General features: G+C 30.2%; 9 protein-coding genes, 2 long non-coding RNA genes and 1 pseudogene across 25 annotated transcripts; 6 read left to right on the top strand and 6 right to left on the bottom strand.

Moving 5' to 3' along the window:
- Positions 1 to 2,785: 2,785 nt before the first annotated feature.
- Positions 2,786 to 5,286, bottom strand: LOC121124227 (uncharacterized). Its single transcript, XM_040719379.2, has 3 exons — positions 4,520 to 5,286; positions 3,873 to 4,170; positions 2,786 to 3,803 (listed from the first exon to the last, which is right to left on the bottom strand). Exons 1-3 carry the CDS (start codon positions 4,803 to 4,805, stop codon positions 3,641 to 3,643), a joined length of 747 nt encoding a protein of 248 aa, XP_040575313.1. The 5' UTR covers positions 4,806 to 5,286; the 3' UTR covers positions 2,786 to 3,640.
- Positions 5,287 to 5,418: 132 nt separating this feature from the next.
- LOC139906307 (uncharacterized) lies at positions 5,419 to 7,569 on the top strand. The gene is made up of 2 exons (XR_011781744.1): positions 5,419 to 5,666; positions 7,067 to 7,569. It is a non-coding gene; the product is annotated as an uncharacterized lncRNA (long non-coding RNA).
- A 47,901-nt stretch (positions 7,570 to 55,470) lies between these two features.
- Positions 55,471 to 55,993, top strand: LOC139906299 (uncharacterized). Its single transcript, XR_011781714.1, has 3 exons — positions 55,471 to 55,650; positions 55,705 to 55,800; positions 55,920 to 55,993. It is a non-coding gene; the product is annotated as an uncharacterized lncRNA (long non-coding RNA).
- Positions 55,994 to 68,391: 12,398 nt separating this feature from the next.
- LOC121124802 (uncharacterized) lies at positions 68,392 to 70,798 on the bottom strand. 2 transcript variants are annotated; one of them, XR_011781915.1, is made up of 6 exons: positions 70,551 to 70,798; positions 70,353 to 70,487; positions 70,158 to 70,295; positions 69,985 to 70,083; positions 69,179 to 69,923; positions 68,392 to 68,909 (listed from the first exon to the last, which is right to left on the bottom strand). XR_011781915.1 is itself a non-coding variant. In XM_071891241.1 (5 exons), exons 1-5 carry the CDS (start codon positions 70,717 to 70,719, stop codon positions 69,631 to 69,633), a joined length of 834 nt encoding a protein of 277 aa, XP_071747342.1. In that variant the 5' UTR covers positions 70,720 to 70,798; the 3' UTR covers positions 68,392 to 69,630. The 2 variants fall into 2 exon arrangements, 1 of the variants encoding a protein (XP_071747342.1); XM_071891241.1 differs by having other exon boundaries at positions 68,392 to 69,923.
- Positions 70,799 to 87,998: 17,200 nt separating this feature from the next.
- LOC121124393 (uncharacterized) lies at positions 87,999 to 95,676 on the bottom strand. Its single transcript, XM_040719548.2, has 11 exons — positions 95,458 to 95,676; positions 94,673 to 95,265; positions 94,410 to 94,616; positions 94,256 to 94,351; positions 94,046 to 94,125; positions 91,708 to 91,965; positions 91,436 to 91,651; positions 91,181 to 91,315; positions 90,320 to 90,400; positions 89,521 to 90,254; positions 87,999 to 89,339 (listed from the first exon to the last, which is right to left on the bottom strand). Exons 2-10 carry the CDS (start codon positions 94,681 to 94,683, stop codon positions 89,962 to 89,964), a joined length of 1,377 nt encoding a protein of 458 aa, XP_040575482.1. The 5' UTR covers positions 94,684 to 95,265; positions 95,458 to 95,676; the 3' UTR covers positions 87,999 to 89,339; positions 89,521 to 89,961.
- A 14,505-nt stretch (positions 95,677 to 110,181) lies between these two features.
- Positions 110,182 to 495,431, bottom strand: LOC121124185 (uncharacterized). 11 transcript variants are annotated; one of them, XM_071891046.1, is made up of 13 exons: positions 495,039 to 495,431; positions 494,641 to 494,838; positions 235,027 to 235,251; positions 171,902 to 172,053; positions 168,690 to 169,373; positions 160,306 to 164,634; positions 117,216 to 117,400; positions 115,769 to 115,944; positions 114,906 to 115,008; positions 114,671 to 114,832; positions 111,891 to 112,090; positions 111,608 to 111,810; positions 110,182 to 111,316 (listed from the first exon to the last, which is right to left on the bottom strand). In XM_071891046.1, exons 1-13 carry the CDS (start codon positions 495,251 to 495,253, stop codon positions 111,174 to 111,176), a joined length of 6,975 nt encoding a protein of 2,324 aa, XP_071747147.1. In that variant the 5' UTR covers positions 495,254 to 495,431; the 3' UTR covers positions 110,182 to 111,173. The 11 variants fall into 11 exon arrangements, with proteins under 11 accessions (XP_071747147.1, XP_071747148.1, XP_071747150.1 ...); XM_071891047.1 differs by lacking the exons at positions 494,641 to 494,838; positions 495,039 to 495,431 and adding exons at positions 396,991 to 397,394; positions 439,210 to 439,461; XM_071891049.1 differs by lacking the exons at positions 494,641 to 494,838; positions 495,039 to 495,431 and adding an exon at positions 439,210 to 439,455.
- Positions 117,994 to 121,471, bottom strand: LOC121124188 (uncharacterized). Its single transcript, XM_071891058.1, has 13 exons — positions 121,083 to 121,471; positions 120,437 to 120,876; positions 119,978 to 120,046; positions 119,768 to 119,911; positions 119,583 to 119,699; positions 119,204 to 119,275; positions 119,022 to 119,129; positions 118,881 to 118,955; positions 118,749 to 118,826; positions 118,571 to 118,666; positions 118,397 to 118,486; positions 118,189 to 118,314; positions 117,994 to 118,110 (listed from the first exon to the last, which is right to left on the bottom strand). The coding sequence occupies exons 1-13, from the start codon at positions 121,319 to 121,321 to the stop codon at positions 118,025 to 118,027; spliced, it is 1,740 nt and encodes a 579-aa protein (XP_071747159.1). The 5' UTR covers positions 121,322 to 121,471; the 3' UTR covers positions 117,994 to 118,024.
- LOC139906331 (uncharacterized) lies at positions 173,514 to 175,966 on the top strand. The gene is made up of 2 exons (XM_071891059.1): positions 173,514 to 173,943; positions 175,372 to 175,966. Exons 1-2 carry the CDS (start codon positions 173,602 to 173,604, stop codon positions 175,828 to 175,830), a joined length of 801 nt encoding a protein of 266 aa, XP_071747160.1. The 5' UTR covers positions 173,514 to 173,601; the 3' UTR covers positions 175,831 to 175,966.
- Positions 462,256 to 500,165, top strand: LOC121124324 (ionotropic receptor 21a-like). Of its 4 annotated transcripts, none has more exons than XM_071891056.1 (7): positions 462,256 to 462,369; positions 497,726 to 497,960; positions 498,066 to 498,387; positions 498,503 to 499,151; positions 499,235 to 499,582; positions 499,639 to 499,870; positions 499,923 to 500,165. In XM_071891056.1, exons 2-7 carry the CDS (start codon positions 497,751 to 497,753, stop codon positions 499,998 to 500,000), a joined length of 1,839 nt encoding a protein of 612 aa, XP_071747157.1. In that variant the 5' UTR covers positions 462,256 to 462,369; positions 497,726 to 497,750; the 3' UTR covers positions 500,001 to 500,165. The 4 variants fall into 4 exon arrangements, with proteins under 4 accessions (XP_071747157.1, XP_071747156.1, XP_040575409.1 ...); XM_071891055.1 differs by lacking the exon at positions 462,256 to 462,369 and adding an exon at positions 469,682 to 469,792; XM_040719475.2 differs by lacking the exon at positions 462,256 to 462,369 and adding an exon at positions 491,781 to 491,877.
- Positions 500,166 to 504,531: 4,366 nt separating this feature from the next.
- Positions 504,532 to 506,983, top strand: LOC121124396 (probable glutamate receptor). The gene is made up of 6 exons (XM_040719551.2): positions 504,532 to 504,751; positions 504,869 to 505,190; positions 505,306 to 505,954; positions 506,038 to 506,385; positions 506,454 to 506,685; positions 506,738 to 506,983. The coding sequence occupies exons 1-6, from the start codon at positions 504,542 to 504,544 to the stop codon at positions 506,822 to 506,824; spliced, it is 1,848 nt and encodes a 615-aa protein (XP_040575485.2). The 5' UTR covers positions 504,532 to 504,541; the 3' UTR covers positions 506,825 to 506,983.
- A 13,568-nt stretch (positions 506,984 to 520,551) lies between these two features.
- On the bottom strand, positions 520,552 to 536,178 carry LOC121123934 (chitin deacetylase 1). The gene is made up of 6 exons (XM_040719000.2): positions 535,465 to 536,178; positions 529,243 to 529,695; positions 528,516 to 528,814; positions 527,378 to 527,578; positions 521,457 to 521,604; positions 520,552 to 521,261 (listed from the first exon to the last, which is right to left on the bottom strand). The coding sequence occupies exons 1-6, from the start codon at positions 535,762 to 535,764 to the stop codon at positions 521,031 to 521,033; spliced, it is 1,632 nt and encodes a 543-aa protein (XP_040574934.1). The 5' UTR covers positions 535,765 to 536,178; the 3' UTR covers positions 520,552 to 521,030.
- A 19,216-nt stretch (positions 536,179 to 555,394) lies between these two features.
- LOC121124080 (eukaryotic translation initiation factor 3 subunit J-A-like) lies at positions 555,395 to 556,013 on the top strand (annotated as a pseudogene).
- Positions 556,014 to 576,716: the final 20,703 nt, after the last annotated feature.

Raw genomic sequence — 576,716 nt, 5'->3', positions numbered from 1 at the left:
TAAGTTGCAATCAAAAAATGATGCATGGAAACCATGACAAATTTACAATACAATGAAAAGGATAATACAAAACAAAATATAATGAATATTTCAGATATGGTTGTGATAATAGTGTAATTTTATATTCAGTGGCACTTTAGATAGTTCATCTGAACACAATTCCATCACTATAATATATAGTATATAAATAAGTGTTTTTTAAAGATTGACTAAGAGTCGGTAATGATTAGTTTTATAAAAAAAGTGCGGTTTGGATGTAAAATATATAAAACTCGGTCTGAAATGACAAAATCGATTAATAGTTTGTAATTAAAATAATTTAAACACTCTGTTATCATGTTTGGTATCAAATCTAAGAGTTTGATTTTAAACATCATGACCAGGCTTTAAAAAAATGAAAAAGTACAAGATTTATATTTTAAGGCCCCGAATACATACATATATATGATTGTTTGGTGGCCATTTATTTTTTGCATACATGTTTATATTTTATATATTTGAACATACACATACTTAGAATTGCATAAAATGACCTGCCGGTATGTAAAAATATAAAAATGCTCAAAAAATGAACCGGACAATACAGCGGTTTGATTTTTTTTTTCCAATTTCGATTACAGGTTGGTCGAAAAAGTGATGCATGGTATAAAATTTATGGTTTAGGATGTTACACTCGGAGCAGTTTCGCCCTGGGGCATTTCGCCCTCATACATATATTATAGTATATGTATCTTCTACATATACTATAAGATTTTAAATTAGTCAATTTGAATATTTTTTTAAATTGAACATATCAAATGGTTCGAATTCATTATAATAAGAAACAAACATTATTTCATATTAATTACTCAAATGTCATAATTTCATAATTAATTACGAAGGACTTCTAATTGAAGCAAAGGAAGACCTTCCCAGGGCAGAACTTCTTATGGCGAACCTGCACAAGGTGTAACTTTCGGTCACGGAAATTGATCTATGCAAAATTATCTTACCCTACGTAGTCATTTTAAGGTCGCACGTCTCGATCATATTATAAGAATAGTTTATATTATAATATTATAAGAATTATAGTTATTTTGCATAAAATAATTATGATACACATTGATTTTATCTATAAAAAGTGATAAAAAAGTATTTTTGAATCTTGTCTTATGGAGCAAATAAAAAGAAAAAAAGTTAGAAAATTTGATGATCTGCGTATAGCGTGCATCATTTTTTTACATTTTCAGTAAATAAAGATACAAATTTTCGTTGCTTATTCTTTCTTTTTAGTCTATAGGTAGCTTTAGAAATATACTTTTTATATTTTTTTTATAAGTTAAAATAATATCTATAATTAATAATAAATGTAAAATAAGGAATAATTATGAATGTCAATCTTTATTGACAATGTAAATAACTTTTGTCTCCTTTCAAGCTTGAAGCTACCTAAAAATGATATCGTAGGGCTATGAAATTTTGCATAGGATATTTCTTTACCAAATCCCAACTATTCTGGAATAGATTTAACGGAAATTTAAAAAAATTAGGAAACAAACCGACCTAATGGACACAATAACGATTTTTCGAAATTTTTAAGGAGAGCAGCTTAGCTGTCATAACGTTAGTAGTAATCACAAACCCCAGTCCATATTTAGCTATAATATAGGGATAATGACTCCCACGTTGATCCTCAATTCTACTGTAAATCCTCAAATTAAGGAATTTGTCAAAAATTACCGTTGTCTAAAAAAAAAACTTTAAGGAATAAACAATTGGAAATTTCTTAAGGAATTCTTGTCTTTCAGAAGGGGTCTAAATTATTTAACAGGAAATTTTGTATCCCATTTTACAACCCCCTATCCTTCCAAATATAATTCTACAGATGAAACAGAGCTCCGTTTTAAGTTATCCACGAACTTTTATTTAGTCTTTGGTAGGACTTTCTCATTCAGAAGTTCAATTTATGCATCCGCATTGAGTTGCTCCTTCCTCTTAACCTAAATGGGAGGGTAGACTCCGCCAACATTGTCTGGATGTTTGGATGTGATGTAGCAACTGTTTTGCTTATTCATTGGAATAAACAGTGAATTTTTTGTTGCCCTTCAGAGCTTCTTTGCTCCTTCCAACCATCTCAGCTTGCACTGTTCAGAGATAAGAAGTCTTGTTGTCCTCCTTTGTGATTTTGCAACATTATCATTCCGGATAGAAAATAATAAAATATGTGCCACTAGATAAGATAAGACCCTCTACATATATATTGGTTATATATAGTTATTATTTAAGTAGGGCAGAGGCAATAATCAATGTAAGTATATCCAACAAGTATATGATATAAAGATTGAAAAAATCATGTAGGTTCACAAAGTGAAATGAGTTTCACTTCGTATTAGAGAAGGAAGGAAAAGAATACAAATCGGCTAAGTGAAAAACACAAAGGGGAAAGAGATTGAGGGTTATTCACCTCAAAATTATTATTATTATTATTACTACTTTAATAGCCATAGTAGTTTGTAGTTGTAAATTCCTTTAGTATGTTTTAATTAATTATTAACGAAATAAAGAATAAATCGTTATTAATTGCGTCATGAAGAACAAATGTTTTTTTTTATAAATAACATATACTTGTAATATTCTGTAAATGAACGATCTTGTCATCTTGTAGTATTTAAACATCCTTTGGACTTTGAAAAAACAAAAACATATGCTACCAAGGATGATTGCATCATGCAATTCATATAAATATGTATATATAATAATCAGCATACCAGAACCCATAACACACTATGAAGACAATCCATCAAACTTTGTGTATAAATATTTATTTGATATTTTTAATCATTTTTGCTATAGATATAAAAAATATATAATATACAAGGGTATACATATATATATTTCAGTATATATATATATAAGTAAAAGTACCGTCAATTAACAAATTAAACATGAGAGAGTGAGAAAAAAGTGTGAAAGTTTCCACAAATGAGTTGTGTTTGGACGGAGGGAAAAAAATAGTTCTTTAAAAAAAAATATTTCCCTTGGAGTTGTTGTCTTATTTATAAAATTATTATTATTTAAAAAATCTACTTAGTTAAAAAAAAAAAAAGAAGAAGAAATCACAGTGGTAGCCAAAAAAAAAAAAAAAAAACACAAGAAATAACCTAGGAGCTGTCAAAAAAAAAAAAAAAAAATAAAAATAATCAAAGAAGTTATTAAAAAAGATACACCTAAGTTTTTCTGGGTTTTTTTTAAATAGCTTTTTTCGTTTATGAATGGCAGTAAATATAGCCAAAGAATATGACCTAGATGAAATAGTGTGTATGTATATAAGTGCATATATAAATATATATACATGGGAAGGTTTAAATTTATCTAAAAGGGAGGGGCTTTTATTAAAGAAAAGTCAATTAACTAAATGTACTTTCGTACAGGAGGAAAAACTTTAGTTTTCTTTACTCATGATAAGATGTGGCTAATATTTTTTTTTTTTGGCACGGGGAGATATATGGTCTATATATGTATATATAAATAGTATATTTAAAAAAAATTGTTTGTCTAAATTTTGGTAAAGAAGGAAGATTCAAACTGGAGTGGAGAGGATATTGAATAAATAAAGGGATATGGAAAAGTTTTCCATTTTACTTCGTATCCACCCATCCTCCTAAGGTGATAGATGAAAGTCATAATACTTTGACAACCTTTGCCAGAGTCTCAGAATTCCAAGATTGATTCTTTGAGGCTCATGACAGTTAGAAAAACCAGTTGGAATAGGAGCACAAGTATGGCTCTTGTTTAACAATATTTGTTTATAGGGTTCATCTTTCCTATAAGAGGGATGGAGATTATTGTTAAAATTTGTTAAAAATGAGATAGCAAAATAAGGATGGACTTACTCCTGTGGTGAGGTGAGAAGAAGATATAGAATATCACTAAGAGGACGATATTTGATTGGTCTTGAGATTATGGAGCAAATGAACTCTAGTTTGCAGGGGTGGGAAAGAGGCCCGAGTCCAATGTAAGAGAGGATGTCATCTATGGAAGACGTCTGAGGAAGAGGATGTGAAGAGATTGAAAATAAAGGGGGGGTTGATGACGGTTTTGGAGATCCTTGTTTAAAGTCCCTCCCAAGGAGGAAAGGATTGTCCTTCAGAGAGGAGAGAATAACTTTCAACGGAATAGAAACTAGTAGCTCTGGAAAAGGATATGAGAAAAGAAAAAAAATAGTAGAAAATGAATATTATATATATCTATGTGGAGATTGCATAAATTTTTTTGTTTTTGGTTTTTGTACATTCCTTTTATTATTATTTTGCATGTGATAAATTTCTTAATGATGACGTTATTAAGGAAGCAGCAATACATAAGTATATATTATAATGTATACTTATATAAGTATACATTATTCTTGACCTAGTTATTTTTTAAAGGAGAAGAAGTTATCCTTCAGTTAAATTGTCATGAATGCAGATTTGGAAGCAAAAAAAAAGAACAAAACCCAGAAAGTTAAATAATGGACTGAGAGCAATCCATCCCAACTTACCACCAGAGATCAAATCTTTCCTTCCCATGCTCTTCGATTCACTCGACTTTTTCTGTGCATCGAACTCAAAGGATCCAGTCTCATGGGTGCTCTCATCATATACGGAATGAAGGATTGAGGAGAAGGAGGGTAGGAGGTCTGGGTGGTTTGGCTTTGGATAGAATGGAAGAGTTGTCTCCTCGGTGGCCTGGACATTCTCTCCTCCAACAAAATTGTATGAGATTGCATGGTGAAATATGAGCATCAAATAGATCAAAACCTCGTTGATTAGGTACTTTTTGCACATGTCTTTAGTAGAGTCCAGTTGGGTCCAATGGGCAATATGAAGAGCAGCGATGATGCATGTTGAATGGATGGATTGTGGTTACTTCTTTCAGATAAATTAGCAAACAAAATGGCTTTTTTTTTTTAAATGCAAGTGGAGTTGTTTTAGTAGAGACCAGTGGGATCCAATTTATTCATCATTTTGACAGTTTATTTAATAATTTGTAAATTGTTATGGGGGGAAAATTTGGCCGGAAGAATTATCCTCTCTCTTTTTTTTTTTTTTAAATTTTGAAAGAAATGAATTCAAAGAGTCGTATCCAATTGAAGAAATTTCGATACCCGTGACCAATAAATCTTTCTTTATAAGATGAAAAAAGAGAAGAGGATATTGCCTGAGTTTACGGACGAATGGATTTCGAAAAACTGACTATTCTCCGTACAAAACTTCGGAGTATTTTATAATAATCTGAGCCCTCCTTCTCTCATTCTACGGCCGGCAAAATGGAAGGGGAAAAGTCATTTTTCCTATTACGAGTAGTACTACAACTACAACTACTACTACTACTACTTAGAGTAAGAGAGCAAAGAAAAAAAATTGTGCTCTCTCTCGCTCCCTCGCTCGCTCCTTCACATAGTAATAGTCGGATGTATGTAGTAGTCAAAGTCGTATTCATAGTGTATGTTGCAGTATGAGAAGCTGGCTCAATACACTCCTGTTTTTGCTGTTGTATTGTATGATTGTAAGTGAGGGAGAAGGGATTGACGGCGTTCAAGTCACTTAATACAGCCCGGAATTTGTCATTATAAAAAAATGGTTTAAGGGAGAGGATTATGTAATTAAAAAGACGTTTTTGAGTGATGATGATAAGTTACAATAAAGGTAATAATTGACTTTCAAAAGGGCTTCTTCTTCTTCTTCTCTTCTCTCTTGCCCTCCCTCAAGACCTTTCTTTTTCAGCTCTCCTCCACTTTTTGTCAATTCCTTCCCTTCTGTCATCTTCAGATTCCCTTTTCATAACTTTTTGTTATTATTCATAAGCACCTGTCTACCCAAGTAAAAGCAACTATAATTTTCATAATATATATTAAATGAGGGGTTCAATGAACCCTTCTTCTTTAACAACAGCTGAAAATAAAGAAGTGTAGTAGTTGTGTGGATATTTTTGACTGTTGTGAGTGTGTATGAGGCGTGCCCTGAGTTATTTAGTTAGTTTTTTATGCATGAATAATATATATATACAAATCTTATATTTTTGTACTCTTATGTATGAAGGAGATTTCTCCTCTTTTGTTGTTGTCTTACCTTCCGCATAGCAACATGCCCTGTTTATATATATATATATGTATACCTAAACATAAATTTCCTCTCCCCATTGTGACAATCTCAGCAAAAAGAAAAAAAGAAATTAAAGTATCTATGTACAGAATGTTCAATAATAAAAAGCAAAAAAAAAATTTCACTTTTTTTGCAAAAGTATATATATTATATTTTAATGGTTTTCACATCAAGGAAATAGCAACTGATGTGATTTGGTTTTTTATAACTATGACTCATTTTATAACCATAGATAATAGATAGTATGATCAAACCTCCTTTCTGGGCCTCAAATCTATTTATACCATATTAATTAGTGTTGAAACCTCGGGATTTCCTTCTAGGTATAACAACTTAGACTGATATTTATATGCCTATCGCGAGTTTCAGATTATGGAAAGAAATTCTGCCGTTTTCAAACTAGACAAACGATATTTGATCTTTATCAGACTGTTTAGCTAACATCGAAATCAAATAATTTTCCTTTTGACATCATAATAGCTCATTAAAAACTCTGTCAACTGAGGCACAAATTTTATACTATTTGATGTATCAAGACTAATTTTTTATGGCACAGATTTTGTTCTTATTTTCTGACTGGATTACAACACTAAAAGGATGTACCGTAACTATGCCGGAACGACGTTTCGGTCCCCAACTGATATTAATGTACATTTTATTCTACTACAACTTCAGAAATACGACTATATTTTAAATTCATAGACTAGATTACTAAGGGGTCTAATTAGATTATATACGTTGGAGAAAAACAATTTCGTATTTCCCGGCACTTTTTTTCAACTAAGTATATCTTGTTCATTATTGGACCATACGATACCGTGTTGTAAAGGTGTGAGTGTTTACTACAAATATTTTTTAACAGTATGGCGGGTTCAGTCGTGAATTATCATGCGTAGAGTGTGGAGGTCTGCAAGGAAAAAAATCCCCTAATTTTACATTTTTAGTACCTGACAGAGGAAAATAATGCGTCGAAAGCGACCAAGAAATTTTACAATGTACGCAGGGATAACAGTCTTTTGGTTTGTGTTGGTTTCCGCTCAATTGTGCCCTTTACTCTGAACAACTCGAACTTTTGAAGCTGCCAATGGAACAAAAGCGGCCAGTATTGATAAATAGGTGATAACAAGGCATCATCAAGACAACTCCTGGCCGTACAAATCTTTGATGGCGCACCACAAGCTTCGGAAACTTGGATGATGGGAAGTTCTTATAAATCTACCCTACAGTCTGGACCTGGCAATAAGTGAGAACCACCTGTTCAACGTGATTGGGGGTACAAGTTTGACTCAATAGAGGCCTGTGAAAATTGGTTGTCGGAGTTTTTTTGCTCTTCGAAAAGACATTATCAAGTTGAATTCTCGTTGGCAACAAATTATTGAACGTGCATAGCACTCGGATGATTGTAACACTTATTATAAAGTATTGAAATAAATCTATAAATACGAAATTACTTTTTTCCCAACCTATTATTTAATATCATGATCGTTTATTTTTCGTAAAGAATTTCAAATTTAGTTCTTGTACAAAATTTAAAAAAAGTGCTAAACGATGTCAAGAATAGCTGAATAAAAATATCAAGCCACTAAACATCGAACCTAGTCACGGCTCTGTCTTATTCTGGGATTTAGAGTTTGCCTTCTCAGATCCTGGAATGTAAACCAAATTATCGTAACTCAAATATTTACTTTATATAATAATATGGGTATGAATAAAGGTGTTTTCAAAGATTTTTACAATAAAATGAATTTCATAAAGTCATTTCAAAAGTCTGTATTTGTCTATTTTTATGTATGAAAATTAAAAATATAACTTCTAGAATGAAATACCACTAATATTTTTACCTCCACAGCCATATTGAATCTTATAGTTTTGCCTCTGTTAGTTTTTTGGTCACCAGGATTACGACAAAAGTTAAAAATCGATTTTGATGTAACTTGATACAAAGACTATATATGGTCAAAATAGGATTAAATTAAATTTTGAGAGGTAAAAATAAAACAAAAATGGTAATTAAAAATCCATTACCGATCACAACATATTGGGGATATCAAATTGGTGTGATTATGTAGGTTTAAATAAGATACTTCATAGTGCAAAAAAAAAAAAAAAAAATGACGACAAATGACCATTTTGTGCCCTTCGAATTGTCCATTAAAGTTATTTTTTTGAGTTATGAACATTGTGCCCAACAACTATTGAGATATACATAGATTGGTTAATTTAGAACTGCTCTTACAAATGTATGTGTAAACAAGACGACCGCAGAGTGTCGGTTGGAGGGGCTGTAGCCACCCTCCCCACAAATAAAAGAATTTTTACGAGAAAATTTACGATTTTTTGTGTAAAATTTTATTTATAAATTTTAATTAATATTTTCCAAAAAAAATAATTTTCTCCGCATAACTATAGATTTTTCAAATATTTCTCCAAAAAATTATATAAATCATCTTATTTTCAAAAAAATTTCGGGTAGAATTTTGAATTTTTTTTTTTTTTTTAAATTGAAAACTAAATTAAATTTTAAATATTATTTTTTTGAAAAAAAAAATCAAATCTTAAATTTTCAAATAAATAGGAAAAAAACAAATCAAAGAAATTAAATTTTTTGTTAATAATTGTGGATTTTCAATTTGTTTTTGAAAAAATGTTAGTGTTGAAGTTTAATTTTTTAATATTTTTTTTCAAAAAATTTTAATTTTTCTTAAAAAAAAATCCCCCCCCCAAAAACAAAAACATATATATAAATTCCTGCGGACGCCCCCTGGTAAATTCCAAAAATAACCATTGCTCTTTTATGAGCAAAATTGAGGAAGAAATCTTCAACATGACACCAGCAGTCTTTTCAAGGTTACTTCTACAAGTCAATTAATGTGTTGTTTTATTTATCATTACTTATTTTTTAACGTCGTGGATTGAACAAACAAGTAGTTTTAGTTCTTATTTCTAAAAAAAAAAAAAAAAAAAATAATCAGTCCTTGGGTGAATGACCCACACCACCACCTCATATAAGGAGAATCCCACTCACTGCATTTCTGTTGGTACGCAAATGGTACAAAAAGTAATAGTAATGAGGCGCCTCTACGTCTAATGTATGTAAGCATTAGTAAATTTACCAGGGGATTTTAGCAAATTAAGCTGGATCAATCAATGTCCCTTAGTGTAAAATTATTTGACGGGAGGATTGCTATGTTTTTCTTTCGTTTTTTTTTTCATTGTTATTTATTTGATTAGTCATCATAAAGTACTTTGAAAATAAACAAAAATACATTTACTTTAATAATAAATATGTATCACAAATACTTATTATTATTACAAGAAGGAAAAAAAAGAAGGTTCATTGAACTTGACTCTCGAGAAAGTGCCATTTAAATTTGGATAAAAAATTTTCCCTCTCTTTTTTTTTTTTTTATTATTATTATTATTTTTTCTTCTTGTCTTTTTATTTTTCCAGAAAAGAAAAACACACACACGAGAGAAAGCTTTTTTTCATTCCTTCTTCCCTCAGTCATGAATAACATAATAGAGCGTCATAAATATATTAAGTATGCTTAAAAATTAAAATTTTTAAGCATACTTCATATATTTATATATATAAATATTTGCGTGAAACTTTGAAGAAGAAATCAAACAAGAATGTCCAATACCAGCGATCCCATTGTTTCAGATGAACTTTTATTAAGGAGAAGGAATTTGAGATGCATGTAAAGTTATGTTTCTTTGGAAAATAAATGGATATTTTAAAATGTCATTTTTTTTTTCTTCACATCGTCAAATAATTGCAAGTATACTCAATAAAAATGGTATGTCCATCAAACAACACAGCTTCTTCCCTGTCCCAGTGGGATTTTTGTCTAATACGACTACAAAGACAAAATGTGTTCCTCAATAAGACGTATCAAAACAACTTTTTTGAATGTTTTATCTGACTATAACAACTTTTTTATTTTCTAGACGAAATTCATGGGGGAAAAATGTTATTAGAACAATGATTAGTCAGGAACAATTTTCTGTTCTCACTGAAAATTTACAAACATAACGTATGACGTCATTAGGATCCCCAAACACAGAAATGATATTTAAAAAAATATTTGAAAACTCTAAATATAAGGTTCCTAAAGAATGATTCAATGGAAAAAACAGATTTCGACAAATATATTTTTACTTTTTATGTATTACATTTACACGAACAAATGCCCCCATTGATCTAACTAGAAACAGAAAGAGTTACTTTATCAATCTGCTGTGTTTTCCCTACGATTTTCTTGTTCCCTACCTTGTTCTAATAACATAGGACAGCACAAAATGTGACGAAAGAAGACGAAATTAACTCGGCCATCAACTTCTCATGACGTCATATATGTATGATCCTGCACGGAGGATTGCTTGCAGCAAAATTATTCTCCAAATAATTTATTAAGCAGAAAATTGCCTGTAGGAACATTACTATTCCTAAAAAATTACCTGTCCGAAAAAATTGCCCGCAATAACTCTTCATTTGTAGAGATTCATTTACTGATCTGTCCCATCTATGGATGAGTCTAACCCATATAGGGATTCGTATATATATTTCCCATCCGTATAGGGGGACGATCAAATAACCCTCTTTGTTTTCCAGCTTCGACGACCTCTATCTATGTTCTACGTTTTTATGGGTTTTTTTAGCGGGTGGAAAAACTATCTAAAGAATCTTATATGGGTTAGTCCCATCATTAAAAGAGACAGATTGGTAGATGAATCCTTGGAGTAGGAATATATAATTGAGGGCAATTTTCTGCAGATATTAAACTTACCTGTCTGCAATTTCGCATTCATGACAATTTTTTGCAGGGCAATTTTCCTATGATGATATTCCGTGATTGTCACATAGGTATATCATGGATAACTAATATGTTATATACGATCTTCTTCCTTATCCAACATCCGAGAGACTATGCATTACATTTGTATTCTGATACGAATCACCCTCAATTTCTTTGAACAAATTATTTTCATTATCCCCTTAAAGGCGTCGTAAATTCCACTTCAGGTGGGCAAAATTAATCCTCACAATAAAATAATGAGAAATGGACATATTTTATGATTGAAAGGGGTCATGTCAGGGACAATATTGGTCAATTAAATATAATAAAGTTTTTAAATTAAAGCCAAAATTATGAACTCATCCTACAAATTTGAGTAATGGGTCTGTAATTCTCTTTGAAATGTGGGGTAAAAAAATTAATTGGGATTTTCTCGTTTTCTTGATTTTTGTTAGTGATTGTTGTAATGTTGACGATCCACATATATATAATTTTTTTTGCATGACATGCTTCAAAAATTGAATTTGATAGGTTGATAAAAAAAAAAGTCCAGACATCGACCTCCCCACCACACCACTTCTTATGCATTTATCTTTTTTTATTATTATTTTATTTGAAAGAATAAAACAACGTCTACATACTTATATACTGTTGCGAAGGGCCTCACAAAAAATTTCTCTCTCTTTGTTTCTTTTAATCGTTTCTATTTCTTGCCATTTTCTAACCATTGATTATAATATATATATATATTTTCTTTTGCATATTCAATGACTGATCAAATTCATTTGCAATCACATTTACATAGAAAATCTTTAAAGAAATAATGTCCATCAATGCATTAATAAGAAAAAAAATGACTTATTTACATGTGGGGTTCGGCATGTACAATGTACATGCTGTGGGTCAAATTGTGTTACTAGTCACTTCTTTTTTTTTTTTTTTTTTTTTTTTTTTTTTTTTGTAAAAAGAAAATTAAAAAGTATTTAGCTCTCATGAGTATATAGTATTCAAATTTTGGAATATATAGAGAGGACATGTGTTCTAGCACGTTTTGTCCCTGGAATTGTTGCCCCATGTATATTATGGCAAAAATATATGTTCTCACATCAAATTTATACAATTTATTTAAGGAATACAGCAGAGATGACGCTGATATCATGACGGAATAGGGAACTTGTGAAGAAAAAACATTGTTTCAGATCCCCTCAGAGAACAAACGAACCTACCCAACTAAGTTTTGTTTAAATTTCTTCAAAAGTGAGCTGGCGTAATATTTAGATAGTAAGTGATCAAAAAGCTCATTTTTGGTGCATTATATATTTTAATTAAATGTGAGATTTCTCAATGTCTAAAACCTTGAAAATTCCTGAGAGAGAACCCCTTTTTTAAATTATTTAAATGGCCTAAGATGTGTTGAATGATTTGGAGTGTCTTCTGTTTTATCAAACATACCATATCAAAGTTGAAACTTAGTTGAAGTGATAGTTTTTGAACAAAAACGAGGGAAAACTACACAGGTTTTTGTTTAATAGAACAGGGAAACCGCTTATCATCAATTAATTTATCAAAAACAAGGTTTACAATATTTTTAACTGATAAAAGTAGGCTGCGGTTAAAAATAAAACTTAAAATTAAGAAAAAATCATTTTTGTTTTTGATGCTGTTTCACTTCATGTAATTTTTTACAGGCAATTTTTGTAGGTATACATTTCCATGTATAAATTTGTATGAATATTACATTTTGGTCACACAAAATAAAGCAGTAAAAAACCACAGTATTTATTACCTAACAAATAAAAAAAAATGATTAATATAATTTAAAGAACGAAACTTCATCACTGATCGATTTTCCTTAAAACAATCCTAACCTGCTTCTATATTGTCATATCCTAGTTATAAATGAAAATTTTGAGGTAGCTCCACTCCAAAAAAACTCAAGGGAGGTTCGTTTGACGTGCTATGAAAATAAAAGTTGAAAAAATGGGATATCAATTAAAAAAAGTTTTTAACCCCAGGAAAAAGGCCTTTACTCAATGTTCCCTGGAGAGCCTAATTATAACCATGCTTATAAAGAGAGAAAAGAAATGGTTGGATCTTATTTCAAGTCTTTAAGTAGGTAGATTGGCAATTGAACACGAGTCAAAATTTACAATCAATGAATGAAGAAGAAGCCTCATCATGAAAACTATCATCCATGAAATAATTTTTAGGAGTATACTTGATCATGATTTGAGATATTTTGTTTATTTGTAGTTTTTAGCACGTCATGCACTTTCTATATAAATATATATATATATATCTTGACATACTTTTCCAAATCATTTCTTAAGGAACTGTTATAAAATATGTATTATTATTACCTCAATGGTTTGTTAGTTTTTGCAAGCTTTTAAGGAAATGATCATAATTTTTTATTGAAGTCAAATTACTAGGTCATGGATAATGACTTTGAAATGATGAATTCTAAGAAATAAATGTAATATGTAAATATATATGTATATGTATGTTTATATTCCAAGAATTCATTTATAAGATGCGTTAGTATAACCGAGTTATTTCTGTGTCATTAAGACTCTTTGTAATGCTTGTACCTTTAAGTATATATATATAAATCCAGTTTGTATTCATTTTCCTTCTTCCCTCCCTCTTTCTCTCTCTCTCTCTCCTCTTTCAATGCAAAAAAAGGCATTCAAAATACAGTCCATGCTGAATGCAAAAACCTACATAATGATGTCTGCAAAATGAATTTTTGCATAGACGTTTTTTCCTTCTTTTTGGATGCATATTGTGAAGGAGTCCATTGAAAAAGTGTTTCTTTTCTAAAGTTATAGTACATATTATAGATACATGCCTGTAGTGTTGTCACGATATCATTATTTTCGGGTCAGTTGGGATACCAAAATTAAGAGTGGGATTTAGACACAAACTTTTTTGACGGAAAATATCTATAAGGGCCAGAGGGGGTGTAAGCTTTCATCTTTTGGAAGGTTTCGCCTCAAAAGTAATCAACACACTATAAGTTTACTTACATAAATAGGTTTATTTTATTAATATATGTAGAGTGCTGGTCTTACATGGCTGAATATATGGGAATAGAAAAGAGACAGAGAGAGTTATGTAGAAAGAAACAGAGAGACAGAGAGAAGGAAAAGAGGATTTATTTGAGTCAAAATAGCTTATTGATGAACTCGGAGGCCCCATAAACTAATCTAAGAACATTTTTGTTTATTTTATACGTATAGTGTCCAAATTTAAGACAGATGTATATGACCATTTTGGATTCCATGTATGATAATACCAAAAATAGACACATAAATATATACACAGGGTGAAGGAAAAGTATAAAGCCTTATTGGACTTCTTCATGGTATAGGTGATCTATGGGAACACATTTTCCTTCAATACCTGCGGGAACACGTAAACAACGGGAAACCAAACTGAAGGCATTTAATTTTCAGTAGATGCCAAGACAACTATTTTCTTTGTTGTAGAAGGGTTGGAACAGGGGGGACCTCACAATTCTACCAAGAGACTTTCCTCCAGCCTTTCGGATGGCCTTGCTCACAGTAAACCGATGCACCTTCTCTTCTTGGCGTCTTCTGACATCTTCATCAATGGGCTGAGCTTAAGGGGCTCTATGATGTGTTCAGGCTTCACTTTTGTGGGTCTTCCACTCTTGTGTTTGTCATTAAAGTTGCCCCCATTAGCCAAACGGTTTCTGACCCAACAGACTTTGGCCTTGCTGATGTTTTAAGCCTTTATGTCTGAGGTGTTCATCCCGGGCGCGGATTAAATTGCCTTTGATGGCTCTTCTTGCCTCCACCACGACATAAACAGAAATTTTGTTTAAAACATTTATATCAATCAATGGCATTGAACCTAAGCTATTCGAAAATAATCGGAACTTTAAGATTTAACCAACAGAATCTAATCAAAACTGTATTTTTTAGAAGGTCTCACTACTTTTTCTACAGCCGGTAAGATATGATACATATTTTGAGGGGATGAACCCCCCCCAAAAAAAAAATAAAGGACTGGAGATACAACTTGTAAAAAGAATTTACAAGTCTGTACTTATAATAAAGTATCTCAGAGTGTGACTTTCTTACTGTAAAGAAATGCTTTGTTGTGAGGGGGAGGGGTTAGCTCAGAAATGATGTCATCTGGGAGTCATTATTTCTATGACCTATTGTCGCAGCAAGTATTAGTACAATAATAACTGAGTATTGTACAGTTTTAAATTCTCAGTTCCCCAATGAACAATAGTACAACGATATATATAGTTCATTTGAGTTAGTATTACACACATTTAAATTAAAAAAAAACTTCAAAACATATATATACATATCCCTATGATGAATAATTATAATCAAAGTCTGTCCGATTGAAATATGAGACACCGTCTGCACGTGTTCATAGTTAATGATTATCATATCATTTGTCCACACTCGCAACATTTTGCTCAAGCTACCTATTCAGTTAAAGAATCATTTAATAATTAATTATATAATTGTACATCCGTTACACCTATAGAGCATTATAACTGACGTCATAAATTACATCGTAATATAAGGTTAGCATTTGTGATGCTTAAAGTTAAAATTTTTATTAATTTTTGAAGAAATTCAGATGAAAAGATGGGAAGGGAACAAATATCTAGGAAATATGGCAGGGGAAAAAAGTGAAAAGTGACTATGTATAAAAAAAATTGCAAGATTCTTTTAAACTGATATAATACCTATCACCAATATTATATATATTAAGATAAAAAAACGACAGCAGTTCGACTGGAAGAAGTGTCAATCACTTAATTCTCCGCTATCAATTATAATATCATAAGACATGATGGATCATACATATTGGACAAGACTTTTGGATTAACGAACAAGTATAAAAATAAATTTAGGCAAAACAAGTGATTTCCACATCGTTATGATCCAGGATATATCCGAAGAAAAGGTGGTTGGCTATGGTGAAACAAAACAGGAGAGGCAGTCAAAATTCGGGTCGTTGGAGAGCACGAGGAATATTGCAAAGCTCAGTCCAGTTAGAACAATCTGAAATTGCAATAGAACGATGATTGTCTTCTCTTCAAAAACCTTCTTTCTTGTCCAAAGAGAAAGAAACAGGCTTGTTACTCAAAGGACTCGAATCCTCGAAGTTGTATGTCTAGGACTCTGAATTGATTTTTCCAATGAATATCAAGCCAAGTTATGAGGACCATAACAAATAACTTATAGGCTTTTTGAACGAATTTTTATGTGTATTTTTTTACTATGTTACAATGACGTTGTAATATCTAACTACATTTGTAATAATAGCATTCAGTAATATTTCTGAAATAATATGAATATTAAAACACTAATTATCCATTCATTTCAATTTAGAATGAGGATCCGCCTCCAATTTCATTAACACATAAAAAAAATATTAATGTAAATTTCTTGATCAATCTTTAAAGTTCATCAATTAATTAATTTTTTGAATAATTGTAAATAAATATTTAATTACGATAGAAAAGGCACATAAAAATTTATTCGACACTCATATAATTATTTAATTTGGTTAGTTGCAGTATGCATAGTTGGGGCGGCCACCTCTATAGGAATGTTTCAGGGCCTAAAAAAATTCAAGTTTCTCAATATATTATGCTTATTTGTCAATCCATGAGTCTTGTTCAATATGTTAATCTACCATGTCTAGTGATATTATAATTGATTAGGAATAATTAAGTGATTAGAACGTCCTCTATTCGAACTGCTATCGTGTTTGTTTATTTTTCTTCCATCTTCATATATACTACATTGGTGATAGATATTGTATGAGTTTAAAAAAAACGACATTTTTTACATTGCCATTTTTCCATGACACCATTTTGATTACATACAATGGACCAATAACCAATAAATCTGGATGAAACTTCAAAGTAATATGACGGAAAATTCCTTAAAAATAGCTGGATTTGTACATTTTTTCCAACAAGAAAAGTAGGAAAATTAGATAGAAATATCTTATTCCATCCATTGTAATTGTTCATTTTTATCTACTTACAATTTGGAATTAAGATTAAATAACGATGTACTACCATATTTTTAATACATATTAATGAATACAGGGGTTTCTTTGTAATAAAACTAGATTGTTTAGGCCCAAAAAATGGCCCAAATCAGCAAAGCTGACGTCATTTGAAAACCTTCTATATATAATTGCATACTATTATATAAGAATATCTCATTTTTGGGGTGATTTATCTGGTGTTTTAGAAAAAAAAGAATATTTGCGAAGGTCTTTAAATATCATTTTTCAGAGCTCTTTAATCTATTTAAAATGTGTTAAATGATGTTTTTTGGCATTATTAACGGATTTTAAAGGGCTTGAGAGGTGTGAATTTAGTAGATATGAACTCCTATTTTTTCATGATACTTAATTAGGATTTTAACTTCTAAATGAAATGAAATAATAGAATTTAACAAATAACAAATTTATTTTGATTTGAGACAAATATGTATAGCTCAAAATTGTATATACTAGATAATTTATATGTATACTTCTAGATATATTACTAATCTTTTATTTGTGGACTAATTATTAAATTCAGTAAAATGATATAAAATTCAATTTTCAGTGTATTCCCTAGCTCTAAAACAAAACTTAGAGGTTCAATCATTAACAATTACCGTACAATAGTTTGACGACTAATTGTCAAGATCCTTGACCGTCTTTATGGTTATTTATGGTTATGATTGAAGATTATTTATTAGATTAATTTAGTAATGGTTAGCAAATATTATTTAAGTATTAAAAAAAAGTTAAATACATCTTCTTAGAATAATAATTTTGATTTTTTTAACAAATTATATTTATATAAATATATATGGATGTCAGGGCTGGTTTGACTGTGAGCAGGACCTCTGGAGAATAAATAAAATTAAAAATGGATCATTTTTGTCCTGGCTCTTGGACAGAACTTAAAATTGAATAGCGTTCTAATGAACGTGCGATCAATGAACGGAATTGATTTTTTTAATCGCTAAAAATGGTATTTTAGCTTCCCGTTCCAATAGTACAATAGTTTTAATTATTATTTACTTTTTTAAATATGATTTAAAGGTCTGATACTTGGGGGAGTACTTTTTGAAGACTCTTATGTGACTCGAATGTGGCCCTCAGCTGCCACCGCGGCCTCGAGTCTTTACCTGAAGGCTGCTCACACCTTGACAACTTGTATAACGGGCATAACCGCACACTGTCTTTCAGTGGAGGTCTTTAGCATGTAAGTACTGTGATGGGTTACGATACAGGCCCTACTTTCGACAGAGTCCACAATACTATAGTCGAGAGAATTCATGTCAGTTGAGGAGGAAGGGCATAAATCGTAGAAGTCCAAAAAAAATCTCCTGGAGCGATTGCTGTTTGGTCTTGGTTTTGAGCCCCAGGGCGGAGTTTTGGTGGAACACATAATTCCTCTCTGGGTAGTTGGACCTATCCCAGGGAATAACTTCTTCTTTGAGGACGTTCTGGTACTGCTTTGCCTCGATTTTCAGGCCTTTCAACAACCAGTACGAGGGCAACCTTTTCCTGTCTGATGCCATGATTGCCGGAATCATTGCAGAGGGCCAAAAGTCAGTTTGGTTGATCGGAGGAACCTCACCGACCAAAGGCGAGGTAACGGTTGTTCTTGGAGTTTTTCGACTATTCCACAGTGTAGTTAGTCTTGTCTTGTTGTTCTGCTGTGTGAAAATCAAATAAGCTATACTTCAACTTTTGGACTCAATCTCAACAATGAGAGAAACCTATTTTAGTCAATTGTAGCTTATTTTAACACTAATATTAACCTAATTATTGTGTTAAGAAATCTTCAAACATATAGTTCTCAAATGAGGCCTCCCTGATAGTATCTAAGAGGAAGGCGCAATTTGCTGTTTTACAGTGTATACCTTACGATTGGAACGCAAAACGGAACGCGAAACGGAAGGAAAACAGTGGTGGAACGCTGAACAAAAAAAAATTAACGGAACACTAACATGCCTGTTTTTGTATATTCTTAATTACCACTCTTTTATGTCCCCAAAAAATTAATAAATTAATTTCACTTTTTGACATTTCTTACTTGTTTTTCCAAATTTTTATAACCATATTTTATCAGATTTGTTCCTAAATATTAAGCGTTTTGATAAGTTTATTTAATTTAAAGCAAATATATTCAACGCTAAACGACACCAAATATTTTTTGAAATATGAAATTATTAAAAAATTCGACATCATATCTTCTAAATCTAAACCTTTCAAGCCCTTTGAATTCAGGGAATTTGTCCATAAAACATCATTTTTCTGATTTTTAATAACTTAAGAAAATATGAAAAGGATACGTTTGAAGAATGGAATTTTGCAAAACAATATCATTTTTTCATTAATATGGTCCATTAAATCCTTTAATACAATAAATATTAGTTTGGGGAAAAAGTAATTGTTTAATTCTTCACTTTATCTTAATTGATTTATAAGAAGTGCTAGAATCATCCAATTTAACCCAAGCATACCTAATTCTGTTTGGTAACTTGTCGCAAACGATAATCCAACTTCATAATCATAGAAGCCCTTTTCCCTATTGGCAAATAACTACAACTACCATTTCTTATAGGCTTCTATTTAGGCCAAATTTGGACATCAATCATATTGGCCATAGACAAAAACAAGTAATAGTCACTTGGTGCCCGGTCCGGACTGTAGATTGGATGCATACAGAACTTCCCATCCGAGATCCCGGAGCTTCTTCTGCATTATCCAAGATGTGTTGACTAGATGAAACTCGATTCTTCTCCTATAAGTCAATTCTTTTTGTATTCAGCCTTCTTCAAATGGTTCAAAACTGTTTAATGATTGATGTTCAGTTCCTAAGCGATGCTTCGACTGCCAACATGTCGGTCTATCTCTATAAATTCTATTATTTTATCAACATTTTCAACGACAGGCCTGCCAGTACGTGGCGTATTATTCACCTCCACCACACCAGAACATAATCACTCGAACCACTGTTGTGTCACACAAACCAAAAGAGTATCGGCAACTTTTGCATCACAAATTCTCCTCGTCGCTTTCGACGCATTTTTCAAGGACTAACACTTAAAACTATCTAGCTATTTGCTACTCTTTGTCTTTAATTATCGACAGCACAAGTTACTACTTAATTTTTTTTCAAAAATTAAATCTTTTATAATAGCTATGGATTTTTGAACTTTTTTTTCCGAAAAATGTAATTTTTTTTCAATACACGTGAATTTCAGAAATTTTTTATAACAAATTTAATGTTTCGTTAGCAGTTTTGTACTTATTACGGAAAAATTTAATTTTTGAATTTTTTTTTCAAAAAAATTTAATTTTTGTGAAGAGCTGTGTGTTTTTGAATTTTTTTCTAAAATTTATAGTTTTTGAACTTTTTTCCAAAAAACATCAAAAACCAAGCCTCATCCCCAAAATATACTCCTCAGGACGCTCCTAGACTCAGTTCGATACCTTTTTTTTTATTCTGCCTTAAATGATTTCTTCTAGTTCTTTATGGACCCAAATGTAAAAATTTTGCTCCATATTGAGAACGGATTTTGTCAATTATTTTTTTGGTATGAAAAATGATATCTTTTTTCAGACCGATTTTTGGGTCTGTCTCAGACAGTGACACAACATTTAATTATTTTCAAAACGTAGACCAATTTTCTCAGTTGTACCAATTGTTCGTTTATGAAACACTTTAAACTTCATATACAGGTCATTATAGCGATATTCACAATTTTGAAAACCCACATAACGGACCATAAACAATTCCTATTCTAAAGCAATCAAAATCGAATTTGAAATGAAACCGATCCTAATCGAACTTTATTATAAGACCGGATTCTTTCGGTCGAACGAAATATATGGGTTTCAGACTAACAATAATTTGCAGACCAATTTTGACTTCATATTACTTTCTTACATATTGTGCGACAGGGATTCTCAACATGCCACACACAGTGATATGGAACTTGTAAAATATTTATATAATACAATACAAAGGATTTTTAGCTTCAGTGACAGTCCACAGGGTAATATTTTTTATTGTGGGGTTGAATTTTTTTAGAAAATAAATAAAAAAATTAAATTATTCAGACAAAATTCGAAAGATTTAATTTTTTCGAAAAAATTTCAAACAATAAAATATTTTCGAAATTTTTTTTCATTAAGTAATATGTATTCTCAAAAATTAAGTTTTTTGGAAAAAAAATAAAAGTCCACAGCTATTCACGGAAAGTTAAATTAAATTTCAATAGTTAATTTTTTTTTGGGGTTTTTTTTTCAAACATCCAGAGCTGTTCAGAAAAAATTTCCAAAATTCAATTTCAAATATTAAATATGAGTATATAAATTTCAAAAATCCAAAGCTATCGAAAGAAAATTATATTTTTTAGAAAAAAATTGCAAAAATGAAATTTCAAATATTATTTTTTTTGGAAAAAAGTTCAAAAATGCGCAGTTATTCATAAAATAATAAGTTTTTCGGAAAAAAAATTCCAGAATATAAAATATTTAATTTTTTGAAAAAAAGTTCACAACTGAAATATTAAATTTTTCTGGGAAAAAATTTCAAAAATCCATCACTATTCACAGAATTTTTTTTTTTTTATCTGCTGTATAATTTTGGCCTTGTTTTAATCCTGACCAAAAAAAAATCTATTAAGAAGCAAAAATTCCTAAATTTGGGGGGATGGGCTACTGCCCTCCCATCTCACCCCCTGCGGACGCCCCTGACAAGTTACAACTTGTACATGAATTATGAATATGTATATATATTATGGATGTACTCGTATAGTTCAACGCCCTCTTCTTGCGTGATAGGCAGGATTTATATCAAAAGTCCATTATCGTTGTATTTTTTGATTTTTTCCCCTAAGAAGAATTCCTAATTTTTGATCATCCTAAGTAAGTATTTACCATATATATTGATGATGATAAAATTGATAAATTTACAAGTATATAACTAAATAAATACTGAGTCTATGTTTATGCCTAACAAATAGGCAGACTAGGTATACATCAATATATAGCAAGTGTGAGTAAATATCAAAAAAAGATTTATAGCCCAATGCGAGTATATCTACTATCTATTTGGCAAATATATTATATATAGATATATATCAAGTTAATTCATAAAACAATAAGTAATAACTAAATAGTAATATGAAATATTTCTATTTTACTAAAGTGTCTATTAGAGATTTTTTTAATCAATTTATTGAACACTTTTGGAAATGTGACATTTCTGGTTATGTTTTTTTTTGCATTAGACTTGACAACGCAGAACAAGATTTTCATTTTCTATATATCTATATATATTATTAGTGCTGAGACTCAGTACAAGACATATAAAAAAAAATCGGTTCGGTCTTAATAATTTTTTTCTAGACTGATCTGAACTGTATTTCAGTCCAGACAGCAAAGACTGAAATTTAATCGTTTTCAAGTTGTGTACAATTTTTTTCAATTTCAATATATAGACCGATTTTTTCCCCCATTTCCATCTAAACAACTGATTTTCACCCCCTATCAGAGAAGCGTCTTCAGGGAATGGCTAGTGGGGATGTAGCTCTCCATAAAATAAGGATTGTTTTTCTTTTTTTATATTTAAATTACATTTTTGAATTGTTTTTCTAAGAAAATGAATAATTAAATTTAGTTTTTGAAATACTTGTTCAATAACTGTAGATTTTGAAATTTTTTTCAAAAAAAATGATTATGTAAAATTTATTCAAATAAAATTTAATATATGAAATTTAATTCTTGATTTTTTTTGCAAAAAATATTTGAGACTTTTTAAAAAAAATTTAACTTCTTGTGGTGAATTCCAGATTTTTGAAAAAAAAATCCGAAAAAATTACTATTTTAATTTTGATACTTTTTTTCAAAAGTTAGATTTTTTTTAAATTTCAAAATTGAATTTTTAGAATTCTTTTTTTTGAAAAAATTTATTGTTTGAAATTATTTTTTACAAAAATTTAGTATATATATATATACAATCCTGCGGACGCCCCTGTATCCTGATGTATGAGTTGTTCATATGATTTATGGAACACATTTAACTTCTCCAAGGATTTTTTTTCTTTCTCTTTCCCCTTCCCTCCCTCCAAATCAGTGATTTAAACGTTGATAGGTTGAATTATAATTTACTCTTCTTAAGCTGCTGCAAACTATTCCTAAGAATTAATTATTGAATAATACCTATCCTATAGTTGGGAATAATTGACTAAGCACAAACTGATTTGGCCTTTTAAATGTTGTTTTTTTCCTGAAGAAAGTTTGAATTATACAATAAAGGCAATGACGTATTATATTACGTTATTTTCGGTGTATGTTCACGATAGTGAAACCCAACTGACGTCATCAAACATACAGGTTTACGATTACATTACAAACTCAAAATCAACTAGTGATATGTGTAAAAACTATGTTTAGCTTTATATTTTATAATTCAATATGTCCTCCTACACCTAATAACAGCCACGAGGCGCCAACGAACTCTTGACGACGAAGGCCATGTCTATGACGTACCACTTTGCCATGATGGCTTCTTGGAGGGAATATAAACTTGGATGATAGGTACAGCCAGAATTCTTCTCCAAAACACACCTAATTTCAAAGTCTAACGGGGATGGGGACAGGGTTTGAGTAATGCCACATGAAGGCAGGTTAGAAGTAAGCCTTATTGTCGTTGTAGAAGTTTTGGTCGTATGGGTGTGTATTTGACTTTTTGATACAGTACTCAGCCTTGATGGAGAGGCCAACGGTCTTTGCAGCCTTCTACACACTGATACCAGCACGGTAGAGATCGCAGAAGCGTTTATTCCCCGACATTTTTACACTGAAAAACATTGGATAAACATAAAACTTGTTTATTTTTGTTTAAGCTATCGTTTAGTTGCATAATATAGACATAGACTTCAAATATAACGACCATAAAATTTATAATTAAAGCTACTAAAAGTTTTATGTCCCCACTCTTTATAAAATCGGTCTAGACCGATTTTTTCGTAAAACAGATCCAGATGGAAATCTTTACAGGAACAAATGATTTCTGTCCACTATTAATCATAACGGTTTCGGACCGAAAACTATGATTTTGAGACCGAAACCCAACACTAACATATATGTTGTATTTCTATATTTTATCATCGATTTGAAATATATAATGATTAATGGACGACAAGGATTTGTCATCATTCATAATTTTCTATTGAGCCTCTCCCACAAATGTACATATTTAAAGAAAAGGGTCAAAGAATACACATAAAACTTTTGCCTCCCCCCCCCCTCATAATTAAGGCTATTAAGTGATTAAGTGCTTGCAATTAAGCCTTGTGTAACAATTCGTATATTACTTATTATTACAAACAGAGTGTGTATTAGGAGAGCAACGGTTGCTACGCAACAAAGAGAGGTGTACAATGTACATACTCTGGAAGATAGATATTTATATATTATGTACATATTCCAATAATAATAATAATAATAAAAACAAAAAATAAGCATCAAGTGCAATGAACTCCATTCGAAGAAGAAAATGATAATAATATAACAACTTTTTTTTCCTTATTGTGGAGTAAGTTTGGAAAAGTTAGACAAAGTTAGAGTAAAGTTTTTGGGGGTGGATGGAATGGAAAACATGTCTACAACCTACTTATTTGAATACATAAAATTTATAACCACTTGCACAATTTTGGAAGAATGATACTTTCATAAATACCACATTTCCCAAATAAAATTTATATAATGTAACCAATCATAGAATTAAAAAGAAATTTATTTTTGTTATTATTTTTAAGAATTACAAATTTAGCAAAAAAAAAAAAATTTTTAATTTGACAGTTTCATTTTTTGTGTTAGACTTCTTTTTCTTTTTTTTTTTTTTTTTAAATGCCAGATTTTCATAAAAATCTGGCAAATTCCAGAATGGACGAGCTACTTTTGTTTCATGCCCATTTTTTTAAGAATGGCAAATTTAGTAAAGAAAAATCTATTAAAATTGGATCATTAAATTTTTATGGAACAGACAAAATTTTCCTGAATATTTTTTTCTATTAAGTTTCCCGTTATAATTTTGAATACAGAAAATTTCAAAATGGTGTCAACAACAAAAGAAAAAAATTGACAAAAAACGTTTTCTTTTCGACAAAATGGGCAGTTACTTACAAATCCATTGGAATTTCAATTTTATTTTTTTGCATCCTTGCTAACACTCCATGGGAAAAAATGGTTTTGTGACATAGATATTTCAGCAAAGGGAAAGACATGAATTCTCATTATCCAATTTCCTATTAACTACTTCTTTTAGATGAATAATGACCAATTTAATGGAAAATTAGAAAAAATAATTTAAATCTTAACTTGAAAAAAGAACAATTAATTCTTCGTAAATGTTATTTTTAAATGATTAAAAACATAATTTGGTCATTCAAAAATGTATTTTCTATATATATATATAAAGGTAATTATTTCATTTCTACTTTTAAGAAAAAGGTTATTTAAGTTTTTGAAATATATATTTTTTTTTTCTAAAAATAAATTATACATCCCGAAATAAAAGTCCCTGGTAATAACTGTTCTCCTCTTATATATCTTCCCCTTCTTAACATTCACCAAGACAACTATTTTCCAAAGTATTCTCGTATTGTTTAAGAATGAAACATACATATAAATATGTATATAATTTTTTTTGCTCATCAAAATCCTAATGTGTCCTACAGGACCCTTACTCTTACTCTCAGACCAACAAACATTGTTTCAATGATATAAATAAGTCTAGGCTTGTTTTTTGGAAGTTTTTTTCCAAAAAAAAATCAAAAATCCTTTTCACAAAAAAATCAAAAATCCATTCCACAAAAAAATCTAAAGTTATTCACAGAAATTTAATTTTTTTGGAAAAAAAAGTTACAAAATTGAAATTCAAATATTAATTTATTGGAAAAAAAATAAAAATCCATAGGTATGCACAGAAAATGAAATTTTTTGAAAAAAATTAGAAAAATGAAATTTTTTTGTTAAAGAATTTGAAAAATTATATTTTAAATATCCATTTTTTTATCATTTTTATAAAAATCTCCAGCTATTCATATAAATAAAATTTTAGGAAAAAAAATTGGAAGAACTAAATTACATTTCAACTTAATACACTTTTTGGAGAAAAAAAATTCAAATGCTAAATTTTGTAGGTAAAAAGGCAAAATTTCTTAATTAAGGGGGGCTACAGCCACTTCAGCTCACTTCTTGCTGACGCTTCTTATGGCACTTCAATTTCTAGAAGAAGTGAGGACTCTGACTATGTTTTATCTTTGTTCTTGAAATTTTGATATGAACTTTTTTATATAAAAGCTCAAAATTTAATACAATTATTAATCTTTTAGAAATAAAATTTACATAAAAATTTATGTCATAATGCATAGATTAGTATAGATTGGTTGAGGTTGCTAGTGTCTTGTAAGATCACAGCAACTTTTTTAGGCTCCCACTGTTTAATATAATTTTTTTTAAATAAAGAAAGATAAAATTATTATAGCATAAATAACCTGACAACAGCTGTCGTCATGTTTAGTCGCTAACAACCTTCTGAATAAAAGTTTGTACCTCTATATTCTCTTAATGTTATTATGACATAGTCACGCAATAGTCAAAGATCTGAAAGGCACATTAAATAAAAAAATATTGTTAAGCAACTGAACTTGATATCTGGTGACAATTCTGTAGTTTCACTAAAATAAAATTGTCTTTATGTTTAGGGGTATTTATAATTCAGCACAAACAGGGTTTTGGACAGGCACAGCATTTAGAAAAAGAAAAGGTATTACGTTGAGAATTGACTAGATACAAGGATAAATATGAGGGGCTCTTAATTTATCTTTTCTTTTAATTTACTTTTGAACCTATTTTTATTTAAAGAAAAATTTGAAAACTTCGTTTTAACCAAATGTTTAAATGCTCTTTCTGTGGTTATTTTTTAAAATGACCTTTTTGACGAAAAAATTTATAAATAATCTACTTTTTGTTTGGCTTAGATTTTTTTTATAATTGCATGCGAGGCAGGTCAAATGACTCCAATGACTTCCCCTTCCTAATGTAAACTGTCCCTGTTGACGACACGATGGTGTTTTGACTAAGCGGAGTCACACATCATTTGTCAAAATCCATACACAACATTGTTTGCTTTTTGAACATTCGCTCTGTTAAAGCTGAATTTTGCTTTGCAATCTTCATTTTGCTTCTTTTTATGATGTAAAAAGTTTATAGAAAAATCAATTTTATAGTATGTACAATATACATGCTTTTATTTTTTCAAAAAGAACATATCTGTATTAGGGTGGCCGTAAAAATCAAATTTTTACTGTTGACTTGTCCCACCCTTTCTTTTTGCTCCCTTCATAAAAAGATTTGCTGTTTAATATACTCTTGACTTTAATCAATATTTAATGTTGCCCTTGCATCGTAATGTTTTGTCCTATATTCAAAAATTAGCTTGAAAAAAAAAATAGATATCTCTTATTTGTTCTAATAATAAAAAGATATGTACAATACCAATTTTATCTGTAAGTATAAATACCAATTTTTTTACTGTTTAATAGTTTTATAATCTCAAAATTCAAACCGTATTAAAGGATCAATTAGATTATTTAATATTTATATTGTATTACAAAGGGCTTGATCTACAAAAAACGAACAATTATTTGCTGCACTAATTGCTAGTGGATAAAATTACATTGCAAAAGTTTCAAAATTTACAACTACAGTTAAAAGTTTCAAAGCGAAGGGCAGCCACCTCTGAATGACACTCAAATGTTACAATTTTTTGTGCAATAATATTAGAAACATAGGGACAAAAACTTGGAGTGATGAACTGGAAAAAAAGTTGACAGCATCGTAGTTGAGCAAAAGATTCAAATGGTAATAGTTATAAATAGATGGGCGTCAATAAAATAAAGGGACTTTAAATATTTGAATGTTCTATCCTCACTGTATTTAACTTTTAATTATATTTTTGCTGATGAATCTCTTCCATTCTTATTTAAGTGAAGGACTGTTGAACGTTTGGTACGACTTGTCTGCAGATGTAGGGTGCTAGTATCGCGGCGAAACTCAATAAGATTTTGAATGATAATCATGATTGAAAATATTATGAAATTTGAAAAATTTAAGCTCAAGGCAAAGTTTTTATCACAAGAAAATGATGCTACAGAGTAGTTGGATTTTTCGACAAAAGCTTGATTTCCTCTTAGTCTTTTAAATTTGAGACACTGTAAGATTTTAGATCCACAGAGTGTGGCCTACTGGCTATTCTTGTACATCAAACAGTTATTATAAAATAATTCCTTACAAGATTTGGTATATATAGCGATTTTTTCTTTTTTTTTTATCAATAAATTTTCGGCTTCATAAAATTCCCTTTGCTTTTGCTCAGCCTAAGTGAACTATGTATTATATTTAGTGTTTCAGTCTAAAACAAATAAAAAGATTCCACTTATATCAGTCCGGCCCTTATAAAAATTTGTCATTCCTAGGACTGATCCTTATTGGGCGTACCTACAGTTAGTATTGTAGTTACAAACTACGTCCATCAGCTATTCAGCAACACTTCTTCACCTGAAATTTAAAGTATGAGGTGTATGGCTTCAAGGTATAGTAATACTTATTTTCTTCGTTTTTATATCATTCAATCCTAGCTACGAGTGAAAAAAAGTTCAGTCCATTATTATAACCCGTCTATCAGTCCTTGGATTGGTCCTTCAGATTGTCAATACTAGAACAGATTAAAAAAGAAGAAATAGAGCTCAGTGCCTCATCAACTGATATACAGGAACAGATTGAGAAATGAACTGGACGGGACTAGAGTCTTCAGTCCTAAATAAACAAACGACAAAATACTGGCTAAGACTGAAAGACGGACTAATTGGTCCGTAGGACCGTTGAATGGAAACAAAATTATAGGATTGATAAAAAAAAAGACTGAAAAAAGAGGGTGAAACATACTGATTAGAAAATTAATTTATTACCGAACCAACAATAATCGTATCCCTAATAATAGAACTGATGAAAAGGACGGAAGAATGATATAATTGATGACATGGATTTTTTTTTTGAAGTGCAGAATCCGAGCCACCCTAATGTATGTAAATAGGAATAAAAAATCAGAGAGAGAGAGAGACGTCTACATAGTACATATATACACTGTTATTGTTGGATAGGTACTAAAGTATCCTTAGGGGCAAAAAAGCGTTCCTCGTCCTGTCATCATATGAACAGTTAAAATCAAGAAGGAGCATACTACATAGGAATATCCCATACAGTATGCTATAATATGTTGTTGTAGTATAACGGGGAAGTGGCTATTTTAAGGATGAGAAGTCATTGCACCCAATATCTATCTTTGTATCAACAACTATCTCCCTTCTCAGCTTCTGCGTCGGAGAGTGTGGAGTCCTTAAAAGAATGAGGAAATGTTATTTTCTTCTTCTTAAGAAACTTCAAAAAAGACCCTCGAGGGATCCTTGTCTGCGTAACGAATAATAATGCATACAAGGAGAAGAGCAGAAGAAGAAGAAACGGAAGTTAACGGATCTCGTTTCATAAATAATAGATAGATGAATAAAAAGAGATTTCACGTGTCCTTTATACCTAATTCGGTACAGTCCAGTCTTACGACCGGTCTTTAAGACTGTCAGTAATAGAACTGATTTCAAAAAAGAAAAGAATTAAAGTTCATTGACGTTTTCGAAGACTGCACTTTATAAGTTTTAGAACTAATATGCAGGACTGAACTGGACCGGACCGAGACTGAACTGATCAGAACTGTAGTCTTCAGTCCTAAATAATGAATCTATTTAGATACTTAAATAAGTCTTTATAATTATTTGTATTTTATATATATGACATATCAACATAAAATACTAACAAACTTAGTTCCATTGCAAAAAATGAAGGCCAATAAAGAAAACTTGGTTTGAAGTAACTATAGTTGTAAAAAATATCAATTTAGACAAGTCCAAGACAAGTTGCAATCCAAACATGTGTTGTTGTTTTTTTTAAAGGCAATTATAATTTTTCTTTTATTCTTAAAGATCTAAGTACAAATTAGGATTGTAGAAGAAGTTTCCAAAAGTGTAGTTCATTAAAATCTGAACATTTTGGATTTTAAACTTCAACAAGAATTAATTTATTAGTTTAACATAGAATTATATCATAATTAATAGATGTATGTCTCAACTCTTTTAAGCATTAATGTAGCTGCCCTTAGCGGCAATGATGGGTTCCAGACGGTGGTGGAAGGTCTGGCACCCACTACAGATGTATTCCTCTGTCATGGCGTCCCATTCCTGGTTGACAGTGGCATTGAGAGCCTTTGTGTCTGGATGACGGTCATTGAAGACCTTCCCCCCAACATGAAGGAGTTGCCATTAGGGCACTAGTAAGGTCAAAAGTGTCAAAAAAAGAGTTTAAAAGAACTCCAAAGACTCATTCAAAAGAGTTTTGCAACGGAGAAGATGGGTTTCTCTCAGTGCTGGTGCCAAAAGTGGGCTTTTGGCACTCACACGGCTCTTTCTACACACTTTTTTTAGCTTTCTGAACAATCTAGTGTGAAACCCTGAGATCTCTAGCAAGGGCCTAGTTTGGCATTTTAACAAAGCCCTTCTTTCTCTCCAGTGTTGTTGATATGCTGACGGTGTAGACGGTAATCCTGGAAACTCTCAACTCCCTGGAGTGTACGAATGGATATTCGTCGATCATGTTTAAGTGTCATTTTAACGACTTGTACCCAAGCCAGAGAGGTCATGTTTGTATTATTTTGTACCTAATTGTTTATGCTTTAATATGTCGAAGTATGAATTAATTTTGAATCGCTCAACCTTAATGAATTAGTAAGTGTTCAGATTTCAATGTACCACCCATTATTTGATATTCATATATACATAAGGAATACTTAGAAACAGGACTGGATGGATGACACAACATCTATACAAACAAAATACGCTTTGGAGGGCCAGGTTTGGAGCAGATACTTTTTAAAATAGAAGAAAATCTTTCAAAATTATAATTGGCTTTAATACATGTCATATTCCTTTAAGAAAGCATCTAAAGAATATAGGAAAGGTGGAAGATATATCACAGACTGTTTGGAGATACAACAGAAAATCCAAGTCATTCATAGGTCGAGTGTGATGCCCTAGACAGTATTCGGAGGGAAATATGGAAAACTCGAAGAAAGCTTACTCTTCTTCGATGTCGTTAAGAATACTGTATAAATTGTAATATTTGCAAAAAGATTGTACAAGTTGCTATTCTCACGTTCCCTTATGTTTTATTAAATTAGAAGAGTCATGCAAGGAGCTGGTTTTTTCAGCAGTTAATCAATCATTTGTAATCTGATTAGCAGAAATTCAATTATACCAAAAGTTAAAACTTTGTCACAGAAGGTCTTGGTATAAAGCCTTAGTACTTTATTTCAGATTTTCAGCTTTGGAACCTGTAATCCTTCCTTGGTTTAAATAATGCTATTTTCAAGCATCATAAGATCGTTTATGGAGTAAGAAGAAGCTTCATTCATACTGATTTAAAATATAAATTTTGGTACAAATTGATATGGCCCTCTTCAAGCAACGATCGGAACCCATCGATTATTTTGCTTAGGAGTATCTTGAGTAAAAGGTAAAGGTTCCTTCTAAACATAATTTGTAATGGATCCGTCAACCCATTGAAGAAGTATTGGAAGATAGCGGTTATATTCAATATGTCACTAATAAAAAATGAAAGCACAAACTAGTTCCAAAATTAATTTTAATGCTTCTTTAATTGGTTAGATGGAGTTGCACCGACTAAGAATAAGCTAACATTATAGTATTACATTTACTCCATCTAACCTAGGAATCTTGTATGAAGTACATACAGGTACATTAATTATATATATTTTATTTCTCCAGGAATAACGGGGCGCGAACCTACGCCAATTCAAGAGAATAATTTCTCCCAAGTCCGTTGTCCATGAGCTATGTCAATTCCTGTCAAAATCCTGGTGAATATACATTTAAAAAAAGTTTAAGTTAGTAATCTCCAATATATATTATTAGTACTTTTATGAATCATTCCTTCATATTTCGAACATTCAAGAATCACTATAGTTTGTATAGTGAACTCTGTCAGCTAGTGTTAGATCGGTCCTAGGACTACATTCTTTATTTCCTCCTCTAAGTCTTTTTTCTAATCAAAAGGGTCTTTTCAACATTCGTCAGTCCTAAAGATTGATTAGTCGATCCTTTAGTTCTAGATATATTTTTATTTTCTTACTCTTTGATAGGGTGAAAGAATATAAAAACAAAGGGAAGAATGAATACCAATCGCCCAATACTTTAAACTTCAGATATCTTGTCTATTTGAAGGTGGTTATGATATTAGTTCAACTCCTGAAAAGAACTAGTTAGTTATGTCATTTCAGTTGCTGTTGTTACCATAAAAGACGGATAAGAACCGGTTCTAGGAAGTTGACATAATTAATCAGGACTGAAAGGACTACAGTCTTTTTAGACCGATAAAAATAGTGTTTTCTCAGTCCTTAGTTATTCAGTCCAGTTCTTTCTTAGGAAAGTCCTATCGTCTATGGGACTGGTTCTTAAACTGTCGGTCCTTCGAACTACCAGTACAACAACTGATTAGAAAAAGAAGAAATAAATTTGAGTGACGCCATCAAGGACATCACTTTACAAGTTTTAGGACTGATGTGCAGGACTGGACGGAACTATATGGGAGTGCAGTCTCTAGTCCTGAGTAAAGATCGACACAACATCTCTGTCAGGAGACGTTGTGTCGGCATTCAAAACTTTCCAATATTCACTTTTAATTCACACTCATGAGGATTTATATAATTATGAAATCCCCAATTGTCACAAGACATACTGTGAATTCTTCAAATAACATGCTTTAAAATTTGACTGCACTACATGTACAATCCCCAATTAGTACAACTCAAAATTTGTTAATGAACTATCCGCGAGTATAAGGTGTACAATTATGCTATAAGTATAAAGGAAAAAGGATTGATGATTACAGGTTAAATGTACCCATGTACTAAGAGAACGGTAGACAGTGAATAGACGAATCACAGTTATTGGAGTAAGAGGGAAACCCTGTTTGTTCATATTGAAGGATAATGTGTTGCGTAGTATGTGGTTATGTAAGGCAGTGCTTTACACTTAGAAGTTAGAACCCTGCTATCTGACTCTCTTGTTCCCTTTTACGATACTTGCATACTGCACAGTATATTATGTATTTAAATTGAAAAGTCCCCTTGGCATCTTTTGTTAAAATCAGTAGATTCTTAGGATAATGTTTCAAAGAGTTACACTTTTGTGGAAATATCATCAATTAGTAAAGTTGTAATTTGAAGCACATTCCGTATGTAAAAATAAAATAAACCTTTAATCAACGTTGTAACACATACCATTTAAAAAATGTTTAAACTGTGATAATGATTCATTAGATTGGCTGCAAGCAGCTATTAGAGGACACAGATGAAAATATACACAAAGAACAGCCTGGAATTTTTTTTCTATATAAATGATTTTTTATCAAATTCCTTGATTGGGGAGGGGGGAAGGCTACAGCCCCTCCAGTCCCCCTACAGACGCCCCTGGCTGAGTTGTTTTCGCAAAAAAAATCAAATTGTATGTATTACCATGTTCATTTACAGATTCTTTCTTTTTTACCATCCCCAAAATGCTTATTATTTACAACTCAACTCAAAGGCGTCTGCAAGGGGTAGCCTTTCCAAATTTAAAATTTTTGTGTTTTATAAGGAATTTTTGGGTGCAGAATAAAAAAAAACTACGCAAAATAAGAATTTATTTTTATTTTTTGTAAAGATTTATTTTCTTAAAAAAAAGTCATTTGAGCAAATTATGTAGCAAAGTAAAAGATTTACTTTGCTGTGAATAAGAATGAACTGATGAAATTTTTTTCCAAAAAATTTAATATTTAAAATTTTATTCCAAAAAATTTAACTTTTTTTTGAACAACAGTGGAGTTTTGAAATTTTTTACAAAAAATTTCAAATTCTATTTTCAATTTTTTTTCCAAAAAATTTAATTTATTGTGAACATCTGTATATTCTTTAAATTTTTTGATTTTTTTACAAAAAAATCCAAAAACCCAGCCCTTCTATCCCCCTCCAAAGAAAAAAAGAAGAGAAGAAGACAATATTATCCTGCTGACGCCCCTGTAACTTATAACAGCTTTTAAAAAAAGAAGCACTCTTCAGTACAAGAAAAAAAAACTCGCACTCTAGAAAAGCCTTAGAAATTACTTCTTAATCTATTAGCGTTGCATTACTCCATTCTCAAAGGTCCGTATCTAATACATGTACTTAGCTACGACTATCACACAATTCAACAAGGTTTTTTTTAAGGATTTTTTTTTCAGCGAGGATACTTTTCGGCTTGCATGTATAGGGTGTTTTGTTTTATATGATTGTTTTGGACTTTACTGTTGTATTTCTAATTTGTAGTCAAGTCATTGGAAATAATTATTCGATCCCTTCTTCATTGATTGTGGGTGAGTTATAACTTATCAGATTAGATTGAGACAAAGAGTATGGCTATTGGTAAAGTATTCTTTGAGGTAAAAGGTTTCTTCAAAACAGAGGTTGGCTAACTTTTTTTAACAATACCCCAAAAGAACTTGTAGTAAAATTAATTTAAACTAATGCAGGGGCGTCCCTGAAGGGGTTGTTTTTTTTTCTTCTGTAGATCCTGAATAGCTTTTAAATTTCTCATAAGTGTGTATTAAACAGCGCAAGAATTTTAAGTTTTTTTCTAATAATGATTTGTTGTAGTGTGCTATGTCCCTACCATATTTCTACAAAGACTAATATGCTCTTGGAATCTTAACGGAGAGGGCAGAATATCCAGCTGCGGCTGCGATCAACATAGCTCTGATTTCTTCGACTCAGATATGCTCCACTAAACCCAACTTATCTGCAACCATTTTTAAGGAAAGACCAAATAAAGAAAATGGCGTTATAAATTTTTCTGTAATTCTAGCTATATTCAGCTTGATAAAATCTCTCAAAATCTGGAGTGCCGAACAATTTGCAAATGCAGAAATAACTGTGTCCCAAAAAACCATCATAATATTGTAAGCAATATTTCACGTATTGTTTATATATTTTTTTTGTATTGTCTGATTATGAAATAATTTTTAAAGATAATAGCTATTTGCGCTCAATTTTACCTTTTTATTGGATATAATGTGGAAAAAAATTAACTAGTCTCAAAAACTTAATATTTTTAAGAACAAGTTGTAAATATACTTTAATAAAATATAATAATTATTATTCTTAACAATTTTTATTCTAATGGTTCTAGGACTTTTACCCCCCCCCCAGACAATTACACACGGTCAACTACTCTCTCACATTCTACCACCACCTATGATATCTAGCCCCCTCCCCCACCTCCTGCATTTTACCTTTACCATGACTTATCGATCCTTATTTATTCAGTCTAGTCTAGTTCATCCTTTGTACTGGTTCCATAAATCCTTGGTGGCGGTCCTTCGAACTATCAGTAGAAGCAAACTGATTTAAAAAAAAGAAGTAATAAAGTTGAGTGAAGTCATCAAGGACTGAGTATTATAATTGTTGATGACTAAAAGAGGTACTGAAATGGACTGGACCAAGACTGAACTAGACTACTGTATACATTCCTAAATGAGAACTGACACAACACTTATCAGGATAATTTACCACTTCCTTTTTGATTTGTTCTTTGAAATAACGAGTGTCGTTTGAAAAGTCAGAGCAAAGTCTGAGATATGGCAATACTGACGTGCATAGAGGTAATGTTTATTTAGTAGTATATCTTGAAAGAACACACACCATCCTTCCTCCAAATCGGTCTATTTTTATTTTTAGCATTTGTTTGAATCGAGGAATCGGCTACTAACTTAACATTAACTTGATACGTGCCAGTACTGCCCTCTCTCGGAATTTGCACATACTTTTCAAACGACCCTTGTAAATTAAAGTACATAGGTATTTAAATATTAATTGTAAAAAAAGATAACTAATTTTTAATCTGGAAGATAATGAGATGGTTAATGAATTAAAGCATTCACACGGCGTACATAGATTAGTGAATAAAATGGTGAAATACTTCGATTCTGAAAAATTTCAGACTCATTAATAAAAATTTGTATTATGACACACAATGTGCTACTTTCTTTATAACTCTTTTAGACTAAATTATGAATATTCCACAAAAAGTAGTTGGTTAACTCGCATCTCGTAGTAAGATCTTGATGTTTACGTATACATTTTTAATATTCACAAGCTTGTAAAAAGTGCTAAAATTTGACTAATGATTCATATATATTTGTATGGTTTCAAAATTTGATTTTGGTTAAATTCCAGTCACTCATTCTACTCAATTCTTATGAAAATCTAGCTATTGCACTAGAACATACATATATTAAAATAATGGAATGTATGCCATTTTCATAATATAAGACAAACACCTTCGTAAAATCATTAGTAGTTTTCGAAAATAAGAAATTAAAGAAATATCCAATCATATTTTTTAGATGATAGAAGGTCAGTAAGCGTCCTGTTACCTTTTAAAATAGATTTAATCTTATGAACACATTCAAAGAAAAGAAGAGAATAAACGAATTGAATTACAGTCTTCTAGAACATCATTCAGTTAAAGACTTTATTCAGTTTCCAGTCTGTGTATTTACTATTTACTTAAATGTTATTTCAGGAGTAAACTCCTTCCGAAATAAATAAAAATTAATATGAAATGCTTAAGCGGTATTCAAGGGAGGAAAAAGAAGTTTCTCTCTTTTCTGTTTCATTACGACCAAATTACATAATCTGCATACCCACAGTGACACATTTGGACTTGCTTCTGGAAAATAATGAGATCAAGTCGTGGAGGGGGGATAGGTGAGAGGTTGACAAGAAGAGTAGCATTCAAAGTTTCTTTCAATAAGTTCCTTGGCTTTGATTTTCTGAGAGTCACAATAGAAAAACCTGATTTATATAGATAGGTTTTGTTAAAAGGCAACATAAATTTGATTGCCTGTTTTGACAGGAAGCCAGTATCCAGATGAAGCAAAGTCTATTTGCGTGAGCTGAAGCTTCAAGCTTCTTTGGTTTGATTGTTCCATCAGTTCATTTTCTAACATAGTCTTAAGTCAAATTTTGGATTATAACACTAGATATATTGACATGAAGGGTGGATTCTAAAGTTTCACTACTTCCGCGGCACACTGATTGAAAACCCTTCTATTAAATTATAAAGAAGGGCGAAATGCACAGAGACGTTCAACATTAATTTTTTAACTTGTTGGTGTTAAAAACCAGATCAGTAATTAATGTATAATGACTCAATCGAACTAAATTTATAATATGTAATTTGATTGAGTATCATATATATTATCGTTCAAATATAAATATAATGCAAAAAAAAGAGTTGTTTGAAAATTCCGTACTAAGTCCGAGAGATGGCACTACTAACGTGCATTGAGCTTATGTTTAGTTAGTAGCATCCCCTGGAAGAACACACACCAATTTTCAGGTAGGTCTATTCCTTTCTGTTTGGCATTCGTTGGAATCGAGGAAGTGGAGTGATTTTCAAAAAATACACAAAAAAAGAATTTTATGTTTAATAATCATTACTTTATTAAATGGATAATGCCTCAGGAGACTAAAAACAAGCTTGATAACCATTACGTGGACTCTGCACTTTCGATTAGAACAGTTTATAAAAAATTTTGGGAATGGCCATATGGGTACAATTGACGCTGAACATTCAGGACGCCCTGTTGAGGTTACTACTCCAGAAATCATTGATAAAATGCAAGATATGGTAACGGATGACAGAAGAGTGAAGGTGCGTGAGAGTGCTATTGCTGTGGGCATCTCGAGTTAATTTTGCGACCACAAGTGCTGAGGTATGACCTGGTGCATCATCGTGGTGGAAAATGCATTTTATGTAGGCCAATCAACGGCATTTTTCTTGCAGCTCAGTTTTCAAACGAACAGATAATCGTATGCACCTGTAATATTCTTACGCATTTCCACATGGTCGATGAGGATTATTCCTTGCGAATCCAAAAAAAAACAGTCGCCGTAATCTTTCCGCCGATTCCTCGATTCAAACGAATGCCAAACAGAATGAATGTGATGATGAAGAATACAAGTTTTAATTACTTCTTCTTGGTAATGGAATTCATAAAAGATTTGAATCCTTGTCACAATGACTTCTTTAATTCAAAGGCCCAGAAATTATTAGAACTTAACAATATATTTTTTTGAATTCCATTCTACATGCCGAGAAGTATCTATGATCTTGTTAATGATTAGGGCTTATAATTTGATAGACATAATAATTAACAACGAATTCAGGATGTCTTGTCTTGGATTGAATGGTTGAAATTATGTGGACAAGTTTCGAGAGCTACTACAAAATAAGTATTCCAATTCTGATTTCAAAATTTGATTTGATTCATGTGACTTATATGAGACATATAAAATTCTCCCTCGTTCCTTACCACGCCGATATGTACACTATGAGGAATGGAGGTCCCCCCATCAGTGACTCTGATTCATATGTTTCACTACGACGTCAAAGAACATCAAGGGGTTTGAATGCCTTTTGTATGATGAAGACTAATTAAACGGAATGCAGAGTAAGAGACCAAGAGGAGAACTCAGGATTTCAATACCTTGAAATAGATAATAATTAACAACATTAACAAGTTTTTGGAGTTATTAGATGAGGTATGAGGACTTACTCCAGGAGACGAATGTTCTTCACTTTGTTAACGGCAATATTAATAAAAAAACGGATTTATTGACGATAATGGATAAAATCATTCCCTAAATTAAAAATACGAGTATATAGATGTAAAAATATAATTGGTACGTTCCTTATGAAATGATGTTATCAATTATCATAAGGTAAGTTCGAAGTATTTATTTCTGTGTTTTATTAATTTTCTCCTGAAACTAAAATATTAGCCCAAATTCTTAAATTATTTTATTTAATAAAAATGTAACAATTTTTGGTTAATTTAATATTTAAATAAAGTTAATCGGTTAAATATTTAGCGAGGTTTTTGTGTTTCAAGTCAAAAAACAGCTCAAGGGCAATGAGACTTGTTACAACAAGGACAAGGAGACTCATACAACTAAGAAGAACCAAAACTTTTGCAACAACAATAATATTGAATTCTGGCATGTCTCCATGTGGCCTTCCTCCAGCCCAGACATCAACACCCTAGACTTTGTAGTTTGAGTCGTATAGGATCATATGTCTGCAGCGCCTCTTATCTTAACTTGGATTCGCTTCGAGTAAACATCATGCATACGTGGTGTGGCTTGGACATGACCTGCATTGTCAAGAGCTGCTAATCTTTTTACTGGCGTGTTGAGTGTGTTATTGCTTGTGGAGGAGAACATATTAAATAAAATATACAACTAAATATTGTATTAGATTTTGAGTTGTATTTTCTTGATTCCATAGGAACCAGGTGTTCATAGTTTAGTTATGCTACTGCAAGTTTTGTGTCGTCACTCTCTTGAAATTACTCCTAAAGTACCTTAACTACATATAATATGAAATTGACGTCAAAAGTCGCATATTCCTTTGAAATTTATAATCATTAATTTATGACGTCCAGTTGGCGAGGGGTACCGATTTAAAGATTCATTTTAGGATGGGAGGAGGGAGGGGGTATTGAATATTTTGGAGTCCATTTCTTTGAGAGTTGATCACTGTTTCACTGATAAACAAAACCTTCTTATTATGAAGTATAGTCTTCAAGATAACCAATATATTTGATATACAAATGCATACTAATTAAATCAATATAACACACCTTTCCAAGTATGAATCCCTGGTGTATGAAATCTATCAAAAATGAAGGATTCATAGGTTATTTTTTTACGTCTTCAGCAATTTTACTTTTACTCCTACGTACCAGATTCCATTTCGAAAAAGTATCAAAATGAAAAAAGAAACACAATAAAAAAATTGATCAAAGAGTATTATCGAGCTTATCCTCATTTAAAGAAGCAAGAAGGTCACAAAAAAAACTCATGAGGAGTGAAACCTAATGAAAGGGTATCTCGATGAGAGTAATAGAGCATTATGCAATAATTCTAGGCCAAGGCTGCAATAAGAAAATCCATTCAATTATATTGGAGGGTTATTAATTCTGAAAATACTTGAACCAATTTCAGTGAAGGTAATATCAAACATTGATAGGATAGAGAGGAAACTAAAAATTTAGGGGGTATCATGTTTTGACAAACGAAGAGAAGGGGACAATGGCGGAAGGGAAACATCTGGAGAAAAAGTGTAAAAAGGAAAATTTGTTGGTTTTAAGATCTTATCGGTAAATAAACTTTATAGAAACAATATATTCATTTAGACTTTAATTACAATTTCATAACTTAATTTTGCAAAATTAAGTTATGAAATATGTGGGTTAACAACATAAAAGCAAGATGGAATCAATTTTCTCAAAATGGAAGGAGGATTATATTAGTATTCTTTGACAAATTATAGTCCATTTCTATTACAAAATTATCCTTAGCTACCCTTTGGGTGTGTCTCACATTGCATTTAAAATAGCCAATATAGTTTACTCTAATATACCTATGAAATATTGGACTGTATGTATGCAGGGTTCTGTTCATAAATCGGGAATTTTTCAAATTGCTATATCTTGGCTCCTCCTTTGAATTTCACACTAAGAAATTGTTTTTATTTTTACTTGCTAAATTATCTCTTTCATATAAGAATTAGTATACAAAGAAAACCAGGGACGTAAGAGTTGATAACTGACTAAAGCTTTTCAACTATTTGAACTACAAGGGGGCTTGACAAGTCATTGTGCACCTCAATGCGAAAATTTTAATGGGGGAAGCAGAAATTATACCACCACATTTCATCGAGGCTGGACTTAAGATCAACACAACTGAGTACCTGAAGATCCTGAAGGAGGTCTTGCAACACTGCAGGGAGAAGAAGTTTAGTTTAAACAATGTTGTACTCCTACAGGACTTTTACCCGGGGATCCTTCATGGAAAGGTAAACAAAGGTTTTAACAGCAGGATTAGATCCTTAAAGGCTAGCATGACCAAGAACTCCCAGATCAAGCAATGATGTAATTTAGGCAGTAGCACGAATCAGGCCAAGGTCGCAAAGGTTTTTGAAGCTGGAAGAGGTCACATCAAATGAATCAAAACACAAGATCCCAGGTAATTTTCATTAAATTTGATCAATAAATCACCATGCTATCAATATTATAATTGTGTTGATTCCCAATTCATCTGTAATGCCCTGTATATGAAGTTAAAAAATTTATTGGGATTCTCTTCTTTCTTTTTTTTTGTTCCCTTTTGTTTGAAGTTGTTTTTATGTTGAATCATGACATATTTACTTACAGTATTTGTCAAAAATGGGGAATGATTATGTATGTAGATTAATAACAGCTAAAAGTCTCATCTTTTACGAACGTTATAAATCGATATATTATTTTCTTTTGGCCCTCGATATATGTTTATGTAATAACATAAAGTTTTTTTTTATTATTACTTTGTAAGTCTGTACTTTCCAAATGAGGCATTATGACCTCTCGTTAATTGCATTGTATATACTTTATACACTTCAATTAAAGAGATGACGAAAAAGGAGTGTTTTCCAAATTCAAGTCACGTTTTCATGCATCTATATTAACTTATATATATATATATATTGCATGTCTAATTACATAAATTTATTCAAAAGAACCTTATAGTTGATTCTGATTACAATTTATGTCTTATAGACTAAAGTGACGTCTTTAAAACTTACACGTTGTTTTGTTTTCACCTGTCAATTGTTTTCACTTGTTTTCTTCTTGTCCATGTTCTGATGTTGGACTTGAATTATCACTTGTTAAGCTGTAAGTAATTAGGCATTAGGAAACTATAAAAAATAGATTATCTGCAAGTTGGTGTGACAGGTTGTAGCTTGGAAACATAACATACAGCCTCTATATGAATAGTATACACCCAAAGAATATATATTAAGAACTAAATGAGCAACACGTCAGCTGAATGGAAGGAGCAAGGAATAGAAAAGAAGAAGAAATTATATATCTGAAATAGATATTTTTTTAAATATTTAGACGTTGACCTTATTTTCATCTATTTTAACGGTCTTAAAAAGAAAACTGCCAATTCATCTGAACTGCTTGCATTACTCCTCTAGTTATATATATGGTATTTGCATACACTTAGCTATATTTATGCTAGCAGTAGTGGTACCCGGCATTTGCCTGGAGTAATTAGGAGGTCGGTTAAAAGAGAAAAAAATGTTCCTAATGATAGAGAAGATTACTCCCAAAGAAATCATAACGCGTTACTCTCCATTTTTCATAAGGACACTCACACGTAACTACTAAGTACTTATATAAATTCATATGAAGTGTTCCCTCCTCAAGAATGAGAGAAGAAGAATAGAAGTTTGAAGAAAAAAAAAAGAAATAATATGTCGAATGACCTATGAGTACTTTAGTCTTTAGAGCGCTTACTAATCAAAACGAACAAAATTCATTTTAACATAACTGCGTTATAATTAATTCAAATTTTAAGGTATACTAAAAATACAGATGAATTATTATAAAAATAAGAGACAAATAACAAAAACAGTGCGGTTTTTATAAATGCTCAGGACCACAATATTTCATTAATACGGCGACATTTTTAATTTCTATACCAAAATATTGGTATGATACACATCGGTGAGAACTATATAGGGAGGTGTCGGTAAATTGGGACATTTTTTAGTAGCCTATAACTCCTGAAACTAACATTTTCCAGAAAATGTAGTGAAATGACAGTGCACCCTGTATAAACTCTATTTAACATTTCATACTAATACATTGTTATTTCATAGATCAATTTAAGTTCAAAATAACCAGAGATGGGAAAATTGTCTAAATCCTCATTAATGTAAAAAAAAAAGAAAAAATATATGTTGGCAACCTTGATGGTCAATAGATTTTATTGATTTTTTTTGGTGCATTTTCGAATGCACAAACTATACATTTAAAAAAACGAATCATTATACCAACGGAAAAAAGGAAAACATGAATATATTAAATACTAGGAATTAAAAAAGGGAATTAGAAAGAGGATTAGCAAGTTTGTCTAGGTATGAATCTTCATTATGGTTAAAAAAGGAGCCAATTTCCTTATAATATCGACAAGTTTCACTAAATTCTTGAGTTATTTAAACCATTAATTTAATCATTCGAAATAAAATATTTAATACTGGTACGTCCAAGTCTATTATATTATAATAATATTCTTGAACACTGTATGAAGCTTACACACTTTCATACGTGGGATTATATTTACCAGATACACCATTCACTCATGGACAACTATAAGGAGCTCTTTCAAGAAGTAAAATTGGATCCGCAGAAATATTATTTTTGGCACAACAAAAAGATTTTTCTAGAGATAATTCAATCGATTTAAATTTTATTTTTATTATAAAGTTTGTTATATCATTTTAATATACGTTCTAATAAATAAAACTATATTATTTTTTTATTCTTCGTTTTTTACTATATTACAGTACTTATAATTATTAACCGCATATTCATAATTACAAAAAAATGACGGGTACGCCTTAAGACATTTAAATATAATTTGGGGCCTCCGCAGAATCATATTTTTTTAGGGAGAAGAGCTTGGTTTTTAAAACTTTTGTAAAATAAATCTAAGAATTAAATTTTTGGAAATAAATTTCAAAATGAAATTTCAAATATTAAATATTAATTTTTTACAAATTTATTTATTTGGAGGAGGGACTACAGCCACTACAGTCCACCCCTGTGGATGCCCTTATAATTATAATATTTCCCCCTTTGCTTAAGCTCTTCAAAAATCACATTTTAGCCATCAGAATAATGATTATTTAATAATAAAAAAATTTGATATTGCGTAACAGATTAGTTTTTTCTTTCGTTTTTAGATGAAATTTCTTTATTATTTTTTTCAAATAAGTATATGAACAACTAATTCATAAGTCAGTCATCATTTGGGTTAGCTATTGGTTTATTATGCCATTTAATGAAAATATAAATTAAAAATTAGAATTACGTACAATATAAACCTTGAAGAGGCAAAAAAAATGTGCTGATTGAAATTTAATTATATTGTATAATATTTAATGATGCAATCATTGATTTTTCTGGTGAACATCACAATTTTTTAATTAATTTATTACACATGAAAAAAATCAAGATTCTACGATTGCTCGAAAATAGTTGTATAATTAATCAGATGTATGAATAATTTGCGCTGGAAGGATTCACAAAATATAGAATTGGGAGTTAAAATTGCTGATGATTTAAATGAATAAGATATAAAAAGCTGGGATTACAAAATCCCGATATCTGTAGATTCGAAGAAAGTAATTCACAATGTTTTACGACTTTTTTATGTGACTGAAGAGAACTTAAGTCACTTTAACATTTTCATTTGACATAATTTGTAAGTACAACACGAAACATTACTTTCTGAACACTTGGAGTTGAGAAATCCATGCACAAATATTAAAGGTTTGGACCAATTCCCACTTTTTCCCTTCATCCAATATTTTCTCAAAAATTTCCGTTCAGTCGCTCATTGATTCCTTTTTTTAATAAAACGGAGACCACGTCATCCATTTTCCTAATTTAGTTGGGCATGAATAAAATTTCCCACAGATATGTTCCTTTTGAGGTATCACAACTGATGTCACTTCATCATTTTTCCATGTGATGTTTCTTCCCTAGAAGGAATATGGTTTTAACATTTTTCCAGAGTCCAAATATATATTTCAAGAACAATAAACTAGGAATGAAAACATGTCCCGCCATTCTAATAATTTTCTCTTCGTGGGCTCAAAATGAAAGCTTAACATGAACAATTAACTCTACTTAATATATCAGCCTGAAATATTTTAACTCAAGTATCCATCACTGCAACGTAAAACAATTATTATTATGCGTACACAATATGAGTTTGCAATTTAAAATATTAGCTTTTATTTCGTTCTGAATTAGACCAACTGCAGAAATATCCTAGAGTGGATGGGTAAAGAGTTAAATAATTAAGATCAATTTTGAGTGAATGCAGGTAAATGCCTCAAGATTCATGCATTCTCTGGGAATTAAATGTATTAGGTTCCAAGGCCTAAAAAAAAAAATATATATATATTTAATATGTATACATATTTTTTAAATCCCTTTATTCACATTTTCATATTTAAATTGATATTAAAAATAAATAATAAACTAAAAACAAATACTAAAAGATCTTGAAATATTAGAAGGGTCTAACAAAAATATTTTTCAATAAGATTAGATTTATAAACAACTATTTCACGAGTGTGGATTCGAGTTTTGAACTTGAGAACTGGAGAATTAACAGGGAGAACAATTTTATGATTAAGGAATGGACGAATCAAAAATTTAATATGAATGTTAAACTTCCAAATATTTGCAATTTTTTGGAAGAGTATAAAAATACCAATAATTAATATTATATAGTAACTATAATTGTTATTGTATACTTACATAAATTTTTAAATAAGTTATCATGATGAGGGCTCAAAATAACTTAGCAAAACAATGCAAATAATATTTTACATACTACATACATTAAATTCATTATTTCTAAAGAATAAAAAAACAAATAAGATGGGTTGATTTTTATTCATATTGTATAAGGTTTATTTGCTGTAATTATATACGTGAATCTATTAATTTTAGGCTTGCATGGAAATAGAATTAAAAGATCTAATATAGGACTTTCCAAATAGGTTGAGAAGGTATCCTATCTTTAATTTGTATACATACAGGTTTGATCTTATTTAGTGATGATATACATTCTATTATTTCCAATTTTTCAAGAGTAAAATTTAAACGAGAGGTTTTTTGAGGACACATGCCTTATAAAATAGTGCTTAACACAACTTTTATTCAATATGTGAGTGCTCACCTCTAATAATTGACTCAATATAAGACCTAAATACCTTACTCGAGACATATTTTTTTAAACGGCCTTTGCACTAAATTTATGGAAGAAACGACTGAACAAACAGCTTTATTTTAAAGTCCTTGTAGCTATTTATCATTAGAACATAAATATTGGTTTTTGTAATGTACTTTGAAGATTCCATAGATCTACAAAATTGGGAATTCAAAAAAATTGTCGGACAAAAACTGTTATTTTTGGGGAAAATCGGTCACAAATTCAAATTTCTTTGATAAACAACACAAAATGTGGGATTGAAACTTAAAAAATCATAATCTAAAAACATTTTTACTCTAGAAAAGACTTATTTAACAATTCATAATGTTTATTTTCTACCTTAAATATTTTTTCCACACTTTTTTTTCACAAAAACAGGGGTCAAATCTTCAACTATGTTGTATCGGTCATATAGTAAATACTTAATATAAATAAAGAAAAGATTAAAAATCTATTAGATCAAATATTCAGAGCTGTATTTCAGTCCAACTTTTCAATGTTCATGCAAAGTTCGATCCCTCATGCTCCAGGTATATAGGAAAATAAATAATCTCTCTTGTCTAAGGGAGGAAAAATATCAAACTTAAATGTGTACTAAAGAATGAGGCAGTTACTATTTTCGTCGAGGTTATCATCAATAAAAACTACCATCAGTAATAGAAACTAAATATTAAGATATAATAATATGATCATATCTACCAAAATTCATATTTCACATTTGTTATTTTGCATTTCATGACAAATCCTTTTCATACCCCATAAATCACTATACTCACTATAAATAATAAATACTAAATATAATTAAAGAAAATTTGTAGATTAATTTGTTTTTTTAGTCCCTGAATCTATAGAACGACTATTCAAATGCCAAAAACTTTGTCAGCAAGTGTTTCAATTTTAGTTAAGAGTTGAGATACAGGGGCGTCCGCAGAGGGTGGGATAGACGGGTTCCCAAATTCAGGATTTTTTTCTTTTTACTAGAATTTTTTTAGGGTTAGAATGAAAAAAATTTATTTGGAAAATCGGAATAAAATTTTTTTGAAAGACTTATTTTCTTAAAAAAGGTCTTTAGGGCAAATTTTGCAGCAAAGGAAAAAGTGTAATGTTTGAAACATTTTCCTAAAAACAATTAGTTTTATGTAAATACCTACGGGTTTTTTAATTTTTTTTCAAAAAAATTTAATTTTTGAAATTCTGTTTGGAAAAAATTTAATTTTTTGTGACCAGTTGAAGATTTTTGAAATTTTTTGTTAATAGCTATAGATTTTTGAATTTTTTTTTCTAAAAGTTTAATATTTGAAATTTTTTTTCCAAAATAAATTATTTTTTATAAATAGCTATAGATTTTTGATTTTTTTTTTTTAAAAGTTTGATTGCATATTTGAAACGTGTTAGATAGAAAAAAAACATCAATTTTTATTATTTTCTCGAAAAATTTATTGGATTTTTTGGAATAAGTAAAAGTTCAATTTAAAAATATATATGTTATTTTATGCCTCTCGTACCAATGCTTAATAGGCCTAAAACTGTCTAATTTCGATCCAATGATCGCAATTATAACAAAATATAATAGTATCTCCTTAAAGATCTTAAGCTATGTCAAGAGTAGTGTTATTTTTGTACTTATTTAGGACTGAAGACCGCAATTCTGTCCAGTTCAATCTCATTCCAGTCCAGCTCAATGATGCATATCAGGCCTAAAAACGTTTAAAGTTCGCTCCTTGATGGCGTCACTGAACTTTATTTCTTATTTTTGTATAAGTTCTAGTATTGACAGTCAAAAAAACCAGTCTCAAGGACTAATAGCACCGGTCCTAAGACTGAACTGGACCGAATAAATCAGGCCTGATCTACACTTTTTGTGAATATTTTTTTATATTTTAAGACCTATCAGAAAAGGTTTTTTGGAAACGGAGCAAAAATTTCCATAAGTTCTTAATCCGTCTTTTTATCAAAATAATAAGTCATGAAATAGCCATGATCTATCAAGTCAGAGGAGGGAATTGACAGCTCACAACAAAATACATTGCCAATTTTTGTGTAGGCGAAGTAACGCGTTGGGTGCAGTTTGAGGGAAATCCGCATCATGGAATTTATTTCTGATATTTCCTTTTTACTCCTTGATTTAAAAAATATCATTTTTTGAAAATGAATTGTGATTGTCGTTAATGTGCTGTTTGTGAGTGTATGAGTGTGGCCATACCTCCCGCTATACCTAGAGCCACCCGAGCATCCGCTTGTGGCCTACGACTCCATCTCAAAAATGAGTGTCATGAAGCCTTGGAGCTCAAAATTCTTAGGGAAGAAGAGGCGCTAACCGTTAACGAGCTTTATGATTAGTTGTTACTTGAAACATTACCGTCGGGATTTGCACTAATTAAATCATCCGAATTTGGCCTTGTTAGGCCTTTCTATTAAGACTAGCCTCGAAATTCAAGAAGACCTTACCTTTTGAATTTTTCATGGACATCACACGCTAAGCAGTAGTTCTACCACAAAGGCTAATGTCATCAAATCAGTAACTGAAGTAATCCACATTAATGCGTATTTAGGATCAAAAGAGTTCTTGAATAATGAAAAGACTTAATAAACCATATTGGGCTTATTGAACAAACTACTTGCATCCCCAGACTTGGACCCAATTCATTCTTCAAAATTGTTTTTCATCATGGAACAGATGACATTATTCTTCAAAAAAAAAAAACAGAAGGAGATTTTCACCGTGTCTTCTCTCTGTTTATCCTCTGTAGGAAAATGTTAGTACGGCTCTCTATGATCAAATCTTCAAATTGAATTTCCTTACAGTTCCATGTCCCAAGTATCTTAGAACTATGTCTACTGCAGTTACCGTAGATACTGGACTACCGTCATCTATAGTTAAATGTCTTGGAACAAGGATCAAACACCTTAACAGCAGAGAGCGTAATGTCAATCTAATAATCGCTGAGGTCTACTCCACAGAAAGTGTCGAGTTTGTTAAAGGTAAGGTCTTGGGCTGCAAGAACAACGAAACAACTAGAACGACCGTTCCATGTATGATCAAATCCGTTGGAGGAAACTACATGGATATGGTAACACTTATACGAGTTGCAAAATTAAATGCTGAATTTCTCTAGAGCGAAGTATACTTTAATTATGAAAATCCTCTATCAAATTGGATTTATCGTCGTGGCCGTATTAGTTGATAACCACACAGTCAACAGGAAGTTATTCACTCATTTTCTTTGTGGTGGTGAGCTCCAGACTTCAATTACTCACCCACACAACATCAATAGAATAGTTCATCTCATCTTCGACCGTCTACACAATTTAAAAAATATTCATAACTACTTCTGAAGGAAAGAATACTTCAGCATTCCCCTGAACATTCTGCAAGTTAAATCATCATTACACCCTAACTTTACTCATTTGAATGAAATCCATCATAAAGAGTCAAGAAAGAGATCAGAAACTATAATCGAAGCAATAGGCTATACTATGTATATGTGATCAAGGTCACACATAAGCAAGCATTCTTGCAAGATTTCACAAATCTTCTTTCACGTGATGTGAAAAAATTTGTTTTCTCAACTCAATGACAACATCCGACAGAAAGGCAGAAAAAGATCATTTAAAAACAAGCTCAAATCTAGAAAGGTTGCCAAACCACAATCTGACAATTTTTAAGTTATGAACATTATTTTTTCTGGTGAGTGCATCCATTTTTGAAATAATTAATGTGAATTATATTGGTGATATATTGCAGCTTATTTAGTCCTAATGAGTGTTCTTAAATTTGATTATTTGAGTTAAAATTAATTATTTTCCCAGTAAACAATTATTGAATAATAAAAGTTGTAAATAATTATGATTTACGTAAATAGGGCTATGTTTCATTCTATCAGACCAGATTCCTGAACTCGAGAGGGCAAGTTTGCTTTTTGAGTAATAAGTTGATTGTTTTTGTATAAAACAAGACCGATTCCCGTGCCCCATAGATTTTTTTAAAGGTATGGGTTGACGATTCGAAAATATCCAAAAAAATTGAAAATCCAAAAATATAATTATAGTACTAGCAGAAAGAGAGAAAATGTATCTTTAATACGAATTAAAAAAGGAAAAAGATAATTAGTGAGTTAGTCTTAGTATGTATCTACATTATGGTGAAGAAGGTACATCTTATATAATAATTGTATTTATTCCAAGAATCATCCTTCCTTCTGGTGGCGATGAATTTACGATTTTACATATATCAAAACAGTTCCCAATTAAGTTAGAAATGGCAATGCCATTGACAATAACTAAATTATAAGGTCAAACATTTAAAAAAAAAATCTTTATATTTACCCAAATTAGTATTTTTATATGGTCAATTTCTAAAGTGTCAAAAGAGGTCGGAGATTTGATTATATTTACATCAACGGGACAGAAAACAACAAAAAATGTTGTAAACAATAGAAATTTACCTATGAAATATTTATAGTACATCGTTTTAGTTAAGAACTTTTACATAAACAAGCTCAATATAAATAAAAAAATTTCATGAATTATCTTTCAGAAAGAGTTTTATCTCCACAAATCTTGTTTTAAATGTAGAATGTTCTCTTCTTTATAGAAGTAATTAATTTTTACCCAATTCATAGGTAGTTAGTCTTCTGTATTTTTCTTGTTGCCAACTGTTAATAATTATTTAGAGAAGGGTTATTAATTATTTCATACATTGAATTTAAAATTTTATGAAAATAAGTATCAATAACAGAGTTTTAAATTATTCAAATTCTAAACGGGATAAAAATCAAAATCTTATGTATTACAGTTATAAGGGCCCGTATTCGTAGAGTCGTCTGTTTTAAATCATAAAAAAAAGTTAGTAAAATTATTGTTATCAAATGAAAAAAAAATACACGTCTTTGTGTATTAAAAAAAGGGAACCCTTGATATAAACCAGCGATATTAAGTATTATGTATGCATAATTTAAAAACGGAAGTTTCATATATCACTTAGCCCTCAACCTCTTTCTTTTAAAATAATGTAGCATTTTTTTTTATGTGCAATTGCTTTCCAACTATTTGCGCTAAATTTAGTTATATTGAACCCCATAGCAGGGGCATCCACAGGATTATATTTTTTCTTGAAAAAAAAATTCACGTATAAATTTTAACAATTACATTTTAATATAAAATCTTTTGGAAAAAATTTCAGAAATCCACTGTTATTGAAAAAAAAAAAAAAAAAAAAATTTCAAATATAATATTTTTTGAAATTCATAGTTACGCACAAAAAATTCAAATATTAAATTTTTTGCTCTCCTGAATAATTTTGCGAAATGACAATAAAATTACCAGAAAAGGACAAAAAAATCGTTAGTTTGGGTGGCTACAGGTCATCTAGCCCCACCCCTGTACGGACACCCCTGCAATTTAAGGGGGGGGGAAGTTGAAATTTTGTTGACTGGTGTTTTCATGAGATTTATTATTTCTACAATAACCTAACTTAGAAACGAAATGGAGGCTCAAAAAATGTTCCAATGAAGAGGCTGAGCGCAAATTCAAAGAATATAACGACGTATGGAGAGACAGTGATTACGCTGTAGAAATTATTACTGACCCTGCCACCATACCACAGTTACAAAGATACTTCATAAAGTTGAAATTTAAATTAATTAAATTGCATTATCAAAATTGTTTTGGTCTTGGACGCACAAAACATGGCTGAAACAATGCCAAGTTAAATGTTCAAGAGTACACTAATGTGATAAAACAAGATATTGCAAGAAGCAGACAAATTAATCCCTATTAAGTTCACCACCTATTCCGGAAAAAGAAATTCCCCAAGGAGAGATTATATCTGAGACAACAATTGGTTTAGAATATAGTTATAACTCATCATGACTCGAAAATCTAGTACAAATGGCTATTGAAATCCACTGTCCAATGAGTATCAAATGTCTGGACAACGAAATTATAGCATTATTCAGAAGCATTCCCTTCAAATTCTAAATGATGTACTTTAAAATTAATATTGCAATTTATTTTCTTGTAATTTTAGTAATCAATCATATTTATAAATAATATATATTCACAGGCGGTTGAAAGAGCCATCAAAGTGGTCGAATCTGTCAAGCTACCTCCCATCACCATCACCTCCTCCAAGACCAACAAAGGCATTAACTAGCACCAAAAGAATGTATTTGTTGAATGAAAGACAAGACTCCCTACTGAAAATTTCCTAATTATAAAACTTTTCTCGAAGACCTTCAACAACACCAAGGAATAGTATTTTTTTTAAATTAACAGTTAATTTTTCACTAGTCACAAATGTTTTCAATCTTTTTATATTATTATTACCCGTTCTGTGTTCCTCTTTTTTCTTTTTGATAGTTGATCTGTTTGCTTGATCGAGGGAGAAGGGAAAAAAGGAAAACTAAGAGAGAGAAAAAAAAGTAATGGAACTAATACTTTAATAACTTAGATTTTCTTAATTTTTTATTCACGTTTAGAAGCTTCCAAGTGAAAATATGAATGAATTAATAAAAATATCTTTAGTATAATTTAATTTTTTGGTAGGTGCTTATGTGTACTTTATTATTTATATGGACCTATTTACCTATGTATTGATAATTAATAATGATAATTATGTTTGGCTGTTTTGGTTGAGAATAATAATAATAATAAAGTGTGTCCTCAGGGGCCGCAGGGGTTGTAGCCCCCTGCGGCCAATTATGGTATTTTTGCTTTTTACTTCATATTAAAATTTAATTCTTGAATTTCTTTTTTAAATCTGTGGATTTTTGAATTTTATTTTTAAAATTTCATATTAGAATTTTATTTTATTTTTCAAAAAATTGATTATTTGAAACTTTTTCCAAAAAGAGGATAATTTTTTGTAAAGAGCGTTTGATCTTTGAAATTCTTTCTCAAAAAATTTAATTTTTTTTGTAAATAGCTGTGAATTGTTGTAATGTTTCTCGAAACAAGTAAATATTTCACATTTTTACAAAAATAATTTAATTTTGGCATATTTTTTAGATGAATTGTAAAAACTAGCCACCCCCCCGAAAAAAAAAAATAATAAAAAAAAAAAATAGAATCTTGCCCCTAAGATGCTTCATATTTCTCAATATATATTATGCTTATGTCTGTTCGTCAATCCATGAGTCTCGTCCAATATGATTAATCTGTCATAAGGATATCATAATTGAGTACGGAGAATTAAGTGATTAGAACTTCTTTCATTCGACACGCCGTCGTGTTTATTTATTTTTCAATACAGATGGAATGGAATTATTATTAAAATTTTGTTCAATATTTATTTCAAATGTTCGGAAAAGAAAACATAAATGTTATTCATTATGTATTTGTGAATTATAACCATACATTCCATTTTTACACTTACAAATTCATAAGTTAGTGATGTATATCCTTGACCAAGCCCAATGACTTACTAACTGCCACAATATAAAATTAACATCAGTTTAATAAATTTTTGTGGGTCATCATTGATGAAGTTTCTGCAAAAAAAAAAAAAAAATACGAAAACGAAAATAACTTCTAAATTAACCAGCCTATTAAGTGCTACTGTGTTACACGAGGGGCTATAACTATGGCTAAAACACTATGGAAGCTCTAATACCCAAGTTTATAAAATGAGAGAAATTGTGATTATTTTATAAGTAAAAATGCTCAGTTATTTAAAAAAAATTACATTTTTGGGGGAAAAAAAGTTCAAAATCCAGATCTATTCATAAACAATTAATTTTTTTGGATTTTTTTTAAAATCATATCTATTCACGAATAATTAAATTTCTGGAAAAAATTTCAAAAATCTACATCTTTTCATAAGCCATTAAATTTTGTTGAAAAAATGTTCCAAGTCCATAGCTATTCACATAGAATGATAAATGGGTACTTAGTAGAAAAAAGGTTGGGAAACCCTGTTCTAGATAAATGTTTGATATCAAATGGGGAAAAAAAAACAATATGTATATATTAAAAAATTACTATTATTTTGTGGGAGACCTTACTGAATCTGACCAGTGCATGAGAATTAAGGCAAGTGCGTTAATACAGCAACAATTGGACATACGTACTCATGTGTATTGTAGTCAAATATAAAGATTTTTTTTTTAAATCGTGCTTTTTCTAGATTAAGGAAAGGAAAAAGCATTTAACAAATTGTTTTCCTGGAAAATTATGACTTATCCACAGTCAACACCCAGCTTAAACGTCCTCGATTACCTATTACTCTAATGAATAATTTATAGTTATAACATGAGTAGTTCATAAGTTTTAATTATAAAAAGGGTTCGGCAAAATGTATTCATGATTTGATTATGAGGCTGTTGAGATTAACATTATCCATTTGTTTTACATTGCAATACTTATTTGCAGAACTTGTACTTGGAGAAAATGGTAAGATTAGATCACTGAGTTTGTATATTACAAACTTTTAATACTCCTTGACATATTGTAATAGATTGTATAAAACAAAACATCATTGTCTACAATAAATATCCCTATGTGCATAAGTATTTAAAAGATACCATTGATTGTCAAGAGTATTGCTTTAAGGATTTGCATTGTTATCTCTTTGACTATGGAATAGACACCAAATTTTGCAGATTATTTAATGTTAAAGTGGACAAACTATCATTCAGAGATAGGCCCAATTCTGTGACAGGGCCAAAGATATGTGGTATGTTTTAAATTATGTACTTAATAGAATTCTGTATTATTTTTCTATATAAAAAATAGATGATACAATAAGTGTGTCGATACATTCAAAAGGAAAGGAAATTTTAATCTCAGAGAATTATCATAGAGAGGAGCTAAGTATATCAAAATGTAGATATAAGTGCCTTAACGATATATCCTGTAAAGCTTGGACACACTTTGACGATCAATGTTATTTATATTCATACCCCCTCTACATTGATGATCTTTGGGAGCAGGGACCAAATACTCCAATATTTTATGGAGTGAATACAAAATGTAAGTCAAAATGAGTCGATTATTTAAAAAGAATTGAAGTATATAGGTATGTACTACTTTTTGTTCAATAAATGAGATATTGGCGTGTTTCATGACTATGGTGAGAAACAATCCCTCCAAAATGATGTCTGTATTCTGGATTTACACTCTGAAAAATCATCAAGGGTCGGAGTATGTAATGAAGATGGATGGATTCAAATACTTCAAAACAAGCGACTAAGTCAAACTAATACCATTGATATGGCGTCTAAAAAAGGGGAAATTACATGTGGTAACAATTACATTATAATTGTTAATGCAACTGGAAAAGTGGAGCAAAAATTCGAATTTGACATGTTGCGATATCTATCCTTTAAGTTAGGACATTTCTCCACGCTACATTTGAATTGTCTTAAATTTTCTCCCTTTGTAGATGCAATGGACATACAACATGCAAAATACCAGCAAGTCAAAATTTTCAAGTTGAACTGAATTATACTTGCGAGCCATTACAGATTAAAAGGTTCATATCTGACCCTCAATCCTTCAAAAATATCTTAGACTTTGGCTTAAGACAACTCAATATAACAGCTACTGATACAAACCAAAATATATTGTCTGCTTCGTATTCAACCGTGGGGTAATTAATATTTTATAAAATTAATAACTAGGTATTGTATATTTTTCGATGAAGGAATGATAAAGGAAAATTGGTGTTCTCTGGATTTAGTGGCTCAAAAACTCTTGATATATTTGATAAACTTAAGTCAATATCTGAGAATGATTCCAGGTAAAGCCCAATTAATTATACGTAGTATTTGAATACTAAACCAAATTTATAAATTGAGTCAGTAATTTTCAGTTCAACAATCAGAAAATATGATGTCTAACTTTTTTTAATATTTTTAGAGTATATGATGAAATTAAAAAAGGATTTGAATTTATCATGCACAATTTCGAAGAATTCAACCTTTCCCTTTCCCCTCGTTGTAAGTATGAAAATACATTAGGATATTCTATATCCTACTTGGATAGTAAGCATTTTAAATAAAGAGGATAGCTTGTGATAATCTATTGAAACAACAACTTATTTGTAGATTCATTTAATTAAAATGTACAAGACTAAATTTTTGCTCTTGTTAAGCAGTAATATTAATTTGCTTGTAATTTTCTAAGGTGAAGATCTGAAAATATAATTTTACAATTTGGAAATTGTCTAAATTGATTTTTCAAGAACTTTGAAAAATCCATACATTTTCTCGAATCCTTAGAGGTCATACTGAGGTCCTCGAAGGGTTAGACCTAATCAAAATTGCAATCCTTACTAATTTCACAATTGTAACCTTCATTAAGGAATATTGACAACCCTCAATAATTCAATAATACCAAAGGACATGTTAAAAAGATATTATGATTTTACAATGATATAATGATTTTGTTTAATTTTACATTAAATATATTAATATAACTTATAAAGTAAATATCTCTGATCTTTTATGGAAACTTTTAAGCAAATTTCAAAATTTTGGGGGAAGAGTTATAAGAATTTCCATTACTCATGACAACTAATCGTATGAAAAATTTGAATATAAAATTTAAGAGGTAAAACAAAGTTCTTTGTTTATTTAATTTTTTTATGGAGTAAAAATATTTAGTAAACATTCATTATTCTTGCATAAAATGATTCTTTATATTTAAAATGATCCACACATGAAAATTATTTAATCCCCAAAACTTGACGATAAAAACTTGATTTTTTTTATTTCTACATTTGTAGTTTATCGTTTGAGAGAAGCAAACACACTAGAAATGTTCAATATTTATTGTAGTTATCTTTTAAACCATTGATCCTAAGATTTTAAAATATTTTAAATATTTCTTCTATTGAAATGATCATTTCTTTAAATATGTTATATGTCTTTAAATTTGTAACCATATTTCCCTACTATTTTTAAAGTAGTTGGTAACATAAAAACATAATATAATAGATTAAAAAAAAAAAAACAAGACAAAAACTGTAGTTAGATTCTATTCAATTCATATTCTTTAAATTAAAAAATAATCTATAAATCTCAAATTTTGAAAAATTGTTCCCTAATTACTCGAATAAAAAATTTAATAAGATTAAAAAAACATTTGTTTAAAAAATCATTGGAAAAAAGTAAAAGTTAAGATACATTTATTATTATTTGTTAAATTATTAAAATGTGATGTTTCAGTTAAATTAAGTTAATGTAGTAAGATTAAAAACTATAATCAAATTCATGTTCCTTTAAGATCCGAGCTTCCGGTTTGATCACTTAGATATTGAGGATATCCATTGCAGAGATTTATTGAATATATCACTTTGTAAATTTCGATATCCCCGAGAAAAGGGAATACAAGGGCTAAAGTCATCATTTGGGGAGTGTAATGAGCCATTTGCAACAAGATCAACAATGGAAAAATTTGAAGACTCACAATGTGCATATCAATTGCCCCAGTTAAAGTGGAGAACACTCATGACAGGACATTCCAATTCAACCCTCCTTCAAGGTATAACATTACGACTTGATTTGATGTACACATTTTCTGAACTTATTTTTACATAGTTAAAAGTTCTTTAGAAAAGGAACTTTGGAGATACCTTGATCCCAATGGAAATTATGTATTCAAAATAGAAATAGGGATTTCATATATCAACAAAGATCTTCAAAAAACTAAGTTTAATCTTAGCCTGGTATGGAAACAGGGTAATGACATCTATGGACAACGAAATGGTACAAAAATATTCTGGAATGAGCTTTTTTTCTTCAAAGGAAGTAAATGTAGGAACCTAACGTTTATTTTATCATTTAATAAAGATTGAGACTTAAAAATATATATAAAGACTGCGAGCAAATAGTTTTAATATATGAAAAAACACACTGTTATATCTATTAATTTAGATTGGAAAGCATTTACTGGTCTATCATCAGAGAAGGAACAAATTTCATTTGGAGAAATATTTTATCTTAATGACATAAGTCAATACTCAGATGAAGAAATTGTTTTTACGTTGTATGGAAACTATTATCCAAACAGTAAGGAAATATTGTTATTTTGTTTGTTTGTGCTTTCTCGTTATTTAAAAGTAATCACAAATTTAGGATTTGAGAAATGAAATATTTATTACTTTATCTTTATTGCAATTTATAAAAATTGTATACAACAACCACAAAAAATCGATTAAAGCCTTACTTTGAAGCGATTTTTTTTTCTTAAAATTGTTTATGTACGAGCTAAAGTTTTAGAATATATCTTACATTTTAATTTCAAACAACATTACAAAATACAGAACAAAATACCAGTATTGTCACTACACTCTTGACATCAATGCCTTCATCAAACACTTCAATAACTCAAACAGAAGGTAAGTTTTTTTTTTTAATAGACATTAATTCGATGTACTTCACTTTTTCCAAACTTTGAATTAAGCAACAACACTCAATATCTCATCATCTGTGAGACCAACAATAATGTCTACTGAGAAAAAGGAAACAACGACAATTACTTCAACTGCTGTGTCAACAACAAGCTCATCAGGAGATCCAGTATCAACCGTGACTACTACAGAAAGGACCTGCACTCAATACGAACCATGGAGTGAATGCTCTGTTTCATGTGGAATTAGTGGAATTAAGAGTAGGATTCTCCAATGTGGCTCTGATTTGAAGATTGAGTCAGAGGAGTGTTCTGCAGAGGTTTGTACTGAAGGTAAGTTCGGGTGACGATAAAGTAATATGATGTTTTATGATGCAAGTATAATATTAAACTAACAATTGTAAAAGTCAAACTGTGTGAAAAACTTAACTGAAAAAACCATGCTCCCATTCATAAAAACGTAAGTATAACAAAGTTTTTGCCTTAGATTGGTGAAATCTCACGGTAAGATGAAATTTACTTTACTTTAACTCTTCATTATTCATTATTTTAATATGATTTTTTAGGTATTCATTTGATGTTATCAATTTTTCTATGGCAAACTTGTTCCATTGCTCGCTGGATTGGGATTACTTCATTTAATAAATAACCCATGTTAACAAAAAATAAAAATAAAATGTTGTTAACATGTATAGAGCATTTTATGATAGAAACTTGTAATTGCCTAGCCACGAAGGGTATCTACAAATGGGTAAAAGAATGCCAAAGTTACTCGAACGACATAACAAAAGTTTAAAAGGTCATTTGCCAACTATTTGTCATATTTTTATGGGAAAGAAAGTATTTATTATATTTAAATAGTCAAACATATGCTTAAAATTCAAAGATCAAGCCTATTTCACGCCCTTTTTTTCAGGGATAGGTAATCATTCAACTATTTGAATCTAATGTATACTTTTTTTCCCCTAAAAATATTACAAATGGTCAATTTTGAACTTCTATTATATAATTGTACATAGTAATTTCTCAGTTCTTCTACCCCCTTTAGAGCGTGTGTGCTTGAGCCTTCGCTTACAGGTTTCCCTGTTCAACCGAAAATTAACGTGGTAACCCTGACAATTTGAATAATGTTTGGTAGGAGAGAAGCTTAGATATTAGATTAGGCGTAAGCAGCTCTGAGAAGATTGGAATGGAAGTAAACACAGATCCCACTCAGCAGATAGGAAGAATATAAGCAGGAATTACTTTGACATATATCCTTAATTCAAAGCTGAGTCCAACGAGGACTTACAAATTGGAAGTGTAACTCCGTTTCTTTCATAACCACATGCAAATGTTCAATCCGACTCCATGCCTTTCAATAATCTATAGGTAGGAATGGTTTCACTATGGTATTAAGTATTAACCCATTATCTTACTTTGTCTTTATCAAGGATGAAAAGGTTGTTAAATGTTCAAATAAGATGAAAACGACACCGGGTGGATCATTAGTGTTTTGTCTATAATGGTAATGCTCTGAACAAAGGCATGGGAAGAGTTGATTCTATCCATCAACAAGCTGCTGTTTATCTATCATATTCTAAGTCATCGACACGTTTTTATTAAATAATTTTCGTTCCTATCATTTATAATACAAGGGTTAATTGGTATATCTTAAAATATAAACAAAATGCTTGTCTCCTGCATTTCGAGAATCATCCTAATTTTGTTAAGTTCATTGAATTTTACAAGAGAATAGTGATTCACTCTAACTTCTCCATTACCAAGATAATGGAGTCTTAAGTAAAGAAATGTTATCCAAAACCAATTAAGCATTTGAAAATAAAGATGTATTTTTCATTGCAATAGAGGAAACTACAGACTCCACGTGAAGTCTCTCTAGAAGATCAAGGAAGAATTCGACTTCAATATATTCAATTTTTTTTTTAACAATTTTAAAGAATCATTATTGTAAAAAATATCAGTTTTAAGAAAATTAATAAGGGTTTGCAATTTATTAATGTTCATGCCTTTGAATCATCTCCTGAATCAAACTATATATTCACACTAATTAAATCTATTTTAAAATTATTTGAAGGCATAAAATTATATCTTTTTGGAAAACGTTAAAGTGAGAAAATTCAAGGGAACAAAGTTTGGAGCATACTCACGAACCTCATTCTATTTAAAAATCAATAATTATTTATTCTTAAATTGAATTATAGTTAGAATGATCTCCCAAAATAATCATTAAAATTTTGTAAAACTAAATAAAATTATATGTAAATGTAAAAATTGGAATAAATATTATAATTTTTTTATGTTTAAAAATACTTTGTTGACCTATTAATATCTTTAAATTCCTATAATTAGGATAATAAATTATTATTATTACAATAAAAATTGAAAGAAATAAAAATATTTTAAGCGCCTTTCATGTTATAAGCAACTGTTTCTTCTTTTTTGACGGCGTTAACTACTTTTTTAAATCATCACTCTATGTATTTTATGTCTGTGGTTTTTAAATATACCTTAGTTTATGAGGTTACATTTTATATAAGAGTAGTTTAGGGAATATGTCTAAAAAATTTAAGACTTATAAATCAATTTTTAATTGAAAAAATTTATTTATTCATTTTGACCGGCAACAATATTCAAAGCCTACATAGGTCAATTTATATTTTGTGCTTAGAAAAATGATCATTATTAGGGATGCAGGTGCATTTAAAATAAGAATATAATTTTCTTTTTTAAATAACCTAATAGTATAAAGAAAAAGTTAACATAATAAAATAAGCCCCAAATATAAATACTATACATATATTTATCACACAAAAAAGAATTAACTAAAAATTGATTGAGATCAGCGCCTCACTTCTCTGGGGAAAGAATAAAGGTATACATACATTTCCAAAGACTAGCCCATCTATAATAAAAAAAAACTATGCAAAAAAATGTCTATATTTAGTTTTGGAGGTAGATGGTATTGTGGCCAGAAGGTCTCGTTTTGTGGAAGTGCTAGCCTTTATTTAGTATTCAAGGCGAGGGAGAGAGGTGTAACTTTTTTTTTTTAATTCGGTGGAGTGTAATAACATATTTAATAGCACGTCTATGATACAAAGTGATGAATCCAAGTCTTTTGATTTTGCATTGAAAGTTGTCGCTATCTCCTAATGAAGAAAAAAACGACACAAACCCAGCTTGAACCTTTCATAAGGACTTAAACAGGTAGTTTCTGGAAGGATTCCAGATCTCAGATCCGTACATGAAAATCGGGAGGGCATAAAGTTTTACCATGAACGAAGGGGTAAGAGTTTTGAAACTTTTTTTAATAATTTCAATAGCATGAGTTGTTATCAAATTTAACCGTACTTGTAGAACATTTTGTTCATTTTTTTTTTTCAGCCGTATAAGAATAGTCAGGAATATCGGTACAAATTTTGAGATATATAAATCAATTTTTTAATTAGTTACATATCATTTAAATAAAAGTAGGTGTTGAAATGTGTAAGGAATTTTGAGTCTAAATGGGTTGCTATCGAATTTCAAAACTTGCAGAAAAAACAGCACACAACGAAAGCAAATTTATCATACATTACAATTAATCGTTTAAAGGACCCAATTCTCAAAAAGTGTTTCCTTCCTTTTTTTACTTAGTATCAACCTTATTGTTAAAGCTAAGCTTCTGGAAGGTTTCATTGATAAGAAATTCAAAGTCATTAAAATTTGACAGATTAAAGATAAGCCAAAAAATTTTAATTAATTTGAGTCAGTGCAATTTCCCATCAAACAACTCAAAGGGTTTCGTCGAAACATATTATAATTTGATGAAATTTAGCATACATATTATTATAATTGTGAATTAGGTTATACGTTCCTGAGATATGGATACTTTTATACTCAAGGATGGTATATGAGTTATCTGCCTCTGTTTGCAAGCAGCCTTGAAAAGACTCTGATGTAAGTCTTTGAGAAAACCAAAAAAGGGTAAGTCAATACCTAAGGACCATGTCAAGGGATTCAAAGGACTGGGTATCAACAGCGAGCTCATAACTGTACTGTCTACATTTCAGGGAAATTGACTTCATCATTGCATCAGTACTTAAAATCTATGATATAGGGAAAGTGCTCCAGCCTATAAAGTAGTTCGAATCCTTCACCGTTGTAGTATTTTATATACATTCAATAATAGGTTACTTTAACTCCCAATGGACCTAGTCATTTTCCAATTATTAGTATCTCCATTTTTAAGAACAGTGGACGACCCCTAATGTATATCAGTATTGCTTGAATTGTAAGACCAAAGAGACGTTAAACCCCACTTTTTTAGACAAAGGGTCAAAAATAAAAAATGACACATTATTAAGCGAATGATTGAAAGTAGACTAAATGGAGTCTTACAACATTATATAACACCTTTATCCCTTGTCGAACTGCCAATAAAAATATGTTTGACTCCTCTATCTACGTTATCTCACTAACATAAATATTTAAAGTATATTTTGTTGTCGTTTGTGAACATTTCTGCTTATCTTCCCCATATCAGTATTCTGAACGCTGATTGATTCAGTCGAAGTAGCTCTAGTTAATTAGAATAAAACAACAATCTCTGACAATTATTATCAAATAATAAATCCATAGTTAAGGAGAATTGGCTAATAACTATGTGATTTGAGGGGTCCCCCCCCCCTTCCTTTTTGAAAGAAACGTTGCATGATACAATAAAAGTAACGACGTGTTCTGTGGTTTTCTTTCTCTATAATTATGTATCTTAGGTAATTTACCAGAATTATTTAAATGAATGTCAATAGAATGAATTTTGTGTGGTCGGCGACTACATCTACAAAACATATAACTAAATAATGGGCAACACGACAAGTTTTTCTGTCTATTCGAAGCCTAGATCAAAAAATTTGTTAGCTATATTCAGCATTGGTACCCTCAGGTAGAATGTGCAAGGGACAACGTATTAATACTATTTGGGTTTATAAATACGTTAAATCAGGTGCTTTAAATAAGATTGATTCAATTAACTTGATGTGTGTACCTTCGTGCCCCGTGATTCCTAGAGAAAGAAATATACTTGATGTATATGTATTTACCAAAAGATTCCTAGGTCAGATGGAGGAATTATGATAGTATAATGTTACCTTATACTTAATCAGTGCAACTCCATCGAACCAATTAAAGGAACATAGAAGAAAAAAAATAATGAAAGACGTATGAAGTATTTTTATTTATTGCAAGGAACGGACTGTGCGAAAATTAATTACCTTTTTTGTACTTTGCAACCTTCCTCCAAAAGGAAACAGAAAAAAACGGCCCAAAATCAGTTGGTAGTTAGCACATTCCTCTTATTTATTAGTGAAAGTACCTGCCATTGCCCAGAGTAATTATGCGTCCGTTAAATAAATAAAAAATCCTTTAATAAAATAGAAGATAACTACCCGTAAAATACATCACACGTAGCTACTCAATACTTATATGCTATCTCATCAAGAATGAAAGAATAATAATAAGAGTTTAAAAAAAGAAATGATATGTTGACAAGGGTGTACTTTAGTCTCTAGAGTGCTACCTGGCTGTACTTTACCTACACCTTTGTAAAAACTAATTATATTTTACATTCAGTATTTTTATTTTATATATATATAATTCACTCTTCGTTTCATTTCTTTAAATTGACCTCTTTGTCAAATTGACTTCTTTTCTGATAATCAAACAAGCACGTAAATGTTCAGAAAACTAAATATTGCTTTATTAATATGCTAGCATTGCCCAAAGTTGTTAGGGTTCGACGAATATAAAAACTTTGTTTTATTGATATTGAAGATAACTCCCCCAAAAAATCTTAGGCAATATTATTTTTCATGAGCACACTCTTATGTAACTACTCGCTCAATATTTAGACGTTCTCTTCTCAAAATAATAACAATTTAAAAAAATGATTTGATAAGCCTGGAAGTACATGGTCTGACCTCTATTTAACAACTAACACGATTTAAAAATAATGGATTTATCCTAAACTAATTATCCCATTTTAATAGTAATTAATGCCAAATGAACCCTGAATATAAAAAGGTTATTATCAATCAATATTATCGCCTTTGGCGTCACTAATAGCCTCGCTTCGATCTCGAATACAAGATCAAGTATTGATGACAGTCTCTTTTGGCAAATTACAGAATTCCATAGGGTTGAAGTCTGGTAAGCTTGGAGGTCAGAAGTTGAGCTCCTTGCATATTGTATGGTTTGTATAGCAAAAAATCTGCCACATCCTTCCTGATCAACCTTATAGAACAGTTTAGATTCTTGGTAATAACCCTATTTGATTTAGATAGATCATCATCAATGAGATCTTTGGCAGCCTGACGTCATCTTGTGATCAGCACGCTTTGCTGTTGATTCCTAATCACCTTCAGACTCTTCATCTTCCTTCCTGACTCTCCGTACAAAAGACCTGTACAGGCTTAAGAACTGTTCTATCTAAACATTGTCTCATCTGTCGCAAATTTTAACAAGTAAACTCTGCCTTTTCTACAATTACAGAATAAATACTTCCTTAATCGATGCCATTTTTTAACTGACGCAAAATACTTCTGGCAAGCCGCCAAAACAACAAACAACGTTCTACCTAGGCACATGTTGAAACTTCTTTAACAAATAAATGTTCCACACTTTACTTTAGCTCAATGCTAAACCCCATCTAAAGTCACATTCATTTTGTTAAATTTTATATAATGTTCTTCCATTGTTTTCTTTTTTTATATGAGTTGAACTAAACGGCTGCGAGATTTCATCATTTTTATACAGTGCTACGAGTACTTTATCCTCCCTTTTTTATACTGTATTAGTAAATGATTAAAGAGGGGAGATGTGTAAAGAAAATACTAAGCTTACCGATTAGAAAAAAAAAACAACAGTTGATGCGTGTGCTCTTTCTAATTTTTTGTTTATCATTTAATAATTGTGTGTGTGTGTTAACATCTCCATGTAACAGAAAAATTCTTGCCTATTTTTGTGTTAATTCATTTAAGTTGCATAATAAAATAAATATATATGAATTTAAAGATAATTCAAAATTATCCCTGTATTAATGTTATTCTAACTGTTTCTCCTCTTTAAAGCAATAATTAATTTTTTCACTCCAAAATCATAAAGAGTGGCCCACGAAACTTTTTTTTTTTTTGATATTGCTGTAAAAAAAAGACAGATGGATATATTTCAATATTTTTTTTATATTTGAAAGCCTCAACATTCCGGTTAATAATAAAATACTACTTTATTCATATGGCCGCCGTCGCTGGCCTTACAGTAGCCTATTCTGTCGACCCAATTTTTGAATACATTTTCGATTGTATGATCATCAATAGTTGCAATGGCGACTCCAATTTCGTGTTTCAAATCGTCAATCGTCTCTGGATGGTTAGCGTAACATTAATCCTTGGTGGTTCCCCAAAAAAAATAGTCCAACGGAGTCAAATCGCAGCTACGAGGTGGCCATTTGACGTTGCCATTTCGGCTTATGATGCAATTGTCGAAGACAGTGCACAAAAGATACACTGTAACGTTGACTGTGTGTAACGTAGTACCATCCTGCTGTAACCAAATGTCATCGATGTCTTTTTTTTCCATTTGGGGAAACAAAAAATCTTCCAACATGGCCCGATAGCAATCACCATTGAACGTAACGGCAGCTCCTTACTCGTTTTCTCATTTTTTCGCTTTCGGCAACATCAGCAATGTTTTCGATTGAGCGCACTGGACGAACACGGGTACGCGTTGTTTTATCCATTGACGAACCAGTTTCGTGTACATGCTTCACAAATTTATCAACAAACTGCCTGGAAGGCGCTTTATTTCGACCGACGTAATTTTCTTGCAGTTTCGTTTCAAGACTCTCCATTTTGGAAGTAAGTCTTCAGCATTTCACAATTTTCTTTGAGCGTAAATTTAACCATTTCGTAAACCGGAGACCTTTCACAAAATATTAGACACAATGAGAATGTTACTACATCTGTCAGACGTCAAAAAAGTGGAAGTTCAAAATGCAACCGCTAGATGGGCCACCCGATATAAAGGCATTTTTTCTTCTTTTTGCAAGTAAAACCTTGAAAGTTCAATTAAAAGCAAGATTGAAGGATTTTGCCTAGTTAGTTAAATAATAACTCATTGTATCTTTAGCAACTCCTAGCAGACAAAAAAGAATTCTTGTCATATTTTTGATCGACATTGCTTTGAGTCTTCCAATGATTTTTTTTTTCTTTGAGTAAATTTTTAAACTATCAATCTAAACATTTCCAGAATCTTAGAATCAATAAATGGATTTTTTTCTTATTTTATGGAGGATATTCAAATATACTTTTCACATAACTACTAATAAAATTACATTATATTTATGAAACTAAAGTTTATTTATAATGGCACAACAAAAAGAGAAGAGGTGCAAACTTATTTACAACCCTTATTGAACTGACTTTTTAGACTTTCATCAGAGATATCTCTTGTGGGTAGCTTCTATCCTGAAAATTTTCATCAAGATATGAATTGTGGAGGTTGTTAGTTTATAGCTTTATTATATAGGCACCTATTTCTACATTTCTTCGTTTCTATAAATGTATGGACCTGAAACCATCATTCTCGATAGCCAATTTTTAAATACAAAAAAGTTTTTATCGTTAAGTATGACTTTGAGAGAGTTTTCAGTATTATTTTGGGAATAAACAAAGAAGTCCTGTTTGACGTAAATTCATATCAAGAATATTATGATATTGAAATGGATCATTGAACTATTAAACACTGGAGATAATGAAGATAATGAAAGGATCTAATAAATCACAAAAGTGGTATTACTATTATTGATTTAATTTTTTAACACTTTTAACTACTTTAATTTGCCTATTGGAAACGTTGTCTATAATTATGGATCATAAATCTTGACAACTGTAACATATATCTAATATTTAAATAAAAGTTAAAATTTTTACCTGGCTTAGATTCAAATTTTGTTTAAAAAATAGTATTTCTGACTAAACTAGATCCTTTTTCCAAACAAATTTTTCTTTTTAGATTGCAACATTGTTTTCATCCTTAACTCTTGGACTGAATTGAAGAAGTACTTAGTGTAATAGTCAATTGTTTTAAATCACTTTAATGGAATACCCTGCTCCATTGGCAATGAAAACTTTAACTCTTTTGTCACTGAAATTGGAGACTAGAACGTTGCTTATACTTATTACAGTAACACTTGTAATCTTTGTGTACTTTCCAGACTAATGGGATAAAGACTACCCAAAAAATAACCATCTAAAGGACCAAAATCGACGGAGGACATGAATCACCGTCGAGTCTGTAGTTTCCTCTATCGCAATGAAAAATATATCTTTATTTTCAAACGCTTAATTGGTTTTGGATAACATTTCTTGTCTAGAGTCAATCACTATTCTCTTGTAAAATTCAATGAACTTAACAAAATTAAGATGATTCTCGAAAAGCAGGAGACAAGCATTTTGGTTTATTATGTATATAGTAGAATTGGAATTAATTATGCAACTTGTATACAGTTCCAAATTCATTTTGTTTTTAATGGGTTGTTCTACTTTAACTTATTCACAGCTTTGATGCTTGACTACAAAAAAAGCATGTCAAAAATCTAGAAAAATCTTCTGAATTCAATATATTTTACTTAAATTATCAGTCATTCAATAATATATAGTCAATTTACTTACCCATTACAAAATATTATATATATATTAAATATTAATTAATTTTGAAATAAATTATACTAATTCTTAATATTAATTTTTTCTTTTAAACGAGCTATACTTTCTTCAACAGAAAAATAAAAAATAGGTAGAATAAAAATAATCCTTGAATAAATTTCAATTCCAGATTATTTTGAATATATATGAAATAAGCGTAGTATAAGGAAACCGTTCTTATATTTTAACTTGCATAAAAGAAGTTTATAAACTATCAAATGAACATAAGATCTATTTTTTACTACAAGAGTACAACATTTCAACTATGTTATTATCAAACTCTGGTAAATATATGACATCAATAGAAATTAAAATAATGTTTTTAGAATTTTGTTAGTCTCAATAAGGTCAATGAAGTTTTTTTTTGCATTTTCCATGTATTTAGAATCAATTTTGAATCACATTCTTAGCAATACCAATTTTCCAATTAAGAAGAAATAATTTATAATATTTTATGATATATCAATTAACCCTTGTATTATAAATTATAGCAACAAAAATTATTTAATAAAAACGTGTCGATGACTTAGAATATGATAGATAAACAGCGGTTTGTTGATGGAATTCCTGCTTATATTCTTCCTATCTGCTGAGTGGGATCTGTGTTTACTTCCATTCCAATCTTCTCAGAGCTGCTTACGCCTAATCTAATATCTAAGCTTCTCTCCTACCAAACATTATTCAAATTGTCAGGGTTACCACGTTAATTTTCGGTTGAACAGGGAAACCTGTAAGCGAAGGCTCAAGCACACACGCTCTAAAGGGGGTAGAAGAACTGAGAAATTACTATGTACAATTATATAATAGAAGTTCAAAATTGACCATTTGTAATATTTTTAGGGGAAAAAAAGTATACATTAGATTCAAATAGTTGAATGATTACCTATCCCTGAAAAAAAGGGCATGAGATAGGCTTGATCTTTGAATTTCACCGGTTGTTATATATATATAGGCATATGTTTGACTATTTAAATATAATAAATACTTTCTTTCCCATAAAAATATGACAAATAGTTGGCAAATGACCTTTTAAACTTTTGTTATGTCGTTCAAGTAACTTTGGCATTCTTTTACCCATTTGTAGATACCCTTCGTGGCTAGGCAATTACAAGTTTCTATCATAAATTGCTCTATACATGTTAACAACATTTGATTTTGATTTTTTGTTAACATGAGTTATTTATTAAATGAAGTAATCCCAATCCAGCGAGCATTGGAACAAGTTTGCCTTAGAAAAATTGATAACATCAAATTAATACCTAAAAAATAATAATAAAATAATGAATAATGAAGAGTTAAAGTAAAGTAAATTTCATCTTACCGTGAGATTTCACCAATCTAAGGCAAAAACTTTGTTATACTTACGTTTTTATGAATGGGAGCATGGTTTTTTCAGTTAAGTTTTTCACACAGTTTGACTTTTACAATTGTTAGTTTAATATTATACTTGCATCATAAAACATCATATTACTTTATCGTCACCCGAACTTACCTTCAGTACAAACCTCTGCAGAACACTCCTCTGACTCAATCTTCAAATCAGAGCCACATTGGAGAATCCTTCTCTTAATTCCACCAATTCCACATGAAACAGAGCATTCACTCCATGGTTCGTATTGAGTGCAGGTCCTTTCTGTAGGAGTCACGGTTGATACTGGATCTCCTGATGAGCTTGTTGTTGACACAGCCATTGAAGTAATTGTCGTTGTTTCTTCTTTCTCCGTAGACATCATTGTCGGTGTAACGGATGATGAGATATTGAGTGTTGTTGCTTAATTCAAAGTTTGGAAAAAGTGAAGTATATCGAATAAATGTCTATTTAAAAAACTTACTTTCTGTTTTTGTCATTGTAGTGTTTGATGAAGGTATTGATGTTAAGATGGATGTAAAGATACTGGCCGAAGTTTTTAATGTTGTTTGAATTGTGCTCTCTAAATTTAGATTTGTTTATATAATCTAAACATTGTAAACAAAGATATAGATTTTTTTGATCATAGGAACTTACCTATAGCGCATTCTGAAGAACTGAAGGCAAGCCCAATACAATCCTCTGCTGTCAGCACGGGCTTATCACAAATTCTTTTTCTTGTTTTCATCGATTCATTGCATGGACTCCATGACTCCCAGGATCCCCACACCCCACCTAAAATAAATATACACTATTGTTTCTTCGTATCTAATTAAACCCTTAGATAATTACATGCTCGTTTTTCAGGCTCGGGAAATGTACATGCTCGACCATTGAATGCTTGGCTCGGATTATTGCATTTCATGATCCTGTATTGATATTGACTTGTACAATCACTCCATCCGTGAATTGAATAGTTGCCATCAACTAAACAAGATAATTTTAAATAACGAGAAAGCACAAACAAACAAAATAACAATATTTCCTTACTGTTTGGATAATAGTTTCCATACAACGTAAAAACAATTTCTTCATCTGAGTATTGACCTATATCATCAAGATAAAATATTTCTCCAAATGATTTTTTTTCATTCTCTAATGATAAACCAGTAAATGCTTTCCAATCTAAATTAATAGATATAACAGTGTGTTTTTTCATATATTAAAACTATTTGCTCGCAGTCTTTATATATATTTTTAAGTCTCAATCTTTATTAAATGATAAAATAAACGTTAGGTTCCTACATTTACTTCCTTTGAAGAAAAAAAGCTCATTCCAGAATATTTTTGTACCATTTCGTTGTCCATAGATGTCATTACCCTGTTTCCATACCAGGCTAAGATTAAACTTAGTTTTTTGAAGATCTTTGTTGATATATGAAATCCCTATTTCTATTTTGAATACATAATTTCCATTGGAATCAAGGTATCTCCACAGTTCCTTTTTTAAAGAACTTTTAACTATGTAAAAATAAGCCTAGAAAATGTCTACATCAAATCAAGTCGTAATGTCATACTTGAAGGAGGGTTGAATTGGAATGTCCTGTCATGAGTGTTCTCCACTCCAGCCGGGGCAATTGATATGTACATTGTGAGTCTTCAAATTTTTTCATTGTTGATCTTGTTGCAAATGGCTCATGACACTCCCCAAATGATGACTTTATGCCTTGTACTCCCTTTTCTCGGGGATATCGAAATTTACAAAGTGATATGTTCAATAAATCTCTGCAATGGATATCCTCAATATCTAAGTGATCAAAACGGAAGCTCGGATCTTAAAGGAACATAAATTTGATTATAGTTTTAACTTAAATAAGCATTAACTTAATTTAACTGAAACATCATATTTAATAATTTAAAAATAATAATACATATATACACGCTTTTACTTTTTTCAAGGATAATTATAATTCAATAGTTGACGATTTAGAAATTGACGCAATATTTTATGATTTTTGATTATTATTTGTTTGGATCAGACTGCAATTAATCATAATACTGTTTGCATCAAGTCTAGTTGTAATGCCATATTATCATACAATGTGATTCAACAATTTGAATAACATTTTTTTTTACCATTTTTGTATCTTGAAAACAATTTTATTCATGTAAAGATACACAAGAATATATTTGAACTAATCTTAAGAATTTAATTACCATAAGTTCCAAAGTGGTTATACTTTTGAGTCATTTGAATCTAGAGACTATAAATATAGATCCAATTTATAGCTGTAGGTTGTTATTAATTATGTGTAGTAAATAATTATGCCAGGTATACAGAAAATATTTGCAATATAAGATATTTAACAAGATGAACAAATGAAATGGGTCAAAATCTGTATATTTGTAATAAATTAATAACTTTCTAAGCATAATGTATGTACTTGTAATCGAGGAACAACAATACAAACAACCTTTCAGTGCAATGTTACTCTTTACTTTGATGACATTAACTATTCACAAAACTAAGTAATGAATTAGCATGTCTAGTGGCTATGCTCTACCCAACATAATAATTTACGTTTTTACGTCTAGTTCAAAGTTAGAAAGGAGAAAAAAGTTTAAATAACTCTATAAAATTTACGTTTAATCATTATTTTGCATTCATTAGTTATGATGGAGATTATTCTAACCTATAAAAACATTAATGGAGTTTTTTTTTTTCTAAAGCTACTCTTTGGAGCAAAAAGAGATAACAGCATATGATAATGTTAGTTTTTCTGTTAGTAAAATGTAAAAAAAAAAAAAAAAGACTGCGCATTATACATGGGTCAATAAATCTTCCTTACTTTTTTCCTTTTTTCTGTTCCATTTTGTTACAGAGGACAATTCTAGAAAAACAACCACTAAGTTTACATTATTTATAAGTAAAAAATGTCTATCAAAATATTTTTTTGCGAAATTACTAAAAATGTCTTCTTACTATGAGAAATGTGTTTTGTGCAGAGAAAGAATGTAAAGACAAGAAACTATTGGTGAGTGTTACATCTATCGGACGTTGAAAGTAAATTTTTTTTTAATGGATTGCAACGAAAAATTAAAATTGTAAGCCAATTAGCAAACCTCGGTTTCCCAAGATTTGATGGAACGTGGAATTTTTATTCCTAAAAACAAGAAAGCATTAAACTATTCTTCTTTTTATCTCAAAGGCAAAATGGTTGAGGTTTGAAGACTATTATATCCAGAGTTTAAATATTTAATTTTTGACGTTGAAGCAAGTACAAACACTGTATACGTCTGATAAATGTGGAAACTTCCCTTTTGCGGAGGAAGTTATAAATAAAACTTCAGGTAAATTGTCCTTATTTATAAGTCACTCATTCTTTCAAAAAAGGTATCAGTTAAATTTTTGCTATACCCTTGCATATGCTCGTAATATTTTTCATCTAGTATTACAGTGTATTTTTAAACAAAAATCTATTGAAGAGGATGACATTAAAAAAAATAAAAATAATAATATAATCTTCCAACCTTCATTTCTGTGTTTTAAAATTGTGCTTTCTTGTAAAGGGGAACATAACACAAAAATATTTTTTTAAACTCGTTAGTAACTCACATGATTCTAAAGTTTTATATACTGTGGCAATATTATTTATTTTTTAAATAAAAATCTCTCAAAGGTTATTGAGATATATAAATTTAATAGTTTACCTTTTAACATACTTTTTTATTTATAAATTTTTTATTTTTTAAGATAATTTCCAAATTGAAAAAATATATTTTCAGATCTTCACATTAGAAAATTACAAGCAAATTAATATTACTGCTTAACAAGGGCAACCAATTGGCCTTGCATATTTTAATTAAATGAATCTACAAATAAGCTGTTGTTTCAATAGATTATCACAAGCTATCCTCTTTACTTAAAATGCTTACTATCCAAGTAGGATATAGAATATCCTAATGTATTTTCATACTTACAACGAGGGGAAAGGGAAAGGTTGAATTCTTCGAAATTGTGCATGATAAATTCAAATCCTTTTTTAATTTCATCATATACTCTAAAAATATTAAAAAAAGTTAGACATCATATTTTCTGATTGTTGAACTGAAAATTACTGACTCAATTTATAAATTTGGTTTAGTATTCAAATACTACGTATAATTAATTGGGCTTTACCTGGAATCATTCTCAGATATTGACTTAAGTTTATCAAATATATCAAGAGTTTTTGAGCCACTAAATCCAGAGAACACCAATTTTCCTTTATCATTCCTTCATCGAAAAATATACAATACCTAGTTATTAATTTTATAAAATATTAATTACCCCACGGTTGAATACGAAGCAGACAATATATTTTGGTTTGTATCAGTAGCTGTTATATTGAGTTGTCTTAAGCCAAAGTCTAAGATATTTTTGAAGGATTGAGGGTCAGATATGAACCTTTTAATCTGTAATGGCTCGCAAGTATAATTCAGTTCAACTTGAAAATTTTGACTTGCTGGTATTTTGCATGTTGTATGTCCATTGCATCTACAAAGGGAGAAAATTTAAGACAATTCAAATGTAGCGTGGAGAAATGTCCTAACTTAAAGGATAGATATCGCAACATGTCAAATTCGAATTTTTGCTCCACTTTTCCAGTTGCATTAACAATTATAATGTAATTGTTACCACATGTAATTTCCCCTTTTTTAGACGCCATATCAATGGTATTAGTTTGACTTAGTCGCTTGTTTTGAAGTATTTGAATCCATCCATCTTCATTACATACTCCGACCCTTGATGATTTTTCAGAGTGTAAATCCAGAATACAGACATCATTTTGGAGGGATTGTTTCTCACCATAGTCATGAAACACGCCAATATCTCATTTATTGAACAAAAAGTAGTACATACCTATATACTTCAATTCTTTTTAAATAATCGACTCATTTTGACTTACATTTTGTATTCACTCCATAAAATATTGGAGTATTTGGTCCCTGCTCCCAAAGATCATCAATGTAGAGGGGGTATGAATATAAATAACATTGATCGTCAAAGTGTGTCCAAGCTTTACAGGATATATCGTTAAGGCACTTATATCTACATTTTGATATACTTAGCTCCTCTCTATGATAATTCTCTGAGATTAAAATTTCCTTTCCTTTTGAATGTATCGACACACTTATTGTATCATCTATTTTTTATATTGAAAAATAATACAGAATTCTATTAAGTACATAAATCAAAACATACCACATATCTTTGGCCCTGTCACAGAATTGGGCCTATCTCTGAATGATATTTTGTCCACTCTAACATTAAATAATCTGCAAAAATTGTTGTCTATTCCATAGTCAAAGAGATAACAATGCAAATCCTTAAAGCAATACTCTTGACAATCAATGGTATCTTTTAAATACGTATGCACATAGGGATATTTATTGTAGACAACGAGGTTTTGTTTTATACAATCTATTACAATATGTCAAGGAGTATTAAAAGTTTGTAATATACAAACTCAGTGATGTAATCTTACCATTTTCTCCAAGTGCAATTACGACTGAATTTAATAGCATTATGAGATACATGTATAGAATATACATAGCTCTTTCCTATCTGATATTCAAATAAGGAATGATTTTTTATAAAAACTTATATTTTCAACAATATCCCTTTGACATGCAATGATTTTTTATTTTTATTTTAAGTGATTACTTTGTATTACATTTAGTCTAGCGTGGAATAATTTACCTTCAAATGTCATGTAAATTAGTAAAGAAAGCTAAATTCGCAATGCATAATGATTTTAATACTTATTAATTATGCATTTATAAATTTAGAATGATTCATAAATAGGGATTTTTTTTGCTTTGGTTAACTCAGAAAATTTATGTATGACCCCAATAAAGTAACTCATAGTTATTGTTGTGTTCTGTGCTTATTTAGGACGGAAGACTGTAGTCCCTTCAACTTCACTGTTTGTCGGTACATATTAAATCTTAAAAACTTATAAAGTTGAGTTTTGATGACGTGACTCAACTTCGTTTCTCCTCCTTCGTTTAATCAGTTCTAGTTCTGAAGGGTCAGTCCTTAGATTGTACTGAACTCGACCGAACAATTAAATACTGACATAACATTATTAATAGTTATTTGTTACGTACCATAATTATTGAATGGGATCTGTCTGCGTAATTATTAGTGTAGGGATTCGGTCTACCAAAGCCAAAGCTACCACCAAGTTTGCCTACAAGCTGGAGGAGATTCTCAAGAAGGAGCCAGCATTTAATGATATGAATAATATTGGTTTTGTGCTCTCTGGTGAGAATGTGTTTGGCGTCATAACCAGCTTCGACTACACCCCCACTGCGAACAAGGCTTTTTCAAGGACCTTTTCACTAATAAAAGGAACAGGATAACGGAGGACCACCTGAGGGAACAAGTGATTATTCAGTGGAATTAAGGCTCCCTTGAATAAAAATATAAAATTTGATATACATATTTAAAACAAAAGTAAGCACTTTTTCTGATTTTTTATTTGAATTTTCGGTTTTTTATTTTTGCATTATTATTTGCATATATAGCTCCATTTATTGCATTATTTGGAATTTATTGATAATTTATCACTTTAAATAAAATGGTAAATAACTACCTCCGCCAACAAAGTTGAACCATTTGCCCATTCGATCAAACCTGCACTCCCTTTTGACACTCTTGAAAATGCAACATATAATTGAGCATGTCAAAATACTTATTTTGATAAATATACAGCAATTTTTCAATTGTTTGACCCGGTGACTTATTTATTGTACAGGACATGTTCCTTCTTCAACCATAAATCAGGCAAAGTTTTCTAGGACCATTGTTTCTATACCGATTTTGACTGATATTTCTATAGATCGTAGACTAAAATTTCAAAATCATTGATCAAATTTATCCCCTACACAAATACACGAGTTTTACACATGATTGCAGATCTTAACTCCTACCTGGTTAAACGTTTTATTAGGACTTTATTTGTTGCTGAGTTATGAGCATTGTTTTGTTTTTTTTTCCAATTTTGGCTTACAGCTGAAATTTGAAGATACATACTAAGATTAACTCGCTCATTCTCTTCCTAACTCCCTTTTTTAATTGGTATTTAATATATGTTCTATCTTTTTCTGTTACTATGTGAGACATACATTTCACACACATATAAATATATATAAGTTATTTTAATTACATAGGATAAGAGGCCAATAACGAAAAAAAAATAGAAACATGCACACGGCTGCAATATTTCAATAATACGACTACCTTAATATTCTTTTTATCAAAATATGTATATCATTTACATCAGGGAGTACTATACACAGTGCACTCTGTATACACGTTTGATGCTATTTGCATATTCCGGTCATATTTCATTAATACATTGTTGTTTCTTAAATCAAAAATCGGTGTATGATATACCTCATGGAGCACTATGTCCTTTGGACCGATCCTTATTTTTTTTTTATAAGAAATTATTATGCCAAATAAGATCAATGTATTCAGATAATTCATGTTTTCCTTATAATAACGGTGTGCACGTCTAAAACTGAACACTCCTTTAAATTTTACGGCTTGAGGGCTTGACGAGAGGTTCTCTTGTAGACTATAAGACCAAGATCTTTCTTAACTAGCCAGTCCATAGTCCTTCTGCTGACGTTGACCTCCCTGGAGAGGCCGCTGACGGTGACCTTGCCTCTCTTATCCTCGACGTACTTTTTCACGGCAGCAACCATTTCGTCCGACCTTCGAGGCCTTGACTTAGATCTTGTGGTCACCTCAGGAGTACCTTTGGCTACCACGCTGTAAACGGCTGTTCAAACAATTTGGTGGGAGTTTTGCGGAAAGTTCTAAAATTGCGACTCGACGTCTCTCCATATTATCGGCTGTTGTTTCACTGTTGCTATTTATATTTTGCTTGAGTTATGTTTATAACTAGTCAAGACCTTTGCCTTGAAGTATAAACTGGTTTCAACTCAATAAAATCACGAATATGTGCATTGCGTAAAATTTAAAGGAGTGTTCAGTTTTAATGCGAAAAAATATTATTATTATTTAGTTATATTATTTATTTTATTATATAACAGAATAATTTAATATAAGGAAAAAAATACCTCAATGACATCACGAGAGATCTATTTTACCTTCTTTAAGTGAAACTGGACTGAACTGTGGTCCTCCATTTAGATAAGGAACCACGCAACACAACTTATTAAACACAGTTAGTCATCTTTTATTCAAAGATTTGTAATATTTTGTCAATTCTACTGAATTAGTCATTCAGAAGAATATGCTAAAAAATTACAGACTCTCTTGATAAAAAGTTCTACATTTTGAAGTTAATCAAAAAAAAAAGAAAAAAGAAGAGGGTGTATCTTTTATGCTATTTTTCAAAAATAAAAAAGATATTTTTTTCGAACCAATGCAGTTTTTTCTCCTCTGCTCCAATACAAAGAGTTTTTCAAGAGGGGGTTATATTGAAAGTTCGATCGTTCTAGTGAAAGTGGACCCCTAAGAATAATTTGAAAATTCAGGGATACTCCGTTAAGGATAGAATCAAGGTTTGGAATTGATTCGGAAAGATATGTGGAGAGTGGTTCAAATATAAACTGTTCAGAAAGGTTTATAAACCTCAGGATAGCCGAATGGAGGAGCTTGAACTTGCAGACGCGTGTCAGCATGTACAAGGTAAAGTTGATTCCTTTAGTATGGGTAAGTTGGAGGGGCTGTAGTCACATTAGGCCAAATTAAGTAATTTTTGATTTTTACTATTAAATTGAATATTTGAAATTTAATTAATTTTTGAAAAAAAATTCCCAAAAAATAATTTTCTGTATATAACTACGGATTTAAGAAACTTTTTCGCCGAAAAATTTAATATTTGACATTTAATTCTTTTTTTTTAATTAAACAAATAAATAAATTTTTTATGAACAGCTATGGATTTTTAATTTTTTTTTTCGAAAAAATTTAATTTCTTGAGAATAGCTATGGATTTTTGAATTTTTTCCCCAAAAAAATTAATATTTGAAATTTTTGTGTTAACAGCTGTGGATTTTGAAATATTTTATATAAATACTGCGGATGCACCTGATAGGTACGCAGATTAATTTGAAGAGACTTTAGTTTCCTGTGAATCTGGGTTTTGATATGAGCTTACGTATTGCCCAAGTTGTTGGCCTGGATTTATGGTCAGTTATATGCTGGTTGCTCAAGAGCTGGTCGTGAGTATCTTGGTATATGTTAAGGCAAGACGGAAGAATTTAAAATATTGTAAATAAGTCCTTACGATCTGTGTTTGCAAAATATTTAGTACAATTTTATAAAATCTTATGTGAATTATTTATGGATTTTTTGTGTATAATAATTATAATTTTTGAATACATGATTAAATTTAAACTTGGGAAGAATTATTCATCGATATATAAAAATGTAAAAATTTTTTCATTGAATAAACGATGATTGTGCTAAAGAAGGCGTTGAAGAATTTTGTGTTATAACCTAAAAAGTTATTAGATGTAATAGATAGTATAACTCAGTATTCATATCATGACTGCCTTTCATTTCTATTAGAACTAAAATTCAAATATTTCCACAACAAAAGCTGGTATCCTCTTCAAGGCATTCCATGACCACATCAATGAATTCCGTTCTTGTTCCATTTAGACTATTTAAAAAATACTATGTTACCTACATTCATAGGTACATATCATGAGTATTGTGGCTATTACTTCCAGCTATTGTTTGATACTAATTAATTATTAAGTATACCTTCGTCAAAAAAAATATAATTTAAATATCATGTTATGAGTCCCTGGTCACAGCATGATTTATATTTAATATTAATAGATTGTATGTCATAGGTAGGTTACACATAGAGACATAATTAACATGACTTTAAATTTGCATATACAAAAATTACCAAGCAACCAGGGTCGTGAAAGCAGAGTTTTGAATGGTAGGTTTAGTTTAATGAACTTATAATATGGAAAGTTCGTATGTTTCTTAAATTTTATGTTTGTTTGTTTGTTTATGGAGGACTTATTTTTAACAACAAACGTGTGTCACTAAAGCTCGTCCAGTCATACAAAAAAAAGGGGATGTATCATACATACGATAATTAATGATACTTCAGATGAAGTTTAGTAACGAGAGTGTGCAGCTAAACATTATGACATCATATTAAAAAGAAAAGAAAAAAGAAGTACACATCTATACATATAAGTCAAAGTTGTCTGTCTGTTGTGGGCACTTAATAACTATGAGCAATCCCAGCAACTCCTGCTAGTGATATTGACCATTCTGGATGTAATAAAAATACACTTACAGAGAGAGAATTCCTGGAGGAGTTTCTGCAGCAAAGCGGAAGGTCCAAAATATATTGTTCAACTTATAAAATTGCAAAAAACGATAGACAACTCCATTGGTCTTCTTAAAACTGATCAGGGTTACGCGCAATCACCTGTTGAATCACTAAAAATACTCATGGAAACTCATTTCTCACAATGTACACTCAGTACGTCGTCTGGAACATCCATGCAAGTAAATTATTTTAACATAGGCTTCTTGGATAGCAACAAGGTCAGGAAATCCTTTGCTTGTACAAAAGCTCGGGACCTGATGAACTGAAACCAGTTGTACTGCAACAACTTGGGGATAGCATCATCACCTAAATCTCATAACTTTATAAAGTCATCCTCATCACTGGTTATACACCAAGATGCTAGAAAGAAATGAAAGTGAGTTTTCTGCCAAAACCAGGTAAAAAAGATTAAGGTCTGGCCAAATCCTTCAGACCAATAACTCTTTCCAACTTTATAGTTTTTAAAGGACTTGTGTGGATTTTACGTTGGGAAGTTGAGAAAGTCATTCCAACACTCCACTCACAATGTGCTTATAGAAGGGGGTTATCAACTGAGACGGCTCTTTCACAAGTGACCGATACCATAGAAAAATCCATCTATCAACAACAATGATCCACACTTGTTGTCAGTTTTGATTGCACAGGTACATTTGATTATATACAATTTTATTCAGCTGATGCAGCAATGGAAAAACTCGGTATTCCAGAGCGTATCAGATCCTGGTATAAATTTTACTAAGTACCCCTACGGTCACAGCCAAGCTTAAAGGAGAAGAAGTTTGAGTCAATCTATCCCGTGGGAGCCCACAAGGGGGCGTTCAATCACCGGTCGTTTGGAATATGATTATGGATAGCTTACTTAATAAATTTAAACAAGAAGCAAGGTCGTTGGCTATGTTACGATATCCTCCTTTTAATTATTGGAAAACATCCCCACATCCTTGTCAATGTAATGCAAAGGTCAATCAATACTGTTATTGAATGGGGAAAAGAAAACGGTCTTACCTTTAACCCATCAAAATCAAGCGCTATAGTATTTTCGAAACCTTATAAATTTAGATCAAAATACTTTCATTTTTCACAATACATCTAGAATGGTATAAAAGACATTCTGATATTACAGGAAATGAATTTGCAGACCATCTAGCAAGGAAGGGTACTGAGAGCCAAAACCAGCTTACTATTTGGAGGCCTCCAAACTACATAAAGAAAGTAATTTATGACTTCTTCTTTCAATATTGGTGTGACCGATATAAAAAAGATGGAGGTATGAAACATTCACATACTATGCTTAATAACCCGAAGTCGAAGTGTATCAAGCTCGGAAGAGAAAAATTGAGACTCATTGTAGAAGCCTACACTGGACATGGCCCTATTCTAGCCCACCTAAGCAAGTGGAAGGACACAAGGTCAACGTGTAATGTATGTATGGACGAATAACAAAGTGCAGACCATCTCATCAATAGATGCCCCACTTTATCTTACGAGAGACATCAAGCAATGAATAAAGAAAACAAAGACATTCGTATTTTAAAATTTATGAAATGTAAGAAAATAAAAAATGTTATTGAACAAAATTTTAATGTAAACTGGGTTTTAGCAAAAATCCCCCATTGCGTGGTCCTGCTCATTCCCTTATATTTGTACAATTTCATTTCATATATGCATGGCATGCAGTAATAAATATTTAATTAACACTAACACTTGTAGTCAACGTTCTCTCAGATACTAATTTTTTACAAGGTGCATAAAACACTCATCTAGAGTCAACTTTTCTTTTTTCATTTTTTGTAATCAACCTCATAAGAATTTACATCAATGAAAAATTCTCATAAGGATTCATTTCCTTTTTATTGGTACAAATCGTAAGCCTGCGCCAATATTTTTGTTCAGTATGTTTCTTTTCAAATTCATTGCACATTCACTTTCAATCAATACGGATACACATCATGAATCTCTCCGAAAAACACTTTTGCTGAAAAATTTGGAATAAATCCTGTAGGTTCTGTCAAATATAGGATCTATTCAAACACGAGTTTCCTCAAAATGACTGATTTATATAAGCATCCGAAAATGGTGGTTATTTATATACTTCGAATATAAGAGAAATTCGGATATAGTCAACTTTTTACCTGAAAAATAGCAATGTCCTTTATCCGGATTTGACTATATATATATTTTGAAGACTTGAGACTTACTTGTGTTGTCGTCACGGTATACATGTTTTCGTACTATTCTCAATTTAGGTTTCTGAAATCCGGTACTTTCCAATATTTTTTTTACTACAAAAATTAAAACTAATTCGTTAAGGGGGTGACATACACCTATTAGGCTACAAGGTATCTTAGAATTTTGTGTACTTTTTTAATTTTTTATAAAAAAAGGTTTCTTCCTGCTTTTATACAATTTTCTAGCTTTAAAATCTGAGGGGTTGCGTCATCAGCAGACTAATATTTTCATGACGCAATGGCTATTCAAATACCAGTTCTATTATCGGTTTATTATAGTACTGTTTAAGATGCATTAATACCCTGGCACGACTATAGTGCCAAGGTACTGAACAACATTAATCCATACCAATATTTAGATATACATATATTATTCCTTAGCATTTCCCTATTCTACCGGGCCGTGCAAAATTATTTACCGATGATGTAAATATAATTTTTAAGAGGTTTTGTGGCAACCAATCTGATTGTTTCGTATTTTTACTGTTAAAATAAATAAAAATCCTTTCTGTGAGAGCGTAACAACTTCCACACGTTAGACCATGTCCAATCAGGAAACAAAGAGGATCGAAATTGCAGCCCTCCTCCGAGCGAGAGTGCCTCATAACAACATTAAGGAACAGGTTGGGGCCACGTTGAAGACAATTTACAACGATTCCAAGCGCTTGGAGGCTGGGGGTGATCTCAAGCATTCCCCTGGGGCTGGCAGGAAGACCAATGACTTAACAAGGCAAGTAAAGGCAGTGTTCAAGAGGACTCCTAACAGGTCCATTACCGACATGGCCAGAAAGATGGGAACGTCGAGATCAACTGTTTCAAGGGCATTGAAAAGGGCTGGAGGAAAGTCCCTGAGGCGTACTGAACGCCCTCTGCTAACTGAACGTCAGCGAGAAGTCAAACTTGAGCGTGCCAAGAAAATCTTGAATGATATCAAGAGCTCATCTGGACGCATCATCATTTTTTCAGATGAGAAAACTTTTACGGTCGATCCTGTTTTCAACAGGCAAAATGACCGTGCAAGATAAGCACTGCTATGTGGCAACAACAAAGCACCCTGCTTCGGTGATGATGTCAGGTCTCGTGGCCTCCAACAGGAAGGCCATGAAGCCGGTATGGTTCCCCACTGGCTACAGATTAACAGCAGAGGATTATGTGAAGATTCTGGCGTCCAAGGTCCTTCTGTGGATCAAATCCATAGTCGGTAACTCTCCTTGGGCTTTTCAACAAGATGGAACACCCGCCCACGCTTCCAAGAAAGCTCGGGAGTGGCTCAAGGACAACATGAACTTTTGGCCCAAGGACTACTGGCCCCCTCAGAGCCCAGATCTGAACTCACTAGACATCTCTATCTAGGCGCACGTGGAGACCAAGGGCTGCAAAAAACGACACAAGAACATAAATGCCTTAAAGGCTGTTGTCAACAAGGCCTGGGCCTCCATGGACGCCAATTACATCCAGCAAGTCTGTGGCAGCTTCAGTTGTCGCCTGACCAATGTCATTGAGTCAAATGGTGGCTTCATTGATGAAATTTGATCACAAACTATTTTACTATTCTAAAAATGTATGAATAAATTGTTTCTCAAGTCATTCGAAATGTCATTGTTGTCTGCGATATGTTCTGAACAAAAGTCGGTAAATAATTCTGTACGGCCCAGTGTTAAAGTATTTTTTGGTTCTTTTGATTCTTCTAAACTTTTAAATAAAAAGGATTATTTATAGATAACCCACCATTAATTATACTTAGATAGTAGGAAGGTATGTTACAAAGTCTGAAAAAAGTCAAAATAGGAAATTGAAAAGGGGTTGTTTATGGAGTGTTTCTTTCCATAAATATCCCAATTATTAAAATTCATTTGCTATTCAATGAGAAATCTGTAAATTCTCCTTAAATTGTACGTACTAAGAACTAGTTTCTTAAGATTGGTGTATCAAATATAACGCACGGAGTTTGTTATTATTATCTCACTCAAATTATGTCCTTCTACATTTAGAACTGTCGTAGTTTTGAATCACGAAACCTAAATTTTCCTACATGTTAATTGTACAAGGTTCAGTAACCAGAAAAGAATGTGCATAACACACACATAACACTCCCTTACTAATTTATAAGTACCTTCAAATTTCTAATTATGATAAAATCTAATGCTCTCATTAATTTTTTTATTTTTTTCATTTATGAATAGAAAAATGTTCAAGATTCATTATGTTTAAAAAAAATCTATTAATTAGAAGGGGCATTATTGGCCCACAACGTCGAAGCTAATTCGGAGGCCATTTTAAGTTAGTAAATGAAGCTGTCTATTGCGACTTTTTCATGAATTTTGCAATACCAATATAGTTTAAACCCTTTAGAACATTATTTGGGTAAATTTTTGGTACTGTCTTTAAGAAAAAGTCATCAAATTTATTATTTAAAAGATGTACATATTTATGGCGTTTTATGCGTCACGAAACTTCTTATCGATCAGCTGCTTGTGCAACTTAATATGTGAGGGAGGAAAAAAATTAGAGGACCCCCTCTTTTGTAATATACCTATGTTAGTATGTATGGTGACTGCAAGATTCGCTCCAGGAACATTTTATGATGTACATATATCCTTCATTCAATTCAAATGAATATTGTTTCTTTTTATGATCGATTCAAACTGGTGTTTTTACCGGTGTACCTTAGCTGAGAGAAAAGATGAAGAAGGAATACAAAATTTGAATAAACACAGCAGTCAGGGCTTCTATTTCAACTTGTAGAAGTTATGTTACTCCGAGTCTGAGTAAAAACTCCATAAACCTGTCAGGGAGACAGGGAGTCATTCTTGAAGGAGTTGAAACACAACTCAGTTGTGTTGGTTCGTTTTTTCTCTGGGGTGATTGCCAAAAATGTTCTCATGCTACAGCACAAGTTCCCCTCTTACGTGATGGCCTCGGTGCCATTAAACTAAATGTAGTCATTTTATGCTAATGAATTCAAAAATGTATTACAAATTATTTCAAGTGGAGGAAAACACATTTTAAACCTTCAATTATACGTGAGAAGATATATCTTTGCCATATATATATATGAGGGCATAATTTCCAAGAACCTGTGTATGCATTGTACAATGGATATAACTAAAATATAATTAATTATATTGCCCTACAAAATTTCACCTTTGCTATGCTCTTAAATGAGATGATGACCCCTGATTGATTTTACGTCAAAAAAATATGAAAATGACCTTTATAACTTCATAATTTATTTTTATGTTTTGTTGGGTAAAAATAAAAAAAATAAAAGGCGAAAAATATAGTTTGTAAAAAAATATTCTGATTGTTTCAGTATTTTTATTTCGAATACAAGAAAATAACAAATAATAGACCTTTTCATTATAAGTTTAAATTGATCTTTACTGATCACAATAATATATGTGCCATAGTTTTTTGTAGAGTGAAGACATCTTTATTTTTAAAAAGCCACCTTAACAAATTAATATTCGAAAAATTATTTACGATTTGTTGCTTGAAAATATTTTTTATAGATATAAAACTTTCGAGATTTAAATATCTAAAATATTGCACTCTGTAGGTTATAAAAGTAGAGAAATCGAGTTAAAATGGTTATTTTCCTGTTTCTCTTGGTAGAAGCAATCAGGAGCCCACCATCTTAATCCAAGTGAAATACATTTGTTGACTAATGTTATCATTTATATAAAGAATTCGGCGGGGTATAAATCAGATTCTCGGATAGATCACTTCTATTCTAATGAGAATGTGACAGGGTGCATCGTCTAGCTGTCCGATTCAAAGTAGGTCTTCCATGATGCTATGGATCCATGGGAAGACTTTGGTCTTAATCAAAGGCTTGTTTGGAGGGACTCTTTTCTCCTTGTTTGACAGGGTTAGAAGGTGTCCCTTGAGACGTGTAAAGCTGTGGTATCGTAGGTCTTCATTGATGACACAATGGACATTTCAAGGGGACGCTACGTTGATGACATCATGCATCTGCAGAATCATCATGAGTGGGTCACCACAAGTATTTAGACTCGGTCCAGCACCGATTTTATTTTTTCGGTTTGGTCTTAAGGGTTTTTTTCTTGACAGATTTGGATTGTAGTCTCAGACCGTGGTCCGATTTTTTTTGGTCTCCCTATGTGGACAGCTTTCTTTCTGTTATTCTTTTTGGACCTATTTTATTTCGGTCCCACTTTATGAACTTATTTTCTTCGCTTTCACTTTATGAACCGATTTTTCGATCTCATATATTCCGAGAGACCAAATTTTATTCTTTTCTAGATCAACCGTTATAGATTTTTTCAAAAAAAATCTCAATAATACACGATATTTCCTAGAACAAATACTTAAGACATAGAATATAAATGTATTAATTCGATTATACGAGCAAATCAGTTGAATAATACGTAATAAGTTGTATAAGTAATAGGAATCAGTTTTCTCCCACATTCGTTTGTTTTATTATTTTATTTTTAATTAGATAGAGGGAATCGAAGAATCATTCTTCTAACTTGATAGTTAAAATAATTTATCTATAAAATCGTTCTAGACCGATTTTTTGGAACCAAATTAGACCTAATTTTTTCTTTGGACCGATTTAGACCAAAATTTTCATTGAGGGCGGTCCAGACCAAGACTTTTGTTGGACCTAATTAGAACGGTCCAACACAAAAAATATTACGGTCTCAGACCGGTCTAAGATTTCCAGACCAAAATCTAACACTAGTCAAACTATCCTACTCAACACGTTTTCTAAATTTTTGGACGAATCGAATTTTGCACCCGACTGTTTAGCCCAAAACACGTCTATTTTACCATTTAAATTGCACAAAAGTGACCTTTTTTTTCAGATTAAAAGAAAACTGGGTTATATTATCGTCAATAAGTATAATGATCAGCTGACTTGGTAGAGTGGCATTATTATTAGGCTTTCCCTTCTACATTATTTTGTTATTTTATTATGACCAGTTAGTAGGATGAGATGGGGCCAGAGAAAATTGGGAAGGTTTAAAATAAATTCCCTTTATGTCTCTCCGAATTAGTTTTTAAGTTATTATATTATATATCTAAGGGGATTTGGTCATTTTTTGTGTTCATTCGGGAAGATTTCTCCTGGTTGTTTTTTTAACTTTGAGTGTTTCAAAGAGTCTCCCTTCTTTATCGTAGTATATTTTACGTGGGAAAAATTTTTACAGTTTAAAAACAATCAAAAAATCTTATAGCGAAGGTTCAATGCTATCAAATCACTATTTTTATATATTCTATAGTTTAACTCTAATGTTCGATTTAATAAATGATATATAAATATATAGTTAGACATAAACAACTACAAAAAAAATGACTTCAGTATTTAGCTATCAGTTGTAGCCAGCAGTGCCGGAGATATTATTTGTTGAGAAACAAATAAACCGTCCTTAATTAATATAGTAAATAAATCCTAAGAAATCTTCAGTATTATTCAACGTTTTTCATGAGCACACTCACACATAATTGCTCAATACTTAGATATTATCTCTTAAAAAATAAAATACAAATCATAAGAGATTCAAAAAATATTGAAACGATTGGTCTGGTTGGCAATATCAAAAAACTAAGAAACTAAAAAGTGCTAGGATTTACAGACTTAAATATATCCCTTTTCTTTATTAATTTAAGGGGCTGGGGGTACACAAGCTCTTTGCTAAACCTCCTTGAAAGTCACATTGTTATTTCTTAGTTCAAGTATCGAGGTAGTTTTAAGATAAACTAAAAAATGACTTTACGGAGTATATACAAACATACATCCAGACAAACTGTAATTTATACTTTTGCTAAAAATATTTATAAATACATAGTACATAATTTTTTTTAAAGCCTGAAAGTAAAAAAATTATTGGATAAAAGAATTTAAACCAAATGTAAATTACCAATGGTCTTTATTCACATAATTTTTAAAAAAACTCAAGACTCTGCGTTTAACATATTATATAAATCAACGTTGAGTATAAAAAACCCCGGACAGAATTGAAATGAATAGTTAAACATATGCTAAGAAAATAACCTATGTAAAATATCAATATGGGTGGTGTTTGATTTATTTGTAGATAGACTGGACGTTGCAAGTCTATGGTGTAACCATTTTCCTTTCGAGTTACTATTACTATCGTCCATTATTTTCCAGTCCTCTTTCACAATCACTTCGTCATTTATGTACATTTAAGCGTTCCCAGCGTTTCCTCACCAAAAACTTCGACTAAGATATTTGATGACATTCTATTATATTCCTTTTTAATGTGCATTTGGACGCCTAACTCACTTTTTTGGACGATTCTTATGCATCATCTTTAATTTTGGCTCTTGGATGAATTATCAGGGTTGAGTAAATGAGCTTATCTGATTTAGGAATTTTAATCCTGAGAATTGAATGAAGTCTTCACAACTGGCAATACAGTTGTTGAAGTTGAGGGGTCATCATTGCCGAGAAGAGGTAATACCTTGATCAATGCCGTACTCTAATAATGCATCTCCAAAAAAATTTCATATGATTGATAATTGATAGAAGTTCGATGGGGTCCATTGCAATTCTTTTAACGAACTGGTGTGCTGTTTTATATAGAATCTTCATTTTGTCTCATTCTTTCTATCCATGATAGGTCTAGTGCTCTCCAGAATGCCTCTGTAGTAATTAGCCTTAACATCATCTAACTCAAGGGGTGTATGAAGAAGGACCTCAGAAATAATGGATATCATATGATTCTAGTGGAATTGACGTCATATATCGTCAATTTTACTTTTCAGCTCTGGTGAGTAGGGGAAGTTTAGCAGAAGATGAGCTACTTTAGATAATTCATATTATTGTTCCATACTGACATTTTAATTTGTCATAAATATGTGTTACTCTCATTCGAGTTGATAAAGCAGACTTTTCGTTTTCAAATTGACTCTCACCTTCCTGAATGAATATGTGAATACACAATAATTCGGGAAAAACTTCCTTTTTGGAACCGAGTAATCGTGGACATTATTACTGACTTCTCAGCGTTGATTGTTAAACCTCTAAAATTACTCCTTTTAATTTGTTTTAATTGAATTTATAATGTTAATATTATTTCTCAAAACAATTACAGCCAAGTCATTGGCATAAAAAAGACTTTTGCAAAATAAGTATTCAGCTAATGTTCGACTTTTGATGTAATTTTTGTAGTGAGTATTGTTGAAAATTGAGAATAATGTCGGTGAAAACGAACTTTTGCCGAGGATAACTGTAAAAGATATGAATAACATCTTAATCGTCGAAAATACAAGGGCCCCCTCCCTCCTTCTTTCTCCACAAATTTAAAATGAGAAATAAGCTTGAAAAAATGGAATGTAGTTTTAAAAATTATGTTGAATTACAATAAACTTTAACTTATTGTGAAAGAAGGAATGAATCAAAGTTCTTACGTTTTTACACATGGGAACGTGATTTTTTCAGTTAAGTTGCTTACCCAGTTCTAACTTTTACAATTGTTAAGATTCCAGTAGCATCATGAAAGAAGTTACCCGCAACTTACTTGATTTGCAGGTTTCAAGTATGATATGCTCTAAACATGTCCCAATCCAGCGAGCATTGAAACATGTTTTTCATCGAAAAATTGATTAATTTATTTGTCTACACATCAAGTTAAAACCTACAAAATTCGATGAATGAAGTGTTTCACAAAAGTAAAGTAAATTTCAACTTACCGCAAGATTTCTCACATCTAAGACCAAAAAAATTGTAATACTTACGTTTTTATGAATGGGAGCATGGTTTTTTCAGTTAAGTTTTTCACACAGTTTTGACTTTTCAATTTGTTAGTTTAATATTATACTTGCATCATAAAACATCATATTATTTTATCGTCACCCCAACTTACCTTCAGTACATGCCTCGGTAGAACACTCCTCTGACTCAATCTTCAAATCAGAGCCACATTGGAGAATCCTTCTCTTAATTCCACCAATTCCACATGAAACAGAGCATTCACTCCATGGTTCGTATTGAGTGCAGGTCTTTTCTGTAGGAGTCACGGTTGATATTGGATCTCCTGATGAGCTTGTTGTTGACACAGCAGTTGAAGTAATTGTCGTTGTTTCCTTTTTCTCAGTAGACATTATTGTTGGTCTCACAGATGATGAGATATTGAGTGTTGTTGCTTAATTCAAAGTTTGGAAAAAGTGAAGTATATCGAATAAATGTCTATTAAAAAAAAAAACTTACCTTCTGTTTGAGTTATTGAAGTGTTTGATAAAGGCATTGATGTCAAGATGGTAGTGACAATACTGGTCCAAGTATTTTGTTCTGTATTTTGTAATGTTGTTTGAAATTAAAATGTAAGATATATTCTAAAACTTCAGCTCGTACATAAACAATTTGAAGAAAAAAAAATAGCTTCAAAGTAAGGTTTTAATCGATTTTTTGTGGTTGCTGTATACAATTTTTATAAATTGCAATAAAGATAAAGTAATAAATATTTCATTTCTCAAATCCTAAATTTGCGATTTACTTCAATTTTCTTCTATATAGGTATTTCATGCCAAAATATGGCACTGAATCGTATCTATACCCTTAAAACTTGATTTTTTTAATAGGAATTAAAGGCCAAACATTTAGAGGTTGAAAGTTGTTGCATGGTGTAATCTAAACTCGTGAACAAACATATAGATTTTTTTGACCATAGAAACTTACCTATAGCGCATTCTGAATAATTGAAGGCAAGCCCAATACAATCCTCTGCTGTCAGCAAGGGCTTATCGCAAATTCTTGTTCTTGTTTTGATCGATTCATTGCATGGACTCCATGACTCCCAGGATCCCCACACCCCACCTAAAGTAAATATACACTATTATTTCTTCGTATCTAATTAAACCCTTAGATAATTACATGCTCGTTTTTTAGGCTCCGGAAATGTACATGCTCGACCATTGAAGGCTTGGCTCGGATTATCGCATTTCATGATCCTGTATTGATATTGACTTGTACAATCACTCCATCCGTGAATTGAATAGTTGCCATCAACTAAACAAGATAATTTTAAATAACGGGAAAGCACAAACAAAAAAAAGAACAATATTTCCTTACTGTTTGGATAATAGTTTCCATACAACGTAAATACAATTTCTTCATCTGAGTATTGACTTATGTCATCAAGATAAAATATTTCTCCAAACGAAATTTGTTCCTTCTCTGATGATAGACCAGTAAATGTTTTCCAATCTAAATTAATAAATATAACTGTGTGTTTTTTCATATCTTAACAATATTTGCTTGCAGTCTATATATATATATTTAAGTCTCAATCTTAATTAAATAATAAAATAAACGTTAGGTTCCTACATTTACTTCCTTTGAAGAAAAAAAGCTCATTCCAGAATATTTTTGTATCATTTCGTTGTCCATAGATGTCATTACCCTGTTTCCATACCAGGCTAAGATTAAACTTAGTTTTTTGAAGATCTTTGTTGATATATGAAATCCCTATTTCTATTTTGAATACATAATTTCCATTGGGATCAAGGTATCTCCAAAGTTCCTTTTCTAAAGAACTTTTAACTATGTAAAAATAAGTTCAGAAAATGTGTACATCAAATCAAGTCGTAATGTTATACCTTGAAGGAGGGTTGAATTGGAATGTCCTGTCATGAGTGTTCTCCACTCCAGCTGGGGCAATTGATATGTACATTGTGAGTCTTCAAATTTTTCCATTGTTGATCTTGTTGCAAATGGCTCATTACACTCCCCAAATGATGACTTTAGCCCTTGTATTCCCTTTTCTCGGGGATATCGAAATTTACAAAGTGATATGTTCAATAAATCTTTGCAATAGATACCCCCAATATCTAAGTGATCAAAACGGAAGCTCGGATCTTAAAGGGAAAATAACATGAATTTTATGATAGTTATATTTCATTAGTGCAGTTTGATTTAAAATCTATGGCATCACATTGACTACTATTTCCGACATACGCTTCAGAATTTTAACTAGTTTAATAATTAAATTTATCCTTCTTTTTTTTTTAATTTTTGAAATTTGTTTCTACAAAATTTAATATTTTTATTATAATTGTGTGGAAAAAATTTCCTAAAAATATAATTTTTGATAATAACTGTGGATGTTTGAAATTTTTTTACGGAATTTAGTTTTTCAAATTTTTTGATGTTTAATCCTGCGGACACCCCTGACTGTTGATGAAAAACCTTTTTGAATTGGTATGTAGCTCAATAGTTGACGTATTCATATCTTCATCATGGTAAGAGCAAATCTTACAAAAAAAAATATACATATTTTTATTTTGTTCATTATATGTATATACAAATTAATTATGTTGGATCCTGTACTTTTGACACAAATGAGGAAAAAAAACGAAAATGATGTGTTTATGATTGTAATACCTACGTCTTATCACTTCACTTCTCGTGTATAGTCCATAATTAAATTATTCAACCCGTGCTTACTGCGGTTTTTGGGAGCCTGAAAAATCTGTGTTATATTAAATCTGTGTTGAAGGGGTACTTTTTTAGTACTAACACTCGTATAATCGGACAAATTATTTTTGAAAGTGCACCTTTTACTATTTTTCTTATGGTTTTTTAGTATAGTTAAGAAAATAAAAACATGTTATTCATCATAAATTATTTAAAAATTTAAATGTATACCAGATAAGATACTACTAAAATATTTGTCACATTTTCGGATATTTACTTGTTTTTTAATCTGGCCATTTCAATACTGTAAAATTAAAATAATAGGAACCTACCCAATATTCATTCAGCAACATATTTATTTCCAAGTTTGTATAATATGTAATAAGCAAAAGTTTTAAAGGTATCGAATCAAATATACTAATGGGACACTCCTCCCTCCCCTCTATGCATATTAAAATTTTGAAAGAAAAATTAAAAATTCACAGCTGTTCACAAATTTGTTTTCTGAAAAAATTTCAAAAATTGAATTTCAAGTATTAAATCTTTTGGAAAAAATTTCAAAAATTCACAACTGCTCCCAAAAATTTCAAAAATTCACAACTGCTCCCAAAAATTTCAAAAATCCATAATTATTGACAGAAAGTTCAATTTTTTGTAGAAAATTTTTCAAAAATTTAATAAAATTTAAATTTTTTCGAAAATTTAATCATTCAAATATTACATTTTCTGAGGAGGAGGCTAGAGCCCCGCTAGCCAACTCCCTGAGCTGTAGTAACCGTTATTTCCCCAAATTCGATACAACGTGGCATTTTTACCCATAAAAATAAGAAACGTGTTAAACCCTTTTCCTTTTTATTAATTAGGTCATGTGCAAAAGTGAGATATTTTACTTAACTTCTGGATATGGTTATAATTTGTTTGATTCAGTAGCAACATTGTCTAGAAGTTGATAATATTTTTTTTAATGTAAATTTAATATAATATTCAAGGGATAACTTCTGTGATTTAAAACTTTTCTTGCTTCTAGAGGAGAAAATTTGTCAGCTCGTTTGTAACTCTCGTGTTTCTAAAACTTTATTTATCATGGCAATATAGATTTGATTCAGAATGTTTTTTAGAAATAAATATCGGTCAAGGTTGCTGAAAATTAAAAATTCAATTCTTTACCTTTTAATATTAACTTTTTTGTATTAAAAATTTCATTCTTGAAGACCATTTTCAAATTCTTAAATTATATTTTAATATCTATGCCTTTCAAAAAATGCAAACGAATTCATATTACTACTTAACAAGAGCAAACAAAGAGCCTTTTATATTTTGATTAAAAAAAGGATCAAAATCTACAAAAAAGCTGTTGTTTCAAAAGGATTGTTATCATCTTTTCATTTGGAGACTTTATATTCTACTTTGATTCATATTGACTCAAAAATTGATCAATTAAAAATGATAATTAAGTATTAAAGTAACATATGGAAATAACAAAAAGTAAGGAATATTTTTATAAACAATAGTCATACTTACAACGAGGGGAAAGGGAAAGGTTGAATTCTATGTAATTGTGCATAAGAAATTCAAATCCTTTTTCAATTTCATCATTTATTCTGAAAATGACAAATAAGAATATTAAATAAAGTTATTCCGTATATTTTCTGGTTGTTGAATTGAAAATCATTGACTCAATTTATAACCTTAATTGGTATTAAAATAGTATAAATATACACATTTTTTTACCTGAAATCATTCTCAGATATTGACTTAAGGTTATCAAATATATCTAGAGTTGTCGAGCCACTAAATCCAGAGAACACCAATGTTCCATTATCATTCCTTCATTGAAAAAATATACGCTACAAATGTTTTTATATAAAGTGTAAACGAGACTTACCCTGCGGTTGAATATGAAGCAGATAATATATTTTGATTCTTATCAGTAGCTGATATATTAAGTTGTCTTAAACCAAAGTCTAAGATATCCTTGAAGGATTGAGGGTCAGATATGAACTGTTTAATTTGTAATGGCTCGCAAGTATAATTCAGTTCAACTTCAAAATTTTGACTTTCAGGTATTTTGCATGTTGTATGTCCATTGCATCTACAAGGGGATAAAATTTAAATTGAATTAATAGGTATTCAGGAAAAACAGCTTACTTAAACGACATGAATCTTGACAAGTCAAAGTAGTAATATTTCTCCACTTTTGCAATTGCATCAACAGCTATGATGTAGTTTTTAGAACATGTAATTTGACCTTCTAGAGATCGATTATTATGAATCTGAATTTGACTTAGTTTCTTGTTTTGAAGTATTTGAATCCATCCATCCTCATTACATACTCCGACCCTTGATGATTTTTCAGGGTGTAAATCCAGAATACAGGCATCATTTTGGAGGGATTGTTTCTCACCATAGTCATGAAACACGCCAATATCTCATTTATTGAACAAAAAGTAGTACATACCTATATACTTCAATTCTTTTTAAATAATCGACTCATTTTGACTTACATTTTGTATTCACTCCATAAAATATTGGAGTATTTGGTCCCTGCTCCCAAAGATCATAAATGTAGAGGGGGTATGAATATAAATAACATTGATCGTCAAAGTGTGTCCAAGCTTTACAGGATATATCGTTGAGGCACTTATATCTACATTTCGTTATAGTTAAATCCTTTCTATAATAATTCTCTGAGATTAAAATTTCCTTTCCTTTTGAATGTATATTCGTATGCACAGTATCACCTAATAATGATCAAAAACTCAAAAATTACTTATTTAATCTTTAATATTTCAAATACATCAAAAGTTAATATTTCTACGAAGAAAATTTTTTGTGGAAATTTTTCTTAGTTTAAAAATAAAGATTGTATTATTTGGAAAATAACATTTAAAGTATGGAGATATCTTAATTAGTCCAGCTACTATTAAACTCACTACATGTTTTTGGTCCTGTTACATGATCAAGGTTTTCAATGAAGGTAAGTTCATCCCGCTTTTCATTGAATATTCTACAACGTTTCGAGTAAAATCCATAGTCAAAATGGTTGCAATTATTATCATTGTAGCAATGTTCATGACAATCAGGGAGTGTTTCGTAAATATTCACTCTATGCACGACTTCTTTATCAACAAGCATATTCTTTCTTATGCACTCTGTTAAATAAAAGTAATACAATTCAAAATTTAGCATCAATCATTGAATCTTACCATTATGCTGCTCTCCATGTACAAGTACTAGGAAAATGAACTGACATACTAGACCAAGGACTAGCATATTGTCGTGACTCCTTTCCGTCTAATAATTGAAAATCCAATGGTTTTGATATCCTTTCTGTGAGCGGTAAAATAAGTTAAATATTAATAGTAATAATACGCTTTTTTTGTGCACAAATACTTTTCATAGCTAGTGATGAAAATTGGGCGTATTTCTATAGCTCGCCCGTTCTTATTATTTAATTCCTGAGGAGTGAACTACTTTTTCTATGACAGGGTGGTCTATTAAAATCTGAACACTTACAAATCTAATAATTAATAAAGGTAGAGTGCTTGAAATTAATTAATATTTCGATATATTCAAGCATAAACAATTAGTCGTAAAAAAAAAAACCCGAGGTCTCTAACTTAGGTACAAGTAGAGAAAATGACACTTGAAGGTGATCAACGAATTTCTATTCATTCACTCCAAGCAGGAGTCTCCAGGACCACCGTCTACCCGGTCAGCAAGTCAGAAATGTTGGAGAGGAAGACGTTCAAAAGTGAAGCATGGGACACTTGTTTTCAGTCCGCCTAAACTGACCCTGATCACAACTACTCATTTTGTTGATACATTAGGGATTGTGGAATTTTTTTTGTTTTGCTGGCGAATAGCAAGACAATCGACATAATTTGTAGGAAATTAATTGTGATGTGTACCGATGGTGATCCCACTGATACGACTCCAGGGAAAGGTTTGACATAAATATTATTTTTTCCTCCTCTCTGATTGACTTTAAATTGTTCTCAATTTTGAGGATATTTAATATACAAAATTTAATTCCTTTCAGCCGTGCCAGTGCTGACCTTCTGAAGAATTACATTGCTTCTCTCAAGTCTTTTAGCCTTGAACTTACTTGACAGGTGCTGTTGCATCTTCAAGTTATAGGGATACATCCCAAGGTCATATCGAATAAGGTCCCTCGTTGTTGTTGCACCTGTGTTTAAATCCTTGGCCATCCTGGTGAGGTTCCTCCTGGGATTTCTTGTAATCCTTGCCTTGACGACTCCGGGCATCCTTTTTGACCTTGGTCAGCATGATTTGGGTCTGTATTTGATGGATTGTGCCTCCTTGTACCTCTCAATGGTAATCTTGATGAGCATGGGGTTGAACTCCAGGCTCTTCAGGTTCCTCAAGATGCCTGGTGTAGATTTGCCCTTCATGTACCTCTTGATTATAGCTTCTCTCTTGGCTTCCATTGTGGTTAACAAAATTGTAATTTTATTCAAAACTGTTTAGTACTAAATGGCATTTTGAAAAAGTTTAGATATGGTCAGGTTTATTTTTAATTCGTAATAGATGTAAAATCATACATAGAGTTAGTTGTTTTAAACCATACACGCATCGTTACTTTTATTTTTTACCTCTTAAACGAAACAGAAAAAAGACCCAAAATCAGTTGATTTTAGCCCATTCTTTGCAACTATGGAATTCTTATTCCATATCGGTTGAGAAGTGATCACAGTTTAATAAGAGCTAATTTGAATTCAAATCAATCAAAATTCAAACACTCACCTAGATGTGCTACCTAAAGATGACATTTTAAAGCAATGAAGTTGCATAAGTTGTTTCCTTAACAACTTTTGAGGACTCATTTTTAATCAGAAACGTGTGTAGTTCAAGCTCAAGGAAGTACTTTAGTCTTTAGACTAAATATTATTTGACTTATCACACGTAATATATCAAAAAAAATCAAGTTGTTATTATTATCTTTTCATTCTTGAGGAGATAATATGTAAGTATAGAGTTACTACGGGTGGGTTTTTCTTTTTCTCCCTGAAAGATGGAGAGTTTCACCGATAATTTCTTTTGGAGTTACCTTCAAACCTTTGCTTTATGTCGAAGCCTAATAACTCTGGGCAATGACCTACACAACCGCTAGTATATGATAATTTAACACGGGTTATGTTAATTATTCAGGAAGTATGTTAGGCATGGTTTATGTGTTAGAATTAAAAATGATTAATACAGTATTTTTTCGAGAAATTCCTTATTATGGAGCAAAGAGAGAGAATAACATAATGAATTTTTGATCTTTCATATCATAAATTTTTTTTTTTTAAGCCTGTAGACTTAAGCAGAGAATCACTCTCAGTTGTCGAATTAAAAACTGTTCAAGTCCCCAGACACTGAGTTACAAATAGAGGAGACCCATAATGACATACCCTCATTACACGAATACATTACATCATGAAGCACTTAATATAAAATAAGATAAGATTTAGAAATTAGAAAGTCAGTTTATCCAACTCTTATGAGAGAAAAATGAAATTTTTCACAGGACTACCGATGTCAGGTATCAAAGTTATTTAGCTTAATTTGTGTTTCTAATCTAAGTTTTGCATAATAATAAAAGTCATATTGACCAATGTATTGCCACTCATTGCTGCAGAACAAAAGGGGGGAGTGCTCTAAAAAGGTTGCATGTACATGAAAAATAAATAAATTATGCAAAAATACCCACAAATTAAAACATGGATTATAAATATTTTATGATATAATAAGTAAGAGTAGGTAAAATCTCTTATTTATTTTGGTTTAAAAAAATTATATACATATAACACCATTAAAAAAGAAACAAGTTCTAACACACTGTCACACTTTTTCCGATTGAAACTATTAGAAATATTTATCAAATGTAGGACATTTTCATAACCTCTGTTATCACTCTCACTTTAATTCAGCGATTGTCTAGCACCGTTTGGTGAACTTTTGTGATGTTTACGTCGGAAATTGCAGTTTTTTTGGACATCCCGAACGTTCATCGTCCCCTAAGCTCATACGGCCACATTTGAATTCAGCGCCCCGAAATTTCACTCTGATAAATGATGATGCAAAGTCCCAATACAGAGAATCTAACTTATCCTTGTTTTGCGTTGACCTTTCAAAAACAAATATTGAATGACAGCTCCATACTCGATTTTGTACATTTTCACAAAAAAACTCACATCAACTCATTCAAACGAATTTTATATAACCATTGCGCGTCCAAAAGGGCTGAAACTTTCGTGAGTAACTGTCAACCGATAGACGATAGATGTGACAAAAGGACTTTAGGGAAAGAGTGGACAATTACTAGAAAAAGCGCATGTTTGTTTCTTTCTCTTTGTTGATTGGCTTAAAATTGTCTGCTCCCATCAAGTACATATATTTAAAAGGTCTTGAAGGCAATTTATGTAGTACTTTGTTAACTTAATTTAATTATTTATGATAATAGGGTAATATTGATAAATTTGCAATATATTTTTCATAATAGTAACGTGTAGTGCAGTGTATAATAGTTCAACCTCGACTATAAAGTTTCCTGGCTGATTTACCCACAAAATGTTTAATTTTCCAAAAGGCATCATTTGGACAAAGTTATTGATCTATGCCATCAAGCTTACGAATTGGACTCCCAACAAAGACTCAAGAGTTTGCCAAGCCAATCCTTATGCAAGTGTATCAAGGAAGTCTTCAAAAATATACTTATTACAGCCGAGGAGCAATTTTGCAAAAAAAAAAAAAAACTAAGAAATTTAATTATTTAAAAAATATAACCAAAATCCTCCAAGATCTAACTAAAAAAGAAACAACAATTTGACCTTGGTTTCACTGCCAAAAGTGTGAAATAAATATTTAGGGTAGAAAATAAACAGTGAAAATTGTTTAATATGTCTTTTCTAGAGTAAAAATGTCTTTAGATGATGATTTTCTAAGTTTCAATCCCGCATTTTGTGTTCTTTAGCCAAGAAATTTGAATTTGTGAACAATTTTCCGTAAAAATAACACTTTTTGCGTGACAAAAATTTTGAAATCCCATTTTTTTAGACATATATAATTTACAATGTACATTAAAAGAACTATTATTTATGTTCAAATAATAGATAGTGTTTAGGACTTTAAAATAAAGCTGTTTATTCAGTTGATTCTTCCATAACTTTTATGCAATGGCCAGATGTAATACTTCCAATTTTTTTATTTTTTTACGATTTACACATTTAAAATTTTATGCAAAATTTGGCATTACAAGAGGGTTCAATCAAAATAAAGAATGAACAATAATTGCAAAACTTCAACAATTATGCCCAACATATCAAACTTTATGAAAATGATATCCAATTTGATTCAACCTACTTAATACTTCTGGAATTATTTTTTTTACGAAGCAACAGAAACTCAATTTTTGAGCAAAATATCCATATTTCAGAACATGTGATATTGCGTAATTATATGACCAGCAGCTACTTGATATTGACTAAATCAGGGTACAATTTGTCACAGAACAACTACAGATTCTCAAAAGTACAGGTATTTGATTAATGGATTCATTTCTAGAACTTAAAAATGCAAAAGAGATATTTCTGATATTCTCTATATATCAATATTAACCCATTGATGCCGATAATTGTTGTGCGGACTTTTTTTATATTTAATGACTTAATTAAGATATTTAAGGTTGATACAACACATAAAAAACTTAAAATTGAACATTCATCCGGAAGAACAAAAAAAATAGTCTAGTCACTAAAGTTACCAGTCGTCATTAGTGTAAATAAATAGTTTTATGGTCTTCTGAGTTACTGACTATTACTATTTAAAATCAAATTATAATCTAAACATGCATGTATCTAATTATAGTTTTTTGTATGGAATACCTCCATACACTCTAGGTGAAGAGGTAAGTTGCACACTTGCAAATGTATGCTGAACGATGTTCACAATTCCGACATCTTCCGTTCTTTGAATCCCCTTTCGCTGGCCAATGAGATTTGATTGAAACTGACTTTATTCATTAAAGATTTTGAAACAACTCCTGTAGGACCAGGATGCTTCCGTTTAGTGCCATAGGACGTCAAAGTGGGAATCAAGAGGTCCCTTGTGAAGTCTAGTACATGAGTTTTTTTCATTTTTATTTTATTTTTATTTCTCATTCATGCATACACAACTTGTGCATTTTGGCTCTATAAAAATAACGACCAAGGCCAATTCTTGAGGGCTTTCCTGTCCCATCGTTTGGACTTTTGTATTGAATGAGCTCGGAGTTTCTTAGAACCAACGTTGACAACTCCGTTGTCTTTCCACTTCACGATTGAGACTGCTTCACAAAATGCTCCTCGAGATTTCTTATCCATAATCTTCCTGTATTGCAAAGTTGTTTTTCCAAGACGATCATTACACAACGAAGATGTGCACGTTATTTGATTGCTTGCTAGGCTTCTTCCATCGTCCTTTGACGTGTTTTTGTGTGATAAGGACTTGATATAATAGTCTCTACTCCCTATTCATTGAGAAACGTCTTCCAATCATTTGACTTGAATTGAGGTCAATACACCGTTTGATGAGCTCTTTGTTTGGTTCGGCATTTGAATTCCTTAGGTAGCCTTGTATCCTCTCTTAGGCATTGTATTCACTTTTTAAGTTCTTTATCTTTTTATGTATCCTCCCGAATCCTTTACAATTGTAAATTTGTCTCATTTTTGAATCGAAGAATTCCATTCACTAAATTTCGCATGATCCTTATTCCTTCGGTTACTATTTTTTTCCCATTCATCAAGTCTTCTTCTGTTGTTTCTTCTACTGGCAATCATGATAGGGCATCTGGAGCGATGTAAGAGGATCCTTTCTTCCAAATGGTATGGTGTAGTTTTCTTCTTCAGTCTTAAAATATGTGGGCTCTCAACCATCTCAAGAGTTTGATTGTTAAGAGTACTAGCAAATGGTTGATAGTCTACTTGAAGATCAAATTCCTTTCATAGTAAGTAATCCTTCAATTTCTTCATTGCCATCCAACACTCAAAAGTTCTAACTCAACCATAGCATAACGATGTCCTGTTTCGTTAATGAGCCTTGAACCAGCTTGTATGAGTCTCCAAGTTTCTTAATGCTTTTGTTGTAAAATGAATCCTAGTCCATACTTCCTTGATGCATCTGAGAGAAGAAAAGTTTCTATTTTATAGTCGAAAATGGCTAAAACAGGGGTGGGTTGAAGCATCTTTTTGACTAGGTTAAATGACTCATTATGATCGTGAGTCTAAATGAATTCACCATGTTTTTCAAAAGTGTTTTTAAAGGGACTGCCTTTGCTCCAAAATCTTTAACAAATCCAACCTAAATCCTAAAAATCTTCTCAATTCTGTAATGTTTGTGGGTGCAGGGAAATCCTGTATTTGCTGTATTTTCTTCTCCTCCGTCCGTGCTCCATTTTGGGATACGACAAATCCAACATAGTTTTATTTTTCTTGAGCAAATTTAAACTTTGTCTTGCTCAAAGTAATTTCGGAGCTACAACATATCCTCATCATACTCTTAACGTCTTCGATATGTTCATTAAAATTGAAACTAGAGATTATTATGTCATTTCTCAGTTTTTCTACATTACTCAATCCTTCGATAGCTTCATCTCCCGAATGAGCACATACACCTTATCCGCTATTCAAACCCATTGGACTTCTTTTAAATAGATAGAGCCCCCATGGTGTAATGAAACAAGTAAATGGACGACGTTTTTCTTCTAGCTCCTATTGAAAATATCATTTTGCAGTGTCCGCTATCGTAAAAAATTTGGCATCTGGGGGTATTCCATCAATAGCTTGTCTTCATAGAATAATATGGTAGTTGAACAAACTCATTTAATTTTCTTAGGTCGAAACATAACTGTAAACCTCCATTTTTCTTTTCGATGACAATTATGGGATGAACCCAATCAGTTGCTTTTATTATCTTTTCAATTACTTCATTTTTTTTCTAGTGAATCGAACTCCTTCTTCGTCTATTCTCTCAATGCATAAGCTATTGGTCTAGCTCGAATCATGCAAAAGGGCTTGGCATTTTCCAGTAGAATTATTTTGACAGGGTCACATTTCCATGGGCTCCAACATTTTACCATAATCGAAAACATCTCCAAACTTCTTAAACAAATAATCAACGTTAATCTCAGATGTCTTTTTTCGATTGGATGAAATTTTGGGATCAGGGATTGGATAACTTTTTGACAATAGTACAAATTTCATCGCCACATACTAGGGCATAAGTATTCCCTGAGCACCTGGACAGACAAACATATCCTCCTCAATGAACTTTTCGTTGAACCTGGATTTTGTTTTGACCTTCCCAATGCACTTAATTTGAGGTTCATTTGTTCCGGTGGTTGGGCTTGATGATACGTAGATCTTCCACCTCAAGGCATCGAACGATTTCTTCTCCGCAAATGAATGCTTCACATCCTGTATCTGGAATAACCTTAAAATCAAATCTATTTGTAGAGTTTTTCGTCGATACTCCGATATTCAACATGATAGTGGGTGCTTTTTGTCTTGAATTCTCTACTGAATTCGACCTTATGTGACAATTATTCACTTTCTTTGCATTTTTCATCCCTCTTGTGCTTGCTATTCGAGTGAATTGTTCAAGCTTTTCACAAATGGAACGTTTTTGGTTAAAAGCCCTACATTCTTCTCCTCTATCATGAGCATTCGAACCACATCTTTCACAATTCACCTCTCATGAACTTGATTGGATCCTGAACTTCTTTGGATCTTCTTTTTCTCCATTGAAAAAGATCTTCTGGATTTCAGAACTTCTTCATTGAAAATACCTAACTTTCTTCCTCTACAAACTTGAGTAATTTCCTCAAAGGAGGTCATCTTCATCTCGAAAATATGATGTCTCGTGTTTTCATTCCTAAACTTGCATCAATTCTCGAGACTAATCGATCATTGACATAACTTTTGCAAAGCTCCGCTCTCTCAGACAATTCCTCAAAGACGTGACTCTTTCTCGTGTTGATTTCTATTTTCGAATTAAACCCAATCAGCGATGATAGAATGTTTGTGGCTGAGCTTTTTACTTATAGCATTGAGAATGTCTTCCACTGATTTGCTTCCGGCTTTTGGTATTTGTAAATTATATCAAATGTTTCGAGCCATACTGTTCGATAACAAGCTCCACAAAACAGTAACTTGCTGCTTCATAGTTTGAAGACTCGCTTTCATTGACAGCATGCATTCCTCGAATCTCAAGAGCCACTTCTCAAAGTCCTCCTAAATCGACGTCCAGGTTCTACTTCTTTGGTCTTGAAAGCTTAATGAGATTTTCTTCCTGTTGCATTCATCTGACCACATTTTTTCTCGTTCATTTTCTTCAGCGTTGTCTTCATCTGCTCGAAAGCACAACACAACTTTTAGACTCTCAGCTCTTGCTGAACCAAATAATTTACTTCTGACTCATACGACTTACTATCCTCATCCAGAGAACAAATAATCTCGCCACTAAGTTTAACTTCGCTCCCCAATGTTTTCTGTGCGGATCGAAGGGCAAATTCCATCGGATGGATACTCCCATCTTCCCCCAACAACTCACGAATAAGTTTCTCCTTTTTTTAGATGACCACCTCGCTTCTTCTTGAGCTTCCGAAGCTGGATCATTCCGGATGAGTGTTCTTTTAATTCTGATTCTAACATCCAATGACTGCACCATGTAGATTCCCTTTATATCTACATTAACCCAACTAATATATGTATATTAGAGTGTTTGCTATTTTTTAAAGTTGACCAAATTCAAAATTATCATAGATCATGAGATGTCTTTAGGTGTTGGTAATGACCTCCTTTTACGGAACCTCGAGATATAAGCGTTTAAAAATTGGTCCGCGTATTTATGCAACTACCGGTATATATGGGGTTTTAATTATTCTTCTGGAATAAATTAAGTAACTTATAAATAACCACTAGCATTTTGTGTCCAAATGCGTCATCCTCCCATGCGTCCGTGGAACGGACAGGCTCATACTAGTATATACATACATAAATATACTACAATATTTTTATATCCAGTCGGAATAGACATACCTTTATAAAAATGAGTATATCTAAAAAAAAAAATAATGTATCTTTTGTATTTCTGACTTCAAATTTGAAGTCTACATAAAATTTTGGTTTAGAAAACATGTATTACTTGTAAGAATGAAACCGGGTCTAATCACAAAAACCCTCTAAACTTTTACGACAAGTTGTGAATAATCAATTTAATGATAAAATGATCACTCAAAAAACAAAATGAACATCAAATGGTATCTTTTTGTCAGCTCTTTCGAATGGCTCCAAGTACAAAATTGTCAGACTTTTATAACTGAGGCTAGATTCCTCGAGGAGGATTCTAATTTTTGAGCCCTCAATTTAAATTTTTTTGGCTAGTTTCACAAGGGTCCCTTTAGAGGTTTATTTAAAAAAAGTGATTTTGTTGATTCAATTCGTTTGTCATGTTTGATTTAACCCTTTAGAGTCCAACGTAAAAAAAACCTATTTAACTCTAATGTAATCCCCTTGAACACATCCCTCGTAATTTTCTTCCTTTCGGAAACCGAGTCGTCCTATGGTTTTGTCGACAGGTTTATATTTTCATTACTGAAATATCTAAGAGACATCAATATGTCTCAAGCCAAAAGAGCTTCATTTACATCAAATTCAATTAGACTAAGTATCAAAAAGAAAAGGAATAGTTGAGTGATGTTTATAAAAAGTTCCGTAGGTTTTATGTTACAAGTTGTTACTTGTTAAACAAAAATCCAACTGCGACAACAATAATAGCCCTAGTCGTTACTTAATCAAAAGATACTTTTAAAAAGGCTATTCCAAAAACGGAGTGATATATAAAAATTCACAAATTATTTAATAACTTGCAATACGTATACTAGAAATTTTTAATACAATTGATGCAATTTGAAAGGAAGTTAACAATAAATATGTATTTGCTTTTATCACATCAATATTATTTATATATCAAAACCTTTTCGGCTAAAAATATATATAAAAATGTTGTTAGGATCAATTTACTTGCACTAATAGAGTTGTCGGCAATATTTTTGTTTTTAGTGATGGGGAACTATCCTAACACTAGGGAAGGATTACGCAATTTACGGGTAAATATTGGAATGCCCAATGGAGCTGCATGTACTAATTACAACGATAATTTAGTATAGTGCTAGCGGGTATACCGAACAACACTAGAAATTACATATGTAATGTAAAGGACTGATATGCCATTTTAAGGGAACAGAGGGGAAAACATTTACTTTTTAGGGGATTGGCATAAATTCAAGCATTGATTTATTTAAGTAAACTTCAAGTTCAAGTAAAATCATCATTGATATCCTTTAACAAAGAATCTACGAGGGGGAGGATTCATAAATTAGAAAAAAATAAAAATAAAGCCGTGTTCACTTCCACGTTTTTTTATTTTGTGTCATTTCTTTGACAACATTGAAGCAAAAGTTGGTGATTCAACAATTTTATACACTTTTTATTCATTTTGTCTCCCTCCATTCTGAATGATGGCTTCAATACGGGGACGAACAGAAGTACAGTTGGCCTTGATGAAGTCCAAGGACAAGTTGTTCCAATCCTCCGTGATCACAGTCTTTAGGGCATCGATATTTGGATGATAATTCTTGTTCATCTTGCCCTCCAAGGCGCACTAAACACCGAAGTCTAGATAGTTCACGTCGGGTGTGGACAAAAGCCAGAAGTCTGCTGGTCAGAACGCAGCCATGTTCTCCCTGTAGAAATGCTGCTCCTTCTTGAGCGTGTGTACCGGGCGCCATCCTTGATAAACACATGGGGAATGTACTCTTCATCCAAGGCAAGACATGGTACCTGAGGACCTTGTAGTAGACATCCGGGTTGTCTTTCTCGTTTGCTTTGATGAAGTAGGGAGGTACCTAGCTGGAAAAGTACTATTTGTTTTACTATAAATGACTATGTAGTGTAGAAAGACCAGACTTGATGATCGAAGTTTTTTCTGATAGGCAATCAATTGTGATATGGCGATATTATATTGTTGATTGCATTATTGCAATCGGTTCTGATCTTTATGATGCAATATTGCAACAGAAATAGCAAAAAAATTGCAATGCGATTAATTTGTACAAAATTACATATAAGGTAAGAGTACTGTGGATCTCGAACCCGGTCTTTGTCATGAGACAATTTTTTTGGGGTTTTGGTCTTGTTTCGATCTCGTCACATCAAAGTCTTGATCTTAATCTCTAATTAAAAATACTGGTCTCAGTCTTGATTTTCTTCTCAAAATTTATCACCTTGATCTTAACTTGGTATCAATCCTTCTATATGCCGTGGGAACTGATTTCGGCGATATTTATAAATTATAATTTTTGGCACCGCAAATACTGAAGAGAGGGAGAATGGTTTATGGTAATAGATTCACTAAAAATTACAATTTTTAAAAGAATAGAAGAACAATGTGTAAGTAAGGTGATGCCTCTGAAGGTCTGGAAATAATCTTGGCCTACCGGAGGATCAAAAAGGTATTTGAAATATACAATTTCGTGCTTCCCAGTAGTGTCAGCAGTGATTGTTTGTTGTCCAAGGGCAAACAGATCCTGTGGAGGACTAAACAGTGGCTGAGAGACGACAACATTGAGAAGCTCTCCAGTTAATGTCAAATAAAGAGCTAGAAGAAAAATGATTTATGTAGATATTTTATCATTCCCTGGCAGACTATATTTAATTTTTTTTCAACATATATTTTATTTTTTTATTATAGTAAAATATTGTAAATAAGTACATTTGAAAAATGTGTATAAATGTTTAAAAAGAGTTAAGTTATAGGTTTAAAAAAATTGTATATTTGAATAGGATTGCAATTAAATTGATGGGATCGCTGATCAAAAATGGCCCTGCTCGTTATATCGTAGTGAATTTCTGATCTCTCACACGCCTGAGAAATACTAAATAATATTTTGAATATGGTTACAATAGTGTATAAGATACCTTATAAAATGAAAATAGTAGTATTCGAACTCGTTGTCATTTAGGAAACACTGTGTTAGGAAGAAAAAATGCATATAATGCAGACGATGTACATTATATGAGTGACTTTATTAGTAACAAATGTGAACAAGCACAACACTGTAATTGTAAACTGAACCTTTTAACTTCTAAAGCTGTTGTTATTCTTTAATTTTTGAGGAGGAAACATCAAAGTATAAATTACGTAAGCACATGGATAATAGAGCGTAACAAAAATGATTCAAGGGTGTCTATAGGAGTACGCTGGAGAGGCTGTAGCACACCTCAAATAATTTTTTTATGATCAACACTATATAAAATTATTACTTTGCACAAAAAGTTTTAAATGTAAAAACCCTTGAAATTTTTTTTCTCAACTTAAAAAAAGGTCATTTGGTCAATTTATCTTTTAAAATTATGTTTGGAAATTTTATTTGTCTCTTCTAAAAAAAGAAAAAAACCAAAATAAAAATCGACGGACGCCCCTGGGATTGGTTTGGGGAGTTCTAAGTCTAAGTACTTGTTGGACTTGGTGTAGAATTGAGGATCGACATCGTTATAATTCCAACCTATATGTCCTTGCTATTTATGGAGAATGATTCTGTGTATTTCCTATCTCTCATACAGCTATTCAAACGATACGTCATGACAGCTAAGCTGTTCTCCTCCCAAACATTTTTCAAATTGTCAGGTACGGTGTTAATACAAAAATTTACACTGTATTTTGTTATCGGTTGTCGATTTTTCAGTTTATTTTCGCTTAGTCCATGTTCTGATGGTTGAAATAGTTAGCCTCTTGTTAAGCTGTGTAATCTTCTCAATGATTATTGAACACAAATTCCACAGTTGTGGAAAAATTGAGTACCAACTAATTTTGGCACTTTTTTTCGGTTTGTTTTCGTATGAAAGGTTGTGAGATAGAATAAAGGTGTTGATGGGGTACAGACTGACTACTTTAATACTTGGTTTATTTATTGTAACATATCTGCGTGTTTTTCACAAATCTATTTATGGTATTTCAAGACACACTGAACATAAAATTAAGTACAAATTAAAATATCAGGACAAAGTAAACAAACGTTAAAATAAATGTAAAACTGTGATATATATCCGTCTAGATCTACTCTACCATATCAATACTTGATCTCTATCCAATTATAATAAATAGTTACTTGTACTATTTTAGGCTTTTACCCCAGAAACAAGTGGTTTTTATTAAAAGATTGTGTATCAAATTTTTGGAATGGTGAATATGAAAATTGTTCTTGATTATTGGTCAATCAGTTATGAATTAGCAGAGTGAATAAACCATGTATAAACTACTTAAGAAGCAATTTACAACGTACCATTAATTCCAGGGCTCAAAATTATTTCCGTTTTATTTTGGAAAACAGGAATTTCATAACACCAATTACCATTTTCCCAGTCATAGATGTATGACTCGAGTCAAGGACATTTGAATTGCTCAAAAACATCACAATTCTTCCCTTTTCTCCAAAAAACAAGGATCTTTTTGTCATACAAACTCCTAAAGTATCAGGAAAGTAAAATTATATAAACGTAAAAAAAAATATATATAAAAAAAAAGGGATTTGCGTTTCTAAAAAAAGCAAAAACAATAACTATTGTCTAAGTGAAAACCATTTAGGATAATGTTTTTTTTAGAGGAGAAAACTCATTATTAGCAAATGATAATAAAAACAGAAAATGTATCTAGAGTTCCACAATTCCAGAAAGACATATACATAAAAAGTATAGTTTTGTCTGTTACAACCAGGGCTCTGGAGTCGGTACATAAAATCTCCGACTCCAGATAACAATTTTATACTAATATATTCTAAAGGCTATATAAGTACAAATGAGTCATTTGAGTGTAGAGAGTATAAATATAGATTTAATTTATAACTATAAGTAGTTAGTAGTTATATGTAGTGAATAATTGAGCCAGATATAAAGAAAATATTTTGAAATATAAGATATTTCACATGTTGAACAACAAATGAATTGGATCAAAAGTTATTAGATTTATAGTTATAGCTAGTTAATTCCAAAGTTTCTGAACATAATTTATGCACTCATCACCAAGGAATGAATATACACACAACCTCTCACTTTGCACGGATGACATTGACTATTTACAAGACTAAGTAATGAACCAGCATGGCTAGAGGCTATTTTGTATAGCAAATTTGTGTAGTAAACGTATAAATTCGTTTCAAGTTTCATAAATGAATAGTACTTCACACCTATAATTTATAACCATTTAGATAAAAACTTGACAAACACTCAATGTACGCCTTAGATTATAAATAGGATAGATTTACATAAATTATAATAATTTTTATATCCGGAGTCAGACATGATATGTCGGATGTTATAAAATATAAGACTACAGCAGCCATGAATCAGGAATCCAGTGAAAAAATACATGTACAATGTACATGTTAAAATTTGGTTTCAAAATCATTTTTACTTCATATTGAATGAACACCATCATGAAGAATTATCCATATGTTGCTTAAAATCTGACAATAAAAAACGAGATTAAGAGTAAAATTGAATGTACTTGAGCGTTAAGCTTCCACCATCTAAATCTAAATAAATAATTGTTCGTTGCTCTCAGTAATGAAAAAATATTTATTCGTTAGATTTAATAAACTATTCTTGTTTTCACATTACAAAGTAAACTGTATGAATATTTTGTGAAAAAATGAGTCTTCTTACAATTGAAATACATGGATAGATAGAATGTATAGTTTAGTAGTAGTATACAAACTCCTCATCATTTTAGGTTAATGATATTACAAATAAAAGTTTTTCAATTTAAGAAAGAAATATAACACATACAAGGGAAATTGTTACATACATATAAAACTCATCGGGTAATAGAAATTACACATGAATGGTTCAGAATGAAATTACTCTTCATTTTCTATTTCTTCTTCTGAGATCAGGAACAAGGAAGACCTGCACTCGAGATGGACAATGGCATTAGTCAGACTATATCTTAAATGCAAATTATTATTAATGTATTACATATATATATATATATATATATACATATATTCTGAAACAAAATTTGTTTGCTTTTTTTGTTAATAACAAACATTTAGTTTTAAAAAAAAAAAGAGTAATGATACTGTACAAAACATCGGGTTAGTTAATTTGAAATATAAGGGTAGCGTATAAGTAATATAGGTATATATATATATACGAAAATAAATTGTTGTATAGAGGAAAAAAAAAGGTGAATCAAAAGATAACATAACCATCCCGAATTGTTTTTGTAAAAAGTGGTTTTGTATATTTATAAAAAAAATATCCTTATACTTGTTAAAAAAATAATAATCATTTTGAATATGACACATATAGCTATTGTTTTTTTTAGTCAAAGCAAAATTCGGAATGAAATCCTTGAGATGATGCTCTTACAAAGCAAAAGAACAACTCAAAATAAACTAACATATATATGAAGATAGATATATAGAGAGCAAGAGAGGGGGTTGGGTGGGAAATGGAGATACAAAATTAATATAATTATAAAAAGAAGGACTAGAGACTCCAAAAGTTGTGAAATGGATGTTACTTGGAAGCTGTTCTTTCTGAAATATTTAGACATTTGTCATACGCTCTGCCGTTCGGAGATGAACAGAGCCTTCTACCCAAAAGTTTGGTCTTTCCAACATTTGCTGCCAAAGAGTCACTTCCTTTCCAGAAGAATCCATCCAATTCACAAAGCGATGTTGATGTTTTCCTACAAAAAAATATAAAAAATAAAAGCAATGCCTGTAATTGAATCTATGCCATGCTAAGAATATATAAAAACTTTTTAATGGGGATTATTTTTTTAAAGTTTTAATAATAATAATATGTATACTCATCGAGTCATTAAATGGTCACTCCAAAACTCAAAACATTTCCTTATGTTACCCGTAACTAAGTATTTTATTATTATTATTTAAAACTACTCTCTCACAGATATTATAGGTACATATACAATAAATGTGTAGCCAAAGTATTAGAGAAAAAAAAAAAGATGGAGTACCTGAACCATTGTTAAATCGTAAACCACCAATCATTTCATTATGACCAAGTCGATCATGGTCCCAAACTGTTATTTCTAAGGATCTATCTGATAATTCTGCTAGAGTTACATCATCCCAACTGATGGTTTGCTCCCATTTGGGCTTGTTTGTCCGTCTACAAATCGTTGTCTTTTGTTTTAATCCTTTGCCAGGTAATAAGTAACTGTTGTTAAAAGAAATACAATAAGTCATTCAAATTGGTCTCATTCGTAAGTGTTTTTTTTTTTTTTAATTTATTCTTACCATTTACAAAATGGATCAATGTTATTTGAACCCTTTGGAGGAACAAGATTCTTTCCTTCCTTAATTAAAATTTGTAGATGCCCCTTAACTTTGCTCACTTTGCCTCGAATTTCAGAGGACGGAACAAACTTTAGAGCAACTATGAGTTCCCCACGATAAGTTGTGGAGGGTAATAGATCATCTGGACTAAGGGGCTCAGTCTGAAAATGGAAAAAATCGTTTATTTTTTTAGGAGGATGTCGCAACGGGTGTAAGAAGAGAAGGATAACAAGGAAGAGAGATGGATAAGAAGTGAAGGAAGGAAAGAAGGAAGCAAGCAGGCAAATAATCTATGTGCAAATCTCAAAATAAGTGAAAAAATAAAAAAATAAGGTAAATAAAACAAGCACATTGAGAGTGAGGGGCCATGAAACCATTGTCCTCTTTATGGGCAAAGGAGGAATCAAAGTTGTGTTTGATGAAGATATCTTTCTTCACTGAATAACATGTAACAATGTAAGTCGCGTCAATCAATTTTGCAGTCACTCAAAAAAGTATAAGAAGACCCCATTTTGACATTGCTATTAATGTATATATACGTATATCATCAATCATAAGTATATTTTATTTAATCAAGTCTTTTCAATTAATAGCTGCAGATAATATACATAATTTATTTTTTTTCTTTACAAGAAAAATATATAAATCTTTTGGTAAAATCTTTAAAAAAAAGCTAATTCTATTAAATAGAAAACGGTATGTTTTGGTCCAAACTAGCATGAATCATCCAACGTCATGTCTTGAATGTCATTTCACAAATCCAGTCAAATCTTATCTGGTTTAAAATATTCTTGCCATAGATCCCCAAGACTTGAGACCTTTAGGTCCATAATCAAACATTGGTGGTGATAACTATTTGGAAAGAAAAGGAAGAAGTGAAGCAGCGAAACAGAAATTGAAGAGTAAAAAGAAAAATTGAAAAGCAATAAGACAGAATAAAAGAAACAGTATTTCTTGCTTTCAATGATTTGAAGAGTGGTTCCCTACTTAGTGACAGATCTTAGATCCCGCACTTCCAATAGGTCTCACGCTTAATTAAAAAATGGCATTAGAAATTTCTTCGTCTCCAAAGAAGATCATAAGAGAAAATGGGGTCATTTTAAAAATAAGCGATCCTTATTTTTTTTAAAAGTAGTTCCATAAAAAATCATTACTAAAAAGGCCCGTTGAAAAATAATTCCTATTTAGATTGGGTTTTAGGCCTAGCACAATCCATTTTGCAGAGACAACACAATAGCTAAGGCCAGCCCTGAAACCAATTACAGGGGCGTCCACAAGGGATGTGTTGGAGGGGTTGTAGCCCCACTGCATATATCCAAAAAAATAATTCTTCAATTTTTTTCAAATTTTTTTAATTTAACTCCATCGCCCAAATATATTCCTGGGGACGCCTCTGAATTATATATTTTCATTTGGTATATTTCATACAATCAATAATCCCAATGTAAGAACAACGTCAGGTCAATCGTTATTAATAGAGTTTTGGATTGTCAAGGGTGATAAAAAATACAAGTATATGTAAGTATGTACATAACCATAATTATAAATTGAATTACTGATTATATATATTATGTATAAGAAAGGATTTTAGAAATAAAGGAATATTTAGGAATAAATATGTAAAAAAAAAAAATATGGGTTACAAGAAGTATTCATCTATGATGTTATCAAAATTTAATAAGTTAATACGTAATTGAATTTTTTCACAAATATTTATATATGCCGTGTACAAATTGTAAATTTTATAAGAAAAATGTTTCAAGTTGCAACCAAAAAATGTGATGAGTATCATTAAGTAATAGAATATGACATTGATGGGCAATGTATTAATTATGTTTTTATGAATAGTCATGGGACGATTAATCGGAATTGGGTGTTTTTTCTGGAATCGGCATCGGGAAAAGAATGATTAATTTGCGATTCCGATTTTTATCTATTACAAGTATTTAACTATTTATTACTTTTCCATGTTATGAAAAAAAATTACCCCCCCCAAAAAAAAAAAAAAAAATTAATAAAGTTTCTATAAAATTTAATTGAAGTTTTTAATTTTTTTTCCAAAAACTGTAATTATCTGTGAATAACTATATATTTTTGAAATTTTTCCCAAAAAATTTAATGTTTGAAATTTTTGTACATTTATCTTTTATTGTTTGTGAACAGTTGTGGATTTTTGAAAAAAAAAATCAAATTGTATAATTGAAATTAAATTTCTAATATTTTTTTTTCCAAGAAATTTAATTTTTAATATTTCATTCCAAAAGAATGTTAATTTTTGGATTATTTTTTTTTTCTCAAATGAATTACAAACTCCCATGGACGTCAAAATACATGCAAAATAATAACTATTACATAAATATTAAAGAACGGGAATCGGCATCGGGAGTTTTTACGAGAATCGCATCGGAATCGTTTTTTTTTCAATCACCCATCACTATTTATGACTGCTATATTTAAAATTGTGAATTGGTTGTTACTCTGTGGAACATTAAAAAGTTCAAATATTTAGTGCTATATGTATAGTAAATAAGTAATAAATCGAAATGAAATAATAGAGGAACAATTCATCATTGTTGTTAATTAAAATGACTCAAGTTGGCATTAAATACAGAATCATGTGAAGTACGAACCGTAACTTGTACACAGCATATATGTACATATATAAATAATGACTATCTACATATTTCATTAATTGGTAAATAGGTATTAAGAAATAAAACAAAACACTGGGTGTGACTTACCCTATCCTGTAAATTATACCATCTTGTCATTGTATCTACGAGATCTACACCTGATAATGGTTGCATGACCTCTCCTAAAAAGTCATTCCGACCAAACATATCTGAATGCCAGACTGTTAGCCACATGGTGCGCTTTTCAACTTCATTCAAGGGTATTTGATACTAAATGTTCAAGAATTAAAATATTACATATGTATGTGAGAAATTGAGGATGAGGGATAAACTCTTTCCTTACCTTAAGTATCTCATCAAACACAGGATTTAGAGTGTGCTTCTTTACTTTGGTTTTTCGCTTTCCACTCTTGCTTTTATCGGGTAAGAGATACACCTTGACGTAGCTACAAGTGAATATTACAAGTTTTTAAGAATAAAAATATATTATTAATTAATAGGTACATAATACATATATGGGACCTCAACACAAAAGTAAACTATAATGTGTTTCCCCTCAAAATGGCGCTTGTATTCATTACAGTTATATTTTTTGACAAATTATTGTCAATTTCTATCAAGAATTGGTCAGTGATTAATCTATTGGAGGCGTTTTAAATGAAAATTAAAAGTGGGAAACATTCATTGTCACAATCAGAATTGGATGTATTTTATTTGAAAGACTATGATCAGCGCAATTTAAGTATAATAAATCAAATGAAGGATCTTAACTATAGTACGCATTCTTGGAAATATCAACTTATCTCAGAAACAAAAATACAAGGCCTAGTATAATACATATTATGTCTATAATGTAAAATTTATCGTACATTTCTCTTCTATTTCATTTTTTGTACAATTTTTTTTTATGTTAACTCATGCATATACAATTATAAAATAAAATGAAAGTAGCAACATGTCAAAATTGAATTATGTGTAATTAATGTCTTTTCGGACATGTGTTGCTTTGAATAAAGGCGTTTACGCATTGTCAAAGTAAGAATAACCTTGGTCTATCTTTACTTCAACTGCTCTACATACATATGTATGAAGGAGAGATAATGGCTCTAATCATCTCTTTCATTTTGTTTGGGAGATAGCTCAAATGAAATCAAATGCAAAAATAATAACAGACATTCATTGCTACAACTTGTAAAAAAAACTTACGGATCAGATCTATTTCTTTTAATATCAACAGCAGCCAGGTCTTTACACTGCTTAACAGCAATCTCAAGAGCACCATTCCGATAATGAATTCCAAATTCAACATCTCCACGAACAACAACAGTCCCATAGCGTCCTTCTCCTTGAGAGTATACACTGGCCATGGACTCAGAGCGAACCTATAATAAGAAACAATTCGGTTAAATACATAATCTATTGTAACAAAAGGTGTGAGTTTATAAACTAAATTTAAAACAATTGAGTAATTCATGGACACATCGTGCGGATGCATAATTGTCCTAGATCCAAATTCACCCCTTAATATCGCATTATTTTTTTTTTTCATTTTTATCAAATTTAGAAGGATTATTTCAGGTTTTAGTGTCTTACAATTTTAAACATTTTTTTTTTTAATAAAAAAATATTTTCACTTCTTTAGAAAATAAATTGTGACTTTTCCAAGTTAACTTATTTTAGAATAAAAAAAATTTTCTTCCCGCCATTTTTAAAATATTTACCAAATTACATTTGTTTTTTAGAAAAGGCTAAACTTTTTTATAGTATTTGTATAAAGTTCTACCATGTGCAGAACCTCCAGTCAAGATCAGAGCATAGAACAAGTGCTCTTACCAAAATTGGCCTTAATTTCAGGGGTTTTTTACTTGTATAAAAATGGAAATAAAATATATATGTACAAGACTTTAATATTAAGAGTTCTTGCTGTTTTTTTAAACAGGTGTATGGAGGAGATCTATTTAAAAAGAAGAAGGGAGGGATTATCAATGTTGCATACATCCACAGATAATGCCCGACGTAAAATATTTGGAATTCCAATACCAACTATGAAATGTATCATATTGCGAGGCTCTTTGTTATATTAGTAACAGAAGAGTCTGCACAAATGTAAAATATATTCATGTAAGTAATGAAAATATAAGTGTTAGTATAAGTAGGACATGTACATAGGCGAATGATATCCTTAACATAAATGCAAATAAATCGTAAAAGTGGCCAGTCAATAATTAACTACCCAGTGGAAAAGTACATAAAAAAATTAATTTAGTTATCTATAAGAAGATAATATTCAATTAAATCTCATTAAAACCTAATGAATCATAAAAATATTGAAATGATCTCTTCATTAAATCTACATACATATAGTCTCTTCTAATTGACAGAATCCCTTATACCACGTGTTTTAATATTTCGATAGAGAACAGATGTTAATGTCACAAATTACTAATGTAAGAGCACAAAATACTCTCACAATTACCTTCCAACTTGTACATTTGTATAAAATTGAAGGAAATAACATAATATTATGCAGAAAAAAAAAGACTTCAAATGTATTAATTTAAGAAGAGGAAACATCCACATATTCTATCAACTTAGCCTTTTAAAAAACGAAGGATAAATAATAATGAAAGTTAAAATCAATCAAACTTCTTACTCCTAGATTCGAAAGGGACCCATGCTTTGTAAATGGACTAGGAAATCGTTCATCACGGCTCACTACGTCTCCTTCATCATTTGTATCAACGGAACTTCGTGAACAAACCGAACTTTCTCGAATTTCACGTCCAATAACAGGCGAAGGAGTCCCGGACTTGCTAGATAAATCATTATTTGCATCATCTGAAAATAAAAAATAAGAGCAAGGTTAGTTAAAAGTTTCGAAAGACTTTGTACGAGTATATATATATATATATACTCGTATTATGCTAATCATTTTGTTTGGATACAAAAATAAAATTTGTGCATGTTGAACACATAAATACAATCTCTACATGTATTATTTAAAAAGCTATAGGCACAATATCTCATGGGTATATGTACATTCTAGGTACACAATATAATCATCATCTTCTACGTAATAAATAGAAACTAGGGATATTTTTTTGAGTATAAAATGAGATGTTTATCATATAAAAATATAAACCAAACATATATATGTATGTATCTACATAATATGGAGAATGGTTTGAGGGAAGAAGCACCGCCTTTGAGATAAGGTCAGTGCACACCCTCCATATATTAAAAATATATACATATATCAATTTTAGGCAACTATGAATATCATATAAAAGATCATTGAAAAAACAAATAACTCAGATCACACAAGTAATCATTACCATCAACGGATTCATTCAACTCGACTCGAACACGAATTGGTCCCATTTTCGTAAATGAACCTTGAGTAGACATACATACATAGGGAAGAGTCAGCAAAAAAAAAAAAAAAAAAAGACAAATAACACTCTAAGACAACAAACCCTCATCGTAATCCAAATTCATTGCAGATTGTTCACTCTGTCTAGATTTTGCAATCAACAGCTCCTTCTCAACTTTCAATGCAAATAAATAAAGAACCATGATTTTATACAAAATTATTCCAGGAGAGTATATAATAAATTATTAAGTACCAGTGTCGTATGACTCGACATTATTATGCATAACCTGATGCAAATCTTCCTCTTCTTCAACTATAAAGCATTCTTCCATCTTCTCTTCTTGTAATGGATCGTCATCTATTGTCGATGACAATTGTGCTGAATAGGGTTGAATGGGAATCATGGTAAAAAATGAGTTCCGATAGCAAAAATAATATTAGTTTATTTTTATATTAACTACCGTCAACTGCATCACATTCAAAAGGAACTTTATAACTTTTCTCTGACGATACCTTTCTAGGATACCCATTCTTGAATATTTCACCCTCAACTTTAATCAAAGCATTTGATGAAAAAAGAAGGAAAACAATATCAAAAATTAATCAAAGTTCAAGGAGCATCAAACTCAGAGTACCATCGGTTTCTGGTTGAGTACGGAGTACAACTTCACCTTCGAAGTGAGCCTCCCGACTCTTTTTCCTTGTTCCAACTTTTTTGAATAAGTTATCCACTTCATTTGTTTCATGTTCGTTGAATAATAGATAATAAATATATATGTAAATAAATTATAAAGAGCTATTGGAATGGAATACCATTCAAACTGGATTCTTCGTTGTCCTGAAAGACCTTCTCAAGTGCTTTGGATTTTATAACTTCATCATACCCCACTACTTATAGAAGAAAGATTTAACTAACACAGTATCCCAATCATAAGATTGAATTACCCGCAGTTTGAGATATAGAACCTTCCGTCTCACTCAATTGAGACTTGGTTAAATAATTATCTTTCTCAGTAGAATCTTGACAAAACAAAAAGAATGTTAGTCAACTCAAACTCAAAAAAAAAAAAAGTTTCTACTGATTACTTGAGAAAATATCCTTGAAATTGAGACTGGATTCAGAGTCGGACTTGGGTGTTTCACTGTCTTTTTTTTGCTCTTTTCGTGGTCCAATTCGTTTAAATAGGGAGTCAACTAACGAATATAATATGTAGAACATTAGTAAATGAATAATTATCAAACTGAATAAATAAAAAAATTCTATTTACCATCATTCAAATAATGGTCTTCTTTCTCTGGAGAAGCCAGATAATGGCTAGCTTTGAGAATCATTTTTGAATCTATAAAATATATCCATACAGAATATACCCAAATGGTTAGTCAAGGTTGTATAGCTATTTGTATAAAATAATCCCAAATCGTGCAGAGCAAAATCAAATACAAAAGAGTGAGTGGTTTTTATTTGAAGGTTGAAGATCTTTATATAAAAGAAGAGTGTTGTTTGCAATAAACGCAAAGTAGTTGACAAAAAATCCAAATGTTTAAAAGAGTGAAGAAAGACGTGCGTCTGGTTTAACCCCAATGAAATAATAAATACACTTTTTCTTTAACACTTAGTAGATAGATAAGAAGAGCAAAACAAACTACCCCCATCATTCATCTTCTTATTATTCAATTCTTCTTCAGAAAAGGATTTCTCATGTCTGACGGACTCACTAATTTGATAAAATGCACCACATCCCATCTTTCTTCTCCTACCTTCATCTATGTACGATTAATATTAGTGAGTACTTTTAGTTATTTTTAATTGGAGATCAAAATAATACTCGTACTCTTATTTAAGCCTCCTTCAATGGATAAATAAGGTTTTTCTTCTTCCTCCTTTGTTCCAAAAAAACATTCCCAAGGATCATCATCTTCTTCTTCTGAATCATTGTAGTTTTGAATGAGTAGAGACTCCAATTGTCGACTATTATCTATGCGGATCAAAGTGATGTAGAAATAAAATGACACACACTCTGTGATAAAAAATTGTTTCCTACCCAGATAAGACAGAGATCTGTTGTTGAGTTTTCTTTCATTTAAAGGAACACCTTGGGCAGATTCAGGGTCTTTTGTAAGTCATAGGAAATAGATAGGAAAGACAATATGTAGTAACTGTAGATGTTATTAGGAAATAACAACGCCTCATTGAGATAGAAATAATAGTAATACCAATATGTATATTTATGTACCATGAACTATAAATAAAAATTGAATCCCATATTGGATAGCCATCAATAATGATACCATTACGTTTTCCTTCTTTCTTCCACCGTGTTCTGTCCAAATAGGTTTATATATATACAAATGTATTATTTCTTAGACCCTCCCTCCCCCTCTATTAAACAATTAAATTCATTCGATATGTCGACATTTGATAATAATAATTAATTTATGATTGAACCGTTCAATAGCAAGACACAAATCTATATATATATATTAATAAGGAAATGTCTTACTTTTACTCGATAGCTGAGCACAAGAGAGGGATCTTTTTCCATTTGTTCCAAATATTGGAGGCAAACCCTTCCCTGAGGAAACTGCCACCTTTCTTAAATCAACCTGTTCTCTGCGTGAACGCCCAGGATTAGACGTGCTTCCGGCTCTCTTTCTAGGACCATCATCTCCAGAGGAAGGAGGAGGACGATTTGTCCTCGGAGGAAGAGGAGGACCAACAGCAGCAGAAGATTCCTCCGTTTTGATTTTTAAAGGTATATTTTGATGATAATCAGAGGGAGGTCCACAATTTTTAGGATCAGGTGGAGGTTTGGGACGATTAGAGCGACGTGCCGCTGAGCGTTCTAATGTAGAGCTATCAGACGCCAGAGAAAGGGATGAGTCTCGTGGTTGAAGAAGACGAACTCTGTCTCGATTAATGCTAGGATCATCTATATTGTCACTTTGTTTTTCATTTACAACAGAGATGGATATTACATTACGCCATTGATCATTGATATATTCATTTTGTTTATCATTGATAAAAGTAGGTTATTTTAATGTAGAAAAAAACTCTTAACAGAACATAAAGTTTTGAGCATGGAATTCAAGATATTCCCTCCCTTGGACATATGTCAGTGATCAATGCGTAGTGACGGATGTGTATGCCTTCTATTTCCATCTTCATTCACGAAGTAAGAGGATGCATCCCAGCATGGACAACAGACATAAAGGACATTGAAAACGAACCACTTGATATATTCAGTCAGAGTATGGCAACATGAAGGGGAATCGGCGGCCCCTTCTTGTTCTTCCTGAACATGACTCAGGGACCTTGCTCCGCCTGTCCATTGTAATTCTTCTTTCGGGGCGTTTTTGAATGTAGAATACTGAGTAGTGCTACTCATATTATAAAGAGAATCACGTATGAATAAGAACCTATTTAACCCAGAAGATGGATCACTGCTCCTACTATATCATTAACAACGACAACTACTGCAACAAATTATATACATATATCTCCTTTTGATAGGTCTTTCAAAATGTAACTGATGAGTATATTGTAGGTAGTGTAGTAGTGAAACTAAAAAGCAGTGAACAAACGTACAAAGAAGAGGAGAGCATCATCACAAGCTATAGCATGCTGCATTGTACTTTTTTTTTTTCTCTCCACAACACACACATTCATGCTCCGCTACATACAGGGAAGAGCTTTTTTAAAACTGTCATTGAGAAGAAGAAAAGCCAGGATACTTAATTATCTCCCAGGATTTTTGCTCCTGACTGAATTACGCTAATAAATTACTCTAAGGTATGGTATTATTATTATAATGAAATATAATTTTGGGTAATTTTCAAGAGGAATTGATTCTGAATAAAGCTTGGTATATGGTATTAGTGATCGTAAACCACCTCAAAAATGAAATTTTAGATCTGGAACTAAATCCAACTCTGAGTTTTGAGTCTTTTAAAGATGAAGATATCAGCATTTTGATGAATATTTTATTAGCAATGATAGGGGCCAGTATAGTACATAATCCAAAATCATAGTTTCATTTATATTTTCTTATTATTTGGATAAAACCTTTTTTTTTAAACTATATATATGGTTAAAATTTAAACAAAAATCAAAAAAACATAAAGGCTTTACTTCTTTTTTATTATAACAAAATTCAAAGAAATTATAACATAAGTTTTGTAATACTAATTGATAGCTTTTTACTTGTTTGTCCCCGCTTTGGTTTCCAATATATTACTAATTAAATATTCATAAAAATGTTTCATCTTTAAGGCCTATGAAGACCTCAGAGTAGGATTAATTACAGATCCAAAATTTAATTTCATAGTAAGTTTTAGTCAAATACGTTTGCTCGTGAAGATTTATTATGGAATGACCCAAATATGTACATAGTGTAGACACAAACCCTACAAAAAGAAAGACTATGCCTTAGTATCTCTACATATAATTAAAGCTTCGTAGCTTTTGTATCCCTAAGTCCAAACCTGAATCCACTTGCTTTCAGTACAAAAAGGCACTTATCATCATAATGTCGTCCCTAAATTCCTCCATTGCAAAAGCATGGAACAACATGTCGGGAGAATATATCCGAAAAGTATGCATACCCTTTAGGTATAGATTAGAGGCTTTTATTGCTGCCAAAGCAGGAAGAATTTTTGACAAATAGGTAATATTAGCTTAATTCGTAAAATCTTTTTGTAAGAGCAATGAATTTGAATTCTATTTATACCTCACAAGACATTATGATGCATACGGTATACATTCATAGTCCTTCAACTATGAATGTATACCGTAGGTATATCATCGATATGTACAATGAGCACAAACAAATATTAAACATTTGATTCACACATCCCTTAATTGAAAATAATGGAATAAGAGTGTTTTCGATATCACCTCATATTGAGTTTGTATCCCTCCTACGTGGTTGATGAGTAACTGAGAGTGAGGAAGGAAAGAAAGAAAGAAAGAAAGCTAAAGGCATGAATTACATTCTAAAATATCAATGGATTTGTACGTACGTACATACGAGTATAGTGTACAAAACATATACTCTTTTGGTTTTATTCAAAGTTGATGAATTGATATGCACATGTATATATGTATTTAGAGGTGCGCAAATCCAAGAATGGATGTCTTATCAATTCATAATTGAGATAAATTACACACATTCATATGTGTAACACATTCATTTCCCCCTTAAGAATGATAATAACAATAATTGGGGTTTGACTAGCTATCATTAAATAGAAATTACGCTATGTAGGTACGGTACTCAGCACTACAACTCATGAAGGGAAGGCTTCATTTTTGTCACTTTCTTCTTCTTCAAGAAAGGCAGTTTACAGTCAAATAAAGAAAATGCATTTATTATTCAAGATAAGTAACCTAGAATTTTGTAAAGCCATTGAAAATTGTTTCTGTTCAGGGTTCGATCGACATTTTGGTCTAGATCGAAATTGTAATTGTAAACCAAAAGTGGACGAAAATTGAAATCATCAACCCAAAGATCCCTTTAAAAAATGACGTGGGACCACATACTGGGTGTTAGATAACAATTTCCTATTGCCCATCTAAACATTATTCAAGATCTAGTCAGAACACATAGTTTGTTAATAACTTATCTCAGCCTTCAAAACAAATGGGTTCTGAAAGGTTCCCTCCTCATCATGGCCTCCTTCATCTCTTTCCACATTGTATAAACGAATACCTTGAGAAAATTGGTAATGGAGTTACGTATATGACAGACTTTGCTACACGCAAGGCTTGAAAAACAATACTCCCTCCCATTGGTTGACATCCGACGAAAATGGTAGACACGTGGTCCTGCCCCAATAGTTCATGGGACCACATAGTCAGAGCCAAAAGGGCACCATCATCTTGCTCCAGAACAAAATTACAATCAGGGAAGTTGTACACGGTCTTTATGTCTGCACACAGCCTGTTTGGTGATTTCGGCGAGAGTGCCTCAGGTGGAGGAGTTTGGCAACTTTCGAACGATTGCCCCTCTCTATCTTTGCATTAAATCAAAATGTTATTCAAATAAAGTGATATTTGTCTATTTATTAGTCGTTGAAGAATCATTAAAATTGACAGATCAAATTTCTAGTTATAGCCATTTTAATAGTGGGGTTATTTGACACAACCGGTATATTACCATTTTGATGTAAAATTAAAATTTATTCCTTTCTTTCTCCGTGTATCAGTGTGTAGGTACTAAATACAAATTGATATAGCTAGTTTTCTATGTAAGGATTCCATGTTTCTTAGTAAAATATTGATGATTTATGTATGTATACTTAAATTAAATAAAGTTTATAGGAAGTTTATAATCAATAAAATTCCTTCACGTTCAATTATTTTTTTTCAAGAGAAAATGCTATATACATATATAGTATATGCTTACCACCCTTTGTCTACATATCCCTATAATAAATACATATGTACACAACATAAATATTTCTAAGACATGGAAATCAAAACAAAAAGTGTTTTGTTGTGGCATTGGACAAATAACATCCGTTCATCTTGAATACACAACACTGTCTGTATAATACATTTAGTCATCACTAAGGAAAAAATTAAATAATAAAGTGATTCAATAAACATTACGAAACAACTAACAATTATGATTGGGGGAAAGAAGGAATTTACGACAATGGGACAAATCAAATTCAAAACCCTCGTTAGAAATATACATACATGTAATTACATAAGTACATAAGAATTCCATGAGATGAGTATTACTTCAACAGAAAAAAAAGTATGATATAATACGAATAAAGGTCTATAAATAAAGGAGCAAAATTCCATATTATTTAATTCAAAAATATTGTGTAAAACAATTATATTATTTGACCCACTCCCAGGACGTGTACATATTTATATAAAAAATCATTTACTCAGATATGATTGAAAACTACCTATGCACGTTGTATGTAGGGCAAATGGAATTCCAACTCATGAACTAAAAGGCAGTAATATATTTTGTAGACCAGAACTGTAGTACTGTATGGTCCATTGAAATCTGAACGGAATTGATAATTCAATAATTAATAGAAATTCGAGTGATAGATATTTATTCATATTTCGAGTTATCAAAGCATAAATAATTAGTTAGAACAATAAACAAATCTGAGCTGTCTAGCTTACGTACAAGTCGAGAAAACGTCACTTGTACCTGATGGAAAAATTTCCTTTCTCACACTCCAAGCAGTTGGGCGTCTCCAGGGCAATTGCCTACGCCGTTAGTAAGTCAGAAACCCTGGAAAGGATGAAGGGACCAACACAACATATTAGATATATAAGTAGGTAAGTCTGCTAGTTACGGGACTGTTTTTATCTAATGCAAACGCATTTAAAATAAGATGTTACGAATATGCAGAATGATCATTTCCATGTACTCATGTTAGTACAATGATTAGTACTGTACATTATTATTTAAAAATGAGTAGTGATAAAAGTGCATATTTGAAAATATAGTTAGGTCATATCGTACATCAATATAAATGTAATGTATGAACATGGAATACATATACCTATACATATGTAGAGACATCATATGTATACATGTAATGAAAAACTAAGCCATAATTGACTCCCTCTCTCAAAGTAGTAAGTACATTTAGTTGTTATACGTATACCTTCATCATAGAATAAACATTCATTACTCATTATGCACTTTATTATTAGCATTAGGGTTAATTGTAAGCAATTATTATGATCAAGTATGTAAGTTCATATATGTACCTATTACCAATATATGTACATACTGGAAAAATAGAAGAGGTTAATTGCGTTGTCGTCTGCCATGATTCATTTACAATCCACATACTTTTATCAAGTATAGGTAGGTACAATAAATAAAAAAGGGCTTGTATTTCATATGAATTCTTTTTTTTAAATCCATTAGTAGTATATGTAACGAGAGGATCATCATCAAAAATTGAGTAATCAGAGATCATTATCATCTATATACATCAAAACCATTGGCCAGTCTTTATTTTATCTCCTCTTCATAATACATAGAAATAATCATCCAACCTGTATGTATGAAAATAGTGTTGTCTCGACTTGAGTCGAGTCGTTCAGAATCGATTCAAGACGATGAATTATAAAAGGAAAGAGAAGTAGCTAAACATAGTCACCAACCATTTATTAATTTCCAACAATTATAAATTGATAGCTTTATTCTTTCAATGTACCGGGTCAATCGTTATTATTTACCCATCTCTACTATACAAATTTTGAGAGATTAAAATTTGTTTTTTTTACAATTTTTCTATGTTGTCAACACATAATTAGGCGTCGATTGCTAAAACAAAAACCATTGTACTAGTCGTTACCATGAGCACACACTTATTGGGGATTGAGATAGCAGCACTCCAGAAGCCATCGGAGAGCAGGCTGGGGCCTCGAGGAAGATGATTAGAAATATATCTTATGCATGGACAGTCTTGTAGTCTAGTCTAGTCCAGCCTCATTCTGCTCACCAATGACGTTCTGGGACAATCCCGCGCGGACGAGCGCTGCTATCTTACTCCTCTTCCCATACTGTGTTCTCATCTTGGCGACTAGGACTATGTCTTTCTTAGCAATCGGCAGTTAATTATGTGTTCTATAACATTGCTCATATTTGTAAGTTGGAATCATTAAAATAAAATTTTCTCTTTGAGAAAAATATGTTAAATTGTGATTGATTAGAAAAATCCTTTTGATACAGCAGCGCCACGACACACAAAACTTCAAACATTTGATGAGGTTTATTAATAATAAAAAAACAAGCCTACATAATGAAACTATGAAGTCCACTGGTTTTTTTTTTTTTTAATTCAAATTTGAAAATGGACTCACTATTTGAGTGAACACAACACTAATGTAAAATTATAAAACACACAAAAACACAGAAAGGAGCCAACAATAATGATGGCGAGCTATTTGTGCTATGCACATACATGTATGCAGGCTAATACATTCAACTAAAATCACAAAGGGGCATTCACAAAGAAAGATAATAAAAATACACGTTCGCCACTTTGTATTTATAATTTGCTATCTATTTATCTAACTATATATATCTTTGTTCGAGTATCATATATATATATAAGTTAGAACATAAAAGACAAAGAGCCCTTGCAAAAATCTAGTATCTGCAGCAACAGGGGTGTGAGCAGCTCTAAAGTAATGTTGTTGTTGTTGTTTTTTTAAATAGGCAATAAACTAACAAATACCTATGAATATAGTTGACATATCATACAAAAAATAAAAATAAATATCGTACAATAAACTAATATATATATATTGTATTTTGAGAGATGCTACATTCGCATATGTTTGAAATTTGAATTTGTGTTATTTGTATATTAATGAAATAATATACAAAGACAAAAAAATATAATAGAACATTTTGTTACAAACACAACAACATTATGGTAATGATGGGCAAAGAATAATCGCCAGACTCAAAGATAGTTAGATATAAAGAATGAGTTTGGATTAATGGTCTGGTCGTTTTCAAGGGTACATTGATTTTAAAAATTCCTCTTTGATTGTAGAATAATTAAACTTGCCTCCAACTCTTAATCTGCCTCTATTATAATTTCTAGTTTTTTGAGCATTTTCATTCTCCATTCACGTTGGAGACATGGAATGATTAAAAAAGTGATTTTTTTTAGATAGATTCTTTCTGTTCTTATGACTGAGACCAATGAAAAAATTGACATATATATATATTTTTTCAAATAAAAGCTCTAGAGAGATGAAAATCAAGAATTTATTTTATAATCAATTATGTATCTATTATCATAATTTTGATCACGACCTGACATCACTTTTTAGTGCTGATTATTTGACGTTTTGTTGGCACCCGAACAAAATTTAAAAACTGATCATCCCATTGAAATATTAAGCCCACATTTTGGTTTCGAACAATGTGGAAGATTCTTCTTCCAAATTGACGAATTGGTCCTTGTACTTCTATAATCATTTTAAGACGTTTTTTATAGTTTCCAAAAAAAAAAAAATAACTATATTTTCAAGTACATACATCCCTATCTATTAAAATGGTACAATTACTTTCATTTAAGACTAATGCTGTTTATTTAGAGAATATTAAATATCTAAGTAAAGTACTTTAGTTGATACAAAGGCAGGCAGTCATGTTATGAAAAAATAATTTTAAAATCTTCAAAAACGGAGGGGATTGGGAGTTTTTTTCACGTATTTATAAGAAAATTATATCATTTATGACATCTGAATAAAATTGTTCCTCGAAGTTAATTTGCTAAATCTTAAAAAAAAAAAAAATTTTTTAAATAGGAATCTCTATTGTATACATATATATAGTTAGCCTACTTAAGTCTTTTATTTTATTTTACAGGATGTTCCTAGGATTTTTTTGTTATTTTTAATTTTTTTTTTGTTTCTCGAGGACTCACAAACTAACAAGTGTTTTGTCGACTTTAAGGTAAAGGTCTACTCGAATTATTCAAATGGAAAAGAAAGATAAATAACCAACACAGTCAATTTAAAAATACAAGAGTTAGTGTGTACAATTTACATACTTTAACTCCAAATAGGGATACATTATGTCCAGGGATAAGAGTCAAATTGTCATACCTCAAATATTTAATTAAAAGAATGAAGCTTGGAAACTTGGAAATTTTTTCATATTCCGAATATCGATAAAATTGATCTGAGACATTGATTTCAAATGTCTGAATTTCTCTGTTTTCAAGTATATAAAGACTTCTAGGATGCCAATCTGGAAATAACACTAAGATTTATAATTTCAATTCAATATTCGGATGTAGAGAATCACTTGTATCGATGTATTTTCGGAGATTCTTATACTTAATTCGTAAAAATAAATATCCATTTCATAGTTTAGGAACTCTATGATGAATAAAATTTGTTTGAAATCGCTTGGGTGATGACGTCAAAGATGTATACTTAGGTTGTCCTATTATATTGACAATGCATATTTATCAATTATCACATTCAACATTAAAAAATATTAACAACTATATGATTGTACTTAAAGAAATGATGTTTAATTATAATATTAAAGGCATAATAAATAAAAAATATTAAGATATCAGTTATACTGAGTGAATATTATTATTTCTTGAGGAGGAAGAGTGACTAAAAAAATCGAATTTAGATTATTTACATTTGACAAACGTAAGAAAACTTATAAATATCCGTTGCAAATGAGAAAAGGAGGTTTTATTTAAGCCCTTTCTTGACAGTTATTACATTTTCCTCTATCCATAATTTTACTGCCATAAAGGAAATCCAGGACAACTTTAAGGGATACAAAAATTGAATTGCAATTAAATATTAACATCCCAAGTCGACTTGATGTTTTCTCGAGTTGTCAAAACACTACTACAAAAATAAACAAGATGGAAATTGAGATCATAAAAATTTAAAGTTGTGAGAAGAGAGGGAGAAATATAACCTACCAAAAAATAAAAATAAATAAAAAGCAAAATACACATGATCTATTCAGGTAAACGAAATTGTACAATAATAAGACATTGCGTCGTATTGCAGCAGTTGAGTCTGTACGTGCAGAACGGAACACTCATCACACTTGTATTTTTATTTTATACTAGTTTTGGATTCGAGTATTATCCAAACTCGAAAAAAATTGACTTTACTATAGTTCAATTTTTTTTTTTTTGAAAATGACTGGAACTTGCCCTACAAATGTTATTGGAAAAACTCAACTAAAATCGAACTCGATTGATCAAAACTCAAAATATTCGACTATAGATTAATATAATGGAAAAATCAAAATTTTATCAAAAATGAAGAAATAGAATTGGTAGTGATCATGAAGCTGAGATGGTAATCACTACACAATATAAAAGAAGCCTTAATTAATCTAAGTTATGCTTTGTTGTGATAATGTAGACACAACTTTTTGAAATACATAATTTCCTATTATGCAAATGAATATTTTCTAAATTTACATACCCATTCTTTGATTAATAGTAGTATTGGATTGGTCTAAAAAAAGGTAAAAAGACTGCAGTCCAATGAGTCAGGTCCTAAGGACCGGTCTTTATTGGTATTTCATAGTAACTACAATAGCTAAAATAAGGGAGTTACTCAATACGTCATTCCAACTGTTGAAAAAGACCAGACAGATTAGAAAAAAGACTGATTAGGAATGCAGTCCTAGGACCGATCCAACACTAATTAATAATAATGGACTGCCTTATTGAGGAGATATTCAATCTGACTTATCTAAATCCCAGACACTTTTACACAAACTCGACTTAACTCAATGCTCAAAAACAAACCCAAACCTGATTTTTATAACCATCTACAATCCATCACTAATTATTATCATATTTATGTTGTGTACTAGTTGCAAACATAAAAGTAGAGGAAGGATTTGAAATGAGGATTTACAGTACTTGGGATGAGGATCATGCAATTATTGATATATTAAACGTGTAACTTTGAACTATTTCAATAATAATGACTAAAATATAAGTATTCTGAGGTACATTATAAATTTTAAATGCCCTCATAAATAAATAATAACCCTTTAATTTTAATGGATCAAAATAAAATGATAGTATCAATCTATAGTAGGGTAGAAGAATGACCAATGTTATAATTGAATAATGCATTTAAATACAAAGTTTGGTTATACGAGTTGCAACATGTACACAACACACATACATATATAGCAATAGACAATAGGTATAGCGTATGATAATGTAGTTGTTGTTAATGCACAAATAAAATAACAAAGAATTTCCATCCAGCACATATTGTGAAATATCTATCAATGTATACGTATATGTATTGAAATTGTACATAGTTTCAAAGCTCTTTACATACCATGATTATGTATCAATATTATTATCAATGTTTCAAAATTATATTCATCATTTCATGCATGACCTTTAAGCGTAGAAACAACAATCCTACAAAATATAATTATGGATGCTACTATGCTATGAAATATACAGTTTATATCAATAAGAGTACAACTTATACTCTTCTGATAGACACCTTCTTGCCAAACACACACATCCAATGATTAATATTTATCGATCTATACATATAAATTTAGGGAACACACAAATATTAAATACCTCATGCCCAAATCCGTTTCAATATAATATATATAATAATCGATATAGAGTTGTTGTCTGATACAAACATTTATTCACTAGTAGATATGTATATGCTATTAATCCCTACGTACATATATGGTCATTTTATTTGTAATTCATATACTGATGGAGTCTTCATATGAAATATTCTTCAAGGTGCATCCAGCATTGACTATATTTGTATATATTGTATATGGAAATATGGCACCCTCCCAAGCCCATTCCCCCCTCTTATTGAGCAAATAAAAAAAAAATCAATTTTGTGATATAAATACATGGGCTCATATAAACAATCAAATGAATGAAAACAACTTTATATAGGCTTAGAGATAAGCTTTGGATTTCTGTCTGGAAATCATAGGTAGGTCTGAGACAGTTGTCCCATTAAGTAATTTGATCCAACTTCGTTCTGAACACGTATTAAAGTAATATTAAGTCCCCCATCAAATGCCAGTCTTGATTCAATCACACATTCTATTTTATTTTTAAAATCAGAAATTTGGGGTGCAAAAATGACTTTTAAAAAATATAAAAAAATCCGCGCAGTTTTAAATTGTGTTCTGGACAGAAAAATCCGGCAAAAAATATCTTCAAACCAAATCAGTGATCCCAGAACCATAGGAGTTAAGGATTTTCTACTTTTTGAAACAAAATTGTAGTTATCGTAATATAAAATTATCATCTTGTCAAGAAAAAAAAATGTTAAACTTGTCTTTTTTAAAAAGTATTTTTCAAACATGGAATTGATAAAAAAAAAAGCAGAATTTTTTTTTTCAAAAATCCTACAGACACTCCTGATGAAGGGGCAATTATATAATTTGCCCCCCGCCCCTCGAAAATTGATTCGATGCCGCCGGATCGAACCGAAACAAAAATCAGTCTTGAAACGAGTCTAAACACTGTTATTGTTTACAAGTTGAAACTCAAAATAAGATTAATTTTAATTCCAAAGGAATAATTTAGATTAAGACTTGTGATAAGTATATTATGCAATGATTGAAGTTCCTTTACTTTCATGTTCAATAGATTGAGAATGTTTTTTTTTTTTTTTTTTTTGCCCTTTAGGATGAAATTTTACTAATTAGCAATTAGTAGTGGGTAATTAAAATGACGGATGTAGTAATGATATAAAACGAAATTAAACGTAAGAAATTGTAACTAGTACAATCTGCATTTACAAGTTACAACTTATACATACATCGCAACTTGTGCACAACATTTTAATTGCCAACTACTAATTGATGCTATCATTTCATTTTGATCTATCAAAACTACTGGGCAACTATGTATTTAGGAGTAAATATAACTTTGGTCATTTGAACTTACTAGCGTGCTTCAGAATACACCTTATCAATCTGTAACTTTCATCAAAATAGTAACTAATATTAGACCATAAATATATATACCATCTACATCTGTACTTGTACAAAACATATATACGAAAATAAAAGGATTCGATCCTCTTCTCCCTCTTTCAGTACCTAGTACGATTAAAAGTCATCAAGACACAATTAAATGTTATTCTTTATACAAAAGAAACTTTCTAGAATTTAAAAAAAAAGAATAAAAGAATCCACTAAAAAAAGGAAGAACAGATCTCTCTCTTTCTCTCTTCACAAACATAAAGGAGGCAAAAAAAAAATTATGAAATTTAAAGAATGATGTTTCATGTATGAAGGTACTACATTATAGGTATATAAAGAGATATAAAAGTACATACATATAGAGTATTTGAGCTAAAGTAGGCCTCTTTCTCCTGTAGGTTACTTTTCCGACTGCAAGTCCCATATAACTAGTGTTGTGTCGGTTCAAATAATTATCAACTCTACTCCACTAAAAAGGTGAGTCGATTTTCAAATTCGAAAAACCAGAGATGGCTTGATTATATTTATCACTAAACCTCATCAAATGATTTTACAATCATTGGTCCTATAGAGTTCCACCGACTAGGTGTAAATGCACATTTTATTGCTACAAATTGTATACTTTAACAGAAAGAAATATACAGTCAAATCCGGATATTATAAAAATATGCTGAGAGTCAACGTTCTCTCAGATACCAATTTCTTACTACCTAAAATACTTCCCATAGAAGAAACACAAAGTAAAAAATCTGCTTAGTTAACTTTTTCATACCTTTTTCGCTATCGATTTCATAGGAATTCATGATAATGAAGAATTTTTTGATGGAGGATTTTTTTTCTTCCTTTTTTAGGTACAAATTGTAGTCTGGCACCAGCATTTTTGTTCCGTGTGTTTATTTTGTATTCGCTTCATATTGATTTTCAGTCAATACAGATACACATCATGAGTGCCCCCGAAAAACACATTTGCTGAAAGATATGCTGAAAATACTCGATGATCTCTAAAAAAACAGGATCTAATCAAACACGCGTTGCCTCTAAATAGGTAGTTTTAGTTAATCATAAGTATCCAAAAAATGGGATTTTTTATATAGTTCAGATGTAAGCTAAGTTCGGATATAGTCAACTTTTCCTCTGAAAAATAGCAGTTTCTTGTATCTGGATTTGACAGTACTTAACAAATTGTGGCGTGATAGCTCAAATATTTATGTACTTTGCAGAATGAAGCTTGAAAACATTCGTTTCAAAAGTCTGAATTTCTTTATTTTTTTACAGTCTCACAGTTACTAAAAAATATTAGGTCATGAATGCTCATCTCCACAATAGTACGTAAAAATAGTGTGTAGCTACTGGAATATTTCCTTTTTTTCCATTTCTAATTTATTGACTCAAGTCCATTCTTTAACAACTAATGTCGACACAACACTACATCCTTACATAGGTACATATGTATATGTATATACATAAATATATGTCTATGCCTGTAATTAGTAGAATTATCCCCATTATGAAAAAGTATAATTACATTTAAAAAAAGAACAATAAGTATAAATACTAATAAATACACAAATAATCCGTGATACACTAGAATTAATGAGTTCCTCTACAAATAGGGAAATATAGCTTATAAGTTATAAAAGCAAGGCCAAATTCCTTTATTAGTGACACTAACTCGGTTAAACGAATAAATAAATAAATACCATGTACATTTGTAGCTAAGAGATATCATCCTCCATAACTATGTAGGTATTTACAAAAAATGAAAGATTCAAATCTAATTTAGATTATTACCACCAGCCAAAAACGTAGACATATAATAATGACATAAGAATTGGTGTTCGGTTGGATTTTAAGTGATATTTTTTTATCGATCTGTACCGATATTTACTTTTCTAAAGGAAAGGTTGCACATAAAAAACTTTTAATTTTTCAATTTTCTAAATAAAAGAAAAACTTTAGACCGAATTAATTAAAATTAAGATGTTTTCAGACCGAAGCCTAGCACTATAAAGAACACTTCTTTTGTTCTATATATTTTTGGTCGAGGGGTTGCTGTTATTTGCTAATATATATATATTATTTTATTTTGATGGATAAAATAAAGAATAAACGATATTTGCTTAATAGATATTGTGTATACATATGTACATACAATAAGTCAAGTTCATTAACCATAAGAGGGCTCCTTACTACATAATATGATCTACAATCTTACTATATTATGTAGGCACATAGATCTCCATTAATTGCATAAATAATTAAATGATTACAAATACATGAATGTAATGATGCATCCATGTAGATTAATTAATCAATAAATCTATATAGCAAATACTCTTTTAAATCATGGCCTCTCAAATAAATATTTGAATATACTATATATTCCTTAGACTCGGGGTCTTTTTTATAGACCAAACGTGGTCCAAGACCTTGTACCGAAATTTAATCCTTAACAAATTGATTGAGGGCCAATCTTTTTTTAGTCTCACTCTAAAGACCGATTTTCTCACTATGAATGTTTTATGTACAAAAATGACCACTAGAGTTCCTCCTATCCAATCAAAACCTGACCTGATTTCAAACTGTAAACACAAAGAGGAAGTCGGAAATTTTGAGAAAAAAAAATCTAATTACTCACATTTTTCTTGTGATATAGACTTTGCTCTGAGCTTGAATTTTTCACATTCCATAAATGTTTAAAATCCTATAAGGTTTTGCCGTGATACTATCGCCTCACATCAGCTGACAGGGCATACTGGGCGTTCAACAGTCCGTATACAAGTTTTACACATATCGTTGATTTTATTGTATCTTACAACCTTTCTTCCAAAAAAGAAACCTAAAAAGGCTTAAAATCAGTTTGTAGTTATCCAATTCTTAACAAACATGGAATTATTATTCAATAATTATAGGGAATTGTTCACAGCTTAACAAGAACTAATTCAAATTTAACCAATAAACGTTCAGAATGCTGATAGGGGGAAGAAAAAGCAGAAACATGGAAAGCTGATAACAAAATATATTGTAAATGTATACGTTAGTGAGGTCTTTCAACCCGTGTATCAATTTTTTCGAGCAGTCTCTTTGAAATTCATATGATGTCATCATGTCGTTGTCCACGAATACAATTCCTGGCTTAATGAATTTTTCTTTGTGACCAAATAAGTTTAGTCCAACAAAATAGTATCAGTCTTGGACCAAAACCCAACACTAATACGACACACTTTAGAGTCTAGAATGAAAAGTCAAAGTCTCAGGTAGTAAGAAAAGAATTGGATAGCCATAACAAAGATGATGCAGGAGTATGACTCAAATGTCATACTCCTCACCATTCTTGTAGATATTATTGACTTTTTTTCGCGTAAAGAACCATTCCGGAATGCAATCAGGAGAAGAGACATGATTTACAATTCACGTTTCAGGTCATTTAATATAAACGCTGGCATCCCTTTTCATGGATTGAAATCTTATTATCTAACCTTTGTGGGAGATCTCCTTCCATTGAAGTACCGAATATTCATGAGAAGAGTTAAATAAACATTTTATTTCCTTTGAAAAAGTTTGTTTGTAGAAGAGGTCATTACTAAAATAAATATTTAATTAAATAAACATGAAATTGATTTTCTTTCCGTCATGGTAAATCTGTTGTAGGCATCATAGGTGTTGTGTGTCAAGATCCTCTGCAAGAAAAAAAACACCAAAGGATCAAATAGATTACTTTACGATATCATGAGGAACATTTGATCCCCAAAGCATCCCAATATAATATAAAAAATGAATCCATATAGCATATCTTTAAAGGATATAAAAATATAAACGACACAAAGTATACGAATATAATGACAAAATTGGTCTCAATATTCATAGGTAGGATTAAAAACAAATATGAGGAATAAATAAATAAATTTTTATTTGGGGTGTGTTCTAAAATTAACTATTAACATCTCCTCAGCAATTATGTCCATCCATAAGTGCACTTAATGGGGGGCCCTTTAGTCCAAGATGAATAAATATTAAGTTTAAACCAAAGTATTTGTTTATTCAATACTTTAGCAGTAGTTATTGCATTTGGCAAATAACAAATCAATTTAATGTAGTTATTATTTTTAATACTAACGCTAGTAATAAAAGTGAAGTGTATATTTTTAACTTTTATGCATGAATGATGAAGACGAAGACGCATAGAGGCAGTAAGTCTACGTTTATACGTGCATAACAAATGTAGAATGTCAGTTCGAGCTGGTGGTGTCTTTGTGAATTAGTTATTTTTTTCTCTTTGCTTGCCTTTCTACTTCTATAATAAATGCAGCAGGAGCAAGCATGCAGTTTTGTCTTGCAATCAAAAATGCAACAGCAAAAACAACTACTACTTCAATTAAGATAGCCATTTGTATCTATTGCATACATGTTATTTGGTGGTTTAAAAGGTAGGGAGTCACACCAGGCGTCGTCTATTAAACATCCGTTATAATAATAGGACTAATGTGGTTTGATGTCTAATGACTATGTGTCTCTTACCACACCCTCATCTAAATCAAACAACCTTTAGTTTCCCTTTTTATTATTTTGTGTTTTCAAGGGTCAGCAGCATATGAATGTACGACAATGTTCATCGTATCGGTAAGGACTCACGTCTGAATCATTTGAAAGTGATTTATATAACCACTTGGAGTTAATCTCTCATTTCTATTGAACTCTGTAACCCGATCTCCAAAATGATATCTAATTTGACTATTTACTCTTATCGACGAATACTTCTTAATTGAAATTTAAAAGTTTATTTACAAAACTGCCCATTTGGGCATGCTTCATGATGAAATTACCTTCTCGATAATAATTATTGTATTTCTATAAAGTGACCTTTTTAAATAGAAACTTTGTCTGTTTCTCCACAATTTACGTAACACCTTGTCACAGAAATGGCAGAACTTGCTACTCTCATCACATCAAATTCAAGGAATTACCTTGTTTATGTTTTAAAAAATTATGCGTAACGTAGAAACGTGAGAAAGGATGAACTGCGTGATTAAATAACCTAATTCAGTGGTTCTCAAATGGGAATACTTGAGATTTTGAAATATATATATATTTCAAAAATGGCATCAATTCAAAAGTCTACTGACCACAGATCTAGAATCTGACTCTCCCGCCATCTATTGGGATAAAAGCGAGTTAAGTTAAAGAAAAAGAATAAGTGAATTAGAAAAGTTTAACATAACAGACAATCTTGACACAGTGATTTACGTGCAATTTTTCAACTAAAAATGTTTTACAATGGTTAGGAAATGGAACCATATCTTGATGACAGTCCTCCATTGGCAGATTCCAGGATTCCTCCCGAACCCTGAGCATCAACAAAGTAAAAAACCAGGTCAACGTTAGTATTTTCTGTCAGAAGTTACTGAGCTCTGCATCTTGTATGATTTGTATCGTAAATCATATGCTACATATTTCCTGATCAACCTTATAGGAGAGTTTTATATTCCTGGCAATAGCGCTCATAGATTTGTATGGACCATCATCAATGAAATCCTGATTCCATTGGCAGCCAAACGTCATCTTGTGATCAACACGCTTTCCTTTGATTCATAATCACCTAGAAACTCTTCCAGTTCCTTCCCGACTCTCCAGAGAAAGAACCTTTCCAGGTTCCAGAAGTTTGCAATCTAAACATTGTGTTGTCCGGCGTGATTCACAACAAGACCACTCTGGCTTTTTCACCATTATGGAATAAATACTTTGTTATTCCATGCAATTTTTTTAACTGACGCCAAACACTTCTGGCAAGCCGCATAAACAACAACCAACCTCAAAGTTAGTTGTTACACAATGGCCATACGCAATATGTATATTTGAAAAATCGATTTTGTATTTGATAATGATACAGGAATATTGTTACAATAAACTATTTACTTTGAATTGTGATATTTATACAAGTCATTAGAGAATGATGAAAACGAGAATTTAAATAAATAAGCAAAAGATTTAAGAGCGATCATTATAGCACATACAATACATATATGTAAGTATTTATAAATTGTTTCATGTATCGTTTTTCTTTTATGCAAACACAATTTTTTTTTTTTTTTTTTATCAAATAAAAAGTTAAAAAAAGAAAGGAGAAAACAACTTGTAAGCTAAAAAAAAAATAATAATAATGGAAAAAAAAGTCAAAATAATGAAAATTCAATGTATGGTAAAACGAAATGAATCTCTCTTCAGAAAATAATAATAATTTAACAATTGCCTAATTGGAATGTTATATTGAATATTATACCTCCTCTTATATATTTCTAGGCTTTAAGTAGTCTTTTGCATTGTTTACGATAATTCTGATGTCAAACAACAGAACAGTATAAAGAAGATCCTTTTTATGAAGAAGCCAATATTTAATTTGCTATAATTTGTGATTTCTCAACAAAAACATAATCAATCGAATCAATTCTATCTATTACATCTCCTTCAAATGAATCAAAATATTGAAATATGAACGTACATTTGGGATGTATGTAAAATATGAATGAGCAATGACATGGATATAGTAAATCACGTAACCTACCCTATATCTCATTTGTAATTAAAGACCTTGCTTCTTTCATATGTACACTTAAATGTGTGTACATAATGCAATGTCATAGCTATGAATGAATTCTAATAATATCCATGGACCATACAAAGTTGTTAATTAATCCTTCCACCTTTTCCTTTCATGCAGCCACGACATCAAGTATGGGATGAAGAAAAGGATTATTGGATGATGCCACACACAAAAGCACTGTTCATACCTACATACGGCTAAAACAAAAGTTCAATGCCTTCTTTTCCACCCTTAAACGTAGGTATCTTTTATTGTACCTATATTTACGAACACACAAAGAAATTTGATAAAAGAAGGGATGAGAAGGACATTAACACATTCATCGTCAGTTACATTGAGTCAGCTATGATTGAATCAAGTTCACACGTATTCAAGTATATGCAGTTGTGGTGATTACACACCACAAAAACAATCTAGAACAAAAAGAAAAAGACTAATGCCTAATGTATCTTTTTGTACTTCATATATGTATACTCGTACATAGAGATAGGACGGATCTTGGACCCAGATCTAAACTACCCGGGTTAGCTATAATCCAAATATATATAAGCTATAATCGCTTGTTTAATCCAAAAAGATCCGAACTGACTTCGGGTACTCAAGCTTTTACGGATCTTAAAAAAGATCCGAGGTATTTTTTGTCTCTTCACGAGCCTCAAGTAATCTATGTATATATTAAATGCGAGTGTCTGTGTGTGAGAGTCCTGAAATAATGGCCAAACCAATCGATGGATTTTCCTGAAATTTTTCATATCGGTTTTAAGGCTTAGAGATGATTCTGGTAAAAATATTTTGGCCTTCAAGGCCATGCCTCCTTGATAATATCATTTTTACAAAAAACTAATTTTTTGACTAACAAACGAATATTTCCTATACAGCAAAAAGTAAAGACCGTAAAATTTTAAGAATGACTCTCGCCGCATGTTGGTATGTATCTTTGCAAACTTTTTATAAAGGAGATATGATAAGATTTAGAGAAGAAAAAGAAAAGAAAAGAGAATAAGTCGCAGGATTTTTGACAATAATATGAAAGATGAAGGAACGATAGTTAAACTTCAATATTTTTTCTTCTCTAAACCTTATAATCTCCTTTAAAATAACAGATGAGTTCAGAATTAATTTTAATTTCTTAATGTCTGGGGCAATACCGGGCAAACTTACTCTGTTTCCTTATAAAAAAAGGGTGCAAAGATATATACCAACACTAACAAGGAGCGCAAATAATTCTTAAAATTTTAATTTCCTAATGTCCCGGGAAACCTACTCATAAATTTAAGACTGGTTTTATATCTGAATCTAAAGTACTCAGATACGCTATAAGTAAATTAGTATTATCCAACATCCGAAAAGTCTTCAGGTACTCAAACTTTTACGGATCTTATAAAGCAAATAGAATTACTTTATAATTAATCCTAGGTAAAAAAAAATTATACTATTATAATGAACGTAGCATCTCTATTTATCTTCATTAGTACTTAAAGCGACATCTCCATAAACAGTTGCATTGTGTGGTTATTCCAATGTTTTATAAAATAATAATTATGACAATAACTAATAATTATGTTCTTATAGTAATTACATTGCCTTATTTATTGTTATCAGTAGAAATGTTACCTGAATCCGGATCCTATTTGATTTAGGTCCGAACTTCGGGTAAAATGTTTATAAAATTCCAGACAAATATCCCTCTTATTTTGGTTTCGGAACTGAATCCGAAATTAACTCGAATATTTATGTCCAAACTGAGCCCAATCCAAGAAAATGTGGATCTATCCTATCTTTACTTGTACATACAACCCAATATTTTATATAAATATTTCGTTCAATTATAGGCTTTGTAATCAAGCTTTCGGAATGATTTGATATGCTCAAGAGTGTTATAGAATATAGTTTAGAACCTTCATTTGATTTAATAGACTTAATTGGGCCCCCGATATGGTCACTTTCAAATTACATCTTAAGTTTATAATTATTTCATTGTTAAGATGAACTTTTGCTACATTAAGTAGTGCAATTTGTGGCGTGTCCAAGGGATTAATCCGAATAATTTGTGGATATAAATTGTCGAAGAATACATATGATCAATTTTGTTCTTTTTTGTTGATGGACGGAATGTATTTGAATTAAAAAAGAGAACATACGGAAATCTTCCATCATCATCATACTAATTAACTTAAAATTATTTGTTAGTTGGATCCCCCTCTCCCAAAGGTATCGAAAAATAATCATTTCATTCTTCTCAAGAGGGATTTAATCACACATATAATTAAAGCCACTGCTAATAGGATTAGCCCAATGATGACTGACACTTTTAGAAGATATTCTGTTTGTCTATTACGACGATAACCACGACATGGTTTTGCGAGGAAACAAGAAGTGGAATTACATATACATACGTATGTATATTTATCACATGATGATGGCTTGAAGCAAAATCTTGTTACTTCCTTCTCGATAAGGAATGTCTTAATATGTACGAGTTACATAGGCACATAATATAATTTAATATATGTATAATTCTTTCTTTTAAATAAAACAAGAAAATACATTTTACATAAGAATTAAAATATGTAGATCTATCTCCACACCATTTGTAATACATATTTAGATTAGGACGAACTGCATTTAAGAAATACCCAACAGATTCCCTTATTTTCAACATGTCCATCCTATTTTTGCAGATTGCATTACATGTATATAAGATATGATTAAGACAAGAAGAAGAAGTCTTTAGAACATTTTCTAACTTTCACCATCATCCTGTCACTTGTCCCCAAAATCAACTTCCTACGCAATAAATAACGTCCAATATTCAGACTATGTGTACCTTGTACATACGATGTAGGTATGTCATCAGACAGCTTCTTTTTTACTCATTCCAAACAAACCTTAGGGCCTTTTCTCATCCTTCACACATACACATTCAAAAGAACTGCTCTCTTAAATACATATGAACATTAAAGTTTTTCCCTTAGGACAATGCCATTAAAAGAGTACGTCCAACTGAAGGACACACTCTAAGCGAAGAAATAAAGACAGATAGTGAAGCCATTATTAAGTTATGTAGTATAATTAGTGATGTACTAGGAGCTAAACTCGTCAATCGGTACTCCAGTTGTATGAAGTACACAAAAAAATACAACAAAAACTCGGCTCGTGTACCTAAAATGCGAGTATTTATCGTAACTCACATCATTCTCCATTTTTCTTTTTCGAGTCCATTATACTTATAGCATCTGAATATTCAAAACGTATTTATTTTATTCGGATTCAAAAAGTTTTGCGTTCACAAGAGAAATAAATCTGCGTGATCCGAGCTGATTAAGAAGGAGGATGTTAGTCATGAGAAACTTATTATTACTTATTAGTAGTGTTGGATGGGTCTAAAAATTTAAAAAGAATTCCGTCTTATGAGTCCGGTCCTAATATCATTTATCCGTCCTAAGTCCTAATCGGTATTTTATGGTAAATACCATTGCTGAATTTAAGTTGTTACAAACAACGTCCTTTGAGCTGTTCAAAATTATATTTTTCGAAGGAACTTTTTATTATACGTTTATTTTTCTTCATTTATTATATTCATCAATCCTAGTTAAGAAAATAAAAAAATAGAGTAGATTTTTGGACTCAAGTACCGACTAATTGGTCCAAAAGATTGCTGAATTGTGAAAAAGACTGGAACAATTAGGAAAAAAGTCCTATGACCGATCCAACACAACATATTAGAGAAGGGAAAAACAAATTATAAGTGACAAATATTCAATAGCTTTTTAAAAAAATATGTATTAATTTTTGACTGACGAGTTTGTTAGCGTTCAAAAAGTGTTAGGGAGAGTAACGAGTAAAGCTCATAATTTCTCGAGTGTCTTGTTTTTTAGAAACTCGAGCAGTAAAATTCTGCTACCGGCTCATCACTAATTATAATCATCATATTGAGTTTGGTTCATAAATATATATTATTTCCTCCGCCCAACATACATGATTAGTGAAGAGATTTGACACGTTCATCATTTGTCCGTCTCAATCCTTATTGCCCACCTACTTCCATGTCCATTACCTGATGATCTACTCTGAACTCATTATTATCATTATTTTAAACAAACCCCCCATTTTAAGAACACCATTTATCAATAGCACCATAATTTATTTATTTTTATTGGAAGTGATTGTAGTATATAGTAGTTTTTCTTCTTCTAATAAAGACAAGAGGGCTCTTTCTTATTATTGTACAATTTCCGCCCACGTGGGGCCGGATGTTTAAACAGCATGTAAATATGATTGTATAATATATTATTATTATTTATTTATTTTTATGTATGTACAAGGGCCACGGAAGCTTAAAATAAATAATAACAATTTCTGAGTCATTACTTATTGTTTTAACAGAGAGTATTTATTATTTATTTAAAAAAGCACGTACTTGAGGGACTTTTGTTGGGTATGGTATTTATTTGTTCACAAGCAGTTTAGCCCTTTAGATGCTTCTCTGGTGGTCTTCTCTCCCCCCTCTCTAATCCTGATCCACTCTGCCGCACGTCATTTCTCAACCCTTTCCCACGATCATTAAATTTTATACAAAATCCCCCCCGTTGATTAATAGCATAATAAATTAAGACTTTTTTCTCTCTCTCTTTTGTTTCGTTAGGTAAAAGTTGAATTCAAGTGGAAAATAATTTCTACAATTTTCTTCAAGAGGACAAATCCCCTCTTGCGAAATCAAAGAAAAATAAAAGAAGTTTATGGCTTCGAGGTATGCCTTTCTCATGGAGTTAGTTCCAAGTTATCAACTTCAGTAGGAATGTATATGCATTGTACAGTATATGTATATGCACACCACTCACGAGTAGAAAATGATACGGAAAAAGGATGTGGGAGGAGAGTTTTTTGGGTGGGGATGTAAGAGGAGGGTTCTTCTTTAATTGTTTGTTAAGAATTCACGCATTAAAGTACAAATATATTGTATTTAATTAACTAATTGGTAAGACTGTGTTCTTTTGTGGCATGTACCAAATAAATACTATGACTTAGCAATTCACTTCCTCCAACTCATATATACAAAAATCAAAGACTCTCTAAGAAGGAGGGCAGTTGTTTCTCGTTATTTGATACTTGATTTTACAAAAAAAAAACGAATAAAAGAACAAACAAGTGTGCAAAACAACACAATTAATAAAAATAATAATTACAACATGACTAATTTTAATTATACGAAAGAGAATGTGTTAACTAACTAACAACATGATGTGTTTTTTTATTTTTTATAATTGAATTTTCTAAAAATCATTTTCCCACTCATGTTTGTTTCTCTCTTTGAGACTTATTGTATAATGTATATACAGTGGAGAAAATAAGCATTTCACCCCTTCCCAATTTTATAAGTTTGCTCACTGACAAACAAAAAAACGGTCAATCATTTGAATGGTAGGTTTATTTAACAGAATATTATGTTTTGTGGATTTTTGTCCCCTAAATCTTGTGCCACAATTTCCTTCCCTCGGGTAAGGGCACTAAAAAATGGGTCTTCCAGAACGAAAAGAATTCAAAAAATACGGATAACTTAACAAAGGAATGACCCAAGAAGAAACCCATTAAGGTCATGGCCTAGCCAGTCTCCAGACCTCAATCCAATAGAAAATATTTATTAGTGGGCAAACTTATACTATCCGCAAGGGATAAAATACTTATTTTCTCCGCTGTATATATATTATATATATGTTGTGTACAAGTTGAAAACAACAAATGAGAGGAATAATTTTGAATGTGGGATTTACAGTACCTTTGACAAGAGTAATGCAATAATTGAATAGTTCATGGATAGTCTTATATATTAATGGTGTAATTTTTGCCTATTTTAATACAAATTACTAAAATATACGTATTTTGTAGCACATTATAGGCTTTCAAATCTTAGCTATTATACTACTCCATAACAACCTTGTAATTCTACTAAATCAAAAAGAAATGATGGGTTCAATGTATAGTTGGGTATTAGAATGAGCAAAATTGAAATTAAATAATGCATTTTGAAACTAAGAAATTGAAACTTGTACAATTTGCATATACACACAAGTAGCAACATTTAAAGACATCACTACTTACGGTATACCGCTGTATATGGAATTATTCTGACTCCCTGAATAGTGCGGTATATTCCCTAATATCGCGTTTTCTTATATATTTATATTAAATTATAAAAAACTAAGTTTGTTCATAAGTGGGAGGGTTTTGTTAAGTATTTAATTTGATACATAAACTTTAGATTAACTTGTTTATTATACCAAAAACTTGCAATTAAAAAGGTTGCTAAATAAATATTGGTGAAGTTCCGACTAATTAAATTTTAGAGTATTGAAATGAACGGTTTAAAAATGAAGCAAATACCCGTTTAAAATGAAATTTTACAATTATTGGCATACATTATTTTAAATAATTAATGTTGAATAAAATGTGTTATTGTCCTAACCTTTATACATAAATGAAACATAATAAAAAGGGACTTTGAAAAATAATTTATCCCATTTTACGGATTTTAGTACTAAAAAAGTCCCAGTACGACCTGGATTTCATATAACGCGGATTTTCCTTGCTCTCCAAAAACCCTTATAAGGGGTTACGCATATATAATTCGACATGATCATTATGGGATGAAATACTACAATAAGTCGTCGGGATATGAAGCAATAATAAGGAGGAATGAAGAGACTCAATAAGGAAAGAGGGATAATAAGTACACATTATAATTTATAAGTGCTTATTTATGAATGTATGTATGTGAGACCTTCAAGTATTAACGAAGAGGGGAAGCATATCTACCTATGTATGTAGTGCCCCATACTCAAATTAGGGGTCAATCTCACGATTATTACATAGAGCTCAAGAATAATGGTAATAAAATTAATAAACCTTATTAATATATAGGTATGAGCCTAAGAGGTATGTTCGGTAATTGTGATTTTTACAATTTAAAAAAAAAAACCTCCTTTGCTGGTCACGAATTTGTATCCATTACTTAATGATTTAATGTATTCAGAGTTGAGTCTCTTTTTAAGGAGAGTGAAAGTAGTTCCTGACGGTCTTCAAATTATCCTCTTCTTTTGGATCGTGTAAGTACATTGGAAGTACATACATTTATTGGTAGGAATGTATAATCATTATTGTCCAGTTGATAGGATATTTTTTGAGTCCACTATTATACTTGTGTGTCTAATAATATCCAGGAAGAAGATGACGCTAAGCGAGTCAAACGCAAGGATTTTATAAATATAAATAGGTATATATATATATTTAAAGAATGTTAATGGTTTTGTATATTATAGATATTATATACTTCATATTACATACATATACTCTGAACTACAAAGAAATAATTTCTTAGCAAATGATGACGGTAGTTAGAAGAAAGAAGGAAAGAGAGAGAACATAATGATGATGACGTACTATAAATAATCGTTATAATAATCATCCATTCTGACCTTCTTAGTTCTTCCCCATATCAATTTATAAAAGGATACAAACAAGCAAACAAACAAAAATATTCGACTTCGTTAATCATATTATCATGACTCACAATTTATAGGAAATAATTACTCTTCTGCACAAATAGCCATCAAGTCACAGGTCTTAAAAAATGAAGAAAAAAACCCATAAAAAGCATTTCATAACTAGTAGAAATGTGAAAAGCAAACAAAAAGCTGAGGAAACGCACCGATTAGCTGAAGTAGATATTTTCCAACCCCAAGATGTCACTTGGGGTTGGAAAATACAAGACACAAATGATGTGTGTTAATCAATTTACACTTATGATGTATTTTTATGTTCCTTTAATTGGTCAGATGGAGTTTGCACTGATTAAGTATACGTATAGTATTACAAATGCTCCGTTAGACCAAGGAATTGTCTTTGAAGTGTATTTACAAACTCTGTGACCAAGCGAGTATCGAACCAACGCACATTCAGTTCAAGATAATGATTATTTCTCCTAAGCATGTTGTCCATTGAGCTACGTCGTTCCATATATTTTCCCCTTTTCCCGTTGCAGAATTTCCCTTGTTAATACTCAATTAATGGTGTGAATTTATGGAGGTTTCCTAGGTAATTATAGAGTAATACTCAATTTTACTCGCTCTCCCCTACTAGAGAAAAATGTGTTGTGTAGACATCTACTTTGAACAAATATGTATCATATGGTATTTGCTTGGCCACTAGGTTCATATCTTTGAGTATGTAAAAGAATACATTTGCTACTTATTGACGATAAAGAAAAAAGAAAATATACGGTTGGCTACAAATTCAAAATATGCATCTACTACTTCCATGCCATGATAAAGGTCCATTATTTGACTCCTCCTTTTCAAAAGGTACATGCTTAAAATATCCTTTTTCTTGTTAAGTATATTTTGAAAATAAATGAGGAAGGTTTGATGTTTATGTTTCACGTTGAGAGGCAACCTGATGACTCAATTAAAAAGGTTCAATCTATTGATTGGTGTTTCTACTTTTTTTCATTTTTTTTAAAAAAGGTTCCATTGTTGTAATTTTATCAAGTTTGAATGACCTCAATGTATCAAAAATAATAAGGTAATAAAGAAAGAAGGGATACAAGTACAACATTATATTCTATAATATACAATTAGATTTGTTAGTGATATGTAAATAGTAATGCAGAGCTGATGATACGCCAACATGCACCGCAATCCTACTGAATCAAATCCAAGGATTACTCTCTTCCATTCCCGTCCTTCTTTGCCTCATTAGAGTTGAATTCATTCAAATGAAGAAAACTAAATAGTATTTGTTCATATGAAATATATCCTGAGGCTTGCATAGGATGATGATGAAGAAAAGAGTCAAGGAAGAGACGTCCACCTTATTTATTTTCCAAACAATACAGTGTGCATAAGGAAATCTAAGCCTTTTTGATAGTAGGATTTAAATCAAATTTTTGACAATCAATAGGTTTTTATTATGTTTATAATTAATAACATCGTCCATTATTTTTTAAAAATATGACCCTTCTGCGGTACCTATGACCATCACATTTGGAGGCCATAAATCCGTGATATTTTCTAAAACGAGACTTGACTTCTTATGGACAGATGTTGAGTCTTGTTGCCGACAGTAATCTCCTTTGGGGTAGTTGGCATACAACCAGAGCTTCAAAACCTTTTTTACGCCGGTCAAAAAGTCTACAGTGACAGTCTTGTTGTTCCCTCCACTTCCTGCTTCCTGGAGAGGCCCTCACCGCAGTTAATAAGAATCCTGACCTTAGAGACAAACTCAACATAGCAATTCATAATTTTCGCAAAGTGATGGGGTGGAGAAAATCTGCAATCCGTTGTCTTTTTGCCTCCAGGCTCGTTGTTTCCTGACGTATCAGAACCAATACTACAGCGTATGAAAGTTGATAAATTTCGAAACAATTTACTTATAATAACATAACATTGGTTACAAGTATTTATGTATTTATGGAGCTGGTGCGGTACGATTTGTTTAGACACACTTTACAATGTACATTCATAAATGATTAATGTTCTTGAGGACAGGCTTCGTTTTGTGTACATTTGATTTATTTGATTTTTTGAAATGGTACATAATATTTACTTAAAAATATGTCGGATGATTTTTAATAAAAAGGGCAGGACGATGATGATAGCCTTAAAATAATAATAATGATAGCTGCTTTAAGTACTAACAACCGAAAAAGAGCAGGGAAAGGGGGGGGGGAAGAGATCTTCTGTCTTTCTATTAATAATTATAATAATTTACCCTTGGAAGAGTTCAATTAAAGTATATCTAATAAGAATTCGGGAGCAACCATTTAAATACTTTTATACAACATATACTAACCACGGATACTATATATAGTTTTTAAGTGTGTATGGTTATATTGAAAGAGTGGTAGTGTAGTTTAGCCCAGAGTTATTCATAGCCCTGACAAATTTTGACTTAGAGCTATGTATGTATAATTTAATGTTCAACTGAGTCTGGAATTAAAATGAATTCGATATACATATATATATACATAATATTTTAACATATATGTAATATGTAGTAGCAGTAGTTCCTGAATATTCCTTAATAACATCAAAGTCTCTCCTCCTCCTTCTCCTAAGTCACTTATTTATAGAACTTTAAAACAAAAGAGTCGTGGACTATATTTATATATTTTGATACATACAAATAGATATGTTTGTTTTGTATTTCGGTCTGAAAATCCTAGAACGGTCTGATACCAAGTCTCCTAGTAAAATTCGATCTACACCAAAATTGGTCTTGATCCGGTCCTACAAGAATGTTTGAGGAAATATATTTTTAATTATTCTTTTGTTGGTCCTAATTTATTCGATCTAATTCATTCCAGTCTTAGGACTTACTAGAACAGATTTAAACAAGAGTAAATAAAGTTGAGTGACACCATCAAGGACCGAACTTGATAAGTTTTAGGACTGATATGCAGGCTAGAACTGGACCCAGACTGAACTGGAAGGGACTGCAGTTTTCAGTCCTAAATAAGGACGAAAGCAAACCTAGTTATATGGGACCTTTTTTTTATAGAAGGGGAAATTTTTATCGACAACTTCAATTTTGGTCAACGGTTTCAAACTGCAGTCTTGACCGAAATATCGGTTCAAATCCGTTAAGAAAAAAATCCTGTAAGTCTTTTAGTTCTGAACATTTTTGAGCCATTATTATATGGAGGGGGCATTTTAAGTAGTTATGTTATTTAAAAAAAATCCTATTCGGTGAGATGAATAAATAATTAAAGAGTTTATAATCTGGGGAAATTGAATAAACATAATTATTAATCAAAATTTTGGCATATTTAAATATTGTTTTACAAAAATGTGTTGGGTTTAAAAAGAGTTCAGCCCGAACGGGAAAAAATCGGTCTTGCACCGAGTATCAACCCTAATAGGTATATACAATATGTATATATGATTCAGAAATCATATCTAGATGAGCGTACATAATCCTCTATAGATTAGTTCAGCGGATACTTTTTTTATCTTCCATTTTTCTTTTGTTTTGTTTTTGTTTCATGTGAATGGACTACCAAAGAATGAACTTGTATGAGATGTATTATCACCTGAACTACATATTATTTATAAAGTGAATGAAGAAAGAGATAAATTACGTATCAGGGCCCCAATAATTTATTTAGTATTAGTATATATCTGTTTATTGATGGTGAGTCATTAATCGTCATTACATGTAGCCCCCATAACAAAACCATGTATACTCAGTATAACAGCTGATCATGAATAGAAAATAATATTAGGTGGTAGGTATGTAATGCTATTTCAATTGGTCATGACATTTTTTCTATTCATTCAGCTTAAACCTTTTTTTCACTTCGTAGTAATAAGAAGACTCTATCAACATCATCATCACGACGTCAGATGTCAGAGTCGACACAAACAAAAGCAATCATGGCTTATGAATGATGAGTTGTTGTTGTACTGTGATATTCAAGAAAGACAAAGGGACAGTAGAGAGAAAGAGAGAGAGAGAGAGAGAGGACTGAGTAGTAAACAAAGAGCAAGACAACACATTTAAATGTCATCCTCATCAATTATTATAAAAACAATTAATTCAAGTTAATTTCGCTCTGAAGAAAAATAATATGTATTGTTCTTTTTACCTACATTCAGATTTACCTTGAATACTTACGAGCTCCGTCCTGGAACGGATTAAACTCGTATGTCAGAGTATTACTATACAATTTAGTCTAGATAATCGGTCAGAGACCAATTTTTTTTTTGATTTTCTTTAATGTAAAAACTCATAAGTTATCTTTTTCTACAACGACATTGGAGTCCATACCGAGTCTCAAACTCTGAAGCCAAGTTTGGCATTACCAAATAACTTCCTATCGTTTTTTTTAAAAGGAAAATTTATTAAATGTATTTTGTGGCACTGATCTAGATCGTCTTGCTGATGTAGGATTTCCCGACCGAACCGGATGAAATCAATCCATTTTCTAAATGATAATTTCAACGATAATAGCAATTACGTACGTCCTCCAGCAGGAAAGAGGAAAGCGGAAATGTGTATGAAGAATTTGATTATATATAATACCTATATTTATAAATATATATTACATAGTCTGTGAACTACGACTAACCAACTCTCTCTCTCTCTCTGACTTTGCATACCACAAGAAGAAGACTGAATTGAAACAAAGAAAAATAATAATCATAGTAGGTATGTGGATTTAAGGTACTTTCATAGGTATTATTATGAAGGGGATTTTTGTTATTTTGATGTTTTGTTTCTTTTCTTTTTCAAACCATAAACTAACCTTTAAGGTCTCCCTAGTCTCTAATACTTGAAATCAACATCTATCATTATAATGTAATCATCATCCCTACTACTTTCTGTGAAATAATTGCATATAGGTACTTCTAAGTCTTGTTATTAGCTATTTGCCCCGCCTTTTTCTTCTCACCCAAGTATATATATTACATAAATCATACATACCTTCATATCTGTGGTCGTATTTTCTTCCCCCCCCACCAAATCAGACCATGAACAAGGATGTAAAAAACTAAAGTATGTCCTGACAGTATTTAAAAATAAAAAACACATCGAAAATGAACTTGGTAATCCTGACAATTTGAAGAATGTTTGAGAGGAGTTGGTATGACGTTATATTAGAATAGCTGCGAGTAGTTATGAGATGAGATACATATACACAAATCCCACTCCGTATATAGCCTGGAATTAGTCCGAAGTCATTCTTATTCTCGATCTATCATGAGGACACGCACTAGCTATTACTTTATACTTGGATGTTCTATTCTCAAGAATTAAAGGACTACAGCTATGAAAAATAACGTATTCTGTTTAGATTACAAACTGAAAAAAGTCGCACCCCGCTTTCTAGGACATATTTTATTCAACTCTACCCGTGACTATGAGAAGAGAAGGAGTAAACCTCCTCCCCCTTTCCCTAATTAAATTTTTGCTCTTTAATTTCAAAATATTTATGTTGAAAAATTGATGTCAAACTTGTAATACATTTATCAAAAAATTAAATAATAAGGTACATTTTTTTTAAATATTTAACAATATGTACTTACTTAATTCCCAGTCACTTTCACAATACCCGAGCAAATATAAATAAAATTCTTCTAGAAGTATTTGGATACGCTTGAGTATATAAGAATGATCCAAAGCTCTTACTACCACAACTAATATTTTCCGAGGAAATGTAGGAATATAGATCAGCTTATATTTATAATCGACGGATTTATAGTTAGGGCTAATGAAGTAGATATCTTTCATTAAAGAAACTTGATCCCTTTATTTTCTTTGTCAAATTTCGAAATAATTAACAGTCAAAAAGTGACAATATGCTCTCAAATTTAATTTGACGAAATTAAAAAAACAATTTATAAAAAAACTGTCAAATTTTGCATTTAAAAAAGAAAACAAAAAAATGGAACTAGTCAACCCTCCTCCCACTCCAAAGATAAATCTTAATCCTAGTCACACCTGCCCTGTTGTTGTTTTTTCTCTGTGTTAAGCAAAAATCCTAATTGAATAAAATATGAGGCACTTCTTAGTTAGTGATATTAGTTGCTATTATTATTCTTTTTGGGCAGTGTACTATGTATTTTTAATATTAATATTTATAAAGGAGAACTACTTCCGGTTATATTCACATAGGTACATACATACAGCAATAATTTTATGCACAATTTAATTATTGAAAGTCCTTCAAATGTCATCATTCTTCTTTTATATTTTAATACAATAAATAATAATTATTAATAATAATACTAGGTATACATAGAGTAATGATACGATTCGTTTCCTTTGCAAGATGATGTGGACTTATGCTATTATAATACAATTAACAAATCACAACCATACATAAAAGAAGGGATCCTGACAAAAAAAAAAAGGAAAAAAAAGACAAAAAAAAGAGGTAATAATAATAACATGAAAAGAGCATGATTTTGAGGTTTATCCCATATGGATATTATTTGAATAACAATAATAAAAGGATTACGGACAACAAATAACCATATTTGTATATATGATTTTTAATGCATACACACATACATATCCATTTGTATTTCCCTAAATATTTACCAATTGCCCAGTACGCAAAACACTCTTAAGAGCAAGTCAACAAGTCCCTACTCATTCAACTCCTTCTTTGTACAGATTACCCTCAGGATATATCTTAGCGTTCTTAACAAAAGAATGGAGATAAATAATGTTACCAACATATGTACTGGATATCTGTGGTTCTCAAAGTGGGTGTCGAGCGCACTGGGATGCCTCCTGGCTGTGCTAGAAGTGCCAACAAAAATGACAACATTTATATTTTGGAATGTAATTAGCGATGGGATCGATTTCAGAGTAATTTCTGCTTATGCTCTTGCTTGATAAAAAGTGGAATATGTGTAAAATGTCCATCCTCTGGGGGCTGCCTTAGGCTAATCTAATGACCAGTGATGAGAGCTAGGCTGATCTCCTTTAAACATTTTTTAAAATGTTAGGGTGAGCACGTTATTTTTTTAAATTCTTACACACCAGCCAGACCTATTTTATGCATCACTGATTATAAGTGTACGCTCTTGTTGGAGTTGGAGTGGAATTGATAATCGACATTGAAGATATCCTTGCTATATAAGGAGTGGGATCTGTGTTTATTTCCTATCTCTCAGGACTTCCTTATCCTAGGGTCCTTATTAATATTTTTTGAGGAATTTGTTGGATATTTATGTAAACAGCAGACCTCTTATCCAAAGATCTAAAAGATGTTTAAAAATCATTTCCCATTTCTACAGCTTGACTGGGTTTCGTGAATCTTTGTGTTAAAGCACACTGGAGAGTACTGGTCACTGACAAGACAGCAACAACTTATAGAGATGAGGGAAATTTGCACATTGAAAATGTTATTTGGAGACAAAGATCGCTTCAAGTAGAGCTATTACTATTCTGCTAAAACTTATCTATACATCAAGAACAATGACAGGGAGCGACCGCATTACTTCCTGCCTAAACAAGCAGGACACTTGGATTTTCACTACACCTTTATTCATATTTTATACAGGGGTGCCTTGAAATTTTATACCAATAACTTGATTGAAAAAATTTGAGAAACACTCCAGTATGTATACATTCAACATGAAGAAATATGAATTAATCAAGAAAGATGAACAAAAGAAGAAGAAGAAGACTGCAACATATGGTACATACTCGTATAAGAATATAAATCCCTTTTCGTGCCCACGAGTATAGAAACACATCTGTATATACATATATTTAGATTATATACACATGCATAAGAAAATAACTATGCAGAAATGTCATTTGAGGATTATCCTTGACATATGTATCTACTTTTATTAAAAAAGTAGAAGGCTAGTAAAGGGATTAGCGTGCATTAAATAAGGCAATTAAATGAAACTACATATTAAGAGGTAATCATGTCAACCCAAGGATAATGATAGCCAACCAAGGTAGCTTTAATCGAGATGAATTGTGACCATTTAATTCTAAAGTAAGCTATAATGATTTCCCCAAAATTATATTTTGTATTCTTCAACCTATTTATGTAAATAAAATATTCGGATTAATCCTATGGAGGGCCTAGCGAACTATACTTTCAGGTTGGAAAAACTCCCAGTCATAATTAAAGAAAAATACAACCATATTCTATTCTATTTGAAAAGGACAATATGAGGGTCATATAAGTCTAATAAATCGATAGTAAACATTATTGTGTATTTACATTGATACCATAAATTTGAATATAAAGGCCATAACGGACACAAATATATTAAATGAATTATACGATTGTATGTATTTACGAATCTATTTAGCTTAATTCGGATTTATTCCTTTTTTATACGTATAAAATATTGTTTTTGTGTTGACACACCACAATTGTGATGAACTAATATGATTTTCCCATATTAAATCAGGAAACACAACTATGCCAACGTATAGTGCACATCGAGCACTAAGTCATTTCCTCTCAAAAATATTAATTATAAATATGGAAATATGAATAAAAGTTTGACAATTATTATTAATAATATCCTTTAAAACAAAGCCATTCTTATCCACCCTTTAATCAGGAATAATATTATTTTGAAGACAAATACAGCATAAAATCCATTATTAGTTTTATTTTTTATTTGTTTCTTCGTAATATTTACTAACTTATCCATATACTTATCTGTATAACATCTATAAATATAGTCCCATCAAAAAATGTATAAAATTACTCACAGATTATAGTTTCTATTAGAAAATGTTTGAATACTTTTCTACAAGGTTTAATATTGTCCAACAGTTGACCAGTATATCATTCTTTTGCTTGCCCTACTTTTGAGCAATTAGGTCTACCATAGAAATCTTGATACATGGAATAATCACGCATGCAGCTTAGCTTGATTCTCTTAATATGCCTTCTATTTTTTCTACCAATTACTTATTTTATATTCCCCTCTGTGGGAAGAAAAATTCGGGGTGATTATTCCAGGTCTCTAGAATTCCATGGGTCTACTCACTGGTGTGTAACTAGTACGCACAACGTCCATCAGAATTTTTACCGACGCAGCTCCCATTAGCGAGTCCCTATTGAGCCTGGCCTCCTCCTAGACCATAACTTATTATACAAAGTCTAGATCAGGTAAAGAGGGAAATGAACCAAAATTGTCTTTGCACTTCATTTGCAGTATAAACTGGGCCATCCTTCCATTACAATATTTCTGACTTGTGCGACGAAATCTCTATGCCCACAATACTCTTACTTTAATAATGTTAAAATTAATGGGACTCTCATTCTAGACCCCCGTCCTGTATATGGGTAGGTAGGTACATAATTAATTATCAACATGGATGTCCACAATTCTAAAGGTCTCTTGAAATTAATTGATTAATTGAAAGTTAAAAAAAATGATGACATATATATCAATACGTCGATGATTCGTTTTTTAATTTTTTTAAATAATTATTATTGTAATTATGGCAATGATATAAAACAGACATTAATGCAAATATATCTGTATAAAATAATCATGTACCAAAATACAATCAATCCGCTTCTTATCTTTATCTAATTTCTGCAGTAGGGAAAAAGAGAAACCTTGTCAATACTATGTACATGTATTATTTCTATAAGAATGAATTGATTGATCATTCCTACATGGATCTGGACTAAGGCGATAAAAAGAAGGGACATCACATGAATTGTTCTTTAATCAATCTTAGTAGTGTTATATTTTCAATGATGACTTCCATATGAGTATTTTTAAAAAAGGGAGAAAAAAAAGACCAAGGTTACTTGTCCTTCTTCTCATGTTACAAATCTAAAAACTATGCGATACATTCATGTGTGTAATATGTAAGAGGTAAGACGTAAGTGTTTAACTAAGAAGGAAAATGTGTTACTATTATATTTGGGATATACAAGTTGCAAATACGTATAGTATTCTAAGTTGACACAAAAACAATCTTGAACAAAAATCCAGAAAAAGAGAAAACTCCTATGTATTTTTTATACATATATTGCATAACATATTTCTGGAATGCCTTGATATACCCAAGAATATAAAATCTAGTTTAAAATCTTCACTTGATGAATAAAACTTAATTTGGGCCCGATATGGTACCTTCCAAACAAAATCTATCAATTTATAATTACAATTTCATTGCGGTCAGATATATCCCACGATCTTGGGATATTGAGGTTACGTAAAGAGGATTTTTTATCAAAATGTCAAAATCTTAGGATTTATACGTGAAAAAAAATGATTTTTAATTTAATTATATTGATTACATCTTCTAACCTGGTTTATCTAAAGTGTTAAGAGTTTATTACTCGCTCTCATTTCGTCTGTTTTAACTGCAACAAAAACAATATATTAAAAAGAACGGTGGAACAAGTTCCAATTGGAAGCCTCTTATAGCCTTAATAATGAAACTTGAACAGGAGAATGTTCATCAACAATACAAAAATAGGCTTAAAAGAAAATTATTTTCTACACTTATCAGCAGATATTATTAATGGTGAAGAAGAATATGAAATATAACTGATTCAATATGAGTGTCGAATTGTATTGATACTCAGTAAACTGATATTGGGATTTGAGTGTTGATTCTCGAGATTTTTAGGGGGGAGAGATCTATGGATATTATAAAATTATGAGTGGCATCCGTGGGGATGATACTTTTTTGCTATTTAAAGTAGTACAATTTGCGGTCCCTCCAAAGAATTAATCAGAATAAATTTGTTAATAGAAATGAAAATTAATTTATCGAAGAATACAAATTAAATACCTACAGTTCTTAGGAACGCTCCTTCAGACTGTTAATACTAGAAACTGATTTAAAAAAAAAGAGTTGAGTGATGTCATCAAGGACCAAATTTTACAAGTTTTTAGGACTGATATGCGGGACTGAGACTGAACTGGACGGGACTGTAGTCTTGAGTCCTAAATAATAACCGACACAACACTACCTACAGACTCAATTTTAAGAAGAAATCATTTATATTTCCTTATGTGTTGACGGAGCATAATTATGTAATATGTCAGTGTTCAACGAAGAAGGACAAAGGAGTTGTTATAGCTTAGATATATCAAAGATTGAAGAACATAGGTAGATTTTAGTACATAGATCTATGCACTAAAAATATGGAGAGGGAAAAAAAGTGAAAATGCAATTGAGCAAGTTACCTTTTCCTTCTCCTTCTTCCACATCGAATTTCTCTCTTTCCTACAAACAGGCTTTAAGAAATGCAGTAGCAATACAATTATGATGGTACATAAATAATAACAAATATGAACAAAGACAAGACCCAATGGGATTACATATTAATATGATTGTACACATAGGTAGTACACATACATAATTATATAATTTCCAATAAAACAATGTACATACATATACACAGTGTATAGTAAGCTATGTAGCAATAACTGACCGCTAAAATACATTATTCCGAAAGAATAAAAGTAAAATGTTTAACTCTTTATGTTATTATTATTAATAATAATATTTTATTTTCAAGGATACATTAAAAGAAAGAATTAACTTCACAATACATTATTTATTGTATAGAGTTATGTATGTTCGTTAGTATACTATGTAGAGGCTTCAACATCAAGTCATATATTGGTATTGGTACATTATATGTACATTAGACTGGTTCTTAAAAATAGTTTTTTTTCGAACTATTGCTGTTGAGGGGGGTCATAGCCCAAAAAGTTTCTTTTCGTAAGTATAGAGTTTGACCCATAATGATCCGTGTTTAAGAGGTTTCCACTTCCTAAAACAAATTCCAAAAATTGTTTAGATCTTATGTTATAGATTCAGTTGACAATTAGAAAAGGAGTGTGAGCCTCTTTCTTATTTTTTGTTCATTATTTAATAGGTTGTCATGGCGATAACTTCTGAAGTAAGCATTCTCAACTATTGGTGGTGTAAATTGTTTTAAATATGAAAAAAAATGTATATGAATTTAATATATAATCATAGCATTTTCCCTTCACTAATACTATTTTAAATATAATTCAGTAGTACAATTTATGTCTCCTCGTATTCTTTTTTCCCTTACAAACATGTCAACCCTAGGAATAGGTCGTTGTGGTCGTCGTGAAGTATAATAAAACAAATATATATGAATTTAATTATAATATTTCTCCTGTACCAATGCTATGTTAAATGTAGAAAGTTATGTTTATTCATTTTCTCCCCCAAAAAACAATTAACAGGCAGGTGATAGTAGTAACAAGGGTCCTAATTATTCAGTAATATCATATTGCTACATCCAACCTTCTTCTCGTCCTCTTTTTTCTTTACAAAAAATGCCATTTTTATTAAAGAACACGCACAAAAAAAAGTGCGCCCTATACGCGGTACAACAATACTTTAAGTATCATTTTTATATAATAAACAATTATTTTAGGTGATGTATGTAAACTACTTATTCATCTAGTATATTTATTTAGTAAAAATTGCTCTTTTTTAACTTATACTGACTATTTTCAGATAATTTATAAACTTCAAAAGCTGTGCACAACCTTCTCAAAATATTTATTTGGTCTATGTTTTGAAGAAAAAGAAACCACACCATAGTAAGAAACATTCTAATGTACATATATGTAAGTTTTAATACCAATTAACTCAACTACATGTTATACGTATGTACACAAATTAAATAGATAAGGGTACAAGCGCGTCTCCGTCACTACACTATAAGTAACGTACATGCCTGTATATACATGGAAACACATTTCGTCATTATCAAATTCATGAGCGTAGCTTTAGTATTTAGGTATCTATGTATTTGTCTTTATTGAGTTAAGAAATTACTTACTTACATAAATGGTCTTGTCTAGCACACATCACATTTGATATTACCCTCGACTGAGTGAGTAAAAACAAATAAAGATTGCTATTTTTTGTTGCATGTCACTCAACAAACAGAAACAATTTTGATTAATATATATTATGTACAAATAACTATTATAGGTATATTCTTATTATCTTATAAAAAAAATTCATCCTTAGGGTACCTTTCAATATAAATAATTATTCTGAGATAATATTGCTTTTAACTGAAGACATCTATAAAAAGAAATGAAACCTTTTATAAAATAAAGGATTACTCATCAATCAATGCCTTTATAGACTAATATTATACACATGACTGCAAAATTAATAGGTATGATCTTAAAGATAAGACTCCTGTTTATTACTCAGACTAAAGTGTATAGTCGTTGAGTAGATATAAATTACCTTTTTTGTACGTAATTGTCTCAACAAATGATCTAACTTTATATTTTATTATTTGATAAAAATCTAAGATGGTCATCATTCTTACATAACCCATGCACAAACATAAGAAATTAAACCATATTAAACGAAATTGATTTTTTTTAAAAGAGTCGACAACCACAATAATAAATTAACTTTATGAATAGTATAAAAGTTGAAGATAATTAATTCATAAAAGAAAAAAAAAGTTATTTCACACTAATTTATCCGACATTAAGAAAAACATCTTAATCAATATAAAATTAAAATAAGAAAAAATGAGAATTTTTTTTTAATGACTAAAAAGTGAAGTCAATTTCAAGTAGGTATTCACAAGTATGGATGCAACTGCCTACCTGTGGAGTTCAATTTACATGAAATAATAATTTCAACGATAATGAAAATGGCCCTTCTAAATCAATAAGTCAAAATGAAATGGCTTTTGTATAATAAATCTTTTTAAAAAAATAATAAGATGGCTTACCTAAAAAGCGTCCTAGAATCCCACTTTCTGAACTATATTTTCGAATGGATCCTATTGATGAAGAAGAAGTAATAATGGAAGGAGATATTTTACGAGGAGGAAGAGGTTTTGCCCCTGGAGGGCGATATCTAGCTGATTTTGCTGGTCCAGAGATCGGGCCATTTGAATTACCATTAGTAGATGGAACTTCAGAAGGAATTCTGCTCTTTTGTATTGAACTCGTTCCTAGACGAGGTAGAGAGTTTGTAGTATGACGGATCTTGGCCTCAGTGGGAAGTAATGTTAATTTAGGAAGACTACTATCATTCTCACTAGACATACTCCAAGAGCGTCGCCATTTTTTCTTGGATGAATCAGTTTCTTTCATTAAAAGAATAAGTCTCGAGCTTAATTGCCTCATAGCAGATTCCGAAATACGTCGATCCGTACTCATTCTATTCATTTTTGAAAAAAGAATCTCTTCTTCATCATTGAGATAGGAATCCGATGACGCAGTCCAAGTTTTTTCATCTCCTAGTCTTTCAACAATTTCTTTTACTTGTTCTTCTTCCAAACTTGGCACTGACTTCATGAGCCTCGACAAGGTTTCTTCACGAGCTTCTTCGTCGGGATTCACTCTAGATGATGAAGGATGGGAGTTGTCAGGAAGCATGGATCTGAAGAAGTCCTTCATTTTATTCATCATTAAGACAGGTTCATCATCAGAGTTCCAATTATCCTTGGATAACACTTTTATATCTTCATTTTCTTCTCTCGGCTGTTCATGTATTTCACTTAATCTTTCAAAACGAGGAGAAGAGGAAATATACTTTATCGATCCATCAGTTGTTCCATCATCTGACGGAAGACTGGGTGCTGAATCAGTGTTTAAGTGAGGAAGGCTAGAGCTGTCATTTCTCAAAAGGTCATCGCATGAACCAACAAAACCAGAGTCACGAGACTTGTGTTTTCGTACAGGTCCATTGACAGGAGGAGATGAAACTTCAGTCCTTTGATCTTCTATTCGCCCAACAATGGGGTTAATGGGAAGAGGGAATTTATCACTTGAAAGCGATTCATTTGTGACTGCGTCTCCAGCACTAGAGCGTCTTTTTTCTTGACTTTTAGAATAAATTAAAGAATGATTAGACATGTCATCCTCTTCTTCTGTGGCTCCAGAGGAATTCTCCCTTTCTTCAATAGCTTTCTGGGATATCGATTTCTTAGACCTCGAATTATTAGAGAAGCAATCTGATCCAGATCCATCACTAACATTTTCTATGATCCTATGATTAGTTTCTTCTTCAGAAAAAGATGATTCGCAACTATCATGATGATCCTCACCTCCTCCTACTCCATAGTAAAAATATTTTTCTAATTCAGACGGATCTGATTGTCTCTTAGGTGGATAATGACTATGGTGGTGAGAAGTTGAGTTACAATCCGATTCAGAATCCTCACAAGATTCTTCAATTATTGTGTGAAGGGTAAAATCAATCGCCCTATTATAGCCTCTCAGTTCTTCTTCTCTCTCACCTCCAAAGTCTTCATCACCTGAGGAAAGCAGGTCCGACTCTGAATAATCAGAGTCGTCATACACAGGCTGACACATAGGATAATCCATAAAATTTTCTTGGTCGTCATAATCAACATCATAGTCATCAGAATACAATTCCTCTTCTCCAAAAGATGCTTCCTCCTCCTCTTCCTCTGATGCTTGATGATGACGGCTCTCGTCTTGATGAGTAGATTCTTCATCTTCTTGATCACAATTGTTCTCTATAATATCATTTTCAACTCTTCTAGCAGACCTTATAACAGAAGGTCGCATTCGTCGTCTTGAAGGAGCAGAGGAAGCTTCCAAGGAATTCGTAAAATAGTTAGCTAATCCCTCACCTCCATCCTGTACATTAGGATCAAACGAATCTAAATCGTCAGCATCTCCTACTGAAGGAACATTCAAGGGCTCTCCTCCTCTAGAGCGCTGAAGATCAGGAATGTCTTGTACAGTGGGTCGAAGGGTAGTTTTAGATGGCACATCAGGAGGTGAATCATAATTAGGCTCTACTTCAGACTCATTAGTCGGAGATCCTAGATCCGAACTTTCTGTAGAAACAATACTAATATTTGAGGATCTTCCATCTTGAACTGTCATAACACAGGATCCACCGGAATGAACAGTGACTCTATCCGAAGGAGCAGAGGCAACGGAATCTTCATTTGGATTAGAGCTAATGAAAACATAGCTGGTGTATGCACCGTTGCTATTCCTTCTAACAGTAGGTGCCATAGGTGGTGGAGAAGCAGAAGATTCTCTTGCACCGTTTTCACTAGTAATAGCAGTAGAAACTGTGTCACGCTGGGATTGAGATACAGAGGAGGCTTCTGCTCCAAGAGGTAGATCTTCGTCGTCGTAGTCCCCTTCGAAATTCTTATCTAAAGATCTTGTTTCTTCATCCTCTTCTAGGTGATGACCATTGGATTTATTAGAAATATTTGATAAGGATTTCGATGGTACAACAACACTTTTATTTTGTTCAAACTTTGCAATTAAATCTGACACTTTTGGTGCAGTCTCATGCTTTGGCAAATCGGGATTTAAAACTGAAGATGTAGATAATGAAGAAGGAATAGAAGTGGTGGTAGAAGCAGGAGGAGTAGCAGGCGCGCAGGTATCGTCTATTGACGACGTTTTTCCAGGTCTTTTATTCATACTAAGATTCATTCTTTCTTCTTCTTCGTTTCGCCTGTTGTAAGAATGTACACTTCTTGTACTCTTTTTCTCATCTAATTCATCCTCATCCGAATGATGAATTGTATATGACGCCGAAGTTGTACTCACTGAGTCTACATCTGACACTACGGATTTAGAGTCTTTTGAAATGCTTTCAACAGAGCCATTTAATAGGAGTGACAATTCCTTTCTTTTCAAGTCCAATCGTTTTAATAACTCTTTTTGATTAACAACTTTTCGATTGTGATGATGATTATTATTTGGATCCTTATCTAAAAAGTCCCCTTCGGTATCTGAAGTCTTGATGAGTGCAATACTTCCTCGTCTTCGACTTTTTCTATCACTAGAACTAGTTATATCCGAATCATTGTCTAATTCTCGATTGGAAGTCCTATTTTGATTTGAGGGAAAACCTTCTTCCACCTCTAATTCTTCAAGCGAGTATTTTCTTTCTACTGACGTATGATGTAGATCAGGTGTAGCAGAGAGTCTAGGTCCTATTTGAATTCGAACGAAGTTCGCACCTTGACGAGTTATGATCACATCTTCTTTATTTTCTTCTTGTTCATGGGGAGCATGTTTCTTCTTAGGTAAGGTATGACTCCCTTGAATGTCAGAGTCTTCAAAACGAATATTAGTAACACTTTTGGAGCCTTTATACGACTTGGAGCGTCTCACTGGCCTTAAACGATTAAGATCCGAACCAACATTAGAATAGGATCGAGCTAGTCTCTTTGATGGCCTTGTTTGCTCATCGACAAAGGTTTCCAATAGTGATGAAGACTTAGGCTCGCGCTGCCTTCGCGTTTTAGGTGGAAGAGGAGGGCCGCCCGTACCTGAGATCCTACCTGTCTCTTTTTTTTCTTCTTCTTCTTCGTTCCAAGCTATGGGTAAATAGGGAGAACTTCCCAGTAGATAATCTTGCACTTCACTTAAATCACTTTCTGAAAGAGAACGATTGGGACTTGTAGGAACAATGGAGGTTACATCAGCCAACAGTGAGACTCGAAGAAATTCCTTTTGTTTAATGGTCTGAAAATATCTCGAGTCTCTTAAAATACTTCGTACTTCGGCATCTTGACTAGATGTTTCGTCCGTGTCATCTTTTTTTAAAATAATGGGTATATGATGCACTTTAGGGACTCTTCCGGGGGATCCATTTAAAGGACTCGCAGGATCTTTTGTTGCATTAGAGGTTCTAATAGTTGAAACGCTTGGCGAAGAAAGAGCTATTCTTTCACTATCAGATAGTAAAGAATCGTCTCTGATAGAACGTATTAATTTATTTCGTTTAGGGGGGATTTCCGGAGCTGAATCTTTTTGCTTTTTAGACTTTCTGTACGGCTGTTGATCCGTTGGATTAATTTCTGATTCTTTTGATGAATCACAACTGGATATAAAAACTAATTTAAAGTCATTACCTTCTGGAGGCTTTTTCTTATCAGAACAAATTAGTATATCATCATCTTCAGGATCACCGGCTAAACTACCGTAATCATCGACTCTAGTACTTTCCAAGTCACTTAAAGTAATGTCTTCAATTCGAGAACTCTTACGATCATGTTCCTCCTCCTCCAATTTGAAGTATTTCTTCTCAGTTAAAGAGTGTCGACGTCCTGAAAAACAAGAAAAGTCAATAAAATATATATCACTATAATTATTATGAGACTAAAAACCATATACATATATAAATTGGCACAGCAAATAAGAAACAACACTTTTAATCATACAAATGAAATGACACACGCCAAATAGATTATTATTGGTTATTGTAAATGTATAGATATGATTTATTAAGGAAAGAAAGTAGGATAAAGCTCCATGCTAAGATATGTTAATTAATAATACTAATAAAGGCATAAAAAATATGGCATTACTTATCTCTATGTACTAACGGTTATTTATATCTCAGTTGGAGGGATAAAGGAATCCGAAATACATTCATGAGTCATATAATTAAAGATATTATTATATTAGGTATATGTGTAGAGCAAAGACAACACTTAATAAATACTTGAAAACTAAAAAAGAAAAGAATGTACAAACATTCCAAACACTACCGACCACAAAAAGAATTAATAATATAAATACTCACTTAAATACACTTAAAAGAAAGAAATTGTCTATATGTACGAAGGTAAATTAATGAAATGATTCAGTGATGGCTTTCCTCGACAGAAACAATGAATCTCATTATTTCTCTCTATATTCTTTTTACCTTACTTTGAAATAATTAATAATATATTTCCATCTTTACTCGGAAAGAGCATATGGATTAATTAGGTAAATCCCTTTTGCAGGGGCTTTTCTTGATGAGATATAATCCAAGGGTATATGAGATAGCAGCACCATCTATCAAATAGAAATATATTACTTCATTTCTGCATAGTTAAGGTAAACAATGTTGTATTGAGTTCAAAATACCAAATAGTATGTCATCATTTGTACAAACTAACAGTTAACGATGTCATTTCGCAATTTTATAAAAGTAATATTTAAAAAAGTAAAACCCCAGAATAGAATAATGTTACGATCATAGTTGCTATTAATTTGAATACAGAAAAAATACTAGTAGGACACAGAGTGCATAAGTATACTATATACGACTAAGTAAGGCTTCAATAGAAAGTATTTTATAAAGAATTTATTAATTCATATATCTAATATGTCCTACCCTACCCTAACAAAAACAAATAATCGGATCATTTAGGTATGTAGAAATAAATGACGGTAATGGGAATACAAACTACAATAGAATAAATTTACTGATTGAGTCGTCTTCTCTATATGATTAGTGATGTACAAAATAATTATTAATCAAATGAAATGGCAAATAAACATAAATACTTTCACGTGACTACATATTGATATGTTGTAGTAGGATGGGTGTCTTCCACATGAAAAAAAGAGCATGGAATGGAGTATGAAAGAATACCATGATGCTCTTGGGAATCATGCACGAGTGGTTCTATTTGCAAATGAATCTTTTTTATAATTAATTATTATATATTGTAAGAGGTTAATGACAGAGGGAGTGTGTGCGTGTGTGGGGTAATTATTGAGAGAAGTAGTTAGTGAGATTGACTATTACGTTTCTAAAATACATCATGGAGCCAAAATCATAAGAGGAATCATCCATAACCAATACGTAAAATATGAATAGTTTTGTACTTTACTTCAGACAGATCTTGTACTTATACTAGGATACTAGGTTTTAGAGAATCGCTTTGTTGTAGACAAATTTACAACTAAATGAAAATTTATCCAAGTTCAGTGTTATGAATTTTGCTTCAAATTACATTTTTAAAACAGCATAATGCGTTGGAAATAATAATCTTTTACCACTTCATTAACTAATTCCATACAAATTTGGGACTAAGATTGCATTTTTAAAAAAAAAGATTTAACACAAATCGATTCCCTGAATATTGTTTGGTCTGTCAAAATAGGAGAGCATTTGTACACCTATGGTCTAAGGTAAGATATATTATGTAAAATATTAATTAAGCTAACTAATCAAAGTGCATGGGTTACAAAAGGATTGTATTTACGGTGGAAATATCCCTACAAAAGTACGGTAATGATGATCCACTTACTCCAAAGCTATCCTAAAGAGAAATAAAGTAACTATTAAGGCAGACACACTCTATAGTCTCTCTCTCTCTCTGACACTCCAAAATCTTTCTCTCCTCCTTCGAGAGTGGAGAGGACACTAATATGACAAACAGTGGAAACCTCACAATTCATTTACAACAGATTAAAAAAATACAATAAAATCTTTAATTATATGAACAGTCTGTTGTAAGCAAAGAAGATAATATACATTACTTATTAAGTTTATTTTTTCTACGCATAATATACTAATTAAATTACTCAAAGAAGTAGTTATAAATGAAAAAACAAACAGGTTCTTATGTTACTCAATCAATATATAATAGGTACACTTTAATTAAAACAAGCTCATTCAAGACATACGTAATAAAAATGGTCATTTTAAATGAGTGTCTGGAGGTGAAATAACAACAACTACGACAACATCAATTGCATTGAGGCACATAAAATGCTCAAGAGAGATCAGGTTTTTTTTTCTCGTATGTACCTACATAACAATTATTAGTTATGTCAAGTGCACCATTCATTTTCGTTCTTTGAAAGGAATTCTTTTAAAAGTTGGTGGAGTGTCTCTTACATAGCAGTAGAGACTTCTCCTTTATGTCAAAATAAAATGGGGGGAAAGTGTTTGAATATATAATTAGAGATGAAATGCATTTCTAAGCAATGGATCTTTAAAATTCGTTGATATATATACTAATATAAATATATTTACAACACTGGACCACACAGCACTTCCACCTTTCTATTTATTAATAGAGTTTACGCTACTTACAGACAAACTCAAGACGCAACAAGTAGGTTCTGCTAACTAATACAATAATATCAGTTTGTATTATTACACATAGGTCGAACAATAACACTTGTGTTCAATAATTACTTTGGAATAACAAATGAGAAACGTCTAATAGTAATAAATAATAATACTTGATTAACCTTATTTCAAGTGTCTCCATAACTATCGGTACATTTGATTCAAAATTACTCACACAACCTCTCTTTCCCCAAATTTGTATTATTAATGCCAATGGCTTAGTTGGACTTTGTATTTAAAAAATAGATCTTTCGAATGAATATTATGTCTTAGGATTTCATCGTATTTATTACTGTTAGCTAGATTAGTTACTGCATTATTTTAGTTCAAAATTACAGTTGTATGTGTTAGAGTAAATAGTTTTGATAAATTTTCAAATTCGACAAGTCTTTTTAGGATATCAGATTTATTTGATAGAAATGTTTTAATTAAAAGAAAGCTTTATTCTTAAACTCAAAAATATAATAAAAGAAAGATACATTTGAAGAATATAGAAACATGTTATATGATAAAATATATTGTAAGAAATTAGAAAATAAAAGAAATAACCATCATTCACAAGAGAGTCTTAAGAAAAGAAGGTGAAAAAAAGAAGGAAAAAAGTAAAAGGAGAACTAAAATAAGCATGATGAGAACAGTCATATAAAAAGCAAAGCAACACAAAATAGTCTTAGTGTTGCTTATTGTTATAATCATTGACTTCTCTTTGCCATTGGTTAAAACCAATTCATCAGAAATCATTGGTCATTCTTTCCTGTTGTTCTTTCCATGTACGTATAGTATAACGAAGATTGTTAGTAAAATCTTTGGCAGAAATGTTGTTTTTCACTTCATTAGGTGTGTTAATTTGAGATAAAGACCCAGATGGGGTTTCAAGTGTTTCATCCTCTTCCGGAATTCCAGTTAAATCTCGAAAACTTGATATTGAATACACTGAGGACACATCAGTGTCTTCAACTAATTATATACATATTATATTAACTTATGGAATATAATAATTAATTATTATTACAAATTTCACCAATATTCAAACTTTGAACGCACAAATACAGTGTAAATAACAAGATCAGACAACATATATTCATTGAGTATTTAACATGCAATATTTTAAAAGTAATAATAAAAAGCTGAATTTATACATGCACAAAGTTTGAAGGGAGGTGCTTATCTACAGTACAAGTAACATTAGCAGTAATTACCACGTCTTTAGCATTCTTAGAACTTCTTTGCAGATATATTTCTTACCTTCACTACTCCCGTAGTAATTTTTCCCAGAATTATTGGTCTTGGTGGTAGAAGAGGATGTACTCTCATCTACACCCGAATCAGACTTCATTCTCAAAGATTCCTTGGCTTCAGAAGATATGACGGAATCATCGTAATCTGGAGTCGGCTCCCTCACTGTTCTCCTATCCTCATGTTCGGATACTCGTTTTGGTGGACGAGGAAGACTATGACTTGGATGTGGACGAGCGGTAGATGTTGTGCGCCTTTGCTTTCGCCTATCAAGACTACTTGTATTTGAGGCATAAATGTACTTTTTATTCATATATTTATGATTGCGACTACCATTGGCCCACGGAGGGCCTTCATCATTCTCAGAGCTGGATTCTTCATATGATTGCGAGGGACGACGGTACTGATCGTTTCTATGCCTAGACATCACTCTAGCCCCATTTGCAAAGAAACGATCTGAATCTGCCTGTGACATAGATTGAGAACGTATGGGAACGTTTCCTCGGAGAGATCGGGCACCTCGATAATGGATAGGAGCTTGTGGTACAGACATAAAAACAGGGGGAGGAGCAACTTTTGGAGTAAGATCATCATGAATAATTGATACATCTACTTTGGCATATGACTTTAACTCAGGATCCCCTGAATTAACACGACGAACGGGTATTTGTGGTCCTAATGTTCCCGACGGATCTAGAATGATATAATTTTTTTAAATTAGAATATGAACAAACATGGGATTATGCTTTAGTACAGATACTAAATTATGTACAAAAACTCTCTTTTAGTGAAGATTCAAAGTACAAAACAAAACTCAATTGCAATTTAAAATTGTTAAATTATGCACCAATAATGATCATGGGAAATTTATAGTAAAGGGGATGATGATTGTTTGCTTCAAAGTTATTTAATTATAATTGATTTTTATTTGGATGAAAACAAAATATGAAGTTTTACATAGAGCTTTAACTATAAATAGATCAATAAAAATAACATTTTTATTGATATGAAAAATTAGTTAGCCCAAATCAACGCAGAAATAATGCCCATAGAATTGATGAGAAAAAAAATCAATTTAGATGATACCTCATTGAATATTCATCAGAGAGGATATAAAACATTTATGAAATGGATGCACTTAACAAATATAACCCCATCAATTATATACTTATATATATATATAAGGATACACGTATCAAAATGGATTATATTTACATTATAAATATACGAGTATATTCATGCAATTGCAGTATTCAATCATTTTTTGGACTACTTGATTAAAACACTATAAAATGTAAGAAAAAATATATTAAAATGACGTCATTCGAACAATGCACAACAATATTAACAAAAGTTAAGCACGAAAAACTTATTCAATAATTGTGGAAAGCCCTCAATTATTATGATAAAATATTTCAAGGTTATTAAAATGTTATAAACGGTAGATGAGATCGGGAAACACTTGTGATACTGATTGTTTTTGGGCTTAATTATCTGGAGCTGTTGTAACTCAGATACGTCAAACTTTAACAAAACATATACAACATAAATATATGACTGCTATGGAGCGTTTTCAATAACATCTTAAATTGCATCATTTCAAGGAGACGCTATTTAGGGGGGCTGCAAGTTGATATATTTACTACATAAAAACAACAAATTTCCTATAAATCTTGATAAAACTCCATCAAATGACTTTATGAGGACATAAACCCCCTAATACCTCTATGAGATAGCCAATGATAAACATTGATCTTCGAATTCAATCAAAGTAATATGTACTGAAAATCCCTAAAAATGGCTATTTTTGTAAAAATAATAATAATACAATGTCGATTAAGGACGAGGAAAGTCGAATCGTTTGAGAAAAATTTCTTATTCTTTCCATTATTATAGTTAATTTATAACTATAACAAATTGTATAGTTAGGTGTAATTACCTATTTTGTAATACATTTAAGGTTTATATATATATAAATGACGCAATAGAGTGATAGATTTTGGATAGAGAGTAAGTCTTTCTATTTGTTGGCCCCATTTTGACATCCAATAGCTCACTATATTCATTCTTATCAAACTTTGTTTGTTTAGGGCCCCAAAATCGACGACATCAAAATTGTGACATCACGTGAAAAATCTTTATGATTGGAAGGTATTATGAGTATTAAGTCAGTAGTTTTTTTACAAATTACATGGAATATGGGTTAGAAATTTAAAAAAAAAACTAGACTAAAGAATATTGTATGAGGAATATATAATTATTAAGAACATTTTAAAGATTTAGCTTTCAATGATCCGTATTATAAATGGAATAAACTCTATAGAGCGAAAGTATACTAAATGATAAGGAAGTATAAACAAAACGAGGGAAATTGGAAAACTCGTTGCAACTGTCCTCCTTGTCCTGAGCCTTTTCCATATCTTAAATTTCTCCTCAATGAATGACTTGAATTTTGATAAAATTATATCAAATGATTGTAAAATAATCAATCGTTCAAATGCTATAAGTTACAGCAAATACAATGAAAAAATGACTAGAGTATTACTCCTCCAAAAAATGACATTTGGTTTTCATACAATATTTTAAAGAAACGTTGATCAAAATAATTGATTTTGTTCCACATTAATATATTGCATCGTAAAATACAACTATAATGTAAATTTTGTGGCTATAGTTTTTTTTAATGTCAAAGAAAAAGAGACAATTACATCTGCCTCCGGCCTTCCCTATCTTACACCTACATCTAGTTTATAAATAAAAAGTAATTTATTGCATTCTATTAACCACAGACACAATGAAAATAGTAATTCGAAAAATAAAGGCTACCACCATATTGATAGTCATGAAATCTTACTTTTATACCTTCAATTACTATAATCTAGTGTCCTAATAGAAATATGTGCATTTAAAACATTTGATGGATTTTTGGGGCATTCAAGATATATAATATTTAATTGAGCCGATAATGGCATAACAAAATTGAATAGAAGAACAATTAATGTTCCTAAATAAATGTATTTATTTATATGCACATTTATCAAAAGTAAGCAGTAGCTTCCTATACTCCTTGAGTTACCTTGAAACCTGCAAAAAAAACAACCATTTTTCAAAGTGCATTTTATGAACAAATAGCATTTGTTCATAAAATGACAGCAAATAACAATGGATTTAAACATTTTTCTAAACGATACAAATTATATGGATATATAAAGTCGATTTACTAGAAATAGTCCATGATCTCCGAATATTCTTTTTCTTTGTGGCGCCTTCAAGGAGTGAAGATCCCGGTAGTATGAGTTTCGAGTGTTTTTTCTTTGGAGGAATCTTGTTGAGATACTCGTTCACCCATTCTCCTGATGCAACTTTAATTTCTCTGAAAAAAAAAGAAGGGAAAACTTATTTTATTAATGTAAAATAAGATATAGGTTTGAGAATAAAATAATATTATGTAAGATTTGACACCCATGTAATGATGAAGTGATTAATTGACACAGTTAAGCCCAGGGGAGAGTAGGTAAATACCAGTATATATATAATAATTAATCGTCTTAAACTTAAGGTAAGTCAACAAGTGTGAATAAAAAGTACTTTCTTCAAGAATATTTTTATCTACTAATAAAATAAACACATAAAAGGTTATATGACAGTTTTATTGTGTCCCGCAACCTTTCCTCAGAAAAGAAACAGGGGGGAGGGCCTAGAATCATTTGGTAGTTGGTCCATTTTTTCAAACTATGAAAAAATTACTAACAGCATAATATGAACTAAATTTAACCAATCAACGTTGTTAAGAACGATGATTAGGAGAAAAGAAGGAGACACATCTCCAGCTGACATCAAAATACACAGTATATTTTTGTGTTAGCGAAGTAACGTTGTACTTAATAACATATAATTCATCCTTTTATAAAATCTATATACATATACCCAGCTGTTGAAAGGATAAACCATTATGGTAGTCTCTAAGAATAAGAATATTCAATGACATGGGGTGAGACATTTACTGCTTTGACTACGCTTTTTTAGCCTTTGTATATTTATAGTTTATAAGAAAATACAAATTAATATAATAAATTAAGTCATTTTCTCTTTATTTACATACTAAATATGACTTCAAGGATTGGTCACCCTCTCTATGATCCAATAAGAACGCCTTGTCTAAGACTAACAAATAAATACATATGTTAATACTTTAAAAGACATCAAAATCAACACCTATACAAAAAGTTAGTAAATATCTTTCGTCGTTTAATCAATAAAATATGTATATAAGTATGTACATACATCAATTGTATTTCAAACAATCGCTTCATCAACATTTATTGCGTACTTTTCATCTACTATAAAAAATATCCTTATTTCTTAATTATTTGTCTATTCACAACACTATGGAAATTGTTGAATTTATGTGCAATAATGACCTGCTTAGAAATACATAATATGCAAGTTATAATCATTTTTTACAAAATTGAGTATGTTTTATATATTTTGTATTCTTCGACGAATTGTTGTCAGTTTATATTAGCAAATCATTCAAATTAAGAGGCACCGAAAATTACACTTACAGTACCAAAAATTCAACGTCACAATGAAAGTATTAAAAATCAATGAATTTTATGTTAAAGGGGCCCTATTGTGTCCAAATTAAGTCTCATAAATCAAATCAAGGTTCTTAGCTATAGTTTACCCTCTTGAATTTCTCAATTCATTCCAGAAATTTGAATACAAGGTCTATGACATATGGCTATGATGTAAAAATAAATTGGTTCTTCTCCTTTTTTTGATTTTATTTCAATAATGTTTTTATATTAACTCATGGCGTATTATCATGATTTAATAAATACATTTATAGGATAGAGTGTATTGCAAGTCTGAGAAAGCAATTTCTATTGAACAAACAATTCATTCTGACGAAATTATTATGTCCTTAGTTGGAAGTCCCATATCTTCTCCTCCAGGAACGTCCTACGATCATGGTCGAAGAGTATCTGGAGCTTCTATTGCATCCCTTACACTACCGAGAAATACATCAACCTATACTTCCTACTACATTCAACCAGAAGAAGGTAATTTATCGAGAGAGGAGATGACGGAAATGTACCATGCATTGATAAAAGAGAAACGGGAGCTTCGTAAAAGAAATGCACAAGCCCAGACAAATATTGTACAATATTTTAGAAAGCATAAAATGGACCTTTTTAGTGGAAAAACTGAATCAAATCCAGAGCATCTTAAGGAAGAGTACTCAAATCTACTTCAAAAGGTAGTTTAATAAAAAAATATTTTCCCTTTAATAAAAACAATTGGGTGCAGTAACGGAATGGCAATATTTTGAAAGGGAAGGCCACATGGAAATTTTAGCGCACCAATGCAACACATTTACTAATGCCTTTTTTATTTATTAGTTCTTTCTAAGGGGTCAAATACTAAGAGGTCTTGTATTTTTTGTTTTTTTTAGAAAATAAATTTGCATCTTTTTTTCAACTTGGCAAACCCTTTAGAATATTTTTTGACGCCCCCAGGTGAGGTATAGTTTTAGTGTAAATAGACCCCTAGAATTCTAGATATATGAAATAATCACGCAGCATTTATATTCCTACATGAGGGGAATATAAAAGAAGTGATCGGTTGAAAGAAAGAAGAAAAAAAAAAGAGTGTCAACTTCATTTTTTAATCAATTCCTTCAAGAGAGGAAACAGTAAAAAAGTAGGTAAGCTTTATGCGTGATTATTCTATATGCATATAATTCCATCGTAGAGCCTAGGGCAAAATTTTAGAAAATAAAATTTTGACCTTTCTTTCAAATGACTTTTTTTTTTTCATAGAAAGGATATACATTTTATTTTTTCTAACAACCTTTTTAAGAAAAAGTATATTTTATTTACTTTATTTCAATGGCCTTTTTATATTTTTATGACCTTTTAAAAAAGAATTTTCTTAACCTTTTTATCTAATGCATTTTAAGGAAAATACATTATTTTTCATAGTCAATCCGTGACAGTATTTGTATTGGAGATAATAATAGATTGAGACACAGCGTTTCAACGAATTATTTAATTTTTTCTGATTGGACTTTTAGTCAGACGAAGAAAACCAAACACACCTTGAGACAGTAATATTATAGCTTGTTTGATATCAATCTCAAATGAATGGTGGAGTACTAGTAGTATTTCTTTATATAAGACCATAAAACATCATTATTCAACAATAAGTGGGTGAATTAATTAATAGCTTATACCAATAGTAATGGACAATATTTCTTACAACACCTTTTTGTGTATGAATAATACGAATAAAGGTAGATAATTTGATTTATATAAATTAAGTACAATTCATTTTTTTAGAATGAAGTCATTTATTAGAAAACAATAATTCATATAAAAGTTGTGGCAATTAGTTATTTAATTAATTAGCATAACTTTTTCGTGTTGGAGGAGAAACCCACATGGCTGAACAGCAAAAATTGTATTATTTGTAAGGTGCCTTACTTATGTAAGAAGTCTTTTGTGAAGCTCATGAAATAAAAACCTCCAAAAAGTAATTAAAAGATGTAATGCTCATACATATGTATTTCCTAATCAATAAATATTCTATAGCACATAACTACAACATTCGCACTTATGTACAACCATAGCTCGTATCTATTCTAAAAAAGATTGGCAATTTACTCAACCTTTTTTAAAATCCATAGATGGTGTCATTGAATGATAAGAAAATGAAGGAGAACACCGAGTTGGGATTAGAGTTGGAGGCCATTGCCATGAAGAAACATGAAATGGATGAGGAAGTATCTAGGCTCAATAAGGAAATACATCAAAGTAAAATTATAATGATGAAAAGTATATTTACAAATCCCGAGGAAGAGACGGAAAAAAGGAGTCCACAACAAAAGATTTTATCAGAGCACGCTAAGGCAGTACATATTATCACTGAGAAAATGAGACCTCATCGCTTGGAAATGATTAAACTTCAGGAAAAATTACAGTGGTTGGAGAGAAGGTATAAGGAAGTTTGCCAAATGAGTAAAGAGAACTCTGAAATGAGTAAGTTATCACCCTATGTTCACCTGAACTGTTACAAGGGACTCTTTTTTTTTTTAGAAAAAGAAAGAAAAATTCAAATAAATATATTCATTATTTTTAATCTGTAAAAAAAAAATAATTACAAATTTTGACAACAAAATTCTAGTGTTGGGGAATGTTACATACAGGGGTATGTGCAGGATTTATTTTGAAAGCGGATTAATAGACAAAAAAAATACTTTCAATAAAATTCTAGAATTAAAATTTTTGGTCAAGCCTGAATTTAAACAAAAAATTTTATAAACAAGAAAAGAAAGAAGAAGATTAAAGACGGGTTGTCACATCTATCGAGCGTGTATATGCATATACGATATCGGTAGAAAAGTTACTCTCATGGAGACTTCCTTTAATCAACTAATAAGAGTTGAACCCTTTAAATATATATATACGTAGACGAGTACACGCACGATAGATGGGGTAACCCACATTTAGATTTTTTTTAAAAACCACTTTCCCATATAACGCTTTTTCTACAAGAAAGCTAACCACAAAAAATTTCTAAAGCCCTTCCATTGTCCTGCAGAAGTCATTTTCTAAAATACACTATGATTCCTTGGTGTCCATTTTTGACAATTATCAGAGGTATTCCACATTGTAAAATACAATGTGGAATTTATCTATAATCACTGAGCTAATTACATATGTATCATTAAACAAAAAACTCTTTTATATGAATCCCATAGAAGACACCTATGTCCTCGATGATGAAGGTGATGAACGGAATGATTTTTTCATACTGGATGAAGATCATCATTCATTTAATGGAGTTTTTAAAACCAAAGGAGATACATTAGAGCTAGCTCTGGAGAATCAGGTCTATGCGGATCGTATGGACAGATATAAAAACAACAAGACTTTAGCCAAAGTCAAAATGGAGAAACAGCTTGTCTCAATAACCCATTTAAAGATGAAAATAAATGAAATCATGATGGAAAATGAAAGCCTTTTGAGAGAAAAGGAAATTAGTTTTTCGGAAATAGAGAAAATGAAGAAGGAATATAAAGGAATCGCCAAGGAGTTGAATCAAAACATAAACTTGAAATTGGAACTAGAGGAAAAATTAAAGAGAATTCGGGTAGAAAACTACGCTCAATCCTTAAAAGAAGGACTACAGTATGCCTCTAATCGTCAGCAACTCAACATGAAACGTTTTATAATATAACTTTGTACAGATACTTTTTAGAATGGATGGATGGTACATCGGGTGTTTTTATCCATCCATAAAAAAGTCCAAAAATGAATAATGAATCAATTAAAAAATATATAACTTTCATCTCATTTTTGAAAGCCTTAAAGAGCCTAGCCTGAATATAAATAGAGATCAATAATAGTAAAAACTCTACAAAATACACATTTAAAAAACTTTTAAAACTAGATGTACATTTTGGAGAATAAAAGTTTCTGATCATACAAACCAAAAGTATAATATTATAGAACCAAAAAATATATCGACTTTTCGGGAGCAACTTTTGTTGTTAAAACATTTACAAAATGAATTCACGTCTCTTTTTATATAGAGTCAGAAAGAGAAACACGTGTAGATAATTAAGGAAATTAAAATCCCCTCGATAAATAGGGATTCAACTCTCCACCCAAACAAAAGTACATATAATAACAATAAATAAAAGTAGTATTTGGATTGTTTACTAGGAAAATAGATTTATAGGACATACATACTTTCATAGCCAATAAATATATAGCCATACAATCAAGAAGATCTTTTTAAAAAAAACCCACGTTCCACTAAGGAAAAACCAACACCTGAGCCTCAATAACAAATAATATTATTATTTCTACAACCGAATTTGCTCTTGAAGGATCCAAGTTGTTATTGTATGTAATAGTACTACTGTACCAAACCATAAATTAGGGGGCCTAAAAGACTGATAGTATCATCAAATAGAAAATGATAATGACAACAAAGTTAGCTGATAACAAAAGTTAATATCTAGGACAATATAAGGGGAAAGCAACATTTCATGTCCTAGATAAGAAGAACGTCTCTCAGTGGCATTATCAAAATACCCTTTCTTATCTCTAAGAGTTACAAATTTCAAACTAGTAAAGCCACGCCTAACCTAATAATGGGGGAAATTTTATACTCTCTGTAGTTTACAAACCTAACCCTTCCCACCTCTTTCATAAAAAATTAAATTGCATCGAAAAAAGGCTGCAAAATTCCGAAAACTGGCATTTTATTCGGACCTTTTGAGTATCCAATATAATTTTGTTCTATTAAGATGACAAAAGCCACTCATGCAAGTACCAGAATCCTAATCGTTAATAACCTATAAAATTTTGATAACAATGCATATCTCCAACTAACTTTAATCATTTTAAGATCATCAAGAAGTCTGAGAATCTTCAAGCGAATAATTGAAACAATGAGAGGGTGTATAAATTAATTAGTCTCTAAATAATTATTAGCAGCAAGAAATATACCATATGTTTATTTTCCTTATTGACAGTCGAGGTTGAGAGTGGGTAAAACAGTTTGATATATTTGGCTAGGATATTAAGTGTCCTTCCGCAAGATGTCGCTTTTGAGATTCCACAGACGATGTCACTTTCTATCATGTATGTAATTTTTTCTCGTCTTCCTAAAAGGACCTTATTAATTTAATTGAAATGGGGATTTCATGGAGGTGGCGTAGTTAGTTATAAAAAAAATTATGGGGCTCTCAGCTTCCCTAGTTTTCTTGTAGCCAACTTAATTTTTTTAGAAAAAAATAATCTGATAATAATCGTTGCACCACTTGATTTATACTTGTTAGCCTTGTATTGCACCAACTTTACATAAATTTAAAATAAGAACTAGTTGCATCTCTGCTATAACCGGGACAACGAGTAAGAGAAAAATCCAATCAATTTTGGAGATGAGTAGAGGACGTGCATGAACTTTACGAAAACCTATAGGCCATTTATGGAATATAAAAAAGTTTATCCAAATATGAACACATAGGTAAGCATACAAAATAGAATCCATTTTGTATTTACCAACGTACATACTAGTGTTAGTTTAGGTCTGAAAATCATAGTCCGGCCTGAGAAAGCGTTGATCTTTAATGGACCGAACAAACTTCGGTCCTCTAAAGAAGTTTGGTATGGAACGGTCCCAAAGAAAACCCCAGTCTGGATCAGTATCATTTTTAATTCGGTCTAGACCGATTCTATAAATGAATTGTTAAATGACATCATGTGTGTTTCAAAATTGTGAGCATAGGGACAATAACGGCATATTTGATTAAATGTGTTGCAGAAATTTTATATGGTTGCAACACATAAATCTTAGAGATAGGGAAGAAAATATGTCCAATAATTGAGACAGAAAAAATAGCGCCACCCTTTGAAAACGATTCAATTTCGGTTTATGGCCTGAGATCGCAATCTGGACCGAAACTTTGCTCAAAATCCGTGGAGAAAAAATCACTTAAGACCAAACCCAAAAAAAAAAAAAAAATCGGTCTTGGACCGAGTCTCAACACTAGTACATATGTACATAAATTCATTAATTGAACCTTTAATAACATAAATATTGTGTCGTCTATATATAAATACATGAGTTCAGGTAGTAGTAAAACCCGTTTATAAAGACAATAACTACATTTCCAGGCAGTTCTATAACCTGTGTAGCTTTAATTCTACAGAATGGATCGTCACTACAAGTATCTGAGCAATCCTCAAAAATTCAAATAGTCAGTTATTGCTTACATCATTTACAAAATAGTAATTGTTAATAATTAATTGATATAAAATCATTTCTAGATTTTGTAAATATGATCAATAAAATACTATTAAGTGCGATGACTAAAAAACAAGATCTATAAACTATTTCGACTTATAGAAGACAATACATATCTTGCCTAAATTGGTTTTTATTTATCATTACAGTAGAACCTGCTTCTTAGTATCTCAATAAACCGACAAAATTTGTCTATTATACAGTAAAACCGCATGCACGAATTAATAAAATACTCTATACTGGTAATCACTGGGAACAAGGGAAACCTGGGCCAATAATTTTTCAGTAAAAGTATTTATCGACCCTATTAATGGTGAAACATTCATTTTCTCTCCAATAGAGAGTTTTTACGTGAAGTGAGATAATGTCAGTCATTTTGGGGGGTCTAAACAGTAACAATTTATAGAAAAATTAAGGCCTTCTTTCATGAACATTATGGGAAATAGTGAAATATTGGATGTCAAAATGGGACCAATAAATAAAAGGACCTAAACCTTAACGTCTAACAAAAATCTATCTCTCTATTGCCTAGTTTTATTATAGATCGGGCCCTAGCATGTAAATTGGGATATTGCATTGTTATACAATCTTATTTCTATATTTTAGTATAAATTAATTAATATCGAAAATAATCAGATAGTTTCCTCTAATTATCCAACTTTTCTCGTCTTAAATCAATCCAAAATAGCTTATACAAATAAATACCTTTTAGGGATTTTTGTGCATATAATTTCGAATTAATTCAAATATCAGTGTTTATCAATGGGATCAAGTAGTATTCAATGCAGATCTTAAGTCTTTTTTTTTTCATTATTACAGTTATTTTATTAAGTTTCTCGAAGATTTATTGGAAATTTGTCGATTTTATGAAGCAAAACATTAATTTTGACCTCCCAAAATGACGTCTCAGCCTTTTCCTACTAAAAAAACTGTCACAATTATTAAGCGTATAATAACGTTTTAACCGGGTTCTACAGAAAATAAAAATTAAGCGTCATTTGTGCATAAAAATACGGATCCCACAAGAAGTAAAAGTATCATTATTTGTGTAATACTAACCCAATTAAATAATATATAAAAAAATGAGGAGTACTCATATATTTTTAATTACGAAAATGGATATTTTGTAATGGTGAGAGAGGTACTATCAGAAAGGAGAACAAATATCTAACCTTGAGACTCACATGATGATAGGACTATGAGAGTAAGAGTCAAATTACATCATTGAATTGAGACTTCAGAACACACACAAGAACAACTCCTTTGCGACACTGAAATCCTATATTCAAACAAAAATGGAATATTGAATGTGCTTCAAAAACAAGAACATATCTATCCATTAAAATAGGATTTAAATCCTGCAATGTGATTAGTTATTATCAAAAGGCAAGTATGTACGCGTAAAAATATAGCTTTAAAGATTATAAATATTGTGTTATAAGATGATGACCAAATAAACGCCTCTTCAGAAGAATAAAAAACAACCTCCTCCACCTACGGGAACCCAAAGAAAGACAAAGCCTCTTTAAGATGATAAAAAGACAAAAATATTTTTTCAAAGATTCCTAATAACATGTTTATGTCATCAGCGCATCCAATCGAAGTACGTACAATTGAATCCAGTAATTAATCGAGGCGTTTATTCTATTGAGCTAATGATTCATTTCTGGGTATATGTTAATAAAAGTTTAATGTATAAGTTGGTAGAAGTAACGTAGGCTACCCTGGCTCTATTTATGTAGCTACATGGCACATTTAATTATAGCGAGAACAATGTATGTATAAAAATAATCTCAACATTAAGTCAATATTGACACTCCATCCTATTCATGAAAATTGCAAAAAAATGATGAAGGTTAAAAATTATGTACTTTGTGTCTAATAGAAGCCCTAACGCGTCAACACCAGACGTGGACAAACTTTAAAATGAAAGGTCTACATTAAGGAAATTGTAATTTCTAAAAGGCCACATTTAAAAGAACGCCTTTTTTAAGTTATATTCCTTAGTATGTTCAATATATAAAAATGGCAATATGGAATATTTTATAAGTAAAACACCATTGTTTTTTCACAGTAAAATCCACAAATCATTAAGACCTTCCATGTTTTTTGACAGCTGCCGATTTACTCATTTTTTTTTGCCCTTTATTAGTTTTCTGAAAGTTGAGTGGTTCAACTCGAATTATTTGTTGTTAAGTTGTAAACAACTTTCTCCCATTAAATTGAGACTAAGTCTCATTATTGAGAATAATGTGCCATTTATCAACTTACCTTACAGCCTTTTCTCCTTCACTTTTTGGAGAAGAGGTTAAAAGATATAATACAGATTGGTATGTGTTGACAAAAACTATTTAAATCTAGAGCCTTTATCTTTGATTACATTAATAACACACTAATTATTACGAGTCACAAAAAGTATTTACGAGGCCTCATACGGCCCACGAGCCATAGTCCTTATGAATTTATAATTCCTACTAAATTTTAATTGTTGCCTCTTAATGAATAAGGGAGAATGGTTTATAATTGCATTAACGAATAAGAAAATGCAGATTAATCAAACAAGACTTGAAAACTTGAAAATATATTTTGCCCCAAGATTCATTTGGAGTCACTCCAAGTTCACTTCCCTCCTTCACAAAAAACTGATACCCTATATTATTTATGTAAAGTAACAAGTCATAATATAAAATAAATATTTTTTAAATGAACTCATTTAAGGAAGTTACAAAATAATTACGAAACTCAAAGGTTGGGTGGATATATATTTTTAAACATTTACTTCCTTGTTAAGGTCATTGATTTCTAATTTGCTCAAACCCCATTGGGAAAATAAATGATAGAGCCTTTCTTTCTTTCATCATTAATTATTTTTAATGTATGGGATTGTTAAACCATGGAACCTTAGAGATTGCATAATAACAAATATTTCATTTTATCTCCTCAATGATTTATTAATGTTTAATGATCACCTATTCAGGCCTTAACATAAAATGAATAATAATGGATTTGACAAAGCTATAAACGAAATTAATTAAATTATTGATTATACTCATTTATGATCTAAATACATGTTTAAAGGTTTGTGACGATATATAAAATATATACCTTATACATAAATTTAATATATTCACGTTGTCACACATTTCCCTTTAGCCATGGACAATTAACTTAATTTTTCTACGCTCATTCCCGCCCTTCCGCTCTCGCAGATTCATACTAGGTGGCAACATGCACAAAAATGCATTTATGTATTTGTGCATATTATCGATATAAGGTTCCGTAAGTGAAATTAAATTTTCTGTTTTGAAGTAACTATTTAGGTTATTTCCATATAGTTTTGTCAACTTTGACTCCAGGATTATTTCTTCTTATTTAAGTGCCAGTTAAACAAAGCTTATATTATTAAATCAGTATAAAAAGGGTCAACATACTAGTGTAAAAGGAATAATATTTTTGTAACGTATAGTTTTAGGGGCGTCCACAGAATTTGTTTAAAGTTTATTTTTAACCGAATGACTTTTTAAAGAAAGATAAGTTAAACAAGTTTACTGAACACCCAGTGAGTTTTAAGTGTAGTCAAATCAAATTGTGACTTGTTATACATCAGCCTCACACCAAGAAAGGCTATATCTAGTTATACATAAAATATGAAATGTTGATATGTAAAAATAAAGGTTGTAATCCTGACAATTTGAATAATGTTATGGAGGAGAGCTGCTTAGCTGTCATGCTGCTTTACTAAATCAGCTGCAAGCAGCCGTCAGTTGAAATAAATAAACACTCATTCTACTCCTCATATAGAAGGAGATCTATTTAGGCTGGAATCACTTCCATGTGGATCATCAATCCTACTCCAAATCCAACAAGGACTTATAACTCCTGAGGAGTAAACCCTCATTGTTACTCTCCGACTTTCATGCGCACACGCAATAGTGATTACATTATAATTGGATGTTCTGCCTTCAAGAATTAAATACTAATGACAAAGGCTATGGAAATAAAAATTAATTTTCAGATTCCCAACTAAAAATTAACCAATCCCGCCTTCTAAGACATATTTTACACACCTGTGGCGATATTCAAGACCTTATTGCATATGTTAATTGTTTCTACTACGATCAACAAAGATCTAATACTACCTACACGAGAGATTAGCAAACTACGGACCGTCAAAAAGCTTCATAGAAATTTTCTATTACTAAATAGTTTTAAATATAAATAATTTCAACTTTAAACAATACCCTTTTTTGAATACAGTCCTTTAAAGATTAGCTTTAATGTGGCCCCATCACAGAAAAGTTTGTCCTCCCCTGAACTACGTCCTACATAGTCTACTGCACGCATTTCAATAAAAGGAAATCAATATTTAACATATGTCGACTCACCAGAGTCCACAGTCTGGGTAACATGCACGCAAGCATTTAAGGTAAAAAAAAATACATATTATTATATTTCTCCAAGAAATGGTATTTCCGAATATCTATGTTCATAATATACATATAACCCAACTGATGTTTTATAACAGTTAATTCCCTAACAATTGTTTGTATATAATTCATTTTCTTGATAATTGTACATACATATATTTATTATGAGTGCTTATAAAACATATACATATAATACTCATGTCACGATAAAAGTCCAACCAATCCAAAAATTATCCAATAAAAACACTTTTTTGTAATAACTATCAGAAAATGATTTATTTTTATTTTCCAAAGCTGTTATTCTTGAATGGTGTAGAGTTCCTATTTCAACAAGACTCTACCCTCTTTTGCAAGGCCAGTAAGATTCAAAACTTATTGAAAGAAGAGAAGGTGCGATTTTGGATCCCAAAACCTGGCCCATGGTTTACTTCTTTTAGGGGAGTTAGAGAGACATATCAAGCGAATGATTTGCGAAAATGGCGGACACATTGAATGATTTTTTCTTTACTATTATTAGAATTTGTAAATAAAATTTCAAACCTCTACTTGCGCTTCCGTTATTGATCAGAATGCAGTTAAATGTGATCCGGATTTACATGAACGACCCTATAGAGTTATAAGTGTAAGTCCCTGTTGGACTCAGTGAATACATCTTTCCTAGATCCGGAGTGGGTTTTGTGCTTATTTCTCTCATGTCATAGATGCTCGTAGCTCATCTAAGGAAACGTAATCACAGCTAAACTGCTCTTCTAACAAACATTCTTCATATTGGGAGGGTGACCACATTCACTTTGTGTTTCTTTTTTTAAACATACCGGCATTATTTGAATTCTGTAGTCTCACACATAATTAAAGAAAATTGAATTTGGGTGACTCAATTTGAACTTATACTGATTCATAATAGTTTCAACTCAAACTACATACAAATGGGGGAATTCAAAGTAGTGGTAGAGAAAAACACACACAAGAAGGTAAAGTATATAAATAACTAATAACTTTTCTTAATTAGAAAATATGACTCATAAAATTTTCAAAAATGGAATTTCATTTCCTTAAATGAGACTAAAATATTATAGACTTGCTCAAAAAATCTTTTTTTTTTCTTGTATTATTATGTTTTCCTAATTTCCACATGGTTTAGGGTATCTATATAAATGTGTATTAAATATATTATTAAATAATGACTAACTTATAAAAATAAGTTAGTAGTATTTGTCTTCAAGGTTACTTCTTAGCACAAAAAAAAATAAAAATAAAGAAAGATTTCGTAGCGCACATCACTTTTCCTTCACATAAATTTTATATTTACAGGACAAAAAGACTAAAAAATACTATTCAAATTTTAATTTTAGGTACAATTTGTAAAATTATCGTGTAAGTTAGGAATTATTTATTTTTAAAAATCAATATCCATGGAGTGAAAAAATTACGAAAACATTATTTTTATGTGCCTACAAATATTATAAGATCCATGTAGGAATCATATAATCCAACTCCCTCCAAATGAAAGGATACTTTGTCATCTTTCCTCATCATTCTTATCCCTTTACAAAAACACGAACAATGGACACATTATACCCCTTTTTTAGAATGAAACTGCTGAGGAATGAGTCAAGGTCTAACCTTCCTACAAGTAATAATAACAATTACTTAATAGACAAGGAGCCCTATTCAGTCAAAAATCATAGGCACTTTGTGTACAAATAATATGCATGTACAGGTTTAATTTCAAATTATGTTAAGTGAACTGAAGAGGAAGTAACGATAAAAATAAGTAGAGATCTATGATGTGATTTACTATGTATCTTCCAAAAAGCCACAGAGTCTCAAAGTTATATAAAAAAGTGGCGAAACAACGACTATGTTCTCTCCTGTAATTTTTGTCCAACAAGGCGTAATCCTCTTAATATAAAAACATACTTAAATATGCTCGAAACATCGGATTAGTTATCTGTTATTAAGCAATGGATAATTTTCTACTGTTAAATAAATATTAATTCCCATAGCTGGGAATAAATTACCAACTGTTTTTTTGTCAGTTAACAAACTTAGTTGGCTCTAAAATACTTTTTTGTTCTCTAAGGTTGCTGAAGATGTGATAAATTACATCAAAACTAATAGTGTAACCTCAATAAACTCAACCTTTTCATTTGAATTAACAAGACGCAAACATCACGAGGAAAACGTGATAAAGTAACGTCATCTGTGTCTGTTATGTACCTAAATATTTGTAACTCAAAAGTGACATCTTGCTGAAATCTCTGCTCCTTTGGAAAGTATGTATATAATTGTTAGCCAATAACTAGGTTAGCTAACTAGTAATATAATTAGCTAATATTCTTTGAACTACACGGTACGCAGACTATATATACCACAACTTTGGTACGCTCTCTTTGTTAAGCACATGTATTTATTCAGCTGGTGTTCTTTTGTTAAGTAGTTTGTTTAAACCTGCAATAGTTGGAAAATAATGGAATCAATTGACACATTCGTTCTCCTAAATATGTGGAAAAGGTACGGACCCTACTTGAAATCACGCCGGAAGCTACAACATAACAAAGTAAAGGGGCAATTTGAGGGCTCTAAAGGTGATTTAGAGGTAACAACAATGCGGATTGAGGTCGAAAAAACTGTGTCCAACACCAGAATTCGTGACCAGAGTCCAACAAATGATAAATGAGGACCAAAGGAAGTCTATCAGGGCAATTTCTCCAAAAGTTGGCTGGCGGTGTCACTGACACAGCTCTGCATTCACAAAAACCTTCGTTACTAATCATACAAGATGAGTAAGATCTCGACAAAAAGGCCAAGGAAAAGTGCCACTTGCTCTAATGACTCCCAAACAGTTTTGACGACTTCATCTCGCAGGATCTCAATCTGATGGAATTTTTTTTTGCTGTATTTGCAACACCAATGACAAACTATTCAGTCGGATCAAAAAAATAATTCCAGGATTTACCAAAGGGCCAACTGGCGAAGGCCTGCTCGCATTTTCGGCCTCGTATAGACTGTAATTGAGGCTGAAGATGATTTATTAAATCAAATAAATTAAAATCCATCAACCTAAATAATCTGACTTTTCTTTTTTTAAATCTGATAACTCGTTGGAGAGAGAATTGTGTTTTAAAAAAATCATTTTCGAGTCACAGATAAATGTCGCCCCGAGATTGTTATTTAATAATATGACTAACAATGTCCGCTACTTGGAAAAATGTATATCTGACAATTATAAATCAAGGTATAGAACACTAGTAAACGGTGAATCGAGAGCTCACAAAAAATGTAATATAATTATTTTCCCTCAAAAATATACCTATCAATGCATATTTAAACTACAACTTTGGGCTATGATAAAAAAGTGTGGTAAATTAAATGGATCTAAGTCCTTTGCTGAATCGGATACATTTTTATAGAGAGAAAGAGGATAGGTAGTGGTGATGATGTAGACACTTTGAAATGTATGTAAATCACTTGACACATGAGATAAGAGAAAGAGGGAAACCCATCATTAAAGACACTCCTAACGAAGACGTGGGTGTATTTTTATTTATTTGTTTCTGTCTTGATACATTTATAAAATTTTGATATTGATGAGACGATTGTTGGAGTAGGAAAGGTGAAAACAAGATACTCTATCAAAAGCGTCCACAGGAGTATATTGCGGGGAGGGGGGGGATTCTTGGTTTTGGGAAATCTAATTTTTTTTTTTTTAAACTTGAAAAATTTAATTTAAAATATCAATCTTTTGGGAATAAAATTTCAAAATTCACAGCTATTTACAAAAAATTTGAAAAATCCATAACTCTTCACTAAAAATTTGAAAATTGTTCAAAAAAATTTAATTTTTCGTGAATGGGTTTTGATTTTTTTTGAAAAAAAAACAACAAAAAAACAAACTCGATGTGAGTTGTTTCCCCCCCCAAAAAAAAAAAAAAGAAAAAAATCTTGCTATGCAACCTTCATAGACAAGAAATCAGAGATACGTTTTTCCTCTTTGCTTTATAGCTTAAGGGAAAAAGAGATAAAAAAGTCGACCAAAAAATAAAATCTACATTTTTCTATAGTTAACTGTAAGAAACAGCTAAAAAAAGTTCAAACAGGAGAGATAGTTTATTTAATTATGTTTTCCTACAAAGACTTGAAGGACAACAGGATCAACCAGGGAACATATAAATTAAATTACCTTCAAAATATCGATTGCAAAAATTACAGTCACACAAGAATTTATATTTTTATAATATGTAAAACCCACGCAGGAACACTATTCATGGTCAATGTTGTTATTAATTATTAAGATAGAATTGAGTCTCTCCATTGTATTCTATAAATATAATCGTGACAAAAACACAAATGGGATACATCATTTTAATATTATGTACAAGCCCTTTAAGTTAAGGGTATTTAACTTAAATGTACTTCTTCCTTGGGAATTAAACATCTATCTAAATATATTCTATTAAATCACAAAACCTTTTCCTGGGTTAAAAAAACAAACATGGAATGAAATACATCGACATGCAAGTCTTTCAGAGAAGGGGGAGAAATGGACCAAAGAAACGAATCATTAATAACTTTATTATAACAAAGTTTCTTTCTTTGAAGTATAATTTTCTAGGCTGTCTAGTAAGGAGAATGAGATGATGAATAATATAATGTGTATATGTACCTACATAGCTAGGTATACATATATCCCTATTAAAATAAAGTATATAAATTTTACCTATTATATACCTATTTTATGTATACTAATCACAAACCCGTGATGTTGAAAATATAAAATTATCACTATACAAGACAGAAAATGGATTGAGTTAAGTACAATATACAGTCAAAGCTGTAATAAGCGGCCAGGCAATGGAAACTGAAAAAGCGACTGCTTTGTGCAGGTGACCAGGTTTCCTATATTATGACAATTCTAAACTTTAAAAAACCTAGATATAGTCGCCAAGTCAGGTGACACGCTAAAACAGGTGGCTGTTCCATAATAAATCCAAAATAATGTTTAAGACTCGTTCCGAGACCAATTTTATTCCCAGTTTAGACTTGAAGTATTTCTTCTAAACCAATATTTTGGGCAAGACTGTGGTTTCAGACCGTGTAACAATTTTGTTGTTGTATACTACGTCATTATCTATATTTATATTGAAAAATATTTCAGCCAAAAAAAATCACAGAAAAAGGTCCCAAATCCGTTGGTAATTATTAATTAGCCAACTATTATTCAATCATTGCTGAGAATTGTGCACATCATCTTAACAAAAGTCAACTCAAATTCAACCAATCAACGTTCAAAATACTGATATTACGAGTAAAAGAAGCAAATAAGTCTACAGCTGACAAAAAAAACACAAATATATTTGTATGTTAGTGTGGTAACACCGTAGTACACATATAAAACACTTGAAACTTCATAAGACGTCATTATATTAGTATTAACCATTTCAAAATATGGTTTCACATCTCAGTCCGTTACTTTTAGAGCATTACACAACCTAATCCCAACTACATATGGCCTTATTAACCAATAATTGTTGAAAAGTGTTCAGAGCTTGACAAAAGCTATTTCTAATTAAACCAATTAACTTTTAGAAGACTCATTAATAAAAATGAAGTAGAGACATTGAAAGCTCGCAAGGATATACATGTAGTATATTTTTTGCATTAGCATAGTAACGCCGGGATCTACACCCAAACTTTTAATGAGAAAGATCAATAAACTATTTTTTTGTGGGACATAATATTTCTTTAAGACCAATGTAAACCAAATTAGTTCGGTCTTACAGAAATTTTAAAAGTCTCAGACCGGTCTAGGATTTTTAGATCGAACCCAAACACTAATACATACTTTTTTAGCCTCTGCTGATTTACTGTCAGCACAAAAAACAATTAAATGAATAATACACGCAATCTTCATCATTAATTTCATTCGGTGATATAGGAATGCATTTCAAATATTTATATATTTATCAATTTATGTAAAATTCTTTGTCTTTGAACAAATAAATGGATAAGTATTATTTTTACTCATTATGAAATGCAATTATGCAGTTTCGGCCTACGCTGCTTCGCATTCAAATTAAAATAAATGCGTATCTATTTGAAAGTATTTAGTGCAAGAGTGGGAACACTTTTCGGTGACAATACTAGAAAATTGTAATTTTTAAAGTGTATCATTAAGAAATGATTTTTTACAATCATATCCCCAAACATCAACAACTAGAAGAGGCACTTGATAGAGCCAAACCTCCGCCAATGGTTTCATTTTTATTAAACCTACAAACATAAGGACACCAATTGTATCTCTATACCTCAATATGTTCCAAAGCTTTGGTCCATTATGTATTTTTAACGTTTTGTGCTACTTTAACCTATCAAAATTGAATGGTCTATGACTGTGACCATAAATAATCTTCGTACCAAGTCAGATTCTGTCTGTAACTAATGCCATAATCAACAGACAAATAAACAGAGGCAAAAACATAACTTCCGTTCAATTTTGTTCGTGGAGGGTACAAATTCCATTTTGTCTACTTCTACAATTTTCTACTTCACTTGTCCCTTAATGGTCTTATAAACGTGGATTGGTTGAATTCTAATCAACTCTTGTTAAGCTTTGAACAATTCCCAATAATTATTAATAAATAATAGTTCCTTATTGGGAAGAATAGGCAACCACTACGTGATTTTGGACCTTTTGGCTTATCAAAGAAAAAAAAGGTCGAGAGATATAAAAATACACTTATAGAAACTTCCCCGGAATTACATGAATAGCACTTCAAAGAAGCTTTTTGACAGGTAACTAAAACATATACAGGCCACATGCGGTCCGTAGTTTGCCAACCCCTGATTTAGTGGATACTATATAATACTTACAAAAGAGGTAGGTGTGTCTTTAAGTTAAACCCAATGATATATTTGCTATATAATTAACAAAGGATAATCACAGAATAAATATTGATTTAGATCCAATAGATCTATTTTTATTAAAATTAAAAAGAATTACACCGATTCCGACTTTTTCTACATAGAATGAAGCCACTTTCCATGAACACAAGTGTTACAAGGTCAAATAGAGACCTTTTTGAGTGATTGCTCACACATCCTAAGTCTATTGATAACCCTTTTGACTTATATTTAACCTCAGCGGCGTTTTTGGGAGGATCTTGGTTTTTGCAATTTTTTGGAACAAATTCAAAATTTAAATTTTGAAAAAAAATCAAAAAATCTATTGCTATTCACAAAATTGTAAATTTTTAGAAAAAAAAAATTAAAATATTAAATTTTTAGGAGGTCTGCTGCATAATTTGCCAAAATTACTTTAAAAAAAAAAAAATCTTTCAAAAAAAAGTTTTTACCGTTATTTTAGCATAAAAATTTTTCATCCTCACCAAAAAAAATTGTAGTAAAAGCATTGAAGACGTCTTCGAATCGAGCAATTTTGGAAGAAAACTAACTGCTCCATATTCTAAAACTATAATTTTTTTACGATTAAATATTCATCAAGAATGCAGACGTCTCAATGAAAACAGTCTATTATTCACTCTGTGTATGGTGATTATAATTTATGAAGTTCAATTTTACAGGGCATTTATTTCAATAAGAGTCCTTCTCCTCTACACTATACATATTTTTCACCATAAATTTACTTGGCCACAAATCCGGTTTACTATGTATATCAACTCACTTTACATACAAATATGTATATCCACCTATGTACATAAAAAAATAATAATAAAAGAGTGATTATATTTTGAAAACCATGCAAAAACCTTGACCATATATATGAAGAACAATGTAACAGAGTCAAGTATGGATGAGAAAATAAATAAAATTTATTATTGAACATAATCTCTATGAGGATGAAATCATCACATAACAAATCAACCAAATGGTTAACTTATTATGTCTTGGCTTTAAGATATAGGAGATAAATAATTATAATTGAGGTAATATCTGTGAAGTGATGAAATATCCGACTCGTAAGTTTCTTGTCATTATTCGAGGAAGGATATGCAAATTCTACTGAAGGTTGTTCATAAGAACAACTTTAGCATAGCATGATTGTATTTTGAAGAACTCATTTTATGCCTCATTATAATGTTGATAGGGGGGAAAAGTTTGATTTCCTAAGGCAACACCTGACCTTATAAAAAAATAAAACATTAATCACGAATTATCATAAGTTGTATCTTAAAAATTACCTTTAATCATATAATTAAATGCAGGATTATTATGATATACGAATAATAATCATTATCAAAAATATAAACAGTACACAATATCCAACCTCTTAACAGCATGATAAGGATTCGTCTAAATGTGTCAATCCCACACCTTAACTGTATGGGAAAACAAATCCATATCTTAGTGAGGAGATCAATTAGAAAACAGTAACATACAACTGAAATTGCTCAATGTTTGTACATAACATTACCAATATTATTTTCTGTTTGAGAATGGAATACTTAAAAGCGGCGTAAGTTAAGTAGGTACATTCAGATTTACTAAAGTCCCCTTCCTGTGATCCCGTTTTATCAGAGTTTTACATCAACAAGAAATTCCCTGGAAATATTACATTTAATTATTTAATAGTACATGCTACCTTTATGTCATTCATTCAATAAAAAGTCGAATACTATTAAAGATTCACTTAAGACAACTTTTTGATAATCTACAGAGTGTCCCTGTGAATCATGAACGAATTTTTCACCAGCTAAACTTTATAAAGGTTCTCAAAAAGTACAAGTAGTTCGACAATGAGACTCCCCTCCTGAAGGTCTGTCAGGTTTTCCTCCGACATTGAAACCCACTCCTTCTCCACAACAGCGTTTAAAGCATCAACATTCATATTAGAGATGGCAAAAAAGCCTTCCTTTCGATAGCACCACAGATACTATTATAAGGACTGCAGTCTAGTAAGTACGTTGGTCATATTGACTAATTAATTCGCCAAGTTGCATTCACACCACTTTAAAAGTATTTAATTTTTCTTGAAGCCAGGCTGAGTCTTACTGGAAAATATAATTGTCGTTGAGGTAGTTGGTCTTCAACAAGGGAAAGACCAATGTTTCCATGACCTTCAGGCGTACGTCTTACCTTGACACCCTTTGAAAACCAAAATGGCCGCTCTTTTTTTTTTACAGTTTATCCAATCACATCCAGACTTCCTGTCATTGCTCTATTAATCGTCCTTCAGCTTATGACCTTGGTAATGAGACCTTTGAGTATGAGATGATACGGGACTTAACTCATCAAGAAGCAATGGCACAAGATTTTTTTGCCCTCTATCTTGGTTGTCCCTGGTCTCTTGATGAAATTTGTTTCACATGCATTGTGTTTTTATTGCTCTAGTACATAGATGATATTATGGTGGAAAACATCCGTCAATTTTTGACAAAGTCAATGAAACCTTTCCAGTGTTTATTCACAATTCGATGGTACATTATGTATACACAATGAAAATTATGGGAATCGATAAAAAATTATGCCAAACGAAGCTTACCAACAAATGAATATTCAATTAGTATAACTTCACCTTCCAACAGAGGATGAAGCATGGACTCATTTTTGACTTTCTACGACTTGCTTAAAATCTATGTTTCCTTCTTAAATTATAAAATAAATTGCTTATGTTCTACTGTATCATCTCTCCGGGACTACGACATTCAAGAAATATTTCCCAAGGTATGAGAAACCCTGATATGTACATATAGCTAGCGAGTTCCTGATTTATCACAAAGACGTGCATAAGATAACATTGAATATCTGATACAATCATATGGAATAAAAATAGTTTGTATGTACACATATCTAAAATGACTTGCAACCCAAGAGTTTGTAGACTAATTACAAGGCTTGTTTCAGCGAACAATCATGTAGATATTATCAAAAAATATTTTTAAAAAATAGCAGCTCATGGAACAAAGTTAATTACCCAATATTTTCAAGGCTGCCATTTTTTTTTAATTCCTCTTACCAAATAAACAGCATAATTTAGTTATTTTCAATAAGGAAAATATATTACTATTTGCATCTTTAATTTTATAACTTGAAGATACGATCAAAAAAAAAAAACCCTAAATAAATATTGAGTATCCAAATACTCAAAAAACTCAAAATATTTTTACTTCCTCTCCCTTGTCTGCCTAAAAGAATCAATTTCATCACCATAGGAAGTATATGTGTGTGTGTATACATATACTTGATTATTTCGAAATAAGCACATGCATGTATTATTCAATTATCTTCCTCTCCCTAGTATGTACTCTCCACGATACATATATCATCAAAGGATCTAAATGAATGTCCAAGGTTCCATTAAAAAATAAATAAATCAAAAGCTTACCTAGAATAAAAGGAAATATTATATTACAATAAAAAGTATATCAACAATATATGACACTTGATTGTGTAAAACACATAATCACTCACTTTCTATACATAATTCTGTCACAAAGGCTTAGTTTAGGGGACATGAGTACCTAATTTTAATAATCTTAAATGTTGTTTCTCGTGTTGTTTATTTTTCCGGGTCAATTTTGGTACCGGGGTGCTGACACATTTAAAATGATATTATAATCATTTGGAATTTAAATCGATGCATGCCGTGCCAACACGTCATACAAACATTAACCCGCCGATAATGTAACTACTAAAATTTCTGATCCTCCCCTCACAACTAACAAAATTGCCCTTTATAAAACAAAAAAGAATGAAAAATGGTTCCCTAGTTCAGAAAAGTCATCAAAGTTCTGAAACAAAAATCCTACGGACGACGCGCTTGGGATAAATTATCATCTTGAACTCAATATGCGTAGTGTTGTATATATCCTTATTTATTCGATCTAATCCAGTCCAGTCTTAGGCCCGGTCCTATCCCTCTTTCGGACCGGTCCTTCGGACTGATTAAAGAAAAAAAAGGTTGAGGGACGTCATCAAGGGCTCAACTTTATTAGTTTTAGAACTGATATACATGACTGAACTGAACCGGGCCGAGACTGAACTGAAGTTTGAAATAAGGACCAACACAACACTAAAAGTGCTTGAGTTCGATTCACTGTCGCTCCTAGAGAAGGATATATACATTATGCATAAAGACTTGAAATACATTTTCTAGGTCAGATAAAGTCATTATAATGTTTACCTATACTTAATCTGTACAACTCTATCTGACCGATTAAAGGAACATCTAAATAAATTGTATTGTGACAACACTAGTTGAGACTCCATCCAAAAACCTGTTTGCCCCGGTTCGGTATTAGTATTGAAGGATAGTTTGGTCTAAACTGCAGTTTGAACATGGATCGAAGTTAAATGTAGACCCGAACTACATAGACTTTTTCTTAAAACAAGGTGATTTATTTTTTGTTTTGTTTTTAGACAGAGTTGTATTATGAGACCCTAAGTTTATTCAAGTTGTTAAAATTATAACTGTCTCAGACCGGTCTAGGATTTCCAGATAGAAACCCTTCAAAAGTTTCCTCAAAAAGCTTTACCCAAATTTACACATTTAAAACAATATTAAACGAAAAACATTTTACAATTCCAACTACCTATTTACGAAGTCAATCGTCCTACTGCAAAAGGGAGATTAATTAGCACAGGCTTGGCAACAAACCTTGTCTTAATAATAAATAAAAATAATGAATAAGAATCAAATTATTATTATATTTATTTTAAAGCTATCTAACGTGGGTGATTTGATATTTCATTCTTCTGTATATTCATAAAAATGTATTTTTTTACAAATACATACATTAACGTAAACATGGATTTACTTATTTCATTTTGATTACAATATAACTACAAGATAATTAAGAGATAGGTACTATTTTAATGCATATAGCGCAAGGAAATGAAGGTAATCCAGTTATTCACCATACTTATGATGTATGTACAAGTTGCAACAAGAAAATGGGATAAATAAATTAGGGTATCCCATTGATGAGAACAATGCAATGATTGAATATTCCATAAATGCTCGACATAGCAATTGCCCCTACCCACAAAATGAAAGAAAAAAATCAATAAGTTTGGAAATAATAAGGTACATTTAGGAAATATTAGACCTTTTCAAAAAAAAAATCAACTAAGAATGTATTGCTTTAAAAAAAAAAAAGGTCACCAGGAAAATGAGTGCTTTTTTTTTGCTAGTCTCAATATTGAGGGGAAAATCGAATTTCTCTACTACATCTATGATGGCCAATAAAGTGTAATTTTTTACTTCTTTTTTTCATGGAACTTACAAAATGATATGCCTGTGACACTATCTATGCAGTTCAAATGCCCAGTTAAATACACTCCTAAATGCATACTCTGTGACACTATATATAGTTCAAATCCCCAGTTATATCCCCTGCTAAATATATAATAAATAGTTAATTTTGATAAATCAAATTGGAATTATACAAGGCCGTAATCACTGGAGGTCAGCCCCCCTAGTTTTTAATAATAGTTGAGTGGTCCATAGTCACTAAAACCAGCCTCCCTCTAGGAAAACATAATCAGGCTCTCAATTAGTGTTGTGTCGGTTCTTATTCATTCGGTCCAGTACATTCTTAGTCCTTAGAACCATCAGTCTGTAGGACTTTAGGAAAAACACCCTCATTGACGTCACGAGGGATCAATTTTACCTTCTTTAAGGACAGACTAATGGGACAGGACTGGACCGCGGTCCTAAATAAGGACCGACACAACACTACTCCCAATCATAAAACTGTGATAAAATTATCAATAGGTCATAAATATCTGTTTACTTATGTTATTTTGTTAACAAAGCGACAGAGAGTGGCGCTCTCTTGCGGCGAAATAATACAACTCTACAATGATCACATTATTTAATATTCAGTAGAGGCGTATGTTACTCACAAAGAGAGAACTCCGAAAATCCTTCTCAGGATCTGCTATTTTTTAATCAACAAGCTACAGACCGTCATACCGCCTTGCGGATAATATATATATTTCAGTTTGTTCATGCCCTATTACTTAGTAGTTGGCAATTAAAATAGCTGATGTTGTAATTAAATATGGCGTACAATAGTTGTACAATCTGCAAATACGAGTTGTAACCTGTACACAATATGTACAGACATATAAGTATAAATATTTTAACTAAACCATGAAAGATTTAAAAATTGTTTTAAACCGATTGGAGGAGGAAGCGCCCACTAGTGTCTAGGCTTTAATTTATATAAAAGAAAAAAAATTCCCAGAGACGAAAACAACCATTCCATGAATTTTAAAGTAAGGGTTTGACGTCAAATATACCTCTCTCTCAAAAATAAAATACTTACTCAATTATTTATTTGAGATCAATTAGATGATACTAAAAGTGTTGATAAATGACAGTAAAATGTCTCATTAACAAAGGCCCCAGCGCAACATTGTTAATTCATACTAAAAATAAAAGTATGTAATTTAATTTGATACTACATGATATGTAGATAATATCATCAAACATTATCTTATCGTCATACTATATGACCCCATTTCCACTCAGAATCAGCAGGTCCATCAAATACATAGAGCATAATATATATTATATCATGATCCTCCACGCTAAAAGTTTACGTAAGGAATGATAATTATTAATAACCATAATTTAGTTTATAGATGTGTGTTTATGTATAAATTACAAACGTAGCTATAGAGCCCTACTACAGGTGCATAGAGGGATTCACATATACAATCATTTTCAATATAATATGCATTTTGTACCTACACACACATTTATATAAAAAGGTAAATATACATTTGAATAAAATAAATCATTCATCATTTAAAAACAAATCTAAATAATAAATACACATATGTATATGTATGACGATGCTATGGGAAACCATGGTGCTCCTACTTGAAACGGAAATTCACAAGTAGGTACCTATCATATTTTTTTGCACAGCTAATTTATGCAAAAAACACACAAGTTTCAAGTACGTACTCTATGTGTATAATATTATATTTATATAAAGTAATTCAATTTAGTAAGAAATACACTTACATATGTGAGAGTAAATTGATGTACAACGAAGTCAGGGATAAAAAAATTCACTCTTCTTTTTCTTTTTTTAAATACGGTTTTGATAACAGAACCATTACAAAATGGAATATAACTCCTTTCATAGATTAGGGTTGCACCAAAAATCTGTTGTGTCTCGTGTCGATTTCTCGGTCCTTGAAAAAGTCCGGAATTTTAAAGGGCATCATTTTCAATAATATTACAGTGAATTGTCTTGCTTTTGAACTAGTTAATAAAACTTTAAGTATATTTAAAGCATGTGATTTTTTTTGCCATTATTCTTAATTTAGACCTGATGGAAGTCTAAATTAGGCTTATTACATATAATGATAGAGACTAATGTATGATGAATCCATTTATCAAAGAGTTTTCTATAAAATTTAGGATGGGACCAGACGTACCGAACTAAATTTTCACACTGATACATTCCTACTCCGAACTGTGTCAAAGTATATTTACATAGCAATGTCCAATAATTTATTAAAATTTGACGACCTATATTTGTTTTTATATTCAGAGTAAAATTTTCAAAGTTTTTATTCATCAAAATATTGTTTGAGTCGGTAAATTTAGCTATTTTTGATCATATCCGATAAAATACATGAATAAATATGAAAATGCTCTGCCTAAAATCTTAAATATAAAACAAGATAATGCAATGTAATCATAAATGGCAGTGATATAAAGAGGGTTTTAGAGGGAAACATTGCACATCAATATTCAAAACCAATACCCTTATGTTTTAGAAAAGTGATTCTCAAACTATGATACGTAAACTCCCTTTAGGGATAGGTTGAAAACCGTCGTAAATAGGTTAGTATTCTTTATTGTACATATATTCCGCTTGGTCGTAATTTGATGGTACTTTGAGATCTTAATAATATTTTTCAGATGGTACACAATGTAAAAACTTTGTGACCCACTGTTTTAGAACATGGGACAAATTTAAAATATATGCACAATTAAAGGAAAAATTTGAGCAAATTCAAAATATATTTTCCTAAAAAAAAGATTATGATTCAAATTTAGTGCAATTAAAAAAAAGTTGAATAGTTCTACCATTAAAAAAATCCCATAATAATTCTTGCCCGAAGTGCCTAAAATGACCTCCACAAATATTTAATTGACTGGATCCTGCTATACTTAGGTATTATTATATAACCAAAGAATGGAACAAGCCAAGTTTGAGTCTGATCATGTAAGAAACTCCGAATTCATATGAATGTAAATTTCCTACAATTTCAAACTTTGAATACAAAGATGGGTCAGTCATCAAACTTTAGACATTGAGTGTCCTTATAAACATAGGTTCATTACAAATAAACACATTAAATCGTTTTTCAACGATATGCAAATATTTATAGGATTTTTTAGGTATACAACGTTGAGAGACTGCTCAAAGAAAATTTCTCTTTCAAAGAAATTATATTTTCATATGACTATCCATTTCAAACGGAAGGATTATCTACCTATTTCAAAATATATAGACCCACCCATATGTCAATATGTATTTTCAAACATGAATAAGAAATCCCCATAAACTATAAAGACCAATGCTTAGTAAGTTCAAAATGACACTCATATAACTAGTACGAATTATTTAGATAAACTAACTTTGATTTGCCTACTCATATTATATTCCCTACCTATGTCAATTAAGTACATATTATCCTGCAGTAAACATATATAAAAATGGGAGGTTTATATAACATTAAATTGTTTCCTTATTAATATTTTTGAGGAGAACTGCATTAACAGAAAATCCTAGCAATTAATTAACATTACAAAACAATGTCAAAGTTGAGTGCAATTATAATAAAAGACCTTGAGAAGGGATAATTGACAATTTGCTCTCAATATGATAATGTAATATAATCACTATTTTTGAGTATCTTGGAGATCATTAGAATCCATTACAAGCATAATAAAGATAATTGAGAGGAGAAATAACAATGTGTGTGTGTGTACCAATCATGGACAAGGAAATCGGAACGAAGAAAATGATACTACATTTATTAACCAATTATCAACTAAAGGAATTTGTTAATGAATTTACGAATCCTAAATGACTTATAAATTATGTAAAACGAACATACCACTACGTAATCAGATAAAGGTAGCTAGAGAATTGATATAGCCTTGGATCTACACTCAAAATACATTGTACATGTACTATAAATATCCTCCCAAGGAGAAAGTCAGAATAATAAAATCTCTACCATAAATCACAAGCATGAAGGCACCCCCTTTCTCTCTAACTCCCAAATCAACCCCTTATTCATCCATCCTTATACACACTAAAAAAGAATACATATAAATGGTTGGAAACTGGCTTTAAAAAATTTTTAAAAAAAAAAGAACACACATAGCATATAAGGATATCAAAATGAATAAAACAAACATTTCAAATCGAAATAAACGTATGTCATTGAAAATTTAAATGAAGAAAAAACGTTTCAACAACTACCATAACATTAAATTAGAATATGAATATGTTTATACAACAAACTTTTATAAAATAATTTTACTTCCTCTGGACTCTTAGAAATACATTTTTTTTAAACACCAAATACATACTTATGAACCATGTATGTGTAGTATGTAAAGGATTTATGAATACTTGATGACAAGTTCAAATGGATTTGATCAGTATGTAGTGAGGAAGCCATGAATTTAAATCAAATATTTAATCGTGATTGAATAAAGTATAATAAGGGTAAGTAAAACACTTTATTTAAACTACATAAGTTCAACTCATAGACGGATAGTTCAAGACAATATCCAAAGAAGTCCTGACTTGGAATTGAATTTTTTTCAATGGACTCGATACCATAAGAACTCAGGACTTGATATGGTGACCAATATGAGTTTAGAATTGCGGCCATTTGGCCTCGGAATGGTTTATGATGAATTCTCATTTTAACACGGATATTTTGAGGAATTGACGTTGTATACATTAATGTACAAAGTCCAACTAAGCTATGAAAGGAATTTATTATTCATGTACCCACTATTTACTTCTTGTCTGGGTGACTAGGGACTAATGAAATAAATATCCGTGGTTTTTTTTAACTAGGTTGCAATCCAAATGAAATATATAATTGTACTTAATATTCTATCTAGTCATGGAATTTGAGTCTGGGTTTGGAACCAAGTGTACTTGCCGGGGGGTCCGCAGGATTTAAAAAAAGTATTTTGCCATAATTTCTAAGTTATAAGGACAAAAAATACTTTATGTTGGGGAGAGGCCTTAAGCCCACCCCATCAACAACCCTGATTTGGACTAAAATACAGCTCAACAATTAGCCCATGATACATAAGAGTTCAAATAAGGGATTTAATAAACGGAATAAATACAGTGTGGAAATGAGTGTATTCAACATCATCTTGTTTCTTTTTTTAGCTTTAATACAGTCATGAACATAGTAATTACTTTGAGATAAGAGAGAAAAAAAATCTAGTAAATCCTACTCATGGCATGTTCAAAAACATTAGTAAATAAGATAGAAATAGTATCCCTTTGAAGTTATATCTCAAAAAGTTATTACAACATGTTATTATTAATTAATATAAAACTCCATATGAAAATAACAGCCCTATTGTCGTCTTAATATGGGTACTTGGAAGATCATTTTGAAGTAAAAACTCAAATGCCTATCTCTCCCAAGGAAAAAGTATTTGATAATTATAATTATTTTGCAGGCAATCAAAGGAATAATGAAGATAAGTGACTGGGAAAAGTGTTTTGTAGTGGTTGAATCATTTTTATCATCCAAGTGTATTGACTAAAATAACGACATATGTTTAAAAAGAATTTATAAGAGTTGTAACCCTAAGGACTTTCGATATGTTAAAAAAAGAAAGAAATGGAAAATGAACATGGCAATCCTGACAATTTGCGTATAATTCTTAAAAGGAGAGCAATTACTTTATCTACAAGCACCCGTGAGTGGAAGAAAATAAACCCAAATCCACCTCTGTATCCAGCAAGGACATAGGCAGAGATTCCATTGTGGATCTTCAATTCTTCCTATAGAGACTTTCATTCACAACTCCCCAACAAATCATAAATGTTTTCTGTCATTAATATTGTTACTTTATACTTAACTTGGACATTTTCTCCTCAAGAATGAAAGGATAATGAAAACAGCTTTGGAAAATACTAAATACTGCTCAGATGGCAAACTATAAAAATACTCGCAAATGCTTAGGATTTGGACAGCTCCAGGAATGAAAAATTAATTTTGTTTCAAAGAGTTTATGTTTTATATATATTATTATATATTGTATCTTTGCATGATGTCATTCATTGACTTGAGAGAGAGAGAAATGGCTTAATTTATAGTTATTAGTCAGTACTAATGTCTATTGTGCATTTTCCAGGACTAAGAACACTTCAGCACAAGGAAATTTTTATCTTACAATTTACATATTTTACAAATAATATTTATAAATTATTGTTTGTTTATTTCTTAGTTAATAGTATCTATTTTTTCTGGTGATATTTTCCTTCATTTCATGAAGAAATACTGTAGGAGGGCTTCAAGATTTATATTTCAAGTCTGTAGGAATGGGAGTTTTGGGGGAAAATATAAAATAGGTGGACTTTGATGAATGAGCAATTAATGTTATGAAACAAGATAAAAAGATGTCATTAGGTAATTATGGAATGTGCATACTAAAGTGTTGAAATGCATTCCAATAGTAAAACCAAACTTCTATGTTATTCTAATTAAAAGTGTTCAATCAGTTAAGTAATATTCAATACCCTTAGAAGTTGCAACCCATGAATGTGTGGGATTCAATCCTTTGCCATTCATGAATAAATAAGAGTTTGCAATTAAAACACTTCCATTCTTTCAAATATATATTAATATTTCATTGAAGGCTCATCAGATGAGAGCACTCAAGGATGCGGAAAAATGGACAACACATCTGTTGCCAAAAATAATCAATCACAAATAAAGGGACAAAGAATAGGTTTCTTACTTCTGATAGACTCCAGAGTCCGAGACTGTCACTTTTTTCTTGAATAAACCTGTTGTAGTTTTCTTAGATTTGTATAAAACTGTTACGGTTCGACTAGAACTAGAGCAGCAGGATGATCTCCGGGAAGAACGATCCGTGAGGATCGTTCCGGGATCAGAATCCATAGTAAAGCTGAGTGGGGAATCCATTCCAAATCAATGTGGAACTCTATCAAAATTATCCCTCAACTCCAATCACTGCTTATTATTAATCAGGCATTCATGTATAGAAATGTACGCACATAACTCGAAAGAAAAAGAAGGACTGAAGTATTCTGAGTAAAACAAAACAGAAAGAGGAATCCACCAATGGACTCGAGCATCTGTTTCTTCTTAAGAAGAAACAAAAAAAAGGCGGGTGGGATGACCGGATCACAAAGCACGCGCGCTCATTTCTTTTCTTTTTTCTTAGAATAATAGTAAAATATCATAAAATAAAAGTACCTATGTTTCCACTAGGAATAAAAAGGCAGCAGTAGTATCGTTCAGACTGGATATTAATAAAAGTCACCACTAAAGAAGAAGAAATCAGGCCTTTCATATTATTATTTCTTAAATCAATTTAATTATACACTTGTAAAAGCAGTAAATTACGTCTTTGCAAATACTACTTTTCATAATATTAGGATAGAACGTAGATAATAATAAGTAAAAACTGTGGGGAGGAAGGAGGGGGGCAAACGTAAACGCAGGAAACAGGTGGAAAATCATACAAGTGCCCAAAGGTCAACCATTAAACGAGAAAAACACAAACAACACACAGGTGATCTCACTTCCGGCCTTTTTTTTATATTTTGTGATCAAACCACCCTATTTATCATCTTACATACATACAAAATAAATAAGAAGAAACTATCAAAATAAAAGGATTCGCAGATTTTCCCTTTCCACTCTTTTCCACTAAGCCATTCAACTTTTGATCAAAAGTTGAATATACACTGTTCTACTATTATGATGTAGTTATATATATGTACATACATAATAATGTTGATTATATCTATCAAACAAAATGCATCTTGAGTGGATAGTCAGGAAGGAAGAAAATGGGAGCGTCTGTAATATAAACCTTTAACTCTTGCGCAAGGCAAGCAACGTGGAAATGAGGGGCATGTTGTAGCCTTACAATAATAAAGAAGAAGTCTATACGAACCATTGTGTAGCCTATAGATAAAAAATACACAGAAACTCCTTGAAACCCGCTGACGGTTTTTATCAAAATGTCATATGGTTTTATATCAGAGTATCTTTTCTCTTCGTAAAACTACGTATAATTAGGTTGCATAGTATATTTGCAATCCGAATTACAATTTGCATAATTTAAATAGAGTGATATTTCTTCTTCTTATTATTATTTTCCTAAATAAATAGATTAAGAAATAAATTTTGTGTATAAAGTCATTTAATAGTATAATACCTATGTATGAATTGACTGTTACAAATAATGCCTCAAAAAAATAACTGTTACTACCTTAAAAAGGATCTTAAAGTATGTAGAGAAAAAGATGATGGCACAATATGTACGCCAATATTTAAAGGTAGATAATACCATTGATAGTGACTGATAGTTATGGACTAAAGCAGCCAGCCATACACATAGGAAATCATTCACCCTTGCTTCCATCTCTATCTAAATATCCACTTCCTTGTAAATGATGAGGGTGATGATATTAAAACATATTATTAAGATTTTAAATAAGGAATTCAACATTCCAACTCGGAACATAGATTGGGTTTTGGCATGAAAAATCCTAAACAAGTCTGCGACCGTATACATTTTTGAAGGACATATTTAATATGGTCAGGATGGATTATATTGAGAAATTACGTCCATACTGTTTCCACAAAAAAAAAAAATCTTGATCAGTCTCATTTAAAATTCTGCCCCGACTATTTTTATAAATAAATTGTTCATGATGTAATGTGAGTTTTGAAATTGTGAACATCGGTATTGTGACCCCGTACGAAGCATTTAATATTTACGTCTCCACCTTTATTGTATCTCGCAACCATTTCTATTAATTAAAACTAAGGAAAAGGCCCCAAATTCAGTTGGAAGTAGTATGAACATTATTCTCACCATATGATTTATTAATCTATAATAATTAATTGTTCATAGCTTAACAAGAGCTAATTATAATTCAACCAATCAGCGTTCAGAAGACTGATAAAAGGAAAAGAAGCAGAAAAATCAACAGTTGACAACAAAATACATTGTAAAATTTTATGTTAGTGAGGAAACGCTTTGATGTTTTCAACTCGTACCTATGCCTAATTAAAGGAGAAAATTGCTCCAAGATCAATGCGAGTGTCTAGACTGAAATTTCAAACCAAATCAGTCTAGAAAAATCACATACGACCGAACCAGAAAAAAAAACACAACACTCTTAGACCCAGTTACATCAATTGCCCATGATAAGTGTTCAGTCTACTCTAACTTATTCATTTGTAATGCTTGATGGATGACTTTTCCATGTGAACTATAAAATTAATTGCATCAAGAAATATTTTGATGCCATCGTGACATTCCATATTATGTCATCATGGTACCTTAGACAAGTAGTGTTGGGTTTCAGTCTAAAAATCCAATACTGGTCTATAAAATTATAATTTTTGTAGCACCAAACTAATTCAATTCAAGATCAGTCTATAGCGGTCAACATTAAGCCTGTACAAAAAAAAAAGAAAAGAAGGTCTTTATGAGACCTATTATCCCACGTCCTTAACTATATCTCAGTACATTTCATCCGAAAAATGAACAGAAAAAAGGGCCAAAAAATTTTTTTCAAGTAGTAAGCCAATTCTTCCTAACTATAGAATAATTATTCGATAATTGTTAGGAATGATTTAAACAGCTATTTTGAAATAAATCAATACACTTTTAAAATACTGATAGGGGGGAGGGGATAAAAAAATCCACAGTTACCAGCAAATACAGTTCAAATTTGTATGTTAGTGAGGTAACGCCATGGTGTATATCCTTTTTCAGAAAATATGAATATTTTTTTGGTCCATGTTTCCAAATTCGGTCCATGGCTTCAGACTGCAGTCTCAACCAAAATATTGGCTCAGAATTTTAAAAAATCATTTCTGCTCAACTCACTAACAAACGATTTTACAGCTTATACCAATGAAATAGTTTCTTGAAAGAACATAATTATTTTCGATCTTAATGATTTATAGCATAAGTACCATTTATATATTATTATGTATTTGGAATTTGGATAGTTTAGACTCATTTTCTTTTGATTTAGTAATGTTGGCTACAAGTACAATTCTAGGATTGTTAGTTTTTGTATCATATGTAGATTATAGATGGATGAGGATGGATTGATTAGAGAAGATTGAATTAGCATACAATTTAAAGAATTATTCTAATATAATATGGAGTCCGTCCTTGAAGGACAAATTGCTTATTAATCCTGATTTATTTGTTACCTAGAAGCACAACAGGCTTTACCATGAGTTTATGGCAAATATAAATCTACTGGGTTCTTTTCTTTTAACTTTATAAATTGAATTTAATCTCGAAATGTTTCTTTTAGTTAATAAATTGAGAATCCCTGTTTAAAAAAAATATAAAGGGTCTTTTTTACGATTATTTCTTGTTATATGATCGTAAGGTAACAAATTATTTGGATGACTTTTTTTAGAAAAAATATATTCTTATAATTTTTTCCAGATGATCTACTCGGTTTTGGGCCCCTATTTTTTATAATCAAGCATGAAAACGGGACAAATACTCCAAATTCCCACTCTTAAACCTACCTGCAAAGCGTATGTTTTTATCAAACATTACTCACAAGGCTCCTCAGTCTTTTATTGTTGTTTTCTTTCAATTGAAACTGAAATTTATATATATAATATACAAACAATAAATGTGTTTTAGTTCCCTGTAAAGTTATATTTTAATGCCACTAGTATAATGTTCAATGTGCATATATTAAATACAAAGTTAATTGAAATTAGGTAGGATCAAATAAATTCATAAAGATCATAGTGGTGGCTAGTTTACATATACAATACATAATACTGCGAGGCCTACATAAGTAAGTAAGTGCTATTTTTTTAAATAATATTTAAAAGGCAACGAAATATGAGATGATGTTTCAAATTTGAAATGACTGAAATATGACTAATTTCCGTTATTGTTAGAGCAAAATTAAATACATCACAGGATATTATGTGCTACTTTATGCCGTATCTTTAAAGAAAATTACCGTACTTCAAGATCGGCAAGACATGGATTACTTAACATTAGGATAAATTATTCATTTTTAAAACTACACAACCTCTCTTTTATAACCATTACTGTTTGATTCAACAAATTATTTGATTTGATCATTTTGGTGGAACATGGATTAATCAATGTCAAGTATTCTTTAGATAAATAGGTTCGTCAAGATGCTTTTTTCTCCAATACAAGTGAAGTATACAAGGAACTGACAGTATAGTAACTTTATCATTGATATTCCCTCAAAAAATGTCTTCCTTCGCTAATATTTAATTAGACACCCTTCATCCAAACTCACAAATAAACAAGTTATGAGATTAGAAATTAAATCTCAAAGGAATAGAAGAAAATCCTATATACAAAATTAGCTCTTTCTTTGACGAAATTGAGTCATACTTCATAATTGCTTTTGGAGCACTCTTTCAAGTTTCACACAGCAAAAATGAGATTTTCATACTATATCTGTCGTCTATCTACAGCTCCATGATTAATTACTTAAATCACAAATTAATGGACGATAAGATAATTCCGTGTCTGAGCGTTCATCATTCAACACTTTTTAACAAAAATGAATTCTTCTCTTTTATAATTGTAATTTAATGGAATAATGATTTGTTTGTAAGGCTCCATTAATGAGGTTGCATTTGTGGTATATGTATATTCATATGTTAAAATCAATCTATGGGCAAGATGCTTCTAATTGAAGTAAAACTTCGTATGTGAATCCTAGATAGGAATACAAAACAGATTAACATTGAATCAGGAAAACATGATCAAAGTTGTTAGAGTATGTAGGTATGTAAATCAAATCATTGAAGATTAATTGAGATGATATGAATTTACATATGATTACTTATAGTAGAGTTCAGGGTCAATCAATAATGGAAAAATAAACTATCAGATTTATTCAAAGTAGGTCTTCATTAAGGATTAAATCTATCTGCTTAATACTTATATAGATATGTATCGGTCCTATAGATATATTTATAAATTTAATACCATTGTATATATATATATATAAATAACTTTAAAATGATAGAAGAATCTTCAAAAAAAAATTACATTGCTCTTTAGCAAATATATATTTTCTTCAATGGTTATAAATAAATAAAGAATAACACTGGACTTTCCTAAGGTTTTAATCTAAGATTGAATAAAGTTTGAGACAAATAAGTGATTGATTTTATCTTATAACTATGTTTGAATATGCATATGGTTACTTCTGTGAAATTTTCTTACACATCGTGTGATAATAATAAGCTAGATGCAACTAAAAAATTCAGACGATGAAAGATATGTAAGTAAGTGCACTTACATCTTTTTTATTATTTACCATTCTTGTTTAGATTTGAGCCTCATCCGTAATGTAACATATGGGACATATTTAAAGAAATACTAAAAAGAGGAAGCACGTAAAAGGAAATGAGCTAATCCTTGGATTACTATCGAAGGAATTCCATAAAATTCTCAATTGTTCATCATATTTTTTGGTTTTTGTCAATATTTAAGTTTTGATGGAATGTAAAAAAGACCGGGGATAGTTGAACCCCTTTGTTTTTCGCTCAATTACTTCGAACTGGTTTGATTTAGGCTCACCAAATTTTAAAACAACATAGCCACATGTATTGGCTATTGTTATTATATATTTATAAGTTATATTGATTCATAGTTTTCCCACAAAATGCATTTGAAAGCGGTTCGTCAAATTGGCCAACTGTTTCCGAAGCAAGGGACGGTTGCAACGTTTAAAAAATATCGAATTTGAGTTAGAAAAAAAAAAAAAAGATTAATGAATATGTTTTAATAAATATATTAATAGACTTTTTATGAGATTGAATGATTAAATTTCTATATATTATGGTACATTAGAAGGGAAACAATGCAAAATTATACTAAAAATTTATTCAACTCCCGAAAAACAGATATTATATCCAATATCTCGAAGAGATTGATTTTTTTTCACAATAATCTACATCATATTATACAATTATGATGTAAATGGCTATAGCCTTTTATGTTTAAAAAAAAAGAAAACTGTGGCAACCGTGTCGTGTTGCCACGGGTCTCCCCATCTTCTTGTTTTATTATTTTATCCATGATATGGATGATAAAGTGAGAAATAATTACAATGCTATGACTAATTATTTAATTACTTTTGTATAGTTCTATTTTATATTATAAAATGGGATTCTATTTTAGGGGTGCCATATTTTTTTTTTGCAATGCCTTCTTAATGCTCATGGGTAGTGATAAAAATCCTGTGTATTTTGAGCATGCTCATAAATAATTTAACACACCGAAAATCAAAATGGTAACCCTGACAATTTCAAGCCTGTTTTGGAGGAGAGCAGCTTAGCTGTTATGACGCTTCATTAGATCATCTACAATTAGCTGTGACAGAAAGGAGGGCGATAAGGAAATAAATAAATACATGGGGAAGAATTACTCCGATATCAATCCTCAATTCTACTCTGAATCCAAAAAGAACTTACAATTATAACTCCGTCTTTTATCGGCATATACGAATGTTCAATTAGGTTTTGAATATAATTGAATCTAGTAAGAAAGAAAGTTCACTCCTCAGGAATTAAATAACAGTGACAACAGCTTAAAAAATCATTGTTCAGATTATCAACTCCAAAAAAAACAGGCAAGCTAGAAAATCTTCACCATTATTCATCGGATGCGACCAAATAATAATAATAAAATATTATCCAGGTTCCCACAAAGAACGGATCAATATTTATTCAAACCCTTGAATGCATAATGATGTATCTGCCCCCCCAAACAAAAGTTTAATAACTTAACTACAATGTATACTATTTGTTCGTATATAGGTACATAATAGGATCACCAATATGCAGTTGAAAAAATGAGTGGGCGAGTGGATCGCATTTGAATTAAAGAGAATCAAGTTTTACTCAACAAAATGGTAAAATAAGTTATAAGAGTTCATAGACTGTTAAAATTTCAAATAAACGTGGTACTTATATTCTAGTTATCGAGTTAACCTTGATGAAAAATCCCAACAAGAGTATTTGGAGAGTGACACATTAACTTAATGTATTTCTTATTTTTGTACAAATATGTAGATCTGGGATAATACACCTTTTAACAATCTTATTAGATCAAGATTGGGCAGCACAATAATTGCAGGGACAAAGCAAAACAGATTTATTAAGTACCTCTCTGTTTTTCTCTTACTACTGACGTCATTGGGATCCTATCTTAGGGTAAAAAGTAAAAAAAAATGTAGTTAAAAAGTATATAAATAAGTATAAAAGTCATAGAAACGGTTGCTAGACATTACACGTATTTAACTATATCCAATTTCATAATGATATATTATTGAATATATATTAATCACTAAATAACTTGCTATTAAAGCTTGTATTTATTATGATGCATTATTCTCTTCTGCTATAATATTGATAAGTGATATTGTATTACTTCACACATACATAATTAATTAAATGTTAGTATACATTTTATATATGTATAAATAGACACTTTCCCCTAAATATTATAATTCGGGCTATTGTTTAAATTTTTATGAAAATGATCGTTACTCCAATCCAGTATCTTCTTTCTCTAATTCCCAAGGATCCTTGAATTCAGACGTAAATTAACATGCCTGAATTTGCTTCCTTTACCTAGACATTTTCTTTTACCTTTTAATAAATTTGTATAATTTGTTTCTTTAATTATATATCACTTATATAATTTTAAATTACTATTGCCAAGTATTTTGAGTAAGTACAGACTACTTTAGGAAAGATGTATCCTTTGGTTTTAATCCATTCTTTATAATTAACTAGTCCATAATTTTTCGTCGCTGAATAATGATTTGGACTGATTTCATCTTTTCAAAATGATTTATTTCAGTTTCATGTGAGGTTTCAAGTTATCAATCCATGAACCAGAAAACAGATTTCCTATTGACACAAAGTCATGCAGTAGATAGCTTCTGCATTATTGAAGTCATTTGCAAAAGATGATCTCCTATTAAATAGTGCTTAACATAATTTGCGTTAATATAGGGGGGGGGCAATTGTCCCCCTTTGTACACCAATCTTCTAAACCTTAATATATTTATTAAAAGTTTGAAATCGTACAATGCACAATATCATTAATGTTAATATTAATACAAAATAGAATGCTTTATTAACTGGAATCAAATATTGATTCTATTTAGCAATAGCATAACCTTTTTGCATTTCAATAATAATACAATGCCTCCTTGTTATCTTTGATCCAATATTAAATGATAATAATTAAATTTAGAAATGGAATATTTTTATATTTTATATCCTTCTAATCTATTTTATTAATTAAGAAGTTCATAAATAGGATATAAACTTTTAGAGATAAGTAAAAACTTTGAAAATTTAGTGGCTTAAATTTGTTTGTTCAATTGATTAACTATTTGTTAAGGCTATAATAAAGTTTTTAATTTATTATCAGTATTTGAAATCTCAATGACGTCATTGGTTATGCAACTACATTTTCAGTCAGAACTGAAAATCGTTGCTAACTAACCTGGCTATAATAATATTGCCTTTTACACGGTTTGACCTGACTAACATACAAAATTACACCGTACTTTGTTGTCACCTGTCAATTTCTCGACTTCTTTTTCCCTTATTATTGTTCTGAACGTGGATTGGTTACATTTAAATCAGCTCTTGCTAAGCTGTAAACAATTATCAAAAATGTGAGGGGCTTTTATTAATTTATTTATGAAAAACTTGCAGGCCCCCTATTGCTTATAATTAGAGTTGACATGTTTTATAATGAAACACAAAGAGCAAAGAGAAGCCGCGAGCAAAGCATTTGTTACTCTTGAATTAAGACCTGAAAACAGCTTAGTGGAGGGGAAATATTGTTATTATATTTAAATTCATTTATATTTATTTGTAAATCACTGTTATATCAATTTATACATAAGATAGGCGAGAAGGCTTACTTCAAGGTGGAGAAGTTAACACCACGACGACCTAGTAAATAATGAGCAAAAAGAAAAAAGAGCACTTGCAACAACCGTTTTTCCTTTTCTAATTTTTAATGGTAGTTTTTTCATTACCAGCAAATCAACTCTACTTAAAATCAAAGGCAGTGCCTGAACAAAGGACCCTCTAAAACCGTCCCATTGTTTCTGAATGAACTCAAGTGACTCATTGAAGTAACCAAGTCTAATCTCGAGAATCCCCAATGACATTATCATACACTACTCTCTGTATATGAACAACATCATTTGAAAGAGATTCCCACGTGACCTTCTGCTCAATCAATAACATGGAGGACTTTAAAGGAAGGGATTCTTAGTTTGATTAATTTACATATTCTTTACTGACGGTGAATCGGAAAGGAGTCTGATTTCACTGTCCAACACATTTGAATCTCTCTCATTCTGGAAATTCAAATTAAATTTTCATCAATCATCCAAGTACTCCCGGAAATATTTATTTAAGCCTCTCAACAATATATAAGTTAAGTTATGAAAGAAGTAAATCAACATTTACCTTTTTAATAGTTACCCTTCCTTATAGATAATAGAAAACTGCATGGTCAAAATATTCTAATAGCTTCTACATTATTTTCGAGTAGATTCAAGTTTTACAAAAATGATTAAGTATGTACTGAAATTAATTAAATGGTGTAACCCTTTTACAATATACATAATTGAATTTGCATAATTACTCACTTCAAAGTCCTTGAAAGTAATGGCAAAAATGTATCTCTACAAAATACTGGCATATGTTATATATATATATATATATATAATACAATAACTGACCACATAAAAGTTAGTTTTATTAGCTAAAATAACATTTAAATAAAGAAACCCTAGAGTCCAGGCAAAAATATATATACATTTTTTTTCAATCGAGGAATAAAAATCTTATATATGTAGGTATAATAAGAAATCTGTCCTAAACTGGAAATATATGTATATCTGGAAAAAAAAAAAAAATAATCAAATTGTCAGTGGTGCCATATTCATATTATAACCACTTGAAAGAATAGTATTCAATTTATACGCATAGTACATATACTTATATAGGTAGTAGGAACTTATATATAACTTGGAGTATATATCCGTTCTATTAGGTTAAAGTGGGTGGGAATCTCTTTAAAATTTAAATAGAACCTCATTATATGACTAGAAATACATAAATAAAATATTTCATTCCGAAGTTACCTAACTGGGAAATTTGTATTTATGCAGTAGTTTTTGATTCCAGTTATAACTATGGATGGAAATTTCGTAGAGTGCGATCAGAAGGCGAGAGTGAGTCTTACGATACTACTGAATTAAGATCCTTGTTAAGATCAGCTACCTCTTATATGATTTTGGAGGGAGAAAACATATAAGTAAGGATGTTATTTTTGTAAAGAAAAAATGAGCGTGAAGAGAAGGCGAGAGATATGGTACTACATTGAATTATGACTCTTGTTAATATAACTTGAATTATCTATAGAAAATATATTCCCTCATCAATTTAAAGAATTTTATTGACTTAATAAATGTTAAGTAAGAAATGTTACTTGTTTTGTTATTGGGCAGGATTTAAAAGTAAAGGTAAGCGACTTCCATTTTCAATTTTCAGATTTGAAATAAATAAATTAATTATCCATCTAGGATGACTCAGTCATTACTAATGTCATTTATCAACAATGGTGCATTTTATAATCATCTCCACTTGAATAGGTACAATTGGGTCAAGTTTTGAGTGGTTGATATTATTTTGTATGTACTATCTAGCAATTAAACTCAATTTGAATATCTTAAATGTATACATGGGTATTAAACCATCATCACAAATATCTATGATATTTACCTTCATGAAGGGATCCTCCCCATCTATAGGGATATTACTTTACTATTTTGAGTGGGAGGGGGATGGAGACTCCCCTCTTAATGATTATTACATAATAATATATTGTTTGATGGAAAAAATAATTCTACTAGAGAAGAAAGAGTTCCAATATGATACTTTAATATATATAATTACATAGAACAATTAGGAAATTAGGAGTAATGATGATGTTGATGACATCATCATTTTATTCTATGCGCCTGTTGATGATGTCATAATTAATATGATTTATTGCGCTTTGGGGCATGAAAATACGACACATTTGTTGCAATATACATATGATTGGTCTGTTTTATTAAGGAAAATAGATACTCCTAATATACAATAATCAAAAAGACAACTTTTGAGAATAGTTGATGAAGTTATATTTGGGGCTATATATATTTTCTAAAATGCTTTCGAATAAAAAACTTTGCATAATTAAATTATAAAGATACATACCTATAAGTGTACACGTAAATAACGTCTATAGTTTTATTATGTGGGCTAATAGTCAATTTATTTCTAAGATACAGCTGGGGGTATTTTAAAATTCTTGGTAAAGTTAAATATAAAATGATTAGAGCATGCACATACAAATTTTGCGCCCAAAAATATGGTTTTGTTTGGGGGTTTCAAAAGGAACGGAGGAGTATCATCAGAAACTAAGGCTTCAAATTTTGCCTTACTCAACCATAAAGGCTTAATAGTGAAAGAAAATAACAAATAATGATGTATTACATCCTCAGGAGATGAGAGCAATTACAAATTGGTACTGAGGTTGCGTCTGGAACTCTAATACAGGTCTGAGGTTGTTTAAATTTTGTTAGGTCCTTTAAAGATGTTCAATATAGGACAGTATAATTCAAAATTCAATCCAGACAAATATTCTGAAGGATTTGTGGAAGAAGTTATGTGTGTTTCAAAATCGTAATCATCGACACAATTACGTCTTATTAAGTTTAAAGTATTTCACTTGTGCCCCGTTAACAAAAAAGCAGGCTAGAATTATTTTTTTCAAAATTAAGTGTATATTTTTATACTTTGTCGAATTATCCTCAATTTTTATATACAAATTATTCTTATCACCCCTTTGGAGGCCTCTCAAATTCCTCTCAAAGTAGTGATGATAAAAGAGTGAGAAATTGATCCATTTTATTTTAATACAAAAGTCTCTTAAATTAATTAAATATTCCTAACTATTGATAAAACTTTCGGATATCTAAGCTCATCCCACAAATTTGAATTTAAATTATATAATTGATTCAAATAGGTCTATGAAATATTGAGCTATATATAAAGTAAAAAAAATACATCGGTATTTTCTTTTTTTATTTCTTATTTCTTCTTTTCTTGATTGTTGTTCAATATTGTTTTTATGTTGATACATCACATATTAGTACAACTTGTATAACTGGGGTGATGATCTATTCATAGAATGATATGGAAAAATATCACAGGGGGACAATTTTTGTACAAATGAATTGAAGGCCCCTATAACTTATTCATAATGCATAGTGATGAGGAATACTATAGTTTATATGATAGAAAAATATTCAATGTATAATTAAAAAAAAAGAAGATCTATTTGAAAAATATGTATCTTTTAAAGAAGAAAGTCTTTTTTCGTCATTTTTCAGCCTAATAATAGAAATATATCGACTTCAGAACAAGATACAGAATCAATAAAAACACTTTTACATAAGTTTTTGTAATCTTACTTTTAATTTGGGGATTGTTTTAGGGTAAAAAATGACTCTGAACGATATTAGTCACGAATTACTATAATCCCAGATATTTCGTAGTTCAAATGACTGCAATAAAAACTGAAATCAGTTTCTACTCACCTGGCAACCATCACAATAACAAAATAACATTTGCATGTGCAAAATAAAGCCGAATTAATCAATAAGATAAGATAAGAAAATAACGGAGAACTCATAAATATGGAATGTAAATTTTGAAGAATATCATTGACATTTTATTATTTTTTCAATCAATACTAAAACAATCGTATTATTATATTGTTACATTTTAACAAAATTGTTTTCAGTAAAACAACTTATAATTATCTAGTATAGAAAACGTTTAATAATTTATTTATTCGTGTTGAGATCCTAGATCTTTGCAAGAGTAATATTCCAATATGGTGACAAACAATTTGGCTGTTTAGAGAAGGATTCCCTACTCAATAAGTTAAGGAATTTCAATGACATTCAGATATTTGAACATAAGTCTACAGAAGTTTAGAAGTGTGTTATATATTTTGTAAAATACATACTCACTTAACAGCTCCGAATAAGTTTTATATGTAATAGCAGAGTAGAATATGCTTTGCAGACCAAAATATCGAGAAAAGAGAAGCACATTATCTTTACCAGTCTAGAATTATGTTCCACTTGTTTTCCAATGTCATGTGACTCAGTAGTAATAAAGCAATCAGGGGTGAGATTGAAGTGTCTTTCTTGTATAATTATCCGTATATACCGTATTGTATATCACTAAGTACAGTATATAAATGGAATTGATATAAATGTGATAGGGATGAGTGATTTCTGCGTTATGTACATCCAGGAAACTGAAGGACCCTTATTAATGGAATAATTTTCTTAGAGTAGGAGACGAAGCAGAGTTGACTTTCAATAACTTCAAAGAAAGAGCTGTGGGTGGAGAATGAGAACTCTCTCTGCTCCTCTCTGGGTATCTCAGTCGATTATTTCGTCGTTTTATGGAATTCTTCCAGGGCGAGATCCACCGAGTGAAACACTTGTTCATAAGATCTCGCCTTGAGAGTCGAGATCCCTTGACCAGACCATTACATAGAAGAGAGTTATATCATCCACCACATTGATAAATTCTCAACTCACGTTGTTATATTAATATTATTGCTTTAACTTTTGAATGAATACAATATATGTGACGTCACTCAGCTTAGCCAATCAGAATGCAGACGCTAACAGACACACCTATATTATCCACTCCCTTGCTTTTATATAAGTTTTATTAATCCTACTTTTGATTTGGGGATTTTTTAGGGTAAGAAATGATTCTGAACGATAATAGTCACGAATTACTATACTCCCAAATATTTCAGAGTTCAGATGACTGAATCCAAAACTGAGATCAGTTTTGGATTCTGTGCTCAAAGATTATTTCATTTTTTAGCTTCAATTCATTTGTGCAAAATGAGTGTTCCTCTGTGTAATCGATCCACTATTTGAAAACATTTATACTTGACAGTATTGTTGGTTACAAATCGATTTAGAAAAATTACTGAAGACCGAACCAGAAAAATTGATATCGAGCCAAGTCTCAACACTATTACAAACGTGTATAGAAATGTATTTTTTCCTTGGATTTTCACTCCTCCAAACAAGAAACATTTTAAATGAAATATATTTTTTGGAAAATTGATGAGGCTTGAAGATTTGGTATGATTGCAGAGTTGTAAGAATTAGTTTTTCATTCCCAAACATTTTGTATGTACGTGTACACATACGATAGATGTGGAAAATCACCTTTCGATTACATTTGTAAAATGAAGGATGTTCTTTGCTTGATTTGACTTTATTCTATTAAATAAAGCATTTACCTGGAATCATTTTATTTTATTTTGTGTCGTTTGGGGATACTTAATTAATTAAGGTAAAATATATAATAAAAAAACTAGGTTTGAGTGTACAATGTACATATATATATGAAAGGTCAAGCCTTTTCACGTCTCTCCCTTTACATCAACGTATTTATATAATAATGAATTAGTGTTAATTAGCTAATTATTATGTATCCATCAATTTAATTAATTATACTTTACAAAGTACTATTGTCTACATGGATATAATCTAGCGTTAGTGTTGGATTAAAGTAATACTCTTAACTCAGTGCTTCCCAAACATTTTAGTGTCATGCTCCACTTTTTTATCTTTTATTTTTTTTTCATGTTCCCTACATGTAAAATGTTTAATTTTGAATCCCAATATATGTACAATAGGCACATCGATTATAAGAAGAACATAAATAGCATTGTTATTAAGTTCACTCTTCACACTTGACATCATGGACAAATAAACAAATATCTATTATAAAATCTATTTATAAAAATTATAATTAAGTCGTAAGTTTTCAAAATTTGGACTCAACTCAAAGTCCCCTCCTCTGATATTTATAAAAAATGCAGAAATAAGAGAGATAGACAGAGAGAGAGAGAGTAACAAACTTCAACTGTCGATTTTTCTGCTTCACTCTCTCTTACTAGTGTTCTGAACGTTGATTGGTTGCATTTGAATTAGCGTTTATTAAGCTGTGAACGACAACCTTAATTAATGAATATTATTTGGTTCTTTTTGGATAAAAAGTTGAGAGACACAATAAAGGTAACAGCCCCTGCGGAGGCCCTGTAAATAGTTTTTTTCATTATCTCATCATATTTTATATGCGTATTATTGTAACTACAAATTTATTATTTGTATTTTAGATTATTGTTATTATTATTTTCAAGTCAATCCCCCTCAATATACCTACACCTCCTCTTGGAACGACTTACACGGAGTAAGTAACACGATAGAAAACATCTGGTCATATACTATTTTATTAGTGTGCCTATATTTCTTTTATTATGTACAAGTTGTGTACAGACATGAATATATTAATGGGACTAGGTATATATATATACGTTTTGTCTTGCAATGTTTATATTCAAAAATGAGGAATATTAGGAAGCAGTAACAGTACTTAGTGGCTTGGCAAAATTCAGTCGATCAATCCAACATCTCGGACTAATTAATAAAATCATGCGTTAGTCTCTGAGATGTGGATGTTGCTATTAGAGTGGTACTAAGTTTTTTTTATTTGGGGGTGGGGGAATTTTTTGTCAAATATTTTACAATTTTGACAGCATGTCTCTTCAAGGACTTTTCTTTATTTAAAGACAAACTTGAGAAATAATCTTTTTTTAGGATGCAAAAATCGACAAATAACCTACAAATTTGACAACAAAAAATATTGTTCATTTCAAAATTGTGACCAAGGAAAATTAAATCAAAACATATGAGAATAAGTTTTTAATCGGGAGGAGGGGGAGGGGGGGGCGGAGATATGTAAAAACCTTCAAAGTAGATCATTCAGCCTATTGAAGACAGGGTCCACAGTAAGTGTCTTCTCACAGAAAAGTTCACAATCAGTCTACAGGTACTCTGTTTCCTCTTGCCTTTTTTTAGAGCCATGGATACCGCTGATAGAAACTTGTTCATCTTTCTGATCATATCATCAGGTGAGAAATTCGGCATTTCTTGAAGACCAACTTCAGGCGGTTCACGGACACAGAGGGTTTCCGGCCTGCTCCTGTAAAGTGTCTTCCCTGACCTTCCCCCGCATGGATACTCGAGGTCCTAGTCTCCTCCCAGATGACCTTCTGGGACAATCTCACGCAGAGGAGCGCTGCGATCTCAATCCTCTTCTCGTACTGTGTGCTCATGGTGGCAACTATGACAATGTTTTTCTTAGCAATGGACAGCTAATTATGTGTTTTACTACATTGCTGTTTGGAATAATGACTGTGAACCTCTCAAAATTTGTATAATAAAAAGGAGTAAATTCATAGCGGTTAACCCGGTATGCTGTGATTATTCATAAAAAGAATAGTTATTTGGAGTAGTGATCCTTGTTCGGGGCACTACGAGGTTATGGAGTTCATCAATAAATGTATTTTTTTATTGTGGCCTCCCCAAAAAATACGCCTAATATGAAAAAGATGGAAATCACTGCATTGAAGAAAAGGCTTTACAACAGTGGTTCCCAACCGATGCTCCTCTGAGACCTTGTGCCATTGTGACGTTCAGAGCTCTGCAAAATATTAAATAAATAAAATATTTGGTTCAACATATTTTAAGTTCGTCAACATTAAAATTTTTTTGAACACAATCCCATTATTTTATAGATTACTTTATCAAAGAGACTCATATATGCCCTCATATGGCCCTTTCAAATTGAATGTATCCATTTCTTATAATTGCTTGCCTATGCGTCTTGGAAGACCACATATTATATGATGTAAAATATTAGAAAATGCTATAAATATTAGCAAGAGAAAAGAGACAGGAGCCCCAATGAGGGAAAATTAATAGAGTAAAGATTAGATATATATTTGAATTTTTAAAAAAGTAATTAAAAAATAAAGTTATCAAAAAAAAAAACATATTCTAAAAAAAATATATGTTCATAAACAAAAAATATTGTCCCAATGTATATCAACTCCTACATCTATGCCTAGGACTATTGAATAAATTATCCGTTTGTACCACCAGATAGTATATATAGATGTTGTTTTTATGATTAGCACCAAAAATAAGAATTTTTTGGAGTAAAGGCCACATAATTTGGAAATGTCTAGAGAAAACGAAGTTTTGTTTTCTAATAAGTGTTTCATGTTAGCAAGATATTTATAAACAAAGGAATTAAATGCTGCTGTTCTACTTTTTTCCATTCATTTATCAACTCACGGAAATATAATTTAGGTTGCGTTCAAGAGGCCAAAACAATAACATAGTTTAATAATAATAATTAAAACGTGATCACCCCTCTGGTTATACATACATGTATTATATAGAAATACAATACTATAAGAAAGTAGATGTTATATAAGTGCATGTATATTCATGTAAGTATTTCATAAATAAATGTGTTTCAAAATACTCTGAGGATCTGCCAATAATAATAATTACATCTATATCGTTGAGAAACATCAAATATACATTTTACTTGTATATAAGTTTACTGTGTAATATTAGAAGGGGCATTATTTTTTTAATGAAATAGTATGAGGGTACCCACTCAGGGGCGTCCGCAGGATTATATATTTTTTATTCCTTCATTTGGGAGGATGAATTTGTCATGTATAGAATTGACATTTTTGTAAGGAAAACAAAAGAGTGCGAGGAGAAGGCAGGAGATATATGATACTTCTGAATTAAGACTTTTATAAATACCAGCTCCCTGGTATATGATTTTGAGGGGAGAAACTGCATTACTGCTATGAAGATGAGAACCCTCGATATTTAGAAAAAAGAAATTGGTTTAGGAGAAATATTGCAATTATATTCAGATTCATAAACCTATATTTATTCTGATATGGATTTTATAAGAATTTACAATAAAGATAGGCACAAATGCTTACTTCAGAGGGGGAATTGAAAACCACAACGACCTACTAAATAATGAACAAAAAAGAAGAAAGAGAAGCCCTAAAAACTCTTCCTCCTTTTTTAATTTTTTTCATTACAAACATGTCAACTCTAGTCATTTCTAATGATGACAAAAAATAGTTTTGACTTCACTCTAAATCTTTTAAAAGCTCGCCACGGGGAGAATATACTCACTGTGTTGATGTAAGACACGGCTCACTTTATCAAATGAACAAAGATGTCGTCTATTTTCTTTTCCGCTGTTTTAACTAATTTACATAAATTGACTCTTGTATGATTTAAAGCAGCTGACTCTACGTAATACAAAATCAAAAAATATATATATTATTAATTTATATCCATGAAGAGTCTTTTTTTAGAATTCGTGTCATAAATTCAATGAACATAAATATTAATAACTAATCTCTAAATAATAATAAAAAAACAGTTGGCAACAAGGAAAATACAGAAGACTATCTACCAAATGTTTTTTTCAAAATTTTTATTTCCCTTTTGACAGTCAAGTTTGAGAGTAGATAAAAAGCTAATCTTGAGAAGGCAACTTAATTAGTCCTTGTCAAAATAATCTCATAAATCACCAAATAATCGATGATATCTGAAAGTTTTGGTCACTAATCTTCTTTCAATCATGAGACTTGATTTTTCTTTGAGATATTTTCCAATTTTTTGATAAAAAATATGTAAATTATCGATTTTTGTTGATTGTTTTTTAATGTTATGTAAAGGAATTTTGTTTAAGCACATCTATAAAATATATTAATGGAATCTCATACCAAAATTAGCCCAGATATTTAAAATGGCCCTGGTGAGTTTTGGATATACAATTTTTGTAGTCAATAGACATGCCATATTCATACCTTAAATAGGCACGTTCATACTATTTCATTTCAAAAATGTATATTCAATGTATCTTAGAACAAAGTTTCGTTTAATCCGTTAATTCTTATTCCTCTCTCTTTTCCAAGTAAAACATTGTCGTAAATAATTATCTTAAGTACATAATACGTAAAGTTATTTTGCAAACTCTCACCTACAATTCTTTTGAGTGTAGTGTAATAATACCTAATAACTAATAGTGGCCTGCGTTGATCTTTGAACTCTAAAGATATTTGGATTATTAATATTATAATCACTTTACAAATGGTGCTGCACAACATACGATATGTTCCTTTGCGTTTCGTATAATATTACAGGGAACAAAGGTAAATATTATGTATATATATGTGGTATATAAAATTACATTACACCTGTGTGAATATTGGTTTGCTTTTTTTAGATATCCAATAGTACCCTTTAACTTGAGAATTTCACAATATATATCTACCTAATTAAAATATGTAGGAATGAGATTTTTGTGGATAGTTATGGTATTACGAAAATAATAGCCATGTTAAAAATCAACTGCCTGTTATATGATTTAAGGGAGGGAATGAATTACTGTTATAAAGATACTTATTAAATTTAAAATGGCAGTGTTGCAAGGAAAATATTTCAGAAATATATGTAAGCTGGAATTCTTCTTTCAGAGAGAGGTATTAACGATACGACCATTTATAAATAATCCACAAAAAAGGAAAAAGAGCATACGAACCTGCCGTTTTTCTCATTATAATTAGCAAACTGTGTTTTTTCTCTTCAAAATTATTATGTAAAGTCATATGTATAACGAATACTGAATTATTCAGACGATATATTCCCTCCTTATGAAGCATGTGCATTTTAATTTGATAGATACAAAATCTTTTCCCCGGCAATGTCCTCTTTTTACATATTGCCAAATATCTTTTATTTTATTGATCAAATCCGGATTTTTGTGGATTCTTAGTCGATTTTCATACAAGTTAAATGAAAAATAAGGAGGGACCAAAATTAATTGTTACAAAATAGGAAACCTGGTTTGAAAGGTCACCTCTATTAAGCAATAAGTCAAGGGTAACAGATAAAGGGCACTTAGTGCAGAGTACCTCTTACACCATGTCTTAATTTTTGTAATAATGCCAATTTGGAAAACGGGATATAGCCGCTTCAGTGGTGTAATAAAGGTAATTTGTATCTTTATTTATATAGTTCAATGAGATGTGAAATAAGTAGGTACATATCATTATATTTAGATATATCTAAGAGCAAACAAATAAAGTGTAACTGATTTGAAAATAATTACATGTTTATAAATAATTTTCCATAGCAAAATATCAGACAACAACTTAATCAATACTTCTCCAACAAAGAGTTAACAGAAATCCAACCTTGTACTAAAATTAAGAAAAGGAGACATTTCTATGTAATACATACAACTATAGGACTTGGGGTCCCATTTCTGGGATGAATGGATATACTTAAGAAGGTAAACTATAGATTAAAACCTTTATTTGATTTATGAACCTCAATTATGCCCATATAGCCTTTCAAATAAAATCTAACAATTCTAATTATCTCATGGGATGATGCATTTTTGCAAGTCTATGCAGAATTTGCAGAGTTTCCAAAGGATTAATCAGAATAATTTGAGAATAGAAATGAATACAAAAATTAACCCAGATTCAATATTTATAAAAATCATTCTAGCAATATCTATATTAATAGAGCAAAGTGCGTCTGTTTGTTTGATTATCTGAGAAGGACTCATTTTTAATAAGGAGCGTGTGTGGTTATAGCTCAGTACATCATATTTAAAAAGAAAAGGGAAGTACATTTAGAAAAATGAGTGCGACTTTAGATGTGCTTTAGTAACGACCGTTGTAAGTAAAGCTCAGCCTGAGACAAAAGGAGAGTTCATATATTCGGAAATGTAAATCCTAAGCATTTTTTAGCCAGTGAGTTTTTTGTTATACAGGAGGTGGGCTGGAGAGGTTGTCGCCCCCCAAAATAAGGAATTTTTGATTTTTAATAGAATACTTTCCTTCAGGATGGAAAAAATTTACAGGAAAATAGGGTAATTTTTTTTTCCAAAAAGTTTAATGCTTGAATAGTTTTTTTTCAAATAACTGAATATTTGATTTTTTTTTCTCCAAAAATTTAATTTTTTTGTGACAAGCTGGGATTTTTGATATTTTTTTACCAAAGAAATAAATTTTGAAATATTTTGTGAATAGCTATGGATTTAAAAAAATTTTAATAGTTTTTTTTCCTTTTTTAAACTTCAAAAAACAAGCTCCCCCCCAAATATATCAGTGTTGCGGACGCCCTTGTCTATGTATTGAGTAACCACATGTGATTGGGCTCATAAAAAACGTTGAGAAACACTTTATAAAATAATAAAGAGAATTGTCTGTTAGTCAACGCCCAATTACTCTGAGTAATGCTGGGTACTACCACAAGTAGTTCATAAATATGTGCAAGGGAAATTATATCAACATTTGATTATTGTATGTCAATAAATAATTTATCAATTTTAGGGAAACAAATGCTCAAACTATATGAGGTAAATAGATATTAAGATTGAATTCATTTTCATTTTTTTGGTGAGTCTCAAGGTTGGACATAATGATTTGTAATTTTATGTATTTGTATTAAATAGCTCATAAATAGATAATATGCAAATCCAACTTTTTTTAATAAACAACATCTATTTCATATGTTATTGGTCCTTAATTTTATCTCATCAAAATATTCATATGTATATCTAAAAAAAAAATATATTTACTTTTTATGAACCACTGAAAAAATGATAAAAGAGTGACGGAATTACTTAAACTAACTAAAGAATATATTAATATGTGTACATATTACTCATGGGAGATGTAGTAGATCTTAGTTCCATCTATCTATGAATATAAAATAATGTGTACTATCCTTTTTGAATTTTTTTTTTGTTCTAGAGTCTTTACAAATCCATGCGTTTGCGTTGTACAGCTATAAGGATAAGTATTGTAGATTTTTAATCCATTAAGGATCTTATATATATATATAAGACATTTAACCCAACATTAATATATATATTAATGTTGGGTTTCGGACTGAACACAGGCAGATTCTGCGAGAGGGCCTGAGTAAGGTCAGTCATTCCCTGATCCTCTCAAGATTTCAAACTACACCTTTGATATAAGACCACTAACTTTTTTACTAGTTCGGTACTATCCGGATATAATAAAAATACGCTTATAGTTTTGGATATTAGATATCTCAGATACCAAATTTTTACCACATAATAAAAAAACTTTCCGTAGAAGTAAAAAATCCACATAAATTCAGCTTTTCCCCACTTTATGAGTCCCGTTTATAAAAATTGAATTTTTTGTCCAAATCGTTCCCGAAACATTTAAAGACTGTTTAATATTCCTTGATGTCTATATTTATCGATTTTTAAAATTAAAAATTATCCACAGGTGTTTTTGAGAAAATAGATATCTCATGTCAAATTTTTCATTTTTTATTGACTCAAGGAAAATAAGTTTGAACTTCAATAATTCCTCAAAAATTAAAATTTAGATAAATATTTATTTAGTTAAAAGTGTAGTACTCCATTATTACTAACAGATTGTAAAGTTACAATGAAAAATATTTAGAAATGTAAATTTAGTTAAGGTTTTTGTATGTATTTTCTATATAATTGAATAATCTATAAAATGATTGAATGTCGATCATTAATTATTCAATTAAGGATTTTAAAATTTAATATAATATAAAAATCGATGAATATAGATAGACATCAAGGAATATTAAAGATTTTAAAAATGTTTTTGGAACGATTTGGACAAAAAAATCATGTTTTTACATGCGTGGAGTCGGCTGAAAGAATTTGGTATAAAGGAACAGATTATAAGATGGCATTTCATCAGTTCTCACCGCCCCCCTAAATGGTAATACAAGAAAGCAAAAAAAAAAAAAAAAAAAAAATGAATAATTTATATAAATAATAAATTTTAATAGTTAAAATTTTGTTATATTAGATTATTTAGATAAGTATTAAAAAAATGGTAGTTTTTTAATATAATTGGGATATACGAAAGTCTATCTTTTATCTAAAATATAGCAGTTTCCTTTCTCCAGATTTGACTGTACGTTCGTGCGATATTTTAACTTTAATAAGCAAGTTAAACAATGAAAATATGAAATCATGATTTTTATATGGAAAATAAAGAGTACTTTTAATGAGGATAATGCAATAATAGAATATTTCATTAGAAGGTTTATATGTTATTTCTATAATTTTTGACTTTTTTAATTATGAATTACTTATCCATAGTTATACATTGTGATGCAGACAATAAAGTTCATTCGTAAATATATAATAAATAAGTAACTTTAAATGATCTAAATAAAATATTAGATCAAATTAATTAAGGCGATTGATTGAAAGTGCAACTTGTACAATCTGCTTACACAAGATGTCCAGAAATTGCAATTTGTACACTACAATATATATATACATTAGGTAATATTTTAGAAAATGTACTTTTTACAAGACAAAAGGTACAGAGAAACCAGTTTCATACCGTACTGTATGTTTTGTTGTTATGATGAATAGGCCGGGTGGAAAATGAAGCACACGTCATACTATTTCAATACAAACAAAGGGAGCTACGCCTGGCGGTACATTTGATGATATATTCACAAAACCTATTTGTATTTTTCATTTACATTAATATGTTTGTGTCTACGTCATTAAACTTTAGACGTTTCTACAGATTTAAATACAAATGAGATGAAAAACAATAATGAATTTAATGAAGTTATTAAATTGACAAATATGTATAATTTAAATCTAATTGGGTGTAAAATAAGTATGGAACGAATAGCTAGTTTATAAATATTTGTTTAATTGGTTGATAAAGTCTATTAAAAAAGACAACAAACCATATCAAGTTGTTATTGATGTTCCATGTATGTACTTCTAATAATACTAAAAAGACTGCTGAATGTGTGTATTTAATATAGGATTAATATATTAATTTTTGCAATACTAAAACAGTGTTCCACAAATTATTTTAAAAACTCAATTTAGTTGTTTGAGTCTAGAATCTAGTTTTAACAAATCTTTTTATGAAAGGTGTAAAGTTTATCTGGATGTCTGAACAAATAGTGCTCCCTGATGTATATCCCAACATATTTTGATCTGAGAAAAAATAATGTTATCGTATTAATAAAATATCCCTAGGGTGTTCACATAGGATCGGACGTGTATACAAGGTGTATTGTATATAGCGCCCCCTGATGTATATCATCTAAGATATTTAAAGAATTTCGGTCTGGAAAGGCCTTAGAAAAAAATATGTCTGGATCGATCTCATTTAAAATTCCGTCTAGACTGATTTTATAGATAAATGGTTGATGTCTTCATATTGTTTTTGTTTTTTAAAATTGTGAACATTTACCCACAATAACGTCATCTGAAGGTTCATCTATTACATTAATCATATTTGTATGACTCATTAATAAGGATATGGGAGACAATTGGTTCATTGACTGAGAGCGAAAAAATTGGTCCAGGATTTAAAAACGATTAAATTTTGGTTTATGCTCTGAAATTGCAGTCTAAATCTATTTAAGATCGAAACGACAAAAAAAAAGTCGCACTATATATTTAAAAATTTAAATATCTCACTTAATAATTTATTTTCTGCCTATAATTGTTTTCGTAAAAATCTATCAATAAGATGAAATGATGGATTAATTTCAGGGCCTGCCTTAGTTCCACGTAACTACTGCGGTCTTAGTGAGCCCCAGACTTACATTAGGCTCCTACATAATCATCTCCTATTTAACTACCTATATTACATGTAATCAAAATTCAATATACAGTTGTCACCTTTATTGAATCACGCAACCTTTACTAAAAAGAAAGTAAGAAAAAAAGAAAAATATGAAATTGAATTCAAGGATATACACGAAATGAATCTGTATTTTGTTATCACTGTATGAGTAAAAATGTATCTGAAATTTTTCAACTTTATCACCTTGGTATTGTGTATCTTACGTAGGGGTTTCGGCGCCGACCCAAATGATTTATTTTAATGATATTAGTTATACAAATCATTCTTCCTTAATTGAGATCATTATAGCTTTTACTATACAACACAAAGTCATATTATATTTTATACTTTTGTACACTTACAAGTAAAATAAAAAGATCATTAACTGACAAATTTCATCGTCTATCACTTCCTCCACACAACACAAATGACCTAATGACTTTGATCCATCAAATATTATATGTACTAAATGTATACGAGTATCTTATATACATTTTTTTTTGTTATATCAACTAAGAAATTAACGATTCATTTGCTACCCACCACAACTGGGAAATACAAATCATCAAAATGTATCACACCTCGTCAATCCAATTTTCACTAGAATAGTCATAATTATATTATTAGTAGGTATCAGGTCATGTACCTAATGTTCCAAATAAAAAAGGCTCATAGAGAGGACTTGCTTCATTTATTTGATAATATTAATTGTACTTTCACGGACTCATAAGAAAGGTGATTGCAGCACTTTGAATGAATGTTATTGGAAAATTAATTTTAAAAGGTTTAATTAATAAATATTATTGTTGGATTCGAATCAAAATTTTCAATTTCTGTAGATTTATTGAGTTTTGTGTCGAGTCGAGTTCATATTAGAATAATCTACCAATTTCCGAGTTTTTTTGAGTTTCTGACCATTTTCACGTAATATGCAAAGTGGTCTCTCTTTATAACTCTCCGTTTGTGAACATATTTGTTACACTGCTATTGACCTGGGTGCTTTAATTAGTTATATTTTCTCAACTATTTCATTTATTTTAAAATACGTGAATATCTTATGGTATATGTAAAATACTTGCATGCATTTAAGACAATGATAAAAAATACATTATTTAAAAATATATATATATATTAGATTCGAGTATCAACAAAATATCAACTGTTATCACTATAGTGAAAATATTATAATTTCATTGTTGATAAAAGCTTCCATAAAATATTTATTTATTAATTTTAACAAATGTTAGGTACAAAATATACTCAATACTTTGATGAGGTTGAATATATGATATGTAGAATTACAGCTCAAATTACATTAGTAGCAAAGCGTTTACCTTAAATTAAAAAAAAAAAAAAAAAAAAAAAAAAAAAAAAAGCAAGCAAGCAAAAGAACGTCTTAAAAGCGAATAAATTAATCAAATTTATTAAAACTTGATTAATAATTGCAAAATTTACGAATACTTCCAAGAAAATACTTTTGAAAAAACAAAACAAAAAAAAAACTAGCATTTATTCTAAAAGACGTTTCTGGAGTATACTAAAAAGTTCCGGTCATTAAATCTGTTTTAATAAGATGTAAAGCAATTTTATAAGATTTGTGTTACAGAAAATCCCAGTTCACTAACAAAGGGTAAATAAGAAAGGGACATATGTTTCTTTTTACTAGTGTTGAGACTCGGTTTGGCAACTAATTTTCGTTTTGGTTAGGTCTTAAGTGATTTTTTCAAAAAAAAAAAAATATCAAAAGTACACGATATTTTCTTGAACATATACTGTATAAATTTATATTATAAATTTATTCATTCGATTATAGAAGCAAATCAGGTGAGTAATACGTAATAAGTCGTATAAGTAATAAGAATCTGTTTCCTCGAACATTCGTTTGTTTTATTATTTTATTATTAAGTGGACTTCTATGTTATCCAAGAGTTACGACCAAACGAAGATAGACGGAATCAAAGGAAGATACTTCTAACATGATCATCCACTCCAAGAGTTGTTCGAATCACGTATTCCATGCGAGACTACGGAATTAACATTCATCCAAGCATTCTCTGTTTAAACTTCGTATGTCGTCATTGTAATTAACATACATATGATGTCATGTTAAAACAATTTATCTATAGAATCGGTTAAGAACAATTTCTATGGGACGGAGTCCGAATTTTTCTTTTGGACCGATCTTGACCGAACTTTTTCTTTGAACCAATCTATACCGAACTTTTCCTTTGGACCAATCTATACCGAATTTTTCTATAGGCCCGGTTCAGACTGAGCTTTTTTGTTAGACCAAACTAATTCGGCCCAACAAAAAAAATAACTGTCTCAGACTGGCCTAGGATTTCCAGACCGAAACCCAACACAAGTACTTACTGTCCTTTTTAGAGATAATAGCAATTTAACTAATGATAAATTAAATGTTGCTAGTTTGATTATTATTTTTTTTTGTCGAAAAGACACTACCTCGGAGTTCTTACAGACATAATCAGTTCCAAACGCGAACCTTCTGTACTCTTGCAACTCTTAGGATGATTCGAAGCATGGAAATTTTTTAATATTCGTGTTCACCTAAAGCCAAGGTGCTTTTTTGAGTAATACTCGAATCAAACACAAGGCTATATCTAACTCAATCTTATTGAGCGCCAGTGAATGAGCTTCATTTTTCGTTTATTAATCCTAAATTAACTTTCACAATTTACATTTAGGTGGATATTATAATAAGTTTTTTATTTTGCCAAGGCCAAGGAAAAGTTTAAAGAGAGAAATAACATTTTTTTTTATATATGAAGGCAATTTCTTGACAAAGAACCAAAGGAAAATGAAATGAAAGTCATAATTCTCATAAATTTACTTTTTCTTCTTACTTATAGCACAAAAAATCCTAATTCCCAAGACTACAAAGATAATGTAGAGCTTAAGGAATATGTACAAAGTATCCATATATTCTGTTTATGTACATAATTTCATTACAAGATGAAAGCAGCATGATTCAGACAAAATGGGTGACCGGACTCTGTCTCATTTTTGTTTATTAATAGTCAAATCCCTTCCGTAAGCGTGATAACATTTTTAAGGACTACGCATGAATCTATAATTGCTTATGAATAACAAGTAATTTCAAAGCAATTTGTAGAAATAAATGCATCAATGATCTCATTCACCACCTCCACAAACAAGGCCCAGTTTTTTAAAACGCCCCCAAGGGCCTATAATTTATTATTAGATAAATATTAGTAACCACTTCCTCAGATGGAGATGATATCACAACCTCCCTATATTAAAAAAAAACCCTGCAATATTTATTACCAAATGAAGTAAAATACATACGGTCTATTTCAAAATGTCTTATATCTTTTCAATGACAAGTTGAATCCATGAATTTCCGTTGAAAATGTAGTAGATATTTGTTAAAAAGAAAACAATCAACTACATATAATATAAATAGTCGCAGGATCAATTAAATATTTTAACTTAAAAATACTCATAAAATTTGCATAAGGAATAGATAACGTTATCCCATTAACCTTAAATGCCCACATTAGTCGATTTTTATACTTAAACATGAATAAGCTAAGCTATAAACCAAGTGGAGAAATAAAGACTACGTGATTCATATTTCTCAAAATATAGTTAGCTGTGTAACAAATTTTTTGTCCACTAAGGGCCTTAAAAGTGTCATGTTTATATAATTGAGAGTCAAGGAGACCTGGCTCCCAAAGCCGAACCACAAACTCCATCAGTTGAAGTGAATTGCCCAGCTAATAACTGATTTTAGGTTTTTGTATAAATTTCTCTTTTCTGAGAAAATAATACAAGATAATATTAAGATAAAGCCGTGAATGAACATCAAAAAAGGTATCTAATAATATCTGCATATTTAATTTCCAGAAACACTATTTAATATTTTATTCATTTGACAGAAATGTCATTATTTATAGTAGTAAACATATTGTCAAAACTATACCATTTCCAATTCAAAATGAAATAGTCAAATTCAAAATGGAAACAATGAAATTCAAAATGAAAACAGTCAAATTCAAAATGAGAATAGTCAAATTCAAAATATATACAGTATTATTCGTTTAATATATTAGCATCTAATCAAATTATTGCATCATCTTTTCATAAGTACTAAAAATTCTATATATATATCATAAAATTTAATATTTAAAATGTAGAATCTCATTTTATGGTTGCAATATTTACAATCTGCTTGTACAAGTAGTTATAAATTCTAAAAAATCGCAACTTGTACACAATATGTATATATATACAATTTATGACGTTCAAAGAAGGAAATTCTACAAAATTGACATAATTTAAGATGTTTCATGATTTAGGGATTAAAATGAGAGAAGGTTGATCATCATAATGTACAATGTACATCACAAGATCCAAAGAAGAAAATATATGTACATATAATTGGAGAAATAAGGTATTTGCAGTAGATATACAATTAAATAAGGAGAGGCTCGTTTAAGAAAGAAGATGATCTTAACATTATGTAAGGATCGCCATGCAAAAACATGGTGAACATGTTTCCCTTGTAATCGATAATGATCTTTGTCATTCGAAAGTGAAAGATATATTTATAATGCCAACAAATACATTTCACATGTGTTGATTTTAGCAATGTTTAAACGATTAATACTTTAAATGGATCTTTTAAGAGCTTTACTACTCATTAAGAACATTTTATTCCATTTAACAGGCTTCAAGTACTATTTAAAAAATGTAAAAGACAAATAATGATAAAGAGTGTTTAATGTTACATGCAAATTTCACATGAGATTATATATGTAAAAGAGCAATTTCAACCAATCAATAACAATAATGAAAAAAAAACAACAACCAATACTTTATGTTTGTTGACTTTTAAAATGGGGTGTCTCCAAGGATCCGCTTTACTGGGATTTATACAACTCCGTTATTTATTGAGAAAAAAATATTTCCGAGGAAATATCTCATTTAATTTTTTCATAGTATAAGCTATCTATATGTAAATTATTCAATAATAAGTTGAACAAATATTATTGAAGATGCACTTATGATAGAGTGCAAATAATAACAATAAATGATGCGAAAGTACAAACCACCTAATATCAAACCAACAAATAAATATTCAATATAACTTCACGTTAAGATTTTTCATAAATGTATTGGAAATATTATCTTAAAATATAAGGTAAATAACTTCAATTTTACAGTATTTATTATTTACCATTTCCTACCAGAATTTTTCGGAATTTAGGAATGTAAAAATGGGTTTCCAGGGATCTTACTGAAGAGCAATTTCCCAGGCATTGAGAAATCCTTGTTTTTACTTAGTATCATCATTCTCATATTATACGACTGTTTAAAAAACAACATCTAAGGGATATTAGACTTTGCAATAAAGTTAATCAAATTTCTAGAACATATCCCTTTATTAATTAATCATCAAACCCCATTTTAAGGTACAGACTCCAAATCAAAATTTATAGTTTTTATAAAGATACATTACAAATTCAACATATTTTTTGTTGTATAAAAACAAGTATGAAACATTATCATTGACATCAAAAATTAAAAAAAAAAAAACCTTCAACTTTTAATGTTCCAAGAAGTATGCTGTGAAAACTTATTCAGACATATTCTTCAATAAAATGAAGAAGTTTTTCAACAGTAAATTTTTTATATATTGTGCACCTACAAAAAAGTTTATATCTCACAGGAAATTATTGAATAATTTAACTACATCATGGGAAAAAAAAGATAACATTTGTAAAGGTACTAATTTTTTTAAATAATTTTTCTAGAGTATAGTGTTGATTTTTTTTTTAGAAAATATATTTTATATCTTCCTTTTTTATATAAATGAACTTATTTGGATTTCTAAAAGTTCATGTAGAAGCTTAAATTTTAAGTTAAAACAAAATAAACCTTATAAGTTATAACTTTTGTGACCATTCTAAGGACATAAAAGGCCCCAAATTAAATATTGGATGAAACAAGAGCTGCTTGAAAAATTCTCAGTTTTTTATTCATAAAAAATGAATCACTTTGTCAATATAAGATATTTGGCAATTTTATTTGAGCAGAGTACCAACAGCACGGACAAGTATTCACTTGCCAAATTTCACACCGATTGGTTATCCTGTTTGTCAGTTTAGCCCGAAGAACAAAAGTATGATACGTACATGGATATTATTACTATAGTTAATTTTTAGTCGATTTCTATGGATCGATTTATCCTTACAAACGTCATAAATTGATTAAAAAAACCCTCAGACAGGAGGTAAAAAGAAGGATGTCTAATTAAAAAAACCCGTTGATATACTGTACTTCTCTAACGATACTAAATTAGTACATCAAATTCAATATTTCAATAGAAAATAAATTCAGTATGCTATAAATTCACAATGTTTTATCTATTTATAAAATTTATCTACACCTACACTATTTTTACAAAGAAGAATGCATAATGTAGATGCAACAAAAAGAATTATTTCATTTCCTTATTAAAGTATCTTGTATTAACAATTTAATAAAATAACAAATCAATTGAAGAAAATAAACCCGTTCTTTTAAGAATAGGGATGTGATAACTGATACTGAGTGAGTGTTTCTTTTATGAATACAAAAAAAAAAAAAAATAACATCACCGTCTTCAGATATGATAGCCTTTTTCATTGTCATTAAAAAGTTTTTAATGATAGAGATTTTTGCTGTATCAGATCATCTCAAAAATAATATTGTTTGAAATCTTCCTAACTTTATATTAATAAAAAATGGATTACTTTTTTAATATAATATATTTTCACCTCTAACGCCCTCCCCGAGATTATTCGGATCTACAGATTCAATAAAGATATACTATTACCCGTTTATGCGCTAAATTTGATAAATTAATGTAAATTAATGCTTGTACGTATCGAAAAGTGAAAATATTAAGCGTAACATATAACAAAATATTGATCACGCAACCTCATATATAAATATTATACTTAATTTATTGTATTGTTGCAAAGGATTTTTATCTCACTTAAAACTTAAATAACAAGAACAAAATAAATAAAAATTTGCTTACATATTTTTGTGGCAAACATTGCATATCCATTCCGTTCCTTTGACTCCATACTCTCGACAATTCTTACAGACCTTAACACGGCATGATTTACAGTATGCACCTCGATTCATAATACGTCCTAGTTCTGATCTACATCTTCCGCATGCACGAGATGGATCTGGGGACCATATTGATGTTGAGCTTACACCTTTTTTCTTCAGCATTGCCAGTTCCATTTTTAATCGGCTATAAAAAAATATTGAAAACATTAAATATAGGTTACAATATAAGTCATAATATAGTATAATTATAGGTTGAGTGATATTACATTTATTTACTTTGCGTCTAGATAAAAGTCTATTTTACTTTTCATAAAATACACATCGACTCATTACAGAATCATATGTACCTACATACATCAGGGTAAATTATAATTATATATTTACGTTATTATAGAGGCTTTTACGAAAACATGGACTATATATATATATATATATATATGTATATGTGACATTTTGAGAAGAAGGCGGAATTTAAGAGCAAACAATAAATATCTCCAGGGTGTTATTTATTTTTCTCTTACTAAAAGCTTAACAGAGAGAAATTATTTCTCTCAGTCTTAAATTCATATTAGGTTGTGTTGTAAGCATGTATTACATTTTGAAGTTCCTTCTTTTTTTTACTCATATCCTTATGTTATTTTCTTTTTTCCTTTTAACAGATTTATACATATCACATTATATAGTTTTTTTATCCTTAAGACATTTATGTTTTTTATGCCTTGACAGGGGAAAAATCGATAGCATTTATTAAGGTATTTATTTGATAAAATACACTAATCCCGGTTGAAGAAAAAGTATAACATTTTAAAGTATAGCAAAGAATTAATCAGAATATGTAATATTTCCTTTGCGAAAACTGTCAAAAAAGATGTTATCCACTGATGATAACTTTTAAAATCATTGTCTTAAGAGAATTTTTATATGACGCACTCATTTCCGAAGTCAATCGTCATGGAGACATCAAAGACCAAATTTAATAACAAAAAACCTTTGGTCCTATGTAACATTTAAGTCTTTTTATATTTGAAGTTTTTAAAGAGGAAGTTTTCTGGAGGTTTTTGGAAATTTGTCAATTTTATTTTGATTATTAAAAAATAGTATACATAGTTAACTATGCCTTCAGAATTGTGTGGCTTTAAGTATACTATTCAGTAGGATATGACGTCAGTGACAACGCTGTATATTTGGAACCACTTTTAAAAAGTTTAAAAGAATAAGAGACGATGGCACAAACTTTAAGTATATTGAGAAAGTAGGTATACTATTGGACCTACGCCATAAAATATATTTTGACTTTGAATATTTTCAAATATTACCATAGATTAAATGTGGTCCATCAACAAAAAAAAACTAACTAGCATAATTTTTCCAAAAATATTATCTAGATTACATATAAATCAAACAAACATTATAAACTATAGTTAACATTCTTAGTTGTCATAACTCATTCCAGAAATTTGAAAATAAACAAAACCTATAATTGATCAAAAAATGTCTTTGAAATATTTTATTAATATATATTATATAGAAAGAACCTCGTACATTAGATATTTCTCCGTTCCTTGATTTTTGTAGAAGTTGTTTTTTGTGTTCATTCATCCTCAAACTTCAGGTCGAAGTAAGGTGGTGACGGGTGGGCGTCCGTAGGATTATAATTATAAATGTTGTTTTTTTAGGGGGGAAGGCTTGGGGCTTGGAAATTTTTTTTCAAATATCAAATTTTTTGGAAAAAAATTCAAAAAACCATAGATATTCACAGAAAATTAAATTTTTGAAAATAATTAGAAATATTAAATTTTTGGGAAAAGAAAAATTAAATTTCAAATACTAAATTATCTCTCCTTTAAGCTTCACAATGCAACTCAAAAACCCCAAAAATCACCCAAGACTTACTTAGGGCTCATGTACAAAGTACATGAGCGCCAGTTTTTTGCATTTTTTGTCTCCCCCCCCCCCTTTCCCCCAATGTTCACATTAGTTACACATAATATACACAAACTTTATTAAAACGTGTGTTTGCCATTTCAAAACTCATCCTACATTTGTAATAGACTTAGTATTTGTTAGAATTTCCTATCAATTTTATCAATATTTTTTAAAACCTCCATTAAAACGTATTCTGCTCTTGAAACGGTCGGTAAACAAAAATGTAAATGACAATCTTTTAAATTTTGTGCTTAACAAATAAGTACAGGGTTATTAAAAAAAAGAACTATCATATCAGTAGATTTACAAACCCAAAAAGGAAGCAAATATAAATTTGTAGATTAAATAGATACTTATTATAATGTTCTATGCACATATGTTGTACAATACAATAGGCCTACAATTATAAACCATGTAATTATTTCCGAGTAAATATTTTGTTGAATGCATCAGTGTTGACAATCATGTTTAATCTTTTAGGTGGTGAGAAAGTAAAGGAAGATGAAACTAAGATATCCATTTTTTTAGGCTATGCGATTTCATTGTATCACGCTGTATGATAAAATGAAATCGCATGATTCATGCATGTACTTACTTAGATATTATATTATACACGTATATAAATTTCTTAAAGTCATTTATTATAATGAATATTTCTTTTAAAAATAATATATAATATTCTTATACTTCATTTAGTAAGATGAGAGACAAAGGAATATATACATAGAATGAGGACTATCTATGAATAAAAGGCACCTACCTATAGCTTTATTATCTGAGAAAATTACAATTAAAGAAAGTTTACCGCTCTGTCATTAAAATTATAACTATTATGCCATTATCGTTATTATAGGTACCTAGTCTTTCTTTTTTAAGTGGGGCAAGTGTAGTATCATAAGTATGAACTACCAAGAACCCTGGCGAAGAAAAGCTCTTAAAATAGATACCAAATACATATGTTTACATCAGAGGGTTTTTTTAATTTGAAAGTGAAAAGTAGATACATACTTTTATGATCTGATGTTATTTGTTCATTGAATTTACAATTAATTTAATAAAAAATATGAACTTTTTTCCCTTTCAAAAACGTTTTATCAAAAAATATTTAGTATATATAAATATATAAGTCTGGCGCTATCACAAATAGATCCAAAACGGTTGAGCAGATTAGTCTGAAATTTAGCAAGTAGACGTATGAAATAGTCAAGTATGCTGATATTATATTTTTTGGGGCCTACAAGGTAATTAAGAGACTGTTTTTGACCGTCATTAAATCTATTTTCCCTTCCTCTTTCAACATCTCTCTCCTTCTCTCCCCTACCCCCTCCTCTTCTTTTTTACCTCTGTCTCTTTCTACACCCTTCTCCCTCTATTGTTTTCTACGTAAACCTTTTACCTTCATTCTTTGTTTCTATTCCCCTCTGTTATTTATATATAAAGGATAAAAAAGGTACAAAAATATTTTATTTGTCATTTTTTATGAGAAATAATCATTTTAAAGATAATTATATTAAAACTTATGAAAGATTGTTTATTAATCTAAAATAGTTATTGATTACTCTTTTTTGCTTTTATTTTCTATTTTTTAAGGTATGTGAACTATTTTTTTTCCAAAAATGGGCCATGCACAACATTTAACCATTGATGAAAAAGGATCATACTTTATATTTCTTCCTTTTATATCGAAAGAAACTTTTTTAAGCATGTTTCTTCTAACATTAAGAGAGAAAAATCCAAAATTTAATGAACACTCTATTATACATTCATAGGAGCCGTCATAAGTTATTTCATCTATATTTATGTTTGTACAAATTGTACATACCAAAGAAGTCCCAAGAACATAACTTATAATGGATCTACAAAATCAGAATCATGAAATCAAAGTTACATATTTTGTACCCATAATTCCTTTGTAATATTCGTCTTTTTCAAAGTCCAAAATCCTTTTGCAGGTACTACTTGTCATTTTTTAAAATGAAAGAAATAAATTAGATTATCTATATATTAGTGTTGGATTAAAATACTACTCGAATTCCAAAAAAAAAAGTCTTTACAAAAGCAGTTGACAATTTTTTTTGAAAATCTGTGAACTCAGCTGTTGTATTTTTCAAAAAACTTGACCTTACTTGAATTTGATTTATAATCAAAACTCAAAACATTCATTGAGTATCACTACTCAAAAGGACATTAAAAACTACAACCGATACTCCTTTCTTATAAAGAGAAGAATTAATGTACTTAAGGACATATTGAACCACATTGCATATAATGTGGGAAATTCTCAAAAAATCGAACTCAAAAGTTTTTACTTGCATCAATCATCAAAGTATATTTCATTATAAACAGAATACTGGCCATCAAATGATAACATTTTTTTAGTCATTCTATGTAGGAACTAGTTTTGGATTTCTATTTGGAAATCCTAAAACGGTCTGAAACTGTTATAATTTTAACTGGTTTGGTGCAACTTCGGTCTAACCGGTCTCTTAATAAAATTTTGTATATAAATAAAAATTAATCTGGACCTATTTCACTTTATTTAAAGAAAAATCACTTACTAATAATTGGGAAATTTCGGGTTTTTGTTTATTTTAAATAAATTTATGTCAAATTAACTAATCAAAATCATGGATTTGTAAATATAATTCAAGTTCTATTTTATGTCATAAGTAAGTAATAAAATTTCAAACTGTGGACTAGTCATGCATATTTTATAGAATAAAAAGGTTTTTTTTACTATAATTGTAATTTATTATATGAACCCCGGGCAATGCCCAATGTGTACATCGACAATAAACAAAAAAATATTCCATTGTTATTAATTTTTTATAGGTTACAAATACTCTTCACATCTGACGTCATTGAAAATTAAACAATGATTTATTATAAGGAAGGTTAATAGGAAACTCTATTGATTGAGAGAAAAAAATTGTACACTTGTGTCCAATGGATACAAATGCTAGGTAGAATCATGTTTCCCGAAATGAAAGCTGGATTACATTTGTAGTTTCTCCAACTCATTATCTATAATTTCGTTTAACAAAATTTGGGGGCCGAAAATTGTAAAAATACATCGTCACAATCGAATAATTAGAAATTGATAGATTTGATTTAAAAGAAAATATTGGTCCCACATTAAATGTGATAAAGGAAACGATGTTTTAACCTAAAATTGACGTTGTACTTGGTTATCTCAACTCCTCCATAAATTTGACTATAAAGTATATAATTGACCAAAATGTGTTATGAAATGTTGAGGTGCACATACATATGTATATAGTGTGATACTCCCAACTCCTGATATATTCAAAACATATAGGCGGAATTACTCCGATGTCGATCCTCAATCCTACTTCGAGCCCAACAAGGACCTTCAATTATAAATCCCGAGCAAATCCTTCAAATCCATTGATGTTCTGTCTTCAAGAATTAAATAATAATGATAGCAGCCTTAGAAAATAAAAACCCTGTTCAGATTGCCAAATAGAAAAAAACCGCTCCCACTTTCTAAGACATGTTTTACACACCTCTGCATATTTATAAAAATAATATATATAAAATATGTTAGACAATTATCCTTTTCTTGAGTAATGTAAACAATATTTTTTTTGACGGATAGACCAGGTAACGTTAGTGATCGGAAACCCCTATGTATGAAGCTATTAGGAGACAACTACACTTTTTAAGTCAAAACAAACTCAATATAAAGACATGGTAATCGTCATTTCTTCAATTTTGATATGTCTACTTTATAATCATTTTCAAATTCCCCTAAGGCATACTGATGATTTTAATTGTAAATATAATGGAAATAATTTTCTATCTTTTTTTTCTAAATTTTGAATATTTATATATAATATGAAAAAGGAAATAAAAAGAGAAAACGTTTTCTCATGTAAAAAAACAAAAACGATTTGATGTTTACTCATTTCAAAATGAAAGTAATTTTTTGATATCATTTGGAATCAAAAGAAATTTTTTAGGTAGTCATTAAAGGAGAAGTAAGTTTTTTTGTTTTGTTTGATTGTAACAACTAATTTCAACCCTCAAATAAGATTTCTTATTTTATTTGATATACCGATACAAGAAGGATATACGCTTAAAAAACGAAGTAAAAAATATTTTGTAAGATCCATCCTTTTGCCAAGATTAAAAAATATTAATTAATTTTAAGCATTAGATCTAAAGTATTTCCTTCAATCTTACTAGTATTTTATAAAGATATTCTGAAAATAAAGGGCAAAAATGCAGTTGATTCTATATAGATTAAAAATTATGGATTCATACATATAATAATTCCAAATTGATGGGAGGAGGAAATCAAACCAAAGTTGATTAAAAATATAGATTATAAATTAATGTGAACAGAAATGTTCCTATTTGAAGGTTAAACATATCTATCAACTATGATATATGTATTAATAAAACCATACATGGTTGAAGGCAATAGAGATGAGTGCCGTCAAATAATGTATATTTTTATATAAGTTGGTAGAGGAAAAAAAATATATAGTATATATTTTAAATATGACAACTTCGAGACAGTTTTTGAATTTCAAATGAGATTAAATCAATGTCCCAGAGCTTCTTTGATTCCTTTTCATTTCAATGTAATGCCCTAAAATATTTTAAAGAAAATTCCAAGTACCAAAAGTAAAAAAAAACACAACCATCAATTAAAATTAAGAGCTTATTAGTAGGATACAATGGGTAGCGATTCATTCTATAAATGTACATATTAGTGTTACGACTTGGTCCGAGACTGGTTCGGTCTTAAGTGAAATTTTTGAAGATCGATATATCTGTCGAGACCATGATCTCAGATATATGTTTATTTTTTCAAATCGTGGATCAATCTGTTCGATTTCACTCGTTGGACGGATTTTCTCCCCGTCCTAGTTATTAAGTTGTACAGTGTACACACATAAATCACTTTAAAAATGACTATGATGCCACTGTACCGATTTTCACAATTTGCAGGAATTTTAAATGAGACTTATGAAAACCTTTTTTTTTTTTAATGAGACCGATCAATATATAACTTTTCTATGTGATCCGTCCTAACCGAACTTCTTTAGAGGACCAATTCTTTTAATGTTCCTTTAATTAGTAAGATGGAGTCAGACCGATACAAAACATAAGTACATATGTATGTTGTGTTATATCAGTCTGTATTTATTCGGTCTAGTCCAGTCTTATAACAAGTCATATGAGTCCTTCGGACTGTCAGTACTAGAACAGATTAGAAAAAAGAAAAATAGTTGAGTGACGTCATCAAGGACCAAACTGAATCCTTTTTAGGATTAATATGCAGGGCTGGACTGGACAGAGACTGTAGTCCTAAAATGGATCAACACAACACTATGTAGGATTGAATAATTAAGATTAACCGTTCGCTGACCTTTAGTCATTGTTGAGCCCCCACAGGTAGAAATCCATCACTAATAATAATAATAATAATTTGAATCAATTCTTGTGCAATAAGATGATTTTATACAGCAATTTCAAGGCTGTGTACAAAGAAAATAAATACAAACAGGATTTGTATGCATATGACAAGAGGTGAAACGATAATGACTTTAATTCAATTGTTTATCCAAACAAACAAGCAGACTCCCGTTGTCTTGATATGATAATTGTAAGGTGGCTAGAGATTATGTCTAATAAGAGAATTTAAGGCTTTTAAATAATAATGGACTCGTAGTGAAAAACCCCCGTAGGATTTGAGCTTACCATATCCCCTCCTAAAAAACTTCATCATTGAAAATATGTATTTTGAGATTTTAAAGAATAATATTGCCTTTGGGGTAGAATCGTCCTAATTAAATAATTTGTTGAGAGAGAAATTTGATAAACGGAAAAATATGAGGACATATTATATACATTCATAGGCCATAATCACTATAGGTAAGATTATGTTTTGAAGAATGGAGGAAATAAAATAAATTTAAAACTATAAGAATAGTTTTATACCTCCATGTTTTCCACCTTAAACTTGTTTCAGTTTATTTGGATCAAACAACCTTTTTTCAAATTAAAGATAAAAAAAGAAGGGACATTAATGATAATAATCCGAAAAAAATTAAAGATCTTCTTCATAAATGTAATCAACTTCAAGAGTAATTATCATTAAATATAATTCCTCCTCCACTTATAAAGATCCACTCATTCTTTTTTTCTTTTCATTAGATTATATTGGATATGATTTGATTACTTACATAAGCGGTTATTTTTTTATATTAGGGTTTAGACTAATTTCAAAACTTATTTTTCGATCAAAAATGCAGTCGCAAACCAAGGATCGAAATTTGATCGTTTTCAAATCGTGGACAATTTTTTTTTCAGCCTCACTCAACGAACCATTTTTCCCCCACATCCAAGTTTATGAATTGTACGCAATATATGAGACTTCATTTGACTTCATTCTACTGATGTTCAAAATTTGGAAATACACATGACGTCATCAGCAATCCATTTATAAAAACTACATTAAAATTTATTAGTATTTTATAAATCTTATTTGAGTCATAAATACATAAACTATACCACTAAACTTTTTCCAAATATCCTACAAAAATATTCCTTGTAATGGGTTAAGGAACGAATGAGTTCGGTTCAATAAATTTATAAGTGTCCCAGACCAGTCCAGAATTTCCGGATTAAAACCCTTTACTTCAATTACTCCATTTCAGAATATCAATAGAGTCATTCCCATGGTCCGTGACTACTTTTTTTTTTTGCCAAATTTGAAATATTTTGTGTAAAATACAGCTGTTGCTGTCAGAGATAGAAATTTATACCTCTTTTGACTTATTATAAATAGTTAATTTTTGTTAACTTTTGCAATAATTATAAAATAATATTGTCATTAAAGTGTTCTTCAAAAGTAACACCTCGATCTTTTTTTATAGGATTAATTAAGTGACTATTTTTAATGAGACAATTTTCATTATTTGATACATATATAAAGTAATTTCTAATAGAGGATTTTAAACATACCCCAACCCTCTACAATAAATAAAAAGGCATCTTCCTTCTTGGTTAAGAACCACTGCTTTAAATGAAGGAATAGAAAATAAATGCAATTATGAACCGTATAAGAGCGCAAGAAAGAAAAAAATCTTCCACTAATTAAAAGTATTAATGAAATAGATATTTCAATTTTAATTAAAGCTTTTCTTCGTCTTGAATCCCCAGCAGTTCGTATTTATACTTAGTTATACTACCCATATGATGTGCATTCTGTCGGAAATATACTCTAAAATGATTATACATCCTCAAAAAATTAGCTCTAAATACATTATGAACAAGAAAAAAAAAACTAAACAAATTAATGGTATGCCTATTTCAAGGATTTCTACATCTATGTGTCTATTCGTATGTTGTATGAGGATTCATCTTGAACAACGAGTTCATTGACTGGCAAGAAAAAGCTTGGGAAAAAAAAAAATACTTTTTCGTCATTTCCATCAATGTTTATGACTTTATCGATATTTTTTACTTTAATCTGATGAAAATTATAATGATATAAACAAATCCGTAAAATATTTTTTATTATTTGTCTGTAAAAATCCAGCTGTTTTGGCCAGCCTGAGTTTCATATGTAAGGTTTCTCTCTGGCATGTATGATATATTGGCAGTTAATTGTTTTCAGAATGGTTATTATTCTATCCTGAAGACGCAAACTGTTCCTTCTGGAAAGAGATTACTGGGAGGGAAGATAGTGGCCCAAAACATACATCCAAGCTTTGCAAAAACATCTTGGAGAAGAGAGAAGACTCTCAAATCTTATGTACTATGCAATGACCAGCTCAACCTCCTCATTTGAACACAATGGAGCTATTGTGGGAACACCTAGACAGAAAAGTTCGGAATAAGTGCTCCACAAGTAAGAATGAGTTGTGGAACATTTTGAAGAATGCCTGGAATTATATAAAACCTGCCTATCTTGAAAAAATATCTGCAAGAATGACAAAAGTCTGTAAAGCAATTATAGTGTCAAATGGAGGATTTTAGGATGAAGCTAAAATTTAAACACAGAGACTTTGATTTTTTACAAATAAATGTTTACACCCATATCGAACCTTAATTTTTCTTCATTTTAATAGCCTAATTACTGTGTTACCTGATGATAAAGTTATTGGTATTTAGAAAAATACGTGAAATTTCCTTTTTTTTCCAAAAATTTCTTGCCCGTGTGTATAAAAAAAGAAAATGAAAGAAAAATGAAGTACAGTGTATAAAATAAAAAGTAAGGACAGAAAGTGAGCGCTCTAGAGACTAAAGTACTCCCTGGTTCAGTCGATGTTTTTTTTTCTTTCCTTCCTCAATCTGTTATAATTCTTTCTTCATTCTCGAGGAGAGAACATCTCAAAATTAGTAACTCATGAAAAACGGAAATAAGCTTTGATTATTATGGGAGAGTTATCGTATTTATTATTAAACGAAAGTAAGTTTGTCTGTTGTCGATGCCTAACAACTCCGGCAAATGCAGGGTACTAGTAATATAAAAATGCAAAAGAGGTTAGTTTTATTATTATTATTTTTTTCTATTAAGAAAAAAAAAAGAGGATAAAAAGGAGTATTCTAATGTTATTTGTATATACAGTGAGCCCTCACTCATTCGTTGAATATAAATACTCATTATTCAAATTCATTCCGGGCATTGCTGTATTTTTGCAATAGTAATAATAAAAAATTTGTTGATAAACTTTTATACAAAAAAGGACTCAAACATTTTTGGAACTAGCATAGGCGATCATTTTTACACCAAATGACTATACGCAGACTCTCAATATTACACCGTTCATTTGTAATTCATTTGTTAGTTCCATCAGCATATGTTAGTGCTAGCAATATCCATTCTACTTCTACATATTACAATTTATGAAGATTATGAAATTGACAGAGAAGGCCAATCTTCTCGATAAGTTCAAGAGTGAAATGTTCTTCGTCACAACAACATCAATGAGAGGACTCGACTATATATGATCGAGAAAAAAGAAATACGATAAAACTACCTATTACTGTCCCTGCCAGTAATACACTGATTTCTTCAATTTTCCGTGATAGGTGGAGTTTTTGAAGATATGAGATGTTGGTATATAAAAATAAAAGAAACATAAAAATGACTTTCAAGATTCATGACGTTCTATTAGATTAGCTGTGAGCAATTAATAGAGGAGGGAAATAAAAACAAGTACCACTTAGTTCATAACTAGGGCATAGGCAGGAATAACTCCAATGTCGATCCTCAATTTTACTCTGAGTCCAACAAGGACTTACACTTATTAAAGAGCACACACACTTAGTACGTAAATGTTGTTGTCTCAAGAATTAAAGAATAAAGATAACTACATTCGAAAATAAAGAATACTCTTCAAGTTGCAACTACAAATAGTTTTGCGCACGTCTAAAGTAATATTTTCCACAACTCTAGTTATAGGATAGTTGGTATTGAAAATGGATATATAATATGTAAACATTATAAGTGAATAATTTGTATGTATTTCGTACTATGATCAACCAACATTAAAGCTAATTAATTATAGTAGGGTTTCAATCATTTTGCGACAGATCCTAGTACATATGTATCTGTACGCCAATCAGGAGGGCTCACTGTCGTAATAAAGAAGACTGTTTTATACTAAATACAGATAGGCATTTGCATATATGCAAATTGCTTTTACACACGTATGTAAGCATAGTATAATATGTAAATGGGTAAAAAGAACACAATATATTTACATTAATTGTATGTCTCCAACTATGCCTAATAAAAAAAATGTAACATTTTGGGAAGACATTATTATCAGGGAGGTTGTTGCTATGAAGCTAAAAAAATCTTTTATTTAAAAAATAATTTGCACTTCTTCGTAATTTCTACCATCACAAAAAAAAAAAAAAAAATTATTGGATGTACTGTAATAATTATATATACGAGAGCCTCAACATAAGAGTTAATTTTAGATACAAGCTGGGCGCTAACCATAAAATTACATTGATATACTGCTGGAATGTTGGTGACGGGATAATACAACTGCTTCAAGTGTATTTTTTAAAATGATTTATTATCGGGTAAATTGTGTTGATTGACGAGTTTTTTTACTTACATTACCTTCGTCCAGGAACGAAATTATCTCGTATGTCAAGGTATTGCTGTATGTAAAATATAAGGATGGTCAATACAAAAGCAAACAAGGATTATTTTTTGCAAAAATGTTTCTGGATTACATTTTGTTGTCTTCAATTAATTACACTATGCAACAATGCTGCCGACTAAAATCCATACATATTTAATACTGTTATTTAAGCCAATGAACACTAAAATGATCTTTATTATTTTCAATTACACTTTTTTAAGGTCTTTTTTTAAAATACATTTTTTAGAGTATAACTTCAAAGCAATATTTCTAAATGAAATTTATAAATAGATGAAAATTAAATCAAATATCAATTGATTAGAAAGATACTAGCATTCGAAAATAAAATATTTATGAAGTTATCTTGAATAAAGTTCCTAAAAATGTTTCTAATCTTACAAAAATCCAGTAAAATGAAGGATCATATATGGAGGCTAATATTTTTTCCATATTTTTTTTGTTACATTATACTATACCAAAAACTAATGAATATAATATTGTTTTATAACTTCAAAAATTTGCTGTCAATTTTTTTTATTTTTTTTATTGAATTTTTCAATTAAACTTTGAATTTTCTAATTTAATAAATAAGTAATGTAGGGTTTCGTGATTTTTTTATAAATATAGTTAAGTCTATTATTTGACTAACAGTGAGAAGTAAAAATTAAATATAAATAAGTAATTAGATTACTTACATCTAATTAATTAATACTAACCAAATACATTGAAAATAAAACATATTTCACTTGGGATTAATCTTCTTGTCTTTAAAATATTAATTACTTGCTACAATAAGTCAAATAATCGACTAAATTATCCTTGATTTCAGAATTTTTTTATGCAACCTCATATTGCTGAGTTATTAAACCTACTGGGATTGAATATGTTAATAGTCGTTAGTCGTTAGTCGTTTTCGTGTTTTATGGCTTAAATAGCTATAATAAATGTGGGGTTTAGCCGCCATAAAATGTTATTACATAGTGTTATAATCTTTCATTTCTATAAATAAATTTTTTTGATTACTAGGAGGAAGGGATCGCAAATTTGACTTAAGAGGCTGTATTCTTGTACCCAACTAAATTTAGACAAAAACTGACCACAAGATCATTGTATCTTTACTTGGTTAATGCCTTTGCATGGAAAAAGGGCATTCATAAAAATAAATATTTATAAAAGCTGTGCTTAAATGGAGGGAGTAATGATCAGCCTCAGAGTGAAATAGATCATTATTTTCTATATGACATGACGATCAAAAGTCATTTGTACCTTTCTCAACTTATCCCAGAAATCTGAATGTAAAGCCCATGATTAATCAAAATACATTAATGGAATATTGGGCGTACATATTTATTAAAGGAAAAAATGATATGAAACTTATGCTCTTTTCTCAATTTCTGTTCAAGGTTGCTTGACACACCACATCAAATTTGCTATGAAGTACTTGTATACAATGCATATCCTGGGGTGAGTGCCAAATTGTTGCAACTCAAATATTGTCTTGACAGAATTAAGCATAAAAACTCCATTCTTTCATTCTGAAAGATGCTTTTTTCCAATTTTTACTATAAAATTGATCTGAGAAATTCATTTCAAGAGTCAAAATTTCTCTGATTTTAGTATTGACATTACAAATTTGACTTTTAAGATTACAAATAGATAATAACACTAATATTTGTAATTTTTTAGCTACTACAGTGGAGCACCCAACCCTCGACACATGTTGTTAAATAAAAGGGAAGTAGGATGTTATAATTTGTAGCATTTCCTCGATAGCATAGACTATTAAGTCTCAATGCACGAAAAAAAAAAATAGAATCAAGCATTAGATTACTTCAAGATCTGTTGTAACATTTAAACTAATGTCCTTTATTACGAATAATAAATTTTAATAAGCGTGTAATAAATATCATGAGAAAGAAACGTTATATACTCATAAAATAAAGGTATGTGTAATGTGTGAGTTGTACGTTTATTATAAGCAAAATCTTTTACAAGTGAGCACAAAACATAGTATAACATAGGTGGAGGTCAAAGTTCAAATAAATTCTTTCTTACTTTCTTTTCGTACTAGTTTTTATATTTATTTAAAATGGAATTATATAATAATCACGTAAATAAGTAAACTTGGGCATCAAGGCCAATCCTCATGCCTACAAGTAATAAAGTAATCCTCGTAGAATAAATGTTTGACCCCCATAAAAAATTTCATTATCTTTTTTAAATGATCGTAGTACATACATCAATTCCCTTGCAACTGCAGACCTTGTTGAATGTTACAAATTTTGGAATTTATTAATGAAGAAACAAAGAAAATATATGCCATGGCGTAACTTTTATTGTATCTCGCAACCTTTCTATAAAAATATATCTATTGAGTTTTGATAGGTTTGTAACTGTCTACTGCACTAGTTCATATGTTGACTCGCATCATTGTTAGGCATGGGACCATATCATAGAAACATTAGATCAGAATTATCCTCACGCTCTGAAAAGCCCATTCCTTTGTCCTTTGTTGATTGAGGTTGTGTAAATGAGTGAGCATAACTTAAGTACATATTTTTTTTCTTCATTATTATTCAAGCTGTCTTGTGTCCTTTCCCCTTAGAGTCACTTTAGAGCATCTTAACAAAAGCTAATTAGTGATGAAACCCTGACTAGTGGAAAAAAACTCGACAGCAAACAACAAAATACAGTGTACATTAGATGGTTAGTTGAGGTAACGTTGTGATGTATTGGTGCAAGAGTGAATGAACAAACTTTGGTGTAATTACATTAGTATAGCCAACTTGTAGTAAAAAAATATCTAGATGTAAAAAAACTCAAAAGTTGTATGCATTACTCATCAATTATTCATTCATAATTCCTCTATACTACTTTTGACATTCTTCTGTAAGATATTAATCACAATATTGTTTTAATACATTTTTTCTCTTTTATTTCATAACTCTTCTATTAATAAGAAAAATGGAAAAATAGACTTGGACTGGTCAAAAGTAAAAAGAAGGACAAATGCCAGTGTATAGAGTATTCCCTCCAAAATTATTGGGGATGTTCCTTTATTATAATTTTGACGCCGCCGTGTTCTCAATTTTAAGGACTCGTATAAGTCAAACACAACTGTTTTTGCGAAATGATACCTTCATAATTAGTTATATAAATCGTGTGTATTTTGGGCATGAAAAAAAAGGAACCGAAAATCAACATTGCAAACCTGACAATTTGAAAAATGTTTTGGAGGAGAGTAGCTTAATTGTCACGATATATCATTAGATCAGCAGATACGACCACCCGTGACAAGGAAGGAGGGGGAGAAGGAAATAAATAAGGACATCGGATCCTCAATTTTACTTTGACTCCAGCAAGGAGTTATAAATTATAACTCGGCAACAAATCCTGGAGGTTACTCTCCTTCTTGTAAGAGCACACACAAATTCAGGGTTTGAAGTTAAATAATAATATCAACAGCTATGGAAAAGAAAATTCATTCTTCAGATTACCAATTCAAAAAAAACAAAAAACGGGCGGACTGACAAATACACCTGATTTTCATCACTAGTAATAATTTTTCTGAGCCACGTTCGAGGTAGACCCATTCCAACCGGGAGGCGACTCTTCATATTGCAAATCCCAGTCTAAAAAAATGGCAGTATTAGTAGTAAAATTTGATGAATTTGTACTATGTAGTGCTTAAGATAATATTTTGATAAAAAAGGTAATCCAATAATAAGCCTTTTTATAAAAAAGTCCTATGGCCTTAAATAAAGAAAATAAAGAAATGGTGATTAAAAAAAGGAAAAACTAAGTTTTAAAAGTTTTTAATCCATACCATAAGAAAAAAAATCCTAGACACGGTCGTGCTTCGAGGCATAAACATTATATTTTAATGAAGAATGGTAAATATGTTCATACTTTAATTCAAGAATAATGGTAAACTATGCTCGAAAGATACTTGAAGTTTTACTAAACGAATTCATTTAATAAACTAAAGTAATTTACTACTATATGTACCTTAATATTAGTACAAATTATGCTTAGTAGATGGCGTTTTAAAATTTGATAATGGTTTTTGGTAATCCAAACAATTTGAAGAATGTTTGGGATGATAGCCGCTTAGCTGTCATAGCGTTTTATTAGATCAGCTGGAAGCAGGGGTAAGGAGCAACCCCTCATTGATACTCTCCCTCTTTCATGAGACACGGACTTGTTATTGCTTTATATTTAGATATCCTCTTCAAAAATTAAATAATAATGATAACACCTTCGGAAAAAATAAAAAAGCTGCTCAGATTGTCAACTAAAAAAGCAGCTCCTACTTCCTAGAACATATTTTATACACTTCTGTATTTACGACATAGACGTATGAGAGTATATTTTTGTGCAGTTTTTTTTCAAAGAGTACTTGGCGGTCAAACTAGACAATTTCCAGTATTTTATCTACTTTTTTGACAATAAGCCTTTCAGAGTGTTGTGCTTCTTTGACATCAAAATTACCGGAACAGAATAGACAAAATCAAAATAGCGCGTGATAGGCTGTTACAGTATCAGGAACATAAATACTATTCAAATTTTCAGCTGCCTGTTTCCCCCATATTCGAAGAAAACTCTAAAATATGGTGCGTTTTTTAATTCGATGATGTCCATCTTTGACAATTGCTCAAACAAAACTGAGTCAATCAATCGCAAACTTGTTCATAATTTTTTTTAGTACGAAATTTTATCTATCTAACAGCATCTAGCATAAGCCAATCGCGCAAATACAACACAAGATACACATTACTAAAGCCATCGATTGGGAAAATAATGGATTTCTCTTTACTACGGCTATTTTGTATTTATCATTAATTCGATTTTCCTAAATAAATAAAATATACCCCCCAAAGACTAAAGAGTTACCAACCTTTTGAAACAAAAAATCATTCAACCAAAAATAAAAAAAGTTAATAGAATGGTTATATATGGAATATAAGAGAAAGTCGAGTTTTGTCTACTTTTGAATTTATTTTTTATACTTAGAAATATGAACCGATGTATTGTAGCTTTAAATGTAAATATTATTATTAGCTATTTGGGTGGTTTATTACTGGGTATTTTAGGGTCAATAAAGGGCTGCTTTGTATATACATATGTATCTCCCCTTACTTTCAAAAAAACCCGTATTCACTTTTTGTTTGATCATTCATAATATGTACCTAAGTAGACATTGTATGAACTGTTTCAGAAAATCCTTCGTGAGAAGAAAGTTCAAACATTCTAAAAGTATTTATTTGCTTCTATGTATATTGTACGATATACTTGTAATTTACATTTTAATATTAATACTTTTTTTAATGGTTTTGAGTTAATAAATCAATCATAATCTTAATTGAACACTACACACACTAAAAAAGAAAGTTCATTCCCCTTCCAAATATGTCATTTCATGATCTATTGACTCAAAAAACTTTGTGCAAAGTTAGTGTCATCTTTGGAAGTAGCATTATATTAAAATATTGTGCATTACACAGGGCTGTTGGGCGCCATCAAATTTGTAGAGGGACACAATATATCCCCTCCCCCACTTTTGTGACATCATAATATTAATGGGCAAACACTTTGTAAAAAAAAATATATTTGATGATGAGTCATGGTGCAATGCTATGTAATTATGCTTCCTATTCATGTTAAACAAATTTAAAAAGATACAATGTTTAATTGTTTGCCAAGTATTGCAATAATTAAGTGTTGATTAATTCATAATTGATTTATTTCGTTATGGGGATGCTCCAACATTTGTCTCGTAGCACTAATAGAACAAAAGTCACGATAACCCTCCAAGAGTTAAATGAACAGATCAGAAATAGAAAAAATGTGTAGAGAAGAGAAGAAGTCAAACAATCAATCAATAGACAATGCCAATAAATCATATTTTTTTAGAGGTTCTATGTGCTTTTTCCCTTCCTGATCTAAACTTCTCTTTCCAGGGGTTGTCTGTGACTATTATTATTGTCCAATATATATACTTTTTTTTCGGCAAGGTGTCCGTTCAGGAAAGTGTCCTAGAACCCATCATTTTATATTGATATTGTTAATAAAAGAGTGTATCTATAAAGAAGGTTCATGGATATTTTTGAACTCATCCATTCTCAGGGCTTTGAGATCAAACAACGATTTTTGGACGTTCCCTCTGTCTAAACGACGTCATGTTTTATAACCCTCAGCCCTCTTTCAAAGTTGCATTCTAAATATATTAAAATATTATCGTTTCATACACGAATTTTAAGAATTTTGTATATCTTTCCTTTTTTGCTTGATCCTGTTTATTTTATTTTATTTTTTTACAAAGGTAAAAAAAGAATGACCCCTCCTTTCTGCCATCATCGTTTACGAATGGCCCCTAACTTTGACACAAAGAACACTTACACATACTTAAAAAGCATTACTTACTGATGATGACTCTAATTAACCTTAGCTCAACATCATGATCAACCAATAACAACCCTATATTATCCATTCATAAAAAAGGCATACAACGTTTACCTGAAGGGAAATTTTAGTGTCAGTCCCCCTTTTTTTGGAAAAAAGAAAAGAAAGTACTTTTCTGATAATTGCCGAAATTGGCCAATAAAATCCAAGTAGATATAATTTGAATATTCCCTCCAATATCAAAATAAAATAAGATCCATTTATCAACATTGAGTCACATCTCTTGAATGTAATATTAGATTGGAATTTTAAATATGGTAAAATAAAAATCTGTAGGCCACACATTCCAAAAGCAAAAACTTTCTAAGGGAATCCCTGTTTAAGAAAACAAAACACTCTTACCTGAAAAATAATAAATGCATATATTAATTAAAATCCTACCATCAAAGAAACCAAAGACAAAAGCTTAAATGTTATAAGTAATAAATTAAATCTTTTTTTTTTTAAGGTTCAAACGTAGAATTGTTTTGATATGCATAATTATAAACATGCTATATAGGCAAAGACTTGGAAGGGTTGCAACATACCCTTTTTCGATATATCCAAAACCTATAACTACATAATGATCGTCACAGTTGTTCATTAATTAGCCAATTATCGGTGACCAATAATTTTTGCTGGTACATAAAAACTGATTTTGAGGTGTGAAAGTAATTTTTGGAAGAACAATTATTTATGCAATAATGTAGTAAGTTTTTTATAATGTTTGTTGCCATATTTTTTGACAAAATTCAAAACTATGTCATTTGGGAGAAAGTAAAGCTATTGCAAGGTTCCATAGAAAAAGATCAGTTGCAAAAAACGTTATTATATGTTCTGGATGGATATATGATAGCTATAACAGGCTCCGGCTATTGTGAGCGGGAGTGCACAAATAGTGTGTTGATGTTAAATTATAATACTGATCTATATTTTACAAATTGTATCTTTATTAAGATGTCATAGAGGGTTATAATCAAGGCTTGACGGTCATTAGAATAAGCCAATAGCCAACAGGACTAGACAATTTGATTTTTACTAACCTAGACTACAAAAATATATATTGTGTCATTTTTAGACTAGTGCAGAACTATATAAAGGTACTTTTAAAAAAACAACAACTAAGTTTTGGGAGGATAAATCTAAAAATAAAATGAAGTATTGCGAAATTTGTCGTATGAAAACATATTTTACTTACAAATCACCCATAATATTTGTTTTAATATTTATTTGACATATGAGATGTTGACACAAGGTAATACTTATGATTTGAATCCAAGATGGCCTGTATACATGCGATATTATCTAGCCAAACAGGCTAGATACATGCCACCCTGGACTAACCCGACTTGTTTATTTGTAAACATGGAATAGAGGCCAAAGATATTGGCTGTCAAGCCCTGGTTAATATATAGAAAGTAATAATTCAATAAATTAAAAATTCTAATTATTTATATATTAAAAAATATTATTTATTTTTGATTTCTAGCACAAAATACAGTTTTTTAACTTTTGGAACTGCCTCTTGGAAGGGCCAGTTCCATCAATTGACACGTTGTATTCAAATGCAACTACTTATAAAGAAATCCCTCAATATACTCAATCAATAACAAATATTATGTATGTTATACTCAGGTTAGGAACTATTCACACGTTTTCCATTCAGTCGTTCATTTTTAAAAAAATCCGTTTCGACATCAATTTGTTCTTTTCTTTACTTTCCGTTCTTTTTTTAAACGAATCGGTGACCACGTGATCAATTTTTGCCCAAATTCAATTGCTTAAGAAAAAACTTTTCCCCATGTCATAAGTCAAGGCAACTTCCATTAATTGAAACAAATACAAAACAGTTTTACAGCTGTTTTTGTCTCCCATAGTATATAAATAATAATTAGATGGGGCGTACAATATAAATAAAACATATCTTTTTGAATTTCATAGTATGTATGCCATCATTCTAATAAATCAAAGTTATTCAAACAATAATATTATATACACATGATTTTTTTAAATTTCAAAATTAAATTCAATCCAATTTAAAAATAAATTGTAAGGAATCAACTTTACGTAAATCATTAAAAAATGTATATCTTTTTAATATACCTGTCATATGAAAAAATCATTTCTTCCACCTATGTAGAATTTTAATGCATATTGCAAATACGACATAGTAATAACTTGAATAAGATTATAATTACTTCATATTTGCAAATTTAATATTAAACACTAGGATTTGTTTAAGTATATATTCAATGCAAATATTGATAAATTAGATATAATAATATTTGTGCAATGTACATACAACATAGTTTATATCAAAGTCAGTTTAGTTAATTCCAAATCGTGCTAAATCTATAGAAAGTTTCAAAAAGTTAAAGTCAATTTCTTTTAGCCACCATTTTTATTATTAAAACGATCAATATGTTCCACATATAAGTATTTAAATGAATGATGAATTATTAAAAACATCAATAAAAAAAATATTTTCTTCGTTCAAAGAGTTTCTTTGACATATCGACTTTTTTCCCTTCAATAAAATACTGTTTTGAATAGCAGATTTTTGGTATATGTATATTGTTTATAAAAACAAATGAAGGGGTAATACAATTATTTTCCATAAAAAAATATTTATGAATAAATCTTTGATATCATAACCAAATATTTCCCAAGGAATTTTGATTAAGCATAGAGTTCCTGAACTGTAATGAAAAAATGTTATACTGAAATACTCAAAGGACAGTGATTTGTCACATTCAAATACTTTTTTGAATTCAAAAATTCTTTATTACTATTTGGAGTCAATGTAAGTACACGCTAAATATTTACATATTGCTTTCAAATTGGCTGTGAGGATGTATGGTTGCTTTTTCTTTTCTAACCTATCACTATTGATTTATATTAGTTATCAATAAAAAACCTCCTTTTTCTCAATCACAGTTTTTATTATAAGTGTTCTCCATCATTATTGATAATATTTTTGGGGATTATTTTCCATATCAATCAAACCTCAAAACTTCAGATACTCAAAATTACATCCAAAGAACATTTTTGGAGCGTCTACATAAAAACAACATTGAATAAAATCAAGAAAAGATGAAAATCCCAATTTATTTTTTTACTTCATAAAACGGGTCGTACAAAAGTTATGAAATTAAAATGAATTTGCTCTAAAATGATGTAAATTTTGTTAACATTTAATATCCAAAACAACTTTATTAATTTAATTTATAAAAATGACATAAAGGATAATTAATCTTGAATATGACATCATAGGCCAAAATAACATCTTCCGGATGGTAGTAGAATAATTTGCAGATAGTTTGGATGGATGCCTCAGACATGGCAGACCACTGCTCATTGGAAAATTTCTTTAAAGCCTCAACATTTGGTTGCCGGATTATATTTGCCACCAGATACTCTAATCCAGGGGATTCAGATCTGGAGATTAGGGAGGCCAGATTACTAGTACCAGAATTTGAGTACTGCTACGAGATCCTCACCCTAAATGGAATGTGTACATATATAAAATAGGGAGTACATCACATCCTTGCGAATGATGATGATGCCATTATTATGTGGATATCTAAATATATACTCCACATGGAAGTGTGATATAATCATAAGATGCATGAAGCAAGTAAACGAGAAGTAGGAAGATGATAGGAGGAGGTGGAGATGATAATATGTCTATTGAAGTTATAAAACTGCATGCAACAATATTAAGGCTAAGAAAATAACACCCTGCATTTCATCACAAATGCAGATAAACATACAATTTTATTAGATATTCATTATTATACCAATAGAAGCATACATATATACATAAGTAGATCTAATCTTTATTCAATTACAATGTCATCATTTCAACGTCTTCATTAACGTAGGATTCAAATTTGTCGTTGGCGTAATAGCTTGGAGTAGGTCCATTACATACATAGATATATATACATACATTCATCATCATGAGTCAGTTCACACTCTTTATAAATATACGCATTTGTATACAAAAATAGATTTGAATGCATTCTTGAGTTTACAAATTAAGGAACATTTATTCATATATTGATATTTATGAGCACATGTATTTATGTAAATGCTAATGTCAGTAAAAAAATGATCCTTTATTTTTCAACAATTTTTTTATAAAAGAGTGACAATGAATGATATTTTACTTGTCATTTCGTCATTTGTACTGTGCCTATAAGCAAAGTAATAATTATAGTTGTATTAAATATATCCTAGAAAGTGGGAGGGACTTTTTGTAGTTACAGCCTGTCGTATTTTTAATTTATATTCTAAGGCTGTTGACATTCTCATTTAATTCTTCAGAAAGCAACATCTACGTATAAATTAATAACTAGTGCATGTGCTCATGAAAGGTCCAGAGTAACAATGAGGGGTTATTTGGGAGTTTTAATTGTAAGTCCTACTTGGAGTGGGATTTGTATTTATTTCCTTTCTATTACGACCCCTCAAAATACCTAATCAGAATAATTTGCCGAAATAAAGTGATGATAATTCGTCAAAGAAACTACAAATATAATTTAGGCTCCTTTTTGAGAAAAATGATTATAAGTTGCTTTTATGTTAACGGGCTACAAGTGTACATTCTTTTCTCTCTGGATCAATAGCAATTTTTAACACCGGGACATGATTTATGCATCAATGCCTAAAATACGGCGTTACGTTATGGTATTAAAAAAGTGTATATTTAGTTGGTTACAAGAATACTAGTTTGTTCACAAGGGGTCCGCATGAATTATGTTATAACTAACTACACAACCTCAATGAATTCAACCAATCAATTGAATGAACATGGTAAATTATGTGAAGGAAATACATATTTACATATATCACAAGGAAATAGGATAAAAGTAACGCCATCTTTGGTATCTCAAAAGCAAAATCTTGTGTAAAAAAATAATATTTTCTCGTAGCCAAAGAAATATCCTCAAGATAACCGATACGTTTCTCAACTTTGTATTTATAGCATTAGCCCAAAGTTATAGAGGACGTATTTTGAGGAGAACAAGGTCTTAAATAAAAGTATTTTTCTAAATACATATATTTCATTTAAAAAAACATTTTCTTAATTCCTTACTCACAAACATTAAAAGTCATTAGATACTTCATATTATGTATTATACATAACTATTTAATAGTGTAGGGGTTCGGTCTGAAAATCCTAGACTTTTATAACTTTTAGTAAATCGAACTAATTCGGGCCAGAAAAAAGTTTGTACTGGAACGGTCTAAAAGAAAAATTTGGACTGGATCAATCTCATTTAAAATTCGATCTACACCGATTCAATAGTTGAATTATTGACGACGTAAAATTGTGAACATTGTCCTTTAAATACATCATATGAAATTAAATGTGTTGCATTGATCATATTTGTACAACTCATAAATTAGGATATGTGATAAAATCAGTTATAAGATTGAGGGCAAAAAAAAAACGATCCACTATTTGAAAACAAATAAATTTCGGCAATTAAAAAATTTGCTTAAGACCGAACCGAAAAAAAAAATTGTTCTTGGACCGAGTCTCAACGCATATAGTTATTATTACTTTTGCAAATGCATACACCACAAAGATTCATTTCAATTTAAGATTATTTATTAAAATCACCCTTGAGCACTAAGACGTTTTGTATACATTAAATTCTGGCAGAATCTTTTATACCCATGTTTGTACCATGCAGCGCCAAATTGAAGATAAATACAAAAATATACAAACAAAAGGATAATAGATTCGTCCTTGATTCAAAGTAAATACTGGACAAACAATAAATCCTAGTTTTGGCATTCTAAGTTATTGAAATAAAGTTATAAAATTAATGATAGTGACGAATCCGCATATTATATGAGACATGTGTTTTTGAAAGAGTTACAACTTTTAAAATAAAATATATAATATGTTAAATACATTTTTGGAGGTCATAAATAGTTATATTTGAAGGCCTTTCTTTGAGTGCTTATAAGTAGATACATCAAAGTAACACAAGGACATAATCAACTTTATGGAAACAAAAAAATACCACATTCACATAGGTACAAAGACAAAATATGAAGGAATTATAAACTAAGAACCCAAAAATTTCCATAAGTTGTTTCTAATTACTTCCTTCAAAATTTTTGTTTTGATTTATTTAGTAAATGTGTTTACTACTCGGAACTTATGAATCTTTCTAAAAAGGGAAGTATTCTACGAAAAAAACAAAATTATAGGTATCTGTGCAGTGTGCATACGCATAATGTAGAATGAGATGGAAAATACCAAGTTGATACATCCATATTATATCATTTTGTGAGAATTGAATGAGTTATGGGTTGGGGATATGTTATAGATATGTATTTATGAGAGAGTTTTCATGTGACGTCATTGTTGTTATTGTCGGCCATTTTGAAAAAGCTTAAGCAACCTAACTTCATCAGAGTAAAAAACCCTTTTCATTAATAATAAGATTAAGGGAATGAGTAAATTACTGCTGTGTATTTGGAGGTGATAATTGGGTTGACAAATAAAATTACTTGAATCTATTAAAAATCTGTCTCTCTAAGTCTAGTTTTATTAGATATCTAATCGTAATATGTATCTAAAAATAATTTTTTTACCATATTATCATACTTTTCTTGTTGCTAATCGATTTCAAACAAAATTTATTCTAAAGGTCTAACCATTTCATAGAAATTCCTATTATTTGATTTAATTCAACTATAACTGTTTTTCTTTGGCCTCAAAGTGTTTACTCTAGTCCATATAATTTTGTTTATAGCCACTGAGGGATATTTGATGATGTTTTTTTTGACAATTTTCAATCTTAAAAAAAAGGAAACAGCGATTTGTTTATATGATATATGATTTTTGGAAGGTGTGAGGGTTATATCATCAGCTGAAAAATCTTTTTTTTGACGTAATCCCACTGCTAGTGTACCAATAAAAAGTTAATATTTGAATAGAAAATAAGGATATAAGTCCTTATATTTGTTGATCACAGTTTGACATCCAATAGTTCACAATTTTCCTTACTAATGAGAAAAAGGATTTTAGTGATGACGTCATATCGAAACACTTTATAGCAAATTAGTATAACCCTGTTTTGTATGCGTCAATACCTCGGTCCGACTACATATATTAGAAGTATATCGAACTATCATTTCTTCCTTAGATAATAAAAAATACCAACAAGAATCATTATGTGAGTTACCATGCAAAAAAATAAGAATACCATTGCAAAAATATATATATATACGAGTATATATTCAAGTCTAGAGCAAATGAAAGAACAAATCATATTCTTTTTTTAATAATAATTAACCTATGTAGCATTCAAGTCAATATATTTTATTAGTACGTGACTAGTTGGGAATAAATATTCCTACATATTTTTCTATAATGCTTAATTGCTGCATTTCATTAACCTAAAAACCTATTATATACATAGCTACATACATATTAAAACGAAATGCATTTTAATTTAAATTACAAATTGAATCAGGTATGAAATTTCCAATCTTTTTAATGTTTTTTTTCTTATGCGTTATTACATTTCAAATGTAATTATAATAGAGTGGCTATATCCACATCATTTCTAATTAAAAATATAAAGTTTGTAAAGTACTGCCCAATTAATAATTGGACAATTATCATATTTTACAATGGAGGAATTAAAAATATTTATTTGGTTAAATACATACATGTTAATGTAAGGATGACTCATTATTTAAAATTATATTGATGAGTAGGTGATATATTTATCACCTACTCATCAATGTAATTTTATAATAAAGGACTTTCAAAAAAAAAAAAAAAAATAGTCATAAAATCTTATATTTTTTGTAAAGAAACAATGGAAAAAAATTTAGTGGATGTAATTTATTCAAATGAATATAATATATTTTGAGACCTTGATCTTTAGCAAGTCTCCTTGCAAATAAACAATATTATATGTGTATTGTATATGGCAGTGATTCTCAATTTTTTCATTAGTATGGAGTTTTGTTACTTTTTTGAATATCCTATGACCCCCATATTCCCCTCCCTCCCTCCCTCCCTTCACACACACATACATTCTTTTTACGAGCTAAAGCAAAAAAAAACCAAAACCTTTTTATGTTAGCAAATATGTGGTCTGTCAACACAAAAACAAGCTACAATTATTTATCCCCAAATTGAGTGTTGATTACATATACATTTTGCAACAAACTATGTTCAATTTATATCAACAAAATATTTTTATTAACCCTTTGGTTCTGTCACAAATTTTACTACAAGTATTCAAAATTGATCGCCAAAGTAAAAGAATGAGCATTTGATATATTTCATTTCAAAGACTATATCCGTTTCAATTTAAGTTTCTTAAAATAAATAAAGGTGCTAAACTATAGTTATGATTAATGGATATATTAGCTCACCCCATAAATTTGACTACAAGCCCTATAATTTGCTCAAATATGTCTATAAAATATTTGTCTGTATGTATATTTGAAGTAAAAAAAGCTGGGATTTTCACCTTTTCTTGATTTTGTTCAAGATATCTTTTAGGTTGATGTCCCAAAAATTAGAAGAATTTTTCTAATAATATGCTCAACAAATTGTTTCATTTATTATGTATTTATGTAATCTTTAGCAAACAATGTAGTTTGAAGCTTCAAGGGTCCACATTGGGAACATTGGATCACAGCAAAGTCAACATTTGTGCTAGTGAAAGAGACATATTTCACGACCTAACCTCAGTAACGTAAAAATGTACACTGTATTTTGCTGTCAACTACCATTTTTTTGGCTCTTTTCCTCCTCATCAGTGTCAGTCTCCATTCTAAACTTTGAATGGATAAATTCAAATCTGCCTTTGTTTAGCTGTTAAGAATTTGGAATAATTAATTTGGGGCTTTTTTATTTTTAAAATGAAAGGCTGAGAGATAGAATAAAGGGAGGGATATCAAATTGTCTTCCTCTTACCCTTTAATTATGTCTGATATGTCCTCCTTATATATTAAGTATCGCTAATTTATCAATTAAAATTGAAGTCTTTAAACAATTTATGAAGAAAATGTTCATATTTAGGACAAAATAAGTATTTTTGTTATTTCAAACTCGGATAATAATGCATTACTTATCCTTATACGTAAAGAGTAATTCATCATCCTATCTTTTTTCATTTTTGCTTTAATTAATTAGCATTTACTCACCGATGCATGTTTGTAGATATGGTTTAATTCTACGAACTCACCATCTAGAGAGCAATATATGAACTGGACCCCATATAATTAAAAAACACTTTGATGAATGACAATATATTATACTTCAAATTAGACATAGCAACATATTGTACATATTTTAATCCTATTTTGATACATGAGTTTTGAAATGCATAATTTAAGGAGTTTGATAGTTTTTGGGCTCAAAAAACATATTGGATGAAATAGAAAGTATATAATCAATCGATAATTAGACGGGGTAAAAAAAAATGTTTTACGTATGGCCTTCTTGTGTTATTAAACTCATATTAACTCAAAGAAAAGTGCTAAAACCCTGTGTTTTTTTAAAAATAACAAATCTAATTTTATAGTTGTCATATTTTTGTAGGCATATATCAGCAAGAACAGTCACTCAGTTACTCTAAGTAATAAAAATAAATATCAAATTCAAACCAAAAAAAGAAGAAGAAAGATTTTCTAAAGGCACTTTTGATGTAGATCACTGAATACTTATTGACAGAGTCCTTTAAGGTTTCAATATTTGGGCGTCGGATTTTGCAGGCCAGGGACTCTATTTGCTACGAGTTACTATAATCCAGTAATTCAAATTAGGAGGTCCAGAGCTCACCTAGAAATACTTGAACTCAATTAAAATTTTGCCTTAAAACTAGGTTTGGGGATAATCTGTCGGGAAGGAGAGTTAATCTTAGGCCTTTTTTGTTGTACTTTTGACAAATTATGTTTGTAGGTAAAATATATATGGATGTGATTCTTTTCACCTACGTTTCCCAACAATCCTTATAATGGAAGAAAAGAAACAACAACAAAAAATTTGATTATGCGTTATCAAATACATATTACTCACAACACATTTAAAACCTTACTTTAATAAATGAAGCTACTACATACATAGTCGGTTTTTTTTTGTAAAGCTATACAATGTACTCTACAGAGCGACCTTACAAAAAATGTTATTTGTCATATAAACAAATTAGGAGTTATTTTGGCAAAGGAATATTATGTATTATTAAAGAAATTAACCATGTGTTGTTATTATTAATAATAACTCCGGTCTAGCTTTAGTAGAATGTAGGGGTGATAGATAGTATTATGTGATGCTATTAGCGTTTTACTTTGTTGGCAGAGGGCTATTTTAAGCAGCAGATAAGAGTCACAAAAAACACATCCTTTTTCTTCTTAAAAAAACCAATGATAAGCGTCTTCCTAGTTGATTACGTAAATTAAATACTGCTTTCAAGGACCCAGACTTCATTTCCTACATTCCTAAAATACTATTTATGTATTTATCAATGGTCTGAGTGCACTGGTTTCTAGTGGAAATAAAAATTTTGTACTAGGGTTAGGGGTTCCTGGTAAATTTTACTTTAACATATCTCGGGAAATCAATTTTAAATTTTTTGATATCAGGAAATTTCAAGATGAGAAAGTAAATAATAATTCCCTGAAATTCAAGTAATTTATTATATACTTTAAGAAAAAATACATTTTAAACTACAACGATTCCTGTCCTTATAATCATCACCTCTCTTCCCTCCTTGAGGACGTCAAAATCGAAGGTAGTGTTGATTTCTGTTGCATACCCACCCCTTTGCCCATTCCTCAGAAACATCAAGAGTCGCTGGCATCGCTTCAATAAAGATCAAGTGTTAGTTTTCACTCACAAATTTGTATGTTGAACCGTCAAAGGAGGACTTGTTTGAGGAATTTTGTTGGCAACCATAGTATTCAGTAGTCTGTTTGCAGTGGTTTTTTTATGATTAATGACGCTTGGCCTGGCTTCCATAACACCTGACTCTTTTTTTAGGCCATACATCAAGTTGGTTCAAGGCCTGTAAGCTATTGCAATCGGAGCGAGACTTTTGTGGCGACTGATTCTTTAAAAATATCTTATAATACCTTTAACCGTTTCTTTATAATAGTGTTCTTCTCCTCCACCTCCAGTCCTTAAAGTATAAGTCTTGAAGCTATTAGCGCGAGTCACATGTAAAACAATGAAACATGTGTAGCTCAAGAACAAGCATCCTTTATATACAATGCCAAAATATTGACAGTATATCACGATAAAACAGCTATATCCCCTTAAGATTTTAATTATTGTAAGTTAATAAAATATTTAAATTAAACCGCTATTACTGTAGGTTGCAGTGTAGTCGTGAAAGTTTGAGGGGGAAGTTTAAATACGATTAAACATTCATTCGTTAGTTGGTTATAGGTGCTTTGTGATTGGATATCCATTGCACATCATGGCACTGTAGCATAGATCGTCAAACACTTTATCTCAAGTGAACCTTCAAGCCTATCTATTCGACTTAACATTGAATGAACTAAATAATGGAAATATATCTACTTTTTTCATATTGGTCCCTAAGATCAATATAGACTTGATTCTCCAAACTGAGATCTAATTTGGTTTTAAAGACTCCATTAAATTAAGGATCTTGATCAAGTATAAATAAATTATTCATTTCTTCCCTTTCCTTATATTATTATACAAGATAATGCAAAATTTCTCGGGAATTACTCACAGAGGTGTATAACTTCTGGAAATCACGGAAAACATAATCCAGAGATCTCAGGAGATAATAAACACTAGATTATGTGAATTGTGCAAGTAAATATGGAAAGACTTTGATACGCAATTTGATACAAATGTGCATATATAACCAAAAGAGAATTTATCATTTATTATTTTTGTACTTTACTTACATTTTTACCAGGCAAACATTTTACTATATCGTCGATGTTTAATTGTATTTTTACTACTCAAAAAGGAAGTAAACAAAAATGCATTTGACTTTTAAGTAAGTAAGTAATTCCTCATATGATTGTATTCCTCATCACAATTATATATTGTATATATGTTTAAATTACACACTAATTATAATTAATAGAATAATGACAAAACTTCTAATTAAATCCTCATAAAAAACAAAACAAAAAATATTAAAAAAACAAAAAAAAACATTAATGAGACGTTGTTTTCAGGAGAAAAAAAATATCCACTGTTTTTTGAAAGACGGAAGTGTTATTCATTTAGACACGTAAATTAATCACAAGCTCTTATATTAAAAAAAAAAAAAACTCATTTTGTTGTTCGAGGTACTTTTTAAATCCTCAACTTCATCTTAGAGGTTATGAATATTTCATGTATTATGTGTTAGGTGGCTTTTATATATATCTACATATGCATATATATACCTTAGGATCTCATATCTCAAGTAGTAAGCTATATACATAAAAACATATATTTGAAAATATATAGTGTAGAGTTCCTACAAACATATATTTTTATGAATATAGGTATACCCAAAAAGACTTTGAACACATTTTCAAGATAAAGAAACCCCATATCTCGGAGGAAAAAAAATATGGTCAAGGTCACGTCAAAGTTTCATCATATATGTATATACAAAAAAATCATAAAAATAATTCCTGAGTTGTTCAAATTAAAAGTATACTCATTGCTCAGGATAATTAGCGTTTTTTTTTAAATTGCTAGGATTTTTTCCATTATTAAAAATTAATCAAAGGTAAAATAGAGATAATTATAGCCAAATAAATAGGTCTTTTGCAAAGATATAATATATTAGGTATATTACTTAGAGTCCAAAATATTCAATTAGAGGTTCGTAGTTACATTCCCAATATGAAGGGAGTTCCTTAACATGTTTCTAAGGATATCACATAAAAAAACAGATCCTAATATATTAATGGAGAAAGCGTCACTTTTTGGAGTATTTATTAATTTTTGATATGGATGACATAATTGTAGTTTTAGCAAATAAATGTTATTACTTCTGCAGACATTTGACAGAACAATAATTGTATTAAAGCGATATTATCTTAGTTTTACAATTCATAACTTCACTCATCAATGATGTTTTTTAGTATACTTATAGAATCAACTCTGTTAATATTCAATGGAATGAACAAACTCTAAGATATGATAGACAAATATTCAATGTAAGTAACATATACCTATCTATATATATGTACTAAAAAAATTATTTTCGCAAATGAATAGGTTTTTCTTTTTAAAAATATTCTCCTATGAATATATGCATATGTATTTAAGGTCAACATAAAGTATAGCTATTTTATATCCCATATGTATGTTCCCTCACTCTGCATATGTATTTAAGCATGAGGATGTACCAATCTACGATAGGAAGACACATTATATCAAATTTCTTCTTGTGAGGTCTTATTATAAAGAAATAGAGCACACTTTGAAGAGATAAAAATATGTGTATCCTTGGAGGGAGGGGGGAGCGCTGGGGTTAAAGAGAGATATTACATTATGTATATTGTATAATACTTATGTACATATTATGGTCCGGTGGTTCTGCTCAAATATATATATGTGTATATAGTTATTTACAAATTGTAAATTAAAAGAGTTTAAAAGCATCTATGTATTACAGTGCTGTAACTAAGAGGCGGCGCTGTCTAGTCCAAAACAATGCATTTGGATCCCCGGGGTTGCAAATCGATTTTTTCAGTATGTTCGAAAATTGACATGATAATGCTGAAGAATTGTTTGGAGCGAAGGAGTTGAACTGTCATGACATTTCATTTATTATATTAACTACAAGCATCTATGAGAAGAAATAAAGATAAGTCCCAAAAGTAAGGACATAGAGGGGAATGACTCCATTTTCAATCATCAATTCTACTCTAAATCAAACTATAACTTAAGCTCATTACTCTCCTACAGCACTTCAATACTAATCTACGTCATTCATGACCACTCGTGGTTACACTTTATACTTGAACAAAAATAACATCTTATAAAATACAAATAAATAAAAAAAACTTTTTTGAGTTGCCAAATTGAAAAAAAAACCTTGCCCGCGCAACTATATATTTACATACCCTAAATTCCCCTTTCCAAACTGATATATATATATATATACATAGTTTGAATTATATTCTACAAGAACTTTAGAATCCAAAATTACTTAACTTAACGATCGTTTATTTTTAAATGAGCCCCCCAGACATGGGACTACAGAGAAGTGTAATAATAAATTACATACATTGTCTTTCCTATAAAAAGTTATCAAAACAAAATTAAACTCCCCCCATAACAGAAATCCTGGTTGCAACCGTAGCCTCCTTTCTAGAAATCAGAAATCTATTCGTCAATGAACGTCATGACCAAACAAAACGAATTGGAATTTTTTGGACGAAATGGGCATTGAGGAGAAAACAATGTCGTTCTTTATCTATTCTAATGAAGCAAATTGTTTGGAGAATTAATTGTTTATTTCCTGTCAAATCCTTTTTTGATTTGAGACAAAATGATGTAGCAACGAGTGTGTATAGCTAATGTTGAGCGTGTCATTTCTAAAATGTAAAAAAACAACTCTGTATCAAAGCTCAAAAAAGAAAAGAATACTGGAGAGCATTTTGATATTATTAAATCAAAGTTAATTGATACTTAATAACTCTAAGCAATGCCAAGTACTCCTCTGCTAGTGATATATATACAAAAAATGAAAATCATATTATATACAAGTCCTTAAAAATTGTATTTTCTAGGAGAAGAAGAAACTAATAAGAAGAGCCGAATAAAAATAATACTGCATCTGTTAATGAATCGACATCTAATAAAAAATGATCTCTATTCTTTAAATTTTTGATATATAAAATACCAATGTATTTAGTCTAAAATAATACATCAACCCAAGGAGTGAAAGTAAAGATCCCGCCGATTATTTTGGATCTTAATAATAATATTCCACTCTCTTTCCCTCTCCATGGTTGTTTAACTTCAGAACTCGATGTGGGAGATGAATATTCTTATATGTAATATTCATAAACCCAATTTATGCATACGAATAATATGTATGTATATATCTCCATATCTACGTAAACAAGCGTAAGGTTAATTTCATTTACCCTCCAGGATTTAAATCTCCTTATCAACAACATTCTTATGAACTTATACATATTTTAAATGTATGCACCTTGGGAAAAAAAAAAAAAAAAAACCACAAGAAACCTCCTCCCAAGAAAAATGTCTCTTCTTCGCCAACAATGTACCTATGGATGAAACCAACTTATCTACATCACCTCAAATCATTATCTCTTTGAGACTCTTATGTATTATGTAAAGCATCATCATGACTTGCACATTTAAAACGGGTTTTTAGTAGAGACTTAGCAACTACTGATGAGGGCACTTAGAATGAATTCTACTTGATAGTAGTAGTAGCACTTACAATCAATTTGATCAAAAAATTCCTTACGTGCAGCAAAGTGAATATTCATAAGTTTTGACAGATTGACAAAGTACACACACTACATAAATAATCTCGTATCATTTAAATATGACGATAAAGATATTCATATATATATATGAATATGACATTAATATGAGTTGTTGGAATTTATGGTCGGTACTAATGTTTGTTGTTATTCAATAGCACATCGTTACCTTTATTATGTCTAGCAACCTATCCTTCTTCAAAAATATATAGAAAATAAGGCTCAATATCACTCAAGCCAATGCTTCCAAACTATGGAATAATAATTCCCAGTTTCACATGAACTAATTCTATTTCAACCAATTAATGTGAACCCATTTTTTCATTAATTTTTAAGGTAAATAGTGTACTTCTGGATTTCAAAATGGAACCAACAAATAAGAGGAAATAAATCTTAATGTTTATCAAACTTTCTATATTTATATATTTGATCCTAAAATATATTAAAAGTATATTAATACATAGTTACACCATCTTATTTCTATATTATAGATAAAAATTACGTACTACGTTGTTGGAAATAACAAGATATTTTCCTCTATTTATTCTATTTTTCTAGTTTCTACCCGATAAAAAAAAAGCCATTTTATGAATTTTTTCTCAAGATTTATTAAAAATTTATCCACTTATGTAATAAAAATATCTACTTTGAGCCCTTTTTCAATTATGATGCAATTTATGACGTCAGTGAAAATACTTTATGTAGTATAATTATATATTGTTAGCAAAATAACGGCGTGATAGAAACACATAACTAGAGATATGACAATCGTCAAAATCCTCAGGTTATTAAGTACATTCCAAATACACTATATTTGATAACCTGCAAGATATTAGTATCCCCAAAAACTATAAACCAAGTGTCGAATTAAAAACACGTGATCAATATTTGTATAAAGTAGTGTCTGTAGCAATACTATTTTGTCCACTACGGTTGTGGAGTATACTTGAATATTACTGCATAACAAACTAGTAATTATACAACCTCCAGGAAATAACCCTTGTAACTGAATTAACTAGGTAAATTTCTGCGAAGGTAAGACAAAATAACGTAGGTCGCGAGTCAAAATCATAAAGCAACAAGATATTTGGTATCATAAAAAAAGATATAAAATCTATCAGTATAAACAGGAATGTACTCAAGCTAATAATGGCGTTTCGTCCCTTCCCTTTAAAGCTTTATTCTTCCTTATTTGAAGAGTTCAAAAGTATCAGTAATTATAATAATGATCCCTAGGGTTTTAAATCTGAAGCCTTTTTAGCGTACTAACTTTGTCGTTGTTGGCTAACAGAGTAGTTGTTTTAAATTTTCTATAGCTGTTATCCTTATTCTTTCATTTTTGAGGAAAGAACATACCTATAAAGTATAATCAAGGGGTGTGAACACATAAATGACGGAGAGTAACGCTGAGGAATTATATAAGTGTAATTCCTTATTGGACTCAGAGTAGAGTTAAGGATCAAAAACGGAGTCATTCTTGTTTATGTTCTTGCTTGTTACTGAGTGTGACTTGTGTTTATTTCCTTTCCCTCACTGCACCACTTGCAGCTAATTTAATGAAACGTCATGACAGCTAAGCTGTTCTCCTCTCAAACATTCTTCAAACTGTCACGCTTACCATGTTATTTTTTTACATGGAGAAAATGCTTACGATTAAAAACTCTAGTCGTCTTTGTCAACAGATTCTGTCTTCTTTCAAAGTTACCAACGTAAACTCTATTTTTTATTTCAAAAGAGTATTTAGCCAATTTTTCCTATTCACGCATAACTTCCAATAAGGCAAGGAAATTATTTGAATTTTTGCTCTTAAACGCTCAGAGCAAGAGTTACGTATGACTTACTTTCACCCTTTGTCTTCCATAAATAACCTATTTTTGTTTTTCAAGTCAAATTTATCACGATTATTAGTTGAAAAAAAATACAAATTCTTCATTTGCACCTGAATAGGTATGTATGTGTATAATTTTCTATCAACTATAAGCATGCATTTGAAAACTTATTAATATCAAATCCTCACTTTACTTAATCATTCCAAACACCCGGATAAACTTACTTACACTTAAAAAGAGAAATCAATGATTCATTTCAGAATATAAATAATATATGAAAAAGTAATTGGAGCCATTTAATTTCCTTAATGATTGTTTCCTAGTGAGTCCATGATATTCGATCGAGGCAGGAGGGAGTTTGAAGTCTACTTTCATCACATTCAAAGTCATTGACTTTTTGTTTGTTTGAATGAGATGAACGAAGGAAATTGATTTGTAGAGCCTCATTGGATTATGTATTCTAATATATGTACATTTATACATATCTTTAAATCCTAATAAAAAAAAGGGGGAGGGGGGTAATTTATGAAAATAAGCAAATTCAATTTTATCCCAACTTTTCCATTGACTACATATCTTGATAATATTTTGGGTGAAGAAAAATTAAAATCAGACGTATCTTTTTGTAATATTTTCTAAGTAATAATAAGAAACTCAAGAATGTCATGATCATTGCACCCTTAAAGCAATAGTTATATAACCTTTTAAGTTAGTAAAGTCAATAATACATGACGTCATAAGGAGCTATAATATTTCCTTGGGTTTATTTATTTATTATATGTCATCAGAATAATAATTAATAAATAAGTTATTTTAATTCCTTAACCCTTTCGATACTAATATGGTCTGAGAGTCCCACCAAATTTAACCTCATACGATCTTTAGCGTAGTAACTATTACCTATACAATCCAGTTAGTAGCGATCTATGACTCTCTTGATTTCAATCAAAAATACGAATAAGAAAATTATTCATTCTTTAAGTAAACGTTTCATCTTTCATTTTTTTTTTAATTTTTAAGTTGTTCAACTCGAAATTAATACTCAGGACTTTTTTTTTGTCTTTAACTGAATATCAGAAGTAAAATTTGATGCCTTCTTCTGATATAATGTATGTGAAGAAGTTTACTCTATAGGTTGGTCTCCAGTGACTCTCTTGTCTATCTAAAGTTTTGCATACTTTTTTTCCCAAAAATAAGAAATGAATCAGGAAGTAGAAACATAAAGAGACATGGAATCGAAAAAAAAAAAAAATATTTTTTTATGTGCCTGACACCAAAAGGGCTAAGATTGTTACGCACTTGTTTTAATTAAATTCCCTTTTTCTTTGTATAACTATTCTACTAATAGAAAAGAAAAGGTAAAAATATCCTTAATTGCTAAAAAAACAAAAACAAAAACAAGGAGCGCATGTTTCTTGTATAGAGTAAAGACTTTACCCTTATATATTTTTTTTAAATGATCAAAAAATATACAATAAATATGTAAAAAATGGCTTCATAACAATTTTTCAATTACCGAATATTGTAGCACTATATTAAAAAAAATACCAATCTATGCCCTCACCCAAGTTAGTGTAGGAGGTTTAAAACCATTTCCGCAAACCATAAAAATATAACTATGACGGTGGGGGGATAATATTTGCAAGTAACTCATGAAGTGATATCATTGAAAAAAAAAAATACTAAGGAGTGCTTACATTAAAAAATGACCGATAAAACTTCATTAAATAAATAAACTATATATGTATGTACTTGAATATAATTAGATATTCAAAAAAATATTTTTTTCCTCCGTTAATTGTATATTTTAGTAGCAGGATAAACAAATATTTACATCCTTATTTTTTCTTCTTCTTAAAAACCTATATAATTAAAGTTAATACCTATATGGCCAAAGCAAATTATGCATATTTCAACAACTTAAATATTGAAGGATATATTATACATAGATTTCAAGGGGGGCATCCCCAGAGCTGGGGAATGGGACTCACGACACAGACACAAGTGTGACTTAAAACTTCAGTGCATGGTGTCCCATATATGGGACATACCGAATTTTAGCTAATTATGTCGAATAAGTTTTCTCACAAAACATGTTGGATCAATTATGAAGTTATTCGATTTTTTTTTATTTTCACCTACATATTAAAATTCATGCATTCAAGGGTTAAGTCGTATTTTTTTCTGACTCAGACTAGGACTTGGATTCGGTGTTAAAGATTTGGACTTGGGTGGGAGTCAAAAGACCGGACCAGGGCGTGTGGTCAAAAAAACCTGTCCAACTTAGATTTTTTAGGAAGAATATAACAAATAGCTACTCAATAAGTAACATCTTTAAAGAAACAATTACTAAAAACAATCTCAAAAAGGTTATTGGTAACTGGGTGGATGAATTTGATTCACTTTGGCTAATACAACAAATAAATATGAACCTCACATAATAAAAGTTCCATGAAACATCTGTTAGGAAGGAATCTGTTCACGGCTAAACCCATTTCATTGAAATTGAAAATGAGTAAAACTAAGACTTCAAGGCTATGAGATTTTAAGTCTATTATATTTAACAAAATAAGTGAGGATTTTCTTCAAATTAGTCTATTATTGTGAACATATGTATGTATAATAAATATTCTATCCGCCCTCACAATCTTCATATTGAAAAAAAAACTGAAACAAATAAGATCCAGCATTAAATCCTCATCAAGCTAACTAAGAGTATTTATGGCCCCACAATGCAACACTCATTGAAAATAATTATCAGGAAGACTAATTGAAGGGACAGAATGCTGCCTGAGGATTGAAGAGACAAAGAAGGTAAGGCAGTGAATATATATATGTAGGTATATCTGTAGAGATCATCTCAGAAATAACTAAGATTTTTTAATTTAAAGGCCAGACAGAGAAATGCTCTCAAGATATTATATGTCGTTAAGAACGTTCTTTGTACTTGATTGATCTCACTTGAATCAACTTTCACATTTTATTATAACATAGGTACATATGTATGGATATTATAATATATTATATTATTTGGTCTACACTCAATCAAAAGTATTTAAACAATCATTTCCGATATAAAGTTCAAACAATGATAATTGAAAAATAAAATTATATATCAATAAATAACATCACCTTTGATAACCATATATATAAAATACATTTGTTTGTCGTGATGGAATGCTTCAATTAGCATTAAATGTCTTCTATGATAGACACACTTTAACCTTAGAGTCAAGGATATGAGTCCATGTCACTTGCTTGTCAAATAAACGAATTCATCTAATTTACTTAAATACATACTACAAACATATATGTATGTTTGTAGTATGTATATTTTCCAGTAGTGTTCTGTCGACTTGAGCCGAGTCTTCTTTTGCTGATTTTATGTTCTCTTTTCTTGATTCCATAATAATCACGCTTTTCACAATTATGACATGTTATTCCATGTTTGTCAAGTCTGTCTTCTCAGATATTGGAAGAATTCCATTATAATCGGTGAATGATTTGAAAATCTATTAGGAACCACAACTCACAGCAGAACGAAACTCAAAACATTTATATAAGATGTAGTAATAGAAATCGACAAATAAAATAATAAGTCAACTCTGGTTTATTCGAATTCGGACTCACCCCATTTGAGTCAAGTTGAACCAAGTTGATAATTGTTCGATTTGACCCAACACTATTTTCCAGGTACTTAACAATGTACTCATTTTATGTAGGTACATTGTTATCATATTTTTCCCCTTGGTATCAACGTGAGCCTGCATATAAGCGTTTTCGTATTGCAATGTGTTATGATTCGTTTTAATACATAGAAGGAGGGAAGAGAGTGTAATATTTGGTAATGCCATTACCTACTATGATTCAAAAATAAATAAATAGATAGCTAATATAATTGAATATATTAAACGTTTAAGTTATCTTTATCGCCAATATAAAATAAATTATGGTACTAAAAATTTTTGAATGTAGGTTTTATTTTTTTCTAGAATGGAGGTGGTGTGGTAATGAGATTTTGTGGGTATGGCTCCATCCTTTTTGTAGTTTGTGTAAGTGGGTACAAACATACATCAACATTATCTCACATGAAGACAAAAATAAACAATTATAAGTTCTTGTTTATAATATTATGCCAACAACTTAAAACAGCAGTACAAATAATATACTTTATTTTCATTAATTCATGACGAATAATCATTTTAAGGAATAATTATTATGCAAATTTGGAAAATTTGCATAATCATCTAAAATGTAATTTCTATTAAAAACATCTATTCTGACTGATGCAAACTAGATAATAATGCTACTCTTTCCAAAATAGATATAATTTAGACACTTTAGAGGTGATGAACGACCTCTCAACATTGATCGATGTGGCTCAAAATTTATATGTCTTTATTTTTTAGGAGCATTTTTGTGTGATGTCCTCTCAACATTTTGAAAAAAAGAATTCAAGAACCACTCTTATAAGTACATAAATGCAGCTTACTTACTCATGAGTTATGACTCAGACCATACTGTAATAACTGGACGCACGAAAGTAAATAAATATGTAGATATATGTCTGAAATCACCACGTCACAAAATAATAATTATTTTAAAATTCTTTATAAATAAGAAATGTTGCTTGATAAAATTATTCCTCTAAAAATTTCGACTTGTTTGTTTTGATGCATTATCAAAATGGGTAAATTTCTATAAAAATAAATCGGGTTTTTTGGGGGGACTAGAAATAAGCCAAACTACATTGCAACCAGATTTGATGTTCCCGTGTACAATGGCAATAAACCATATGATGAAATTAATTCCCAAAAAATAATTATAAGTTAGTTTCTACCCAAATAATTGAGTACTGTATGTAATACCGGTTTTATAGGAAGAAAACATTGGGACCACTTGCCCTAGACCCCACACTTTAACATAAAAGTAGAGGCCCCACTCGATTTTTTCTTAAAATGACTGAATTCGATATTAAATTCAAAAATTAAACGGTCAAGCAGATATATCTTTACTATAAGTGTCTCAAGTCATCAAATACATATTTAAATCAACCTCAATTCTGATATAAATATAATTTAAAAAAAAATTATAAAAAATTATTTATGAAATTTGTATTTATAGCTATTTTTTAATAATTATATTGAACTAATATATTACTAGTCATACAGTTTATTTTTTGATCTTGTATTATAAATTAATATATGATTATGTAAATATATTGTAATTATTAGTTAAAAATATATATGGTCTGTTTTTGAAAGGCTAGATATTTTATTTATGATGGTGGAACTATTATCTGCATCATAAATATTATAATTTATATTAATAATATTCTACAGTGTGACTTAGATATATATCTGATCCTGCTTTTTAAAATTACATAACCGTCTAAAGGTAAAATCAACACAAATTGTTTTCCCTGATTTCGTCTCCTAATTTAAATCCTTATGCATAAATGGTAGTTAATATATTATATGGATACGACAAGTTGGGAAATAAGCATTGTACAAATTACAGCTGTTAACAACGAAAGGACGGAGTAGAGAACTACAAATGTTATTCAATAGAGACTGAATTCTTCTACGCGAAATTGATATTCAAAATATCAAACTGTCAGTAAAAATAACTTGTCTCTATATATTTCTTTATCTCTGATAATTCATTACAAAGTGTATCATAACACTACACTTAAATGGAAGAAGCCTTAATACAGTTAAGTATTATAAAGCATTCTAAGATGTTTTTGTACATCCAGTATATATTTGCACTCCTGATAAGACTCAACTACATACGGTACAATACTGCATAGATGTATACCTATAATGTATATGATCCATCCCCTCTCAATTATTCAGATGTATGTAATAAATCATGGCTTTGATAGATCATAAACAGGTACATTCTAGTTCTATTAAGTTATATCATCTTCTATTACAAGCATCATTTATCAACAATGCCAGATAATCATAAAAAATGTTATAAATGAGAAAAATATATACGTAAAGTGATCCAACACAAATAACATTATTAACTTGTTTACAAGCTGAATTTCTTCTTTAAAAAGAAAATACGCATTTTTGTTTTGTACATAGTTAGACCATGTAAGAAAATAACTTTGCATTTTCTTTTGGATGAGGTTCTTAAAAATCTTCGTAGTTTCATATGTAGGTAAGTTATTCATTTAAGTAGCCATGGGCTACCTAAGAGCCAGGCTCCATTTATTATGTACAGACATACTTCCCATTAATAAAACCATCATAAATATCTATTGTACCTATTATTCCTAGAATAAAAATAAATCAAAGTTATTACTTTTATACATAACTATGTACAAATTAGTGTTGGGTTTTAGTCTGGAACACTTAAACCGGTTTCAAATTGTTAAATTTTTTACTAGATTGAAACAAAGATCTATTGCTTGAGGGTGTTGATATGGCCTGATTTTGTATCAGGGTTGGACTTTAGGATGAACATATATAAATCTACAAGAACCATATAATCCCCCAGCAACAGCTGACATGAAACCATACAATTATAGCTTTGTCGTTCTATATACTCTCTATGGATTGAACAAATTTGATCTCTCAAAGAAGCTTGGTCTGGATCGATCACATAGAAAAAATCGATCTAGATTGGTCTCGCAAAAAATCTCTCTAATTTAAAATTCAGTCTGATGGATTTTATAGACGTATTGTTAATGACGTCATGTGTGTTTTTATAATCTGAAAGTCGGTAAAATGACGTCAACTGATGTTTCATGTTATCTGACCAACTCATAAAATTCCAAAAAATCGTTCGACGTTTTTAAAACGATTAACTTTCAGTGGACTGGACTGTCTGAAACCTTTGTCTTGAGAAAAATATCACTCCTAATCAGGTACAAGAAAACGACTTAGGATCAAAGTAAAAAAACCTGCCTTGGATCGAGTCTTAACACTAGTATTGGAGTTATAATCTTTTTAATGATACATTTTTTCCTCTTTAACAATTTCATGAATTATTCGAAATCATAACCTTTACAAAGTGAAAACTACATATGAGATATGGGTTTTGCATATGTATTTACAAACACATATCTAAAGTAACTACTCATACTGAGTAATCATTACATATATTAATTACAATCCATCCGATTAGTAACCTTGTATACAATAGGTATACATTACTTTGACATCTCTAGAAATTTTATTAATTAATTTGTTAGTTAAAAGGTCATATCCATAATGAAAATATGGATGTACAATATAAATTCAATTATAATTTGATCCTGGGTTAAATATATCATATTTCTTCGTATTGGATCCAAGATTTTCATTGGTTTAAGAAAACAGGGGGCAAGAAGTAAAAATAACTGTACAATATATGTAGAACAAAACAACTAAATTATGTATTTGGTTACATTTCATAATCTAATATTGCCATGATAACATGGTAGGTTTAAATATATGAAAATTAAAGAGTATTTTTAATGCGACATTCTTTTACATATAAAAAACTACTTGTGATTTTTTTCCAAAAAATTAAAGTTTTATATTCTTTTTTCATAACTTGAAAATTATTAAAACATTGAAGATGTAAATAATTGAAAAATATCCACGGGATATCAATATGATTCATCATCATGGCCGAAGGAAGTTAGCGCAGGAGGAGAAAAATTAGAAATATTTATCTACATACATATAATAATGCACACAGGTCTTTTATGACTTGAACCAACTAATTACTCAAAATTAAATGCATATGTATATATTTTTCAGGGCGAAAGAAAAATACTGATTGGGGAGGGGTAAAAGAGTTTCAGAGCTTTTCGGACAAAAATAAATAAAAAGAAGGATCATATTTATTATGTAGGTTTTATTATCAATGTGAACATCTAAAACACAATGTTCAAGTTCCATTCTTTGGGAGAAAGTAAAGAAAAGAAACTATTTCCCTGAAATTATATATTAAAACAATTTTAGTCAACAAAATTTTTGCCCTGGGATTAAGATCCAGTGCCTTTGATTTATTCTACATTGAAAAACAAGAAAATGACATTTATAAGGCGGAATTTCTGCTTTTGTAGGCTATAGAGTACAATATTTGATACACTGTTAACAAACCTCATACGTTTAATAATTATATACTTTTTTATTGAAAAAATCTTTTACGACTTTTTAAGGTGTTTTATTTTTATTATGAAGTCGTATGACTTCCCATCAGAACAACCTATGATCCTAATCATTCTAAACAAAAATGATAAATGTAATAGAATTCCGAAGAAAGGATCCATTTTCCATCATTTTTTTGAACATACATGGAAGGAATTATTTCCTCCGATTAAGAAAAATAAAGAAATAACAAAAATAAAAGCTTTTCTTTTGCTTATATCCTTCAAGGCTAAATTAACATCTAAATCATTTAAACTTTGTTTAAAAAAATCATTATGTAAGCCACAAAAACAAAATGTTCGGTTAATAAAGGTTATTTTCAAGCCTCTCGAGATAAAAACAATGAGAAGCGCATCATCTGAATCAAAGGGGGGAAAAAAGTTAGTCGACTAGTGTAATCATTCTAAATAGGTCAATAATATCAAATTTTTTAATTGTGAAAATAATTACTCAGTATTTTCTTAAACATATAATATAAACTTCTCATAATTAGATAATTATTTAATTCGAAAAATGTTAGCCTTTCCTCTCATTTTCTCTTTTATGAATAGGTTAAATGGATTGTAACTTTTCTCATAAAACTTGTCAACTCTTAGACCACCCATTACCCTATATAGATACTGCTAGAAAAAAAAACATATTCAGATTCAACCTTGCATACTCATGTAGTATTTATATGATGCATATATATACCATATCAAATTTATGATAAGGGTACATAGTATTTGAACTCCCTTCTTACCAACCCCTTCTTCATTTCATAATAATACAAGAAACCCATCCCTAGCATGATTATCCTTCCATTCAATTCTATCTTTTAAATATAATAACAATTATACGAGATTCTTTCTATATTTTTAGATATAAAGTAATACCTTGACATAGGATTCTTGGACCTAGCTAGTTGGTCGAAGCAATTTACCCCATATGAAAATGTATTTAATTCCAGCCTTAAAATAAACTTAACTAAACTTTGACTAATATTTTTTCATTTTGTTATACATTGCATGCGTTACTGTTCCTTACTTTTCACTGCAGCTCATATCTCAATTGCAACTTGTATGTCAGTGCAAATTTAAGCTCAGGAATCACCTCGTATATTGGGGGAATCGTATCTCAAAGTATTACTGCACCTCTATGTATATGCATAGTCATCACCATAAAGTATATAAAAATTATGATAATCATACAACTACTTCCACACGGATAAGCATTTTAAGATTTGTCTTGCTTTCAATTTTTTATCAGATGTATGTTAGTAAGTTTACAGTTGAATCATTTTGGAATGTAACCTTATATACATATATAGGTATATTTTAAGTATAATATTGTCATTATACGCTGGGTGTAGAAAGACGTGTCATCAAGTGGTTTGAGTGGAAAAATAAGTAGAAAACAAAAATGTGAGGATTAAATATGTATAGGTTAGACCGATTTCTCAACTTTTTTCACATTTATGCCGTGGCTAGTGCAGAAAAGTTGTTGTATGTGGTAAGAAAAACGTGACCTCATGAATGAAGGTTTGGGTGGGAGTTATAAGTGTAAATCCTTGTTGGATTTAGAGCAGAATTGAGTATCGAAAATGGAGTCATTCCTTGCTAGATACGGAGTTGCACTTGTTTGTATTTCCAGAGCTACTTGTATGAAACGTCATGACTGTTAAGCTCCTCTCCTATCAAACCTTCTTTCAAATTGTCATACATAGTTACCCTATAAATTTCTTCTTTTTTTTTTACATACCGAAAATGCTCAAAATTTGAGAGCCTATATCTACTTAATTCTGTAAAAAATAATCTTAAAAGTAAAGTCTATCTTTTCTTTTTTTACTAGCCCACAATTTATGAATATTATAATTTTCTTCATCAATAAAAACAACCAACAATTCTCCAAGGTCAAAAGGATGAATCCTCTCTCTTTTTCAGATCTGTTTCCTTAAATTACAACCGCTTATTATTATAATGATAAATAAACCATTATGCGTGATCAAAAGCAGCTGAATATACGTATATTATACCTATTTATTGCCTCCCTTTCTTGATACTACGATCCATAAATTACTGTTCCTTCTGATATAAAATTATTATTCATTGAATATTGACTGTGGGACGTCTATTTAACTCTTATTTAAAATATATTATACATACTTACATATATGTATATAATTATAAGCATGTTTCAATATTTACAAAAAAAAAAAAAGATAAATTTTATTAAACAATCAATCGCATCCATTACACAATATGAAGCAAAAATAAAGATAAAAACCATCTAAAAGAGTATTTTCAAGGAATCCCCCTTATTAATAATTATATGTAGATGCACGCGCATAATTAGAGTAGATTAAAAAAAAATACGGAACTAAACATCATCAAGGAATACAGATTGAAATCAAACTGAATAACCATCGAACGAACCTCTATCAAAATACAATAACTAATTATTTCTAAGAACAAAATTTTATGTATACACGCATATATATATATACAAGGGGTGTCAGTAGGGGCTTCTAAGGAACTAGCTCATAAATATATCATATATATATATTCACTATACATATATGTTGAGTAAAACTCTCTGTAAGCAAATTGTGTAAGATGCAATTTTTATGTATTAAAGTGTATTATTTACTTACAACATTGGTCATTCTCATGACCAACTATACATTGAGTATATCATTTCATTTTGAACTATCAAAACTACAAGGTTATTATGTATTTATAAGTAATATAACTGATGGTATTTGGACTATATAATGTGCCACAGAGTATAATATAGATACTATAGAGAAACTTTCTTCTTGAATTGGATGCATCTTTTTTTTCACATTCTGTTTTGAACTTCTTTTTTTTTAAATCATGAAATATCTGGGTTCTTATAGATTATATCGATGAAGTATTGGAGCGCTTCACAATCCTTGGCTAGTGTTTTAATTCAAAGACAGATATTAACCGGGAGTTATATAATGGAGGAATCCATGGAATATATGGCATCATCCCACTCCCTCAGTTCCATTTTATTCTGGAAGCACGGATATAAACTTCAGGACTTGTGTTCCCATTGAAGGAAGCTCCCCTTTTTAATTTATTTTTTCTATTTTATTTATTGTATATTTCTTACCCCCCCACTCCACATAGAGGACATGACTTTTCTATTAAAAAATGATGGACCACTTCAATCAAAAATAAACCCCAGGATAATAAACAAGTATCAAAATTTGATAATAATGTATTTTTAAATTTGACAATTTTTTAAATATATCCCCCCTTTAAAATCGACACTGATGTGGTCACATGCCCTTTTATAGAAATTAATATATGGTCACCCTAATATAGTTCATATATATATGTGGATGTCTCCTCTGTTCAGCAGAGTTTATATGGTGTTCGATATATTATGTTAGGTAAAATAATAGTCTTGGCACATATTTTTTCCTTTTCAAGTAAATGAATCTATACAACTACATTTGAACACCCAAATCATTCATACCAAAAATGGTGATGAAAGAATTTGGGCGTTAAACAAACCATTCATCTTTTACTTAATATTTAAAAAATATATATAGGTATACAATACTAAGAGCGGTTCATGTTGAAGATATGGCAAAAGTATGGAGTTACTCAGGCAAAAGCTCGTGTAGGAAGAGGTAATCCATAACAAGTAAATAATTCTTGAATATCTATAAAGTATTTATATATGCTTTATAGTATGTTAGGGTGAGGCTGAGGCCCAACTTTGTACAAATAAGCTTAACCTATTTGAATAATTATGTATAGTCCTATTGAACACATCTGTGCAATTTCATTGAAGTATGTATAATAATATTTACCTTGAGCACTTTTGGAAAAAGTGACAAACTATTAATATATCATTTTTTGGCTTTTCTATGCGTCTAATAATTTTTTTATATAAAGAAACTGTTAAATGCCCGGCACAATTTATCTGCATATGCTTGGCATTAGCAGGATTCTCAATAGGATTGTAGGTAATAATGATGACTGAAAGCATTATAAAATGCGAAAAATCCAAGCTCAAAGCAATGTAAATATCACAAGAAAAAGATGCTAGGGATTAATTTGAATTTTTGAGCAGAGATTCGACTTCCTCTTTGTGTTTAAAATTTAAGATCCTATCAGGTTTTGATAGGATAGAGGGCGCCCTAGTGCCTATTATTGTAGATCAAACAGTCCCTTGAAATTATGTACAGCCAACGAAGTAGTACCTAAATGTTGACATTTTTAAAAAATATCATCCATTGTTCGGGGTAATAAATATTAAGCTTTCGAAAAAATGATTTAAATACAAAGAACTAGTGTTGCATCGGTCCTTATTTAGGACTTGAGACAACAATCCCGTCCGGTTCAGATCAATCATGCATATCAAAGTTTTAAAATTCAGTCCTTGATGACAATACTCCACTTTATATTTTCTTTTTTTAATCAGTTCTAGTACTGACTGGACGAAGGCCCAGTCCTAAGACTGGACTGGGCCGTATAAATAATGTCTGACACATTTTCATTCATTTTTTCGAAATTTAATTGCCTTTGTGGTAAGATAAATATACGTAAAATTCAATGAAAATGCACGTCATGTCCATAACCTCTACAAAAAAAAAAGAAGAAGAAGTTTAAGCACTCTCCGTAAAAATTCAAGAATTTGTTGATCTCCAGCTTCACCCTAATATATGTGTATTGGCTTTATCGCTACTCAGTCGCTCACAGCTCAGAACTGTTGTATGGTATATAAATATATATTTAAGCATCCTATAAATAATAAGACAATAAGATGATTGAAATGATTAAAGGGGAAACAAGAACATGAAAATGATATGTTTCTATCATAACATAGAGTGGATAGAGTACATATTATCTTTATTTCTTTCTAAATGTGTATACAGATATGTACAAATGTACTAAAGTATGTAGCCTGTAGATATCTATACATATGTATACTCATATTAGTTAGTGTGTATATGATTCCTTAATGCAAGAATCGTGCTCTTACGAATTAAAGATCGTGATTTCCGGAGTTTTACAATGAGGGAGGGGGCTCCGTCGAGATAGTACATAATAGTACTGCAAAAAAAGAAAAAGAAAGAAAGTTGTTCAACGAATAAATATTTTCCAGATCAATGATTCTCAATCTTTGTATTACTGCAGACAACTTTATTGTTGAGCGGTGTCAAGGGAGACCTTACTTTTGTATGATGATTGATGGTTAGGTTATTTAATTACTCTCAATTTCTATCGTCCACTCCCCTAACGCTCTCCTTCTCTGGCCTCTAATGCTTAAACATGTCTTCAAAATATAACACAAAAAAATGAAATAAAGAATATTTCATTTTCGTGAACTTATCAGGAGAAAAAGCAACAAAGTTTAATTTCACCCTATCAGTCTGTGCATGACTTTCGGAACTTGCATTGTATGGAAAAATATGCGTATTATATTGAATGAGACATTTCCGTAGTGATACGAAAGAGAATAACGTGGTAATGTGGTGCAAATAATTACACTAACCACTTTCCCTCAAAATTAATCATTGCCCTGTCAATTTTAAACATACTATCTTTTGGCTATCCTTTAATAATATACCCATCGAATTAATAGGTTATGAAATAGAGTATTTGGGTCATTCTTTCATTTGTTGGTCACATGTAACTCATAAACAAACTTTCGTCACAAAAATTAGGAAGGGAATGAATTATTTTAAGGGCAAGTGTTTACATACATAACTCATAAATGATCTTTGCAGTAACTTGTTAAATACTCGAATACAGAAAGTTTAACTACAATCAGAGACTCCGGGGACTTTGAACTTAAATATTCAAGTAAATTTACAAAATTGGAAACCTTGTGACAAGTTTTGGATTTTTTTAGATGTCATGAATCTTACAAGTGCTGAATCTAAATTGTCTCTATCAGCAGTGCATTTATACTTAAAGTTATTTATGACTTATAACTGCATTTTGATCCAGTTCAGTCTTAGTCCTGCATATCAGTCATAAAAAATGATAAAGTTACGTTCTTGATGAACTCATCAACTTTATTTCTTCTTCTTTTAATCAGTTCTAGTACTGACAGTGCGAAGGAACGACTGGCTCAAGGGCCAATAGGACTAGTCCTAAGACTGGAATGTATAAATAAGGACCAATATAACACTAGCCATACCCACCAAGATTGAGATTGAATCTCATTATTAATTATTTGAGCAGTTTATATTCTCTGAAGTCAGTATTTCAAAACAATCAATAATCAAATAATGTATCTTTTTATATAATACCAATCATATCAATTTGGAATGATTTAGGAACCTACTGAATATTTTCTATCCATCAAATAAATACTAGATGTATTCATGTTTGATACAAGTTCCAATGGAAAGTTTATCTTAACTTTTTTGTTGTATCTACTTACTTAATTGAAAAAGCTATCAATGTTGTTATTTTTGACTGTGGAAGGTTATGTATCCATAAAAAAAGAAGCATATAACCTAGAACAGATACAAATTTGTATGTAACTTTTTGTTTCTTCCTTATTCACATTAAACTATTGAAAAAAGTATAAAAATAATTTTTTCATATTTTTTAACTACCTAATACTTTCAATGGGGAGGGGGGAATGGGTCCATGATTCCCCCAATGAAGAATCACTATTTTATAAAAAGGGGGTCTAAATTCGAAAAATAATTCAGAAATTTTAAAAAGGGAACAAATTAAAGAAAATGTCTTTGCTTGAAATATCGTCTATAAAAAAAGATCATCCGTTCCTTAAAAAAAGGTAATTAAAAATAATAAAATTTCATTTAAAAAAAAAACAAGATGACATGTAGCAAAAAAATGTGATGAATTATTCTATATAAATAGTTAAGAATACTCAACACCAGTACATCGGTAGCTAAATTTAAGCTGAGCTTTTAAACAGTAGTTTTTAGGTATCTATGTACTATCTAGAGTTAAAACGCTGAGAAAGAATCACTAACTATATGCACACAATTGAATGCCAAATATATAAAAATCCACTAAGGGCTAAATAACTCTGGCATACAGGTGTAAAAATTCTGTGAAAATATGCTAGCACATAGCCGACATTACTTAGCTATCTAGTTCCATAATATAGCTTTGAACTTGTGATGGGAATAACGTAATAACCGAACATTAATTAAATAAACGATATATTAATTGTGTGTTGTTTGACCATTATGGTCAAAAATTACTAGTAATTAGGAATAAGTAAAATAACGTTGCACATTATAAATTTCAAATTGCCCACTCTTAGATACAAAATAAATAACTACTTTTAACTGATTAAAATAACATGACATCATTAATTAATAGTTGTAAATTAAAATAAACTTATGTCGTAATTAAATAAGGTGTCATGAGAAATACTAATTTAACTTGTACTATCTGATTATACAAGTTACATCATAAATTAGATATTTTTTGTAAAGAAAAGTTTAAAGAATTAATACAGTTTTTTCAGAGGTAAAAAAAATATAGAGGTATGTGATGAAATAATCAAGAAATCTAAATATAGAGATAATTACAGAAAATTGTAAATATTTCAAATTCAACTTGAATATATGTACAAAAATATATCAATCGGTGAATATTTAACACATTTGCATGAATGTGAATTTGATTTTTTATTAAAAGATAGATAAAAAAATGCACAGACACATTTTTCAGTTATGAAAAGTTATATGATAATATATATCAATTTAGAATAAGTAAACAATGGTTTGAAATTGCGCAAATTCCAAAGAATTGTTTCATTAAATATTTAGATCAAATTCATAGAATATCTACAAAGGGGCATGATTCTATATATAAATTTATTTTATTACAAATCGATTTTTACCATATGAAGAATATCATCGAGAGGAATAGAGTACCTCAGAAAATGTAATGATTGATTCATGTAATGATATTTCGAAAAATATTTTGATAACAATTTGTCAAAAAAGAAAAAAAATGACACACAAGTAATTGGCTTTTAGTAGTAGTAGGGATGAACCATAAGGTCTATATAATATGGTAATAGAAAATAATATAGTAATTTCTAGCCGTATCACTATATAATGACGTCACTGTGGTATAATATTGCGTATATATTATAAATGAAATCGTGCTGAATATTGATTTAAAAAAAGATTCTTTTAGAGAGTCAAATATCAACATTTAAACAAACTTTCATCAAAATAATACTCGAAATTTAAGATATATTCCCAACTTTATACTCCAGTGACGTCATAATGCGGTAATGACAGCAAGGAATGACTGTTTTTTTCTACTGCCCAGACCTTATTATCCCAGGGTTGACCAACCAAAGAATTTGTACCTCGCTGAAAATATATTATCGCCATGTAAGAAAAATCTTTATGGGGAAAAGAAGGGTAACCATTTTTTTTAAAGGAATTTCGAAAACATTTTATTTTCGAAGTTTTGTCAAAAAATAATCCTGTAAATGCCCCTGTATACAAACCGAAGTCTACTAGTCCTAAGGAGTAAATGGGGATTAATTATCCCTATTTTAATATTAATAGATATATACAAATCCTATTAAAAGGAACATAATACAACGCATTTTTGTATTATGTTTTTACTCGAAATATAACTAACGGTACCTATAAAGAAGAGAATTTATAACCTTTTGAATATGTAAATACATATTCAGCTACTTTAAATCAGAAATAGTCAAACGACTAAACAGCTGAAAAGAAAATACTCATTATTTGTGCATATCCTCAAAAAGCAATTTATGAACAACATAGCAGCTCCAATCTAGCTCAACATTTACAAAGGGAGCCAAGTGTAAATATTACCACCTCTAGACTGCAATTTTATATTTTTAAACAAAAAATAGATTTTAATATCCCTTAAAATGTCTCCCTCTTAATAGAAAACTACATTAAATGTGTTGCAGGGCTAATTTAACGATAGATGCACTTCCAAAGTAATAAATCTCTTAGTCACTATGTTCGCATATTACATTCAAGGCAGACAAATCCTACTTCGAATGAAATAAATAATAAAAACGAGTTTTAACAACATGAAAAAAAGAAGTTTCACATGGACATTTAAAAGGGGAGTCGATCCGAGTCCCAGGAAGTTATAAATTGCTAACCGCAAAAAATTAAAGTAGACAGTAATTGAATCAAGAATATATATCTATGCTGTACTTACAAAACATATTCCTATTCCACCCTTCTCATAATTTCATTTTGAGTCTTCCCTGTTAGCATATATGTATGTATGTATATTGTACATAATATGTACTTACGACCACACAGAGTTGGATAACGGATGTTTCATCAGAAATAAATAGGGGGTACATATATACTATGTACATAGTACAGGTGCCACAAAAACACGTCTTCATGAGAAAAATATTGATTTTCTTACCTGAAAAAAGGATCAAAAATAAGGATTATTATAGGTACATAAAATATATATATATATATATATTATATTATAAATGATAATTGACAAATACCGAATATGAGGAATACTTAAATAGGAAAGGCTGGGAACAATGACAACACTTGTTTCTTTTGACTCAATTACTTGAAACTTATTTGCCTAAATTTGAGACAGCGTACTAGTATATGTTTGCTATTTTGTGAATTTATATACTGATTATACTTGCTCGACAAAAAGAATGAAACTGCCCCCTAGCCAAAAAAGATGGTTGCAACAATCAAAAAATATCGAATATGAGTCTGGAGTGAGAAAAAAAAAGCCAAGTAATATATTTTTATGAATTAATAACTGACAAGGCTTTGAATCACCAATTTTCAAAGTATTATAACAGATGTAAGTATCATAAGATTTATATGTTATATGTTAAGTATTTAGGTTTGTTATGTGAAGTGTAAATAAATAAAATAATAAAGAAGAACAATCTATGAGGGGGGAAATTGCAACGCTTGTTGCAACTGACACCTAAGACCTACAAGGCCAATGCATATTTCATTTAACAGAATTTAAATATATCTTTTAAACGATGCCAAATTGGTTTTGCAAAAATGGAAGTATAATGTGAATGTGTTGCAGCTTTCTTGGCGTTTTGAAACTTTTTTCCAAAAAAATTAATTTTGTATGAATAAATGGATTTTAAATTTTTTTTAAATTTAATTTAGTTTAATTTAAAAAAACAAGCTCCCTTCCTCCCCCCCCCAATACCCCAATATATATATATGTAATCCTGCGAACGCCCATGGGTAAGGGATTTCGTTGCAAGTCTGGATCTGGCCGACCTGTTAACTTCATAAATAGAGTTTTAAACAGGTAAACTTTCCGTAACTACAAATTACAATATACATATAGAAAGAAAAATGAATGTAAATTATTCAAGGAGTCTGTATGTATATTATTAAGAATGGTAGATAAAGACAGAAAAATATGTGAATGGGTATATGTAATCCTAAGGATAAATATGTATCTGTAATTACCTACAATAACATAGGTACATATGTAAAGTCAGTAGTAGATTGGTTACTTCCTCATTGTATCTATGTCTATTTAGATGGACAAGAGGATATATACTAACATGCAGACAGTTCTTAAGGAATGTCTTTGATAACAAAAATATTTTTTTTTCCTTTTTGACGAACTCATAGTTATAACTACTTATAAACATAAATACTTTTAAATTTATTTATAAAAATGCATATTCATAAGATATTTGAATCCAATTTCAAATATATGTATATGACTTGTAGAAGAAAAAGACATATTCCGTAAATAGATGTTAAAATGTACTTTTCAGTGAGGATCTAAGTAACATAATATGGGTATAGATTATATAACCTAACATCAGTATTAAAAACTAATAAAAAACCGTAAAAGGAGCTTGAATGCTTCCAAATCTTTTCCATATACATGAAGGAGTATAACACCTATACACAACGATGTAACTACAACATAAAATCCTCAAATTACAAATTATAAAGCTGGAGATAACATTTTCTTTACAAAGGCTTAGACACATGAAATGATGTAACATTGCGTACAATTCCTACCGGTATGTAAAAAAACAACAAAAAAAAACCCCAATATTTATGGTGTAATCCTGACAATTTTAAGAATATTTGAAGGAGAGCAGCTTAGCTGTCATATCGTTTCATTAGACAGGCTACAATAATCTGCAAAAAGAGGGAAAAGGAAATAAACACAAGTCCTACTCCGTATATAGCAGGGACATGTGCACGAATTACTCTCCTATAGATCCTCAATTCTACTCCGAATCCAACAAGGACTTACATTTATAACTCCCGAGCAAGCCCTTATTGTCACTCTACGTCTTTCATGAGCACACACACTCATTATTAATTTATACATACTTTAATGTTCCTTTTTAAGAATTAAATAATAATGACAACAGATTTTGAAAATAAAAAGTTCGGTTCAAGTTGTAATTACAAAAAGTATCTCGCACGATCTAAGTCATATTTTACAATTTTAAGTTGAGATATTTGATTAAATTGATTTTTAAGAGTAAAATTACAACTATACTTACAATATATATATATATATATGATTAAAGGAGAGCATCATCATATGGGGGTGGGGAATACTTCCTAATAAAATATTTTAACTATGTACATACATTCAAACAATAGCTGACATATGTTTTGGAATGTTGTGGTAACTAGCTCAAAATAATTACGTAAAAAGTGTTGCAACTCTCCCCAGTTTCCCTATTAATAATTCTTTGGGAAGAGACTAATAAACATTTAACATGTGGAAGAAAGCATTTACTAGTGTACCATTTAGTACCCATGGAATATAATTGCAAATAAGTCATCCGTAAATAAATAAATACATCTTTCAAAAAACCAGCCCATTTCTTACCGCACATAAAGCTACAAAAATATATTTTGTTAAAATATTGAATTATAGCCCCATAATAATAAAATAATAATTTTGTGCATTTTTATTTTATGAGAGTTACACCCAAGATTTATTCTTTTTTCTAATAAAAAAAGCTATATTAATTGACTTTTTTGATACGTATGTAAAGCCGCTGTTGCATGAAATAGATTGATCATTATACCCAAGTATGAATTAATTGTAATAAAGAGGAGAGTAAAATAATCATGGGGTCAATGGAGGTGGGAGTATCCTTGAACTTAAATTTCTCAAATAATAATTATTGGATGTCCTTCAACTTCCTGGATGTTTAGCATTAATATCACTTTTTCAAAAATATATAGTGTGCTAAAAATGTAATCATATAGCGGAAGAGGCATAATGGATTCATTTGTATGTACATTGTGCGTGCCTAAAATATTGAATTTGAACATACTAAGAATACATATTTATTCAAAAAATCCATCAATAAATCTACGAGATACCTAAATCTCTTTGCATTCTAAAAGTACATACATTAGTAAACTACCTACAAGGGTTGTATTGATATTCGATATTTGTTCCTTATCTGTGATCGGTCTTTGAAAAACGTCCCAAATTTTAGTGCACCTTCTATGAGGCATCTTTTTCACTAATGTTATGTAAAAGAACCTCAATTTACAAATAATAACAATTTTACGGATATACCAACCCCATGTTGAGTGGATATCATCCTTATCTAAAGTCCAAAAGACAGTCCTGGGTAGTCTCATAAAAGAAATTCATACTACCATAGTAAGGAATTGCTTCATACGCCTTGAAAGGCCTCCATTAGATGAAATTTTAAGTGGATCGTGCGATTTTTTAAGAAATCATTTTATGAACTCCAAGGAAAGATGGCTCCACTCTAGGATAGCAGCATGCCACTCCTTGTAAATAAATCCGAGGCGAAAGTAGAAGATAGGAAGTGTAATTTATGTGCCTTAGACTTGGAGATATCACGGCACTTCTTTTCTGACTGCTATGTGGTGGAGAATATATTAAAGTTAGTCAGATGGCAGATTGAAAATTCTTTCCACGTTACCGTGTTCAAGGCGGAGTGGCTTGTGAATACATTTCTTATACGATCGGACTATTTTAAAATAAACTATATTATTAGCTAAGTGTAAATAGTGATATATGTTGCCCGCTCAAACTGGTCCATATCTCCTTAGGCCTTGATAAACTTGTGGATCAAACCTCTTTGTGTGGTGTTCGATGTAAACAGATCAGAACTCCGCCTATGAGATTGATTATTATTTTTAATTACTCCGTCAGATTAATTGGAATTTTTAAATTGTCCACTCTCTCTTCTTCTATTTTAATAAAAGATTTTATTTTTATTTCGGAACGATTCATGTTATTTGACATATGAATAATTAAATTAGTAGTTACTCCATATTTGAAGTTTATTTCAGTTTATGTGATCTACAAAAGAAAATACAAGTTCTCACATTTCTTTGGTACAGATGTAGCACGAACTTCTTTAAAAGACCAAATTAGTCCAGTCCACAAAAATTCAAACTGTCTCAGACAGGTCTAGGATTTTCAGACTGACACTCAAGACTTGTAGAAACATAATCCCTACTTTAATTATTTTCAAGGTACATACATAGATATGTACTTTAAAACTTCATCTTACACCTAAAGATCATCAAATTACTTTCAAGATGCCACAAAAGTATTTGAGAATCTTTCTTATCATTCCATGCTCCACCTTTCATAATTGATTCATGATTGTTTTTTGTTTTTGTTTCTTATACATATTTCATGGCAACTACAAATTATTATCTAAAAATCGAAAGAAAAAGAAAACACTGTATAGGTAACCTCACACAGATCACTTGAGCAAAAGCGACCCTTCGTGATTAGTGTAATATCAATGAATCAATTTTTTTATTCTACCTATATTTTAATGAGAGAAGTACAGAAAACACCGATCCAGAGTTATCAAAATGAAGCATCTTTATTCAATTAAGGTTCCTAGATGAAGAAGAAGATTTTAATATTATTACATACATACATATATATGTACATTGAATTTCTTTTATGTACAAAGAAATTAGCAAAACTATCCCATAGAAATACACATAATTATAAAGGGGTTGAAGTCTCAAATAACCAACCACCTTCTCTCCATAACTGCAGCATTAGAAGAATTAAGAGACTTGTAAGAGTAGTTCTCATTCATCCGCCCAATTAAAAGTTGAGTAAAAGGAGTGGTTTTGCTTCAACTCTTTTTGCAACCTGTGTCATGGAGTAATCTTTGGATTTCTGTTTAAGGAAACAAAGGAGCCATGAATGCAGCAAGGTTATATAATTTCATTGTGTGTAAATGAACTGTGTAATTAGGTAGCCAAGATTTGAAACAAAAGCTACAAATATGAAGAAACATGTTGCCAATGGAGGGACTCAAAAACATAATAAATTATTTGATTATGTAAAGTTGGTCAGTGGTCAATTATTGAATTGGTCTTCATGTTTTGATTTATTACAATTTGTGTCTTTATTTTGGCTTGCATTTAAAATCCTTTGTAGCCATTACTGAGATCACTGAAACAGTATCTAAAAGCAGAACAAAGCTATACAATAAAGTGGCGAAATACGCCATTCAGCTTAAGGATATTTCTTTAGCTATGTGAAAACTTTTCCCCCGTAAGATATCAGTGGTTATGACATCACAGATGGCGTTACATTATTATTTTTGCCAAGAAGACATATCTAATTTCACTTGTTAATTCAATGATAAGGGTGAAGGATAATTTATTACTAGGGATGGGATCTATGTAAAGAAAAAAATGAGTATAGCGATTAAAAACGGAAAACAGTTGAGTGCGTGTTATTTCTCCTTTTTTGTTAATTATTATATCAGCCGTGAGTCTGTTAACATCTCCTTCTAAGATATGCATTCGCACTTATATTTGGAGTGAATTATTATTCAAATACATAATAAAATATATACATATGAATTATATTTTTTTATAACGCTATTTTAAGAACGCTAAAGTTTTTAAAAATGATCATTCAAAATATTAAAATTGAGTAATTAATACTGTAAGAAAAATATAGCTTTATGAGGAATATTGAAAATAATTAGTGCTGTTTTATATTTATCATAATTTATTTTTAATTTTTTCTATATTATATCGACAAATCAAGATTTTGCAATTTAGCACAAAATATTTTACAATATTCAAGTATGATGAGTCAATTTTGGGCTAATATTTTCTCTTCCTCTAATTGTTCATTATCAGAATCTGGCTCCCTTACATATTTTATCATGTAATCATAACCCTGATTACATCAAATACATAGTTTTACCTTCAAAAATGAAGTAGAGTTTTTGCAAACGAATTTTCCCTCGAAAAATATCCTAAGGTTTCCTTAAGAGCAGTTGCGTAATCGAACCAGAATCCAAATTTTCTCTATTTATTTCATGCCAGTTTAGAAAAATGAGCAATTTTCAGGAAAAAGTTCAAAATCAGTAATTTTTCCAAAAAAGATGAAGTGTGCAATTTTTGAGCGATTTCTATTTGTAAAAATCACGTGATCTTCATTTCGCCACACAGTTTATTAGAGCGTTACCTCACTCACACAAAAATTTAGAACACATTTTATTCTCAACTGTCGATTTCTCTTCTTTTTCCCTTAATCGGTGTTCTGTGGGTTGATTCGTTGAGTTATAATTACTTTTGTTAGGCTGTGAACAATTCTCAATAATTGTTGGATAAAGATTCCAAAGCTGGGGTTAATTGACTAACTACCAACTGATTTGGACCTTTTATAGGGTTTTTGTTGAGCCAAAATTGCAAGATTCAATGAAGGTAACGATGTATTATAGCTTTGGAGATGACTTGCTATTATTAATCTACTATATTTCGTTACTAAAAATGTACCTACTAAAAAAATGCATGAAGTAAAACGAATTGATCAATTATAAAGGATTTAACTACTAAACTAAGAGCAGGAATATAGATCTCTAGCATGCATTGTGCGAGTATACAAATAATCATTCTCCTACTCCAATGAGAGAATCTCATTCAAACTAAATAAGTATCAATTAAAAGATAATATGATGCACAAGGGAAGTTAAGTAGATTTTGAAAAATTTCGTACATAGATATCTCGCATCAAAGAAAAGTAAAGTATGTAAAATGCAATCAGTCTTGACTTTATCATAATAAAGAAAAAAAAAACTTATTTTAATCAGGGTTAAGAAAGTTTTACTTTTTGGTTCTTTCTACATCAATGAAGCCGAATAAATACATATTTTTTCACCTCACGTATTAATTAGAAACTAAAGTTAAATGTACATATATCACAAGAAACCTTGGAAATTAGATACATTTATTGCTTTATAAATAAAAAATAATAACCAAAGTGATTATTGTATCTTCATGGTACTCTAATTAAATTGAGTTCCTTTTTATTACGATTTCCACATGATTTTTAGAGCATTTATTATTTTTTATTATTATTATGGGCTATTTCATATATTATCTATTTGAACATTTTATAGCTATTTTAATGGACTATGAAAGCAAAAAAAAAAAAATCATTCGCATTAAGTAAAGAGAGGTTCATACTAACCACAGGGCTTATTTGATTATGTGAGTCATAAACAAATTTTTGATGATCTATGTATTGAATGACTGGAAAAAAATTATGTTTAGAAAAATATCGTGATTTCATATTGATACAATTCAAAGAAAAATAAATAAATTATGGAACGACTTGGCTCAATGGACAACACGCTCGGGAGATATTATTCTATTGAACTCAATGTGCGTAGATGCATGGGGTATCCTGACAAGAATATATACATTTTGTATATGGACATTGAAGAAGATTCCTAGGTCAAATGGAGTAATTGTAAGACCTTTACTGAATCAGTGCAACACCATCTGACCAATTCAAGGAACATTTTCAAAAAAAAAAAATTTTTTTTTTTAAACGTCATCAAATGAAATATGGACACTAATATTAAAAAGACCATAAGAAGAGTTGACCTTTCCTAAAAAGATTGGCGATAAGGAATGAATTTTATTCAGTCCACAATATTACCTCCACTGTATAACTCCAGCTCTGGAAAAAACAAGAAGTAAGGCTTCCAAACATTTTGACACACAATGGGACTAGTTCACTTGTGATGAAACACCAAGATAGTGTTTCTTTTAGACAATCACCAGCTGCTAATGATAGACAAATAAGGAGGGAACTACTCAATCCGGAAGCAGAAGTAACAAATAGGTTGGACAGTTTGGTCTCCTGAAGTCATGACATAGATTTAAAAATCTTTTTACTTTCCCTAAGGGAAAATGGTTCTGTTACAGAATCACTATCACATTAATTCATACCAATTAGTTAAATCATCAAGATGAAAATGCACATTCGCTGTCAAGAAACTAAAACGGTTCTACACAATCGCTACAAATGAGTGAACAAAAAATTTAAGAAATCTACAAGTCAGGACCTCAAAACAGATTGGGTAGTGGCCATGTATCTAAACCTGCCTAGGGTTTTTAAGGTAGAGGCCATTTATTATTGTTACTTTTAAATTGCGTATCCTATAAAACTCGTGGATGGATGTATTGGACCGTGACGCACATCTATAATAATTACGACTGAAGTTCATTGCAGTGGTACATAATAAATGGTTGTATGAATACTGATTAACTAAATCTAACCCTCAAATTTTATCATTTTCATTGAGGGCTTTCATGAGACATCAGTATTGTTGATATTGCCCATTTTGTGGCCCCAATAACGTGGTTGAAAAATTAATGGAAATAGGGTAGAAATTGTTTCTGGAGTGGTAGCCTCAAGAGGGCGTCCAGAACTTTCAGCGTCACTTATACTAATACATAGCTTTAAGAGTGCCCCCCCCATATGTACAAGTTACATTTTGGGTTTGAGTCCACAAAATACAAGAAATACTTTATTCAAGCAGATGCAACAGGAAAACTATTGCAACAAATATGGAATGTGTAATCGTTAAAGAACTCGCCGTTTTAGTACATTTCTCGGGAATAAAACACTACTTTAAAGCAAAGTGAATAAAGACCGCTCGAAAATAAATTTAAAGAAATAAAACTTGTAATTAGCATCACAATTTTAATTTTCCTTTTTTATGAGATCAATTATTGTGACATAAAATTAAGAGGATTAAAACTTGGGCATGATTTGGCATATATATATATATGAAAATATTACATATATATGTCTAATATTTACAAGGGCATATGACTTTGTAGAACAAAGTGGATTGACATCTATCAGGGGAGTAATCGGATTATATTAAGTAGCATGCTTATTCCAATTTTGTTTTTAACACTCTGCACTGCTTATAAATATCTTAGGAAACATAATAAACATATTTAAAAGAAATGACATAATGAGTTAAATGTTTCAGAAAATTTATATCCTTCATTTTTTGTTACCTGTTAAAATTATATACAATTACAATGGGATATGTGTATTAGCGTTTCCACTCTTTTGATCAAAGGATCTTTAATAAATCAGGGAATGTCAAATATGACAAATGACATATGATAATGAAATAAAAAGTTGTCAACATACAGATGTCTATAAATCAAAAATGAATCATACATTTTTGAGATTTATCTATTTGTTTCTAAATTATGACGTCTCATCCTAAAATTTAAGCCATCTTGTTCGAATTTGATACAGTACCAGTTTTATCTGTTGCTCAATAATGTCAAGTATCAATCTATCTAAGAGGTATACATACACATTTAATGTTAATAATAAGACTATATATGATATACATATATTAAATACTGATTATGCCTTAATAAATAATAATGACACTTGATAATAATTGGGAGACTTATTGCTATTTTTTTGTTAATGTATGAAGAAGGGATATAACCCTAATTAATGTACAAAAAATAAATTAAAAGGAAAAGTTATTTATAACTTGTATAAATACTCTTATGAAGATGAAAACAAATAAACATATTTAGTTTGATATGGATGATGCAATAGGTAGGAAGAATTGAGTTGAAATCAATGTTTTATAAATAAATGTACATAGAAGATACAATAAACAATCATCATGATCACATTCATAGATAGAAAGAGTGATTATGGATTCTTAGAACAAAAATAAAAGAGAGATCCTCGTCTTCTTTTGTGACGAAACCCTCCATGTACATTTATTGTACATATTTGCAAAACTAAGGGGAAAAATTAAATAATCTGCAAAGTAATGCCAACAGTCTTAAAATTAATTATAGGTAAATGGAAAAAATTTCTAACTCACTCCAAACTTCAATAGAATTATTCAACATCTCAAGAAATGGAGAATAAAGAAGAGGATAAGTAGAGTTGTAAATTGTAAGCATTTTCAGTATCTAAAGAAAATAAACCAATTTGAGGAATGTTTGAGATAAGAGCGGTTTAGCTGTCATGACGTTTCATTAAATTAGCTGTGAGCAGCTATGAGATGAAGGAGATAATCAAAACTCCCAATCTGTATCAAGCAAGGACATTGGGAGAAATTACTCCGTTTTCGATCCCCAATCAAACGAAAATCATTATTGTCGGAAACTGTCATAACGTTTCATTAGATCAGCTACAAGCTGTTGTGACAAAGGGGGATGGAAATAAAAAACAAGATAGGAAGAATGACTCTTATGACGATCTTCAACTCTACTTGGAGTATAAACTAGATTTACTACGATGTATAACATCAATTCTACTCCAAATACAAGAAGGACTTATAATTATATCAACAAATCCATAGGGTTATTCTCCGTCTTAAATGATAACTTGCATATTGTACCTAGTAGAAAAAAAAAGTTCACTTCTTAGGAACTAAGTAATAATAGTTAAAAGCTTAGTTATAAAACACTACATTCTTTATACTGCGAACTCCAAAAAATGGGCAGGTAAGAAATCCTCACGATTAACAACACTACTGCATAAATATTCTCACTTCAAGAATAACAGTATCAGCTTAATAAACTAAAAGATGCTTAGGATTTCCAACTCTAAGAACAAATCACAATAAATCGTAATCATTCACGTCAAGCATAAAAACGTTCAAGTTAAAAGAGTGAAAGTTGATTTCTACGCTAAGTAAGTAAATTACATACATACATAATAAAGATTATATATATGTGCTTATGTACAAGACTCAAATTCCATAAGTAAAGGTAAATAAAGAAAGAAAATAATACCACACTAAAAAACCATCATAAAATGAAAGAGGTTGTAACCTATCATATTTTGTTTGAAGTGGGTTGAAAAGACGTATGTTACTCACAAAAGAGCCTAGATATACCTATCTAGATACATTCATGGGTAGGTAGGCAATGAAGAAATATCCTCATTATCATGAGAAGAAGAACCTTAACAGAGTCACCCTGGTGGGAAAAATGACCTTAAAATACTTTAAAATGAGAGTGTTAATGATTCCATTAGTGCTTTTGTAATCGAACAACAAACTAATTATAAAAAAATATTGGTAAAAAAATATACCTACATAAAGAAAAAATGTTTTAAATAGTATAAGGGTTTTTAAAGAGCCTTAAATAAAGCTTTTGAAGCTCTACTTTATTTAAAAAAAGCAAATTAATCAAACAAAGGAATACGTGGATCAAAATGAGGGGGAAGTACATATATATTATAATCAATCTATTGGTATTTAAATGAATTAAAGCATTTTCTTTTTAAATAATAATGAATAAAAATAAAAAATAAAACCACAGAATATGATGGGATTTTTTTGATTAGTATAGAAAATGTAATAAAAAAAACCTTTCCTAACGAAACAACTCTAAATAAACAAATGCTGTCTTCATCAAATATTAATTTATTTATTTTCTGTAGAGTTACAATAAAATAAATAGAAATATTATTAAAAAAAAAAAAAAAACACGCAAAGTACATACATAATATAGTCTCATTTAAACTTCATAGCCAATCAATTAAAAACTGAGAAAGGTGTACACAAAATATAAAAAACGACGTAGATAGAAGCAACTAGCAGATGTATTTATTTAATGCAAATGAATAAATCTAATTTATAAATTAGATCAAGTTAGCCTTATTTGAAGGCACATTAAGTCATCTATAGGTATGTAAAAACATTAATCTAAGTAGCAGCACATGTGACGGTTCTAGATAAAATGCCCGCACATTTCATTTCCCTTTTAAAAATACTTGAATGTTTATTTTTTCTTTGTTATTAATGTAATAAAATAATATCTTATATAAGAGAAAGTATTAACTCAAAGATTACATTCATCATTTTTCTATATTAAATTTGTTTATTTAAAAGGTAATTCTGACTCAAGACGTATCAATGCATTGAGGGATGTCGACAGTGCCAGTTTTAAGGCGAGGAGCCTAGAGCGTACATTAACATAAAGATGGGAGCTGCTCATAAATGGTAAATATTGGAAATAAAAGGGCTTTGGTTACGAGGGGAAATGGGGATAGAGGGTATACTACCCCTAGGCAAAAATTAATCCCTCAAATTTCTAATATTTTGGCTATCAGACTTTTAACAAATTAGTCAAAAGTGAAATAACTGCTTTCATTAATACATTTCTGCTTAAAATTTTCTCCTCCACCAGAAAAATGCTGTTCATCATACTGAAAGGGGCCTGTCTTTGGTCTTGCTCTCAAGTCTCACTTACAATACAACCACAAAAATGGGTTATTTCTTTTCCTACTAATTTCTATAATTTTTAATCTAGTTATGTTAGTCTTGGGCTTTACATTGAGATCAAGACTTTTAATGGTTCAATACCGATACAATCTGTAGACCCACATCACTATTAAAAACCTAAAAACTTAATGGAGATGAAATAACTACTAAACAGAAATCACTTGGTGTGGTCTTTGGTGAGCAATTAAATTACTATTAATCTACATTGAGTTATTGTGATGGTCATTACGGAAATCAAGGACGGATATGATGATGATATATGTACAACTTAAAGCAGTTACCAAAGCCTGCCTACATACATGTGTAATTATTATGAGGTACATTCCCTATGCACCCATAAAAAATTATATATTTGTAAACTAAATATAAGCTGTAAAGGAGTAGGTATAGAGGTATTTCTGAAGGATGAGTAGGGATGGTATTTTTGGAGAATGTGAGAAGAAAGTGTGAACAAAAATTATGGCATTACTGAATTAAGACCCTTATTATACTATGAGACGCCTGCTTTATGACTTTGGTGGGAGAAAATGAATTACTGCTATTAAGAAGAGAACCTTTTACATGGTATTTATTAGTGCATGAAAAATATTAAACGATATAAAAATTATATATACGAGTATTATTCATATTTTTTAAATAGACCATAGATAAACGCGAATTCTTCCTTCAAAAATAGGTGTTGACATAGCGACGATATATTTAAGAATGCAAAAAAAAAAAATACAAAAACAGTTTTTCCTTTTCTAATTTCTAAAACGTTATTTTTTCTCGACAAAGAACACATCCCTGTTTTGTATTAATAAATAGTGACGAGTCTCAAGACCAAATTTATTTACACGTTTGGTTTTAATTTGAGTTTTTCGAGACAAATCTGGATTGCTTTTTCGATCCAGACGACAATCTGGAACTTTTCTCATGAATATGACTTCTATGTACATTGTACACGCTACAAAATAAATATAATGTTCTAATTGTCTTCTAAAATATGAAAATATACATTAAAATACTATATTTAGATCGATTAGCGGTATCTGAAACCCTGAATTGATTTTTATTTTTCCCCAAAAAAAGATTATACTAAAAAGAATATTTTCTTGGAAAAACTTTTTCTATGGGGAACAATCAAAACTTTTTTTTGTTTTATTCCTAATTTTAGTATGTAATTTCGGCTTTACAAAAGTTATAATGCTCTCAAGTCGGTCCAGAATTTTCAAAACTAACCCAAAACTATTTATTTCTTATTTTTTGATAATTTAAGCATTATCTCCCAAAGGAGAAAAATCCTTTCCATAGGTTACCTTTCTTTTTACTTTTGTATATACATAGATATTAAAAGAAAATAAATACCAATTAAAATGTGACAAACCGGAAGGAAGCTATCTACAACAACAACCCATAAATACACATAAAAATAAGAATTTTTTTTATTTTAAATATATAGTTGTATATTTTTAAATAAATAAAATATAATTAAGTTTCCTAAAAAGTTATATATACTTGGGTATAATCTTATTCTCATAATAAATAGCATGTGAGAAATCTTTTTTATACAAACAACATCTTAGTAATTGGTAATTAAACTACAGTTGTGTCGACAGAAGTATCAAATAATTCTTCATATTTAAAAAAATTAATAATGCCATTATACATATTTAGAATGGAATGTTGAAACTCGATCCAAGACCAAATTTTTCCCGGTTTAGTCTTAAGTTATTTTTCTAGTCCGATTTGGACCAAAATTCCCTTTACCATAAAAATCGGTTACTCGTAATTTTCTTTGTGTTTGTGGGACACTGTTAATTTCTTCTTTTTTCGTCACAGTTTGTATTATTATATTTTGTTGTTTAGTTTTCGTCACATTTAGTCTTGTGCAGCTCCTTATTTAAGACTGAAGACTGCAGTTCCAGTTCTGTATTGTTCCAGTTTAGTCCTACCTATCAGCAGTGATGCCTTTTTTTTAAAGTTGTCAACCCGAACAGGGAATTTTCTTTTCCTAAGCTGCTATCCTTATTATTTAATTAGTGAGGGGTGAAATTTGTTCTCTAATACATACAAGTTATGATTGATATGCACGAAAGTGGATTGAATATTTGCATGTACTCATAAAAGACGGAGAGTATCACTGATGATTTGTTGCGGATTTATAATTGTAAGTCCTTGTTGGACTCGGAGTATAATTGAGGATCGACATCGTAGTAACTATTGCCTTTGTCCTTGTTTGTTTCCTTATCTCCTTCGCCTAGTAACAACTGCTTGTAGCTGATATAATGAAACATCATGACAGCTAAGCTGCTCTGTTCCAAAACATTCTTCAAATTGTCCGGCTTACAACATTGATTTTCGTTTTTTTTACAGGCCCAAATTAGCTGCATATTAGTCCTAAAATCATATAAACTAAAGATTATTTTAGAAGTCAGACTAGCAACAATTCTCCTAGTTGGATTTTTTCAATATATAAAATATATTTCACTCCTTAGTGGGATCATTTTCAATTGTAACGGAGCATATAAAGTGTAGCCCTTGATGACGTGACTCAAAAGTGCTTCTTTTTTTAAAATCAATTCTATTACTGAGAGCCCTAAAGACTGATGAAATCGATTCCAAGACTGGACTGAACCGAAAAAATAAAGACCCACACAACTTAGTCTCGTTTATTTTGTCATGAAAATAAAGTATTTGTTTAATTCAGACAAAACGTTGAAGAAAATTGTTTTACTTCGTCTAATAATCATTTTCATATAATATGTTTTGACAAATACATTTCGTCTAGTCACAGCTGACGAAATTAACACTTGTCTGGGACCGGATTAGGATTGATTTTTTGACCTAAGTTGGACCGAATTAGTTCAAATTATAAATGTTTAGACCGGCTTAGGCTCCTCAGATTTAAAGCCAAAAAGGGTACATCTGCAACCAAGCTCCATTCATTCCTCTCTGCCAACCTAAATAAACACATTGGCTTGCACATTGCAATATACATAAATAGTACATATACATAATGACCATTATGGGATGAAAAATAATTATTATATTAATTCAATTTCTGTATTTATAATGTACATTATAGATATAGCAATATTGTTCTAAAGCATTTAATTCATGAATTTTATAAAGATAAAAGAAATATGATTCAAAGATATTTCTTCATTTTTATTGCAAAATATCTGCCAATTAAGCAAATATAATATATTTAATAATATATATGGAAATGTTTAGACATAAAGATGGCAAGGAATGACGAAAATCATGATGAGAGAGGATTAATATGAACCAATATCCTATAATGGGATTGACCAAATCTAATTACAAAAAAAACAAAAAAAACACAAAACAGAGCAATTTGAATTCGTCTGGATAAACTACTTTTATGTACATACATTATACTTTTTCAGAATTGCAGTGACAATAGAATTTTAAATATAGGATAGAATTTCCTAATTTTTTTGTGTCAAATAAAGTTAATACATTTAAATAAACTAATATTTCTGTGATGTGGATATTGACATAGTTGAAAATCTTATTATTCTCTGATATGAGGGCAACATTTAACCTTTCTTGAATCATTCATATTTTCTTCATTTGAGGATCGATTATTAAATATTATAATTGAACAAATTCTTTATTTCAAACTGAATATTACTTATTTTTTATGAACACTTAGTGGCAATTACTTTCACGAATTAAAGGCCCATGAAATTGAGTTCTCAGTAGATGCCCTACGCTAATACGAGGTTTGTTAAGAGGGAAATGCAAATATGCTAATATCTTCTATATTTGTCTACCGACTTTTCAAATTCAAAATTAAGGGAATGCTTTAATTCAATTTGAGTAATTGCTATTTTATAAGAAAACTAAATATTAAAAGTACTTTTATAACTAAAATTGATCAAAATAATGACGAAATTCCATTGTGACTATAATTCTGAAAGAGTCGACAGGGTGAGGACTCAACAATTATAAACTTTTAAAAGCCGTTTTCACTTCCCTATATTTTCTTTTGTGCCATTTTTATGGCTAATTTTTGAAGGAAAAGTTGGTAATTCGACCATTTCCTAAGCTTTTAATTCAGTATGTACCCCTCCATTCTCAATGATGGTGTCAATACGGGGACAAACAGAAGCACAAGTTGTTCTACTCCTCTGTCATCACAGCCTTGGAGGCATCGACATTCAGGTGATAAGTCTTGTTCGTCTGGTCCTCCAAAACACGCGAAACAGCAAAGTCCAGGGAGTTCACGTCGGGTGAGAACGAAGGCCGGAAGCCTGTCGTCCATAAGGCACCGATGTTCTCCCTGCAGAAATACTTCACATTCTTGGACGTGAGTGCCGAGGCGCCGTCTTGGGTAAACAGATAGTTGTCCTTGAGGAACGTGTTCTTCACCCATAACAATATATGGTACATGAAGACCTTGTAGAAGACGTCCATTTTGACTTTCCTGTTGGCCTTGACGAAGTAGCTGCCGTCTGACGCTCAGACGCCGAGGACCATGATTTGAGCTGGATATTTGGTCTTGAAGGTTCCCTCGATCTGAGCACTCGATTCAGGTAATAAGCGATCATTTCTTCTGTTCAGAACAGCGTTCACTTGACGACTTTTGCTTGTTGCTCCGATACTTTTGATAGAACAAAACAAAACAAACATCAAATTGTAGCTTCTTATTAGTTCTTTCTAATGGTGCCAAGTACAAAATTATCACACTTTCAGAACTGAGGCTAAACGGCTTCAAGGAGGATTCTAATTTTTGAGTCATCATCCTATAAATAATCTCTGTATTAAAAACCTACTTATAAGTAAGTATTGACTCAAGAAGCAAAACAAAACAAAAATAAACAACAACACCATCTTTAGCCATTCAATCAGTTTACTAAGCAACCTTGGAATAAAAATCATAATGAAAGAAACAATGCACATTATGATATGAATGTGGCAAAGATGAAATACATAAATATGCTTTGCAAAAAAAGATATGCCCTTAACTAGGAATATCCAAATTATTAATGCACATTAAAAGGGCGTATATCAGCATTGTATATATTAACCAATTTTTGCTTAGTTTTACTTTTAATTAGTTACGCAATTTATGAAAGAATGCGAATAAAGAGACATTTAAAAAAAGTTTAAAAATATATAAAAATGCTACTTATGGTTTTGAAAAATCCAGTTTGTCTACGTATAGCAGAAAACTTAATATATTTATAATTGATCATTAGGCCATAATAGATATTTACACACTGAGGAGCAAAAAACAGCCTGGGAATAAAAAAATAATGGTAATTAATCATGCCAATACAATCAAACAATAAAAAAGTCAACTAATGTTTCTAATAACAAATTGCTTATTTAATTACTCAAACCTGCTTATTCAATTTGCAAACTTTTTAGAAAATATGTAATAAGTAGAGATGTGGAAATTATCGAAATTTTAATGAGTGTAAAAAATAGGCCTGAGAGAATGTCAAAAAATATGGTAACTTTGAAAGCCTATATATCTGCTGACAAACTGTTGTACTCCATGCTAAATAACACGTTGAACTTTCAATGTAAGGAAAAAGGAAAGATATAAGCCAAGTGCCGAGTCTTCCATTTTAGGTGGAGTAGATTCCTTGTCTACGAAAAATCTTTCCTTCTCCCAAAGATGTCAATTTTTATCATACAACAGATAACGTTACCTTATCATTTTGTTTCATGAAGTTTGCAATTTTTGTATCCTCTTTCCAGCATCTATCCTGTTAATTCAATTAAAGTAATGAATTTATGGAAATTGAGTAGTTAGTGGTAGATTTATATTCATGACACATCAATGCCTCTAGCGGACAAAAAAGGAATAAACTAACTATCACGTGGTCTTTGTTTCGCCGCTTGGCTGATAGTTTTGGGATGAATAATTGATTAGAGCATTAATATCCTTCTGGTAAATAACATATACAATTTTCATATCCCTAGTAATAAGGAAAATACCCATGAGTATTTAAGGAGAGTTGCATAAAATATAACCTATTACGGATACAATACCTTTTGTAGTTGGTACCTGAGAGGTATTTTTTATTTTTTAAAGCTGTTATCAATATTATTTAATTTTTGAGAATGGAACATCTAAGCATCAACTTGAGCGTGTGCCCATGATAGACGAAGAGAAACACTGAAGATTTGTTGCAGAGTTATAAGTGAAGTCCTTGTTGGACTCGGAGTTGAATTGAGGATCGACATCCCCGTAATTCCTGCCTATATGTTCTTGCTATAAAAGGAGTAGGATTTTGTCTACTTCTTTCTCTTGCAGCTGACTTAATAAAACTTCATGACATCAAAGCTGCTCTCCTTCAAAACATTTTTCAAATTGTATGGATTACACCATTCATTTTCGTTTTATTTTATTTTTACATACCCACAGGTCATATTAAATACAATTCTAAAAAGGATTCATATAAAGAGATGGAGAGAGCAAGGGGGTAGATCACCTCAAATACAATCTGACACAAGCAACAACAAATCGTGATCAATTGAAGAGGATTACTTCGTGAAGACATCACAAAAAGTTAAAATGATCGTATCTTTATTCGTTTTCGTGTATTATGCTTAGAAATTTTCTTACTTTTGACTGGTAATCACTTTATACAATACTAAAGAAGGGGGAGGGATCAAAGTCCCCTCAAGAAAAGGAAGAAAAAATGAACATCCGACTATTACTAAAAACGTTTGGATATATGTACTTTATAATGACAGATAATTTCTTAAACAACGTATGTCTTTACGACTTTAAAAATAATTATATATGTAGTACATAGTTTTTTAAATGTAATTAAGTTTCATACTGTGGGAAAAGATATAAAAAATATATAAATGGAGTATTGCAATCTTCCCCAAAAAGAGAGTAACATTTAAGGATAGAAATCATTTTGCATATTATGACGACAAAAATGCTAAATAAAGAAGACATTAAATATAACTTTTAAGTATATTCATGAAGAGAAATGAGATCTTAAAAACCCTCTTTCGTTGACAGAGATTTACTTTAAAAAATCAATGAATGGTTTCAGAGCCATAACTTTATTATTTTTTATACTTTTAAATAGAAAATTGAGTAATTAAGAGTTCGATAACTACTAGGTATATGAGGAATTCAAACTACTTTTACTCAACTGCAATGACACCCTAACCACGTCACCGAAATTAGAAAATGTTGGACTTGCTCTCCACGGTGTCTTGTCAATAATAATAGTCCATAGGGTTGAGGTGGGGAAAACCAGGCCATTTCTCAAGCCGGGAAATTTGGACTTGCAAAGGAGTGGCAAGGATTTTCCGATTCTGTTTTTGTGTATTCATTTTTCAAGTTATCTCAAAAAACTTGGCAAAAAGAAAAAAAACATTAATTTACTTTCTTTAGTTCAGCCAAACTGAAAAAAGTGTTACCCCATGGTCTAAATTAGTATCAATAATTTAAGTTGATTTCTGACCACTCTTTCACGTGATACACAAAAAACCTATACATCATTTCATTGTTATTACATCATTATGTTTATTGCATCTCCCAACTTTTCAACCAAAAAGTAACAGAAAATAAGACTCTAAATTAGTTGATAGCTGTTAGCTAACTCCTCTTCCTAACTCTGAAATTATTATTCAAGAATAACTATTTTGAATTACTCATATCTCAAAAAGAGCTAATTCAAATTCGACCAATCAACGTTCAAAACACTGTTTAATGTGGGGTAGGGGAAGAACAGTCGACAGCTAAATTTAAATTACAGTGTAAAATTTTGAGTTTTACAATTTCCTCTTTAGGTTGCACATCTGGATCAAAGTTATTGCCGATAATTAATGACGTCAAAGAATATACGACCCAATTTTGTGAAAAATCAATCTAGCTTCCTTTTGTGTCGACGAGCTAATTATATGTAATGAATAGGATTGAGTCACGTTATATATTTTGACAAGATTAACAACTTTCATGTTTGCTCCAATCAAGCCGAAGGACGTAGGGAGGGAGGGAAAAGAGCTAATGAATGAGATCACGACCAAAGGCAGGAGGGGGAAATCTTAATGGGTCGTTCAAAGACTGATTATAAATCCATGAAATCAACAGCCATTATCAAATCAATGTTCTAATTATTAATTTAAAGAAACCCACACTTTCAAAAATTGCACTTGAAGAGTTCATATTGTAAATTACTCAAAAATTAGGGAAGAAACGAGTTTTAATTAGACATTTTATACATTTTAAATCCCGTTCTCTCAATTGAAACAATTCAATTCTAAAAGAAATCTCAAAGAATAGTAATATTAATAACAATACTGGATAATAAAAATTATATTATTGTTATTTACCAACCAAGAATGGATACTGTGTTTTTTTTTTTTGCATCGCCTAATTTAATTAATGTAATGTGGGCTTCAAAACCACAGCAGGGATTCAATGCTTCAAAGAAAGTACACTAATAAAAATGAAGTCTCTACATACTTTTGTACAAAGCATTTTGTCCAATATGCGTATGTAAATATTATGGGCTTGAATGTTTCAATATATACCGATATATATGTATATAGGTAGACGATGAAATGCCTCAAGTTGAGCGAATAATTTCTTAAATAAGATGTCCATTTTTGGGGGGGTTTTGACACTAAAAGTAGACACACCCAATGGGTGGTGTAAATGCACAAGGTTTTGTGTACATATGTAATACATTGCTCAAAGGTCTGAGTGGGAGAAATGATGAAAATTATTAAAGACATGCGTTATTTAAATACTATAAGAAATTATAGATGTATCCGTGGTGCGTTAATACAATAACAATTTTGAATAAATATACATAAAAAATGAAAGATTCTTAAAATTTTTGACTTCACAAATGCTTTAAACAGCCTAATAATTCACTAACATATTTTGGTCAGTTATCAAGTTTGTATTCAAATTTATGGGATGACTTGGGATACCCCAAAGTGATAACTATAGTTCAAATCATTCATTTCATTTATTATATTTTATTTGGATCCTACATGGAAGAAATCTATCATTTTTTAATTATATCATTGTGACAATAAGCTACTTTATACTTGATACTTTAAATGCAAGTTGTGGTATCTTAAATTATAATTAGAATAATTTTGTGCAAAAATTAACTTGTAAGAAATACAAATGTTATCGATACTCAATTTTAAGAAATATTGTTTCAACTTAATTATGTGTAATTCTCCGAGACATGTACATAGGTACATAAATAGAAGTGTTGAAAATCCAGGGGCATCCGCAGGGGGTGGGCTGGAAGAGGTGTATCCCTCCCCAAATGAAGAAATTTTTGCTTTTTACTAGATTTTTTTTTGATAAGGATAATTTTTTTTTCCAAAAAATTTAATATTGAATTTTAATTTCTGAAATTTTTTTCCAAAATTTATTATTATTTGTGAATAGCTATGGATTATAGGAATTAAAAAAATTAATATTGAAAATCTCATTTTTGGATTTTTTTTTTTAAATTTAATCTTTTTTGAACAGAGGTGGGATTTTGAAATTTTTTTCAAAAAATTAATTTTTTGTGAATAGCTGTGCATTTTTTTTTTTTTTTGTATTCTTATGCATGTAATATGATGTTTTTTAAAATGAAAAATTGGTCTAAAATGGTCGAGAAAAATCACTTGAAACCGAACCGACAAAAAATTCGATCTCAACACCAAATAGGAATAAAATTAATTAATACCATTTGCACTTTTCCTTTTCTAATCATCGTCAATAAAATTGCTCCACTATTTCATAAACCTAATAAAGAAAGACTAGGACCACTTTCTTAATGCAAAGAAGTAGGTCTCTTACTCACATTTCCATCTGATTGTATTTTGAAAAAATGCATTCAGGGTGGAATTTCTTTAGGGCTCTACTATTAAAAACCCATAAGTCTCTCTTTCTCCTTATATTTCAAGCCATATATGTATAGAATTACAAAAGAACACGCGCCTTCATAATGACCTTAATAATGGGGTATTACTTCTATTCATTTGCTTATTGTCTAAAGAAAAATCTCTGTTGAGAAGGACAATTATCTTTACAGACATGGATTTGAAAGTTCCAAATGTATGTAGATTATATTTATGCATGTAGAATGAAATTAATAAGAAAAAATCTATGGTCCATTACTATACAGCCACTAGCTACGCTAATTTTTTTTTTTTTTTTTTTTGGGGGGGATTGTTTACAGCAAGAAATTGTAATTTTGATATTCCTATCCAACGTTTTTCTTTATTAACAACCTCCTTTCAGCAGTGATGGATGGCCCTGAAAGGGGGTTAAGGCACGATATGAGACAAATAATGATTGCTTTGAGGAATTACAGATATGGATGGAAAGTGCATAGTAGGGTTCTATTGGTTCCTACTCCTTAACATGGGTCACATCTTCTCCAGTCTCTCTGCTCTGTCCTTGAAGCACGGTCCAAATTATAAAGCACCCCCTAGGAGATACCATGTACGATAATATTATAACAAAATACATCAATTTACCTTTTGATTTATGTAATTTAGTATAATTTGAAGTATATACGCTAATAGTTTGCTCTTATTCTTAATTTAGGCCTAATGAAAGTATTTAATTCATATAATAATATATGATGACGTTCGTGGCTGGTATCAATGATTAAGACATTTAGTAAAGATAGAAGATTTCTACGTCGAATACAGACACAGTAATTAGATTTAGAACAGAGACAGATGGGACATAAAATTTTTAAGACCACTACAGCGTATTTAAAAAAACGCTAAAAAAATTACCTACGGCCATTTCTTGGAACCCCTAGAATGACAAGCAAAAATAGATTTTGGGTTCTAGTGTCATTGGGATCAGACTACTGGGGCCAAGAATGGTGCAATCTTTAAGAGTCTAATAGCTTTGCCTCATGCCTAAAGATTCAACCGGATAGATCATAGTAAAGTTTACAGCTTCAAATTGGATTTTAAATCCGCTAATAAGACAAAATCAACTTCATCCTAATCTCAAGGGTCAACCAGAATTCTGACCCCAACTAATGTAGCATAATTTGAAAGATATATTTAAGCTCTTTTAAATGAAGTCCGTAGTGGTCCCAAAATACATATAGTTAAACCCCTTTTGGACGATACTCCACAAAATATAATGTTTAAGGGAATTGCAGTTAGAGAATGGATTCACATTCTAAGAGTGTGCCAATACGTGCATTTAGTGATATAAATATAAACAAATATCTCCATTTGAGAGACATTTGCAAAAAAGACGAAAGACGTTGAAAAAGACAGAAATATTTGATCATCAGGGAATATGTTACACACAAAACACATATTGTGCACACATATTTTGGTAGTATTATTATAGGTTATAAATGTACACATAAGAATATTATGTACATGTATTATCCCTGTGTAATACGTAAAATATATCATAGAAGTGACAGAGCCTCTCATTTTGATGTTTTCCATTTCATTTTTAGAGTGTCATAAAGGAGTTAGTCTGTTCTTTTGCCTCCTAAGTACATTCACATAAATTGAAAAATTATACAATCCACGCAATAGAATAATATAATAAATGAAGTGTACGGCACGAACAGAACTTACATATCAAAATAGACAAAGACCTTTCATTTCATCTCCTTCCTACTTACTTGTGGTTTTATATACAATACATATATAGTATATAATTTTTTATGAATCTGTTTTATTCTTTAAAAATGAAAGGGTAGGATGATGAAGAAAAAGAAGGCAGTAGTACTTAACACATCATTCAGGGTAGCAAGTATTTAAGTGCCTTGAACAATGCATAAGTAAAGGATGAAGAACCACGGCATCTTGTAGTATAAAAAAAGTCAATAAAAGACTAACATATGAATGAATCATTATTTTACAACTAGGGGTGTGTTGGCCCTTAACAAGGGACTTTTAATTGCTTCGTCCCTGTTTTTGAAAAAAGTACCCAATTCAGGGGCATCCACAATGGGTGAACTGAAGGGGTGACCCCCAAACCAAGGAATTTTTGCTTTTTGTTGTAAAATATTTTCGTCATTTGGGTAAATTACACAACAGAGAATAAATTCTAATATTTGACAAAATAGTTCCAGAAGTTTTTTTTTCTTAATTGGTATGAATTTAAGAAATTTTTTTCGAGAAAATTTCCCGGCAAAAACTTATTATTGGAAATTTTTTTCCAAAAAATTTAATTTTTTGTGAATAGCTGAGTATTTTTGATTTTTTTTCAGAATTTTAATATTTAAAATTTCATTTTGAAATCATTTTCCAAAAACAAAATAATATTTGAATTTTTTTTAATGAGTTCAATTTCTGTGGGCTGGCATGGATTTTTGAATTTTTTTTTTCAAAATATTTAATATTTGAAATTTTTTTCAAAAAAATTTAATATTTTGTGAATAGCTATGGATTTCAGAATTTTTTTTTCAAATTTAATTCTTTGATTTTTTTTCAAAACAATTCCAGAAACCATCTCTCAAAAAGAAATTATATTTTATACCTCAGCTAAAAAATTGAATTAGTTTTGTACAACTTTAAGTATCTTATATCTACGTTATGGTTTGAAATTATTCTTAATTTAGGCCTAATTAACGTAATTATTAATCGTATTAACATTGGAGCATTGACTGATGATGATGTCCTGTAGAAAACATGATCTATGAGACAATTTTTGAGACCAATTCGGACGTCAAAATTTTAGGGCCAATACATTCCTATGAAAAAAAAAATTCTCACGCTAAATATAAACCTTGCATTCAAACTTTCATCTGTGAAGATATTTTTTTGAAGATGCTTTAGATGATTGCAAAAAAAAAAAAAAACTATTTTTAAAACATGTCTTCATCACTCATACTCTGCAAAATATCTGACAAAGTGCATCATTTCGTGTATATCTATGTGAATATACTTAAGATGTGTCCAAACATCTATCATACAAAGCCATGATTAGTCGTTGATTTATTATCCTACTTTTCAAGACACGCATATTAAGTGGCTTATAATGTTAATCAAACCCCTGGAGAAAGAAGATACAATGTATAAATATTCCACCACATATTTGATTCATTTACAATGATCAATTTCAAAGAATGATCGATTTAAATATACATACATATATATATGCACATAAGTATAAAATATGCATATGCACAGACGATAGACAAAGGCACAGTAGGAGAGAACCACCTTTTGAAACATAAGGGCAAAAACCCCCACAAACACTGTTTGATTCTTGTCCTTATTATATCTTCAAAAAATATGTTAAAAAAACACCTCCACACTGGAATGTTAAATTATCTTTCTTATTCAACGATTCCTTAAATTCGTACTTTTTTTTAAATAGTAGCTGTTGTAGAAATGGTTTAATTTTGCTCATGTAACTTGTGACGTTTATTTTGTTATTATAAATTAGTGATCGGATGATTAATCGGAATAGGGAATCCGAAAATGGCTTGTTTTTTCTAGAATCAGAATCGAATTCGAGAAAATAATGTTTAATTTGCGATTCCAATTCATATTTATTAGTGGTATTTATCTATTTATTACTTTTTCAAATTATGAAAGAAAAATACCCAACACGACCCCAAATTAAGGAATTTTTTCTTTTTACAAGAAAATTTAATATTTGAAATTTAATTTAGTTTTTCAATTTTTTTTCTAGAAAATCCCATTTTTTTGTGTTTTTTTGAAGTTTTTCTCCAAAAAAATTAATATTTGAATTTTTCTTTCAAAAAATTTTATATTAAAAATTTAATTTTTGAAATTTTTTCCAAAAAATTTATTTTTTTGAGAACCACTGAAGAATTTTGAAATTTTTTTATCAGCAAATTAATATTTGAATTTTTTTTTTTTTGTGAACAGGTGTGGATTTTGGAAATTTTTCTACAAAAAATTAAATTTATACATTTTTACTAGAACCCCAAAAGAATCAACATTGGGATTATTTTAGGACTCGTCCCATCACTACTTAAATAACAAATGAGAGTACATAAAAATTCCTCAAAAATGATCATATTGAACATTTTGAATAATTATTATACAAAAATATGACGCAATATCGAATCAAGTATATGCTTGAATATTATTACTATGAAGAGTCGTGACTTAAATGAGACAAACTAATTTCTTCCCAAGGATCACTTGGTTGCTTCAAGATCCAGCAATGAAAATAGGTAAATAATATGTATATTTAAATATTATCAGCTCCCTTCATCAGCAAAGATGGAAATACTATGGAGAATAAAGAAGGTGGGTTATTTATGGTTTCTCTCTTTTGTAGGTTGTGTATAGCATATGAAGAACCATTATGGAGATGAATCGACGGTTAAAAAAGAATTCACGAAATAATACAATCAAAACAATGGATTGAATATAATCAATTATGATTGTCTTCCGTATTTTATAGAAAAAAAAACCCTTACGAAGCTTTAGGATTTTTATACTTCTACTCTTATTCAATAACTTTTAATTCAAAATATATAGTTTCAAAGTTTAAAACATAAAATTTATTATACTTTGTAATAAATTTCTCAACAAACTCATTTTTATATATATGTATTTAGAGATTTCAAAGTTAAATCTAATAAAATATATATAACTTTAAATTTATATTTAAATACGTGAGGCATTATTTGGAAAAAAAATGAGGGAGAAGCATCTTATTGCTCACAGATGTGTGAGTATTATGAAAAATTAATTTTCTCTTACAATGATTGAAGAATAACAAAAGTCGAGAACAACCATCTGTGAATGGTTTTAATGTTAAAGATAATAATATGATTTTCTCTCATCACTTTGAAAAAAGGGAAAAAACAACAACAAAAAACAATTAGTTATTATTATTAAGAGAGGTTAGCTCTTATAAATAGCAGTTTATCATGCCACTAAGCCATGAAAAAGGTGGGAAATACATACATAGAATGGACGGAAGTGGAGGTGGACTTCTAGCCCACTACACAATTTAACACATCATTTCCATATGTCCAAAACATTTTTCACATGTTTGCAAATGGCGAATAGCCCTAATAATAGTTGCATGAACAGATGTTTCATGCAAATGAGTCAAGAGGCTCAAGTAATGAGGTGGCATTCACCTATGTATTACTAAATAAGGATATGTCAAAGTTTATAGCCAATATATGTTCGGTAGTACATTCGCTATATAAAAAATGCAAATGACGTGAGTGAACACATAAACAATCGTGTAAAAAAAAATCAAAGAATATTTAAATGTATTTTTTTAAATGTATATTAAATATTTAATAGACGCAATTATAGATTTGGTATTCAAATCTCTGGGATAGGCTGAGATACGAAATAATGTTCACTATGGGTAAAACTTTTTTTTGTTTCATGAGATTTCATTCGATCCCGACATAGTCTTTCAAATATAACTCTTAAAATCGATTTTGAATTATCTTATAGTTACGATGAATTTTTCCTAACTTTACGTGCAATTTATGACACACTCAAGATCCATCCGCACAATTTAAAAATAGACATTGACAATTACAATTCGTTAAATGATACATATGTATAATTCAATTTTAATTTAGGGGAAAACTTACATTTTATGAACATGGTAGAAAGGTGTTGGTGATATTAAGGGAAGAACGAATGAAAATCAGTTTTGTTTCTAAAACTCACATTTGGGCGGTGTGATTTGGGTTATGAGAATAATATGTACTCAAAGTAGATAATGGACCACTAGCCTTTAAAAAATATATGAGGACTAGAAACGATAACAATAAATATAATCGTAATCATAAAAAAGAACTCCACCACATCTTCTTTAGCATTACATACGTACTCTGTGTGTTATGTTATGTATGTATTATGTAAAGTGAATCGTGAATAATATTTAGTATTATTTTTTGGGAAAAGTAAAAGTATTATGAATGTATTTTCTTTCAATCCATACTTTATTTGGAATGAAAACGAAGCGGGATGCAGCTTTTGAAGAATGGGGATGATATTTAGAAAATGGAAGGGGAAGTATCAATTATGATTCAATGTATATATGTGGTACATAAATAGAGATGTAGAATATATAATAAAAGAAACTGAACTTTAATAAGATAACCCTGACTATTTGACTAATATTTTTAAAGAGAGGAGTTAAGCTGACATGACGTTTTATTCGATTAGCTGCAAAAAGTTAGAAGTTGATACTCCGTTTCTAACAGTGACATAAACAGCAATTACTTGAATGTCGATCCTTCATTATTCTCCTACTTACACTTATAAATCCCTAACAAATCCTGAGTGTTACTTTGAGTCTTTTACGCACTAGTGACTGCGTAATTCTTAGATGTTTTCTCTTCAAGGATTAAAGAGTAAGGATAACAGCTTTGGACAATAAAATGGAACGACGTAGGTAAATGAACAACACACTAGGGAGAAGATATTCGCTTGTACTCAATGTATGTAGGTCCGGTTGTTCCTAAAGAAGGAAATATACATTCTGCATAAAGACTTTAAAGACAATCTGTAGGTGAGATTGAGTAATTGTACAACTATAATATTACTTATACTGAATCAGTACAACCCCATCTCACCAATCAAAGGAACATTTAAAAAAATCACTTTTCAGATTGCTACTTCAAAAAGTATTATGATTGTCTGGGTAATATTTTGATATTATTCAACTCATTCTGTGATTCCTTATTCAAAAAAAAAATCTGCATATTAATGAAGTCGAAGTAAGTAGGTATTTTGATACAAATGTACTGTTTGTATTAAGTACATACTTCAGTCTATTACATAATCATATGTAAATGTACTTTGTACATGTATAGGTTGTGTAGAAGCTGTAGCTTGTAAAAACAGATTGTACGCGTTACAATTTGGTCGTTTTATTGAAAATAATGTTAAGTATTTTTATATTAACAACTATTAATGGATGATATTGTTTCATTTTGATCCATTAAAATTACTCAATATATTAATTATTTATAAGAAATATAACTGTAGGTATTTGAACTTAACAGTGTGCCACTAATTAATTAGTATTTTGTATTTAAAAAAAAACTCAATTACTTATTTAACTCTTTACTCTCAACATGAAATTATTGCTCATATTTTTTTGAGTTGAAAACTGATACAAAATTGCAACTTGTACACAATATATATATACATAAGAACAATAGAAAAGATTGCTTGATTATAAAAATACACAGAAGGGGAGAAAACAATGCAACAAATAAGTAAAATAATCAAATGTTGTATAAATATAAATTAATAAAGTCAAATGTGTTTACAAAAATGTATAGAGGTTCCTCCGTTTAAAAATCCAACACTCTTTGAAAATTACAAAAATTGTTATATTTCAAAAACTATCATCAAATCTCGAAAATTTAATCATAAATACAATCAGGGTTACTTTATTTATATTCTCAATCAATATAGCCGTCTTTTGCCTTAATGACCGGTTGCAGCTTGTTGCTAAACTTTGCGCAACAATTATTTACAAAACTCGGCTCTAGGTTGGCTTAATCAGAGGTGATGGCGGCCTTCAGTTGGTCCTTTGTTGTGTATCGGATTCCCGAAAACTCCCCCTCCCCCCGACGCTCAAAAATACCCATGTCCATGGGTAGGGGGCAGTCGAGGCTGTGGGGAGGCCAAGAGTCTTCCTTTTCAATATTATTGAGGAGGATTTTGCACCGAGTAACACACTTAACTCGATCCAAAGGCTTCAAATCCTGACGAGGAGTTCTCTTGCAGTCATTAAGGTTTAAGTCATGCTTCAGCAAGTAGTGCATAGTTGTTAAGCTGCTGTTAAATTCACAAGCAATGCCATTGACGGTCACCTTGCCTCTTCTTCCTTCATTGCTGCCTTTAATCTGCATAAATAAATTATTTTGGCCTTTTTAGCCTTGATCTAGACTTTGTGGAAACATTTGGTGTGTCTTTTGCTGTCATCCATTAGAGTGGTTTCAGCCCAGTACTTTAGAGATCTCAGATGTTGATTTTCCAAAGGCGGATAGCTCCAGAATTGCAACTCTGCGTTGCTTCATGTTTTTGGTTATAATACTCTTATTTCTAGGTTGAGTTTGCTTATTTTTTGTTAGCAGTTTCTTTAGACAATTGCTTACAATAAATTATCACGGTTAAATATCGAAATACAACAAATAGGACAAATGCACGTCATTTAAAAAGGTGTTGCATTTTGATGGAGTGGCCGGTATGAATTAATCATCCTCTAAATGCATTTTGACAATAAATAAAATGGGGTTGTCATTTATGTACAATGCACTGCAGATGTACAGAAGTAACCTCTGAGAGCTACTACATTCATCAAAGGTCAAGAGGGATTTACTATTAATGATATATTATGCTTCGAATATAATTTATTTAAATATTATAACATTTCTAGGAGAAGAAAGATTCACTCTGACAACGTAAATCGTTAGTAATTTACTCAAAGTACATAAAATGCATTTAATTCGCTATGGATGTACTAATTGATCGAACTTTATTATCAAAAACCATGTCGGATTTGACACATTTTCCGATTTATTAATCCTATGAGAGTTTATAAATCAAAAATCTCACAGAAACTACATGGTTTAACCCTTTTAATTGTACATAAACCTAAGCACAGATGCCATATTTGTTTATTGAATTAGAAAATATGAGAAGAGTCTTCCTTACCGTTGTTCTAATAGCTGATAGCCAGGATTCGGGAGTAGGTGTTGGATTTTAGGATTACTATTGCTATTAATATAATTTACATTGTTTGAATGATGATTATATCCTTGATAAAAATATCGAGATCCATTTGAATAATAGCCAACAAGCTTAGGATATTCGGTGTCGACGTTTTTGACAACATACTCAAAGGATATGAGAGGTTGTGGCATTTTAAGCATATAGTAAAATATTATATGACATATATAATAAGTAAATGAGAAAACCTAATATTTTTGATTTTGTAAACCACTAACAAAATAATATTCACAGACACGACCACAAAACATACCGGGCACAAGAACGCAACTAAACTCTACTACTACTATTATGATGACTTACTACATATGATCATCATTAGACAGTGCTTAGCGAGTGCTCGCACAGAACCCTCTCCCCCGTCTTCTACCATCATCATCATAATCACCACTACACCACCACCTGTTTACTTCTTAGGCTTATTAAGTAAGTAGATACCAACATTTAAAAGAAAGAATAACCACGGTGCTTCACACACATCCATGGGAAACGCAAAATAATAATAAAAACAGTTTCTAAAGACAAAAAAAAAAATTATTAAGATAATTTTTTAATACAATATATACATATTAAACAATTTGCAAATTTTGTATTGTTGATTGTAGTATTAAAAATTAGTTTATACACGTACGAACAGTTGTTTTTCTTTGTGGTGAATACTATGATTCAGGTGTTGTATCCACATATGCATGAATAATGCAATTGATGTCATTTATTTATATACGTATGTACACTACATAATATGTGACCCATCAACACAAAAGCAACCTGACTTGATTTTTCTCAAAGGTGACTCAGGGTTACATTTATATTTTCAATATAATTATTTTACATATCTAATACTAACACAGGTCAAAATAGAATTTCCATCAAAAATAATTTTTAATGCATCTTATAGCTGTTTTTAACGCTCATTCCCAATCTATCCTTATATTTTTTTCTAGCACGAACAGTTTTTAAGACGAAGCTAATTTTTTTTTATAAGTTTGCCCATATAATAGTGGTCAATCAACAAATTTCATAGAGCCTTCTTATACTAAAATGATAGTTTTTAAAAATAACCAATGAATAAACGAGTCTCAAAGTTTGTATCATCGTGCTCAGGTTAGTCAACATGCCTTGACATTTTAGAAATCATCCACACAAACTATGTTACGTATGCAGCCTGTTCACAACTAAAACCTGGCGACGAAGTATTACATTCGATATAAATAAAATATACAAGCCATACCTTGGTTGGCAAATAGGCGACCAAGGTAAACCATGGGTGTCACATCATCTATGTTCGGTTGTTCAAATGGTTTACGGAATTGCGCAAAAAAAAAATATTTAATGCAAATTGCTAATTCATGATATGGATGGAGCCAAAAATCATTATGATCATTTTTATTTCTGTAGTGTGAACTTAATGGGGGTTTTTGCCTGACTGAATATCCACACATAGAGTACACCATTAAAACATCATTCCCTATTTCAATCCTCTAGATGACCGTCTGGATTCTATCGTAGAGGATATGGAAAGTCCGAAAGGTGCAACTTATGCTGCCAGACCATCTGCAGTTACAGATTACACTTACAAAGGTACAACTTTAGAGGCTAAACTCCTCAGCCAAGTACTGTTAAATGACTTGTTAGAAACTTGTGCCTGTCTAAAGAAAAATCTAAATTTCTTGCTTCAAGACTAAAGGAGAACCATTTACTGAAAGCGGAATTTTGATTTAAATGCATGTTTTTCCGTTGACGGACCTCTCTGTCTTTTTACAGTTATGTATCAGACTGATGGGACATCTGACGGAATCGTTATTAAGAATTTTTAAAAGAAAACATGACAGCGGGCCATTGTTGGATGCCGTATCTTGATAATCCAGAAAAAATATCCATTCATCACGGTTCTAATATATCATCTTTATGTATATTGTTATTTTGTCTTCCCAAAATTAGAATATTTGCATAAAGTTTGATCTATGTTATGTAACATTCTAAAAAAATTGATAAACGTTCAAAGCCCTGTATTAAGAAAACTTTACTTGTTAAAAAAATCAAATTTGAAATCAGGGAAAAAATGCGGTCAGAAAGATGTTACGAAATTCGTGATAAGAAATAAAGGTTCAATTTTGTTGACCTGCATATTTTTATAATATATCCTTAATACCCCCGGCAATTGGTACATAAAGGATGTCAAAATTGACTAATAAGTTATAGAAAAAGGATGTGACAGATTATATTGTTAGGATCATATGATATCAGTAGCAGGAACATTTCAGTTCAGTGTATTATTGTGTGTGTGTGTTTTTTTTAAATTCATTTCAAATCTCCAATGTAGGTCGCAAAATGCCCAAAGGTTCAACTTAAGATATCGTCAGCTGTTGTTTAGAGTACTTATGCTAAGATAATCCAGAATTTTTATTCCTCTACTTTTATTCATAAAATATATAAATATAACTATAACATATAGCGAGGGCAAATAACAGGTGACGTGATCTTACGTGACATCAGCGCCCTGAAGTAAAATATACTTATCTATAGGGGATTGTTTGATGTACAAGAATGGTCAATAGGACCATTTCTATCCAATCAAAACCTCAGAGGATATAAAATTGTAAACAATAAGAGAGAATCGGAATTTCTGTCAAAAAAATCAAATTACACCGTAGAATCATATGATATAATCATATCTTATAGTTTGGATTTTCTACATTTTTATGATGTTTTCAGTCGTTATTATCGTTTTAAATCCTATAAGGTTTATCCGAAATACTTACACATCGCATCAGCTAAAGAGACGTGCCGGAGGTTAAACAGTTCCTAAGATATACGTGTTAAGAACATTAAATATTAAACCGTTTATATTTATGACATAAGCAACAATACTTAGATTGGGAGTTAGTCATTTTCTTGATTTATATTTCAGATTGTTTTTATACTGAGACACTGCATAATATGTAGACTAGAACATAATTAAGAAATTACTTTTCTTTTATCAGAGTGATGATCATGAAATGAATGTGTCAAGAATGAGGTAATCTCATTAATTTTTTCATGAGAAATATATATATTGAACCAGATTATTCTCAATATTTTTGTATATAGTTCCTAGATAATATTTGGTGTGGGTTTTTTTAAGCTACTCAAAAACTCATTATTTATTCATTAAAAACAGAAATTGTAAGTACATATATAATTGCATATTGGGGTTAAAGGATGAAAAAAGGTATAATTATAGGGGCAAAAGGTATATATACTTAGGTACAAAGGATATCAGACGAAGGAATATATCATCATGGTTATTATTCGTGCTAAAATGCAATTAAACTTCCAATGCATCACTAATTGCATATAATGAAATTACTATTGTTGAATAAAGGTATGCACATGAGCCACTGGCCCCATTTATTCTTTTTTTGCACCTTTTCAAATAATACTTTCTTCATCGTCGTTATGATGGAAAAAGAAAAGATTTGAAAATGAGGAAGGGTACGTTAATTAAATGGAATTCAATTAATTTACGTATAGAAGATATATTATTATAGCAATTGAACTAATTTATGAGAAGTAAGCGGGATTATTTATCCACTGAAGGAACCAAAAGGATTCCAGGGATATAAATTTATAGGTATTAGTGTTGATACTCGGTGCGAGGTTGATTTCTTCCGAATCGGACTTAAGTTATTATTTTCAGTCTCACTCTGCAAGATTTATTCCCCCTTTTTCTGATTTAAAATACTCACATAGCATATTTAGAACTTTAAAAGATTATTAATATATCTTTACTCGGCTGAAGATTTCTTAGAACACCAAAACTTCTTATAGCTATAATATGTTTTCTTCAATTTTTTCCATTTCTTTGATAAATGAGATGTTGCGAGTGAATAAATATGTGTTATAGACCGATTTTCTTCCTACTTTAATTACGCAAATCCTACATATATGAAACACTTTTAGCTTCAGTTGACATCATTATATAACAATGTTAATATTTTTTGTACGTCATCAATTCATCTATAAAATTTGTATAGACCAAATTTTAAATGAGACTGATCAAAACAGATTGTTAATAAGAGTCCAATGTAGAACACGGCGTTAGCTCGTAAACATAAAAAAAATAAACTGAATTTTGTTGTTAGTTGTTGATTTTTTAAAAAAATGTTCTTAATAACAGTGTTCGGAACGTGGACTTGTTAAATTCGAATTACCTTTTATTTAGCTGTGAACAACTCTAGATAAACATTCCATATTTGGAAAAAATTGGGTAACTATTGGGTCAACTGATTTCGGGCCTTCTTCTGTTTCTTTTTGAAGGAAAGGTGATGGCGAGATACTTTAAAAGTAGCGACGTGATACCATTAAAAAAAAAAAAAAAAGGGAATTAGTTTGGTCAAACAAAAATTATAACAGTCTCAGATCGGTCCGCTATTGGATTTTCAGATGAAGCCCCAACACTAATAAATATGTACCTACATAAACAATCATTTATTTTCCCTATTTATTTATAGGTGTATCTATAAATAAATATACTTACTTAATACTTCATACAAAGGAAAAGAATCAAGATGATGCTCACATATGTGAGCGCATTTAGAGCATATTATGCAAATGAAGAAGAGGAGTTAGTGAATGATTTATATGTATTTAAAAGTCCTTTAGTGATAAATAAAAGCATCAAGGATGATTATTTTAATTAAAATCGTTTTATATATATTTTTTATAAATTAAAACTGACATTTGAGGGAGGGAGGGAGGGAGTTGGAGAAGACTTGAGTTAAGACTTCTGTTTCATCTTTGTTTCATAAATAACAGGGCTATGCTTTTTTATCTCCCCTTTTCTTCTATAACATGGTCAGTCAGCAGCAACGACTACCTCCCACTCTGTTTCTTAAGAAGTCAATGCTCGGATTTAAAAAAAAAAATAACAGAAAACGAAGAAAAAATTCCAATTTTTATCTAGAGATAAATAATGTAAGTTAAAAATATCCCCCCCCCCAATAAATCCAATCTAATCAAAGCATGGAAGAGTAGCACCTGGAGAACGGAGTGAACAAAGAGATATACAACTACAATATGTCTAAGATATAAATTTGCGAAAGAAGGAATATTCCGAAAATTAGCAGTAAAAGACCCTATTATAATATCTCTATTAAAATCATATATCTGCCCAGTTCATGTAGGTGTAAATTGTTTTGATTTACTATTTACAAAAGTGTTACTCTTAACCTTGAAACCCCTTTGTGTCTAATGACTTTTAACTACAGATATTTTTTTATTGTTAAAACAGAGTGCACGATGGAAATTTTATTTAAAAAAACTGTACAGTTTCAAATAAAATTAGCAAACCCACATTGATAAAATATGTAATTATGGTTTATGGTATGCCTAAAAGAACGTAAAGGCAATTAAATCATATAAACAAAGAATTGTCCAATAATGGCAGAACTAAGATTCATTTTCACAATGGGTCTCTTAATTGTTCTTTTGATGATTAACGGTTATGGATATGTGGGTAACATGAAATAAGGACTAATTATGGACATTATTTTTGAAGCAATACTACTATTACGAACAAATAATTATAAACTATGTAAGGAATACTAATCATGATATATGTTGTGGATTGCACGATTCCTTGAATTATACAGATAGTATACTTTATATATCCAGTCTCTCTCAATCCAAACATGTACGACTATCAAAAGAATGCTCTAAATAGCAACAAAAAAGACTCGATGTTTGCAAGCATAATTTTTGATTAAAAGTCATAACTAGGAATAAGATTTTTGGAGAGTACGAGACAAAGGGTACTTCTGAATTAAGACCGTTGTAAACAAGAGCTGCCTTTTATATAATTCCGGGAGAACAAAATGAATTACTCCTATAGAGAGGAGACACTTTTACATTTAAAATAGTATTGTGTAGGGAAAATATTATAATTATATTTAAATTAATAAATAGACATTTTATTATGCATTTTTAAAGCAGTTTAAAACATAGATAGGAGAGAATGTAGGGAGATGTTAAAACTACGACAATCTATTCACGAATAAACAAAAAAAAAAAAGAGCAAACACACCAACCCTTTCTTTAATTGGTAAAAAATGTGATTTTCTCTCTACAAAAAACCCTATCATAGTCATAACTAGAGTAGCAATGAATGATAAATAATAATTATTACCACTAAAAAAAAGTTGAAAGTAGGCCACATGGGTATGTAACTAAATATTAAATTAATCTTGTTATTTACATATTATAGGTTTATTTAAAATGACTCAAAAGTATGTTACATTGTCAAAAAATTGATGACCATTTGTATAGTTATTCACATATCCCTGTGCCATAATATATGTACTTATCAATTAGTATTTTTCATATAAAAATAGTCAAAAATTACACCGTAAATATATTTACAGTCTAATGGAATACCTATTGCATTGTCTTGATTGCAAGTATCTACTATAAATTAAATAAATATAAAGCAAAAATAGAGTCAAATCCAGGCAAAGAAAACTGCCCTTTTTCAAATGAAAAGTTGACAATATCCGAAGTGTATAAAAAACTAAATTTTTTGATACTTATATTCTAGAGTAATTTTAAAACCCCCAACGTCGAGGCAAGTTGTGTTTGGTTAGATCCTGTTTTGGACAGATCATTGTGGATTTTTAGCTTATATATAAGTCAAATTGCTTTTCAAGGGGTCATCATCATAAGTATCCGTATTGGTTGAAAATCATTGTGGAATGAATTTAAAAAGAAACATACAAAATAAAATATGGGTATCTTTAAAAAAGACAAATCTTCATGGGAATCCTTCATTTTTTTGAATTTCTATGAACTTGATACCAAAAAAGTTGACTCTAACAAATGGCTGTCCCGGGCTTAACAAAGGCAACGGAGATTTTTTTTTTAATCAAAATTGCCTTTTTTTAAATATTATTATTTATTTGTTTTAAAGAGCTGAGTCTCTGTAAGACTTTTCGAACCATTACTGACCTTGAACGGTATTTTTTCTCTTCAAAAAACAGTATAAACTCATACACAAGATTGTTTTGGATCCTTTGTTTTAGAAATAACAAAAGTTGCGTCACATTTAGCACAAAAACTTACAAACTGACGAACATATTTTCATGGAATTTTGACGGCTGTTTTTGAAGGTTGATACTAACTGAAAATGAAGTATTTTTTTTTTAATAGATCCATGTAATTTGCCAGGAAATTTTCAGTCCATCTGCTATTCAGATTTTTTATTCCATGTTTCTTCTATGTCAAGTATTGTATTTGGATTTCACTATATATATGATCAATGTGGAGGGGAATGGTTGAATTGAGATTCTAAAATTGAGTAACTAGGGGGGTAAAAAGGTTCAGAACCACTGCTGATTTATCAAATCATAAAAAAGTTACTATCTTACAATTATATGAATGGGTCCATAACCACCCACTCATCCATAAAGGAGCCTTAGAAGTAGCAGCTACTCCTTTAAAGAATTGATTAATTTATACTTTTCAAAAAAAGTAAGAATGTTAAACGATAAGTATATCTCCATTAACTTTTATGTAACTTGAAGGAGACAAAAAACTCATAACTTTTGAGTTATAACTAATAAACAATACTGAATTGATCTTGACATTGAAAAATAAAAATAAAAAAATCACGTAAAATACAAGTTTTATGCAGTCCATTCGAAAGAAGCTATGAATAGATATACATACGTATCTATGTATAATAATTAATATCCATCGTCAAAAAAATTATCTTTGGTTGTCAATGAATTTGTATGTTGTTTTTTATTGTCCACCTTCAAAATTGTCATTGGACTTTTTTAAGGTATTATCGTTCATATAACATATGTACGAATGGTCGTCACAAAAACTGATGATGAACAGATTACATATTTGTACATACATAATCACGTAATCAATGGAATTTAATCAATTAAGTCCTATTTTTAAAGAAATAGCATCTTATATCATAAAAATAAGTATACTCATGTACAATCCAAAGCTACAAACCAAGTAGCGAAACGCGTGCTGAATTAGATTCATGGGCCGCAGGAAATCTATTTTCCCCACACAAGATGTCACTTTAAATGATACCACCCATGATGTAATTCTATAATTTTTCTCATGACGTACGCAACTTCTTCTCGTAACTTCCGTGAGTTTAGCATGTTAACTTAATGAAAAGTGTGTTTTTTTCAAATATACTCAAATCCCCTGGATGACGAAAGAGTTGTCGCATATTGCATTTGCTTGATAGCTTCGGTCAAATCCAAGGTACCTTAAGGCACCATCAAGATCCATTGTTTTGCTTCATGATAACTTACAAATCAATAGCAGAAAATTACATGGCTACCACCTCGATTCATAAAAATGTTGCCCTATATATATATCATAGGGGTTTGTCTTTCAGCCTTGAACTAACAAAAAATACATGTATTGTAAATTGACAGACGTTATAATTATATATTTTTTTTCACCTAGTCCTAATTAACTCCATCATCAAGTAAGGAACTAGGTTATCAAGTAGTAATCTTAACTCATATTATAATTATAAATATAATTTTTCAACTCAAATTGGCAACCAGCATGCCTTTTGAGGGAGAGACTATTCAAACATGATATGGATAAGTCAAGGTAGACGCCAATAAAAGGCACCCAATGGAGCACTATATCATTTATGCTTCACTATTTCTTTTTAAATTAGTAAAATTTGAGTGTCAAATGCTTATTGTGAAATCTTTCTTTAGATATCAAGTCAATCCTATTGATAACATACACAAATTCATTACCAACAAAAGGTCATGTCCACCATGATGTAGTTTTTTTGGCAGGGGGAGCAAAGGGATTCTGATTCTTCTGACAATAATATTAAAAGGGGCAGCAAATTGAAAATTTCTGCAAGGTAAATGAAAATCAAACGAAAATTTTTACTGTTAAAAAAAAACCCAAAAATTTATTTTGTAAATAAAAACTCTTCTCCTAAAAAAATAATTTAACGACAATATTTACCCATCTCCTCTCTGTGTAAGATTGGACTTGAGTTATAGCTTTATATAAAAAAAACCAGCTGTAAGATCTTCAAATCCAAGCTGGAAGCAGTGATTCCCAATGATATTTACAAATTATTGAACAATTTGGAATTTTTTATGTTTCGTTCTTACCTATTGTTTTTTATCAGCAGTAATATATACAGAGTGGAGATTTTAAATCTAGAACAAGTTTAGACCACGAAATTTGGATTTTTTTCGGAAAATATGGAAACAAAAATAAACCCTATTCAAAAAGACAAAGTTTAAAAAAACATCAAGACTTTTAAATGCCCGTCAAATGATTCAGATTTCTCTTTCAGCATTTTTTAAAAACATTCTTATCGACAATGGTAAGTATGTGGTTCATGATCTGAGTATTTTTAAGAAGAAAAAACGCTTTATGCAGTTTACGGCCCAATGAGGATAAGACGGGCTATTTTCGGATTTAATTGATGTGCAAAATGATAAAAACATGTTTATTATTACTTGGCAGCCCTGTAATCTAGGTTTCTGAAAGTGTAATCATCAGATTTAACTGAAAAAATTATCGAAGAAAAATTACAAGATCCTTATACGAACGCCTTGTGACTATTATTGTATCCCTCCGTACCGGACGCACCCCCAAGGAGATTATTGAGTTTACAAAGCTACCCAAATCAACTGTTTACGATGTTGTCAATGGGTCGGGAACACCTGCAAGGTAGACTCATGATCGTTCTGGGAACAAAAAACGTGAGGTGTTCCTCATCAAGGCCTATGCCAGGTTCAGGGCCAGGTGGGATGCTATGTTTGAAGCTGGAGATAGTTATGTAGTTTGAGGGATTGAATTCACTATGGATCCCATCATGTGAGATAAAAAGTTTTGTCAATTACTTCATTTATTATGGAAATAAATTATGATATTGCATATTTTTTTCAAACTAAAAAACCATCACACATTTAAATTAAATACATAACTTCATGTGAATGGCCTTAGAAGACGGACACACCTACCTACATATCTTTTGAACGAGGATGACCAATTATAGCATCATACTCTTGTTCTTTTCCCCATCCCTTCCCAATAACTCAAAAATACATGCAAAAATGTTTTATTTTTCAAATCATAGTTCCCACATTAATAATCCTTTTTTTTTACTTGACTTTATCGCATCTTCATGAATAATAATAAAAAAAGAACGCACAATATATTATGTACAAAGAAAAAAAAAAGGCATTGTGAAATAACCATCAAATCGTGATTCCTCTTGAAATGTTAATTATGTGTCGAAGTATTTTTGTACATACTTACATATTTATCTAGGTATATAATATGCACAATACTGGGGAAATGATGATAATGATGTAATCACCCTTGAATGGGTGGACAGATGAGTACATTATTTACAAAAATTAAAGAAAGTTTTTTGTTATTTTAAACAAAAATTATAGCCCATAAGTATGCAATCATGATTCGATGGACTCTCAATAATAACAAATTATTTATACGTTTGACTCATTTGCATGGCTAAAGGATTAATAATGATAATAGTTCCTTTACTTTTTATTATTGAGAGAGAACCGTAAGGTACCAAAAGTAAAGATCCTTTTTTATGTCAATGAATAAACAATAAAATGATTCATGGTTTTTGATGACAAATGCATGAATACGCGGTTGGAGTATAACTCATAAATATTCAAGTATACGTTTATTAATGCTGAAAACAATTCTTTACAATGTTTGTTCTCATAGCAGTAACATACTATTCAAATAATATTACTTTGACAAATTTAATTGGAATTTTACTTCCGAAAGAAAAATATTAATCTTAGAGTTAGTAATATTGATTTTATAGTACAATTATGATTCAAGCATTAGTAGATGTTTCAAATATACAGAGTTGTGAATTGAAAAAGGGTTTGAATTATCTGGCCTAGCTTTCCATTTTTTCTCTTTGTTCAAGGAATAGACACTTAACGAAAAAATTTCATAACTGTATTAGGCAGTGTTGTATCATTTAAAACCGTTGGTATTAATGATAATTTATCCTATTTCAACTCTTACATTCAATTCTTCCATAAACGGTCCAAGAGTTTGTTCCAATTACTTGATCTGAATCAACTTGACCAATTTATGATTCTTGAATGAAGAAAAATTAGATGACACCAATTTTAGTACTTTAGTTTAATTATTTATGGAGCTACTTGCGTTCAAATGATTTAAAAAAAATCAAATTATTGAAATAGTACTTGAGTGATGAAGCTTCTTCGAAAAAACCCCATTAAATTGGTAAACTGAGACTCTTTATTTTGATGCCTTGTAGTGGGATCTTTAAAATTTGGACTGTTTTTCAAGAACTGACTGATTTAAAGTACAACATATAGGATTGATCAAACCCTACGCAAATATTAATTATTTTTGAATCACTCTTTGCGGTCCATCTTTAAGAGATCTGGGATCCATCAATTGAAAATCCCTGTCACAAGTAACAAATGCCACCATGAGAACATCTATTACATCAAACTCAGCAATGTCAAAAATATCATTCAATCATGAAATATATATATATACATGCAATATTATAGGTATATGCGCCTACTTGAGATAAACATTTATTCATTTACAATTATAGTCAACCTTTTTTTATTGCTTTAAGTAAGTCTATGCGCCTTCCCCAAATTTAAATAGGAGCATACATAAATTGCAAATAAGTACATTCATAACTCATTTAAATCAATATAATTATAATAAAATATGTTTACTATATACATAGGTATATACTTAGTCAACAAAGAAATATCATCATACTTTTTGACTCCGATTCAATTCGTTGCATTTGAAGTTATTGAACTGAACCAAACTCCCTTCATTGAGCAATCTTTACTATTATCTATATATTGTTTGTGTTGGTTATTATTTAGGACTGAAAACTACAGTCCCGTCATGGTCCAGTCCAGTTCATTCCTGCGTATAATTCCTAACCGTTATAAAGTTCGGTCCTTAATGACGTCACTCAAACATAATTTCTTTTTTTTTAATCAGCTCAAGTACTGAAAGTCCTAATTAGTGTTGTGTCGGTCCTTATTTAAAACTAAAGACTGTAGTCTTGTCTAGTTTAGTCTCAGTCTGGTGCAGTTTTGTCCTAAAACATATAAAGTACGGTCATTGATGACGTCACTCGACATCACTTTTTTTTAAATCAGTTCTAAGACTGGACTTAACGAAAGAAATAACAACTGAGACAATAGTATTCCTAAGACTGGACTGTACTGAATAAGTCAGGACCGACTACTATTATCGAGCTTTCTTCAAAGAATCAAAACGAGTATTAATATTAGAGTTGTATTCTTCCATAAAGTATTATTATTTGGACTTAAAAATGAGAAGAATTCATTTTCACAATTAAATAATGATACACTCTGTTTTAAATGGGCCATATTGGCCCCAAATTAAGTTGTGTAAAACAAACGAACGCTCTAAGCTGTAATTTATATTCTTAGATATCTTACATCCCTACAAAAATCATTTAAAGCCTATAATTAATCGAAATATGTACTATATTATATGATGTATAGAAATTTATATCACATATTTTTTCCTTGTCTTTATTTTTGTGTTAACTCAACGTATACAATTACCATAAATATATGTATTGCCACGATGAGAAGAAGTAGCAAAAAAATAAGTTCAATACAGTATTTACCCCATCATATGTATGTACATTATAGACCCAGTTTAATTTATGAGTCCGAAAGGGTGAACCCTGAGAAGAATATTATGAATTTAATTGAGTTAACCTCTGATCCAAGAAAAAAAGATAAATATTATATTACCCCTTTCTTCTCCAAGGGAATCAGACATGGAACTAGTTTCATGTGCAGTTACCTAAAGAGACACATTAATGAATAGACATAACCAATAACATGCATTTCATTTATCTATGTACATAATAAATGCCATGAAAATAAGCAATTAGTAGCAACGGGTGTCCAATTTCATAAATATGCACTACCTACTATGGATATTAGGTACGTATTAGAAAGATAAAGTGAGACTAAGGACAATAGTAAAGGGATTCATTGATATTAAAACCTACTCTTACTTGATTTTTTTTATCATTACTAAACCTCCAGAATGGAAAAAATTCTTGAGACCATTTTCCATCGGATTTTCTTGTAGGTTTAGGGAGTTTAATTAAAATGTTTCAATCACTTAGTTGAAAGCTTATTTTTTAAACTTTATTGATAAAAGTAGCAAGATAATCACGATAAAAGAAAAAAGATCATTCATTGGCGTTCTAGTCCACGCTGCCAAGACCAAAATGTTTTGGCCAAATCAGGATACAGTCCCTAACCACTGGGATTTTGGTGTTAGTCTTAATTTTGCTGCTGGTAATAACAAATAAAACCATTAGGTCATTTTGCTTGTTGTAGACAGAGAATCGGAAAAATATTGATTAGATTGTGTTTTAAGACATATAGATGTAACTGCAGATGCTCCTGACAGAGTTTCTGCTGTTTTTGTGAAAGAAGGGGCATAAATCATCTTGAGAACTTTAACGCTAGCCTGTTTATGGGTTTTTCAGGAAGATGGGCCGATCCAACTTCTTCTTTGTTGCGTGCTGGTCGAACTTTAAAGCAGGGTTCTTATCAAAGGCCTTACGGACCTCTTTTTGCTTCAACTTGGTTGGCCTAACACACTTAGGCTTGTCTTTAAGGTTGTTCCCAATGATATTCTTGAATTTTTTATAAATTTATTATACTATGTATGTTACAAAAATATTATTTTAAACAAACCTATGGACAATATCGCCAAAAATTATTTCACACATTGACTGTTACTATGAGAATAATCATCTGAAGAAAAAACACTTAGGGCTTATAGACGTTCAATTTCACTCCAACCCTGTTTGAATCCACACTTCCATGACGTTATCTACATGAATTGATATCAAAATGTGGCGAGCAAGAATAAGCACAAGAATTAGCATCTAGACTTTTGGGCTGCATTTTTGACTTCTACCATTAATTTCTATTTTTAGCCAAGACTGATGGGGTAATTTTGACCGTGTGTTCTGGAAGACCAATTGCTATCAGGAAGGTGTGTACCACTTAAGCATCTATCTTCTTTGTAATTTCAGTTGTAGTGTGACCAGCACGAATTAAGGTTGTGACCTTTAGTCTTGTGTCTCACTCTGATCCCATTCTGAGCTCCATTAAATTTAATGTGTGTTGACATCTGATATTTCATAGATCACGGCTCGCTTTTTGAAATAAAAAAGATTTAGTTTACTTTACTTTCAGCTGTTTTCATTCATTTTCATAAGTTGACTCTTGTATGATTTAAAGCAGCTGACTCAACGTATTATGAACTCAAAAAAGTTATTGGATTTTTTTTTATTAATTTAAATCTATCAAAGGTCTTCGTTTAGTGTTCGTGGCATTTCATAATCAGTCGTTGATGTGATTATCAATTATATCTATATAATAATTAGTTTCTAAATAATAAATAATAGTTGGCAAAGAGAAAAAAAAATTCCTTTCGCCATTCTCAGTCGAGGTTTGAGAGTAGATAAAAAGCTAGTATAAAAGTACGTAGTAGAATTATTTAAGATCAGTCACTTACAACCTCAGAATTTTGTAGAGTATAAGTCTGTGAATAAAGAACTGTCCACCGTCATATCCATCATGCTTGAATAACATGTATTTCAAAGTAAAAGGGGTTTTTATTCAAAAGATACAATCAGATGTTCAGTAGAAAAGAGTGAATATTATTAATATCATGTATTAACATACCTATATAAGTGTTAAAGCACCGAATTTATACATGATTACGTAAGAGATAACTTACTTTTAATGTATATTTTACATCATATTAAGCTCAAATTGTACATATACCTACATTATTATATATATACATTATTATTAAAGTTTTGACACAAAAAATTAGGAATAACAATAGAAAAACAACAAATGACATGTCGCACTAATGCAAAAATAGGTAAACCCGTTTTGCGCCTCTTTTCACCCATGTTGCTACCACTAACAGTGAAATAAAGATTAAAGAATAATAATAATAAAATACCCAGTGGCTATTCAAACCATAAAGCCTCATTTATCTGTTATATCTAGGAACAGAGTTAGGCCTCCATTTCGTAGAATGCCCCCTAAAGGGGAAACTCGGATTTCAAATATCATTTATATCGCCTAATACAATATATCAATAATTTTTAACCACCGCATTGCAGAGCAGGGCAGGTGTAATCATGAGTGGGGCTAGGAGCAAATAAAAGTGTGAGTGTCCTTTTCTTTCTTTCCCATTTTAAAATTTGATTAAAAAAAATATTTCTACTTTAAAGAAAAAGAAAAGTGCGAGTACCTTTTTTGACCTTGTCATGGCCATCTTTTAAACCAAATGTGTTCATATTTCATTTGATAACTATGCTATGGTATTTTTATAATAATCTCTTCTTTGTTTATATATTAAAATTTTTACGTAACTAAATCCAGTATGGATCCCTCAGTTAACAGCAGTTCCTAGGACAAATGTCCTCCTAAATCTGAGAGATTACAAATATAATTATAAAGCATGCGATGAAAAGGTTGGAAATCACTGCAATATACCTGCTAGAGCAAATAAGAAGTGCAAATTAAATATCAGGAACGGTATCATAGGGTCTAAATGCCCACTACACTTTTGAGAATTTGCAATTGACAAATAGCAGTCAAAAATAAATAGTATTCTCCATTTTTTCTTTGAAAGTCCTTTTGTTGCAATATTACAAAGGATGTCCTGCCATTGAACATGGGTGGCAATCTACAACATCAATGAAATTTAAGAAAAAGTTATAAACATCTCGTGTTCTGTCTAGAAAAATATCTCAAGAAAGATACATTCTTACTCAAAATCCTCACAAAATTATCTGGCATGTACAAGTTAAATCTACAAATGAAATGAAGAGTTTAGAGTACTTTTGATGGGGTTAATTAATATTTCATAAAACATCGATATTATATTTATCTAATTATTCACTAATTAACAGGTATTCTATGGCAAATTATGAAGTTCAAATGCCCAATGTATTGCTTGTAAGTGCATAATAGATAAATAATTTCAAAAGATCAAAATTAAATGAAGGCTAAATATATTTAGTTGGTAATAAAAATGACTCACGTGGTAGTTAGATATAGCGTTATGAGACGTAGAAGCTACAAATTGAACTAAAATCTCAACTTGTACACAATATATAAAAATATAACATTTGATAACTATACAAATGTATAGATTTGGTCAAATAAATATAAATAATTCAGCATTTGTTCAAGACTGAGTCCTTGCCAAAATTGATAATCAAAATAAAATATTTTGTAGGTTTATAGAACGTTTTCACATGACGACAGGATTGTAAAGTAAATCATTCAATGGGTCTCAATAGCCAAGTTTAACTACAATAGAAATGAGGAACATAATACAATGTGGTCCAGATAAATTGGAAAAATCTTTAAAGGTTTATAACGAACAAACTAGATTGCTTAGAATCATATTTTTTTTTTTTTTTTTTTTTTGAAAGCTACAACATTCCATTATTATAATGAAATCTGCCCTTCTTGATAACCTTGGCTAAACATGCCTGGAAGCTTTGGCATTCCAGGGGTACTTCGTACAGATTCAGCTTCGCCATCTTACAGGTAATTGACTTCTTCAGGGCCTCAACAGACGAATGATACTTAAATCAAGCCTCATACTCGACCTTCCCCTAATAATAGAAATCGCATGGGTACGGGTTGAGTATGTTTGCAGGCCCAAAATCCTGCTTCCAAAAGTGAGGACATTTTGTGGTAAAGACATCCTGCTTTGTGAGCCGATACTCTAACTTGTTGTGAACCGGTATAAATTCTACCTAAGGCTACTATATCCATCCAGGTAATGTGAATTAAAAGCACAAAACCAGAACCATAATGATGGCAAAACTGGATCTGCACGAGGTTGCCCGAGCCTGCCAAAGCTTTTGCCACCATTTGCTAGTTAGTAATTAAAATGATCAATGCTTTAATTGAATATTGACGTATAAGTTGTAACTTGTACAATTTGATTATACAATTTAAACTTGTACATAAAATACATTTACACATTCTATTTATATCAACAATGTTGCACAAAGAATGTCTGTCTCTCTTGGATAAGAAAACAATGTTGTTTTTACAAAGAAAAATATATATAAAAAATATAAGTTGCACAATATTGGTCTATCTATCTATAACAACATAACCAATATGTATTTTTTAAGCTGTTAACAATATATACGTATACATACAAGTCAAAGAAAAATCAGATAAGTTTGGAAAACAATCATAAACCGAGCATATACATTATATATTTGTACCTTGGGAATCAAAATATAATATATTTGAGTGGATGCTATCAATAAATATGAGGGTCTTTGATAGTTATGTACCTATGTTGAAAAAACAATTACTTACTTATTTATTCATTCAAACTAATTTTCTTTAATCCGTGTATTGATAACAAACATGAAAGAAATGTCACTAATGAAGGGTCAATGTTAAAATATTTATATATATATATATAAAATGAGTCAATCTATTTAATGATCTACTTCGTTTAAATTGAAATATAGATTGTTCTGTTCAAGGAAAAATAAAACTTATTACCTCTTCTCAATTACGTATCTACTAGTGTTGGGTTTTGTTGAGGAAACTATAGACCCGTCTGACACCATAATAATTTTCACTTATTTAGTCTGGATGGGTCTTCTAGTAAAATTCAGTCTACAAATAAACATCGGTGTTCAGACTTTTGAGGGGAAAAATGAAGATTTCGGAAAGAGAAAACAAATTTATATGTACGACCATATTTAAAAAAAAAAAATTAGTTACGGTTCGGACTTCTATTATAGATTTAGGTGTGTACCAAAATATCGGCCCAGATTACTTTAAAAAACTTACAAGTCCAAACGCTAGTATTTAATGGTGTTAAATTGGGGTTTGATAATCTTAGACCGACCTGAGACTGGAATTTTACGTAATTCTGTTTTGGATTTGGTCTTGTAATAAAAAATAAATCGGTCTTGATCTGATTCCACAAAAAAAAAATTATGGGTTTTTTTTGAAGAAAAGAAAATTTGTTAAACGGTATTAAATTAATTCTACGATATAAATTTTGATTTGGATCGGTCCAGATCAGTCTAGAAAAATCTCAAGTCCCATCTAATAATTTTTGTGGTTTTGCCTGAAAATATTAAATTGATCTAAGGCCGTTATAATATTAACTAATTTATTTGGAATGATCTTATAGTAAAAAATAACCGGTTTTCATCTGATCCCACAAAAAAAAAAAAAAAAAAAAAGATTCTTTCAGAAAAATAAATTTCGATCTAAGTTTTTACTCAAGCCTATGATATAAATTTCAGTCTAGACCGAAATATCAGTCCAGATCAGGCTAGCAAAGAATACCTGATCTAAATGCATTATTTATTAATGTTTTTGCCTTGAAAATCATTTTATTTTATCTTTTATTAAACATCATACTAATATCTACTCTCACTTAACAAAAGTGTGCTTGCAGATGTAAATTGGCAAGTTGTCATATTTTCGTTCATTGGCGTTTAGTTGGTAAACTTCCTATTGCAAAAATAAAGGAACCCAAATAGAAAATTTGCTCTAGAGCGGACCTCAATAATACTACCTAGATATTTGTTAATTATGTTAGTGGGAAATTATGACTTTGTATTTTTTTATAGTGTGTAGAATGTACATATGAGTCACACTCATGCGGGTCACACTATGGAATAAGTAGATCAATTCAATATATATATATGTATTACTTTGTAGACCTAAATACACACATGTATACATGAAAAACAAAAAATCTGTTGTGTTATTTTTTTTATTCATTTGCTGAGTAATAATCAAATCGGGACAAAGTTCTATTCAAAGAATACATACATACGTACATAATTATGTATTATTGACCTATAAAATATATATAGGTATACAATGTATACCTATATATATTATATAAGTATACTATAGATATATACAATCTGATTTGGGACTAGGGATTACTCGTCCTCTTCCATCCATAGTTTAAACACCTTAATATTAATAATGCTGTTGTTATTTGATAGGGCGAAATGCAGTCCATAAATGTCATCCAAGGGAACAATTGTATTATCATTTACTCATTCACTTTTTGTTTTACCGGGTGCGGTTAAATTTTTTGAACTTATTTTAAAATATTTCAGGTATCACATGGGTACTTCTTTTTACAATTATACAAGAAAGGAAAATATCAAAAAATCAAATAGCATGTCACGATACTAATATCTTTGTACTGGCTCCGTTACCGATATAGGGAACGATTTTTCATCAATTTTTGATACTTTTGTAACAAAAAAGAAAGATACAACAATGCTGTTAAGGGCAATTGACATGTACTTACTAGAGCGTCTGCAGATTTCGGCTAGGAACGAGCATAGAAACTTGAAGCCTTTTTATTAAATATATTTTGTTATTCATACTTTTTTTTGGGTGAAGTGGCGAGCAAAAAACCTTCAAAACATGAGGGTTTTTTTTGTAATTGATGGCTAATTATTTTTTATGACGTAGTAATTCTGCAAGTACCAATTCTAGTCTCAGTTTATTAGTATAGTATCATTTTAAATGCGTCAGTACATGAAGTACATTTTCTTCCCTAGGAACGACTGGGGCACGAATCAACGCAGATTGAGTTCAAGAGAATAATTTATCCCGAGTGCGTTGTCCATTGAGCTTTGTCGTTCCATGACTATGAACATGATTTACTTAGAGTAAACCCCTCCTCTTTGAAGCTATTATAAGATCCAGTTCCAGCATTTGTTGACAGAGTCCTTGAGAGCGTTGATATCGTACAAGATATGCCTTGGCCCCGATAATCGGACTATAACATATAATACAAACAGGTTGTACTGAAGCTATATCTTCTACTGCCACAACCAAATGTTTACCCTAAAGAAGATTTCGATATTGCTAAGTGTGCTGACAGTTCTACCACCCCGCATTAGTATCATGATGACATAAGGAAAGTTCATTTGAATACCGTGTTTTAAAATTGGTGGACAACATGTTCATATGGGCAGTAAAAGTGAATCGATTAACAGAAGAAGCCCAGAACAGTGGTTGTTTGGATTAACCAGACCAGCAGCCTCTCTACCACTACAAAAAATAATTTTCGTCCAAATATTTTTCATTATATTGTAATCAATGTAATCAAGACACTGCCAACTGTCTAAAAATCTCTTTTGGATTCTTGCCTACTTTCAAAAGCGTGTGGATTTGAATAATTTTAGCATCTATAAAAGCTATACAAAAATGATAAAAAGGAAGCTTGCTTTTTTCAGTTTATAAATAGTCTGACGACTGATAGTGGAGAAAATAATTATTCCATACCTTGCCAATATTGTAAATTTGTCCACTAAAAAAGAAAATAACGGTCTATAACTTTATTGGTAGGTTGATTTTAAGAGTGAGATAATTTATTTGAACAAAAAAGAAAGTGTTTGGAGGGAGATAAATACTGAGTATAATCTCCGAAGAATATCATCCGACATTTAAGCACAATGATGGAAACATTATGTTTTTGTTGGGTTTCTCTGCCAAGAGGAAAGGATGACTTCAACGTAATGAGGAAAGGATAGGCAGGGACCTGTACCGGAAATTTTTGGGCGATAACATCCTTCCCAAGGGACAGGGGAATAAAAATGGGTCGTGGATGGGTCTTCCATCTCGACAATGACCCAAAAGATAATCAACCCTACAAAGGAATGTCTCAAAAAGAATGGAACGGTCTATCCAGTATCCGAACATCAATTCCATAGAAAATCTTTATCAGTGAGGAAACTTACACAATTGGCAAGGGATAAAATACTCATTCTCTAGTTTATTTAAAAAAAGTATCTGACATCTTCTAATTCATACATTAGTAAGTGTTGAAAAAAATTAGTAACACCCGGTAGGTCTATGTATCCATGTAGTAGCAAAATCAAAACAATCCAAAGTGGCTGTTACGAAGAGAAAGGACTCTAATACCTTTATGTATTTATTACGTAACAACAGTATTAAAGTGAGTCACTTTCCTTCTAAGATGCATATCGTAAATCTTCTACATTCAAGTACTACAAATATAGTAGCCCCGGTATTGTCGAAGCAGATATCTGCTTAAATTATAAAACAAATACATCTTTTAGTAGTAGTTCAACTATTATTTTTATTTGTACCTACCGTTTGAATAATATTCGCTGTTGCTGTTCTTTGAAGTCATCTCCTCTTGATTGCGTAGGAGGGCATCGAACAAAGAGAAGGAGAGAGAGAGAGAGGAGAATAGACCACAACCACGATTCCAAACTCATCATCAACAAATGCTATTATTCTCTTGTACACATATATATTATAATGTATATTTTTCGTTAACGCAAACTAACACATATTATGTTATTTATCTCAGGGGTTCGTCTTTTTTTTGTTTTTGTTTTAAAGAAAAAATAACAATAAACAAGATATTCTTGACAATATTGGCGATGCATATCATATTTTTTTCTTTCAAAAAAAAAAAAAAAAGAGAGAAAAATGACACGGAATATTAAAGTCAACAAACATGCACGCATTTTTGGCCTTTTTTTTTTTTACTTAAACGTAGTAATCAAAAAAATAACATAAACTAAAATAACTGAAAACAGTGTGTTTGCAGGTGTTGAGTTTGAGCCTCTGGGCAGCTGTTCAAATAAACTTTATTCAAATTTTATTACTCTTTAAATGTTATACTTCTAGTAGAGAAGCGTTTGTTCTTAATCCAGGGTACTCAAGTCTAAGAAAATAGGCTAGAAAATACAGCAAATCTACAATTTCTCACTCTAATATTGAATTTTGCACACTTTAACCACCTTGAATTTGATGTATGGAGTTTTTTAGCTGAAACTTTTTTTTTGCCTAACAGTTGAGAGTAGAGTGTTTTTCCATTTATGTAACAAGCTGTAAAATAAATTGTTAGAGCAGATAGAATGTTCTATTAATATAAAAAACGTCATACTCAAAAAATAATTTAAAAGGTAACTTCATTATGAGTGAAAAGGTGAATGGACAATTTTGGAAATATACTTCAAAGTTTTAATTAAATACATTGAATTACTGTGTATTCAATAAATATGCAGGGTAAAAAATACTGTGTGTTACAGAAAAACATGAAAATTTACCTGCCCACGAAAATTAGCAATTTCTTGAACACTTTTAGATCTACAAGGGCAATTCATACTTCATTAAAAAGAACTTAAATAGATCTTTCAACGTGAAGCACCTCGTTTGAAAACCTTTTTATGATTATTTTTGATCACCCAGGATTTTGACAGTTATATAAAACGCCACCTTTCATAAATTTGGGTTTAAAAGTAGTAGGGAAAGTCTGCAAGAGGTGGGGGATGGGATGTAAAGTTTCAATAGGATAGATCCTAGCATATGGTCAAATCATTCAATTGTATTATGTAACTCTAGGGCCTACCAGAAGTTTGATCCTAATTATTTTGAGATCCTTGAAGCTCTTTTGTTTTTTTATTGAACTATGAATATGACCCATTTTCGTTTGTCAGCTAATGTATTTTTGTCAAACTTGATAAAATGTTGTGAGTCGGGTCTGGTTACAATATTCAAATGATGCAAGATCCAACGGCTAAAAAAGGACACCCCTTGCATCACTCTCTGACTAAAAAAATAGTGTTTAAAAAAATAGTAACTCGATTGTAGGAAATGATATAAAACTACACCTTTATCATCATACTTAAATATAAAATATTCTAATAAAATACCATTAAAGGTAATTTCAGACAGAGAAATAAATAAAGTTTTATTCTTTTCAGACAGACTGCATTAAAGGCGTAGGCGATGTTAGGATGAAAGTTAAGGGATTTCCTCAAACATTCCTACATGAAAAGTCTTTTAAAGACTTAATAATAATTTTTATTATATCCTCTAAATAAAGGGAACATACATACAGACCGGATTATTCAGAGGCATCCTCGTTAGGTAGATAATATGTAAGTCTATAAACTAATCAATCAACCATTTAGACAGATTCATTTTAATAAAAATGATAAATAAGAGATGAGAGGCACAGATAGGCATATATATACTTACTTAGTGCTATACATGCACAAAAATGATTATACAAACTTATACAAAAAAAGAAACTAAAATTAAAGGTTTCTTCATTATATCAGATGATATCCACAAAATGTTTATTTTTGAACAACCCTGGAAATACTTTTTTTAAACTTATATTAAAAAAAAAAAAAAAAAAAAATTAAACGCAAAAGCTTTAGAGAAACTTCATAATTCCAGATGTTGTCCAGGAAATCATATTCTTTAAAACAGCCCTTGCAAAGACTCTGAAAAGTTTTTAAATAGTATTCCATATTCTTTCTTTGAAAGTCCTGTTGTGGCAATATTACAAGAGATATAATTGACATTGAACATTGGTGGCATTCTAGAACGTGCATGAAATTTAAGAAAAAGTTTCATATATTTCGTTGCTTCGTCTAGAAAAATATTTCAAGAAAGTTGTGTAATGCATTACGCTCTTTTAAGTGTCAAAGCTAGCCAATTGTGAAACAATATGCTGGCAGGATATACGGACATACCTATATCAGTAAGTTATGCTACAATGACATTCTCCCTTAAAATTCCATTCAGCTTATATGAATAAATTGTACAAGTTACATTCTAAAAATGAGATGAATAATATTAAATAAAGAATGTAGAGCACTTGTGACGAGAATAAACAATAATTGAATATTCCACGGATCGTTGATATATATTATAAATGTAACTTTTGACTATTTAATGAATAAGTATTCTATGGCACATTAAACCGTTGAGATCCGCAATGTTGTATGGCTCGTAACTACCGAATAAATCAATAATTTCAAAAGATCAAAATGTTATGGTTGCAAAATTATTTAGTAGGAAGTGTAGTAGTTAAATAAAACGTAATTAGACATTGAGGTTACAATTTGTACATAAATTGAAACTTTTAAACAATATATTTGAGAACTATGCAAATGTATATATTTGGTCAAAAAATTTCTTTTAATTAATAAAAATCAACATTTGTTCAATAGCGAGTCCTTTCCAAAATAAATAATTAAAATGATGTACATTGTAGATTTATAGAGCGTTTGCATGCGACGTTAGCACTGGAATGTCGGCCATTTTGGGGCATAAACAGCCAAGTTACATATACTTTTTTTCAAAATTAAGATGAAGGATATAATAAGAACTCAAAAATCAATAAAATTGACATTACTGTCCATCAAAAATCTATCTCTCGACTGTCTTGTTTTATTAATTCTGACACTAAAATATATTCAAAATATTTGATTACATCCTTATACAATCTTATTGCCATATTGTAGATAAAAATAAATGTTATACGATATTTCTTTGCATATTATCCTATTTTTCTCGTCCTAATCTATTAAAAAGATATATAATTGTACAAATCTAGCCATATTATTAGGCTTTTTAGTACATTTACTTTGATTTCCTTCATATATCACTGTTTATCATTGGCATCAAGTATTAATCAATGCAGGTGTTATGTCTTTTTTTAAGACATTTGATGAAGTTTCATGAATACTTATTTAAATAAATTCACATTGAATTGCAAAAATATCAACTTTAAGTATCCAAGACGGCGTCTCCTTCAATTGTGAAGCAATTTATGACGTCAATAAAAACGCTCTATTGATTGGATGACCAATATTTAGTATCCTTTTTCACTACATACGACTACCTACATGGATGCAATTTTATCATTGTGTGTATGCATTCACATCATTAGGTACCTTCCACACATCTACTACAAAACAATCATAAATATTTTGAGTGAGTATACAAAATGCATCACAAATACTCTCCTCGTGTCGCGTGTGGAATTATATTATTATACAACAACTTCTACATATGTATGTAGACTAATAATTATAATTCATATATATTTTTTAAAGAAAAATGTTCCATCTCAAATTGAATATGAGTGTGTATGTGTGTGTCCATATGAGGCAGATAGATTGGTTCATGGAGGTAGATTAACTCTTTGCAAACAACGGGAATTCTTTGAATTCTACCCCCGCAAAAGATGAACTTGGAGCGCATGAATGACTATGTAAGCAATTAATATTACTCAAGAAGGACTAGATTATTTTGACATCTTATATTGATTCCATTTTGCCTTTGTTTCTTGGGTATAATTAAAGAAGAACAACATTCATTCAACTGATGACGACAATATCGAAGCTATCAACGCAATATAATATTTTGTCAGTCCTTGTTTATTCCGTTCAGTACATTCCAATCTTAAAACAGGTCCTTCAGACTATCAGTACTAGAACGGATAAAAAATGAAGAAATAAACTTGAGCGACGTCATCAAGGACCGAACTTTATAACTTTTAGGACTGATATGCAGGGCTCAATTGGACCGAGCCGAGACTAAATTGGACGGGACTGCAGTCTTTAGTCCTAAATAAAGACGAACACAACACTAATGATACCTAAGAAACTTGGATATTGAGTAGAAAGTGAGTTCCGTTCATTTTTGAATGTATGAGCGCCTGAAGGGGGACAAATCTCTGAATGACGGTTTTTCTGTGTTCCTTTTCGTATTGTTTTCCAAAGACATATTACACCTCAGAACCAAAGTGTCATACCGATTGGCAAACGACAATCAAATGATCAATATTTGATGATATTTAATTGGCTAAAAGAATAACTTTTTCTCCGGAAGAGGGTGCAAAGAGATTTCTGAAAGTAGAGCCTAAGAGAATAAAATTGTATATAATCCGTCATACCTCAAAATGAACATCTATAGAGGAAAACAAGTTTTGTCTTGGGCAACAAAAATGATCACGTGATATTGACGTTTGATTGAATTCAAGTCTGCTTAATACACTTATACCTAAGTACTACTTTATTAGATGAAACTTTTTTTTATATTTTAATCAAATTATGCATCGTTTTATATTCTTGTTTGCAAAATAGTTTAGAACTGATCAAGCGAGATATCCACAACTGGAATAATAATAATATATTCTATCGAAGTTAATATCTTATCAAATAAATTGAAACAAAAAAGAAGCACGTGGATTATTTTTATATTGACATGTCTTTGTGTGCATTATTTTCAATCTTTTTGTCATACATGAAAGGGATTTATTTCTCTGTTTTTTAACATCAAAATTGTAAATACGTAAAAAAAAAAAAAATGTAATTCTTTTTTAAAGCCTTTCAGTGTTGTTTATAAGGCTACAGATTTGTGTATATATGTAGGGTTTATAATCTATTCATGTCTTGAAGAGGGAACATGAGGGGGGAAAGGAAAGCTACAAGTTAAAGGATGTAAATTTTTATCACTATCAAGTTTTTCATTATTGCTGCAGGTTACTCTGTATAGTTACATACATATATTGTACATAATATATGGGCACATATGTATTAGTGTTGATACTCGGTCCGAGACTAATATCTTTTCGGCTATATCTTAAATAATAATAATAGAAAAAGAAGATAAAAATTATTAGCGTACAAACAAAATTCCACAAAACTGATAACGGTTAGAAACCGGTCTAGTATTTACAAACCAAAAATAAGCACTAATATATATTCATATGTAAAAATTCGCAGTTGATTTTGTACATATAGCGACTGCATTTTCACCTTTTTCATTGCTCCAGCTACATACATATTAAAAATTTCTTTCGATGCAGAGTTTTAGAAAAGGAATACAATATATTAAAATACAACTTTAATTTGCAAAAAAAAAAAAAAAAAAAAAAAAAAAAAAAAAAAAGTAATTATTTCTCATTACTCAGATGATGAATATATGAACCTATGTATGTTTAAATTATGTGTACACACATATATATATATACATTCGAAAAGAGAGATAGAAAAAAAAAAAACTTATTTTAATACGTGACATCCTTTTTTAAGCAAGTTTTCACCCTGATTTATATAGGTATAATAGGTAGAAGATGCCTAGTTTTATCCTCGGTACGTATATTTCTGCATATATCTTTGTATTTACATATGTATATTCTCTCACCTTTTATTTCTAAAAAAAAGTTTCCTCTAACTCAAGTCAAATGCAAGCTACCAGTTTAATAGGAGAAAAATTATGTGTATCTTTGTGGGAGATTAGTGGTGACGTCGTCATGAAATAAAATCATTTGCTAACTATATAATACTTTACGAGCAGTAGGTGTTTAATTAATGTACTTATTGATAAGGTAGGAGCAAATTAAACCAATATATTATCCGCAAGCTGGTGTGAGAGTCTATAGCCTGCTGTTTAAAAAAAGGACTGTATACACCTATATTTTATATGGAATAATATTATCATTGAAAGAGTTGTATTATTTGGGCGCAAGAAGGCGCCACTCTTTGTTGCTTTATTTACAAACTAATATAAATAAACAACACTCATGGCCATTTACTTATAGTTAATATTACGGCAAAATTTGAACTAAATAAAAATTGTTCATTGAGAAATTATAAAATTAAACTACCCTAAAGAGAATAACTGGCCAATATAGCCTTTGTTAGAATTCTAATCTAATCTAATATCCTTTATAAACTTAATGGAAAATTTAATCATTTAAGAGTTCGTTAATCATTTTTCTTCTTATAGTAACTTTTCTTTTTTATATGATTTTTTTAAAGAATTAGAACGACAGAAAAAAGTGATCATTTATGATACTGATTTGTAAAAATATATATGTAATTAATCAGAGCCAATAACAGTCCTACCATAACCCATAAGAATAATTACTAATTAGTGTTGGACTAGAGAGAACAAACATTCGAGTTTGGTCAAATTTGTAAGTTATGTGTCGAGTTGAGTTTGTCTTAGGATGATATAATATAATCAAGTCTTGAATTTTTGAGAATTTCAGCATCATATGTATTGAGGTTACTCTGCTTAATACATTAATAAGATCAGATCCTTTGTATTTAGTTTTTGCGTTATACTAGAAAATTTGAATTTTCGTTTACTCGAATGTTTCTATTTATTTTGATTATAACTCAAGGTTAAGGTATGTCAAATCTCACAAAAAAATATTTATTCCACCCGAATTCCATACATTTTTAGAAAAATTTAGTAAAATGGATTTTCTTTGACTTCGAGTAACAATCAAATCCACCTCTAATAGTAAAAATCAATACACCCTCATAACGAGTTATTTATGGTGTTCTTTTTAAAAGTCAAATTGGTTTTTATTTAACGATAATATCGACTACTTCTTTGTCATAAATAAGATATATTCCATCTTCAAGAGTTTAAAAAAAAAAAAAAAAATACATGACTCAAGTCAACCATTGAAAATATTAGGTATGGTCTAGGCTTTAATTAAAGTATGTACATCCTGTGAGATGCTTCTACATATGTATCAGCTCCTTACTTATTAACTCCACATATTTTTGCATGAACAAGAAAACCTGATATTATTAACACAAATACAATTTTTTTGATCAATTATCACTATCTTCTCTTTTCGGATTCTTCTTATTCTTCATTACTTTTTATGTCTATATATATTGTAAATGTATGTATAATGTGTATTGAAGTAAAGAGTAGAAACATAAACCATTCAGTAATTTCCCTAGAGTAATTTAGAGCATAAAGAAATACACATTAGGATGAGGAGAGTCCGTTGCATCTAAGAATAAAGAAGATAGAGGGATTCAATAACTACTACTTCGTTGTTTTTTTTGTTTCTAATCAATAGTACTTACCTATATTAATTTATATTTATTGATATAAGTATCATACAGAATGTTCAATGCACATATAATGGGATTCGCATAATTATCTTCTGATTATATTTTTATTAAGTTTATTAAGCGGAGGAATACCAAAACTAATAAATATTTCAGCAAAATTCATTGTGTTATTGGCAATAAAGGAGATTGCTGAACAGATTAAAGTCTCACTGCAGACCATTTCACACTCTGTATAAGCAATTAAAGGTATGGGACGATTCTTAACATAATAATTCTCATTTACCTCAACTTAAGCTAAGCTCGGAGGCCTAAGTTTAGGATAAATGAATTCTTCCGCCAAAGAGTTCAGATCTAAGATATAATACATTGGACATTGAAATTTAGACTCACGCAAAGTAAAAAGCCTGCATAAAGTCTATCAACAGCTGGAACAAGTCTTTTGTCAACAAACTTATGACTACATAAGTCCCTGAATTGTACATTCAAAAAGTATATTAGAGTTTACGGAAAATAGATATCAATGGTGGTTATATTGAACGAAATACATTTTTGTTTGCTTTAAAAAAAAAAAAAAGAGTATTTTCTGACATCATTAATAACAATATTTAACTTTCATTTAGTCTAATACAATATAAATTAGTGATGTGTTGAATAATTATAAAAATTGAGACATTTTTGGATGCGTAATGTCAATAATTGTTTGCAGATTCAATTGGGAATATTGGACTCAATTTAATATATTTACCCCATGCGTCATATTTAAGTTACACTGAAGATTGTTTTTCAAACTTTATAAAAAGGTAGTTCGTTTTATACTCAATGTGGCATCCCTTAGCTTCAATTAAAGCCTCCAACATCTTCCAGACGGCTGCAGATACTTTACATGAAAAGTCTCATGATCCCGGACAAATTCTAAAGAAGCTTGAATTTTTAGAGCTGTTATTTGGGTTTCAAATTACTTTTTAATTCCAAATACAACTGTCCGGCTGATCTTGAGGTCATTGGCAATTTCTTTTGGGATTTTTGGCGGGCAAACATATACTACTACACATGAATAGTTTTTCTTCCACTTAGTCGTCTTTGAAGATACATCCAATATTTATAAATATTAACAGTTTAACAGTATTAAATGATTACTAGAATATAAAACAATTTCCCTTTTGTAAAAAAAATCCTATTAAAACACGACCTGTAAGCATTTCTTTAGGTTTAAACTTAAATATGACGCATGGTTTATGTTTAACTTTATGATCAATTAATTATGTTTAAAACAAGGAAAATAAAGTTTTCCATAATAACCATTAAATTTTTTTACTAAGAGATCATTTAACGCCGCAAAATGCATTTCTAACATTAAAAAGTGATAAAAATTAAAATGCAACATTTATAATCCAATAAACAATGATCTACACAATATTTACATGACTAAAAAGGAAAATACCGCAGTATTTTACTGCCTTTTAATAAAAACATATTTTATTTTATTTTTTTAATATATATGTAAATATAAAAAAAATAATATGCCGTATTGCATACTTGAATTGCAAAAAAAGAACACATTTCTTATAAAAACCACTCAAAAATTTCCTTATCTTTAATACTAATCACAAAAAGTAAGAAAACTATTTAACTAAGTTCACTTTCATAGGGTATAATTTATATACAAGATATATTAATTTTAAATTCTATTGATTCAACGCAAAATTGTAATAATATAGGATTGCAAAAAACCCAAAAAAATCTACATCCTTTTACATGCATATATACATACGTATAAGGCATTATCCAATAAGATGTTGAGCATTGTTTCTTAAGGATTAATAAATTAAAATATACATATTTATATTTAAGTAACAGAGAGATTTATTATAAAAAAATATTTGCATTTTTATACTAATTCAAAATTGATTTACAACCCATATGTAATTATACCCATAAATTCAAGTAAATACCAGATATTTGAGTAAAACCATTTTCTAAAAAAAGAGGTAACTTTATTTTTAATTACTTTTTTGTGTGACCAATCATGGAATAATATATATTATATGGAAATCTTCAAGAGAGGGTACGTAATACTTTGAGGCTTTTACAAGGAGACAGGACACATTTAAAGTCTCAAATAAAGGACCGATACAATTCTAGTAACATATTTATTCAATTGAGTTAAAAAAATAAAGATGAAGGGACAATTATGTTGCACAAAAAATTCCAAATGACTCATGATATTCATTCTTATACAATTTGAGTATATGATTGCAGAACGTACATTTTACATAATATGACGTTTACTTAATTATATTAATTCTTATAAAACAAAAATTGGTGGGATATTTTATGGGTAAATTAACAAATAACGGAGAAATTGGATATGCATTGCAAAATAAGTAAAATGATAAGAGATGACGTGGTTTAAAACTGAATAAGATATGGATAATTACCAGCCATTCATACCAAAAGGAAACATTGGTATATATATAACCTAAGCAAAATACTCCTATTTTCCAAATACTCATAATCATAATTTTTTTTCAAGAAAGATAAAGAAGTCATTTTTCTAAAAAAACAATACATTGAACCTTGATACTAAGAAAGCTAGATTTTATTTTGAGTATATAGCATTTTAATTCAATATAACAGACAGAGAAAAAAAAAATTATTGACAAATTTATCGAGACTCCTTGACCCGACAAGACATATTTTGTACGAGAGAAAAAGAACAGAAGAAGATATTTATTTACATGTTATATTTTGAAAAGATTGCAATTTTTGAAGTTCATTTGTGATTGAATAATTGCACATATAATTTACTTATTCTTTTTATTTTAAAAATGAGGATCATTCGTACATTTATTAAAAAATGAATACATTCTTTAGCTTTTCAAATTAAGGGTCATTAATATATATTTCATGGTTATAAAATGTGAAGAATAATTACATATTTTAGTAATGACTCATGTCCTGTAGAATAGTGTATAATTTACTCACATTACAATCTTTATTGTATCACTCAACCTTTCCTCAAAAGAGAAAGAGAGATAGAAAGGTTTTGAAATTATATGGTAACTAGTAGTTATCCTATTAAGTCATTTTCACCCAACTGTTGAAATGTTCTTCATTTATTAACAGCAGTGGTGTTACCATGGAGTATAAATTGGGCGTCTTGCCCAAAACTTTATCATAATTTAAATTTATTTAACTAAAGCTGGAGAATTGTGACCACGTTCTAAGATAGGTATAATTGCAAATAACTTATTTTTGTGATATACATCAATTTTTTTATTTTTTCAAAAGTACCCTAGACCTGTGACGACTAACGATAATTATAATTGCATAACTTTTTTGGACTCAAAATGTCATCTCAAACCAGTCAATCCGCAAAGTCTCAACCTTGGCCCTCCTAGAATTTAAAATATTTCTCCTTAGATATTGATCTGGTTACGGAACAGAATCGAAGGAATATTCCCAACTTAATATTTGGAGGTCAACCTTCAGAACACGAATACCAGACAAATCAATAGCCACAAGAAACAAATTGTATTGGTTGATATTTTGGGGATAGCATTGTGCCATAATGATTAAACATTTTGGTTTTGAAATAGGCATGAAAACTGAAAGTACAGCTTAAAAAAGATTAAAGTACCATTTAAATCTTTCCAACATGAAGTTATCATATTAAAAGGTGTTATGGAGCGAAAATAAACAAAGCCTTCTTTTCAAAAATGAGCTCAAAGGTATTTGACTCGTCTCATCATTTGACCACAAGGATTTAGTAATTCAATTCAATTGTATTTCATTCGAATAAATATATGATATTGACGTATAATTATGATGCTGAAATAAAATGGATACTTTCTTTCGACTGGTTGTAAAATCTGCATAATATTACATTATAGGTAGTTACGACATTTAGTGTTGGGGTTCGGTCTGATACCATTATTAATTCTACTGTATCTACCTAATTTGGTCTAGTTGGATCCCCCCAAAAATAGATCTGAATCCGAATTACAGAGAAATTGCTCTGGATCGGTTTCCTTTAAATTCAGTCTCAAGCGATTCTATAGATGAGTTCGAGGGGTGAGGGCCAAATTGTTGCCATGCAAATATTATTGTTATTGCCTTTAAGTCCAATTAGTAGTCAAATTTGTAATATTAATACTAAAAAACAGAGAAATTCAGACTGTTGAAATAAATTTCTCATATCTATTTTTCAATATAAAATCAAAAAACAGCATTATTCATAAACAAAGAATGGATTTTCTAAGCTTAATTTTGTAAAGTAAATATTGAACTTACAAAAATTTGACTCTCACCTCACAAAATGTTGATGACGTCACATGTGTTTCACAATTTTGAATATTGGCACGTTAACATCATATTTGTATAACCCATAAATCAGAATAGGAGAGAAGAAGTACGCAAATGGAGATCGAAAAAAGTAAGTTTAAATATTTGAAAACGATTAAATTTCAGTCTACGGTCTGGACCAAAACATTGTTCCAAACTAGTCTACAAAAATCATTTAAGACCGAACCCAAGAAATAATTGGTCTTGGACCAAGTCTCAACATTAATAATTATATGGTATATGTCTTATATACTTTCAGATGAGCAATGCAATCATTCAAATCAAAGACGATGAATGTCTTTACGAATGATTTGTAAAGACATTAAGTATGTACTAGTATACTTGAGTTGCAGAATATATGTAACTTGAATTTATATAGATATATTTATTTTTAAATGGTTATACAATATATGTATTTTGATACTTTCTCAGACAGACTGGACATTACTTGGAACTCTTCCAAAAAGTTAATGATAATAACGGAGAGAAAATTGAAGGAAGAGTTTAAAAAAAAAAAAATCTTAAATAATAGATTTTATTTTTTTAATTATACTTATTCAAAGGAAGGGCCTTTAAGAGAGCAAAGGTTGCTTGCCTTAAATTATTATTTTATTTTAATTATAGAGGTTTTGAGGCCAAAAGATGTTGTTTTGTTCTTTTTCTCGTTATGTCTTTTCATTTTCTTTTCTTTGATTGAAATATAATTAAATCACCTCTTTGTAATATGTTTTGAATTATAGATTCAATAAAAAGAAACCCACGATACAATTGGCGGTAAGTGCTTCTTCTTATGAAGATGATGAAATATAGGAGGATCGACCTTGAATGCTATCTAATAAATCAAAAAGGAGATGCATGTTGGTTAGGGTGTTTCATAAAGACGGACCAAAAAATTATTTTGTTCTTCATGGATTAACGAGTTTCTCTTACAAAAAATATAATTTTTCACCAACAAAAATTAAAAGTCCGAAGAAATAAAGACTTTTCCGAACAAAAGATTTGATTAACTAATGTTTTATTTTTTCCTTATTATGCAAGAGTAATCGGCCAGAGGATTGGCACTCAAAAGCGTTAAAACAACCAGCACAAATTCTTGCTTCATTTATGCTTTCATACTTGTAGGGCCCATGGAGAAAAGTAAGGCATTGGCTGGAACAATAAAATAAATATGATGCATGAACAGGGACTTTTTTTTTTGACAGAATGTGTTTTTAATGTCAACTTTGACAAATCTTAGACAAGTGTGAAAAATGACTAAATTTGACAATTAACTTTTAAAAAAAAATTCGAAAAATTTGAAAGTTAAATTTTTTTTTGGAAAATGTTAGAATTTAACTACTTTTGAATAATATTATAGTTGAAATTTTCTTGAAAAAATATTTTTTAGATAAGACAAATTGATTTTTTAATTATTAAATTTTGAAGCTTAATTTTATTTAGACGAGACTGACTTTTATGATCATTTTGTCATAAAATAATTTTTGTACTAATGGAAAGACACAATTTTGAATGTAAAGTAATTTCTAAAACTATGACAAAAACAAAGAGTTATTGAAGACAACTTTTTCTTTTCCACAAATTTGACAACAAGCTTCCAGTCAGGGGGGTTCAACCCATTCCTTATAGACACGAGCCTGTGTATGATTGGATTTACAGAAGGTATTTAATTCCTGTAGTCACAAGCCAGTTGAAGAACTCTAGGTATAGAAAATATATAATTTATTGGGCCCCCTAAATATGTTACTTTCAAGCTGAAATGTGTTCAGACTGGTTTTATAAGCCAATGGAACAGGTTAATCATTAAGGATACAAATTTCTTACTATTTGACACACCCTAATGTAAATTCCATATAATATAACCAGTAAATACATATTGAGCTCTGTTTACTTCTTAATTTTGGGTTTCTTTATTCGTTTATGGAAGTGATTTACATCTGAGACAAAGATCTACAATCTACATACGCACATATGTGTTTCAAGAAACTAGAACCAATGGATGATAAAGGGACTTGAATTAATCATACAATAGAATTCTTTAAATGTAGAACAAACTACTTAAATAGATATGAGTACTATGGGATTTGTATCAAAGTTGATGTCTAATGTATCATATGTATTAGGGTTATTCATTTCCCGCGAAATGTTCCTTGTGTAGAATCCCGGAATTTTTTTTTAATTTAAGAAGAAAAAACAACCATTTAAAAATAGTTTTATTGTTAACAAGCAGTAGTACCCGGCATTGAGCGGAGTATTAGGGGTCGACATTTTTGTATTTTGTAGAAGATAACACCAACTACTACTTGGTGTCACCAAGGGTGTCCACAAATCCCCAAATCAAGAAATTTTATTAAAGATTTATTTTCTAAAAAAAGGTCATTCGACTCAAATTATCCAGTAGAGAATTTGAAAGATTAAAGTAAATAAATATATATATAATTCTGCGAATGCCCTTGTTTGCCCTTTGTTATTCATGAGCAAACTCACAAGTTCGTTGCTACTCAATACTTAGATATTCTTTCTTAAATAATATAAATAATAATAACCCATTGAGAAAAATAAAAGATTGATGAGTCAGGGAGTACTTTAGGCCATAGTTAAGCCTAATCTAAAATCCCATTATTTTTTTAAAATTTTATATAAAGTAATTCCTGTTTTTTTGTTCTTTTTTAATTTTTAATATCAGATGAACTAAACACCTGCGAGATTTCATTCATTTTTTTCCTTATATTGTAATATTGATACTATATTCAGTACACCCGACGATATCCTTTCATACATTCATACTTTTTGCACGCGCTAGTTGCTAAAAAAGTTACTTTTTAGATACTTTTTGACAACAATTAGCAATATTTTTTTGCAAAAGAACAGATGTTCCACAGAATTCAGTCAAATTGTATCAACTCACTCAATACTTAAATTGTTTATCATGGTCACATAATGGAAAGCCGTCTTATCATTATTGGAGCATCCTTTTAGATTGAAGTAAGTAAGAGTCGATGTCATTATGAATACCAAGGAGTGCAAGAGGGTTTAAATTATATATACTAGAATGGCTTGATTAGTAAGAGAGTTAATTAATCAAAATTATTTTTTCAAGAAGTTTAATTTTTAAATTTGTATATTTTTTTCATAATAAATTTAATATTTGAATTTTTTTTCGAAAAATTTACTATTTGGAACTTTTTAAAAAAAAAACCATATTTTTGTGATTAGCTATGGATGTATGAATACTTAATTTTTGAAGAAAAAAAAAATTCCAAAAACAAAGCCCCTATCAAAAAAAATCAAAAAAAAATCATATATATTATCCTGGTTAAAATGTGACAATATCCTCTTAAATGATGATTTTCGTTATGTGTTAAATACCCCAAAAATCCCGGAAAAACGATATCCCGAGAGAGAACTTAGTTAGTGTGTAGGTACACATTAGACATATTTGATGTATTTCTTGTACATACGTATGTCAGATAATAATAAATAAAAAAATATATATCTATGAACAAAGATAAAACCTTGATTACGGCCCTTGTTATGTTCATTGTGTTCCATATAAGTGCATAAAAAGCATTTCTTTAAAGGAAAATGATACATTTCCCTCATAACGACCTTAGAATTATCGATGCTTTTTTCTTTTTTTTATCCCTATGACATGGCGTATAGAATAGATTGAGGTTTTGTATTTGAGCTGATGAACAAATCGATATAAGTATTTATGTATAATATATACAAATATTATAGAAAAGCAGGGCTTAGTTGACATAAAATGTGCTTTATTGGCACATTATTAGGCTTATAAGATTTTAAGACAAACCTCACTCCATATGTATATAGCAAAGAAAGTATAGGTAAGAAATACTCCAAAATCGATCCTCTATTTTAATCAGTGTCCAACAAGGACTTATAACTCCCCAACCAATCCTTGGTGTTACTCTCAGTCTTTAATGAGATAACCCACTAGTGTTTACTATATTCCTATATGTTCTCACCTTAAAAATTAAATAGTATTATTAAAAGCTCTGAAAAATATGGAACAATCTTCAGATTACAAACTAAAAAGCGGCTAGGTCATTTTTTGTATAACTCTAATCATACATCTGCCGAAACAAACAAACAAAAACGATAAACAATACCCCACTTTTTCACCTCCTACCCAATAATTTCCTCCCTACGCCCTGGCTATACATACTTACTACACTCCAAAAGCCGTAGCTAATACTGGGTGTTCCATTGAAATCTGTAAAAACTTACTTCATCAATAATTAATAATGGTTCAGTAATTGAAAATAATTCATATTGCAATATATTAAAGTATACACCATTAATTTAAAAAAACTTGAGCTCTTTAGCTCACGTACAAGTTGAGAAAATGACACTTGAACGTGATCGACAAATTTCCATTCGGCAACTCCAAACTGTTGAGCGTTTCGAGGACAAAAGTCCACGCCATAAGCAAGTCCGAAACGTTGGAGAGGAAGAACAGCTCTGTCAAAAAGGCCAAATTTGACCTGGAGGAGTTAAAGAAAACAACCAAGGCCAATTCCCTCGAGTCCATGAGGGTCCATGCAAGAAATTTCGGGATTTTACACCAGACTGTCCAGGGAGCTATACAAAAAGTGGGTGGAAAGAGCCTAGTTAGGATGGAGAGGCCACTTTTGACACCATGAATGAAAGAAACACATCTTCTCCGTTGCAAGACTCTTTTGAGTTGTTTTGAACTGTTTTTTTAATATTTTTTTTTACATTTTTGGCCCCCTGCAGCCCCCTCAACTACACCTTTCGGGTGCATATCAAAGATAAAAGATGGTAATCCCATCAAAGTGCTTGATCACAACTCGTGGAAACTTGCAAGACAATTGAAGTGTATCGAACTAACACACATGTAAACTAACGCAACTCTCCTCTACAATCTACAAAAATATTAAATATAAACGTAAGTTTGTAAAATAAATCTCTTTCAAACATTATAAACATAAATTGCCAATTCATGCAAATTGTAACTAATCTTCTTTTGCTCAATAAATCATATAATAATGCCTAAATAATAATTTTATATAATATTTTGAATTAAAAATTTTGCTTGAATCAAAGAAACTACATTGTACAAGCATATCTACCTATGAAAGAGTAGTAAGTTTAGGTATGAAAAGAAAGTGGGGTCGAAAGGTCTTGCTTTAGGCAAAGAACAAATTCACCTTGATAACTGTGCGAAAAAAAAAAACAAAAAAAAACTGCATTTGAGTATACTCATCTATAAAATTACTTGTACAGAAGAATTAAAATATTATGAAATAAACAAAGGAATATAGTCAAATACTACATAACTAACATAGGAGGGAGTTCAAACATTACTAAATGAAAGATCACAATTAAGTTTTAATTTTATGTGATTATATTTTTACTCATATACTTAGGGCAATTCTTTTTTTCTTGCTTTAATTAAATTACAAACCCAACAGTAATCAAAGTGTCTTAATCTTTGCATAAATGTGTGGCAAACAAATCGAACTTAAATGGTTCTATGAAATCCAGGGGAGATTCATAATATACAACCTACTAATCAAGCTTGCTCCTGTTCATACCTTCTTTCCTGAATAATTTCTGCTCAGGCCATCATTTGGTAAAACTTTTAAAAAATTTCACCCCTCCCTCCCCCCCAAAAAAAATCAATTTTTTTGTCAAGAAAAAGTTTAAATCCTAGATGACATCACTTCATCAATTTTTCTCGAAACGTATGAATTTTGTACTCCATCCGCCCCCGGGGGGAGAAAACATTTTCGTAGCCTACTAAATTTGGGCAAAAATTGATCACGTCTTTGTCTTTACGTCACTTGTTTTTGGCTTTGATCCTGAGAGCTACATATTTGGAGAACAAAAAAAATTGTCCAAAGAAATGAACAGTTAAAAGCCATTCAATTTTTTTTTTATACAAAAATCGTTCAACTTTCTTCTCTATTTCCAAGCTTACTACATATAAGAGGTTGATTTTTTTTTCTTCAAATTTTCCAACTAACCTCCAATTTTTTAAATGGAATATTTGGCTTTGATCGTCAATTAAAAATAAAAAAGATTGATAGAAATTTGATTTTGCCGAATTTACAATTTAAAAAAAAATCCTTTCTAGCTTTATTTTGTGCTTACAAATACTTCTAAGATGCCCCATATAAATATTTATATAAACTATATACATATCTGAGGCTTTAAATATATTGTGGAAGATCAAACAAATGAATTAACTATTTATATATTCTAAACAATGCTAACATTTAATCTTTGCTTGATACTACAAGGAAAATTATAGTGAAAATAAATCATTCGTCCAATAAGACAATCATTCCTCATTATCAAATCCTACCTTGACAAATTACGATAAATATGTATTTAGACCACCCATTATAATTACAAACATACATATATAGACTTTACCACACATAGTTACATATAATAACCAGAAGTCCAAATGTAAAGAGTAATTAGTGCACAATTTTCAAGAAAGATCAACTTTATGTTATGCAAAATACGGAAAAACATCATTATGCTCAGTAAAACTTCCTTATCAAAGGGTAATTAGATTAGGGGTCTCTATGCGTTTTTATTAATATGTAGCTAGAATATTCAGTTATACATTCATCAATGATATTCTATGTGATCCTAGTTGACACCCAGTATTTTTTTAGCCAATTATATATGGAAAAATTATCACATGGTAATTTTTTCGCTATTTTGTTTTAGTCCTTGGGTACATGTAAAACAATATAAATGAGCCAACTATATATATATAATGAACAATAATCATTTTCCATTCAATATCCAAGTCCGGGTATAGCCAAAGGTATTAGGGTTTAAATCCATTATCCATAGGTTTCCTTTTGAGTAATACGTAAAGAAATTGAATCCAATTGAAAGTATCTCCCACTAAGAAGAGTTATCAAAGGTAATATCCGACCAATGTAGATACATGATATTTAAATGAGCCATTTAGCAAATAGGAGTGCCTCCATTACTATTATTATTATATTTCTTATTATCTATGCTCATAATATGAGTATTATAAATATGTATAAAGCTCATATCATTTTATGTACTTACCTATAAGCCTCCATGATATACATAGTAATAATTTATTTAAATAAATTAATCCATAATAAAAAAGTTGAAAGAGGATGGAGAAACACACACACACACACACACAAATAATAAGATAGACCACAGTGACTATTCCTATTACAAAATGCATGGGCTCAGCTAGACCACCCAAAATCTGTATTCATCACATTTTTGAGCCATTATGTTAATACAAATATGTATTATATTGAAGAAAAGAAGAGCATTGACGTTGAAGCTTATCGTCTTTATTAAAAGGTGGCAGTACGTTACACATGGTTAAATAGATGTCGCTACGAGAGAAAAATAATAAAAAAGAAAAGGGAGGCGCAATGGAGCAAGAAACTAAATATGCACAAAGTGTGTTCAAAAAGTAAGGTGACTTTTTATTTTTGGGAAAAAATATTTATTGATTCATCAATAAATATGTTGTCCTCTTCAAACTAATCCCCCTCAAATACAATACACTTGTGCTGGGGCGTCCTCAGAACTTTTTATATTTTATTGCTAACGAATTACCTTTTTAAAAAAAAAAATCCCCATGGCCTTTTTTATTTAGAAAAAAGAAATTTTCTCCTTCAAAGACCTTTTCTATAAAAGAAAATCATTTTTTTTTCTTTCTAATAACCTTTTTTAGAAAAGAAATCCTTTAATTCAATTGGAAGGGGCTAATTTTTTTTCTATACTAAAGATTTTTCTTAAATTTCTCGATTTGGGGGGCTAAAACCTCTTCAGACCCCCCCCCTCCCCTACGGGTGCCCCTGTTGTGAAAACGCATTTTCCAATCCTCGAAGCTTTTCTCATAAGCACTTTTCGGTATAGTCTTGAGCTCTTCCAGCGATGCAGTATTTATCTTCTCAATCGTTGCGAATCTCCATCTTTTGATAGGTCTCTTCAGTTTTAGGAACCAGAAAAAGTCACATGGGGCCAACTCCGTTGAATAGGGTGGCTGAGGCATGATTGAAGAGTTCTTTTTTTGCCAAAAAATCTCTCACAAGCAAAGATGAGTGAACATGGGCATTATCCTGATGCAAGAGCCATAAATTGCTTGTCCACAATTCCGTACGTTATCTTTGTATTGCTTCTTGCAAGCGGCGCATAACCTCAAGATAATACTTTTTAATGACCGTACAACCATATAGGAAAAACACTTGATACACTATGCCAAAATACTTCTAACCGTTGTGATGCCTCTCACAAACAAACTAAACATATTATATAGCTGAAACAGTAAATATATGTTCGTGGCGAGTTTACTAACATAAAAAAAATCGAACATACCAAATATACGTTGCCCGCAAAATTTGATGGGTAACCTTACTTTTTGAACAAACCTCGTATAATGAAATGATTTATCATAAGGTACATTGTGCAATATATCGTAATCGTCCTATGTACAATGTTCCGTCAACATGTATGCAATATAGATAAAAATGGGGGTTTATTTGTGTAATTGGTTAACTTATTATGCTAAGATCAATCAATATTATATTTCTTTTGAAATGAATCTTATTAAGGCAAAAAAAAAAAAAAATAATAATAGTAGACTATCTTCAAATTGAATTTGCTATATTATAAAAACATATTATGTCTTGTAGATGATATACCTACATACATAGATACAATCATAATCCCACAATATGAATCAGATCATAGAATAATTGTACATTCTGTATAAATAAGGATATATATACATGTATTTGAAAGTCGATCTACGCCATTGTTAAGATGATCAAAACTAACTATATATTATTACATTCAAAATATACAAAGAATCGTTGGAAGGAGCCTTCAGTGAATATTGATCAATTGATTTGAAACAATGGAATATTTTTTATTATAAAAACATAATAATAATAACGAAGAGATCGGAAACTTTGTTTTACAAATTAATAATATATTATTTATTATTAACATTTCATTGGTTCTACACCGTTAATCATATGCCTCACGATTTCATCAGATCATTAATGACTATTTTAGGAATCTTATGGTATAAACATTCATATTTATTATCAGGCATGTTGAACATCGTTCAAAAGTGCTAAACGTACATAATTCATGAACAAATTCAAAAAGTTAAAGATAAACTACAAAAAAACAAAAAACAAAAACACATTGAAATCGTTTATCCATTTATTTAGAATAAATTATCTCAGATCCCTATTGTTTCCAATATCTTCTATATTTCTAATTGCTTATTTATTTCTTGATGAAATAATTCGATTTATTTAGATAAATATATTTTTTCACATACATAGATTAGTATTCATGACTTTATTTGAGATGTTTGTGAGTACTTAACACGTCTCTGAGTCATTTGTAATAAAGGACACATTTGAATAACGAAAAGTTAGGCTGATGATTTAAATATTAATTATAAATTACAGAGAAAAATTAATGATAGTAATTTCCTCTCAATCATAACTCTGCAAAAATATAGGTGTATTTTATAAGACGAAATAAATCAGGTCACTCCTTCTATACAAAATGATTTCAACAATTCATAATCTCCAAAAGGCCAGGTTATGTAGTAAGTGGGCAGATGAGCCCATCAAAAGTACATGTTGGACCGGATGTGACCCGTGAGCTATAGCCTTGACTACCCCTATAATAATGGATGTTGGAAATTGGTCGATTTATAATGATTGTCTACAATTTTTCTGAAATTGGTTAAAACAAACCAAAAAGTCGTTTAAAAAGTGAACAAAAACGAATTCAAGGTGAACAATATCGTAAACGAAACAAATTCAAAAATAAATCAATAAAGAAGTAGCGATTAACAGAACTATTCAAAAGGTGAACGACAACAAGACTGTTTATTAATAACAACAAACGACTTTTTCCACTCGGTACTTAGTATTTTTTCTACATTCGATATAAAACGATCAAACTTGTTTTTACAAGAAATGGAGATAGAGTTACTAATTGTCCTTTTTTTTAGACATATCTACTTTCACTCGACTTAAAATAGAAGTCAAATTGGAAATAAAGGAAGACCAAAATCAAAGGTTTCTTGTATTAAAAACTAGATCCAATATAAAAAAAAAATCATTGATATTTTTATTAATGTAAAAAAATATCAACAATCCAAGCATCTAATCCATTAAAACTCACTGATCCAGACACATGTTCTCTTTTATAGAAATCAAAGTATAGGGTTGTCAAGATACCAATATTTTGGTACCTGTTCCGGTACTAAAATCGGTATTTTGATATTTTTTTAAATTTTCCTAGAAAATTTTTAAAACAAAAACGTTGCATAGGATTTCTCTTTGGGAGTTCCAAAATATAATAAAGTCGTTATAAGAGATAATCTTTTCTTTTAAAATACAATTTTTGTATTTACGTCATTTTTGTATGCAAAAATGAACGATATTGGAGGTGGTCCTTTGTGGTCACAAGGCACTTAAATATATATGTACTTGTGACCATATTATAAAAATTCTTAATTTCTTTGGATTGTACTAAAAACTAGTCATATTTGGTATCAAATTAAAGCTCTTGATGTGTAAAATACAAATTTAAACATACTATGCAAGAGTACTATCCAAAATAAAGGCTTAATGAAAAAATTAGGGAGTGAAGGATTTTTATATTATTGTCTCAAGTATGTATATGTAAAATATAAGATCTCAATGGCCAACCAGAGCCTCGTCTGTTTTTGTTGGTTTTTTGCATACATGTTTCTATCAAAAAGTTTCACATTAAAAAAATATGTAAGAAAATCCAAGATCATGAAAGGGTATTTGATGCAATCTATAAGTCACCGTAAATAGAGAAGACTCATTGACAGTTATGCATGCAACTAGTGTTCTCTCGGTCCTTATTTAGGACAGAGGACTGCAGTCCAGTCCTATCCCAGTCAGTCCAATCTTACTTATTGGTCCTTACAATGATCCTTTTTGACGTCATTAAGGATAATTTTACTGTTTCAATTATTCTGTTAAATAATAAATATACCTTAAATTATTTAAATGAATATAAATAAAATATGTTCGTATTATAAGGAAAATATGAATATTTTTTGCTAGATATGTGCAATCCTCTTAATACATATTTGGTATACCTTATTTGGCTTAATAAACCATTGACATTTATATGAAATACTCCAAGGACATAAGGTGGGATAGGAGCGGTCCTAAGACTTGACTGAATAAATAAGGAGCAATACGACACTATGTCTCACTGGTATGTAAAAATAAATTAAACCGAAAATGAACGGGGTCATACTGGCAATTTGAAGAATGTTTGGGAGATGAGCAGTTTAGCCTTGGTAACATTCTATAAGATAAGCTGCAAGCGGCCGTGAGAGACAGGAAATACCCAAGTCCTACTCCGTATATAGCAAGAGCATACAGACTGGAACTGCTCCGATGTCGATCTTCAATTTTACTCTTTATTCAAACCAGGGATACATTTTTCGTTCATACCCAACGATTCATCAGTGTTCCTCTGTAACTTTCAAAAGCCAACAAAGCGGGAAGGGTTACAATTTATACTTAGATGTTCCAAAAACCAACTATGAAAAATAAAGGAGCTTTTGTAGGTTGAACAATTAGTTTATACATACGATAAATGCCATCTTCTTTGTGCCTGTAATATTTCCAATAAGTGATTCCAGGATAGTAACTATGCATCCCCTTATGAATAATTGAATAATAACGAAAACTGCATTGGAAAAATAAAAAAGTATGTTCAGATGGTCAACTAAAGAAAGTCCCTCCCACTTTCTAGGACATATGTATTTTATACACCTCTGGTCATAGACTAGGGTATTTTAATAGCAAATATTATGAAGGAATTTTCATAATGCAATAAATATTCAATAAACCCACTATTTTTTTATTTATAACTCCATCTTATGGCCTGTGTTCATTAATAAGATATATTCACTTATTGTGTCTACAAACTAGCATATATATCGCAGATAATAAGCACACTATTAAAATGTGAGAGCTCCCATGGTTAATGCTTGGCGCTTTGCTTGCTTGACTAATGCAAAAATAAATAACAATATACACGTACATAATGATAACAATCTTCTTAAATACATATGTATGTATGTATTATAAAGATTTTGCTGCCAGAGCCGAAGAAAAAATATATTATATCCTCATCCCACTCCCAGAAATCCTTGAATAGGCGAATGTGATACACTATTATGGAAAGGGATATCCACTCCTAATCAGTCATCAACGTCATCATGTAAACTCACTTCAAATGTCAAATTCTTGAAAAACCGGCTATGAATATGTGATAACTAATTGATGATTGCCAAAATATCCTTCGTTAACACACATAAGTTTCTTACGCTTTTTTCAATCAAACATCAGTGGTAGAAGTTAGATACACAAGATACCTATGCAGTCTATTAGTCATTATTATTAATATTGATGTGCCTCATTCGGAAGGCATTCGTATAATTAATTGTATATATTTATAAATGATGTATCTACATATTAGGCTAAATCCTTTGGTCACACATTTGAATGGTTTTCAAGGACTGGCTCCTGCTTCATGGAATTAGTATACGATTGTCAGGAAAACCAAGGAAATCCGTATTGGGGATTTGACGATATGAAAAGGCATTGCCACTCCTTTTGGCATATTAATGAGTAGGTACCTAGTAGTGTTGGGGTTAGGCTTGAAAATTATAATCCGGTCTGAGACTGTTATACTTTTTTAAAGACATAACTAATTCAGTAAATGTGGTATTAAATGTATGTCTTGACAAAATATCTGTTCTGATCTGTCCCACAAAAAAAAAAGTTCTGTTATGTATAACCTTTTTTACAATTTGGTTTCACAGTCTCAGAACACAAGCTGTACCAAAACGTAGGTCCGAAGCAGTCTAGAAAAAATAACCCAACACGAATAAATTTTGCTATCGAACCGAGTCTCAACATTGGTCACGTTGTAACTTTGTCCTCCAAAAAGAACCAGAAAAAATAACACTAAATAAGTTACTAATTAGCAAATTCAGTATCAATTCTTCTCAACTATGGAATTATAATTTTATAATATTTGTGAATTATTCATAGATTAACAAGAGCTAATTCAAATTTAACCAATCAAAGTTCAGAACACTGATAGGGGGGGGGAGCAGAAACATCCGACGTCTTAAAGTAAAATGCCTTGTAAATTTTTGTGTATGCTAGGGAGTAAAATTTCCCAAGTCCGACCCGGAAAAACTAGGTCTCGAACCGAGTCTCACTAGAATTACGTATATTTGAATAATGAAAGTGTTCATTATCAAGCTTATGTGTATGTATGTAAAGTAATGATTCAAATTCTACATTCCTCAAGCAAGTGCTTTGAACATGAATACCATTATTCAGAATGCTTTAAAACAATTCATGTAATGGGTACATTATTACTTCTTATCTCTGCCACATGATGACCATAAATCAAGGACTGGTGTGTTTGTTGTAATGCAATGGCAAGTAAAAACAACTTTTGAAAAATTACAAACGATTAAATGTAAATTTTCTGCATATACATTATGCACAATTTATCTAATCATATGTTTGTATATGGAGCTCATGCGTGTACATAGATATTATATGGTTTATTCTTGATCAAATCAAAACTCTTTAGATATATAATAATATGAATGTACCACACTGGTCTCTCTTTTTTAATTAAGTATAAGTAAAATATCAAAGGGTTTTCTTCAAAATATAATTATATTTTGAATGCTTCTAGACCGATAAATGATGATGGGTTCATTTTTCCAATCAAGAGCTTCACATTATATTTAATTGAACACTTTCTAACTCAAAAATGAAGAGTCTGCATGAATCCATTACTGAAGAGTTGCAATTGCAATGAATTTATATCTATAAATCCCCACAAAGAGTTTTTGCACAGAGAATTCTACGATACTACTATGTACATTCGTGCATATAATATCTGCTTACAGGTTGTTTCCTAAAACAAGAACAAAAACATATGTAGGTATTAGTGTTGGGCTTCAGTCTGGACCGGTCTTGTAGTAGTAAAATTTGCTCTACTGAAAAATTCGCCGTGATCTGCCTGAAAAAATCATTTATTTGAAAATGAAACTTACATCCACGATTTATACTTCGGTTCACAGTTTCAGACCGTGATCTGGACCTAAACATTGATCCTCATTGGTCTTGAAAAAAAATCTTTTATGATTGAATTTAATTTTAAACAAATCCGTCTCAACACTAACACTGTAGGTATATTAATCAGTTAATCTCAAACTTTTTAAATGCATAGATTCTGTTTTATTTATTCGGACGAGCAGGATTATTGCATGAGTGTCAATAAATTTTATGCAAACTACTTATTTATATCGATAAACTTATTTCTACATCTCTTATAAAAACAGTTATAACAATTGTTTGCTAATTTTTAACAATTCTTACTCGCTGTCGTTCGCTGAGCGCTCGCAGTAGTTATTACTTTATACTTAAATGTTCCCTCCTCAAGATTTAGGAATGTCGCTTTCTAGGACATAATTAATACACCTCTATGAATACACATGATATGATCCTTTTCAAATATTAAAACAAAAATCCAAATCTACGGCTTCCAAAATTATGTATTGTTGCATACCCAAATATAACAAAATCTATAGTAGTCACAAAAATAATTTATAATGGTTATTATTTTATGCAACTCATTAAGCTAACTTATAATTTATAAACGACTATTGAACTGATGACCCTATATACGGTGGAAAAGTTATATAAATCGTATATACATATCAATGAATGCATCGACAAATATACACAAGTGGGACTTGCACTAAAAACATTTCCAATTTGACTTGATCTCACATTCAAATACTCACGACATGATTTGGACTTTATAACTAAGACTCACGACTCGATTTGGAGTCGAAAGCCTTTTTATACTTAACTCAAGAAAAGCCTACATACTATGGACCCTATATTATAATGATGGACTTGAAATGAGCTCAAAAGAAATATGAGGACTTGATATAAATATTCAAGTACTCTGACTCGTGAACAAAGAACTAAGACTCGAGTTGGACTTGCAGTATTAATGAACAAAATAAAATTCTATCTATTTAGTTATTATTTGAGAATAAGTAAGTTCGGACTGAATATCCCTTAATTTATTTTCTGGTAATTGAGGTGTTCTTTGTATATTAAAGATAGTTTAGAACATATTTATATATTCTTTATCCTTACAGTCACTTAAATATTATTACATAACTGATATTTTTTTAATTTTTTTTTTTGCAAATATGCAACGCTGTCTTATAGCAAATTGGATGTAATTACTATTTGTCCACTCACTCATCAATAATAGTGTAACCCAATTGTTAATTACGTGGGTATGTTAGAACATAACAAAAAAATATAATAAGTATCATAAATATTATCACTGGGGCTACTACTAATTTACGAAATTATTTGGACGTAAATAACTCCACAGATACTGTTTTTAGAGAGATTTAAAATTGACACAATTAGATCTGATTTTTATTTTAAATTAATGCAGTTTGTTCAAATCAAGAAATTGTAATAGGATTTATTCTGGAAAAACCAACATTTTTATGGCCTTTGTAGAATTGGCAATAACTCATTATTAAATGAAATAATTAACCACAATTAAGAATAAGATATGTTGCCAATACAATTATGCATATTTTTGTATAAACATAACTATCTTCAAAATCAAAAAATCATTGAGTATTATAATACCGAAGTTTGGTTTGCTCAGTGTATAGACAATGGGTAATGCCATGTGGCTGATAAGATTTTTGAAATGGTATAAAAACTAACTTTAATAGTGTGTTATGATTATAAAAAAAACAAAAAAAAACTTTCATAATTATTAAAACTTGCTTTATTGCCTTTTGAATAAAATTATGTACAATTGAGAAATCATAATTTTGTACCTTGGTAAGTTGCATCTATTTTTTGGGTGATTGTGATCACTTTGTTTGCAATATATTAAATCCCAAATGAAAACAAATTTAACTTCATCTTTGATTCACGTGTTTTTGACCACAAAGACTATAATATAGTCTCAATTCAAACTTCTTAAAAAACATTTTAAATTCCATTTTGTTATAATATCTAAAATTAAAATCTATTAATTTTAATCAGATAAAAAAAAAGGAGATTTTTTTGGTTTCAGTGTAGCTTGATATCAATTCCCATCCATAATAAGCAACCCTTTACCTTATTAGAGTAAATAATATTCAAAAAAGGAAATAAAAAATTGAAAATGTATTATGTAGGTATGTATATGAGCAATTTGTATAATTATTCCTTGCATGGGGTATTAGAAACTACTATAAATGGAGGTATTGCAATAACTGAATAATCAATTGTAATCTACATGAACCGGAAAAAAAGGCGATAGCAACTCACTCAAAAAAAGCGTACAGCACCCAAATTCTGATAGGCTAAACTTAATAATGTTGTTTGTATTCTTTGAAAAGACTTTGATTTTAATAAAAGGTAAAAAAAAAAAAAAATCATACAAATAAAACAAGGCAACTGTTTCAAAAAACTCAATAATTATCATGAAAATAAACAGTTGAAGACATAAGCATCTTTTACTGTCATCCATTAATTATATATATTTAATAAAAAATATTTTCTTTCAAACGCTATTTAGGGTAAACAAATTGCACTTATACAACGCAAGATACATTTGACTAAAGCCATCTATGGGAAAAATAAGTTATTTATTTATACTACATCCATTTTTTTAAATTGCATAAAGGAAGTTTTTAAGCCAAAAATTTGTCAAAACTGCTCAAATTGAGGATTCCTAAACTCAATGATCATGCGTATGGCCTTATAAGTTTATACAAATTATTTTAAACTATAATACTATTTTCGAATTAATAGTAAGATAAATTTCGAACATCAAGGACATTAAGACCGAGATACTGATAAATGAACTAGACATAAAAAATATATTTGTCAAGATCTACTATCCCTTTTAATAAATCATCAGCAATATAGTTGATATCTACCATCGACATATTTGGCAACAAAAAAACTAGATATTGTTTGCTTGTTTTCAGTCAAACATACCAGATGAATAATGTTTCGGATTTGTCTACTTCTGAATCAGTGTTATGAACGTGGATTGGTTGATTTTGAATTAGCTCTTGTTAAGGTGTAAACAATTCTCAACAATGATGGAATCAGAGTTCTTCAGTGAGGAAAAATTGACCCACACCCATGAACTGAATTTAGGCCTATTTTTAAAGGAAAATATAAGAGATACATTAAAATTAAGAACTTGTAAAATAATTAGAACGCTTTATGATGATTCAGCATTAGACAATAGCCAGAGTGAACAAAAAAACATTTGACCTAGTACTTAATGGTGTGTAATCCCACTTTAAAAAAATCATTTAAAGATTAGTCTACTATTTAAATTCAATTGTCTCACTTGGTACCAAAATTGCTAATACATCTGGAAGAAGACTGTAATAATAATTACAATAACAAAAGGTAAAATGCAGGTAAATTTAAAGTTCCGTCTATACATTATGTAGTTATGAATATCTAAATTGATTTTCCTTGTACTTTGTTTAAAATAAAATGGTTTGTGTAGTACATTGACAAAAGATTACTCCATGTTATATCATTTTGATATTTGAGTACGAAATAATGTATAAATGTGTTTTTTTTTAATAATTAGTCTTACTTATTTATAGATATTGGGATATGTACAAATATAACTTATATATCACTTTGGACACTCTTCTCTGCAAAAACCATAAGAATAATTTGTCTATTCCAAGAAAAATTGGCCCAACTTGTAGTCAATGTCTGGAAGGAATCCTCAATTCATAGCTTGATAGAAACGAAAATAAACCTCTATTCTTTTGAAATACATCATAAAGTCGATAATGGTGGATCACTTAGGATCATGAGTTATTATCTGAAGTTACTAATCGTCTAAATACCTGAATAAGTAACTACCTTGGATTCATTATTGGGATATCGTCCTAATAATATTATTGTTGAAGCCCTTGTAAGTGATGGATGATATATGTTACTTATTCACTACTAATAAAAGTTTAACTAAAGGTCAAGTATTATGGAATTTCTATTATATTTATATCTAGTGATTTAGTTTTTTAACAAGATCTAAATTACTCCGGTTAAGAACCACTGATTGAACAGGTGATATGGAGGTTCAAGGTAATACTCTAATATTAGCTAGTGATTGAAATATTATCATTCTCTAATACTGATAGAATTAATTAATATTAATACATATATCCTTAGGGGTGGGTTGAATTACATTTTGCTCCAAGTCTAATAGATCGGTATATTTTTTTCTCTCATTTACCTATAATACATAAATATAAACAGACAATAAATGAAATTGACTCCAAAAGTGATCCCATCCACACCCCTCCAGTGTCAAAATGTATTAAATTGGTGCTCAGGAGAGAAGGGCTCCTTCCACTGTTAATAAGGAATGAAGTAACAAAAAGCAGATAGTCTACTAACTATATGTAGATATACCATTATTTGCATATAGGATCGACATTTTTCCCTTGTAGCCATTGTTCCTCCAGACTGGAGTCCAGTCAATCCGCATCTACGTTGCTTTTTTATCAAGATCCCGTACTTCAGAGACCATTTTTACTCTATTGCATTGCACAAATTATCAGAATATTCATTAGATAATTATTTTTCGATAATTACAGTGTTATAACCGCATAATAATAAAGAGAATGATCCTTTGGAACAATATCCAAACCGCATTAAGTCGTAGGATACTCTCAGAACTTCCAAGGTCAACCATCTTACTTAGCGATTAATCTCCACATGATAAATCCATTTTAACAGGGGTTGGTGTTGTCCTTGCACAGGTATAATACAAGTTTGGAGAAATTTTGTAACTCTAGTGTTCAGTTGTCTTCTTTTTGAATAATTTTGGGATATATTATATTGAAATTATTTATATTTTAGCATGGTTTCCCTACATGTCCAGTAAGATGAACTAATTCAACCATGATCCAATAAGCTGATGGCTATCATAATCATTGTGACAATTCATTAACACATACAAACAATTATTTTATGAAGACTTCTTTTGAGTCTGGGCATTCCAAGAAACTGTCTCGCTTTCTCTCAATGTCTGCCCTTTCATTAAATTAAAAAAATATAATCTTCGCACTGATATTAAAAATATCAATTTTGATTATTTTTCAAAGAAATTAATCTTGGATTTAGAAATTTATGGAAAGATAATACTGTTGTAAATTTTTCAATCCTAAATATCCCTTGCCAAAACGGAATATTTATGCTAAATATCAGTATGGATATTTTGAAGTTAAAATCATTATTCGAGGAATACTTAATTGTTTCTTTAAAAAACCATTTAAAAAAAAGTTTTTCTCCCCTAAATGAACTTATACTATTTTTATGCCCGAAGGCTTAAACACATTGTATACGGTCCTTCTTGAGTACAAAGTCAACAAACAGATGAATTCACTTAGTATTTTTTTTTAATAAACCATAAATAAAAAAATCATCAAAAAGATAGGCCTTTTTCTGCAAGCTTCATAAATAAAACAAGTAATTTTGTTCGCATATGAGATAAATGATTGATAAAAAAATACAATATAATGTCAAACAAGTTTCGATACACAAATTTTTTCCCAAAATCTTATTTTTTGTATAATCGACTTTTAAATGGTCCATAAAATAATTGTATTGATATTGATCAGGGACTGATATATCAAGGACACGTAAATTTTGATATTCTGTATATATAATGAGGTGATTGGTATCAATAATTGATGAATGATCAAGTGCTATAAAAATATAAAAAATGTAGAAAGACCATCAAATTGATTAATTGTGGGAATTAAAAAAATGCTCTTGCAAATCAACCAAAGGATAAGTCAAGGAGTCTCTATTTTATTTTATTTTCTCTTGGCCTTTACTCAGCATTCATATGTTTTCAGATTTTAAAAAAAGACAGAGGCACAAACAAAATGAAACATGCAAATTCGAATAATAAACAGACACATAGGAGTCTCCATTATGGGTTTATAACCAAAATAACAGATTATTATATTTGTTAATGAAATAATAATTTTTTTTTAATACACAACGTGAATTTAAATATTTTGCCATTATTTAAACTTGTTAAACTGAACCATGAAGAATCCATGTAATTAGTTAAATGGTTAATAATAGTTCAATCATTGAATTATATGTCAACGCCCATCCTAATGAATATTTACATTTTTTTTTCCTTTTAGATCTCAATACACAGTTCAACTTAATTGTATATATGTATATGTTGCGTACAATTATTTATTAGTAATATGACTGTGGACATTAGAACTTTATATTGTGCCACTGAGCAAAACAGTAATTTTTAGTGTTTGATTTGAGTTATAACTATCAAATTCGATTGAGTTTGATTATTGAGTCGATTTGAGTTTGAACTTTTGAGCATTGAGTCTAGTTTGAGTTTGAGAAAAGAAAACTATTTGACAGCCCTTATAAGACGGCCAAGAAGCTAGGCGCATATTAAAGTGAAGAAAAAATATCCCACTAAAAAAATGTGCAACGAAATTTATAAGAAATTATTCGATGAAAAAGTAGAAACAATTTTATATAATCAATACTCCAATATCGTGAGTTTTGATGATTCGAATTCGTATTTACTCGAGTTTTTCAAATAGGATTTAGAGTGAGTTGTAGACATTTTCAAGAATGGTTGACTGTTGTTGGTTCAAGCTTTTTTCCAAGTTAGAGTAATACTCGAATCCGTCACAAGTAATTTTAAATAAAAAAGTCAAAAAATAGGACCCTCTACAAGATATCAAATTATTGTGTTATCTCAGTCACAAGTAGGAAAAATATATTTTTAGTTTTTTTGTGAAAAGCTGTAGCTTATATAAGTAAATTGTTGAATTTGTAACCAAAAACGAAATTGATGGATTAAATTAATGGATTTAATGAAATAATTCCTATATGGACCAATGTTTTTTTCATAAGGAGTTGAATTTAGAAATGTGAATGGTCTTTTTATTTTTTCTTCAAAGTTGTACTTCAAGCTATGTTATTATGCCAAATTATATTCTTAATTGTGATATAGTATTTTTTGAGCAAGATTGCAAAGATAATTTTAAATTAAACTATAATTAAGAATTATATGAAGACGTTGCTGTTGTACTTCTGAAAAGACACTGGTTCATATAGGGTTGAGATAAAAATTATAAGAAGATTTGAATATTCCGTGGATGGTAAATACATGAATGGTGTAATTTTTGACTCAGTTTTATTCAAAATTGCTAGTTTAAAAGTATTTGGGGGTCCACTAGATAATTCAAGTGTCCACATTTAAAAAAAAAACCGCGTAAATGGGTATTTGATAAATATATATTTTCAATAGATCAAAATGAAATGATAGTATCAAATAATTTTTTTAATCAAAAAGACTGATATTATAATAAAATAAGACGTCAAAATAGTAACTTGTACAATCTGCTTATACAAATTACAACTTATGCAGAACTCTCAACATAAATAAATGCAAATTTAAGGATGTCATTTTTGTAATAAAACAACAATGTTTAGAAATTAGAAAAGGAAAAACGGTTGTTGTGTGTGCTCTTTTTTTTATTTATTCATTATTTAATAGGTCTTTGTGACGTTAACTTCTCCCTCTAAAGTAAGCATTCTCGCCTATCATTGGTGATAATTGTTTTAAAAATGTATAATAATATAAATATATAAAATTTCAATATAATTATAATATATTCCCTAGCCTGGGGGATATTTTAAATGTTGAAGGTTTCAGTAATTCGTTTTCTCCCCAAAAACGATTTAAAAGGCAGTTGATAGTAACAAGGGCTTTAATTCAGTAACACCATTAGTTTTTCTCACGCCTTCTCCTCACGCTATTTTTGTCTTAAAATAAATGACATCCTTATATATGATATTAATAACATAGTAGTCCAAACTATCGTCTATTGAACTATTGATGATTAAAATGCTCAAATACTTACCCAGGACTACATCACATCAAATGGAGATTTAAATAAATAAAATTTACTATTTAGGCGCTCTTACCTGCAAAAAACAAAACAAAAAAAAACTCATAAATCTAATATGTAGTTATAATATATTTATAAGAACAAAAATAACTACAGCAACATCATAAAGTCTCGTCTACATAATAATGGCCTTTGCACACTCATGTCTCATCATCTCACAAAGTATGTAATTTTATTTACATACATTAATATGTATTTGTAGTAGTATTTTATTCGTTTGATTAAAGAAGTTCTGAGCTGTGGGTTCGTTCCTACGGCATTGCGTGGGTTATTATATATTATACATGCGAGTTTTTTTTGTATGTATGTAGTTTAAAAGTCAGTCCATCACCTTGTATGTGCAATTTATGTATCTAAATGCATGGAGTTCAAAGTTTGAAAGAAGACGTGAATAAAATGTGTATATTAAAAAAACCTTGGATCAAAGATGGTGGATTTATTATGGGTTGTAAAATGCTTTGACGAATAAATCCCACAGATCTACTAAAGAGTCGTCTTTTGTTTTACTTACTGCCAGTCAATTATTTTAACGAGGAATTTTGTATTTAATGGGCACAACGATTGTACAAAGCTCATTAATTTGGTAGTAACACCTAGCATTAAAGGTTCAAAACAAGAAGATCCTCCCAACGAGGAAGTGCAAACATCTTTATGAATATTGCCGCTCTTTTACATATTGTCATTTATTTTTTTGTTTAAAATGCAGTTTATTGGGGATAAAATATATATATTAAAAAAACGTAAATTTGAACATTGCAAAAATAATCCTACAGGGTCGTTCAGGTTAATTTGTACCACCTTTAACTACATCCTGAAAAATAAGGAAAACATCTAATTCAATTATTTTATTTTTAAAGTGAGAGGTTGGATCTTAGCTTTAAGTTAGTTATACAACTTTTAATTCAAAACAATTATTTACGATGTAGGAGACCTGGAGTAACACCATCATCAAATTTGCTTGTCTAGGACACAGCCCAACGTACATGCTCAGATATCCAAAGAGCACAGTCTACAACAGCTGGGATGAGGAGGTTTATATAAGAGAAAAGTCCCGGAGTGATAAAAAACGCACGCCCATATTCCTCGTAGGCCTCAATTTTTTTTTTGAAGTAATCTCCTTGGACTCAAATTAACGCTCGATTCAAAAAGCACCAAGTAAGCCGTGCAACAGTCTCCAGGGTCATAAACACTGACCAGGGGATAAACTCATACCACATCAACAAAAGAAATATACTTACAGACAAAATGAAGGCCACCCGGGATGCCTATGTCCTATGATAACCAAATCATCTTTTATTCGACTAGAAACAAGGACTGTCGGCAGATCCCACAACATCCTGAATGGCAGATGATTGGCCACAGACAGAGCTAATATCTCTCATGTCTTTCAAACCAAGTAATGTGAGCTCCTGTCTGACCAAGTGCCCCCCCCATACCCCCCCTATCTTGGATGAAAGCTGAGGGAAATGGTGTGGATTTCCTGTTTTAACAAGATTCGACCCCCTTTTACAAGGCTTGCAAGACTTATTTGAAGAATAGAAGGTGTCATTTTGACACCCCTGCATCTGGCCTTATATGAATCCCATAGATGACCTCTTTTAGGAGGAGTAAGAAAGGAACGCCTCTGCCAATTCACACAACATCATCGAGTCCTTGAAGGCATCCATCATCAAGTACTGGAACAAAGTCTCCTCGCAGACGTGGTCAAGGCCTGCAAATCCTTTAGGCCTCGAATCGAACGAATGATTGGAGAAAACGGCAAACACATTCAATGGATGGAGTTAAAGGCAGTCCGGATTTACTTGAATGACCCTCTCATGCAAAGATTACAACACCCGGTAATGAAACTAATCCAAGATAATAATCATATAAGGAACTATTCAACTTAATGCACACTAAATGCATTGACGCCTATTGAAGTACTTTAAAGTTTTTTTAAAGTATCCTAATCCACTTAATATAAATATATTATATTTATCTCTGCCAGTGAATGAACATTTGCAGATAATGATGTCAGTAAGATTTAGAACGCTCATGACTCGGTAATTTTACCTTCCTTGAAAACACAGGGAATGGAAAGAGAAAAAGTTATTAAGTACTTCCCCATGTGGGATTGTTCATTTAACAAAAATATAGTAAATGAAGACAATGACAATCTATGAATAGACAGCAGACACCTATAAATCTATCTGTGTAAATATTAACAAAAGAAGTTGTGCCTTACTATGAATCATTTTTGTATATAAATAAATTATTCATAAATATATACAAAGGTAGGCAATCAACCTACAAAGATATCTTTCATATAGTAATGTGCATAATGCATTTAATAAATATGTTTTGTCAACATAAACGCAATCTTAAAGAAAAATCAAGAAAAGGAGAAAATCTAAATATTGTACAGTACAGGCCAATAATACATAGGCATCTTGGAATCAATTATTTATAGGCTTCCTATTCAAATTTATGGAAGGAGCTAAGATTTCCAAGAATTTTATTTATAGTTTAAAACCTTTATTTGATTTAAGAGACTTAAATATGGGCCCTTTTCAAATAAAATCTATTCATATCTTTATCTTTTATTGTACTGCTCAATTTTTGGCTATTGTAACACATGGGTAAAAATATCCCCGCTTTAACAAAGAAAACATAGGTTTTTTTCCTGTTCCAAATTGTTTTTTTTTTAAATTATTATTTATTTTTATACATTTGCTTTATGGAGGAGAGTTCCCATAACACTTTTCAAGCCATTGCTTAGGTTGAAAAGTATTTTTTTCCCCCCCATCAAGAAACAATGTCAAATTGATACACAAAATTGTTTCTGATTCATTCTTTTTGAATGAATCAAAGTAGGGTATCACGTGGCACAATAACTCACAATCTAAAGAACAGATTCTCATGAAATTTTGATAGCTGTCTTTTGAAGGTTGGTACTAGCTGAAAATTAGGAGATTTTTTTTAGAGCACCATCTATTTTTTTGCAACCCAGGAAATTTCAGCCCAAGTATTTAGTAAAAATTTGTGGCCCATCCAGGGGGGGTGAAAAGAAATAATTGATTAAATGAAATTGACGATATTTTGTCTCAAAATACAAATGTAATCCACACTTAAGCTTGCTTTTGTGTTGACAAGTAAAATGTTTTTTTAAACCAGTTGATTCTTATTTCCTTAAAAAGGCTTATGAAAAAAATACATACTTATTACTGAACCAAAATTCCGAATGAATTGAAATAAATTAGGTAGAATTTTGTTATATTTGGATGACTAATATCACAAACATTCAATACTATTATTTCCTATTAAAAAGTTATCGTTGAGAAATAAATGCACAAAGGATAACAAATTATAAAGCTCATTATTCACATACATATATGAACGTTGTTTTCTTCATATAAAATCAGTGTGACCATATTTTTTCCCCTTGAACACGCCGCTATTTTGTCTAAATTAGCCAATAATGGGATAAAAATTTCTTTTTGAGTAAACAAATCTGTCAAATTTACGAAACTTATTTAGATTAATGAAAGAACACTTATCACGTGTTATCTTTAATATATATTGCAACCTCTGCTTCAAAATGAAACAAAAAGCGCCCTATAATCGGATGGTATTAAGTCAATTCATACAAACCTTTTGTGGGTTTAAGGCTTTTATAAAACAGTTTTTAACAGTTACAAATATAATAACCTTCAATTATTTATAATGAAATATGTCTCGGCGACCTCGTGCGGATCCAGCTTTCCCATTGTACTGGTTCTGCACTTTTAATTTATATTCTCTGGATCAATAGAGTAGCCCAAGGAAGAAATTACACCTTATAATAAAACAGCACACATGCCCACAAGGACACAAAAATGCAGGATGTCTGGCTACAAAATGTCCTCACCCTTGGAGCACTAATTCTTGGCCTACAAACAGTCCCGACCTGAACCCTGCGATTTCTGTCTCTGTAGGAGAGTTGGAGATAAGGCCTCTGCTAAGTATTATTTATCTCATGAGACCCTAAAGAAGTCAATTACCTGTTCAATGACATGCTGGATCTGCAAGAGGTCACTCGTAGGGATACTACTTCTTCATTTAGTTGTATTACCATATTTCGTGTCACTCGTTGTCCTAAAAGTTATTTGAAGCTTAAAAAGTAGAAGTATAAAGGCAGCAAATCATTTTAAAACAAAAACAAAACGACACGCGTGGCGTTATCTCACAAATATATAAATTTACACAGTAGTTTTATGTCAGCAGTCCATTTTAGTTAAATTTGAAAAGCTTTTGTTAACAATTCCCAATTAAGTGATAGGTCCGTAGTTGGAAAGAATTGTCTAATTGCTACCCACTGATATCGACCTTTTTTTGTTTGTTTATTTTGTTGTGAAAAGGTTACAAAATCCAATCAAAGTAACGATCTGTAAGAGTTGATAGATGCTATTACTTCGAAATATTACATTTTACGCCATTGTTGCAATTTATTTGATGTGAAATTTTTACACAGATGATATATAATAACAAGGACCTTGCCACACTGTAATATCAAAATACCAACATATAACACGGCGTTACCTCTCTAACACAAAAATACCCTATGTATTTTGTTGTCAGCTGTCGATTTCCTCGTCTCACTTGATACGTCATGGCTATTTCATTGTTTATTCTTTTTGATCCATAAACGAAGTAATAAGTTATATTTAATTCTTATGCTCCGTTTCCAAAAGGACAGGAATACAATTTCTTGTTGATCTCTCGTAGTGGTGTATTTATATATATATTGGCCATTTTATTATTAAGAAATTTCGGCTATCATATACAAATAGAAATGTATAGCTACGCTCATAATAAAATATTCCTACGCAATATTATAATTCAGTTTCGAATAACATACTAAGTAGAATTTTAATATTATTAATATATACTCGTATATATGTAATTCATTTTAAAACTTTTGGATAAATAATATGGCAATGATAGGCTGGTAGTGCTTAATAGATAAATAGCAGTTGGTATGACTGACTAATTTGGCTAACAACTAGAAAATTTCGGGCCGACTTCACCTATATTTTTTGGAAGAAATGTGGTGCAATACAATAAAGGTAATGACGTGATAATCATGCCTCTTATCAGTGTGATGCACTTATGTATATTTATAGGTACATAATTACATAAATCAGGGAGTTACCTCTCTGCAAACACACGACAATTTAGTAGTTGGAATTTTCAAATAAGTAAAACAAATGGTTAGTTATAATTATTTTTATGTGGGACCTGTTGACGCAATAAGACTACTCTGAAATTAGCATCTCTAGTGAGTAAACCAACTCAATCAAAGGCGTAGTTCTACATAGAGTAATTTATAATGAGGATGATGATAATAAAAATGTTAAAGTCTTTTTGAAAGTATTTACAAAGCTTCAATGCCCAAATATAGGCAAATCCATTATGAACTTAAAGCCACATTATATAATAACAATAACACTTATACAGAATATTTTATTTTAAGGACATAGAAGAGTAAACACCTACGTTCATATTTAAATAAATATATAAATAGTAGTACTAAATGCTGAGGGTAGCCTAATGGTCATTATATGTTCGCTGCAAACCGTAATTTGGATGAAAAAAGCATGTAGTTTTCAGGCTTTCAATACAGTTCGGTGTGATATTTTTAATTTTGCCATCTAACGTTATTAGTGCAATTACATCATTATTCGTAATTGCTCTCAAGTATTTAAATATCCTCTGATCAATGAAAAATAATGTATGCAAACATTCAACTGCTCTTATGACTTGTTTTGAGGGATATATGACGGGGATGAGTGGCTTTAATTTTAAAACATATATTTTCAACTGTTTTAACTAATGACGTGTAATAAGTGCAATGTTTAGTGCATAAGATTTATTGGAAATGCGTGAGTCTACCACACTATTGTCTAAGATGTGAGAGCTCTAGATTAATTGTAATACGTTTTTGGGATTATTTATTTACTTATTATTAGTAGAAAGTTGAGTATTCAATAATGAGCTGACGTCACTTATTGAATAATAATTCAAAAGCTACGTCATGTTGGAGGCATAGTTGTTGATAGATATATATATATCTCATATAACGAACAAAAATCACACAAAAAACTGAAGTAAACTTCTACTTATGGCTTTTAAACGGAAACATTCTTAAGGGGTGTAAAATAGTCTTAGGAAACGTATTTTAATTTAATTCCCTTTAAACTGCAGAAATCCATCTGAATGTGCGTATGTGAAACATAAATTAACTGTACCATTATTCAATTACCCCTGTCTAATATTTATTTCTACCCTCAAAGACATATTTTTTTATATAAAATTCCTTAAAAATTATAGTACTCAACTAATTTTATAAATCACATACCAATTTTTAGATGAATTGATGTGGTTATGTTAAAAGGCACAGCCTTAGTTTACTTACAAAAAAATATATATATTGTATTTTGAAACCAACTGTCGATACTTTTGCTTCTCTTCTCCAAACCAGTGCTTTGAAAATTTATTAATTGAATTAGAATTAGTTATTGCGAAGCTGCAAACAATCCCCAAGAATCATTGAACAATAGTTTAATAGTAGGTGAATTTTTTTTTAACTACAAACTGATCTTGTACCTTTTTTCTGTTTCTTTATGGATGAAGGGTTGTGTGTAACAACGCGAAGGGAATTATGATCAAATGAAGTTCAGGGAATATCTAAAGACTATTTGTACCACTTTATTTCCATAGAGTCTAAAGCAAGGGTTTTTATATAAATAAATTTTGGTTCTTTATTATTACAAAATGGCCGATTTATATATTGATGACGTCATGTCAAACATTCCATAAAAGAACATGTAAAATTTAGCCTTTCTAAATTATATTAAAACAAATGTTAAAGAGTCATTACCATATTACTTTAATTAAAAATATGCATAAAAATTCAAATATATAGCACGTCCTAACTTCGCTGTTACCAAAATATACGATGTATTTTGTTGTCAGATGTCAATCATTCTGCTTTTTTCTCTTAATCAGTGTACTGATTGATTGAATTCCATGTAGCTTTTTTTAAGCCTTGAGTAATTCTCAACAGTTATAGAATAGTAATTCCATAGTTGGGAAGATTTGGTTAATACCCAAAATGATTTTGGGCCTTTTTCCCCCTGTGTTTTTTTAGGGAAGGTTGCATGACACAATAAAGGTAGCGACGTGATAGATGAACAAAAAAAAAAAAAAAAATACACTCTTATCACATGTTCTGAGGAACTACGTTTTAATTTCTCTTATTGAAACATGAAATACTCAATTAATCATATGTCCACCCAGTCACAATTTGTAGTTTCAACAACTTACACATATCAATCTACTAAATATAAAGGATTGATTGAAGCAAAGGCATAACAACAGCATCAAATAGAAAGAAAACTACCTCAAAATTATTTTATTTTGGTGTTGAACTCTTACAACATGTACAAACCCATAAATATACATATATCTGGCCATAAATTTTGAGTGAGGAAAATTACTCAAAGGTGTATATGTATATTTTATATATTTCCTAATTTAGTATATACAACTATTAATGAATATGAAACCAGAGTATCGGGTAAAACTTCCTCAAAAAGACAAAAAACAGACAGATAAGCATCACCCACACAAAACCAGGCATATATATATATGTGTGTATATACATAAATAGATACAATATCAACCAATTAGGTGTATACCTATTGTTATTATACATATGTTTATATATATATAGAACATGGGACGTATGTAGGAGAAAAAAATAGTTCAACTTCCTTGAAATTCTAAAGGTACATAATTATAAAATGATATGCACTTTATTAAGTTGTAACTAAAGAGACTCTTAAGAAAAAGGCAACAACAAAAAAAATATTATCAAAATATTTATAGGTATTTTGCTAAATCTATGCTACTCGATAGGTTTTGGGTATGTTAAAAAAACAGAAATCGAAAATGAAAATGGTAACTCTGATAATTTGAAAAAATTTTCAGAGGAGAGGAGTTTATCTCTCACGACATTTCATTAGATCTCCCATAACCAGCTGTGACAAGGAGGGGGGAAGAAATAAACAAGAACATAGGTAATAATTACTCCAATGTCAAGCTTCATATTCATCAATGATAGCTTGTATGTAGTAGACAAGGAAGTTCATTCCTCAGAAATTAAAAAATAATGATAGCGGCTTAGGAAAAGAAAATTAACTATTCAGGTTGGCAATTCAAAAAAAAAAATGCGACGGATTAGAATAACTGTTGATAAGTATAAAATGGTCTACTTGTGCAATGAAAATCTTTTGATTCACGTCATTCTTAGAAATAGGATTTTTGTAGAAAAAAAATACAGTTTTATTCTCCTTGCAATCTATAAATATGTCCCATCCTCAGTTTTCTTTTGATTGAGGGTTTGAGAATGAGTGAAGATAGTTGAGGAATATGTTTCTTAATTCTCATTATTATTTTAACAGGCAAGAATTGTCGCTTTCCTTAGAAACTATTTTGATATAACTAGAGACGTGAAAATGTGCGCATTTCTAAGCATGCAAGAATACAATTTTACAATTTGCTTGTTCAAGTTACAATTGTGAAATAAGAACTCAAACAAAAATTTACAAATTGTATTCTTGCTTGCATAAAAATGTGCGTTTTCATATCTTTAGCTATAATATATCTTATAATTAGAGATGTAAATGTTTGGATAAATTGAGGTGAGCGTAAAAAACTCGCCGTAGAGAAGCATGCAAAATGTGGTAACATTGGGAGACGACATATCTACTGATACTATAAACTATGGTCCTCTTTGGTTGCTGATACGCTATAATTGCCAAAAATGGAGAGGAATAATTATTAAGAACACTCATATTTTGCTTTCACAAAATATATATTATATAAAAAAAAATTAATGCTCACCTCAATCAATACAATATTTACATTTCTACTTATAATCTAAATGTATAAATAAATTATAAACTTCTTTAAGCGTGAGCTAACCTGTAGTTTTCATTAGGAATAAATGATTATGTAATAGAAATAATTATCATCATCCATAAAAAATATTCCATATATAGATGTATTCATAATAAATTGAAATTATCAAATTTATAGATATTAATATCAAAAATATTTGGGTTCTAATGACATATCACGATACATACGTAGGGGAGACCGAGTAAAGTTGTAACAATTTGCCTTAGTTACCCGGAGCTGGTTTGACTAATAAACTACAAAATATAATACAGGATATAACCTTATCTGGCGTTGTTTAAATCTATTTAAAGATTATAAAGGTCAGTAGTTTCCCCACGAATTGAATTTGAATTTTACAACTATTCCCATAGCCGGAACCGGTTGTGATAGTTCAAAATCAAATTTGAGAAATTTAGAAAGTTAGACTGTAGAATATTTTTAATAGAATAATAACTAAACCTTTCAAGATGTTGTATTATTGATTTTCAATGTTTTATCGAAGATTGAGATATAATTTGATTTATGTTACAAATGGAAGAAATTCAAACTCACACCCCTCCTCAGGGTCATGTCCAGGATAACAGATTTCCTTGTTGTGAAGCAAAAATATATGAAATAATAAAGCACGAAAAATAATAATAAGAAAACTGTTGCAAAAATTTATTTGTACTGAGCGTTACAATATTTGACATTTATCCTCAATGACATTATTTCATAAATATTATTCCAACCAATTACTTTTACCATTAAAAATTAGTTTGATCCCAAATCTCAAAGAAAATTCAACAAACATCATTGAATTTATTTCCAGATAATTTGCATTATTATTTTGATTTTTTTTTTTGAATTTGTACGTTGAAGAAAATTACTGGTTACATCTGTTCCCAGTCTCCCTGATACCTATGTACAGAAACCAACAATGAAATACAGCGCTTCAAGTTTCTGTATTTCCTGCTATATATGATGACAAAATTGCACAATGTTTTTTTGTACTAAATTATACATATAAACGTGTCACTTGACGCCAAAAAGTCGTTTTTGAGTAAACAATAAAAGATTTTAATGTTTTTACATTTTAATTAGGAGAGCACAGGTTCGCTGTTCTGATGATTTTGTGGAACAACGTTATAGATAGTAGCAATTCTGAGGTTGGAGACATTTCATGTGTCTGATTAAAGAACTCTGCCCCCTGTAATAACTCCAAACCGATCCAGGATTGGCTCCAGGAGGAATACTAAGACTGAGTGTCCAAGGATATTTGAGCTCCTAGCTACCACGACTTAAATTCGATAGATTATTTTGTTTGGAGCTACCTCGAGCCAGAAGTCAACAGAGGTAAACACACCACACCACCAATAAGTCTCTGATCAAATCCACTTTTAGTGCATTAATTTAGACGGGGCTTTGATTTTCAGGCCCCGCACGTAGTTCAAAACTCAAATCGAGGCTACATTGAGTGAGATATTTTTCTATGATTGTAACTACTGCTCAGCTTATACTTTTTGAATAAAACATAAAAAATGACCACTTTATATCAATTTAAAGTAGATAAAAGGAATTTTCTTTGCAAATATTAAAAAAAAAATGTATATATATGAAGATCAAAGATTAAAAATTCATTCCAATTTAATATTAAGATTTCATTTTTTTTGTATTTTTTAAAATAATGATTACATATTATCCATAGTTTCAAATACCATTATATAAGTAAATACTTTTTGATTAGCAAACTTTGATCAACATTTTATTCTGAACAATGACTTCAATCAAAAATGACTACTTTATCATTTTTTATATGCTAAGTAGAAAATGTTGCATGAAATAAGCCCGAGGGAAAAAAGAGTAACCAAAGAATGTTCTTTATTGATTTGCAATTATGTTATAAATGCAACTTGAAACATGTTTATAAAAATACCACAAAAAAAGGGTTTAACTAGATATGTAAGTAATTAAGATGTAATTACACCATAATAGAAGGAGACGCCATCTAGGTGGCTCAAAGTTAATATTTTTACTACATAAAAAGGACAAATTTCAAATAAATCTTTAATTAAACTGCATTAAATGGATTTATGAATAAAAAATACTTAGCTCCTGCATTGAATACTACTTGATGCCAATGATATATGTACACTAATATTTGAATATAATCTAAGTAATATCTTCTGAAAATTACTTTGAAATGTTTAAATTTGTAAATAGATCAAAAATGTTGATCGATTAGGGACGAGAAAGGTAGAATAATTAGAGAAAAATATTTGATTATTTCCATTGTAATAGTTGATTTGATTTACAATATGAAAATAAGATTGTATAACTTATTAATAACATGTTTTTAATTCATAGTAGGGTCAGATACATCATAATACAACTAGGCTATAGAGGTATACATTTTTGATACAGAGTACAGCCTAAGTCCTTTTATTTTTTGGTCCCATTTTTACACCCCTAGTTCACTATTTTCCTTCATATTAATGAAAAAATGGTTTTTATTGTTATCCAACTTGGTTCATTATCACATATAAAAGCTCAATAGTACGTCGTTACCTATATGATATCACACAACCTTTTATACGAGAAAAAAAATGGTTATTCCTAACTATGTACTATTCAATAATCATTGAGAAGTGTTTACAGCCTAACAAGGACTAGTTATAATTCAACCAATCAATGCTCAGAAAAATGAGTAGGGGAAAAGAAGCAGAAATATCTACAGCTGACAACAGATTATATTTATATTGTGTGTGAGGTAATCCTGTGATGGGGAATCCTGATAGATTTATAAAAAAGAAAAATGCCTTCTTAAGTATTATTTTTGAAGTTTTTTAATGCCTATAAAAGCTTTGGTTGATTATTGAACTTAATAATATTCAAATAATAGCAATGGGACATTGCAATGCCTATTTTTGACATCGACACTCTTTCTCTGAAATAACAAGATAATTTATTTAGTGGGATACTATTCAGTTTTTACTAATAATACATTAGGGAAGTTCCACGATTACAATTCCCAATTTCAGTGTGATTTCTTGTGAAAAAATACTAATATTATTCCACCTATAAATTTAATTATTGACGACGATTTTAATGAACTAAGAGATATCTGAGGGCAAATTTATTTACCTCAATCTGAGTATCATAGCTTCAATGAACCAAAATACTCTACGCAATTACGACAAAATCAGTTTGTTGTTGATAATTAGCTGAAAGAAAAAAACAGATTTACGTTGACCATCTTTGGACAGGGACAGTGCATAGTCCGAATGACATCGGGCTTGGTTTTGGCTTCCCATCTGAATAAAAAATAATTGCTGCATATTATATAATGTTTTGGAGGTTGCCATAAAGATCTATTACTCATTGGAATTTATTCTTTTCAATGCAATGATCTACTTTTGCATTTGCTCTACATATACCTCTTTAAGGGACTTTATTACTTGATTTTGATTTTTAAGTTGTTGATAAAGCACTAGACAACTTAAAGAAATGATCTCAGCATGTTTTAAAACAAATTGACATTAAAAGATTGAGCTAAATCTTAACTGATTTTTTTTGAAGAATTTCAGGTTCTTTATACTATATGTCAATAAATTCAATAAAAATAAAGGAACTGAGTCATTTTCTAGCGCACCCTAATTTATGATTATTAAAAAGATTAAGTTATTTTTAATTTAATGATATAATTGTAATATTCTATGAATAATCTGTTTATTTTGGTTGGTGCTTACATAATTCTGTAAAAAATAGGTAAATCCCATGAAATGAAGAGGAGTTTGAAAATATGGAACTATTTTAAGAGTTGATTATGAAAACATCTGTTTGTGCTTTTTATAAATTGGAATGACGTTTTTTGAATGCATTAATTAAACATTACAGTTTTGAAGTTATTTTTTTCATATTATTGGTTTGTTAACTGCATTAAGCGAAAAACGTAAATCCCAAATGATAAAACAATAGTTGAAACAACCTATTGACCTATTAATTCTATACATTTATGTTCTTACAGATTTTTTTGTAGTTGGCAATCTGAACAGTGTTTTTGTTCTTTTAAGTTGTTATCATAATTCCTTCACTTTTCAGGAGACAACATCCAAGTATAAAGTGTGTGTGTTCATGAAAAATGGAGAGTAACTCTGAGGACTTCTTAGGGAGTTATAAGTATGTTTAAATCTACTCGTAGATAATTTTTCAAATTGTTAGGGATCTCTTTTCTATTTTAGTTCAATTTTTAGTTTTAGATAATGGTAGTAATTATACTTTACAACTTTATCTATAAGGTACAACTTATTTTATAGATATAGAGTTAAGCCTAGTCTAACGGCCACCTGTTTTAAACATACTATGTACTAAAAGCCCATATCTAGTTTGAAAATTTATAATTTTTACAAAATAGGAAACATTGTTTAAGAGTTCACATGCTTAAGTGGTCGCTTTTTTCAGTTTTCCTTCTCTGACCGCTTAATACAGGCTTGAATGTTTTTGAAAAATGCCTTCTGGTAACAATTTCAACTTATAAATTTACTTTATAACATTCATTCCCTATGACTATTAATAGTCATAGTTCTCAGTTGGAAACAAAATTTTGAGCTATTTCGTTGTCCAAATTAATTTATTCATTAGCAATACTTTGTCGTAGGATGTTCTTCTAAGATTTAGACATAACTTCAATTTAAACCAAACCTCTTTATTCATAGTACAGCTTTGAATTTCATAAACATCACGTCTAATAAACTCTGTTCCTTGAATAAGTTATTCAAATGAATAAAAATATTAATTTTCAGCTTTTCGCGTTTAACTTATGTTTAGGTATAATAGCTATGATTTTGATGATTTAATGTTACTTATATAATATATATAATTTATACCATTGTAAATTTGCAAAATGGAAATAAATTGATTTTTTTTTCTTTTTGGATGTTTACGATACAGAAAATATGGGGCCTTATATTTAATTATAATCAATTTGGGCTGAAGCATAAAATCATGACGTATTGAAAGACAATTAATACCGTTAGCCATCAATGTGTAAAGAGACCATTACTATTGCTATTCCCAGTGCCTAAATAGCCTTTACCTTTATTATTATTTCTCAAAAACCATGATGAAATATGTAACTAAAATAATATATATTAATATATTTTTTAATATTTTCACTTTGCCTCTATTTTTTATTGTTTGAAATAATGATATTGCGTTTTTGGAGGTAGAAATGATGAAATTTATTCGAAAAATATTTTTATAGCTCATAAAAAATGATTTTTCTTAATAAATGTATGTACATATACTTTTTTTTTATTTACCCCTTTCTTGTAGTATTTTTTTCTTTTTATAAAGACCCATGATTTCTTAAACCACATCAATATCTTCCAATAATAAAAAACATTTTGAGTTGTAACTTTTTTGGAGTTTTGTTACCCACCAAGTATTCGAAAAGGGGGATAATTAGTATTATTAATATAAAATAAAGATGAATTTATGTCAATTTTCTCGAATTGGCACGATTTCCAGTTTTAGAGTTCACGATACCAATATTTTTGCATCAGTTCCAGTACTAAAATTAATATCCGTATTTGGATACTTTTTTGACTAAAAATCTCGTTAAGAGCAATTTAAATTCACTTACAGTGGTGTTCATAGGATTTTTATTTGGGGTGGGAAAGGGAGCTCAAACAGTTGATGAGTAACGCTCATGGTGATACTTTTATTGTTTCACGTAACCTTTCCATCTAAAAAAAAGCAGAAAAAGGCCCAAAATCACTTGGTAGTTGATCAATTCTGTGTTCATTTTTCCCAGCTATGGAACTATTATTCAATGATTATTGGGAATCACAGCTGAACAAGAGCTACTTTTTAATTCAACCAATAAAAGTTGCTAACACAGATGGGGAGATAAGAGCAAAAAATTCGACAGTTGATGACAAAATAAAACATAAACGTTTGTGTTAGAGAAATAATGTTGTGCAATGTATTAACATATTTATAACTCTAATTTTCCTCGTGGATCACGTCAAAACAATGGTCACTTTGCAAATAATTATAGTATGATTAAACACGTCATTATATATTTATGTTTTATAATATTATGCATGATTTAGCAGATGAATAGATTGACCCTTGTAAAAATACATGTTAATTTTTTTATAATATGTATTTAATATTTACTTATCTCATAATGAATAATTAGTTAATTACAGGGTACTTGCAGACTCATAAATTGTTGTGGAAAGTAATAAAAAAAAATTCGTTTTCATGTTTAAATTAAATATAAGATATAGTATAATAATACTTTACTACACAAATTTTGCCCTTCATTGGTTCAAATCACTATTTACTCAGTAAATGCAATTTTAATGCGTGTTAACATGAAATATTTTATATGCATTTTAATTACATTTCAATAAATATCATCAACCTTATAAAATTAAAAAAGATTGACAAATGCAAATAAGCACATATAATTGGGACTAGGGGTAATTAGATTAATTCAAATTTGAGGCTTGTTTTAGTATTTTCATAAATTATATTTGTTTTATTATTGTGAATGCTGTATTTTTTTTTTACTTCCGATAGTATTAATTTTATCAGTTTTTTAAGCTTATCGTTTGTAAATTTTATTAGCATTGAGATGTAATATTATCCCGAAGCTTTAGTTTTAAAATAAAATGTTTATTTATGTATATATTTTACATCGAACTTTCTTGTGACCAAACATTCTGAATGTTGTTTTGACTCTGTAAAGTTAGTGTATTCCTATTATAGCCTTTCTAAATTATTGGCTTTCTTTCTTCAATCTTCTATATAGTTGCACGTCATCATCTTTATTGTATTTTGCAACTTTCAAAAGAAACAGAAAAATACTCTTAATGAATTTTTAGTGAGCCAATTCCTCCCAACTATTTAAACTATTATCAAAAAGTTATCGGGAGTTACTTAGAGCTTTACAAGAGCTCATTGGAATTCAATCCAAACAACATAATTGAAGATTTTATCTTCTTTTTGGAACAATTGATGAAAATAGTTCAATCTATTTATTACTAACAACATTTTTAGTCAGAGAAAAACAGATTACAAATTGCTGAAATGTGGCTGGAGAGGTTTTTTTTCCTCAGACATAATTTCTTTTGTCATGTATCTTTATAAAGTAAAACGCAGCAGTTATCAGTTGCAATGATAATTTAGTATCATGTATTTTCAAATAGAGCAGTATTCCGGCACTTTTTTATACCGGTATATATAAATTTTCATTCTTTTCATACTATTCAAAACTTTGTGCAATTCTTCTTTTGAATACTTACATATTTTCAAAATGGACAAATAACGTTTATATGTCATTTTGCAATTCAATTATTTATTTATTCACAAGTTTAGTCTATTTCGGCAAATGAAAAGATCTCATTAATAAGTACATGGGTATTATTAAATATTATGTACATATATTATGTTATTTTGTTCATAAATAAAAAATATTCTATTATTAATGAAACCCACTTCATAAATAATAGATGTATTCCTATGATCCTATGTTTGATAAACCAGCTATCATACAACTGTACAATACATAAGCAAATTCAATATTAATCACTCCATTACTTATGTAGATTGAAGTAAACTATCATTTAGTATCATTGGATACGATTGAATAATATGTATGTATAGAAATAAAATAGATAATATATTTTTATGTATGATAATATAAGACAAAGAACAACAGAATGAAATAGCAAGTTTTAATATAATTTGACATTGATTTGATTATTATTGCTAAATCATGAATCCTTCAACATATTAAACAAAACTATTGATAGTCTTAGCAGTTTAGCAATAGTCTATTATTTTTTTTACATTAAAAAGAACTTGACAAGAAATGAAATGTTATTGAACATAATTCGAGAATCAAAATTTTTTGTGCATTAGTGTCAAAATTGACAGTTATACTGATTCACTAGCTTACAAAATTTCTACTTTTGACTGTTTTTGGATTTAAAGGGTCTCTATTTCATACTTTTTACGAAGGGAAACCTAAAAATGGTCTTTATAATCGAAATTTTTTCTTTTGAGTTTTCTATATTTTAAATTTGAATGTATCTTTTTCTAAATCAGAGAAAATGCACTTTAAATATATAAAAAAGACGAAAAATGAATCCTATCTTTGTATGTTTGTTCAGTTATCAATGTTTATTGATAGTAGGTGTATGAAATCTTGTTTTTGTGCCCTACAAACGCAGAACCTTTCTATTATAAAAGTCCTTTTTATGCTGTTAGGAACACATCATCTTAATCAATGGATAAAAATTTGTAGACTACTGACCTTTTTTAGACAAATGTAGCAATTTATTTATACCAAAGTAACATCATAGTATCTAAGGATATGAAATTTCTCGAAATCCTATTGAGCATATATTTAAAAGTTACTACATATATACTAGTAACCCGCAAGATCTTGGTGTCTTTATTATAATTATTTATCCTTATGTTAAAAATTCAAACGAATTAAACGGGAAGGAGTATCATAATTTTTGTGGTTTATCTCCCTCAGCATATATGTGGTCTGTTAACATGAAAAAAATCGTGTCTAAACTTCAAAAAAAGGAAAAATTTATTATTTTGCTTCATATCTCCATATAAGCCAATATTTCGTCACAATATTGGAGTCCATTATAAGCTTATTATTCCCAATTTTAGTTATAATTTATCTTATATTGTCTTTCATATATAATCTAACAATTGTTACATTAAATTTTGATTATATAAATCAAGTGCAATGTGCTCAAGGGCTCATCAGAATAATTCGTTGAAGAAAACTAAATTTTGAGAAAAATCATTAATCTAGCTAGCTTTTTTTTTTACCGGGGCGACAGAGAGAGAAGAAAAAGTTACCTATATCGTTTATCAAAGTTGCCACTTATTTTTTTTTGGTCTACACTCATGAAGAATTTTTCCATATTTACATCTCTATTAACGGCTTGTTTAAGAATTAATTACCGGTTTGAAGAATACATCGTTCCATGAAGAACAACGTGATTATTTAGTCATTAAAGGCAGAGCTTTTTTTAATGTTTTTTGCCTCTTGTGCTTTTTATGGTATGATTGATAAACAGTCGAGCTTCTAATATGTATATATGTACAGCAATATATAATTTTGTATACATACGAGTTTTATTTATGTTATTTTTCTATAGTTTCAGCAACTACACATCCAATTATGAATGAAATATTGCTAACATGGCCTTCATGGGTGTCTGTAGTAATAGATATATATTTATTTTTCTTGGGGGGAGCTTGGTTCTTTTGACTTTTTTTTGGGAAAAAATCCATAGTTTTAATACAAAATTACATTTTTGGGAAAAACATTTCAAAAGTTCATAGATGTTGAATTTTTTTTTCGAAAATCCACAGCTAAAAATTGTTTATAAGTGATACAAACTCTTTCAAGATGGCCAGAAAGATGCCAATGACGAGCCTGACTCTGGAACCCTAAGCACGTTGATAATATTGAATATATTTATATATTTTTTTTAAATAGTCGAATGAGTATCAGAGAAGTTGCTGAAGATATTGACATATCGGTTTGCACGAGCCATAGTATTTTTTTTTTTAATATTATGGTCATGAGGCGAGTGTCAGAGAAGTTTGTTCCAAAACTGCTTAACTTTGAAAAAAAAAAAAAAAAAAAAATCGTCACATGAGCATCGCTAATGAGTTGTTGGTAGACGTCAATTATGATTCTGATTTGATCGAAAGCGTCATAACTGGTGACGAATCATGGGTATATGGTTAAGGGGAAAAAAACCAATAACTCTGATGAGACCTATTTAAGGACGTATAGAAAAAAATCCCCAAACCCGCAAATACTTCCAACTATTATGCCTCTCACAAACAAAGTAAAGATATTATATATATCAATATGTTCTTTTTCGAATTTAATAGCATAAATATTCAAAAAATCTAACATACCAAATACACGGTGCGCGCTAAATTTAAAAAGGCACCTTACTTTTTGATCACACATATTTCATTGTCTCGGATTACTTTGGTCAGGTTTACCATCTTAATTTTGGTTGTTGTTTTTTTCATACCGATTTTTAATATTTTTTACAACTCTATTGATAATAGTAGATAAATGCATATTGCAGTTAATATATTAATTAAAAGTTGTCAATTACTTTATAATAATAAAGAGTAAAAAGGAACTTAATCCCTATCCACTAATAATGATTATTATTATTAATAATAATTGGGGCGTTGGCTAAAAAATTAAAAAAGTTAATTAAAGTATTTACCTAGATACAAAAGTAATGCTTAAAATAATGAGATTATAAATGCCACCAATAAAGAAAGAACAGAGGAAGCAATTTAATGCTCTATTAGAAAAATTCAGTTTACTAATGAATTGCAGAGTAATGAGAATGTATTTGCCATAAAAATATTTATGTAGCTCATAAATATTACTTATGGACTAATATTGATTAATAGACCTTAATTGAGCTGAGGGAAATTGATGTCTTCATACTACTCGTACTTGAGGATTTTTCAATAGATTCTCAATAGGCAACATGTATTTATAATACACGTTCCAATATATGAAAATATATATTTACAAGAACTGGAATGATTGCGAATTTAATAATAAAAATCCTTACAATGAGATTTTACTTCAATGAATGTATACTTGAGAGCTTGGAGCTGATTGTATATTTTAGATAAATTAAAACTACGAGGATTGCAAAGTGGCATTATAAAATTGTTCGTTAATTTAATCCTATTAAATGTTGTTAATTACTTGCTATTGAATGACTTAGAGAGTGCAATATTTGTAAATCCTTGAATCTAAGAACATAATATATTAGAACAATGCACAACTATTAATTACGAATCCATTGATCGATATGAAGGTACTCCTAAACTAAACTATCAATAAGTTGTCTCATCTCATTCAACCATATGGTGGAAACAAGCTGCGACCCATAAGCCATATACTTTTTGTAACTCATTAAAAATCTTTTATTAAGTTTTCTAAATGTGTCTCTCCATTTAAAAAGTATTATATATAAATTAATAAATCACAAAGCAATCTTTATTATATCTTCCATATCTTCCTTCTTCAAAAAGAAGCAAGAAAAAAGACCTGAAATGTATGATACTTAACCAATTATTTATGCTTCATCAATTTTTGGTCCTTGGTCTATATTTTGGTTTGGACCTAAATATAAGTCCAGATTGATAAAGTAAACAATCACTTAATACCAAAGTAGGGAAAAAATTCGGTCTCAGAGTGAGTTTCAATATTATTAGGAACCAAGCACTTCCTTTCGTCTCTCATTTTAGTTAAAAAATATTACTTGTATGGTCAATACCGCCCGCCATTTTCCACTAATGTTGAGGGTCGGGCTATATTTTATTTAACAGGAGGGATATGTACAGTTTAAATAAATAAAAAAACTTTCAAGACACTAATAAGAGACAATAGAGGACAAATAAACATCTGTCAAAAAAATATATATCAAATTTCCATGTTCATAAGATAAGGTCGTGCCTAAAATGGAAATATGTATGGAAAATTGTTCATTCAACCTTTTTTTTTCTTTGTTCCATCTGTATTGTAATCCAATAGGGACTATTTAACGCCCCGTACAAATTGTCTGCAAACGCACGGCGTTAGTATTGCTGCACAACTCTATATGATTTTAACTATAATTATTACTAAAAACATTATGAAATTTGAAAAATCCAAGCTTAACAAAAGTTTATATCACAAGAAAAAAATGATGGCACAGATTTATTTAAATTTTTCGACATAAATGTGACTTCCTGTTAGTGTTTAAAATTTCAGAGGGCACCTTAGTGGTTATTCCTCTACATCAAACAGTCATTATAGCATTTTTATATAATATACAATAAGCTCATTGAGACAGACTATTGAGAACTTCTTGAATTATATACATAAAACCAAACTTGGGCTTGTATACATGACCATGGTACCATTTGTTTCTTATAATTTTAAGTTCATATTATTATCTTAATTTAGCAAAGAAGAAATATATTGGATAATCATATATAATATTATTTATATATAAGTCTTAGAAGTGCACAATTTTATTTGCAAACTATTAAAAAATATGCCCACAATATCATAAACCCTTTATGTGGAATAAATAGACTCATGATTAATAACAGTTAAGAATACTTAACGCATAAGGAAATCCATTACTTTTGCAAATAAAAGCTCATGATGGTAAAATCACTTTTTTTGAAAGTAAGAATAGTGATAGATTCGATTTTACTTGAAGACTAGTATGACTTTTTCTTAAATGTATAGATTGCTGTCTTATCCAAAAATAAATCATGGAGACAAATGAACGCACATAGTATTGAAGATAAGAGCATGGCAAGTCTGCTCATGACGTCATCCAACAACTACCGGGTGGCTAGTTGAAATCTGAAATCCTATAAAAAGGAAGAATGGATCATTCCCCCTATTTGCTCACAGCCTTCGAAAATTGACACCCCCCCCAAAAAAAAAAAAAAAAAAAAAATTAAAATAATCAACCGAAAAATGGCCTCACAAAATAATTGAGATGGCTGCTCTATTTCGAGCAGAATACACACCAACAGAAATTTGAAACTTGCCTTGGCAAGCAAGCCGACTAGACGGCAATTAATGGCCGTATTATCATTGTTAGAAGTTTCAACAAGATGGTGCATAGGCACACACAGCAAAGGTTAGACAGTCCTTTTTGGATATCAACATTAAATTGTGGGACCACCATAACCGCCAGATGCCAGCTCGTGGCTGTATGTCGAGGGCAGGACCTGGTGGACAAGGGTACCAAATATTACAGTTCTCAAGACTTCCGTTGATGAGCATTGGAACTCCATAATCCCCAATTACGTCTGAATACCCGTCAAAGCTTCCAGGGATACATCAACGTCATTATGAAAGTCGATGGAGGCAATCATTGAAGATTAGAAATGACAACACATTTGCCATTATCTGTAAAAAGTTTAGCGTATGTAGCTCTTTGTGCTTCTGAAATAAAATTTGTGAAATTTCCAGACTCAAAATGTCAAGTTTTCAATTACACACCCAGTATTTAATCAAAGTGTCCGGTCAATGCACATTATATATATACAATACTTAATACTAATCCCTAAATGATTAAGATCGAGCTTTACAAGCATTACAAATGGAATAACGGAGGGAGTTATTGCCCTATGTAAACGGGTTCAGAGAGTGAAAAACGGGACATTGTTTTGTTTTTTAAAAGAATTAATCAAATTAATTTGAGACACTAAAATGAAGAAATATGTAAATGCTTGAGAAAACTTACCTTTTATCATTGTCCAATATATCCCCATGAGATGCTGAAGAATGAACGAAAAAAAACTTTTTATCGAGGAATCGCATTTTTTTTAATTAGCAAAATTCACTGACTTGACTTAATCATGGAATGAGCACTTATTTCAATCTTTTTTTCCCTTCAGTGTAATAGATGAAGTAAACGCACTTATTAATTTGTATCAAAAGACGCGAGGAGAAAATCAAATTTATATTCACTATTATTATTTCAAATAGATGAGAATCAAATCTGACTGGTACCCCTGAAGGATGTTCAACACTTAGTTTGGATAAGAAAGAAAAAGGACAAGAACTTTCTTTTTCTCTTTCTATGAGTATGTTCCCAAACTTTAGATGAGTAAATTTCAAGTATTTTCTCTTCCGATTGGCCTTGAACTTGAAAAAGAAGGAAAAGTGTTGTAAGTCTGGTCAATGAAAGATCTCTAATAACACACATACACGCGTTTAATTGTTATGTTTTGTATTCGTATTTTTGAAGAACGAAAAAAAAAACAGGTATTTATGTATTCTTAAAGAAATATCTTTAATTTTTTTTATATTACCAATACAAGCGTTGCGGTTGAGTCGTCCACCCACGCAAACTGCGATGGGTGCGCTCGTCTTCGAGCCCTCCTTTGGGATATTTATGTACATGATATATATACATAGGCATGAGTGGTATTTTGACCCTATTGCCTATGTTATTGATTAGTTATTGAGACTTTTAAAGTTAAAAGCTATGTCTATATTGCTAAACTTTATTTTTTCCTCTTGGGGCATTATTAACATTTCTCTCTAATATCGTCAATATTCTTATAGGCAAGTAAGTTTTTTTCAGGATGACTAATGTTGAGATCACCGATGCAAATGCAGTAGTGAGGAAGGGAGTCTATATTTAGCGGCAAAGTCAGCAACATTGAAATTGGTGATAGGTGTAACGGGGCTTTTGAAAACAGCAAAATCATATGAAAGGAATTTTTGTGTTTGCATCATTTTAATAATAATAAAAGTCTCCTGAAGTAATCTTATTTCACACGGGTACTCAGGGTTAAAAAAAATTAAGTATAAAACATTGAGTGTTTGCTTAAAGTACAACAGTGTAGGTCTTTAAGCCTTCGTTACTGTTTCTTGGAGTGTGTATAGGATAATTATTGAGGTTTCAAAGAGTATTTTTTTCGGTTCATATTATTTATACCACCGATAAATATGAAAAATATCGACGGAAAGTTGTTTTATTCTGTATAGAAAATGTCATACTAGATAATAATATAGGTACTCGAAACAGTCTATCCTCTACAGTATACAATATGGATTTTTGAAAAAAAAATTCCAGATATAATATTTTTGTCTTTAACTGCTATTTCTAATTATAAATTTTTTATAATAAAAAAATTGTTCTATTTGTACTATACTACTTATATGTAATAACCAGAGTTTTTGAAGCCCTCCAACAATTTTATCATATAGAATAAACATATTTATATAAATAAATATGTTACTGTTTGATAAAAAAGAAAGGTGAAAACAAGGAATGCCCTTGGTAATAACTACTATAGACAACTCAATTTTATATTGATAAAATATCCATTTCAATGTTGGAGAGGCTAAACATGCAAGGGAATTACTGGCGTTTAAATTGGAGGAGAAGTATTAATATGAGTAAAAATGTTGAGGAATTTTAATTGCAAGGATTCTTCGTATTTTATAAGTGTAAGAAAATGAATTAATCACCAAAGGAAGTTCTATAAATGCATTATTAATTACTTTGTAGCAAATTAATTAATGAATGTATAATCGCATATCATGTACCAAAGTATTATGTTACATTTTAATATATATTATCTAATCATTAGCGTTAAGTCCACTTATCAACTTTTAGATTAAATTCTTCTAAAATACATTCATAATTTGAAATATTTTGATGAATGCGAATTAAATAAATGAAGGCCTTATCCATGTACAAATTTTATGATTATATATTTGATTATGAGTTAAAAAAGAGGAATGCTTTAAGATAGGTTCATACCTATCCCAAATAAAAAAACTAGACATTTGCCCAAGTTCAATGATCCCTCAAAATATGTAAGATTGATTTATAATGAAATAAACGTCATGAGTCAAATTGGTCATCTGAAGTTGTACTAAATTTTATTTTCCTAATAATTTTGCAAATAACTTATTTATATATTTTATTTCATTCAATGTTGTAGAGAGACATTCTATGTATACATGCACTAGGTGTTGTGAGCCGTTTCGCCTAGTAACATCATCAATCATGGTGTTATTATAAATTCAATGGTCGATAAAAGTATTTTATGATTTTTTCGAATTTTTACTCAATATATGTCTTCTTAATTAGACAGTGGAATTATCTATGTGTGTGTATCTCTTGACTCCTGAACACTCCACTCGTCCTACTCAATAGTTTTAAAAAGGGAGTGTATAATAGAAGTAGATTGATTAAGTGATTTTTAATAAATTAATTGATGACCTATATAGGTCGATAGGCACACAAGTCAGATGACTAACACACATTTTATCTAATAAACTCATCTGAATTATATTTGTTGTAAAGATAAAAGTCTGATTAATGAAAAAATATATATATAATCTCTGTAGTATACTTAAAACGTTACATTTTAAATAAAAATATTTGCTTAATAGAATGATTTAATTAGTGTTGGATTTTGGTTTGGATATCCTAGACCGGTCAGAGACTGTTACAATTTTTGTAAGATCCAACTGTCTGGACCGGTCTAGTAGTAAAATTCGGTCTACTTGAAAAAGATGTATGGCATTTTATTTTTCAGAAAAGGAAATTCAATAAGGGATTTTAATTTGGGTCCACGGTTTCAGATCTCTGTCTGTCCAGATTGTTTGAGAAAAAGTTACTTCAGACCGAACTGAAAAAAAATAATCTCGGACCGAGTTCCAAACCTAGATTTCATATTTTTATGTGTGTTGTTTAGGAGATTCCTGAATAAAATTTTGATCGGTTTAGAAAATATTTTGAGTAAGTCAGATATTGTTGGTACGTGTGGAGACGAATTATTTTACTGTTTGAGTGTTGAAGGTCTACAAATATATTATTTATAATTATGATGTGAACAGCAATCTGCATGATGCAAACCCCTGGTTTATTTTAAAAAAATGATATTTTATATACTTGATGTAAATATTTAGGTTTCTAAATAACCACAGGCAGCTCAAAAACATTTTTTTAATAAAAACTAGCTCAAAATAGTTTTCTATACGTTTTTCTTGTTTTCTATTTAAAAAAAGACAGTTTTATTAGTCAAATCTCTGCTTAATATCATTTTTGCTAATCAATCAAAACTCATTGTTGAATTCGATTATCCGTTTGACTGTTATTTGTGACCTTGCTCTTCACCTCTCAAAATTTAATGGTCTCTTAGTGTTCAAATATATAATCTTCTTATAAAGTTTAACCAAAATTGCTCAGCAACTTTTTCTGTAATCCTGATTAAAAAAAAAAAACACCGGAGGCAAAAATGTCGTTCGTTGGCAGAGGTAAACATAATGCTATTTAACTCAAAAAATATTTTTTACAATGCTCAATACTACAAAAAACAAGCACTTTTTTTTTACAAAAATCATATATTTGTTTTTATGAGAACTATTACATTAATTATTGTAAAAAGTCAAAAAGAAAATGGTTAACAAACATTGATAAACTATGGAATTGATATATAGAATAAGCCGTATTCAAAACCATTGAATTTTGTAAATATAATTATAAACATTTGACAATTTCAATGTGACAATTTTGGTCAGAAATAAAAACATGTCTAAATAGGCAGTTTGAAGATATATTTTTACTATTCTCAATACATAAAATTCTAGATATAAAGAACAAAAGTCAACAAAAAAATTGTTTTAAGTTCTACAACTGTTTTTTTTTCCTTTTTATTAAAATAAGGTTTTTCGAAACTTTTCTTACAAACCATAGAAAAATTAATGTAAAATCAACGAATCACTTTTAAAGAAAGTTTGGTTTATTGATTAATTAAACCTTGATGTTTCATCTGTTTAAAAGCAAAAAGAATACATTTTAGTGTCAGGAACTAGTCTCGAGACAGCCTAGTACAACATCAAAATGTCTTTGATTTTAATTAGCTCAACGTGGATATAATAAATAATGCATACAAATTTAGCAATTTATATATATACAAATATTTAATTACACTTTGAGTACAATGTAATTCATTTTCCCTCAATTACAATCTTTTAAACACCTAACCCACATTCATTTTTATATTACCAATTTGAAAAAAAATCATTGCTGAAGAATGATTCGTAATTAACACGTCAAGTAGCACCACTGAAATCAAATATCAAACCTTTTAAATTCTATAATAGGTTAAATTTTGCTGACATGACTAATCAATATTAAGTTTTAATCAAATAATAAACCATTATACGTTGGCGCATGTTTACTGACTGTAGTTAAACATTTCAAGTCCATTTCACATTTTATTCCGTCGAATTCATGGAAAATATTAGAATTTACATATTATGTACATGTAATTTAACGAGTCATGTAGATTACTAATCGTTTGCAAAAAACCACCCACCAATTGCATCACCTTCAACATAGTATTGGATATAAAATTATACTCATTCCATTCCTTGCAAATATATGCATAAAAAGTGACTTTATTTATTATTATTGTTATTTTTGAAAAATCAAATATGTATTTCGAATCTTTTATCAAATAGTATATATAACTTGTATAACACGTAGATTGAGCAATTGCGTTTTACACTTTACCTTTTAATGGTGATGGAGCTACTTAAGTGTCGACTTGAGTCAAACCGAACAGAGTGGAGCTGTTAAGGATCGACCGGAGTCGATACATAAGAAATTGATTTTTTTTTTAGAAAAAATTGATTAATATCTACTCAATGAAATACTTTGAGTGTATCCTTGGTGTATAAGTTACCAGGACTGTTAATTTGGGGGGACGGGGGGGTTATGTACCCATCAATAAAATTTTAGTAATACCTATATGAATAGTGAGCCATCCATAGTTACTCCAACCAACCCTTGTAATAACAAAACCTTGATTAGTTACATTTCATGCACTATTGGGGATTTTTTTTTTACTTTATGAGCACTAATAATTAAATATTTTTTAGTAAGGAGGAGACCACATCGTTTAATACAAAACTTTGGCAATGATTCTAATAGGGAACATTTTGGTTTTATTAAAAATAAAGAAACCGAATATCAAAGTGGTAACCCTGACAATTTGAAGAATTCTATGGAGGAGAACAGCTTAGCTGCTATGCCGTTTTATTAGATAAGTTGCAAGCAGCTGTGACAAGACATAAAAAAATGTGCAAAAAAAAGGCAATAATTTTTCCAATGTCGATCCTCAATTCTACTATTAGTCCAACACGGAGTTAAAATTCTAACTCCGCAACAAATCTTCAGGGATACTTTCTTTCTTTTATGAGGACAAGCGAGGGTTCCATCAGGGATGGTATATATCAATGATAGCAGTAATGTAGTAGAAAATGAACCTCACTCCTCATAAATTAAATCATAATGATAGCAGCTTAAGAAAATATAATTCACGCTTCAGGTTACAAAGTCCAAAAAAAAAACCGGTCGAACAATATTTTTTTAGATTTTTTTTTAATTTGAAAATCCACTCACTACTTGGGACGAATCGAAAAATTATCGACTCAAGTTGAGTAAATTATTGTTTGAGTCTAAACAACTATAGATGGAGCTACTAGAATACATTAATTCAATAGGTGATTGTAGGAATGGTTTATAATTAAAATGATCACAATTACATAAATATTATAATTTGAGTTTATATTCGATTTACGGTTTGATAATAGTCTATTATTAAAATAAATTAATTTATTCATTATCATAAATTCTTTAGCAAATATGCATTCATAAAAATGATAAAAGTGGTCTGTCAACATAAAAGCCAGCTAAAATGATTTTCTCAAAATTGAGTATGAATTACATACGTATTCTTTGACAAATTATCGTCAATTTCTATCAACAAACTATTCTTAGTAACTTTTTGGAGCCCCCGCAAATTGAACTTACGGAAAATAAAATTGTGTATTAAAGGAGCGATATTGAGTCCCTTAAATCAAATCAAGGTTTTAAACTATAGTTAATTTTCTTGTGAATCTTTACTCACCCCGTAAATTTGAATACAATGCTTATAATTTACTCAAAATATTTCCATGAAATATTGTGTATATGAAGTAAAAAAATAAATTAGCATTTTCTAGTATTCTTCATTTTTGTTCAAGATTGTTTTCATGAAAAAACATAATCTTAAATAAACTTCAAGACAATATCAATGGTATGTATGACTCATTTCATGACATTATTGAAATAAATCCAATGCAATTGATTATTACATAATTCAACAAGAAACGTACTGAAAGTGTAAACGACTCCAAACCTTAAAACACTTAAAATATGCACAATAAGCCCTCACCAACAAACAATTGTATTAATATTTCCCTGTGTTGCAGAAATAACTTTTTCATGTGCATGATCAAGATTTTTGACAATACCAAAAGCTCATATTTGTTGCTTTGATAAACATCAATAAGTGGAAAGGTAAAAAGAATGGTTTCAATCTTTAATCATACAAAAATAAAAGTACTTTGTTTAAGATTGAAAGATCCACAACATTTTGATCAAGTCACAATGTGATCGTCTACATGTGAGTGCTAATAGTTTTGCAATAGAAATGTAGACGATCTAAAATTTAAGGTCAACTCATGGTAAAATTTTGCTACATGAGGATATCATCAATTGATCTCGACTATCAATGGTAAAAAATAATCACAAACATTGGTGTTCTTATATTTTTTTCTTTGGGGGGGGGGGATAAAAACTAAGCATATATTTTTTTATTAAAAAAATTTTTAAATTATTGAATATTCTACATATATTAATAACCGGTGTCTTTTACAGGAAATAATAAAAATTTTGTTTACACTTCAGTAACTTTTCCGACTGATATCCCTTCAGAACACACCTGATGACAAACTATTCTCGTGCTTCAAATATTTTTACGGTTTTACACAACTAATTCAATTTGTAAAGTGAGTTAACACATGGTCTGAATGTTCCCAGGCATAACAAAGAAAAATGTTTTTTTTTTTCAATCAAATTTGTATTTTCTCAAAATTATTATGATTATTTATTTTATTCTCTTTATGAAGCAGAGTCCCCACAACACTTTTGAAGCCCTTGCTTATCATGAACAGTGCTATAATTTTCCATAAAATAAAAAAACGAAAGTAACACCATCTATGTTTGAAGCCCTGCACTTTTCAGCACATATATTACTTTATTATAACATTAAAGAAAATGATACCTTTTAAAATATACTTTAAAGTTGTATCCTTTATCAAGGGTCAAGACCGATTTTAGGTCCCATTTTAAGAATCAATACAATTTTACTTTGTATCACATTATAATTAATTACCTATGTTGTCATTACATTGAGGGTTATTGCCTGAGACTCGGTCCGAGACCAAAAAAAATCTGATTCACTTTCTGGGATTTTTTTCAACAACTATTTGAAACCTTGGACTCGGGGAAAAAATATGGCATGTTTTTTTTTTAGAAAAAAAGATTGTATTTAAAAAAACACACGTCATTTTTGATCGCATATTGCCGCAAGACCATTCCAGGCCAAACTGGGATCTAATTATTTCGATCTTATAAAAATTGTAATGGTATTAGACCGGCCTAAAATTTCCAGACAGAAGTCCAATACTAGTAAAAATATAAAGCCGTACCAAATTTGGTAGTAAGATTGGGGGAGGGGGGAGGGGGGGTGCTCTTTGGACTAATCATGAATGAAACGAGAAATTCTACTATAAAAAACATCATAGTGGGTCTGGCTCCCTAACCCCCTGGTGATTGCGTCACTGTAAAACTTTATAAAAGATGCATTTTTTCTCGCAAAAATAATATTCTTACAGTATTACCTATTATATGAATATTTCATATAATCTCATAGATTTATTCTATGAGAATATACATTTATTTACTGTTCATATAATTCATGGAATAAACTTCAAATTTCATTTGAAAATGAACATATTTTCTCTTTAGTAAACAAATGAAAATAAGGAAATAATTTTCATGACAAATACATATCTCTATACAAATAGTTCTAACAGATAATATACTTTTATTGAATGGAATATGTGATTGCATCACACATATAAATGTATGAATAGGACGGTAAGAAATAAAACACATAGACCACCATCAGAGTATGGACTCATTTATACATATATAATATTGATATATCATTCAATTGTTATTAAACATACATACGTATAATGTCTACATATATATTTGAGGTCTGGTCAATACATAAATGAATTAAATTAACAGTTGTCAATTATCATAAAAGATCTCTTCCAATTCTGTAGGAGTGAGAAATATTTCTGCCTATGCATATAAATATTAGTCTAAAGGTTTCGGTTTAGAAACATTATAAACGGATCTGAGACGTTTATAATTTATACTAATTCTGTTCAAATTTGGTCTGGACCGGTTTCGTAGTAAAATTTAGTCTTTATCCATTTCCAAATCATTTTTTTTAGAAAATAAATTTGAAGGGGAAAAATATGACGAAAAGATATTAAACAAAAAATCCTTGAAAAGTTTGAGATCGAAAAATTCGATCTCGAACTGAGTTTCAACCCTAATAAACATATATAGATATGTTAACAACATATAAGGCGCTTCTAATATTTTATCCTTTTGAGGGAGAGGGAAGATTGAAATAATATTAAACATAATTTTTTTTTTAATTAATCACATACTTAAATGTTTCAACTATCATTTGACAAAATTTCATAAAGGAGACATGAACCACTTATGTAATATTTTATGTCAAAAAATTTATATAAAATTAAAGAAGCGGAGAAAATTAAGTAGTAACTTCTGTCGAAAAATTCATATTTCTCCATCGCTGTCGAATAAATATAGGGAATATTGACATCAATGAAATCAAAATGAAAAGAAAACATCAAATAACGTTTTTTGGAATCGTTTAGAATACTTAGCATAAGTTACTAAGGCTCTTAAATTAGAAAGGTACACTTTAACATAGCTGTGAACATTAGTATTCAATGCACGTTTTTAATTATACTACAAATTAATATATTCAAAAATCCATGCATAATGATACAAGGACTTCATATCAATGAAATAACTCATTGTTCATTAAATTGGACGCAGAATGTTTTTTTTTTTTTTTAAATACGCTATGACTAAATTTATATATGAATATATCTAAAGTTTGACTTAATACTTTTTATAAAAATAGTACATAGTTAAATTTTTAATAATCATTCTAATATTTTAAACATATACTTAATTATTTATTTAGTAGGATCAAAATTGGTTTTTTGGGCAAAAACATCTTGGCAGATAAATCGATCATTTTATTCTTCTTCATATTAACCCTCTATCAATAGTGGGTCTGAACCATTTTATCCTCATTACCCAATTTAAGAAGCTCAATAGCTTGTTTTTAGCAAAAAAATATTATTTTACTTTTTTGTTGGTCTGTTTGATCGCATAATATTAATAATTTTATAATATGTAAATGTTTTTTACAAGTTACATTTTATATACACCAATTGTACAAGCTACAATTTCTTTGTTTCATAACTGCCTATTTGATTACAACATCAGACATTTTAATAAACCAACTACTAATTAATGCTAACATTTCATTTTGATTTATTAAAATTATATTGTTATTATGTATTTATTAGTAATATTATTATGGGCATTTTAGTAGCATAATTTGTCAAATAATACTTATCAACAAGTAAGCTTTATTATTAGGTAATAAATTACATTTGGAATATATCAACATTCCAAAAAATATCCAATTGTATCATTATCCTCATCACATATATTATGTGTATCATTTTTTTAAGTTAAAACTTGTACAATTGGGCATGAGCAAACTAATGAAAACAAATTATCCGCTAGGTGGCGTGACAGTCTGTAGCTTGGGTGTATAACAAACAATTTTCACTGCGTCAAAATGTAAGTAACATAATTATATTTTATAATAACTATTATTTTTATTTATGGAGTGGTACTATTTGTCCGCAAGATGGAGCTACTCTATGACCCTTTCTTTACAAACTAATATAAACAAACAACGCAGATGTTTCATCTACGTATACAAATTACAAATTGTACAACTTGAGGTAATATATAGGTATATATAGTGATTTCTAATTGTCATTTTTAACTAATCTTGATTCCTGCTCTTTACCTTCGGTTAAAAAACCTTGCACTATGAGACTAGGAAGCATATTTGCAATTTAAATGATTTTTTTTTTTTCATAACCAGATTATATTTCAAAAAATGATATCAAAGTACAATCAAGTCTATATGCTTTTGAAATAGATCTCCTATGTAATCTATAAAAAGTTATACGTGTATCAATAAATAGCTTGATTATTGCAACTGGTTTGTACCTTTCAGGCCTTGAATAGGTAAGTCGTAACAAAACACAAGTTCAAAATATCAAATGAGAAATCGCTCAACACATTAATGGAAAATTTGATTTTTACTAATGAATAATAAATGACAAAATATTTATAGAATATATTTTATTTATTATAAAAGGAGATATATTAAAATGTCTATTATAATCGAGATATTAAATATACAAATTGAAGGATAATTCTTTTGATTATTTTATTCTTGAAAAAAGAAAATCAATGTATAAAGTAATAGCTCATGAAAGACCGATAGTAACAATTAGGGTTTGCTCGTAAGTTATAATTGAAAGTCCTTGCTGGACTCGGAGTAGAATTGAGGATCAACATTGGAGTAATTCTAGTCTATATGTCCTAGCTATATACGAAGTGGGATTTGCGTATAATTTCTTCCTCTAACGACTGCTGATATAACGTCATGATTGCAAAGCTGCTCTCCTCCAAAATTTCAAATTGTCATCCTGACAATTTGATTTTTGGTTTATTTTATTTTTACATAAAGGCAGGACTCTATAGGAGTACATTTACTCCTTTGCAGGAAGGTATTGGGACAATATAGGCTTTAAAAAAATCCTTTATCTTGTAAAAAAAAGTAAAAGCGTAGGAGAGGAGAAGGAATCAAAAAAGTAACAAATGATAGCTATTGCATTTATTCCTACGATGAAAAATTAAAGTGCAATTTAGGCAATGAATGTTGTTGACATTGTATTGCAAAAAAGCTAGCAACCTGCATTTGAAACAACTGCATATGCCAATTTTTTGAAAATACACAACATATTTATATGAACATACATAAATATTCTAACTAAAAATAGACTGTAGAGCAAATATTAAAACAAACATCTAATATCAGAGAAAGTTTTTTTTTTTTGTAAGATCCTACTGAGTTTTCATTTCACTGCAATTTTTATTTATTATATTTTAATTTGCGCCCCTGCATACATTTTGTTCCGACTACCCACAATCATTAGCATATGCCTATGTAAATACATAAGTTGATTTCAATGTATATGAACATTTAATTAACTCATATTTGTCGATCTTACATCATATCCAAGGTCTATGCATATAATATGGTTCAAGCAGTAGAAAATAAATTAGTAACTCCTAGTTATTTTACTAATCGTATATTATGATTAGAGGTCGGAAGGAGTGTTTAGTAGCAAAATATGTTAAGAAAAATGCAGAATATGTCAAGAAAAATGCAAAATATATTTTAATAATATATGTTCAAAATATGTTTGTTCTAAAAATGGTTAACTACAACAGATGAAATGACGTAGCTTACTATGTCCTTTCATTTGTTTAAGATAATTTCTTTCCAAGAGATCAGATATCTGAAGTTTAAAGTAGGGAGTGTGTGGCTAGAACTTATTGTTATAGGTTCCACCTATAGCTCATTATTATCTTCCTTTTATGCTGCCAAGAAAATCCTAGCTAGGAATGAAAAAAATAAAAAGATAGTTAGAACTGAAGGACTGACTTATAGGTCCTTAGGAAGACTGAAGGGGAGGGGGATTGTTTAGAAAATCAGATCTAGGACCGATCCAACACGAGGTAGAGAATTTCATATTTAAATTTGGGAATTTTTTAGACTTTGACTGTATGGGATTTTTCCATACAGATAAAATTCATTTAGGGCTAACACTAAGCACATGCAAGGGAAACTTTTTGAAGCCAAAAGTTAGTTGACAAAAAAAAAATCTTATTTATACATCAATCACTCTAGATCCTATACGGAATTGTCCTATATTTCCATAAAGTTTCCATAGAGTTCCATAAAGAAAGATATAATTAAATATAAAATACACTCAGGATCGAATATAAATATATTTGAAGCGCCCTCTATTTTGTTAACATACCACTTTATTATTACTGATAACGTGGTCGTCTTTTAGTCACTTGCTTTTATAGCTTTGGTAATAGACATAGGCAGGGCAGATCAGGCAGGATAGTATTGCCAGAAAATCCCTACACATATGCAGAACATTTTACACACATGAATTGTTTTTATATGTGCTACAAAAGGCAAAATATGTATTTTTTTCAATAAATTGAAAATATGTTGTTTTTGACTAACATCCCAAAATATACAATGAAATATGTCATTACATATTATTTCTGACCCTAATAATGATGTTACTAGGAAAAAAGTTGAGTTGATATTTTAAATTTGATGTAAATAGATGGAAATTATTTTTTAGGAGCACATGTGAGTTGGGTAGCATTAACTTTCTAACAAGAAATCATTGGTTTTAAATTAATAACTGTTAGCAAGTGAGTTAATTAAATTTTCTATAGCCCAATGACGTCACTTGTACTGCCAGGTTTTTCTCCCTCAATACTCAAACCTTCTTATATATGTGTTAGACCTTTATAATATGCAAAAAATAAGAATGCGCTGACGTCAAATATTGAGTGGAAAACAGGAATGAAATGAGTCAACATTATAAATTTATATATTATGCATTAATATTTGATTAACGGTTTTCATCATTCACAATCACCAAGTACTTAAAAGTGACAATTAAAATATTCTCAGTATCTTATCTTTTTGCAAGTCTTTGTACCACCTATATACTTGTGATGCTCGGTATCCTGGTACTATAATACTACCGGGACAGTGGTACATTTAAAACGGTACTTCATATACTAGATGTTTATAGAGATTTTTGACGTGACGTCAGTATTGTTAGTGTCGAACAGTTTGGAGGCCCAAACAACCAAGTTTTATAGAAATGAAAGCCTTTTTTTTTCATTAATACTAATGAAAATGGGGAACTATGCAGTGTCAAAATAGGATGAACAGATAAAAGGACTTAAACATTACTGTCTATAAAATTTGTATCCCTTTACTGCCTTTTTATTATATATTTGATCCTAAAATGCATTAAAAATATGTCATTACATCGTTATACAATCTAATTTCAATGTTATAGATAAAAATAATTATTGAAATGGACTGAATTAGATCTTTTTCTCTAATTATCCTACATTTCTTGTCTCTAATTGATAAAAAATATAATTATACATATCTAACCCTTTTAAGTACATATAACTTTAATTCTAATCAAACATGAATCAACTAGTATTCAATACATATGTTAAAAATTATTAAGCCATTGGATTAAGTGAAAGCAAGATTTATTGGAAATTAGTACATTTTATGTATTAAAAATATCAACTTTGAGACCCCAAAATGGGGTCTCTTTCAATTCCAATGTAATTTATGACGTCAGCAAAAAGGATTTATTGTAATAGTACTTTTAGTTTAATTAAATTATTATCCGAAAATTGACAAGTGATGACGTGCAACCTTTTTATTGTTTTAACCCCTTCTCCCCAAAAATGTATTTCTGACCTACAAAAAGGTTATTAAAGCCACATTTGCAAGTATATACCAATATACCATGTACATTGTACGCCGTTCAGTTGTAGAGTATGTAAAAAACACATGGTTTATGAGGTCACTTGGAGATATATATATATTTGAAATTTATAGTTGTAGGTAATGTTTCGTGAGTCCTTATTTAGGGTTGAAGACCAGTTCAGTCCTAATACCCTATAAAGTTCGGTCCTAGATGAAGTCAATCAACTTTATTGCTGAGTTTTTTTATCAGTTCTAGTACAGACAGCCGAAGGACCAACAGTCTTAAAGATCGGTCTCAAGGACTGATAGGTCTGGCCCTATGACTGCACTGGACCAAATAAATAAGGAATGACACAACACTGGTAGTAAGTACTTGTCAACTTTTTAAAGTACTCATCCAAGATATAATCACTCTGCTCTAGCAAAGTAATAACTTAAATCTATGCATGAAAGAATCAACATGTTTTAGTGTTCGATTCGAATATTACTCGAACTAGGAAAAAACTTTACTTGAACTTGAATAATCAAAACTAAGGAAATATAATGCTAATAATGGTTTGTCCAATTTATAGTACCACTCAAAAGGAAAGTAAAGCACTACTACATAAAGGAACTCTTTTATCAAAATTTTTATCATTAAATTTATAGAAACTCTCAAACACTTAAGATGGTATATTGTCCTAACACGAACTTGACTCGACACAGAACTCAAAAACTAAAACTAAACCAAACTAAGAAAATGACTTAAATCCAACACTAATTTATATATAAAATTGACCGAATACTAGATATAATGGTTCTTTTAAATACTGAAAATAGTCCTTGTAATTAGAAAAGCGTAACCAGATCCACGTTACTAAAACAACTTGTCGACAAATGTTTTATTTTTAAAATGATTTTTCTTGAAAGTGATTGCAATCTTTATTTATTTTTGCACGCCAATAATAATAATACGTTTTCAAGGCTAAAAAAACCATAACTACGCGTCGGAACGGTTTGAAAGACAGAGTTAATTCTTTTTTTAGGTTTTTTAAAAAGATACTAAATACATTGTACCAATGAACCATGAAATAACATGATTATTACAGTATAATTATGTTTTTGCTGTACACGTAATGCAGTTATCTTTCGTATAAACAAAACAATGTAGTAATTCAGAAAATTAACATAATTAAATAAACACATATAGGTTATTTTCTACGATGAACTGTGCTATTTTGACCATGCCAAGAAATAAAAAATACATGCAACTACAAAAAAAAACATAGGCATAATTACTTTTAAGACTATCAAAGCACTGAGTACGTTGTGCAAAATGTACTTATAGAGTGTGTAGTTGAAATTTGGACACTTATAAAAGAGAGGAATAGATCAAAAACATGTAAGGACTCCCTATCATCCGATGACATACTGTGTCAATAGATACATCATGTCTAAAAAATCAACACAATCAATTGAAAAATGGTTTCAAAAATAGACAAAAGAGTCTAATTTGCTGCTCTCCTTTGCTCGGAACAAGCACCAATAGAGATTCAAAACTTGCCTTAGGTTTAGCAGATATACTAATTACAATGTCAAAAAGGCCATTAATGATGGTATTGAGATCGCGACGACCTTCCACAAAATGGTGAACCGGCACAACCATCTCTGGTTATACTATCTTTTTTGGAGACCAACATTCCATTCTGGCAGAAAAAAATGCCGCCAGATGTCAACCTGCTCGACTTTTTCTTCCGCATGTCGAGGCCAGGGCCAGCCATAAAAGGGAAACGAATCTTGAAGCTCTCCTGACTTCCTTTCATGAGCAATTGCCCAATTATATTATGTCCACCTATCCAAGCTTCCAGCGGCACATTAAGTTCATTACCAAAGTCGATGGAGGCTTCATTAAATATGGGAGAGGGCAACACATGTGCCAAAATCTGTACAGAGTTGAATGTATCTATCTCCCCTAGTTTCTTCTTGAATTAAACTTATTAAAATTCCAGATTCCAAATGTTTAGATTTTAATTACGCACCCGGTAGATAGAATTGTACACAAACAATATATTCCTGAGCATATAATTATACAAACATACATCAACACCCACGTGATTCGGTCTATGTGGATGAAAGGTCATTACTTCCATTTGTGCTTTAATCATGTTCTTATACTTATTCTTCAACTAATAGGAACCTACATATTTTAATCATATAATTGATTGCTTCAAAAAGAATGTACAAATTGTAAAAATATTGTAAAAATTTCTTGATAAATTTGTCAAATGCACCCAATTATTATTTTTTTCTATAAAATAATTAGGATCAAAGCTGCAACAAGATGTATGATAAGAGTCAACATTTAACTCTGAATTAATAATTTAGAAAATCGACTTTTTACATATTAAGGTTATGCTCCCCGAATGTTCAAGTTCCTGATCAAGTCTCTCCTTTTCTTCCTTACACAGTGGGTATCTGAGACTTGAGCCAAAAAATGTAAGATGGATAGTACTTTAATGCATACTTAAATATATGTACATATTAACATATAGAGTTAAATGAAGTGCATTACTGAAAATAAGGATGTAGCAGTAGACATCATCACTGCTGTACACTTATTATATGTTGAGCATTTCAAAATCATGTTGAACAGCAATTTTGACAACTAAAAACTCGGAAATGGGGTTTGTAATGCTAATGTATATTAAAGGTTAAAAAAAGGCCAAATAAACTAAATATAAACTCGTTATTAGTGTTGGGTTTTGGCCTGGAAATCCAAGATCGGTCTTAGACTTTTGTAAGACAGAACTTCGTCTATATGGTATCATTTGGTCCACACAAATAATATGGTTTTTTTTTAAATTATCAATTTGATAATTTATAATATCACAGTTTTTTGTAGAAAAAAACAAAAAAATTGGGATTATAGTTTCAAACCAAGGTCGAGACAGATCTATTGTAAACTACGTAATCTTTTACAACATATCGAGTTGGGTGCGTTAATTCAAATACATTTCATTGAAAAAAAATGTCTAATGCACCCCGTAATCACATTTACAAGTTATGTACGCATTTGGTTCAGATTACAAGCTTGTGTCTGTCATTAAATTTTATTACAAGTTTACGATTGTCCATGCTATACTTATTTTTGTTAAATTATTCACTTTTTTGTCAAATCACGTTTGATTCAAGTGAGATAAACGTGCTAAAATAAAATGATTTTATGATACTTATGTTTTTTTTTATATTCCTCATGTACAACAAAATAATATATTTCCTTGTAAAGTCCTGATGACCGAAATTAGCTGAAAGAAATTAAAAATCTTATTCAATAAAATTCTGGATAATAAAAAAAGAGGTAAATGTGCCTACCATCAAAAATGAAATAATTTGGGAAGTAAAGGGCTAAGATTTAACCGAACTACTGTTTATAGTGAATAAAACTGTCAAATAATTTGTTCTTTTGTACTACACAACGCCGAATGAAAATTATATTAGTGACAATTAATTTTATGCACATTGGACGAACAACGTTTTGTGACCTCCTAATGGAGTCAAAAGGATCACTATACACAATTATATTTAACCACAAGTGATAAATATATTGTTTTTAGTAGATTTTTAACATAGATAATTGTTTTATTAGACATAAGTATAATAGGACCAATAAAACCATTTGATATAAAAGATATCTTTATCATAACAGATAATCCATACTAATATGTATTTGTCCAAAAAATAATAAAAGTTTTTGCATGATTCAAGTATTTTCAGTAAGATGATTTTAGAAAAATACACTATAAATAGACTTTTCAAAGGGATTTGAGAGATATAAAGAAAAAGAAGTGTATAATCCATTGTCTGTAAATATACTGTTTTTAAAATATATGTTGTAGGTGTAAGGTTCATTCAAGTATACGGGATTTTTGTTTAGCATAAAATTATATATTTTGGGGTTTTTAAATAATAAAAATAACGCCTCAAGGGGACTAATCATCGTTAGAATAAGATTAAAATTACTTTACTTCTTTTAATGGATTAAATACAAGAAAGAAAAAAACTTAATCGTTTTCATCATCATTAAAAAACCCCCAATTGAGCCACTCATTCAAAAATACAATCTATACACATACATTCAAAAACATTTAGAATTAACACTTATACAGGAAGTAAATAACGTTGTTCATAACATGAAATTTGATATTAAATTAAATGGTATCTATAAATGATAAATTTGCTAATATCTCCTTAAGATATTTTATGAATTCGTGCAGGTCGTTATGTATGCGTTTATACTGATGAATGATTATCAATATAAAATATATTTTGGAGTGTGAGAGCCATAAAATGATAAATAAATATATCTTTACGTATCCTCTGGCAAAAGTCAAAAATCAATTAATTTTAGTTGTACATAACATATCTAATTTTTGGAATGAGAAAGTTATTCTTTGAATAAGTATATTTAGACATTAATAAAATATATGAATAAATTTTGACAAAGACACATTAATTTCTACTAAATTGATAATACTACAACAAATAAAAGAGAAAACGAAAGGAAATTTTGCAATTCTTAAAGGTTTTTGGTAAGGATGCATTGGGTTCTTTTACAACTCAATTTAACTTAAACAATCTTTTCAAAAAAGTAGCAAAATGATTCGTCGCAACTTTCTATTCATAATATGAGCTTGTGAAATAGACAAACGTATTACTAATCAAACATGTAATAGATTTGTAAATTCCTAAAGCAAGAGTGGACAACGTTTTCATGCAATGGGCCAGACGAGATCATTCTGATTAGTTTGCGGGCTGCAGGTCAAGTGAAACTTCAGTATATTTGTGCTTAATTAATTTATTTATTTTTTAATACTGGTTGGCATCGTGGGTCAATAATTTCACCTTTGCGGACTGGATTTGCACAACCCTTATACAAATAGCTCCCATTAAAAAAGATATATATACTATTTGTTTAAAATATAAGAAGGCATTTTATTATATATGTAGAGCAGAAGTTCATATTATCAACTTCAGTACTTAAGTTTGAGTATTTTTTGTTTAAAAATGGTAAAAATATATATACATATATAACCACGTGATCAATATTTGGCCAAATATTGTTGGTTTAAAGAATAGTTTTTTGACCAATGCGGCCTTTAATTTATTTTACTCTATAATTAACTCTATATTACCTTTCAGTCGAATTAACATGGTTAATTCTCCAAAGGGAATAGGAAATTGCGAACGTCACTATGAAAATATGATGAAATAATATATATGTGCATCTCAAAAGTTACATCTTGCGGGAGAAAAAGTTTTTTTTTGTAGAATTTCTTGTACTAACCCAGAATACCACAGATATTGGATCACTTTTGAACAAGTTCAAGACCAGTTTAAAGGCACTTTTGTTTTAAAAAACGGTAAGTTTTGGAAGTACTAAAAGTAATATTATTACTAAAGCAAACAAGATACAGCTATAGATACAGATCATACTGAAATAGGTGGGTCTACAAAAAAAATTAAATAAGATTATTTCAATAATTTATTTGCTAAAACAAAGATTAATTGGTAATGTACGTCTCATTTACCTTTGTCTCAATTGAACAAAAAAAGCCAAGAGAGAAGGTTGAATTTTGTAATTTTAAGTAGACGTAATTTATTTATGACCCCTTTTTAGAAGCAAAATATCCATTTTGCCTGAAATGAAGTCACTTCTATCCTTTGAACTATAAAGTACAACTTAGGAGCTATACAATCCTTTAAATATATTTGTGACATTGACTGTCTTTATTTTCTCATACTTAACAGATGTCAAATCAAATAAAAATCCATATTTGAATTGATAACAAAGTACATCACTATATTTTTAAACATACTTCTGAATTACTTATTATTATTAAAACAAAATGCCTCAAACCCCTACGAACAGTAAGTGCAAACACTCAAAATCCAACGTCAAAAACGTGAGGATATTAAAAACAGATTTGTAATCAAGGTGTCAAAATTAGTACCTATAAATATTCAGCTATTGAACTTAAAAAAAAAAAACTTTTTGGACATGAAATATCAATAAAATTAAATGCAACAAAAACAAAATTATAAATCAATAAAAATATTTTTTTAATAATCTTATATCTAATTTAAAATATTGCAACGTGCAGTAAAGTGTGGTAACAAAAAATAGAGGAAACAGATTGATTTTTAAATAAAATAAAATTAGTATATATGCATCAGGAGCATTTTAAGCCAAAACGGAATGGGGGTTAGCCATATAAAAAATATTAAATACATTTTCTTAAAATCAAGTCGCTCATTTTTTATTCAATTATGCTCAAAATTCGTAAATAGATTAATTAAAACATATTGACTCCGAAAATGTACATTTTATGGCAATAAAATAAGTAACTACTGAAATGTATCTACTCAAAAATAGGTTGTAGTAATTGCCTACTCAAATATTCGATGGTAATTTTAAGCATGTTATAAAATTAATATTTTAAATAATCATCATGAGCGTTTTGAGCATGATTAAAAAAAATGAGCGTGTTATTGTTGTTAAAATGAGGGCCTAGTAAAATTCGACATTTTTTATATAAAATATTTAATCATCCTAACATTATACTCTCATATCTCTAAAATTAATTATATAATATCTTTAAAACTTTCTGGATTTTTATATCTATTTAGTAACTGAACGTTTGCTGTGAAATGACCCATCCGTCAATGTCGAATATTTTTCTTTGAAACTAACAGATTATAAATATAAAATATACTTTAATTCATACTTTTTATAAATTAAAGATGTATGAGATATCTTATTAACAAAAAAATGTTCAAGATATACCCACATAGTATATAATAGTAATCATTCATTTATCAAATGTCACTCATAGATAAATGTTGTTTTTTTTCCTCACTACATACATTAACACATACATTGGATGAGAAACTTGAACGAATTAGTGTCAATATGAGAAAGTTTATCATCACACATAATGTACATATATACATGCTACGGTATACCTACAAAAATATAGGTTATGTGTACAGATATAAAGTCAATTCCAAGACATTATTCAACTATAGGACATATTTATCCTTACAATAATCTATATCAAATATTTTAAGTAAATCCTTTTGTCATATATAAGACAATAAAATGTAACATAATATGAATGAAACATTGACTGTAATAGAGCATTGTTAGGTCTTATATAATTGGATACATATTATATATGTAGAAATTAATACTATTTATGTCACATCGATACGCATATTGTGTCTCACAACCTTTCTCTCAAAAAATGAAAGAAAAAAGGAATTACAAAACTTGAGCATGCACAAATTTTAAAACAAAGATTATCCACAAAGTGGTGTGAAAATCTGTGTGCCCTCTATATGATGATCATACTTATATTAAACGTTATTACATTCAAGGAGTTGTATTATTTGGGCACAAGATGGCGCCACCATATGTCACTTTACTTATGACAAATTTAGGTACACAATGCCCATGCCCCATTGGGAGTAAGTTAACTCTATTTCTAAAGTATGAAATAATAATTTTTTACAGCTAAGCAAGACCTAATTTTGAACTCAATCAACCAACCAACAGTTGGTACAATTCTTTAATATAATGGTACCAGGTTACTGGTTCATTTATAACTTAATGCTATTAGAACAAGGATGGGTGTCAAGAAAATAGTAGATTTAATAAGTAACTCTTTTTTTTCTTTATGGTGACGTCATTGTTTGGGCAAATGTAATACATAAAATGAATAAAATGTTGGAATTTAAAACTGTTTTTTCCATTGATTCCTTATTTATTAATGCTATATTTTGGCATTCTCTATCGTTAAATTCCTGTATTTTGGGTCCCAATGGCGTCATTATTTGGGGTAGTAAACTTTCAGAGAGAACTGAAAATCGTTGCTGACTAACCTTTTATAATATTATTAGTGGAACCAGTAATTGAAGTGTCATTACATCATAAAAATATTTGACCACCAATGACGTAACACGCTAATGTATCTGCTATAACCTGTCTCTTCAGAAAAATCAAAATGTCTTCTATGAAAAAAGAATAGTATGCATTATCTAATTTATAAACATTTCAAAATGTGCTTAATATTTTGGGTCCAAAAAAGTATCGATACTCATTTTGCTATTAAAACTGATACGAAAATATTGGTGTCATAGTAACACTATTAGCGAGGTATCTCCGATTTATATAAAAACAGTGTATCTAAGATCTCCTAGATGCTGAAGTTGAGGTGGCGATGATTATGGACATTGTAAATTGTACCAGGAGCCTGGTTTTCAAGTTGGTCAAGATGAAAAATAATAAGAAAGACCTTTCCAAGAAAGCAGGAAGAGGAGGTCACTATTAAAAGAGGGATCCAGAGTTCATGTACAGCTTGGAGAAGATAATCAAGGAGGACCCCGCCAAATCGATGAATTGCCTCTCCAATGACTTCCCCGTGGCTGCTAGGACCATCAGAAGGGCCGTGAAGTACGATTTGGGATATTATTCTCATATACGAAGACCCATATTTCAAAAAAATATATTGAAGTATTGCTAAAGCAGTCTCAAGGGGTCTTTTGAAAGGAAACGGTATAGAAAAAAATACTGAGGTATTATGCTGCTCCTAATTAAAAGGTGGCATCCTGTTACTTCCCCCTCTAGTTATATATATCCTTCTTATCACCCACCCTTTACTCCTTGAACTAATCCCTAATAACCATCATAACAACAGATTAAATATCATCATGCCTCAAGGCCTTAAGAACTCATATTTCTTTCTTATTTTAAATATTTTGTCTTATGTTTCAAAATGCGGAAGACGTAGAACTGTGAGAAACTTTTGTATATAATCACATAATTGTGCATCCATAGATTTGGTTATTCAAGAAGCTGTAAGTAAATTCTTCTTAACAAAAAGAACAAGAAACACATAATCAAACAGGGGAAAAGCGTTATTTTAACCTGTAAGAAAGAGGATTTATCATAAAAAAACCTCTCAAAAATATGCACACAGAGACTTATGGATTGAGCACGGTTTGACGAGCTAATTATGTTGTGGGTTCTAAAAGCAATATAAAAAGGATTTTCAATCTATCCATTTTAAGGCGAATGCTTTTCTATTATTAATGATGATTATTATTATTGGATTTGAGTTTAATAAAAATTGAGTTCGTGCAAATTCCAGTTTTTGAGCTCTACGTCGAGTGGAATTTGTGGTTGAACAATATGTGGCCCGTCAACACAAAAGAAAGTTATAATGATTTTTCTTCAAACTGAGTGAAGATTACATTTGTATTCTTCGACAAATGATTGGCAATTTACATCACCAAATTAACCCATTGGAAGACTTAAAAAATTGCAGTTAAATTAGCCAAGAAAATAATGTTAAATTGATAAATTTTAGTTAAAAGGGGCCATATTGGGGCCAATATAAATTCCTTAAATGAAATGAAGAATTTAAACTATAGCTAAAATTCTTGGGTATCTTAATTCATCCAACAAATTTAGATAAGAACCTTATAATTGACTCAAATATGTCTAAAAAATATTGGACTGTATATAGGGAGTAAAAAATAGATTTTAATTTTCTCAATTTTTGTTCCATATTGTTCTTATGTTGACGCACATGATATAACAGAATTTTTGAGTTCTGTCGATTGCCAGTTTTTGATAATTATGACTTAGTATGTAATGGGCTTGAGATACTTTTTAATATTTTAACTCTATCTGTCCTTTAGAGTGTTAATATAAATTTAACTGATCAATATTATCATTGTTTAAATTTATTTTTATTTCTAATTTATCATATCAAATTTTATTATTTTTTGAGAATTTCCACATAATATACCCATATCCAATGTCCTTTTATGTATCTTTATTAACTCTTCTTTGAATAATAAAATACCATTGCGTCTGTAATTTTTGAATGTCTTCTTGAGGTCAAATAAAGTCAAACTTTTTGAAAAAAAAGTTTGACCGAGTTTGAATATTTTTCAGAAAATAAATACTATAATAAAATTAGTCTATGTTTTCGAGTGATACTACATCACTAATGAATATCAACAATGTGAAGTTCAAGAATGTATTTTTTTATTTTTTCATTTGAGCAAGTCATATTATTATGACACGTTTTGCCAATCAGCAGTGCAATGCACTAAATCAAATTATTGGTGTTTGTAAAATATCAACCACAAAAGGATTTAATTGCTCTATAAACATGTGTTATAAAGTATATCAATAAAAAATATGACATCGTTAGTGGTTAAAGTACGAAGCGTCCATCCTACATCCGAAAATGATAACTAATGAGGAAGACATATTTTTTTGATTGATGAATATACTTTGTAGAAGGGAGCAATTTAAATTCGTTAATTAGTTATGTAGAAGAGATTTATTCATTCTAAATAGTAGTTTTGGATTGGAGTACTACTAAAACTCCGAAAAAATACAATTGTAATAAAGCCAACAATTGTTCCGAAAGTTCCTCCAACTCATACCTTTTTTTATTTTTGAAAATTTGACCGTCTTTTAACTCAATCTATTAAAACAACCAAAAAAATTGAGTAAAATGAAGAGTTGATGTGCTTAAAAGCAGAAATAATACATTGCATATTATGATAATTTCTCCAGAACTCTATATGGATCAAAGTCGAAAACTGGTATATTGTTCTGTGGAATTATAGACACCTGGAATAACCACGCTGAATTTATATTCCCACATGAGGGCAATATAAAAGGTGTGATGGATAAAAATAAAGTAAAAAAAGAGCATTCCTCATGTTTTAATTGATATCTAAGATTGCACATTGGATGGAACAGTTTCAAAAGTGATATATATTTTAAATGATTTAAAAAAAAAATATTGAGCTCTTTTATATATATATATTTTTTTTTAAATCTTATCCCTATCATAGCCTCAACTCCTCCCGAAAATATATTATAAACTTACAAAAGAATACATTAATCATTTTTTGTGGCAATGACTTTAAATAAAAATCAATTACAGCCAGAAAAAAACAAAAACACTTATATGATAGCTTCAAGGCAGTGCATAATGCTTCTTTTTTCTCTCTCTTTTACACGCCGTTAATTCCCTTAGAATATCTAAATAAGTATGTTCTATGTACCTAAATTTATTCGCCTTATGAATGAGTTCTATTTTTAAAGTTATCCTTCTAATACTTAAATAATAAATGCGATGTTAAATAGATGCATTAAGCTAAAGATTATTGGTTAATTTCATACAATAACAGAGTCCATTGAAATTTACAATATAAAGAACTAAATAACCTATAGAATTGCAAAAGATACTTATACCATGATTGATGGCAAGGAATAGTGCTTGAGTTCCTACTTTTTCAAGCTGCAAATAGTTAATATTTTGTATACATATGTATCACCACCTCAAAAAACAAGTATTTAAACCAAAATTATGGCTTCATAGCCACCTATAGTCATAGAAGAGACCAGAAGCAGTTCCAACACTTCAATATTTTTTGTACAATTACTTGGAGTTGGGGTGACTTAGACTCGCAAAATTTTAATACAAAAAACCTACATATATCTACTATGATTTGAATTTATTAAAAAGTTATACTAGTAAATGACGTATGGGCTGAAAGTTACCGGCATTCACACATAGACGGCACTATTTTTGTGATTCACTTCATTTTTAGTTAGTATCAACTCTCATAAGGCAGCTTTTAAAATTTCATGGCAATCTGTATTTTAGTTTTTGAGTTATTGTGACCCTACTTTTGTTATTTATAAAACAATTGATCAAAAATAATTTCGTGATTAATGTTACATTGCTTTATGATAATAAAAAAGATCGTTCAAGTTAAACAATGGCTTGAAAAGTGTCATCGGATTTTGTTCCATAAAACGAATAAAAAATAAAAATGTAATTAAAAAACCAATTTGGAATTTAAAAAAACAAACATTTTTTTCTGTATTAAGCCCAGCACTTTTCAGCCGTATGTCTGTTTTTGTAACAGTCGTGTACAAGAAAAGTTATTACAAAAATTTACTTGTTAACCCTAAGAATTAATTTAATCCAATATCTCAAACAAAAGTTATTATTTTTTTCACAAGAATTTGTATTATAATATATATTTTTTTGGTTGTAACTTATTTGAGGTTCAAGAAAAAAACCGTGTACCAATAATTTCCGGCCTCCTCTACATTAAACGAGTATCTGAGAGTATTCCAAATTTACTAACTACTTAAATATACAATGGTAAAGAAAAACCAACTCTCTGAACTCGAATTCCTTTGAATAAAATGTACAAAGGTCCGACATACTCTTCATTTATTAGATTGATGACAAATCCCAAATGACATTCCTTTCAAAACAAGCATCAACCATCATCATGACATATACATAAATACTCGTTGTTGATTTCATAATATCAATTGACTTCATCATGAAATAAATATGCTGACACATAATGGAATGAATTCAAATAGAAATTTGTGAAGAAAATATTTCTTTTAAAGATATGAGAAAAGTATGCAAAGCTATAAATCACTGCTTCTTCCATTATTTATATATTTTTAGTCGCATATACAAAGATATTTTTTCGTCAATGGCACGTAGTTGATTAGTTACTCCGTACTTTCTTTGTGAACAAAATATATAAATTTCCCTTCACGGATAAACAAAAAAAGTGTGGAATTATTTTGTGAAAGAATACAGGAGAAAAGAAACAAAGATATATCATTCATCCATTGAAATTAGCAATTTAATGGAAAAAATCATGCAAAAAAAATAAGAAAAAAACAAAAACAAATTTCTTAAAAATCAGATACAGGATGTACCAAATTGGATGTTATGTATAATAAGTTCAGATTATGATGGAACATATCTTTCTATTACATAGATTGATCACTGTAAAAAAAAAATATTAATAAAAATTACTGCAATTTTTCTTCCTTAGGTAAAAAAATTCCCACTGATATTTTACTTAAAAAAACCTATCCAATTAAGGGCATCTAAACACCATTAGATTAATAAGAAAAGGAAGACTTAAAGTTTATAAATATCCAACATACCATGTGTAATTATATATTTAAAAAAAAAACTAATTCATGGCAAAATAACTTGTTCACTTCCCTTCCTTAGAGTAGTGGTTTTCAAACTATGAGCCCCTCTTGGTGTAGATAGGACGTACCCACAATTATCTTGGATCTTGGGGGCTTTGGATCATTAAATGTAAATTTTGGGTGTCCTAACTTTAGGATCTTGATCCAAAATCAAAATTGGAAGGATAATTGTCTCAAATTGTAAGAGCATTTCACTTAAGTACGGATCTTAATAAAGTAAGATCTGGATCAATGTTACATTTTTACTCATTACTGATTTCGAAACAATGAGTGAGTCAATGTTCTTACTGTTAGAAAATTTTATTTGTTGTTATTAGAAGCATCGTTTTAATACGTGAACATTGGGGATGTTGTTACTTTTATTGTATCTCCCAATCTATCATCCCTAATGGAAGAAAAAAGTTAAGAATACTGATTAGAGGAAAAGAGCAGGAAACATTGACACCTGAGAACCAAAAAAGTATACATTTTGTGTTAGTGAATGAACACCGTGTGAAATAACCAGACGGTACTACTATTTATGTAGATGTGGCTCCAAGCACTAATCAAGGCAAATAAAGATGCTACGTTCGATATCGATAATATCTTTTTTATAATTAAAAGGATGTATTAACCAATACTGTAAGATTTTTAATATCTGGAAAATAGCTGGACTCTTTTTTATGAAACGTTAAAGTTGGAGTACCCAAAGCCGGCTCAATTCTCGGATTTTTCGAATAATACAAGTTTACTTTTACTCAACCCGGGTACTTCGAATCGGGCAGCAAGGTCCTTTCCTATCTTGGTCAGTGATTCGGGGCTCTGTGGTGCACTATCTGGGACTTTGCAGTTTATCAAGGTCACCAAGAAATGCATTTTCTTAAAAAAAGGTAATCGAGGAATTAATTCTAGGCCCAAATATTCAGACAAAATTAGCAACTTTCTGCCAAAAATTATGCCCAAAGGTTCCGGAGTAATGAAAATTTAGGGAATTGCAGCTCTAGGTAGTAAGAACCCCCCACAAATCTGTAGTTTCCAAACTGGGAAGTGTGTAATAGTTATTCTAGAGGGGCGCCAATCTAGAAAATTATTTGTAATTGCTACCACCGTTTACAGACAAAAGAAGGAGAAAATGTTGAAAGGATGGTAGTGTGAGCTGGCAGGGGTAGTTTGATAATAATGACGTCATACATTAATAAAAGCCAAATCAATAATCACGATATTTGTCATTGATATTGTTTCTTAAAAAGATAAAGGAAAGTAGCCACTTGTTTCGGTGCCTACGGGGAAAGAATACGGCTATTTGGTTATTATCTGATGGAGAGGGGATCTCACTCTTCTGCACCTTTCAGCCCCCTATTCTATGTTATAGTTGGAGGCGTGAATGACACAATATTACTGCCAAAGTTATAAATAAATGTTAAGAAAGAAATAATTAAATTGTCTTAATATTTACACAAACTCATCAACCAAACATTATGTGTTTTATGTAAATATTGGTAAAATTTAAATAATGGTGGCACTTGGAGACAGGGCTTTACAAATACACTTATCCTGCCGTCCGGAACTGGCAAATTGTTCTGTGAGAGTGTTAAATATAGTGTACTTGCTGTCCAAACGGATAGGTGGTCCCAATTCATGGAAACTAAGTTCATCAAACATCCTAAGTCATGTGATACAGTTGTATTGCTGTATATAATCATTGGATTCTACTTTACTATAACCAAGGTTGGTTAATAAAAATAAAAGGTTAGACCATCATGTAGTCGGGCTAGCTAGAACTTTCAATCTGATATATTGCACCGACTGCTGAGCAAGAACGGCAGGTTTTGATAAAAAACGGTACCAATCATAGTCTATGACGTCACTATCGCTAGAATTTTCAATTTAATGTATCGTACCGTCTGTTAGGTAAGAAAAACAGATTTTGACAAAAAACATGCAACCACTCATCTACTATGACGTCAATATGAAAAGTGTGTTGGAAGTTTAACATCGGTTGTATACGTGTTATGTTATAACCTTGTATTTCGATTAACCTTGACTATAACAAATTTACATCGACAGCTGTTATTTCCTGCTTATAATTCTCGCGAATGTGTAAAGCACAACTTTTCAAACTCTAGAAATGGCATAAAAACTCCCCCACAGGTCATGTTAGTGGACAAATTAATGTTAAACCCATGAATTCTTAGGAAGTACGGAATGTAAAAAGTTTTGGAGTCACTGCTCTACTAGAGGCCATCCGATAAAATATAATTGTATCTCATCATTATCGAGAAGGGAAGTGTGAAATAGTTGAGGAGGGGGAAAATTGTCCCCATGATCCGTAGGTGTCACTATCGGATACCCACTCATGAAACTATTCGTCCTAAATATAGTATATCAGATGCGGAAGAAGACTTGTATCCCGGAATGAAAGGGGTTTCTACCTACTGCATATGTAAGTCTTTAAAGCATCGCATATCAAATCGTACTCGATGTAAATTCATGCATATATCTAGGTAGATAGATGGGGTGGAGTTCTTCCTAAATTTATTTGTTCGTGTCCAAAAACAGCAAAGGATACATACAGATTATTTATATGTATTCTTTGAGAGGGAAATCTTTTGATATGAATAGTAGTTCCATGGGTGGTATTCATTCAAAGAATGAAAAAATAAAGATAGAATAATATGTAAGTAGATATAAAAAGTGCGTAAAAAAGTCAGCTATAAATAACAATTATCCTATTTATCACCTTGAAACCACTAATGCAAATTCTTCATAAATTAGAACCTATGGATCTTCATCCTTTCCTAAAAAATTCAGGCTGTTGGCAGTTTCAAAGAAAATAAAAATACAAAGGAATTAACCTTTTGGTTTTTAAAATATAATGAGAAGTATTTTTTTTGAAGAACAAAAAAATATTCGTAATATAAGCCAATTGAGGTTTTTTGTGTGTTTTTTCTTTGTAAAAAAACGGATGGAAGAGATTAACTTCCTTTTTTAATAATGGAAGTGGAAGTACAGAGATTATCAAGGTGAGTTCTATACATACATACAAAAACAATATCCAGACTTTCAACCCCACAAAAACCCAATATTTTTAAAAGAACTTTGATCTATCACGAATCTAATATGACGTCTATTTTTCTCGATACTTACTAAAATATATATATATAAAGCTACGTTTCCAACTTTTCAATTGAATAAAAAACCAAACCATGTTTAGAAAATACAAATTAATTGTACCATTAGAATATTAATAATACATACATATATTAAAAAGTATACTAAATATGTTTGGTCCCATAATAATTCTTTTACCTAGATAGGTAGATAATATTTTTATACGTGATCCCATCTCATAAAAGATAATAGAGGTCATTCCTCAGATCAAAAATAATATTTTAAAATTATCTTCAATGTGATGTTTTAAAATACGACATGACTCATTTTAAAACCCTGAAGTTTTTAGAAGAGCCCTCAATTTATATGCTAATATTATAATGAGAGACGGGAGTGTTGATTTACTTTTTATATTTTCAGTGACGTCACAAATTGCATTATAAATCGTAAGGGAAACTAAATTGGGAGTCAAAATATAGTTGATATACAGAGAACGACTACATAACCTCATTTTTTATAATCCGGAGAAAAAGAACGGAAGAAATAGCAGGTAAGTAAATGTGGTTTCATTCTAGAGCCGAGATTCTAAAGTTTTCTTGGAAATAGAAACGGATGTAGAGAATGCCTTAGTCTTTACATGCATTGGATTAATGAGGAACGTGCATTTCCCGTCAAAAATAAATATTGCCAAAAAATAGTTTAAATGAAACATAGAGTTTGAGTTTTTATTGGTTCAATTCATGATAATCAATTAATTTCTTCAATTTCTATTATACATAAAACACATTTTTCAATTATTTTTTATAATTTAAAATTTGTAAAATTCTTTGAATTCCAATAACTGTACGCTTTATAATGCTAGAGAAATAAAACTATAATGCCATCAGAACTGATGCTGTGAAGAATTATAAATTAATATAATTTGTTCAAATCAAGTAATAAGAACCGGATTACTTCCGGGAAAACCAACACTTTTGATATTTTTTCAAAATTCCCAATAATTATTTACTTAATCAATTAATTAATCACATTTGTCAAATAAGATATGTTGCTGATTAAATTTTGCATCCTTTGCAAAGAATTTTAATTCCTTTAAAACCTTTTAAAGAAAAGTTATTAAATGAGAACAAAAGAAAAATGAAAAAATCATCGGGTATAAAACTACCAAAGTTCGGTTTATTCAGTTTATAGGCAACTGGGAGACGTCACCTATTTTACAAAACTGTGTATAACAAAACTTTAAATATGTACCATTATAGAATAAATACCAATGTAACATTTCAGAGTAATAAAACATGCTTCATTACTTTTAAAAACAATGAATAAATGTTGTTGCTCATTTTATTTATCAAAATGATATTAACGAATAATTAAAAATCAAGAAAAAACATCATCATAGGACTTTAAAAATATAAAAATAAACGGTATTGGTTATTATTATTTAGATACTAAAGAAATGTAATAAAAATCATTATGAAATGGGTAAATGATTACTAAATTATTATTTTTGTTTTAGATGAATTACGGATAAGAAACGTAGAATAATTGTCGACAAATATCTTATGCTTGCAAATATTATAGTTAATTTATAATTTTTAAGACATATTAGTGCCTGATATATGAAAAAGCAAGACGTTAGACATATATATATTTGATAGACGGTAAAGATTTATGTCCTTTTATTTCTCAGTCCAATTTTGACATCCAAACGCATGGCAGTAATTCACCATTTTTCGTAATCTTAATTAAAAAAAGGTTTGTATTCTTATAAATTTGATTGTCAGCCATGCTGACGTTGCATGAAAATACTACATAAATAAAGAAAATAACTAATGAGCCCCAAAAACAAACACTCATTTAACTGATATGCAAAAAAACACTTCCTCTCTACTAGTTGCATGCATTTTAATTACTCCATATAATGACCTTCAAATTAATTGTGGCTTTACTTAGAAACTGAAAATAATGTTTATGATAGTGTTCAATAAATTAGATCTACACCAAAACCAAATTTTTGTATATGAACATACAAAAATAAAAATCTTTTATTGCCAAGAACTTTATGAAATTTATTGTTTTTTGTTGTTCATAAATTGTGTCATAAAAAATATGTAAGACAAAAGAAATTATGAGAAAAAATATAATATATTTGAATCATTTAGAAACATAAAATATACGAGACATTGTATGCCTATCCATGTGTTTTCCTATATAAATCAACTAAGGCAATACTTAGCCGACTAACTTTATGGTAAAATATTTACGAGGACTCAAATTTGCAAATATCAACAAGTAGACATATGAAAAAGGTCATCCATTACTCCTTGCCAAAAGACTTGAAATAAAAGTTATTGAGTAATATTTTATTATTTTTGCAAAGAAATAACCATTTTTTCAATTTCAGGAGATGAAGGGGTAACATACAAAAATAGAATAGTATTTATAAAAAATATTACAAATATGTACGTGAGAGCAGGAATAAATGAACACAGGATAAACAATTAAATTAAAGAGCATATTTTGGGTGAACTACTAAGAGAGTACGAGTGGAGTACAAATGAAAACAGTCTGAAAACAAAAATCAAGAAAGGTAAGTCAGTCTCAACATCTTAAATCATATATTTCGGTCAATTATAGGATTTTTATTCTTATTTCTGGGAGGATTTCAGAAACCTAAGAATCCTAACTATAGATTAAATCCTTCATTTGATTTATGAGGCTTCATTTGACCGTGTATGGCCTTTCATTGCTACGACCAACTTTTTGTTACTTTAAGAACAATTTGCACGCCTCCAGATTCCAGTATTATACAAATGGTTCTAGCATGTTTTTGTGTTGACGGGCCACATATAAAAAAAGCACAATTGCTTATTAAAAAAAAGTTATATAAGTGTTTTTTTTATGGCTGGTTATTCCATGAGATTTTCTTAAGTAACGAATGGATCATTGACTTGATCAACATGGAAATAAATTATTCATCATGTTTTCTTAAGCAGTAAACGAAGAAAAATCTAAGAGACTTAACTCAAATAAAATTGTAAATGGAACGCGGAAGTGCTTTTAACTTTATTTTTTGAATTTCATATTTGTATTGAGTGGCCATATAAGTATCCTTCTCAATTGCTTATGTGCACATAAGCACTGGATGGGCGGTTAAATTTTTCTTTAAGAGATAAATATTTTTTTCCTCCGTGGCATTGATCCTGCATGAGTACACAAACTGCTTACAGTACATATTAAATAGACATACGACGTAAGTTGAAGCAGTAAGGTTACTTTTCAAATTTAACGAGCAACATATATTTAGTATGCTAGATTTTTTAGATTTTTTTTAATATTAGCACATTTGAACCAAAAAACATAATTTATTGTTTGAACCTATTTTAATATGCTTAGCTTTTTTGTAAGAGCCATATTGGTGAGACGTATTTTGGGAATTCAGGAATTTTTTGTTATCGAAAAACATTTATCAAAGAATTCACTTGAAAGTTTGTGAAATAAATAAAATTAAGTGCTTCAAAACACTTGGCATACGGTGAAACTGTTCTGAGTAAAAAAAAAATGTTTATAAGTGGTACACACTCTTCCAAGATGGACAGGAAGATGTCAATGATGATCCTTATGTGCTCAAAAGGATCATGGTTATATGGTAATGATATACAAACCAAAGTCATATTGTCCAAATGCAAGACCCCATGACGTATAGCAAAAAGTCACCTAACACGCAAAATACTTCTAACCTTTATGGTTAAAAATATTAAACAGCTTTAAACAATAGATATCAGATCTTTTTCGAGTGTACTTACATACAAAAATCTATCATACCAAATATACGTTGCCTGAGTAATTCGAAAAGTAACCCTACTTTTTGAACTCACTTCAACTATACTATTTATGCCTGTAGTAAAACTTCTCAAGGAAGTATTTGAACTAGATATAAATAGACTATTATAATTTTTTTTAGTTAAATACTTTTTTCTCCTGTAGTAATAATTATGATTATATATGAGCTCGTTTTCTATTGGGTCCACTGAATTTATGAGAACTTTTAAAAATACATAAAATGAAATCTAAAATATGGTCATAAACTCCTTACATAGTATATACTAAAGCAATTAAAATGGACTTTTAAAATATTTACCAACAAGGAATCCAAATAAAGAAATTAAATAACTTTTAAGGAGGGAGACAAAAGAGAGAGAAAAACCGTTTTATTTGCATTGGTTCCACGTCAATTAAAGTTTCATTTTCATTTCTTTGAAAAAATAAGTGCATTATTTTATCATTAAGCTTTTTTTTCACAGCAAATATTCATCTGTAAATACATCCTAGTAGTTGATGTGTATTAATATTAAAAATAGAACAACTTAGTATAATGCAACTTCATTTCAAAACAAATTTAAATATCATTGGATAAAAAGATTTAAGTATTTATTATGTCATTCACAAAAAAGATGATGAACTTGAAAGATATGTATGTATAAAGTACATGCATATTTAAAAAAAATATTATTCTAAAAATTATCAAAAAATAAGAAATTGAGATGAGTTCATAATGTTTCAAAAATATTAATATTTTCCCCAAAAAATATGTGTAGATATAAAAGAAAGTAATATTGATATATGAGGGTATACAATTTCTAGCTGTTCCACTTTACCTTCACCGAAATGGGTAATCTTGATAGTTAAATAATAAAATATATACAAAGTATTAATCAAAATTAATCATATTTTAGTTTAATAACTTTTTTTGACATTCAGTATCTGTTTTATCTATACTTTTCCAAAATAAACTACCCAAAAACATCAAAAATTGCATTTAGTAAAAACTTAGATCGATAACACCGGGTATAATACATTTTTAGATCCCTAAAAAAAGGATTTTTGAACTTTTCACATCTTAAAGCACTGGGAAAATGAGGAAACATATTAAATTTCAAAAACGTATATATTTTATGTTTATAACATGTAGATTGAGGGAAAAATGAGTATTTGACCCTGTAGACTAAAGCTTATTTAAGCTATTTTAAACATCATCATCAGTATGGATTTAACTTTAATGTTTAATTTCAATATTTGCCTAACAAATAAATGGAATATGAATTATTTTGGGGTATAATATTCTCTTCTGTATTTATTTTAGACATATTTTTTTCAAACAGTCTACGCAATATATTAATTACCTAACAATTGTTTAAATTAAGAAAATAGGGACCTTACAAGAAATTATTATCTTTGAAAAAAGATAATTAAAAAACATGAAAATAAAATTCAAATTTAAAAAAAGAAGCCCGTACATTTATTTGTGTCATATTCCCTGATCTCTAAATGGTACTTGATGCATGTGCGACTATATAAATTTAAAAATTCGTGAAGGCAATATTTTCTTAAATGTAGATTATTTTGAATCTGTGTGTTTTTCTTTTTTTCTGGAAAGGAAAAATTATGTTTTTGTATTATTTTTTTTTTTTAAAGAACATACTATGTGATACAAAGATTTTGGAATATTAACGTTATATTAGGGATAGTTTTATACATGAAACAATAATTGATTGCTTTCGTTCGATTATATCAATTATATCATTTAGCTCTGTTTAACTAAAGTATTAAGAGTTTACAACTCATATAGGCTTGTTCAACTCGTCTCGTTTCGTTGGATTTTAACTGCATATAACATACATTGTTTTGTTTAGGGTACAAATTATGATTTTAATATATTTTTAGTTGTTGATGCACTTTTATAAAACTATTGATTTATAAATCAATCACTGCTCTCAATATGACAGTTTATGTAAGAACATGCACAAATGTAATAATAATTAATGAATCAAAGGTATTGAAATATTTATAATGAAAATAGTGAAGTATTATTATCTCTATTAATAAAAAAAGTAATGTTGAATATACAGATATCATGTATATAAAAACTGATGGATTTAAGATGTCTTCAGCCGTAACATCTACAATATATTGTCAACATCCGCTTTTTCTAATAATAACCTTCCCATAATTGTTAGACAATTTTCAGAATAATATTTTTTTTGTATTTACTAGTGTTGGATTCGAGAATTTCGTAACACTCGAATAAATTTGCAAAGTTTGAGTAAAAAATGTTATCATTTTGGCTGTGTATCTACTTTTTTATTGTATAATTTTTATATATAACATTTATGATTTTATTTTGGCGCCTATTTTTTCTGCTTTGTTACCAAACCTTGTCTAACAGCCACTTGTTTTAAGCATAGCACTGCACTAAGCGGTCATATCTATTTTTTAAATTTAGATATTTTATGAATTATGAAACCTTGTTTAAGAGGTGACATATCGCAGACTCCATTGTCCTACCGTTAAGTAAAAGTTTAGATATATATCAAAAATAAGAGATAAAATTGCAATTGATGCGGCTGAGATGTTAACAATGGGAGTAGTAACAATAAATCTATAATTTTTAATTAGTTATTTAAATTTTTAATTCTCTCCTTGGCTATCAAAACAGAGCTTACATAAAGGGCGGACTCAAATATGTCCAATATTTTATCCATATTTTTGACAATTGACATTCCAGATAGTGGCTCATCCTTGACATCAAAATTACTGGAACGGAATTGACGAAACCAAATTTACACGTAATTGTCGGTTATAGTATCAGAACCATAAATAATATTCAAATTTTCAGCTACTTAGGTTGTGGAAAACCTTGTTTTAAAACAAATCTGTAAAATCTCTTTGAGTGTCAATTTATGACGATTGCTCAAACAATACCGACTCAAACAATCACAAAACTGTGATTTTTTTTCTTAATCTTGTCTTTTACCCCCATCTAGTGTAAACTAATCAATTCAATGAAAAAAACAAAACAATAATTGCCTCATGTCTTTACTCAAAATCGACTTTGCTCAATGGTTGAAAACTCAACTCGATTTAATGGTCAATTACTTGAATTCGACTGAATTTAATTTTTTTGACTCGAATCCAACACTACTAATTCTTATTGCAAGAATGGAATAGAATGAATTAGAGTGAAATAATAACCTGATACCAATTATATTTCATTGTGAATTTATGTTATAGAAACATCTAGACAAATGATGTCTGATGATTTTTCTTCAATAGCACATACACAGTATAATTATAGTCGTTTCTCGTAGTACATATGATGTGTCTGAGATACAACAATATTTGTAGCTATAGGGCTATAGACATGTTTTTTTAAACATTTGAAGAACGTGTATCATTTTTAATTTCCTGTCGTCCACTCGGAGTTTTAAAAAAAAATATTTTTATTCATTCCTTCTCCGGTTTTCTTTAGATTGAAATTGAATAAGGAAAATGATATTTTCAACATACACAAAAAATATAGAAATATATATCAATATATTTTCATATTTATGAAAATATATTTCTTCAGGGTAAATTACAGCATATCACGTCGCTAAAGGTGTTTGTAAAAAAGTCCAACATGTAGAGGGCAAAATATTTATAAATACTCGTAGATATTAGTGCTGTGTCGGTTCAAACAATTATCAACTCGGTTCGATTCAACTCAAATGGAAAGTAAATTACCAAATTCGACAAAAACGAGGCTGGGTTCCAAATTTATGGAGTCAGCTTGGATTTTATCATTCAAGCTACTCATTTTTTTCACAAATTTTGACTGATTTTCGAACCTATCACAATTTCTAATGATGTTCTTGTAATCTCCTAGGCCACAGGCAAAGGAATATACATATCTTGTAATTTTTGTATCAAATTACAGAGTCTAACAAAAATGTTGTTTGGTATAACATAAGCCTAGTGGTACTGGGTGGATTGACGTCACTCAGTTTTATTAGCCGATTTATACCTTTTTTTCCTCCCATCATTTTTAAATACCAGGCTAACCTTTCTAACTTACTCATATCTATTTTGAAAATTTTGATAGGTTAAGAGCCATTTTTTTACAATATTTCTTACAACAATGATGTCGAATACATTATTAACTGCCAATTGCTAAGAAAAACATTGTGTTAGCCCCTACCATGAGCACACAGTAGGAGAATAGATTAAGATAACATTGCTCCTTCACCCGGAATTGTACCAGAAGGTCATCGGGGAGCAGACTGGAGCATCAAGGAAGACGATTTACAATGTCTCCATGCATGGAACATGCATTTAATTATGGTTTAAACAACATTGAAAAAAATAACGATTGGCCAGGAATACTCATATTGATAGTTTACTTTGTAATTTCGGAGAAGTGACTCGATTAAAAGTTTTAACAAATTTCATAAAAATGTACACATAATTACATGTTGTTTTATTATCACCGTAACTAAAGGAGTCAAATGAGACTAGTTCTAAAGATTTGAGTCAGCTAATTCTACTGGGGTACACATATATGTAAATCGCTAAGATACCAAATTGATAATAAAACCTGTCCTTGCAGCATCATTTGAAAAATGCGTCCACCAATGATGCTACACTACTCACATAAATGAGCTGACCCCTCTGCCCAGACAAAGTGATATTCTATAATGATTTTTTAATAAAAGAAAACGTCATCAATCACTCAACTCCCCTTTCACAACACAAACATAAACTCTGCAGACGTTTAACTAAGTGGACGTAAGTTGGCTCTTAATGAAAAAATATCAAGTACTGGAGCCGTTACAAAATATAAATACCGTGAAAACACTATCTAATGGTTAACAAAAACTATAGTTTATAAAATATTTTATCAGGCATACAACTAAAATAAGAAATCAAAGCGTCACATACACAAGTAAAGAGAAAATAGGTAAAATAATTAGTAAGCAGTGGACAGAATCCTATTTTTTCCATTTATAGTTTATCGACTCTCAGTTGGACACAACACTAAAATATATATCAACTCTGATGACAAAATGAAATATATATATTATTATTATTGAGGCGCAGAAAAACATGTTATATTTTACCCTTAATAGTACAATTTTAAACATTTAATTTGTGAAAAATACTTTTGTTTCTGTAGTTGTCTAGCTTGATATACCCTGTTTGTGCAACCTGCCTTTCTTCAACAATATAAGCTATTAAACCAAGTAGCTAAACACATTTTTGTCCAAATTTACAAGAATACATTTTTGTCGGCTAGGGTTGCTGAGGGTACCAACAATTACTCTATGTATAACTAAGCAACATATCCTTGAGTTTATCCATTGAATTAAATTGACATAATGAATTCCGAAAAGGAATGAATAAATCCTACGCTGTCGAATTGTATAGATTCATAATTTGATATGTGAAATATAGTAAAAAAAAACCTACGAGGTATTTTTGTTGACATATTCACAAAATATTTTTCTGACCCCTATTCATTAGAGTCCATGCATTCCAACATGTTTTCATAAGGGGGCGTAACATTCTCAAATGAAAACGTAGCTTATCAGAAGATTCATAATTAATTCAGGGTTCCTAATCTAGGTATTAACTAGGAATTTATTTGAGTCTTAATGAAAAAGTTTGTCATATATGAAAAGTATTTTCTTCAGTAAAAACATACATGTCATATAAAAAAAGTACAAAGTAGTATGAATAATTGGTTAATTGTATTTTGCAAGGACTCAGTCAGTCATCTAATCCTCATTCTCCAAAATTAATCGTATTCAAATCAAATACAAGGATTTAGAAGATCGCCATATTTTTTTAAAGTAAAGGTACTTAGATTAAATATCCGGCTGTCAAGATTTTCTGATATTCATTTTATGTTTTTATATGTTTGCCCCTTTAATATTCCATATTTGCTAATCCAAAAAAACAACAAAAAAAATAAATAAAGGTAGATAAAAAAAACAAATTAATTGGATCGGAACAAAATAATGTGGCGAATTAATTTTTCGTACATAAGGTATTTTATTGAATAAAAACTGCTACAAATTGAAAACTTTATAATAGTTCAGCAGAATTCAATTTTGGTCTTTATGGGAAATGAAGTAATTTATAATAAAGCAAAAACACAGACCCCATGCAATGCAATTGTATTATTAATTCAGGGTAAAAGACTAAATATGATGACGAATGTTGTGCTTATTAAAAATTACAAGAGTAATAATATTTGTGTTTAATTATAAACACTAAACCTTCAATGCTGTATTGTTTATATTGAATTGAAAAAAGTTTCATAAGTAGTAAAACGTCTCATAAGAAGCAAAACGTTTCATAAGGTAGAATAAATTATCTTTAGAAAAAAAAATGTCCAACAAAAATTTATTATTTAAGGAATAATAAAATTTACTTCAAATTCGTTTTGTTGCGCATTTATAAAAAAATAATTATGTAAACATACAATCTTACTTATGAGTACCCTCAACACAAAAAAAATCACGTCAAAAATGTTTTTTCTCAAAATTGAGTGTGGATTAGATTTGTATTCTTATAAGAATACTCATTGTCAATTTCTATAGCACTTAAATTGGCTAAAATTCTTCTGTCACTATTCAAGAATCATGAACTGATAAATTTGATTGTCATATCGGGCAATATAAGTTTCTTAAATCAAATAATGATTATAAACTTTATCTAATATTCTTGGGTATCTTATTTCAACCGACAAATTTGAATACAAAGGATATAATTTAGAGAAATATGTCTCGAAATATTAAGCTGTATATGAAGTTTATTTTTCAATTTTAATTCAAAATTGTTTTCATGTTGACGCACCACATAAAAAAATGAAATATTACAATATATCTATCGATGCAGTGATAAATTATAGCACACTAAATAATTATACTATAATGATTGAATATCATTATAATGTCTAGATTATTCAAGTTTAGGCTCTTGAATTTGACACAATCACTCACTTGTGACATAATAGATACTAAATAACTATTTAGAGAGTCTGCTCATGCAATATCCCACTACTAACTTGTGTTGTGTTAGTCCTTATTTAGGACTAAAGGCTGCAGTCCGTCCAGTTTACTCTCAGTCTAGCCCTAAAAACTTAAAAGTTCTGTCCTTGATTACGTCACTCAACTTTATTTCTTCTTTTTTAATAAGTTCTAGTAATGATAGTCCAAAGGACTGAATGAACCGCTCCTATGACTGAACTGGACTAAACCAAATAAATAAGGAGTGACAGAAAACTCATAATAACTACTCACACACCAATAGTGTGTTCTAAGATGTATACAACAACAATCAGTTTAGGGGTAAAAACAATTAAACGAAAAAATCAACGGTTGCTCCCCGAATTTTTAATTAAAAATGAATGGATAATCTTTTATTTGGTTAGAAAAGGTTCGCAATATCTATGTACCTGCATAATGTAACATTTTCAAAATTAACCTTGGTATACAGTTTGTTAGAAATCATTTGATTCATAGAGAGTACTAAATATAAAGGTTGCAAATATCCCCCCTACCCCAAAAAAAAAGAGAAAATAAAGTACATATTTGATAAAATAATAACACTTTGCCCCACCAATTATTGAAATTTAAGATAAATGAAATATAAAATTCCTACGATGGATCGCTATTTCAAAAGATGGCGTTGAATAAAAAGATATTTAAAGTTTAATATCTCACAAAAATTAATCCAAATATTTTGATAACTAATAATAATTAGAAGTAGATCAAATCTTATAAATACGTTTCATGAGATCATTATACTAAAATACGTACATTTAAAACTCATTAAAGACTATAAATGTAGTTTTCATAAATCAATAAAATAAATATTTGATAAATAATATCTTTAAAAAAAATTGCAAATGAACTTTTTTAGTAAATAACATGACTTAGACAATCAAAACTTTTTGTCATTTTGTCATCTCATAGGAGATTATCTTAAGTATTTTTCTTCATCAGTTCTGGTACTGACAGTCCGAAGGACTGATAGGACCGGTCCGAATAAATAAGTACTGATTAAACACTAATAGTTCCTCCTCCTTACTCAGAACCTAAGGAGTCTTGAAAAGGATCCAAACGTATTTCTTTTCCCTTTTTTAAAGACATTAAATAACAAATGAACTAGTAAGTACAAAAAGCAAAAAGTAATCGATAGAAAATTCTTTCATTGACCAAGAAAAGAAGATTATCATGATAATATGAAGAGCACCCACCAGAAATTCAAAGACGGAGAGATAACGTAAACACACAGGTTTGAGCGCAAAACACGGATGGAAGCAATTCGAGATTTCCTATTTGAATAATCAGGAAATACAATCAGATAGAACACTTTTTTTTTATTATTTAAAAACTATAGTAACTTAACAATCAAGTTTATCACTAAATAAAACACATATCCTCCTAAATAATATAGGAGTCCTCATCTTCTCGACTTCCACTAAGACTACCATTATATCACTAACTATTAAAAGAAAACTTTTTTTTCTTTTAGCACCCCCCTATATAACATTGGCTCGCCCGAGTTGCAACCTTTTTCCTTCATGTAGGATTTTTTTAGATGTGGAAAAAATATATATAAATAATAGTATGTGTTTGTTCCGCAGAAATTATTTATTTGCATCTCAACTCAAAGGATTTCCTCATTTAACAATAGTTTCCATAGATGGTTTTTTTAGAGAACATACAACTAATAAAATACACCTAGCCTATGAGTAATGATGATCTTATTCCTTTGGAGGTGTTTCAAATTACTATTTTCACGATACACATGAATTTTAAAATAATTTCCCTCATGAAGATATAATAAATGGGAGCCAAATGCAATGCAAACTGTCAAATATAGATTTGCGAACGTATTCCTACCCGGGTTTTCACCACATGTTACGGAATATAATTATTCATGATATCCACAGAGTAATTAATGCACTGCAGGGTGAGTACATTAGCTCTACTGGACTTTCTCTTATCAGTGAATGGCAATTACGTGGACTTGCCAATATGTAAGTTCATCAACTTTATTCTTAATGATGATTTAGGTACAGCAGGGGCGTTCGCAGGATTATTTTAGAGGCTTGGATTTAAGAATTTTTTTGGGGAAAAAAAATCAAAAAATTTAATTTTTTAGAGATAGTCCTTTGCAGGTTTGAAAATTTAGTGGAAAATATCGCTTTTCCTTCACTTAGGTGCACTCGAACATGAAACGTTTTTCCCTTCCTTTGATATTGCTTTTCGAAGACCTATTTTACTCCAAGACCAGAGCTAAAACCACGTGGTTAAATTTGAGGACTATAATAGTACTTTTTCCCCCGCTAATAGCACTGAGGACAACATGAATAACTCTATAACTTACTACAGCACCTTGATCATTTTACCCTAAAATACTTGTTGTATTCTGAGAAGAAATTTTTTTTAGCTCACAAGAAAAAAGACAAATCGTAGAAAACTAAATTTGAACAAAAATTGGTGACGGCAGGGGTGTCTGCAGGATTATATTGGACCTTGGTTTTAGGATTGATTTTTGGGGTAAAAAATTCAAATATTTAAATTTTTGAAGGAAAAAAAAATTAAAAAATCCATAGCTATTCACAGACAAATGAAAATTTCTTGGAAAAAATTGAAAAAATATCTAAAAAATTCAATTATTCACAAAAAACTAAATTTTTTTGGAAAAAAAAATTAAAATATTAAATTTTTATTCCTATTTGTGCGTAATTTTTTTTAATCTTGAGAAAAAAAAAAATCAAAAAATTCTAAATTGGGGGAGGGAAGGGGGTACACCACCTCCAACCATCCATTGCGGACGCCCTACACAAAGTCGTTGGTTCTATTTAAAACAAATCAGTGCAAATAAATGCAGTGTATAAACGGAATTTTTCATAAAAGAAAGAATGAACGGAAAAAGTATGAACAGATCCAAAAGTCTGGCATTTGTACAGATGAAGAATTTCAGCTTATAGGTATAGAGACAGAGTAATTACTCACTTCATCACTAAAAAAAATATTTGTCCATAAATACTGGCATTGTCGTAAATATGTTTGAATCTAATGTCTTCAGCTCATAGATATAATCTATCTAATATATTATTCACATAATATGTTACCGGCATACATTAAATACTTTTCAATTAATCAAAATTGTCTTTCATCTATTTAATATTATGTATTATTTATCAATAAGGAAATAAGTGTGTGCGAATAACTCAATCATTCAAATCTCAACAAATTGTAGCGCTCTCATGCCACGAAGTCATTTATTTTTGGTTCTTAAAACAAAAGAAATACTAATCCTACGATAACAGAATATATTTGGACACCGCAAAGTTTGAGTTGTTGAATTTGCTTAGTGTAATAAATCTAATTTACTGAAACAAAGAAGTGAGGGAAAATCAAATCTTTTGCATAACGTTTGGAATAAGGATAATAACAATAACAAATTAAATAAAAACGTGGAAATCATCATAATAATGAAAGAAGTGGACTTCAAAACTGTACATATACAGGAATCATCTAATATCTAATCCAATCTAATAATTTTGAGTTTACCTTATATTTTATCAAGAGAACAAACCTTATTATGCTTATTTAAGTCGGGTTGATATTTTAAGAAAATAATGGGTAAAAAATTATAACTATGTGTTATTATATGTTTAAAACTGACAAGGGGCGAAGTGTTCATTTTTTGACTAGCTTTCCTGTTGGGGATGGGATTTTTGCAGAGAAACATATGAGCTTTGCGCTCTGCAAAAGTCCCACCCTTAGTCCATTTTTGTGTGAATAAGTGAGTATAATTTAGATATGTTTTTTTGTTTTTTTTCAACATTCTTTATTTGGTTTATATATGTATTATATAGAACATACATATATATAAATAAACCGGAGCAATTGCGTAAAAAATTACATAAATAAACATTATAGTTTATACTTAATGCTCCGGGATAGAATTTCAACTATTATTCTAAATATCAATCTTTAAAAAAAAACAGTAAACATGCAAATTAAAAATTATGATAGATATTTGTTAAAATTTTTTAAACCCTTTTAAAATACTTTGATGATTCCATGAAGTTGATGGAAGGTACTGGATTTCTTCCCCTGCAAAATTGCATGACTCACATACTGATTTAGGAATTTTTTTTTTTTGGTTTCATTCTAATTTCAACCACGTTGTTTCTTTTTACTTTAGAGTCTTTTTACTGCAACTGTACCCAAATGTTCTACATCCATATTTTTCCACTTGTAAGATGTACAATAAATATATATTAAACATTAGTTATATCAAGTCAACATAAGCCTTATTTTAAGTAATACATTTTATTTTATTTCAAATGGAACAAATAAACCTGACTATCATGGGTAGGTATATGTTGTGTGTACATCTAAGAGTTATGTGTCTTTAATGTCAATAATAATCAAAACTTTAATAACCAAACCCATGAAGAATCACTCTTTGCAAATTTACCACACTACTCATACTGGAGATTTTTTCGGAAATAGCTTCTTCATATTTGTACATACAACTAACTCGACTTACAAACTTTAAGATCAGTTAATATTTGTCAGGCTGAAAAATATATCTTCTCCTCAATCAAGGGTGTTATTGGTTGTTAAATCGGTCCTGTCCCATATTTCAATCTGTTCCTCTCATGGGTCCTTGAAAAAACTTCCTTTTTTTTCTTGTTTAATCTGAGTTGAAGTAAACGCCAACGAGATTTTATACAGTGTACTTACTCCCTTTATATCATACTCTTGTTTTTTCTTTATACTGTATTGGTATATGATATACATTAGGGAGCAATATATACCGTGCACCCCTGTATAATCGCCCAATGCTACATGCAAAACAACTACAACATACATATAGACTAAATTGTTATGTCTTAGATAAAAAACGCCGTCATTTGTGTACAAAATTCATACATATTTGCTTTTATTACTATAGATTTAGGCCTAGTCAAGGTATTTGTTATTCTTGTAACATTAGATCCTTGAGGTTTGAGATTGATTGATGACGACGTCACTGGATGAATCAGGTGTATCCTTAAGATTAAGGACAGGACATCAAAATTTTGTAACATATACGTAGAATATTTCAATATCAAAGAAAAAATTTATGTCAGTATTTTTTTTATTGCTATAGTTACGGCAAGGCTTGAGGCAAACATTAATCATGAGGAAATAAGTATTAAAATTACTCTCCTTAGGACAAAATTTCCGTGTAACTCTTCTAAAAAACTATGGAATATCCATGATTGTAGAATTGTTTTGTGATTCAAGACATTTAATAACCAATGTTTCAATTTATCACGACAAAATAAAAAGATTTGATTTGCACTCAAATTTCAAAATTAAAATGTAAATATGATCCTTTTTCCAAGGCAATGCTGGAATATAAACACATTATTAAAGCATTATCCAATGATTTATAGTAATTTATGTATCTTTATTAATTTCCTTTATTGTTGTCATGGTTTTATCAATAGTATATACTATATCCTTGACAAGTTGAAATGTAATTATATTAATCACTAATTAGTATAAAAAAGAAATTCTAAGTGTGCCTTGGGTTTATAGATATATATACAGAAATAACATTTATATAGCTCGTAGAAGATCCTTTTTAATAAATGTGTTGTTTTTGTCCGACATTCTTCATTAAGATTGTTAGTCGTCATTACTAACTTTTTATTATTGACCATTATAGTTAAATCATTTGTGATTCAAATGACCGAAATAAAAATTACATTCATGATGTCAGATAGAAACAAATTTTTTCAATTGTTTTTTACATGTCCTTATATTTATTGCATCTCACAACCTTTCCACTAAAAAGGAACAGGAAAACCCCCAAAATTAGTAAAAAGATGATAGTTAACTTTTCCCAAATTACCATATAAGACACTACAGAGGAATATAAATTTAAAGAAATTTGGATTTGACTACATATTTCAAAAATACACAAGTAAAAGGGTATAATAACAGAATTCATTAGTCAATAGAGTTCATCAAAAATACAATCATTCTACTTAGGCCTTAGAAAAGAAGCAGATAATTTTGTTTTATATTAGATTTGTTCGTTTATAGAGGGAGGAAAATAATTCTTAGCAATGTTAAAAGAGAAATGAGCAGAAAACTTGACCGTAATTTTTTTAGATTAGTGAAGTAACATTATGTTCAGGACCAACATGCGTAACTGAATGATATAGTACTAAATTAACCCCTACACAACATTATCAAATAATCTATCATTAAGAATCAGAAAAAGAAAGTATCTCAAATACAATATGTGAATATTTGCTCTATGTTATTTTAATAAACATCCATCCATTTCTTTGCAAGGATCTACCTAAAGCTGTCACAAAATACATATTTGCATATCTTAGAAGTATTCCAACATAACCCGGAGGGCTGATGTAACCTTTGGTTTTATCAGATTTAAAGCTATTTTGTGATTGCTTCTACTAAAAATAAATAAGAACCCGTCAAACGTTAAAAGTTAATCACACATTCACATATGATGAACATAAGCAAAAAATGTATCGTCCTTGATTTGTATCTTTGGTGGTTTAACAATTTATCAATGATGTTGGGTGGAATTTAAAAACTTACAATAAATAGATATTGATCTGGTATTTTGTCATATACTCGTTCAAAAATGTTCAAAATTGACTTTATGGAACGTTTCCGATATGATTGTATTAGTCGTATAATAATATTTTTTTTCTTGAACAACTATCATTTCAAGTAGATTGATATTTTATAGGGAAATTCCCTATCATTGAAGACATTTTAGACCCCTTAAGCTATTGAAAACAAAGTACCCAATATTTTTTATTAGTAAACCAAATACTAGGAAATATAAGAGGTACAATTGTGGGTTCATAACAACCTATTGGGAAAAGGAGATACGAGAGGTCATAAAATGTCCCATTTCCATCTATTTTTTTTTTTTTTTTCGTTTAAATTAAATTTTGGGGGTCGAGGACTAAATTGTCGTAACACAAAAATTACAAATATTAATGTTATTAACTATATTTCATTCTATTTACAAGATGATCATTGTGTATTTTGTCAGTTTTAACCTTCGTCGGACTGTATGGGTACAATTGTACCCATTCTAATATTAAAGTAAGTCAAACTTTTTTACTTGTGTTTTTAGCAAATAGCCTCTGAATGTACCAATATTTTTTTAATAACTTTTAAAGAGACAGTTTTACAATTCATACAAATAGCTTTTACTATTGAATATTCGTCATAAATAGGCTGAAAACAAGTAACGCAGCTTTTCCTGGTGTTACGATGATTTTGTTTCTCGGCAAATATAACAACTGCCAACCATTGGGGTAGCTCCACGACCTCTATTTGTACTTTGTTTTTTTAAATTTTGGTTTTCGCCCCCTTCCGGCGGTATGATAGTGTGTTACCCAAACACCACTTCCACTGCAGCTTCAGATAAAGTTTTCTCATAACCATCCGTTTACAATTTGAATATTTAATGGTAATATTTTAAACCATAGAAATCCTTTTTTTTTTTTTTTTTTGTAAAATTAAAAAACATTATTATTTATAAAGAAATATTTGGGTTTTCAAGCTTAATTCTTTAATGTAAATATTTTGGTTACGACAATTTGGCTATTATATTACAAAATAGCATATAGTACATCAAAAATGACAAGAGATGCCTCAAATTTTTCATTAAAATAAAATTTTCAAAAAAATATTTCGTGAAGATTATCTTATCTAAAAAATAAAGCCTTAAAAAAATTTTGACTTGCAAAATGGAATTTAAAGGATTTTTAAAAGAATCTAATTTTGTTTGATTTTTTTTAATAGTCCCCAATAAATAAAAGTTCTTTTTGTGGGGAAAAAATAATATTAAACTGAGAACTGGATACTCTGATAAACAGTAAAGATATAAAATATGTGCCTACCACAAACATCATTTCGCTTCAGTTTCAAAGTGGTGTGTTGATCAATAACTTACGCCTACGTTCTACTTAAATATATTTAGACATAAAATATCTATTACGGTAAATAGATCCAGGGTCAAGCTTGAATGTTTAAACGTATTTAAATCTACATCTCTATTATAAATTTTATAAGTAACTTAAAAAAAAATATATATAATAATAGATTTATAAGTATTATTCTATGAGGACAATTGATCAGAAAAAGTATGTACAAAAAAGATAACGACGTGTTGTACGTCATAGTGGCATTATCTGAGTTAAAAAAACAAGTGAATATCTTCATAAGAACATCTTATTGAAGTACCTATAAACACATGTTTTTTGCTAAGTAGGGTCATGCAACATATTTCCACACTTGATATATTATAATAAAAATCTCATCATATCTACACATATGGAATATATAGAAAATAATAATGGCTTCAAGAGAGATAAAAAAGTTTATTTTTGAATGTCTTTTATCATCTTTGATACGTTCTTGATATTATGAAAAACACATGAACACCGTCAGTCTATTTGGCTGTGCCTAAACATTTTTGCATTTACGTACATAAGACAAATAGGTAGACTTCTAAAAAAATATGAAATTGGACGAGCGCGAGACTTTTTGTGGTTGCAACTTGGAGAATATATTTTTTTTCTTTACCAAGCTGTTATCTTTATTCTTCAAGATAGTGTAACTAAAAATTTAATAATTTGTTAGGGAGTTCAAGGGCATCAGCAAAAGGTAGCCTAGACAGGCTGCAGCTTTCTTCATCTTATTTGAAAATTTAATATTTATAATTTAATTTAATTTTTTTTTCCAAGAAATTTTATTTTTAATTTTTTTCCCAAAAAATTTTATTTTTTCAAATTTTTTAGGAATTTTTTTATTTTTTGTGAATAGATAGGAATTTTTTAAAAAGTTTTCGGAAATTATATTTTTTTGTGGACAGCTTTTATTGTAAATAGCTGTAGATTTTGAAAAATTTTCCCAAAAAAATAAATTTTCCAAATTTTTTTTATTTCCTGTGAATAGCTAAGGATTTTTATAATTTTTTACAAAAGTTTTATTTTTTTATGAACAGTTGTTATGGTGAATAGACGTACATTTTTAAAAAAATTTCCAAAAAATTTAATTTTTAGAAAATAATTATCTATTTTTGACATTTTTTTCAAAAAAATTTAAAGTTTGATGTTTTTTTTATTGCTTTGGAGCGGTTGTGGATCTTTTTTGAAATTTGTTTTCTGAAATTTTTTGCCAAAAAATGTGTAACTTTTGGAATTTTTTTATCAAATAAATTTCCAAAACAACCCCCCTCCCAAAAAAATAAAAAAATAATGTATATATCTGTGGACGCCTATGGAGTTATAAGTGTAGTTCCTTGTTTGACTCTGAGTGAATAGGGTTGATATCGTCGTAATTCTGGCATATACCCCCATGCTGCATATAGAGCGGCATTTTTGTTTATTTCCTTCATATTCTAGCTGGTAGTAGTTTACTTAATTTAAAGTTATGAGCCTAAATTCGAAGTGTCAGGATTACCACACTGATTGTCAGTTTCAATTTATTTACGGGCAATATTTTTTACAGCTATACCATTAGTACTAGTGATGGTACAAATACAGTACAGACAACAGTACGGTAATAAAATGTTCATCTATTTAAATCAATTTAACTCGATTAGTCAAAGTCTTTGAATTTTTTATTATGATGGATAATATAAGTGTATATTTTGTAGGAAAATGATATTTTGAAATATTTTATAAAAGAAGAAAAATACAGATTATTAAACGTGAAGAACACCAAATATGTATTTTCTTTATTTTTTAACACCATCAATTAGAAAATATATTTTGAATTCACCTTACCGTGAGTACCAAAAAGCAGTTCGTACCATACTGTAAATTTTGCAAAGCATCTCAACTTCTAACTTATTTTCAGTATATTTACTTAATAGTTTTATATTTTGGTTTTAGTTGTGGCATGGGTTTTGTATTATAGACATTTGTACCTCATGGTCCTCATAAAATGTACCATGACTTCATTTATATGCACATATTATATAAATAAAGGTTTACATATTATACTTGCAAATGTCTATTTGAAAGTAATTTGTAATCAAACATTTATGGTCATAACAAATGCACACATTTATTTAATTAAAAAAAATAAAAAATAAATAAAGCCACTTGATTTATTTATCTAATCTACAATGCATCAAATGCTGATTTCCTTAAATAACTACTGTCCTCTTTTATGACACTCTGTTTTTTAATGCGAATCATATAAAGTCACAAAAAAACTAAAGAACCTTTAGAAAATAATTTGTATACTAAAATGTTATACTTTTCCCTGTAGTACCAGGCATGAGGAAATTAGTTTTTCACTTTACATGATTACATTTAGCAAGATATATTTCATTAACAAAAAATAACGCAGGATTATATTTAGGGACTTAGATTTTGAATCTAATATTAAAATTTAAAAAAATTAAAATTGTTTCGGAGACAATTTCAAATATTAAAATTTTTGGTAAAAAATGTTAAAAATCCAAAGCTGTCTGCAAAAAAAAAAAAAAATTCAAAAAATATTAAAATAATTTTAAAAAAAAAATTGAAAAGGTAAATTTACATTTCAAATATTAAATTTAAACAAAAAATAAATCGAATGTTAAATCCAAAGCTGTTTGCAAAAAATTTAATTTTTTGAAAAAAATTTCAAATATTTTATTTTTGAAAAAAATTCCAAAATTTACAACTCCTGGCAAAAATAATTATTAGTTTTTTTGAAAATAGTTTGAAAAATTAAACTTTTAAAAAAAAAAATCTATAAAATTTAATTAAATTTCAAATATTATATGTAAACAACAAAAAATTTCAAATATTAAATTGAATCAAAAATATTCAAATATTAAATTTTCGAGTAGAAAGGAAAAATTTTACCTTTTTATAGTTGACAATTAAATTCTTATTTTTAGTAACGCCTCTCACACTTTATAAAATACAAAGAAAAAGCAACATTAAACACAAGCTCATTAATTGATCATCTCGGTGCCAAGGTTCAGTAACTTGCCTCCAAACTAAAAAAAAACATCCTGCACTCTTAACTACATAAAATATTATAGCCTCCAGCACACCACCTGTGGACTCCCCGCTTTGAATAAAAAAAATTGATTGTTTCACGACAGTGTTAACAAGGTTGAGTGATTTATAACGCATGAGTCCTTGTATTTCATATTTGTTTACTATTCAATTTGAAATAAATATTCGGGACGACATGGACGTGAAACACCAAATGGTGGTCGACATGTTATCGCACGGAATGATGGTAACTGAGATCTCTATGGCTTTGGGGATGAGCCAAGACAATCTGTGTAATTAAAAGACGATTTGAGGAGCGTGAGACAATCCAAAGGAAGGAAGGATCTGGGAGGAAGAGGTCAGTTTCGACAATGGCTAAAGTTTTAGCTGTCATAGCTCGAATAGAGAGAAATACCATCAGAACAATTCCTAAATAATTCAACAAAAGCAAAAAGGCTCTCGAGATCAAGACTACTCCTCAACAAGCTCAAGGCTGGAACGCCAACAATTTTGTTTTCGTATGAAAAACCTTTATAGGAAAGATCATGTTTCAAACTCATGTACGGAACGATAGGTAAGTGACAAAAAGCCTGCTGACATCCTAGACCATGTCAAGTTTACATATAAGAATAAATATTCTGATTCTGTAATGGTCCTGGATGTTGTAGCTTCTAATGAATTTTTATCTGTAACAATGAAAAAATCGATTCAGCCCATTACATCAATCTCTTAGGGACACATGTCAAGCTCTGGATTGATGAGGTGTTTGGAGATAAGCTATATGTCTTACAACAGGATGGTGCTTTATGTCACACATTTTAAAAAAAAAACAAGATTGGTTCTCCAAAAACATAAACTCCTTTTGGTCCAAGGACATGTGACCTCCCAGCTTCCCCGACCTGAAACCATTGGACTACAACATTTAGGTTCAGAGAGTTGCTTGAACAAATCACATAGATCAACAGCATCCCCAGAGTCATCCATCATGTCAGCCTGGAATGCAATGCCGGAAGACTATATCATCAGGGTATACCAAGGCTCCATAAGGAGCCTTAGAGGCCGTTATTAATACTGAGTGTGGCCACATTGATGATTCCAATTATTTTACAGTCATGTAACAATTATGGAAAAAATAAATAAAATTATTTCTTACTTCATGAAATGGTTCCGGTGAAAAGTATGTCATTATAAATCAGTGTTACTCTTTTTTGGAACATGGGGTATGATTACCTCCAACCGTTTATTTTTTATATAATTATGCTATAAATATATAATAATGTCACAAATAAAGGCTATAAATATAAAAAAATGTCACAAATAAAGGCTAAAAATATACTTCTTCTGTTTCACATAAATATTTTCGAATTACTCATAGTTAAACAATATATTTTTCAATTATATTTAAAAAAAAAAAAACAATTATTACACTTTGTATTTTATTAGGAAACTTTTGTTTTCTTTTATGTTCAAAATAACAATATTTAAATGTTAATGAATCATCATTTTCAATTAAGCACTAAATGATGAATCTACGAAAAGATGAGATAATCTATGGGCATAAAATGTACTTTGAGTCTTAAAAAAAAAAGGAAACAAAAAACAAGTCATCAGCCTTGAAAATGACATGATATATGTATAAACTATGTACATATATGCTCAGTAATTAAGTCCCTATCTGATTGGAATCCGTGTTTTACACAATAATTCATCAACATTTATAATTCATTTCCTCATTGATATGTCATACTCTTAATTAAGTGTTTGGTTCTGCTCCTGTATGAAAGAATGGAAGAAAGGAATACTATTGTCAGAGATGAAAATAATGCTATCCCCCGGTATTCTAAAAAAAAATAACCGAAAATTAACTTGCTAACCCTGGCAATTTGAAGAAGAGCAGCGTAGTTGTTACGACGTTTTCGTCAAAGTTATCATCAATAAAACCTACATAGTACAATCAACATACAAACAACATTAATAAGACAAAACGAAGAAGAAAAATCGATAGTTGACAACAAAATAGACAGTATATTTTTGTGTTGGTGAGGTAAAACAAAATTTGAAATAGATGGTTAGCATTCATAACCCTTTAAAATTCTTTATATAAAAAAATACAACATTTCGTTTTAGTAATTTAACTATTCTTTGACTTTTATTTTCTATTGTTAAGAAAACAAATCACTATAAATTACGATAAAAGCTATTTTTTATCCAAAACTGACTTAACATAAATAAGTTGCACATGATTGTTGATGAAATTGGAGCTATAAACAAATAATATTCATTTGTTCTGAAATCCTATATTAATCTTAAAACATATTTATTTATAAAACTACTTATGTTTTGTTATAAGCCAAAAATTGATTGATATTTATTTTTAAGGATCAATACCGACTATTTGAGATGAAAAAAATCGAGGTCAGATTAATAAGCCAACTTTTTTTGAATTAACGTTTGAAAACCTTTTAAAAATAATTTATTAAAAATGATACATTTATGAAATTTATGTGAAATCATAATCTGGAATATTTTCAGAGAAATTAAAGTATGGGTTCATTGTTGTATAGTGATCAATGGTATTTTTTTAATTAATGGTGTGTGTGGCTATGTCGAAATAATTTTGGTTTATCTTTTTTAGTAAATTAATAAAAAATAATTGTCAAAAATTTATGAAATAGTTAAAAGAGATTGCCATGGTCATAATGATTCATTAAGGCACGAAAAGGAAAATAAACTTTTCAAATTGGGCGCTTCACATGACAAATACTTGTCCAAAGTAGTTTTATACGCCATTTCTAGGAAAATTTACTGTGGGATTACTTGTCGTATAGAAATATTACTTGAGAAAAACTCAATTTCTACAATCATGAAAGTCTCTGAGTTCAATGTATCTTTAACAGTTGTAAAACAACATTTCACAAATTTGTTTACAAGTATTAACTTAATACATAATAAGTTATCCCCAAAGTTCTTTTAATGCAAGTACATAGAGACACATATGAACGTACACCTTTTTGAGAATTCATGAGGCTTTATGACTGAAATGGGTTGAGAATCTAATTTATAAAAAGATTGTTGCTTAATTATTGATCATTTTTGGGTGGAGTTTTTCCCTCCTTCATTGTTTTAAAATAATAGTTTTTATATATTCATACATATGTATGTATCTATATCTTTGAAACACAAAAGTAACATAGATCTAATAAGAAAAGTAATTGATGAGGAATTGAATATCCCAATTTATTAATAGCAAGTTTAAAAGTAAGAAGCTATAGATTATTTTATACAGGGTGTGACAAAATAACTTCCTTTTCCCAAAAGATCATAAAACAAGTTTTATTAATGAAATAGGTTTATTTTTGTTTTTATAATGATAGGTCTCATTGAACATCCCGTGGTTTTTTTCATTTTTCTTTAAAAAAACTTTTCATTAAGAGATGATAGAGGGGTAGTTATTTAATACAAAAAGATGCCAAATTTAATTGGCAATATATTTTCTATATAATTATAGATGATAAGTCGATTTTATAATTAGTAATAGGCAATTCCGTAATTAGGTTTTTCCAAAATGAATCTTGTTTGATTTACTTGATTTAAACAAACCGCCCTAATTTAGAAAAGGACGAATGTAATTGCTGTCCATTTCTGGATATTAACCATGAAAATATGTGCTACTCAATCAAAAGCTACTGTACATATTAGTCATTTGATTAACTGTAAGATAACTGAAGTAAAATTGAATTACTTGCTCAAAGCACAACTGTGGAGTCCAATATGTAGGCCAAACAGAAAGAAGATTCAAAGACAGAGTGAGAGAATATATGGATTACATGCATAGAGGAGAAGAAGATACTGAATTACCTTTCACTGGTGCCAACCTCCTTTATAACGGATTAGTGATGTGTTTTTTTTATGAAATAAATAAAAATTATTTCTTATCTGTACCTGCCTATATTTTATTCATCATTTGATACCATAACAAAAACTCTGATATTGAATAGAGCCACTAAAAAAAGTTATAAATCATCATTAAACATATTTTGATATGACTTAGGAGTATCTTTTTTAATCAATGACATCATCGCTGCAATTGTTAATATAAGTTATTTTCTTTGTTGTGTTAATATATCTCAACGTGGGGCTGCATTTGGTGTGGTGATAATTAAGTTGAGTCATGTCTAGTTTTGGATTACTCTGTTCTGTTAGCATTTCCAATTTAGTATTTGAATTAAAAGTTGAATTTGTAAGACGTATTATGTAGAATGTAGATAATACATATATCATATAAGTCATAACTTTTTTATTCTTCAATCCATTTTTCTATAGAAAAATAAATGTATATATATGTATCACTGTTTTTCTATACAACTCAGCTTGTCTGAACTACTATTACATATTAAGATGGAGAAAAAGTAATTTCAAATTCCAAACCTTTTTTTAAACTAATTATATAATTATTGGTCACATTGGATCATACGATAAAGTGTTGTAAAGGTATGAGTATTTACTAAAGCGCTTTTGGGACATTGTTGTGCTTGGCCAGTTCAGTCGCAAATCATCGTGCGTCGAGAATGGAGGTCCATTTTTACTACATGAAACAGAAAAACGCGTCAAAAACGACCAAGAAAATTTGCAATGTAGGTATACAGGGCTGAAACTCTTTTGGTTCGTGTTGCAGAATAGTTGTTCGAGAAATAGTTTTTTTTTCTTCACTCAATTTTGTCCATTACTGAGAACAACTCAGTCGTTTGAAGCTGACGATCGAACTAAAGCAGCCAGCATTGGTGAATAGGAGACACCGCACAGATCTTTGAAAAACGCAACCAGAAGCTCCAGGAGCTCGGAAGAAAGTTCTCAAACGTCCACTCTACAGTCTGGACCTGGTTCCAAGTGACTACCACCTATTACTGTCGTTTTCCAATTCGCTAAGAGGTACAAATGTTTTAATTTGGATGAGTGTAACACTTCTTATAAATGATTGAAACAATGCAACAAATACAAAATTACTTTTGCCCCAACTTATTATATAGATATAAAATCATTTTGGAGACTTGAAATTATCATTTTCAGACCGTCCCTATATTATGTATATAGATTGGGATCCAATACATAAAAATAGAATCAAGTTTAAATCATGTTTTTTTAGTTAGAAGGTGAATTTATATAGTTGTAGATCGGCTAGTTTTTGGAATTCTATATCTCTCTGCTTTTGTCAGGGAAGTGAGGCTGACCTCAAGCAATTACATTTTGTTTGTGTCTGAAATATTTTTAAATATATTATTAACCTTTAGGGATTAAAAACTTTTCTTCATTTTTTCTTTGCCTCATGAAGTTATTTATTAAATATTAATATTCTTATCGTAAATGCATTGCTTATACTAACAAGGATATTTTTTATTTCTTATAAATATTAACGATAAGTCGCCTATTATAGTCTTTGATCATCGCCACTGGTCGAAAAATAAATAAATAATGTAATATTAATTTGTTGGTTTGTTCTACGTGATTCGTCGGGCATCGTATTGACAATACAGTGTAACATAAGACCTTCAAAAATTTATCTCGAGGGGCTCTTCAATGTACTCCTATATTTAACTTTTCATTTAATGAAAATATGAAGAAAGCTTATTTTATTATTATGAAAATGTAATTGCAAAATTTTAAGAGAACATTTTTTTTTTTGGCGGGGGGGGGAGGGTGTAGCTCTAATTTTTCAAAGAATATTAAACTTTTTTTTTGGCAAAATATTTATTGATGACCTAACGTAGCCCCGGGTCGGAATCTTTGTTCTAAGAGATCAGACAAAAACAGAACATGAATAAATAAGTTCTATTTGAATTTAGGTGTATTCAAATCAAAATTGTTCATTCCTTTCAAAGAACCCTGTAAAGAACTTTCAACGATGAATACTTATAGGGAAATGAGGATAGTATTCTAGACAAGGAAGTTATCAAATTTTTACTTGCCTTAAAAATGATAATGACCTCCTATTTAAGTGCTTGGAGTTATCAGTTTGCATTTTCAAATGGATGTTTTTCTGCATTTACAAATATAGATTTGAAATCAGTTTATATTTACAAATAATCTTGATAAGTTGTTAAGTATTCAGTTATTACCTTTTGCTTGTTGCTAGGTAGATATTCAGGAAACGTTATTACGTCACATAAAGAAATAAACATCGTTCAGTGGACAATTAATTACATTTACGATAAATAATAAATGTCTAACACCAGTCATTTATTATATTTAAAAAGTGACCCAATAACTTCGTCTTTGCAACAAAACATATGTTTTTTGATAGGTATACCGGTGCTATAGTGTCAATGGTATTCCAACACATTTAAAACAGTACTACCAGGTGCATGGAAATTCTACCAAATTTTTTTTCATAAAACTAACTTGTGGCTAAGGTCTCCTTCATCAACTCCTCATGGTCTTCTCAGGAGCTTCAAGCTCCCTTGAAATCCTTCTGGTTGACGTTAAAGATTTGGCTTAAATCAGAGCTAGTGCCACCTCGAGTTTGGCTAGTGTCCTTGGCCTCCCTGATCTATTTTTTCTCCTTCCTCAACATGTCCCTAACCTTGTACAGGGTCTTGACGTTCACGCTGAACCTCTCGTGATGTGCTTGAGATTATTGTTTGCCTCGATCCCCTTTGTGATTTTTGTGTAAAACGGCTCTATTTCCAATCGTTTTTGCAGATGGTGTGTAATTTTTGTTTTCATCAAGCTAGATACAAAGTTTCAACACGAAAATATTTGAAATAAATTCACTTAACTTTTATACTAATTTCAAGATAGTATCTTCAATCAAAACTGAGCTATGATTATGTATGTGAATATCCATGCAGACGCTATACCTAAAAAAATGATCATTGGGAGGAAAAAAATCAAAAGTCATCGCCGAAACATAGGCCTAATTGAGACTGAAGAGAAATTGTATTATAAAAATGTCACTGACAAATTGTCTGACCTTTATTATCGTTGTATCACCCTCGAAGGTAATTGCATTGAATAAATAAATCGAGTTGCCAAAGAAATGTGTTTTACTTTTTTAACCCTACGAACTTTTCAGTCGACTTTTAAATTATATAGTCTCAATTCAGTTGAACTAGATTCAATGTTTTCATACTTCATATGCACATGTAAGTGCATCTATAAATCATAATATATCAGTATAATCTGTTCTATAATTCAAAAGAGAAAAACTGATATATATATATCCAATATAACTAGGATTTAAATTTAATGTTGAATTAACATTTACTGATCAGGGATTTTAAAAATGTTAACAACGTAATTTTTTATCAGTTATCATCAGGGAAGTTACTCGGAGTAAAGTGTGTTGTTGCATACATATCCATAAATCATTGGTATATGTAGGGGAGACCGGGTAAAATTGCAACATTTTTTAAGGTCAGCCAATTTTGACACAACATATTTTTCAAAAATTGCACTTGTGTTGCAAGAGTACCCAAAGACGGTTACAACTAGTGATAGGATGCTTAATCGGAATTGGGAATCAGACGGTTTTTTCTGGAATCGGGAAAATAATGTTTAATTTGTGATTCCGATTCTAATTTATTACTGGTATTAAATTAATTATTACTTGTCTAAGTTATGAAGAAAAAAAATAGACCCCCCTAAAAATAAGGTAATTTTGCTTTTTACTAGAAAGTTGAATATTTTAATTTTTTTTTTTTTTAAATTAACATTTTAAATTTAATTTTCTGTGATTAACTGTGTAATATTGAAATTTTCCTCCCAGAAAGTTAATATTTAAATTTATTTTTTAAGGATTTTGGAAATTTTTTTCTAAACAATTTATTTTTTTGAGAGCATCTAGAATTCTATGAAATTACTTTTCCAAAAATGAATTATTTTTTTCAAAAAAATTTTACCTTTGTGAATAGATGAGGATTTTTGAAAAAATTTAATCATCAAATTGTACATTTGAATTTTTTAAATTTTTTTTCAAAAGATATGTGTGCGCCCTTGATAGCAAAATGGTATTTTTAACTATGATTTAAAATATTAAAGAATTGGAATTAGCATCAGAAATTTTTATTAAAATTGCATTGAAATCGTCATCTTGATTTCTTTTGTTTTGGAATCGTCTATTGACTAGTTAAAATATCTTAAAAATCGTGGTTGAGTTAAATATGAAGTAAATTAGACTAAATAATATTTTGTGAGGAATAAATAAGAATAACTTTTATACAGAGTGAGAACTAAAAACTTACAAATGCATGACTCAATGACCAAAAACGTGATTTTTATTGAATCAAGAGAAAAACCTCAAACTAATTTCCGATATGTTTAAATACTTAATATTTAGCTATATTTTTTATTCAATTTGTCCACCTTTACAAACATCCTGAACATATTGCGTTCTATGCTGCCATAACAGCATTTGGAGCAAATTCTAACATGGATGAGAGGTGTGGCAGAGATTTTTCTCCAAGATGCCCCAAAATACAAAGCCCTGGAGGTTGAGTTCAGAGCTGGAGGGAAGCCGAATTGAGCTTCATTGTTACTGAAAAAGTATTGGCTCTTCTTGTCTGTATCGTTCTTCAATGAAATTATTGATATTGTAGGCAACATTTTCTTCATCCTTCTCAGCACTAACACCGGCGCAGAAGAGATTGCACAAGTGTTGTCTTATTAGCTATTGCTATGACATTATTACAAATAGAAACATGGCATAAATACAAAACTTGATTATTTTGGTTTCAGCTGTTGCTTGATTGCGTAATGAACCCTTATAATTAAATACAACTGTAAGTTTTGGCTACCCGCTCTGTAGGTGTTGAATATTAACTTTCAATTTTATTCTTGGAGAAAAAGATATAATAAGTTTTATATGACCAAATACTAATAAAAATTATATCTTCGAAAAATTCACTCTCACAACCCTCTTGAGGTATATGGGTAACGAAAATGCTTGATGTGAAGTGTAAATATATAAAAAAGTAAAGACGAATAAACAAAAGGAGGAAATTGCAACTCATATTGCGACTACTTTCTTTCTACAGAGGGTTACATTTTAACAAATTTATACACAATTCATATCGACCGATAGAAAAATAATCAATAATTAATTCAAATTATTTAAGTTGCAGCAAAAACAGTGGGGAAATATCTGGTAACAGTTGGATAGCTGCCACAAATCTAAGAAGTTTATCGTCGAGCAGTATATCAGAATAAAAGTTTACAAATACAAGGTACATCAAATCTCAAGTAAAGTGGCTATGTTTAGTGACCACATAAAACTTAAGTTACACCTTTTTAAAATGGATAAAAGCCTGACAACAAGAAATATCCTTTACAAAATGTCCTTTTGGCTCATCATATTGTGGAGTCTAACTCCAGCTAGTATTGTGTCAATCCTTATTTAGGAATGGAGACTTCCAGTCTCGTCCAGTTCGATTTTGTTCCGGTCCAGTTCAGTTTAAAAACTGATAAAGTTCAGTCCTTGAAGACGTCACACAACTTTATTTCTTCTTTTTTAATCATTTCATAGTACTAACAGTCTTAAGAGCCGTTCCCAACGACTGATGGGATCAGTCCTAAGACTGAACTTTACCGAAAAATACAGGTAAACACAACACTAACTCTAACTACTGAAAAATATTTGGACTCTAATTACCCCAGCCCTGGAAGTAATTTTTTATTTCTTAATTTATTTAAAGAAAAAGAAAATTACTATTTGTAAAAAATAGCATTTTTGACAATTGAGGGGTTAATTTAATTTACAAGTGTCTAAATTTAGTATATTTAATCGACTAACTAAAATGCCAGCCGAGTCCTCATTATTCATTATGTTAAATATGTACACATATGTCTTTTCAAATCCCTTTTATAACCCTATTGCAAATCCACTTGTATGTTATCCTAATTATTTTTAAAAACTAAATAATGAATCTTTTATATTCGTTACTATTCAATATTCAGGAAAGTAAATACTTTTATAACCTCCAGATATACATAAATAAATCATTATGAGGTTATATTCTCTTTCTCTCTCGACGCGTTACGCATTTGCATGTTTATTTTGCACAATTGTCCTTTTTCCCCTGACTGTTTACTTTTAGTTATATAATCTAAGCCTTTAGGGATTTGAATAAGATCATGGTTTTAAACAAATTATAGTGGTTTTTCCTCTTTTCATGTAGAGTCATATTCATAAAATAAATGAGTTTTTCTTCAGTACAAATTTTCTAAACGCGATAATGACTCTATTGGTTGAATTAATGAATACAACTGAAAGTTTCTCCACGCATTGCTTCGAATAGTCGGACAAATCATAAAAAGTAAAATTAATTCAAGCCTAAATGCATATTTTAAACAATATTGTCATAATATTTTGTTTAAAAAAATCTTAATTTATATTATTGCAAATGTTATTTATACTTAATTTAATTTTGAAATGAGATTTGTAACTTTTTAGAAGTTTATGATATAATTTGTTTAATGACTGAAATAGATTAGGAAAAGTAGAATAGACAGCCTACTTCTCCCTAAAAAAATTTCCCTTCAAAATGAATATTTATTTATCTTGTACGTTATTAGTCAATGGTTTTGAAATATTTTTGGACCTTTTGTATGAAATGGACCTTATTTTTATAAAATAGATATTTTTTGCCTTTATTATAGTTACAAAATGACACTTAAATTGAGTTATGTATTTATATTTGTTAGAATCTAATGGTCGATTATGCGTTCTTAAAGGTGACTTTGACGTCTTAAAATTTAACCGTGTCTTTCTTTAACATATATTTTTCTACAAAGTTCTATCATAATTGATTTGTAACGTTTTCCGTCATCTACTTACAACTAACAATATTTGAAACGGCGAGAAAATCATAAATTCTGTTCAACTTCGTTGTTGGAAGTAAAAATTGTTGATCTATTTCATTTTGGAGCATTAAAAATGAAGAGAATCATCACTATCCTTCGAAAAACGTCACGAAGAGGGTTAAATAAATATTTGAAAATCAATTATACGGATTTTCCCCCTCATTTATGAGTTTTTATGTTTAAAGAGGGTTGATTAAAACTCCTTGTATTTTCTTGATCACCGTCCAGATTATTCATCTTACTTAAGTATTTTTCTTTAACAATGCCTTTCAAACCATTATAAGTGGATGAAAATAGGTGAAGCTTTTGCTATTGTATATTCAGTTCGTTTATAATGACACTACTAAGAGATCTTGATATTTTGTCAGGTGGTAATTTTCGCAGTGGCCATATGGGCACAAGTGACACTGGACATTCTGGATACCCTGTTGACGTTACTACTCCAGAAATCATAGATAAAATACATGATTTGGTGATAGACGACAGAAAAGTGAAGGTGCATTATATCGCTTGTGCTGTGGGCATCTTTAATTGAACCACTATTTCTATTAATTCTGTGACCACAACTGTTGAGCTAAGATCTGGTACATTGTCGTGATGGAAATTACTTATTTGTGGGCCAATTGTGGGCGTTTTTCTTGGAGCTCAGTTTTCAAACAGTCCAATAACGATGAATAATAATACCCTATTACAGATAGTCGATGGGGATAATTCTTTCGTGCCATCTTTTGGACATTGAACCGACTTTTCAAGCAACCCATGTAAGTACGAACTATAAAAAAACATTGTTCCAGTAATTAAAGTTGATAATAAATTGGAAATATTCATTCCACTAAAATTACACACTGATTTTATTAAAATATGAAGATATCAAAATAAATTTATAAATATGCACTGTGAAGTGTCACTCCTTATCAAAATTAAAGAAATATAAATCGTCCAAATTACGACGTGATCAAATCATTTCTTCTCACGATCAACACTGATCTCGTTCACCATTGACATAGTCTCATAGTTTAAAAAAAAAAAGGCAAAACAGGAACATGTTATCTCAGTAAATAACCATTTATGAAATTTTATAAGGTTTTTATCATTTAAATAAGAAATAATCATTTTTTACATCAAGTCAAACCTCTCTTTTAAAAAGTACATCTGTAATTCTTCTTAAGTGCATTGGGACCTTCTGCACCCCAGATTTGATAAAATTCCCTAAAATAATAGTTTATCATGCTGGAAACAGCATTAATATGCTAGTAAAACATATTTCAAAATATATACAACTTGTAGTAAAAATGTATTTTCTTGAAACTATTTGAAAAATTTGCAATTTTTTTAAGGTTTGGTGAATTTGATTTTTTTTTTTTTTTTACTTTTAAGTCGTTCTTTTGCTTTGTCTATTTCCCTTTTTTCAATTTAAGGTATATGCATTCCCATAAATGTAATATCAACTGGGATCCTATATATCACGCTCAATCTCATCAAAGTTATTAATATTTCATAGAATTATTTAATTGAAAATGGAATTCAAATATAATAATCCTAAAATAAATCTTGTTCCTACTCAAAATATAATGTTGTTATGATTAATTTGCGTAATTTTGAGTTTATGTCAACTATGTATCAAGAAATACAATTTGCTTAATATTTTGAGTTAACGTTTAACTCAAGTTAATTAACTCCGACAAAAAAAGAATGTTCACTAAGAGAGGGTAAAAGATGTTGACCTGTAAATAATTGGATGATTTGGGTAAACGCAAAAAACAAAACAAAAAAGCATTTTTTCTCTTTGCCAAAATTAATTTAACTCCATATATCAAAAATCTACAAAAGTTACCTCTAGTTTAAATCTTCATTCTAAAACCTCCAAATGAATTCCTTAAGAAAGGAGTTTATTTTCGATTGAAAAACAATAAAAAACTCTATTGATTTGAATTTCTAGGCCCGAATCGGACTTACGACTTTTGACATTGATTAAGGTGTTCCTAGTTTGTTTGAGTCACATCATCAAGTTTATTTCTAGTCATTCTCAAGTAACATGGTATGCCATATAAAAATCTTGTGACATCGAGTTAAGTGGTTCGACATGACTTAAATTATCTTAGTCATGTCATTTATACTCTAGGCTTATAAAAAATAATCGGATGACATTATTTAATGAGTATATTTCTAGGTGTATATATAAATATTATATTAAGTAAATTAATTTAATAAAATCAACAAAATGAGATCATAATATTTCCTATCCAAGATTTTTAAAATGTGAAGAAACAAATATCAATTTAATTCATTTTGAAAAAAAAATAAATCAATTACTTTTTTTAATGATTTCAATGTAATTGAAATTAATTTTAAAATTTTTTATTAATATGCTTACAGCTAGGCAAATTCAAATTGGAATATATGTTTAAAACTACCAAATGAAGAAACATGAATCTCTAAAATACTTTCTTACATATTTTGCGTGACAGATTGGTTCAATGATGTTTCTATGTAAGTATTTATAAAAAAAAAACAATGAATGCTTAATTTATTTATTAATATAAGTACGCTATAATTATAATTGAGACCGATTGGTACCATTTGAATATGAATTAAATTTAAGCATTAGGTACATTAATATTAATTTAAATTACTTCAATAGTTATTCATTTGTCGGCCAATGATATTAACTTATCGTGATGTTCAGTAATAACTTCATCTTAGACAAAGAGAGGAAGTCAACATCATTGGCCAATCAAAATATTTTGATAGCCTTAAAAAACAAAAATTTTAAAAGGATTAAGTGCATTTTTAAATTTTTTATCGTATTAATTTTATAAAACAAATATTAGAACTTGTTTGTATCAGTTTTGTTTTATAAATGAAACTAAGACCTTGAGGGATCAAGACCGATACTTTCTAATGTTGACCTTGAGAAAAAGACTAAATTGGAAAGCTAATGAAATTTATAAATGCACCAGTTTGTATCCCTTAACGATTTATTATAACGAATCTTATAGATAGATCTCTAAAACTTAACTGAGAATTTAAATGTGTGAATAAGTTTCGAATAAATAATATGAAATAATTGAATTTTTAAAATACAGTTATATGATATAATAATTATTGATCTTAAATTATTTCACTAACAACTGTTTTAAAACAAAGAAATATCAATCAAATTAGAGCAGACCATAAGATATTATGTATTAATTCTATAACAAAACGTGTCTGTTACTTAAAAGATATATGTTCTTAATATTATGGTCTTGTTATTCATTAATTCAATCCCATTTTTTTAGGGATTCTCTGTATGACTCAACCGATTTATAAATAGTGTCCTTAATTGTGTAATTTTATTGTTTTTCTTGGTTGTTTAAACTGTATTACGTCATTTTAATACAAGAATAGCTGGTTTTCACAGACTAAAATTCTCTACTATCTAACTAATTCTGACATCCCACGCTTTTATTTAATGTTTTTTCTCTCAATAAGAGCTTTTAAATGCTTAAGTGAGTATTTATCTACAGTATTCATTATCCATATTTTATAGGCAACACCATTGTTTCTAGACATTTGAACATAAAATGATTTAAGTAGCTTTGAGCTATATTTTATTGAAATAAGATTTAAACTCGCATATTTTGTTTGTTCTAGTTCTTTTTTTTATCTCTTTTGAAAAAATCCTGATGAAGCAATAGGAAAAATAATTGTCATCCTTAAATCAATATATGAATCAACAAAACGAAATTTGTTTGAAATACAAACAATTTTCCTATCAATTTGTCAATAATGTCTTTGTTTATATTGAGAAGTGCATAAAACGATGGAATGAAATATAAACATCGCTTTCAATGTTGTTTTTAAGGCTCTATAATATTCAAAAATTATTTTCATATCAGAAATAAGATTGTCATAAATACAAATCTTATATTACAAAATCATGACGTTTTTCACCATTTTATAAAAAATGTTAAATGAAAAAAAGGCCCCTGTATTTGAAAAGTACATTTATCGACATTCAATTATTTATAAAGAGATCAGCCTTTCTTGATAACTTTGGCTACATGGTAGCGGAAGCATTGGCAGCCCAGAGCAACTCGTGTGGATCAAGTATTGTCATTGTAGGGGTGATGGACTTCTTCAGAGCCTTCACAGACAAATGATGCGTGGTACATACCTCATGTTCAACCCTCCCCCATAGATAGAAATTGTATGGGTTCATGTCCAGGCTGTATGCAAGCCAAAATCCGGCATCCAAAAGTGAGTACTTTTTGTGGCCAAGACATTCTACACATTTTTGGAAAGTTTTATTTCTTCCTTGGGCTACTCAATCTATCCAAGGAATGTAAATTAAAATTGCAAAATCAGAGCCCGTACTATAGTAATACTAGATCTGAACAGGGTCAACCGGCCTTGCCAAATCTTCTGCCCCCGTGTGGCTGAGTTTATCATTATAAATAATTGAATTTCATAAACTCTAGCTTTCAAATATTAAAAAAATATATCATTCTACCGTATTTAATTTGTTTGTTATATGTTATAAGTCTTTAAAGGTTATCCTAATTTATCTAAATCACCCTGTAAAATAAATAATAATAAAGAAAGGAGTGATAACTAAATACTTTTTATAATAAAATCAAGATATTCCTTTAGCTATGTGAATACAAAGTGGTGTAGGTAAAATGGAACTATACATAAAAAAATAAAAATCTATATTTTTGTGCAAATAACAAATATATTCATTGACTAACTGAAATTAACATATGAGATTATAATGCATATAGCAACACGATTTGTATGCTCGCCTGTTCAAGGAGTGGTATTGATATAAAGCTCTTAACAATATGAGCCATATGTTCTTTGAATCTTTATAGGTACATGTATCTATAATAATATAATATTAGTGTTGCTTTTTGGTGCAAAAATCCTTGACCGATCCATGCAGTCGAAATTAATTTATTTATAATAAAACCGGGGGGAAAAAACTGTCTATATTTTGAGACGCATAAAATAGATCAAGAATTTGAAAACGATTTAATTTCGGTATACGGTCTGATATCGCGGTTTAGATTTAATGATCGGCCCAAATATATCCATAAAAATCACTTAGGCCTGAAACGAAAAAAAATCAGTTTTGGACCGATTTTCAAACTTAATATTTAAATATATAAATATTTAAAACTGTAATTCTTATAAAGAAAAATAGCTTAAACGCGTATTTACAAAACAGGTGGCCACTTAGGGGAGGGGAGTCTAGCTAAAAATTAAGATTATCCTTGTTGGTGAACAACCTCGTAGATCTGAATAACGTGCCGATATGACATAAATTACGTCACAGGGAACATTAAGGAACATATTAAAAAAATATATTTATATAGAAATAAAAATGACCTTTTAGAAATGAAATAAAACAGACTTTTCTAAAAGAAAAAAACAATAATATGGTTATAACAGGTGGTGAAGAAAAGACTAAACGGACGCTTTACCAAATACCAAAGCCGGAGGACCACTTTGACGAAGAGACACATTGCAGAAAAAAAAATATTTAACTATGATTAACGCTGCAATACTATGTAATTATAATTCAATTTCATGTCATTTCTATTTTAAAGGAGGAAGTGTTTAATTATTTGCCACGAATTGCAATGATTAAGTGTTGATTAATTAAGAATTTTTATTTTATCAAGAGAATGTTTCAAGAGTTGGCTTAAATCTCTATTAAAGCCGTTGTAAAAAATCATGAAAAACTACCAAGAAACAAATAAATTAGCAAGATAAAAAATGTTTAAAGAAGAGTCAATCTATCAATGATTGAGACCTAACCGACATTCCGAAAGGATCAATTGTAAGAATCGAATGTATTAGAGTCTTTATATACCTGGTCATATCCTGATCGACACTGAGTCTATAATTATCAAGATGTTTTTTCATTGTCTAGTAGATAATTGAAGCATGAATCATCACGAATATTGTGAGCTGGGGAAAAGTAATTTTGGATAGGGTGTTGTGAAAGTGTGAGGAGGGTATACTACAAACTCTTTTTGGAAAGTATTGTGCTTTGCATGATCAGTTGTGAATTATTGGGCGTCTAGTATGGAGGTCTCAAAGGAAAAAACTCGCAATATTTTATAATTTTACAATCTGGAAGGAGAAAATGTATTGAAACCGACAAAGAAAATTTGTAGTGTATACAGGGCCAATACTTTTTCGGTTTGTGTTGCACAACAGTGGTTCGATCGATTTTCCCCCGTTCAATTCTGCCAACAATTCCACCCTACAAGCATGAATTACAATGAATTATATTGGGATTTGGAAAAAGTAATTTCGTATTTCCTGCCCTTTTTTTAAACTAAGTATATCTTATTCGTTATTAGTTACATCGGACCATATGATAAAGCGTTGTATATACGACAAACGCTTTAGGAAAGTATTCTACTTGGCTGATTTAGTGTTGAATTTTCGTGCATCGAATATGGAGGTCTCAAATGAAGAAATTCGGAATATTAACATTTTTACTACCTGAAAGGGAAACGAGTCGAAATCGACCCAGAAAATTTGCATTGTATACTCTTTTGGATCGTGTTGCACAATAGGAGTTCAAGCAATTTTTCCCATCTCAATTCTGCTTTCTAATTTAACAACTCGACTGTTTGAAACTGGCGATCGAACAACGCCAGGACACATCCCGGAGTTCGGATGGAAAAAATTTATGCATCCACCCAATAGTCCAGACCTGGAATCAAGTGACTACCACATGTTCCTATATATTACCAATGCGCTTGGGCGTACAAATTTGGCCTCAACAGAGGCCTGTGAAAATTGGTTGTCCATGTCTTCGCCAATAGGGACAAAGGCTTCAAGGAGAAGGGTATTTTGATGTTAAATACTTGTTATCGATCTGAACGTGCATATTTTCCTTAAATCGGATGACTGTTGCAATTTACTTTTTCCCCAACCTATTACTTAGAATGTTATGTGTATGTGGGCATTCTGTGCAATGTATATGTTCGGCAATGTGGTCATTCGGCACCAAAGAAGACATGGTAGAGGAATTATGTGAAAAAGAACCACATTGGTTTATGAATGACCATTAACCAGGGAAAGCCTTCTCACTAAGTCCTTCATTTATTTTTTTACATCAACGTAATTACATAAACATAATTTATAGTCATATTAAAGAAAAAGATTTGATTGATGACTTGTATTCATGCAAATTTTGGAAAATCTATGAGTACTGTACTCAAGGCGGTTGCCATGGAGATGGGAGGGGGGGGGGTAGAGTCAGGAAAAATGGATAAATTTTGTTTGTTTATTAAATAACTGGGGAAAAAAATTAAATGACTTGTCATATTATGTAGAGTAGGAATAATGGTAGATTATTTGGAAAATTTTGAAAAAAGTCGAAGTGATAAATCTTAGCTACGGCACTGACTCAGCCACAATATAATTTCAAATGAAGTAGTTCGGTATATTGAAGATAATGTATAAATAAGATTTTGGAGACGTCGATATTAACTGAGCAAGTTGGGTGTAATATTTTGGGAGTTATGAAATAGGATGACAACATTTCAGTGTTCATGAATGACTCACAAGTCATATACTAAATAATCGATGAAAAAAACAGACAAAAAATATTTTTTTTATAAAATTTAAAATTATTGTTATCTTCACCGTAAATAAAATAACTCCTGGGTTTTTATAATAACTTCAAGTTTTACTTCCTTCAATCTAGAAGGAGGTTCCATTTAGAGAATAATGGCATTTGATAAAATGACCATTTTAAATAATTTGAGTAATCAGTGAGTTGATACAATTTCACTGAATTGAGTGAATACTTTTGTTCTTAAAAAAAGTACTTGTAGTCATAAAAAAATATTTAAAATGTAACATTGATTATGTTGAGTTGTGTTGGTCTAGCTTAGTCCGATCCCATCCTGTCCAGTCCCAGTTGAAGGTCCTTAAATAAGGAAAATTGATCCCTTGTGACGTCATTGAGAGCGTTTTCCTTTTTTTTAAAGTATTATTCCGTTAGAATTAAATTATATAACTAATTAACAATATAATATGTCGTATTATGATGAAATAGGATTTTTTTTTGGAAAAATTGTGCTATATTCTTAATATTTTATTTAGCTTAATATATCATCAACATTTTAGGACCGGTCTAAGGATCGATAGAAACGATCTTAGCTGACTCGGACTAGACCAAACAAATAAGGACCGACACAATACCTAACTTAAGAGTCATCCAGCTGGTTAAATATAATTTATGAATTCAAACTCGTCACTGGGTGCACTGTATATAATGCTCCCCAATTCATATACCAATACAGTATAAAGGAAAAATAGGATTTTTATACCATGCAGGGAGCACTAGATTTAATTAATGAAATCCTGCAGGCGTTTAGTTTAACTTAAGCAAAAAACAAAAAACAAAAAGCGGTAAGGGCTTTCACATTCAATTTAAAAAAAAATAATGTGATTTTGTATGAGGCTTAAGAACCACCTAAAGTACTCTCTGGGTTTTTTGAAAAAAAAAAAGTTTTACGTTTTAACGATTAATCGAAAAATCGAAACCAAGGGTTGGATGGAGTGTTATCTTCTACAGGGTATGCAAGCTGTCTATACCCTCACTTTGAAGTGTACTGTTAGCAAATGTAGGCGCTTAGACAACTGATTTTTTTTCGTAGAGTTGGGAAAAAATGGAATTCGTGTTTCAAATATTTTAAAAGACACAGTATCTACAGGAGCAACAACATGACAAATGTCGAACTCTAGGACTCAGAGAAATATTCGTTCGCAAGGTTAGGGGGCATTTGATACTTCGAAAAAGACTAGGCATCCTGTTTATAAAGATTTTCAAATGGCTCCCAGACAATTTTGCAACTTCATCTCTACAGAATTTTAGCCTATAAACTCACCAAATATGTATCCGATTGTTTTATTTTGTTGTGTGTGGTATGATCGAACGACAAACCAACCCAACCCCCTGGAACACCTAAGACGAACTTATCAGTCGAATAAACAAGGAATTCTAGGATTTGCCAAGGGACCAACTAGCAAAAACATGATCACGTTTTTGCCCTTGTATAGATACTTTAATTGAAGCTGCAGGTAATTCTGAAGATCAGATTCCATCAAGCTTTCAGAATCGGGTTTATTTTTTTTAATTTGATTACTGGTTGGAGAGAAAATTACTTTTGAAAAAAAAAAAAAAAAACGTGGCACAGATAGCTACCGCACCCTGTGTAATATTAAAAACAAATTTGTATGTTTCTTCAACCCCTAATAACTCCAGACAATACTGGGTACTTCAGTAGTTTTATAAAAACTGAATACTAATATATATTTCTACACTCAAAATGCCAACAAAACTCAGTTGTCATTATATACCCTGCGTTATTATGTGATAAAATAACACGTATTCAAATTGAGTTAAATCATTTACTGGATTTAAAATTCAATTTTGGATGCATTCTGATACAGTCTGGTCAACAGAAGTTATGACTAATATTTTAGAACTAGTTTAATATTCTCTCAATTTAATTAGTCCTTAAACCTTTTTGTAAACATGTGGATGGTTTATTAAACCAAATAATATATATCAAATATGTATTATGAGTACTGTAAACATATTGCAATAAAACATACTTTTTTTCATAACAATACCATATAACACGAACATATTATATTTTGACTTAGTTATATAATTTATCACGCTAAGTCATTGAATAATTGAAAGGAGGAAATACACCCTCAATGACGTCACGAGGGATCGATTTTACCTTCTTTAATGATATATTTTCCTAACTAATACAACACTCATTAAAACATTGTCAAAACATCTTTATAATTTTATTTATGTGTGCATTTGTGATAAAGATTATTGATCTTTTGCTACCCCAATACGTACAATTCGGAATTTTATAAGGTAAACAGTGGTATAAAAATAACTTTTGTTAGATAAATATGAGTAATAATCGTCTATAAATAACATAATTTTATACCTATCTTTGTTCATGGTTTTTAACATAAACTATATGTATTTGCAGTAACACATCCATCTATTTTTTGAGCTACAAAAACACAAGAGGTATCAAAATTTATGTAATGTCTAAAATAATACGAAAATTAATTTTAAAAGGTACTTTACTATTGAAATCAATGATGCAAACATAGAAAAAATAAACAAGGGTAATTCCAAACTTGAGTTTTTTGAAATTATATTAAAATTTATGGTAAATTAAAAAAAAAAATCGAAGATTGTGCTATTTTTTGAGTGATTGATTTGGCTTGGAATGACCCATATATTCAGAAATTTGCTCTACGTACCCCACACATTTTCACCTGTAGTATATAACTGGAATTGAATGCATCTATAAAAACTTATTGTTTATCAAGAATTACAAATTAACAGATAAAAATTCGAGTAAAATTAAAATGTGTATGTATCATATTTTTTAGGTCAAAATATTGATTTTGCGACATTACGTGTAAAAACTAATTTTTTTTTCTTATATAATAAAATATAACGAAAGTTTAAACCAATTAATTATCGATGAAATGTTTTGTAAAAGTAGATATATATCTAAAACATTCTAAATATAGTTATTTAAAAATAGGGTAGGTGGCGTTGAGGCCGAAACTGTAGAAGACTCTAAATACTGAACCACAGTACAAAAAAATCTGAAGTTTTGATTTTTGAGTTTTTAACTAATATTAAAATATGTGTCAAATTTGAAGAAAAAAAAATCGAACATGGTGCTCTACAAAATGTTTTTTTGAAATGATTTCACTTGGAATGACCCATTAGCAAGATAGAGCTTATAATGCACGAAATATCTTAAACTTAAGAAAAATATTTATTTTTTAATAGTGATATATAATATAAGTTGTCATATTTATAAGCAAGAGATGCAGAACGACAGGATATGCATGCAACGGCACGTTACTAGAAAATTTGAGCTCTATGGGTGCTGATATTTTAAGAGTGGATTTTGAAGCATTTAAGTAATGGATTTGAAGCTGAAGGAAATTACTAGTTATATTGGGAACATACAAAGAACTTGATAATCGGCAGCTACCCGCTATAAGGGGATTCATTAAAGTATAATGTAAATGGTCCATCCATTTAAGATATTTATGCGATTTTTTATCAAGACATTAACAATAAATAAACCAAAAGTAGATTCCAACAGTAACTTAGTAACGAGTTACTGAAATCCCATTTTGAAAAGTACCTCTTTTGAAAAGATATCCCAAAAGCAAACGAAATGGAGGTTTTCAAAACAAACTAAAGTCTTTTTTGGAGCCATACGAAAGTTTTTCGAAGTTGCTACTTGTAAATGTATGTACTTTATTTGATTATATACAAAGAAAGTTCCCATCCATCGAATAAGTTTTTTGTTACATTAAGAAATGAGAGAGAGAAAAATGCTTTTATGTATGTGGTGTCAATTAGAAAGAAATGGGTATATTAAAGGAATAATGTCAGTTCCAGATGAATCGTCAATGAAGGAAACAAAATGGTTATGCTTCCCTAAATAATCTAATTTTGTCGCAACAAGTTGCCATAATGATTATATCAGTTGATGTTTCTCGGAGACGTAGCCAATAACAGAGGCTTCCTCGACAGATACACCATCAACTTCATCTGACAATAGAAATACAATGTAGTTCCCAAGAGCTTCTAAGCTCTGTGATGGATGCAATTTAGTAATGACATCTGTTGTTGCATTTGCAGTACTGAATGACGTTGACTTAGTTTATATCCAAAACTCAATAAGGCCATTCATAAAAACAAGATTCACAGAGCTGCATCTAAAGCTCACATAGAAGCTTCAAAATCTTATTAATAAGTCGTTATTAAAAGAACTGACTTTCATATAATTTGAAGTTTTAAATGAATTTAATTGTTAATTTGGGGCATTTTCTATGTTTTTTTATAGGGATTAAAAACGCTTTAATCATCATTATAAGAAGAAAAAGTCAACTTAAGGGTCCGATATTGAAACTTTGAAATTTTAAATTAAGTATATTATTGATGAGAAAATGAAAAATCGGGGAAACAAGGATTAATGAGTTTTGAATTTTAAAAAAGTAAGCAATTTGCTAATATTTTAAAATTTCAGTTGCAGAAAACTTTTTCAAAGACTAAAGGATTTTTACAACATTTCTTTAGGAAATAAATATTGAAATTTGTGGTCATCTGGTGACACTTTTTCAGAGAGAGAATGGTGATAATGATATTTAAAACTGACAAAGGGTCCGGTGTTGTATGTTTTGAAAAGAGAGGGATAGAAACAAAGAATGAAGGTAGAAGAGAAGAGGGAAGAGACCGAGAGAAAGAGAGAGAAATTGAAAAAGAAAAGGGGAAAGAGGTTTTATTTTCATCAAAAATAGCCTCTTAATGCCCTTCATGGACCAAAAAATAACACAAGAACTTGGTTGCTTTATACATCTACCTCCTAAATTTCAAACAAATTTATTTGACAGTTTTTGATTCCGTGTGTCATAACACCAAAAAAAGTATTTTATACATATATAAGATACAATAAGATATAAATACAAAAATACATTATTATAATTTCTCGGTTTTGAGTTCAAAAATAATCTAAGGTTTAAAAAAAAGTGAAAACCTTCAAACATTAAAGCCAATTGTTTTTTAAGCTTATGATGCTGATTTTAGGACGTACATTACATTTCTAATATTAATTTATCTTTTACCAAGTAGAAGCAATGTTTAGTTATTTTTATGCAATTATAATAATAGCTTTGAAATAAAAGAAAAAAACCTGTAATGAATGTCTTATGGAATTAAAATAAATATATTAATGAATTATCATTTTTATAGACTAAATAAATAGATCGACACAGAAATATTTTAATTAATTGTGTTAAACAATTTTATTTATTCAATTTGATCTTTCATGTTATAAAATTTAACTCTAAAAAATAGCTTTTAGATGTCCAAAAATAGGGAAAGAGGGAAAAAGTGAATTTTCTATGTATAATTTGGTTTTTAAACAGTTTTATTGATTTTTTCAGAAAATAATCCAAAATGGATAAAAACGCATTTCGAATTTATACTCAATTTTTCAATCAAAATATGGATATTCTCAAAAAAAATTAGAGTCTCCATGAGATTTTACTTATAAGATTACTCTACAACTGTTCGTAAGGTTGTGACATTTCACAATGACCAGTGCCTGTATAATAATAAAGACCACCACTAAGAAAATAATAGCTATAATTTATTAAGGTCTTTGAAATTCGTAATGATAGAGTCAAAAGCAGAGCCTCATTGGGAATTCAATGTATGTATCTACGCATGTTTTTAATTCATGGGTATTCAAGCATGGAAGACTCACTTTTAACTAGTTAAAAATAATATATCCCTAATTATAATTTATGATGCAACTCGTTTTTCCCCTCTCTTTTTTCTCTCTTCCTTCAAACGTTTGAGCATTTCATGGTCAACTCTTGCAAACTACATTTCCCAGTTACTTCAAATTGCATTTATCATTTCTGCATTGCATTAAAAATAAATTTACACTCAGCTCAAGAAAGGGGTAACTTCTATGGAAACCAGTAATCATTTATTCTGATCGGCGATCAATTACAAAAGGGCGATATTATATCTCTGATTGCAGTATTGCAATCGGTCCTGATCTTTATATTGGAACAGAAATGGCAAAAACATTGCAATCCAATAAATTTGTACAAAAATCAGAAAAACCTCCGATCAACAAGCATGGATACTAGTAATTATTTTTATTTAAATACAAAAATCTGTTTCGAGAGTCCCATACCTAGAGAAGGATAAATGATTACTGGTTTTCATCTAATAGTGCTGTGGTTCTCGAGATCAGCCTTTGTCTTTAGACTGCTCACGAGACTGTATTTTTGTTTATGGATTTGATCTCGTCTTGGTCTCGGGACATAAAAGTCTTGGTGTCCATGGAGGAGTAGCTGCGTGTGATGCAGTACCTAGCCGCCGCCCTTGATGTGCTCCAGGGGGGAAATTGCATATTTTTGGGCCACTTGCTACCTATCATGGCATATCCAATGACTTACCTATAAGAGGAGAATGACAACATCGACAAATGCAAGCCCTGGTCAACGCCTTAGTAGCCGATATTGACAAACGGTTCGGAACCTACATTGAAATGAGGGAAACGCTAGTCCCCTCAACCTATCTCCCTCGATTTAAGGTAGCCTTTCTTACTGAGGAGACTCAAGAAAAAGAACACATTTTATTCTTGAGGAGACCACCTTATTTGAAGATCAGCCATACAGCCAGCTGTCTCAGGATGCACAGGAAGAGAGTAACTTCTTTACCAAACGCCCCAAAAGATGGATACGGCCAAGTAGGAAGTGGAAAGATATCCGGCTGATGACTCTGTAGGTCTGGAAATGATCTTGGTCCACTGGAGGGTCAAAAAGTTATAACAATGATACAATGTCGTGCTTCCTAGCAGTACCAGCAGCGAGCCTTATTTCTCACTGGCCAAAATATCATGAGGAGGACTAGACAGACGCTGACAGACGATGACTTTGAGAAGCAGGTCCTAATAATATCAAATAAAGAGCTAGAAAAGAAATGATTTATGTAGATATTTTATTATTCGCCGGTCACCTATATTTGGTTTTTTTCTACATTTATTTATTATAGTAAATATTGTAAAAAATACATTTAAAAAGGTGTATAAATCGTTTATTTAAGTTAAAAAGGTATAGGGTTAAAGAAATTAAATGTTTGAATATGATTGCAATTAAATTGATCAGATTGCTGATCGCAAATGGCCCAGATCGTTATATTGCTATATCGCTGTTAATTTCTGATCGCATTATTTGATCAGATAGCAATTTTTTCCCTGATGATTCACAAGCCTGCTGATATCTAGCGGTGGTGAAGATATTGGGAGGAATGAGGATGTATACAGCTGAAATACAAAGTGACGACACACACCTATTATCTTGAGGAGATTTCCTTAGCTCCATGAAAACTATTCCCCTCGTAAGATGTCGCTTTTTAGATACCACAGATAATGTTACTTCTCCAACGCGACGTATACATTTTTTTCTTCCTCTTGCAGATATCATATTGTAAATTAAATTAAATTTAAATATCTTGGCAAAAGGATATTTCCCCATAAAATATAAATAAATGAGGTTTATACATCTTTTTGTATATTTTTGGCTGAAATTGATGTTCCCTTTGATTTTTTTAAATCAAAATATTTATTAGAATAAAAAGTAATTAACTGTTTTTATCTGTCAGACCAATGATGGAATTATAGCCCAAAATTTCAATGCATACATATAATCAAAATACATTTATATCATAAATTTGTACCAGGGCCAAAATAAGTACTGAAATTAGTAGAGAAAAAAAAACCGACAACGATTCTAATAGAAGTACTAGTCACTGCTCCGTTATCAATTGATTATAATTAGACATGATGTATTATTCATCTTAGAATATACTCATGGATTGACATTCAAGCTCAATGTGAAGCAAGAACATGATTCCATGATTATTTCAACAGATTATTATTTTACTTACGCCAGAAAAGTTATCTTTTCCCCTTGGTTTATATGTTTGTCTGTCCTTACGTAAGCAGGATTACGTAAAAAGTTATAGACGCAATTTGATAGAACTTTGATGGAAGATGATACATGTCAACAGTAAGAGTTCCATTACATTTTGAGAAGTCAAAGTTACACAAAAAGTTACAAACACATGATTGACTATAATTTTGGAATCAATTTCCAAACTCAAACTAGAGTCATTTTGAAGTCAAAATAAAAATATTTCTTATAATTTTAAGATCAGACTCACACAAAATGTCAAAAACGTTCCACATAGTAAACTTTAGACTAATAACATACAGCAGGAATCAATGAAATTTTTATGGAAAATAGTTTTAGTCCAAGGTGTACGCTCTGCCGAGGGTCCATTCCAGATTAATGATGCTAATGTTTAAACCAAAAGTCTGATTTGAGTTTTCAATTGCAAGTAAATTATATCTAATAATTTTTTTTTAGTAATCACATTCATTTAAATTGATTTAACTTTGTTCATTGAGAGATAAGAGTTTGTCCTATGAATCAACAGTCACAAGAACTAAGGATTATTTTTTAAAGAGTAAATTGGACATCATAATTACATAGCTCAAAAATATTTGGACCAATAACAAATCTAATAAAATATATTAAAACTATTCGACACATGCAATTATTGTTTTTGTATTATTTAGCAAAAAAGCTTCTGAAACTGTGGTGAATACTTCATAAGAAAGGTATAGAATAATTTCAAGGATTATTTATGGAGGACTTGTGCAGAATTATATTTTTGGGGCCACATTTTTTTTAAAATAACCAAAAATTAAAAATTTTAGGAAAAAAACTGGAGAAATTAAGTTTTCTTTTTAATGAAATTAAATTTAAATTCATAATATTTCGAGAAAAAAAATTCAAATTTTTTTTTTTTCCGGATTCATTTAAAAAAAAAAATCAAAAACCAAGGCCCCACCAAAAAAAATAAATCCTGCAGACGCCCTTGTCACTGAAGCTAAAAATGCTTTGCGCTGGTAACCCCTTACTCCCTTACCTTACCCCTTACTTGGGTTAAGTAAATATTTTCGAAGTGGTACATCACTAAAAAAAGGTTGAGAATTCCTGTCCCAGATCATATCCTGGGTCGTTTAATAATATGAATAAGTTAACAACCTCAACTTTCTTAAATGTGAACATGTTAGATTTGAAATAAAGATATAGAAGAAGAAAAAAAATCTTAAAATGTGTCGTTTGCTGCAACCACTTCTCTTTAAATGAAGGACAATGGGGTTTTTAGTTATTAGAAGTATTGAGGTTATAAGTTATGCACAATTTTTTTAAGTATTATTATTATTATGTATGTGAAACCTTTTTCAAAAAGGAGTGGATATTCTTGAACTTTGGTCATCAATTTTCTAATATAATTTATAACTAGCATCTTAATAGAATCTTTAATTCCAATTTAAAAACGGAATATGGTTACGTTTTTTTTTGGTTTTTTTTTTTTTTGCATTCCTTCCCTTTTATTAAAGAGAAATTTGTTTAAATGGCTTATAGCGTGGTTTTCATAATTTAAAATGGTGATTCGACAATAATCAGAATCGAAATGGTTTTTTTTTTTCTGGAATTAGGATCGGTATTAGAAAAATAAAAGTATTTAACTATTTATGACTTTTCTACACTATGAAAAATATAGCCCCCCACCCCACCCACCCAAATTAAAGATTTGTTTTTTTACTAAAAGATTTCATATTCGATTTTATTTTTCCAAAAATTTTAATATTTGGAAATTTTTCTCCAAAACATTTTATATTTGAATTTTTTTTCCAATAATTTCATATTATAAATTTATTTTTTGAATTTTATTTCAGAAAAATTAAATTTTTTGAGAATACTTCTGAATTTTTAATATTAAATTGTATTTTTGAATGTAATATTAAAATTTTTTAAAAATTAAATATTTAAATTCTTTTCTAAAAAAATTGAATTTTTGGATTCTTTTCATAAAATTTTTAATTTTTGAATTATTTTTCCAAAAATTCAAAATAACAAGAAGCCAAAATATAATCCTGTAGAAGCCCTGAAAGCAAAATTGTATTTTTTAACTCTTACTTATAAATCTAAAGTATTAGGATTTTTTTTTAATTTTTTTGGGGGAGGGGGGACTTGTCCTATCACTAATTTAAATAAGAGTCCTTGCAAACGAAAAAACATTGCATATAATGATACAACATTCATCTTTGACTTTTGAATGTTTGCTTTTAACCATTCTAAACTAAAGAAACATAATTAAAATCTAACCTCCCATAAAATTAATGAGGAAAAGTATCCAATTTAATAAAATTATTTTTGTCATAAATTGCGTGTTAGTGTATACATGACCTTCAGTACGTTTGAAATATTAATGAATATGAATATTAAGGAAATCTTTAAAAAAAATAATTGTCAATCCATCTAATGTTCCCATTGAAGAGGTAGAAATAATGTCTAATGAGGCCTGAACATTGGTTAGTTATATTAGTTTATAACCAATCTGATCGAAAGTGGCGCTGCCTTGCAGTAAAATAATACAACTCTCTGAATGATAATGTTATAGGATGGTCGAAATAAATTGGGAAAATTTTAAAAGGCTTATAACGAACAAACACGATGGGTTAGAACCAAAATTTTAACATTATTTGAAAGCTACATTTCCTGACATTCAATTATGCATAATGAGACCCGCCTCTCTTGATAAACTCGTCCACAAGGCGCCAGAAGCGACAACCTTGTGCATATTAAGCATTGCCATTGTACTGGTCTAGATGGAATAGCCAAGGAAGAAATAACACCTTCCAACAAGACAGTACACCGGCCCCCAGGATGTCCTGGTGACAAAATGTCCTCACTTTTGGAGCCTTTTGGCCAGCAAACAGCTCATACCTGAGCCCAGGTGATTTATATATCTTGGAAGGGTCGAACATGAGGGCTTTTCAAAGTATTATTCATCTGTGGAGTCCTTGAAGAAGTCTATTGCCCGTACAATGGCAAAACTGGATCTGCATGAGGTCTCCCTGGTCTGCCATGCTTTCAATGCCGTGAGGCCAAGATTATCAAGACAGGTGGATGCCATTACGAATTAATTATTGTCATTAAATGTTGCTTTCAAATAATATAAAAATATGCATCTACCTGTGTAGTTTGTTCGTTATAAGCCTACAAAAAATTTCCCATTTTTTACGGACAATCCTGTTTTTATTCAATAAGCCTGTTACTTGATGCAGATGTAATCTTCTGTTATTCCGTCCAAGTGCTAGCTGACAGTTGCTTTTAGGGCATTGCTGGTTGGATGAAGGGCAATAGAGGCCTTCTTCTTAACATGCATACAAAGGTTTAGTGGAGGGCATTGACATCTAGGCTGAAGGGGGAGGGGGTGGGTAAAAGTGTCAAAAAAGAGTCCAAAAGAATGCAAAAAAGAGTCTTGCTACGGAGGCGATGGGTTTCTTTCATTCCCGGTGTCAAAAGTGACCTCTCCACTATCATTAGGCTCTTTCCACCCACTTTTTTTATAGCTCTCTGGACAGTCTGGTGGGAAACCCTGAGATATCTTGCATGGACCTTCAAACACTTGAGGGGATTTGCCTGGGCTGTATTTATTAACTCCTCCGGGTCCAGTTTGGTCTTTGCTACGGAAACTTTCTTCCTCTCCAACGTTTGGACTTGCTAACGGCGTAGACGGTATCCCTGGAGACGCCCCACTGCTTAGAGTCCGCGAATGTAAGTTCAGGGATCACGTTCAAGTGTCATTTTCTCGACTTGTACGTAAGCTAGAGAGGTAAAGTTTGTCCTGTTTTGTAAGCAATAGCTTTTACTTTAATATCTTGAAGTATGAATTAATTTCAATTACTCAACCTTTATTAATTATTGAATTAGTAAGGTTTCAGATTTCAAAGGACCACCTGGTATGCTATCCCTTCATTTTGATCGATGAAACTTACTTAGCTATTATTTACTTGCGAGTTATATAACTGTGGGTATTTCAACTTTATATTTTGCCATATCATACTTATAATAATTTTGTAATTTTTATCAAAATAGTAAAAAGTAACAAATTCAATATATTAACCATTCATGTCATATTAAATAACTGCATTATCCTCATCACTTTAAATGATTCATCTCCTCTTCTAGTTGAATATTGTTTGTACAAGTTGAAACTTACACCTGACTTATAAATACTTTACATGCATATTTCCAAAATTATCCCCATCCAGTGCTTCTCTTTCTATTAAATACATAAGTCTTATAAAAACAGAGAAAGAAGTGAATGGATAATTACCATAACTAGAGTTGGGTTAGTCCTTATTTGGGACTGAAGACTACAGTCCATCCAGTTCAGTCTCTGTCCGGTACAGTTCATTTCTGCATATCAGTCCTAAAACTTAGAAAATTCGATCCTTGATGACCTCACTCAACTTTATTTCTTCTTATTATAAACAGTTTTTGCACAGATAGTCCGAAAGACCTGGCCTTCTTCTCAAGGACAGGTCTCAATGACTAATAAGACCCAAGGGTGTCCTCAGGGGTTTGACTGAAGGGCTACAACCTCCAACACAAAACAATTAAGGAAATGTTGCTTTTTATTAGATAATTTAATTTTTGAAATTTTTTTTCAAATAATTTAACTTTGATATTTAATTTAATTTTTCAAAAATATTAATTTTCTAATTTTTTTGCGAAAAATATTATTTTCTGTGATATCTATGGCTTTGGGAATTTTTTTTCCTAAAAATTCAATATTTGAAATTTAATTTTTGAATTTTTTTTCTCAAGAAATTTAATTTTTTGTGAACAGCTGTAGATTTTTGAATTTTTTTTCAAGTTTAAATTTCGAGTATAGTTATGTATTTTTGGGTTTTTCTTCCAAGAATATAATTTATAAAATTTTTTTCAAAAAAATTCAATTTTTCAATTTTTTTTTCTTAAACATTTAATTTGCTGTAAATAGCTATGAATTTTTGAATTTTTTCTCTAAAAAAACTTAATATTCAAAATTTGGAAACTTTTTTCAAAAATTACAAAAAAAGACCCCCCCCTAAAAATATATATATATATATAGTCCTGTAAACACTCCTTGGGTCAATCCTAAGATTGGACTGGTACATATAAATAAGGACTGACATAACAATTACCATAAAATTTCGAACCTTTCTTCTTTTTTTTTGAAAGACAGGTTGAGAGATACAACAAAAATATCTGTGCAGCCAGATAGTTAAAAAGAAAAAAAACTATCAGGACATCACGACTTCAGTTATTTAAAAAAAGTTAATTTCACATATTTCTTACAATGACATAATAATTATAGTTATAACATTTATACGTACAATTAACGAGTCATTAATATTATAACCATAGTAATTATAAAATTATAACAAACGAACGATTCATATAACTTGGTTGATATCTAAGTACATATTACATATTATTACACATAATGAACATGAGAGAGGGAATTAAAAATCCTTCATAAAATCGTTTTGTCTGTTTTTATTTATCCCAAACACAAAAATTGTTTTTGGAGCTTAAGAAGACTAGATAGGGGGGTTAAATTATAAATGAAAAATTGGCTGACGTCTAAAAAAACAGCTATACAAATAATGACGTTTTCCAAAATTATTCAAAATTAAAAAAAAAAAATAAGGGCAAAAAATCGGTGAAAATTAGAGTCTTTTTTTCAGGTGTAAAAATTAGCTTTCCAATGGAATATAGGATTCGTAGATAAAATAAACTTCGCAAAAATTTGTCTAGAAATTCGTTAGCATATAAATTTGACACATAAAACTTGATGTTCAAATGAAATATCTGTCCTTTTCTGAATAATTTTTCAATTGTTTTTTAATTTTTTTCAACAAACTTCAATTTTCAAAAATAAATGCAACAAAACAATGCATTTTGATTTTAAAATTTAAGACCTAAACTATACACTATATTGTTTTTAGTGTTTAGAAAATTTAATCAAATAATTTTTTCAATGCTAGTAAAAATGAATCAGTTATCGAGGATTATTTTTTCGGCGACATTAATAACCAAAAACTTTCTTTATTGAAGTACATTTCTTTTTTTAAGGTTCATTTTTTTCTTTACAATGCCAATAAACACTATTTAGGGCCCTGTTTCGCAAGATTAGTACAAAACAGTTTTTTACAATTTTCTGTACGAATTTCAATTTTAGCTTCTCATCTAAACAAAATTTTTCATATTTATATGTTACTTGATGTTTATAAAACAATTTTTAAAATAAATTTAATATAACATACAAACGCTATATTATAATAGTCACCTACACCGAAAGGGTCTTAACATTAAGAAGAAATAACATTGGTCATTTTCAATGTGATTTCTCTCTTCCTCCTTGGCCCGAACAAAGCCGGTTACTCTTTGCCTAAAAATTATTACAACTTTTAGCATAATAATTACAAATCCAAATGATATACCAATACACTTAATGTATATGAACATCAATTCCTAGGCCAGATTGAGGATATGCAATAGTCTAATGTTTATCTATGTTTAATCAATGCAACTTGATCTGATCAATTAAGTGAGCATTTAAAAAAAATACACCTTCAACAATCAAAAACGGACATAAATATCAAAAAAATAATACATATTCCTCAAAAAACATTATTTTAACTTCTTAAAATCTGATTATACAGGGTGCAATGTCCTAACTTTCTTTATCCAAAGATTAATAAATAGTAATGTAATTCAGTTGAACTTTTAGCTGGACCTTTTTTGGGATTGATAATCTGAAGAATGAATTTTTCTTTTTTTTTGTCATTGTTATTTAATTCCTAAGTAAATCCATAATATTCAAAAAATGATCGAACATTCGTGTGCTCATAAACACGTCAAGAGCCATCCCCCATTTTTATGCACTGAATAAACTAACTTCTACTCGGTTATTTTTCTGTTTTTGTTTAATTAACTCTTCATTGATAGGTTTTTCGAGGTATAGTAACTTTAGACCAAGAAGATGCAAAACAAAATAAACCATTTGAATAAAAATTAATAAAAACTCAAGAGCAAAATTGGAATAGGACATGAGCCTTGTTCACTTATATTAGCTAGTAAACAAAGCGACTGGGAGTGGCGCCGTCTGGCAGGAAAATAACACAACTTTAAAAATAATAATATTATTTAATATAAAATATAGATGTGTTATTAACATAAAGGAAGTTGTGAAAATTCTTCTCAGCATTTGAGATTCCTTCAAACAACAAGCTAAAGACTATTATATTTATTTAGTAATTGACTTTTTTTACAATAAAACTTTAGAATACAACTACACCTACCCTAATTCTACTTCTGCACCCTGATTGTCACCCATGATAAAAAAAAAGGAAAGTATTTTGTGGCTAAAGGTTTTCTGGTGCAATCTCCACTATTTGTATACAAGTACTTATAAATCAAAATGATTTATCTCCATGCATTCAGAGATGAAATTTAAATTAATCTTAAACAAAATGGTTATATTTAAATCATTAATTTTATAATATATCTGTTCTTATAAAGTACAATATCTTTGACGAGTAAGTAAATGTCAAAAAAAAAATGCATATCTTCAAATACAGGAGTTTCCAGGAAGTAAGGACTTGAAAATAGTTATATAAATATTCATGGGCACACGTCTATTAAAATAAAAAGACACATACCCTTTATACAGATGCCTCATTTTGAGATCATACGGATTCCTAATGAGCATTGTTAAAAAATAAAAAAGTTCATTCCGCAACAAAGATGAACATCAAAGTGATTTAACTCCTTAAATACATATAAGACAGGTACTATAAATATCTTGTGCATTTTTATAGAGAAAAATATGGAAAGACGGAAGAGCAAACAGTTTTTCTGAAATGAGATTAGGTATTTTAATTTGACTGAAAGCTACACATGTAAACCAATCCTCTCATAGACAAGCCATGATGTCAAAAAAATGATAGTTTATAGTTTTAAGCAAGGTGGATAGAAATACAAGGATATACCATAACGCGTCTACGACTAATGTTTGACTTCCACTCCGCTTTTAATATTGATGTCATAGTAGATGAGTGGTTGCGTGTTTTGTCAAAATCTTTTCTTCTTGCACAACAGTCGGTACGATACATTAAATTGGAAATTATAGCAATAGGGACGTCATAGACTATGAGTGGTTGCGTGTTTTGTCAAAATCTGCCTGTCTTGCGCAGCAGTCTGTACAATACATCAGATTGAAATTTCTAGCATGCCTGATTACATGATGGTCTATCCTTGTATTTCCATTTACCTTGGTTTTAAGTATAAAGTTTTAAGATACAATCAGTGATTTTGAACAAAAGTAATTATCAATAATTGATTAATTAATAACAATCAATGCAACAGCTTGGTGGATAAAATGCCACATGTATTATTGTTATTTGGGCCGTAAAATAAAAAAAATATCAGGAAAAGTTTAAACGAGAGTAGGTTTGGCCTTTAAAACCTTATTTTTTAAACTACTTTTTTCACTAAAATGTCATTTCAGAGACATATTTTGAAATGAAATAACTGTGTAAATGAAAAAACGAGGGAAATAACAATTGATAAAAACATTCCAGCATTCAAAAAAATAAAATACTTGTTTAGTTTTCTAGAATACATATCCTACAAAATTGCTCTTATCATTCAAAAATCAAGTAAAATGAAGGATCTTATTTGGAAGCTAATATTTTTTTCAATTGCTTTATGTTATAATTAAACTAAAGAATGAACCTTATATTACAATTTCAAAAAATTTACGTTAAAAAAAAGCTATTATACCTAGGTTATTTAAAAATATTTAATAAATAAGCTAAGTAAGGTTCCGTGAAAAGGTTTCGAAAATAAATATAATTAAGGCAATTATTTGACTAATTGTAATAAATAATTTATATATTAAAGGCAAATAGATTAACCATAATTTAAATATGCTTCATATCCAATGGATTTGACCAGTATTTTATGTTTATATGTAAAAACCTTATTAAGTTATTTATTTTTGAACTTTTCTTTTTTCCAAATATTAACTACTTCTTACAATTTGTCAAATAATCTGCTTAATTATATTAAAAATATTCTGATGGTTTTATCTCATATTGACGACGGTATAGAATGTTTTTGATTTTACTTTCAATTTAAGTTCATACTTTCAACTTTTTTTTTTTTTTTTTTTTGAAATACCTGTACAAAAAACATCCTTTTTATTTAGATAAACAAATATTATTTGAGTTTTGAAAAGGATGAAGGCACTATAAAAAGTGTTTTTGAATATGTAAACATTAAATTTTTGAATATAGTCATAATTTTTATCTATATATTAGATACTTAATACATTTAAAAGGTTTGTGTATTGAAAATAGCAAAAAACACCAAAAGATTTTGTGGCCCTTGCCTGAAAAATCTAAGGCTGTTGGGAAAAAATATAGACTATATTTGAAAAAGGGCTCAAACTCCACTGAATTGAGCCTATTTTGATCTCTGCAGATTTTAACTGACCACATAGGTATATTATTTTTAAAATAAAAGCACTTGTAGTCTTTGGTAAGTTATATAGGGGATAAAATGTATCGGGCATGAATTCAATTTCACATTGTTAATGTACATCAATACATTGTAGCCTATAGGTTTCAACCAAAATAGTCCAGTTTCATTATTCCTTCGAACATATTTATATATATGAATGTATTTAAATTTTTTTTTTTGAAAACCAACAAATAAAGGATTTTTCATTAACAGCGCTCACATTTTTTTTTAAATAAAAGGAAAACAGTTTGAGATATCGACGATTTCTTTATTTGCCGTTAAAATAAATTCAAGTTAATTTATAAATAAAATTCGATGTCGTTTGAATGACGACCACGTGCACGTTTTACGAAGTCCAATCGTTGAACCAAATTTTCGACTACTTTTCCGCATAAATTGGCTGAAACTGCAGCAATTTCGCGTTGAATATTTGTTCTGAGCTCTTCTAACGTCGAATGATTATTGGTGTAGACAAGGGCTTTCACGTGACTCCAAAGAAAATAGTCTAAAGGCGGTAAATCGCACGAGCGTGACGGTCAATTGACTGGTCCATTTCTAGAGATAAGGCGCTCACCAAACTTACTCTTCAATAAATCGATTGTAACATTTTGCTGTGTATGAAGTGGCGTGTTGAAACGACATATCGTCCAAGTCCATATCTTCCAATTTAGGCCAAAAAAAATAGGTTATCATGGCGCCGTAACGATTTCCATTCACAATAACGTGGCGATTGTCATCGTTGACGAAAAAGTACGGCCCACTGACACCGCCAGCATGCAATCCACACCAAACAGTAATTTTTTGGAGATGTAATGGCGCCTCATGAATCACGTGTGGAGGTTTTCCGGCCCAATAGTGCCTACTTTGCTTGTTAACAAAGCCATTGAGCCAAAAATGTCCCTCATCGCTAAAGATGATTTACGTTGAAAATCAGGATCATTTTCGAATTTTTCTTCAGCCCATTTTACGTATTCCCGACGTTTGAAGAGGTCAAGTGGCTTCAGTTCTTGTGTCAACTTGGTCTTATACGGGTGTAGGCCAAGATCTGTATTTCTACCTAATCGGCTATATCCTGACATTAATTAATACATATCCTATTTTAATAAGTTTTGTATTTTTACCTATATCTTCATTGTATCTAGAAAGTTGAAAAATACCGGACACTCTTGCTACAGATTTGTCTGTTTTTAGCAAATTTGCAGGGTTCAAAGGAATTTCTATTTTAAATAAATACTTTTAAATTCTACTTAGAGACTCCACGTTTTTAAAAGTGGCACCAAGTAACTCAAATGATTTTAAAATCACTTCTTTTGTACATTATCAAAAAGTCAATAGCATATCTTTCTTTCTGGACTAGTTTTAGGGGGCGTTCGGGGCAACTTTCCATGGTTTAACTCACGTTCAAACCGGCCATCTCCTCTTTACCTTGACAGGTCAGAAGTCAGCCATATTCTTGCTTCAGAAGTAATGGTTCCTCTTTGCTATATGGATATGTAATGCACTTCTTCATGAGTAGGCAAGGGGTTTTTCAGTCTTCTTGGCACTGATACCGGCATGGAAGAGATGTCACAAGCGTTGACTTTTTTTGATGTTGATCCGACACCTTTTCACTTAGAAATATGGGATAAAAACAAAACTTGTTTATTTTTGTTTCAGCTGTTGTTTGATTGCATAATGAAACCTCGTAATGTAAAATAACGAGGATGAAAACATAATTATATGGGACCCCACTCTGAATAAAGTTACTCCATTAAATTTTCCTTCTTTCCTTCTTGAAAATTTGAATTTAATTTCAAACTTTCTTTTTTTTTTAGAAAAACTAATGTGAAGTTTTTAAGAATCACCCACTCCACTCAGGTAAATAAAATTTACTCAGCGGTTTTAAGACGGCCCTGCATACATTTACTACTCCAGATTTTCCTTGTTCACTCAATTATCAGAAATGAGTTGATTGTATGATGCATTCAGTTGATTGATCTTTGTACAGAGATGATTCCGATGTTGAATAAATAGTTGACTTTTTATAATAACCCAATTAGATTACATGTTTTACATTCATCCAAGATTACATAATTATGTAAATACTTTATAATTAATTCATGTTACCATGTTACAAACAAAACAAAACGAAAATAGAAGGAAAAGATCCAAGATATGGATCTTTGCATATTTTTATACTTTTCCTAGAACAAATGAGTATCCTACAAATTGTAGACTTTAGCCTTCAGTCGTTGTACCGACAATATTAATGTATATTTTTTATTTTTACTTATAATAAAGTAAAAAAAAATATATTTGAAACTTATGTTAATGCAAAGTAAACTTAAAATAAGTGTCAGAACGTTATAAAGTTTAGTATACGTTATACGCACTTACTTTGATATGGGCTTATACATAGTTCAAGAGTTTGATTCATGCAACATTTCGTTACTCTTTATTGTATCCATATAAAGAAAGAAGTGTGGGAGGGAAAGGCCTATGACCAGTTCATTGTAGTAAGCCAATTTTTCCCAACTATGGAATTATAATCAATAATATTGCATTATTAGCAGCTATTCACAGCCCAACCGAAGCAAATTCGAATTAAACCAATCAACGATTAGAACACTGATAAGAGGAAAGAAGGAGGCAAATCATTAACTGATATGAAAATGCAAATTATATTTTTTATGATAGTGAGTAAAAATAGGACAGACTTACATTTTCTCGGATCTAGGTCGGTTCGGATCCAAAACTACTATTAGACGAATACTTGTCTCAAATTGTATAAGAATTTTATAATGTCGTGAAGCTTATTCCGGTGATGTGTTTTATTTGCATTCAAGGTTGTTTGAGCGTGTGGGAAAATTGTCGGATGATAAAGATGGGGAAATGACAATTATTGAAAATTAAAACGAGGATATAACTGTTTATTTACCACGAATGTAATTTTTATAACTAGTAGTCAAATTTTTGATTTTTGACAAATGAATAAATTAAATATTTTTTGTTATTTGAATTTTTCTAATTTATTGATGTTTATATTCTCGAAAAAATAATTCACCTTCAAGTTCTGCAATTTTATCTCATATTTGTACGGTTTAGACGGATAAGGATTTTACTGATAGATTTTGGAAAATTCTATCATATTTGCTAAATAATTTAAAAAAGGAATTGCAAAGTCCAGAGCCCTTTTATCAAATATTTATCATAATTGTTAATTTGCATGTTTACTGTTTTTTTTTAAAGATGAATATTTAGAATATTAGTTGAAATTCTAGCCCGGGGCATTAAGTATAAACTATAATGTTTATTTATATACTGTTTACGCAATTGCTCTGGTTTCTTTATATATGTATGTTCTATATAATATATAAACCAAATAAAGAATGTTGGAAAATAAATATTAAAAAGAAAATGACGCTTATAATAGGATAAGTTGTCATTTTACTTTTTTACGGAATAAGACTTATGCTGGTTGGCATAATATTTTCTAAATAGATCAATATTTATTCACTTTTCTTAACTTGTTCAAATAAACTGCTAAGATCTTATTACAAAAATGTCGTTTTCAATGCAAATTACATACACTTAAATGATTTAATAGATAGAAATAAAGAAAGAGAAGAAGAAAAGACATAGAAACAAAGACAAAGAAGAAAAAAGAATTTGTTCCGAGGATCCCCTGGAATGTCTGTTCTTTGGAATTGGTCACTCACTACGGTTATGCAACGAGTCCTCTTGTGTCCATGAAGCTTGAAATAATTTATTTAAACAGTTTGATACATGAGGCTAAATGTTACAACAAAATGTGTAATGTATCTTTTCTTTTTCTCCTTTTTTTTTCTCTCTCTTTGTTTCCATCTCATTTCTTCTTCTCTCTCTTTATTTCTATCTCTTCTCACTGGGGCATACGAATACTTATGAATTTTTATCATGAGATCAATTCAAAAAGGAGTTTTTTCCTTGAAATATTGTTGTGGCTATCTTAAATTGACAACGATATAAAGTGTTTTTGGCGAGGTTCTTTTTATAAAATTAAAGTTCATACTTTCAGCTATTCAAATAGATTCTTTTAAACTTTTTGAATCTATTCGTCTTGAAGCTATGTACCTCTGAATAAAACTTAAACAAAGATAATTCGATTTAAAAGTATGATGCAGACATTTTAAAACTGGTTTTAGATTTTTTTAGCACTCGGCTTTAAAATATATTAACATAGTTTATCCCTATCTTCAACACTGAGCGCTTAAAATAGCTTTGAACCTTAAAAATAGACAAAAATAACCAAAAATATATGGCCTTTTTCTAAAGGCCACGAAGCTATGAGAGAAAAATAAGGCCATATTTGGAATCATGGGATAAAATTGTACTAAGCTGAGCATATGCTGTTCTTGTGGATAACAAAAGTGCGATTTTGATGGATAGTGTAATAACTCTTGTTCTTTAGTCAATGAGTATTATTTCTTATTCGAATTCATTACATGGTGAAATTTTGATACTATGGATGCATTAAAATTTAGAGGCATAATTCCATCATTTTCCATAATAAACCCAACCTTTAATGTTTTTAGATTAATAACTATTCCATATTTTGACTAAAAAATTAAAAAAGAACATCAAATTTATACCGATAATATACCTAAATTTATATTAAGACGAAACATCTTTTAGGCAAAATGACTTTAAGGAAAAATGTTCTGAGATAAAATAGTTTAAGGCCAAAGTAACTAGCACCCGTAAAAAGTTAACTTTTTGCAACTAGCTAGAAGCATATAAATACAATCCTCACAATTATTCATTGACTCAATGTTACTACAAACTATAGAACATGAGCAAATGAAGTTCATATCCTGCAAATTCACTAGTTTCTTTACTCAATTTCCTTTCATTATGACTTTTTTTTCTTTTATATTTGTACTTCAATACTTTAAGGTCGTGACTTTTTAAATGATTATGTTACAAACTACAATATAATTATCTATCAAATTTCAAGTATATGTATAATAGCTTTTTCATACAACTAAGGTCAATTGAGTATGAAACTTAGAAATCTATATATTCACCATTTGAATTTTTCTTTTAGGATTTTCTGGGTTAGAGTTGCATTAAATAATGTCCAGGTATAATATTAAGAAGATGACTCTAAATTGATATGAGTGTACAACTTATCATATTAAAAAGTACATTTTTTGTAGTGAAATTACGATATTTTTGATATGATTCTCATATATTGTTGGCCACTCCAACTAAAACCCTATGGACGCCCTTCTATGTGCTTGAATGGAATTTTTGTTCAAAAAGTAACAAAATGTATCCAAATACCCATGCTCATTTTAATAACGAAACTGGTACAAAAAGATTGGTAAAGTGGCAACTTGAATCAAAATCCTTGTAGTATTCATGAATTGCGTATATACCTGAATAAAATAAAATATATTTTATGGTCAGAAATGATATACATGTTAATATAACAACAAATGATTCCATTACATGATTTTTCTTATTATCATTAAAAGCAAAATAATATACTCATCATGTTGCAAAAAAAGCTGCACGTCATCAAATCAGTCTTATAGATTAAAGTCACATTTATAATTTGCAGGCTCCAAGCGGTCGATATGTATTGGCTTACATAATTAGCAAAGGATACCTGCGTTTCAAAGTTGAATAGAGGGGAATAGAAGCAAATAATGAAGGTTGAAGAAAAGAGACAGAGAGAGATTTAGAAAGAGACAGAAAGAGGGATCTAGAAAGAGAAAGAGAGAGAGTGATTTAGAAAGAGAGAGGGATCTAGAAAGAGACAGAGGGAGACGAGAAGAAGGGAGACACAGAGAAAATGAGATAGAGAGAGAAGGAGAGACATATATAAAGAGAAAAATAGAGTGATATAGAAAGAAAGAAGGGAAATATGGTTTTGTTTCGGTCAAAACCAGCCTCTCGATGACTTCAGAGGCCCAAAAAATATCATAGGAACATGCTAAGTTATTTTTGGGTCTGCTTACTAAATTCCAAACTGATTTGTTAGACCATTATGGATTCCATGTGTGATAGCATTAAAAACAGACATATAAATATGTATACGATTCCTTTATTTATTAGTAAAAATAAATTTTTCCCCCCTGAATAAGATTAAAAATAGAAAAACAAATATTTGAAATTAGATGAAATGACATGGCACGGTGTTATCTTACTAACACCAAAATGTATACTGTATTTTATTGTAAGGCCTCAATTTTTCTACTTCTTTCCCCTTATCAGTATTCTGAACGTTGATTGGTTGAACACGGAAATGGCCATACAACTTTCTTTTTAAATCCATGTTTTTTTTAAATCAAGTTTTTAGGTTATAACTACGATTCAGTGACATATTTCTATTATAAATTAAGATAATATTCCGAGGAAAAAATCTAATTGTTTATGACGTATTTGCTACAAATATAATTTTGATGTTAGGGAATTAAAACAAGTTTATAGATTTTTCATATTCAAAATAATTTGGTCCCAATTGATAGATATAAAACTAATAAGCAATTCCATTCCCCCCCGGAATATTATTGTAATTTATTTTCAACGCAACCTAACTAGCTTATATCATGAAAATAAATATTTAAAACTAAATTGCCAAAAATCAATGAAAGCGACCTTTTTTTAAAAAACAACTTTTATAAAGTAAGGTTTATTTTCGTATTCCACGCCTTAAATGACAATAATAAATTTAGGTTTCATCCTGCGGGCCAACATACTGCTGCATGGTGTAATTCAAAAGTTGGTTCACTACTTACTTTCAAATGATTTTGGGCTAATTTTCCTGTTTCTTTTTGAAAGAAAGGTTGCAAGATACATAAAGGATGGATGTAGGACCAATAATATTAATGGAAAAGCGAATTGCACTAAAGAAAAACATCATCAAAGAAGGTACATATTTTACGGTCTAAAATTTTCTACTCAATACAAATGTCAGTATCTAGGGCGTGGATAGCGAGATATATACAACCCCAGAGAAAAATATTACAGTTTAAAGATTAGTAAAGGAAAAACGGTTGGTGGTATTGTTCTTTTTTCTTTATTCTTTAATAAATCGCTTGGTATAAACATCTCTCTCTAAATGATGAATTCCCGCTTATCTTTGGTGTATTAAAAAATGAATTTAAAATTACTATATATCACATTATAATGATGTTGAGAGGCCAAAAATTGAAATCTGAAGTTTAATCAATTTTAAGATTAAAACAGCTCTTAAAAATATAACAACATTTTATTATCAATTCATAGTAAATTCCAGTGGGTAAATAAATTACGTTATAAGAAGGAAAGGAATGTTATGACTAAAAATGAGAAAATTGTCATAATCTTTGTGAGAATACATTTAAAAAAACATACCTATGTTGGTAACATGCAAGTGCTCTTATTAATTATGTATCCCTGTGTTGAATATTCAAACGTACTAGTGCGTATTAAACGTAGGGACTACAATTTTTATAGTGATATCTGTTAGCAGATATATCGTTTATTAAAGTTATCAACATATACTTTTCATTTTGATTTAAACTATTGGTTTAAACAATTTGTATATCTCAAGTTATGACGACTAATGTGTAACACGCAGAAAAATATTTTATCTTGTGCCGTCCATGCATGGCATACACAAACAAGGGACGGGACAAAAGAGAATATATTAAGAACTAAACAATCAATACAGGTAGTGCAGATGAATTTGACTGTCTTCTTTTGTAGTGTAAAAACAGCTAAAATAAAGTTCTACAACAAAAATTCAAAATTCGAATAATAAATATTACCAAAATATTTTCTGTTGCTTGCACCTTCGGCAGACGCATTGTGCTTCTAGCTCTTTATATATTTTCCTTGAATGGAACAGCCAAAATGAATAAATACATTTGTTGTCAAATAAATCATAGACTTTTTCTAATTCTTTTTGAAAACTTTTCGGGAAATAATATCATTAATAAAGTGTATTAATGATTTGTAGCAGATAAGCGAATATAAAGAAAAAAGACTGAGTAAAAAAAATAATTAGAAAATATTTGATTCAATAATATTATCCTTATTTTTCATATATGAACTAATAAATATTTACAAAGCATCATTCAATTTTGAAATTTTTCTTTATCAGGAATAAAAACACTTATAACTCTGCCAAAAATTATACCTTTTTTCTGAACAAAAAGTTTCATCAATAAAGATAACATTTCCCAGTGATTATGGTTGCTTTGTTCAGAATATATCACCAAATTTGTATTATATAGTAGAAAAGAAATATATGGTCTGACGACTAATGTAAAGAACGCAGAATAAATAGTTTCTCTTGCTCCTATCAATTTCTTATGTAATCCACGGTTATTATACCTAATTTCTGAATAAGTAATTAATAATCCCACTCCTTCAAAACGAAGAAAAAATAGAATATATTCGCTAGACATAAGACGATCAAAATTCAACTAAATTAATTTTATTTTGGCCAATCAATAAAAAATATAAAAAGAAAATATCTTTTTAAATCCGAAATTGCTCCAACAATTATTATAAATCATCATATCCTTTTAAGAGACCTATATATAAACCATAAATCGTGATATTAATATAAAAGTTTATATTTGAGAGCAAATTGGTTTTATTAATGAAACATTCAATAAAAATATCCATGCTTGAACGTTCAATCTGTGTGCTGATGAACCTTGTTCCTCTCAATTTGTAAACTTAACTTCTTTTGCAAATCCATAAACAAAGCAAAATTAATTATGTTCATAAAACATGTAAAGAGTCCAAAACTCTCTACCTCTGTTTCTTGAATAATTAAAATCCAATGCATTAAGTACTTCAGTCTATTATGTAAGGCCCATCCAAAATAAACAATCGATGTGCATCCATAGGTAAGGATCCATATTCCAAGAACGAACATAAAAAGTTTATTCTTTAATAGACTGTGACAAACGAAACGCTGAGTTTTCTCATGTGAAATGTAGTTAAATAGATTGTAACGCAAATATAGAGCATTGGTAAAGAAGGCAATAATTGAAATGTCAAAGTAAGTAAAGTCTGGATAAAATTGGCAAAATAAATCATTATACCCATGAAATATTGAAGCTATTAGATTTGATTCTTGGACTTCTTCATTTACAAGGAGGAACATTATCTTTATTGATAGATTTATAATTTTACCATTCAAAAAACATGGATTAACAAATTTATATTTCATATATATTTATGCTTAGTAAAAATTATGTTCAGCTCTTTATCAAAAATATATGCACACGATTTTACAATAAGCCTTCCGTTAAGTACTCGTATATCTTCAATGATTTCCTAATTTATTTTGAAACCTAATGGATGTCGTGAATTATTGGATGATTAGGACAATAGAACATGATTTTTGACTGGCATTGAAATAATTTTTATTTTGAGAGTAATCCTTCCATTGAAACTTCCTCCTAGTATATATATGGTTTTAAACAAATGTTCATTATTCAAAGAAGCTATACAGGATTTTTCCAGTTCTCCGTGACAAATATTTATGTTAAATACATTATATATTATTTATGAAATAAATATGTAATTAGAAAATGAACGTGTCAGATAAATAAAGATTTGTAACTAATAAGTAATACCGCAATTTCTTCATCAGTCAAAAATATTGAAATAATGTAAAACGGAGAATCTTACCTTATTTTCTCTTCATTTGAGTGTTGAAGTAGATTATCTTTCCAAAGGACTTGATATATTTGATACTTTTCCTCATCGTTTAGCAAACTAATATCAATGTTTTCTTCTCCTACGGATTTAGATCTTGATGGAATTCTACATAGGTCGTTATAATCCTCCACATAGCTATAATCAATATTCCTATCGAATTTCGTATAGCTGTAATATCAAGAATTAAATATTAATTATATTGTTAGATCAAAATTTTGAATATGTTTACTGTAAGGTTGAGCGAGATAAACTACAAAAAGTTCCGTTATATCTATTGGGAATTCTTTATTTTAATAATAAAATATGTCTTTGTGATTGACATTCATTTTACTAAGGATTTTTTCCATGCTAAACTATAGCAAACTTACGTATTAGAGTGATGACGAGTCTTTGAACTATTTTTTTTGAAAGAATTTTGATCCAAGTCAGAGTTTTCATCCTGAGATAAATATTCACGGAATAGTCTATCCTTTTCTATCACATTTTGAATAATAATATTTTCTTCTAATGTCAATTGAGATAGTGAAGGATATAACTCTTTTGGTGAAGGGGAGTATGGTATCATAAAAGCTCGACGGTTCATCTCATAAGCCTCTATTTGCTGAATTTTTAAATAAAGATATAGTGAAAAACTGCTGATAATTAATAAATGATTCTCAAAAACTTGATGGAGCCTTTCTCCTCTTCGACACAAGAGTATTAAGTCTCTGTAGTAACATTATGAAAATGCTTCCTCACTCTAAAATGAAACGAGCACAAGTGTTCAATAAAATCACCTGTTCAGCGTCTATAAATTAATTCATAATATTATCTGCATACACATTTGTAAACTCCGATTTTCAAGAGTTCTCTCTCAAAATGTTAATTTGTATCAAAGCAAAAATATCTTTAATTTGGAGCATATAAATAATTTTTGTTTTTATATTAGAGTCATCAGAGTAGAAAAGTACTACAAGAAAATTTTATTTGGTACTATTCAATCCACATATAAAATAATTTCAACAAAATTAATACAATAATGTATGTCTGAGCTCTCGTAATTGTTAATTACCCTTAGTGGCATTGATGGTTTCCAGGAGGAAGGCCTGGCATCGGCTGCTGATTAAGTCCTCTATCATGGTGTCCCGGTGCTGGCTGACAGTTGCCTTGTGGGACTCGGTATTTGGGTTACGGAAACTGCAGACCTTGTACTCGACATGTACCCAAATGGTGTAGTCGAAGGGGTTACCATCAGGTCTGTAGGGGGGCCAAAAAAAAAAAGAAGAAGAGTGTGAAAATAAATAAAAAGACTAATTAAAAAGAGTCTTGCAACGGAGCAGATTGGTTTCTTTCATTGCTGGTGTCAAAAGTGGCCTCTCCTACTTCACAAGGTTATCTCCACCCACTTCTTCGATAGCTCTCTGGACAGTCTGGTGTGAAACCCCGAGATCTCTTGCATGGTCCGTCATAGACTTGGGGATTGGCCTGTGCAGTTTTCTTTAACTCCTACGTATCGAATTTGGCCTTTTTGACATAGCTGTTCTTCCTTTCCAACATTTTGAACTTGTTGACGGGATTGATAGTGGTCCTGTAGACGCCCAACTGCTTGGAGTGCGCAAATAGAAATTCGTCGATTACGTTCAAGTGTCATTTTTCTACTTGTATGTAAGGTAGAGAACTCAGGTTTGTTTTGTTTAGGAACTAATTCTTTATCTTTTAATATATCGAAATATGAATCAATTTCAGTTACTCAAACATAATTAATAGTTAAAACCATGGGTATTGCCTTGAGTCAACTTCTATATATCGAAAACAAATATTATGAGTGTTTTTGAAGTCAAATATATTTTTAAATGTCAAATTTTGCAATGCTTCCCTTCCTGTGTAGTTCGGACAGTTCCTGTGAAGTTTTGTGCTTGCAAAACCTACCTTTTTTTTTTTTTTTTTTTTAAATCTACATTGATAATAGTTATGTACTAGTCTAAAAATGATTTAATAATTGTGGTATTCTGAGCTAGTTCTCTTGGCTAGTAATTAAATTTAACGAACGTTGAGTTTTTGTTATAAGTGTAAGTACTTATCAGCTTCAGAGTAATTTCTGCTTATAGCATTGCTAGATACAAAGTAGGGTTTGTGTTTATTTTCTTTATTTTATAGGTGATCACAGCTTATTTAATTAAATATCATAACACCTAAGCTGATTTTCTCCTACACATATTGTCAGGGTGACCACGTTAATTTTTAGTCTTTTTTTTTGTAACATAACGGTGGAAAATATTGTTTTCATCAACCCTTTTGTCCACAAAATAAAAGATTTGACAGAACATTAGGACATTAATAAAAGTCACAGTATTCAGAGTAATGAAAACAATTATTTTTTAGATAATCTTTAGAATAAGCTGTATGTATATGAAAAAAAAGAACTGATTCTCCATTTTAAAATTTCGAATTACATATTTTGAAAAAGCTATTTATTCCTCATATACATATTAAAAATTACTTTTTTAATTTATTAAGTAATAATATTAACACTAAAAAGAGTCTGCTCATGTTCCGGCTTAAAAAGCCGAAAAATTTCGATTTTCAACATATTTACTTCTATTAATTTGTACCAAGTATTTGAAAGTATAGCTTTAAAAATTAATATAATGGAGAATATTACAAGGATAGTGTTCAACTAGGATTAAATATGAGAATAGAGTAAAAATAAAGTTTCCATGGAAAATTTTATTATTAATTAGTGTGAAACATTTATTGAAGAAGAACTAAAATATCACTTACTCTGGATGATTACTATAATATAACATAATAACATACTACCTCATTAGCAAGTATAATGTGGAATAACATTTCAAAAACAAACAACAGCAGGATCATACTTGAATTCTTAATACCACACATTCAAAATTCAAACTTTTGTTTAGAATACATACAATAATGACATAAAACCAATAAACAATACTATTGACTATGTATTTATTAGTAAATATCAAATTTGTAACTTACTTATGACTTATATATAAAGTATGTATATCATCAAATGCATCGTAAAAATACAAAATATATTTTCCTCCAGAAATCTCAATCCTACATTCTGAAATATGATCCTATGCAAGATATTTCTATTAGCATCATTGATGTTCTGTCTGGTTAAGGCTCAAAATACTAAGACCTCATCGAAAAATGCCTTGATCAAATATATTTTCAAAGAGTTGGAGACAAAGGAAAACGCAAATTGTGTGTTAACAATAGTTGATGAAGAATTGGAAAATGATTTTTCTTTATTCAGAGAAACAATTTTACCACTAAACGTGAGTCTAGATTAAAATATTCATCAAATAAAGCCATATTATACATCAAAATTCCAAGATAATTACATTTTAGCTTGTCTAGAAATTATGTCCATATTTTTATAGATATACATCTCTAATGACCTGGATAAATCTTCTTTGCGTCGAAGCTCTTCTTACTGCAAACATAATATACTCTTTTTTAGGAATTTACAAGGAATTAAAAAACTAGGAATGAATTATGGAGTTACCCTCCGTCAAAAGGGATCCATATATGTGTTTGTTATTCAGGATATGACGGATATAGATTCAATTGGAAAGGAGTATTTGGATGTGATCAAAACTACATTTTTTCTCAAAGTCAAAAAAATCACACTCGTTGGAGCTTTAAATGATTCTTCTAAAAATGAGAAGTTTTGGGTATTAACGCAAAACTTCAGAAAAAAAGGTTAAAATTTTGAATTACATTCATTAAATTTTACAATACAAAACTCTTTTTGATGGTTGTCTTTTACGAAATATTTGGATTGCCTAACAAATATTGCCCCTCTTTTTCAATACAGGTAAAGGATATGAAACAAATATTTGGAATGGGAGGTCCATGGTTATCCCGGTGAAAAATTTATTTGAAGATAAATTAAGGTCTTTCTTGGGAAGAACATTGAAGACCTCCTCTTTTCTATTTCAACCTTATATAACTGCGAAAAAAGTAGATGAGAATGGTGTAATCACGGAATATGGAGGAATAGAGACACAAATTTTGAAGCAATTGTCTTTGAGCTTAGATTTTAAATATAACAGTATTATTCCACCAACTGATGGATTAAAGTGGGGAAGTGAACTTTCTGATGGATCCTTCACGGGTCTTATCGGTGATGTTATGTTTGAAAGGACAGACATAGCTTTTGCTCAATTTTTCATAACGCCGAGTAGAATGGATCGCATTGACTTTACTCAACCCTATGATATTGATAAGGTATGTTTTATGGTTATAAAACCTCCACCTCTGGCCCAGTGGAAATCCTTAGCGTATCCCCTTACAATATCCGTTTGGCTTGGTGTTTTTCTTTCAATTCTTGTATCTCTTGGTTTTATTTATATTTATACAACGGTGACGAATTCATACGAAAAATCTTTTTCATTTGTAAGTGGAGTATTCTTTTACTTGGGCACATTATTTGATATTTCGCAACCCATGACGTCAACACTTAGGTGAGTCAGTCATAAATTTATTATTAAAATAGTTCGGAGTAATTATTTATATCCTATTGAACAACCTTTCTTTCAATTCACAGTAAGTTGTCAATACGTCTTGCTTATACAACTTTTCTACTTGCTATTTTTGTTGTCACAATTGGTTATCGAGGGAGTTTAATTTCTGTACTCTCTGTTCCTCATCAATCTCCTCCTATCAACTCAGTGAAAGAAGTTGCAGAATCCCCTTTACCCATTGCCAGCTTAGGACCTTTATATTATGAAACATTTATGACATCTCAAGATGAAGACACACAAAAAATAGTAAACAAATTTATAGTTCATTATGATTATAGGGAATCATTTAAAAATTTAAGTGATAGAAAGGTTATTATGTGTGAAAGTCAGAGCTTTTTGGATTACTCAATGAGAGAACGTTTCACGGACAAGTGGGTTCATATTGTACATAGTATCTTAATGACTTAATTACCTTAATTTGTTTTAGTTATGGAGTTACAACTGTTCACTTAGTACAGGAGTGTTTAAACTCATTCAGAATAGCATTTGCTACGTCAAAGAACAGCATCTATACTGATAGAATCGGTGATAAGATTATACAACTCAATGCCGGAGGTCTAATTGAAAAGTGGATCGAAGATGAATTAAACTTGATTGCAAGGCTTTCTAAGGTAGAAGCAAAGGCATCACATAAAAAGCTTACAATTAATGATTTAGAGGTGAATAAAATAATTTTATTTTGAATTGTATAATTTTATGAGTTGATTATAGGGGCCATTTTATCTTTGGCTTTTTGGTATTGGAATTTCAATGACAACCTTTGTTTATGAAGTGATGTGGAATTCTTAAACAAATCAAGAAATAAAACTTATTAAAATTATTCATAGTTGTATCTACTTACTATGTAATTTTACAATTCTTATCATTTCTATAATTATAAGTTGAGTTAATTGACATTAAATTTCTCTCAGTGATACACAAGAATAAAGAATTTTAGTTCAAAAGTAAATAAAACATTTCAATACTTAACTATGAAATACTTTATATATGGATCGTGCAGTTTTTCCCTTAATATTTTTTTGAGCAACTAAAGACTATTTTTACTTCTGCCAATAAATTTGAATGAAGTTTATATTTTAACATCAATTTGATTGTTTGTAGGTAAGAATACAGTGAGATTTATGGATCAATTTTGGTGAAACTATATACACGACTAGCTTTTTTATCCACTCATAACCTTGACTGTCAAAAAAGAAAGGAAATATTTTTAAAAAATATTGTTTTTTCTTGTTGCCAACATTTAATTATTATTTAGAGAATAGTTATTAATCATTATATACATTGAATGTATAATCTTATCAATGACAGAGTATGGAATCACAAAAATTCTAAAAGAAGGCATATAATGGATAAGGGTTAATATAAAGATTCAAATTCCTAGGTAATGCCTTATTTGAGTGCATAGTACGTAGTGTCAGCAGCTTTAAATCATACAAGAGTCAACTTATGAAAAATTAATAGAAACTGCTGGAAGGAAATTACACACCCTCTGTGTTTATTTAAAAAAGCGAGCTTGTGTAGGAAGGAAATGTTTGTGAGAACAACGTAAACACGGAACTTCGAAAATATTAAAAGATTTGTCTTTTTCTAGCTATTTTTGTTTCATAAGAAAGACAAAATTTAATTCTTTTATGTGGAAAAAAAAAATACCCGGTTATTTTAGTTTAATTTGAATGGGTACTTAATAAAAGTTAATGCATCCATAAATGCATTAGATCCTCTCAAAGAAGACATAGGATGACATTTTATTATAAGGATGAATTAAAATCGATGTCGGTAGGATAAGGTTCATAGCCAGTTGATTAGAAATGCTATTCTTAATTGAATCATAATATTCAATCCTTTGATGCAATTATTATAAATATATCAGTTACAAATATTCAAAGGTACTGATGATAATCAGTGAACCAATTATAATCATGGTAACCCTGGCAGGTTAAAGAATGTTTTGGAGAAGTGCAGCTTAGATATCATAACGTTTCATTAGATCAGCAACAGGCAGCTGCGACAAGGGGGAGGGGAAATGAAAATAAAAAATGAAATAGGCAAGAATTAATCTGATATATATCCTCAATTTTACTCTGAGTCCAACAAAGGACTTACAATTATAACTCCATCATAAATTTTCAGTGTTAATCCTAGTCATAAATGAACACACATACACTTAAGGGTTATCTTCTCAAAAAATTAAAGAATACTCATAACAGCTTTGGAAAATAAAGAACACTTTTAAGTTTGTCAGCTCAAAGAAAAAAAAACGAGCGAGCTGAAAAATGCACCTAATTTTCATGACTATTCAGAGGTTTATAAAACATGCCTTAGAAAGCGGGAGTGGCCAATCTGAACAAAACTTTTAAGTATAATAGAGGCACTAAAGAGTAATAGACAGGGTTTGCTTGGAAGTTGTAAGAGTATGCCGTTGTTGGACTCGGAATAGAATTGAAGATCGACGTCGGAGTCATTGTTCTTGAAAATGACCATAAAAAATGGCAAACAATACTGTTATATCGTATTATACCCAATTCGTGGTACAACAGTCTTCCATTGACGATTCAAAGAGAAAATATGGCCTTTTGCAATAGTTATCGTACTCTTGATCCAAACATGATTATATTATTTACAACTTCTCTATACTAATGCCTTGGGAAACGAATGGATGTAAGATTATAATGAAGTGCGATTCTTCTCAGTAGCAAAGTAACATAAGTTATCCAAGAGATGTTTAAAATCTTTCTTCTTTCTCTAATATTTCAATTTTACTGGTTGTTTGATGGTTTTTCAGTCAACTTATATTGTTTATGTGTCAATCCATTTTGCAAATAATGAATAAAATATATAGTCTCTGAACTGAGGATCAAGAGGAAAGAAAAAGTTGACTGACCAACTTTCCGGCTATTGATTTTGGATTTTATCTTTTAATCTTCTATATTCGGGGCAGCTAATCTCTAAATACATAGGCTTCATGACCCAACAGAGGAATAAAACACATTTTTAAGCTTTGATACGTCTTCATGACTAAACTATCTAAAACAAGGAGTTTTATTCCCAATAGTATCCAAAGGTTATAGTGAACAAAAGTAACAACCTTCTAATTATTTCCCCTTCTTTCACGTCCATATTGCAAATGTGTATCTTCATATCCTTTTCTACATATATAGTGGATGTTATGTTATTTCCAATTGATCTAATTAAACGTCATAACAGCTAAGATGCTCTCTTCTCAAAATTTCTTCCAATCATCAGGATTATCATGTTCATATTCGGTTTCTTTTATTTTTACATACCGGCAGGACATGTCTATAATTAATAACAATTGATATTTTATTATTGGCTAGGGGAGGGGGGTTGGAGTTTTTATTTTTTGCTAATAAAGAAATAAATTTTTTCGGATACTCAAACGATAAAAAACATTGAAATCACCTCCACATGAAATCAAACAAGTATTAGAGCTCCTTTAAAAATTTAATTACATGTGGCTGATAATTTAGAATTGTTATATGTTTAGTGTCAAAATCAAATGCACACATAGTCGGACAACCGATCATAAGGGATACTCTTTCAATAAGTAAAAGAGCAATTTAAAAATAAATTTAGAAGAAAAATGTTTCAGTATTGCTAAAGGGTATCCAACTTTATTGCAAATACCAGAGGAAGTATTTTTAATATTTGTTACGCATATTTTTTGATTGCTATGTGTAAAGTCATTTTCCAGATGACATCCAAATTAATTATGAGTGAAGGTAATCATTGTACATAGATAAGCGGTCAGAAATCATCTTCCATAGTATGTAATAATCTGAATTCTTAAATATTTATCCTATACTTTTCTTTTAAAAGAAGCCATATTTATGAATGGAAGTAAATTAATATTTACAATTTTACAAAATATATAACTTGGGGCATGATTCAAAACAATTTATTTGTTCCAATTGATTTATATTCAACTATCAATGCCTAAAAGATAGTTTCCATTATGTATTATATTCCCATCAAGGACTATTGAAATTGTATTCAATCATGCGCCAATTACTTTGTCTAAGGAATCATTTGACAATTTTGATCTTCTTTTGGTTAGATATGATCAATCTGCTGATTATATCAAAATTGCCAAGTCCAAAAAAACCTGCCCTCAGACAATAGAATCATTTGGTTATTGAGAAGAGCAATAACTTTTAGAAATTGATTTGAATTAATTTAAGGGCTGACCTGGGAAATATCAAGATATATCAAAGATTTCTTCATTTTATGTATTAATTTATTTTATCAAACATTTGTGGGTGTTGCTAATTGTAGAAAAAAAATTATATTATATAGACGTCTGACAATGCATGGCATTGCTAAATAAATTTAGAGACAAACAATTCTAGTAATTGACAATGCAAGCAAGACTTTTTGTGAAACGTTCATATTTTGAGTGAAATAATCAAATATTAAGATAAAGGTACATAATTACGACACTATGGTAAACCCCAACATCCAATTCTGTTCAAATTTATACGAATTAGTTCCATGATTTATAGTTGAAATCAGAACTAAAATATCGGTGATACAATAGTGAAACTGTTTTGTATTGCTGTAGGGTTGGACTGTGTAGGGGCTTATAAATGACAAAAAAGTGAGGGGATCACACTCCCCATGGCTTTGCATAACTTACTTATTGATTAATGTGCATAAACAGGCTTGTTTTTTTTAAATTAATCTAAGTGTTGTGTCATTTCTTATATAGGACGGTAGTCCAGTGCAGTTCAGAGTTCAGTCTCTGTCTGACCCCAGTTCAGTACTGCATATCAGTCCTATAACTTACAAAGTTCGGTCCTTGATAATGTCACTTAACTTCTTTTATTTCTTCATAAGTTCTATTGCTGACAGTCAAAAAGACAAACAGTTTTAAGAACTGGTTCTAAGATTCGACCACACTGAATAAATAAGGATCGACATAAGAACAATTAAGATTATTACTTATTATTTTGAAAAAGCATTTTTTAAATATATATGTATAGGGAATAAATACCTTTTTCAAAAATTTGATTCCTATCAGCAAAATACGTAATGCCTTATCTAGCAACAAAATTCCAATACAAACAAAAGTAAGGTTACTTTTTGAATACATAATACCAGACATTAAAAATGCAAACTTTTGTTAGCTTGTAATAGTGGTATAAAACCAATAAACAATATTATTGACTTTGTATTTATTGATAAACATCAATAACTTATAAATAAAATGTGAATATCATCAGTGAAGAGAAATGTCTTTCCTGAAATATTTATGTATCTTTAAAAAAAAAAAAAAATACGGGCACAGAACTTAAAATCCTTCATTCTGAAATATGACCTCAAGCAAGATATTTCAATTAGCATCATTGATGTTCTGTCTGGTTAAGTCCCAAAATACTACGACTTCATCGAAAAATGCCTTGCTCAAATATATTTTCAAAGAGTTGGAGACAAAGGAAAAAGCAAATTGTGTGTTAACAATAATTGATGAAGAATTGGAAAGTGATTTCTCCTTTTTAAGAAAAACGATTTTACCACTAAATGTAAGTATAGATTAAAATATTAACTTAAAAAGTTTCATTATTCATTTATATTATTTATCAAAATTCCAAGAGAATTACATTTTAGCTTATGTAGAAATTATGTCCATATTTTTATAGATATACATCTCTAATGACCTGGATAAATCTTCTTTGCGTCAAGGCTCTTCTTACTGCAAACATAATATACTCTTTTTTAAGAATTTAAAAAGAATTAAAAAACTGGGACTGAATTATGGTGATTCCCTTCGTCAAAAGAGCTCCATATATGTGTTTTTTATTCAGGATATGACGGATATAGATTCAATTGGAAATGAGTTTTTGGATGTGATCAAAACTACATTTTTTCTCAAAGTCAAAAAAATCACTCTCGTTGGAGCTTTAAATGATTCTTCGAAAAACGATAAGTTTTGGATATTCACTCAAAACTTTAGAAAAGAAGGTTAAAATTTTGAATTAAATTCATTAAATTTTACAATACAAAACTCTTTTTGATGGTTGTCTTTTACGAAATACTTGGATTGTCTGACAAATATTGACCCTCTTTTTTAATACAGGTAAAGGATATGAAACAAACATTTGGAATGGGAGGTCAATGGTTATCCCGGGGAAAAATTTATTTGAAGATAAATTGCGGTCTTTCTTAGGAAAAACGTTGACAGCCTCTTCTTTTCTATTTCAACCTCATATCACTGCGAAAAAAGTAGATGAGGATGGTGTAATCACGGAATATGGAGGAATTGAAACACAAATTCTAAAGCAATTGTCTTTAAGCTTGGATTTCAAATATAACAGTATTACTCCGCCATCAGATGGATTAAAGTGGGGGAGTGAACTTCCAGATGGATCCTTCACAGGTCTTGTCGGTGATATTATGTTTGAAAGGACAGACATAGCTTTTGCTCAATTTTTCATAACGCCAAGTAGAATGGATCGCATTGACTTTACTCAACCCTATGATATTGAAAAGGTATGTTTTATGGTTATAAAATCTCCGCCTCTGCCCCAGTGGAAATCCTTAGCGTATCCCCTCACATTATCCGTTTGGCTTGGTGTTTTTCTTTCAATTCTTGGATCTCTTGGTTTTATTTATATTTATACAACGGTGACGAATTCATACGAAAAATCTTTTTCATTTGTAAGTGGAGTATTCTTTTACTTGGGCACATTATTTGATATTTCGCAACCCATGACGTCAACACTTAGGTGAGTCAGTCATAAATTTATTATTAAAATAGTTCGGAGTAATTATTTATATTCTATTGAACAACCTTTATTTCAATGCACAGTAAGTTGTCAATACGTCTTGCTTATACAACTTTTCTACTTGCTATTTTTGTTGTCACAATTGGTTATCGAGGGAGTTTAATTTCTGTACTTTCTGTTCCTCATCAATCTCTTCCTATCAACTCAGTAAAAGAAGTTGCAGAATCCCCTTTACCCATTGCCAGCTTTGGACCCTTTCATTATGAAACATTTATGACATCTCAAGATGAAGACATACAAAAAATAGTTGACAAATTTATAGTTCACTATGATTATGAGGAATCATTCGCAAATTTAAGTGATAGAAATGTTATTATGTGTGAAAGTAAGGGTTTTTTGGATTACTCCATTAGAGAACGTTTCACAGACAAGTGGGTTGATATATTATACAATATTGACTTAGTTTTTCTAACATATTAATTATCTTAATTTGTGTCAGTTATGGATTTACAACTGTTCACCTAGTAGAGGAGTGTTTGAACTCATACAGTGTTGCGTTTGTTACAGCAAAGAACAGTATCTATACTGATAGAATCGGTGATAAGATTATACAACTCAATGCAGGAGGGTTAATTGAAAAGTGGATTGAGGATGAATTAAACTTGATTGCAAGGCTTTCTAAAACAGAAACAACAGCAGCCCATAATAAGCTAAAAATTAATAATTTAGAGGTGAATATAAGGCATTTTTGTAAATCAGTATAATAATATGAGTTGATTGCAGGGACCATTTTATCTTTGGTTGCTTGGTATTGGGATTTCAATATTAACGTTTGTGTATGAAATGATGGGGAAATCTTCTGACAAATAAAAAAATAAAAAAAATAAAACTATGATCAAAGTTTTGTTATGCACTTTTATCCTATACAACGTACATTGTACAATATATTATATCATTTCTATATTTATGTGTTAAATTCATTTAAATTTAACCACTTACATTTATATAAAATACATGATTGTTGAATTTTACATAGTTTACATGTGAAAAATTAATTTTAATTCTTCATACATGAAACGTTCATTCTTTTTTCCCCTTTAATATACAGAAATCGAAGATGAAATCTACACCCTCTCTTGTAGGTATAGTATAATATCCGTAAGTTTTATATTTTTATTTCAAACAAAATATACATTTATTGTTGGTCATGTTTCTTGAGGCCTACTCGATATAATTGCCCGTCAGCCTCGATTATTATCTCTATACAGTCTTTGAAGCGGTAGCAGGCATTGATGACGAAGTCCTTGGGCAGGGATGCAACATCCTCCTTGATAGTGTCCATCAGACTTGCCTTAGTTGTGTTGGGACTTCCATTAATGTGTACTTCAAGGTAGCCCCAGACAAAATGGTCCATCAGATTAATTTCGGGGTTGGTAGGGGGCCTCAAAGACTGGCACTTGAGATCATCTTTAACATATACCCAAACTATTATATCACATACTTCAAGTTCCTCCCCGATTGAGACAAATGACCTCATTGGGGACCGATCAATGACAGTGCGCACCTTCTCCATTAAGTCAGTCTCCCTGACCTTCCTGGAGTCCTTCTGTGACCTCCACGAACTCCCTCCGGAGGTTCTTCGAATCCTCCAGTTTTTTCCTGGTTTCTTGGATGTAACACATTGTGAGCTAAGAGGTATTACATATGTCATGGTTGCTGAATTGTCCTTTCTTTTAAATTAAACACATAACTACGAAGCATCTTCGTGCCTCCTCCGTGTACTAAATATCCGGCAGCTCCGAGTGTAGTTCATTCATTGTGACAAAATTAGATTGAATACATGTGCTTTGGCTGTAGATTCTGCAGGATTAAATATGTATATATATATATATATATTTGACGACAACATTTGGTTCCAGGGCGGCCCAAAGAGGTTGCAGATTTGATGTTTGAGCCCTTGGGGTTATTTTTCTATTAATATAATAGTTATGAAATGAAAGAGAAACTTGAATTAAAACAGTTGTGTAGTGAATATCCTAAGGAATTAAAAATTTAATGATTAAATAAAATATATAAATCTACCCAAAAAAAAAATAATTCCACTAGTTTTATAATTCTATTCCCTCTTTTATTTAAATACCATTCCACATATGTTATAAAATAGCCCAAAGTTAGTCAAAGAAAAGGAAAATAATTGTAGATATAGTTAACAAAAATAGTGCCCCAGTAAAAGTATTAATTTATGTAAAGTGATTTTAATTCAAAGGAATGGTGTAAATCCGGTATGTTTTTTAGCTGGACAGTAAATTTGTAATTGGTTGCATAAAGAAGGAATTTTCTTATCCTTAGCAGTTGTCATTATTATTTAATTCCTGAGTAATAACCATCCTGTTCTAAATAGATTCAATTATATTCAAAACCTGTTTGAACGTTCTTGTGGGTCATAAAAGACGGAGTGTAACCCTGAGGCTATGTTGGAAAGTTATAATTATAATTCTTTGTTGGACTCAGAGTAGAATTGGGTGTTTATATCATTTTCTCCCTTTTCCCTTGTCACAGATGATTTTAGCCGATCTAATAAAACTTCATGAGTATAATTCTTTCTCAGGGTTACCATGTTGATTTTTTTTTTTAACATGCCCATTCTAAACTGGTTTTTCGTCATTGATCATCTTATTTGAAGAGAATAATTTATTCCGATCCCGTGGTTGTTTGAGCTACGGTTTTTCATTATTTCAGGATGATCTATTAAATTTCTCATATATTGCTTATTACAAGGAGCTGGATTTACTAAAGTGCCAAAGAATGATTACCAATTTGTAGATTTCATCAAAAAAGTACAAAATTACACTATTAATCAACCAAACAAACAATCATTGTAGTGTAATTTGTATAAATATTATTAATTATTCACTTGAATATTTTTTTGGTTGTAACTTGTATAATTTCTTATAAAAGGGTTATCACCCATAAAATCACAAATTGCAAACTCTATAATTAATAAGGTCTTTGTACGGAAAATATACGCTTTATTTTTTTTTTTTCATATTTGAATAAAATTTCGTAACCAATTATTAGAAAACTGAAAAATAAAATTTCAGATATGTAACTCAATCCAGCTCTGAGTTCTGAGCTCCTTTGTATGATGAATTCCATTAAAAATTGTTGTGAATACCCTAGCGTTTTTTTTTTTTTTTTTTTTGCGTTTAGTGGCTGAAGAATAATAGGCTTTAACAAGAAACAAAGATGGAGGTTGTGTGAATAATATGCAACACGCATTAAAAAATATGCACCTGTTGAGAAATATTAAGTTGAAGTTGCTGTCCTAAGACTTACATGTTAATATACTAAATCTTGAGGATCAGGAAGAACCCTGCCTCCTTAAACCTCATACAAACTCTCCCTAGGTCTATATCTTAATAAGTATCTCCTTGTCCCAGGTCAAATTCAAATTTAATGTTCTTTAATTGATAACAAGCTCCAATAAACTTTATTTTATAAAAATAAGAATCAAATAACAAAAATTGAGCCGCGTAGTATCTCCAGTTTTACATATTTCTTCTTAACCTTTGTTACTTTGCCCAAACAAAAGACATAAATCTATTATTGACTTAAACTAACGTCTGTGTAACTGTCTATAGCTTATACAATTTAGTTTATTATGCAATAGCATCCGTATAATTTTGTTATGTAATGCTTAAAGGACAATATTACATAGATAAAACAAGGACTTATAAACAAGGGTACATATTAATTGCAGTAAAGGTAATGGGAATGTATTTGGACTTGGAGTAATCAACACAGTTTTTTAAATATAATATAACATACATACTCTTTTGGTGGTACTTATTCTACATTTAATGTTTCTTCAACATGACATAACAACCCAAAATGTACGGCATAAATAGCTTCAAGCTCAATTTGATCTATTCAATTTCAATTACATATTTAAAGACAAACAAAAATATTCTTTTTTCGAGAGCACAAGTGACCAAAAAAATCTTTTAAATTCAATATTCAATTATATTAGTCCTTAGCGCACTAATTACGATTATGTAAGGACTTTTTTCATATCAAATCTAATTTTCGAGAATTTGAATTATTATTTGAATATGTTTACTTAATTTATAGGTTAGAGCCAACTTTTTACTAAGGAAAAGTACTTGAAGTTTAATTTATTCTTTGCCAATTTTTCTGTTAATTTTAAATATATGCTTATATTTTATATGTAATCATCCAATCGTAAAAATATTCAATTTGAAGAGTAAAAAATCAACATATATATTAAGGGGCTTGTATGAAAAGAAATATCATCTTAGTCTTTTACTTTTTTAATTTTTTCCTTCAAAAAATGTCTTTTTGAAGCGTAAATAATTAAAGTTTCATTTACAAAAGATTATTTAGATCTAGTTGTAATATTGATTTTATTGGATGTTTTTGAAACTTTACGAGGTTACGTGCTGAAGTTTCTAAAGTTCCGTGTTAATGAATTATGTTTTACTATAAAGGAAACAAATAAATACAAAGCAATTGAGTTCCTATACTTTCTTGAGGAGCACAAGCTCCTGTCACCCAACCTGTGGTGTTGATAAACATCAATTTTTATGACAAATTCCTGGAAATCTCATTATGATCTTTGCCCATATATAAAACAATAATAGTTTGTCGTTGTTGTAGTTTTTTAACAACATCACTTGGTGTTTTATTTAACTCTTTCATTTTGGGTTAGAATTTTAGATCCCCCAAAAATATTTTTGAGACGAAAATGATGGACTCACTTCTTGTTCACAGATCAAAATCAAAGTAGATATTTTTTAAAAGGTTTTCTAAAGTAAATCGTCAACAAATAATTGAACCAATTATTTAAACGGATAAATTTGCCCTTTAAAAATAAAGTATCAACTTCAGTTCATGTTTGTACAAGATTATCTAATATGAGTTTCATTCAATGATGTTATATTTATTTAATAGATATTAATCTTGTAAAATAAGATAATTCATTCATTAGGGTAAACAAGTGTGTTTATGTTGGGTTCCGAACTGAATGCGATAGGACACAACCTTCTCGCGTCAGATTACATCGATTTCCGAAATCCTTAATTCGTGAGCATAAATGGATCAACGTGACTCGTCACAAATCCTCATAGATACCTACGTCTAATTATGTAGTTTGCTCATTCCATTTTAACGAAATAGATTATTTTTATACTCCGAAACGAAAGAAATCACAAAAACTTAAGCATGAGTCCTACCCTTCAATTTCTTCCAAAAATAAACCATTAAAGAAGAGAACTACTAAAAATTCTATCGGATGTGAAAAAATTATTACTGTAGTTAAGAAAATAACTTTAAAACCAACAATAGAGAACACATTTGATGATCTTATTTTTGAGGTAATGAATAAGTAACTTCCGAAGGGTATCAGTTTCATTAACAAAACAGATTTTATAACGCTATTTTGTCTCAAAGATGAAAGTGTGTCAGAAATATCATACGAAATAAAAAAAATTTGGAATCTAACTTTTAATTTATTTTGTCAAGGCGATAAATTATATAAAAGATATTGTTTTATTTTTATACCCTGAAGGATTTTTTTTTTCTAAAGTTCTAAAAATAATGTATTTCCTTGGCCCTAACAATTTGGGTGTGTCATCGCAATCCAAAGCCATTAATAGAATAGATAAATTGATGAGTGAATAAGAAGAAGAAATGTCTGATGACCTAATAGTTCAAATGAATTTTATAAAAGAACAATTGTTATACTCAAATAAGCTCTTATCTAACAGAAAACCCCTTGTTCATTATATGTGTAATGGATGTCTTTCGACTTCAATATGGAATCCAATAAACTCCAACAAAAACTATAAATCATTTATTCGCTATGGTACATAGTTTTAAAAATTGTGTGTAATTACTCTATACACACAAAGGTAACTTCCCAAGCTGGGGTATTCCTTCATTAGAATCATATTGAATATTGCTTAAAATTATTTCATTTTATGAATTTAAGATTTGGGAAATTGATTTAGTCCGACACCTGAAGGAAGTTTCATATCGGCTCCAGTTTGATACCCAACATAAACACACTTGTTTACCATAATGAATGCTACAATTAATATATCTTCTACCAAAAAGATGAGTCCTAACTTTAACAGATAAAATATTCCACCTAAACTTTACTTTTCTTAATTTTTTGTAATTGACTTGTATGTAGAAAAATGTTAAAGGTAATATTTGTATCACTCTCCGATTGAAATACTTACTCTAAGTAAAGTTTTTTTAAATAATTTTTTTTTTTTTATTTCAGTTCAAAAATGTTGTCTTGGTGGAAGATATATTAATTGTGGCACGGAACTTCAAAGAGATTTTCTGACTCTGTTGAAATAAAAATAGAATAATATTGTACAAAGTCAATTAGGTTTTGTCATTTCATTTTTAATCATAAAAAATGCACATTCTCCTACATGTTATTAAGTGATTGACTCTTGGTTCACTCCAGATATTAGTAGAACTTATTGGTATTTTCTGTTAGCGAGGTAACGCCGTGCAATAAACATGAAAACAAACAAATATTACAGTTGAATTATACTTCTTAGAACTAAATACGCTTGTATAAATATCACCTCAATTATTTACGCAACAAATTAACTCCATTGGCCCAAGAACAATGGTAAAAAACCAAGACGTAAATATTTTTGAAACAGAAGCCTTAAAATACGGTGGTTTTGAAACGGTTTTTTTTTCTCTCAGTACTGCATCATTGTCTATATAATATAAAAATCCAATTTAGTGCACATAATTTACCTACTTTATTATTCATGTGTTCGCAATATTAAAACCTTTCCCCTTCCTCGTGCATACGTACTTTGTACGTAGGCCTTAATACAACTCTGATGTAAATTTTGTGGTTGTAGCATTGTTACCTTTCATGAAAAGACTATGTTGCAACTACCACGGTCTCCTCTACCTAATAACTAATGCTGAATCCAAATTGTTATAATTTGAAAATGTAGGAACTTGAATTAATTGAAGTTAAGGCCCTTTATAGTTTTTTTGTGATACATATACATGTTTATTTTGACAAATATAAGAGTAAATGTTCTAACCTCTAGTTTTTAAACATTTTAAATAAAAATACTTACATACATTTAATCTCTTTTAATGGCATACCACTTTTAATAAGCCTCTGTAATTAAACTACATCTATTTATAAATGCAAATGCAGAAAAATAAAACAAGGTATAATTTAAATGCATTAACATAGAGGCTTTTAATTGGAAGTTTGAGATGCATCATTTATGAAATCATACCTTGAACTCTTCTTGAAGTTATATCAATAGATTTAGTTCGTCTAGTTATACACATAAGTCATAAACAGGATGTTGTCACATATGTATATGAGGTCATTTTTATAGAATTTTAGGAGATTTTTTATCTTAAATAGGAAATTAAATTATTATCATCAATTATAATGATGGGATTTACTTTTTAAATACATTCTTGGCAACCTAATAATTAGAACAAATACAATACAATGTATGCCCAGCAATGCTACTCTTTGGGATCTATCCCTAAGATCATGAGATATTGAGGTTACTTTATTTGTATCGAAATGTGGAAATCTCGGGATTTTATACATGCTACAATAGTTGATTACTTTCGTTTGAATATATGAATTATCTTTAAACTTTGTTTATCTAAAGTGTTGAGAGTTTACTACTCTTTTAGTTGTTTTCAATTCATTCAGTATTCCTTGATGTTTTGTCTGATTTTGACTGCAGGAATATATTAAATTAGAAAGAATAGTGGAACATGTTAGAACCGGCAGTCTGCTATACCCTTAATAACAAAACTTGAATAGGGGATCTTCATCAACGATACAAAGATGAGCTTACAAAAAGAAAATGGTTCTATACACTTATTTGTAGATATTATTGAAGGTGAAGCAGAATATTAAATAACACTGATTCAGGTGAGTGTCAAATCGTATAGATATGCTGGCGACTATAATGATTTTCTTGGTATTTCAGTATTGATTCATGTATTTTTAAAGAGGAATCTAGGGACATAATAAAATTTTGAGTAGCATGTGCTTATGCCACATTAGACATAAGCTGATATCAAAATATTTCCGATCTGATCCGATATTTTAAATAGGATTAGATGTACTTGTATTCCTTTAAACATTTATTTTCTTTTGTCACAATTGGTTTGTTCTGAATGCCAACAGGTCAAATCTTAAAGACCGTCTCCCATTTAATTATACTCTGGGATCTGATTGGTCATGTTGGAATTGTAATCACAATAGATCATGTTGCTCCTTCGTCGTTTTAGTCTTTTTGGTTAATGATTTACTTGATTGTAAAGGCTGACTTGTGAGACACTAATTTATTTGTACCATTCGAAAGAACTGACAAAAAAGCTACAATTTGATGTTTGTTTTGTTTTTATACGATCAAAAATGTGCACACCACTACAAGCAAAACGGCAGAAGGACTGCAATCTCCTACTCGCAGAAGACAAGAAGATTTTAATAGTGGACGTTGGTCTGAACTGGAGACTAGATCGCTTCCTCACTGAATTAAGAGGTCGAAGGAACCTTCTGGAACATACATCCAGCCCAGGTCATGATCCTCGGCGTCAGGGCGTGCGACGGTAGTAAGATTGCTCCCTACTTATTCAAGGCAACGATAAAGTCAATATAGACGTCTATTACAAGGTCCTCATGGACTATGTCTTACCATGGTTGAAGAGCACATTCCCCAGGGACAACTATGGGTTTACCCAAGACGGTACCCAGGCACACACGTCCAAGAAGGTGTAGTATTTCTGCAGGGAGAATATGGATGCCTTCTGGCTTGCAGACTTCTAGCCTTCATCCTCAACCGACGTGAACTCATTGCACTTTGCTGTTTGATGCGTCTTGGAGGGCAAGGCGAACAAGACTTCTCACCCAAATGACGATACCCTGAAGGGTGTGATCACGGAGGAGTATAAAAACTTGTCCTCGGACTTCATCAAGGCCAGCTGTGCGTCTGTTCGTCCCCGTATTGAAGCCATCATTCAGAATGGAGGGGGGACATATTATTGACTAAAAAGTGTAGAAAGTTGTTGAACTAAAAACTTTTGATTTATAAGTTTGCCATAAAATGGCACAAAATAAAAATATGTAGAATTGAAAACGGCTTTTCAAATTTTCAAATTTTTGAGTCCTCACCCTATACATATGGCATGAAAAATGCATTCATTCATTTAAGTCTTAGTATTCTTTGGCTACAAAAATTGAATCCATCGTTTTTTCTCTCACTCTGTCATATAAAATATCGTTATTTCTTTAAAAAAATTGAGAACCAGTCTAATGTACATTGTATTCACTTGGACATATTTTGAAAGGAACAAAAATATGTTATTTTGATGCATAAAATGAGACAATATTTTCGTCTAATAAAATGTACTTAACAACACAATTCTATGAATAGCAATGAAGAGACACTCCATATCGAAACCTTCATTAAGGATTTTGACCTGTAAAGGAAGGGTATACAACATACCTGTTAGGTATCTCCAGGCTTAAAATGTAATTTCAAAGACGAGGGGGATAAGAGATCCCCCTTTCCCCCAAAAAATGAATTTGACCTTGGAGGTATTGACAAAAACGGACATAAATATACACATACGTAATAATATGTATTTATACAGATTGAGCATCAACGAATCAGGTAAAAAAAAGAAGCTTTTTTTGAACTAATGCTTTTGTTTGTCAAAATACAAATGATTAAGTTAAGATTATAATATTTAAGTCAAACATAGTAAATAAAACAACCTGCACCTTATTTGCTTCAAATTTAGTTACACGTTGTCATGGAGGCTGAAGTTATACCTATACTTGGTCTTTAGACCTGTTCAAATTTTAAATTTTCCTTCACACTTTTTTATATTTACCTTTTTAGTCATACCAACCATTTGGATTTTGGACCACGGCTATGCCTGCCACATAGATTGTATTCTTTTGACTATAACTTCTCAATGGCATATTGTATAGCAATTGATATGAGTATCAAATCAAATTTTTCATATTTTTTCCATTTTTTTACCCTGTCTTTTTAAGTATTCTCCTAAGTTATTATTATCTTGACGTATGTGTATACAAAAATAGAAGACAATAGAATAAAATACAAAAATACATTTTTTGACAAGAAAAAATTGTTTTATAAATATTTTTTTATACATCTAAACTATAAAACAATACAATACACTAGAAATACATTGAATTTTAATGGTTTAAATTAGATTTCTTGAAACCAATATATTGATTTCTGTGACATTCTACAACTTGCATAAAACAATTGCTCTGCTCATGGTCGGTGGTAATCCTAGTTAAAAATTATATTTTCTGGAAAAAAATTTCAAATATTAAATTTTTGAAAAAAATTCAAATGTTAAATTTTATTAAATTTTTTTTGCAAAAATCCAATACAATTCTCAAAAAGATAATTTTTTTAATAGTTTGTTTTTTTCAAAAATCCACATTAATTATAAGAAATAAAATTTTTTGTTAAAAATTTCAAATATAAGATTTTGTGAGAAAAAGTTTAAACACAAAAGCTATTCTCAAAATATGAAATCATTTAGACAAACAATTTCAAATATGAAATTTGAAAAAAAAATCCAAAGCCATACCAAAAAGTTAAAATTTTTAGAAAAAAAATTTAAAAAATACACACTGTTTATAAAAAATCAAATTATTTAGAAAAAAATTTAAAAAATACACACTGTTTATAAAAAATCAAATTATTTAGAAAAAAATTTAAAAAAAAATTTAAAATATTAAATTTTGTGAAAAAAAAATTCCAAAAACCAAAACCTATTCACAAAATATGAAATTTTGTAGAAAAAGTTTGCAAAAATATACCATTGTAGACAAAAAATTAAATTTTTGTAAAAAACTTTGAAATATTAAATTTTTTAGTAAGAATCAAAAATTTCTTTATTTCGGGGAATGCTATAGCCCCTCCAGTCCACCCCCTGCGAACTCCCCATATAAATTAATTGAATTGTTAGGCTGTGATAGACAAACGAACAGACAGATACGCAGAAAGCTAGATTGCTTTTAAATAGCATAATCGTTCTTTTCGAAAAAATAAACAAACATTTTTGATAGAAATTTTTTATTATGAGAGGAGGTAACTAAGGATTTTTCATTTTGTTTTTTTCTTTTGAACAACAGTAGATTTTTCAACTTTGTTAGAAAAAAAATTAATTTTTTGTAAATAGGACTTAAGAATTTTTTATCCAAAATATTTAATATACCAAATTCTTATTTTATATTTGGAATTTAATTTTTGATATTTTTGTAGAAAAAATTTAATATTTTCTGTTTAGATGTGGATTTTTAAAAAATTTCCAAAAAAGTTTAATTTCTTGAGAATATGTATTGATTTTTGATATTTTTTCTAAGAAATGTTATTTTTTGTAACTAATTTTAAATTTTTGAAAACCTTTTCTACAAAATTTAATTTTTAAAAAATAATTGTGGATTTTTTTAAATTTAAATAAAAAAAAACCATAACAAATATAATCCTGCAAATGCTCCTTTGAGGATCCATACACAGTAGGCTGTTTTTAAACACCCTACTGATTATTTTTCGAAATGTTTGGGTAGGGCCGTCATATTTGAAAAAGTAAAAAAAAAAAGGTAAACGTCTAGTTAAAATTTTGATTGTTGGGGGAGGGCATGCCCCCTATTTCTTGTCAGCTTGTGGGAAAATATAGCCCAACAATGTCATTTTTGATAAAAAATTAAGAAATATAAAGTTTGACCCATGTTGATTATTGTGTAGTGCTTGAACATCCGCCCTTTAAGTTTCTAAACTATTATTATTATTACTATTTTTTTTTAAATTATGACATTTTTACTTAACAATAGAAAAAGAAAGTTTAAATAAAATAATTTTTAATTAAGAACTATTTTAGATGAATAAACCAAAGAAGTTTTCTCATTTATAACTTTATAAAATTTTAATAGATATTCCATCATAATGCCCCATCAATAAGCAAAAAAGTTAAATGTGTATTCAATGAATGAACAACTTCAAATCAAAAAAACTTTACATAGACTTGAATGATCATTTCCCATGAACAACAAAAAGTGTTAATTGTGAAATCAAAGAATGAACAACCTTTAAATAAAACCAAAAATTTCGGAATATTTTGAAAGAAAATATAATTAAGAAGTACTCTAAATTGTACAAGGTAGTACATTTTATCCAAAGGTCATCAATATTTACATATTATTTTGCATAGGTAATAAAAATTTTAGCAAATAAGATGTAATTAATTTTTTTACTTTTATAAAAACTCTTTCCGAACGATTCATTCATTTTGCATATTAAGTTGTACATGTTCCAACTAATACAACTAATTCCATTTGTAAACTGAGGTACTCAACTACAACATGATGATGATGATGATTGACTTGTGCAGGGTGCCTTAAAATTTAGAACGTTTTTCAATGGCCGATAACAGGGACGGAACTGGACAAGACCTATCATGGTACAGACCGAATTCAAGTACCATATCACCTACCTACACAATACTATGAGCAGAGTCGGGGCCAAGATCAGATTAAGGAGGTCTAATGTTTCATTCCGAGATTTTTTAACTGTAATTACTTCAACTGAATAAAAAATAAAAACGTATTTTGTAAATTGTGTTAACCATCAACAGGGAGGGATCGAACTTTTAGAGTTGACATTTGTGTAAGAAAAAAAAAGTACGAGGAGAAGGCGGGAGAGCGGTATGTGGTACTACTGAATTAAGTCTTTTGTTAATATTAGCTGCTTGTTATATGATCTTTGGAGGAGAAAATAAATTAAAGCTATGAAGAGGACTTTCGTCATTTAAAATAGTATTAGTGTAGGGAAAATATTGTAATGATATATAAATTCATTGATATCTATTTTATTATGCATTTTTAAACAATTTAGACCAAAGATAGGAAATGATGCTAACTTCAGAAAGAGAAGTTAACAACACGACGACCGAATAAATAATGAGCAAATACAACAGCCGTGTATCTTTATTTTTACTTTTTAAATGTAGTGTTTTCATAACAAAGGTGTAAACTCTACTTATAGACTCATCCTCGTACGCACATGGATGGATGAACTTACTGACTCCCAAATTTTGCCTACGATTCTGCATACAGGTAATAATACTTGGTTGAACTAAAGATCAAATAGAAATGGAATAATCTTCAAATTCGTAGTCACCATTTCTCAAGGGCTGTAAAAAGCATGTGCTTATCTCATCAAATCAGGACAATTTATTTAAAGGGTCTGAGAGTGTAAATCATTCAAGCATACCAAAATGTTATATCCATTATACGTAAGTGTTTATGTAAACAATTAAGAGTTAATTTATACTAATTAAGTACTTTTAATTACTTTTTCATTTGTACATGTAATTGAAAATCGTTCATGTAAAATAATATGAACAATATTTAAAGGACTTGTGTCTTTAGTCGGATGAGAGTTTTTAAAACATTATTTATCAAAAGTATATATTATCGGGATCAGGGGGCTTATACGACTCTCAACACAAATTGATCAATATAAAGCCTGTGTTGGATCCAAGGTCATTTATTTATACTTATGTATGTAAGTATTAGTGTTGAGACGTGGTCCAGGACCTAACTTTTGTTTTAGTTTCCGTCTTAATTTATTTTTGCAGGTACGATCTGGACGGATAATTTGATACAAATTGTTAAATTAGAGAGATTAATGCCCCTTTTTTAAACAACGGTGACGAACCGTGGACCAAAATTCAAATTGATTGTTTAAAAAAGACCTAGACCAAATTTTAGTATGGTACCGGACAAGAGAAAACTTTTTTCAAATTAGTTTGTTTTTACAAAAGTTAATTCAATCTCAGACCGAAACCCAGACCTAATATACAATGTACGGGTGAATTCAATCAAATAGAAAAAATAAAAGAGGGGTATTAATCTCTCTAATTTAACCATTTGTATCAAAGCCTTTTATAACAGAAGGTTGAAGAAAATTTACTTTTTGTCTGAGTATTGTTAGAGATCTCCATTTTACAAATTAAACAAAAGCATCTGCTGGATGTATTTAGGGGGTTATAGTATTATTAATTTATTTACAAAAGTTCTCAGTTTCTTTTGAATTGAGGCATTTTATAATTAATTTAATAAATGAACTCCTTTGTTTTACCCAATTATCGTTTAATAATAATGATATTGTCAACTAAAAATAAAATGCTTTATAAATATTCTTACTTTTAGTCTAAATGGATCTGCTATCGTAATAAGAATCACTTATAGTCTCATCTACATAAGTTTATATTATCTACAGACATTAAGCATTTTATTTTTTTAGTTGACAACATTATATATAGTTATCAATAATTAAGCATGTATCCTTATATAAATGTTTCCCTTTCTGATATAAAATAGTACCAATGAGAGCTGCTCTGACTTGATATTTTTTATAAGTTTATACTCAAAGCAAGTTTTATTTGAACCTAATGAAGCCGTAGCAGAATCTTTAAATAATAACTATTAATCATGGAAAATATGAATTCATAAATATATATAAATTTATTTTCTACAAAGAAACATACATGAGCACATGAATTTTTTAAAATATAATAATAATTAAAAAAATAATCACCCTTTCTTTTCTAGTAAAATAAAGAAAGACTTTTATAATATTTCCCCTACTTCAGGATTTACCTGAACATGAGAGAGAGGAGTGTACTAAAAGTGTAGGATAGTACTACATCAATATTTGCCATATTTAAATGGTGATGATATTTGTCAAACAAGTAGAGAGATCTCAGGTATTAAAGTAAGGAAATCAGAGCGAAAACGCCCATGTACCTCATAAAAATCACAATGAAATGTCTTAAAAACAGACACAAATATTTTCACTTATTACAGTAAATAATTAGAAAAGAAAAAAGGATTCTTAAGTAGTTCGTCTCTCTTCTTGCAAAAGAGTTGCAAATGTATCTTAATAATGGATGATGGTAATTATGAAATGAGGAAGGATGCTTATTTGAAACTGAATCCATCACCAGTGGGATCAAGAAGCCAAGGATAATTGTTTGGGCACTCCACACAAGTATGAAGTCGAATTGTTTCTCCAGGAAGTTCTCTTGTATTCAAAGGACATGGGTTGGGTAAAGAGCAGAATGCCTGACCTTTAATATCACATCTCTCTTTCCATTCCGCGTAGTCACGAAGAGAATTTACATCACGTGGGTTTTGCATCCATTGAATTACCTGAGAAAAGAAAATATAAAAGTTTGATACAGGTTATCTACTAAAGATATCCAATTTTTGAAGGAAAAGTCTGAGGGCGTTATATTTTGGCAAATATGTAGGAAGATCGCTATTGCATACAACTACAAATAATTGCATTAAAAAGTATGCTCAAAGCAAGTGTCAATGATGTAGCTATTTTATAAATATCATTACCTGCAACTGCGTGACAAAATAAACATCACTCTGAGTGTTCAATTTATTTCTAATCCATTCTTGAAGAACCTTTGTAAATCCCTTGTTGATAACCAACCAAGCAGTATCAAAGCTCAAACTCAATGGTGCACGATTAGTGGAGTAATGTCTGTTCAAATAAAAAAATAATAATATAAATATATAAGAAATTAGTATTATTATAAAAAAAGATATTATTGTGTTGCTGCAAAAGGATTTGCTAATACATGATGATCAAATATATTTATTATATACATACATACATATTGACTAAAGTGAATGAATACTTCCGCAATGCGTGTAGGTTCATAAACTGTATAAACCATCCTATAGCTCTAAATTCAAATAAATACAAAAACCAACAAACACTCCTTCTCTCAATTACACAGCTGTCTAAATCAATAACTTCTGAACCAATGAATATAACAACATATTAATTTGTACATTCTACCCAACATTGATAGGTGGTATTGCCATTTGAACATCTTCAATGGTAAGTAGTCATTAAAGGACAGCTGTATATCCTTAATTTATCCATAAACAACTACCTTCTAGCAAATACTCCTTGATTATGTATTTCAGGGATGTTCACTCAGACATGAACTAGCCTAGAGGATGTTAACCTCGAGAATAAATTAGCAAATACAATATTATTATTATTATTTTGCAAAAATGATTACATGCTATTGGATGGACTCAGCTAATACCTTGTAGCCTTTTATCCATGTATATATAATTTAACAGAAGCCTGATGTGCCAATGTAATAACTGTTCTGCTACTTCGAATATTGAACCCTAATATGACTTTTTAACCCTACTCAAGGATTCAAAGTTTATGTGTTCATTTTTTTATGATTGCGCAACCTACGTGATGTGTATTTTAGATTATACCACTTCCCTTCAGAATTTTCTCAGGTATTGCATGTTTTCATAGGCACCTTTATCCTACATCCCTCTCTCTTTATTGCTTTGGCTCAGATATGTACATATGTGGTGCCTTAACACAATAACAATCTTGAGCTAAAATAAGGATAAAGAGAAAAAAATATTTTTTTTTATGAAATATACATTTACACCCCAATATTTCATAGATAAGATATGTGTTCAAATTTCTGGGATGAATTAAGATACCCAATAATTTTAATAATATTTTAAAACCATCATTTGATTAACGAGTCTATTTTTGGACCTGATATCTTCCGTTTTAATTATAGTAAATATATTTCTAATTATTTTATTATGACTTTGCATTTTGCTATTTAACTACAATTTGCGTCGTTCTCAAATGATTAATTGGAGTTATTTGTTGATAAGAAATTGATGATAGATATTCAATTAGACACAATTTTGAGGAAAAATTCGTTTTAGCTTGTTTTTGTGTTGATGGGCCACATGTGTCCTTTGAGTCTGATAAAATATTTTGACTCAAGAAGGAAATGGGAGTATTTCATTTTAAAAGGACTACGAGTATTTATATATAATACAAAGATTTCCCCCAATTTATATCGTTTATGGTTTATATATATTTTGTAGCGATAAAAACTAATCAATTAAGAATGCCTCCTATTGTGATTGGGTGTATTAATGTATTATATATTTTATAAAAAATAATGAAATATAACTTGTTCCTTCCACTCATATTTTTTTTATTATCATCACAACTACTATCATGATTTCTTTTATTAATCAGTATTTTATCATTTCCAGGTTATATTCAAACTTATATTCCTTTTTTAACAGATGCACTCATATTTAAGATTGTAAGCTTTAAGCATTTTTGCTATTGTTGGAAAGCCAAGCAATGTTTTTATTATTTCCTAAGTCTGTTATAACCTTGATGACCTCACTAAAGTTTATTTCTTTTTTTTTTTAATAAGTTTTAGTACTGACAGAGCGAAGGACTGACAGTCCTAAGGACTCACTGTAAGATAAGTCTGGACTTTTTCGTCGTCTTTGCCTTATAGGCAAGCCGAACAAAATTAAAGGCAACCATTTTGTTCGGCTTGCCAACAAGGCAAAGATGAAAAAGTGCAGAAAATCGGGCAATGCATTTCGCTCTTTTGAGTGCTATAGCCCTTATTGGTAATAAATTGGAAAGTGGAGAACCAATTCTTAGAGAAAACCTAAAAGCAATAGGTTTGCCCTTTGCAGGAAGATATAGTGCTTTTGCATTGAAAATACCAAGGATGGAAGGTGATTCCTGGGACCATGCTATTGACATTGTCAAATATAAATTTTCAGATTCAGCGAGATATAGAGCCACATTAGAAACAATTGTCCGGAGGTATGAACACTTTCATCGAGGGAGACCAATGGATTGATTTGAATGTTTTATATTATTTCGTGTGTAATTTTTTTAATGACATTTTGATTGTCGGAATGTTTACTGTTTTTAGATGTAGATCTTGGCTAGGAGTATATATTTTAAAATAAAATGCTTATTCATGGTAATACAACGCAGTTCCTCTTAGCAATTTCATGTTATAATATTTTATGTTTTGTAAATATCTACATATATGAAATGAATAAAAAATAATAATAATAATATTAATGACAGACACAACACTAGTTATAACTATTCATTAATTTTAGAGGAGACAAAATATAGGGATAAAGTTTACCATTTGAGGAGTTACATGCAAGTACATGCTGGACTCAGAAGATTATTGAGGATCGAAAACAGGATTAGTTCTTACTAATATCCTTGCTAGATACGGAGTTTGGCTTATATTTAATTCCTTCATATCACAGCAGCTTGCAGCTAATTTAATAAAGAGTCACGATATCTAAGCTGCCCACCCATCAAATATTATTCAAAAAAACAGGAAGCCATGTTAGTTTTGGATTCCTACTTTTTTATATACCAAAAATCCTTATGATTTACAATCCTACTCATATTATAAACTCAATACCCATCTTACCCCGCAGATCACAATGTACGTTTGTACTAAAAATAAATAAAGAGGTAATTGGACATTTTGGAAGACTTTCCTTGAATATATGAAAAACAGGCTTTAAGTAGAAAGAGGGTTGAGTAGGATACGTCTACCAATACTGCACTGCAATGACTTCAGTGGGAAGAAAATATGGCTCCCAAGCAGTCCGGATCTTAATCCAGTTGACCAAATTTGTCTGGGGAATTTTAAATCTAATACAAAGCGAACATTTCATGCGGTCAAGGCCTCTCTTATTGTCTCTATCAATAAGACAATGACCAACACATCCAGGAACTATCTCTTTCTAAGACTGCTCCTTTTTAGGCCTGGATACAGGCCATGATTGATGCTGAAGCCTAATACATCACATGAGCTCTTTTTCAAGATTCGTATGTGCAATTCAGGCTAACTTTCAATAAAATTTGCCGAAAAATGTGGGAAAATAAACAATATGAAAGATTTTTGAAGAATGTGCAGAATGGATCTTAAAATCTTGTATATCATATTAGGATACTATAGTTTTTTCATTTTCCGGGAAGTTATCTGGATTTTCCCACTTAGTGCACTTAGTGACTTAATGCAAGTGGCCGTTAGACCAGGTTTGATTGCAGTTAAAATAAGATTACAATGAGAAATAGCTAAATATAGTATTCACTGGAAATTTTCCGTAAATTTAAAAGTCCCAAAAAATCTGAATAGGTATGTAAATAAACTGGAAGTACATTTGCATATTATGTGTTTCAAATTCGTTCTTACTATAGAATTATAATAATAGCACATATTCCCATAAGTTAATTTCTTTTAAAATCATTAGGTGATTATCAAAGCTACATAAATTCAATCAGGATGTAAAAAAAAAAAAAATGGCACCTACTTCATCATTTCTTTCAACTTACAAAAATATGTATGTACTTTGTCCATAACATATAGTATCAAAAATGAAACTTGTTCCGATAATTGGAATCATATATCAAATACTAATGATACAACCACATCATTTGTCAACGTCTATAGTTGAATGACTTCCAAGTAGGTTTTCCACAATCCCCTTTCTTTTTTCCCTACATACTTGTTCTTTCAGATAAATATGATTGATTTATCCAATGAAACCGCCCCACTTTCATTTAATTATTAAGGTTTGTTATTATGTCTACGATGTTAATTAAGAGTACACACCTTTATCATTGTTAACAATATGGAGACCTTCATCCCTGAAGGTTTTGACTTATTTATGTACACAATAGCGGTTTCATTAACAAATTTTTTCAATTTTTGATTGAGGCTAGTGTCGAAAAGTTGTCCTATTGTATGAAAATGATCAATGAAAAATTGCATTGGCCTACGAAATCATCTTCAGGTAGCACATCTCGATCAAATAATGAAAAGAAGCAAAACCTCTTACTTAGTCAATATAGACACTAAGAAGACAGTTTTAATTATTTTGTACAAACAGTTTTTATGATTGACATGTTTCTTAGCTATAAAAGGGGTAAAAAAAAGTTATTTTCCAAATTTTTCTGTGGAACAAAAAAAGAGAAAAAAGTTTAGACAATTTGATGATCCGTGTATAGCACGCATATCTTACTACATGACAACTTTTCTGAACAAGCCGTAATCGAAATTTGAAAAAAGTTGAGAAACAAACCCCCCTAATATACATGCCAGTATTTAGAAAGTCGTGTTTTCATTTGCATATTTAACGGCATATTTATAAGACAAAGATCTGATCAGTAGTGTGAACATTCAACATATGTTTTAAATAATCCTATAATCGCATTTTAAATTGCATGTAATTAGAATTAGTGTTCTCACGACAGGCATTTCAGTCCAATACAAACATATATAAATGCATTAAAGGAGGAAGAACCCTTACAAACTATTTATGTGTAAAGTCATTCTACAAAAGGGTAATCATTTCATAATCCCATCCACCCTAACCCTTATATCTATTTATTAGGTTTATGCCAATCCTTAATAGCGGAATGAAAATCAATCCCATCTTAGTAATGTGTATTTAAATAGCATTTTATATTTTCGAGCAACCTCTAGCAGGCTTCATTTGAGCAACACATCGTTACTTTTATTGCATCATGCAATCTTTTCTACCAACAGAAACAGGAAAAAAGTTTGATATCATCTGATAATTAGCCAAATAAGTCAATCATACCAACTGCTATTTATCTCTTAAATACTCCCAAGCTATTGCTGTTATATTATTTCTCCACAATTTTTAAAATGCATTTTATAATAATAAAATCCTACAGAGTATTTGATTAGATTCTTTATTATAATATTGCTACGTAATATTTTGTATTTTCATGTAATAGACAAAAATTTTTCATAGAAATACTAAAATGGCCTATATATACAACAAGGGATCAACAAGAAATTGTATTCCTGTCCTTTTGGAAACGGAGCATAAATATAGAAATATAGTACTTCGTTAATTCATCAAAAAGAATACATTATGAAATAGCCAGAACGTGTAAAGTGACGTGTGGGAATTGACAGCTGAGAACAAAACAGAAATGATATTTTTTGTTAGTGAGATAGAGCCGTAAGATCAGCTCAGGTCAGGGCGTGAACCAACTAAGAAATATGTTATCCGCTAGGTGGTGCGACAGTTTGTAGGTTGTTGCTTAAAAAAAATTCACAGCATCCTCTATGTGAATAGCATATACCTATATATAATATTATTTTTTAGGAGTTGTATTATTTTCCTACAAGACAGCACCTCTCTCAGTCGCTTGTTTACAAACTAATGCAAGTAAACAACGTCCATACCACATTGAATTAGTTTAGTAAATCTTTATTACACAAGAATAGTTTGCCATTATTTCTGTATTTAGGCCTAATAGAAGTATTTAATGCTCTTATAAGTATTTGGAAGGGCCCTTAAAATTTAGGACGAATTTGTAGAACTTTTATACATCCCTAACGTTTATAATATATAATTTGTATATTTACCTTTCAAAGTTATGATCCAAAAGTGTTCTGAATTGTTCTTTAGTGTAGATATTTGAGCATGATGAGACCAAATGACAACCAGAGAGATTCTCGTCGAATCCAGGATCATCCCTACGATCCAACTCATTGATGGGTAATTCCCAAATAGGATGACTTCTTGAGGGACAATTACCTCCGTTTCCGTGGCATTTGTGTGGCATTCTAATTGAGGAGAAAGAGAGGATTTGAAATTAACAATGGATGATACATCATACAATATTAAACACTTCCTTGAGAACTCATTAGCTTGCAAATTTAAGAAGGGACAATACACCATGAATTTATAATTAATAATATCAGTATGTTGATATACCTATTAGGTACATAGCTAAAGGAAGTTTTGAATCATCTTCTGAGAGTTGGTTCAGACTAAGGGCTTATGTGGGTATTGAATTCATTTCCATCCCATAATCTTTTGTTGTGTCTATTCATACATATATATATATATATAAAAGTAAGTATTTGACCTTGAAGTTGTTCAATATATATATTTTAATACACATATATTTCAAAAAATTCCTCTTAACACATTACATTCCATTAATAAAAAATGTATTTTCTATAAATATGCTATGAGTATGTGCTGTCAAGAAATAATGGAACCGTTTGAAAGAAAATATACCATGTTTTACATATGAATCTAAGTATTTTGAAATTCATTCTATCATAGTAAATGTGTATTAATCTATTGTTTTTTTTTCAAAACAATTTCGAAGATAATTCATATATATTAAATTATATTTTATCAAAAAAAAAAATACAATTTGAATAAAATAAAAATAAAATAAAAAGATTTGAAGATGATATCTCAGCATGATGATGATGATGATTATTATTATTATATATATATATATATATATACCATAAAAAAGAGTTAAGGGCAATTTGAATTTAAAAGGGCCTTGAAAAGTAATTTCTTTTACCGATGGGTTTGAACATTAAATACATGACTCAAGAGAAACAGGTGATTTTGCACCATTTTTTATTATTATCTGTAGTTTAGAGCCCTGGGGCTATAGGATTTTGTATCAAATGTGGTCATAGTCGGCAAGGTTAACTCGACTAGATTTATGTATTTAGAAGTCTCTGCTTGTTTTACCTGTATAAAAGAGTATATGGCCAAACAGGAACTCGTGCAAGTGGTGCAGCAATAGAGGAGTCATACACGAAGAATTGATCATTCATCATTTCAAATTGAACATTTCCTCCAACACGAAGGTAAGGGGCACGAATACCGATGACTGAGCCGTCAGTAATGTTTGCAAATCTCTCAATAATGAGTCGATCACCAGCCATTTCAGCTAACCAATCATCATAAGTTCCCTTACTCCAATATTTGATGTCTTCATTCCTTGTGATGGAGAAAACACCAATTTCATGGCCTTTACGATGAAGATCCTGTAGGGGAAAGACAAAAAATATATTATTAAATACAAAAAAAATCCAATATGCATCGCCTTCAAAAAACGCCTCCATAAGAATAATTTATGAATACTTTTTCGCCTTAATTTTATTTGATGATGCGTAATTAAGAAAATGTGAAGATTTACATTTATTTTCAAGGTCAATAATCACATATTATATTCATAGAAACTAAATTTCTTTGTAGCGGTAGTACATTGATAGATAAATATATGGTGTACCCTTCTTCAAAGAGAATTCAATCACACTCAATAACTTTTTAAGATACACATTATTTATACCTATACATATATATATAAATTGTAAATGGCGATCCAGTGATTTATTTTGCAATCTAATAACACTGCTTACTCTATGGTCGAAAGCCAGGCAAATATACATATTTGAAAAATAAGATATCTTACCTGAACAGCAGAGTAGTTTGTATATTTATGACTGACAAAGAAGGTTCCTTTGATGGAACAGCCATTAGGATTAATAAGATCGTCTTGGAAGATATTTTGATATACACGGATATTATCAATATTAACAGCACCATTGAAGGTTAACATCATCATTTGAGGGACGGATTGAACTTCAATATCCCCAGGGATCTGTGTTCCATCAGAAGAGCAATAACAGTCGGGAAGGATACATTGAGAGGGATCACACTTGGCTGCTCCATTAGGATCATCCTCAACAGAGCAAGAGTTTTCATCTGATTCGTCAGCACAGTCGGGTTTACTATCACAGAAAAGGAACTTGTCGATACATTGACCATCACCACATTGAAGATTGCCATCTGGGCAGACGGGCTCATCTGTTTTTAAATTAGGTAATGCTATTCTTGGACGAGTTAATTCATCACAATTCGTTACCTGGAAATGGAAGAATTAATTTGTTTTATTAGTAAGGATTCATTATAATAAAATCAAATCAATCAAAGGGGTTACACATTTAAGGTCGTATATTGTGAGACGGTATCTATTTAAGCCGGTTCATTAATATAAATAAGTAAATGACAAACAAGTTTTTTAAAAGGAAATAATACATTTTATCATTGGAATGTGCAAAATTAAATTCATGGTTACATATAGAATCCGGGCTGAAAGCAGGGGAATCATTTAAAGGATCCTTATTTAACATTCACAGAATCCTCTTAATTTGACAAAATTATATTATCAATCATGTTCTTATAGGTATCAGAGGAAATTATATGATAATCTATAAATATAATTTAAAATCCATTAAACCCATCCTTGCCTCTATTTTATCACGCAATCTTTCCCCCCAAAAAAGAAGTCCTGTAAGTAATTGATATCAAAGCTGTTCTCAGCTACTAAAAGGCCTTATGCGATATAGATTGTAAGGAGCCCAAACCATGTACACTGGGTTTCTCATTTATAATAAATGACCTTTTTCTAAACTTTTTACCAACAAATCCTTTTTTTTTAATCAAGTGAGGGCTGCAACTTCAGTGGTCTGATGCCGGCCCTGGTTCGTAGTTAGCCAATTCTTCCCGAATGTATAATTATCATATAATAATAGTTTAAAGCATTGGCTGAACTCATTCTAATTCAGCCAATTAGCCTACAGAACACTAATAGAATCATAAGGTGGACAGAAAAATCGAAGTCTGACAAAAAAATACAGATTAAATCATTTTGCTAAAGAGGTAAGACTGTCACAAATATACGAATACAGAGTAAAGAAAAATAACTCATGATGGATTTTTGATTTGCATAACAGATGACAAACTTCTTCTTTAAAAAATAATAATACTATAAAATGTACAAGAAAACAAGATTTAACGGAAATGATATGGATTTTATCTGATATGTATTTCTTAAAGAAAAGGTGAATGAACAACAGAGAGGAAATCACCCTTTGTTCAACCAACAGTGTAAGTCTCACAAACCGAATAGAGACAGACATACATACATGTGATTCTATGTACATGAAAGTCATTGATTGTAAATAGAATATAACAGATTTATATAAATAAATATGCTTCAAATCAAGTCCAGAGTCATTTATTTATTTCGAAAAAGAGCAGATGCTTTGTTAAATCAAAGGGGGAAAAAGATGCAAGGCTATTGCTTATAGAGGTTTTCTTCATGGAAAAACACATCAAAGATGTATTACTAACCAAGGATGTTTATTCAATAGCATCTTTTTATTTTATATTCTTACATACATACATAATACATATGTTAACTGCAATAAATTACAGAAAACAATGATCACAATTACTGCAACCATTCCTCTTTTATGTTTAATGTATTTGGAAGCTTCAGTAGTCGACAGGATATTTTTTTAAATAACTAATAAATAATAATCACGAAATAATAGACATGTACTTATGTTAGAGTTGAAGTCACGATCAGGCCTCTTTGTTCAAGTTGAATATGAAGGTATGTATGAACAAAATAAATAATAACGGTCAGTATAATTAGACAACCCCCTCCCCTTATTAGAATATACCTACTAGAAGTGTTATGTTAGTCCTTATATATTCGGTCTAGTCTAAGGACCCAGAAATAAAGTTAAATAGGTTAAACCCATATTTCGATCCGGACGACTCCGTAGACCAAAATTTAACTGTTTTAAAATAGTCCCCATTTTGTAACACACATAACGTGATCAATAAAAAATCCAAAGAATCTGTATACACAGAATCATAAATGAGATCGATCCATAACGATTTTTGAAAAACCGATCCAGACCGAATTAGTATTTTTAGGCTGTTTCGAATCAAACTTCTTTGACGGACCAAATAAGTTTGGGTTACAAAAAGTCATAAAGGTCTCAGAACGCAGTCCAACACTAGTAGACATCTATAAACAAAGCAAATAAATGGTCAGTGTAATTACATACCCCTTCCCCTCATATGAAATACCTACCTACGTACATCAGAGCTACAAGTGACATACTATGCTACACTATTAAATCCTTTATCCAATTATATTAGTATTATTTTTAAGTAATAATTAAGAGTTAAACTTTTGTGGTTTAAATGCACTGTACGAATAATATTATAATGGTATATAAAAGATATTCAAGACATGGTCACTATTACAGACTGAACAAAAAGTGCAAGAACCATGTGTCATTGTTCACCAGAAATCCTAGATTTGACTACTACATGGAAAGAAAGAGTGAGTCATCTGGGGGATGTATATATATATATATACATAGTATTTAGGTTACCATCTTACTAACTTATTCCCTTTCTTGGAATGCTATGACTAACAGTTAATAAAATAGTTAAAATAAGTAATGTTGTAACTCATGAGCATTTTCGGTATGTAAAAAAAAACCCGAAAATTAAGATGAATACCCTGACAATTTGAAGAATGTTTTAAAGAAGAACAGCTTAGCTCTTATGATATTTAGCTAAATTAGCTATGAGCAGTTATGTGAGAAATGAAATAAACACAAAATCCAACTCTGTATCTAGCAAGGACAAAGGCAGGTATTAGTTTGTTTTCGTTCTTCAATTATATTCTGAGCTCAACATACTCTGAGCTTCACTACAAATCCTCAAGGGGGAGGGGGGGATACAAAATATATGTTACTATCCATCCTTCAGGACTACTTTATACTTACAAGTTGTCTCATTAATTGTGAAAAAATAAATAATGAGTCCCTTGTCAGGTTACCAGTCATAAAAAAACTCACACCCTAAAAAATATTCAATCCCTATAACCCTAGTTATAAGATTATGTAGACCCTATTTTTAACAAAGGTATGGCGATATTTCAGACAACTTTTGATACAAAAACTAAGAGCAGTGACGCTTGTACGTACACTAAGTCAACCATATTTTGATTTTATAAAATAGAGAACACTTTTTTTTAGAGTGTTTTCTTTTGAAATAAATAAATTTAAGAATAAATTATTTTTGATTCTTGTTGTTTAGACATGATGTTTTGGAGCCTGCTTTTTTTACAAAAGATATTTTTCGATCTTATTTTTTTGTTTCTTAGGGAAGACATTTTGGATTTCTTCAATTATATTTTCTATTTAAGTTCATTTTGAACATAGGTAGGGAGTGGGACTCGAAAGTCGTTTCAATTTTTAACTGGATATAAAGTACATACTCTTTCAAGTCTCTTTTATTTTCTGAGGACTCGAAATGAAATCAATGTAAATTTTCAAGAACTTGGGCTGGTGAGAAAATAATTGAAACTCAACTTGTACTTGAAATAAATTTACTTGTACCGTACTTCTCATTTTTATCAGGAATTCTTTGTCTTCAATGAAATTAGACATTTTATGAATTTATAAAAAGCCCCGGATGCTGGAGACATGGTGTAAAGAGAAGACATGTTTGGTGAAAAGGGGATATTTGGCCACCTTATCGAAGACAACCATTTTCAAAAAAAAGAAAAACCATGTATTCCATAAAATCTCATAATTCAAATTAGACAATGTACATATGATATGTTTCAACGAAAAAAAAAAAAAAAATCTTGAATAAAAATCCAGAAAGGGAGAACTTATTTATTTTCTTCAAATATACACACAGTCCAATATTTTATAGAAATATTTAACCAAATAATAGGCCTTTTATTCAAACTTGCGGCATAATTGAAGACACCCAACATTTTTAACTAGGCTTATTTTGACCCAAAAATGGGTTGTCAAATACAATCAATCAGTTTTTTTGACTACTTTAAGTGCAATTTTGAAGCACACCCAATAGGTTAATAATAAAATTTTGTTGGTATGTATTGATACTAACTCATCGAAAAATAAAAATATCCTCTACACTCAATATTAAGAAAAAATATTATAGCTAGCTTTTGTGATAAAGGTCCACTTATATGCATGTAAATTGTATATGTAAAGTGATTAATCTTCATGATCCCTATAGGAAGAAACTATAATTTGATGAAAGTTTTAAAAATGCTCAATGATAGGATGCGCTCTTTTCTCCCCCTTGAATAGAATATGAGTCCTCGGACTTTACCTGCTATACTCGTATTCTTCAAGAGAACCAGTTATGATGCAATTAAAATTTAATCTTTTAATACATACTTTTTTTTATTTCATTCTTCGATGGTTGAAAACCCAAGAGAAAATGCTCGTTTTTTAGTATGTATAATAAAGTATATACACTTTTTTTTTTGTCAGTTATGAAAGTTAACTAAAGAATCCTTCAATTATCAGGGTCTATGTGCCTATATCTAAAAGAAAATGTGTATCAATTTTGCTATATTCTCATATATCACAAAAAATGATCGTGGATCATTTTTCAAACAATATGAAGATTTGTCGATATTAAAGTTACAAAAATAGTTGGAAAGTAGAAGGATCTTTGACAAATATATAATTCTTTGACAAAGAGTCGTAGATAATATTATTGGACCTATGTGGAAGGTCAACATAGAAATTTAAAAAAATTAGAAAATCGATTTTTTATTTTTTTTTACAACATATAGCCCAATATTTTATAGACCTATTTTGGTTACATATTATTCCAATTTATGAGATTAATTTAGATATTCAATTACTTTAGCTATTATTTAGAACCTTCATTTGATTAAATATATTTATTTTGCCCCCGATATGATCTTTTAAGTGAAATCAATCAATTTTGGTTACTTTAAGTGGAATTTACACCTAAACCAAAGGATTAATAAGATATTTTTTTTAATTGACGGTAATTTGTCAAAGAATACAAATTTGGTCTAGTCTCACTTTTGATAAAGTCAGTCTATCATGATTTTGTGTAGACAGGTCATATTTAAATATATATACAATTTTGTGATATTTCCAATTATATATTATATTTATATAAAGATAGAATCTACTTATTTTTTATCATTCTTTAAAAATCCCACTGAGTAACGTACATACATTTTACTATGATAAGGATCACGGACACATATAATGTGTTATTCCATTTTAACACTTCTGAGGCTATACCTACATATACATATAGTATATATCTACATGGAACATAAAGGTAAAATTAAACTCTGTTGAGAAGAGGATAGGAGCTCGCAAAAAGTTGATTCAAGTAGGCTCTTTTTTTTTCTTCAATCATACTATTATAAGACTGCTTTTATTAGGAGCGGTAAAAATGAGCTGTTCAAAAAACCTAAAATAAAAAAATAGGATAATTGTTCCTTTTCTGCAAGTGCATTTGAGCGAGTGAAATGCTTGGATACACTGACCAATCAGCAACGCTAAAGAATTACGTCATGACGTATTAAAGGATTACATTACATAAATGCATTAGAATGGAAATAGATGCTCTCAAAAGGTGCTTATTGATTGAATGATTTTATTAATTCAAGGTTACGATGAAACACTGTTAATGACCTGATTATAGGTATCTATGTAACTAACTGTAGGATGTGAAGGTTACAGCTGAGAGAAAGTCGTGAAAAACAGGATTTGCGGGCTATTGAGAGAGAAAATAAGTGCAAAAGTAAGAAGAGCTACTGTATTATTAGGCTACTAATAGTCCTTCCTCTCCCTTTGTTTTTTTTTATGACAGGGTTTGTATGTAATATATAACAACTAAGGACAAAATAACGTAGACATTCAAAATACCGGTTCGCTGTTGTCAGGCAGTGATGGAAAACTTTTAATATACATATAACTAAAAGTAAGAAATATGAAGTTGTACTTACTTTTGAAGCCCAATCACAGGTTTGTTGTTCTAAATCAAATACCAAGCCAGAAGGGCACCGAACAGCCGCGAGAGTATTCCCTCCACGGAAGTCATTGCCTACACATCGTACAGCATCTCGACAATTTGACTCTGCCGAGAGTCGGAAATACTCATTCTTGGGTCTATATTTACAGAGTTCTTCGATGACTTTTTGAAATCGATCCTCCTCCTCTCGATCATCTGCTCCGAAGTCGATTTGTCCAAAGGTTGAGGCCAAGAGTCCAAAGAGACAAAGTGGTAAAATTAATTTGAGTGACATTTCTAATAAGGTAACTCTGGATTTCTTGGTCCTTTAATTAAAAAGTAAGTCTATAAAGTATGCTTTCTCAGATTCTAAGCAGAGGGATGATTTATTTTATGGCAATGTACTCCTAGTATCTTTATTAATCCACACTCATGACTACACAATCAAAGTTTCAGTATAATTGATGTATTCTCTTAGAGTAGCAGTTTAAAAATAAAAGTTAAATTAAAGAATTCTGTCTAAGGATCCTTTTTCAGAAGAAGAAGAAAAAACCATAAGACGCTCTGCAAAATAAGAATGACCCTCGTTGAATAACGCGCACGGGATAAGTACAAAAAGGGAACGAACCAGCGTGCGATGGTATTTTTTATGTATACATATATTAATACTATAATAACACAATCCTCTTTAGCTTGTGTTATTGGTACTGTCTTCATCCGACCAAATATATGTATAAATATTGTATATGCGTACCAAATATAAAGGTAGATTTGGGGGAAGAATATCAAAATACAAGAGGGAGAGAATGAGTAACTTCCTACGGGTTGCCATCACTAAGGGGTTAAGTAGTTGCTGTTTTGCAGGGAAAATAACACCCTTTCAGGTTGATCCATGCTACTTCATAGTGTATTTATGTACAACAAATTAAGAAGCTCTACGAAATGATTTCTTAGAACATTATTCAAATGCGTATTATAATTCCCCATAATAATATGGTAATCATTTTTCAAGAGATAAAAAAGTTACATTTAATGTCCTTACGGTTAATCAAAGAAGCGTAGTCTTAATTTTATGGACTTATAACGTAATTGCCATTACGAGATTTATCATATAAAATATCCAGACACGTTAATTTGTGATTTCAATGGATTTTCTACATGAGTTTCAGAAAGACGTGGACCATGATTCTATAGGATCCCAGTGGGTCACTACAATCAGCTATTTGAGTGTTATGGAGGTTATGCCCTTGCTCTATATCATCTAGCAACCGTCCTTGAATGCATCAGCAGGACAATGCGCCCTTCCACTGTCTAAGAAGTCTCTGAAATCGCTAGAAGAGCATTGATATGGCTTCATCTTAAAAGAAATATGTAACTTCAGCCCCCCCCCATACCTGGGTTGTTTTTAGGGGAGGGTGTTAGGGTCATTTTCTGATGTACTGCCTTTGCTTATCAAAAAGTTGGGCCTTCATCATAAATAGACTTTTCATTTATATATTTTTTAAATAAAGGCATTTAAAATCAAATTGTAAATGTATTTTTTTAAAACGGTCATTTGAATTAAATAAACTTAAAAAGGACCCTGTGTTATTGTTTATACATATTTAAAAAATGATAATACGAAACTATTTTCTGAACAAAGCAAATTCGATGTTCAGCTTTAATTTTAGAATGGAAATAAAAGGGTAAACGGATTTACCTTTATCTTAGGCTCCACTCACTGTAAAAATGGACCAGATTTCCAGCTTTGAGTTCCATGAACAATTTTTTCAAGGGCTAGTTGGAGACAGTGGCCAATAAATGTGTACGTACATGCCATCGAGTTGGAGTGCAACAGGTTGGATGAGGGTAAGGTGAACGTTGCTTGGAGCAAATTCAGAAACCGCGAGGATAGAAACTAAATTATGTAAAATGGATTGAATAAGTCGTAACCTTCTTGCCAGCTTTTAAATTATTGAGACATATTGAATTTTCATTAAAAAATGCATGTTTTTCTCATTTGATGCTTAGGCGAAAGTTAAAAGTCCCAACACTCTACATGAATCTGAACAGGTTTTCTGGGGAATATGTTTCTTTCTATAATATGTACACTAATAATTTAACCCATCCTTAGTGATCAAGGATATATGAACATAAAGAACTCTAATTATGGACTCATCACATAAAATATAGATGCACCCTTATTCCAAATGACCCTTGGAAGTATGAAAATAATTAATAATTATATTCATCGGCCAAACAACTCCATCCTATTTTTTTGTTCCAGTTATTATTGCAAATATAAACCCTTGACCACAAAAGAGGGGAGATATTATTCTTGGATACCACCAGGTGCGTGATAGCCCCAAAACAAAATCCTTAATAACTATTCTTTATTAAAAAACATGATTTACAGGGCAAATCCTTGTTTTTTATATTTATATGTGCGTTAAAAATAAACAACAACAACCTATTATAATTAGCAGTATTTGTCAAAATTAGTGTTGTTCACTTATACCAGTGCTATAGGTATACAAGAGAAAGGTACTCCACTAAATTTAGTATTGGAACCATAAATAAAAATTCTGTCGATGATGTAACACTCCATAAAAAATATCATCAAATTATAAAAATACACAACTCTGTATATTTCCTTTCATCTGTTTTCAAGAATTGTATCTGTATGATTTATAGCAGCTGACTGTTATTTTTAAATAAATTTATGTCAATTAACGACCTTTGCTTATAATTTGTGTCATTTCATACTGATTCATTGATTTCTATATTGATAAAATTACAAATTCAATGGACAGACAAAATGAAACTTGAATGTGATTGACGAATTTCCCATCGCATACTCCAAGTAGTTGGGAGTCTCCAGGACAACCGTCTACGTCGTCAGCAAGTCCGAAAAATTTAATAAAAGAAAGGCTGTGTCAAAAAAGGCCAAACTGGAACCGGAGGAGTTAAAGAAAATAACCTAGGTCAAGTCCATGCGAGGTCATGTAGGAGATCTCGGGGTTTCACACCAGACTGACCAGAGAGCTATCAAAAAAGTGGGTGGAAAGAGCCTGATGAGAGTGGAGAGGCCACTTTTGACAACAGAAATTTAAAAAAAAAAAACCTCTCTTCCGTTGCCAGACTTTTTTGAATTAGTCTTTTGAACTCTTTTTTTTTTTGACAGTATTGTCCCCCACACAGTCCTGATACAATCCCCTCGATATGCACTTTTTTGGTGTATGTAGAGAGAATTACCTTTAGTGCCCTTCATCTAAATATTAAGGCCCTCAAAGCCACTGCCAGTCATCACTAAGATACCATGACAGAGGACTACATCCGTAGCGGGTGCTAGGCCTTCTGTCACCGCCTGGAAGCCATCATTGCAGCTAAGGGCGACTACATTAATGATTAAAAGAGCTCAGAACCACATCTATTTTTAGTATTAATTTTGCTGAAATTATATTGGTTATTAATAAATCATATCTTAATGAAGTGTAAAAATAAAAGTGATCAGATTTTAATGGACCAGTTGGTATATAATAATTAATATCTAAATAATAACTAACAATTGATAACAAGAAAACTACAGCAAACTAGGTACTGTATGTTTTATTGCCCGTCGAGGTTGCAAGTGGATACAAAAGTTTGACATGTCCCATCTTCAACAAAAATAAATATGTATTAGTAGGTATAAATTGTTCATTAGGACTTTTCTTCTTTTTTTGCCTCTGTTTGTTAGCCAACAAGATTACGGCATAAGTTAAAGATTGATTTTGATTAAACTTGGAACGAAAAATGTATATGGTCACATTAAAATGGCATTAAATTGTTAAGTGGTCAAGCTAACACAAAACGTTAAAAATAAATAATCAACCCTAACTCTAGAAAAAATTTAGATGCATAATTCTATTCGATTTTAACAGGAGGTTTTGCTCTTGACTGAGTACCCATTCTAGTTTTTTTTTTAGTTTTTTATTCAAGAAAGTGATGATACTAACTTTGGCAACGGAACCGGCGCAAAAATATTAGTATCATGGCAACACTAATCAATAATATTATAAATGCCAGGATGGACAATAGCCTACAAGATTGAATTTATATGTTTTTCACCTGGTGGATATAAAGGATTGTAACAGTATCATCCTATATCTATTTACACATAGTATAAGTACAATAATTGATGTTATAATACCATGGGAAATAAATATTGTATTGTAAGGCCTCTTTGGTTTTGATTTACTTATTCAAATGCCACTTTTAATAAACGTAGTATGCAAAATTAGACGTATAACAATTTGATCATTGTTTTTATTCTTACAAATATGAGTCATCTTGAAGAGGAAGATCTTTTTGTTCTTTCTTTCCTAGAGACCTGACCCCGAATCATTTCCTGATAACAAAGTCATGACTTGAAAAATTTTATCGTAAATAGTGCCATGCTTGTTGAGCATTGTTTCTATTTATAAGTGTTTTCATTCCAATCATTTGCAATTGATTTGTATTTAATAAACTAGTATCCTATAGAAGAATTAACGGTTATTGAGATTTGTTGATACAAATAGACGTATGCATATACATGCAATCTTAATCAGGATGGTAAAAACAAGGAAATAATTCCTACTCTCAAACCTTAACAAATACTCAGTAACAATACTTAATTGTTAGCTTGTTTGTATGTATTTATTACATAAATTCTTTTTTTATGTTTTGCAACATGTTTATAGAATAATTAATTACTTTGATTAAAAAGAATTGTGTTGCTTAAAATACGTAATTTAAGCAGAGATGACAGCTAATTGGTTGTGAAAAGTGGCGGAGTTGCACAATTTTTCACAGGGGAGTTCATTTGTAAAATTTAGCTTCCCTATGCAACAAGATATACATGGTCGTATCTTGCTGCAGAAGCAATGGAAATTTTCCTGAGGGTGTGAAAGATTATTGAACACCTAGAAAAGAGGCAGCTATCTATGCATGCTGTAGCACAAAATTAAGCAAAACAGACAACCCGAGTTTTTGGGTGGACTTTTCCATCCCTTTTGGCATTCCAAAAGGAATGTAAGCAAATGAGTACTGGGGAAGGTGATAATTCAAATTAAAAAGATCAATATTCAACGCGTAGAAGTATTGAGGAGCAGATAATACTGGGCATCTTGCAAATGCGTGAATGATTGAGTTAAAAATGTTTCCATAATCCAAAATGGCGAGTTGAAGTAAATGCAGACCGTCAAAATTTGGAAATGAGCAATAAATTTCTTATCCTTCTAGAAACAAGTGAGGGCCTCCATTATTTCTTTTTCCCAAGTTTGCAGCAGGTCAAGAAGATCAATATCTTTGGAAAGAGCCTCAACTTTCATACTAATTGGGCTAGCAAAGGATCCAAGAACACCTTCTTTTTAGAATTTTGAGGAATAATGTCCACAGTAGAAGCCGAGGCATATGTCCAAAAGATATTTCAACTTAACAAAATTAACTCCAAGTTTTGAGTACTTGCCCCTAAAATGCTAAGCCAATTCCTCGATCGCAGCAATAAAAAGAAGGAGTTCTACTTGACATCCCTGTCTATATGTATTTACAAGAAGAATTGGAGCACTTTCAATTCTGCGTTGAAAAACTTTGTGTTATAGTGTACCAAATAATTCCAATCAATGTCGGGCACTCCATTAATTATTTAGTAAGATAAGTAATTCTAACAAATAATATTTATTAAGCAATTGAACTATTAGGGAACAAAACATATCAATAGCTTTTAATAGATAATTTCATCCATTATAATGCTTAGTAAAACTAATAACCCATGCCTAAAAAGTATTTGACGCATTATTCTACTCTTGTGGAATATTGATTAATAGTCAAACTTACTGTTAATTAATAGTGTTCTATATATTTTTCTTCAATCGTTGATACAATTTTCCTTAAGCTGTATTAAATGCATTCGTGTTAATTAGCAACGTCATTGGTTTCTTTCATCATTAAATTTCGTGAGTTTCTGCACGTATTTTATATGGTTGTCCATGGAACATGGTAATGGAAAACCCGGGGTCAGTTGTAACTTGTATAGTTTTTAGCTCAATTACTCAAAACTGGTTTGACATACCGGGTGGTACATTCAAATCTGTACAATTACTACTTCAATAATCAATAAAGGTTAAGTGATTTAAATTAACTCATATTTGAATTTTATTAAAGCATTTATTAAAACAAAACAGAACAAATCCAAGTTCTCTAGCTTACGTACAAGTAGATAAAATGAACTTGAACGTGATTGACAAATATCCATTTGTGCGATCCAAGCAATTGTGCGCCTCCAGGATCACTGTCTACGCTGTAAGCAAGTACGAAACGTTGGAGAGGAAGAAGGGTTCCAAAATGGAATTGGAGGAGTTAAACAAACCAACATAGGATCCATGCATGAAATTTTGGTGTTTCCCACCAGACTGTTCAGAGAGCTATCAAAAATAAAGAGCCTTATGAGGATGGAGAGGCCACTTTTGACCCCAGCAATGGAAGAACACCATCTCCTCCGTTGCAAGACTATTTTAAAAGAGACTTTTGAACTCTTTTTTGACACTTTTGTCCCCCTATAGCGGTGATGCTCACCTCCTCGACTATACCTTTTGGTTTGATATCAAGGGAAGGTCAGAAGTGTCCATCATACAAATATAGAGGCACTCAAAGCCACTGTCAGCCAGCACTGGGACGCCATGACAATGAACTACATGCCCAATTAAGAAATTATATCGTTTTGAAGTTTAAAATTCAAAGTGTTCAGATTTTAATGGACCACTCAGTATTTCAGCCGATAGTTTGATGAGAAATTGTATTTCTTGCAACTGTTTCCGTAGCTAAAGACGGTTAAAAATTGAGTTTGAGTTAGAAAATTAGAATAATAACAAATTTTTTGAATAAGTCCTTTAACCTTTAAATTTAAGCTCTAATTTTGGTTAAGAAACATGCATGCTGTGAATCGTGAATATATACCATAATTGAATTTTCTTTAAAATAATTAGCATTTTTAAATGTATACTTAAATTAAGTTTGGCAAATCTATATTGATGAAGAAAAGTGTGTCTATAGTTTCGAATAATTTTAGATACACCCAATAGTATTGAATAAAAGCAGAAGAATTAATAATTCTCTTAATATTTAAACGTCTTTTACCTCCCAGAATGAGATTTTATCCGAAATTTAAACAGATTATTGACCTTTTGCCACCATCATTCACATTATTTAATACAATATTGGACCTGTTATTTATATTTTATTGGAGAAAAGGACATGTTACAACAGTCTCTGATCCCCCTTAAGCACTCATATAGGAAATGAATTGCCGAAAACATGTGTGTTGCCTTGTCGCATTAGCGTAAATAATATACAATGAATAAAATATTAACTATAAACGGATCACAAAGTACCTATGAAGGTATAAAACTGCGTTTTTTTCAGTATACCTTAATTTCAGTTTATTGAATTTGAAAACACCATTAACAGTCGAGACAATAATAGGCTATGGAACAAGTGATTTCGTAATTTCCCCTTTATTTTACTGCTTGATAAGAAGTGTTACAATCATACGATTTAAGCTTAGGACACCCTGTTCTGTACGATAATTTATTTCCAAGGAGAATCCAACTTCATAATGCCTTTCTCGTCGAAGCCATTATCCTTATTGGGAAAAAAAAATCAGACAACTAACATTCATAGGTCTCTAGTGAGTCCAAATTTCTACCACAAAGCGTGTTAGTCATAGATAGAAACAGATATTAGTAACTTGGTGCCAGGTCCGGACTGTAAAGTGGATGTACAATAACTTCCTACCCAAGCTCCCAGAGCTTCTGGTGTATCATCGAAAATGTGTGGTCAGTTGTTGTCTTGATAATGCCTTGTTGTCTCCCATTCACCAATGCTAGCCACTTCTCCTCTATCGCCAGCTTCAAATGGTTGATTTGTTCACAGTAGAGGGAAAAATTGAGCGGAAAAAATGAATCATTCGAACCAAAAGAGTATCGGCGCCGTATATATCGCAAATATTCTTGGTCGCTTTCGAGGCGTGTTTCCCTTCTACGTAGTAAAATGTAAGATATTGCGAATTTCTTCAATCGAGAACTCCGTAGTCGACGCACGATAATTCACAAATGAACTGGCCAAAATACGTTTGTAGTGTACAATCGCACTTTTACAACGCTCTATCGTATGATCCAATGTGCCCAATAATAAAGAAGATTTACTCTTTTTTTTTTTTTTAAAGACGGGGGGAATACGAAATTACTTCTTTCCCGAAGCTAATATATAAACTGCACGAGGTAAAAAATCAACTTAATTCTTTGACCAATGAGACAACAAGAGGAACATATAATGGTATAATCTATTTTTATGCATAGGTTAGCAAGCAAAGATTGTTCTGCAGTTTCCAAAACAATTTGTCCCTCTTCTTTTTTTATATTTTTCAAGAAATAATTCTACCTTTTATATAATTTAATAGGTTTGCTTAATATTGCATATTTACCTTAAAAAAGTAAAAAGAAGAGATTGTTTCATACCATGTTTTTAAGGAGCATCACTTGATTAATCTTCATGCCTTTTTAGAAACAAATGACCTTCAGAGAATTTTAGTTAAAAATATCTTATTTGACCTTTAAATAACTTAGATGGAATATTTATTTAAAAAATATATATGCAAAATGGTCATTTAATGATGAATCATAGTCTTTTTTTCACATTTTGATAATAATTATAATTAATCATCAAGACAGAAATGCCTGGATCAACAAGTTTTCCTTTTTATAGTTTGTTAAATAGGTCTAAAGTTGCTACAAGTCCAATACATGCTGTAAATAAATTGTGTAAAGGAGAGTGGTGCTAACTGGCGCATCAATCCCTCTTTGGCGTATGATTCAGCGTGTAGAAGTAAAATTGAATATTCTTCAAAAACTCAATCAATATGCAACTTTCGTCATTGATTTATAACAGTAAATAGTTTTATTGGGACTTTGGCTGTAATGGCAATTATTTTCAATTTTCGCAACTTTTTTAAACAATTTACTCAATCACTGTGATATGTTGGTGCCTTAGAGATTACCTATAATTTTTACTAGAAAATAATCATGTTATGTATATAATTGAAACAAAATTTAGGGTATCCAAAAAACTTTATTTCAAATAATCTAAAAAACATTTAAGTATTTTAAATAAAGAAAAAATATAAATTTTTACTTGAAGGTTTTTTGGCTTTGTAATTTTTTGTGGATACTCCAACTAGCGTCAGCCAACTTGCCCTTAACTATTTTCTGACTTCAAATACTCTTATTTAATGTAAAAATTTACCAAATAACAAATATTTAAGTCTTAAATTAAGCACACATTGTTTTATTTTTATAAAATAAAAAGGGATACAGAATTTCAAAATAAAATTAATCAACAAAAAAAAAAATCATATGTCACAATTCAGTATTGGGCCTACTTGTGACTCTCAAAAAGCCGTTTGTTTTGTTAAAATAATAGATAATTGTCTTGTAGCTAACATACTTCGTGTCTCAAGTAGGTTGATCTTCCATAACTTAAAATACCGAAACTTTGTATTTGTAAAGCATGGAATTAATATACTCATTTTGGCATAAGCCTTTAGTAAAAGACAGATGACTTTAAATGTCATTTTCCCTTAGTAATAAATCAATTATTACACTTTTGGTGTTCTACCTTACTGATTACTTCAGGTTATTAGGAAAGCTGTTATTGTGCACCCAAATAGTGAAATTTGAGATTGTAATGCAATAGATTGTTGAATAAAAAAAAATGTAAATACATATTTCCTGAACATTTACTCGTATTTCTTAAGAAGCAACAACTTTCATACAAATCAACAATAATAAAAGAAGTTTCTAAATACTACTACAATACAATATGTTACCATAACAATACGAGTATTAAAAATGTGAGAAGATGATGCTGCATTTAAGCAAAGACTCGTGGGCAGTAGAGAATAAATTAGAAGGAAATCATGGCTTTTATACTTTTATGTATATATACAGTGCCATGATCATAGGTTTTTTTATTAGGGGAGGGAGGCCTGGACTGTGTGACTACGGATATATATCCGCTAATATGGCCAAAACATTCAAGTACTTGAAAACTCATTGGTGACCTGCCTCACCCTAGGCCTACTGACTACGATGTGGGTTATAAAAGGGGTTTGTGTCGGTTCTTATTTAGGACCGACGACCATAATCCAGTTCCAATTGTCGGTCCTTAAAGAAGGTAAAATTGATCCCTCATGACGTGATTGAGGGTATTTTTCCTTTTTTTAAATTATTCCGTTATATAAGTAAATAAATTATATAACTAATTAAAAATATAGTATGCTAGCATTTATATTTTTTGAAATGATCTTAATGCATATCTCATATATCTTATTCGACTTAATAAGCCATCGACAATTTTATGAAAAAATCCGAGAACCGACAGTAAAGGATTGGGTCAAAGACTGACAGTCTTAAGGGCCTAAAAGTACATTCTTAAGGCCTAAATGAACAGAAAAAATAAGGACTGACACAATACTAGGTGCTACAATCTTCCACCCCTTTGACTAAAATTGATGTGAAATTGGTTGATAAGACAACGTTTTTGTGAAAAATTGAATGTATATTTTCACAATTTGAAATGTACAATATTCATTATTGTCAATTTTTGATTTTAAATTTATTGTTAAAAATAGGTCAAAAAATACTATTTCAAAAATCCCCCACCCCAAAGAAAAATCTTAATAAGGGCCCTGCCTCTAGGGGATTATGGCTCTGGATATGTAGATAGGTATCCGAAATGGAAACAAGAGAATCCCCCTGATGTACAAAATCCCTTAAGAGCAAACCCTGTTGTATTCCCCTCCCCCGAAATAATAAAGATCATGTGTATATACTTTATATGAATTATATGTCATAATTATTTCATCAAAAGTCTCTCCAATCAAGTCAATTTTTTCATATTTTGTAAAAAAATTATCCAGGGAACAGTGAAAATACTTGTTACGGAGGAGACCTGATACACTGCCAATAACTTTCCAATCTAAAAGTATCTAACCAGCCTGGTCTTATACAATTGAATGTCTTCCTTTTTTTATCAAATCAACATAAAACCCGGGTTGCCCAATGCTAACAGTTATAGAGAATTCCGACATTGAAATTTTTGACACAAAAAGTATACATTTTAGGTAAATGTTTGTTTAGATAGTTTCTATTATAAAACATGTGATTTTAATTTTATTTTATTAAATGTATTAGTCTAGCATATTATTCATCCAATTAACATACTTGTAATTGCAGGAGACTTGTTACAGCTCATTTTTATTATATATTATTTAATTATGATTTTTTAAATCTAATTTCATGTTATAGTTTAATTATCAATCACTGTAAATAGTAGAAAATTTCATTCATTTTTAATATTATCAACTATGCTACTACAGGGTGTCCACGATAAATTGGAACTATCTTAAAATTCAACCTGCTTGATAAAAATGGAATTTGGAGTGTATTTGTATATATGAAAAAGTTAGACATGATATTAAACAATAAATTTATTCAACATGTCCTTCCTCAGCAGCCACCATCTTCTCCATCCTGCATGCCCTGATGACTTCCCCGGAATCGACAGCATTCTACTCCCTCGTAATGGAGTCCTTCAGGGCCGCGATGCTCTTGTGGCTGACCTTGCTCACCTCCCTCTCCAACTTCCCCTACCAGTAGTAAGCACACGGATGGAGGTCGGGTGAGTTGGAGGGCCAGGTGTTGCGATCCCAGAAAGTGATGTCGTGGAAGTTGAAGAGGTTAGTGGTCCTTATGGCGATGTGTGCGGGCTCTGAGTCTTGTTGAAATATGAACTCCCTCCCAGTGGCCGTATCCTTCATCCAGGGGATGACGAACTCCTCCATGACTTCGCAGTAAAAGGGTTAACCCTTTCCTTGGATTGAAGAAAAAAGGAGACACCACCTCACCGGTGCAGGAAATGACACCCAGGGTCATCACGGAGACCGGGAACTTTGAGGTGAAGACCGCAGGGACCTCTTTTCTCTCCTTGGCAAGCCACCTGTCATTCTGGATGTTGTAGCTTCTGTCGACAGTCCAGTTCTTCTCGTCGGAGAAGAAGATGATTCTTCCTCCTATTGTATTTAGTATCCTACTTTTGATTAGTTCCGAAAAACCCAATATGTGGCCGTGTAATGTTGCCCGAACGTTAAAGTATCATTAAAATTGTGAAACTTATAACAGTTTTTAAAAAAGGATTTTTTTTTCATTATCCTTTACTTCAATATCAGAAAAAGTATTTATCTTATACGACATGAGTGAAAATATTTATGGGGGGGGGGGAAGATATTGTATATTTCATAATCCACCGCTTCAAAGTTAAAAATAAATAATTAGAATATTTTATTTATCAAATATAACCATATTTCTCCAATATGATCAATCGTTTGGTTCTTAATTAGTTTCTTTAGATACAAATTGAAACTTTCTATCATGACGTCATCCATTTTCATTTTCTATATATAACTTTTTCAGTAAAATGATCGTAGAGAGGGCTCAAAATACAGCCTGTTTTGTTGATATTCTATATGAGCTTAAAATGGTTGAGACATTATACCATAAGAGTTACGAAGAATCTATGTTGAGTTGGCTTTTTTTTTTTTTTTTTTTGTACATTGGCGTAAGTTTTATCTTGGAGTTTTTGTCCTTAGGAATATTTTGTCCACCAGAGGGGGAAAAACATTGTCCTTGAACTATAAAAAAATTATATTTTAATACAATGTTTTTACATTTTTACTAAAATGTACATTATTTTATTATTGAATCACATTAATAAAGAAATCCGTCCATTGCTGGTAATCAATTCTATATAACTAAGGTAAAGACAAAATTAATCCTTATTAATGTTTTAAATATACATAACATCATTTAGTTAAGTAAAGTAATCCTTAAAGAACGTCTGTTAGCACATCATCGAGAAGGTATGAGATTGAGGCCTTATCAAGAGAGGGAAGGCAGGTAGCTGAATGATAAAATTAATATATTTAATAATTTAGATTATTAAATCTATAAGCAGTCAACCTCCATTGTTCCAAACCTTGGAACCAGATTTTAAATACATAGATTCATTTATATTTATTTACATACTCTATGGATAAAGTTATATCGTTTAAGGGTAAATAAATTTATATAAGTCGTACAGATTTTGCAATCAAAAGAATGAAACAAAACAGAAAAAAAAGATTATAGTAGTAGGCTAGGAGAGAGGGACTAATTGACATGAAATTCACTTTTGAGCAAATGAGTCGGGCATGGAATTATAGATTCATGAAAGTATATTGACGTCATGTTTTCTTCCGTTTTTTCCACTAGAGTAAAGGATCCTTATTCTTTTGCAAACTTTATACACTTATAGTACTTATGACATAATTTATATTAAGATACATTATTCGTAGATAACTCTTTGGAATTAATCATATTCAACTATATTTATTTATGGTAAGTGGTATTAGGAAAACTACCCTAGGGAAAATTGCCCGTGGAAGATTGCCCTGGAGAAAATCGCCCGTATTTTATTCAAACTTCATGATGAATAATAACACATTAGTAATTCGCTTCATATTACTTATGAAAATATCTAAAAATATTTGTTTGTTCCATCCCCCAAGGGAGGATCTTCAAGTGTGAGTAATATTATTGCAATACAATTTCCTTCTGATTTTTTTAATTCCATCCAATCTTCTAAGAAATGGATAGAGAGGATTGGTAAGGAGGAAAGGATAAATAGCTTAGGGTTTCTTAAAATAACCCCCGCCCTCGTACAGGCCTGGGGGTAGTAAAAAGGTTCATTGGATATATGTGATGCATTGCGGTGGTTTTTAAGGATCCAACACTACCCCGAGACCATGACCAACTCAAGGGTCTTGAACTAGTTTGTGGTGTTAGTGGGATTCCTTGTATGAAGTGGGCACTACCCCCGGGACACTGGCCAATCCGAGGGAGTAGAGTATTCAATCATATTTTAAGAGGCTCTAAGCTATCTATACTCCCCCTCGTCCTAATATATTGCAATAATATTAGGCAAACTTGAATGTATTCCCTTGGGGTATGGAATCAGGAAATATGTTTAGATAATTGTCATAAATAATATTAGCCGAATTTAAAATGTTTTATCATTCATCACAAAGTTTGAACAAAATACGGGCAATTTTCTTAACTGGTCATTCAATTTTCTCCAGGCCAGTTTTCCGCGCACGGTAGTAAGTGATGACTTGGTTAAATTTGTAGATTCACATTTTATAAATATTAAACACAATATATGTACCCCTTATTTTACTCTTTTAATAAATTGCATACATGAAAGGAAAAAATGACTCATATGGGAAAAGGAAAAACGCCGACTATATTACAGATATTTAGAGTTCCATGACTCAGTTTGTTGAAGTGATATTGCGAGTTAATAGTTGTTTGCAAAGTTCAAAGCATTATGATACTGTTGAGAACTATTGCATACCATAGGTAATGGTATTTTATATATATATGAGTATAATATGCTATCAATTTTTATGTATCAATTGCCCCATTCATACGATACGTTGAGCCATAGGTAATTGTGGATAATTGTTACAAATAAAATAAAATTGTTTATTAATAATTATTATAATTGAGAAAAAGTTTAATTTAAGCATACATGTTAAAACAGAGCAAAAGTAGCTCAGTAGACAACGTACTCGGGATGAATTATTCTCTAAAACTCGATGTGTGTAGATTTGATACTGAATTACTCAACCTAATATTTGTAGAACTGAGATTGTGAAAGACTCAAACTCGAGTCTTTCACAATAATACTGCATCCTAAAAGTGGGAGAAAATCCGTTAAGAGTAAAACAGTAATTGATTATATACTTTATTTCCAAGTCGACACAGACTAGTGGGACAAAAAAGGTGCCAGCTACTCTTTTACTTTAAACACAAATATCATTGAACTCTTAACAAATCAGCTCGACTAAACTATTAAATTAATCGGAATTAATTATTATTATTAGTTTTTTTTTTTAATTAAAAGGCTATTAAAGACGTTGGGAAATACTTTTAATATCTGGAAAACATTTTATGAACATGAAAAAAATTACTCAGAGTTTTATTTTGCAACTAACTAACTACAAAACCTCCACCCTTTTAATTGAAATCACAACAAGAATTCGCCTAAAGTAAGAAAAAATTGTATACGTCAAATGATTAAAAAACGTCATTTGTCGTACGTCAAAATTGATACTCCCGAGGATTAAAGTTATTTCGAAACCGATTACATTTGTACAAAAATTGATTACATGGTAACATTTTTATATTATGTAACTAGTACATTGGGTTCTTATAACGGATGCTCCATTGAAATCTGAACACTTACTAATTCAATAATTAATGAAGGTTGAGTGATTAAAATATAAACTATTAGTTACAAAACAAAAACCCATGAGCTATCTAGCTTAAGTGCAAGTCGAGAAAATGACTCGTGAACGTGAATGACAAATTTACAATCGTGCACTCCAAGCAGTTTGGCATCTCCAGGAACACCGTGTACGTCATTTCTAAGTTTGAAACGTTGGAGAGGAAGAAGGGCTCTTCTACAAAGGCTAACCTGGACCAGAAGGAGTTACAAAAAACATCCCGGGCCAATCCACTCAAGTCACTGAGGGCCCATCCAAGAGATCTCGGGGTTTCGCACCAGACTGTCCAGAGAGTAAAAAAAGTGATTGGAAAGAACCTTGTGAGGGAGGAGAGGCTACTTTTGACACCAACAATGAAAGGAACCCATAGGCTCCGTTGAAATCAGAGAAAACCCCACTCCGTTTCTAGCAAGGATATAAAATAGGAATTACTCCGATGTCCAAACCTCATTCTATTCTGACTCCAGTAAGAACTTACAATTAAAATTCCTCAATAAATCCTCAGTATTATTCTTCATGAGCACACGTACGAGTGATTACTTTATACTAAGATGTTATCTTTTCAAAAAATAAAGAATGATGCACTCTTTAGATTACCAACTAGAAAAAATATATCGCACGTTATAGTCATATTCTATGCAACTCTACATATAATTCATACGTAGAGCAAGTGTGTCCGCAGGGGGTGGGGTGCCCAAAAAAAAAAAAAAAAGTTAAGATTTTTTTTATTTTGACTAAATTTTTTTTTGAAAAATTTAGCTATTTGAAATACTTTGTCAATAGCTATTAATTTTTGAAACTTTTTTCGATCAAACATTAATATTTGAACAATAACTTTTTGTCAAAAATCCACTGATTTATAATTTTTTTTTCCAAAAAAATTAATACTTGCAGTTTAATTTACTAAAAATTTAATTTTTCATGCTTTTTCCCCCAAAAAATTTAATTTTCTGTGAATAGCTATAGATTTTTAATATTTTTTTGCAATAAATTTTTCGTTTCAAATTTTCATCTAAAAAAATTAATTTTTCATGTTCCCCCCAAAAAAAAAAAAAAAAATAATTTTCTTTTAGTTCGATGGATTTTTTCCAAAAAATTGAATTTTTCGATTTCTTTTCAAAAAAAAATCCAGAAACCAAGTTCTCTCAATGTATAATCCTGCAAACGCCCCCGTAGAAGGATTTTTCTAAATAAATAGGTAAATGAGACAAGGTTAAAATTATTTCACGTGTAGACTATCTATGTAGATGCACACTCATAGACTTTATATTTCGTTATTTTCACCTTTATGTTTTTATGTACCTCTTATAAAAGAATAAATGTCTTTGTCAATTATATCCATGGTATATATATAGTAATTCTAAAGGCGATTGAATATTATCATAATGAATTCCTTTATTGATTGTTTTCCAAATATTTGAGAGAAAGTTGGACGCGTGTTGGGTGTCAAGTATTTTTCTCTAAAACCTGATTTTAATTTGATCTAGTTTTAAAAAAAATATTATATCTTCATCGTTATAAAGAAATATTGCATCTCCTCAGCTCATACACTGATTATGCAACAGTTAAGCCATGGCCTTAAATGCCAAAAAAATATTATTAAAACCATCTCATGAGCAAAAAATTTCATTAAAATTCATTCATTGGTTTAGCCGTGATTCCCGGAAACAGACACAGACATTCGCATTCAATATGCTGCCTGCTATCACAAAAGCAGTCTATAATGATTGTTTTCTAAATTGAGTCAATTTCAATGAAGAAACTATTTTAATTAATCCCTAGGAGGCGCTTCAAATTACAATTACATTTTTGACCAAAATTAATCGCTTAATAAATGGGGGCTTGTTGGTAAATTCATTCCCTATAAAATTCATCTCAAAAAGAGATAAGAGATATTCCGAGATTTCATACGGATTATTTTTCTAAACTATCTACTTGTATTGTGAAGCGCTGTACAGAAAAGGGCCCGAGGAGCGTGCTTATAGCTTAAGTAGTTTAAAATTGTGAAGAGATAAAAGATCGAAAAAAGCGATTATTAAGTTTGATGGATGAGAGTGAGTGGAAGTAGGCATAGACGATAGTCAATAGTAGGGGGAAAAGTCATTATGACCAATAATACCCATGAATCACATTCCTCCAAACTATTAAATATTTATGATGACGTCATTTGTAATCCATAAACACGATAAATCATATCTGTCTCCCATACATCACTGGTCATTTGTAGTTCCGACTCTCACAGCCTTCCTGTACACAACTTAAAGATCTAAAATTAAGTAAATATTCTTAGGTTATCCAACTTATCACAGAAATGTGAATATAAAGCCTATAATTGACTGAAATATCGAGTGGTCCATTGAAATCACAACACTTTGAATTTTAATTCTCAACAACATATAATTTATTAATTAACATCTAGCACAAATACGCTATCTTAAAGATAGCCAATGAAAATTATATAGAAATTCTAAACTATAAATATATAATAGGAAAAATTTCTATTGTAAAACCTCCCTGTATACAACATTTTTTGTTGTTTATGTCCATTTGATGTAAATATAATCAAACCCTCTCTTGAAAATGGAACATATAATTGGCATGTTAAAATTGCATGTTTAATTTATCTATTGTCATTGCCATTGCTAACTTGCCATGTTCCTTCTTCAACCATTAATAAAATGATAATTGAAGTTACATATTACAATTAACTCGCTCATCCTCTTCCTAACTCCTCTTTAATTCGTATTTAACATATGCGCAACTTTTTTCTGTTACCAAGTGAGAAATACATCACACACACACATATATAAATTATTTTAATTATATAGGATAAGATTTCAATAAAATTAATACTATGAATAGATGTGTTTCTAAGCTCTCTTAATCATTAATATAGCTGTCCCCTGGAGGCAATTACAGCTTCCAGGCGGATACGGAAGGCCTGGCACCCTCTACAAATGTAGGCCTTTGTCATAGCGTCCCAGTGCTGATTGACTGTGGTTTTGAGGGATTCGGTGGTGCTTGGATGACGGACACTGCAGGGCTTCCCTTCGATATGCACCCAAAAGTTGTAGTCGATGGGGTTGGCGCCAAGGTTGCAGGTAAGCCGAAAGTGTTAAAAAAAGTTTTAAAAAAGTCTTGCAACGAAGAGATGGGTTCCTTTCATTGCTGGTGTCAAAAGGGGCCTCTACACCCTGAAAAGATTCTTTCTACCAAAATTTTTGATAGTTTTCTGGATAGTCTTCTGGGTAATCTTGAGATCTCTTGCATGAGCCCTCACGGTCTTGATGGGATTGGCCTGACCTGTTTTCTTTCACTCCTCTGGATCAGGTTTGGGATTTTTGACCGAGCCTTTCTTTCTCTCTTACGTTTTGAACTTTAACATGGTGGTCCTGTAGACGTTCAAGGAGTGCGTGAATAGAAATTCATTTATCATGTTCAAGTGTCATTTTCTCGACTTGTACGAAAGATATAAAGTTTTTTGTTTTGTTTTTTTAAACTAATGTTTCATGCTTTAATAAATTGAAATATGAATTAATTTCAATCACTCAATTTTCATTGATTATTGAATTAGTAAATGTTTAGATTTCAATGGATAACACGGTTATGAAATATTATGCTTCATTTATATTTTATTATTTCAAAAAATTTATTGAATATTCTTTCTTTTCATGATTTTTGTTTAAAATTCTTTTTCTATAAGCTCACCATAGATTCCATTATAATTGACAAGTAGCAATTATTGACGAATTATAATATTCAAAATCTTAAGAGTGCGTTCGAATTGGACGCAAAAGTCTACTAAATAGAACTGTTCTTTAGCTTAAAGTTCACTATAGTAAATGTTTGAAATATTGAAAATATCAACGGTATTTTTCCACGGATGATGATTTGTTATCTATTTTGATTAAATGAATCTAACGACTCTTCAATAATCCCCATTTTAGTATCAAATGCATCTTTATATTTACTTCTCGAGTCTGGCTATGAACTTGTTTAAATATTTTATTATGTATAATAATATATTATCGACCATGGCATAGAATGAGATAGTAAAGAGGTTAAGGGCAAAAGGTCCTTGCGTGGAATGTGTCAAAAATTCACGAATTATGGATGAAAAAATAATAAAATAACATTTTATTAGAATACTTCAATTTATTTTTATCACTTCTACCACCTTTATGAGCTTTCAAAAAAGAGCTGAATCATACTTTTTTACTACAAAAGCTCAACGCAAAAGTGTACTACTAAAAAAATAACGATTTTTTTTTATAAGAAAATGTTTGTCTATTCAACATTGAAATAAAAAAATATATGATAATATAGTGCTGTAACTGCAAGGGGGGGCTATATTTGCCCAAAATAATGATTGTGCCCCCGATGGAAATAAAAATAATAGGTTGGGGAAAAAGTTATTTTTTATTTTTCGTTTTTTTTTTTTATAGGAGTGTATGAATTCATATGGATTTTGAAGAACAATATCATTATGTCTGAGGCTGATTGGGATTTGGAGTATTTTGAACTGGAGTTGTGGACTAATAAAGCTATATGTGACAAATTGGATGTTGAAGATGAGGTAGATGATATCAAGGACTCCTGGGACAAGGAATTAGATGAAGAGAAAGATGAGGACAAATCAGAAAAAAACATCTAAAGACTCAACAGCTTATCAAGTAAAGAAGATATATGAAATCATTGCCGAGAGAGAAACCTGAAAGGCTGAGAAAAAGCTTGGATTATTTCAATTGGAAGAAAGAGTCAACCCTGAACTGGCTAAAGTTATGATAGGTGTTTCTTTGAATTTCAATTTCGATGGAATGAATCCTTCAACAAAAGATGATTTTGATTAGTTTGAAAAAAACCTTTATAGAAAAAATTAATACATTCTCTGCTCCACCATATTTCGGTGATTTTATCGAGAATTTTCTGATGAATTTGTATGCTGTCTTTAGTCCAGCTTTTCTTAAAAAGATAAAACTGTCATTTGAATCACTTCATTGGGCAAAACGTAAAGAAGAAAAGCTGCAAAAAACAAGAAAATGGAATTGAGAAAGGACTTATGATATGTAGATTATGGCTCATATGATATGGATGACTCTATGTGATAGGTTTCCCTCCTCTTCACCTTCTTCTTTATGTTAGATGAAAGTTAATGAACATGTTATTTCGAACATATTCTACAGCTTCAATTTGTTTCTGTATTGCTATAAAAACCTTTTTTTCTAACGCACGAAAAGAAAAGTATTTATGATTTTTTTTTTCTTCCATTATTTTTACTTACATATGACATATTTCTGTGAATTTTGTAAAAAAAAAAGTGTTACAATCATCCGATTTAAGCCAATTGTGCCCTGCTCTGTTTGATAACTTACTGCCAACGAGAATCCAACTTCATAATGCCCTTCTTGTAGAAGCCCTCTTCCTTATTGGGGAAAAAAATCAGATAACTAATTTTCACATGGCTCTATTGAGTTGTTCACAGTAGAGGCAGAATTCAGCGTGAAAAAATCGCTCGAACCACTGTTATGCAACACAAACCGAAATAGGATTGGCTCTGTATATAAACTCTGTAAATTTTCTTGCTCACTTTTCACATGTTTTCCTTCTAGGTAGAAAAAAGGAAAAATATCCCAAATTTCGTCTTTTGAGACCTCTGTACTTAACGCCCAATAATTCACGACTGAATCGGACAAGCACAATATTGTCTAACAAAACATTTGTAGTATACATGCATACCCTTACACCACCTTATCGTATGATTCGATGTGATCACTAATGAACAAGATATACTTAGATAAAAAAGGGGACAAGTTACTTTTTCCCAAATCTAATAGGTATGATCATACGTAATGACTTTTTATACTACTTACAATTGATTATTTGAATAAAGATCTTTGAAAGACTAAAGAAAAACAACTCACTATTTAAATTTTAATCAACTAAAACTGCATAATTGTTACTAAATTATTGTGGTTAGAATCGTTTGAGAAGTATTTTTTCCTCCAGACTTGTATCAATGTACATAGATGAATAACAATAACATGATAAATCATAAATTATTTATTTATTTCTTCTATAAGAAATTGAAAATAATAATTTCAAATTAATAATTTTTTTTAATTTAAAATTTGTAAAGTATGTAAAAAAAAATATTTTCTGAAGAAAAGGTCATTTTATAATTCGGTTTATTTTCTTTAAAAATGTCAAGAGAAAGAAGTTGAAGGGGCTGAGTTAGTATATTGGACGTTGAATGTTACTTTTTTCAGTTTCTGGACAAAAAAAAAAAAAGATATGTTGAGGACAGGATTTTGGATTTTTAAAATTATAGTCTCGACCCTTAGTCCTCATAGAGTTGTCTTCCTTTGAATATATATATGGTTACGGAATTGCGATCATAACTCCTTCAGAAGAAAATATAAACAGAAATAAAAAATATTTGAAATTTTTATTGAGCTATTAATAAATATGAATCTCAATGTGTGTCTTTTTTTATTTTTATTTTGTCTTCATCCATAATAATAATCCTACTAATTAGGTTCGTTTTTAATTAAGCATAATCTCTTCATTTTTATAATAAATACATTAAATTGTGCAAAAAAAAAAGTTTACAAATTCCCCGAAAACAAAAGCTACATTGTAATATATAATTTTTTCTAAAAAGATTGCAAGGACGAGGGGGTTAATTTTGAGCTATATGGCTCATAATTCCAAAACTATAAAATGGATCCATTTTTATTTTAGTATTACAAAATACTGTAAATATAAAATTAACTTTGTTTCTCAGACATTTCATAATATGTACATTTGAAAAATACTTTAATATAAGTAAGGTGGGGCATTGAATTTTAGAGTTCCTCTATGGTAGGTCAGACGTATACAATATATGTATTTTTATTTGGACAGAGTATTATTCTTGCTTCACCTTTAGAACGAATAAAAATATTACAAATGAGATACTTTTTAATAGCAGGTAAAAATGGTGAAAACTATGTATTTGTAGAAATGACCTTCATGTAGACCTAGGGGTATGTATGTCACAAAATTGCTTCGTTCCTTTCAGTTTTCAATAACAGGTATCTTTTCGGCTTCAATTTTGATAATACATGACTATTAGCAAAAAAAAAAAAAAGATTCTTTGAAGGATCTCGCGCAATTTTATGTGAATAAAAAAATATTTATAAACAACCCGATTGTTTTATAACTTTTAAAAGGGGAACGATAAAATCTCACACAAACGATTTATGACTGAAATATTTACGAGTAAAATACTTATCTGTTGTGTCATTGTAAAAACAATCATGGACAAAAGTCAAGAAAAGAAAAAATTCCCAATTTATTGATTTACTTCGTATTTACTGAGTGGTGCATTGAAATATGAACACTTTGAATTTTAAGCATAAAAAGATGTAATTTATTAATTAACAATAGAATTTCAACAAAATTAATGCTATAAATATATGTGGGTTTGAGCTCTCTTAATCATGAATGTATCCACCCTTAGTGCCAATGATGGCTTCGAGGGGGCGGTGGAAGGCATGGAACACTTTGGAGATGTAATCCTCTGTCATAGCCTCCCAGAGCTGGCTGACAAAAGCTTTGAGGGCCTCGGTGTTTGGACGATGGACACTGCAAGCCTTCCCCTCGAAATGAATCCAAAATATTTTTAGTCCAAGGCGCAGACATTAGGGCTATAGGGAGGTTCAAAGTGCCAAACAAGAGTTCGAAATAGTCTTGCATAAGAGGAAATTGTTTTATTTTATTGCTAGTATCAAAAGTGGCCTCTCCACTCCCATAAGGGCTCTTCCCACCAACTTCTTTCATAGCTTTCTCGACGGTCTGGTGTGTAATCCCGAGATCTCTTGCATGGGCCTCATACATTTGAGCAAATTGTTCCGGGCTGTTTTCTTTAACTCCTCCACGTCCAGTTAGGCCTTTTTGTCAGCGCCCTCTTTCCTCTTCAACGTTTCGGATTTGCTGAGGGCGTAGACGGTGGTCCTTTAGAAGCTTAACTCCTTGAAATGCGCGAATGGAAATTCGAAAATCCCGCTCAAGTGTCATTTTCTCGACTTGTATATGCTTTAATACGTCGAAACACGAATTAATTTTCATCACTCAATCTTGATTACTTATTGTATGAGTAAGGGTTCAGATTTCAATGGACCAACCAAGAACTTTATTTTTTTTATTTAAAATACTTATATTTCAACCTTTCAACAGTAAATTCTATCAACCTCTTTATATATTTGACAATCTATTTTAGTATTCTATTTAATACAAATGCAATCCAGACTCAATTTTGAGAAAAGTCATTTTAGCTTCCTTTTATGTTGACGGGTCTTATATATATTATGTATGTATAATTATAAACTTGATACAGCCATGTTTTAAAAACCAATTTTTATCATAAACATTGTCATGCCTCAAGCACCTGACTCCCTAATAAAGGCAACTATGGACTATAATATGTTAGAAAAATCGATATTAGTACAAATTAATAATTGTTATTCATCTTTCAACAAGAGAATATAAAAATGATGATTATCAATCATTGCTTCTCAAAAGGTTTTATAATTGGATATTATCGATATTCCTTATAGCATTGGTAAGCTTATTATTGATACTAGAACTGCTTGATAATAATTTTATTTAATATCAGAGGTGGGGAAACGTCCTTATACTACAAGATAGAATTGAATCGAAATATCTGCTTACAAGTCAAGCCCCTGATCTGATTACCGGAGGGTTAGAAGCTCAAGGCAGCCATCTACATTGTGCATCGACGTTTTCAAGGACAACTTGCTCCTCTGGGTCCAGGAAAATTTTCCAGACGGGAACGTCGTCTTTTACCAATATGAATATTATACAGCCCTTCTTAGCCAATAAAATTGCTTTCTGGGATTAGAGAATTTGGCCACCATACAGTCTGGATGTCAATCCCCTCGTCTTTTCTTTTTGGCCACACATTGAGAAGAGGGTCTGTAGCATCCGTCGCCCAAACGTTGAAGCCATGAAGGGCTCTGTCGACGAGGAGTTGGCTGCCATGGAGCCAAACTTCCTTTGCAATACTTGTAACACTTTTCACAAGAGACTTGTCTCCATCCGTTAGGCCAATGGCGGTTGAATAGAATAAATTAATTTGACATTGGGTATGTATCAGTAAGATTCATCAATTTTTTTTTCTTTTAATTTATAATTAAAGAATGGCATGTTATTTTATTTTTTCTTTCAATGTGTGTAAGTTTCAAGTTTCCACCCGGGAGTTAAATATTTTCTTAAATTAACTTTGGGATCAATTACTTAACTAGAATGAAGCCTCAGTTGAGTGCAAACCTAAGCCTATGTTCATTTTTCCTAAATTTAATTTATTGTTTTATGAAGCATTTTTATTAAACCTACATAAGGACACCAATTTGAGACCTATACAATAATGTTTTCCAAAATTATGTTCCATTATGTATTTTTAACGTTTTGTGCTACCTCGACCTTCGATCTTAACCTCATAATATTTAATGGTCCCTTACTGTGGCCCTATATACATAATCTTCTTAACAAGTTCGATCATAATCGTTTCGTTACTTTTGACGTAATCCTGGTTACCAACAGACAATCAATTAGACGCCAATATATGTATAACGTATCTTCAACTTCTTCTGTGAATATGGCATTATTCGAACTATAAAATATAAAAATTTAAGCAGAGATATATATTCTTTTTAGTAAAATGGGAAATATATAAATAACAAATTAATAACTTGTTTTCATAAATAGTAATTGAATAAATATCCATATGACTAATTATTCTGTTGAATAACATAAAAATAGAAAACATATTGGTGCATAAAAATATTTTTATTTTTATAATTGAATGACTATTACAAATGAAACAAATTTAGAAGGAACAATATTACTCATATTCTTCTTCTAGACAATTGTGTTTTATTTCTATTAATAGAGTTGTGATAAATAATGAAATGTAGTTGACTGTAAAGATATACATAAAAAACCAGTCGATAATGGTTCTGATATTATTTACATGCATAAATACTGTTTATTATTTGTTGTCGACAACAAGGATCTCATAAACGGAATCAGAAGAACCCGACTCAATTCAGTAAAACTTTGTAACACGTCATGATATTAATATTTTTGTACCCTTTCCGACACCAAAATTGGTATTAGGACCTTTTTGGGAACTTTTTGATAGTTTTTATAGTAAAAATTGTGAAACAAAAATATCGTTAAGGCCACTTTATATTTATATATTTATAGAAGGGCATACATAAGAATTTAATGATTATTTTTCTGTTAAAGACAACTGTCATTCTTTTTAGCTTATAAATTTTGTTTACAAGAAACAAGGCTGAATAATGATGGAATGCTATGTCATTGGGAGAGCAAATTTTGTACCATGTTATAAAATTTGCTTCAGTAAAGTTACACTTTAAATAGGTTCGTAATACCATAGTCGGGTATACCGGACAACACTATTAGCCATTAATATAACTACTACTTGGAGATTTTTTGGAGGAAATTATCCTAGGGCCGGCAATCTAACGTAAAACATCGTGAGACATATTTCGAATAAAAGAGTCTCACATTTCGTCTATGTCTTATTCCCCGCTCCTACCCCGAATTCTACTAATCAACGTAAAGAAATAAGCACATCAATATTTTTTAACCACTCTTAACCTCGATTGACAAAAGGAAAAGAAAAAAAATTGCAAAAAATATATTGTAGGTAGCCTCTTGTATTTTTCTTGTTGCCAACAGTTAATAGTCTCAAATAGAGAATGGATGCTAATTACTATATACATTGAATTAATAATCTTATCACTTGCTAAAAATAAAATGTCACGAATTCTAAATGTGGACCCTTGGTTTATATAAAAATCAATTTCCTTTTCGAGTTCCTTATACGTAGAGTACGCTACTTCAAAATCTACGAGAGTTATCATATGAATAGAGATATGATTTTTGTTAGAGCGCAAGTAGAAGTTGGGAGCAACACATAGGGTATTACTGAACTATGTCCTTCTTTTAAGATCAGCTGCCTGTTATATGATTTCGGGGGTAAAGATGAATTACTCCTATATAAAGGAGAACATTCTAAAGATAAATAGCATTAGTAAAGGGAAAATATTCTAATTAAAATTAAATTCATAAATACTTATTTTATTATGGATTTTTAATCAATTTACACCAAAGATAGGTGATAATTCTTCTTTTTAAGAGATAATTTAACACCCCCACCACTGATTAAATAAAGAAGAAAAATCACATTATCAACCGTTTTTCATTGTTAATCGCTATACTTAGTTTTTTCTTCACACAAATCCCTTCTTTACTCATGAATCACCGGTGTTCCCTGACAAATACCTTCTTATTTGTTGTCAAATATCGATGTTTTAGCTTCTATCCCTCGAATCTCTGTTCTGAACATTGATGGATTGAATTAGAATTAGTTTTTTTTAAACTGTGAACAATTATCAACAGTTATGGAATAATAATTCAATAATTTAAAGAATTCGCCTAGAAACAACTGAGTTTAAGACTTTTTTCTATGACCTTTTGGAAAAAGGGTTGCATGATACAATAAAGTTTTTTTATTTTTTTGAAAAGCTGATTATGAAGCTGGAAAAGAAGCAAGAGAATCCACAGCAGACAATAAAATGGACTGTAAATTTTTTTTTTAGAAAGGTAACACCCTATAAAAAAATAATAATTTCCAAATCATTTCGAACTATGATCGATACAATAAATATATTTAATATCCATGAGTAATTAAGAAGGATATGTAAAGCTCTGTAAAACACTTCATTATTGTTTCTTTTTTTCTATTGATGAACTAAATTTTTGGAAGTGATAGTGTTTAAAAGATTTCAAAAGACTCATTTCAAAGAGTCTTGACACGAATGAGATGGTTTTTTCTTTTCATTGCTGGTGTCAGAAGGGACCTCTCCACCCTCACAAGGCTCGTTCTACCCACTTTTTTGATAGTTCTTTGGACAGTCTGGTGTAAAACCCCGATATCTTTTAAATGAGCCCTCATGGACTTAAGGGGATTATCCTGAGGCTTTTTTTTTTTAACTCTTCTAGGTCCAGTTTGGCCTTTTTGACAGAGCCATCCTTCCTCTCCAACAATTTGGACTAGCTGACTACTTAGACTGTGATGTGGGAGACGCCCAACTGCTTGGAGTGCGCGAATGGAAATTCGTCGATCACGTTCAAGCGTCATTTCTCGACTTGTACATAAGCTAGAGAGCTCAAATTGGTTTGTTTTGTAACTATTCATGTATACTTTAATATATCCTAAAGGAATTAATTTAAATCACTCAACCTTTATAGAAATATTAAGTGTTCAGATGTCAATGGAACACCCTGTATGTGCTTGTGAGTGAGTGTGTATTTGAAGAGTAATCATCCAAGAATGTTAGATGTGGATCAAATACAGAAGTGAAACCGTTTTTTTCTTCCCTTTTGATGAAAGTGAAAACATTTATCCAATATCTAAAGAATGTTCCTTCTTACCTATTTTTGTTGTATGCGTACCTTGGTTTTTCCTTCTTCCTTCTTGAAACTGAGATCCCCAAAGTTGATTTGAAAAAATATTAAGCATGTATGTATTTATTTATAAGGAATATACATACAATGTGGCCCTTCAACAAAAATGAACATGATTAACATTTGTACAATTAAATTATGACATACTTTTTTTAATGATTTTTTTAGAGATATGATGAATTACAGTCAAAAGTTCCATTCATAATAATTATGCCGCTGTTATTGGTTTGCATTTAGAAAAATAAGTTTGCAAATAAATCTACCCATTTTTTAGATGGCAAACGAAATATGCGACTAGATATATTGAACCTTGTGCACCAATGCCTGGTGTGCAAAATATCCAGGGAATTAAACGTATCCTGGTTACTCGTACATCAAATAAAACAACGTCTTAAGGAAGGAGATGATTTTAACATTCGACAGCAGGAAAATAGCTGGTCTAGGATAGAAAATATTGTTATCTTAAGAGTTAAGATCCGTTTTTATTGCAATCTACGCTGGTGAATCCGGCAAGGTATTTTAAGTACAATCAAGCCCCGCCAGTACTGCCAAAATCACCCATAAAAAGTGTTTTTATTGGCCAAAACATTTTTGCTTCCATAATCGCTTAAACCTCAACCAGTTTGATTACAGTATATGGAAGCACATTAATACTAGGGCCTGTAGTAAACATGCACCAAATTATAGACTCCTCTAAGAACGAATAACTGAGGAATGGACAAAAAATTAGACATAAAATATTATAATGATCAGCTCGCTATTTCAAGACCAGTTGAAGTATGATACTTACGCTAAAGTCTTCAAACTTTGTATTTTGTGCTATATGATAGCATCTTTGTTAAACCTCCATAAGCACCCCGATTTGAGCTCTGTACCTCAATATGTTCCAAAGTTATGTTCGATTAAGTATTTTTAAAGTTTTGTACTACCTTGACCTATCAAAATTAAATTGCATCTTACTGTGACCATAAATAATATTTGTGTCAAATTAGATCAAAATCGATCCGTAACTTTTTCTATCATCCTGGTGAACAATAGACATACAAACAGAGGCAAAAATATCAACTCTGTTGAACTTCTTTGTCTAGTGTTATATAATATGAGTTTTATGCTCTTATCGAAATTTCAAGCGTTGTGTAAGATTGTTTCATTGATCTTAAGCTTGTCAGAACTGAAATTGATACCTAATATTTGTGGTGATCAAGCCCTATATTTACTCGTAATTAAATTATATCTTGTTAAAATCTAATTTATTTCGTAACGGATCACCATTCATATCTTATATTTTGTAAAATCGGTTATTTATTTTGTAAAAATGAGTTGTAATTATAGATTGATTTGGATTAATATATAAATTTCTAATAACAAGCTCGAACTGTGAAGATCTCTTTATGTTTTATCTTAGATAATATATGTACATCCTTCAACGCATAACATATGCTACAATTGGTGGCTTATGTGGGATTTCTCACTTTAGCAAGGTTTCCTACAAATGCTCAAATATAATTTTGTATAAACACCCGTTCCTTCAAGCCTTGATGTTGCTTTCCTGGAGGCGAAAACTTTCACAAAATTTAATTCAAATAAATATAACACCGCGTATTCTTTATTCAACGTTTGAAATCACAAATAACACCAAAATGAGTTAAATATAAAACAATGTACAATTATTTTCGAATAATATTTTTGATCTATCTAGTAGATTTCATTGGTAAGTTTTTAAGTTTATAAAAATAGTTCTACATTTCAATTAAAATATATTTAATACACATATATAAAAAAATACAAATTTACAAAATAATTCTGCATTATTAAAAAAAATGTTTCTTGACATTCATCTTCTAAAATCACATTTTCTAATAAAATATTTAAGAGTTTCCCTCTCCTTAGCACAAAAAAACAAACATAATTGGAAACTCCTACGTTATACCATGAGTTGAACTGATCTTTAGAATATTTGTAATCAACCTATAAGGAAACAAATTCATATATATTTCACTCTTTTGTCCTAGAAACCCATAATTGATCGAAATATGCCTTTGAAATATTAGGAAAATAATATTTAAAAATGTTCTCTAATGATTTTATGTTAACGATATACATATTAATCTAAACTGAGTTATGAATGACTTTTAATTTACTCAAGTCCTACATTTTAAACATACCTAACAACTAAAACATTTGGTTATTCTTAATTATCTTTTTGATTAGAACTATTAGAACATATTCTGACTGAAATTATTTTTATTGAATTGGTAAGTGTATTTTTTTATATTTACGTTTTCACACTTTAAAAATGGTATAAGAATAGATAAATCATTGACTTGAAATAACAATATATTTTAAGAGATTTTGTTTTTGAAGCATTATATAGCGAATTGCTATATAAAATAACCTTCATATGAAAAACTCAATAATCTCTTAAATAATAATACCTTATATAAACACTTGTATATATAATGATAATGCATAAATATTCAAAACTTGAATATATATTGAACTTAAAGCCGCTTATAAAATATCCTTTCATTGATCACAAACGTACAAAAGTTCTAAATAAATATATTCAAAGCATCACAACTTTTGACAACGTGACAGTTATTTAAAAAATGATTTGCATCAATTCAGGAAGTTTTATGGCCTTTTATAACTTATCCAGTTCTACAAAAATAAAAATAAATTGTGATATCATTCACTCTTTAAATACATTCATAATTTTTTTAAATTCATTCTATGATGCAAATAATGTAATCTATTAATTTTTGTCTAAAAAAAAAAAAACAACTAAACGCTAACTAGCTATAATAATCACTAAAATTGGGGATGCCACTCATAATATCATATCATCCCTAAATAAAAACCCAATAGTCAACACTGAAATCCCAAGAAAATGATAAAAATTTACACAATATCATTTAAATTTGACACTCACCTGGAATCAGTTATCTTCTGTATATAATTATATAATTGAGTTTGTGTGTGACTTTTATAGTTTTTAGGTGAACAAACTGTTGGGTCTAATGACTGAAACTTTGCATATGTGCCTCTTTTGAACCTGGTCAGGTTAATACGGGCTGCCGATTTTGTGGGGGGCTTATTCTATACACAAGAAACAAAAATAGTTTTTTGGAGCTCAAAGAAACTATATAAGGTCTGTTGAATTATGAATAAAAAAATGACTGGCGTCTCAAAAAACGTTTTCTGAATGTATTCAAATAAAAAATTTATGGTGAAGAAAAGAAATTGGTTTTGTTTAAGGTGCAAAAAAAATGAATTTTGAATGAAATATTGGATTTGAAGCACAAAAAGTTTGTAGAATTTCGTTTACATATAAATTTGACAAATAAAAATTTATGTTTAACTGAAATATCAGTCATTTTCTGAATAATTGTTTATATTTTTTTCATCCAACCTCCGTTTTCAATTCTAAGAAGAAATGTCACAAAATGATGCATTTTGGACAAAAAGTTATTAAATTAACATTATAAGTAAATAGTATTTTCAATTTCTGGAATATTTTTTTGCATTTTTTAACAATTAAAATTTCTTTTTTATCAATTATTTTAGAAATAGCAAAAGATGCGTCACACTCAGTGCATAACTTACAAACTACTGAAAAAATGGCTAACAAATCTTGACAGCTTTATTTTGATGGTTGGACCTGACTGAAAATGAGTTAGGGGTAAAAAAAGCTGTGTCATCTATGTGTTAAACCCAAAACTTTTCAGCCTATGTGTTATTTGGAATTTATTTACGTTTAAAATAAACCTGTAAATGATGATATCTTATGGGTTTGAATTGCATGATGTTCCATCACCAAGGACAAAACTAATTTATAAGGGTGTCCGTTCATTTTTATTTTACAGTACAAATTACTTTGTCTTTAATATTTTTTTCCTTTTTTCAACTCTCACACAATCATAGGAAGACTCTTATACACCCATAGGAATATTTAAAAGTATCAATTAAATATAATTAGAGTGTAGCTTCCATTTTTTCTTCAAGCCCCAACATTAGTAATGATATGATGTATCAAGAAGAATTATATATGTATAATTCTGCAGATGAGAGATCTAATATATATCTAATTACAAACCCTAACGTTTAACCTCGAAATATATATTTTGTGTCTTACTATTTCCACTTAAAAAAACTGACAACGAAATAAGATGTTTAACGTTTTGGTAAAGATAAAAAAGTCATACTTTATTAGTCTCATCTGGGAATGACACTTAAAGCCCCCTAAGAATCCTTAGTATTACAGATGTATTTTAAAATCTCCACTTGTCTAGTTGGTCAATTGTAAACTATAGTTAAATTACACTGAAATAGAACGTATGTCAAGAATGATCCTTGTACCTATAAGTAGGATAGTTTAATATAAAAGATATTTACATTCATAGCAATAGTGCCATAAAAAACTTGCTTACTTTACGTTTAATAGATACAACGTTTCAAATCTGAATTTGTAGTTACTTCTCTTTTAGAACATGGATTTACGGAAGTTTGGAACCTTTTTCCATAGTATTCATGTATTTTGACTTATTGCAATTTTCTCTTATAACACGAATAGATAGTCACCAGTTAATATATGTGTTTATTCCCTTATTTAAGGAATATTAACTTTATTGTAAGAACATGTTATAAATTTCCTTTGGTTTATTTTTTAAGCATGATTCGCCGACTTTTTGAAAGTTGTAAATTGATATATTGAATCATAATCTAAAATAAATTGCAAATATATGGTATATATCTATTTAATCAATTAAATTAAATTAAAATTACCATATAATTATTTATAATAAAATATTTCACTCATTTGCTTAAATACACATGTATTTTCGATGAGGTATTGGCATAGGCTTGGTGGAGTTTAACATATATTTAAAATAATAAAAAAATACATTTCTAGGTATTATTATATATAATATTTCTAGATAATAATAGAAATCTCACAAATATACCATGAATGTTGATAGCTTTCTTATGAATGAGATAGGAAAATTGCACCCTGTCTCCTCATGTCCAACGCCAAAGATTATTGGTAAATGATATCAAGTATGTATGAACATAAACTTTAATTAAATCATTAATTAGATTTATAACATCATTATAATTACCTAAATTTACAAAAACATCTCAAAGAAGTTATTGTTAAAAAAAAAAAAAAAAAACGTAGGCATTGCTATGTAAAAGTGCTTTCAAAATCTGAAGAGTTCTCACATTTTTGGGGGATTTTGTTCCATTTTAGAATAGTTATGTACATATATTATAAAGACTCTGTTTCAAAAAACTATGACTCACTACGGGTTGGTACATAAATCCCATACTTGATATATTGTCTTATGCTCTAATACTTTACTTTGTAGAAGGGATTGTAGCTATATATAACTATTATAGTAAAATATCTGTTTGTAGATATTATATAAAATTTACAATGTTTGCATTACTTTAGTCACTAGAGCACTCACTAAAAAACTTTTAATACGACGACATTATTATTTCTTAGATCTTAAATCATATACATTAGGGTGAATTACCTACAGTGTACCCTCTAGACATGTTCTATGCCATATGCACACGCCTATGGCATTTCATTAATGCGACTATATTGTTGTTTTTTAGATCAAAATATGTTGATGGTATACATCATGGACCACTATATACAGTGCACCCCGTGACTCGTTATCTTACATTCAGACATTAATACTGACAGAACACCTTTGTTTTATTAATATAGATAATAAAAGAAAAAATGGGTCATTTGGGAAATGGAAAAATACCGTTTTTATTCCAGGTATCTAGAATTCTATGGGTTAGCTCAGTAATGTCTTGTTCTCCTATTTTTTTTTAAACTCGATTATCATTCTAGCTTTTTTAGTACCCCTCCTAGAAGTCTATTCAGAAATTTGGGTGGACCGTAAACATAAAGACGTTGTAAATACCGGTTCTAATATCCTTTTAGTAAAATACCGGTATCAATGGTTCAGTAAACTTGTACCATTATAACTAGTACCGGTCTAGCAAATAACATTAATGGTTGCATAATTTAAACTCAAATACTTTAAGAGTAGTGATCTAATATTTACATAGAGAATAATGATGAATCTACGAATAATACAAAATATTTGCATTTGTAAAGATAATTTATGAGTAAATTTGTTTTGAATAAGAGGACAAATTGTGGGAAAAGTTTGATTCATGTTTACAAATGAGTTCTTCCATTGAGATAAATCAATTAGAAATACCCTTGTTAAAGTCAATTTGTATCCTATAAGTACTGAACCATTATTCGTTTTCCAAGATAGAAAGTTGTATAGTCCTTTGCATACATATAACTATTTATAAAGTGAGGAATGCAATTCAAATCCTGTTTTATTTATATATATTTTGCAGCATGTCTACGGAATGAATTGTATTAATACTGATATTAATGTATGAACGGGTTTTGTAAAAAGATTTGGTTGATTTATTTCTTGAGTCCTAGGAGATGAGCGTGTTTTTATCAGGTCTACACAGACTTAATCAAAACATAACCCAAGCCTGATTAATAGGGTCTGATGAAGTACCTATAGAATGAAACTACCGATTTATGGAGTTTCTAGGAATTTTATTATGATGACTTCCTTCATAAAATATAATTTTTATGTTGATTTCACTCATCTATTTCGACTTTGTTTCATGTAGGCACAACATTAATTTTTATGGTCTAAGAAATACAATCAAAAACACTCAGCGGAATTTTCTATTCATGAATGGATTTCTTTTAGATATGTACAATAGAAAAATCTATTTATTTAGTTCTGATTATTTGGTTAAGGCTCTCCCTCTTACAGAGGTAGAAAATCTTTTTTGTTGAGCCATTTGAATAGTTTTATTCAATTACTCAAATAATAATGAATCCCTTATAATAATTTAAAATCAAACTAAATATGGTAAGCAATCAATGTTAATTGGATCCTTATGTATAAAAATATAAGACAGATATAATATTAGTACCAGACATGAATATCGATGTCAGAATATCAGTGTCATATCGATGCCGTAAATGAAGGATAACAGTACGGATACCGAAGATGCAATATCCATATTGGGAGTGAAGTGATGTGCTGCTATATACATATGTCAATCAGAATTTACCCTCCAGTGATTTATTATTGAAACATTCATTTGAAAGAACACAAGAGCTTGAGATGTCTTAAAGTGTTTTACATACAATAAAACTCAAAAGTATTGAATTGGACAAGAATTGTCTCAGCAATGGGGTTTTATTTCACATAATTGAAATTCAATCTATCTGAAAGTGATCTTTTGATGTCTATGTTTTCGAATGTGAGTATTCCAAATCGAGAAATAGTGGCATGATCTAAATATTTGAACAAAAAGGATATTAATCCTCAGAAATGAAGTACCTTCTCAAACATTTTTTTATAAAATATTATTTTTAAAACCAATAAGTTCAATAAGAACGTAAATTTTTTGATTTTTTAAAATTCTTAATTACCTAGTACATACTATTACATACACAAAGGTAAAATTAATGATATTTTCCTATAGACTTATAGAAAAAGTATAGAACCAATAGAATCTTATTTCTATTTGTATCCAATTCATTTATATACAAATTGACACTGTATTTTGATGTGAAATGTCTATGTTTCTCAAGGTGTTACCTCGCTAATACAAAAATACCCTATGTATTTTTTTGTCAGTTCTAGACTCTCTTGTCTCACTTTATACGTCATGTCTATTTTATAATTTAATATTTTTGTCAAATAAACGAAGTAATCAGTTATCCTATTTTTATCCTGTGTTTCCAAAAGGACAGGGTTACAATTGTAAAGCATGCGGGATATGCACTTATATTCAAGAAATCATCCGGAATTTTTCTCATGTACGATCCTTTTCTTCATAATTATAACTGGCCCTTTCATCTAACAAAATCTTTGGAACTACACTATATTATCTTGGGATTTGATAAAACTGAATATTTAGAGGATGATTCATACATTTTGTACATTCTATTTCTCTTTTTTAATTAAGTAGGTACAACTGCATCAAACTTGATTAATTCTAGCCATATTTATAAACTATTCAATCGTGTATGCACAAAGGTATTTATAGAATAGTTTTTAATTTGTTTTTATTGATATATAAAGTCAACTTAGAGAAAAAAAAAAAAAAAAAAAAACACAAAGTAATTTCATAATACAGTATCTAGGAAAATAATATGTTAGATTATTAGATTTTGTAATGTATATTTTTAAAATTTATTCTGATAGATTGTGGATAAAATATATGACAATGATAGTTTGTAAGTACATATGAAAAAAATAAAAATTGATACGGTTGACTTATTTAGCTAACTACCAAATAATTTAATACCTTTTTTCTGTTTCTTTTTAGAGGAAAGGTTGAAATATAAGTACATTAATGACGTGTATGGTCAATTTTACCATTTTGGACGGTTTAGTGCTCAAATTGTGCGTACAAATTGTAAATGAAGTGAAAAAAAAACCCCGCTATTCCACAAATCGATGGACTTATTGATTAATATATCAATATTTATAATAACTTAAATGCCGATTCAATCATGCTTATATTTTAATAATGAAACAAATAAACACAATACGTATATATATGTACTTTTAAATATCATACATATTTTGCTCTAAATATCATGATTCAATTTTTATTGAATGCAAAAAAAAGTTATGTTTAATTAAAGACAAATATACATATCCAAATATAAAAGACTTTCCTCGAAAAGAATTAGTCTAAATAACTATTAAATATGTTGGTATATAATATATTTTCTTTGGATAAACTAGAAAGAATGATGAGTTTAAAAAAAATAGAAGACAAACTAAATATGACTTATTTGATATTTAAGGAAATAAAATATATCAAATATAATTTTTGTTATTTGACAAACTATTTATTATCTCCGTATTTTCTTATTCCATCATATTATGTTTCATTTCTGACATACGTTGTGTAAATATATTATATGTTCAGTAGCTTAATAACTAAAAATCAAGTTACTTATCAAAGGGTTCTATGATGTAACTGGTAATTTTTGCTGGGAAATTTGTGTCCCTGGTTCGACCTTTAATTTTAGTCTTTACTGTTGAATCTGATCAGCTATGGATTAGAAGAAGAAAAAAAACAGTCAGTAAGGAAGGAAGGAAAACGGTTATGAACGAATGAGTAAGGAATCAAGGATGAGTCTATTTCGAGTGGACTCGTGGACAAGTGGAATCCAACCCCATAGTCATGATCTTAGTTGATTATTGAAGAAATGTTAAAACTCTACATTGATCGAAAGAAAAAAATGTTTTTTATGAACAACGTATCTCCGTAGAAAATTATTATCTAATGCGCGTAGGTTCGATACTCTGTTGTTCCTAGAAAAGGAAATAGACTTTAATGTTTATGGACTTTAAATACAGTTCCTGGGTCAAATAGAGTAATGGTAATGATATAATGTTTAATCGGTGCAACACCATCTGACCTGTAATAGGAACGTTAAAAAAATAATTCTTTATAAATTATAGCTGTAGCCGGATGATGTATCTTTCTGTAATGGTATGTGACTTCTTTTTTCTTTTCCATATCTACTTTAAGTATTAACGAGACTAAATAACTCAGAAAGATGCATTTATTTTTTAGGAATAATCTAACTTGACTAAGGTCAAGTCTCTTATTGTGTGATATTATTATTTTAATGGTGATTCTTTCATTCTTTGAATGTCCACTGTACTTCCCTTTTAAGCAAATAACTTCTTTCTTTTCCTTCACATGGACTAACTACTTTAGAGTATATGTATATCGATCAAGAATTTCCCGTCTTTGTTTCACGGATTTACTTTTTCACTCTTTAGAAAACCTATATATCCCTATGTTATTGTTCTTCTTAAAAACATGGAGCTATTAAGCACGACGTCTACTAGAATTTTTGACCCATGGCTGTTATTACAGAGTTCATGCCGAGCCTGTAAAGTAAATCCCCCAGTCCCTCGACTAGTGTTGTTTATGTCTTTATTTAGGACTAATGACTGCAGTCCCTTCCCCTTCAGTCTCTCAAGGGTCAAGTTCAGGCCTGCTTATCAGTCATAAAACTTAAAAAGATTGGTTCTTGATTACATCCTCAACTTTATTTCTTTTTTTTTAAATCAGTAATAGTACTGACAGTCTTAGAGGACTAGAATGAAATGCCCTGAATAAATATGGATCGACAAAACACTACCCTCGACCATAACCTGTATCAAAAAGTCAATGGGGCTTAGATCAGATGTAAAGGGAGGCTGAAAGGTTTTGTACCAACAGTCATACAAATTGTCTTTGCAAAATTTTGCAATTTATTTGCTGTGTGGTACTGAGGCCTTTTTTTTTTTTTTTTTTTTTTTTTTTGGAAACAGATGAGGCAACTCCAGGATATGCAATATTTCTGCAATAATTATGGAAAATAGTCTGAGTTTAATTAATTGAAATTCAGGGGCAGGTATAGCGTTCATCATCTTTTTATCATTAAGCCAAAAATTATCAACATCGTTAAATAATTACTTCCATACATAAGTTAATTTTTTCTTTATACAAGCAGAGACTGCCTACACTGCAAGGTTAAATAGAAGGGAATAGAGACAAAAAATGAATGGAGAAACAAAGACAGAAAGTAGAAACAAAAAATGAATGTAGAAAAAAAGAAGAAAAGAGAGGTTTGTAGAAAGACACAGGGGGAGAAAAGAAGAAGGGAGACACAGAAAGAGAGAAAGAGAAAAATAATAAAAGAGTAAAGGGAAATAAGATTTTAATTCGTTCAAAGGCCTCAAGGGCCCAAAAAAATATCATAGGAACATGTTTGGTTATTTTATAGGTGGATTTACTACTAAATTTCAGACTGATGTGTTGTACCATTTTGGATTCCATGTGTGATAACACCAAAAACAGACTTATAAATAAATAAGTCTTATGATACCTTTTTTTTTGGGGGGCAGCAAAAACTTTATGGGGGGGGGGCTCAAAAAAGGGCTAGCGACGCCACTGCTAAAACTTATTGGAGACTTAATTATGGACCACTCTGTGCACAAGTTAGAGATCAAGGGAAATAAGGGTTTTGCCAATCCCTGTTTTAAGAAGAAATTTAATTGATTGAATGCAAACAATGTAATAAAATGTAGGATATAGGTATACAATAAACCTATGTATGTATATAAATACCTTGTATATAAATGCATGAAGATGAGCTGAGTTCTTTGCAATAAAAAGAAAGATGAGCGATGTTCAAGGTTAAAGGATTCTTATATACGAGTAAGTATGTAGTTAGAAAATTATGTAATACAGATATACATACATTTTAGATGTATATTAAAATTACGTAGTTTATTACAATCATAATTACAGGTCATCCCTTGCTTCTTTATGTATGCATAAATCCCTGAATGTGTGTGTAAAGTGTTCTTTTAACATTTAGAAGTCAGAATGGGGTTTTTTATTACTCAAACTCTTCTTCAAATTGTATTGATATAAATCTATAAATATTGTTACTAGGAAAATATCTGCTGGATAAAGTTGATAATTAAATTTATTTGAAAGATAGACATAAAAATAAATACTTAAAATTCTGTCATTACCAATAATATTTACAAATGTGAAAAGGATTTAAAGCAGTGCTCTAGTCGTAAAATCAAACCAAGAGTGATACTCAGCGATAAATTCTTATTACTGGGGTTTCCGGGGTTTCCAATCTAGAAAAAAAAAAGAAATATAGTTGATTAAAGTGCAATTTTAACGCAATATGTATATATATAGCCTATAATTATAAATAAATATATACTAATAATGAAATAATTTAAAAAAACAACTATAATTATTCAAAGAAAATTCCACATTGCTAGGGTACAATTATGAATAATGGGCTGATCAACAGTGGTTTATTGTTTATAAAGTAAATACATAGGCATTATGCTCTCATTTTATTTTTAAGTATGCACGGTGTAGATGTTTTGAGTTCTGCATATTTGAGACTGTAAATCTGCAGTCATTTAGCTGGCTACCGTAGCAGTCAAATCCTTATGCCGGCAGTATAGTTTGCGGAATTAGCTAGTTTACTCACCCAGGTCTTCTATATCTGTTCTTTTAAATTTTTATATAAAAAATATTTATGAATTTTAGACAAAGTTTTAATACAAACACTCGTCCATATTCATTGTTTTAATTTCCCAAAAGGCTGGGTGAAGGGATGTCTGTGTTAGAGGGAATGATCGATTTTAGACCATTTTCAGTAAGAGGGGATGTTTTTTTTTACCAGTGTAAAGGAGATGCCATCTCGTAAATTAAAATATATTAAATAGTTAATGTTAATAACAGGGAAGTTTAGAGATGTATTAAACATGTCTTAGAAAGGGGGGCGACTTTTTCTAGTTGACAATTTGAAGAGGCTTTTTTATTTGTCAAAGCTTATATGGTTATTATTTAATTCTTGAGAGGGGAACATCAAAGTATATTAAAAATAACTAGAGCCTTTTACTCATGAAAGACGAAGAGTATCAACGGGTGCTTGTTCGGGAGTTATAAATGTAAATCCTTTTTTGAACTAGAAGTAGAATTGAGAATGTAAATCTTAAGCATTTTTCAACTTGTGGGTTTTGTTTTTGTTGGAAACTTATTTTTTCTGAAGCTGTTATTGTTATTATTTTATAATTCTAAATTTAAAGTTGAACCTCTAGTAATTGTGATTATATTAATTAAAGAAATTAATGCTAAGGATTTATAAGTGTAAGTTACTTTTGGATACCGAGTACAATTGAGGTTCGAAAGCAAAGTAATTCCTGCATATGTTCTTGCTTAATACGGAGTGGAATTGTGCATGTTTCCTTCGTCTGTTGCTCGTAGTTTATTTAATCCAATGACATGACATTTAATCTGATGTCTTCTCAAATATTCTTCAAATTTATAGAATAACCATGTTATTTTTAGCTTTATTTTATTTTTACAGACAGACAGGACATGTTTTATGCATCACTCGTTATAGTTGCATGTCTTTGTTTGTCTAGGAGGAGAATTTAGGATCGACATCAGAGCCAATTCCTGCCTTTTTCCTAGGTAGATATGGAGTTGAACTTGTGTATATTTCTTTCATCTTACAGCTGTTCGTAGCTAATTCGATGAAATGTCATAAGAACTAAAATTATCTCCTCTCAAACATTATTTAAATTGCCAAGGTTACCATGTTAATTTTCTGGGTC

Source organism: Lepeophtheirus salmonis, chromosome 9 (assembly GCF_016086655.4).
Source record: "Lepeophtheirus salmonis chromosome 9, UVic_Lsal_1.4, whole genome shotgun sequence".
NCBI lineage: Eukaryota > Metazoa > Arthropoda > Copepoda > Siphonostomatoida > Caligidae > Lepeophtheirus > Lepeophtheirus salmonis.
Note: the sequence above shows the minus strand (reverse complement) of the source record. Positions and strands in the feature narration are given on the sequence as shown.

Bases quoted from the DNA above. Each gene is read 5' to 3' on its own strand.
- LOC121124227 (XM_040719379.2), bottom strand. From the start codon at position 4,805: ATGTGCAAAAAGTACCTAATCAACGAGGTTTTGATCTATTTGATGCTC. The intron at 4,171-4,519 runs GTAAGTTGGGAT...ATCCTTTTCCAG, and splicing joins GAAAGATTTGATCTCTGGTG to AGCTACTAGTTTCTATTCCG. The intron at 3,804-3,872 runs GTAAGTCCATCC...TCCCTCTTATAG, and splicing joins CTTCTCACCTCACCACAGGA to GAAAGATGAACCCTATAAAC.
- LOC121124802 (XM_071891241.1), bottom strand. From the start codon at position 70,719: ATGAAAAAACACACTGTTATATCTATTAATTTAGATTGGAAAGCATTT. The intron at 70,488-70,550 runs GTAAGGAAATAT...TATCTTGTTTAG, and splicing joins TGGAAACTATTATCCAAACA to TTGATGGCAACTATTCAATT. The intron at 70,084-70,157 runs GTAAGTTCCTAT...ATCTAAATTTAG, and splicing joins TTCTTCAGAATGCGCTATAG to AGAGCACAATTCAAACAACA.
- LOC121124393 (XM_040719548.2), bottom strand. The intron at 94,352-94,409 runs GTAAGTCTCGTT...TTTTCAATGAAG, and splicing joins GCTTCATATTCAACCGCAGG to GAATGATAATGGAACATTGG. The intron at 94,126-94,255 runs GTAAAAAAATGT...TGTCATTTTCAG, and splicing joins ATATCTGAGAATGATTTCAG to AATAAATGATGAAATTGAAA.
- LOC121124188 (XM_071891058.1), bottom strand. From the start codon at position 121,321: ATGAGTAGCACTACTCAGTATTCTACATTCAAAAACGCCCCGAAAGAA. The intron at 119,912-119,977 runs GTAGGAAACAAT...TGATCCGCATAG, and splicing joins CAGATCTCTGTCTTATCTGG to ATAATAGTCGACAATTGGAG. The intron at 119,700-119,767 runs GTACGAGTATTA...AATCGTACATAG, and splicing joins TGAAGGAGGCTTAAATAAGA to ATGAAGGTAGGAGAAGAAAG.
- LOC139906331 (XM_071891059.1), top strand. From the start codon at position 173,602: ATGTCCTTAGTTGGAAGTCCCATATCTTCTCCTCCAGGAACGTCCTAC. The intron at 173,944-175,371 runs GTAGTTTAATAA...TAAAATCCATAG, and splicing joins ACTCAAATCTACTTCAAAAG to ATGGTGTCATTGAATGATAA.
- LOC121124185 (XM_071891046.1), bottom strand. From the start codon at position 495,253: ATGAACCGTCGAGCTTTTATGATACCATACTCCCCTTCACCAAAAGAG. The intron at 169,374-171,901 runs GTAAATCGACTT...ATATCATTCTAG, and splicing joins GAGATCATGGACTATTTCTA to ATCCGTCGGGAACATTAGGA. The intron at 115,009-115,768 runs GTAAGTTTTTTT...ATTCACTTGTAG, and splicing joins AAAAGAAATAGATCTGATCC to CTACGTCAAGGTGTATCTCT.
- LOC121124324 (XM_071891056.1), top strand. From the start codon at position 497,751: ATGATCCTATGCAAGATATTTCTATTAGCATCATTGATGTTCTGTCTG. The intron at 497,961-498,065 runs GTGAGTCTAGAT...ATATTTTTATAG, and splicing joins AAACAATTTTACCACTAAAC to ATATACATCTCTAATGACCT. The intron at 499,583-499,638 runs GTGGGTTCATAT...AATTTGTTTTAG, and splicing joins AGAGAACGTTTCACGGACAA to TTATGGAGTTACAACTGTTC.
- LOC121124396 (XM_040719551.2), top strand. From the start codon at position 504,542: ATGACCTCAAGCAAGATATTTCAATTAGCATCATTGATGTTCTGTCTG. The intron at 505,191-505,305 runs GTTAAAATTTTG...TTTTTAATACAG, and splicing joins TCAAAACTTTAGAAAAGAAG to GTAAAGGATATGAAACAAAC. The intron at 506,686-506,737 runs GTGAATATAAGG...AGTTGATTGCAG, and splicing joins TAAAAATTAATAATTTAGAG to GGACCATTTTATCTTTGGTT.
- LOC121123934 (XM_040719000.2), bottom strand. From the start codon at position 535,764: ATGTCACTCAAATTAATTTTACCACTTTGTCTCTTTGGACTCTTGGCC. The intron at 529,696-535,464 runs GTAAGTACAACT...TTCCATTTCCAG, and splicing joins CCTGTGATTGGGCTTCAAAA to GTAACGAATTGTGATGAATT. The intron at 528,815-529,242 runs GTAAGATATCTT...TTTCCCCTACAG, and splicing joins CAAACTACTCTGCTGTTCAG to GATCTTCATCGTAAAGGCCA.